At 44.7% G+C, this 543,121-nt stretch overlaps 8 protein-coding genes and 2 long non-coding RNA genes across 37 annotated transcripts; 5 read left to right on the top strand and 5 right to left on the bottom strand.

Moving 5' to 3' along the window:
* Positions 1-171,884: 171,884 nt before the first annotated feature.
* LOC115598454 lies at positions 171,885-182,404 on the bottom strand. The gene is made up of 5 exons (XR_003987668.1): positions 182,323-182,404; positions 176,487-176,579; positions 175,755-175,948; positions 174,450-174,656; positions 171,885-172,054 (listed from the first exon to the last, which is right to left on the bottom strand). It is a non-coding gene; the product is annotated as an uncharacterized LOC115598454 (long non-coding RNA).
* A 202-nt stretch (positions 182,405-182,606) lies between these two features.
* LOC115598447 lies at positions 182,607-193,401 on the top strand. 3 transcript variants are annotated; one of them, XR_003987663.1, is made up of 4 exons: positions 182,607-182,670; positions 184,258-184,371; positions 185,593-185,692; positions 193,372-193,401. It is a non-coding gene; the product is annotated as an uncharacterized LOC115598447 (long non-coding RNA). The 3 variants fall into 3 exon arrangements; XR_003987661.1 differs by lacking the exon at positions 193,372-193,401 and adding an exon at positions 186,141-186,208; XR_003987662.1 differs by lacking the exons at positions 185,593-185,692; positions 193,372-193,401 and having other exon boundaries at positions 184,258-184,385.
* Positions 186,518-270,995, bottom strand: LOC103532504 (low-density lipoprotein receptor-related protein 4). 4 transcript variants are annotated; one of them, XM_030452124.1, is made up of 39 exons: positions 270,819-270,995; positions 232,054-232,200; positions 217,414-217,530; positions 215,282-215,395; positions 214,735-214,851; positions 212,160-212,288; positions 211,319-211,438; positions 211,070-211,195; positions 207,788-207,913; positions 207,212-207,346; positions 206,906-207,031; positions 205,422-205,652; positions 204,957-205,113; positions 204,117-204,334; positions 203,611-203,787; positions 202,957-203,082; positions 202,064-202,272; positions 201,354-201,435; positions 200,617-200,722; positions 199,465-199,666; positions 198,970-199,159; positions 198,606-198,737; positions 197,837-197,977; positions 197,173-197,259; positions 196,789-196,960; positions 196,547-196,709; positions 196,088-196,313; positions 194,385-194,688; positions 193,832-194,050; positions 192,581-192,715; positions 192,268-192,376; positions 191,823-191,967; positions 191,187-191,300; positions 190,786-190,909; positions 189,906-189,973; positions 189,210-189,297; positions 188,606-188,747; positions 187,979-188,047; positions 186,956-187,036 (listed from the first exon to the last, which is right to left on the bottom strand). In XM_030452124.1, the coding sequence occupies exons 1-38, from the start codon at positions 270,907-270,909 to the stop codon at positions 188,003-188,005; spliced, it is 5,460 nt and encodes a 1,819-aa protein (XP_030307984.1). In that variant the 5' UTR covers positions 270,910-270,995; the 3' UTR covers positions 186,956-187,036; positions 187,979-188,002. The 4 variants fall into 4 exon arrangements, with proteins under 4 accessions (XP_030307981.1, XP_030307982.1, XP_030307983.1 ...); XM_030452121.1 differs by lacking the exon at positions 187,979-188,047 and having other exon boundaries at positions 186,518-187,036; XM_030452122.1 differs by lacking the exon at positions 187,979-188,047 and having other exon boundaries at positions 186,518-187,036; positions 202,957-203,079.
* A 10,282-nt stretch (positions 270,996-281,277) lies between these two features.
* On the top strand, positions 281,278-360,013 carry C5AH11orf49 (chromosome 5A C11orf49 homolog). 2 transcript variants are annotated; one of them, XM_008498267.2, is made up of 9 exons: positions 281,278-281,537; positions 290,879-290,981; positions 308,643-308,773; positions 344,593-344,677; positions 350,305-350,390; positions 352,826-353,021; positions 354,555-354,664; positions 358,161-358,224; positions 358,630-360,013. In XM_008498267.2, exons 1-9 carry the CDS (start codon positions 281,492-281,494, stop codon positions 358,799-358,801), a joined length of 993 nt encoding a protein of 330 aa, XP_008496489.1. In that variant the 5' UTR covers positions 281,278-281,491; the 3' UTR covers positions 358,802-360,013. The 2 variants fall into 2 exon arrangements, with proteins under 2 accessions (XP_008496489.1, XP_030308519.1); XM_030452659.1 differs by having other exon boundaries at positions 358,161-358,228; positions 358,635-358,703.
* A 501-nt stretch (positions 360,014-360,514) lies between these two features.
* On the bottom strand, positions 360,515-371,059 carry ARFGAP2 (ADP ribosylation factor GTPase activating protein 2). Of its 2 annotated transcripts, XM_030452633.1 has the most exons (17): positions 370,891-371,051; positions 370,565-370,683; positions 369,144-369,216; positions 368,513-368,644; positions 368,334-368,414; positions 367,447-367,549; positions 366,747-366,803; positions 366,165-366,209; positions 365,061-365,113; positions 364,526-364,662; positions 363,825-363,956; positions 363,230-363,358; positions 363,022-363,150; positions 362,551-362,677; positions 362,341-362,431; positions 362,116-362,234; positions 360,515-361,337 (listed from the first exon to the last, which is right to left on the bottom strand). In XM_030452633.1, exons 1-17 carry the CDS (start codon positions 370,960-370,962, stop codon positions 361,317-361,319), a joined length of 1,620 nt encoding a protein of 539 aa, XP_030308493.1. In that variant the 5' UTR covers positions 370,963-371,051; the 3' UTR covers positions 360,515-361,316. The 2 variants fall into 2 exon arrangements, with proteins under 2 accessions (XP_030308493.1, XP_030308494.1); XM_030452634.1 differs by lacking the exon at positions 366,165-366,209 and having other exon boundaries at positions 370,891-371,059.
* On the top strand, positions 370,979-421,921 carry DDB2 (damage specific DNA binding protein 2). Of its 8 annotated transcripts, none has more exons than XM_030452638.1 (12): positions 370,979-371,521; positions 393,954-394,099; positions 408,063-408,246; positions 410,952-411,070; positions 412,100-412,291; positions 414,961-415,127; positions 416,139-416,238; positions 417,599-417,776; positions 419,088-419,233; positions 419,508-419,672; positions 419,979-420,024; positions 420,727-421,921. In XM_030452638.1, exons 3-12 carry the CDS (start codon positions 408,075-408,077, stop codon positions 420,975-420,977), a joined length of 1,536 nt encoding a protein of 511 aa, XP_030308498.1. In that variant the 5' UTR covers positions 370,979-371,521; positions 393,954-394,099; positions 408,063-408,074; the 3' UTR covers positions 420,978-421,921. The 8 variants fall into 8 exon arrangements, with proteins under 8 accessions (XP_030308498.1, XP_030308502.1, XP_030308503.1 ...); XM_030452642.1 differs by lacking the exon at positions 414,961-415,127 and adding an exon at positions 413,127-413,272; XM_030452643.1 differs by lacking the exons at positions 370,979-371,521; positions 393,954-394,099 and adding an exon at positions 402,279-402,615.
* PACSIN3 (protein kinase C and casein kinase substrate in neurons 3) lies at positions 381,158-402,803 on the bottom strand. Of its 5 annotated transcripts, none has more exons than XM_030452645.1 (12): positions 402,704-402,803; positions 391,521-391,593; positions 390,000-390,100; positions 389,424-389,580; positions 388,297-388,532; positions 386,589-386,744; positions 385,810-385,985; positions 384,952-385,072; positions 384,349-384,485; positions 383,648-383,713; positions 382,994-383,154; positions 381,158-381,464 (listed from the first exon to the last, which is right to left on the bottom strand). In XM_030452645.1, the coding sequence occupies exons 3-12, from the start codon at positions 390,051-390,053 to the stop codon at positions 381,349-381,351; spliced, it is 1,380 nt and encodes a 459-aa protein (XP_030308505.1). In that variant the 5' UTR covers positions 390,054-390,100; positions 391,521-391,593; positions 402,704-402,803; the 3' UTR covers positions 381,158-381,348. The 5 variants fall into 5 exon arrangements, with proteins under 5 accessions (XP_030308505.1, XP_030308506.1, XP_030308509.1 ...); XM_030452646.1 differs by lacking the exon at positions 402,704-402,803 and adding an exon at positions 402,419-402,506; XM_030452649.1 differs by lacking the exon at positions 383,648-383,713 and having other exon boundaries at positions 402,704-402,802.
* Positions 421,922-422,290: 369 nt separating the features above from the next.
* Positions 422,291-433,813, bottom strand: ACP2 (acid phosphatase 2, lysosomal). The gene is made up of 11 exons (XM_030452644.1): positions 433,581-433,813; positions 433,387-433,482; positions 433,220-433,306; positions 429,639-429,791; positions 429,189-429,287; positions 428,936-429,025; positions 425,457-425,589; positions 425,294-425,382; positions 424,566-424,672; positions 424,189-424,364; positions 422,291-424,104 (listed from the first exon to the last, which is right to left on the bottom strand). Exons 1-11 carry the CDS (start codon positions 433,689-433,691, stop codon positions 423,968-423,970), a joined length of 1,278 nt encoding a protein of 425 aa, XP_030308504.1. The 5' UTR covers positions 433,692-433,813; the 3' UTR covers positions 422,291-423,967.
* NR1H3 (nuclear receptor subfamily 1 group H member 3) lies at positions 433,167-463,456 on the top strand. 8 transcript variants are annotated; one of them, XM_030452651.1, is made up of 10 exons: positions 434,037-434,155; positions 444,492-444,578; positions 451,275-451,522; positions 454,263-454,529; positions 457,612-457,820; positions 458,074-458,253; positions 458,698-458,797; positions 460,151-460,264; positions 461,013-461,107; positions 461,510-463,456. In XM_030452651.1, exons 3-10 carry the CDS (start codon positions 451,405-451,407, stop codon positions 461,654-461,656), a joined length of 1,230 nt encoding a protein of 409 aa, XP_030308511.1. In that variant the 5' UTR covers positions 434,037-434,155; positions 444,492-444,578; positions 451,275-451,404; the 3' UTR covers positions 461,657-463,456. The 8 variants fall into 8 exon arrangements, with proteins under 8 accessions (XP_030308517.1, XP_030308518.1, XP_030308511.1 ...); XM_030452657.1 differs by lacking the exons at positions 434,037-434,155; positions 444,492-444,578 and adding an exon at positions 433,167-433,231; XM_030452658.1 differs by lacking the exon at positions 444,492-444,578 and having other exon boundaries at positions 433,983-434,155.
* Positions 463,457-465,345: 1,889 nt separating this feature from the next.
* On the top strand, positions 465,346-534,474 carry MADD (MAP kinase activating death domain). 3 transcript variants are annotated; one of them, XM_030452141.1, is made up of 36 exons: positions 465,346-465,419; positions 477,607-477,799; positions 479,709-480,323; positions 482,944-483,247; positions 483,556-483,687; positions 485,337-485,450; positions 486,158-486,238; positions 487,872-487,928; positions 488,660-488,838; positions 489,472-489,707; positions 490,064-490,220; positions 491,164-491,267; positions 492,107-492,300; positions 492,495-492,826; positions 493,431-493,570; positions 494,785-494,886; positions 496,719-496,778; positions 497,240-497,342; positions 498,362-498,548; positions 498,683-498,833; positions 501,301-501,507; positions 506,694-506,791; positions 507,137-507,220; positions 510,859-511,017; positions 511,866-511,974; positions 512,544-512,606; positions 512,941-513,061; positions 513,791-513,896; positions 516,117-516,227; positions 517,584-517,691; positions 517,775-517,939; positions 519,209-519,281; positions 520,170-520,276; positions 525,518-525,587; positions 531,214-531,260; positions 532,980-534,474. In XM_030452141.1, the coding sequence occupies exons 2-36, from the start codon at positions 477,738-477,740 to the stop codon at positions 533,085-533,087; spliced, it is 5,046 nt and encodes a 1,681-aa protein (XP_030308001.1). In that variant the 5' UTR covers positions 465,346-465,419; positions 477,607-477,737; the 3' UTR covers positions 533,088-534,474. The 3 variants fall into 3 exon arrangements, with proteins under 3 accessions (XP_030308001.1, XP_030308003.1, XP_030308004.1); XM_030452143.1 differs by lacking the exons at positions 496,719-496,778; positions 512,544-512,606; XM_030452144.1 differs by lacking the exons at positions 487,872-487,928; positions 496,719-496,778; positions 512,544-512,606.
* The last annotated feature ends 8,647 nt before the right edge of the window (positions 534,475-543,121 follow it).

Genomic DNA, 543,121 nt, shown 5'->3' with positions numbered 1-543,121 from the left:
GTGTGTGTGTGTGTGTGTGTGTGTAAAGCCTGGAGAGTATCTGAAACCCATCCTTGTGCATCAGACCAGAAGAAGCCAAGGGGATTAAGAAGGAACCAGCCTGAAATGCTTTTGGGTTGCCCTTTCTCCAAGGCACACCTTGTTTTGCATTCCCTGTCCCCCAGCCCAGGCACATGCCAGCATGGCTGTGTCTCTGCTTTTGTGGGGATGAAGCCACCCATGGTTTGAATTTTCCAGGTTTCCTCCTCTTCCCAGACTACTCTGGACCCCAGGAAGATTCAGAGAGTGACTGGTGGTGTTTCCCTGAACCACCAGTGCCTGCACACACTTAATCCAGATTGGTTTCTCTGTGTATCGAGAATAGTCAGTTCCCCTCACTTTTTGGGAAGAAAATCAGAAATATTCACTGTCCCAAGGACACTGAATTGTCACCACCCAGTGCTGGTAGGGTAGCACAGGGGTTATTTCAACTTCTTTTCATAGCCAGGGTAACCTTGCTTGAGCTCACATCCATACTGAGGTCTCTGTGGACAAAATTAAGCTCTGCTGTGCTGCTTGGCTAATTGGGAAAGTGTTATCTAAGAAATCAAGTATTATGGTGGTGAATTTTGCAGGTGGAGCATCTCTCATCTTGTATTAATTCTGCTATTTTTGACATTATTGACACATTTTTAATAGGTGTTCACAGCCTCCTGTTAAGGAGTAAGGCTTGTTTTTCCTAAAAGGGTCTTGGTGCTGGGCATGACTGTCTAAAACTTCCATGCCATCCCAGTGGGTTTGCATTGTTTCTTAACTTGCAAGTGATTACCAAAACTGTATTTGCAGCCAGAAAAGGGCCAGAAAAAGGCTGTTCATTCAAGTTGTTTGCTCTATGAACTGAATTGCTAGTAAGTGTTTTTTAATGAGGTGAACATTGGTTTTACACCTAGAAGCTGGTCCTTTGCTTTCTTTTTTTACTCTTCAACAGAGATTCAGTCGGTCAGCCTACAGCCAGGAAGGCTTTAAATACCCTCACAAACCAGCATTAATCAAACATGTCTTTGCTATTAACTGGAGAACAATTGCTCTGTGAAGAGTATTTGGGTCTTTTTGACCCATTTTGAAGAGATACACCAGTTGGTGACCCCATGGGTCTGAAACATGAACCTCCTCTTTCTGGAGGGGTTAAGACAGATCTTTTTTTACTTGGTCTGTATATTCCCCTCTTCCCTCTCAGCAGAATTCTCTCCAGCAGGCTTAGGCATTGAATGCCTAGGTTGTTTTTTTTTACCCTGTAGAAATTGTGGACCTGATGACACTGTGGTGATTTCCATGAGGCATTTGACTGCTCAGTATTTCAGTTTACAAAAGGAGAAACAGAATCATGCTTAAGATGGATAAAGCTGCTCAGACTGAGGGCAGCCTGGCTTGGGGTTGATTATTTTGCAATAGTCAGATTCAGCAAGACTGGAAGCCAGGCTGGAGAAGAGGACAGCATCCAGGGCTGTGTCCAGATGATTTGATGTGTCCATGTGATTTCTTTTTTTTTTTTTTTTTTTTTTTTAATGCAGCACATGGCAATGCAAAATGTTGGAAGATGCAGAATAGATTCTCTTCAAGGCCTCAAGCAGCATGAAGGAAATGCATTCACTCAAAACTTTAAACTGACCAAGTGGACTGACAGCCAGTTTCAGGAAACTCAGCATTCTATTCTATTTTTTTAAATTCTTTTCTTTCCTTTCTTCTTTCTCCTTTTTTTCCTCTTTCCTTTTTCCTTTCCTTTTTCCTTTCCTTTCCTTTCCTTTCCTTTCCTTTCCTTTCCTTTCCTTTCCTTGCCTTGCCTTGCCTTGCCTTGCCTTGCCTTGCCTTGCCTCTTTCCTTTCCTTTTCTTTTTCCTTTCCTTTCCTTTCCTTGCCTCTTTCCTTCCTTTTCTTTTTCCTTTCCTTTCCTTTCCTTTCCTTTCCTTTCCTTTCCTTCCTTTCCTTTCCTTTCCTTTCCTTCCTTTCCTTTCCTTTCCTTTCCTTTCCTTTCCTTTCCTTCCTTTCCTTTCCTTCCTTTCCTTTCCTTTCCTTTCCTTTCCTTTCCTTTCCTTTCCTTTTTCCTTTCCTTTCCTTTCCTTTCCTTTCCTTTCCTTTCCTTTCCTTTCCTTTCCTTTCCTTTCCTTTCCTTCCTTTCCTTTTTCCTTTCCTTTCCTTTCCTTTCCTTTCCTTTCCTTTCCTTTCCTTTCCATATTCTTTTTCTAAGGAGAATGGGAATAAAAGTCCACTCTGGATGACTGCTGTGATTTACCCCCAACTGCACCAGCACTCTTCCAGCTCATATTGGAAGCAATTCTTGGGTGATATTTCCAGGAGGGTAATGGAGCAGTCTGATGCCATTTAAACAAAACAGAAAGCTGAAATATGATTTTTTTTTTTAATTTGTTTTTTTTTTTAAATATTTCTTGAGGGACAGGAAGAGATTTGTTTTAAAAAACCTCTGGTTGCCTTAAAACCATAAATTTATTTTACCTTGGGACAAGCCACGAGGATGAGATCACCGAGCTGCTGGGATGAACAGAGACCTCACAGATAACCATGGAAACCAGAGCCTGGGTAGTTCCATGGCTGAGGATGAAACCCAATCCATTGCCTCTTGTTAAGCTTCCCAGGGACACCATTTCTGGGTTATTTGGGTACAAGTCTGGCAAGCTCAGTGCCCTGGAAACTGCCCAGGAAAACTACTGCCAGAGGCAGGAGGGAGGATTTGGTGGTTTTTTCATGCTTGGCCCTGATCTCCATTTGATACCTGCACATGCCAGGCTGCCAGGAACTCTTTGGGGTTGTTGAGAGAAGCTGATCCCTTTAGATTGTCCTCCCTGGAAAGCCCTAAATAACTCCAGCAGCAAATGGAAAAATGGTTTTGAGACAGATTGTGTCCCTGTCCTTGGAGCTGCAAATCTGGTCACAGGTAACTGCATTTAACTGGGAATTAAATTAATCCACTGGAGAAAAAGAAAAAAAAACACCAAAAAACTTTAATAAAGCTCTTCTCCTTATAGAACCAGAGCCTAATTTGAGGTCTTTGCACTGATTTTTATAACTCTTGAGTGATGCCACTTGAGCAGTGGGGACCATATCCATCAGTATGGCCCCCGTGGGTGCTCAGGGTCCTAAGCCAGGGACCCATAAAGAGACACCTGAGCTGAAGGGTGCAAAACCAAGCAATACTCCTGGCAAGTGTCCAAACCCCCCATTTCTCTGGTCAGCAAAAGTCCAGGTAGATGAACTTTAAAGTTTGGTTTTCTACCTGCTAAAAAGAGACATTTTTTTTACATTTTTTTTTCTTTTTTCTTTTGAGCTGTCCAGGAAATGTAAGCTTGGGAACTGTTTCTTTTGCTTTGTCAGACAAAACTCCAGCTTTTCAAACAGTTGAATGGATGTGTTTCCAAAGGGAAATCTTCTCCCTAGTCTCTTGAGCCAGCATGATGTTGGCTCATGCCATCTAGATAGTGATTTACCCTAACTGGGACCAGTCTGTCCTGCTCTAAAGTCAGAAATTCAGTTTTGTGTTCAGCCCCTTGGCATCAGGATTATAATGCCGTTTGTATTGCTTTTTAATCATTGATTTAGTGATTCTGAAGGTATTTCTACCTCTTAAGCCCCAGGAGTATTATGCAGATCATTCAAGAGCTCAGAGCATGAGTATGCCCATGAGTTGTTCTTCCAAAGAATAGTTTAAAGTTTTTCTTTCCTCTTACTCCCTGTGCCTCATATGGGCTTGGAAGCAACAGGAGCAGTGGCTGGCAGCATGAACACATAGATATTAAAATTTTTAGCTCATTTGACAATAACTGACCCAAGAGAAAATTAACTGAAAGCTAAAGGAAAAAAAAAGCTCATTAACACAGCTAAGGAATAACTCATGTTTTCCCCAAACACACGAGAGCACCTTTTCTCTCTGTGGTTAGAACTCCTCAGGAGATTTGGGTTTCAAGTGGGGGTAAAAGCTTTATGATTTCACAGAATCAAGGAACTTTGTTTTCCCAACACCTGTAAAGACAAAGGTTATTTTTGAGCAGGAGTGTGTCCTTGGTGAAGGGAGCATTTGGAGGCAGAGAGTGCCACTGTCCTCTCAGTGCTTTTTGCTCACCAACATCCTGGAAAAGCAGCTTGGAAATGGCAACCATGGGTTTCTGCAAAGAGCAGGATGTCCCAGGGTCCCTTCTGGGGACAGCTGAGTCCCTGCAGAGCAGGGAAAGGGAGACCAAGTGTCTGAGGGTCACCTCTGCCTCCCAGTCCCTCTTCCTTTCCAAGCAGGAAAACCTCATGGATGATACTGGGCTGGAGCCTTAAGGCTGCCCAGCTCCCCAAACCTTTGATGGACAGATGGTCTTATAAAAAAAAATTAAAAAAAAATAAAAAAAATAGAAGGACAAACCCAATTTTCTCGAACAAAGTAACAGACTTCCAGGCACAGGAATTTCTTGTGGGTTTGGATCATTGCTGCAAAGTATTACTGTGAAAGTATCCTAACTATGTCCCTTCTCCAGCACATAGAGTCAGACAAAACTGCTCCCAGTCTGGGCTCTCAGTTACACAGAGGCAAATCTAGGGCAAATCCACAAGACTCCAAGAATAAACAATGAGAAGTCTGGGAATGAAAGAGGAGGTTGAGGGAGCTCTGGAGAGAGCAGTGTGATATTGGTCATGGATTAAATAGTGCCATGGGTATGGTAAACAGCATGGACAAAAAGTCTTTTGCCAATATATTGCTTCACAGGGATGGGTCTTATATGGGAAATTGCTGCTTTTATTCCAACAGGAGGACATCCTGCTTGGAAATGGAAACTCACATTAATTCTGCCCACTTGGACTTCTTGGTGATGCCTGCTTTAACACTGCCAGAGTTAAAAAGTGGTGGTTTATGACATGAATATGGAACTTTTGGAGGAAGTATAAGGGAATTTGTTCATGGATTTTAATGGCAATGCTAGCAACATGACAACCACAGCAACACTGGGTAGGTCTGGGAGCAAAGATTGCACAAGGCTTGGCAGATGCTGCTCCCAATTCTGCTTTTCTTTGGCTGTGCAAGTACAGGAGGAAGCTGACAAGACTTTTGACAAGGCAAGCAAAGAAATCTCAGCCTGGGGCAACTGTACAGGATCCCATCATCTCATCAAGGGGGAAAAAGGTTGGGACATCACTGGAGCACACACTGGCAAACAGAAAAACCAAACGTGGCTGCACAAAGGGGGCTTTCCCACCCTGCAGGTGAAAGCAGATTGTGAGATGGAAGCTGGAGCCCAGCAAGCTCATCCTGGGAGCATGGGGTCATTTCACTGCCACCAAAGGCATCTCTGCCTCTCCCGGAGGTGCTTCCAGTTGCATGGAGACTTCAAGACAACCTGGGCAGCTGCTTTAACCCAGCTTCTGGGAAAAAAGAAACCCCTCTTGCCTGTGTAACACAGGAAGCCAACAAGATGATCCCAGCAGTCCCCTTTGGTCTGGGAGCTGGTGAATAGCTCAGTGGAGGTGCTTTAGCAGCAGCACGGGGTGATATGAAAGCTCACTTTTTTTTGAGTCTTGATTTTATAGGCAGGGATAATGTCTAAATACATATTATTATTATTATTATTCTTTAATTTTTTTTTTAACACTGCCACCCCCTCTTGTGCTTTGTAGAGTCCCAGGCTACGGTTGCAGAGCTGTGGTCAGGATAAAAGCTGACAGCCCAACCATAAATCAGCCAGAACCGAGTTCTTTAACCTTTCATATTAACCTCTTGCATTGACTTGAGTTAGGTGCTACTCTTTGCTGCTATAAATCATCCCACAGTGGATTTATGAGCTCTAGCACAATAAAGGGGTTTTTCTTTATCCCCCCAACCTCCTTTCTTTTAGTGTGTTTTAGAAATTATGCAGGAAAGGCCTAATGACTGGGATCTGTGAATATTGCTAACTCTCCTTCCCTACCAAAAGGAGCTGGCAGGAAGATGTGGGGGTTGGGAGACTCTTAATTTCACTGACTGGTGACACAATCAGGAAAGCCTGGTCTAAAAAAAAATAGCCCAAACCCAAGAAACCTACCCTTTGCAATAGGAGTGAAAATAAAAAAAAAAAAAAAGAGCAGCTAATAATGAAACCTATTTGAGGGTAAAAATAGCAATCTGTTCACTCCAACACAGTCATCACCCCCCTTCCCTTTCTCCCCAGAGATTTTGGTGCAAAAGGACAGTGGGTTGCTTTGCCCCATGGATTCTGGGGACGATGCTCTGCTCACTCTTGCCTGCTCTTTTCAGGGGCAGAAAGGCTTTGCTGGCCCCAGCTCTCTCTGCACCCCTAAGTCATGTGTGCAGGACCAAGGAGGTCCCATTGGAGAACCACATTCCTCTCTGGAATTGTTCAGGAGGCTGCAGCTCTGCAATAAAGGCAGCAAGGTTCCCCAGGGGCTGCAGCTTCACCTTGCTGCTCCGAGCCTGGAGCTTGGGGAGAGGAGCAAGGGCTGCAAGCAAGGATGGAGGGGCAAGCAGCTGGGGCTTGCTGCAGAGATTCCTGGTGGTCCCAGGAAGGAGGAGATGGCTTTGCACAGATCCCAAGCACCCTGGGTGCCTTTTTGTGTAAGCCAAATCCTCCCTTCCCCCTGCAGCTCTGTAATGCTCTCTGCATTGCTGCCCGCTGCCATCCATCCCAGAGCTGGCTGCATTTCTGTGTCATTCAGAGATTTGGAAGTGTTTTGAGATATTTATACAATAATAAGCAAGTCTGTGACTCACATCTGTGCCCTGGCATCTTTCAGCTCATCTATCTCCAGTGTTGCCACGGGACTGGCAACTGCAGCACCTGACCTGAGAGCTAAGGAGGTTTCATTACCACCGAGTTTGCTCCTACCTCCATGCCCGAGTGCAAGGTGATGGATGCTGTTGGACACCACGTTGCAGGGACGCCCAAGCCCTGCTTGCCTTTGCACACCCAGCTTCCCTGACTCCCTGCCTGAAGGCAACACCTTGTGCCCACTGACACTTTTGGGGTCTTGTGCACCCCGATATTTTGCTGCCTGGCGTGGGATCTGCTCTCCCAAGCAGGGAATTTTTGGGGCTGGGAGTGCTGGGTTCATAACCCCCTAACTGCCAAGCCAGCACCCTTGGGATAAACATCATGAGGTGGTGGGGGTCGGGTACCTCAGCTAACTCTGACACAGCCACAGAGGGTTGGTGGCATCAGCACAGCTTCGCCACCTCCCTGGAGCACCCACTTTCCCGTGGTCCTGTCCAAAACCGAGCAGCCTTCTGCCTTACCTGGGGGACACTCTTTCCCAAGACAAAAATGGTCACTTCAGTGGTGAAATGTAACTGCTGACCTCCCTAAAGCTTCCTCTGTTTCCCAGGGGAGGGGATTTTATTCCTTTATTTGTATTTGTTAGCACAGCTGCCACTCCCTAAGACCCAAGTGCCTTGGCTGAGGGCTGGATGGGCTCTCCTGCCTGGGGGTTGCTGGGGGGCAAGGGCTGCTCCCCAAAGCTGGGGTGGTGGTTTGGGAGCTTGGGGTGATGTTCCCTATGGAGAGGTACCCTGTTCCCTATGGCCCAGGGCCCTTTCCTCTCACCCAGCAGAGCAATGAGGCTGTTTGATGGCTAAGGGAGGCAGCATGAGGGAGCAAAGCAAATATCCTGCGTGGAAAAACAATTTAAAAGACCATTTTTTTTTCTGGTTACCTGCAAGGTGAGGCTGAGGATCTGCATATTTTTGTGGTTTTGTTTTTTTTGTTTGGTTGGTTTTGTTTTGCTTCTGATTTTTATAACGTTTGAAGAAAACTGAAGAGGCTCTGGCTGGAATTTATCCCTGTGCTTTCTCTTTCTCTTTCCCTCAACCCTGCTCCTGTCTTCCTGGGAACTTGCTGCTTCTCCTCATCTACCCCAGATTTCCCTGGAGCACCCCCAGCCAGCCTGTGCCCCCCAGTCTCTCCCCAAACCCTATAGCAGGTTCAAGCTGTGTCCCCCAAAGTCTCTGTGTGGTCCCCACAGAGCCCAGGTTGAGGGCACCCCCTCTGCCTCCCTTCCCAACCAAGGGGAAATGGCACAAAAAAAGCACCCCAAAAAAAAAAAAGAGGGAAAGCAACAAAAGGTTGGACCCTTCCAGCCAGATCATTCACAAGGATATTTCAAGTTCCCCCTGTGTTTACCTTCTAGAAAAGTTAATTGGCTCCTTTTGATCTTACAGTCAAAACCACAAAGGAAATTTTGTTAGACTAGGAGCAAAGCAAAGCCTGGGAGTTCCTCCGCTAGCTCGAGATATTCATTAAAATAATTCTGTTCGAGTCTTAACTTAAAGAAAACATTAATTCTTTTTTTTCCCCCCCTTGCTTATTATTAAGAGCTCACTACATCCCTAGGCTAAAGGGCTTGCTCCACAAATAACCACCCCGACAGCTGCCAACCTGGTGCATTTTATAACTGGCCTTTAGAATATATATATATATATATAAAATATATATATATATGTGTAAATGTACACAGAAGGAGCTGTGTTTATAGTGACATTGTCTTTAAAAACTGCCCAACAGGCAGTACAAGATGATTTGAAAGCTTAACGGGCTAAAGGGAAACCATAGGAAGTTTAGAGAATGCTACTTGATTTTTTAAAATATGGGTTTTCCCAGTGTGCTGAAATGAAAACAATTTTTCGTTTCAAAGTTTGAGGCAATTAAGCTGAAGATGTGACAGGAAAATATTTATTTTTTGAGGTTGATTTAATTACTAGAGCTATATTAGGAAAGCAAGCGGCACAATCTATTTATGGACAGATGTATCTCTACATAATAATAGGCAATAAAAATAAAATTAAAGCTAATCACAAGGCAAAAATAGCTGATGCTTTTTCTCAAGTATTTTCTAGTAATTTATTGGGAGCAGAAGGGGGGAGATCTCTGCTGCTTGCATGATTTTTGTTTCAAACAAGATTCGCTCCTCCTTTTTCTGAAATCCCTGTCTTATTTTTCTGAAGATGGTTGAGGGCAAACCCATCACCCAGCAGCCACCCCGTGCCCCCACTCAAGGCACACGCAGACATTTCAAACCATATTGCAGAGCACTAAAATGGGTTTAGTGAAAAATAAATCGGGCTCGTGACAAATGACAACGACACAAAACAACCAAACAAATAAGATTTGACCCCAGACTCGGAGGAAAACCAAACCCCGAGACATTTTTGAAACAGATAAAAATCTGAAGGGCCAAATTGAGAGGAGGTTTGTGTGCCAAAGGAATTAATGGGATGGGTTCCTGAAGTATTTTCTTTTTTTCTGGTTGGGCAACTCAGCTCTACCTGCTGCCCAGCAATTTGTCCCTGGAAATCCGTCCGTGGGGACGGAGCGACGTGGATTTGTAACTCTTTTTTTTCCTTCTGTCCAAACTCCTATTAGAGGATAGATCCTCTGATGGAAAAAAAAAAAAACCAAAACCCCAAACTAAACCCAAACCAACCCATAAATTTCCATGCTGGGTGATTATCAGAGCAGAATAAAGCAAGGAGTCAGTCCGGAGCAGGAACAAACGCGCCGTGCATAATTACAACATCATGGTCAGGGCATTTTGTTTTCATTTTAAAAGGCTACATAATTATGAGGCAAAAATGTGACAAGGAAGCACAGCATAAATAGGGAGAGTATTCAAAGGAGTTTGAGAGCTTTCTGGATACGTTTTCCAGGGGGTGATTTTTTTGAAGCAGGAAACGTTCAAAAAGAAAGCGCGGAATTTCGCCCCCGTGTTTTAAGATCAATGTGTAAGGGAGATGATGCTGTCAAGATACACTTTAAAATAATCAAAACAATAAAAACAGAGTAAAATGGAGCTAACTACTTTTTTTTTTTTTTTTTTTTTTTTTTGGTAGCAGAAACAGCCTCTGTAGAAATCATCCTGGGAGATGTTACAATTCTTATAAAAATTTTGAAGCTGTTTGGCATTTCCTGGGGCTTTTCCCTCACCAGGAATATTTCTGTTTTTCACTCACTATAAGGATAGTCACAAAATGCTATGGCAAGTAAAAGAAAAGACAGTGAAATGTTTTTGACTGGCAAGACAGGAAGGTATTGTTCCACTTTTAAAATAAAAAACTCATGATAATAATAAATCCTAAATAAAAAATCATAATAAGAATACCTAAATGTGAATGTTGTCTAATCAGAAGCAAAGCCTACTTGATTCTTGCTCTCTTTAAAATGAAAGACAAATAAATTCTTTTAAAATGAGAGATATCAGTGGAAGTTCTTCAGATTTATCCTCTCCTGAATACTATTCTAAACTAATTCACTTCCCCAGCAGAGACAAGTTTGGAGAGTTATTGAGAAATAACGTGGTGGTGGGGGGGTTGTTTTTTGTTTTTCTTTTGAGGTTTTTTTTTTTGTAAATCAGCAGAAACAAGGCAAATAAAAATTTCCCCAGGCTGGTGACCAGAATGAGAGAATTCTTAAAGAGGGAAGAAGAGAGGGAACGAGAGCGTGTTGAAAAGCACAATCAGGCAGCAAACCCCAAGTTTCTCTCTTGCCAAATCCCCGCTCAGCATTAAGGCAAAGAAGTCACTCAGCAAAGAAAGAAAAGTTTGGACCCTACCTTTGTCAGCTGAAAAGTGGTGGGGAATGTCTCCTGCAAGTGGGACTGACCTGCACTGCTTATACCGTACTCCTTACCTTCACATCTCTACATTTCTAACCAAAACAGCTTGGAGCAATTCACATAAAACAGACCCAAATGTTGCCCATTCCATGTAAAAGATCAGGTTTCTGGCTCAGCTCAGCCTGTGATATCAGACTTGGGTTTTTTTTTTGTTTTTTTTTGTTTTTTTAAATATGTATTCTTATGTTTCCAATCCTCCAACACACTTTTTTCATCTCAGTAAAGTTCTCTTTTTTTTTTTTTTTCCCTTTTTTTTTTTTTTTTTTTTCTCTTTTTTTTTTTTTTCTCTTTTTTTTGGGGTGGAAAGGGTGTGTGGGAAGGCTTTCCTACTTGTCAGGGCTCTCTCTCTTTTCAGTACAATTAAGCTTTCACTTGATCATCTTGAAGGCCCAAATGATTTGCTGTGTTCACCGGCTCTTGATTATTAATATTGTTGCAGATACATAAAGTTTACTGCCAGCTGTAAATATGTCAGGTTTTGCCATGGGGTTTACTAATAAAGAACTCTTAGAGAGGGATTATTGATGGCAAAGATAATCTTTTCAATAAGGGTTCCTGGGTTTTTTGGGTTGTTTTTTTTTTTTGGGGGTGGGCTGCAGGGGACACTGGGCAGGGCACCTTCTGCTCCTGCCTGGTTCTGCCTTTTAGCAGGATTTGAAATGCCCTATTAGGGTTTATTAATACCTTGGGTGCTCGGGTTTTAAAGAGGGTCTGTGTCCATAAGGAATTGATTGATTGTCCAGTGACACTTCCAAGTTATTTCTGTAGGTGTCACCTTGGGTTAGGGCAGCAGCATGAAACCTCTCAAATGCCTTGGTTTCCTTGTGAATTGTGAATTCTGGCCACACAATTCAGCTAATGAGCTCTTTTTTTTTTTTTTTTTAAACAAAAATAATAATAAAAAAAGAATGCGAATATATTTAAATTTCTTTTCTGCCAGCATTTCTCTTTCTTCTTTTGAAACATCCTATTATTAAATATGTATATATTTGGTCAAGTCACAATAAGCATCCAATCAATCATTCTTAATTCAGTTTGTTATTCACTGTAATAACAATAAACAATTTGGGGCTCATCTGGTGTTAATGTGGCTGTCATATGGCTGCCCAGAAAACTTCTATGCACATTTACTGGTCATTAAATGCATCATTAGGAATTGTGAAAAGAGAGAGGAGAAAGGAAGGGAAGGGAAAAGGGAAGGGAAAAGGGAAGGGAAAAGGGGAAGGAAAAAAAGGGAAGGGAAGGGAAGGGAAGGGAAGGGAAGGGAAGGGAAGGGAAGGGAAGGGAAGGGAAGGGAAGGGAAGGGAAGGGAAGGGAAGGGAAGGGAAGGGAAGGGAAGAGAAGAGAAGAGAAGAGAAGAGAAGAGAAGAGAAGAGAAGAGAAGAGAAGAGAAGAGAAGAGAAGAGAAGAGAAGAGAAGAAGACACATGTGAAACCCTGTCTAGTGGAGAGGTGGTGAAATTTTAAAACTTGCAGGGCTGTTGTCTTTGCCCAAGATTGAGGGACAGGCTAGGAATTAAGCTGCTTCAGAGTAGCAAGGGCTTTAAGGTCCCAGATGGGTGCACCCAGGGCCTGTGCCTGGTAAGTGGGGAGGCAGAACCTGCTTCTCTGGCAGAAGGAGAGGAGGGGATGGGAGGTTACAGGGTGCCAGAGAGGACCCCGGTGCCCCTGCACCCTGAAATGCCTTTAGCTGCCTCTCTGCCCCAGCTGCCTGTCCCTTCTCTTCCATGGGGCACTGGTGGTGCTGCAGCTGATGGCTGGGTAAGCAGGGCAGCTGAAAGGAGCTCCTGAGGGATGGGCAGGATGCCTGGGCTAAGCAGGGAGCGTGGGACAGCAGGGAGGCTGTGGGGCTCTTAGCACCCCAGGAAATATCCAGGCACTGGACAGGAGAGCTTGGGCATTTCTAAACAATTCTCTGTGTAGCTCTGTAGGGATTCATCATTCCTCAGATGACATCCAAGCCCTTCCCTTGTCTTCTTCTCTCTCTTTTCACCATTTGCAACGATGCATTTAATGAACAGAAAGCCCTTGCTCCTGCCTGTGCCTCCTTGCCCTGCTGCTGGGAGATGCAGAGGAGGGAATGCAGCCTCAGCCAGGTGCTCAGGGGGCTTTAGCTGCAGGCAAGTGACTGTCTGCTTTCTCCCCCCCAAAAAAAGAAAAAACCAACAAAAACCAAACCCCAGGCATCCCCAGCAGAGAGGAGGCATCCGAGCAGCCGGAGTCAACGTGGCTGTGGGAGTGGGAGAGGAGCCAGAGCTGGCTGGGCAGGATGAATCCTCAGGGGCAGGTGTGCATGCTGAGCTTGGTGGAAAGGGGACTGGGGTTGGGGGTGGGTTTGGGAATGCAAGGCAGGAGGGAGCTCTGCAGGCAAAAAAAACCCCAAACCTCAGCTGTCATCGGGATGAAATAATGAAGGGCTGAGACCTAGGCTTGGGAAAGCGAGCGTGTTCAGGAAAGCCTGTAACCTCATTCTTGATTTTAAGCCTCACTGGTGTCAAATCAGTGCTGTCCTGAGAAATGGGAGATTTAAGCTGGTGCTTTAGAGTTTCCTGGATTCCCAGCCCAGGCTGGAGGTGTCTGGGCAGAGCAGTTGCAAGCTGTGGGTATGGGTTTGCTCCACATGGTCGCAGCTGCAGCGGAGCAGAGCTGAGCCTGCTCAGAATCAGCTCTGAGTTTTGATGTCTAATTGCGTGCAATTCCCATCTAGGCTCAGGAAAGCTGACCAGGGGCCTTGTTTACTTTACCCTTCTTATTTTTTCCCCCGGAGGCAAGCAGCCAGGGTTAGGTTTCAGCCTGGTGGCTGCTTGGGCCAATGACGCAAAGGAACCAGGGCTGGGCTGCACCATCCTGCTCAGCCTGGGATGGGCTCTGAGTCCTCCAGCCTGGCTCAAAATGGTCATGAAGTCCCTGAACATAAACACTGCTTTTCTAACACACTCCTCAGGGACGTGAAAAAAACCAAAACCCTCAGTTTCTGCTCAGGAAAAGGTTGGGGCAGGCACACACAGCAGGTATAATCCATCAGAGGAAAAAAAAAATACAAACCAAAAAACCAACAAAACAAAATAGCTCTTTCTAGCAGGTCTTGGTAGTTGTTTAAATATGATTTTTGTCTTGTCCACTCTCCTCCCAGATGCCTTGTGCCCATCCTTGGGTTCAAGTGATGCAACAGGTTGGCCTCTTTGCATCGCTGCTTGGTCCTGATGAGCTGGTTGCTTGAACTCTCCTGGCACAATCATCTCAAGGATATGTCAGGTCAGACATGTCTTACACCAGAAGGGCATTCTGCTCTTCTAAACCAGCCTCTGAAGTCTCTGTTGCCAGCCAGAAGCTGTGTGACAGGCAGAGATTGTTTTTTTCTCAGACCAACTGGCATGGATTGGTTTTAGTGGAGTGAACCTGAACTGTCTCTCCAAATGGCAAATTACAGAGAAAAGGGAGCTCTGTAAGGATCCAAGTTGTTTCTGCTGTAAAAGCTGGATAGAAAAACTCACACAACATCACAGAATCAAGAAAACGTCCAAGCCAGGCAAAACAGGACTTTTTCTTCTTTCTGTTTTTTTTTTTTTTTTTAATTATATGAATAATTTTCGAAATGTAAAACTGTAATGCTGCTTAACAAACAGACACAAGTTAAAAGATGCAAGAAGTGGGAGAGAAAGCAATGAAACAGCTCCAAATCACTTTGAGTTGGAGGAAGCATTTGGAGCTGGCACAAACCAAAAGACAGCAGCTTCTCTGTTGTTGCCTCAAAACTTAAAATTTTTTCACTTGATGCCAAGTCATCAATTTTAACTTATCCCAAATTTCACTTTGGCATCTGAACTGAAAAAAAAACCCTCACTTGTGCAGTGCTGGTACTGAGCTAAATGCTCTGCCCAGACCTACTCAGACCTAGGACTCACCTCTCTAAACATAACTTTTCCTGAGGCTTTACCCTACTGGAATCATTCCTTGTGCTGGTGAATAAAAAAGCCCTTCCCTGGTCCAGCTATTGCCATGGATAAAAGCTGAAAAATTATTTCTGCACATTGGCCACAGTGGGGCAAGGTAGAAGGTCCTCATTCCGTAGGTGGAAATAAAGCATGGGGGGGGAGTGACTGGAGACAGAAGGACAGGAAACACCAATATTTCCCAACATAGAAGGCTCACTTTCATCTGTGAAAGGTATATTATTTCCTTGGTCATGTAGACATCCACTTGGCTTTCCTAGAGACATGGGAGAAGTAGATAGGACAGACTTCAAAGCAGTGTGATGGTCTTTTACTGCCTTGCTCTAATTGTAGTCCCTGTGACAAAGTTAGAAACAGCTCAGGGCAAAATTTGTATTTTTTTTCTGGGGAGGAGAAGCAGAACAAAAAATGGTGTGGGCTACTAATAATCTGAGCCTTGAGAATCATAAAGTCTTTGCTTAACTACAACCCCATCTCCATCTCACCTCCTTATAGCAATACTTAAATCCAAATCTTGAATTAGAAAGAAGTGCTCTGCAGAAGCTTAATTCATCTGTCTGTCTGGGACTGTGACTCGTAGAGGCTGTCATTTGTGTCCTGTAATTTATGTGTTGTTCCCAAGCTGAGCAGATTGTGCCTTCAGAGAGTGTCTCCAGCTCAGCAGTGTCAGGACTCTGTTCTCCATGACTGGGGGGCTTCGTGCCTCTCGGGAAGAGAAGTTGTGAAATCTCTCTTCTTGCTAGAGCCTGCATGAAATGGGCACATTTTCGTCTTGAGAAGGGCCCTGAAAGTGATAGCCATCACCAAAGGGGCCATGAAACTCTTGAGTTTGCTGTAGCACAGAAATCCTTCTCCTCTGAGAGAGTGGTCAGAGAGAGCATTGAGTGAATCCCAAAGGAGGGGGCAAGCTGGGACATCCTTGAAGTGACCCATCCTTATCCCTGAAGGGAGCCAGCCCTAAAGGACATCCTTGAAGAGGATTCTATGTGTGTCACTCTTGAAGAAAAGCAGTGCTGCCTTGCCAAAACAGAGAGCACCAGTGCCACATTCCCTGGGGACACAGAGCTTCTGGAAGAGGAGCCACTGAAATGCTCAGAGGGCTGAGCAGCTCCCTGGGAATCCAGGCTGAGGGATTGGGGTTGTTGAGCCTGGAGAAGAGGAGGCTCCCAGGTGAGCTCAGAGCAACCTTCCAATATCTGAAGGGGCTACAAGAAAGCTGGGGGAGGGCTTTGGACACAGGGGGGTAGGGAGAGGAGAAGGGGAAATGGTTTCCAAGTGGGAGAGGGGAGATGGAGGTTGGAGATGAGGAAGAAATTGTATGGGGTGAGAGTGGTGGAGTCCCCATCCCTGGAGGCATTGAAAAGGCATTTGGAGCTGGTCCTTAAGGCCATGGGTTAGGAGTTGGCTGTGGTGTTGGTGCAAGGTTGGGCTGGAGGAGCTTGGAGGTCTCTTCCAAGCTCACCATTCTGTGCTGAGCCCCTGTGCCAGGTTTGCCAGGGAAGCTGTGGCTGCCCCATCCCTGGCAGTGTCTCAGGTCAGGTTGGATGGGGCTTGGAGCAACCTGGGCTGGTGGGAGGTGTCCCTGCCCATGCAGGGGTTGGCACTGGGGAGCTTTAAGGTCCCTTCCAACCCAAACCATTCTGTGACTCAATTTAAAAATGAGGATGCACTACACGCTGCTCTGGCTGCACTAGATCAGTTCATGAAAGCCAAGTATATGAAATCCATTTAATAATGCTAGTTGGAAAAATTATAATTAGATTTCCTTGATTTTTTTTCTTTTAATTAAAAAGAAAAAAAAAAAAAGGAGCTTTGAAAAGAATCTGAGCAAGTATCTGAAGAAGCCAGCTGAAATTAAACCCCAAAGCTAAGGGCAAAATAACCATCATCAGGCTCTTGCTTTAACTTCTAGTGTTCCAGCAGATTCTCTAATGGTTTAGGTGATTCCTTTCCTGCCCTACATTAAGGGTGCACCAATGGGATGCATTATCATGAAAATTAATGATCTTTTTGTGGCCAAGATATTAGACTCTATGGTTGAGAGCATGGGCCAATTCCTGTATCTGAAGACTGAAGGATTAGATCTGATCTGACACCACACCTACTTCTGAAATACCTGGAATTTCAGAATGAAAAAACTGTGACACTTCTTCCTTCATAGAGTTATTCTGACCAGCTTGAGTTGGGTTCTTCTAGTATATTTGGCAGAGGAATAATTAAAGAATATGAAATTATCTGATAAGACAAATAAGAAATTAAATTATCTGATTTTGAAACGATAGTACCAGGCAGACAGCTACTGAAAGAAGTTATCTGGACAAAGATGCAGTGCAGTTCTGCAAAGTTCAATGAATGTAAAATCCCTTCTGTAAAATCCCTCCCCTGCAGAAGGAATTAAAGGTGTCACAGGAAGCAGCCAGCCTGGGGACATGGTGTGGGGCCACCTCTGCTTCTCCAGGGCTGGCAGAGGTGATGGCTGGGATGTGCCATGTCAGCAGCTGCCAGCAGAGACAGGGCAAGGGAGAGCTTCCACCATCCAGAAAAACCTCCAGGGATCCGTGGGGTGGAAAGTAAAGGTGAGCAATGTAATAAAGAAGGTGAATGGGAGCAGGATGGGAGGGTGAGGGGATGAGGGACAGAAAAGGACGGGGAAAGTTTAAACTCCAGTTCAGGTGCAGCTTTGATTTCTGTGCCTTTTTGTCTTTCTGAGCATTTCTTAACAAATTCAGGGACAATAATTACCCTTCTTGCACCATTCTGAAGATATGATCTTGAATTTCTCCTGCAGTGTGAAGTCCTCAAGCTGACACTCGGTGCCTCCCAGAGGCAGTGATAAGCATCAGAGTGAACTGGGGTTTCAGCTTTTTCCCTGGCTCCTGAAGATGCTTCTACTTGCTTGCCTGGTTTCTGACTGTAGGAATTCTTGTGCTAGATCTGATGAACAAACTGGGTGGTGGCTGATGCCCACTGCTTGGTAAGAAACTGAGAGAAAAGAACTCATGGAGAATTTTTCAGCTAACTTTCTAAAGAGTTTCCTTTTTTCTCCAGTCCTCAGGCAGCTGGAAGTTGGCTGGTCTTGAAGCACACTGTCCCTTATTGTTAATTACCTTAGTGCCATCTGGATATTCTTATTATTAATAGTAATTTTCCCCTTTAGAAGGGGGTAGATAACACCAGGCATTGGTATAGGTGGGAAGGATCCCACCGAAGTGTTCACCAAATCATCCCTATCTGCAGAGAAGTGAAAACAGGAGGCATAAAAATTTGAAATAAGAGCTGATTAATCTATCTACAGGGTACTTAAAGTTCAAGCCATGCATGGTTCCAAATGGGAGGCATTGCTTAATGCTGGCATTTCATAAATTCCCCCCCTTTGAGCTGGAGAAGCCACCACCTCCTCTTTACCCTTTAGTGGGAGAACACAGATGTATTTTTTCCAGCCTTGACTGACTTATAGAAAGCCCCTAAGTCAGCCTGTGGCACAAGGGACCACAAGCCAAACACACTGGAACATTTTGTTCTCCAAACAGAGTCATGCTTTCTGCCCTGAATTCCCTGCCATGGGCAGAAGCCAGCACTTGAAAATGAGTAACCTTGACTTATTCCACTCTGAGCATGGACATCTTTGACCTGCAGCAAAACTTTTTTTCAGGTATGGTCTTTGTAGCCCCAGCACTGCCAGTCTGTTTGGGCTCTGGGAAATAAAGAGATCTGATGTTATCCCAAGACCTTCAATGTATGCATGAACATCTGCCCAGATGGGTGGCCTGGGACAGCAGAAGACAAGGGAGCTCAGAATGAATAAAGTGGAGCTGAAACTCCCAGGTTTGATGAAAGGGAGCTCAGAATGAATCAAGTGGAGCTGAAATACTCAGATTTGATGAAGAGGAGCTCAGAATGAATAAAGTGGAGCTGAAACTCCCAGGTTTGATGAAAGGGAGCTCAGAATGAATAAAGTGAAGCTGAAACTCCCAGATTTGATGAAGGGCAGTTCAGAATGGCTAAAGTAGAGCTGAAACTCACAGATTTGATGAAGAGGAGCTCAGAATGAATCAGTTAGAGCTGAAACTCCCAGATTTGATGAAGAGGAGCTCAGAACGAATAAAGTAGAGCTGAAACTCCCAGGTTTGATGAAGGGGAGCTCAGAATGAATAAAGTAGAGTTAAAATTCCCAGGTTTGATGAAGGGGAGCTCAGAATGAATAAAGTGAAGCTGAAACTCCCAGATTTGACGAAGAGGAGCTCAGAATGAATAATAAAAAATAAATAAATAATAAATAATAGATAAAGTAGTGCTGAAATTCCTGAATTTGATGAAGGGCAGCTCTTGACACCAGCAGCCAACCAACGTGCTGCTAACACCAGGTGACCTTCCCTGGAGGTCTCTAGAGAAGATGCCAGGAAAAAGGCAGGAGCTGTTGCTTTTGAGAGACTGATGCTTTTTTTTTCTGCAATTGGGTCTCACTCCTACGCCAGTGTCTCTGCAGGCCTTAGCCCAGCATCTCTGGGCAGACCTTCTATCATCTGCTGGATTTTCAGCTGTTGGAGCTTCCTTATGATGTGGGTGATTGTTTTTCAGATAAGACAGATGGTGTAGGATGGGTATATTATTACTGTGTCCTTTCACCTCTGATCGTTTCATTTAAAAGTTTTTACAGCTCCATCACAATCTTTTAGGTCATGGGTTAAAAGAGGAGGAAAAATCTGCCCTAGCTTGTGGAGGATAATTTGTTTACAAGGTAAGGGGAAAGGCAGGTGCACAGCCAGAAGAAGGGGAACATCTGGAACTCCAGCTTGTAGACTGAGTACAGAAAAACTTTGTTGGTCTCCTAAGAGCTTTTATCTGTTTTGAGGTGCTTTGTGACCATTTTGCTCTTAGAAGAAACATCATTGCTCTGTGTCTGGAAGCTGAGGGGGGGACAGTAGCATCACTTTCAATTCCAACAGCCTTCACTGATCAGTTTCTGCCCTGGGTGGTGGAAGGTTTTGCACATCTTGGATTGCACTTGTGTTTTCCTCAGGGGTGAGATGAGACTTCAGTACTGCCCTGGTCTTGTGTTGACTTTCATATCAAGCTGTTCACATTGCTTAAGGTATTGATTTACAGATAAACAGGACAGGTTTGGGACCCCCCTTAAGTTGTGACTCCTGAGATGGTAAGGGGAAAGACACAGTAGGAAGGAAAGAAGTGGAAGATGAGGCAGGTAATAGGGTATTGTTTGTACATCTGTAATTCAGCCTCCAGCATCCATCAAAACATACCACCTCATCTTTCCCTCCTTTCTTTTTTTCTTTATAATTTAAAACCTAACCAAACCCCAAACCCCATCTTTTAAAATCTTGGATGTGGATGAATCACTTGACTCTTTTTTTTTTTGGGCCATGCCATAAATGTTCTATTTCATAGCATATAATTGACTATAAAAGATGAATTGTTACAAGACAGACAGCCCTGGGCTGTGTTTCAGGCAGTCCTCAAGCTACCTAGAGCTGTTAACACACTGCAGCATGAACTGTGAATCAACCTGTTTGTTCTGCCAGTTAACCAACACCTTCTCCCAAACTGCTTTTGGCCCCTCCTAACCCAATGGTTGAGAAAACCAGATGGTGATCAATGCTCCTATGTTCAGCAGAAATAATCTCAGAGGAATATTTTCTCTCTCCTGACAAGACAACATCTCTTCTTCTTCCCACCCTCCCCCAGCATGCATCTGCAGAATCTAACAATAGCAACATTTTGTCCCACATGTCATTGGAAGTCACACAGTCTCTGTGGGACTGATCATCTCCTCTTTATTCCAAGGGCCCTGGATAATTTGAAAGTGAGATAACTGACCTCACTTTTAGGGAAGATGATGGAGCAGATCATCTTGAGTAGCATCACACAGCACATGCAGCACAAGACCATCAGGCTCAGTCAGCATGAGTTCATAAAAGGCAGGTTCCTTCCCTTTCTTTTCTCTTCCCTTTCTTTTCTCTTCCTCTTCTCCTCTTCTCCTCTTCTCCTCTTCTCCTCTTCTCCTCTTCTCTTCTCTTCTCTTCTCTTCTCTTCTCTTCTCTTCTCTTCTCTTCTCTTCTCTTCTCTTCTCTTCTCTTCTCTTCTCTTCTCTTCTCTTCTCTTCTCTTCCCTTCTCTTCCCTTCTCTTCCCTTCTCTTTTCTCTTCTCCCTTTTCTTACACCAGTGATTTTGAGGTTTCATGAACAAATTTCACAGGCAGAGTCTTTCCTGCTCACCCACCCTTTCAGCCAGTGATATTGGTTATCCCTCCAAAGGAGAAGTGGGATTGCAGCCTTACAACCATCCCCACCTGCCCCCCCTTTCCTCCACCTCCTTCCTTCCAGGGCAGAACCTTTGTTCTCCCTCCACAGAGGAGCAGAGGGGTAGAAACAAAGCTTACAGCATGGCTCAACTATGTTGAGTTTCTCTGTTAACTAATCCAACATGTTCAACGCTTTGACTTTGCATAAGCAGATTCATCCAGAGGAAAAAAAGAGATGTTAGGAAAAAACAGTTGTGAAAGATAAAGGAGCCACTTGAAAGTGAGCTGGCCACACAGTCTCCAAGCACAGGAGAGACTTGCTGGGTCTGGAGAAAGTTAGCAAAGTGTGGAACTTGTGTTGCAGGAGGCAGCTGAAGCAGCACATCTGTTGGTATCTGCTCTTGACAGAGTGTTGACCTGAATGGCTAAAATTCACATGTGGATCAGAATCATCCCTGAGACACAGGGCTTTAAGAGACCCCAGTTTGATTCAAGAGTGCCCCTGATGAAAGAGCTCACATTTAAACTTCAGCTTCAAACCCAGAAGCTCTGTTCAATATGTGTAAGGGTTATGTCCTAGTGACTATCCTCAGATGTGGCAGAAGATAACCAAAAAACAGAGGTTCATGAGACTTTGCTGGAGAACCAGGAAAAAAATTCACATGATTTAATATTTGAACCTTGTAGTTCAGTCAAATCATTTCACCAAGTGAAATGGTGAAGCCTGGAAAGCTTCCCAGCTTGGTTCCCTACGCAGGAAAGATGCCATCTCTGCCCCAGGGAGCTGCTGCTCTGGGCTGACACTGGGAGCCCCTCAGCTGTCTGCATTTCAGAGTTCTTACTCCTGGATAAATAAGAATGACAACATTCATTTACCACCCAGGGGGGTGGAAGGCAGATCTGATAGTGCTCGTGGGGGGGTGGCTCTCTCTGATACAGAAAGCATCATGTCAGAGAAGGGAAACAAGGAAATCACATCAACACCTACCACAGAGCCTCTAATTACTGCAGCTCTAGTGAGGTGAGGGGCTCATTAGGGACAATTAATACTGGTGGGGCTATTGTGTGGTATTGAGGAGTTTATCAGATTTTGGGGGGGTCTGTAGAGATGCTGAAGTGGGATTAAAGAAGCTGCAAAGGAAGAAAGCACAGTGATGGATTGGGATTTTGAAGGTCCCCATGCTGATGGGACAAAAGCTTGAAGAGTGTCATGAGGACATTACAATGTCAGAGCCCATAAGTGACATTTCTCAGGACTTAAGTGTTTAGTTGTGGGCAGTTCTCACGCCAGATCCAGATCTTATCAAAAGGAGACACTCACAGAGGTGGGCACAGCAGGAGATGAGGATCCAGAAGTGAGGAGGAGGATGCAGGGAAGCTGGCACTGCCCCTGCAGGCTGAGATAAACTCAGCTGGGGGTGCTGAGCTGAGGGGTACCCTAACAATTAGGTAAATCCCTGATTGTGCCAACAAGACACCAGCCTTTAGGAGAGGTTCCAGGCAGATTTCATGAAGTTCCATCCAAATCAATGGAAATTCATATGCATAAGAATAATCTAATGAGCCACGTGGCTTTTGTAAAAGGAAAGGAAGTCCTGTGAACTTAAAGAAATTTTTTTAAGGATCAGGAAGGTAATCTAGCAGACCTAAACCACTTGAATTTCTGAAGGAACGTTTGCAAATGCTAACTAGTGAAGATAAACATCATCAGGGAAGCTCCTCATAGACTAATAGCAAATTAAAGAGCAAAAAAGAAAATGCTCAAGTAGTTGTCTTTCACAACAGGATGGGATTACCCACAGGGTCTTCTGAGGATCCTTCTGGGAACCATGGTTCAGGATATTCAGAAATAATCCTTCAGAGAAAGGCATGAGGCGGCTGAAGACAGATGACACAGTTCTGATCTGGGTAGTCAACCAAAAAACTAAATGGAAAGGGTTGCAATATTACTAGCTATAAAATAAGAAATTAAATGTTACAGCAGTAAAATGTATGGGAAAAACCAGTCATGACTGGAGAGACCCAATGGCTGACTTTAACTGGCTCATGACCATACCAGATCTGAGTTCCTGAAAATAACAGAGGCAGTCAGGAAAAAAAAAGTCACTGGTGTATGGATCACCCTTTAGGAATTTAGGGTGTAAAAGTAGTTATTATGGACCACCTTTTCCCTTTGGGGAGTGTGCATCTATCCTTGCTTTCTAGCAGAAAAACTGAGGAATATGAAGCAATTTGAGCAAGACCTTGGAGGGAGGAGGGGGATGCAGTGGAGTGGGAATGCTGCAGTTCTTTGTCTCCCAGTTTTTGGCACTACAGCACTTCCTCTTCATGGACAGACTGTGGGAATTGCTTGACAGGAGAATTAACTCAGCTGTGAGATGACAACTGGGAAGGAGCCTGGGTAACATCCGTGGTTTCCAGTCTCTTTAGTTCTAAGGAATCTGCAGCTACAAAATGTCTTCTTCTCTGTGTTTACAAGTCCTGTGAGCTCTGCCCAGACACAGGAGGTCCTGGGTAAACAGAAGGAAAAAACTTTTTCAGGGTGAGGGAGCCCTGGCCCAGGCTGCCCTGGGAGGTGGTGGAGTCTCCTTCTCTGGAGACATTCAGACCCCACCTGGATGTGTTCTGTGGGACTGCTGGAAGGGACCCTGCTCTGGCAGGGGGGCTGGACCCCAGGAGCTTTCCAGGTCCCTTCCAACCCCTAACATTCCATGATTCTGTCACTGTGTGGCTGCAGTTAGGAGAGAGGAGGAATTGTCCCTTTTAATACATATGAATAATCATCAGTGATTGCTGTGACATCTTGCATCAGGACAAAATTGACATCTTCTAGAATTTTCTGACCTAGAGTCCTAGCCAGTGTCTGCTTCTAGAACTCTGCCCAGGGAGGAACTCTGCTCTTAGGCAGAGCTGGCAGCTGCCTGCAGCAACACATTCTGGCTGCCACCTCCTTTGGTTGTGCCCCAGCTTCGGAGAAGCAAAGATCCCACTGATTTAATTTACCAAAGGAATGATATTAATCCCAGCACCAGCTGGTTGTGCCTAACCTCTCAGTTTTCCCTTTCTTGTGGCAGCAGAAGCAGCCAGCCCTGCCCTCCAAGACGTAACCACCTCAGCTCCACATTTTCCATCATCAAGAAAGCCAGGTTTAGCTTCAGCCACAGAGCCAGGGGGGAGGAACATGCACCAAGAAGCCTTGAGCTCCTCTGCTACAGCCAAGGGCACCACCAATCCCAACTGGACAAGCTGCAGGGTTGTGGAGCTCAGTGTGAGCCTGCCCAGGCTTCCTTCACATCCCAGAGATGCTCCAGACCATGGCAGCTACACAAGGACCAGAGCTAAGCAAGTTTTACTCCACATCGGAGAGTTATCCATGAGATGTGATCCCAGCATCAGTGCAGCCTCTGTGGGGAACATTGAGGGATGGTCCCTCAAGTGAAGGAACCACTGGAGGGTGATCCAGAAGCTCAGGTGACACAGGGCACTGGCAGCACCTCCCATGTCCTGAGTCCCAGCCTAGGAGATGATGCAGCTCAGGTTAGGAAATGTGCTCAGCATCCCAAGACCTCATCCCATTTACATCCTCAGGCTTGTAAAAATCAGTTCTGGGGAGGGGACTGCTGTGATCTCTCTGAGGTGGCTGCAGATCAGGCCACTTCTTGAAGGGCTGTAATCGTGCCTCTGGACAGCTGAGCTGCTGCTCTTGTTTTCAGAAAAACTGAGCCTCCTGTACCCAAGTCACCTACCTGAAGACAAGCAGAGCAGTAGAGGAGAGGCACACCTCTCCCAAAACTTGTCCAGGCAACACAAGACAGGCATTTTTCTCATGATGTCATTGTCCTGGAAACTTTTGAAAGCGCATTGCAAAGGAGGAAGCCTTGTGGGTCTGAACTCCCCATGAGCCTCTCCAAATGGGCCAAGCTTTGATGAAACCAACTCATTATCAAAAGCGGGGAAAAACATGTTGGACGTTGTTTACCACTGAGATCACCCTGGTGGTTCTTCCAGCTGCCTGAGGATATTGGTGAAGACAGAAGGAGGGAGAGCTGGAAAGAGAGAAAATGCCTGTTTTGAAGTTTCCATCCTGAAGGTGACATGTTTTCTTTCAACTCACTTGCTCTAAAAAAAAACAAACCCTCTCGAGAACACATCCATCCATGGTTTCTGCATCTCAGGTTCTGGGTGAGGTCCAGAGCCTCAAGTTGCTTCTGGGGGAACTTTGTTTACCTTTGGATCTTCTTTATGACTTTGCTTTCCCTGTTTGCCTTGGCGCTGGAGAAGCTAGCACTGACTAAAAGAAAATGGATCTAATGATTCCACTACAATTAGGGACAACTCCCAAGTTTCAGCCTTCTTGACATTATGGTTCAGGCCCAAGAGTCTGAGCTCTGTACTGCTGGCAGCTGCCACATTCTCATGTTGAAACTCTGAAGGATTTCACAATCCGTGGAGCCCATCACACCAGGGAAGGGGAGCTTGTTTCCTGATGCATACACTTGAAATTTTGAGAAATGCAAGCAAAATCCTGCTAGAGGTCTCTAATAATCATCTTTTACTGTCTCCAACTTGGTGAGAAAACAAGAACATGATGAGGCTTTTCCAGTTCTTTTGACAATGGTTATCTGAACCACAAGGTGAACCAGAAAGGGCCAGGCCATGCCCCTGTATTCCAAGAAAATCCACTGACACCAATGGGTTTAGAGAGTACATTCCATGCCTGGAATCATAATATCTATCCAAACATTCTTTGGGGTGGGGCTTTCAGACTGACCTTCACCAAAGTTTGAGGTTTCTTTCCAACAGGGTCCTGAAGGGTGAGCCCTTGGAGGAGAGACAGAGGATGGAAAATCTGATGAGGGCTCTAAATGTGATCCTTGACAAATTATGTAAAAAGCAAAAGGTTTCTTAGGGAGTGGTCTCTACAGAACAGAGAGGCAGCGAAAGCCAAGGGTTGGCTTGTGATTTTGATTCTGTTTTCCCTCCTCTGGTTAGGATCAACAACAGACAAGCTTGGTTCTAGTTATTCCTTGGCAGCCTTAAAAGACTTGAGGACCAAACTTCCAGTTCCCAGAATATGTCCCTGCTACCTCCTCAGGACACCAAGTGACACAACACAGGGGTGAAACTTAAAAACTTCTGGGGACATGGGATGGCGGAACACATCACTTGCCTTAAAGAAGGTGCTTGTTCAAGGGATTAAGTGACTGCCAAGCTCAACTTCAATTGCTGGGCTGACATCCAGCCAGCTGGGAGTTGCTGAAATGGGAGGCACCAAAACTTCAATCTTTTTTTTTTTTTTTTTTTCTGGGCTCATGAGGCTCTCTGGTAAATAGAATATGGTAACAGGTGGACTTTGTTGTGTCGAACATTCATTTTACACGTGCTCCATGACCAGAGAAGATCCTTGAAGACAATTTAATTTAAAAATAAGCCAAGAAATGTTACAATGGCTTAGCTATGTATCTGTTGTTTTGATGGATGAGTTCCTTAAGCTTCAGCATACAGCACACAAACAGCCTTTCTCCTGGGATCTAAACAGAACAGCATGTCCTCTTTCCACCAGGGGCTGGCTGGGGAACATGCAGACTCTCACTGTCTCTCCTTCTGTATGCTTACTTTTGACATCTAGCTTTTGGGACTCCTGGTCTTCCCCTTGGAGCTGTGGGTTGTTAATATTTATTTCACTTCAGTTTGCATTAGTTATTACTCAATAATTTTTGCAAATGCAATGAGTGGCACAAGATTTTAGGTCCCTTTATAGCAAGTTCTGTAAAGACACGTGGCAAGAAGACACACAGTGCTCCTGGTCTCACTGGGTAACACTCAGAAGAAGTGCTGAATTTATGCTAAGAAACCCTTATCATTAGGAAGAGATATTTCAACCTTCTTATCCATGAATGTACAAAAGAATACAAAGCAAGATACGAAAAAAAAACCAACCAACCCAAGAGGTGTTTAAGCACAAAAAGAAGTCTGAATTCTTTTACTTTGGTTTCTCAAAACAACAACAACAAAAAAAAAGGTCAAAAGGAAAAGCTTTGTACCTTTTCTGCTTTGCAATAATCACAATGTGTTTGCTCACAGGGCAAAATGTGGCTTGATAGACAACCTGGTTCTTACATGCAGCGATACCTCTGAAGGGATTTTTCCTTCACTTGCCTTTTTCTCTTTTTCTTTCTCTTTTCCTTTCTTCCAGCCTTCTCCCCCCACCACCTCCTCACCTCCCATCCCCCCAACCCCAAACTCCACCCTGGCATTTTTACAAAAGTGGTTAATTTCAAGAGCTTGTGTGGTTTTAATTAGGATCACAGTCTTTTGAAATGTCAGAAGAACGCTCAGCAGAAACTGAAATTGATCTAAAAGGGATTGATTCAGACCACCCTCTGCACCCTGCTATCTTGCTTCAGCTTGACTGTTTTCTGCTTGGAAAGTGGGGGAGTGACATTTTGGAGGAAGAAAAAAAGAAAGGAGGAGTGAAAGGGAGATAACAAGGGAGTTTTCTCCAGTCCTCATTTGCTCCCTGACTCAGAATTTTGATTAGGATTCAGTGCCATGAAGAGGCTATCACCTCCTTCCTGACCTTTGAGGAAGAGTTTTCTGGATGAGGTGTCTCAAAGTAACAGGGGTACAGCACGAAGGAAAAGAAATACAATAATGCAGCCTAGGCATGCAGCAAGGGCATCATCTGACAATAGGAATCTTGCTGGAATGAGACTTCCCTGAGCAAAGCCTTTCACCAAATCATCTAAGATTTTTCTTCTTCAGTTTGCCTGGGAATTGTCTCCATGGTTTGTAAAGAGTGTGAATGGACTTGTGGAGTGCTCAAGTGAGCACTTGTGTCCACACACACGTGCATGTCCATCTAGATGTTCTCTTCAGCTGCTGTCTTAACTGCCACAAAGCTTTTTCCTTTGGGGAAAAAAAAGGGGGGGGGGGTGGTTCTTGGGCATTCCTTTTTCCCTGCTTTCCCCAGTCACCCAATGACAGACACATCCCTGTTCTGGATGGGGAAATGCAATCTTGATCCAAGGGGCTGCCAGGACATCCTGAAATGGAAACCATACAGAGCACCAGGTATGTGGCTGGGTGGATGTGCTTCAAGCCTATTTCTCTCTCCTTTTCACCCGAGGAATCTGCAGAATTCCATCTGAAAAATCAGCCAGCTATTCCACTGCTACTCCTGAGCATAATTTCTTTTCTTGCTTGAGTTTGTAGCCCAGAGACCACTCAGAAACCCACCCTTGTCTTGGCTGCAAAAATTGCTGAGAATTTGCCTCTGAAGAGTACCCTTTAGCATTAAAATCCCCATTTAATTTTCATTTAATTTTTTAATACCCATACTTCCTTCAGCCTCCCTCCCTACCCAGACACAGGTATGGGAAATCTCTTAGCTGGTGGGCTGAGAAAAAAACGAGACTGATGGCTTGGGGATCAGGATTACAGAAGGAGCTTCCTTCCTCTCCCCACTCACTGCATTTCTGGAATTTCTTGGAAGTCAGCATGCAAGAAAAATCCTCATCTGGGTAAATATCATCAGTTCTGCCCATGGCCAGCTTAGGGAACTCAGTCTTAGGGGTCTCTCCAACACCAATCCAAAAGGCAGAGCAGCCAGAGCTAACATGGGAATACAAGAAGTCTGCCAACAAGGCAGCTTAGTGCTTACTGACCACTTCTCCAGTACAAGAATTTTTCTTTTTTATTTGGAAAATGTTTTCTTTATCTCCCATCACCTGTTTCGCCTTGCCTTTGCCTTTTAAAACCTGAAATTTTCATCCTGCAGCATTTGAGCTGATAGTTGATCTGCTCATTCTTTAATTAACTCTCAGCCAAAGGTGCCACTCTGACGGCCTCAGAAGCCAAATTGCCAAAATAAGATCACACCTATCTTTACAGCAGGCTCATTCTTCAAAACTATTCAGTGCTAGTGGCTTGAGATTGGTGGTGATGATGACAGCCTCAGTGAAACTGATTTATTTCAATTTATGCCTTGGGATCTAGTTTTGATGCATCCTTTCTGTCTCAGCCCTAAAGTTATCTCACCCCAATTACAAGGAGCAACAGGGGAGCAGTGTTCCTTCATAAGCAGGAGAATCTGAAGGAAAAAGAAGACCTTTGGGAACGCACTCTGAAGGACAGGTGACATCTTAGAGGCAGCTCCACTGAAGTCACTGAGAAGCTTTGATGTGTTCACACCTGTGGGCAAGGAAGATCAGTCTCCAACTGGGCAAGAGTGCTGGGGAAACACAGGATTTCTCTGGTTTTATTCCCCAAGCTGAGGGTCACTGGCATGATTTTATCCCCCCCAGGAAAGGTGTTTGGGTGACAGGACACTTTTTGGCACGTGGAGAGGCAGAAGCTGGCTCTGAACAAATGAAAAGTGCTGGAAGTGGAAGTTGTGTGGCCAAGCTGGGCTGGATGCAGCCCTGCAGAGACACAGCTCTTCTCTTCAAAGCTTTGTCCCAGCTCCATGCCATGCTGGGGGAACCAGGGACTGGGGCAGATTGGGGTCCCTCTGCCACGCTCCATTGCACGTCACAAAAGCCACAGCCTTGGATGCTGCTTCTCTCAGCTGGATGAATTTCAGAGAGAAATTTGCACCCTTAAAAAAAAAAACACACAACAAAAAACCCAAAATCAAACCAACAAACTTGCTCGAATACTGGGTCTGGCCTTAGTAGGAGACTCAAGCTGCCTGTTTTCAAGTTCCAGGGTTACTGATCCAGTCGTTTCCACTGTGGAAAAAGTCATTTGAGATGGCGTGTTCCTTCCAAAGCCTGTTAGTCATGGGGAGCAGACAGCATGCTACCCAGAGATCCCAGGGCCTGTTAAGGCAGAGAAAGAACAAAGTAGTCCTTCTCTGCAGATTATGCAAAGAAACAGTCAGTCCCCATGTGCCTCTTGTGCAGCAAAAGCACTGAAAAAGAGGGAGATGAAGGGAGGACGTAAAACACAGGGAATGGGCCAAATGAGAAGACCAGAAAGGGGAAAAAATTCCTAAAATCAATCCAAAGCTTTTAGGACACAGTGGTCTCCTCTTCTGGGGGTTGCCATGGTCCCTCAGCTCTTCAGCAGTGGCAACTCAGATGGTTTTTCCAGTGGTAACTTGGGTAATTCCAGTTGCCACACACCTTTGCTTTGCCATCTCCCAGTGCAACCTCCTCAGCTGGAATGAACAGCAAGAACCTCAGGAAAGGGGATTTAGGAATCTGAGATAAAGGGGAAGGCACAGCTGCAGGGAAATATTCCTTTTAGTGGAGTCTGGCAAAGCAGAGATTCCTGAGAGTGAGGGGATGTGATACAGAGCCCTTCACCCTGCTCTGTGAGTCTGTGTCAGACTGATGCAGGGGAGAGGCTTTGAAAAACCAGTGAACCAACTGGGACCAGTGTCCAGCCAGCAAAGGAGGGGGGATGGACTGTCCCAGTGCCAAGAAGGAGAATCAGGGCTTTAACAGAAGCATCCTGGGGCATTTCTCATTCTTTTGGCCATCCTCATCCCTGCAAACCACAGCAGGGCCACTTTTTGGGCCACCACAAAGGGGATCCTGGTCAGTACTGGTGACACCAGGCAGGTTGATGCCTGTGAGGCCAGAAGCAAGCACACTGAGCCAACAGCTGTGGCCTGGGGAGCTTGGGATGCAGCAGTGTTTTTGATTATGTTTGAACTTCCTCTTCTACAACTGACAATTGCCATAGTCTGGAAATGTTTCCTCCTGGCAGTGCACTAGGCAAAGAAAAAAAAAAAAAAAAGAAAAAAAAAGATAAATAAACTATTTTTGTGGTTTGTTTTAGTTGCTGCTGGCATCTTAGGGGGGCACAGGACACAATGGAGAAGAGAACAGACCAGCTTTCAGGGACTGCCTGACCTCTCAGACCTCCTGAGCCTCCTCAAAAACCTTGTCAGCTCCAAACCAGCTGTGGAATCAGGAACTCCTTTTGACGTCACTGTTGAAAAGTCCTAATTAGATAATTTCCCAAACCATGCGGGTCTCGAGTGCCTCAGCTTCACCTTTAGCCCTGGCCCAGCTCACCCAATTTAGTGGTTAAAACGCTGAGTTTTGTGTCAGGTCAAAGAGAAGACACCTATTATTTCCAAATGGATTTTGCCATCTGATACTATTTCGGGATGCCTCTTTCCCTGTGGGCTTCCAGTGCCCCAGCATTCAGCCCAGCTGCTTTCAGGAGGAGAGCAGAAGCCCTGAACTCTCTCTCACCTCAACCATCCAAGCAGCCTTCACCTCCTGAGCAGCCATGAACACAATCCAGCTCCCCAAAAGGCATTTGGAAATGGTGCCGTGTATTTACACGTATACTGGGTTGTGAGGAAGCTGATAATAGCAAATAATAAAAGTTATAAGGCTGTCTCTTGGCACAAAGGTTAGTGCTGGGCTTCAGAAACAATACCTGTGGAGCTACAAACTTCTGGATGCCCTCAGCACGTTGTTAGTAGCCCAGCAGCCCCCTTCCTGCAGCCCTAAAATGGGAGTGATGGCTGGGATGCAAAATGCAGATGTGGAGACAGAGGAGTTTGTGGCACTGATGAGAGTAGCACAAGAAGGCACAAGAGGTGCAGTGCATGCCTGCTGAAAAGCTAAATTCATTTCAACTCAGCCCCCAGCAAGACACAAGCCAAAGAGGAAAGGTAAAACCATTGGGATCACAAAGCAAGCCCCGGGCCTTTGTGAGGCACAGGAGTAAAAAGGGAGCTGTGTGATGGCACTGTGTTTGTTTGGGGATTTGCTTTTGAGTGAAAATGATAAGGGCCTGCCAGACCTCTGTGCTTCAGGTTAAACAGATCTCTGATGTTTATTCTTGTCTGCATTCCACTCATTTTTTTCTGTACGCCCTAAAATATCATTTGAAGTTTATTACAGAAAGGCCATGTGATAGGTTTGGCTCCATGTCTGAGTTTTTCTGTTCCCCCAAACTACAGCCTTTTGTGGTTGACCTGCCTTCTGTGAACCTTTGCTTTGTGTTGCCTGTCTGAGTTGGGGTTTTTTTGGTATTTTTGAATATGACACTCATGCTCCTTGCCCAGGAACGGAGAAAGGGCAGGAGGCAATGTTACATTGCTCTAAAATAACAGCTCTCTGCTGAATAATTTTCTGATGGATAAAATCATATAAAATCTCAGTCTGCATTTATGTTTCAGAAGATTTTGCAATTTCTTTTTTAGCTATGGAGTCAGAAACATGGCTTTTAAAGCAAAGCCTCTAGAGGGGTCCCTAGTTCATGCAGGCAGAGCCCCAAATCTTAAAGGGGCTACAAAGAAAGCCTCAAAATCAATGGGTGGAGAGATCCCTGAATTGGTTTCTGAAGGCATGGTGCTCCAGAAGAGACTTTCTCTGCCACCTGGCACTCTGTAAATGTCCTGAAGAGCAGGAAAAGTCAGTCCCAGGCTCTGGCAGATGCCCTGTGGACCTGCTTGGGATTGATGGGGGACCCCCCAGACTCACCTCTGAGTGGGTAAACCTGTGTTTTGCTGCCCAGGAGTGATGAGCTGAACTGCTTCTGCCACAGGAAAGAGAAGAAGGGAGACAGATTGTTATGGAGAGCCTGCAATGGCAATTTCTACAGGTTCCTGGGAAGCAGATGGGGAAAAAAAAAAAAAAAGACATAGTGGAAAGGATCAGGCACCACCTGAGACCTAATTGCAGGAGATGACGGGGATGCATGAGCTGTAGATGTGCAGAAACCTCCACGACAAGGGTGCAATCACCTGGGAGGTGTCTGCTTATTCAAAGACAGAGGAGGCTGCAGAGCAGCTCGTCCCCAGAAGCCCTCGAGGCAAGCAATTTTCAAGAAAGTCTGAATAAGCACGTGGAGTTTTGAAGCACTCAGAAAAACTGGCTGTAAAAGAGTAAATCTCCATCTTTAATTATGGTGGAGTTATTCCCTCATTATAGCTAGCGGGGTGTACGTGGGAGGAGAGCTCTGTAATTGCCTCTGTCTGCCTGAACCCTAAAATAGAGAAATGCAGGAATAAAAGCACTCAGACAGAACTACACAGAAATGCAAAAATCAGTGTTTGTGTGTGTGTGTGTGCATACGTTTGCTGATTCCACTTCTCTTTTTTCTCCTGAGAAGACAAATCTCCTCTTCCAGGCCCCAACTGTAAATTTCCTAAGGCACTGATTTAATCTTCCCTCCATCTGTCCTCATTGCTGGGATCACTGGGATGGAGGTCTGGAAAAGAAACATCCAGGACCTCACAGCCAAAGCAAAACAATGGCTCCTTTCCCCAGCTTCCTAATAAGTTCAAGAAGTCAGGAGAAAACAAAGTGGTGGCCTGGTCATGGAGCTGAGCACTCGAGCACGCTTTACTGTGCCCTGCCATGCCAAAAACTTGTCCCCAAAGGAGGTTGGTGTTGTCTGGTGACACAAGAAGCTTTCTGGAGCTTCTTTGCTTTCTTTTTCCATAAGGTTTCTCTGGTTAACAGTGCTGCTCTGAGGTTATTTGGTAATAAGGACTTGTCAGATGGGCAAACCAGGAGCACTGGATGGCTTTTGGGCCATCAACAACCTTAAGTCATCAAAATACAGGTAAATTAGAATTATAGAATCAGCCAAGTTGGAAGGGACCCATCAGGATCCTCAATCCCAACTCCTGTCCCTGTGTAGGGCCCCCCCAGGATCACCCCATGTGCCTGAGAGCATCATCCCAATGCTGCTTGAACTGGGGCAGGTTTGGTGCTGGGACCATTTCCCTGGGGAGCTTCTGCCACTGCTCAGCTGCCCACTGGGGGAAAAACCTTTTCCTGATCTCTCACCTCAACCTCCCCTCATTCACCTTCCTCCCATTCCCCTGAGTCCTGTCCTTGGTCACAGGAGTGAGGAAATCAGAACCAGCCCCAAATCTTCCCCTGCAATGAGGTCACCCCTCAGCCTCCTTTTCTCCAGGCTGAACAATCCAAGTGACCTCAGCTGCTCCTCATCACTCACCAGAACCTTCCAGAACCTTCACCATCTTCCTGGCTCTCCTTTGGACACTCCAACATCTGGATGTCTTTCCTACACTGTGTCACCCAAACCTGCACACAGGACTCAAGGTGAGGCTGTACCAGAGCAGAGAGGGACAATCACCTCCCTGGACTCTCCGGTGATGTTGTCCTTGATGCACCCCAGGACACAGTTGTCCCTCCTGGCTGCCAGGGCACACTGCTGGCTCATGTTCAGAGTTACTTCAGCTCCTGTTGTCATCAGTACTGTATGGTTTGGTCTGTTTAGTTTGGAGAACTTCGGAGAACTTGGAGAACTTGGATCTGTGTGAAGAAAAACCTTTTGAGAAGACTTTGGGTGGTGCTTCCAGAGCCCAGACATCACAGATATCATGAGAGGAATCAGTGGCTGCCACGTGAGTGAAAGACTTGAGCAGTTGGGGGATGAGAGGGACAGAGCTGATGTCTGAAACTTTAACATCTTTGTGGGTTCACCACTGTAAACCTAAGACAAGTTAACATGTTGAGGTCATACCACTGCTGAAGGAAGCGGAAATGTTCTTCTTAGCAGAATTATATGATAGAAGAATGTTCATGTGTTTGTTTTCAGCATTCTTTTTGAAAAATACTCATCTTTTTAAGAAGCTGCCTTTCCTTGAGATAATCTTGCTGGTTCTGACCTGCTGGCTAAATCAAAGCTTCACATTCAGAGCCATGCAGCTGCCCCTGAGGAGCCACACAGGCAAAAAAAACCCAGGGAAGGATGGTGCCTAGTGATCCCAGAGCAAACATTGCAGGGTGGAAGGAGCCTTGAGAGTCTCCCACAGGCTGGGAATGCCTGGGTTTGGTGGCTGCATGGAGACCAAAGGCCTATCCAAAATTTCCCCTTCTTTAGGAGTGCCGAGCATGCTTTAAATAAATAAAAAAAAAGCCTGTCCTGATCAGTGGGCCCACATTCAGAGAAGGAATTTGCTGCATGGCCAGGCTGCTGGCTGTAGCTTTGTGAGCAGCAGCAGCCTCTTGTCCTCCCCTGGGGCAGCTGTGCCCCAGCAGGACCTTCAGGGCTGGCACCAGCACCCCATGGGCTCCTGCCCTTGCCTCGACCTCCTGGAGCATCCCACACTCATCCCTCCTGCCTGAGAGCAGCTCTGCCCCAGCAAACGCTGGCTTGGGAGGTTGAGTAGATGTTAAAGAAGAAGGGAAAAAAAAAAGAAAAAAAGCCATTTGTGCCTGAAGGAATGAATCCCACATTGTTTTTTCACTTTCCTGCTGTGCTGCTGGGTTTTTTTTTTTCAACTTGTCCCTCGTTAAGCATCTCCCCGCCGCAGCCTGGGCAGCCCTTTGCTCCCCAGTTTCCAGTGACGTGGTGGTGTGCTTTATAGTTTCTGCTCCACTACTCCAGGAGGGCTTCCAGATGAATTCTCTGCTTTCAAAAGTAGCTTCTGAGATGAATTTTCATCTTTCCAGTAACCTCGGGAGGTGGGTAAACACGGCCGGTCCTCTTGGTGCAGAGGACAAGAGCAAGGAGTCAGGCATCAGAGCAGCTTCTCCAAAGCCATGGAAGAAGTCACAAAACTGGGTGACAAGGCTGCAGGTTTCTCTTTCCCATTTGGCCTGGATAATATGGTTTTCTCTGACCTGATTTTCTTTCAGGATCTCCTCTGAAGTGCCTCCAGACTGGCCTGAGGGCTGCCTTGAAGTAGGGAGGGACATTTTCCTGGGGGCCTTCATACTCCAGCCTTATTTCTTTTTGATACTTGCCTATCATGCAACCTCAGCTTGCCAGGGACAATAGTGGGTTTGTTAGTTGTTAAAGGACTTGAATTAACTGGGGGAAAAAAAAAAATCAGGCTCTTCCTTAAGCAGCTTCTAATTTAATAGGTGAAATGTCAGGGAAAATCAATGCAAGTCTGTTTCCCCTCAGCTTCATTATACACTCCATTAAACAGCTTTTATGTCCTGTTTATAGGTTGGTTGTGTGTTTCTTCTTTCTCCTCTTTGTTTTTGGGGTTTTTTTGGGGGTTTTTTTGTTTGTTTTTTAATATAAAAGAAACATTTTTACATGGATGATGTAAAGCAAGCTGGGCTGAGAAACAGCACTGCAAGAAACTCACTTTGGTTTGAGGAAGGAATCCGTGAGACCACAAACATCAAGAGGTCCCTAACAAGAGGCTCCACGGCAGGACCCCACAGAGGGGAGGTGGGTGAGGAAATCAGACATGTTCCAGGCAATTTGCTGATTGCAAATCTTCAGAGGGATAAAATGTCCCTAAATTGCTACGTCCCCTCCCATCCCCCCCCCCCAGGGTTTAGAGCAGTTCGATCGCTCAACCTGGAAAGAGAAAACCACAAGCAAGTTGTTAAGGTTTCTGCCTCACCCCTACAGGGAGGACCAAGAGAATTCTTTTCCAAGTCCATAAACACTGCCTGGTTGACTGGAGGGATGTTCTCACCCGGACGTGGCAAATTTTATAGCTGTGTGAATAAGAAACAGAGCACGCAAAGGAAAGTATTACGATTTAGGGGGTGATAAAACTTACTGCCACCCTGCTTCATTCCCCTCCCACCCTCTGGTTTCTCAAAATGCCCACTGGGAATCTTTGGCTTTGGTGAGGCTTAAGAGGAAAACACAGTTTGGAGAAGAGCAGAGATGTCAGGCAGGATAATGCTTTTATTTTCTCTGAGCAACGAAAGATAATAGCTCATGGCTGGATCATGAGGTTGAGAGCAAAGGTTTTCATTTTTTTTTTTTTTTTCCTCTTTAATTTACCACAGGATTGTTTGGCAAAGTTATTTTGTTGCTGGATGTCTCAGTTTTTCCAAATCTACTGTGGGGACAAATCTTGTCCAGCTTGGACCAAGGCTATGAGGGTTGATTTGGCATTATTGGTAAAGTGCTTTGCATCACCGAGGACAAAGCCCTGCAGAGGTGTCCAGGGGGAGAAGTGACAAGGACAAGGGTGCTGTGGTTACACTGCTAAGACACCCTCCAGGCTGCAGGACCTGCCACTGCTTTTCCCTTCATTTTCATATGTCACCAACAGAACCCTAAAGCAGCGGCAAAGCTTCCAAAGTTTTCTATCGTGGGCAGACCAGTGAAGGAAAAACACTCTTCAGGCAGCACTGGTTCATAGAATCCCAGGATGTGAGGTTGGAAGGGACCTCCAGGATGCCCTGGTCCAACCCTTCTCATCTTGTTGTTTCTAGGAGATGTCCCAGCACCCCCTGGAGCTGAGACTTCCAACTTTCCCAAGTGGGGGAATCCCCCCCTTCCCCTGGGAGACCATTCCAAGGTCTGACTGTCCTCATGGGGACAAATTTCCCTCTTGTGTTCCAATGGAATCTCCCCAGGAGCACCTTGTGCCCATTGCCCCTCGTCTTGTCCATGGGACTCCTTGGACACAGGGAGTCTCCAGCTGCTTTGGAGCTGCCCTGCAAGTCCTGAACATGGGCAGAAGGTCTCCCCTCAGCCTTCTCTTCTCCAGGATGAACACAGTTTCTCAGCCTCACATCCCAGGTGCTCCACTCCTCTGATCATCCTCATGGCTCTCCTCTGGACCCTCTCTAGCCTCTCCCCATCCTTTTTGTACAGTGGGGACACACTGGTAGATGAGCCAAACCCATGAGCATTGGAACAATCACACATTTTAATAGCAAGAGCTATTAAAAGCAACTCATAAAATTATCCATCCCCACCAACAAGTTAGTATCACAAAATCCCAGGATTTGAGGTGGGAAGGGATCTCCAGGATGCCCTGGTCTAACCCTTCTCATATTACTGTTTATAGGAGATGTCCCAGCACCCTCTGGAGCTGAGACTCCCAACTTTCCCAAGTGGGGGAATCCCCCCCTTCCCCTGGGAGACCTTCCCAGTTCCAACAGTTGGAGGAGCAGGATGGTCTGCACTAGGAAACAAACAGATTTCTAAGAAAAAATAAAAGACACTGGGGATTACTGAGTGCCCCAGTAATTCTTGCAAGGAAAGTACAGAATTTGGACACATTGGTCTCTAAGCTTTGAGAATTCACCACCAGCAGCATAGGTCTCTCTGCTCGGGATTTTCAGGGAAAAGTCTAATGTCAAAATCCAGGGGACCTTTTCCAGGAGTCAGGTTAATTTCCCTGCTGCAGATCCCAGCAGGAAGGTGCTGCTGAAGCTGGAGTAACCAAGCAGAGAGGCAACTTAGTGAGAGACAGAAGGGTAAAAAATGGTGATCGATGGTGATGATGATGATGATGATGATGATGATGGTGGCTTCAGGAGAAAAGTTTCCCACTACAGTTAACCAGGATCACGATGGTGTGAATCAACAATAGTACCAGGGAAAGATCCAGCAGAGGCATCACTAGGGAAAGAGGGTGGGAAGGAAGCTATAGGGAGGGCTGAGGTCCCTGGTAATGCAGAAGAGGTTGGGAATGCTGTGTCTACAGCCCCCCAAAATCTGTGCTTGCTGCTAGCCCTCTGCTCCTGGACTGGAGAAATGGTTGGGACCATCTTGCAAATTACATCTAAACCCAGTTCAGCTCAGAATGTTCCAGATGGATCTTGAACTAAGAGATCTCCAGACAATCTCCTGCTTCCCAAGAGCATCTCCCATCCCAAACCAGAAAGTAAGGAAGGAGAGAAAAGAATTCCTGGATTTAAAGTCCAGACGTAGAAACACACAAAATCAGTATCTTCTGCATGGCTGAGATACTCCAAATGTGGGGGTTATTTTTTGTGATTTTTAAAATCAGTTTTACTGAATTGATAACTCCTAGTCTGAAAAACCAATTAATAAAATCCTGTTTGAGAAGGAATATGACATTTTGCTTCCTGCTGACAGAAAGGTCCTGGGAAGGTGATTCCTGTCTCCTGGACCATACCCAGAGAAGTCCATTTCTGCCAAAGAAGGGATGGATAAATCAATGATCACATAAAATATTCATTAGGAATTCAGGCCCTTGGCAGCTAGGTAACTGGATGCAAATTAATGTTTCAAGAACATTTATCAAAAGCATTTAGTTCACCTTTTTTGTTCTTTAAAAAAAAAAAAGAGAAAGACCACAAGATTAATAATTGCAAATGGAACTTTGATTCAAATCAGAACAGATTAGCTTTGTTACAAAAGGCCTTTGTTTGACCTGACTCTAGCTTTTTAAAGCTAGAAGGCCTTCCAAATGAAACAAAAAGACTAAACTATATATTTTCATTTTCAAGCCTTCTTTTGTGCTTACAGACTCTTCCTTCCCCTTGAACAGGGAGATTAGGAGTAGCTACACTTCCTCATATTAAAATCCAAAAAAACCCCACCCTAAGACCCTTAAAGGGCAACACTGCCCTGGAAACTAAAAGAGAAGAACTTGTTTAGAATCACAGAATTTTCAGGCTTGGAAGGGACCTTTAAGCTCATCCAGTTCCATCCCTCTGCATGGGCAGAGACCCCTCCCACCAGTTCAGGTTGCTCAGAGCCCCATCCTGGGGCCTTAAAAACTTCCAGGGATGGATGGGGCTTCCACCACCTCTCTGGGCACCCTGTGCCAGGGTCTTATCACCCTCATGGTGAAGAACTTCTTCCTAACTTCCTAACATCCTATCTAAATCTCCCCTCCTCCAGTTTGAATCCATTCCCCCATGTCCCATCACTCCCTGACATCCTGAAAAGTCCCTCCCCAGCTTTCTGTAAGATATGTCAAATTTTCATGGGTTTTTTTCTATTTTAAGCTGCAAACCCTGACTCCATACCTCCTTGTCTATGTTTTCTTAAACACCTATGAACAACTTCAGGCTGTCACACATTCCCATGCTTGTTAACCATGGCAATGCTACAGGACCATCCCTGCAGCTGGAGGCTCCTCCTGTAGGCACTGTGAGGGACCAGTGGAGTGCAGGATCCATCCTTCTAACTGGATAAAGCCCCAAAACCCAAAAGCTTGGTTATATGATCTGACAGGCAAGGTAGAATCCAAAGCTAAATTATTTCTCTAGTGCCTGGAATGGCCTTGCTCATACACCCGAGAACTATGGAAACACTGGAAGGAAAGTTAATTGAATTTTCCCTCCTCCTTCCTTCGTCCTCAAACCTCACTGCATTTAAAAAAAAAAAAAAGCAAAAAACACAAAACAAAAGACAACACTAAATCCTTTTTTAAAAATAACTATCAGAGTTGGAAATTAAGTTCACATGAAATGAGTTAGGGATAAGAGCAAACTTTTGATTAAATTTACTTGGGGAAAAAAAAAAAAAAAAGGAGAAAGTACAGCTGATGGTGGTGGGAAGCCAGGCTTGTGTAAGGATGGGCTGAGCAAAGTGGTGGCTGCTGAGTGCCATCACCCCCAGCTCTCCCTGAAGACTGGGCCGAGTCCTTATCTCCTCCAGAAGTGTCTCAGCCTAAAAAGAGCTCTGGCTTTCTGGGAAGAACCAGTTTTTCCGTGCCACAGTCTGCCTGCTTTTGCTGGCCTGAGAACTGGTTTCCTGCCTTTTGATAACCAACACTAGCTCAGGGAAAAATTCTGCCTGGTGTGCATTTCCTAGGGCTTTGTCTCTGGGGTTGAAGCAGTATTCTTTCCACTGCTCCTCCTGAGAGACTTTCCAGTGCTTGATACATCTGACTGCTGAACTGTTGCCTTCAGCATCCTCTAATTATCATATGAAATGAAGATTTTTTTTTTTCTACCCTGGCTGCTCTGCTGCTGGGATGTTTTGGGTTGGTTTTGTTGTTTTTTTTTTCCTGCAGTAATTCACAGCAAATGAGTTTCAGAAGGGTAATGACTTGATAGAGAAAGGTGGCAGACCCAGCTCCTCCACTTTTCAATTCAATTTTCTGTGTTCCCTTCAAAATGTGTCTCTGCTCCAGTGTCTCCTGGGCATTGTACTTTTTTCCTGGGTTCTGAACAAATCTGAGGACTGGAGATCTGTGTCTACATCTGTCTTTGTGAGACACCTTACAGAGGTGCAACTGCATCCTTCTGGCAGCCCTGAAGAGTCCCTGTTTTCTGGCTGCCCTATTCCTCAACCTCCTGAAATCTAAATTTTTCTCTCCTTCCTTACTTTTTGCTTTGGGATGGTAAATGCTCTTGGGAAACAGGAGATTGCTTTTCTCTCTCTGCCTTAATCCATGATCTAGCTGGAGCATTCGGAGCTGAACTGGGTTTAGATGGAATTTGCAAATTTCCCTGCAGTGCTTGAGAAGGGGTCTAACACCATTTAATGAGTGGTTTTTTTTTTAAAAAAAAAGGCAATACAAGAACCTGTGTTTGCCTGATGTATCCTCCCAGCCACAGGCTCCAGCTTCCCTGGGGTGGCTGCTGATTTTAGGGGCATACCCAGGGTAACTTCATACCTGCTGGGGACACCCACCCTAAGGTGCTGCTGCTGAGAACGAGGCAGAAAAGAAAAACTTTAATGCTTGAGAGCATTTCCTGAAACCAGAATGTTGCAGGGCTTTAAAAATGTGTTCTGCTCTTGCACAGTCAGATGGGAAGGAAGCCACAGAAAGATTTTTTCCCCCCAAAACCTACTGTGGATTTAAATGTGGCTAGGGGGGCTCCATTTCTTTCACTTTTCCAGTGACCATTCCTTGGCCATCCAACTTCTTTGGCAGAAGACAGTTCCAGCAGGCTGGAAGCAGGAACAGGAGCCATGTGCTGGAAAAGTATGGACCACTCTGCTCAAAGAAGGCCAAAGAGGGACTGAAGATTTGCTGGGGTTCTGGGGCTGTCCTCCCTTGAACTCCTCCCTGTCTCTTCCTGACTGGCACCAGAAATCCCATCCCACCTCTGAGAAATGCTTTCTAAACCAGCTATTTCTGGGGAAAACCTCTTTTGCACCCCAACTTTCCAGCCAGCCCTCCCGTGGCCATGTATGATACCCCAGTGGCAGCTTCTTGTTCTCTTTGCAAGCAGACAAAAAGGTTTTTTTTAGAGTAACAATCTGAACGCCTTAAAATAATAATAATAATAATAATAATAATAATAATAATAATAATAATAATAATAATAATAAAAAAATCTCTAATTTTAAGGGGATTATAGCGAACCTCTAGTAAACTGTATTCAATAAGAAGAGGACTTAGAACAGGGCCTGTAATGGGTCTAAGAAACTTTGCTGGGGAAACAGGTAATTTCCTGATGGTTAACAGCTAATTTTTCTAACAATTGAAACAGAGGGATCATGCCTGCAGGTTTCTAATGGACACTCAGGAACTGGCAAGAGGACTGATGAATACCAGGTGGCCAAACTTCACTTTCCTATTATCAAAGATTCCATTTAGCTCAGCAGGCAGTGGGATCTCTGACCACCTGAAGCTGCACAGTGGTGCAAGGGCAGTTCAGAGCCACATGGAGCTTACATCCCCCTCCTGGGAAATAAAAACCATTGATAAATGGTGTCCTTGCAATATCTTCATTAGAAGCAGCACCATCAAAATGATCCAGGCCTGGAACTCAGTCCCTTAATCATTCTGGAGTCATCAGAGATGCCTGTTAACTCTCTAAGTGCTGGCCCACTGTGATGCTTTATCCTGATGGTTCCCCCTGGGAAGCATCCGTGGGATCCATGGGATCACCAGTGCCTGGAGAAGTGGCAAAACTCACCTCTGTAAGACCAATAAGGCAAAAAAAATATCCTAGGATGGCTTTATGTCAGACTCTTATCATTCTGTATGCCACAGACCTCTTGTTTTACAGGGAGAAATGTTTATGAGCTCTATGCCCTGCTAATAGTTTGTTTTTTTTTACTTTACTATACTTACTATTACTTTACTATATACTTTACTATAATTGGTATTACTTGTCATGAGATTAAGTTGTGTCTCTTCTTTTTTTCCTACCAACATCTGTTTGTTTCTTGCAAAGAGAGGAACTTTATTCCTATGACTTTGAAAAGCCCCCTTTGTGCAAGCTGTCTTAATGCTTTAGATCAGAATTTTTTGGGGGGAAAAAAAAAAAAAAAGAGGTTAGTTGATTCACTGTAGTATTTTTCACTCAAAATATGGAATACAGACCCATTCTGAGCCTTCTGCTTACTCTTTCTGGAAAGGATTTGATCATGAAGTTCAGAATTCATTAAGACTGTGGAGCTCTGCTCATTCAGATGGACATTTTGCAGGCATTTTTCTCTCTTCCTCTCCATCTCTCCTGTATCCCCTTTCACTATCTTACTGGTAGTATCTTTGAGCCTTGGAAATGGATCTAGGAAACTTCTCTTGAAAATCCTGTAAAATTTGTCCTCCTGGTGCCAAATCATCCAAGTTTCTCCCCTTTGCTGTGTGAATCCAAAATTTCTTCTGAAAATCCTGAGACTTTTGCAGAGTGATCACCCTCAGGTCACACTCAGGGCTTGGCTTGGGATTTTCTCACCTTTCCCTAAAGCAGGACAGTCCATGAGCACACACAAGCCATGCAGATCATCCCTGATGACTCTTGATTTACCATGCAAAGGCCAGGAAAGAAATATTTTTTCTTCTCTCTTGCAGGGATATCCCCAAGCCTTTAGTCCCTGCCTGTGCCCAGATCCTGGGATTGCTGTTTCCATGGGCAGCAATTGCAATCTGCAAATTTTTGCAATTTGCAATTGCAAATTTAGGGCAGATTTGTATCCCTGTTCTCTTCCCAGAGATGCAACACAAGGGAGATGATAATGCAAATGGTTTCTGTTGTGTGACTAGCACCTTTCTCAGCAGCACATCAAAGGGGCACAAAAAGAGTGAAAAACAAGCTGACAAATGGCCACATTTACAGTGGTCTTGTGCCTGCCTCCCCTTCCCTTTGCTCATTGCACACACACAGGGAATTTTGCAGATCCTCTTGGACTGTCTGGTGCATTCACTGAATCTCTCAGGGCTCAGAAATAGTTGTTTTCGAATCATAGAATCGACTGGGTTGGAAGGGACCTCAGAGATCATCAAGTCCAACCTTTGATACACTACTGCTGCAGTTACTAGACCATGGCACTGAGTGCCACATCCAGTCTCTTTTGAAATATCTCCAGACACGGAGAATCCACTACTTCCCTGGGCAGCCCATTCCAATGTCTGATCACCCTCTCGGACCTCCCCCGGCACAACTTGAGACCGTGCCCTCTTGTCTTGCTGAGAGTTACCTGGGAAAAGAGCCCAACCCCCCCCGGCTCCAACCTCCTTTCAGGGAGTTGTAGAGAGTGATGAGGTCTCCCCTGAGCCTCCTCTTCTCCAGCCTGAACACCCCCAGCTCCCTCAGCCTCTCCTCATAGGGTCTGTGCTCGAGTCCCTTCACCAGTCCTGTTGCCTCCTTTGGACCTGCTCCAGCACCTCAATCTCCTTCCTGAGCTGAGGGGCCCAGAACTGGACACAGGACTCAAGCTGTGGCCTCACCAGGGCTGAGTACAGGGGCAGAATCCCTTCCCTGGACCTGCTGGCCACGCTGTTCCTGATCCAGGCCAGGATGCCATTGGCCTTCTTGGCCACCTGGGCACACTGCTGGCTCATGTTCAGCTTCCTGGCAATCCAGACTCCCAGGTCCCTCTCTGTCTGGCTGCTCTCAGCCACTCTGTGCCCAGCCTGGAGCTCCCCATGGGGTTGTTGTGGCCAAAGTGCAGGACCCGGCACTTGGCCGTGTTGAACCTCATCCCATTGGAATCAGCCCAACTCTCCAGTCTGTCCAGGTCCCTCTGCAGAGCCCTCCTGCCTTCCAGCTGATCCACACTCCCCCCCAGCTCAGTGTCATCTGTGAATTTGCTGATGATGGACTCCATCCCCTCATCTGAATCATCAATAAAGATATTAAACAGAACTGGGCCCAACACTGATCCCTGGGGGACACCACTAGTGACCGGCCGCCATTTTGATGCAGCCCCGTTCAGCACCACTCTCTGGGCCCGGCCCTCCAGCCAGTTCCTAACCCAGCACAGGGTGCTCCTGTCCAAGCTGTGGGCTGACAGCTTTTTCAGGAGGATGCTGTGGGAGACGGTGTCAAAGGTTTTTTTCTTTAAAAAAAAGCTGCAGGGTTGTATGTGCTTGTCTGTACACACAGGAGATTCTGGATATCACATCCCCCAGGTATCTGACTGTACTTATGTGCTTTGAAAATATCAACAAGACAGATTTAGGGTTTAGAGTACATACTCTTGGCAGGGAAATGATTTAAGGTTCTAGCACAGCAAGCTTGGAATTAATAAGCAGTGCCTCTCTGTGCTAGTCTAATGGTTGGACTTGACAACCTGAAAGGTCTTTTCCAATCAAAAGGATTCTATGATTCTCTAGTACAGAATTGGTTAAAAAGGCCCAAGATCATGAGGCAACATGATGCCATTGCTTACCAAACTCCCTCCCCCTTACCAAAAAAAAAGCCCCTCTCCAGATTTTGCAATGTGGGAAAATGAATGGTTTTTACAAGGTATTTTTTCTGCTGTACTCTGTTTTTTTTTTTAACTTTTATTTTTAATAGACTTAAGGTCTCAGCTTATTCTGGATCTTCCTAAATGTTGGGCTATACCAACTTAGCTGTAATTAGGCTCCTGATTCAATTTTAACTGGAGTGCCTGGATGCCAGTAGTGAAGTTTGTGCACCATTAGCTGAGAGACACTGATGTGTCCCCCCAAAACAGATGGGCTGCTTAAATGTGGCTTGATTTACATCCACTTGGAAGACTCTAGTTTTAAGTATGGTATTTCCAGAAAGATATCTTGAAGAGGTCCTGGAATAGTGGGAGTTAGCAAACTTAACCACGGGGAAAGAATATAGGGATCCCATGTGAGTCTTCCAGAAAAAAAGTGAGGGAAATGTGAAAGTCTTTTAGTATCTAAAGCTTCTTCTGAAATGGAGAAGGATCTCTTGTAGAGGTAGAAATAATGTGTCCACCTTGCAGAAGATAAGATGGCCAAAATTAAGTGAAGCTATCCAAGCACTTCCAGTGAAGAACTGGGGGAGGCTGTGGGGACTGGGGATCCCCTTCACAGAAAAAGTTAGATGCCACTTGGTCAGGAATAGATCAGTTTAATTCTCATTTATATATAAAAGCTGGGCTAGAAGAATTCCTTCCTTTCAGGCCTGCACTTCCATGTCCTGCTTGATCTCTTCCTCCAAGGAGCTGGAGAGCCCCAGAGGCTGGGTTGGCAGAAGCAGAGAGCCCCTCCAGGCTATACAGACTGTGCTGATGGATTTGTTGCCACTGCAGTGTAGTTTGCCTCTTGTCCCTGTCCCTTTTCCAGTATTCTTTTCTAAGAGGCTAAGTGAGCAGCCAGTGTGGGTCTGTTTCCCAGGGCAGGACTCCCAGAGTGGTTTCCAGAGTCAGTCTGGATGTATCAACCCATCCTGAGGATGTGCAGATGCACACAGACAACAGCACAGAGCTGGGAAAGTGCTTATTAGTGAGTTTTACTAACATTTTCTGTTATAGAGTCCTTCTTTCACTTGTTTATAACTTTGACAGCTTCGACTGTTTGGGCTTAAATTTCACGTACGGAGTGTTTGCCTCAAACTGAATTATTTACAGAAATTTCAGCCAAAATGACATAGTGTTTCTGAGAAGAAGCCTGGAAAAATACATTGTTTGCCTTATTGCCTTTTCCCTTTTCTTTTTTTCTTTTTTTCTTTTTTTTTTTTAACAACCTTTAATTTGGAAAGCCCTAGAACCTCTGTGCTTTGGAAGTGCAACCGGACACTTGGCAGCAGAGGTGGCTTTTGTGTTGGGGATGGGCCTTGTCTGTCCCTTTGAAAAACTACCCACATTTGGCCAACTTGTAAGACTTAAAGCCACGTGGAGAGCATCTGCTACTTTTGCTGTCTTAACTCTTAGTATGCAGTAGAAAGTTCCCATCTTGATGGCAAGCCCTGGAGATGTCCGTGATATGACAACGTTGGCACGCCTGTGCTACACCAGTGATCAGGCATCCTCTGAGTTTAGTGAAAATTACCCAGGTTTTCAAGCTGATCACTCAACAATCAGGAAACACCTGGATTAGGTCCTCCTGAGCAATATTAATTCCACCCTTTTGTGCAGAACATAGAATGACAGAATTGCTCAGGCTGGAAAACACCAAGATCATTGAGTCCAACTTCACCCTGATCCTATCACCCTGTTCCTGATGCCCCACCACTAACCCATGTCCCCAAGCACCACATCCAGGGGATTCTGAAACACAGGGAGGGATGGAGACTCAACCACCCCCCTGGGGAGCCTCTTCCAGTGCTTAACAACCTTTCCAGTAAAGAAGTTTCTCCTGATTTTTACCTAAATCTCCTCTAATCCTACACGCGTTATGGGCTTAAATCCTCTTTCCCACATATTTCCTTCTGTGAAAGGAAAGGATACCAACTTCACCAAAAGGAAGGATACCAACCCCTGGGCTCCTGCTGGATTTATTGCAGGTGACAGCAAGTGGGAAGCAGAAAGAGCAATGGGAGGGCTGGGGTTGTACCTGCCCAAGCTGAGAAGTGCTGGAAGGGATGGGGGATTTTGTGCTCATGGATGCTCAGCCACCCTACCTACAGCAAACTCCCCACAGAGGGCTTCTGATTGTAGGTTCTTATCTTCTGGGATATCAGTCTGGGATGCTGGGGTCTCAGGTGGGACTGAGGTTGGCAGGAACTCTGATCTGAGCCCCTGCAGTGCTGCCTAGTGACGAGCCAGAGGGAAAACCAAGACCTAAGCACCTCAATGACAGGACTGAAAATTAATGCTTACCACGTATCTTGTAGACACACTGCTGGCCATATGGCTCTGTCTATACTGTCAAAGGCCCCGAGGCTGCCTTTGAGACCAGATTCAATTTTGTAAGCTTGCAAGCATGGCCAGGGGGTCAAGCAGTGCACAGACTGGAGCCAGATGTAGCCTGATGAGCCATGCAGGCACTGCTTGAAGGAGCCATGGGGCCACGGAGGACACCACAGCTTCAGCTGCTCTGGAAACTCCATCCACAACCATATAGATGGGGCTTATGCTTTCAGTTCAACATTTGGAGCATGAAGAAAAATACCAACTAGCCTCCTGGGGCCGTAGCAAAAAATAGATGAATTAATCTACGTGAGGCACTTTGATACTATTGTCATGAGTGCTATAGAAAAGCCCACGAGGAAACAAAACCAGGGGTCTTTTTTTTTTTTTTTTTTTCCTCAGAGCAGGATTTGAATAGTGAGCAGTCAGTAAGGCTGGAGGTCACAAACTGAACAATGAGGGGAAAAAAACCAAATCTTGAATAGCTGTTCCTGTAGTGAACAGTACCCATCCTGAGCAGAGAGCGAGGCAGCCATCCCAGGGAGGAAAAAAAAAAAGCCACGTCCTGATGCCAGGCAGGGCTGTGCCATGGGTGATGCAAACACACGAGGGAGCCCTCCTAAAGGTGCACAGGTAAGTGGAGAGGAGCAGGTAACTCCACCCAGGTGGTTCTGGAACCTTGATTTCACAGGTTTTTTTGCATGCACGGAGCCCACCTCCCCCCAGCCCCGTCCATGTGTACATTCCTCACGCATCAAAGGTCAACGATGATGTGGTTACTGGGCAAATTTTCCCCATTAAAACCTTACCAAAGGCAGATGTTTAGGGGCCTCCAGGATTTACAGATTTGCTCTCCAAAGAGGATATTAGGGAAGATGACTGTTCTCCCGTTGGGTCGTATGCTGTGTTTTTGAAAGCCTCAGTGCCCACCCCAGATTAAAGCAGCATGTTGCTGGAATACTGGGCCTCCAATGAAGATGCCTTTCAACAAGGCAAAACCACTAATGAGAAAACATAGACAGAAGGAGAGCCAGCCCCCAATGGCCCTGGTTCTCAGCTTTGAGCAGCTTCCAGGGCCATTGGAAGGAGAGGTCAGAGGAAGATGAAGTCTTTGACCCCGGCGTTTGTTTGCAGTCAGGACGCGGAAGGAAAGAAGGAAAAAGAGCAAGGGAGAGGGGAAAAAGAGAGGAAGAGATCCTGCTTGGCCACATACCATCCATGCAGAATAGTGTGTTGCATTTTTCCAGACTGGGGAGACCTCCTCTTCCAAATGTTCCAGTAATTAACCTCACTTTCTTGGCTGGTGTTAATTTGTTCCAAGTATTTGGGCTTTAGATCTAACCATGGGAATCTCATTCCCTGCAGAAGCCTTGCCAGCTATTACTAGACATTTTACCACACACATGCAGGCCAAAAAAAGCAAGGCTAATTACACTGCTTTTTTGTGAAGTTAAGTGTGTTTGTTATAAGTTCAACATCTCCTAATAAAGGAGAGGAGGAGGGGGGAAGGCAAGGCAGCATTTTTGTGTCTCTGTGTCTGCCTGTGGGAGGATGGGGAAGAGTGGAAAGGAGTGGAGCTGTACAGTACCCACAACATAAATCCTCTGGGAGGCTTTGGGAACCTAGGTGTGAGGATCCACCACACCAAAACCAGAGAAGAACAGTGCTATACCAAGGTTTTGAGCCAGGAATAACCAAGTTCAATTATTCGGTACCGATGGGAGTTCTTTAAGTAAAAAATTAAATAGGAGGAAATTATTCGAACCAGATGGTGACTTCCCAATCCTTTAATTTTTTTCTCCTCCTTTTGTGCTGTGTGTGCTACCTGTTAAGTGGAAGGAAAAGTGTCTGACAAGCAGCAAAGCCATACAGGACAAAACCTACAGCAAAGGAAATAGGTTATGAAAATCCCCATGCATTTTCAAGTCCCAGTGCCTGCAGTTTTTGGAGCCATTCCACACTGAAGAAGTTTAAAAAGGGCCAGGAAGGTAAAAAGGGCTGGAGAGGCTGTCATAGTGCCAGAGTGTTGACATTTGGGATCTTTCATCAGGTTAAGTCCTGAATTTTACAGAAAGATTTTTTTTTTCCTGCTTGCTATTAATTTTCCAGCTTTTGAAATTAACAATAAAACGTAATAATACCTAGTACCAACATAAACCCTTTTATCCTTAGACCTCAAAGCAGTTCATCATGGTGAGTCAGTATTATTATCCATGGTTTCAGCCCATCTGCAAAGAAGTTTCTTCAGGGTCTATCTCGAAATCTGATTTTGTAATCCTTTGCTTGGTGCATTTGAATTTATTTATTTATTAAGTGGGTAAATGTAAGTTGCTCAGACAAGTTTCTCTGTAACTTCTCCGGGTTGTCAAGCCTGAAACTAAAAAAAACCCTAAAAAACTAAAAAACCCTAAAAACTAAAAAAAAAATAAAAATAAAGCAGGAGTCCTTAGTGTTTGTGAAGGCTTTGAGTTTGAGAAATCAGTGAGCAAGCTGCAGGCAACATTTACCTTTTTCCTACAACCTTCCTGACTGATAGGTGAGTGCAGGGGATGAAATACTTTGAAAGATTTGAAATTTGGGAAATTTGTTCTGCTCCCCATCTGAGAACCCTCCCCAGGTTAAGCTCTCTGTGAAAGAAAATGCTGCAGAAAACTATATTTGGCTTTCAGAGAAATACTGATTTTTGATTTCTCGTTTTTTTTAATTGTTTTCTAATACAAACTGCAACATGAATTAGGAAAAAAAACTCCATCAGCAATGCTTTGTTTCGAGGAGGAAAGTGGTATTTCTCTGTTTCAAAATGTTAAAATATCTTTTGTTTTTTACTGGCATTGCTGAAATTCCTTCCCTTCCCCCAGGTTTCTTCTTCATATAACAACAGCAGTATCAGCTTTATCTTGATGGAAGGGCATATTCTCACAGAGTGCAATTCCATCAGCTTTCTCTGACCAGGGTCAGTTGCCAACCTCATTTTTCTGTGTTTTATATTCAGAGAGGCTGAGGTTACTCCCCTAGGATCCTCATTCTCTTCACACTGAATCACTCCCCCCAGAAGGTCAGGCACAAGACTACTGAAAATTAGCACAATTCCATTGAAAACACAGTGTCACACCAGCTTTGGCTCCATAGCTCCAGTTAAAGGAGTGTATTTTTGCCTCCATCAAGGCTGAGACTGGCCCAGCCCATCTGGTGAAGCAAGGTCTAAGGAGGGATCAGAAAAATAATTTTACTTTTCTTCTCGGTCTAAGGAGGGATCAGAAATATAATTTTATTTTCTTTCTTGGTACCCTGTTAAAATTTAGTGTATTCTGAGTTTTCCCAGCTCCTTTGGAGACCATGGTGAACCAGAGATGAGCCAACAGCACTGGAGGTGGTGGTGACACCAACCCCCATGTCAGAGGCTGGCAAATGGGCCAGGTCTCAGAGCAAGAACAACCATCCCAGCTCCTACACACAGCCCTGGCAGTAAATTGTATGTTTCATCCCTAAAACAGACTGCTGAGACCCAGTCCAGTCTGCTGCTTCCATGAACTGGACCTTGTGTTCTGCATGTTCAGCCTGAGGAGTTTCCAGGCCTTCAGCTGATGCTTGGCCACACAAACAGTTGATTCAGTGGTGCTGAAAAGCAAAAGCTGCTTTTATGAAAGGCTAAAGGAAAATGGTAAGCCTCCTGGATCACACATATGGCCCTGAGGATGGCTTCATCAACATTATGACCATGGCACTGTGTTTCCCAGCCCCTCCTCTTCGCCTCTTCCCCCCACCCCAAATTTTGCAGCTCTTCATTAGCACCAGATAACTGCTTCAACCAGATAACTGGTTTTAAAAAGGGGGTAGAAATGTTAAATGGTTTTGTCCCCACCACAGGATGGATGTGAAAGCCATGCTAAGCAAACCCTCTCCTAAAGCAAGGATCTGGACTGGAATGTGTTCACATTAAGTACTTTATTTTGAGCAACTTTCTATCTCAGAAAATACCCATCCTCTTTTGAATCTTGTCATACATGGACAGACAGGAGAGACACACATTGACTGCAGAGGTGTCCCTTTTTGTAAAAAACATTGCAAGGGAATAGCTCCCACCAAGACTGTGTCTCCAAAGGCAAAACTCTGGAGCCAGGTGGGATGCTCAGGTGAGCAGCTACTCACTGCTGTGGTGTGGTGTCCCTCCCTGGCAAAAGAAAACCAGGAGAATATACTAGGGACAAACAGAAATCCTGTGGACAGAGAGCAGAGGGCTGGTTTGAATCAGACTGCCCTGGGATGACTGCATGAGTTTTTGGCTTCCCCTAGGGCCATCAAATGGTGAGTGCAAGCCTCTGGAGCCTTGTACGGCTGAGCTGAGATGAGAGGAATTTTTCAACACCCAAAGCTGGATCAAACCCTCCTTCCTGCCTCTAGTTCATAAAGCTTTCTAACTTTTGAAGGGGAGAAAAAGTGATCCCAGATGTACAGCCCTAATTACATACTTAGATGAAATTGGATTAAGGTGGTTGCTGCCTGTCCTTTCCCTCTGAAGATGGCTGTGACTGGCAAGGGACTGTGGGCTGCTGATGCTGGGGCACAGACAAAGGGGATCAGACCCAGCACTGCACTCAATGAAAGCTCCAGCAGAAGTTTTCCTCTGACTCAGAACTGTCTTCTAACCATCAGGGCCATTACCTTGATCTTGGAGTAGATTTGTACACTTTTTCTTAAGATAGTGCCCTTCTCCCCCATTAAACTACGTGGGGAAGTACCTACTAAGTGATCTTCCTAGTGACACACACATATTCCCAACAGAAAAATTGAAATAAACAGAAGAAAATAACCCAGCAACAGGGCCACATTATGCATTAGTATTTTTAATGTGCTTAGCATATGTCTAGCTCTTTTCATTTCCACTAAATCAGCCTGATGTTCTATATCTCTATCCTGCCTGCCTCACGCCCATGTGCAACGCATTTCAGTCCCCACACGTGGAAGGCATGGGAACTGGGTTTTCCTGCTGCAGGCTGGAAGGCAAGTCACCATGGAGCTGCTCAGTGCAAGCCCACAGCTCCCTGGGGAACAGCAAGATTGCTGACAGCAGAAGGACGTCAAGTCAGCCACATGGATCTGATACGGGTCTGATGAACACGCAGGGTTGGAGTCCCCCTGCCCACTGGCAGCCGGATGGTATTAGCAGGATACAAATCAGCCTGCTCTGTGCTCCCTGTCTGAGCAGGATTTTCACAAAATGAATATTTATGGTGTTTTCATATTTCAGATAAAACCCCTGGAGTCTCATAATGTTGTTCCAATCCAAACGAAGCCGATGGCCGCGGCACCGTGCCCTACCACAAAAAGCAGCTCTTGCAAAGCTGACCCAGTTCAGCTTAAAGCTGAAGCAGTGCAAAGGCTGCAGGGATCCTGTGGCCACTGCCAGACCAATGTGTTGATGGGATCCCTCTGGAAACACAGGCTGGGCTCCACAGCTTCAGGTGGGTGACCTCAACCCTCTGGAAACACGGGCTGGGGTGCAGAGCTTTGGGTGGGTGACCTCGAGGCTGAGAGTCAGCTCCTTGAACACAGAAGCAGCTCCTCCTCTTACCTCCTAGGCACTTGTTCTGATCTGTATTTCTATATTACTCCTGAAGAGAGGTGAGGATTTGGCTCAGAGAAGCTGCCAGTAGAAGTGATGGTGCTGTGGTGGCTTCTTAATATTGCTTCTGTGTCTGGTTTGATGCTATTTGAAGCACATGACTGTCAAAAATGCTGCATTAGAGAAATGTTTTCAAGTCCAAATAAAGAGAGTGGTGAACAGCTTTACTGAAACCCAATCTAAAGTTCATAAGGAGGGGGTTTGAGGTGGTTGGGGTTTTTTTGAGTGGTGGTAGATCCGGTCTTGCATCCTGCACAAGTTCCTGTAACTTGTAACCTGGGAACAGATTTGAGTTTTGAAAAAATCCAAGTGCCTTCGAAGGCTGTGGTGCCACCACATTTATCCATGTGGCAGCTGTGGCTTTAAACAACCCCTTGAGGCAGGAAGACTAATTCCCTTCTGGACAAATACTCTGTTTTACTGCAACTATCTAGGTAGCATAACAGGGGACAGACAGTCCTGAGAGCCCTGAAGACTTTCCAGTCTGCTAGCAGTAGAATAGCAGTGGAAATTAAGAGGTTCTGAGTTTCTAGAAATAAAGAAAAGAGTGCTGGAAAGGCCATTTGGGATGTTTCTCAGCTCAGGCTCAGGGAACAACTACTGATCTGAAAGGCAATATGAGGCATTTCACAAAACCACTGGGGGAAATAAACCTTCCTCCCTCTAGATATTCTCTGGCATCTGAGAACTCAGCAAATGCAAGGGGCAGCATTACAAATCACCAAGCAAACTCTTAAAGGTCACTCTAATTTATATTTGGTTGGAAATGGGAACCACTGTGGCTCATGAACTTTTTTTCTGGAAGGTCCATTGAGCTAAAAGCCACCAATCTATCTCTGTAACCCCAGTCTGGCCAATCCTTTGGACCTTCCCAAGAATCTGCTGTAGCCACCTTCTATAAAACCCCTCTGAGTTCATCAGCAAAGCCCTGATGGGACACAACTGCATAACCTTGGTGCACAGTGCTGAGGAAGAGCTATGAGAAAGTCTGAAAAGAGGTAAGAAAAGTAAAACTACCAGCAGACACACAACTTGTTGAGATGGCGTCGTGCACGGGCTGAAGAATTCAATAGGGAAAGCACCACCACGAAACACATAAAACCCTAAAGCAAAACAAACAGCAAACAAAAGATCCCAAACAAACAGAGAGGCTCGTGAGGAATCGTAGGGTCCCTGTGTGGCACCATCAGTTCCAGTGGAACCAGTGAAAGCTCAGCACTGCCAAGGAGGTGGTTCCCAGGGGCTGCTTGAACCAACCCAGGTCCTCCTGGTCCTCCTGGTCAGCCAGCACCCTGGGTGCCCTGTCAGGGTGATGATGCTGAGTGTAATATTAAATCCCAGAGAGCTTCTCTGTGAGCCCTTAAATTATTGTGTCACACTCCTGAGATGTGTGTGTTATCCTGACCCAAGGAGGGGCTGTCATCAGCTGTGTCCTTTCAACAGGTGGAGAAGAAGAAGTGAGAGAGGTCTGATGGGCTGAGCTCCTGGCTGGCACTAAGGTTTGGGGTCAGCCCCAGAGCTTTGGGAACTGAGGAGGATGGTGCCAGCACTCTGTGCTCCATATGGCTCCCAGCCTCTGTGCACAGAGCACAGGACAACTGTGAACACCCAGTGGATTTGTCAGAACTTCCCCACCTCAGAGGGGTGCATTGTGAAAATTAATCAGTTTGTGTTTGACTTTTGGACTTGGCGCTCCCTCAAGAACTTCTTCACACACAAAGCCACAATAAACTAATTAGGCCTATTTCTCTGACAGGCTGTTAAAGAAGAAAGAGAAGAAGGATGTGTCTAAACTGCTTGGAAGACAATATTGGCTATATGTGCCAAGTAGCAAAAGGCATCAGTAGCTCTTTAAATTCCTTTGCTCTGAAACTTTGATGAACAGAAATAGCAAATGAATGGCTTCCAGAAATGATGGGAAATAGTTCTCATTGCTGTTTGGCTTGTGTTTCTCTTTAGGGGGTCACCAGAGCTGGAAGCAGGGGGTGGGGGGAGAGCTATGAAAGAATTAGTTTCAAAGAAATAAAGTATGTTAAACATATTTTGAAATAACTTAGTCAATTTGCAAAATAGGGTAATAAAGGCCATGCTCACAGCTCGATTCATGTATATAAATATACATACATGTATGTTGTGCAGGACACAAAATAATTCCATCTGGAGAGTTGGGTATTGTCTTGCACAAAAGGCTCCTACTTGAGTCATTAATGGTATATTTTATTAAAGGAAAATTGGCTTCAAAAGTGGTTGGGAATTGTGGGAATAAAATTGGGATGAAAGTAATTATCCCCCTGCCCTGTCTCTTTCCCTTGTGTTCATTTTTCTGTTCCAGACACAGACGGCAACAGCAGCTCCTCTGTCTTCTGTTCCTTCCATGTTTGATCTTCTGCCTGTGCTTTCTTCTGCCGGGTCCTGGAGCCCGTAGGAATGAGGGTATTGTGTCCACATTGCATGTGATGACATGTGTTTGGACCAGCACCAGGCCAGCCTGGCACGAAGAGCCTAAAATCCAGCAGGGCTGAACAGCAAGCCAGGTCCCTCCTGGTGAAGAGCTCAGCCACTTCTTTAAAACCCACTGGGGAGAAAAGATGTCAGAGAAAGTTGAACCTGCTGTGGCACCTGTTTTTTTTTTTCATTTGGGTGGTTAAACCAGGGTTGAGCATATCAGCCCAGCCAGGGCTTCAGCACGTTGGAATAAAACAGGATAGAGAGGTGCTTCCCAACAGGGGAAAGCTCATGTCAAGAGGGATGTGCTGAGTATGGGAGAATGGAGAAGCACCCTGGATGTCTTGGCACAGAAATGGGTAACAACAGGTGGCAGTGAAGGTCCTTCTGGGCTGCATCTGGGGGATCCATTCTCCGTTGAGCTTTTGAAGTTCATCTTGGCTGCCCCAGCCCACAAGACAGTCCATGCAAAGGGCCATTTCCTTCCAAAGTCAAGAAGAAAGTGAGTGTAGTGTCTGGGTGGTAAAATGTCTCTTTGGCTGAAGAATTAGCTTGGAAAGGCTGCAGAATGTTTTGCCTTTAATACAGTTAACCCTCTTTTGCTTTCCATCAATACAGTGACTTAGAGAGTGAACAATCTTTCCAAAATGTCTACCCCATAGATCGCTGCTCCTTGCAGAGAGGGTTGGCCATGAATTCTTGAGGACGGTGGCTTTTGTTTCACCCAAACTATCATTGTGTGTCACCACTGAGGCAGTAATTAATGCTTACTGGGAATGCTGGATACTGGTTTTAAACAAGGAAACTGTAAACTGATGGAAAAGTCACATGGAAAAGACTATTTGGCTCAGCAAAAAGTGGTGAGGAGAAAAAGGGAGAGAGTGAAAGAGGTCAACAGACAGGAAGAGTTACACAAGGCGTGAACTGAGAATGGGGAAAATCACTTTTCTTCTTCTTAAAAGACAGTAATCCACTCATTAAGGCTAGGTCAGAACAGAAAGTCAAGGATCTTCCCATTCCTAAACACTACACTTGCAGCACAGTATTGTAGCCAGGGGGGATACACAGCAAGTATTCCAAGGGAAAAAGAATCTACTCCCAAAATGAAGTAAGAAGCAAACAACCAGAGCATGCTTTAACTTCAGGGTCAGCATTCACATCACTGTCCCTGCACTAAGAGGTGTTTTTATTCCTAGCACAGTAGTACCCAGCCAATACAATGGGATCAGTTTCTCTCCCTGCTGAAGAGATGCAGAGTCAGAAGAAATCTTTGTTTGAAACAAATGCTCCAGCCACAGGCAATGAAGAGATGCTTGGTTATCTCCCTTTTACAGGTGGGTAAAGTGAGGCAGAAAAGCCCCATGGCCCCGATTACAGAAGAAATCAATAAACACTTAGGGATCAAATACCTCAGGACCTACAGATCTGGCCTTGCATGAGGTGCCTGAGGTTAAACAGGAAGCCTATGGCAAAACTGAGAATTGAATCCAGATTCCTGGGACACTCAGCCCCAGCCTCTTCCAAATCCCAATTTTCTATGGATGTGTGGAAGCCACTGGAAACTCTAAGTGAACTCTCATTATGTCAATTAATTTTTGCTTAATTAAACAAATCTTTTGCAGACATATGTGGGATGTTAGCTCCCTTTCTGTACTGCAAAGATGACAGACAACTACACACACAGAGGGACGGGCTGGTAATTAACTTTAGCAGCATGATCACTGATCTGAAATACAGCAGCCCAGCTTGAGAGGGCAAATCTGCACAGCTAGGGCTGTGTTTTGCCCCTCCATGCATGGAACAGCATCTCTGTGAACTTGTTCCTCCAAGACATATTGTAGAAGCTGCTAAAATGCAGGAGGCAGCCACAGGCAGCCATGTGCCACTTGCAACCCATGTAGCATTGATGTGCTGTCCCCAAAGGGATTTTACAGTTGTCACCACAGCTGCTTCCTCCAAGGCCAGAGTTGCCAGCCAAAGATGATGCTGGTGGCTAGACAGGATCTGGAAAGCCCCATGGCTGGAATCCTGCTCCAGACCTATCCCTTGAATAGGGAAGCCATTGCAGAGCTCTGTGTCAGGGTCTCTGTGTCATGGGAATGGGTGAGGGTCTGTTTTAGAGGGTGGTGAGAGGGACTAAAAACCTGAATTTGCTGTCCAGCCTCCACTTGGTGTCCCACTCCTTTAGCTGCTCTCCCTGAACAAAACTTGGACTAAAAGTTATTGAGCTGAAGGTTGTGTTAAAGATAACTTATTTATGGGTTATAACTCATGAAAAATGGATGACAGCTGTCATCTCTGGTCTGAGCATCTACACACCACCTTAGGACTGAGCTGAAGACCTAAATCTCATGGATTTTCTGGGCTGGAGCAACTTCAATCTCCTCTGAACTGATTCAGAGAGAGTAAATCATCCCACAGGGGCAAAACTGCTTCTGATACCTAAAGAAGAAAGCCCACTTTCACACTTCACTGCAGTAAACAGGGTTTGTTTCCACTGTGATCTACACTCCACAAATGCAACTGAAGTGAACTCCACCACCTGAATCACAAAACCACATCAGCATCTCCTGATCTCTCTAACTTTGCACATAAACTTTACTACAGCTATGAAAAACCTCCAGGGCTCAGTACTCAGCCTGGCCCTACAGCTACAAGCACACACACACACACACAAAAATCTTCAGAGCATAAGTTTCCTACGTGTAGGAATGGTTTTCATAGTGGGACACCCAACTAGAGAGCTTGTGGGGTCAAACTGGTCTTGATTACAAGACCCCTTCCCAAGTGGCAATAGCCACATCCATTGATGATTTGAGGTTTTCCCTCATGTTAGCTGCTAGAAATAGGAGAAAAAAAAAAAAAGTCAAGCTTTGTGAAAATTTCATATTGGATCCTGGAGTATTTTTTTTTTTTAGATACTAGAGACTAATATCTGAGTTTAAAAATAACTATAAATGCAAGACATTGAGAGAAGCCTTTTCCAAAATCTCCATCTGGCTGATTCTACTCTTCACTCCTCCTTTCTGACCTTTCTCATACTGTACTGAATGAACCTTGCCATTTCTTGGTTTGGAAACATCTTCCCATATGTATCTCTCTTTTTTTTTTTTTTTTTTGAACTCCAAAATAAAAATGAAGACTTACAGCACTCCAGTGTAACTCCTCTTCTCAACTGATTTCAAAGCAAAATATCCTCCACAGATCTCCTTAAATGAACTGTCAACAAAGTCAGCTCTGGGAGGCCAAAACTCAGAAAAGTCACCCAGCGTGCTGACTGGGGAGTAGAAAAACAAACCAGTTCCCCCAAAACAAGAGGAGATGAACCTCGTCCCACTGGAGCAGCTCTGAATGCTGAAGGTTTCCCTTGGTGCTTGGCTGAGGAATCCAACCCCTCACCTCACTGACTTTGCCCCCCCAGAAAGGTTATCTTGGAATCAGAAATGTTGCGTTGCGTGACTTGGATCCAGTGTTTATAGAATGGTTTAACTGACTTCATATGTATCTAGTCCAGGGAAAGTGATGTTATTAAAACACAACACTGAGACATTGAGCTCTGATAGCAGCTCAACATGAACAAATAAAGCAAGAGTTTTCCCCAAAGTAAAGCAAAGCAAGGATCCCGGCCTCCGTGTGAACTGCAGGGATGAAAGGAGGATGTGATACCATCATCTGAACCTTGACCTTTTCACTGTTGTTTCTTTTTCCAGCTCCAAGCCCCAGTCCTGGGTCTCTCCCATTCTCTTTATCCCCCTCAATCCAACTCTAGCAAACCCCTGGAGCAGGTAAGCTATGAGCTGAAAAGGTTTTTCTCATGTTTTTACTCTACACATTGCTTTTACAGCCAGGTCAGAGAAGTGCCTGGACTGGTAGTTGTGACCTTCAACCCCCAACATCAACTCTGCTTGCAGAAAGTTCAACAGATATGGCTGAAATGGACACATAAACTCAAAGGTAAAAACACACACTGCTTCACCCTATTTGGGAAGTGTTCATATCTCATCAGAAACATCTAACTATGTTTTTTTTTAAAATATATTAATGTTTTTTTGCTCGATATTAACGCCAGAATTTCTGGAACAAAATCTCTGTTATGACTGATGACTATGGAATAATCTTACTGAGGTCTTAATGATTACTGAGGTCTCTGATAGTCCTGCCTTGGCTTACAGAGACCTATGCATTGTAAATATAAAGGAAAACTGGCAGGAAATCCTTCAAATGCTGCATGCTGTTATTCTAGAGAATATAGGGAATGAATTCTAGAGGCCCAAGGACCTCTACTGGAAAGTGGAGAAAGTTTAATATTCCACAGAGAGGTTCCACAAATGTTGAGTGAGAGCTTTTGCACGACTGAAGCATTGGATTTGATAAGCATAACTTACTGACATGTATCTAGGAGCTTTCATCCAGAGCTCTTAGAAAATAAGGGCAAGGGAAATGCTTTGGGTATGTCAGATATCAGCCAGTTTCAAAGGGCCATATTTTTTATTAACAGCATGCAGGAGGGAGTAAATAACAGCCTATGCTTTGCCTGCACTGCAGAAGAAATGTCTTTTGCCTCAATATGCACCAGCCCAGGTGAGAACTGGCCAGTGTATTTAGTAGACTTAATTCTCTTTTTCCCATTAAAAAAAAAACCCCAAACAAATCACCAGATCTGTAATAGACAGAAGCTTTGCCTGTGAGTCAATATATTGACATGAGATTGGGGGGGAGGCCAGCAAGAAATTGGGGTTACCAAAGCACTGTGCTTCCTTTGTGGCAACTGAATTTTGGTACTCAGGGCTGCTCTCTAACTCCAGACCACTTCAAAGCAAACCAAACACAAATTCAGTCAAGATTGAAGAAAAAATGGAAACTTACCATGTCAGAGGCCCCTTGACTGAAGACTGGAGGGAAGAAGAGCCATCCTTCTGCATTTTACAGTCCATGCTGTGGTACAGTTCCCATGGAGGGCATGGAGGGGGAGGAAGGATAATCCCCACTGTTCAGTCTAGTTTTGTGCCCAAGAGAGAAGAGTAGGATAGGTGAAGATCATAATTTTCTCTTAGGAACAGAAGCTGCTCTGAAAAGTCAGCTTGCTTCTGTGCTCAAAACCAGATGGATTGTAATGGTAATAAATGAATTAAATCTTTATCATCTGTCAGCAAAGCCAAGGGGAGAAGGAAAACTAAGCTCAAAGGGTTAGAAAAGGACTCCACATTCCCCATAGAGGAAACAGATGTAAATCTGGCAAGCTGTCATTTGGAGATCCAAGAACTGTGGGTTGAAATGAGGTCTGGGTTGTTCAGCCAAGTTTATTTTCAAGCTTGATGGTAATCCTCATTTTAGTGTACAAAAGATTGCAGTCCTGAAACGTCAGGAGGTCTTCCTGCACCACCAGGGCTTATCAGAGCACACAGAAGTACTGCTTGGCAAACTTGTCTGTGTTGTGGTGTGACAGCTTTTAAAGTTCCATGTCACTGGCTGAGCCACTTGCAGAAGATGGATGTCAAGATTTGATGTTGGTGGAGCTGCAGGTGTCTTGATGTTCCTTGAACTTTATTTGAGAAGACCCACTCTCCTGTGAAGAGAGAGAAAAAAAAAAGTCCATTATTTTAGTAAAGAAAAAGGCATGCTGAGAAACATGTACAATCTGGAAATCAAGGAAATAAAATCAGGATTTCTGTTTAACTTGCTGCACCAAGTGTAGCAAGACATCTATTAAGCACAACTTCTTAGCTTCTTAAACTGGATTGCTATAATTCCCTGTGCTCACAGAAACATCTGTCTTGGTCTCCAGCCTTTTGTCAAACATTCTGCCTAAATGTTGTTGTGCCTTTTTACTCCACCAATACAGTAGTTAGGAGGATAATTCTTGCCTCCCTTGAAGGAGAGAATCAGGAATCCCAAAGAGCACTGACTTAGCTGACCTGATCAGTGAGACTGAGACAAGAGATTTCTTTGGGTTCTTACAAAATGCCATAATTCACCATATTGATAACCATTTCTTTAGGGTTCCTGGGTCTTGTATTGCTGCCTGTACACTGACAGGATGCTGGGCTGGCAGATCCAGATGCTTTTTTTTATTGCAAGTTCTTGGAAATCTCTGCATGAGAGGTGCTGGTTACCCACTGCTGCAGGATGGCTCATTCAGTCCTCTCGGGCTGTGGAAACTCAAGAGACTGAAAACTTTTAATCCAGCTCCCATTCCCTCCCTACCCCTGACTGAGAAGAATCATTTGAACTGGAAAAGACCTTTAAGGTTGTCATCAGCTTAGCACAAGTCCCATGTCTCCATGTTTCAGATACCTCCATGGATGGTTGGTTTCAAATACCTCCAACCTGTTCCAACACCTGGCAATCCTTTCAGTGAGGATTTTTTTTACCACACACACACAGAGCCAAGCACCTATGCCACATTTCAATCCTGGGCACCCTGTCTGAAAGGTATAACCCCAAAACGTTCCTTCTTTGCCTTCACAAGTGCATCCTGTTGCCTTTCAGTTGAACCTGGCTGTCCCTCAGCTCCCAGCACATCTCAAACACTCTCTGGCTCCCTTGTCCCCCTCATGGCCCTGGAGGCAAGCAGGGCAGGAGGGGGTAGGAAGGCAGAAGAAGATAAAAAGAAGAAGGAAGAGCTATTGCTGCCCTTCATTTGGCTCAGGGGACAGAGCTGTCCCCTCCTGGCACCAGCTCCTGTGGCTGGCATGGTGAGTGGTGATGGGGATGCTCAGCACCAGCCAGATGTCTGCTCCCATTAGCATTAGGCCCAGAGCTCTCCAGTGTTTCTATGTATTAAATACCCTCCCCACGCTATTCCATCTGGGTAAAACAGTGGGTGGTGAAGCAAAACCAACATTTACAGTGCTTAAATTGTATAACAGACCTCTGAGCGTAGAGCAGGGCTCTTCTCCACACTCCCCTTTACCCTGCACATCTCTTCAAAATTGCTTTTGTCAGTCAAAGATTGTTTTTTTTTAATATCCACGCTTCTCCCTCTTTGACCTGGTTGTCTTGGCACTCCAGACACGATTGCTTGCCAAGGTAAGTAAGTTTAATCCCTGGATCAATGAACCATTCCCACGTGTCAGGCTTCAGGGAAAAAAAGGTGTGAGAGAAATTTACTGCGTGTGCATTTTCAATTCTGGATGTTTGTTAAACATACTGTTAAATAAAATGCTGCCTCAGTTTATGAGAGGAAAGGCAGTTTATTACTTACAGGTGAAGATGGCACCAGTTATCTAAGGATCTGCTACTACAGCCCTGTGGTAATCTTCTCCATAAGGAAAACCTCATGAAGGTATCATAGAATCGACTGGGTTGGAAGGGACCTCAGAGATCATCAAGTCCAACCCTTGATCCACTCCCCCTGTGGTTCCCAGCCCATGGCACTGAGTGCCACATCCAGTCTCTTTTTAATTATCTCCAGACACGGAGAATCCACTACTTCCCTGGGCAGCCCATTCCAATGTCTGATCACCCTCTCCGTAAAGAAATTCTTTCTAATATCCAACCTAAACCTCCCCTGGCACAACTTGAGACCATGCCCTCTTGTCTTGCTGAGAGTTGCCGGGGAAAAGAGCCCAACCCCCCCCCTGGCTCCAACCTCCTTTCAGGGAGTTGTAGAGAGTGATGAGGTCTCCCCTGAGCCTCCTCTTCTCCAGCCTGAACACCCCCAGCTCCCTCAGCCTCTCCTCATAGGGTCTGTGCTCAAGTCCCTTCACCAGCCTGGTTGCCCTCCTTTGGACCTGCTCCAGGACCTCAATCTCCTTCCTAAACTGAGGGGCCCAGAACTGGACACAGGACTCAAGCTGTGGCCTCACCAGGGCTGAGTACAGGGGCAGAATCCCTTCCCTGGACCTGCTGGCCACGCTGTTCCTGATCCAGGCCACGATGCCATTGGCCTTCTTGGCCACCTGGGCACACTGCTGGCTCATGTTCAGCTTCCTGGCAATCCAGACTCCCAGGTCCCTCTCTGTCTGGCTGCTCTCAGCCACTCTGTCCCCAGACTGTAGCGCTGCTTGGGGTTGTTGTGGCCAAAGTGCAGGACCCTGCACTCTTGACCCAGACTCGGAGCACTCTTGGCTCAACAGATAAGCCTACACCTATCCCAGCAGCCATGGAGCTTGGCCTGACTTATATCCCAGAATCTGAGGCTGTAGAAGAGGCTGAATGCTAAAACTGAGCAGAGTCATCGTCATAGAATTGTATAAGTTCAAAAGGACCCTTAAGATCTTAGAGTCCAACCATGAATTTGACACTCCCAAGCCCACCACTAACCCATGTCCTTCAGAGCCACAGCTTTTAAATATGTCCAGGGATGGGGACTCGACCACTTCCCTGGGAAAGCTGTTCCAATGACTCTCAGTGAAGACATTTTCCCCCCCAGCCAACCCAAACCTCCCCTGGTGACACCTGGGGACATTTCCTCCTGTCCTATCACTTGGTACTTGGGAGAAAAGACCAGTCCCTGCTCTCCCCTCAGCCTCCTTTTCCCCAGGCTGGATAACCCCAGTTCCCTCAGCCATTCCTCACACAACTCATGCTCCAGGCATTTCACTTGGGAAAGAACTCAACATTCCAAACCAGCACCTGATTTTGGGGCTGCACAGTTCATGTACATTGTGTGCCATGAAGCAGCATGAACCACTCACCTGGGATTTTACTGTGGTGCTGAGACCCAGGATGATAGAAGCTGGGTTATTTGGCATGATGTTATTTGGCTTTCCTAAGTTCAGGCAAATAAGGGAGGCTCAGATGAGGAACAGAGACCTGGGGGGATTATCAGAGTTAATCCCCAGCCTGCAACCCCTGTTTTGGCAGTCACTGGGGGAAACCAAGGCAAGAAAGTCCAGTGGGGAACTGCAGAGTACATCAAGGAAGTGATCATGCCCCTGTACTCAGCCCTGGTGAGGCCACAGCTTGAGTCCTGTGTCCAGTTCTGGGCCCCTCCGTTTAGGAAGGATATCGAGGTCCTGGAGCGGGTCCAAAGGAGGGCAACCAGGCTGGTGAAGGGACTCAAGCACAGACCCTATGAGGAGAGGCTGAGGGAGCTGGGGGTGTTCAGGCTGGAGAAGAGGAGGCTCAGGGGAGACCTCATCACTCTCTACAACTCCCTGAAAGGAGGTTGGAGCCAGGGGAGGTTGGTCTCTTTTCCCAGGCAATTTTCAACAAGACAAGAGGGCACGGTCTCAAGTTGTGCCAGGGGAGGTTTAGGTTGGATATTAGAAAGAATTTCTTTCTGGAGAGGGTGATCAGACATTGGAATGGGCTGCCCAGGGAAGTAGTGGATTCTCCGTGTCTGGAGATATTTAAAAAGAGACTGGATGTGGCACTCAGTGCCATGGGCTGGGAACCACGGGGGGAGTGGATCAAGGGTTGGACTTGATGATCTCTGAGGTCCCTTCCAACCCCGCCAATTCTTTGATTCTATGATCAGCATTTGATGCTCCAACAGTTTTCCAAAAGAACTGGTTTTCTACAAACCTGATCTATGTACTTAGATAAAGCACAAATTCCTGCTTAGGTCACGAGTGAGTCAATACTTGAGGATGCTCCTCAGGGGAGGAAAAGATGATAAGTGAGCCTGACTGAACTTCTTCACTTTATTCACTCACTAGTTACTGAGGTCAAGTTATTGAACTTCTCCTTTATTCATCCAAAGGGCACTCAGCCCCTTACTCCTGCTGGAAGGACCTCAGGTTACACCTGAAGGTGTAAGCAGCCACCAGACTGCTTTGAGCATCCCACCAGGAAATGCTTTCCAGCATCTTACAACTCCTAAACCTCTTGATGAGGGAGGCAAAGCTGCTTAGAAGCTTGTCCTGCTTGTCTGAGGAAGTAGGAGGGATTCTCACTTTTCAATTTAGCTAAAATCTCTGCCTAAAAAGAGGCAACTGTCTCTGGCAAAGTGAAGGTTTAATTTCTTGCTTGTAAACTTGGAAACAAAGAAGAAGAAAAAAAATCATCAAAATGCTGGCTAGGTGTCTCCTCCCCATCCCTTCTTCTAGCTCTCAAGCTGTAGAAGCACAAGAGTAATTTGGCAGACAATTTTTTGGGGGGTTACCTTTCTGAATCTAACCTCCTTATACACACAAGGTAGAAGACCATGTCAATGTTCCATCCTAAAAGCTCTCTTCCTTTCAGTGATGACTTTTAAAGCTAATTTTTTTGGGAGCTGCTGAGCTTGTCCCACCCATTCCCAGTGAAGGAAAAGCTCTGGGCAGACCTCCTGGGGTTTAGCCAAGATGAAAATCTCTCAGTCTCCTGTTTTCAAACACTCTTCCCAATTCTTCTGTCCCAGCAGGACTTATTTTGAGTTGGATTCTGGGATTAAACCTTTTCACAAGGAAAGTGCAGCTACAGGGTGCCTGGGGAGGCTGCAGAACTTCAGTTTTTATGGGGAAAGTTGGACAACTATTGGATTGCCTCAGGAATAGCCTGCCTTCCTCTGGCACAGGCTGGATAATCCTTCAAAGCCTCCTCCAGGCTACTTTTTTAATTGTTTATACTTCCAGGCAGTCTCTTTTTTTTTCTCACTGGCACAGCAGTGAATCCAGGAGTGCTTTGCCTTAAGACTGATAGAATACATGAGGAAAAAAACCCCTAACAGTGTTCCTGCAAAAACATTTTCCTGAGTGGCACAATGCCAGCAAAACCCATATTTTAAAAGGCATATTTTAAAATGAATCCACCTTCCCAAACCCACAATCTCCATGCTCTTCATGGAGACCCACACACGACAGCATTAGGGACTCAATGACCCTAAAAAAGGTCTTTTTCAATTTAAATTACCTATGATTCTTTATTAATCATGCAGATGACAAAGTTGGCCTTCGGAGGGTTTTTCAAAGCCACCTTCTCTGCATTTTCCTGAGTTTCAGGCCTAATCCCATCACTCAAACAAGGTTTTTTCACTACCAACGGACTCCAGCCCCACAGGTTTTAAGAATATTGTCAAGAGACTGAGTGTTGCTCACAAGGAATCTCTTGTATTTAGAACAACAAGATCAGTAACTGCAGTAAAGATACATTTACCATGTAGCCCAATACAGGTTTCCTGACTTCTTATGCATTCACCTGCAAAACCACATAACAAAAAAAAAAAAAAAAAAAAAAAAAAAAAAAAAAAAAAAAAAAAAAAAAAAATTCCTAACCTGAAAAAAGTTGTCAAAATTACCCTGGTTTTCATGGACAATGAAAAGAGTCCAGCTTGGTTTAGAAGCTCAAAGTTCTTCAGGTGTATATTTGAGCATAGATAGAGAATCACAGAATCATAGAATCATAGAATTGGCTGGGTTGGAACGGACTTCAGAGATCATCAAGTCCAACCCTTAAACCACCTTTGCGGCTCCCAGCCCATGGCACTGAGTGCCACATCCAGTCTCTTTTGAAATATCTCCAGACACGGAGAATCCACTACTTCCCTGGGCAGCCCATTCCAATGTCTGATCACCCTCTCCATAAAGAAATTCTTTCTAATATCCAACCTAAACCTCCCCTGGCACAACTTGAGACCCTGCCCTCTTGTCTTGCTGAGAGTTGCCTGGCAAAAAAAAAGAGCCCAGCCCCCCCTGGCTCCAACCTCCTTTCAGGGAGTTGTAGAGAGTGATGAGGTCTCCCCTGAGCCTCCTCTTCTCCAGCCTGAACACCCCCAGCTCCCTCAGCCTCTCCTCATAGGGTCTGTGCTCGAGTTCCTTCACCAGCCTGGTTGCCCTCCTTTGGACCCACACCAGCACCTCAATCTCCTTCCTAAACTGAGGGGCCCAGAACTGGACACAGGACTCAAGCTGTGGCCTCACCAGGGCTGAGTACAGGGGCAGAATCCCTTCCCTGGACCTGCTGGCCACACTGTTCCTGATCCAGGCCAGGATGCCATTGGCCTTCTTGGCCACCTGGGCACACTGCTGGCTCATGTTCAGCTTCCTGGCAATCCAGACTCCCAGGTCCCTTTCTGCCACTCTGTGCCCAGCCTGGAGCTCCCCATGGGGTTGTTGTGGCCAAAGTGCAGGACCCGGCACTTGGCCGTGTTGAACCTCATCCCGTTAGAATCAGCCCAACTCTCCAGTCTGTCCAGGTCCCTCTGCAGAGCCCTCCTGCCTTCCAGCTGATCCACACTCCCCCCCAGCTTAGTGTCATCTGTGAATTTGCTGATGATGGACTCCATCCCCTCATCTGAATCATCAATAAAGATATTGGGCACTGGGCCCAACACTGATCCCTGGGGGACACCACTAGTGACCGGCCGCCATTTTGATGCAGCCCCGTTCAGCACCACTCTCTGGGCCCGGCCCTCCAGCCAGTTCCTAACCCAGCACAGGGTGCTCCTGTGTAAATAAAGGAGTGCTGGGAGGAGTAACCTTCATGTAAATATGGAAGGAAGGGAAGAGGAACACAGTGTGTGTTTTATGTGAACACATCTGCATACACACACATTCACTCTAGAGAGAGCAAGCTAAAAAGAAGATCCAGAAGCCAACTTTGACAAGAAAAAGAACCAAATTCCACTTTTGGAGAACTGAATGTGTCTATATGAGTGAAACATTAAATGCCATCCAGCCCTCTGAGAAGGGGGGGATCATCCAGTGCTTTAGAAAATAAACTCAACAGAAAAGTGATGTGTAAATGGAAAATAAATAAACTGAATATAAGGAATTCCTGCTTCCAGACTCGTGTTAATAAAGCAGCTATTAGGTGGAGACACTGTGGTGATGCCTGAGTTGACATGAGGTTTTTTTTTTTCTTTTTTTATTTCCTTGCTAGACCTTAATCAGTGTTACTTGAAATGGTTATGTGGGTTTCAAAATAGCAAGAAGCAGTAAATTTTAATGGCACAGCTGAATGCTGTTCCATTTAATTTCTATATGGAGCAATATTAAGCTTCTAATAAATAACCTGTATCTAAAACTGTCTCTCTCACACACACAACAGCTCCAACAAATATCTTTGATGTTTTTGCCACAGGCTGGGGAGATATGGAAGGGCTGAGGTGGGATGTTGATCAGCTGAGGACAACATTGGAGAGGGAAGAAATCTGCTTCCTCATTTTCCCCTTCCCTGTCTTCATGGTTTTTGGGGTTTTTTTTGTGTGTTTTGTTTTGTTGTTTTCCTTTCTTTTTTTCCCTTTGGTGTTTGGGTTTTTTTTTGTTTTGTTTTGTATTTTTTGGGGGGGTTATTTTGTGTGTGGGGTTTTTTGTGTTTTGTTTTGTTTTCTTCCTTTGGTTTGTTTTGGGTTTGGGTTTTTTTCCTCTGGGGTTTTTTTCTGTGTTTTTGGGTTTTTTTGTTTGGTTTTTTTTTGTTTGTTTTTGTTTTGCTTGCTTTTTCTACAGAAAAACATATAATTTAGGGCATACTGAATGACAACTCATGCCTTTGCAATGAGCCAGCATGAACCTGGATCTGTGCTGGTATCTGCTCACATTTTAGCAACTAAAACCCAAGTTAAGTGGTGCTTGAGTTATTGTCAGCTTGGAGTGCAAGCTCCAGATAGAGCACAATGGGACATAAATAAATAAGGGATTTCACTTCAGGCAGATGTGCAAGCTGAGACATTTCCATTCTGTCAGGCCCAGGCATACCTGGCTGACTTTCCTTTAATAAATGGCAGAGAGATGATGTGCACAAAGGCACAAAAGGCATCACCAGAACACAGCCCCCTGCCACAGCTTTTCTATCTCTGCCCCAGCTCTCCCTTAGAACTAACTTGCTGAGAATAATCCTTCTGAGATTTGAGAATAATCCTTTTGAGATTTGAGAATAATTGAAGAATTTGAGAAGAATCAGTGACCTAACACACCCAGACCCCCTCCACCCCCCCAATCTTTTTTTTTCACATTCTGAAAACTTATCTTGCTTCCAGTGTGCCCCAACCAAGCCCTGGATAAGAGGGGACTGATCCTTCCTGGGAGATGCTGGAGAAGCAGCCATTCCTCCTCTTGCTTCACTTCTCCTCCATGTTTTGGCTTCCACTATCCCAGTTAATCCTGTCTCTGGTGGTTTTTTTGTTGGGAAACTCCTTGGATCAGGGAGAAAGGCAGTTCAGCTCTCTGCTAGGCACTGTGCCATGCCATGTGCTGTTCAGCAGCCCTGCAAATTACTCTTTTTTTGGAGAACAGTGGCAGTCTGTCCACAGGAGAGCTTGGATGTGAATAAAAAAACGTCCAGTTCTTTTGAACCAAAACACAAAGAGCTTGTAGAGAGACTCACACCTCCAAATATTGTCATCAGTCATCCCAGGCTGGAAAACCATAGGGTGTAAGAGGGGGAAAAGAAATTGGAAGGCAGAGGAAAGGATGCTGTCTGCTGGAGTGGGTGGCTTTTGAAAGTTGAAGGCTGGAAGTGGGAAATCCTAGATAAACATGAGGGGGTGTTTCTACCTTCCTCAGAGCTGCCTGACACAGGTGCTGACCAGATATGGGGGACCTGGGTGGGCTGAGAGCAAGGCTGCACTGCCAGGACCCTCTGCCTTGCACAGCACCTGCAAAGTGCATATTTGAAAAGTGCTGCTGCCAGTCCCTGGGGTGCAAGCTGCAAAGAGCTCCCATGGGGATATAATTCAACTATTTTAGTTTTATTTTGTTTTAACCCTAACAGTAGATGCCATTCCCCCACAGCCACCACCCAATTCCTCACCTGAGCCTCCCCCACCTGAGATGCTGTTGTTATTAAGGCCATAAATCAGAGTTAGTAGGAAACAGCTGAGGAGCTCTGAGAAGTGGGAGGCCAATTTCTCCACCGGGGTGGATGTCCCAAGAGTTCTGGGTCTTTCTCCTCTCCTGATGGCAGCTGCAGCTGTGCAGGGGCCTTGTCCATGTGTCAGCATCCCCTGGGTCCTGTGCTTTCCTGGCTGTCACTTGGGAATGAAGCTGTCACTGCAGGAAAAGCCTCTGACTGTTCTTGTTGGCACCCTGGGTGTGCTCCATGCTTCCCAGCCTCCCATCACAGTGCAGTCAGTGGGCTAGGCTTTTTTTTTAGCTCTGCGTGTGTTCAGGCACAGAGAAAAATGTTTCCACTTACTTTTCCCCCTCCTCTCCTTGGAATATGAGGCACACACTTGTCATGCTTAAAGGAGTGGATTTATGGTTGACTCTGTCTCTTATCTCACCACAGAGCTCATTGTAGCTGCTCTCCAGATGGGACAGCATTACAAGCTTCATCACATCAAGCCCAGATCAGCCTACAGCCCAGATGTTCTTTGTTCCCAGAAATATTCCTTCCTAACAGTAAGTAAAAGGGAGCTGGTGTGCAGTCTCCATCCACTCCTTCTGTTTGCATCGCTTGTTTATGGCTCACACAGCCCTGCCCCAGACAGCAGTCACCTCTCTGAAAGCCACCAACCCAACCTGAAGCCAGGATTTTGGGCCCTGGAATTCTGAGGTGTGTGTGGGAAATGGCAGAAAGTGAGTCCAGCACCACCTATGCCTAATGTCAAGAGTGTCTTCCCTTTTCCAGCAGAGGATCCAGGTTTCTCTGGATCCAGGGCCAAACCAAGGGTTCAGAATAAGGCTCACTTCACCCAGCTTTCGGAGGGGAAAATGTAGGATCTTGTCAATGGGAGGTTTTGGGGAGGGAAACCACAGCTCTCAAACATCAAACAAACCCACTGATGGCAGCAGCATGAAAGCAGTGCTGCTGGCAGGACCACAACAAGAACCACCCATGCCTTTGCCACAGCATCTCTTGGATGTCCTCTGCACAGTGCTCCGTAGGTGACACGCAGATAAAACCACATCAGTACCTCTCTGAGTGAAACCTCTGCCCGTGGAGCTGGCGATGGGGAGTTCACTGCAGGGGACATGGAGTTGTGGTGCTGTGCCACTGGCAGGCATTGAATCATGGAATGGTTTGGCTTGGAAGGGCCCTTACAACCCCCCCAGTGCCAACCCCTGCATGGGCAGGGACACCTCCCACCAGCCCAGGTTGCTCCAAGCCCCATCCAACCTGACCTGAGACACTGCCAGGGATGGGGCAGCCACAGCTTCCCTGGCAAACCTGGCACAGGGGCTCAGCACAGAATGGTGAGCTTGGAAGAGACCTCCAAGCTCATCCAGCCCAACCTTGCACCAACACCACAGCCAACTCCTAACCCATGGCCTTAAGGACCAGCTCCAAATGCCTTTTCAGTGCCTCCAGGGATGGGGACTCCACCACCCTCACCCCAAAGAATTTCTTCCTCATCTCCAACCTCCATCTCCCCTCTCCCACTTGGAAACCATTTCCCCTTCTCCTCTCCCTACCCCCCCGTGTCCAAAGCCCTCCCCCAGCTTTCTTGTAGCCCCTTCAGATATTGGAAGGTTGCTCTGAGCTCACCTGGGAGCCTCCTCTTCTCCAGGCTCAACAACCCCAATCCCTCAGCCTGGATTCCCAGGGAGCTGCTCAGCCCTCTGAGCATTTCCGTGGCTCTGCTCTGGACACATTCCAGGAGCTCTGTGTCCTTCTGATGTTGGGCACTCCAGAACCAGACACACCATCCCTGGGCAACTGCAGCACCCTCACACCAAAGAATTCCTTCCTCATGTCTAACCTCAATCTCCCCTCTCCAGGTTTAACCCATTTCCCCCCTACCTCACTCTGGTGTCCATGCCCGCAGGCCTCGCACCGCCCCAGCTCCAGGCTCTGCCCCTCAGCTCCCGCACTGTAAGGCCCAGCCCGCCCCTTGCCCTGCCCGGTTCCGGTGTCCCCCGGGAGCTGGGTTCGGCTCCTCACGCTTCACCATATCCTGCGGCCTTCGGATCCCCCCCTCCCCGAACCTTGAAGGCTTGATATTTATGCAGCTTTCCCCGTGCCCTGAACTTTCCCCGTGTCTCTGGCAGAGGGCAGCTACCCCAGGTCAGAGCACTGCCTGGAGCCAGAGCAGGGAATCGGCTTTCAATTTCAGCACCGACTTTCCTTCCCTTTTTTCTCTTATCCCTCCAGCCATCGCAGAATAATTCCCATCCCTATTAGCTTACCCCCCTCCCCCTTCCTTTCCCTTCCCCTTTGAAATCCTCCCGCCGGTCCCCGGGATGGGGCAAGGGGGAGGCGGGAGAATTCCTCCAGATATTACACAAAAGCCTCATGGATCCCCAGTGTCAACCCCAGAGGGCGGCTCAGTAATTTAATTAAGGCGAAGGGGCTTTTGTTTTACTTGCTGTCTTTTTTTTTTTTTTTTTTTTTTTTTTTTTTTTTTTTTTTTTTTCCTCAAGTCGAAGAGAAGAAAGAAAAGACGAGGGATAGAAACGTTATCCCGGGGAGGAAGCACAGGGATGCGGGTTTTCCTGGTGTCTCTGCTCAGTTCCTGGCTAAGGGAAGACCCTGGGCTCATCACCTGGAATATGAGGGGCTCCACAGCCTCCCTCTGTCCCCCTCCTGCCACGGTGATTTAAGGGACTGGCATATTCCCAGAATTAACATGTATTCTTCTGCAGCCAGACACATTCATGCTGTTCCTTCCTTATCCCTCACCCTGCTCTTTGTCCTCCTCATGGCTGTCCCTCCGTGCCCGTGTCTCACCCTCTCCCGCTGCCTCTTCACACCTTTTCCATCTCCTTCTCCCACCACCTGCGCCCTCTCTCCCTCCTTCCCTTCTCTCCCTTTTCCTACAATCAGTTTGGCTTCCTCCCCTCTCCTCCCTCAGCCTCCGCCTTCCTTCCCCTCCTTCCCATGGCTTTTGACTGGAGGGAGCTTAACTTTTTTTTGCCAAATAATAATGTGGAAGCAAGTGTTGCCCCCTTTCAAGCATCAAGTTGGGCAAAGCATCATCCCAGCCCACATGCCAGTGGGGACAGAACTGAAATGACAGGGAATGAGATGGTGGCACCCAACTTCTCCTCACGTTGTGGCACAAGGACATGGGGACATCCTGTCAACCCCACGCCATGGCACGGCCCACTTAACACCCTCTGCTCCTGAGGTGACTTCTCGGGCTGGTCCCTCAGCTTTGACCCAATTCCTTGGGGTGCTGAAGGGTGGGGAGGGGGACTCATGGGGGGATGCATCCCTGAGGAAGCCCCATCGAGAATCATCCGGATTGGAAAGGACCTCTGAGGATAATTCCAGCCCTTGGTCCACTACCCCCGTGGTTACTTCCAGTGTCAATTTCATGTTCATCCCCTGCTCCTGCAGCCAAAACTTGGGCAAAGGAGCAGGAAACCCTCGTGCAGCCGCAGGTTCTGTTTCTCTCAGTGGTGTCCCTGCAGGGGAAGGCTGAAGGGATGGGGTAAGGTCCTGCTGGAAAAGAAGGGCTTTCCTCTGGGGACCTGGGGCTGCCACAGGCTCTTCCACAAGGTTCTTGTTTCTCTCACTGAATGCTGTGAGGGTTAGGAGCTGAACAGGCAGGTTTCTTCATGAGATTCCCCTGTGCTGCTAACACTCTTACACAACCACCCTAGCCCAGGCATCACCCCAAAGGTGCCTCTGGGGCACACACATGGGGCAGGCTGCAGAATTCCCACTGCTTCCTCCCACCGAGGTGGCCAAGGTGGTGATTTTGGCATGATCCCTGTGTGAACACAGACCTCAGCCTCTCCTCCTTAGAGCCACAGCAGTTCCCTCAGTGGGGCTGATGGTGAAAGCCCTTGGGTTGGGTCTGGATGCCCACACATGCCTCTCCTCCACCCCTGCAGCTCTTGGCTTCCCCATCACAGGGCTGTGGCTATGAAGCAGCTCCCATCCCATCCCATCCCATCCCATCCCATCCTTTCTCAGGACCTCCAGCCTCACTTTCCCTCTTCTTCCATCCCCATGCACACAGCTAAACCTCCACCAACATCAAATTTTTGGGTGTGGGGGTGTGTGTGATGTTTATTTATCTTTTGGTCCATGATGTCTCTGAACTGTTCCCCCCCATTCCCTTCCTGGTGCCATTCCCCTTCCCCAGGAGCCACTCAGGCACCCTAGGAGAGCTCCTTGCAGAGGTTAACACAACACGGTGGGGATGTGTTTAATGTCACCTTGTCTCACAGCTCCCCTGGGTCAGGCATCTCACCTGCCCTCTGCCAGCTCTGGTGTCTGTGGCAGCCTGCCCCTTACTGAAGGGGATGGACAGACCAATTAGTTGTTATCCAATAGCTCTGGATAGGCAGGCAAAGGGACCAAGGGCACTTGCTCAAATTAATACAGTCTGGAACTGATTTAACTCCAGGGAAGAAGAAAAAAAAAAAAGCTAATCTTTATAATATCTGCTATCTCCCCAGACAAAACAGCACAGGTTTTTTTAGTGTCCATACTGAATGAAGCCATATACATCAATGCACAGAGGTAAAGCCCCTCATTCCTAAGCAGAAAACTATGACTCTGAAATGACAGAAATACACAATTCCCCTTGTGTTTAGCCCATCCCTACAAGAGAAGGCTCTTCCTTCCAAAAAACCAAACCTGCCCATCACAGGATGCTCTTTTCCATCATTTTCTTCCCCTGAGTTAATCAATAGAAGGAGAAAGTCCAGGAGCAAGGGGTAGCACAGAAGTTTGGTTCTGAGGGATCAAAGCCTGAAGAGCACATGGGTGGATCTGCAGCCACCAAAATGCACAGCTCAGAGAGGTAGGAGGCTGTCACACACCCAGGGAAGGACAGAAAAAGTCTCAGCTGCAAAGGAGGAGAAAGCTGCCTCACTGGAAAATGAGTGAAGGGACCAGGGAGCCAGCAGCTGGGCTCAGGGGATGAGGGGACATGCCAGCCTGGTGTCCTGGATGGAGAAGATCTCCACAGCTCCACTGGGGTGGGATCAGCTCACATCTCTCCAAAGCCATCTGCCTGAATGTGTGCTGCAGGCATTGTGCTGCTTTAATCCATTAATGAGCTCTTCATACGGATCTTGACATAATTAGGAAATACAGACAAGAGAGAAGCTGGAATTTTCTCAAGTGGCTAATTTCTTATAAAAGAAACCAGGGCTGGAAGATGGCAGAGACACGTTTCCTCCAGTACATGATGTTCATATAAAATGTGTTCTTGGCTCCTCTCACTCATCCTTTATCCCAGTTCTGAAGCAGGAGGCAGAGAAATGGCACATGAAACTGTCCACACAAGCTGACAGCACTGGAAGCTTTACACCCTGCTAGCTTGGCTCTTGGGATTACCATGCTCTGTACATGGAATGAAAACATTATTTCTTGGCAAAAAACCTGAAGTTCACCATGCTGTAACCCTTGATTTCTGCTTCTCTGCTCCCTTCATCCCTACAGAGGCCACTTATCCAGTGGCTTAAACTGAGATCCTGGACTCAGAGCTCCACTTCAATGGGGCTGTATGAAAAAAACCCAAACCACTTAACTTTTGTAGTGAGTGGAAATAGGATTTGTATACATGTGGGGTTGTTTCTTCTATTAACAGGTTTGCAAGTAATTTTGAAAATTCAAGTGCTGACTTTCTCCTTTATGATTCATCTCACATTGCTTGCTGGCTGGGAAAGTGCAGATTAGGATGAGAGAGACAAAAAAACCCCAATCAACTCTCCAGCATTTAGTGGATTTTAACAGCATCCATGGAAGACTGAAAAATTAGTACCAGAAGCTGCTTCATTTTTTTGGCTGATGATTCCCCTGTGGCTACAAAGCTCCTTGGTCAGAGAACAGCTCTGGCCTGGCTCTGTCTCTCAGTACAGAGGATGATAGTACACATCCTGCTTCCTGTGGATAGAAATTCCTCATTATTTGGAGAGGTACTCTGCTGAGCAGCTCTTACTGCATCTGTCAGGGAGCATGGTATCATCCAAGAAGGGGCAAAATGCTAATTATTGCCATTTCACATATCAGAAATGTTTAAAGAGCTTCTGGTGGGAAGTGTGAGAAGATTTGGAGGCTATTGACAGATTCATTGTCATGGTAGGCTTTGTGAATTGACTGAACGAAAAAAAAAAAAAAAAAAGAATAAAAAAAAAGATTATTCTTTAAAAAAAATAAAATTATATTGTTCAAGGATGAACAAGTAAGAGAATGATGGGAAGGAGGCAGGGGGCTGTAGCTCTGCCCCTTTCTCATCCCATCAGCTTGGTACTCCTGACACAAAGAAACTCTGCCTCCTCTCTCCATCCCGGGGCTGCAGCCAGGAGGAGGCACGTGCCCAGCCAAGCTTTCTGTGAAGCCAAGCCATGGGAAATACGTCAAGCCAAAGAAAGTTACACTCTTGGATTTGCTGCCTCTATTCAAATCGTTCCCTAATTCAAATAATTCCAACTCCAAGCCCTCTGAGCTGGCAGTCGGCAAAGTCGTTTCCCTCTGACCCTTCCCGTTATTCATGGGGATGTTTGATGGGCTGTGGGGCAGATAGATGGGGGAGTTTGGGGGGGGAAAAGATGGGGGAGAAAGCAGCTCAGTTTGCTGGAGAGCAGGATGGAAACTCTTGGCTCCCCAGGCTCCCAGCTGCTGGTGCCACCGCTACTCCCCCAGCCCTCAGCCTGAAGGATGAGGAGGTTGGGGAGAAGGGTTTGGGGGGAGTGTTGTCTGTGGGAAAGCAGAAAGCTGGCAGGCAGAGCTAGCACTGCAAAATGTCAGCTTGGATCTGCTGACTCCCTCCTTCCACACACCAGCTCCCCATCACACTTCACATAGGGCTGGGACCAAGCCAAAGGAGGCAAAGCAGAAAGGAAAGAGGGAAGCAGGCACCCACTGCTCAGCAATGGGGCTCCCTGGTCCTTTGTCTCTGCAGAAGAGCTCTCACACCTGCAGGAGCCAAGTGTGGCATTGGGCTGCATTCAAGAGTTCAATAGCTGATTTTATAAGGTGTCTTCTTTTCCTACATTCAAAGGAACATGCAGCAGGGCAGCCAGACCCTCAGGTGATCAGCCCACAAGCTGAGGTCCTGCTTTGCCAGTGCCAGGTGAGGAGCATGGACCAGACCCCTGCATTCCCATCACTGCACCTCCTCCAGAAGCTCCTGGTCCTTTGCAGATGTTTTAAGCTGGTGAAACACAGTGACACGACCCTGCAGGACCTCAAATCTGTTGGCAAGCACACCAATGTGTCAGGAAAGCAGTGGGCAGCAGCGTTCAAAGAAGGTCTTCTACGAACTGCTCACCTTGCAGATGTTGGATGGGGCTGGGCTGCAGGCAGCTCCCTGGTCCTTTGTCTCTGCAGAAGAGCTCTCACACCTGCAGGAGCCAAGTGTGGCACTGGGCTGCATTCAAGAGTTCAATGGCTGATTTTACAAGGTGTCTTCTTTTCCTGCATTCAAAGGAACATACAGCAGGGCAGCCAGACCCTCAGGGTGGTCAGCCCACAAGCTGAGGTCCTGAGGTCCTTTGCCAGTGCCAGGTGAGGAGCTTGGACCAGACCCCTGCATTCCTATCACTGCATCTCCTCCAGAAGCTCCTGGTCCTTTGCAGATGTTTTAAGCTGGTGAAACACAAAGAGACACAGCCTTGCAGGACCTCAAATCTGGTGGCAAGCACACCAATGTGTCAGGAAACCAGAGGACAGCAGTGTTCAAAGAAGGTCTCCTACAAACTGCTCACCTTGCAGATGTTGGATGGGGCTGGGCTGCAGCCACTCATTTCCCTTCTGGACCTTCAGAACCTCTCCCCAGCAAAGACCTGATTAATCCTGAGCTTCTGGGGAAAGTTCTGGCCCTAACTGCCAGGGGAGAGAAGTCTCCAGAGCAGATGCCAACACTTTCAGCCTCCAATAAATGACCACTGAACTCTGGGGTCCCTGCAAAGGTTTTATTCAGGCTGTGGGACCAGCCTGATCCTGGCTGTGCTTTCCCATCTTGTGTTTACCCTCTCAGGTTTCATGTGTTTTCCTTGGGCTCCCTTTTGGTAAACCTTGGGCTTGAGTGTATTATTAGAGAAACAAGAGCTTGGTATTAAGTGATGATTATGCAATTTATTCTGACAGCAAAAAACGTGAAAAAGGGAAATTGACATTGGTGATTTTAGTTATGTGCTGACAACTGTAATTAATCTTAATTCCAGCAAGAAGCAGATAAGTGAATGTGATGGGAAAGCTTGCATTTTCATTGCAGCTGCTTAGGGACAGCTACTTAATCATGGCAATAAAATGGCACAAGTTAAGGAATTAAGGAGGGCAGAAGCTTTCAACTAGTGTAAATAGAAATAGAAAAGAAAGACCTGAAAACGAAATGAAATTAACACACAGAAAAGGCACAACTTAGCCATATAGGAAAACACCACTGTATAAGGGTAAAACAGCAAGAGATGAGTTTATAAAAGAAAAAGAAAAATCCTTCCAAAAACCCAGCTTGGGGCACTTGTAAAGAGGAACAGGAAAGGTCTGAGCTTAGATCTAATCTACAGAAACAGGCAGAGAAACTGCTTTTCACTACATTGGTTAAAAACTTTAAATGAAAGTGAAGAAAGATTGATCTTTTTAATGTTACTTTTGAGGATGAATTATTTTTTTTTGACACGCCACTATTATAAAATGAAAATGACTGCTGATTTTGCTGAAGAAAATACATAATTCATTTTCAGTGAAGAAGCCCAAGTCAGTTTGAAACCCCAGGCAGTGAAAACGTTTGTCTGAAAACCTTTATGTGAACAAACTCCACATCCTACTTGGCTTCTGCATGGCTGACAGCAACTCTGACAACTTAGGCACACGTAGACATCAAATTGTTAGAAGTCAGCTTGAAACTCTAGAGCAGGGTCTGAAACTCTGCCATTCCCAGCACCCTTTGTGAATGCTTTAAATGTTGGTTGTTTTTTTTTTCCACAGCAGCTCCTGATGCCACCCAAAGCAGTTGCCCACATCACAAGCTTCTCCAGTCCATCCTCTGCAGCAAGTCTGGTCTAGACAGCTGATACTCTGATAATGCTACAATTCTTCTTGTGTTTTTAACATTTTTATAGCTTGTTTGTTGTTGGTTTTTTCTTCTCAGAAGAAAAATGCTATTTTTTAGCCAAAATAAAGCTGGGTTCTTTGAGCTAATTTACTTAAGGCTCAGACAAGTATTCATATGGAGTATCTTGATGAAACTTTCTCTTACCCTCAGCATTTTTCTTTCCTTTCCACTGCTAAACATGATTCTGCATGCCGAGTCCTCTTCAGCTGATAAATATGAAATCCAAACTGAGGTTTAAAAACCTCCTTTTACAGACAGACCGTGGAAACCCCAGCCACAGAAAGTCTCAAGTCAAATGTGGTAAGTGGTTGGGGTTTTTTGTTGGTTTTTTTTTTAAATGCTAAATAAATATATTGCTAGCATTTGGTTATATTTAGGATAAGCACATTTGGTGCTCCATGGCATAAAGACAACTGTGTGAGTGTCAGGAAGAAATTTCAGATTATTTTTTATTATATTTATATTAATTATTTTATATTATTATTATTATTATTATTATTATTATTATTATTATTATTATTATTATTATTATTATTTTATATTATTATTTACAGATTATTTTTGTCCATTACTGCACAATTAGACAGGTGCTATTTGTAATGTTTAAGCTAAGTAAGGCCAATGAAAAAACTGCTCTTCTATTTCTTTAGAGACACTCTCTGTAAGGCGAAAGTCACAAAAAGGACTTGAATAAGAAAGAGAATCCCTCCCCTGTTGCATCCATCCACTGTGCCACCATTAATGAAAATGAAGAGTATGTGGTAATCCATTCAAAGAGATGGGAATGGTCAAGATAGACTTTACAGCTGTTCTTCTGAAATAAGTCTCATTTTTAAAAGGTCACCCAGCCTATCCTGGTGGATAAATCAGAATACAAGAAGGCATATAAGTGTTTTGATCAAAAACTCTGGTTTCTGTGATATGGTTGGAAGGGAGGCTACCAAACATCTCCTTCTACAGATGAAAAAAAGGTTCTTTTTGAAGGGTTGAAACTGAGTAGAGATCACAGCACACCAGCTAAGCCATGGCACTGGGAATCTTTAGTGTCATTCACTTTTACCTCCAGTACAAGGCAGATTTTCACCAGAAAGAATTTAAGGACTGGAGCAGAGATAACTGCACAGCAACAGGGATTCTCGGTGTGATACTTCATAAATAGGTACCAGGATTACAGCTCAACTGAGAAAGCTGAAGCTTTGATTTAGTTGGAGCTCCAAGGTGCTGTGTTAGGTTTTAGTTAACCAGATTCATGAGTTCTGCAGTTTCTAACCAATTACCTGCTCACAAGAAGACATTAACTTCCAGGAGCTTGGCATTCTGGTGTCTCAGCATGGGGAGGGAAGGAAAGGCCTTGCTGCATCTCAGGAGAGAGCTACAAGATGTAATAGATTGCTGAAATCATCAGGACTGATGTTTTGCAGACAATTTGCCTTTTTTCACAGCCAGAATGACTGAGCAGTTGAAGGGAACTCAAGGCACTGCTTTTGGAAATAGGTGTGAATTCATAACAATGTATTGAGGAACCTGGACAGACTGGAGAGTTGGGCTGATTCCAACGGGATGAGGTTCAACACGGCCAAGTGCCGGGTCCTGCACTTTGGCCACAACAACCCCATGGGGAGCTCCAGGCTGGGCACAGAGTGGCAGAGAGGGACCTGGGAGTCTGGATTGACAGAAGCTGAACATGAGCCAGCAGTGTGCCCAGGTGGCCAGGAAGGCCAATGGCATCCTGGCCTGGATCAGGAACAGCCTGGCCAGCAGGTCCAGGGAAGGGATTCTGCCCCTGTACTCAGCGCTGGTGAGGCCACACCTCGAGTCCTGTGTCCAGTTCTGGGCCCCTCAGCTCAGGAAGGAGATTGAGGTCCTGGAGCAGGTCCAAAGGAGGGCAACCAGGCTGGTGAAGGGACTCGAGCACAGACCCTATGAGGAGAGGCTGAGGGAGCTGGGGGTGTTCAGGCTGGAGAAGAGGAGGCTCAGGGGAGACCTCATCACTCTCTACAACTCCCTGAAAGGAGGTTGGAGCCAGGGGGGGGGTTGGGCTCTTTTCCCAGGCGACTTTCAACAAGACAAGAGGGCACGGTCTCAAGTTGTGCCAGGGGAGGTTTAGGTTGGATTTTAGAAAGAATTTCTTTATGGAGAGGGTGATCAGACATTGGAATGGGCTGCCCAGGGAAGTAGTGGATTCTCCATCCCTGGAGATATTTCAAAAGAGACTGGATGTGGCACTCAGTGCCATGGTCTAGCAACCGCAACGATGGTTCAAGGGTTGGACTTGATGATCTCTGAGGTCCCTTCCAACCCAGCCAATTCTATGATTCTATGATTTTTGCAATCTCATACTGTGGCTTCACTTGGTTTCTGTCTTAAAGGGAAGGGTTGCAGTGGGTATGAATCAAAGTTCTTGACAAGAACATTTTCCATGTGAATCAAAGCCTGGCTTGGTTTTAGATCTGCCAAGACTGACAGCCCCCATTTCTTGGGCAAAAACCTTGCGTAAGGATGGCATTAGAAGGCAGCATTCAGGTCTATGGGAGCAGCTCATGATTCCAGAAGTGGAACCTGGAGAAAAAATTAAAAACTCCACTACCTGAGTCAGAGCTTGACAGGTAACTGAAACAGGACCATTTCTCAGTGCAGCACAATATTAAATAACTCTTTGCATTGCCAAGAACAGGATAGAAAAGCCCAGCCAGTTAAGCGACTTTGGAGCAATTTCTGGGCTGTAACAAGGAGCACAATGGGTCCATTAACTGTGAGGCCATTTTGTAGTCTTGTAAGTGGCAAAAAGGTCTGAAATTGAGAACATTAGTGTTCTGTTCTTGGCTTTGGCATGTATTAACTGGTTGGCCTTGGGATGATTCAAGAGGTATTGGGAAGAGGGAATGATGTTCATCTGCCTGGCAAGGGACAGAGCTGAGTACTGAAATTCAGAGCAGAGATATTAAGGAGTTGTGTGCAGAGCCTTCATTAAAAAAAATAAAATTAATTAGGCATCAAATGAGACATTAATAAGACATTAAATATAATGTCTTCAATTCAAGATACCCCTCCCTAAACATCCTTAAAAATAAAAAAAAAGAGGAGAAACTATTGTAAGAAATCACTGACTCCCTGGTAATTCCTTCAGTTCATGATATGCAAAACGTGTGGGATTTGGCAATACCCCTTGCAAAGGTTTCAGTGCTCTCTGACAACTGGAGACTTTATCTGGTCCAATACAAAGTTTCATACATTTCTTGGTCTCAGAAAACATTTATTTCTCCACACAATTTCATTTCAGAAGCAGCTTCTCTAGGGAAAGACTGGCTGTCAGCCCTGGGCATCCCTCCTCCCTGATGAAGAGGCTTTTAGAGCTGCAGTTTCAGCAGGCTTGGGAGAAAACACTCCAAGCTAAATGGGTTAAATGTTTCCATCAACACACAGAGCACAGACATATGTAGTTAAAAGCCACTTGAAGCTGATTCAGAGGCCGTGTATATTTCCAAATAAATTCAATTTACTAAGACTGTCTCCTAAATGGAGTCTAGTAACAGTAAGCCCTCTAATGGAAAACTTACAGACTTTGTATTTTCCGTGCTGAGTAAGTACCAAACCAGATGGCACTGGCTCTGGGATGCAACAACCAAGTCTTCTTTCCCTGCAGGGACAAATGTGCTGACACTACATAATGCTTACAGGTGTTATTCAATATTGCCAACACTAATAATAGGCTTTCATCTCCAGAAGCCTCTTGCCCAAAGGCCTCCGAGCTCCTGAACACAAATAAACTCCCCACAGAACTGACACTAAGCAGGCAAGATGCCCAATAGAAGAATTACAGAGCAGGAACAAAGTCTAGGAGGAAACCTGGCATATTGTGGCAATAGCAGGAGTGAGGAAGATGCAGCAGCATCCTCTTCCTTCTGCTTGTGGGAGGAAGGAATTCTCCTGGCACAGGGGGAATTGGGCAGCAAGGGGCATGGGACAAGCAAGGTTCTTGCTGTCCCTTGGGCTGTTACTCATCCCCTCTAAGATGTTCTCTGTCCCCTTGATGCTTGGGTGTGATCCAAGCCTCAGAAAATGTCTGGGAAGGATGCAAAAGAAACCTGGTAATCCCTGAAGTCTCTGGGCTTCCCTCTGGAGTCCTCAGCTGGCTGGCACACATCAAGCAGGACAGACTCTTCCCAGCAGGTTCTTCCCTCCCTGCAGAGATCTCTGGTGAGGTTTTTAGCTACAGGTATTGGTGCTGCCCACCATGAGGAGCAGCTGAGGTTTGTTACTGGGGGGGTTGTGTAGGAATTCTTCTTACCCCCTTACTCAGCCATGGCTCCTTGCTGGTGGCAGATGAGACATCAGGATACAGACCAAGAAAAACAGGATGAAAAAAAGTAGATTGTTGCACAAACCAGCTAAATCAGCTCTTAAACAAGGAGATAGGCTCTCAGTACCCACACAGAGCTAATGCCCTTCTTGGAGAGGTTGTCTACAAAGAGCTGAATCAGAGCTACTAATGACCCCTGTCTATTCCAGATGGGTGAGTTTGCAAGTAGTTTGCTGGCATAATCCCAGAGAAACATAAAGCATCAAGTCTTCAGTCTTTACTGGAGGAAATGAATTACAAAGAAGATATTAAAGCAATGTGTCTGCACTCATTTTGCATCAGGAAGATGGAAGGAGTTCATTTCAATCCTCCCTCCCCCCTGTCATCAAGTGTCCTAACACCAGTGAAATCCCTTTTCACATCAGGTCAGGCAGATCACCTTTCAGCTGCTGTTTCCCACAGGGAAGATCCACAGGGAGATCAGGGCTGCCCCATCAGCAGCTGGGAGCTGGGGCAGGCAGCAGGTGCCAAACACTTGTAAAGTCCAGGAGTTCCCCAGCCCCAGGAGCACCAGGCAGTGGGGAAAGGATTTTTCTCAGCCTCTGCTTTGGATGAGGTTGGAAGAACACTGCCTGGCATCAGCATTCCTGCCTGGAGGAAGGGGGACAGTTGGATGGCAAGTAATGCATTTGAGAAAATTGCATCAACAAGGGCATCACCAGCAGAGACAAAGAAGTCATCATCCTGCTCTACTTGGAGCTTGTCAGAACACACCTGGAGTTTTGTGCTCAGTTTTGGTCCCTGCTGTACAAAAAGGATGGGGACAGGCTGGAGAGGGTCCAGAGAAGAGCCATGAGGATGATCAGAGGAGTGGAGCACCTGGGATGTGAGGAGAGGCTGAGAAACTGTGTCTGTTCATCCTGGAGAAGAGAAGGCTGAGGGGAGACCTTCTGCCCATGTTCAGGACTTCCGGGGCAGCTCCAAAGCAGCTGGAGACTCCCTGTGTCCAAGGAGTCCCATGGACAAGACGAGGGGCAATGGGCACAAGGTGCTCCTGGGGAGATTCCATTGGAACACAAGAGGGAAATTTTTTCCCCATAAGGACAGTCAGATCTTGGAATGGTCTCCCAGGGGAAGGGGGGATTCCCCCACTTGGGAAAGTTGGAAGTCTCAGCTCCAGGGGGTGCTGGGACATCTCCTATAACAGAGCTGAAGAAGCCATGCCATGAGCTGAGTATTAACTAATATTACTTTTGAGTGCAAGGAATAATTTTTAAATTTTTAATCCAAGTCTGAATCCTTACTGACACTGAGAACTTGGGCTAAAAAATTTAGTTGAAAGACTAAAGGTGGGTAGGTGTAACTTTCTCAGTTGTTACTTACCCAGAGTAGGGTAGAGAAGAGTCCTAAGTTGGTCCAGAGGGAGATGGACTTTCCTTGAAGGACCTGCTTATGTCTAACAGTAGCCACAGGACTTTTATGATCCTTCTTCTCAGAAGAAGACACTTGGATGTAAAAGTCATGATTAAGAGGGGCAGTGGTTCTTTGGTCCTGACTCATGTCCCATGGGTGATGATCTCTTGGGTGACACTGATGTCATAACTCAGCTGTTCCTTGAACTGAGCAATTTTTTCCCTTCATTTCCCCCACCTTAAATTCCCAATGTCAGCAAATATTTGCATGGCTGCAGTGTCAGGTTCTCCTTGGCCTAATTTCTCAGCTTGCCAACCCTTAAGGCTGTGACTCTCAGCCAGGGCCAGACAACAAAGTCAGGGCAGCAGAGCAGCAAAGAGGAACCAGAAATGCTTTTGTTCAAGTCCAGTCTGTTCTCTGTCCAGAACCCAAAAACTTCTGGCAGAGATAGAGGAGAATAACAACCTTGAATAACAGAGTTCTACTACATAACAGTGCAAATGGGAAATAATATTTTAAAAAACCCAAGTGTTCTATGCATGGAGGAAAAAACATGGTACTCAGGCTCCAATTCAAAGTGTCCTTTAGCACAGTAATTAGCAGAATAACATGAATTGTTTGTCCACTCTGGAAAAATTGAGATTTCTCTCTAGTTCCTCTTGTTCTTATACCAAGAGCATCATTCAAGCATCCTAACAGCCTACCAATTATCTGAGAGAAATATTCCTAATTTCCCCCTCATCCTTTGGCCTTCCCTGAGACATCTGAAAAAAATCCAAAGAGCCTGTGCTTAGCCTATCACAAACCCCAGCAAAAAGCATTGCTCAGCTTATTAAACAGAAGCAAAAGATGAAACTTTCAACCTCAGATTTTCCAGGTTCTGAGGCAGGATTTACACTGTTCTGCAGCTGATCATCTCCAAGGGCTTAACAAGAAGTTCTCTGGTTTGGAGCCTAGGAGGAGGTATCCCTGAATATCACATATCAAATTAGACTCCTTTTACCCATGCCAGAGGAGTGGATCTATTACTGGTCCCTTCTTTTTTTCTTTTTTTTTTTTCTTTTCTTTTTTTTTTCTGGTGATACAAACCAGGCCTCAGAATTCCCTCACTACCTAATTTTTCTGTTGCAGGGAATGAAAGTTCCTCCCAGTCATTTTCCACAGGAGTTTGCTTTCAAAGCCCAGCTACGTCTCAGTTACACATGGAAAGCCATGAAAGGTGTTGCTGAAGAAAGACTTGGATTTTTTTCCAGCGGGCCTTAGATTTTCTCATTTGTGGTGGGATCTCTTGTTCCTTTAGAGCCTTGTTTAGATAGATCACTTTGAAACTGAGGAAAAGAGAGGAAACACTAATGTTTACCAGATGCCCTCCCTCTCATGTTTTTCAGTCTCTGTGTGTAGAAGCATCACCAGGAGATGCTCTGGGGAGATTCTGCTACAAGGAGACTTTGCCACCACAAATCCAAGTTTTTCCTGTGCAGGCTGGAACTTTGGGGAGCAAGGCAGGGGCACTGCAGAGCTTACATTTCTCAGCAAGACACCTTTGCTCAAAAAGCCATAATAATACAAGTCCTTCAAGCCTGTCTCATTCTGGAAGGTTGAAAGGGCTCCTCTGAAGAGATGTAACACACCAGTGAGTTAGAAGGGTTGGACCAGATGATCCTTGAAGTCCCTTCCAAACTTCCATCCTTTTTTTCTATGATTTAAGCACATCCCCTCCTAAACAAGGCTGGCCTGCTTCTAAGGGCTGGGTTGGGAACATCCCTTCAGTGCTGCCTGGATGTAGGGATGTGCCAGCTCCAGAAAAAAACCACCCCAGCAGCTCAGACACCTCAGCAGTTCATCCTCTTGGAGGTTAGGAATATCCACAGTCATCAGCACAAGCTGGAGAAGAATTTTTTACATCGTGATAAAGCACACAAAGGATGTCAGAGAAACAGGAGAAAGGATCACAGCTTAAGCTTTGACTGAAAAAATGGCTCTGATGAAGACATCACTGGAGGGTTTGTTGATGGTTACAGGATTCTATTTATCCATGCTTTGTCACTTGTCCTGTTTTTTAAAATCCTGTTTTTTAAAAGCTGTGAGGAGCCAACCCCATGCTGAAGGGGCACAAGGCAGAAGCATCAGACTGAGTGTGAATAAAGTGGATAGAGATGTACAAAGCCTTGGGTAGAAACCATTTTCTCAAAATAAAAATAGTTACTTAAGACAGGTGCCTGCTTAAACATTGATTCAGGTCTTGTTTCAGGTTATTGTTTTTTGTTAAAATTCGAGGTGATATTAGCAATTCAGGGAGTCTCTTTTCATCTAGGGATGGAGAAATTATCCTATTTTTCTAGAGATCCTACTGGACTTCTGCAAATCTAATTGTTTCTTCAGTGAAAATGACATTTTCTTCTGTGCAGGGCACTCAGATGAATTGTACTGGAGAGTGATTTAGGAATTCCAGTTTGTATGTATGGTGACGTCAGAATGCAATTTTTTTTTCCTATGCTAAAACCCTCAATGGTCTGGTTTTCCTTTTTCAGTGTTAGAAGGACAAAACCAACCAACCAACCCAAAAGTTTAGCCTTTTAGATTTGGTATTTTTCAATTTTGACCCTTTGGTTCCTGTTTTTGAAGGCTGGACATACTTGGCAACTCTCAGAAATCATACCTTAAAATCAAGACAGCCAATAAAAGGTCCTTTTGTTGCAGGAATCTTTTTTGTGTAAGCTGTCTGCTCTTCTCCATTTTTCCTTTCCCTTGTGGGTGGTCAGAGCTGGAAGTAAAACATGAAAAAAAAAAAAAAAAAAGAAAAAAAAAAGAAACCATTTCAAATGCAAGGAATTTTAAGTTCACATACTGTGGCTCATTGTCACTAACAATTTCCTCTGGAATGGTGAAGAGAGCTTTTTTCTTTCCTAGAAAAACTGCCTTTTCTCTTTCTATTTTTTGGCTTGCAGTGCTAAAGTGATATACCCCATTCAACAATGCAAAAAAGCAGATATTTTTCAAGAAGCTGGTTAAAATCTTCAAGAAATGCTTAAGGACACACTGCCTTCTTCCCTCTCCCTCCTGATACCAACGCTTTTTCCCATAATGACATCTTCATTCCTGAAAAAAAGGTCCATTAAAAATACGACTTTTTTTCTTTTAATTCACTGCTAGGACACATTTTGGTTTGTAAATTGAGGGTAAGCAGAACACTTGGAACAGCAGCACTCAAATTTCTCTTTTGATAAAAGATAAAACCTAACCAGTTGTTTTCCAGTATTAAATGGAGGAAGAGCTGCCACCTGCTCCCAGAGGCGGTACTGAGAGGGGCTGCATCAAAATGGCAGCCGGTCACTAGTGGTGTCCCCCAGGGATCAGTGTTGGGCCCAGTGCTGTTCAATATCTTCACTGATGATTTAGATGAGGGGATTGAGTCCATCATCAGCAAATTCACAGATGACACTAAGCTGGGGGGGAGTGTGGATCAGCTGGAAGGCAGGAGGGCTCTGCAGAGGGACCTGGACAGACTGGAGAGTTGGGCTGATTCCAACGGGATGAGGTTCAACACGGCCAAGTGCCGGGTCCTGCACTTTGGCCACAACAACCCCATGGGGAGCTCCAGGCTGGGCACAGAGTGGCTGAGAGCAGCCAGACAGAGAGGGAGCTGGGAGTCTGGATTGCCAGGAAGCTGAACATGAGCCAGCAGTGTGCCCAGGTGGCCAAGAAGGCCAATGGCATCGTGGCCTGGATCAGGAACAGCGTGGCCAGCAGGTCCAGGGAAGGGATTCTGCCCCTGTGCTCAGCACTGGTGAGGCCACAGCTTGAGTCCTGTGTCCAGTTCTGGGCCCCTCAGCTCAGGAAGAAGACTGAGGTCCTGGAGCAGGTCCAGAGAAGAGCAAGGAGGCTGTGAAGGGATCCAGCTCAAGTCTTGTGAGGAGAGGCTGAGGAAGCTGGGGATGTTCAGCCTGAAGAAGAGGAGGCTCAGGGGAGACCTCATCACTCTCTACAACTCCCTGAAAGAAGGTTGGAGCCAGGGGGGGGTTGGGCTCTTTTCCCAGGCAACTCTCAGCAAGACAAGAGGGCAGGGTCTCAAGTTGTGCCAGGGGAAGTTTAGGTTGGATATTAGAAAGAATTTCTTTCTGGAGAGGGTGATCAGGCATTGGAATGGGCTGCCCAGGGAAGTAGTGGATTCTCCGTATCTGGAGATATTTCAAAAGAGACTGGATGTGGCACTCAGTGCCATGGTCTAGCAACCACAACGGTGGATCAAGGGTTGGACTTGATGATCTCTGAGGTCCCTTCCAACCCAGCCAATTCTATGATTCTATGATTCCCAAACCCTGTGCCACTTTTATTTCACAATAATTCCTGTAGCAGCAAACCCGGGGGGGGGGGGGGGGGGGGGTTTGCTGGGTGCAAGCAGGGTCCTGGCACTGTCTGGGTTAAAAAAAGGGTCCTGAGAGTCTGCTTGGTGGCATCCACAGTATTCAGGAGTTTTTAGTGAGGACCTGCAGACCCTTTATTCCTCATACACATTATGACACTGCTTCTGCTAACCTGGAGAAAATTGCTTCATGCATGGATTATTTATGGTTAGGTTTAGTAGTAGTAGTAGTAGTAGTATTTTAAAATTAATATTAAAATTAATATTATTATTATTTATGACTAGTATATATAGTTTATTCTTGAGAATCCTAACTGACTCCAGGTGAAATGAAGTCACTCTGATTTAAAGCAGGATGAGAGCTGCCCTCACTATGATTCTGCTCTAATCACACCCTAAAACCTTTTCCTTTCTGCACAAGATGTGCAAGACAAATGTCAGAGCCCCTGACACTCAGTCAACTTCAAAACTGGCATCATCTCTCTCTGTCCCATGGAAAAATTGTGTTTCAAGCATACCAGCACTAAGCCATGGAAAGGTCATCAAAAGGGGAATTGTTTGGCTTTTATACACAGGTTATGAGGTTTCCACACAATGTTGGAGGTAGAGGGGAGAGCAAGAGGGGTGGGAATCAGAGGGAGTATGTGGAGGAATCAGGACATGGCAAAGCTGCTGACATGGAGCAGTGGAGGGAGCTCCTGAAGTGTATGTGGCCATTTTAAAATAAAGAAGGATGGGAATTTTCTGCAGTCAGACTGGAGGAAAAGTCAGTTCTAAACCAAGCAGAACGCCTTGCATTTATTTATGGGTTCCTATCTGACAGCCACAGTGGACAGAAGTTCCCAAATTCTGTTCAGCACCAGGATTTACTTCTTCAGAACATCAGAACCCTGTCACGGGGCAGGGTAGGAACTGGTACTGGTACCGATTTCAGGACAAGCCAGCCCTGTAATGTGAAAGGGCTCATCTTCCAAGCAGAAAACACATTATTATCAGTTATATATTATATATTTAATTATATTAATATATAATTAATATAATTAAATATATAATATTTAATATAATATTAACAATAATAATAAATTTAATATAATATTAATTAATAATAAATATTTAATATAATTAAATATATATTAATATAATATATAATATATATTATTGTACTTCATCAGAACATCAGAACCCTCTCACAGGGCAAGGTAGGAACTTTTAATGGTATCAATTTCAGGACAAGCCAGCCCTGTAATGTGAAAGAGCTCATCTTCCAATCAGAAAACACATTATTATCAATTATATATTATATTATATATTATCACATTATTAGTTAGCAAAGACAGTTCTGTGCAGAGAAATTTGTGGTGCAAGACACAGCTGGGAATCAGACTCCAGTCAAACTCCAGTGCATCTTGTTCTGAGGAGCAAAGTTTAGGGCTAGAGAAGCTGATTTTTCTTTAGCAGATCCTCAGTGGCACATCAAGAGGTTTCACTGCCTCCAATCCAAAATATAGATATTGGGGAGTAAAGGGGGCGATGCTTAATCTGGCCTTATGCATCAGTCCTGCAGCCCTGCCCACTTCTTGCACAAAAACAGGCCCTAAAAAGAGCAGCTGCAGAGGAGCTGGAGGTTTTCCTCTTTCAGCTAGAAGAGAAAAATCCTGAGGAACTAGAAAACTACATTTCAGTAAGCTTAGAAAAGTAACCCCCAAACATGATTTCCTTGTCTACGCACACTGTCATCTTTGCCCTGGCCTTGAGAGAAAAAAAGAGATTTGTAATTAATCTTCTAATGACAATTTCTTGAATTATATGGTATGTGCTGTGTTCTCATGCCCAATGTGGATGGTTCTTTCAAGTATGATGAAACAATGGACACATTCAAGTGAACCCACTGAAAATATACCTATTAATTATACGGAACCTGGGGATTTGAAAGATCCAACCCCCTCCCCAAACACGACCCAAAGTTACTATTGTTATTATTTATTTTTTTTTAATCAGAGGAAACATGGCCCACATCAACCAATGTGACTGAGCCTGCAGATTTGTTTCCTGTTTCCTCCTCATCTTCCTTTTGTCTGCTCAGGAATTTGCCCACCAGAAATGAGCAGGTCTCAGCTGCAATCAGCTGCTTCTCTACTGGTATAAGAAGTCCCAAGCCAAAGCTGAGAATTTTTGCCAAGAAATCGTGCCAGCTGCTGCCCCTCTTGCCTTGGCAACACGTTCCCATTCTGTGTGTGTGGGCTGTGATTTGTGCACCCCATTGGAGGCAGTCCTAGGAATTTTTTTCAGGAGCTTCAGATGATTAAAAATGAATAATGCCTTCAGCAAAATAACCCTTGTGCTAATTGCTTGGATATTAAGCTGCATTCCTTTCACTAACCCCTTCCACTGACAGATCCTTGCATTAACAGTGCAGTGGTGCTGTGGGAGCAGTCAGGGTGAAAAATGGAAAAGTGAAGGCATCTGGCTGCAAGAAATAAGAGCAGCTGATATTTTCTCTCTGCTGGAAAAAAAAAAAAGATGGGGATAGGGTGGAGAGGGTCCAGAGAAGAGCCATGAGGATGATCAGAGGAGTGGAGCACCTGGGATGTGAGGAGAGGCTGAGAAACTGTGTCTGTTCATCCTGGAGAAGAGAAGGCTGAGGGGAGACCTTCTGCCCATGTTCAGGACTTGCAGGGCAGCTCCAAAGCAGCTGGAGACTCCCTGTGTCCAAGGAGTCCCATGGACAAGACGAGGGGCAATGGGCACAAGGTGCTCCTGGGGAGATTCCATTGGAACACAAGAGGGAAATTTGTCCCCATGAGGACAGTCAGACCTTGGAATGGTCTCCCAGGGGAAGGGGGGGATTCCCCCACTTGGGAAAGTTGGAAGTCTCAGCTCCAGGGGGTGCTGGGACATCTCCTAGAAACAATAAGATGAGAAGGATTGGACCAGGGCATCCTGGAGGTCCCTTCCAACCTCACATCCTGGGATTTTGTGATATTTGGCAACATGTGGAAGGTAGAGTGGGGCACTCCTAAACAGAGTGGTTGGTTTTTTCTAGTAAAATGATGGCATTGTGTCAATCAGCAATGATAACTGGGAGCCTACAGACAGAAGTGTGAGTGCCCCTTGGTCACTGGGAGGAACAGGACAAGCTGCACCCTCCAGCTCTGCTCTCCCACTGAGATGTCCATGGGTAGCAGTGCCCTCCTGTGCAGACCTTCACAAATTAAGTTTAGATGTGAGGAAAGTCTTCCGCTAGGAAGTGAAAACCACAGAGGTTTAGGTCCCAGTTGCAAAGCTGGGAGTGGATTTTGAAGCCTTTTCTGTAAGTTTGGCTTTACCAGAGCTGGTGGAGCACACTGAGAACTCAGAGTGCTTGGGGTGTTGGGAATTGCTTGTGATATCTGATCAAGCTTCAGTATCATATTGATGCAGGTCATAAAAGTAATCTAGTGTCTATGCTCCTTGATATTATTGTCACAAAGGTGTCAAGGAGAGGAAGAGAAGGATTTTGTTTACCCAAGAACAGGGGATGATAGCAATTATCAGGAACATGTGGCAGGACAAGGGTATGGAGGGGGTATCTCAGCAGAGATGGAAAGAACATCCTCAAAGTACCTGGACAGAGACACATTGAGCAGCAGAAGAAATTTTGAACCTAATGTGAACAGGGATGGTGAGAAGAAACTAAGATTATTCATATTAGCATGTTGTACATAGGTTGGAGGGAAACAGAAGGATCAAAAAGAAGAGCAGTTGCAATAGAGTTTTGCTTATCAGTGTGGGAAGTATCCTAAGTTTTCAGACTGGACCCATGCAAACATGGAGTTCCTCTGAAGGGAAGCTTTATTCCAGTACATCTGGAACAGATTTCTAGAAGCCAGAGGCTGTTTGCTGCACTTCTATATAAGATGCACCTGTGAGAGGCCCACAAATTAATAAAAACAAGCCCAAAAAGGGTCCTGGGCTTAGGCAGTGGGAAACCCACGTGGAGGGCTCAGATACATGGTGGTGTTACCCACCATACAGCAGCTGAGCTCTGATGGTCCAGTATGGCCCATCAGACACCACTCACACCAGTGCTTGCTCACATTCCCTGCCTGGAGCTTGAGCCCTGGGGACCTCCTGCAGGTTCAGGAGCTTGGCTGGTTTGCAGTTAATTGCTAAATTGTGTGCCTGTAACTCTGCCCAAGGGGTTTTCAGTGGTGCTACATGGCCAGGAGAAGCCACAGCTACTCATCAGCAGCAAGGTTTGGTGGTCTGGGCCACTGTCTTCTTCTGCATCCTATACAAGGCAGGGAAAGAGAGAGACCTTTCAGGCAGGCGGAGTTTGGGTGCCTCATCTTCATCCTCCAGGGGTCCAGGTGGGTGCAGCCAGAGCCACTGGAGGTGTGAGGAGTGATGGTTACCTTCTGAAGAGCAGCTGCTGCCCATTCACAGTGTCCTTCAGTGACTGGATTTGGAATCAGGCTTTGCTTTGCTTCACCATTACTGTCTGGCCTTGTCCACCATCACCAAAGCTGTCTTCCTTTCAAGCTTCTGGATGTTTTATTTAGGATTTTTCCTTCCTCCCCCGTTCACTGGTGAGAGCCTGAGGATGCTGAGCATGGGGCGGAGCAGCCCTGGGCAGGAGCTGGGAGCAGGAGGCTGGGGAGAGGAGCTTGTGCTGCAGAACTGCAAAGGACACCAAAAAACAGCAAAAAAGGTTTGAGAATGGAATGAGAAGGAGGAGATCAAGCCACCCTTCTTCCCAGTGCATTAACTGGACAGTGCTGCCAGGAAGTGATTAGCAGGCAGATAAAAGATCAGATATCTGTGCAGAGACAGGAAGGTGAAATGAAAAAGATGCAGGGACACTCATTTTCCCACTGGCTTTGGTTGTCACTGTATATTAGCACTGGAGGATATTTGCAGTCATTTCACTTCTTGGAAAACATTACATATCTTGAACAGACAGAGGGAGACATCACTTCTACATCCCTTGTGATCTTTACCATAAAGTGCTACTCATCTTCTTGGGCATCCCCTTATCCAAACATACTCTCATTGAACAGATCCTGTTCCTAGCTGGGGAAAAAAGCAGTGTATCCAAGAGATCTGATCCCAGCAAATTCCCAGAAAATGTTTGGGTGAGATCTCACCTGCTGAGCACCTCATGGCATTGCTAGAAGCCAGAGGGGCTGCAGCTGGCTGGTTGCCGCAGTCCCCCAGAGCAGAGGGAATCAGGAATTCCCAGGAATTCACTCATGAACCAGGATTCCCTGGAAGATGGGCTGTCTTTAGAGACAGAAAAGATGTGGTGCTGTGTCTCTTGTAACCAGAGACCCTGTATCTTTTCTTCCAGTCCAGGAAATACCCAAGGAGAGCTTGGCTCAAAATGTAGGACTGGCTGTTTGGTCTGAAGTGGAGATGTCAGGAAGATGTGTGCAGAGGTTTCAGGCAGGAGAGAGCTTGGCCAACAGCAGAAAAGAAATTCTTTAGACAGAGAGATTCCCCAGATTGCACATTAAAAAAAAATTAAATAAAACCATTTACTGAAGCAACCAGAGCCATGTATCTGTTCATGCTATGCCAGGCTGCAAGTGATGAAGTGAGCAAAGCCTTGGCCCAAAGAGAGAGACAAAAACCTCAGAGATTTGGTACTGGCTACTCTGCTGTTGTTCTGATGTTCTAAAAAACCTCCCTGTAAGGATTACCTTGTGCCATGTTGTTACCCAAACAAATAAAAATGGCTCACTGCTTTTTTTTTTTTCCACACCCCCCCAAACAGGGGTGTATTGCAGTCACTTCACAGACTCATTGGGAGGTCTGGTGGGGCACAGGCTGCAGAGCAGAACTTGGAGCCTTTGCCTCATGCTGCCCACAAGGGACCGGGATGGTCATTTCCAGCCTCCCTCACCTAAGGGTTAGGTAGAATCATGGAATCTGCTGACTTTGGAAGGGACCCATCAGGATCATCAAGTCCAACTCCTGTCCCTGTGTAGGTTCCCCCCAGGATCACACCACAGAAATCACAGAAGGAACATTGAGAGGTTGTTGAATCCAACCCCTTGCCAAAGCAGGGTCACCCAGAACACATCCAGGTGGGGTTTGACTGTCTCTAGAGAAGGAAAACCCCACAACCTCCCTGGGCAGCCTGGGGGTTGTGTTTTGTCACCCTTACAGTGAAAAATCATTTTCTTACATGTCCACAGAACCTCCTATTCTCCAATTTGCACCCCTTACCCCTTGTCCTACCACTGGGCATCCCTGAGAAGATCCTGGCTCTATTCTCCTGACACCCTTTACATTTTTATAAACATGAATGAGGTCTCCTCTAACAGCATCCTGGTGCTTGCAGCTGGACGTGCTGGGTGTGTGGGTGCATCTCCTTTGCACAATCACCTCCCAGGGGACACGTGGGCTTTCTGTCACCTTGCCACACACTCCCTACCCCTCCAGTTGCTGTCTCACCCCCTGACAGTATTTTTTTTAAACAAAACCTCCCTTGGAGAGCCTGCCTGCCACCTCCTTCTTCCCTCAGCTGAGCAGAAATCCGCTGCCTTTGGAGCACTTCCTCTCCATGTGATTCTGATTTCACTAATTAAAGTTAATCTGATAAAAGGAAGGAACTGCAGAGGAGAATAAGAGAGGAAAAAAAATAATAATAAAAAAAAAAGGCAGGCTAGCAAGGGTCACCAGGAGTGCCCCAGAGAGAGGGCTTTGTGGCTGGGGAGCCACAGCTGCTGGAGGGCAGGAGGGGAAAGCAGGGCTTGAGCTGGTTCAGCTGTTTGGCCCATGGGCTGGGGCTGAACCCCTGGCTGCCCAGCCTGACCTCCTCACTGCCCTGCAGCACAACCACCCCTCTGCAAGGTGGGAGCTAATGAAAGGCATCAGGGAGCAGGAGGAAGGCTGCTTCTGCCTCCTGATGGGATTCATCCAGAGGAAAACCTGCTGGAGGGATGGGTAATAGATAACAGAGCAGCTTCTCATCCCCAGCCCAACCTCTCTGCCTGGAGGGCAGCACTGATTGGGATTCATTGCCACCTGATGGGGGCTGAAGGGTTTCAGAATGGGATTGCAAGATACAGTGGGGTTTCTGTGGGCAGAATGTTCCCAGGGTAAGGGCAGGAAGATGGGAGCAGCACATGGGGATTATTTTGGGTGAGCAAAACTCCATCTCCCAGCTTGAGCAGGCACAGAGCTGCTCCCTTCCATGTCCCCTGGCAACACCAGTGGGCAGACAAAGCATGATGGCAAACAGCAGCCCAGTTCCCCCAGTTGATGGGGTGTTGTGTCAGCTTCAGTGCTCAATATCTGGCGTCTCTGCCTTCTCCAAAGAGTATCCAAAGAGTATCCCAGGATCTTAGAATCATAGAATAGTCTGGGTTGGAAGGGACCGCAGAGATCATCAAGTCCAACTCTTGATCCACTCCCCCCATGGTTCCCGGCCCATGGCACTGAGTGCCACATTCAGTCTCTTTTGAAATATCTCCAGGGATGGAGAATCCACTACTTCCCTGGGCAGCCCATTCCAATGTCTGATCACTCTCTCTGTAAAGAAATTCTTTCTAATATCCAACCTAAACCTCCCCTGGCACAACTTGAGACCGTGCCCTCTTGTCTTGCTGAGAGCTGCCTGGGAAAAGAGCCCAACCCCCCCCGGCTCCATCCTCCTTTCAGGGAGTTGTAGAGAGTGATGAGGTCTCCCCTGAGCCTCCTCTTCTCCAGCCTGAACACCCCCAGCTCCCTCAGCCTCTCCTCATAGGATCTGTGCTCGAGTCCCTTCACCAGCCCAGGTGCCCTCCTTTGGATCCTTGTGTGCTGCAGATTTAGGGTAGGTGCCATCCTCAGGCCACGCACACATCTGTATGGATGGCAGAGCAGAGACTGATCACTAGAAAGCTAGGAAATGAGGTGAGCTCATCTCACTTCTTTTTTTTTTTTTAAATTATCTTGATGGTGTCTAGGTTCTGGAATTAATTTGGCTGAGCACAATGCAGCCCATCAATCTAAAGGCACCAAGGATTAACTTAATCCAGCTTCTGTCTGGGCAGCAAGCAGGCATTGGGAAGGTAGAGAAGGGAGCAAGATGGGAGAAAGATCTTGCTCTAATGATGCCACCAGAGAGCTTTGCACAACTTCCCTGCTAAGAGCTGAGATTCTCATGCAGCTAGAGATTTACCACTCCTCTGCTTTCTTTAAATAGCTGGTACATGCATCAATTTCGACAGCAGCCTTGCCCCTCCTTTGCAAACCCCATTCATCCTTAACTTGTTTAAATTAAACACAAGCACAGGCAGGATCAGCAAGCAGCCGTCTGTTTTATTAGTGCTCCTACTCCAAATGTCAGTCTCAGTCCCTCCTTTTGGGGCTCTGATCTCTCATGACAATTTGATTAACTTGACATTTCCTTTTATTGTTGGAGAAACATTTGGAAAATCTTAACATATCTCACTGGCTGGTTCTGAGAGCAGGATGGTGATTATGAGCATGCTTAGCATCATCCATCAAAATCAGGCATCTGACAGTCAGACCACCTGAAAAACATGTCAGTCCTGAAAAGTTCATGGGCCATAAAGTGCTTCCTACTTGTGAAAAGTCACAGGATGCTTCTTTGTCTCCTTACAGCAATGATTTCTTTAGGAACTGCTTAAACATCTTCATTAGAAGGAAGGAGTTTCCACTTTCTACCAGTCTATCCAGCTAAAAGCACCCTCTCAGCTCCCACCAGCTAAAAACCTGGCATCTGTTTTTTTCCCAGAGCCACATTCCTGCAGGGACCCCCTGATGGAGGACACCATCCATGCTAGATGCCAGGGGAAAGGATGCTCCATTTCATTTTGACACAACAACTCAGAACTTGTTCCCCTTTCTTGGTGCTCAAAGAAACCAAACCCAGTCCCAAGCCTCTGGCATATACCCAGCCCTCCATTTGCTGGATCTTGGCTCTGCCTCAGTTTGCCAAGGCACCAGTGGAAAAGGCTGGAAGTTAACCTGGTTCTGTCTTAGTGTTTCAAGACCAGGATCGAAAATAGAAGTGGTAAGAATCTCATGGAAAAAACCTGGTTTCCTGGTTTGGGATTTTTTGTTTGGTTGGTTTGGGGTTTTTTTGGGGTAGGGTTGGTTTTTTTGGTTTGTCTTTTTTTTTACATAATTACCTGTGGATGTTTAAATTCTTTCCCTGGCATAATTTCCATTAGTTTCAAGACACAGATCATTGGTCCTTCTGAAAAGCCACACCACTCCTTTCTATTTCTAAGGGTGTTATGATGACTTCTTCACTAAATACTCAGCTACCACAGTTCAGTTGATGCCATTAAGCCATGAGAACTCTATTCAATGCCTGAGCCACCCATTCACCTCTTCAGAAGACCCAAAATTTGTGCTAACCTGCTATGCTCACCCACAAACATGGCTGGGACACTTGGTCTCAGGTCCTAGTCCATGACAAAGACTCCCAAGGCCTCAAGAAATACAAAGTACTGAGGGTCCCATAAGAGGTTCTGGGAAGAATTAAGCCTCATGTCAAAGTTCAGGGTGTACAGGTCATCCAGCATCCCAATTGCCACTGCTTCTTGTGGGATTTGCTGGGTGACACTGGGATCCCTCCAGTAATTTTCTTCTAGTCTGGCATTTTCAGCCCCTACTGAAGTCCTGCTGCAATTCTCAATATTTCTAATTTTATGTCCCCTCAGAAAAGCTCCCATGGGCTCTGGAAATGAGCAGTTCTGGTCTCACTCAATCCACAGAAGGAGAGCAGTGAGCACTTAAAAAAAAAAAAGGAGATTTTCTCCAATAAAGTCTCATTTCAGTCTACCAAGAAAACCCAAAACAAGGAGCCTGTCTCCCAGTCTCAGGCAAGGTATGATTTGTATCTTCTGAGAAATATCTGGCTTTTCTAGTAGAGAAAGGAGAGAAAAAGAGGAGGTAAAGGAGACTTATGAGTAGCTATGAAGAGTTCTTGCAATAATGAACAAGCTGAGTATATTTCTAACACTTCTGCAACCCAGACTCCTGCAGTAGAGAGGGTCTAGACCCTTAAGAAGTACCCAAACTCCTATTACTTTCAAATATCTGGACTTTTACCCTAAACCTCTCACCCTTTTGGAAAACCTGGAAGCAAGCTATTTAACCCTGATATGACAAGAGTGTTAGAGGGGAAAAAAAAAACCACTTCCCTGCCCCAAGAAATGAAAGCTGGAACCTGGCCCTGAGTGCCCAGAACCCACAAACCTAATCCCTACCTTGCATTCAGTGCTCTGGGTGCTGGAAAGGGCCCAGGCCTTGCTATCCCAAGGAAGTGATAAAATTCCATGTGCTGGTTAATGTACTGCCTCTTACAGGCCAATGCAGCAGGTGAGCAATTATCACTTGCAGCCTAACTTACTGCTTTACAGGGCCCAGGAGCTGTTTCCAATTAGCCTCAGTATACCAGGGAAATTAACTCATTTGTGGCACCTTGGCTTGCAAGTGGGCTGGGAGGAATTAATGAAACAACTGAAGTTGAGTACAGGTGCCACCTTCCCTCTCCTCCTCCTCCTTGGCATTGCCAGAGGGGCTGGACTATGTGGAAGAAGGAAAAATGGATGGAAAAACCAGCTTAATCTCTAACCGAGACCTGAGGGAGGATTGATCCATCCCCAGAGTTTTGTCTCCATGGTGTTTTTCCAGGCTGGTTCTCTGTGTCCCAAGAAACAGGCTTCCAAGGACTTCTTTTTGCATTATTTAGGAATCCCAGGAGGCTTCTCAGCATTTGGCCAAAAAAGGCTTCTCTTTTTATAAAGAGTTGTGTCAGATGTGTGTTTTATCTGTGAGTCTTGGTCAATGAATGCTTGCAGACACGGTGAGCTCATTAGGAAACTGCTGCAAAGCCAGCACCATCCCATCAAGTTGACTGCAGTGTCACTGCTGCCTGGCATTTTCTCTTGAAAGGATGTTCTAAAATATCCTTTGGGGTGGTAGGGTTAAAATTAAGCTAAATACTTGCAGGGATCTTCTGTGAATGGTGTGCATGTCAAAGGAAAGACAATCTCCTGGACACCAAGAGGATTGAGGAGCTCTCAGCTGTTCTCTGAGCTTTGCCAGAAAAAGTCCTGTGTAATTTTCAGTAGATCACTTCAGCTCTCCATTGATTCAGGGTTTTGCCTTCAGAAGTTGCAGTGATCACCTCTTGGTGAGATTATGGAGATAAACATTGTATTTGTAAAGTGATTCTTGGGTAAGAGTCATGAAGAGAAGCATCTAACTTCAAACTTTGATAGTTTGATTTTGAGCTCGATGAACTTTGTCTACATGAGCTCCTTAGAGCACTTCATTCTTAATGAAAGCAGATAAGAAATTCTGTTGTTGATCTGCTTATAAAATGACTGAAGAAGAGATTTTGAGTTGTTTAAGAAAAAAAAATAAATAAAAATAAATAAAAATACAAACTGAAAAAATCTTGTCCAAAATGAACTGCACACAACAAACATGGGGCATGAAGTGAGAGCTTGCTCACCCAGGGGAAATGTGGGTCAGAAGCATAATATTCACACTTCAGTTCATCAGAATGTGGACTACAGCCACAGGTCATTATATCCCATGGCTAATGAAAGCTAATTACACTGAATTTAAGACTTTGGTGTAGCAGTGGAGATCAGTGCTGCATTATATTAATAGAGCAGGAGACAGTGCCTGCCCTGGAGAGGGGGCCAATACATAGGATGTGGTGTAGGTTTCCCCACCTTGGAGAGACTTTGCTGTTAAGTAATGTTTTTAAGGCCATATATTCATTTTTTAATAAAAGCAGCAGCTGTGAACCCCAGGTTTCTGCTTCTGTGCTTCTGCTTCTGCTACTGTGACCACTACATTATCACCACATGTCAGTCTGGCTGGTGAGTTCTGAGTTGTAGACGGATGGAGAAAGATTTTTTAAACCCTGAGGACAGTCAGACCTTGGAATGGTCTCCCAGGGGAAGGGGTGGATTCCCCCACTTGGGGAAGGTTGGAAGTCTCAGCTCCAGGGCGTGCTGGGACATCTCCTATAAAAAATAATATGAGAAGGGTTGGACCAGGGCATCCTGGAGGTGCCACCTGACATCCTGTGATCCCATAACTCAGTGATTTGCTGATTTAACCTAAACTCTGAAGTATCTCAATGTTTGTTTCCCTGTGTTTCCTAATGGACAACCCAAAGCAGCAGCAAGCCTGGGTTTCACCACTCAAAATGCCACAGCATCCTCCTGGAAGTCATGTACCCATCACTGCAGCAATTGAATCATCTGCAGTAATGACAGGCAGGGGCTTTTATTGAAAAACCCAGAGCAGCAGGAGAGCTTTCGGCAGCAAAGGGCTGACCCCTGGGGGTGGCTCTGCACCCAGGAGGGGAGCAGAGCTTCCCAGAACTGGAAATGTCAAACTGCTTCCTAAGGAGAGTCAGGCCTGGGCCCAAAACCAAAATGTCAGGCCAGATCTGAACTGCCCCAAATTTGGATCTGGATGTGAAATCTGTGGCTTGGGACCATTTCTGGTTTATATTTAAAAAGCTAATTGTCTCTTGCTCTGGGTAGCTGAGAAGCACAAGAATGGACAGAGAAGCAGAGGGCTGAAATCTGTCAGGATCCCATTTTGCAGTAGTCAAAAAAGAAAACCCCTCCTTTCCTGGATGCAGGGAACAAGCTTTGCTGCATCTGTGAGCCAGGGAAAAAAAATCACTGGAAACTCTGGAGCAAATAATTGTACACAAATGTTTACAAAAAAATAAATAAGAAGAATGTATGCATAAGTCAAGAATAACAAAAGACACACAGCCAAAACCCTACTTAAGCTTGGGACTGGGATCTGCAATTTTCACATCATTTGCAGCCTGGGCAGCTCGAAAGGGTGGTTAGGAGATATTCATACACAAAGGCTGCCCAGTACCTGGTATTTATAGTAAATTTCCAGTGGCCAAGGAAATAGATGACAAAACCCCAGACTGGGAATGGATGGAAAAAGGCCAGGAGAGCCAATTTCTGGGTATTCCTGGCCAAGAGAGAGGTCTTGGGCAATACACATGCCTCCTCCAGGTCTGTGAATGCACAAAGCCAGACTCCTGCTTTCATTTCTGCTTTGTTCATCCACCCCTGAGGGATGGGCTCTGTCCTTCAGAGCCTGCAGGACTTTTGCTTTGCTTCCTTTATTTTACAAAAAGCAGCTAAATCCTAAGCTCAGGGTGTTTTGACCAGTCCCTCAGGGTTCTTCATCTACCTCCAAGGATCACAGCCCTCTCTAAGGTCTTGCTTCTCTTGTGCAGACCCTTCTGTTTGCCTGATGATAATCCTGCACAAGAAAGGAGTACAAAACCTCCAGGTGAGCAGAAGAGATCTCATTTCTCCATCTCTCCAAAGAAGACAGAGCAGAGAGGTTGGCTGCCTGGTGCCAGCAGCACCATCTTGCTTTGCAAGGTGCCTGTCCCCAGGACAAGGTGTCCCTTGGCTGTTTGCTGAGGTCCTGGGTACCCAGCAGTGATAGAGTGGGTTGGAAGCTCTGCCACCTCCCAAGGAGTGTGAGAAAATCCATTCTGCCTCATCTTGTTGAGTGGTAACAGTAGCAGAGCTTCTGGAATAGGACAATTTCCCTGAGTGCCTCTTGGCTCCTTCCAGTTGATTACTGGGGACCAGTTTACCATTTACTGGCCCTACATAAAATAAAAGGGAGAAAAAAGCAATTTGGGACCTGTCAAAGCGAGTAGCTGGAGCTTTTATGGAGCTGGTTTTATGAGAGATTGTTTCCAGGTGACTTTTGGCTTGGTGCAAGGGTTTACCTGACACAGAGCCACCAAGTTTGGGAAGGGGATTTGAGGCACCCAGATGGAAGTGACATCCCACATTTCCTTTTATTCCAGGGAAAGCACTGGTGCTCAGACAGAGCAGCTGGGTGAGAATCTCCTGGGTGATTCAAAGGGATAACTTCTACAAAAGTGTAAACTTCTACAAAATCCATTATGGATGTCTCTGGAGAGGGGGCTGCTGAGAAGACAGTCAGAAAGGAAAGCAGAAGCAAACCTACCTGTGGAACTGGGCTGCAGGAGGTGATGTTGGGGTTTTCTGCTTCTTGTTTCACAGTAACAAGGCCCATTGCACACATAATTTGCAGTCTGGGGGTAGGAAAGCACGCAGGATGTGGCAGCCACAAAATACTCTTCACCTCTTCCATACTCAGGGCTGGCTGAGAGGTGCCAAATCTCTACATGTGAGAGTAAACAGAGTGTTTTCAGCTTCCATGGGACTGGGAGCAGGGACTCAGTTTTAGCAGGAGGTGGATATGGTGGAAAGGGAAGGAGATCTTGACTGGCCTCTCTCCAAACTGAAAGGCTATTTTCAACAGGGATTTTCAGGCAGGCCATTTGAAAAACTTCCTAACAGCCAGACTTTAGGGGTAAGATGCAAACACCTTCTCTTTCCCACCTCTCCTGGTAACACATCCATGTGCCCAAATCAAAAATCCACCCCCTGAGAGCAGCAGAGCACACTGCAACCTCCCCACCCCCCTTTGCTTCATCCTTGTAATCCTGCAGAATGTGATTCCCATCTCTGTGATCTCTTGCCAAGCCACCAGTGCTAATGGGGCTCCTCTGGTAAGCACCCCATGGAACACAGGAGCTCCAGCATGGTACCAGTGGTTGGCCTGAAAGGGTTGTGAGCAAGCAGGGGGGGTTAGAGGGGAAGCCCCCAGATGTTGCTCTGTGATGCTCTGTGACACCCAGTTCAAGGCATTGAGGCTGCAGAGGAGCAAGGGACAGCTGAGCCCTGAGGAAGCATCATTGCCTGCCAAAGCAGCACTTTGAGAAAAGAGGCAACACTGAGGTCATCTTTGTTCTGCAAGTTTAAAAAAAATTTGTGTCTGGGGGGTTTCAATCCACTTTTTCTTGTTTTCCATTCCATCCTTTCGTGCTGTTTTTTTCTTCCTCTTCCTCAAATCTGTTCTATCTGTTGAGGGAAAGGCTGAAGGATGGGGTGGTTTTCAGAGACAAAAAAATGCAGAATAGAGAGGCAGAAAGGGAAAAAGTACAATATCCCTCCAAGCCCATGCCTTGTGGGTTCTGAGGTTTGTTCAAATGAACATGAGAACAATAGTCTGTGATTATTAGAAGTAATCCTTATCTATCCTGTGAAAGAAGGCCCTAAATTACACCATTTTTACCAAAAAGAAAAAATAAACCCCCAACAAATAATAAAAAAAAGAGTCCTCAAGATGAGAGATCCTTTTTTAATGGGAAAAAACATCTCTAAAAATGTGCAGCTAGTTCTGGCAATAACATCTGACTGCTGCTTATGTGAAATCTGGACCAGTTTTTCAGTTTGGTGGCTTGAAAGCAGAGAGCAGAACATCCTCATCTACAACATGGGGCATGTGGGAGCACAGCAGGCAGGATGCAGGAGTCCTGCAACTACCTGGATCAGCTGGAAGATGCTAATTTCTGGCCCTGGCAAGATGAGGCTTATTTTATCTGCTTCATCAGACTATGTGGGTCTGGAAACCGTCTGGTTTTTGTAGGAGGAAGACCCAAAGGCCACAAAAAGAGGATGAAATAACATTTTTGCCCCAACAGAGGATGCTGAGTTCAGCTGAGCAGCTGCTCCTGTGTCACCCTGTCACATCAGCACAGGTTGCTCCCCTCCATGTGTGTTGCTTGGCACCTCTGGAAAAAAATGCCCCCCTCCTGTGAAAAGTCCTTTTCACTGGGTTCCTAAACTGAAGAGGGAAGATCTTACTCTCTTGGAAAGCAATAGGAGCATTCCCACTAACTCCTTGGGCTCAGATTCAGCTCACAGCCCTGGACCTCAGTGCCTTTGAGTGTCTCCTGCTCCATGGGAGGGATACTTTGTCCCTTGTAGATGCCTCCTGCTGCCACAGAGGTCTGGTTAGGTAATCCCTGGTTAGGTAATCCCTCTCTCTTCTTGCTCTTCTGGTTGTTTTCTGGAATTATATCACATTTTAATCAGTGCCAATACCAAGTGTCAAGTGGCCCTTTTATTTCTAACCCCTCCAACATTCAATTGCTTCCCTTAATTCTCTTTTTTTTTTGTTTCCTGCTGATCCTTTTGGCCCCTCCTGTTGCAGGCAGCAACACCTGAAAGCCTTGTGCCAGGTTTTGTCCTGTTGGGACCTTCCCTCATCCTCTGCAGACAAAGAGTTAACTCCCTCCCCAACTCTCCTGCAGGAGGAGGATTTAGGAGGGATTGCAGCATCATTCCTTAGGCATACCCAGATGCTCAGTATTAACGTAGGCAGCTCTGTGAAGATTGTTTCCTGCTACTCTTTGGATGGGAATATTTGGGTGAAGCAGTGGTTTGGGTATCACTTTGCAGGTCTGGAGTATCACTCAAGTGGAAAGAGATTTAGCTTCCATTCCTTGCTGTAATTCAGAAGACAGAAGAGCCCTCTGTTGCTAAGACAGTAGTTAGTTTTTGGTTAGCTTTTCCTTTGCTGGCAAAAGCCACAGCAGGCAGCACTCATGGGTTTGTTTGGTTTTATGTTTTGTTTTTTTTTTCTGAGTGTATGTGAGCCCAAAACCTCAACCTGAGCTTCCTGAGCATCAGAGTAGGCAGTGAGATACGACTTAAAGGTGTGTGTTTAGCTACAGCCTCTAATGGAATTAAAAATAAAAAGACCAATCTGGAAATAAATAAAGCTCGTCCTGAGCTGAAGCTAATTAAAAAAAACCAACCTACAAACCTTCGTTCTGTTCAGTGTTTTTTCTGTAAGTTTGTTTTATTCCTTTCCCTTTGGCTGGCTGGTGAAACTGAATTCCTGGCAATGTCATGCAGTTCTCCTGCCATAGGCAGGTATTGTTTTCTTTGGAGCTCCACCACTAAGTTTATTTGGATCCAGCCCTGGTTTCATCTATGCTGAGAACAAAACTAACATCAGCAAAATAAGTGGGGAAAAAATTAGCTTTGTTTAGTGCTTTTATTCTCCCTTTTATGATAGAACTTCACTCTGAGCCTAAACTAGGCTGATGGTGTTCTAAAAAATTTGATTACATGGACAAAAATCTATTCATTAATGGAGAGGAGAGGAGGGGGTGACTTGTCTGACCTGGAAAGCCCCACTGACAAAATAGGGGATTTAGTTATCTCCAAACAAGAGGGAACCTAAACTACCCTCTGAGAATACTCAGGGGCCAGCAAGAGAAGCCACTAGGGAATAAAATGCTGCAGAGACTTGAAAAAAATACAACACTGCCTGGCTGAATAGCAGCAAACATGTGCAAGAGGATCACTGAAGTTGAGATTTTCCAGAAAAGTAAAACTTGCTCTCCCATTTGTTTAGAACAAAGTTTAATTTTAGTGTAGCATTTGTTCCAGCAACTCATCTGAATGCTGCAGCTTGAAGAAATTTGAAATATACTCGGGGAAGATACAAGAATAGATGCTTGTTCCAGTACAAAAACCTGCAGCTCTTTGATAAATAACAGAGCATGATCCCAAGCTGTCTCCTAGATTGTCTGAGCAGAAGGTATTTCCCCACAAACCTCCAAGGTTTGTTTTCTGTTTCCAATCAGTGGGACTGCAGGCTCCTTGAGGCAGGGACTGCTCTTTGTCATCCTTAGTGCCTGGATGGACCAGTCTTGTTCTGCCCTCTCCCAGCTGAGGAGGGAGTTCAGTGATTTCAGTCCCCAAGTTATTTCTACCCTTCATTATTTCTCTACTGCATTTTTTTGGCATTTATCTGTGGCTAAAGAAAGACATGGAGGTTGTAAGAAAGAGTTGCCTGTCACAGTGAACCTCCCCATCTGCACAACCTCTGCCCATTCTCTGCATCTCTGAGCTACCTCAAAATCCCAAGTTTTGGGTTTGTTCTGCTCCAGGATAACCCCCTTGCTCCACCTTCAGTGAATTCACCTCAGCACCTGGGCAAAAGGAAGGGACTCGTGCCAGATTCCTCAATACTTTCCTAAAAACAAAGGGAGCAAAGCAACACCAGAGGGTTGGTTGAGCTGAACGTGTTTGACAGGCTGTGCTTTTCCTCCTGGGCTTTCAGCTCCAGCCAGCACTGACTTATCCACAAAAATGGGGTCATTCCTTCCCCAAATGAGAGAAGCCAAAAGAAGGATGCCTGATTCCTAACCTGAACCAAAGTGCAGGGAAGCAAGAGGCTGATTTTGCTGTGTCACAGCCTGATCTTTCGCAGATGCTGAAAAGCTAGGAAGTGCAATTATGGGAAAATTGCACTAAGGCAAACAAGTACATGCCAAGTTCTGCCATTCTCCATTACCCACCTGAGCCCCCTGATTGTGGCAGACAACACACCATCTGTATGTGCTTTGTCAGAGGGGAAAAAAACAACCCAAGAGCAGTGCCTCAACGGGGGAGTGGGAAAAGAGGGGGAGGCTCCTAGAAGGAGAAGGTGCTCCAGAGCTGCTGCAAATCCAGGGTGGTGTCCAGGAGCTCAGGAGTCATGGCTAGCTGAGGCTTTTTCCAGGGTGTCCCCAGCTAGGGTGAGCTCAGTGATGCCACGTGGTAGTTCCCCTGGTGTTTGACCATTGGGGCTTCTCTAAATCCCTGCACTCTGGCTCTCCTGAGCATGTGGTGTGAAGCTCAGTACCCATGAGAAGAAACTTTCTGGGAGATCTCAGATACATCCAGCTCCTGCTCAGGCCAGAAATAGCTCACAAGCTTCTTTTCTCAGGATATTCTGGTAGTGCTGTTTCCTAACCCTGCTGTATACTGCTATTCCTAAGGTATCAAAACAGAAAAAGGAAGAGAACAAATGAGGAAATAATGCAGGAGGGCAGGGAACTGCATCACTCACTCTCATTGAACCTCAGAGATGCCTTGGGTTTGTTTTCAGGCAAACCTTGTCCTTTTTTGAGCCTGAACAGTATTTCTCTGTGATTTACCCCCTCCTTCAGAGGCAAGATGCCTTGCAGGTCAGGTTCTGGTTTTAGTTCCTTGCTCAGCTACACATTTCCACACATGCAGTGGCCTTGGAAGGCTCCCCTGTGCTATTGGGATCCCAGGGGACACTGTCCCCCTCCTGGGGAAACACAGCTAAACCATAGGGGGGTAAAAAAGCCACTTAATCCCTCCAAGTCCAGTGAGGGGTGACTGCAGTATTGCAAAGGGGAAAGCAGCTCCTCTTGAGGCTGCTCCTACTCCAGAGAACTCCAAAGAGAGGCAGGGTTTCTCCTTTCAAAGCCTGCATGCCTGAATTACAGTTCCACTGTTTGGCTCCTGCTGTTGGTTTTGTCAGTACATGAGCACTGCAGCATTTTTCCTTCGTCAAAGTCTGAGTGTCCCAGAGGGGAAAAATGAGGACCAGGAAACAGGGACTTACCATAGAATCCTAGAATAATTTGGGTTGGAAAGGACCTCTCAAGGTCACCCAGTCCAACCCCCTGCAGTATCAGGGACACCCTCACCCAGGTCAGGGTGCTCAGAGCCTCCTCAAGCCTCACCTTGAACATCTCCAGGGATGAGGCTTCAGCTACCTCCCTGGGCAAACTGTTCCATTGATCCTCCACCCTCATGGGAAAGAATTTTCTCCTCATAACCAATCTAAATCTTCTCTAATTAAAACACCTTGCCCCTTGTCCTGTCACTACCAGCCCTTGCACACTGTCCCTCTCCAGCCTTCCTGTAGGCTATTTACCATTATAGTTATTGTTATCATTGATAGTGTTACCATTATTATTGGTATTTGGATAAATGAGCACACCAAAACTAAAGGGAAATCCTAAAAAACAAACAACCAACCAAAGAAAAAACGAAAGGGAAAAATTCACCAAAAGCATGAATTTCATGGCCGATGGGTGCAGCACCCTCCCTCCCTTTGAACGACTATCACGGAACATTAAGATTTTTCAGTGCAAAAATGCCATCGGGGGAGAGAGAAAGGGCAGGTTCTCCTCATCATCATCATCCTCCTTCTCCTGATTCTCTCCCTTGCCCCGGGACAAGCTCTGGTGAGGAGCGCGGTGCCGTGCGGGGCCCCCCGGCTCCCTCTGCTGGTGTCTGCCCCGGGCTGCCCGGCGCTGGGAGCATCTCCCGCATCTCAGCTCCCATTCCCGGTGTGCTCCACACTGGAGGCCTCTGCCAGGAGAAGACGTTGGGTGAGCAACCCAAGGATCCTCCTGCACATCCTCCCGTTTGGGGCTATCCCAGTGACCGCTGCTACGGAGCCACTGAAGTGCTCAGAGGGCTGAACAGCCCCCTGGGAATCCAGGCTGAGGGATTGGGGTTGTTGAGCCTGGAGAAGAGGAGGCTCCCAGGTGAGCTCAGAGCAACCTTCCAATATCTGAAGGGGCTACAAGAAAGCTGGGGGAGGGCTTTGGACACGGGGGGTTAGGGAGAGGAGAAGGAGAAATGGTTTCCAAGTGGGAGAGGGGAGATGGAGGTTGGAGATGAGGAAGAAATTCTTTGGGGTGAGGGTGGTGGAGTCCCCATCCCTGGAGGCATTGAAAAGGCATTTGGAGCTGGTCCTTAAGGCCATGGGTTAGGAGTTGGCTGTGGTGTTGGTGCAAGGTTGGGTTGAGGAGCTTGGAGGTCTCTTCCAAGCTCAGCATTCTGTGCTGAGCCCCTGTGCCAGGTTTGCCAGGGAAGCTGTGGCTGCCCCATCCCTGGCAGTGTCTCAGGTCAGGTTGGATGGGGCTTGGAGCAACCTGGGCTGGTGGGAGGTGTCCCTGCCCATGCAGGGGTTGGCACTGGGGGAGCTTTAAGGGCCCTTCCAACCCAAACCATTCCATGATTCTATGATTCTATGATCCAGGTGACTCCTGCCATTTGGGTCTGCAAGAGCCCTGAGGGCAAGGATGGCAAGGGGTAGGAGGCTGAGAAAACAAAAGCTCTGTCTGAAAACACAAAGCATTTCACTCTGGCTTTGACTGTGTCCTTTCATGCTGGCTTTTCCCAAGTATTCTAGCAAATACATTTACTAGCAGGAATGCTGGCATGATGAGCAGCATTTACAGAATATCCAGAGCTGGACCCAGCTGTGTTTTGAACTGGGGAGGTGCTGAGCCAGGGGATGAGGAGCTGTGTAGCTGCGTGTCCTGTGCCTCAAAACTTTTGGGTGGGGTATAGGGAGCAGAGGGCAGAGTGGGAGGACAGTACCTCCAGTCACTGCATAAATCCACTCATCACATTGACAGAAACTGAACTCTGGATCCAGGAGCACCAGAAATCATCAAATAGAGAGAGCAGCATGTGAGGAATCAAGGGCTCCTTAAACAGCAGCTTGGGACAGGAAAGCAGTTGGGTGCAGCTTGGCAGCACCCCTCGTGGCTGTGCTGGATCCAAAGTCAAAAAAGGGTCATCCCACACCAAACATGTGAAAGGCAGACTTTGGCACACCAGTAATTCTTTTTCTGATGAAAACCCTGTGAAAAAGGGACTGTTTTGGTTTTGTCATTCCTGAAATCAATAAAGCAGTGCTCAGGAGTCATGGCTGTGGAGAAATCCTCCCTGTGCCCTGCACTGTGCTCATGCTGGCACCTGGATAGGGAATCTCAAATACACCTGGGATCCTCTCTGTAATGATGGATTTGTTGTGGCTCTGATCAGGACTTGGAGAATGGAATGAAGTAAAGTAGAAAAAAAAATCCTGTCTAATGCCTCTCTTTCAGAATGAGAGGTACTCTCGGCTGCTCCTTTTGGGACAGTGCAGTAATCAGGGACAGAGAGTAGTTTGCAACCTGGGAGGCAACCAAAAATCCATTATCACTGTATTTGCATAGCAAACAGCCATTAATACCCCTCTGCTCAGTACAAAGACCTCAAAAATGTTGCTGGTTGAGTGGTAGAAGCTGCAGATGAGAAATAACCAAGAAGGCATCTCATGACTGTTTTGAGGGGTTTTACTTCTTCAGGACCTGCAGAAGTCATTCTGGCTCTCTCCCACCCCAGGAGGCTCTTATAATAACTGCAAAAATCATGTGCAAAGTGGCTGGTGAAGAGCCAGAGATTCTGCACACGTAACTGGAGATGAGCTCTTCAGAAGTACCTGTCCTGTTAGACCCTCGTTCAGAGAGGTGTGGAAAGCTGTGCACATCACACTTCAAGGTTGAATTGGATTTTATGTCACACACTCAGGAGGCTTGAGACAGCCTGAGGAATGTATCTGGGTGGGTGGGTGGGTGTGTTTGGGTGAGGAATCATCTAGATGAATTCACAAAGGCTGTTTCCGGAAGCTAATGATGTGCCTGAACAGCTCCAGACTTGGCTCTGGATGAGGACTGGGATTTTTGCTGGCTTTGGCTGGCTGTCCAGTTCTGGCCTATGGCTACCTGGAGGCAGAAGGGACATCTTAGGTCCCTACTTCTCCTCAAATTGCTTCAGACTCAGCTCCTTGAGGTCCCTTCCAACCTGACATTCTGTGATCCTATGATTCTCCTGGACAGGATTGATCCTGGACAATAAAAATCTGTGGGTCTTCAGAACCAACTGCAACGTGGCAGGAGAGGTGATGGCTGTGGAATGCTGGAAGTGCTGGGACCCACAACCTTCCCTTTTCCACAGTTTTTATAGTGCCCTTGGTGCTTTTTCCAAACACTCTGGGCTGTTCTCAGGCATCACAGGGCTATCCCAGGACCTGCAGCCCTTAGAAGCCATGCTGCTTGTTGGGGTGCCAGTTTAGGGGGAGCAGGGAGAGAAGTGGAATAGGGCAGTTTGGCCCAGAAGCCCTGTTTGAAGAGGGTTCACAGTTTCTGATCCTACAATGCAGCCTCATAGAAGGTCACAAAATCATAAAGTTTTGCTGTGCTCTTTGTAAGAGGAGGAGCTCAATTTCTTGCAGTGGGTTTGGGAAACAGACTGGAGCTGGTTGAGTTGGGTTGACTTATCTCTGGTAAGGTTTTCCAGCTGTGCATAGCTGGCATGGCACCTGTGGAATGGCATTCCAAACAGCCCAGGAAGTCTCAGGCCAGTCTCAAAGTCACCTACTGGGGGGACATCACCTCTGCTTTGATGGGGTGGGTTTTGTTTGGAATATTTGAAAGAGGGTCTTTGGAAAAAAATGGAGTATTCTTGTTTCAGAAACAAGCACAGACATGTCACAGGTATACTGGTCAGACATTTCATTACATTCTGACAGCATTTTCCACCTGGTTTGGCAGCACCCCAGCATCCCAAACCCCTAAAGACATAAATACTCTTTCTGGAGTCTGTGGTTATGGCTAGGCTGTCCTCTGAAGGATGCCTGCTCAGTAAGGAAGGGAACCTGAAAGTGTGTGGCTTTGGGTGTAGCCAGGGTGCCCATGGGCTGGTGTGTCCCTGCTTGCCCAGGCAGACCAAAGAGTGGCATTCCAAGGTGTGATCCAGCCTCAGTCATGCCAAGATTGCACAGGTTGCTCCTCTGGAGCAGAGATGGGTAGTTCACATGCTTGGCTTGCCAGTGTTCCCTTCATGGTCCATCAAAGGCTGGAAAAGCATAGGCAATTGGACCAGGTGTGTGTTGGATGAAGAACTGCCTGTGATCAAGCATTTTTGGATTTTGGGAATGTTTGTTGAGATGATTTGTATGCAGAATTTTTTTTTTCCTACAGAAATGTAGAAAATGAACCAACAGGCATTATTGTCTGAAACCTGACCCCAGGTGAAAGGGAAGAGAAAAAAAAGTGAGTCCTCCCTCTAGTCTAAAAATTCCACTGGCAAGCTCACAAACTTATTGGCAAGAGACAGCAACAGATGCAACTATTTTTGTGTGTGTGTGTGTGTGTGTGTATGTGTGTGTATGGTCTTAAATTTAGTGTGATTGGTTTAATTCAGGAGTTTATGAGCAGTTCCCTTGTTTGCATCAGATCTTAATATAACACCTCGTGCTTCTTTCCATCTGACTGCACTCCCTCAGTCTTCCTCCTCTTTTGCTTTCCCCCAGCCACCCTGAAATCATTCACCAACACAAGAAAAAATGTTTACTGCCTTTCTCCCTGGTTTTCATTCAAGCAAGTAAGTAGAAGGGATGAAGAGATTCAGCCAAGGAGTGACCAGCATGGAGCATCACTGAATGCATCATAAGTCCTGGCCTGATGAATTTGGGAGTCTTAGGTAAAAGATGCTTCACCATTAGTTTAAGATTCAAAGAGTAGAAAAGTGAGGTGCTCTAAGACTGTACCTACCTGTGGCAGTTTCAGGGATGATGTCTGTCATTGTGGATTCTGGGCTGGCTGGATATTCTTCCTTTCAAAAAGAAAGAGCGCTGTGATTTGGGTTCCCAGGCCACTGTGGCTGTGACACAGGGCACACATCAGTGTGCAGGTCTGTGTCCTGCAGCTGGCAGTGGAGCTGTGCTGACAGGAGGGCTGCTGGGGAGGCCAAATTGCAGAAGCAGGAGGAAGCAAACCAGCATGGGATGTTGGGACCAACCCCACTGCATTGTCCTGGATCCTGTGTCACTCCCAACCCAGGCCAGCTGCCATCTCACGGAACAATGGGAGCCCTGGGGACAATGTCATCTCCTGCCTGGAAGCTTCTCTTGGAGATCTTTCCCCTTGGCACTTCCAGGGCTCTTGTGGTTTCCAGACAAATGGACATTTTCATGTGGGCCTTGTAGAAGTTTGGAGACTCCTGTCCAGATGACCACTGAGATTACTACACCTATTTACCTCTGTTTCCAGAAAGAAAACAAATTCTGGTTGCATCTTTGTTCAAGACATGCACAGCTTTCCATTTGGTTCTGAGTTGCTTGATTTTTTTTTTTTTTTTAATTACTAAAAATAGGTTAGAACTCAATCTTTACATAACAGGGGGTTTGGAAGCACTCCTGTTGCACAGACCACAATTCCTTTCTTCACTCTATCCCACGAGCATCATGTTGACTGCATCTTGAAGTCAAGTCTGGAAATCCAGCTGCTGCTCCTGCTCAGCTCTACCCAGTCCAGTTCTGAAGCCACACCAGGGTCCTGCTAAGTGGATTGGAAAGATCCACCAGTGCTGACACAGCTGTGCTCAGACATGTCCACCCATCTTCAGGACCAGCACTGTGTCACACTACAGCAGCTTGAAATGTGTGTGACAATCATCACTTGGTGGTACTGACAGGTCCAGTTCTGCCAAGCTGTCTGCAGGCACAACTCGTTGCTGTTCTCTGCTGCTAAGAAAGCAAGCAGAAAATATTCCCTTTCCCTTTTTTTTCCCTGATGCTACTGGAGGTTTCAGGGCTAAGTTTCTGTTGCCTTCAGTCTTCCTTAAAAGAGGGTGGGTGTGTGGAGGTCATGTTGTGTACTGAAAGCTGAAAGCAGTGATGGTTTTGTCCTCTCCCAGAACTTGGAGAGACTTGGGCCCATCTCTGGACATTCCAATTTTCACTAACACATTGACATAGCTGCAAATCTGAGGAGAAATCCAGCTTTGGATCCAGTTTGGGGCCAGAGTGTGCATGGCACGGGCTCATGCTCAAATTGGTGCTTCCACTGTTTGCAGTTCCCTGTGAGCAACATGCAGGGGAAGTTCTTCTTTCCGCCCGCAGTGCCTGTTCTCTCTCTGGGCCTGCATGCCACTTTTTTCTCCAGAGAACAACTTAGATGGGCTTGGAAAGGCTTTTGTAGCCAGGTAATATGGAGAAATTGGCACAGGGAAAAAAAAGAAGACAAAAAAGCCCTATAGAGGGGTCTACAAGTGGAGTATGAAATAGAATGAGTGAATTCATTTGTGAAGGCAAACATCGCAGTCACCATGAGATGGAAAAAAAAATATCAAAACTTCAGCTGAAAAAGGATCATATCTGGAAAATATCAAAAATTATCAAATGCTGAAGTCCTTGTGAAGGAAATGGGTGTTTGCAGTTCTCTGTAAAGAAGGGAAAGGGGCGGGAGCTTGGATTTAAAGATTCAGTCTAAACCTATTCCTAATTGTTATAAACCTTCTGAGGTTGAAGCATCATTGTATTTCTCCAGGATGACAGGCTGCAGCCTCTTGCTTTTCTTCCCTGTGCTTCCTAGAATGTTTTTTCTTATCCTCTGAGAGTGCTCTTGCATCTATCAGGCTCATTGAAACCCCAAAGCTGCTGTGGTCATCTTTGGCTGCAGGTATGGACTGGACTGGAACCAGAACTGCTCCTCCTAAGCCTGGAGACTTGGCTGGCATGGAGTGATTCCATCAGGATGAGCTCTGCCCTGAGGTTCAGCAGGACTGAGCCTGGGCTAAGGGAGGAGAGGACAAAGGCACCAAATTCTGCCATGGCTGCCTGTTCCCCAGCTGACAGAATTCTGCTGGTGTCAGTACTAATTAAGCCATTTCAAGCTCTGATTACCAGCTGACAGGTATGTACAATCCCCCTTCTGGGTCCTGCAGCTCCCTGCAAACCATCAAACTGTTTTCAGTCAGCTTTGGACCAGAGGAGTTTTGCCAGAGGCATCCTGCATCTGTTGCATCATATAGCGTACATTAAAACCATCTTTATTGCTCTTTAGAAAGAAACCACAGTTGTTAGAGACTCCTGAACAGCTCAGCCCTCCTTGCCTGTGTAGTTATTTGCCCTTCTTACCCCCTGTTGCTTCCAGACATGGCAGGACATGAGGCAGCTAATCAGTTAAAGCCATATTCATCCTTCCTCTTGGGAAGCAATAGTGGCAGACACAGAAGGGGTCCAGGAGGGGGCTGCTTCAGCCCCAGCTGTAATTTATCCAGTGGGAAAGGCAAGGGGAATGTCTTTGTTCATTTGTCTTATTCCAACATCCATCGCCGGCTCTTGATGTCTCCGCCACAATCAGGGAAGAGGGAAAAGGAATTGGAGAGGAACAAACTGATGACAGCCACAGTGGGAGAGACAGAGTCCCTGTCAGCGCCCCACAGGAGGGCTGTGGAGTCTGTCCCCTCCGAGAAGGGACATGAGACGAGGGCATGCTGGGGAGGCTCCAACCATCTCATGGGCTGGGCCCAGGTCGTATCGCCAGGCCTCTCCTTGCTGAACCCAAAGACGGTACCGACCAGGTCTCTCCATGCTGACCCCCAAGATGGTACTGAACAGGTCTTGGCTTGCTGAACCTCCAGCTGGTACCGACCAGGTCTTGGCTTGCTGACCCCCAAGATGGTGCCAACCAGGCCTCTCCTTGCTGCCGCCCTGGGCGGTACCAACCAGGCCTCCTCTTGCTGACCCTCAAGCCAGTAACAACCAGGCCTCCCCTTGCTGACCTCCCAGCCGGTACCGCCCAGGCTCTCCTTTCTGACCCCCAAGATGGTACCAACCAGGTCTTGGACTTCTGACCCCTCAGCTGGTACCGACCAGCTCTTGGCTTTCTGAATCCCAAGATGGTAGCGACTAGATCTTGCCTTGCTGAACCCCAAGATGGTACTGACCAGGCCTCTCCTTTCTGACCCCCAAGATGGTGCCAACCATGTCTTTTCTCGCTGACCCCCAAGATGGTACCGACCAAGCCTTGGCTTGCTGACCCCCAAGATGGTACCGCCCAGGCCTCTCCTTTCTGACCCCCAAGATGGTACCAACCAGGTCTTGGCTTGCTGACCCCTCAGCTGGTACCGACCAGCTCTTGGCTTGCTGACCCCCAAGATGGTGCTGACCAGGCCTCCCCTTGCTGACCCCCAAGCCAGTAATGACCAGACGTCTCCTTGCTGACCCCCAAGATGTCAGCAAGGGGGCTGGATCCAACTAGGCTTCTTCTTGCTGACCCCAAGATGGTACTGACCAGATCTTGGCTTTCTGAACCCCAAGATGGTACTGACCAGGCCTCTCCTTACTGACCCCCGAGTCCTGCCATGGATCCTGCAGGATTTTCCCAGCCCTGAGGCAGCTGGGAGGGAAGTGGGAGACACATCCTGAGAGACACAGCTGGACCTCTGGTGAGCTCGCCCGGAGGGGGTGGGAAGGGAAGGGTCCAGACCAGGTTTATAAAGCCCTAAGGTGGTATCAGGACAGGTTCTTGTCAGATGTCCACATGGAGGCCACTTTCTTAATCTTGGAGATGTTCCAGGACTTCCAGGGCAGCTCCAAAGCAGCTGGAGACTCCCTGTGTCCAAGGAGTCCCATGGACAAGACGAGGGGCAATGGGCACAAGGTGCTCCTGGGGAGATTCCATTGGAACACAAGAGGGAAATTTGTCCCCATGAGGACAGTCAGACCTTGGAATGGTCTCCCAGGGGAAGGGGGGATTCCCCCACTTGGGAAAGTTGGAAGTCTCAGCTCCAGGGGGTGCTGGGACATCTCCTAGAAACAATAAGATGAGAAGGGTTGGAGCAGGGCGTCCTGGAGGTCCCTTCCCACCTCACATCCTGGGATTTTGTGTTACAGCTACAGTTATTAGGAACAGGATTCCTAATAATAGAATTCCTAATATATAGCATTATATTAGGATTTTTACAAAGGCAGAGGAGACTCAGGTTCCAGGGCAAGGCTGTGCTGTGACCCTTATCTGAGTGTTCACTGAGAAGCAAGAACTCCTGTGGAGAGCAAAACTTTCCTGTGAAAATCTGGTGTTTGGAGCAGGAATCAAGATAGAGTTGAGGGATCCTCGTCCCACCAGCTGGGAGTTCACTGCCCGGGTGCCAGCCCTGCTCCCGTGCCTCCCCATCCCTTGCTTTGTTTCCAAAATTCTGTTCATAGCTTTGGCTAACTCTCAGTTGCAAAGTGTATGAAATTTCCCTGCATACAGCAGGTGTCACAGTCAACATGCAGCTTCTTATTTGGATGCTCTAAAAGCAGAGCAGTTCCACACCAGTGGATGAATTCCAATATTTCGGCATTTTATTCCAAGGGGAATTCATGAAGACTTTCTTTTCACTTCCACTAAGAATTACATCTCACTTTTAAAGGTGAAAATTTCTCACAAAATGGATTTTTAGCTTTCCATCACCCAGGGCTGCCAGAAGCAGTTTGCAAACCCTTCTATTTGTACAAGTTATGAAAGCAGAAAGGTCACTTCTCTGTGCACCTCTGAAGCTTTAACAAAAACAGCAAGGTGCCCAAACATCACTGAAAGAAGTGTAAGACTTTGACAGACAGGCAATATTTCACTCTTTAAACCTTATATTATGGCAGACCTTAATGTGAAAGCATGAGAATGGCAAGAAAAAAGGGCATTATTAAGTATTTCCTGAGTGGTCTGAAATCTCAGCATCTCCCCAAACCAGGAAAGTGAGCAAACCATTCTTACTGTTCAGGATAAATAAAATGTTAAAGGAAAATGAATAAAAAATGACATCTTGCAAGTGAGATTGTTAAAATTCTGTCTTTTCTTAAATCTGTATTTTCAACATAGCAAAATCTTAAACCATTTTCTTATCTTGGCAGTTCCAATTAAACATAGCTTTCCATCAGGGTCTATTCCATTTGAAACAAAGCTGATGTCAGATTTTAGCCATTTTGAAAGAGAAGAAAACATTTTCACATGTTTCCTGACCATATCTGGTGGAACAAAAGTTTGGAGCTCCTATGGGCACACAAGATTTAGAAAGAGGCTGCTGTGATACCACAGAAACAGCCTCTAGATTTCCTTTTGGAATCTGATCCAGATGGATATTTTTAGGTGATGCAAGTAAGAAGTGTGCTTGGTTGGCATGAGGGAAGGGCTTTTCTGCACCATGGGAATTTCTTATTTCTATTGAGCTTCCCACAAAAAGAATTTTTCCCCACATAGGTCCTAATATCTCCTTCTTTCTGGTCAGTAAAGTAATGGGAGGAAGCACTTTCCAAGGCCTGGATGCTTTTCATTCCAGCATGGAAGGTTCAGAGCTACATTTGAGCATCTTGAAAAAAAAATAATAGAATTTGCTTATAGAGGGAGAAGAGATTCAGGGATTGAGTTCATCTCCATTGCTGGTGGAGATCAGAAGCTCTGAGTCTTGTACATCAGTTTTCATGAGCTTAATTTTCCTGACTTTCCTGCATATTTTTACTTGATGCAAGCAAGAAGTGTGCTGCAGCAGCTTGGTTGGTATGAGGGAAGGGCTTTTCTGCACCATGGGAATTCCTTATTTCTATCGAGCTTTCCACAAGAAGAGAATTTTTCCCCATACAGTTCCTAATATTTCCTTCTTCGGTCTGGTCAGTAAAGTAATGGGAGGAAGCACTTTCCAAGGCCTGGATGCTTTAGATTCCAGCATGGAAAGTTCAGAGCTGCATCTGAGCATCTTGAAAAAAAAATAATAGCTATTTAAAAATTTTTTATTTATTATTTTTTTCTCCCTCTATAAGAGAGGAAGAAGAGATTCAGGGATTGAGTTCATCTCCATTGCTGGTGGAGATCAGAGGCTCTGAGTCTTGTACATCTGTTTTCATGAGCTTAATTTTCCTGACTTTCCTGCATATTTTTACTTGATGCAAGCAAGAAGTGTGCTGCAGCAGCTTGGTTGGTATGAGGGAAGGGCTTTTCTGCACCATGGGAATTCCTTATTTCTATCGAGCTTCCCACAAAAAGAGAATTTTTCTCCACAAGTCCTAATATCTCCTTCTTCTGCATGGTTAGTAAAGTAATGGGAGGAAGCACTTTCCAAGGCCTGGATGCTTTGGATTCCAGCATGGAAGGTTCAGAGTTACATTTGACCATCCTGAAAAAAAAAAATAATAGCATTTATTATTTTTTTATTATTATTATTTTTTTCTCCCTCTATAAGAGAAGGAGAAGAGATTCAGGGATTGAGTTCATCTCCATTGCTGGTGGAGATCAGAGGCTCCGAGTCTTGTACATCAGTTTTCATGAGCTTAATTTTCCTGACTTTCTTGTGGTTATTGCTGATTTACGACAATAGGAGATTAAAATGAGGCTCAGGGAGGATTGCTTCCTGCTGGAATTCCCCAGGGACACCAGATCTTGCATTATTTGACATCAGATTAAACGATTCCTTTGGACAAAAGGAACCCATGAAAGAGATAAATATCCATCAAAATGCTAAGACAGATGAGTTCCTTCAGAGCTTCCTTACTAATAAATCCATCAGTGTCCCCTTAGTAATGGGACAAGAGACTTAATCTGGGATATATTTCATGGAGATTGGGGGAGAGGGTCCAGGAGCAGCCCCCTGAAGATGGGGATGCCCATCCTGGTGGCCTGGGAGGCTGCTCTGTACCAGAATATTCTGTACCAGGAGTTTTCCTTTCTCCCCATCATGTCCTGCCACAGACAGACCCAGGGAGTGCAAGCAGCCACTGCAGAAAAAACAAATTAGGAGGAGAGAAGTTGTCAGGAGGCAAACATTTGTGGTTAAGACACAGGGAGGGTGGAAAGCTGGTACGTGCCATTTGCAGAGAAGCTTTATTGCTGAGAACAAATAGGGGGGAAAAAAAAAAAGGCATTTCAGGCCCTTGCAGAAATAAGCCAGGACAAGTGAACAGACCTTGGCAGTACAATTCCCTCCCCAAATGAACAATGGAAAGTAAAAGAAGCCTCAGGGCATTATTAAGAATTAAAAATAACAACTAACAGAGCTGAACCTGGCTCTCCCCTGGCATTTGGCACACTCAGCTCTGGAGAGCCTGGTGGGGCCCTGGTGCTGGTCAGAGCTCTCTGCTGGCAAGGTGAGCCATGGGAGGTGAGCAACAGGAGGCAGAGATTGTGTCAGCAAGAATAATAGGAATATAGAATAATAGGAATAATAATTCCTATTGCTGGGCAAGAAGGCAGCTCCCCATCCTCTGCTTGCAAGATTTGTCTCCTGTTTCTCTTCAGGGTGGATTAAAGTTTTTCAATGAAAAATGCAAATGCAACTACATATTCCATAGCCATGGAGACAGAGGAACAGGTTATCCCAGGAATCTGAGGATGCCTCCTTCCTGGAAGTGTTCAAGGCCAGGTTGGACAGGACTTGGAGCAACCTGGTCTGGTGGGAGGTGTCCCTGCCATGAGAAGAAGGTTGGGACCAGATGAGAAGAAGGTTGGAACCAGATGATTTTTAAGGTTCCTTCCAACTTGGAACCAGATGATTTTTAAGGTCCCTTCCAATCCAAACCATTCCATGATTCTATTAAGGTTTGAAGTGAGGTGGGAACTGCTTAGACCTACTGTAAGCAAGGGCTTTGAGTCTGGATCACCTATGGTGACCAAGGAGAGCCACCTTGTTGCTGTGTGGCCTTAAGAAGGGACACCTACCTTGATTTAGACCTTCTGAAGCATGAGGAACATTTCCTTAATTAAGCTTTTATGAAACCCTTCAGGAGGTTTAGGACATGGTGAACGGATTTTTTTCTGTGTGGAAAAAAAATTATGCAAGAAAATTTCTGCCATTCTCATGATGTGGTGAACTGCTAGATGCTGATGCTCTGAAGCTGCTTGTCCCACTGCCTCTCACATTCCCACACCACTGTCAGGCTTTCAGGCTCTATTTGTCCCCTGAAAAACCCACCAGACACTGATCAATCTTCTGCACTTCTATAGCATCTGCTGCAACTTCAGGCTTCCTAACTATCATCACCTCTACCATGGTCCTTGCTGCCTTCAGGCCTGATGATTTGGTATCTGTGGCCAAAAATTCCCTTCCTTTTCTATCCCAGTCTATCCCAGTGCTTGGGTTCTGTTCCCCAGCACTGGGTGCTGCCTGCAGACCTCTCTGTAACTCCATGGGATGCCTCCACAGGGACCCAGCACCCAAAAAAAGGGGCACTGAGGTGCTACAGCCAACAGACAGTCTGTCATCTGGGTCTACTTTGTTCAGGAAAACCACTTAGTTTACAAATATTTGTACTGAAATGCTTCTCTGCCCACTTAATTCAAGCCTACGCTGAAAAAAAAAAAAGAAAAAAAAAAAGGAAGAAAAAAAAGGAAACCTTCACTAAAACACAAAGCTGAGGCAGAGGGAACTGCTCCTTCCTTAATGCCATGTTTTCCATAACGGAAATAATTTTTTTTTCTTTCTCTTTTTTTTTTTTTTGACAGTAATCTGCAGTCCCAAAATAAACAGGATTCCTCGTCATTTTGCTTTGGGCTGTCAAAGGGGAGCAGGGGATGGCAGCCAGACATGGCAGAGGGGCAGCACACTTGGCTTCTGGCTCCTTGCTTTCACCTGGGAGGATCCCAAGAGCAATTCTTTTCCATGAGGATGCTGGAACAACATCAGAGGTTGTCCAGGGAGGTAGCTGAGTCCTCATCCCTGGAGATGTTCAAGGTGAGGCTTGAGGAGGCTCTGAGCAACCTGAGTTAGTTGAGGGTGTCCCTGATACTGCAGGGGGGTTGGAGTAGATGAACTTTAGAGGTCCCTTCCAACCCAAATCATTCTATGATTCTATGAACATGAAATTCTCCAAGACTCACCAGCTCTAGGCCTAGTTTGTCTCTATTACTGAGACATTTATTTGCAGAAAAAGCAAAATTCATGCCAGTATTTTGAGGGTGATGTTTTCTGTGCAAACTGAAACCAGGATTCCGACTTCAATAAAATATCTGCACCTGGGCTGCTTTACACAGAGACTAAAACTGGGAAAATCCTGATGAAAAAAACTGGGAAAATCCTGATGAAATGCCACATGTCTCTGGGCAAGGGGTATCTGAAGAGCTCTGGTCCCACCTGGCAGCCAACACGGTTGGGATGAGCCAGGTCTTCTGCAGGACAGGCTGGGAGAAGCTCTAGGAGGTTATTGAAGAACCTGGCACCTCCTTACTGGCTGATTTTACTTTCATAAACATGAATGCTGTTTTCCTAACTCTTGTCCAGATTTAAATATTACACTTATTTAAGTATTATTGGGCACAATGGAAAGGAAGCCAGAAGCAGCAGAAGATGGAACATTGCTTTCTGGTTAGAACAGAGAGCCAGGACTTGGGGGAGGCAATCATCCTGCCTTGAGTAGGAACATACTTTTGGGTGTCCTGGAACCCCAAGAATCTCCCCAGAACACAAACTGCACCTTGTGTCCCTTTGGAGCTGTGGCTGCATGTTAGAAAGGAGAAAAAGCAGGAATGTTGGGGGAGAAGCAAGAAGGTTGGGGTCCTCTGGAGGAGAAATATGGGCTATAATTGGAACACTCAAAGGACTGCATGGTCCTGAGACACACAGGGTCCCCTGCTGCCCTCTGATACCTGCATAACAGGTGCCCAGGAGATGGCAAACAAAGCAGATTTTAAACCCAGACTGACAATCATTTAAGACCCTTGTTTTTAACAACTTTAGATTATTTTTTCCCCCTCAATTCACCCTCCTGGTAAGGACATTATTTACATCCAAGCATCCTGTGACAATGAATGCTATGGCTTAACTCTAGGTTAGATGAAGAAGTGTGTCTTGGTGTTTTGAGTCCTTCCATGCCAGGAGTAGAAGGTTTGGTGATTAATCCAGAGTAACCCTTACTGTGTAGCCCCTTGTCCTCTGTTTCCTTATGTTTCTTTTTACAGGCAGTGGAAGATAAAACTTTTCATGGATGTGGAGGAGCCAAGAGACCCGGCTTCTCTAATGTTGTTTTTCCTCACTGTTGGTTTTCTAATGCTGAATTAAAAGTCATTTTGAGCAGAAAGTAAATTTCTTGCTTTCTAATCCACAGATTCACTTTCTATGATGTGAAGAAATTCAGAAGTTGTTGGTGAAAGGACTGCAGCTCCAAGGAGTGGTGCTTCTTTCCTCAAGATGAACCAGTTGTAAGGCTGATATTTGCCTGTGGTCAAAGCTTGGCTGCCAGGGAATACACAGCAGGCAGAAGGAAATAATCACATTGTCCCAAAGGGATCCTTAACACATGGAGGCCCAGAGGAGGAGATCAGGTTTGGGGAATAATGACTGGGAGAATGCTGGCAGGGAAGGGGCTGCAGACATCTGCACCATGTGGCTGACAGACCAGAGACACTTCAGGTCCAGAGAAGAGGATAAAGCTCTCTATAAAGCTTAAAATAAAATCTGTGAAGGAAGGGAAAGGATTACACTCTCAGGCCCTCTGGGGATCTTTCCAAGTGAGCACTCAAGACCTTGCCAATTTTGAGTTGTGTTGTACAACTAAAGCCGCCCAACTCTTCCAGAAAGCATTCAGAAAAGCAGTCCAAAGAGCTACCATCCATTTCCCAAATAAATCAGGACTGGGTCAACTGGAAAAGCAAACTTGCACCTTCAAAGAAGGGGAAACCTCCTCTAAGAGTTTGGTTTGGTGACAGTCTTGCACATCTGGGTTCAAACTGCTGGGTATGGGCAGGGGCAGCTGGCAGCTACCAAGGGGCACTGTAGGAGCTGTGTGAGCAGAGAATTTGTTCAGCTTCCCAAGGTCTCAGAGCTTCCTGTCTTCTACAGAAAGAAGAGCCAAAAAAGGGCTTCAGATCAAACAGATGTCAGGGGTGAGGTCCAGCTGAAGTGGAGAAAATCCATCTGAAGGCTCATGAATTGAGACAAGGAGACTGCAGATCAGGACCTTGGGATGCAGGGTGCACATTTCTGACTCCTAATGCTTTTTGATTGTCTTATGAGCTTCAGAAGCTCTGGTCTGTGAAGTGCTGCTGGTGCCTATCACCACGGGACAAGATGTAAAGAGAGGCCCAGAGCAGCCCTGTGGCTTCAGTCGCAATTTCTCCCTAGCCAGTTTGGGTCAATTCAGAGTCCAAGGCAGCAAAAGAAGGTGGACAGGAGACAGCAAAAGAATGAGGTAAGGTTTTTGGATGACAGTTTAGGCACCCTTAGGGTGTTGGTTAACATGAGTGATAACCCCAGTGTTGTAATAAATACTGAAGCAGCTTCCTGCAGAGGAAACAGGCTGCCTGCTTTTCTGACAGTGCCATCACATCTAAAAAACATGGGGGTGCTTAACATTGATAGTGGGAAAATTGTCATCTATTTTTAATATCAAAAAATTTTAAATTTCTCTGTTTCCTATGTCACTGCCTTGTCTAATGGGAGCTGCAGTGAGAACCTTGTGGCCACACTCAGATCTAGAGATGAGATGCTGGGATGAGCAACTCTGATGCCTGCAGCCCCCATGATGCCCATATAATAATATATTATGACGAGCAACTGAGGACATTGGCTCTTAAAAGTGACAAGTGACTTATGATAGCTGGCTGAAGTTCTTACTGCATTTTTTTTTTGAGGCAAAATACCTCATTTTGGGCTGAAAACACCCTTTTTTCAGGCATTTTCCTTCATAAGGGAAATCTGAAAGTGCCCAGAAAAGCACAAGCAAAATTTGTAAGGACAGCTAGTATCTGTTAGGAAATAAATTATTATAAGGAAGAAAAGAATACTGACAAACACAGAAGCCTTTCTGCAGGCAAGCACATATTTTCTGCACACACACAAAAATCACTTTATAAAATATATCCCAATTTGAGCAATGTTATATTTTGACAGTTGTAATTATATTGGTCTGCAGCCTTTGACATTCCCTTCATGGAACTTTTGCTGCTAATGCAGAACTGATTTAGGGACTGGGGTCCCTTGCAGCAGCTGAATCTGATTAGATCTTGTTTCCTGCAGTAGGAGAGTGAAGTAAATGGCCAGGTAGCTCAAGACAAGAAGGAGAAAGCCCCTCAACTCCTGTTTAGATCACAGAGGAGAATGGTAACTCAGGTTAGCTCGGGGTCTGTCATGCCCATTCCTCTTGGATAACCTGATTGCTGACATTTCTCACAGGGGCTTAGGAAAAAGAAGTTTCCATCCCCTCCTGGGCTGGAGCATTTCAGACTTTAATGACTCGAGTCTGTGGAACAGAAGCAATAAAGATGTGGGAGAGAAGGAGGGGAAGCAAACTCCCTCTCAAAGGTACCAAAGTGTGTAACACCTCGTAAAGCAGTGGGAACTGGAGCTCAGAAAGTTATTGGAATCAAGACTTTCATCTCCTGTCAATAAAGTGTTATCAGCACCGAGCCCAATTTTCAGCTCTTAATTCCAGATGTGCACATTGGAACTTCGTGCCTCCTCTCATGCTGAAACCTGCAGCCAAGTTCAGGCCCTGGGGCAGATGGAAGGCAAACTAGAAAACAGGCAAGTTCCTTCCACTTGTGTCCAAATAGAGGATTTAATCCCCACTTTCCTGGGTTTCAGTCAGGAGGGAAGGCTGTGACCTTGCAATGTTCTCTTGATGGGACTGCAGGACACAGCTGAAAGAATAGGAAAGGCCACAAGCTGTGGCTTTTCTGAGGACTAGAAAAAGAGAAGACACTCAATGTCCTGGATAATTTGAAGCCTTTCACTTGGGAAAATTATCTGGACAAAGGCAGCTGGCTACATCTTTTCTCCAAAGGTATCATTGTATGGACAGAAATTATATTAGGCAGTTCCATAATGTTGTGACATAGTCCAGAAGAGATGGAGATGACAGCTTCCAGGCTTTACTGCCTCTTACTCATCTGCCACTGCCTCCTGGTGGAAGCTCAGCTATGCCAGCTAGAAGTGAATCTGCTCTTCCATGCTAAGCTCAGCCTGCATCTCAGTCCTGAGAAGCCAAATGCCACAAATCCCTCAGGACTGAGCTGAAAGCTTTGTACCAGGAGAAGGTGAACATTGCCAGCCTTGGAGTACAGGTGAGGCCTATGGAAATGGTATTGTTCCCTTGGGGTGCTGGAGGTCATATCTAATCCTTATTGCCTTTAAAAGTAGGAAATGGACTTAACTAACTTTATTCACCATGCTGTTCCCCAAAGGTGAGCTGAGAGGTCCTCCCAGAGCAGCAACAAGGGCACCTCCCCTGCTCCTGTCCCCCCTTACTTTAGAGAGAGGGGACTGAGAGAGGTGCAGGTAAAGTGGAAGTCCCACCACATGGGGGTTGGGTCCATTGGCTCCAGAAGAGCATGGAGCTTGTTTGGCTTCACTGAGCAGTTCTAAACCATCCCCATTGCCTGTGCCTCAGGATACTTTGGGGCACACTTTGGCTCTTCATTGCTTACACTTTGAGATCTGTGTTTGAAGTCACAAGAAAAGCAGGCAAAATCACAGCAGACCAAGTGCAGGAGTTGCACCAGGCACTTCTGGCAGCCACTTTACACAGTAAAAAAATTAAATATAGTGGTTCTTGGTACAGATGAAAGAGTAGTGTTCCTTTTTTTTTTTTTTTTTTTTTTTTGTAACATTAACCATGTATATTCCAAGGAACAGTAAGAGAACAGGCAGCTCCCTTCAGTGGCAGACAGCCACAGGGATTTGGAGGGAGATATTGCCATACAAGAGCCAGAATAAATTTCCTGGGAAGAAGGAATACAGATTAAAAAAGGCAAAGGGAGAAAGGATAAGGAAAAGGACAGAGGAATCCCTCTTGTGAGCTGGAGTAAGTCTTTGTGTTCAAAGTGAAAGCGAGAGAAACACTAAACATTTTATAGTGCAGCTTCATTTGTTTAGGCTTCCCTATTGAGCATTAAATTTTATGGCACTTTAAAAGAGTGCTTGATAGTTTTGTAAAGCCCTGCATTAAACACACACACACACACACGTGCACACACACACACACACAGAGCTTTAACAACCTCAGCATCCTGTAGCAGCCCAAGACATTCAGATTTTACACCGTGAGCTTCATGCAAAGCATCAGAAAGTGCCTTGCTGGGAGAGAAATGTTGGATGCTGAGAAGGAGAGAGTTCAGGAGCAGGCAAACAAGAGGCAATGGAGCCCATTCCAGCCCTGTCCCTTGTTTCTCATCAGTCAAGCAGCCAGCCCTGTGGGTGGTGGTCACAGGAGCTGTGTGTCTTCCCTGGAGGAGTTGTCACCATGTGGGATGAGCCCCACAGCCAGGTCCCCCCACCCAAAGAGATGTTTGCAGCAAGCAGGGGAGGAGTTGCAGTTGCACAGTGAAGTACAGGGACACCAAGCAGGGAGCATGGTGTCAGAGGGGCTGTCAGAGAGATGAAAATGTTACCTGGTCACCAAGGAGTCTCCCAGGACCTGGCCTGGCTTCCTCTGCAGCCAGCTGTTATTTGGGTTTGGTGGGAGGAACTGGTGCCTCTCAAAAAGGATTTCCCTTCGTGTCCCCTGCACCTCACACCCTTCTGCCACAGCCTTGATGGACTTCTCATGGGATGAGACAGAATAATGAGGTAGGGCTTAACCAAGTCCTGAGGCTCCAAAAGCTTCAAGGAAATGCTGGAAGGCACTGAAGGACTGTGCTTCCTTGGAAACCCCTAATCCCCTTCAGATGAGAATCTTTAACCCGTGTGACCCCAAAGCCATGAATCTCCCACCAAAGCCCTGACCCTCAGCATGCTTTGCTGTCACTTTAGAGGCAGAAGAAGGGCTTTCTTTATGGTTTTCACTCAGGCACACTCTGCTTAGGACTTCAGAGAGAGACCATTTATCAACAGCTTTTTCTACCCCAACCTCTCTCCATGACACCCCGAGCTCCAGAGTGGGACAAGAAGGGGAATACCAAGCTGTGGCTGTGGCCATGCTGCCAACCAGGGGGTGTTTCTTGAACACCTTTAGTTCCTCCTGGGGATGGGAGGCTGATGGTGAAAGCAAACACAACTCTGTTAGTGCAGCACAAGTGAGTGCTGAGGGCATCTGAGCAGCATCTCCATCAGCATCTCAGAAAATGTCAGGACCAAGGGGCCATACAGCAGTTTGGAGCTTTGAACTAGCTGAGGAAGTAGCCCTGGGCCACCAAGTGACAGCCTGACACCCAGATTTGTCTCGTGGGCTTGGAAGGAGTATTTCAACCCTCTGGGGTTTTAAGCACCAATCTCTCAGAGTAGCATAGCACCCCTGAACTTACTGGGCTGCTGCTGTTATTCTGCTGCTGTCTGGTCTGCTTGATCCATGCCACCTCTACATGAGTATCTTGGAAATCCAGCCTTATATGACATGAAGTTGATGTGCAGAAGGAATTTATGAGGCTTGTCTTGCAGGGTTGAAAAAAAATGAGAAGGAAAAATACGTTATCCCATTAGGACCTGGAATTTGTTTGGGTTTTTTTTTCTATTTTTTTTTACCCTTTTTGGTTTACTTTAAGAGGAACTCTTTATTAAGTTGAGTATCCACAGACTGTTGTAGAGATTCCTGTTACACCCTGAGGGGCTTTGATCTTACAAACACAAGGAATCCAATGAAAGAATTCTTCATGCAGGTGTATGTAGCCAAGGTTTGCTATCTAAAAAAAAAAAAAAAAACAAAAGGACAAGCTGCTCTTACCAGAAGTGGCTTTTCATTCATTGATGGTGGTGTTGTGCAAGCACTGAATGCCTTTGGGAATGGCTGTACATTTTTTTAAGAAGAAAAAGAGCATGAAGCCCTGTCTGCTGTGAGAGCCAGGTGGGTTTCCTGGCTCTAGCTGCCGGTCAGGGTTGTCTCTGACTTCCAGCTTAAAAACCTGGCACTTCACAAGGTTTATCTTTGTCTCCCACAGTGGCTAATCTGCTTTGAGGACTGTTGGGTACATATCCAGCTGCTGTCTTCACTGGAGCTTCCCCAGCAGAAAATACTCAACAGCAGAGATTTTAACACCTGCTGAGCAAGAATGTGGAGGAATTTGGTCACCCACCTGGCCAGGGTTGCCCTGAAGCGTCAGACCTGGGAGATAACCATAGGTGTGCTCCAAACATGCTCCATGCACTGCTGCAGGGACAACCTTAGGATGCAGCAAGAAGTGGGACAGCATAGGACAGCACAAAGGTAAATTGGGAGCTAATTTTTCTTGCTTGGTTTTCTCCCTGAGTAATATAAGCCCTTTGCTGCATTATAAGCTTCTTGCTACTGCATTTCCCAGTCACAACATCCAGCATCACACACCTCACCTGGCCAGGCTGAGCCAGAACACCAGGATCTTTGTCCCTCAGAGCTGTTCTTCAAATCTGTCACCAGAAATCACTCCTATTTTTGACAAAGCTGTCAACAGGACAGTGAATTCACTGTGGTTTTTCTGTCCCAAACATGTCTTAAGGAAATGATCCTAAAAACTCTGTGATGGTAAGGTCCCCTACAAGCCAGGTCTTGGACAATCAAAGGACAATCAAGTCCTTTGATTTTCCTTCCAATTTAAGTTGCTAAAGATGGGATTTGAATACTGGAAAAGTTACATAGATTTGGAATATACACATGCTGCATTTCATAAACATTTTCTATATATAGGGAGGTTTCCAAGAGCACACTGAGAGTGTTCAATACCTACTTTCTTCTAGTGAAAAAACCTTTTGTTTTGAACCATGAATGCTAAACAATAATATGCCTGAATTTCCCATTAAAAGTTGTATTTTGGGCATCCTGAGAGACACAGATCCCATGCAGAGGTGCTGCATGAATTGTCAGGGAATGTGTCTCATCACCCCTGCCTCTTGCAGGAAGATGTGGAGCTGGATTAGCACTGCTGTCCTTGCTGGCTCCTAACCAGATTTTGAAACCAGGATTGGGCAAGCAGTTCACTGATTTCACTCTGCTCTTACATTTCACCTGCAAGATGAGGAAGGAGGAATTCAGCCAGACTAAAACTTTAGCACTGGGCTCTAGTTCCAGCCTGAGACTGTACCCACAGCCATGAATTGGTTCAGCCTTGCTGAGGAAGCAGCCCAAGCCCCCATCCCTGCTGCAGTGAAAAGGGAAAGCATATCCCCATGGCTCAGCCCTGGCTCCCAGGGAGCTGGCAGCAAAGCCAGGAGCAGAATCATGGTTCTGAAGAATTCCACTAGGTTGCTCCCCTCCCAGACCAGTCCTTTGATTGTCTTTGGGAACCCACCAGCAGGCAGGCACCAAATTATGCAGATAGGGAAGCTCTTAAAAACATGCTTGTAACTACCCAAGTGTCTGGTCAGAAGCCCCACACTTGAACTTGTGGTAAAAATGACTTTTTTTTTTATCTTGGGGTCCTCTCCTTACCTCCTTCCTCTATTTTTTGATTTTTAGTCTTTCTCTTTTCCTTGAGAAAGAGGCCTGGCTTATTTAAGCACCATTAAAGCCAAGTGCTTTTCACAAAATGTATGCTTGCAGGCATAACTCCACTGCACTGGGGACAAATAGATCCTGGTCCCAGAGCTGTCATCACAACCATATGCTTTGTACTGTGTCTCTGAATGGATTTGTCCCAAGGTGAATATGGTCATGCTTTAAAGTAGTGTATTTGTTAAGTATTCTGGGGGGGATGTAAATCAGAACAGGACAGTGTCATTTCCTCAGGGCAGGCAGGATCCTAGACCCTCATGAATGGCAGTCATGGGGACTGAGCATCACTCCACATCCCCTCCTTGGTGGTAAGGAGGAGCTCAGGATTACTCCTGGTCCCAAATAGTCCCTCCTGATGTGCCCAAACCAGCATTCACAAGCCCCACCAGGGCCAGGAATCCAGACATGCAAAGCAAAAGAAGGGCTGCAGTCCCACTAGGGAGGGCAGGAATGGAAAAAACACCACCACCACCACCACCCCAAAGGAAAAAAAACCAACACCAAAACCCAAAAAAACCCCAGTGATCACAGTGATGTGTTTTCTAGATAGGTCTCTCAAGGGACAAATTTAGTCATCCCTTGAAGCAGACAAACTTGTGAGTCTGAACTCTCCCCAAGTTTGGGTCCACTCAGATCCCTGTGTTCACTTCAGGAACCACCACCAAAGGAAAAAAACCCAACACCAAAACCCAAAACAACCCCAATGATCACAGTGATGTGTTTTCTAGATAGGTCTCTGAAGGCACAAATTTAGTCATCCCTTGAAGCAGACAAACTTGTGAGCTTCTGGACACAGCACAGGCACCCAAATATTTCATATCTGGTAAAGCCAAAACTTCACCACATCATTTAAAGTTTGGGATGTGGCAGTTGGGTAGGTACCAGAAAGAAGCAGCCACGAAGACTGAACTCTCCCCAAGTTTGGGAGCACTCAGATCCCTGTGTTCACTTCAGTTTCCTCTCTGGCTTCAGCAGGGAATGTTTGTGCCAGCAGCCCAGAGAAGAAAATGAAGTCCATTGCACACAGATGCTTGGCCAGCTCTCAGTAATGAAACACGTCTTTATCGTCCACAATTTTTGATTTAAGGAAAGGGGCAAAACTGCCCATGCTTTGCAGGGAAAATAAAATATATATAAAAAAAAGAAGGGAGGCTCAATGCTGAGGTTGTGAAAGGCAGCTTCCTCGGGACAATAAAGACGTGTTTCATTAGGGAAAGTGCCCCACCATCTGTGCACGCCTGACTCGGATCCCTCAGATCTGGGAAGTAACAAGGCCAGTTTTACACTGACCATAATTCTGCTGACGTGTCTGACTTTGTAAACATTGCCAGCATTTTTGGAGTGAAGAACACATGCCTCCCACCCCTCTGGGCATGCTCCTCCCCCGGGGGAGCTCTCCTGCTCCAAGGGGGCAGAGATGCTCAGCACACGGTCTTGATCTGAAGGGCTCTTTCCTCTCTAGACCTGAAATTAGAATCATAGCATCATAAGATCATGGAATGGTTTGGGTTGGAAGGGCCCTTAAAGCTCCCCTAGTGCCAACCCCTGCATGGGCAGGGACACCTCCCACCAGCCCAGGTTGCTCCAAGCCCCATCCAACCTGACCTGAGACACTGCCAGGGATGGGGCAGCCACAGCTTCCCTGGCAAACCTGGCACAGGGGCTCAGCACAGAATGCTGAGCTTGGAAGAGACCTCCAAGCTCCTCAACCCAACCTTGCACCAACACCACAGCCAACTCCTAACCCATGGCCTTAAGGACCAGCTCCAAATGCCTTTTCAATGCCTCCAGGGATGGGGACTCCACCACCCTCACCCCAAACAATTTCTTCCTCATCTCCAACCTCCATCTCCCCTCTCCCACTTGGAAACCATTTCCCCTTCTCCTCTCCCTCCCCCCCAGTGTCCAAAGCCCTCCCCCAGCTTTCTTGTAGCCCCTTCAGATATTGGAAGGTTGCTCTGAGCTCACCTGGGAGCCTCCTCTTCTCCAGGCTCAACAACCCCAATCCCTCAGCCTGGATTCCCAGGGAGCTGCTCAGCCCTCTGAGCATTTCAGTGGCTCCGTAGCAGCGGTCACTGGGATAGCCCCAAACGGGAGGATGGAATGGAGGGGAAGGTGAAATACCTTAGTGTTGGCTTCATTTTGGGGTTGGGTCAGAAAGTTTTACTTCTCATATCTCACCTGTTGAAGGCCAAGCCTTCACCCAGATCTTTGGCTTTTACCTTTTAAACATGCTTTTATGGTTTTGACCGTCTGTCCATCTCTGATGCTTCCTACTGCTGTCCAAATACCAAGACTGCCACTGGTTGGGGAAAAAAATCCTTCAGGTTCAGGAGAGACAGTGCTTTGGGAAGAGCAACAGTTGGTACTCACCCAACATGATTGAAGATGTACCAAAATCTACTCAGGCTGCTCCCAAATCCTTCGAAGACAGCCTAAGGACTCCAGCTGTGACCAGCAGCCCTTGGATCAGGTCCTAAATGCAGCCATGTGAACTGTCTTTGGACAGAAGAGACACAGCTATAAGTGCACTGGGTGGCAAGGATGTGACATTTCTCAAGCAGCAGGCAAACTGATTAACAGCAACAAAAAACAAAACAAAACAAAACAAAACAAAAAAAAAAAAAAGAAAAGGAAAAAAAAAAAAAAAGAAAAGAAAAAGGAACAGGAAAAAAAAAAGTAAAAAGAAAAAAAAAAAAAAAAAAAAGGAAAAAAATGTGGCCAGAAGAGCAGAAGAGAGCAGGCATTCTCCATGTCTGTTCTGTATGTCTCAGAAAAGGTAATACAGTACCAGGAGCCCTCATTTCTAAACATGACACAAGGAGCTGGAATTGGTGTTTATGCAGTCATTTTAGAGAAGGAAGAGAGTTTAATTTCAGCAGCACCCCACCTACACGTGTGCCTGGATGTCATTATTGGCAGGTGCAGGTAATCACAAAAACACCAATCAAATAATAAAAACACCAAGTTTCAGCTCAAGATCAAAAGAATGAACCAAACCCTGTAGCCTGGCTTAGCCTGATGTGTCAGCCACATGCCTCAATACCTAGAGCTTCAAGATTACTCATTCCACACATGTTGGACTTGCTGGGAAAGCTGAGGAGCTTCTCCTCCTGGGCCCCTCACCTGTAAAATCAGTCAGCAGCAGCAGCACTCCTGGGAGCAATGCAATGAAAGGGGGCTCAGGGAAATTTCTGGATGGTGAGGTCTTGTAAAAAGGCAAAAACTCAAGGAGCAGGGCAGCTCAAGTAACCAACACCAGTGAGCAGATGTCCAGCTGTGTCTCCTGAGGGTTTGCATGACCCCTCTGGGGATAGGGATGGCTGAGCAGGGACAAGCAGGTGACAACACAGCATTTTTAAAAATGGGAGAGATGGGAGAGTGGCACTGAGCAAAAATTAATGCAAAAATTAATCCTTTTAAAGCTGGGATGCTGTGCCTATCGTTTAGATCATTTTAAAACTACGTTAGGTAAGGAGTTGAAGAAGACACAGCCTGGATGAGTCCTGCCCTGGGTTCCCAGGGGAAAGCTTGAGCTAGGATTTAATAGGTTTTCCCCTCAGTTCTAATTTCCATTAGACAGAAAGCTTTGTGCCTGCCAGAACCAGAAGGCAAAGGTTCTTTGAAATGCTTGGCTACAAACTCTCTCTCTTGCACCAGGAGAAGCATGGATTTAATTCCACAGCAATCACTGGAGCTCACCCAGGGCCTCTGGTTCCTGGGGCAGGAGCCTGCCTGATGTCCCTGCTGTGTCCCCTGCTCCCAACCTTCACAAAGATGCTGCTGATGTCTTTCCAAAGCATGGAGCTGCCTCATCCCCTTGGGAAACTCAGTCCCTGTCAGGCTGAAGTGCAATGTGGCTTTCTTGGGCTTTTATTCTTTCTAAGCTGACTGCCTGCTGACCACTGAAAATGGCATTTTAGAGTCACTAAACTGCAGCTGCTTGGCATAGTCTGCCCAGACAGACAAAGGAAAAAAAAAAAAAAAGGAAAAGGAGCAAGAGATTAGTGCACACACAGCCCAGGTCAACAGTGGTTTATTAAGTCCCATTAACCATATGGTCACGATTATAATAAAAGTCTGAGTTATGGCCAGTGACATGTGTAAACCACCCCCCCATCCCTTTCAAAACCCGATATATATGTGATGGGTGTAGATTCAATGTGAACACAAACCTCTATCCCAGGGGTTTTTAACCCTTTCTGATCCCCAGGGGAAAGAAAGAGAGACATGAATGCAACTCGGCTGTGCCTGATAACTCTTAAGCTCAGCAAAGCCCCTCAAAAGATGCAGCCTCTCCTCTTGCTGCTCTGCTTTCCTTAAAGGGATTGCTGCAAGTTCTCATGTTGGGAGATCACTCTCACACCACTGGACCCCAGCAATTTGGATGCTTTTCCATGTCCTAGCAGCAGGCCCAGCTCTTGCTCCTTCTTCATCTGCCTTGGGAAGATGCCTCCCATGGGCACCTCCTGAGCTGGGGGGGTGTAATTCAGAGCAGAATTCAGCTCTGCATCTTTCTGAGCAGTTTTGTAACAGGCCAGCTCTGGGCTCAGACACTGAGTTTTGTGTCAGCAGGCTGACCTGAAGGGTGAGAAAATATCCTTGACTTTGAGAAGATGCCACATTTCTTTGGTACCACCCATGGAAAGTGCTCACAAAGCTCTGCTGGCACAGAGCTTTGACACATCAGAAGGCTCTTCAGCTCCTTCATGGGTCAGAGAGCTGAGGTAAAAAGAGCCACTGGCTAATGTACATCATAATGTAAGTGATGATATTGGTGACAGAGCTATAGAGAAAATTCAGGTATAAATAGGAAGAAGCAGCAAAACTTTTGGAGGTATTTTCCTGGCCAGGCCAGAGGAGGCAACAAACAACGAAAAGGAATATGTCATTGTAAAAATTCTTTCCATTGTAATCATTGTGGGAGTTATTAAGCTCTGGAAGGAGATTTACATGTGTGAAATTTTGCTTTGCCAAAGTTCCTGAGAGACAGAAAGACGGGACTGGCTGTGAAGAGCAGTGACTCCTCTGCTGTACAGCATGGCTGTAGCTCCTCTGGGTCCCTTGCAGGTGGCTGTGGCAGGCTGGGGACAAGCTCCTCTCAGTTGTTGTCCTCTCTCAGTGCTCCTTCTCCAGCCTGGGTCTCAGAGCCTGAACACACACCAGGCAGATCTCCAGCTCTTGTAGGCTGGGACACCTCTGGAGACCTCCTTGACCCAGTGGAATTTTTTTGCCTGCTGGTGTTTGATCATATACATATGATATGTGTATGTTTGATGATAAACAATGATATTAGAAAAGATATTTCCATTTCCTGGCTTCGAGGAGAATCAAAATCCAGATCTTCATGGTTTGGATACGTCACCACTAAAGCCTGGAAAGATGTCCCCCCTCCTTGTCACGGTTAGAAGGTTGGTCTGAAAAGTGGGGCCCTGCTCAGTGTTAGGTTGGCAAACTGGGCACAGTTGGCACAGGCTGGCATGGCAGCCAGGGCAGCAGTGTCTGGGGTGACTCCTGAGGAAGCCCTGGAATGTGGGAAAGATTCCATCTCCAGGCCAACAGGCAAAGCCCGTGGGAGATGTTACCTGAGCCAGTCCTCCCCTCTGGCATCTCAGCAGCAAACCCCACGGCCCAAGCAGTTCCCAGAGCATGTTCCTAATGCCTAAACCACGGAGCCAGCCATCCATCCATCCATGCACCCTCTCTCCCAGTGTGGCCACACATCCAGCCTCAGTCTGGACTCAGGCAAAACTCTTCCCCTAGCACTCCCCTCCTCCTGACACCCCCCAGCTCCAGCAGCTTCCTAAATCTCCATCCTGAGGAGTGATTTGCCTCAGGGACTCCATTTCTGCTGGAGAAAAAACCCTGCTCAGGAGCTCAACTGGCCTTTCCATCACTGGAAGCCAGAGAGTTTCAGACAGCAAAGCCTAGGACATTAATAAAGAATTTGGTGGAGACAGCATCGGAAAGTGCCGGACGTGCAAAGAAATGACCTAAGAGGTAAAAGTCAAAGATAAATAAGAACAGTCCGTGTAAACTGTGTGCTCATCTTAACAATAAACAGAGCGGCTGCCGCGGAGAAACTTGAAAGGGCTTCACTCTGCAAAGATGAATGGTTTGCTGAGCCTGCTCTGGGCTCCCTCCGAGAGGCTTCAGCATGAGTAATTGGGTGTGAGAAGTGCCTGCTCACCAGGGCTGGAGCAGGCGAGCTCCGAGGAGGGGGAACATGTAACAATCCCTTGGGTTATTTATTGTTTCGGTTGCTCATTAGCTAGGAATCACCTGAAGCCTCCAGACACAGCATGGGGTGGGCTTTGAACCTGCAGCCCAGGTGCTGGGGAGGCTGTGACACTCAGGTTTGGTGTGGGACACTCAGGTTTGGAGTGTGACACACAGGTTTGGTGTGTGACATCCAGTTTAAGTGTATGACACTCAGGTTTGGCATGTGACACTCAGGTTTGGTGTGGAACACTCAGGTTTCGCATGTGACACTCAGGTTTGGTGTGTGACACTCAGGTTTGGAGTGGGACACTCAGGTTTGGTGTGGGACACTCAGGTTTCGCATGTGACACTCAGGTTTGGTGTGTGACACTCAGGTTTGGAGTGGGACACTCAGGTTTGGTGTGTGACACTCAGGTTTGGAGTGGGACACTCAGGTTTGGTGTGGGACACAGGTTTGGTGTGGGACACTCAGGTTTGATAAATGACACACAGGTTGGATGTGTGACATCCAGGTTAGGTGTGTGACGATCAGGTTTGGCATGTGACACTTAGGTTTGGTGTGGGACACTCAGGTTTGATGTTTGACACTCAAATTTGGTGTGTGACACTCATGTTTGATAAATGACACACAGGTTTGATGTGTGACACTCAGGTTTGATATATTTACACAGAGGTTTGGTGTGTGACACTCAGGTTTAGTGTGTGTGTCCCCTCCTGTAGGATTTCTACTCTCCTTTGCTCTCATCCCATCTCTCCAGCTGGGAATAAATCCCCCTCCCCAGAAGAGCCCAGGGGTTTATTGGTGTTATCTGTCACTGAGGACTCCTCAGTGTGACATGTGCAAGCCCACTGTCTCTTAGCAGAGAGAGCAGGATTCCAGTGTGCTGGAAGCTGGGATTCTCCAGGCTTATTATCCATCCCTGGTAGTGGGAGAGGCTGTGGGATGGAGCAAGGTTGGCTCCTGCTGAAGGCTCCTCTGCCAGCCTGGGCATCTCTCCCCAAAAAGGGGGAGTCTGGCAGGGCCAGCGTTGCTCTCTAGGACTCTGGGCTCGAAGCCTGCTGAACTTGCAGCCCATTTATCTCCATCTAGAAGCATAGAATGGTCACGGAATCACAGGATGAGGTTGGAAGGGACCTCCAGGATGCTCTGGTCCAACCCTTCTCATCTTATTGTTTCTAGGAGACGTCCCAGCAACCCCTGGAGCTGAGACTTCCAACTTTCCCAAGTGGGGGAATCCACTCCTTCCCCTGGGAGACCATTCCAAGGTCTGACTGTCCTCATGGGGACAAATTTCCCTCTTGTGTTCCAATGGAATCTCCCCAGGAGCACCTTGTGCCCATTGCCCCTCGTCTTGTCCATGGGACTCCTTGGACACAGGGAGTCTCCAGCTGCTTTGGAGATGCCCTGGAAGTCCTGAACATGGGCAGAAGGTCTCCCCTCAGCCTTCTCTTCTTCAGGATGAACAGACACAGTTTCTCAGCCAGTGGAAGATAAGGAACAAGGGAACAGGAGGCAGAGTTCACTGAGGCAGAGTTTACTGAACACAGAGTGCTGGGAAGTTCAGGACATTCCAGCAAAGCTCTTCAAGACTCTAACACATCACTAACAGCCTCAGCACACATCACACACACAGCAGACACATGAAGGGCTCCACAGAGGTCAAGAAGATGCTTGGATTGCATGAGAACACCAGCATGAAACAAGCCCCAGAACCAATGCACAATTACAGCTGCACTACCAGAGATGGCACCCTACCACTGCACCAGCCAGAATGGGCCCCTCTTTGCAAAGAATGCCCTGCAAATAATAATAATAATAATAATTATTATTATCCTGATGTCACTCGTGATCATGACAACATGCCATGTGATTGCCATGATAACTCAGCAAAACTACATGGGCAGGAGGATACCAAGAGAACCCCCCTGTGACTTGAGAAAGGAGACTACAACCCCAAGCTGCACTGCACCAAGAGTTCACACTGTCTTTGTTCTTCTCCTCCTAAGCAGATGGGGTCTGCTGAACTTCCCCTCACGTTTTATGGAGTAGGGTTTGGCCACGTTCTGTGTTAATGGCTTGCTAGAACATCCTGCTTAGGGTGAGCATTAGGAAAGTACCTACCAGCAGAAATAGGCACATTATCACACTGGTGGATAATGGGACCCATTTTTCAGCCTCCTTTATCCTAGTCATGAGGCTAAAATAATGGAAAGAGAACTCAGTGGTAAAAGAAACATGGGAAATGCTCTCTTCTTCCTTTCAAAAAACCCCAGCTAGTTTGCAAAAGCCACTAGAAACAACTTAACAGTTCAATACCCAGCAAAAGGCATTGAGTCCTGTTGGGGGGGAAACTTTCAAGTCCTCTGCTGAAAGATTCATGTCTTTGGACATGGAAAACTGGAGACCACAGGGAAGAGCTTTTTAGAAGCTCCTAGTTTTTGGGAGAGGTCTCATGCTGGTATCCAACACCAGAAATCTAACACAAGGACCAACAGTAAGCACTTGGCTTGGCCATAAGGACAAACACAGTCTCAATGATGTGTCCAGGGTGATGGATTTAAGAGTCATTAGAAGGTAAAAAAAGTGGGTTTTAAGCTGTGGACCCACTCTGAAATATCACCTGGCTTTTCTGTGAGTTTTCTGAGGAGGCATCACCTCAGCTTCCCTGGAGACAGCCAGAATTATGATGCTCCCATACATGCTTCTGAGCATCCAACCTGGCACAACCATCCTGCAAATACCTCTGTAGTCTCTCCAGCAGTCTGCAACCTCTAGATCATGCTGACACTTTGACTTCCCTCTCCCTGACTCTCTTCCCAACTTCCCATCCCAGCTCCATGCAACTTGAGCAGCAGATCTCCCTTCTCAGGTCTGCTTTCCTTTTTTTGTTTGGTTTTTTTTTTTTCTTTTTCTTTTTCTTTTTCTTGTGATGCTCTTTTCTGTCATATGCCCCACATATGTACCAGAATTCATCCCCCTGCAACTGCATGGCATGGATCAGACCCTTTTTCACTTGCTTGGCCCCAAACCTGATGCGCTCGGGGTGGCAGTCCCAGTTCTCTGCCAGTTCTCTGGACCAACAGAGAGGATTGCAGGGATGGGAAAAACCAGATTTTGCAAGGGTGGCTCCATTCCCTTCTCCCTAGCCATGAGCACACATGGTGGTGTGGGTCTGTGTACACCTGAAGCCATCTAGGAAAGTACAGATGCAGTCCCAGGTAACCAGACCCAGAGGGGGGGATGAAGAGGCCCTGGAAGACTGGAGGGACAGAGTGCTCCAGCTAAAAAACCCAAGTGCACCTCTGTGATGCTGGATGACAGACACATTAAAGGCATCTATTTCAACTCCTTGGAGCCAGATGCCTCCACTGGGCAGAGAGCCTGCTCAGCATGGAGTTTTCTCTCCCATTTCCTAGGGATGTCAGTCAAAGCCAGGCTCTTGGAAGTTCAAGCGTGGCCAAAAGGAAGCAGATTTCAAAACACACCCCTCCCTCTGTTCCCCCCTTCCTAGGCCTTTTGTTTCCAGTCCCTCCTCCTCCCATCAAAGACAGAAACAAGAAAAGATCCTGGAGTCACCAAGCCATGATCTATCATTCTTGCAGGGGAGTTTCTGCTAATATTAATCAACACAAGGCTCTCCCCCTGCCTCCCTCACCCCCAGGGAGCAGCGAGCTTGGAAAGCTCGAGCAGCTTTCGGATGGGTCTTGCAGCAAAATTCCTTAGTTCTCAGCTGGAGCAAGATGGTGTTGGGGCAGTTGCCAGGCTTTCTGAGATTCTTGGAAGATAAATGAGGTTCAGTGCCTCATGCTTAGCACCACAAAGGCACAGGACACCCAGAAATTCCACAGTTTTCTGCAAAGCTGCTGCGGCCTGAGACTTGTAACCCAAGGAGCTGCAGCTGAGAGCTGGTGACACCTTCTGGATTTGCTTCCTGACCCTGGACCAAATTGCAGGAGCATCCAGACTTTCCTAAATCAATACCTCAGCTGCTGACAGACCTCCAGAGGTGTCCTCCCAGTGACACAGACTGAGAGTGCAATTTTTCAGGGCACTTCTTCCTCTTCAGGTCCCCCCCTCCCCATTCTCTCCCTGTACCCATGGGGACAGGAGGCAAATTTGTCCTGTTTGGAGGGTGCAGAAGGTGAGGTGGAGATGCTGTCTTGCCCTGCAGCCTCTCTCTCTGGTACAGCATGAATGCCTCTGGTGTTAAGCTCTGCAGATGAGCCAAAGAATGTCCTCAGTGACTGCCAAGTGGGACACGCCCATCCACAGAGTTCAAGATGCTGGCTGGCCCCTCCTCAGGCCAGAGGTTGGATCCCTAGAGGGCAAAAGGCACATAAGGACCTCCCAGCTCCTCTTTACCAGGAGATAAAGCAGGTGTCCAGTCAGCATTTTAATCTCCTGGGGAAAAAAGGACACATTAAGGTTTCCAAATAATCCTAGAAGAGGCTTCTCTTCCCTCTGTATCTGGCTCCCACGCCACACTCCTGCCTGGGGCTGAGCTCATTTTCTGCTGTGCTCATCACTGCTGATTTGGCTGCTTTGCAGAACATCATTTGCAAAATCTCACAGCCCTGCTGTTGATAGAATTTTCCCTCCAGTCCATTAAAACCCCAGCCAAGGTGCCCTGATCTTTCACATAGCTTTGCAGGCTCTGCTGACTTCCTGGATCTTGCCATGATCCCTGCCCTCAACATCCTTTTGACTTTTACTTTCTTTTCTTGTTTAGTTTAGTTTAAGCATCGACAGCCATCAGCAGCCACTAAGCAACTCCTGATAGCCTGAGAAGTACAACAGACAAGAGGAATTAAAAAAGGGAACCCTCCCAAACCCTGCCTGAGAACCTGGTGCCCAGCATAAGGAGAACACACCACCCCTGAAAGATCTCCAGAGAATCAAAACAAGCCAATGCAGAGAATTTACTGAAAAAAATAGTATGACCCTCTGACCACTTTGGCTAAAGACAGTTAATTAACTGTCTTTAATTAACCGAGGGATAAAGATAGTGATTTGAAGATCCTCCACTAAAAAGAGTAAGGAGTGCCCCTAAATACCTATTTTCAAGCTCAAACTGACTTGCAGATGGCAGATGAACCTTCTAACAATCCTCGTTATATATGTTACCAGTCCTCTCAGAATCCCCATTTCCAGAAGGCTCTTGCTACATTTATTCACTTTTAGTCTCAGTGTAAAGGGAAATGATTTTACATTCCCTGACTGTTTTTTATTTAACTCCATGAGCTGAAGAGTGATAGACATGGATGTGATATTGAGAATGGAGTTGGAATTATATTTGCCCCTTTCTTCTTACTGAGATCAGGACTGCTAAGGCAAAAGGAGTCATACTTAAGGTATCAAATTGTCAACTCAGCATCAATATCTGCTGGTTCTGGGTCAGCCTTAAGTTAGTGGCTTTTACCCCATGGAAGAATCAGCACTGAGCATGGGGCAGCCCTCAGCACAGCCCTTCCCTGGGGCTAAGAACAATTAAAAACATAGTCCCCAGGTTGATGATCTTACGGCACTAAAACACCTTTCGAGTTAAGGTCCAACCTTGATCTAAATTTATGGACAGACTCTTCTGTTGAGGCTCATCTCAGGAGACTTTTTGCTGGATGTTTGAAAGACCTTCCAATAACTAGGGAAGAAAGTGCTGAAACTTCCTTGACTTGGGTGAAAATGTCCACAGAATAAGACTTCATACTGCAATTTTTCCAGCTATAGAAATTGTGCTGGAGATCCAAAAAGGCTCTCTTGGTTTCACAGAATCAGGGAATGGTTTGGGTTGGAAGGGACCTTAAAGCTCATCCAATTCCAAACCCTGCATGGGCAGGGACACCTCCCACCAGCCCAGGTTGCTCCAAGCCCCATCCAACCTGACCTGAGACACTGCCAGGGATGGGGCAGCCACAGCTTCCCTGGCAAACCTGGCACAGGGGCTCAGCACAGAATGCTGAGCTTGGAAGAGACCTCCAAGCTCCTCCAGCCCAACCTTGCACCAACACCACAGCCAACTCCTAACCCATGGCCTTAAGGACCAGCTCCAAATGCCTTTTCAATGCCTCCAGGGATGGGGACTCCACCACCCTCACCCCAAAGAATTTCTTCCTCATCTCCAACCTCCATCTCCCCTCTCCCACTTGGAAACCATTTCCCCTTTATCTCTCGTTACACACCTGTGTAAAAATCCCTATCCCAGCTTTCTTGTAGGTATTTCTTTTTTTTTTTTTTTTATCTCATAGGATTTCTTTTGGTTTATTTAATTTCATTTTTTTATGCTCTTCTTTTTTTCCACTATTTGATTGCACATTACCAGAATCAGAATGATGGAATTTTTAGGGTTGCAAGGTACCTTAAAGATCATCCAGTTCAAACCTCCTCCCACCAGACCAGGTTGCTCAGAGCCCTGTCCAGCCTGGCCTTAAAAACTTCCAGGGATTGGCCTTCCACCCCATCAGACATGTCCTGGAGCCACACCTGGAAGCAGTATAAAAAGGAGAGCAAACGTAATGCAGAGGAACTCACAATGATATTTTGAAATTCAACACTTTTCGCAAACTGGAAGCAGTGTTTTCATGAAACAAAAAGCATTTTTAAAATGCCTGAAATGATCTTAAAACTCTGCTTCGCCAAAAATTATAACCATATTAGTTTTCATGCTTCTTCCAGGCAGCAAGGAAACTCTTTAGTGCTGACATCTCCTGTGCAGGCAGAGCTGGGATGCTGAATCTGTGTCTTTAAGAAGGAGGAATGACAAGAGGCTGGCATGCAGTGGCTGTTAGCATTTCCAAGATGCTTTGTATTATGGCAGGCAAGAAGAGTTGACAGTCTCTTCTCAGCTCTGTGGTTAGCTGGCTACAGGCATGCAGTCATTACTTTATATTAATGTGAGATGTGAACATTGTTTTGCTGGTTATAATTATTCTCCAAGTGGTACAACCTTAAGAGTTACAGCTTGGGAGAATCTCTTTCTCTGTAGTTCTTCCTGGGAGTCCCTGCCTGGGTCGGTTCCCAATCATGAGATTTTCGAAGGGGGCTGGGAAGGGACTGATTGATTTATTTGCTTTGGGATGCTAATTAACTTTGATGTTCTGCAGCCACGCTCCTGGCTGCCATCCTGCAAGCAGGGGAACACTGGGGCTGGGCCTCTACTTAGGGGAAAGACCCCAGGGGGGGTCAGATGGGAGTGAGTGGCACTGGTTTGTGTTGCATTTTGCTCTTAAGCCAGGAAGCATAACCTTTCTGAAGAGCTCCTCTTTTCACAAGACAACCCAAGGAGTGGAGATGTCCCAGGCATTTCTACCATGGCCTGGGACATTTTGGTGTGGGTTTGCCCCCCAGCAAACTGGGAACTGCTTGTGCCCCCCCAAGCAGCTGTACCTTGTGGCAAAGGCTGTCCTGGACCTGCCAGGGAACCCCCCCCCTCCCAAAGGAGATGGGGACATTTTGGTGTGGGTTTGCTCTCCAGCAAACTGGGAACTGCTTGTGCCCCCCCAAGCAGCTGTACCTTGTGGCAAAGGTTGTCCTGCAGCTGCCAGGAACCCCAGCTTCCACCCTGGCCAGAATAGTGAGGCAAAGACATCTGAAACCATTGCTGAAGCAGTGATGAAAGGGATCAGCCTCCCTTTATCTCCACCACAGACACTGTGTCATCAGCCTTTGCACCAGATTTCAGCACAATCCTCTCCACCAAGCCTGCCAGCCAGGGGCTGGGTGGCTCTACAAGAAGAAGTGGTGATGGCTTCAGTGCTGCTGAGTCTAAGGTTTGGCTGGGAACCAAGCTGCTCCTCTCACCCAGGCAAGAGCCATCAGCAGTGATGACCTCCAGTAAGACTCAGCTCTCAATGGGATTTTAACCAGAGCCTTTCCCTCTGTCACCAGAGCCCCTCAGCACACATTGAAATGAGCTGCTGGAAAGCCTGGAAGCACATCCCAAGCCCTGCTAGGCTTGGGGTTGGTGCTGCTGGGGCACCCACACCAATCCTCGGGTCAGCAGAGGGAATTTGGGAAGCAATGTAGGTGGTTAATGCCACACACTGATGTTCTCAGCCCAAAGGCCCAAAAGGGGTTGGCCTCCAGCTAGAGTCCATAGAGTGCTCCAAGCTGCAGCCTCCAAACATTTGGAATGCTGGACGTGCTAACCCATATTTTTCTTCTTAACTGCCTCCCTCTTCACTCTCTTTTTTGGCTTTGTCTTAGTTCACAGCAGGGCAAAGTGGTAATGGAGAAGAGAGGTGGCCTCTTTTGTAGTGGAATCAATGTTTTGCTTACAGAATGGCATTTTAAAGAGTCTTAGCATTAATGTTTACATGATGCTGCATCTCACAGAGCAACACATGTGATACCCACATTTATGGTAGCTGCCTCCCCAGCCATCGTTTTTGCCACACACATCAGAAGTCAGCAAGACCTCCTGCATGTTGCTCGTGGAGCTCTGGCTTCATGCCTCTCCTCCAACCAATTTGTACCATACCCTGAGCATTTAGCAGCCTGCCACAGCACAGAGCCAAGCCATAAATCCCTCGTGGGGAGCTGTGCTATAAATGTCCCCTTGGATCTCTGCACTGCCAGGATGGGGCAGGCTGTGCCCTGAAGGCGTGGGAATGAACTCATTCCCTGCTCCTGGTCACAGAGTCACCCTGAGAGCTGGATGCTGCATAGAAAGGACTCATCTTGAGTCTTGAGCATGATGGTGTGTCCAACCAGAGGATGGCACATGGCTGCCTGGCCTTCCAGTTGTGTCCAAAACTCTGGGTAGTGGCCCCAGTAACTACTGGGTGATGTTGGGTTTGATATATGGGCATGTCTTGGTACCTGCTTTTTGCTCTCATATAAAAAAAGCAGTCTATAAATGATGGCCCAGGAGAGGTGAGTGAGGAGACCCCCAGTTAACCTGGAAAATTCCCTCCTCAGCAGGATGCAGAGAGCCTCATGGAGCTTCATGGAAGGTGACAGCAACTCTGCCCCTCTGGGATAGGTGATCCAACAGAACAAAGTCAAACAGTTTTAATATTGCAGTGAGAAAAAGGTGAGAAGGGTCAAGACAAGCCATGGAGACACCCATTCCACCCATTCCTCCAGAAAGCTGGAGCTGTTCATCAACAAGCTAGATGCAAGCATTCCTCTAGAGATTAGGTAAAAATATGGTGTAATCTTGCACTCATAATAAAATGAACTTTAGCCTCCTGCTTCCTCTCTCTTTCTAATCATCAAACTCCTCTTTAGACATGTACTTCCCACTAATATCACTGAAAGGTTCCTAAATAGGAGTAGGCACTTAGATCCTTTAGGCATCCTGGGATCCTAAATGGTTTCTGCCAATCAACTTCTTTTTTCTGCTGGTGAAAATAAAACAGAATTTAGGTCATTGATGTCAGAGCTCTCAGAGGGCACATGTGCTGCTGGACACTCAAAGAATAGATACCTCTAAATATTGGTTCAGGAAAACTTTATTCTCAGGAGCAAAAATTAACCTGATTGCGTTCTGCAAGTAGAATTTCTTCAGAAATCTCTGTCTTGCCATTTCATCACCCATTTTTGAGCACTCAGTTGTCATCTTTCCTTTTATTTCATTCTCTTTCCCTTGCAGTGTCAATCTTGAGATCACGGGCTGGAAAATCCAAGCTCCCAGCAGACCCATCAGTCCTTTCTTTGCCAGCTCCTCTGCTCAGCTGTGCATCCTTCCCCCTGGGCTTTGGATTTCCTGGGACAGCACTGGGATCTGCCCTTTTGCAGCTCTCAATTTCTGATGCATTTCCTCACCTTGAAACCCTTTCCACATATTCCTTTCCTTGGGTCCCTCTGAAACCTGTTCAGCATCCTGCCTGTGCTTCCCATTACTGACAGGTGTAGAATAAAATTTTGATTTCATGTTTTCTGTGTTACCCTACCCAGGACACAGGACAGAAGCCAGCTCTGGATGTTCAGGGGCACCTGGATGCTTTTTGCATGGCCACAGTGCCTAAGGATGGCTTGTGGCACCATGGAAAGACCCAAAATTTGTAGAAAGCCCAGATTCCCATGCCTGTGTTCTGGAAACAAGAGGGTGGCATTCAGATTTGTTGAGCTGAATGTCAAAAAGAGTAGCCAGGACTGAAATTCTTAATAAGAGTAGCTCTTGATTGCTCCATGGTCAGAGGAAAGCATCTCCTGGACGCCAAAGAGCTGCTGCATCCTCCACATGCTTCCCTTGGCCAGCTCTTAAAAGTGACCAAAACTCTCCATTTCTTGATATTTTCTGAATCTCTGCTGGCTACTTTGGGCTTTCCTGTCTCTGGCTTTCTGATGACTGACAACAGAACCTAAAACCATAAAGATTATTGGTTTCCAAGTCCCTCTCTACCCTGGCAGATCCATAAGCTCCCTGAAAGCAATCAAACCATCTGGCAGAGCAGCACTTATTTTTATTGCTCCAAAAAGGACCAGGGAATCCAGCAGCTTTTTGTCCCCCTTAGCTTTTTGGAGCACCTCAAAGAAGCAGAAGACATTTACTCAGAGCTAAGTGCTCTCTCTATCTCTAATCACACCCAAAAGCTGAGTCAAGGATGTGGGAAGAGTGAATCCACACCTTGTGGGATCCCAAAACTCCCTCGGTGTTCAAAATCCTCAAAAAAAAAGCAGAGATTTCTAGTACCATCCCATGAGTGTTCAAAATCAATCCTCAAGCATCCTCCAGATGGACCAGAGATTTTGGGAAGCAGAGGCAGCTGAGCTGGACTTACCAGAGCTTTTTTAGTTGCCACTAGAAATCCAGCTCTTGGCCAACAGCCTGGGCTGTCTGCAGCTGATAACTGGGAGCTACAGGATTCTTCTCCCGGCTCCCAGAAAATTCAAGGAGTTTTTTCCCTAAGCCTCCTCACTGACTGCCACATTTAATGAAGATACACACTGGGACAGTCAGCACTTTATGTGGCGAGACCATCAGTTGTCCTCTGCAATGAAAGAGGCTCTTTTTTCACCCTTCCACTTACTGAAGTTTATGGAGAGAGATGAATTATCCCAGCTGAAAAGTCTGGGCCTGTTAAATCTTGTAGGGTGGCTCTCTGGGCAGCACTATTGCAACATGGGGATGACTCAACCTCACAGTATCCTTGCTGGCATCCCATTAGCTGCTGTGGAGATGGTTATTTCTTTATTGCTAAACAGAGCCTGTCAGTGGCTTGAGGCACTTCTGTGAAAAATGGAACAGAGGCAGAAGAATAATTCAAAACATGCCAGACCAGAAAGCCATGGTTCACTGTATCAGACTCCTTCTGCCTGAAAATCAGCCAGTCCAGATTGGTCAGGGCAGGCAAAACGATGCTTGTGACTTCACCAGAAGCTCTGCATCCTTCCAGGAAAGCAGGATCCCCTCCTCATACAAATGGCCTCGCAAGTACAGAAGCAAGAAAGGAACAAAGAAATTCTGTGAGTGGAAGCTACAGCAGCAGAGCTGACTCAGAGAGAAATTTGCTTTTCAAAGTTTTCCACGAGGCGTCAGCTGCTCTGGGGTCAAGTGATGCTAGCAGGCAGAGTCCCAGTTACTTTCCCACTCTGGGAACCAAACCCTTTTAAAACTGTTTTGACTGTAACCAAGGAATTAGAGATAGATGAAGCCAGCTGAAAGTGTGACAGTCTCCTAGAGGCACACAGATGGTGAGCAGACCCTGGAAACTGATTCACTTTGAGTGATCGCTTTCCTGAAGCACATTTTGGAAAGATTTCAACCTCTCCGACGACCTGAGGAAACCCGTAACTTGTCCAAGGCAAAATGAGGGGCAGAAGGGGAGAAAAGCCTGATTTTTCCTTGAAATGCACATTCACACATAGTTATTTATTTATTTGCCCTCTGACATCAAGAGAAGCTCATCTCCCAGAGAACGATCACCCAGGGCTCAGCCCAGATGGAGGTGGGATACAAATTTCATTGCCAGCCCTAACCATGAAAAGATTTCCCCATTTTGCCAGAAACCACAATCTCCCGGAGTTCCCAGATTGCTCCAGTAATGTATAGCTTGGTAACTGCCCTGAAAGATAAGGGAAAACCTCCTCTGTGGTTGCATTTGATATCAGCCTGATGGATGGGATCTCTCCGGGCTGCCTTGGTGGAGGGTGTCTTGAGGCAGCATGGAGTATCCCTCTCTGCCTTCTTCTTGCTGGGGAAGCTTTGCTGGTGGCAAGCAGGATCCTGAGGGTTGCAAATTGCTTTCCCACATCTAACGTCCCTTTCATAGCAGCCTCAGTCAGTTTTTGGCAGGAGGAGAAGAGCTCGAGAAGTTTTTTATAGCTGCTCTGGAGCCTCCTCTGCTGCGCTGCCATCCCTGGGGTCCCCCCACACCAGGGACTGGAGGGAGCAGCTGAGGGAAGCCCCAAAAGGGTGGGAGTGAAATGGGGCATGAAGGGGAAGTCTTAAAAATGGAAGGGGGAGAAAAGCTCATGGAGGGGGAAACCTTCACCCACACAAGGGGCAGAAGCCCCTTTCCTTGGGTCAGTGCCAATGGCACTGGGCAAACCCTCAACTCTTAGAAGTGATTGACTCCTGCTAACTGATGGAGAGACCTTGCAGCTTGGTGCTCTGTAGAAAAGATGGACTTCAGATTTTTAGGTCAGACTGTGATGCTTAATTTTCCACTTTCCAGAGAGAAATGTGGGTACCATTAATAATTTGGAATACGATCATCCAAGCAGTCAGGATGAGCAGCCACTAGATGGCCTGTCCATCCTTGTCCAGGCTCTGTATCCCAGAGTCATGAGAAGCCAAGATGTCCTGCTCATCCAAGACCAGCAGAAGGGTGAAATATTACCCCAACATCTGCCTTTAAAAAATGCTGGCAGTCATTTTGCAGCAAACTTTTGCAGTCATTTTGTCTTGGGGATCTATAATCTGCCGGGCATTCCTCTGTGATTTTTTGGAAGGCTTTAAAAATAAGCTTGAGCAGAGATTTTGCAAACTTGCTCTCCCTGGTTTCAGTGGATACGTCCCAGGACTGCAAAGAGCATTTATGTGCAAAACAGCTCGTAAAAGGAAATATACAGTGCTTTGTTCTCCCACAGGAGGGCTGGGGAATTATTTGGGTAGAACCCACATGAAGTAAGAAGTTATTGGTAGATAGTATTTTCCAGATCCTCAGCTGCTGTTATGTGGTGTACTTCCCTCATTTATCCTAGCTGAGAGTCTAGTCTCTAGGTCTCCAGATCAGAATTAAGCAAGACACCAAGAGGTCTTTTGAGAAAGGAGGTTTTATTTGAGGGGACTGCCAAACACATTAGATTTGGGCTACTTTCTCTCAGAGATTTAATCTCAGGGGAACTGGCAAACAGAGAAGGCCCAGAAACAGGAGTGAGTCAAGGACACTGAGACATTTCTGCTGTAAGCCACACTGCTTTCCATGTGTATCCATTCCAGCAAAGTCCTTCAAAGCACAGAGTTCCAGTGTAGCTTTTGTCATTGAAAAACTGGCTGGCACGAGAGAGAAATCAAAAAGGGAGCCAAGCTTATGGATTTCCTTATCAGGTCAGACTTCTGGCCCCTGAAGAAACTCAGTTAAATCACCTTTCCCTCCCTCTTCAAATTTTTCCCACTACTCCTTTCCAGAAGTACTGTAGACTTTAAAAATTCCCCTTCTACTTTGTGCACAAGGGAAAAGGCTGTGCTTTTATTTTATATTATTTTGAAGTTGACCCTTTTACAAATGCTGTTTTGTCAGCTCAGTGAATACTTTGTGTTTCATTTGCACACTTCTGAGCTTCTCTAGCACCTTTTAGAGGGTAATCCAAACCACCCCCTGTAACATGAATTAGATCAAGTTGGGAAACAACTATAAAACCTTCATGAAAAAAAAATATAGAGAAGAAGAAAGAAAGAATGAAGAAATAAGTGTGTCAGTTTCCTAAAAACCTTTTTAAATTGTGGGGAGCACAGCCCTACAACTGGGATGGGAGGGAGAGGTTTGATGAGTTCTCTGTGCTGCTAATGGAGCTGTGGTGCCCCACTGAAGCTTTGGGGTAGTTCCATGGTATGAACAACATTAAATAACAGTGCCCAGGAGATCACTACTGGAGGTTCAGCCCCAGATTTGAGACTAAAGAGAGACACCAAGTGGAAGAAAGGCAAATGACCAGTTGCATGTCAGTGCACCTCAAGGATTTAATCCTGCATGCACTTCACTGCAGCTTTAGGGGCACAAATAGGGTGTGCAGAGGGGTATTGAGGTATCTCCCTTCCCAAAAGATGCCCAAGCACTGAAAGATGCATCTGGATGAGGGAGAGCATGGGGACAAAGATGAAAATGAGACTTGGGACCCATAAGACCTGACAAGATCCACCCGTGTCTCCTCAGGGAACTGGCAATGAAGTTGCTGAGCCACATCCCATCAGATTTGTAAAGTCATGGCAGTCTGGTGGAGTTCCCACTGATTGGAAAAGGGGAAACACAACCCACATTTTCAAAAAGGGAAGGAAAAAAGACCCAGGGAACTACAGACTGGTCAGTTTCAGCTCTGTGCCTGGCAAAACCATGGAACAGATCCTCCTGAAGGCTCTGCTGGGGCACATGAAAAATGAGGAGGCTGCACCAAGAGTAAGTCAGGCCTGACAAAGTTGGTGGCTTTTTACAATAGGGTCACAGTGTTGGTGGACAAGGGAAGAGCAACCTACATCTTCACCCTGGGCTTGTGCAAAGCATTCAACACTTCCCTACAGAACATCCTGGTCTGTGGATATGGATTTGATGGATGGAGAAGGAATTGGCTGGAAGGTGACACTCAAAGAGTTGGGGTCAACTGCTTGATGTCCAGATGGAGAATAGTGGGGACTGGTGTTCCTCAGGGGTTCCTCAGGTTCCTCAGGGCTGTTCAACATCTTCGTCAGAGACATGGACAGTGGAAAGGAGTGCACCCTCAGGAAGTTTGTGGACAACACCAAGGTGTGTAGTGTGGTCAGGGAAGGGATGGCATCCAGAGGGACCTGGCAAAGCTGGGGAGATGGGCACATGCCAACCTGGTGAAGTTCAACAAGGCCAAGTGCAAGGTTCTGCTCCTGGATCAGGGCAATCCCAAGCACAGATGGGATGGAGAGCAGCTTGAGAACAGCATTGAGGAGAAAGACTTGGGGGAGCTGGTTGATAAGAAACTCAATTTCAAGTTGAAAATGTGCACTTACAGCCCAGAAAGCCAACTGTGTGCTGGGCTGCACCAAAGGAAGAGTGGCCAGAAAGGAAGGGAGGGGATTTTCCCCCTCTGCTCTGCTCCTGAGAGACCATACCTGGCGTACTGTGTCCACTTCTGGGTCCCCCAACACAGAAAGGGTCATGGAGCTCTTGGAGTTAGTGCTGAGGGAGGGCCATGATGATGCTGGAGCATCTTCCCTATGAAGAAAGACTGAAAGGATTGGGATTGTTCCATCTGGAGAAGAGAAGGCTTTGAGGAGACTTCATAGTGGCCTTCCAGTACCTCTAGAAAAGCTGGGAGGGACTTTTTACAAGGGCTTGTAGTGATGGGACAAGAGGTAAGGTTTTAAGCTGGAAAAAGGTAGATGTAGCTTAGACATTACGAAGAAATTCTTTAATTTGAGGGTGGTGAGACACTGGCACAGGTTGTCCAGGGAGGTTGGGGATGCCCCATCCATGGAAGTGTCTCAGGTCAGGTTGGATGGGGCTTGTGGGTGTAATGGGAGGTGTCCCTGCCCATGCAGGGGGTTGGATCTGGATGATCTTTAAGGTCCCTTCCAACCCAAACCCTTCTATGGGTCTATGACTCCTTTCAGTGAAGGATTTCAAAGAGGCTCTATGGAGCAAGGCTCTGCTTGGATGCTTTCAGAAATGAAATTGAAGGGCATTAAGTCTCTAAATACTTTTGTGGATCTTAGCTTATATAAGAAATATTAGTGTCATAGTATTGTTTGTTCCACTCCTTTACGCCTTCGGGTAAATCCTGCCAGTTTTCCACACATTTCCCTGAGAAAATACCCAGCCTGCCAGTGCCAAATCCTCAGTGCTTTCATTTACTTTGGCAGACCTTGAGCTGGCTGCTCCTTCTTTGGGTTTTCTGACGTGCTGATAGTAACTGGACTGAAAGGGGTGACTTCTCACCAGCCCCCAGGACTGGGGGTGTGGAATTAACACTGCCTGAGCAAAAGCATCTGTCCTGGCACACCCCCAAATGCAGATCAACAGGGAAGCTTTGCTGGGCACTGTTCATTCCTCTCAATCCAAAGGAACAGATTGCTAAAAGAACTGTCAAGAAACAGATGAGTTTTTAGACAGACTTTGTCACCTTGAAGTACAGACAGAGCTGGTCCAGGTTGGGCGCCTGAGGGGAATCACATCTGAGGTTTGCTCTGATGCACCCAGGTTTCTCTGGTGCCAGTTCTCCTCTTCCTACCTGGAAAGCAAGGGCAGACCTGTGTTAACTTCACATACAAGTTCTGATCTTCAGAGCAAAGCAATCTTACTGATAGCACTCTGGCTCCTTCTTCCTACTCTGGAGAAAAAGGCAGATATTCATTGAGGCTGCCTAACCTCAGAAACACTGTTAGGGAAAAGATATTGTGCAAAATAACTCGGATCTTGTGGGAGAAGAAGGAGCTCATGGTGCTTTGGCATTTTGGAACACCTGGGTGCAAAGCAGGGTATCAAATCCAGAAAAATCACTGAAATCTGTAAATTTTAGGTCAAAACAAGGTTGTGTTTGGAACCTATTGTGCTCCAGCAGGCTGCTGTTGTATGGCATCAGCCACCTGTGTGTCCCAAGATACAGGAGATGGCACCTCATGAGCTTTCATTTAGACCACAGAAAACAAGACCAAAAAAATTAAATTAAAGCATGCCCTGATAGGTTTATGTTTTGTTAGTTTAATAAAAATAAATGTTTTTTACATTTCCTGCTACTAAGTATATATAAATATATATATACACACAATAGCTTTTCATTCAAAGACAGATAATTAAGAGAAATCAAAGGTTTCTGTTCAGAATCCACTGGTGGAAAAAACTGAATTCAGTCACGGGCTTCTTCTCAATCCAGAGATGTCTCTGAGCTTCTCAAACTTCTGAGGGTTGTTTTTTTTCTTAAGAGGGCTTTTAAAAAGGGGGAAAATCTGGAAAGCACAGAATGGTAAAACTTGATCTGCTTCCAAAATTTCCTGTCCCAAAGGTCAGGTTGGCATCCAGCTTAAGGGACCATATGCTCCCATACTTGCAAATGCTCAAAGGAACAGAAAAACCCAGAATTACCAAAGCTACTGCCCAGGAACATCCTTATGAGCTGCATTTTCCTGCACTCATGGAGGCAGAACCAATGTTTTTCTGCAAAGGTTTAGGAGTGTAGCCACCTCTGTAAGAGTCAGCTGTGAGAGACCACCAGAATAAACCAGAATAAACCAGCTACAGAGGAATCTGCTTCCCAGTTTTCCTTTGGCTTTTCCAGGGCTGACTTCTGCTGGAAAATCCCAATAGTCTGCATTCCTCGTTTCAACCAGGGGAGGGCACCTGCTCATCAGGAAAATTAATCCAGTTTCCCCAACACAAGTTCAACTCCAAGTCCTAAATCTCAGAATTAATAAACACAATGAAAAAAACCCCAAACCCACAAAATACTTTAAGAACATAACTTTTGATAAACCTTTTCCCCTTGATGTATGGTGAAACAATCTCTCCTTGCTCCACCAGCCCCAGCAACCACTGCATTTTTATTGCTCTTCACTCCAACCATTATTCATTGTGTGTGATTAATCTGCTAGGAAATCAGAGCTTTTGCCAAATAAAAGACTATTCCACTTATAGTGCCATGAAAGCACTTCTGTCAAATGAGACTTGACAAAATCTGTAATTTTAAGTTGTGCTTTGCATCCTCTCTATTTTATGCTGTGTTATTAAACAGACACTAACTGGGAATTGCAAGGTGTTGGTGGGGGTTTAACTTTGAATTTCACCAGAAGGAAACACATCAATTCTTTGCTCTATTTCTGAAGTCTTTTGTCCTCATCAAAGCAATTGTGAAAGAACATTTTTTTTTTCGAAGTTGGGAAGTTTATATTGGTAATTACATCCCTCATCCCTGTATCACCTGAACCCCTGAACACAAGATAGCTGGTCAATATTCAAAGACCACTATCTGCAAGCACAGGATCAGAGCATCCCTATGGTTAGGAAATCCAGTAAGGGAGCTAGGAGGCCTGCATGGTTAAAAAAGGAACTGCTGGGAAAACTTAAGTGGAAAAGGAAAATCTACAGATCATGGAAGGGGGGGCTGGTCACTTGGGAGGAATACAGGACTGTCGTCAGAGGATGTAGGGAGGCAATTCGGAAAGCTAAGGCCTCCTTGGAACTTAACCTTGCAAGTCAGGTTAAGGATAATAGAAAGGGCTTTTTCAAATACATAGCTAGTAAAACTAACACTAGAGGCAATATTGGCCCACTAAGGGATGAGATGGGAGCCCTGGTGACAGAGGATATAAAGAAGGCAGAGGTGCTGAACACCTTCTTTGCCTCTGTCTTTACTCCTGCAGGGTTTCCGCATGAGCCCCAGATTCATTTAGCCCCAGAAGTAGTCGAGATAGATGAGGAGCTTGACATAGTAGATGAGGATTGGGTTAGGGATCAGCTGAGTAATCTGGACATCCATAAGTCGATGGGTCCAGATGGAATGCATCCAAGGGTGCTGAGGGAACTGGTGGAGGTCATTGCTAGGCCACTCTCCATCATCTTCAGTAAGTCATGGGTAACAGGAGAGGTGCCTGAGGACTGGAGAATAGCAAATGTCACTCCAGTCTACAAAAAGGGCAAAAAGGAGGACCCGGGTAACTATAGACCGGTCAGCCTCACCTCCATCCCTGGAAAGGTGATGGAACAACTTGTTCTTGTCGCTATCTCCAGGCATATCAAGGACATGGGGGTCATCAAGAGCAGTCAGCATGGTTTTATCAAGGGTAAATCATGTTTGACTAACCTCATAGCCTTCTATGAGGAAATTACTAGGTGGATAGATGATGGAAGAGCGGTAGATGTGGTTTATCTTGATTTCAGTAAAGCATTTGACACCGTCTCTCACAGCATCCTTGTAGATAAGTTGACCAAGTGTGGGTTTGGTGATCAGGTAGTGAGGTGGATCAGGAACTGGTTGAAAGGAAGGAGTCAGAGAGTTGTAGTCAATGGGGCAGAATCTGGTTGGAGGTGTGTGACTAGTGGAGTCCCTCAGGGGTCGGTACTGGGACCAGTGTTGTTCAATATCTTCATCAACGACTTGGATGAGGGTATAGAGTGTACCCTCAGCAAGTTTGCTGATGACACTAAGCTGGGAGGAGTGGCTGACACACCGGAAGGCCGTGCGGCCATTCAGAGAGACTTAGACAGGCTAGAGAGTTGGGCAGAGAGAAACATGATGAAGTTCAACAAGGGGAAGTGTAGAGTTTTGCATTTGGGGAAGAACAACACGATGTCCCAGTATAGGTTGGGGGCTGACCTGCTGGAGAGCAGTGTAGGTGAAAGAGACCTGGGGGTCCTGGTAGACAAGAGGATGACCATGAGCCAGCAATGTGCCCTTGTGGCCAAGAAGGCCAATGGCATCCTGGGGTGCATTAGGAAGGGTGTGGTTAGTAGGTCAAGAGAGGTTCTCCTCCCCCTCTATTCTGCATTGGTGAGGCCACACCTGGAGTATTGTGTCCAGTTCTGGGCCCCTCAGTTCAAGAAGGACAGGGAAGTGCTTGAAAGAGTCCAGCGCAGAGCTACGAAGATGATTAAGGGAGTGGAACATCTCCCTTATGAGGAAAGGCTGAGGGAGCTGGGTCTCTTTAGTTTGGAGAAAAGGAGACTGAGGGGTGACCTCATCAATGTTTTCAAATATGTAAGGAGCGAGTGTCAGGGAGATGGAGTTAGGCTTTTCTCAGTGATTACCAGTGATAGGACAAGGGGTAATGGGTGTAAATTGGAGCATAGGAGGTTCAAGTTGAATATTCGAAAAAATTTTTTTACTGTAAGGGTGACAGAGCCCTGGAACAGGCTGCCCAGGGAGGTTGTGGAGTCTCCTTCACTGGAGACATTCAAAACCCGCTTGGACACATTCCTGCGCGATGTACTCTAGGTGGCCCTGCTCTGGCAGGGGGGGTTGGACTAGATGATCTTTCGAGGTCCCTTCCAACCCCTAGGATTCTATGATTCTATGATTCTATGAAATCCTTTCCCTCTTAAAGCCATAGTAATGCATGGACAATTCAAAGGCATTTTAAGTGAAGGAAATGTGCCAACATTATAAACCTACACATCTTCTTTCTCTGTTCATCTTAATGCCAAGGACTAATTTCCTGCTTCTGATGGATGCAACCTGTGCCAGATGAACCTCAGACCCCTTCTTCTCAAAGACCTCTAGAGAAAACTGATTTAGTCCTTTTCACTCTGCACCTTCCTGCAGAGCATCTCTGAGACCTTCTATCCCTGCTTCCCCAGGAGCCACCCCAAGGTGCTTCCTGTACATAAAAAGCTGGGAAGTAGCTTGCTTGCATCTTGCTGTCCCAGAATGGTTCTGATCCAGCCAGGCACGGCTTGAGCAACACCAGATGAGGGGACTTGAGGCTTCTTGCACCCCAAAACAAGGCTGCAAAGGGCCAGAAGGTTCAGCACAACCAGTTCTGTGCCTGAAGGAGACAGACCTTGTGTAAAGATGAAGCAGGACCTAAAGAAGGAAGCATCATCCCTGGAACTTGGAGTCCCAGGGGTCCCAGAGTCCTACTGTGCAGGCTGATCCACACAACAGCCATGACTTGGTTGGGTAAAGACATTAAGTCCTTCCAGAAAGAATTTCTTTGACAGGGAATGGTGGTTGGATTTGAAACGAAGATTGCCCACGGCAAAAACAGATTTCTTGGCTGAATGACCTGTTGGCTGCTCGCTGGCTGCCTTTGAGATGGGACTTGTTCTTCAGCCTCACCAACCCCATAACAATCTGCTTCTCCAGCCTGTGTGTTTTCTTAACAGCACTCGTGTCTATTCCCTAGCTGAGAATCCAGCCTACTCTGTTTGTACCTTGCAAAAGATGCTGTTTATACTTGGGCTTTTAGCTTCCCATCTGTGCACAGCTCAGCTGCAGCATCTCTGCAGATCTGTCTCTCCTCTGTTGTCAAGTCCCTCTTGCAAGCAAACGATTCATTTCATCCCCTCTGATCAAACTCAGTCTCTTTGCAAGCTCTCTTTTAGAAATGACCCCAGATCTCAGTAAATGCAGTGGTGTAGATTTAATGCTCCTCTACAGCCCCACTGATTCATACCCAGGCAGCACTGACCCAGCTGAAGATCACAGAATCATAGAATTGGCTGGGTTGGAAGGGACCTCAGAGATCATCAAGTCCAACCCTTGAACCACCGTTGCGGTTCCCAGCCCATGGCACTGAGTGCCACATCCAGTCTCTTTTGAAATATCTCCAGACACGGAGAATCCACTACTTCCCTGGGCAGCCCATTCCAATGTCTGATCACCCTCTCCATAAAGAAATTCTTTCTAATATCCAACCTAAACCTCCCCTGGCACAACTTAAGACCATGCCCTCTTGTCTTGTTGAAAGTCATCTGGAAAAAGAGCCCAACCCCCCCTGGCTCCAACCTCCTTTCAGGGAGTTGTAGAGAGTGATGAGGTCTCCCCTGAGCCTCCTCTTCTTCAGGCTGAACACCCCCAGCTCCCTCAGCCTCTCCTCATAGGATCTGTGCTCGAGTCCCTTCACCAGCCTGGTTGCCCTCCTTTGGACCTGCTCCAGGACCTCGATATCCTTCCTAAACTGAGGGGCCCAGAACTGGACACAGTACTCGAGGTGTGGCCTCACCAGGACTGAGTAGAGGGGCAGAATCACTTCCTTGGACCTGCTGGCCACGCTGTTCCTGATCCAGGCCAGGATGCCATTGGCCTTCTTGGCCATCTGGGCAAGCAGCATAACCAGCTCTACACACAACCACTGATGCATCCATAGCTCCAGGCTGCCCTCAAAGCCATTGACACAAATTCATTCAGGCAGGGGCACAATCCATTTGCACTCCGAAATAATCACTTTTTATTTTAAACCCATTTTTCTTGAAGAAACAGCTTTGGCACGAGCCCTCTGGGGGGAATATTTTGAACCCAGGCTTCCTCCCTCAAAGTAGGACATTTTTTTGTGAGAAGCAGAACCAACCTACATGCTCAGTACAGCTGTCAGGGCACAGGTGAGGAAGGCTGAAAATAAGAACAAGCAGTCATTGCTTCACCTGCCCCACAGAGCCTTCTGTCTTTATAGGTTCTATAGGTTCTTTATAGGTTCTATATTCTGGCTTGGAGATTATGGGTATAAGCCTGATGTGATATTTAAATTAAAGGCAAATGCTGTTGCAGAGAGTGAAAGGAGAAAGAAAGAGGGCTTTTGATATGCTGCTTGAGAACAGGAGTGGGTTTCACTGCAGGTTAATTCTGCTTGAAATGAGATGCTGAAGTGCTAGTGATTCCCAAGGAAAATCACTAGGCCCAAGGGTGGCTGTAAATGGGTTTTCAGACACCACCCCAAATAATTCTGATGTGAAATTTGTCCTCATGTTAGATACTAACAACTGATCTCAAAATGTTTTTAAGTAAGAGAGAGAAGTCTGAGCAAAGTTAATTATTTTAGGCAGCTTGCAGGCCAGGGGTAGCCCAGTATTGCTGTAGCATATAGAGGTGATGAGCCCAAACCTACAAAAGCCCCTGGGCAGTCAGTAATTTTGTTTCCACCTTCTAATCCTTGTTCTGCTTCAGCACCTGCATTTCAACCACCTCTCCCTGGCCAAGCCCAGATGCCAGCTGCAGATACCTGCCAGGAGGGGTGCAATGTGTGTGTGTGACACTCAGCAAGTGCCACCTGCTCTCCAGGTACAGCTCCTTCCCATGGCCCCTCTTGTCCCATGATGTCCAAGATGCATGAAGGAGGGGATTTCTTATGTGTTTGCCCATTACACAACCCTCATCCTGCCAAGAAGGTAAAATGTTTGTAGGATAAAACACAGGAAAGCTGCTAAGCACCACTGCTGCAAGAAGGGGATGTTTATTCCTGATGGAAGAAGGTTAGAAGAGAATGGCAGAAAATGTTCCAACTGGGTGAGGCTCTGAATGGAAGAATAAAAACCAAGTGCATGCAACACATGAAGCAGAGCACAGGAAAAGGAACTTTTAAAAAATCTTCAAAGTCAGGTGTCATAGTGAGGAATCATCCTGCAAGCACAGAAAAGGGACTTAGAGGCATCTTGTAAGGACAAAGTGAAGTGGCCATTGTATAGCTGCCCCAAGGAATAAGGTCTGGGACCTTGAGCAGCCTGAACATGCTATTCCTCCTCCTGCCAGGACAGTGGGAAACCTAAAAGTGAGGAATGCCACTCCTCCACGGGATGAGGGACCTCTTGACCTCCCCTCATTTTAGGATTGTTCTGCTTGATTTGGTTTTAGTGCCTTGGAAACGAGGATTTAAAGTGGATCGCGTTTACGTTACTCCTGGATTGGTTTAGCACTGTTAGTTTTACTCCTGTCCTGCTAGGAGAGAAGGAGGCAGGATCCTGTTGGGCAAGTTCTGCTGCAGGTCAGGAACAAAGAGCCCTGAGCTTGCTGCCTGCTGGGTGAAGCGGATGCAGTGCACAAACCAGGGAAGGCCGAGGGAACAATGGAATGGCTCTGGGTCAGCAGAGCAAACAGCAGCCACAGCACCCTGGCACCTCAGCCTCATTGCTGCACTCACTGGGGCAAACAAAAGCTTAATATGGGCTTTGGATGGAGAACAATGTGGCAGCCCTGCTGATGTTTACAGAGTTCACCAGGGCAGTAAAATTGCCTGGTCGGAAAAAAAAAACAACAAAATCTTTCTGTGGGTCATCAGGCTTGCTTACACTTGGCAGAGAGTCTCAGCATGCACATCACAGGAGCAGAAAAGCTGTGAGCGACCTTAAATAGTGTGAATTTACCTACTTAATAGGCTACAGAGGGAGAGCTTTGCATGAGGGGGGTGACACAGGACCATGGCAAGCAGGGACAAAGGACCTTAGAGCAGCTGATGGACAACTGGCCTTAGAGGACCAAGATCATAGAATCATTGAATTATTTTGAGTTGGAAGGGACCAGTCATCCAGTCCAACCCCCTCTGGCAATAAGCAGGGACACCCTCAACTAGATCAGGGTGCTCAGAGACTCCTCAAGCCTCGCCTTGAATATCTCATGGAATGGTTTAGGTTGGAAGGGACCTTAAAGCTCATCCAACTCCAAACCCTGCATGGGCAGGGACACCTCCCACCAGCCCAGGTTGCTCCAAGCCCCATCCAACCTGACCTGAGACACTGCCAGGGATGGGGCAGCCACAGCTTCCCTGGCAAACCTGGCACAGGGGCTCAGCACAGAATGCTGAGCTTGGAAGAGACCTCCAAGCTCATCCAGCCCAACCTTGCACCAACACCACAGCCAACTCCTAACCCATGGCCTTAAGGACCAGCTCCAAATGCCTTTTCAATGCCTCCAGGGATGGGGACTCCACCACCCTCACCCCAAACAATTTCTTCCTCATCTCCAACCTCCATCTCCCCTCTCCCACTTGGAAACCATTTCCCCTTCGCCTCTCCCTAACCCCCCGTGTCCAAAGCCCTCCCCCAGCTTTCTTGCACCCCCTTCAGATACTGGAAGGTTGCTCTGAGCTCACCTGGGAGCCTCCTCCAGGCTCAACAACCTCATTCCCTCAGCCTGGATTCCCAGGGAGCTGTTCAGCCCTCTGATCTCCATGGTCCTTCTCTGGACTTGCTACAAGAGCTCCAGCTCCTCTCTGTGGGGTCTCACAGGAGCAGAGGAGGGAGGAAAATCCCCTCCCTTGACCTTCTGTTCTCTCTGCTGTTGATGCAGCCCAGAATTTATTTGGCTTTATGGGCTGGAAGTGCACACTGAGGTCTCATGTTTAGCTTGTCCTCAACCAGCACCCTTGAGTCCTTCTCCTCAGGGCTGTTCCCAGTCCATTCTCTGCCCAGTCTGTTTTTGCTTGGCATTGCCCTGACCCCTGTGTGGGACCTCCTGCTTGGTCCTGTTGCACTTCACCAGGTTGCCATGGGTTCATTACCCCCTGCCTTGGCAGTGGTGGTGGGGCTGGGGGGCAGAGATTCCCCCAGTATTGCCAGAGGGTATTACACACTCCTGCAACAACAAAAAAAAAGTCTCAGAGGGGTGATGGGACTCATTGGGAGCTGCTAACTAAGCAGTTATAGAATCATAGAATCATAGAATTGGCTGGGTTGGAAGGGACCTCAGAGATCATCGAGTCCAAATACTCCTCCTCAGACACTGATTTTGTCCTGATTTTGTGCAACCTTGCTGTCACCACTTGCTCAGAGAATGCCTTGCCTGGGAGTTGGAGGTGGTTGAGGGGACAGGAAACCATCCCTGGATGTTGGTTTAGCCTGGGTCAACTTGTCCCTTTCCCACAGGGAACCCCAGGGTCCTGGATCAATCGGTGCTTTCCTGGTCTTAGTTCTCCCTGCAATTCCCTGGGGCTGATGCTAAGGAAAACCTGGGATGAAGTACACAGGAACTGAGCAGGCTGTGTTGGCAACCAAGTTTTTTCTAGCAGTAGTGTCTCAAAACAGCAAACTGGCAGCTGGCCCTAAATACTCCTGCGTGCCTCTACAGGATGGAAAATGGGAAAAATGCCACTCTGCAAGCTGACAGTGGGGTCTCTTATGAAAGCCTCTGCAGAGCTGGCATCAAGGTGGATAATTTGGGGAAAATCTGGAGGTATATCAGCAGGTTTGCTGAGAAGGCTGAGTGTGGCTGTGGAAAAGAACAAAAGACAATCAGTGCAGTTTAAAAGTTGAAAAACTTCATGTATTCAACCTCTGGAGGTGCTGCTGCAGGATGTTAAGCTTCAAGGTGACCAACTTCAAGTGGTCAGCTCGATGGCCACTGTCAGCACTGGGTGGTACTGACCAATTTTTGAAGAATTGGAAAAGCTTTAATATTTCAGCATGTGGAGCCCTAAAGTATGTTAGAATCTCACTCCAAAATCCTAAAAACTGGTTCTCTTTTGGCTTGAAAGTTGTGTTTTGAATCATTTTCTGGCTAGAAGCTATAGAAGATGTGCATCTCCCTGTGGCCAGAGGAGCATGGTGCATAATGCTGTCATGCACAGTTGGTTTTGGCTTTTTTTTAAATAAATATAGATGATGCCATGTCTAACAAATAGCTGGGAGTAGAGGAGCCCATGCACAGTTGGTTTGTTTGTTTTTTTTTAAATAAACTTCGATGATGGTATGTCCAACAAATAGCTGCGAGTAGAAGAACCCATGCACAGTTGGTTTCTTTTTAATTAAACACTGATGATGGTATGTCTGACAAATAGCTGCGAGTACAAGAGCCCATGCACAGTTGTTTTGTTTTTGTTTTTTTTTTTAATTAAACACTGATGATGGTTTGCCTAACAAATAGCTGGGAGTAGAAGAACCCATGCACAGTTGTTTTTTTGTTTTTTTTTTAATTAAACACTGATAATGGTATGTCCAACAAATAGCTGGGAGTAGAGGAGCCCATGCACAGTTGGTTTTTTTTGGTTTTTGCTTTTTTGTTTTTTTTTTTAAATAAACCTTGATGATGGTATGTCCAACAAATAGGTAGGAGTAGAAGAACCCATGCACAGTTGTTTTTTTGGTTTTTTTTTTAAATTAAACACTGCTGCTGGTATGTCTAACAAATAGCTGGGAGCAGAGGAACCCTGAAAGCAATCAGTGACTCTTGTCACCTCAGGCATGTCTTCTTCCACACCACCTCTTCTCAACTTGTTTGGCTGCCTGATAACCTTAGGGAACTATTGTGAAGCTCCTAACAGCTGTGCAAATCTTTTTTTTCCTGCCTAATCAAAGCAGTGTGGGCAGAGCTGGGAACACAGCACACACCTACCTGGGGCCAGCAAGCAAATCAACAAGTCCTGGGTGTTGTCCCTCCAGCCTGAAAATAAATTACACCTGGAACCAGGCACTTTTAAGGCAAGAAATCCAGTGTAGGAGCTGAGCTGGATGGGTTCTTGGGGAGGTGGAAAAGTAGAGGAACACTTGTACCCCCCCCAACTCATTATTGCCCAGGGACCTGGCTGCCTCAGTGTTCTGCTGAGGTTGCCAGGCTTCTGTTTGGGATGCTATTAAGAGATGTGCTTGTGGTGAAGCCAACAAGCAAGCCAACTGCCTGGGAAAACTTGTGTCTTATTTATTTATCCTCTCCAAGCACAGTTAGAAGTGTTTGGTGCTGCCTGCACTCACAGCCCCAAGAGGTCCCACCCTCCTGCAGAGGAAAGGAGGAGAGGACACAATTTGAAGGAAGTGAAGGTACAATTTGTGCTGTCCCTGCTAAAATACTTCCCTGTTTTGTTTTGGGTTTTTTTCTGAGATATCATTACAGGGCATGGAAGCCCTTGGGTGACAGCTGTTGTGTGACAGCAAGCTGACACACGATTTGTGGTAGTGGAGCTACCAGGTTTGTTGGGTAAACTTGCTGCTGCTAATCCAGGGTTAAAATCAGCTCAATACAGAGCCTTCACTCACATTTTCACAGTTTGGGAGGGTGCAGATGCTGTGCAGTTCATCTCTGTTGGGGCAGAAGCAGCACGGAGCTGGTGGCTAGAGAGGGAGTACTGTGATTTGGTACCCCTTGGAAGTATGGACCAGAAACTATCACAGGAGCTTTCCCCAGCTAATTCAAAGGACTTAATTTTGCCTTCTGCTGGCTTTGTGCACTCTGACCTGAGGAGTCTGAATAAAAAGTGGCTGAGAGGATGCTAACCTGGCTGGCTGTGCTCCTGGCTCCTAGCAGGTACAATGCTGTACAGCTGGGATTTTTTTTAATGGGATTTATTTTACAAATAAATATTATTTTACAAATACCAGCTGGCTGAGATGGTATTTGTGTGATGCTGTCCCATCTCCCCAGCATCTTGCTGTGTGCTGAATTGCCTCCAGCTGTGGCATCTTTTCTAAAGCATTTTTGTTGTCTTCAGACCCAAGAGTTCAGGCTTCTGGCATCTTCTGGGTAGTTAAAAGCTAGTTAAAAGTTTGAACAAGGCCCACATACCAGTTTAGCTCCAGGGTTAACCTAAATATTTAATAGGATTAAAGGAAAGCCTTCGATTGAAACAAAACATCCTGGGCTCTGGTGACCCTGGGCACAGGGAGCAGGGAACCTGTCTGACCTTGCTCTCTGTTGGGGCCAGAATTGTGTTCTGGGAAGTAGTAGTGAGCTACTACATCTTAGTAGTCAGCTTTTAAGGTTGTTGCTGCTTAAAGCAGCAGGGTCTGGTTTGAACAAGGAGCTTGGTAGAGCAAATTTTAGGAAACTTAAGTCCTCTGTTGTTGAACATAACTGAGCATGGGAGAGAAAAAGCTGAACTGAGACATTCCCCTCCTCATCTTCATGATGCTCTGCTGCAGGAGGTTTACTCCAGCCCTGAGATGCTCTGTGAGACACTTTTTTTATACTTTCTGAGCTCTTTGCTGTCAGAGAAGTGAGAAATGGAGTAGCTTACAGTAACTGTTCACTTCCTGCCTTCTGTAGCATAAAGACCTGATGAGTGTCTTTTTTTGATAAGCTATCTAATTTTTGGTGGGTTTTCTTCTCCTGCTGGTTTACTAAGGCTTCAGCTGCTTAACTTTCAGACTTAACTTTAGATACAGCAAAATATCTGGAGTTTGGCTTTTACTCTCTGTGTCTTGCCTGCTGGCTGCCCCGTGGATGTGTGTAGGTTGTGTGGCTGGCATCAACAGAGTAAAACCAAATCTTGTCTTCTCAATGCTCCCCCACTTCCTTGGACCTGTGAAGCTGTTGGAAACTGGAACTGGTTGAAATCTTGCCTGTCTTGATCTTGGAGCAGAGTTGGTGGTGTGTAGCTGTGGAACAGACTTGCTGGTGGTCCATGTGTTGTCAGAGCATCAGTGGGCAGAGTTGTACACAGAAAATTTGATTTAATGCTGCTTTTTAAACTCACCCTTTTGGGTTTTGCTCTTCAGTGATCCCTCAGGTGCTCAGGGCTCACTCAGAGATGAGTTTTTCTGGGAGAGGGAGCTGGGCTTGTGAGCTGCCTCCAAACGAGGAAGGGATCCTGGGAGCTGGAGTTGGTGTTTGATTTGATGGTATTAATGCAAATTCCATATAAACAGTGATTGAATTAGCAGTGTGTTTGTGATTAAATCCCTTCCACAACTGCTGATAGTCCTCTGTCACTCTCCAGGGGGTCTTGGAAGCAGTGGCTGTTTGTATTGTGTACATATACATCATATACAGATACATCATATACATAAAAATATATGTCTGTTTCTCTGCTTCTACTCAGAGCCCCATCAGATGATCCAGAGCTCTGCACAGGGTGAAGATGTTGCTCTGGAACTGTCTGGATTTGTCACTAACATGAAGCTGTTTGGCTGCTTTCCCCTTAGATCCTCCTAAGTGAAAGAAGATGGGGTCTGGCTGCCTAAAAGTCACCAAATACTTCCTCTTCCTCTTCAATCTCCTCTTCCTTGTAAGTATCTGGGGCACCTGCAGGGTAGAAAAGAGGACCTGGGCTTTTTTTCTGCTTGTTGGCTTAGCTCAGTAAAATTTCCAAAGTTCTGGAAGGTGGGAAGGAATCCCTGAAGCTGAGGAACATCACAGTGATTTCTGCAGTGGTTTCTTTCTGGTGCTCAGAGCAGCTTCACCCTCAGCACCCATCTGCTGTCTCCATAGGAAAGGGAAAACAGGAATTCTGGGCTCCTTCTGGAAGCAGAGTAGTTGATTACTTTCTCTGCCCCATCTGGAGGAAGAAGTGAGCTGCTCCTGAGCAGCAAAGCTACAAAACTTGCCACGTAATGGCAGTGCCCTCCTAAAATAGGCCAGACAAGCTTCAAGGAACAACTCTTAATTCTCCTTGAGTCCCAATGGTGGGGTTGGATTTTTAACAGGATGAATTAGTCCAAGTTCCCTATTTGGAATTAGAGTTGGGAGGTTGGGGAGACTGGGACAGAGTTGCCTGAGGAAACCAAACAGCTCTCTGGGTCCAGATATTTTCAGGCATGAGGCTCAGCAGAAGATGACCTCCTTTTGGATCAGAGTGGGGTTTTTTTTGCATGTTTTTTTCCTGCAGGCATCCTGCTGTGGAGCTCAGGGATTGTGTGCCATGGGGATGGGGATGCTGCAGTGGGAGGGGGAATGGGTAAGCAGAAAGTTTCAGCTTTCTGCATAGCAGGGAGGAAATATCATCTTTGAGACTGTTACCTCTTGTGCAGCATAGGAGGGGGGGAAAGGACAGGCTGGGGGGGCAGGAAGGGAAATGGAGCAGGAGAAGATGAGCACTGCCCAGAGGCTCTGTCCCTGCACACAGTTTCACTCTTGCTGCCTACACGGCTGCATCCACAGAGAAAACTCCTAGGAGGGAGAGGAGAGGGGAGATTTTTTTTTCTGAGATTTCTCTTTCCTGAGATTTTTTTTTTGTTAAAAATTGCCCTCCTCTCCCTCTCTGCTGAGCCAGGCATGGTTGGGGGCAGAACTGATCCATGTCTGCTCTGAAAAGCTTTTTTCTTGGCTTTTGTAAGACTGGATCCCTCTGGGTGTCTTGGGGAGGCTTGGGCTCTTCTGTCTGTATTGGAAGTGATGGGAAGCATCTGTGCACACCCAGCTCCAAACCAACTCCTCTGCTGTAGCATCCTTCTAGGGGAAAGCTGTTCTGGTACCCTGGAGAGGAAGAATTTTAAAGATCCCTCTGGGAAACTTGGGGAGGCTTGGGCTCTCCTGTCTGGATTGGAAGTGATGGGAAGCATCTGTGGACACTCAGCTCCAAACCAGCTCCTTTGCTGTAGCATCCCTCCTGGGGAAAGCTGTTCTGGTACCCTGGAGAGGAAGGGTTTTCATGTGGGATGTCAGGGGGTCTGTGCTGAGTGAAGGGAGAAGCTGCTTTCAGGAGCTTTCCATAGAATCACAGAATCATAGAATTGGCTGGGTTGGAAGGGACCTCAGAGATCATCAAGTCCAACCCTTGATCCACTCCCCCCATGGTTCCCAGCCCATGGCACTGAGTGCTACATCCAGTCTCTTTTGAAATATCTCCAGGGATGGAGAATCCACTACTTCCCTGGGCAGCCCATTCCAATGTCTGATCACCCTCTCCGTAAAGAAATTCTAATATCCAACCTAACCCTCCCCTGGCACAACTTGAGACCATGCCCTCTTGTCTTGTCTTTGGCACAGGCACTGTCATCCTCTGGGACTGCTCTGTCCCTGGAGCCTCCGAGTTCTGGTGGGGAGCTTAATATTTCTCTGAAGGGAAAAATTAGAGTTTGCTTCTGTCTTGACCACTGCCAGGCACATGCCAGATGTTGGGGTTTCCCCTTCCCTCTAATTCTCATAGAAAGGAGTTGACACCAGAAGCTTTTTCTGGTTCAAGATCTGAACTTGGGTGGGAATTCTTGACCTTACAGAATGTGGCAGATCTATATGAACGTAGCAGAGAAACTGTTGAGTTGCTGTGGTGAGCTCCCTGCCAGGATGTGAGGTTTTGCATACCTCAGCCTGGTTTCCTGGGGCTGCTGAGTTTTGCTGGGGAGGGTGCTTGCACAAATGGGAACATTGATGCTGGTGATGGAGCTCTGGCTTCTCTGGACTTGGAGCATGAGACACTTGGAATTGCACCCTGTGCAGACCAGTCCTTGCTATTTGAAAATATTTGTTCTCCAAATTTGCAATTTTTTTTTTGTTCTCCAATTTTTGAAATATTTGAAAATTTTTGAAATATTTGAAATTTTCAATTTTTTTTTTTTGTTCTCCAATATTTGAAATTTGTTCTCCAGCCTTGCTTGGAGCTGAAGAATGTCACCTTTGGAGATGTGCTTAGTGACTCTTTCAGAAGTTAGGCAGAAATAGCACTTCTCTACCAGCTTGAGGCCTCATAGGTCTTGCTGTAGTTCAAGTAGTTCAGGGACTTTGTGGCATTTGAACCATTACTTCAGGAAAGGGGGTTGGTTTGACCTGCCTTGACTAAAGGAAACAAAATTATTTGTACTGCTTGCTACAAGAGGTACCAAAACTGAAGGATAAGCTTAGGTTCACTTATAATCTTAGTTTCTCTAATAAAAACTTAACCTATCTCTACCTTCCTGGGCAGCAGACATAAGGCACAGCAGATGTCTCTCCTTCAAGCTAAAAAAGTTCAACAAGTCCTTGAAAACTATTTGTTTAGAATTTATAACTGTTGGTCTGTCTTCTAACCCACAAACAGAGCTGAAGACAACCACCTAAAACAAATCTTAGAGCTCCAGAACCTTTCTGTTGGCTCCAGGTTATGTGAAGGAAGGGAAGTGCTAGGGGAGGACAGGCAGGGACCTCCTTCCAAAAAGGTGAGACAGCTTCAGAGCAGCTTAATTCCTCCTGACTGGGAGGAAAACTGTGGGAAACTTCCCTGAGGAAGCTGCATCCTTCTGGCTTGATGGTGTCCTTGCTGAAATCATGGATGAAATCCTTGGGTTTCGGGAAGACATCTGTCCCCTACTTCAGTTTAGGGCAGTGAAGCAGAGGAATTAAGCTCCATGGAAAGTAGTCATCATTTTTCTTTTTTAAATTATGTTTTTATTTTTATTTTTTGTGGAAGGTCTGAGGCTGAGCCAGAGGCAGAAACAGCCTTGCTCTGATCTGCAAACTCCAGGAGATGCTGAGCAGAGATAAATTTGCCTGTTGTGAACAGGGCAGGGTTTTCTCCCTGGGCTTTTATTTTCCTCTTCACCTTCTTCTTTTTGTCTTTTTTACAGCAGCTCCTGACAAACACACAAACTGTGGATTAGAGCAGAGAGCAGTGAAAACAGGCCCTGGATAATGCTCTGGGTGCCTCAGAATAAGAAAACTTCCCAGGAACTCAGCTCAGCAGCCGTTCTGTGTTTTCTCAGCCACAGCAAAACTTAGGTGACATCTCAGGGTCAGCAAACCAAGAGAGTTGTCACATACAGCCCCGTTTATATCTTTGTTAAGACAAATATTTTATTACGACTGTAGTTTCACATGAGGCTGCCTAAAATCAGCAGTTCGTGGCAGTACCAACTGGGAGGGGAATTTTTCAGGCACCACAGCTGTTGGATGTTGAAGGGGCTTTTTTTTAAATTTACTCAGCAGATTGAGTCTTGCAGCTGAGCACATTGGGATGTAAGGAAAAGGGGATTTCGTATTCCTGCCATCTTGTCTTTTTTTTCCTGGAATACCTCAGCTGGATGCTTTCTGTAGCTGAGTCAGTTCTCTTCATCCATCTCCAGAGATGGGAGCGTGCTGGGTGACTTTGCCAAGCCAGCAAAGCTTGCAGAGCAGCTTCTCTCAGGCTATTGCTTTACCTTTGCCCAGAGCAGCTCTATGTGAGGAGCTGAAGCCCAGTGTAAAGTTGCAAAATGTGGAGCAAATAAATGCCTGTCCATACAACCCTGTCTGCCAGCTCGCATCAGGTGGTGGTTTGGCATTTCCCATGCCAATAGCAGGATGTTCCCTAACGAACCACATCAGCTGGAAGGCAGGAGGGCTCTGCAGAGGGACCTGGACAGACTGGAGAGTTGGGCTGATTCCAATGGGATGAGGTTGAACACGGCCAAGTGCTGGGTCCTGCACTTGGCCACAACAACCCCATGGGGAGCTCCAGGCTGGGCACAGAGTGGTTGAAAGCAGCCAGACAGAGAAGGACCTGGGAGTCTGGATTCCCAGGAAGCTGAACATGAGCCAGCAGTGTGCCCAGGTGGCCAAGAAGGCCAATGGCATCCTGGCCTGGATCAGGAACAGCGTGGCCAGCAGGTCCAGGGAAGGGATTCTGCCCCTGTGCTCAGCCCTGGGGAGGCCACAGCTTGAGCCCTGTGTCCAGTTCTGGGCCCCTCAATTTAGGAAGGATATAGAGGTGCTGGAGCAGGTCCAAAGGAGGGCAACCAGGCTGGTGAAGGGACTTGAGCACAGACCCTATGAGGAGAGGCTGAGGGAGCTGGGGCTGTTCAGCCTGAAGAAGAGGAGGCTCAGGGGAGACCTCATCACTCTCTACAACTCCCTGAAAGGAGGTTGGAGCCAGGGGGGGGGTTGGGCTCTTTTCCCAGACAACTCTCAGCAAGACAAGAGGGCACGGTCTCAAGTTGTGCCAGGGGAGGTTTAGGTTGGATATTAGAAAGAATTTCTTTACGGAGAGGGTGATCAGGCGTTGGAATGGGCTGCCCAGGGAAGTAGTGGATTCTCCATCCCTGGAGATATTTCAAAAGAGACTGGATGTGGCACTCAGTGCCATGGGCTGGGAACTGCAGCGGGAGTGGATCAAGGGTTGGACTTGATGATCTCTGAGGTCCCTTCCAACCCAGCCAATTCTAGGATTCTATGATAAGACTTTCATTGCATGGGTCTTTTACGAGGGTAACCATTTGCCTCAGGTTAGGTCTCCAAGAAATATCATTCTGCTTCCCAAATCACCTCCATAGTTTCTATGTGATGCTTCCTCCCACAACTTCATAGATACTCACTCAGAGCAACAAGAGACTTATTTGTAAAGAAAGTGGGTCAAAGGGGGACTAAATGTTTCTGGTAAAATTACAAGAAGCTAAAAAATGACATTGCTCATACTGAAAAATTCCAGCCTTGACTTTAAAAAAATGCCCAACACAGCATAAGATAAGAGAAGGTGTGGATGGCAGTGTTTTCTCAAATGTCTGGATACAGAACTGCTTTCTCCTTACCTGAACAGAATTGATATTCTGCAGTGGAGGTCTCAGAGCATCCCTTATCCAACGTTAGATCTCCACAGCAAGGAGTTTGGCTTCATCCCAAACAGCCTTTTCCCAAGACTCAAAGTTTTGGCAGTACTTTAATAATTGGCTTCAGTGAGATTATTTTTTAACCAAATTCACTGGAAGTTTAAAAAACATGGAATTAGCAGCAGGGTCCAGGTAGGAACCAGAGGGTGATCCACAAATAATAGCATCTTTTCTATAAACAATCCATGAAGTGTGTAATTTACTTAAATCATTAACAATTATTTTGTGATGCTACTCATATATTGTCAAATTTAAAGAATATTTGCCCTATCATAACAACCCTCTCCATGACCACCTTGGAATGACAAAATTAGGCTTCTGAAATTGCTTCAAAGCACTTAATCCAATCTGCTGCTTACATCTGTTCCCCTTTTGAGGGTAGGGGAGTGTGGAAGTAGGGGAGAAAAAAAGAAAGTGCCTTTAGATCAAAACCTGTATGACCTATTTTTTTTTAATGAGAATAAAATCTCCTTGGTCTGCCCTTTGCCAACTTCAGTAAAAGCCTCAGTCACTTTTCCCCTTGTTGGGCCATATAATTATAATGAGCCTGTATCATCTTCACAGAAAAAACATGGGTTGAACTGTGCTGCTAAAAGGACACAAAATCAAGTTTCTCCAGACAATCACCCACCCTCTCAGCAGACTATAAACTGTGTAGAGCTTCATGCACCAAGCTTCCTTCTTCAATTACTGATCATGATGAGAACATGGGAACCTACTTCTCATAATCACAGCAAAATTAACTGTTCCAGCTCTTAAAGCATCACACCTCAATCACTGCAGAAGCCATATTTTTGGTTGATTAAGAAGCATTTCTTTTCCGTGAGAATTCTGATTTAACCTTTGCAATTACATTTTTTCCTTCAGCTGCCCTCCAATCAAGTACATGAAAGAGCTGGCAAAAACGGCTGCTCAAGAACTAAAACTTACATGATTCACTCTGTAAAAATTCTACTGCTAAACATTTTATTCATACCTGCTCTGTGAAATATTAAGTATTAAAACAGGCTAAGGAGGCTCCAGTCTTAGGAAAAAGAAAATTTAATATAAACAAATTAGTTGCCCAAGAGTTTTATTTTTCTACCACAGCTCAAAAAACGAGTGTATTTGGCAAAGTGCCTCTACAAATTCTGTTATTCTTATCTAATTCATTTATTCTCTAATTCACAACACAAAAAAGAACAAACTTCAGTACAAGGAAAAAACCACCAGAAGCTAATCTAATTATATATGTACAGCACAGACTATTTTTTTTAATCTGTGCAGAAACCCTGTCAATGCAGAAGACAAAGTTAGATAACACATGAATTCAGTCAACATGAATGAACTAGAAAGAATATGAAAAAATTTGATCTTGCCATCTTGAGGATAATAAATAGAAAAAAAAAAATCAGCAGATGTGGCACGTTTTATAGATGTGAAAGATATAGATGAAATATATTAAGGAAGGTTATGCAGGTTTCAACAGACACTGAACTGTTAAAAAGGGTATTTGAATAGATGAAGCAATTTAAAATAGCTAAAACATATTCCTAAGATTTGGGACAGCAGTTTCACTTAATAGAAGCAAATGTGCCAACTGCTACTACCATGTGTGACTACTCTTACAACAAGCCTGACAATTACTTCAACAAGGAACATCTGTACATATGGCTCAGCAAGTTCTAGAAAACACCTACTATAAGACACTCTTCCATTTTGAGATTTCACATAAACTACTTTTCTCAGAGAAAAAAGTGTTCTGTTCACAAAAACTGTTTTCTTAAAAAAAAAAAATCTAACAGGCAGTGAATGGTATATACAACACATACAAGAATTTGATAAAAATCAAGTATTTTCCACTCAACTGGCAAGAGGCAGACAACATACTTGAAGTGAAACAAAGCAAGATGCTCCAAGTCCAATCTTGAAACCAACTACCCCACCTTTATCAAACTGGATTTGGTTTTAGGGAGTGTTATCAGCTTTTCTTTTTAATAAATTGCACAGTAAGCTTCCATCGTCCATATACCAATAAGCTTCTATCTTTTTAATTCTCTTCCAAAACCAAACACTATGTACTCAATTAAAGATGCTCACACCTCAGGGAGGAAAACAGGCTTTTATAAAGAATGGTCTGCATGTCAGCTCTCCCATCAGTGAGTTTATTTCAGCTATTCAGAAAAGATCCACAGTCTGGAGCAAGACACACTAATGCTGCCCTTCTTTCAGAGGTTCATTGTGAAAATGGAACTTTGGTAAACAGTTGCCTTGAACAAAAGTGATCCAGATGAAGCTTGGACAACAAAGGCATCTCTCACATCTAAAAAGTCCCATGATGCTCTCAATTGTTATTATCACAAAATATTGGCTCAGTAGAGATTCATCCCAGGCAAAAATAAGGAGGGTCTGCTAAAAAGACTTGAGCAACAAATTAGGCTCTACATACTGCTAGGAAGAGAGAAAAAGAAAAGACAACAAGCCACAAAGTAAAAATTAAAAGCTTACCTTAGTGCTTTCCTCAGGGTCTCTATACATGCTTCTATGATTTTTGGGCTTTTGTTGTCCAGACCCTTTAGCAATTCTTCTTGTACTGCTTCCCCTTTCTCAATTTCTATATACATTAGACATATATCTAGACCCAGCTCTTTTGCTCTGGCTTTTGGCTGATTGAACACTTTATTTACAACTCCAGAAGCTACTTCTCCTGTAGTCCTGAAAGATGAGAATGTGTTACTGCTGGAACATTTCAGGGAATAATGGTCTCTACAACATTATGCACAGAATAAAGCACACACAACACCAAAAAATGGATTAAAACCTAGCAAGTCCTCATATAATACAGACTAAAATCAAAGATAACTTTGAAGGTAATAGTTTTTTGTAAGCAGACTTCAACCTCCAGTTTAATCAGAAGAACTCCTGAGAGCTGGTTAACATCTTCCTAATATTGGACTACACCAGACTAAATAATGAACATTTCCTCAAAATTGTATTCATTAATATTAGTTACAGTCCATAAATGACATTTTCTGGAGCTGTATGTTACAGTTAACTAACACAGAGCATTAGTGCATAATTCCAACACAGAACTTCATAACTGCTTCAAAGTTTCCAATCAAGGAAATCACATCACTTTTAAATCAAGGGTGTAGAAGATAATTAGGTTTTTAAACAGAGCTTTGGATTTGCTTACTTGACTTTTAAACATGATACTTACTAATTTTATCAGGCCACAAAGTCAGTGGATCAAAGCACTGATCTGGACCACCAGGTGTTTTTATTTCACCCTTGGGAGTACAGGCTATTTAACAGGCTAGACAACAGTGAAATACTAAAAAAAAATCCTGTTAAGAAACTGGCAGGTATGAAGATTCATACTGGCTAAGTTGGAAGCAACACTGCATAAATGCAATTTTATTGTGTGAATAAATTACACTAATATCTCCCTGGAAAAAAAAAAAGGGTCCCTGTATATACACAGGGTTTCAGTCAACTAAGAACAGGAATTCCAACTCACAAGACCAATACCACCAAATTACTGATTCACTTTCTCTACCATTTCAGAAACTTGTACTACTGCCCTTGATAGCTTTTTTTGAATGCTATAAGCAATTTCTGACAAGCTAATATGGATGTATAAGCCACCCACCAGGCAAGCCTACCAGTCAGCACATTTTCTGTACCAGGAAGGAAGTTCTGCTCTCAACAGTAAAGATAAAATCAGTGTCCACTGTACAACTTACCTGTAGCCTTTCTCAAAAAGGCACATTTAACTGTCAAAGCCTACAGTAACATGAAAAGGATACTTACTTCCCAGCTACATGTGCATTTTCAACATAAGCAAGTGCTGCTTCCAGTCCTTTCAACTGAGCCACTGCATTGGAGCCTGTCACAAACTTTTATATCAATCCAAGATACTTGGACTATTCAGGACTCTTTTCATCATCTATCTTCTGGAGGAGCTTAAGGGCTTCTTCATAACCATTTAATCTGGCTTTCCATAGCTGGAAGCAGAAACCAAATATTCAGATGTTATGCTAGTATAAATCTTAACTCACCAATTCTACAAAATTCTTCAATTATCCTAGAAAGCATTCTCAGTAAGCTGGCAGCTGCACTGTTTCTCTTCAGTGATGATATGAATAATGTCTAAAAAGACAAAATACGTTGTTCTCTTGCCAAGAATAACCTGGACAGAGACACGTCAGCCTTCCCCACTACTCTTCATAAGCTCTAGCAACCACTGATGAGTAGGTGGGTGCCTAACAATAGTTTCAGATGCAGATGAGTAATTTCTCCACATCAGAGTCCACTCATATTTCAGCATACAAGCTTACACCATACAGATTACCATGCTACTGATTTCTGTTTAATAAATGCTACACAGCCTCAAAGTTGGGTAAAAATGATGCAGTTTCAGAGCTGTTATACACACACCGTGCTGCTGTAAAGATCACATAACTATAGTGCACTTGAGGAGTGCCACAGAATCACCACAGCAAAGACATGCAGCAAGCCAAACCCAAAACCAAGATTTCCTACCTTGTGCTCACATTTCTGGTCAATGGGCAGCTTCATCCACTCACTGTCATCCCCCATTGTAATTCAGGTTCTCTCTTATAATTACAGTAATTCCTGTGGAGATATTGATGAATTAAAACAAAAATACAGGAGGTGCCACCTGCAACATACTTAAATTAAAAAAAAAAAAGACCTACATAGCAAGTCTATTCCTAATATGCAACCCACTCTCCAAAGCTTGTAATTATATTTAGATATGCTATATTTTGACTAGATCACCATGGAAGGATACCAGAAGCCATTAAAGATTAGAGAGCAGTGCAACTCCTAATATTTCAGACACTGGAAGCTTCAATCTGTGAAAATTTGAGTAAGATAAGAAGACAAGCAGAGAATAAACTCAGCTTGAGGAAGGATGTACTACAATTAAGGCACTAAAAGAAGGCACCAGCCACACTGAGGGTATTCTTACTGACATGTGCTTTCAGCAACAGGTGCCATGAATCAGTGTCAAAAAATACTGGGGTGCTGGTGTAAGGACAGCCATCCTAGCAGCTGGACAAACAGCACGACTGAAATGAACAGTGCCACATGGGGAACAAAAGCCATTTTTGCAAGCTAACCACTTAATGGCCTAATTCTAAAGGTAGCCAGTGTCAGCATCTATCAAGAAGATATCTTGCCACATCTAGGGCTCAAATCCTTACCCATCCAACTTTCTAAGTGTCTTCCTCCTTCCCCTCCCCACTCCTTTCCTTTCTATTAAGACAGAAATACCATTAGGCTATGAGAGATGAGACCTCAGGCTCAATGCCATCTCAAACATACTGTACAACAGGCCTGATGCAGGGAGATGAGCAAACATCAAAATAGCAGCAGTAATGAGGACACCCAGCATTATTCACTGAAACAAACAAAATCAAACCAAAGGACCAAGACATTCCAGCACATCAGTTCAAATGCAGAGACAAAGATAATCAAAGCTCTAGAAGCTGGACAGCATACACAGCAACTTATCACTAGATATATAAATATATTATACAAGCAGAATATTGCCAAATCAAATTCCACCTCAGACAGTAAAGGTGCATAGTTTAACCTACAAAGTATTACAGGTAATGCACAGAGGCTCCTTGCAGAAAATTAACCCCTAGAAATTCTCCAATGCCTTCTGTCAGCCATATAACACAGAGCTAACTGAACAGTAAAATTAGGCTAACAAGGGTCTATAATGAAAACATTTTTCTTCCCTCCTGCATTAGTTAGAAGACACTTCAGAAAAGGAAAAACCCACGCACCCAATAATTTAAAAACCAAAATGAGCCCAAACTCCTACCAGCTACCAAACACACACAGTCAAATGAGATTAAACTTTACCTGTCAGCGGCGACAGCGGGACGGAGGCGCGGGGCGGGCTGCGCCGGGCCGGGTCGGGCCAAGCCCCTCCCCGCCGCCGGGCGGGGCTCGGGAACCGCGGCCGCACCTGGGCGGGGAACCGGGCCGCGCCGGGGCCAGACAGACAAAGGCGGGCAGGGCCGAGCCGGAGCCGGACCGAGTGGCCCAGCGGGCGCGCCCCGGCGGTGCGGAGTTTGCCCTGCGGAGGGGCTGGAAGGACCACCGGAGCGCAGTGTGTCGGGGACCCAGCTCTGGAGTCACATCCCGTTCTGGTTAGAATCACCATCCCTGCAACAGAGGTTGCTGCGGGCACTAGGAGCGCGGAGCAGAGGTGATCCCGGGCCACTGCCGCCCAGCCATCCCTGATTGAAGAAGGGAGCACTTCCGAGACCCGCCAGGAGGAAGGAGAAACCCGGCCCCTTCCAAAGGAGGTACAAATGAACAGCCCGGCACCACCGCTGCGTTTCATGTTCTGCTGCCAGACCGGTAATGACAGCGCTCCGATGGAGCTAATTCATCAGCAATCTCTCTAGCACATCACCTCACATTCTGGGATACCTTTTCTACAGTGACAACAATCAAAGAAACTGGTATGGTGGAAACCAGGTCACAACAGCTTCCTCCTGAGAAGAGCAACAAGCCTTATGATGCAACGCTACCTTTCTTTACACATGTTTTTAGCTGGTTGAAGAAAGAAGCTTCTAGGCACTACAGAACTATCCATGCTCCCCACTGAGTAAGCATCGAAGTTACTTTTTCCCCTATCTCAACCTACCCTGTGGCAGGGAGGCAAACCCCTGCTCCACAGCTCCTGTCCCAACATTTGCAACAACCCAGCTGTCATGGAGACAACCCCAAACAATGCTCAGCTGCTCGGGTCAAGAGACTCTTCACTCAAACCACAGCAATGCTTCCCGGTGCAAGGCAATGTTTAATTTAAACACCAGGGTTAACAAGGCCTTCCCAGGTCCCACTTTACAACTCCAGTCCTGGAAGATGAACCACTGGAACAGCCTACAACAAATCACCAGCAACATCAGATTAATCTTGGACTATGACATCTTGATTCTGTTCCAGGTGCAAATGGCCTTAACGCTCCCCTACTCTGGCAGAGTAATTTATATTGAATAGTTTACAAACAAATGAGCAATACATCATATATAAATATACAGAGATTATTTATGTACAAGTTTATATTTATATACAAGGAAAAGATGAGAAAACGAGGTCTGTTCAGCCTTGAGAAGGCTCAGGGGAGACTTTCTGACCATGTTCAGGACTTCCAGGGCAGCTCCAAAGCAGCTGGAGACTCCCTGTGTACAAGTATCCCATGGACAAGACGAGGGGCAATGGGCACAAGGTGCTCCTGGGGAGATTCCATTGGAACACGAAGGAAATTTTTCCCCCGAGGACAGTCAGACCTTGGAATGGTCTCCCAGGGGAAGGGGGGGGATTCCCCCACTTGGGAAAGTTTGAAGTCTCAGCCCAACAAGGTGCTGGGACATCTCCTATAAACAATATTAAAATGGTTGGACCAGGTGATCCTTGAGGTCCCTTCCAGCCTAACATTCTGTGATTTAAAGTAATAAATCCTACACAACCAAATCTTCCCAATTAGATACTTAAGACTGAGAGACAGCTATGCCTACTCCACAAAATAACCAGAGCAGTTTCCAATTGTACGTACTATTCAAGGTGTTCCTAAGTCATTCAGAGGTGTTAGTCTACAGACAATAAAATACCTGGGTGGCAACAACACAAAAAGTTGTCTGAAAAAGCTTAAAACATTCCAAGTGAATCCCACCTGTAAATTTATACATAGTGCTGCATAAAACACACAGTGATGTATAAGAGTGAAGCAAATCTTCACATGACACTGGAAGTCAGGTTTCCTGAGCTACCTATGAAACAGGAACAAGACCTGAGTGATTTAAGGCACCTCTGTGGGAGAAGAGCAGCCTCACGGGGGTAGCTGGGGGCTGCAGCAGCTCAGGTTACATTAACTGCCCCTTACCAGGGGAAGGACAAGAGCCAGCATGGGAATTACATCCTACCAAGCACAAGTCACACGTGTCCAAGGATCAGGAATTGCAGTCTGGCACCGTGCATTCACTTCTTTCATATCAGATTATCAAAGGAGAAGTCTTGCATTAGTATGGGTTCAAAACAGTCTGACCAACTTTAATGTCCCACACTTCTGAAATCCAAGTTTCATTTGTTTTTACACAGATATCACAAATAATTTATTCCATGGCAGATCCTCTAGTTAATGTTCCCAATCTTGTATTCTTGAGAACTACCCAAAACAGTTTTAGAACCAGTTAGAACCAATGGCTACTTGAAGACCATTTTCTGGCCTGAAAATAAGAAAAATCTGTCTCATCCTTAAGCACAGAAAGGAAAAAAGAGATACAGAAGTCACATCTATAAGTCTTACACAGGAGAAGTACTAGAGAAGCACAGTTTAAAAAAAGGCCAAGCAATTCAAACTAAATTCTAACTTTTGCACAGCCAACAGATCTAATATAAGCTGCCAAAGTCAAAACTATAAAGGCAACTTACACCCACTCTTTTTTGTGACTTGACCCCAGAGAAAAGTTTAAAGAACAAATTTTACAAGCAGCCTTCTAATATACTTCAACATTTGAGACTCAGTATTTGGAACTATGCACCTTTACAGCTTTGAATCAATGTGTTCCTTGAAAGTCTAAATGCTTTCTTTTGATATAGATCTCAACTCCTTCTCTGATACATGTAGCAGGAAGAGCCTTTACTGCTTCTTTAGAAGTCTGTATGTTGCCCGCATTCTCCACCAAATGTAGCGGGAAGAGCCTTTCTTGCTCCTGAGGCTCAACGAGCTGCTGGCCTCTCCATTGCCTCGCACCAGAGTGAGCTCCCTCCTTGTGGGTGTGTGTCCCACCTTTATTGGCCCCCTGGTAATAGGGGGCCTGCCCTAACCAGGCACAGGTGGACTCACACCCACTCTTTGGCAACTCAAGGCACCTGGTTTATCTTGTTTCTCTACAGATACACAAGAAATAAAAATAAGCAAGGAATATCTCCTACTGATGGTAGCCCAGCATGCTGACAACACCTCATCCTTTTCTCATCTGCAGACAGCCACTTTTAACAGTACTACAGATTAGCATTATTGGAAGATGTAACATTGGGAAAAAAACCCAACAAAATAAATTAACTAAAAAACAAGCAAAAAATATAATATAATTTGATCACTGACACATACTAAAAATTGCAGCAGATTTTTTAAATTTTTATTATTTTATCTTTAGAATAGAGTCCAGGTGAGCTGGACACAAGCTTTATTCTTCAGCCTCTGCTACACAACACATTGGTTTGGAGGCCCAAATTCAGGAGGAAAACCCCCTACACATCAATCTGAAAGCTACTATCTTAAGACTCACAAGACCCTGACTCAGAAGCAAAATCAAATAAAATAGAAAGATGGGGGGGGACTATGATACGGGGGACACACATTCCTGTCCAGGCACCTCTACAATCACATACACGAGAAGATTCAATAGAAAGCACCTCCTGAGGGGGGGACCCTGGAGACTCGAGACCAGCACCTGCGGTCAACAACAGAGCTGCAGATATGGAGATGAGCTCATAGATTTCCATTCCAGGATGGGAATCACCTCAGGGAACATCTTCCCCAGGTCACTTTAAAAGGGAAAGCAATCCAGAACCGCACGGTCGGGGCATAGAAGATGCCAGGTCCCTCCCTCTCTCTCTCTGCTGAGGGGCGTCATGGAGAGGCCGAGCCCGGCTCCCTCACCCGTGCCCGGGCTCACACAGCCGCCCGCCCCACAAGCAGGGCCCCAGCATCTCCCCACCACACCTGGGCCCACGGTGGTGACACGAAAGAGGAGAGGGAGCTCTGCGGAGCAGCCCAAAGCCGCCGCTCCCTGCAGGCCCCAGCGCCCCTCGCCCGGCCTAGGCCAGCGCCGATCCTCCAGCCCCCACAGCGCGGAGCAGGGGCCCTCAGCGGCCACAACCCCAACAGCCACGGGAAGGGCCGCAGGAGAAGCCGGTGGGACCGGGAGGCTCCCGCTGAGATGTCAGCGCCGCTGGGGACCGTGCCTCCGCCCACTCCCCTGTGAGGCGGAGGAGGCAGAGGCCCAGCAGCGGAGAGAAGCCTCTCCTGCGGCCCCGGCGGGGAAGGGGGGAAGGGAAGGGGGGAAGGGGAAGGGGGAAAGGGAAGGGGGAAGGGAAGGGGGGAAGGGAAGGGGGAAGGGAAGGGGGAAGGGAAGGGGGAAGGGAAGGGGGAAGGGAAGGGGGGAAGGGAAGGGGGGAAGGGAAGGGGGGAAGGGAAGGGGGAAGGGAAGGGGGAAGGGAAGGGGGGAAGGGAAGGGGAGGAAGGGGAAGGGGAGGAAGGGAAGGGAGGAAGGGAAGAAGGAGCGGAGCCCGCAGCGGGGTAGGGGACACCGAGAGCTGCTCTCACCTGTGCCCCGGCGGGTCGGCGCGGCGCGTGTCCGGCCGCTCCTCAGCGGGGTTTGTAATCGCTAACACCGCTCGCACCTCCCAGTATCCTCGGTGCCCATTGGCCCGCGGGGGCCCCACTCGCACCGCCCCCCCGCTCTCCTGATTGGCCAGTTTGAATCCGGCAACCGTGACCCGGGCCCCGCGCTTCCCGGTGGCCGCCGCCGGCAGCTCCCGGGGCAGCGGGCAGGGCCCTGTGTGTGTTCCCTGTCCCCTGTCCCCCCCCTTCCCTTCGCTCCATCGGTACCGGGAAAGAGCCCGCGGTACCTAGGGGGCACAGCCGGGACCCGCAGCAGTCGCCGTGTCCGCGGTGAGGAGGGTGGGGAGCGGCGGGGCCCCCGGTGCCCGGCCCTGGTGGAAGCCGAGGAAGGGGTAGGGGTAGCGGCGGCCGTGCCAGGAGAAGGGCGGGAAAGGGGGGAGGAGGAGAATAGGGGGGCCCTGGGTGCGCTCAGGGGGTGGGAACCCCCCAGCTCCAGGCGTGGGGCCGTGGATTTCCTGACGCCTTTAATACCACGCGTGGATGTGCCAGGAGCAGCCGTGGTTTGGGGGTTCTGTGTGTTTGTTTCTTCACTTCAGCTGAAGAAAGCGAAGGGGAAGTCCTAGGGGTGGTCAAAAGGGAAGGCAAGGGGCGAGAGAGTGGTGTCAAAACCCTAATTAATCTTGTAATCTCTTCCCCACCCCGCCCTGTGAGCACCATCGATTTGATTAACAAGTGATTTTTGTTTTTGCATGACCTCAGTGAAATCGCTTCTGCACTTCTGTGTTTTAAGTGAAATGAGCAGGAATAAAGCCAAAATGTCTTAAAACTGTTCTGGTCCTGCTTTCATCAGAAAGGGGCAGAATTGGCTACAAGATGAGCACCAGTTCTGCACTAGTCAGTAATCAGTGCACGTATCATTCATTATTCAGCCTTTTGCAACACTTAAACTTTCTATGATTAAAAAAAACAAAATGTAAGGTGATCTTGAGCAAAACCCCTTAGCTTTTCTTCAGTTTTATTTTCCACTGGGCAGAGGCCTGACTCCACTATAGTCCTAATACTTTCCAAAAAGAGGAATATCTTCATCCATTCCCATGTTCAAATGTTAACAAGAAAGGAAAAAAAGGGTGGGGACAGGGTAAGAGTTATCACAGGAATTTACAAAAGTGTGTGACTGTGGATGTTTGGCTCTCAACACAAAAATCATGTGTTAAAAATCAACAGAACCCAGATCCATTCCTACCTTCTTGCTCCTCTCACATGAAGCAAAGTTGGGGTTCTGAGCAAACGGTTCTGGGAACTCCTCTTTCAAAGAGGAGTTCAAATAACACACGTGATTCACAACCAAAAGCCAGGCAGAGTGGTTAAGAAAAGCTAAATTTATATTAAATTATCATCAACCCCTAAAATACTGAACACAGTGGTTAAATAACTCCAGAAAGTCCAATGTCTCCAGTGAGTAACGTTAAAACCATTACACAGGAACACAGGGAAATCACTTACATTAGCTCAGGACAGACAGGAGAGAGGTTTTTTTCTTTTTACACAGTAAATCAGTGCTCAGGAGATCATCCCTCAGGGGCCTTTCTACATTCTTAATATCCTAAGTGCAACAAGGGTCTTCTCCTGAATGGGGCACCATGACACACCCACCTAGGCAGCATCTCACCAGGTCTGTCTCTAGCAAAAAAGAAACTCATTTCTGCCCACCCCACTGAGAGAGGAGAGGCTGTGGAACGTTTTGTCACTCCTTTTCACCATAAGCATTTGAGCAAGGGGGCAGAGAGCTGTTATGAGTGGTTGTTAGGCTGGAGTGTACAGGGTCCTAAGAAGCAACAGAGTTATTTATCAAGGTGGAGATGACAAGCACTGTGTGCTGTTGAGAAGACTGACTGGGATTTCCTTTCCATCCTGCAGCTTGCAACTCAGAGAGTGATTATTTTTGACAGGCTGACTGAACCTCAAGTGACAGGTCTGGGCAGATGTTTCCCTTCACCCCTGTCCCACCTCAGGATTTTGGTGCCCACTCACGTAAGCTAAAGGGGCAAAAAAACCCCAAACCAAAACAAAGCCACCCAAAACCCCAAAGAAACCTCGCTCTCCTAGAAGTCAAAGCCTCCCTCCCCATCCACCCCCTCTCTCCCAGCTCTGATGCCCCTGCCCTTGCACGTGGTTTCTGTTCAAATCTATTCTTCTGCCTATGCTTGAGCCCTCTGGTGTTGTCCCTGCATGAGTCAGCTGGGACAGGCAAGGTCCATGTCAGTGATCCACACTCCTTTCTCATTTGCCAGTCGAGTCCACACCTCAATCCAAAAGTGCCTCTGCCCAACAAAAACAATGATTCCCAGGCTGGAGTCAATCAAATAAATAATTAAATAAGAATCTAATTAAAAAAAAAAATCAATCTGGGAGGAGGGAACATAAACACAGGGAAATTTCCAAGCCTTAGCTCCAGTTCCTTTTCCACAGGAATAGACACCAGTCAGCCCAGTGGTGCAGCTATGGACAGGGTTTCAAACCACCTAGCCAGATCAAAGCTGTAACCCTCCCCTTTCTGCAAAGCTGCTTCTGCTGTAGAAAATACAGCCAACCCACTGGCAACTGTTGTGTTTTTCAGGGGTAGCAGGACTGTTAGTATATCAACAGGATTAGAGCAGAGTAGGATGGGTTTGTTTTTTTTTTTTCTTTTTTACCAGCTGGAAAACCATGGCAGGGGAGATCCACCCTCCCCACACCCTTAATGTATGAATGTATGCTTTGCTCTCTGTATACCACGGGTGGGAATGTAATTGACCTCTTCCCAGGAGATAAAGAGGTTACAAGAGTTTGCCATGAAAAATCTTCACTGTAAAGTTCTGCTTCCAAGTATCTGGCCTAACACCTAATATTTTACCATAATGGCATCCATGTGACTTGAAGGCTTAATGTAAATTTAATTTCTGAAGAAGCATCAAGAGGTGTTTTCTCCATCTTTTTTTTTTTTCCTCTGAACAAAGAGATGACAAGAGAATCTGAAAATGTGGTGACAGTCCAGATGCTGCTGGGGTGTAAATGCAAGGGTAAGATTACACCCTCTAGGGGTAAAAGCCTTGAAGGACCAAGAACAACTGAAGCTCGGGCAGCTGATGGAAAAATGACTCTGCAAGGAGAACTGTTTAGTGGTAACAGAAGAGCTTGAAGTGCAATTCTATCTGATAAACAACTATTTTAAAATGTCCCTTACACCTCCCTGATTTTTGTCTCCTATTCTAGGTCAAATGGGCTCTGGTAATAAAACAGTTTTGAACTGTCAGCACTGAGCAATCCTCTGGGAAAGACTCGACCTAGGAATTCTCTCTTCTCCCTCACTAAGGTAATCAATGGTCCCTATGACCAAAACAATTAGGACCTTGCAGAATTGGGACTGGTGGGGACTTGGCAAATTTCCTTTTTTTAAGTATCAGTTATGCAAAGGCAAGAGCAGAATTTTTAGGTCTCGCCGAGCTCCATTTCCTCCCATTAGCTCTGCAGCACTAAGAACAAAACCATTCTCTTCTTCCCTCAAGTACAGCACTCTGACTCCAGTCCCCACAGGGAGCTGTTCTGAAAGGGCTGTTTGCTGCCTCTTGTTTTTCCAGAGTATAAAACATGTTTTAACAGGAAAGGGGAGAACAGGAGCAGTGTCCATTGCCAGCAACAGACGCAGTGCTCCCATCTGAGCATTCCTTGAAGTTTTTCACAAGCAGATGGGAAAGTAAGCAGTGATGCTCTTGTGAAGAGAATCACAGCAACTATGGTTACCCTCTTTATGCCCTTAAAAGGTTACCTGATGCTGTGTCACTGTCCCTTGGAGCCCCAAAGTATACCCCATCTATTCCAAGACCTCTCTCTCAAGACAGAGACCCCTCAACACAAAGCCTTGAAGAGTACTGCCAGTGCTGGAATGACATGGGGAACTTCTGTGACCAGGAGCCAGTAATGAGGCAGCTCTGCTGTGTTCATGGGCATTGACTGTGAGCTAGATGGCACAGGACTTGCAGGTTGACAGAGAACACAGAATCTGAACCAGATTCGGGCCGGAGGGGTCACTGCAGAAGTTAATATGGCAGCTTTCAGGAAAAAGAAACATATAAATAAACCACAGACAGTGAAAATGAGCCAAAAGGGTCTCTCTGGGTTCCAACCCACCCACCCTCCCTTCTCCAACCACAAAGCACAGCTGTCCAAGCTCCTTGCTGAAAGGCAGGCACAGTCTCTGGGCCCCTCACAGGAGAGGCTGGTCTCTGTGCCCCTCCTTGCCTAGCAGGCAGAGTCCTGTCTGGTTTTGTGCAGAGCAGAGGCTGGGGAGGCTACGAGCATTTCCAAAGTTGTGTGTGTTACTTTAGACCTCGCTCTCTGTGGAGGGCTTGCGTTGGTGTTTCCAGCCTGTGTCTGGGAGTGAGCCACACCGTTCAGGAGTTGCTGCTGCTGTGTGAACACTGCTGCATTCAGACTGTTCTTCCTGTAGCAGCTGCTCAGTTTCGGTGTCATCCAGTGAGCCAGAGCTGGCCTGGATGGAGACTGTGTCTGTCTTCATGCAGACATGGTCCCGGAGAATTCCTCCTCGGGAGCTCCGGATCTGCTTAAGGTCATCCCACTCAGAATCATCACTGGATAAAAGGCATATCCCCTCCACAATTTTGATCTTCTCCTTGGTGTAGCTGTGGTCAGGACCAGTCTAGGAAGCAGAAAGATGAATGAAAAAAACCCCCAAAAAACAGAAAAACATAGCAGAGAGCAAAGCAGAGCTGGAACACAGACAGTGAAGCAGACAAAAAGCCATTGGATCTGACTGTCACAATGGCAGAACCCATCCTAAGTTTCCCTTCAATTCTTCACCACCCTCAGATGAATCCTCCTTAATGAAAAATCTCTCATTCCAAACTCCAGGAGCCTTCAAATCACAGAAGGGGAATGAGGATGAGCTGGCTTTTCTAGTTCACCAGCACCAGGGAGTAAGAGCAACACTGAAGGAATACCACTGTTGAGTCCAAGTCTCACAGTGATAGCAGGGAAGGAGATCATAGGGAAACAACAACAATGAACAGAGGCTAAAGGGACCACACTGAGATTAAAGAGGTGGAATCTAACTCACTGACAAATAAGGAGCATTAGAATATCTGATCTAACCATAAGAGTGGAAGGTGTGGAGAAACATACTTGGGTATATCTAGGAGCAGCAGAATTAAGAGAAAAATGGAAATGATTTAGATTCCCAGATAAATAACACTGGTTTACCTGTAAGTAGATAGGGCTAAAATGGCAGCAAAGTTTGCCAGATCTACTGGATAGCAACTTCGAAAAACAAAGCCAAGGAAAACTCTCCTCTGCATGAATCTTGTTGTGATCCCTGCTAGATGAACTAAGAGATCTACCAAATATTCCTACAGAAATTACTTTATCCAAATGTCACGTACTGAATATTGAGCAGCCAAAGCAAAGACCAAAGGATCTGTCATAGAAAATTGCCTATATTTTCCTGATAGACAGTAGAGCTGGTTTAGGAACATAAAAGCAGGGGAAAAAAACCAAGAAAGAGCAATTAGTAAGGGACAGTGCTTTAGCCACACAACAGAGCTTGAGTGAGGGAGGTGGGAGCAAACATACAGAGCAGTGATACCTGACGTGAGGATGTGAACGGAAATCAGAAGAGGGAAGACGAGAAGCTATCTGAGTGATAAGAAAGCTTCTGAGGAGAAAACAAAAGAGAAACTAAGTGCTGCAAGGTATCATATTAAACCTTTCCATCCAGTGCCCACAGAGCAGACCTCTGCAGGGCCTTTCAAATGCCCCATTTGATAAGGGCTCCAGTTCTCTCCCTATCCCACCCCTTCCAGGCAGTGCAGAGCCAGGAGCTATGCAGGTTCCTGATCCCAAACCCCTTCTAGCTGCCTGGTTTCCTTGGAAACTGTCCAGAGCAACCTTGGTGCAACAGTCACTAACCAGGAGCATGTCCAAAGAGGACAATTCCCTTTGACTCCTGCACTTTGAGGGCCAGCACCCAATGCAAACGAAATACAAGACACTGTGGGAGAGGGAAAGAAGCAGAGCACTACAGACAGGTCTAATTCACTCCAGCTCACGGGGGAAGAAGTGCTGCCAGTTCATTTCCATAGGAGTCTGAGTGGAACCTGTCCTCCTATATACTAGAAATAAATGCTGACAAGTTGTAAGATTTTCACATAAGACCTGTGATGCTTAACAACAGCTTGAACTGGGCTCCCATCTGCTTAGTAGCAGCTCTTACCTCTTTCTTATAGCACAACTGGTTGTACATGGCTGGTTTGGGAACTGCTTCTATCTTCACCTCCTGGGTAGATGTTCGGTATGAGGGGTTACTGTAGGTGAGGTTGCCCAAGGCAGGGTCTGTGAACTTGGATTTACTATGCCTAAAGAGAGAGAATTGTCAGAAAAGACACAAGGCTCTGCTGCAGAAAACTCCAGCAATCTTCACTGACCCCCAGAATGCTGCCTTCACCTGGCTGTTCAACTACCAGTACAAAGCACTGCCACCATAAAAGTTATACTGGCAGGAACTGGTGAAGTTTGCTGGCAGAAAGCACATGAGCTCACACAGGTACTGAGACATGAACTATCTCAGATTTCTGTCCATAACTCATAAACCCTACAGAAAATGTTGTCAATAAGGCTTCCAATAGTAGACTTGCATGCTCAATACTCCAAAGGCACAGAACTCAAACTTTGCAATTAGTCATCAAACAGTGCTTTTAATGGAGAACAAAGGGATTGTTAAGTGACAGTAAAGAAAGATAAAGTGCTTTCAGGAGCTTTCTTCTACAAACCTAGATTTTCACTACTGACCAGGAGAGGGGAAAGAAAAAATCACTTACCTATATATAATTAAAGCAGCAGTAAGCAGCAAAATAAACAATACGCTAAGAAGACCTCCAATAATGTAGCTGACATGCAGTCCTTCTCCTGAAAGTGAACAGCAAAGGTAATTAATGCACTCTTCTTCCACTGGATAATACTGACCTTGGTGTAATACCCAATACACAGGTTTCACAGGAGTATGTAAAGTGTCAGCACACCAAGGTTTATCACAGGGTTTTGTTTGGCTTCAAATTAAACCCAACATATGATGACCACTCCTCCCACCCAGGCCCCAGCAAACCAAGGAGCATCAAGATACTTGTAATGGGTTGGATAAGAGTGAGTCAGACCCCCTTGCTGAGAGCTTGCAGTGGGGAGCAATTACCCTACTCAATCATCCTCAACTAAACACAAAGGGAATGGTGAAGAAGAGTATCATTAATGGGAAGAGCCCAAAGGATGAGACACGGGATGAAAGAAAACAGAGCTATTTTTTCAAACTAATGTGTCACTTGGACAAGTCCCCATGTGGGCTAATGAATGGCTATGACTAAGGTTCATCCTTATGACACACTTTGCTCTGCTCAGAGGGCATTTGAGTAATTCAGGTTTGAGTTTCAAAAACTGGAGCTTCAAACACTATGGACTGGAATTCCCTGGGCACATCTGGAGGAACAACTCATGTGGAGAAGAGTTAAAGAAAAGGAACTCACCCATGGTTGCCAACACTGCCTCATTGGAATGGGTACACAGACCTCTCCTGGCATCTTTGTCAGAGCAGCTGAATGACAGAAGGACAGTTAATTACTCAAAGTAGTATCAGCAGTATCAAAGGTATCAACAGACAGGGTGGGATGAGCTACCACTGATATCCCTTCCATTTCCCAGTTCAACAGTAGCCTTCTTTTCTCTTCACAAATCACAGACTGTCAGGGTTTGGAAGGGACCTCTGAAGATCAACCCTACCAATTTAACCCAACACAACCTCTTCTTCAATATCTTTCTGTATCTGGAGGAGAGGACTATATACATATATATAAACCTTTGTGTGGGGACACATCAAATATAGGTCTGCTATATATTTGTACCTGAGTCATTCCAGATTCACTTCTCAGGTACACACATATGCCTATCTATCAGTACACAGCATTGATGCTGAATCAAAAATCAGAACAACCCACAGTCAGCACAAAGATCTTTGTCCAATACATCATATTCAACAAAGTGCAAGTTCTGCCTTGTAAATAACCCAGCTATATTTATTACAGAACATAGTTTTTTCCTGGGCAGTAGGAATAGCAGGTTGTAAGGAATTAGCAGAAAAAAAGTCTCTTAACTACCTGCATTGTAATTTAAATGTTAGAGCTGCAAAGGTTCTGATCTGCCCCAAACTAGCTATCCCTTTGAGGCAAGGGCAGAACCACTTCCTCAGATGTCCAAGTCATGTCTGAGATGCCTCAGTGAATTAAAGCAACAGCCTCTTGGCCAGGGAGGGGTACATTTGGATGATGTCAACCAGAGGGGGCTTGCATGCTGCACCTTGCACAAGCTGTGATTTTCACACCCCAATTCCAAGAGAACAAGAACACTTACTTTCCTTCCACTGCTTCCAGAGATGTGAGAGGTTTCGCTGTTGAGGTACCCACTCTGCCAGGTGGTGTCTGACTTCTCTCACTTACTCTAGTAGGTTCAGGACCAGGGGGTACCACACCAGGATCTAGAAAAAAACAAAGAACAAAATAAACAAGCAGGACGCCAACTTTATGAGACAGATGAACAAGTCTGGTAAGCTATAAAAGGTTCTGAAGTGTTCTGTATGAGAAGCTCTTCCATCTCAAACCCAGCCAGCACAGAAGAAGGCTCACACCCGCCTCACTTCCAGTATATGACTCTGCATGAGGTTTTATACAGTGGAGAGCTCCAGATGTGCTGGTTGCCACTGCATAAGTAGTGGCAGGGGGAGTTACTACCCAAGTGACACTCAGCAAACTCACCAGTAGAACAGGGACGCCCATCTGGTTCATCTGGACACGCGCAGACAAAGTCAGAAGCCCTGGCAAAGCAGAGGTGAGTGCAGCCTCCATTGTTCACTCCACAAGCATTAGTACCTGGAGGGAACAAGCAGTTTTCTAAATGTGTTGCAGATTACCAGGTAGGAGCTAAGAGCAACAACCTTCTTTCTAGCTCAGCCAATAATCGTTCCTAGAAATCCAGCAACTTACTACACCCTGATCCATGCCCTTCATTTGACTGCATCTGTGATGACAACAGCCAGATACTGGTAGGATTAGGGCAGTATTGAAAGGAAAGCACTGGAAATTTTTAGAGAGGAGCCCAGTCAACACAGTTGCAAAGACTGAAAAACAAAAAGCTAACATTCTGTTTTCAAAAAATATCAGCTGAACAGCATAGAAACTGACATTTGCTAATCAAAGCTGTAACAGAACACCCTTAAGGTGTACTTGACTGAAACATCACAGGCAGGCAAGAAATGTGTCCTGGGAAGATGCATGAACAGTGAATACAAGAAAGGATGCCAACATCACTTCACATCTACAGTAGCACTGTAGCTCCAGAGTTCTTTTTTGTCTGCAGATAGAATTTGTCTGGATCAAGGTCCAACTATTTACCTGTCTGTCTCTGAGGGGAAACCACAATGATATCCATCAGTCCTTCAACATTGGCTAGGATTGTCTCTTTGTTCCGACCAGAGTATTTGTCCACTCTCTGGATAGATTTGGTTTGCCAGTCAGTCCAATATATCCACCTGTCCTGCTGCTCAGAAAAATCAGTCATTAGCATATTTAGCTGCACAGACAAAAGATGCCCATCAAAAACACATCCTGATGGCAGAAGGCCTCAGACAAACACCTTTTCAACTGCTTCCCCTCCTATAATAAAGAACATGACTGTCTTCACCTCACAGGAGTTAAGAAAAACTTCCTTTGTTAGGTACACAGAGGAGCTCAGCTGCCTTGGTTTCCCCAGACTATAACACTTTCCTGCCCCCAAGCTCCACTCTCCAAACTCAACAAGACACCAAGGAGAACAGTGGCAGCAAAATAATAATCTTACCTGTGTCAGAGCAAAGGGATGTGACACCTGGCTGACCAACACTTGCCGTAGCTTTCCATTGAGATCACAGCTCTCTATTCGATCAAGATGTGCATCCACCCAGTAAATCCTGGAAGAACAGGCAAAGAGGTGAGCTTCCATCTACACAGTACTTCTTTACTTTGAAGTCATTCATGAGCCAAGATGGATCAGACAAAAAAAAAAAGAGAAAAAAAGCCAACCCAATCCCACAATGCTACTCCAATAAACCAAGCTAAGGATAAAAGTTCATTATGTCCCTTAACCCTATGTAACTGTAAGAAAAATCTCTGACCTCCTCGTGTCATAATCCAAAGTCAAGCCATTGGGCCATCCTAGGTCAGTATTAATCAGGATTTTACGCTCAGAGCCATCCAAGTTTGCCCGTTCAATCTTAGCAATGTGGCCCCAATCTGTCCAGAAGAGGTACCTGAAGAGGTAAAAGGCAAGTATGAGAAGAAAAAAATATTTCAGTAAGTCTAATGGAAGTTTTAGTTGTGAATTAAACTTCCAGATTCTTCAGGTTCAAAAAAGATCATGTGGTCTACAAGCTTGCTTCTCCCATATATCTGCCCAACCTCCAAGTTCACTGTCTGCCTGTTTATCCCTGTCACTCAGAACCAGCCCCTTGCTGGTACCTGCAGATACACACAGCACATCCCTTCTTCTACCCACAACCTTCTCTTCCAATCCCTCTCTGCACAACTCTTCTCCTTGCCCCACTGTCCTGGTTTGGGCCAGGATAAGGGTGATTTTCTGTCTTTTGCTTTTAGCTCAGTCTCTTGTAAGTAGCTGCACTTGCTGAAATTAACAGCAAGTTTCTCAGGCAGTGTCTGCTCCTAGGACTGATAACACTCGATGTTTATAGTTACTGCTAGAGACTGGTGTGCAGAGCCAAGGGCACTGCTCAGCTCTGAGGAACATTTTACCCTCCAGAAGGAATAAAGAGGTCCCACCTGCAGCCTCCTTTGGGGAGGAACGGACAAGAGAGATGCCAGAACTGACCAGAGTATTCCATCCCATACACCTCATACTCAGGATAAATTTGAGGGATCACAAGGCCCAAGCCAGATTTCCTGCTTCCAGTTTCCAGCTGCCTGCCCTTCCTGCCTTTCCTGCTTCCCTTCCTTCACCCGACATCCTGGAAGGATTCCATCCATTCCTCTGCCTGTGCTCCTGATCCATCCCAGCCTGAATCTGTGTGTTCCTGCCTCCTGATCCCAACTGCTGCTGGCCCCAGTATTCCAGCCTGGACTTTCCCAGGGCTGCCCTGCAGCCTCGGTGGTGACGTGAGAGTTACTGGGGGAAAGGGGGGAGGAATGTGGTATCCATTTTCCTGTATATTTGTATATATTTAGTAATTTTTCCTATTTATCATTACTGTTTCATTAAAGTTGTGTAGTTTAGTTTCCAGCCCATAAGTCTCTCTCCCTTTTTCTCTCTCTTTATCAAGGAGGAGAGAGAGATTAATAGAGAGCATCTGTCACTTGGTTTAATTGCCAGGCCAGTGTTAAACCCTGACACCCACCAATACCCCAATACCTACCCCTTCTTGGGAAAGACAGCAATGGCTCGGGGCTCATCCAGGCTGTTATTGATCAGCACTTTCCTGGAGCTTCCATCCAGTCTTGCTACCTCGATGGTATTGCGTCCTGTGTCTGTCCAGTAGAGGTTCCTGGCAACCCAATCCACTGCCAAGCCATCTGTAGTCTTCAGACCCTGACCTATAACAGTCTCCATGTTGCTGCCATTCAGATCAGACCGCCTGGATGGAAAACAGTGACAAATGGCAGTGAGAAACACGTAGCTCCCACAAAGCCTTCAACTCCCCATGCGTGATCCCATCAAGCACAGAGCCACTTCATACTGCTGCCTCCCTAATGCCCTTTTCCCCACAGTCTCCAGTAGGTTAAACACACCCTCAGCATTCAGTTCAGTGATACACATGGTGCTGTACCCAAGACAAGGTATAAGCAGTGGTGTCTTGCCAGCATCTCAGTCTCCCCAACTTACTGGCAAGCTGCACAGCTCACTGTGTTACAACCAGCACAGGCAGTGAGGTGATGTAGGCACTGTCCAAGCAGATGACTGGCACCCACCTGATGACATCAAGAAACACATCTGTGTAGTAAACCTTGCCATCCACACTATCATAGTCCAGAGAAATCACATTGTTTAGCTCGGGAACAGGTATGTGGACATCTGTGTGGTCACTGGTGTCCAGAGAGATACGACGGATGGAAGCACGGCTGGAGAACAGGAGGTAGGTTTCTGGAGAAGAGTCACATGTCTGCTCATCCCTCTTCAGCTGGATGCCAGTGGGGCAGGCACAGGAGTAGCCAGTCGGGTGAGGCAAGCAGAGGTGGGAGCAGCCACCGTTACGAACTCCGCATTTATTGAAGCCTTTAGAAAAGGGTAAGTGTAGTTTCAGTGTGTTTGAACCCACAGACCAAAGCTTTCTTTTGAAGGCTACACACATGGACAACTTGCTGGCAGCTGAGTTCACCCTCACCAATTCAGCCTTGCTGGAAATCTACAGCTCTTCATGCAGAGATCTCCTCCCTTCCCTCCAAGATTCCCGGTGGATATGGGCATGGTTGGACAAGGAGAAAAGGAAGGCACAAAAGAAGGAGGAGCACCAGGAGCTAAAACTTGACCAGCATTCTTTGCTAAGTATAGTTTTCCCATGGAAAAAGCAACAGCCAAATGCTATTTCATTCACACAAACTGCAGTTTAGCTTTAATGTTGCTGCAAATGGTAATGCTGACAGAAAGATCCAACCCTGTGGGGAAGCAGAGTGAAAAAGCACCAGAGGCCAGGCTGACAAAGAAGCTGCTATTTCAACTGCACACACTGGCAAGTAAACAAAGGCCTCGGAGGAGCCTGCAGAAAATGCCTGACATATTAGGGTAATTTAAACATTTTTTTAGGTTTTTGTTTGTTTGTTAATTTTAATTTAAAAAAACCACAACAACCCAGCATAGGTTTACTAGGAAGGGGTAAGCCCAGAAGACAGGTGTAGGGAGTGGGAAAAAGACAGAGGGGGTATGAGGGCTAGAGTTTTGGTTAGCATTAAATTACATTGTAAAGCTATATTGTCAAGACTGATGTTCTACTGTTACCACCCACTGGAGAAGCAGCGCAGTTATCTGTGGAAGTACATATGGAGGAAATTTCAGCAAAGTAAAGCCATAGGGCAAAGCAGTAATTCCCACTGAAGAGCAAGGAGGTAAGATGGGCTGCTATTAGTTTCCCACAGAGTAACATAAGGACTCTGATTCTGGCACCAAATAGTTGGAGAGTCTGATATATTAAAAGCAACTAAAGTACCAGATTTTGTAGTGCAAAGTGGCAGAAGAGGCAGACAGGAAGAAGAAGTTTGCAGTGGCTGGGGAAAAAAATTACTAGAACTTGAAATAAGGTTTCAGCAACTAGCTTAAAAGGAATTTGTGCCTTTTGGAGTTAAAAAAAAAAAAAAAAGGAAACTGTCCAATGCTGTTAGACTCTAGTGAAGCCTTACAGGGCATGACTCAGTACTGCTAAGAAAGTGTCAATGCTGTTTGTGAAAATTAGGTTGTCAGCGCAAACCAGTATAGGAAGGGGGTCCCAATACATGCAGTAATAAATTAACATCAAACCCATGGGGCTGGATAAACAGACTGAAGTGGAAAAACAAGAGGGAAGAAGGAAAGTTAATTTTGAGAAGCTACTCTATCACTCATGCTTTACACCAAAGGACCCCCCTCAGTGACAGCTCTGAAGAGTTGCCCTATTCACCAGAGAAACCTGCTGACAACTCACCTAGGGGCCGTGCCCTGTCAACAGCTTGAATGTCCATGAGGCCAGGGAGGTTTGCCCTCACCAAAATGACATTGGCACCAGTGTCCTTATCAGCCCTGTGAATGCTGCGAGTCTGCCAGTCAGTCCAGTAGATGTAGGAATCCAGCAGAGTGAGGCCATAGGGATGTTGCACTGGAGACAGCAGCGTGTGGCGATTGGCACCATTGAGATCTGCAGCCTCAATCCTCTGAAAAAATCAGTAAACATCAGCCCCATATTCCAAACATTGATCCTCTTGCTAGCAATTGCTGTATCAAGTGGGAAACAGAGCCTAAGCAAGTGCTGTATTCAAGTCCACCCTCCCTGTAGCCCATACTCTCAGAAAAGCTTATGTTCCCCTTGCTCTTCTGCTACTTTGCTCAACAGCTTCAAAACAGTCTCTATGCTACCAAAGCCCCAAAATAGTGCTGAAGAACAGACCTCAGTGTGTGCATCAGCCCAGAGCAGCTGGGACCCAGCTTTATCCACTGCTAGTCCATTAGGCCAGCCCAGGTTGTTGCTGATCAACATCACACGTCCAGAGCCATCCATCCCAGAGCGTTCCAGCTTGGCATGCTCACCCCAGTCTGTCCAGTACATATACCTGGGGAAAAGCCAACAAGCATTACACAGAGCTCATCAGTCCTGCTCTAATCCCAAGATAGCCTCCTACCAACACTAACCCCATCTCATGGTACAAAGCTATTGCTCGAGGGCTGTCCAGGTTCTGCCAGACCAAGACTTTCCTCATGGAGCCATCGAGGTTGCCCACTTCAATTCTGTTTGTTCCTGTATCTGTCCAATATATCTTCCTGCCAATAGCATCCACAGCCAGCCCATCTGTAGTCATCAGACCTGAGAGAATAGAAGGATGTTTTGGTCACTGCTCAACCTCCCAGCTCAGTGGTGAAATCCCAGTATTCTTTCATGCACCTCAGCAGGTAGTTGCTTTAGACTTTGTTTTCCCCTTTCCACTGAAAATGCAAATATTTTTCTATCAGGGTATCAGGGAATCTCTTTTTATACAGCATGGAGGCAAGAGTCTCCCAGGCCAGAATCTCTCTTACCTGTGGTGATGATGTCCTCAAATTGTGAGCCATCAAGAGCAGCACGGCTGATTTTCCTTAGTGTGCTGTCTGACCAGTAAACCTTTCCTGTGGAGAAGAAGAAAGACAAACTTTTTAAACACCCACAACTAAATCAAAATTAAAAAAAGAAAACAAACAAACAAACAAAAAACAGGTTGCCCAGAGAGGCTGTGGAGGTTCCCATCCCTGGAAATGTTCAAGGCTGGGTTGGATGGAGCTTGAAGTAATCTGATCTAGGGAGAGGTGTCCCTGCCCATGCAAGGGGGATCCTTGAAGGTTCCCTTCCAACCTAAACCATTCCATGATTCTATGAACCAAACAGCCTTAGAGGTTTAGCTTACATGAACAACCAGAGCCTTGACATTACTGCTGTAAATGGTTTCAGCAGGAGGAAAGCTTTCTTAAATCCAAAATATGCAGGGCCCTCACTCAATATACCAGCCAGCTCTTCTACATAGATCAGGCTTCTCTGTTTTCCTATAAGGACATTCCTTTCCTGACTGCAGCAGTCACTTGAAAAAAAACAAAACAACACTACCCCAATTCACAACCTAGAGTAAGATCTGTGCTTAAGTGTCTTTACTCAGACAGTTAGGTACAAAGTCACTTGCTGCCTTTCAAACAGACATGAAGAAGTTCAGACCTTCACGAGGATCCACTCCAATTGCAATGGTATTCTTCATGGTGACATTGACTGAAACAACAACATCTGCAAAGTAGGGAATATCCAGAGAGACCATCCGGATGTCAGTCCTTCTGGCAAAGACCAGAAAGCTGGTCATTCCTGCAAAGAGTGGAAAATGGACAGCAAGGAAGAAATTGAGTCATCATTTATTGAACATTCTAGAGGTGATACCCATTCCAGTAGAAAAGGGAAAGTCTGGGTACAAAATCTTTACTGAGCATTACTGGATGGTTCTTTACATCCAAGCTCAAAAAAGGACTGCACTCATGTAAGAGTTACTTCTGCTAATATGTGCAGGAAATAGGAGCTAGTAGTCAGCTTTTCCTGCTGCAGAGAAAGAGTGGATGTGTAACAGCTGAAGCTGCATTCCACAGTCCTCAGAAAGAGAGTTCATGGAAGGAGTGTGTTCAGACCTATTAAAGAATACAGCACCTCATATTTAAAAAAGAATCTGCCTCAAGATTAGGCCAGAGAAGTATGGGGAAAAACATGACATCTGGTTTAGCTGCCCAACATAACCTCAAGAAAAATTCTTCTGCACCAATCCAATTACCAGCAAGTCTCCTCATAGTTATCCCCACTCAAATTGAAGGCAGAGGCATCAAATGGGATTGTGAAGAGGTAAAGCAGAAAAGCACATAAAAGTGAAACTTGTTTTCTCACAAGGCAGGAGCAAAACATCCCTGCAATACAAAACCACAATGAGAATCCTACAGAGAGGGCTCACCAGGGGAGCAGGTCTTGCCATCAGATTGTAGGTTGATCCCAGTAGGGCAGGTACAGCTGTAACCTTTTGGAAGAGGTGCCAAAAGGCACAGGTGACTGCAACCTCCGTTGTTAACTTCACAGGCTGTATGTACTACAGGAAAGAAGATGAGAAGATAAGGCAGTAGCACAGGCACAAAAAGGGGTGCAACATCTACAGAAATACCCTCTAGAATGCCCTTAAACACCAGGCTGAGAGTTATTCTCATGCTTCATATTCCCCCCAGAGACTGAAGGCATTGAGGGCTGACAGTCAGGAGAGCTGTGCCACATACCAGAGCCTGAGCAAGCTCTCAGCTCCATGTGGCTTGGGGCAAGTTCTGTACCTGGTGGTCTGTGCCGGTGAAAAACATGAATATCCATGAGATTCTCCAGATTGTCCTGCAGTGTTTCCCGAGCCTGCCCAGTCCTTCTATCTGCACTCTGGATGCTTTTGGCCTGCCAGTCTGTCCAGTAGATTCTCTCACCATAAAGAGTAAGCCCAAAGGGGTGAGGCAGATTGCTCCCAATCAGCACCTGGTCAGATTAGCCCAAGCCCCCCCCCCCCAGAAAACATTATTAAAAAGTCACAAAGGGGAAGAGCCTTCCCTTTCCCACTCTCAACGTCATGATGTACAGTCACAGAAAAAGGAGAGTGATAGGGCAACATCAGCCCTCAAAAGGAGGCTCCCTCACACACAGTTTGCAAATGAAAGGGAGCTCTTCTGGAAAGGGAGCTCAGCATGTCTTGGTTTGGGGGTTTCACTCTCAACTGGCAAAAAAGGCAGGGGCCATCAGCAGTCTGTGCTCAGGCTGCCTCTCTTCAGAGATAGCTTCCTTACCTTCCTGTTGCTTCCATCCAGGCTGGCATACTCGATGGTCTTCATGCCTGCATCTGCCCAGTAGAGGCGCTGTGACTCGTAGTCAATGGCCAAGCCATTAGGCCAGGTCAGGTTGGAGGAAATGATCACCAAGCGGTTGGAAGCATCCATACCAGCACGCTCAATTTTGGGGCTGGCTCCCCAGTCAGTCCAGTACATGAACCTGAACACAAGCCCAGACACAAGTCAATGCCTGCAATCCTTCTGGTGTCACAGAGAAGCAAATGAGCCTGGTGCCTTCAGGCCCTAGCAGAAAGCATCATTAGGCTTATACTGTAGTCATGTCTAGACTTGGGTTCCTAAGATTATACTCAAATGTATATACCTTCTACTGTCCACAGCCTGGACTAACTGCAACACGGAGGCAAAAGTTCAAGATAATAGTTTAAAGCCTAAAAATTAACCTAATTAATTAATTAAACATTAATTTTAAAATTATTTACCAGCCTCCACCACTGGCCTTTTTACTCTAGCTGCATTGATCTTCCAGTAACCCACTTAAGGAAAGCAGATCACACTTTTATTCAAGACCTTTAGTGCTTCTAAAGCAATGGCTGGCAAGCTCTTTCCTACCCAACATATCTGCAGCACCAAAAGGCCTTATGATTCAAAAGCAAAATCCATTACTGAAATACTTCTTTTCTGTTCCTGCTTTTCATAGCACAGCTGATGATTCACACTCAGTGCTTTGAAGCCAAAATGCCACTAATGTTACAGCTTGCTTGAGATCAGCAGTAATTTACCTGAGGAAATCCTTCTGACTGAACTCCAGTTGATAAGCAGAGAGATTGAGTGAAAATTCAACAGTGATGTGAAATTAAGAAACAGAAAAGGTCTAGACAGCCTCATTCTCAGTATTTTTGTATCACACCTTTGTTTATCCTCAGGATATAATAACTAAACAAAAACACCAGCCAGCTCCTGCAAGCTCTACAGCACAGCAGGCAATTATCTTGTTCCACTGGCATCCAAAATCAGGTGTCTAATTTCAGACTTTGGCAGGACATAAAACAATGCCACCAGAGAGAAAGATGACTGCACAAAACCAAAGAACCCAAACGTTGTTAGATATGCAAGAATTGCCATGTCATCCCAGAGGAAAGAATCTCTCACCCTCCAACAGGGTCCACCACAATATCTCTAGGTCTGTCCAGGTTCTCCCAGATTAGAACAGTTCTCATGGTCCCATCTGTGTTGGAGACCTCTATCCGATCTGTTCCTACAAAAGTCAAGAAAGAGAATGAGAGAGAGATCAAAGACCTCTGGAACAGCAAGAGCTAAGGCAGAAAACATCCATACAACAATGCATTCTTCCCCCCCACCCATTTCTGTTCACATCTGGAAGACAGGTAAGAAATGTGATCCAAAGCATCACCTTCCCTTAGATCTCAAGTCACCCCTGTGGCTGTCACTGATGCAGAATCCTGTATATTTGTGAACCAGCTCTTTCATAAGACCCCATGGTATCCATACAAGCATGAGAGATCAGCTAGAAAAGAACTGCCTCTCCAGTAAGGTACATCTTCCAAATAAAACCTGCTGCACCCCAAGATACACTGCTGGGAGATACATCAACATACACAATCACAAGTTCTGCAGAGGGACAGGAGCAGTGCTTGACTTGACCAAAACCTCTCTGCAGAATTAGTAGCGAGGATACTACAAAGAGAATTAAAGTAAGGATTCATCTCCATTGCTATTTTGTTAGAAGAACATGAGATGAAACTCCCCTTTTTGCTAGACAGAAACAGGCAAATCTGGAATGAGACAGACAGAACTACCTAGCTGCTTTTCTGTTTCATTACTCATAAGGAAGACAGAAGCTTATGTAAAGCAAAGGATCCCAGTACCTGCATCAGTCCAGTATAGCTTGTTGGTGACCCAGTCAATTGCCAGTCCAGCTGGACTTTCCAAGCTGGTGTCCACCACAACCTTAATAAAAACAAAAAGAAAAAAGCCTTAGTGAGATTAGACCTTGGAGAAAAAGCACTCGAATTCACTACTTGTTCACAATCAATGTTAACTTTCAAAAGGTAAAAGCCTAAGCAGAACTATGCCATATGAGAGAGAACATTAAGGACTTCAAAGTTCAAAGAATTCTTCCATTTGGAGAAACATCTATTTTTCAGATCTGTTCAAACTGCGACTACAAACCTCAAGCTTTGTTCCCCTTATTTATGACAACATTAGCCTAAGGGCATGTGCAAAAAAAGCATTCCCAAGGAGTGTGGCTCGTCTTCCAAATGTAGTACATGACAGAGGATGTAATACTTCCTTTCAGATGCTAGGGCTACAAGAAGGTAATTGATGATAGCTTACAAATCAACGTGCTTTTTGTCCCAGTTCAAGGCTTGTATACAAGCAGAAAATTACACTGAATTTGTATATAAAGTGTTCAGTAGTCTCCGGGCTCTTCTGAGCCAGAATCGGTCAGACTAATAAACAATAAATTCACCACAAACTGCAGCTCCTTAAAAGGACAGGGGATCCCAATGACTTCAAATCTGATACCCAAGGAGTCTCCTGGCCAGACAACCTCCACACAGAGTTCACACTGTACCTCCTGGCTTGATCCATCCCATTTTGCTCGGCTGATTGAGTCAGTGCTAACATCTGTCCAGTAGACATAATCATCCTTTGAGTCCCAGTCTAGAGCCACAGCGCTGCGAACGTCAGCGAGGGGGATGACATCATCTGAAAGGTCATCAGTGTCAAAGCTGATCCGACGGATGTCCATCCTTCGGGCAAAAAGCAGGAACTTGTCAAGACCTGATCAAAGGTCGAAAGGTCTTCTTTTAATTTCTCTAAGTTCAACAAGACAGCAACAGACACACACAATTCCCTGCTATAGCCAACCTTAGCCACTTACATCACCTCTCATTGGCAGGTCACAGCCTGGGATTTTACTGGTAGCAAAATACCAGATGGGGGGGTGGGCAGGTGGGGACAGTAGGAGTGAGTTGTGTTCTGGGGGTAACCTATGCTGAGGGAACACAGCCAACCACCTTCTTCAAAGAATGGAGTAGACCTCCCTCCAAATCAAGTAGCTATTTAAGAATAGCTCTTGAGAATCTAGGAGATAGTTGGCCTAATTCTTCTACATGGTTGCAAACCAAGAAAACTATGGCAATCAAGACGACTGAAATTTTTGTTCATCACTGACACAGCTCCTATGGGATTTTCAGGGACAGCTGTGACAGGTAGCATGGCACCACCAGCAGCCCTGAAACAAGGATCCAAGGATTGAGCTTCCCTGTATCCCCATCCATCAAGCCTAGTAAGGACAATGGGAATGCATCAAAAAGGTGAAGCATCCTCTGGCAGGGAATACTCTTAACTCAGTCTGTCCAGATGCACCTCCTCGGAAGCAACTCCCGATGCTTATTCCCACTGTCAACCCTCAGCCACCCACTGAACATCTGAGCACACAGGCTGAGGTCCCACCTCACTTACTCTGGGCACAGGCATGGCTGCTGGTCTTGCGGAAGCCTGTAGGGCAGGCACAGGTGTAATCCTTGCTGCTTGGCAGGCAGAGGTGAGTGCAGCCCCCATTGTTGGCCCCGCAACGGTTTCTCCCTGCTCAAGTAGCCAAAGAGAAAAACAACCACGCATAAAACAAAGAGTAAAGAAAAGAGAAAAAAAACACCAGCTGAGGTGTTAAGAACTCGTCTACCCAGAAGTTAACTGAGAGCAAGGGAATGGATCAAATAAAGCACTAACTCCCTTTGTAGGGCTCAATTCTAAAATAAAGCATTTTAACTCAATCCCTTCTAGAGCACTTCATGGCAATTGAAGAGATATGAGAGGTGTCAGGCATGATTTTTTCCCCCTTCCGAAAAGATCTTGCCTAAATAACACTCAAGGATTCCCGACTGGAAAGGCTTCACTCCCAGGTGTCAGCAGGGGGAGCTGGGGTAACACTAAACACAAGGTTACTGGGCTGAGGAACCCTCACTGAACTGCCAGATGGACCAAGTTCGGACCCAGCTCTGGATGGAAGGGGTGTTTGTGTCAATACACTGGCTTCACAGTTACCACCTCCCTCATTTACGGGGTGCTGTGTGGTCTTCTAGTGGCAAAAAATGTTTGTCTACACTCTGCAGTTACCTGCTGGCTGGCGCTGAGGATGCAGTGTGTGGATGTCCATTGGGAAGTGGAGTTTGTTGCGGATGATCTCCTGGTTCTTGCCTGTGAATTTGTTGGCACTGTTGATGCTCTTGGTGTGCCAGTCTGTCCAGTACAAACTGTCCTCAAACACAGTGATAGCAAATGGGTGTGGGAGGCCTGTAGCAGACATTCAGTAAGGAGATATAATCAGAGACAACAGGATTCAGGATCGGGGAGACAAGGAAAAGAAAGTTCTTTCCATAGCCCCTTAGACCTTGCCACAGTCAACCTGCCCAAATCTACCTTACACTAATACAACAGACAATTCTTTCCTGTCCATCAGAGACTGAGTAGCAAGACCCACCCCCTCAGTGCTGGCAGAATTCACCCCACAGTGAAAGGAGACAAGCACAGAAGCCATGAGCCTCTAGAACCCGAAGCAGCACCGTGCTACTCTGTTTCCTTCACTGCACAGAGCACTCCCCATACATAACCCAGTTACTGACCTTGACTGATAACAGCCTTCCTGTTCTGCCCATCCAGGTCAGCCCTCTCAATGACATGGTGCTTGGCATCCACCCAGTACATACGATGTCCTGCATAGTCAATGGTCAGCCCATTGGGCCAGAAGAGGTGTGTGTCAGCAATGATGTGCCGGTTAGAGCCATCCATGTTGGAACACTCAATGCGGGGAGTGTTGCCCCAGTCGGTCCAGTAAATGGTGCTGGACAAGGCAGAAAAAGACAAGCTACAAAACTCACCTCCCACACAACGCCCCCAGCATCACACCCTAACAGGACTGAACGGTATCAGTCCTGTCACCTCGAGCGGGAAACTGGCTCGCAGCCCTGGGGGAAGTGACAGCCAATAAGGTGACACCCAGCAAATTCAGGCTGGTGAAACCATGATGAAACATGTATGATTCTATACGTTGGAATGGGCTGCCCAGGGAAGTAGTGGATTCTCCATTCCTGGAGATATTTAAAAAGAGACTGGATGTGGCACTCAGTGCCATGGTCTAGTAACTGCAGCGGTAGTGGATCAGATTCATCAGCTATGAACCAGAAGGGCCCAGAATAGGATTAAGGCCCTGAAAGCTCCCAGCATTGCCAGAGTCCCTAAACTGGCAGTACTAATTGAAGGCTGAACTTCTTTTTACCCAGAGCTTTGCAGCTGTGCTTGTCAGCTCGCAGCCTTGCTCACACCAGCACTGGAATCCTCCTTCACTGTTGGTACAGCCTTAGCTGCAGTAACAGAGGCAGCCACCATCCAAGGGTGGGGGTTTTCAATGTTCACCTGAAAGCACCTGCATGGAGGGCTCCCTGGGGTCCTATGCTTTCACTCACCCTTCAATAGGATGTAGGGCAATTGCTCGAGGCTTCTCCAGATTCTGCCACAAAAGCACTTTCCTGTGAGTGCCATCCAAGTTTGCTACTTCAATTCGAGATGTCCCGGAGTCTGTCCAGTATAATTTGTCATGGATCCAGTCAATAGCAAGTCCACCTATTTCCAAGGGAGAATTAAGCACAGAATAAGAACGGGAGAAGGATCTGCTCAGAAAATAGTTCCCTTTCCCTCTCTGCCTCCCAAGAGGCCCAATTCAATCCTCCTGTCTCTTGCCCCATCAGCCAACATGAACTCCAGGGGGAAAGTAATGCCACACCCATTCCACCCCACCCCCTCCCTTGCTTGGGGTGATGCACTCCATTTTGACTGCTCAGTACTCACTGTTCTCTACACACCCACCCCTATTCTTCCCCCACAGCCAGTTCCCAGGCTTTTGTCCTTTTTTTTTTCTTGGGGTGACGCACCTGGGCTCTCCAGCCCTGTGGAAACCACCTCTTCCACATTGCTGCCATTGAGATTGGCCCTCATGATGCGATCCAGAGTGACATCAGACCAAAACACCAGCTCCTTGCTGTGGTGGAAGTCCAGGGCAATGGCATTCTCCAGGTTGTTGAGGAGCAGGGTGTACTCCGAGCGATGAGGCAGCACTTGGCGGATGTCAATCCGATTGGCAAAGAGCAGCACTGGCTCTGGCCCTGGGAACACACAGGAAGGCAGAATAAGAGGAGTTTGAGAGGGTGCTGTCTGCCATTCCCTTTGCACCAAGTCCTGGGACATAGTTTTGCAGTACTGGCAGCAAGAGTTCAACTTCCAAGTGTAAAGATGTTTTCACATCCTCAGTACCCAGTCCTAGCTCCAAGATGTGGAGTTTTAAACGTTTTGGCAAACATTCACTCAGCAAGAAGTGATCACTCCAGCTCCCACCTAAACCCACTTCCTCTCAGCATTCCTCTACCACTAGGCAGCCACCTGGCAGCTGGATTAGTTTCCTCTTCCTATATCCATCTCCTTGCCATACAAACAAATGCTCTACCACAGACATGACACAGCTAAAATCTGCGTCAGACACATAGAAACTCAGCAGGTACTTTCACTACAGAAAGAAGAGGAAAAAAAAAAAGAGAGGAGAGAGAAAAAAAATAAGAAAAGTAATAGCTACATTCTGTATAGATTTTCTTATTTATTTTATTTATCATCTCTGAATAAATCTTAATTCTTCACATGGACTTTCTAGTTCCTCAGCTTCTACGTTAAAGGACCCAACAAATAAAATCTAACAAGTGTAGAGAAACAAGATAAACCAGGTGCCTCGAGTTGCCAAAGAGTGGGTGTGAGTCCACCTGTGCCTGGTGAGGGCAGGCCCCCTATTACCAGGGGGCCAATAAAGGTGGGACACACACCCACAGAGAGAAAGCTCACTCTGGTGCGAGGCAATGGAGAGGCCAGCAGCTCGTTGAGCCTCAGGAGCAAGAAAGGCTCTTCCCACAACAAACAAGTGTGCAGATGCCCCTAAAAAACAGCAGATGTCCATACAGCAGCCACTCACAGCATTCAGGACTGGTGACCAGCATCAGGGGTCAAACCATAAGGAGGTGTGATACAACCTCACTGACTGGAAAGGTTAAGACACTTCCTGAAGAGAGACAGAGGCAGGAAGATGGTTTTGTCCCAGGGTCTGAGTCACCAGGAATGACAGAGGACTAGAAAAAGAAGGCAAAGGGTGTCCTGCTGGCAGGGAAAGGAAACAGCGAAATCTCTCTCCATGGTCAAAACCACAGAAAATTTTCATGTTCACCAACAACCTGAGCATGTCTAATACAAATACAGTACTTTCTTTTCCTCACGTGTTGCCTTGGTGAACAGCTGCCAACAAAGTGTTTGCGACAAAACTATGAGAAATGGAACAACACACACACACACACCAGAAAAAGGCTGAACTCCTTTTTACCCAGAGCTTTGCAGCTGCGCTTGTCAGGTCGCAGCTCGTAGCCTTGCTCACACCAGCACTGGAATCCTCCTTCACTGTTGGTACAGCCTTGGCTGCAGTAACCTTCCTCAGCACATTCATTCACATCTGCATGGCACAGAGAGAAAGGGAGAAGCTTGAAGGTTACCACTGGATCATTCACAAGCCAGGCAATCTCACGGGTAGTGTGATTCTGCCTCTCATGCTGTGATTTGCACTGTATCGTTGCCATTAACTTCAAGCACAACAACAAGCAGCAGAGAGGAGGCTGCTGCTCCAAAAACCCACCTTGGCATGATCTGCCATCTTCCAGGAGCCTGTAACCTGTATGGCAGGTGCACTGCACCATCCCTCGTACCATCTGGCACTTCTGAGCACAGCCACCATTGTTGACGCTGCAGTTCTCCTCTCCTGTTCGTGGACCTGTGAAAGGAACACATGAGGGTAACTGAGGTGGAAGAACAAGGTAGCTCCTTGTGTCTCCAGCTATTAGGCAGCAGCCACCCTTCAAAACAGGCTGAGCAAGAAGGGGAGGCTGTGCTGGAAGCTGCCTCTTCACCATCAGAACCCTCTCCTGCAAGCCACAACTAAAGGGGACAACAAAGGTCAGAATAATATGCTTTTAGGGTTCACTATCTCTGCAGACAGATTTTGATACCTGAGTTCATCATCTTCTCCACATTATCCCTTGCCTGCAGTATGTAATTGGCAAAACCACCAAGGCCTTTTTCCCCAGTCTTCAACTCTTTCCCATTACCACAGCCCAGGCTTTCCTCCTTCCACACATCCCTCAGCATCTCCAGATTGACTCCTACACATCACTGTGCCTTCTTTTATGTTTAAGACTGAACTTGGAGGACTTACGGCAGTTCTGATGTGGGCTCTCATCACTGCCATCTCCACAATCATTTGCTCCATTGCACAGCTTCCTCTGGCCAATACAACGCCCATTCCCACATAGGAACTGGTCTGGGGCACACTGAGGGGTGCCTGCAATGGAAGAAGGGGAAAGTAAGCACACTACAACTTCATGATGGAACAGTCATGGTGAAGAATAGGATACAGAACATTTTCTAAATTTGTTGCAAACTTTACTTATAAACACAAATCTCTGACTTCCTCTTCCCTTCATTTCAGCTCATCTTGCACTCCTTAGTGCTCCACTCATCTTCACACTGATCCTGTGAACTCTGAGTCAAATATTGCTTTACTGGGAAATATGGATATTTAGTTTCTCTCCAAATGACTGTAAGGTCCTGGCTTAGTTCCCTTTGGTCCCAGATTCCACAATCCTACTCAGCATGTGCAAGAGAGGAGTCAGTTTTTCACTTTAATCATCTGATATGTCACCCCAGCACAGCTATGGATCTTAAACTTGCCTAGGAACAAGAATCTTATCCAGCCCTAACTGCACTGTGATGGACCTGGAATGATTTACATGCATCCTTGAAATCTGACCTTGGGCAACAGGATTTCACACGAGCTACATGCTTCAACTTCTGCTGTTGGCAGGGAGACTCTTCAGAATTCTTTTGAGTAAAGTAATACTGTTTGCATGGACTCTGCCAATCTGATTGTTTCTTCAGCAATAACTGCACTGTCCTGTTGCCTCTTACATCTTATACCTCTTAAGCTGACTTGGTCAGTGGTTTCCAAATCATTACCCTCTAATAATCCTAGGAAGACAACAGGACAATATTGTTGTCAGCAAAGAAACAATTAGATTGGCAAACTGCCTGTAAGCAGCATGGAAAAGTGCAGTTGTGGGATTAACAAAAAGTAGAGAACTGACAAGCACACTAACTGGGAGCATAAAACTAAATCACATGCAGATTCACTTTTTGAAGCCCAGAAATGCTTTGTATGAAAGATTCTGAAACTTGGACTGCATTTGTCTTATCAAAGATCCTTGCACCAGCTGATCTCCTAGTAATCCAGGAATCTCAACTCTAGGGCCAAAAAAAATATAATTCTGCACTAAATCCAAGAGGTGACACGGGGTTTTAACTCATGCTACAGACATTCAGACAGCACAGTGTTTTACTCAGATGAGCTACTACACGTTCTGCTTGGAAGCCCTAAGTTAATTTTTATCTACTGACTATCACCACAGACCTAATGCAGACCTTACAGTGCAACCAACCTTCCAGTGACAGCAACTACCTTGGGTTTGGTTTGAGGAGGAGAGGTTGAATTTCAGTGGGGGTTTCATTTGGCTTCTGTGTGGCAACTCTTCTTTTGTTTCTTACCTTTGTCATCAGGATGAGGAAACAGAGTAAATGGCTTGTTTTTAAGTACAACTGCTTTTTCTCAGAACCACCACCCTCTTCTGCACACTGTTGCTCATGAGTCTAGAGCAGGGGCTGTCAAATGGCTACAAAATCTGCCTTCCCAGGTACTCTGAGCTCAGCTGCCCTTGCAGAACACCCACTCTCCTCTCCTCAACAGACTTAAACAAGGAGTACAGTTTCACAAATCCCTTTGGTCACCCCTAAACCCACAATACAATTTAAAAGACACTTATCCAGAAGTGTCAGTATGCACAGCTGGGTACTGTTCACTGGAATGAATACCTGGGCCAGTACAGGCTGTTACTCAACCAGGCCTACAGACATCCTGAAGGATTTATGGAACATAGAAGATTACTTGAATCCTAGGGGCTGTTGAAATCCTCCTCCTTATCCATAACCACAACTACTGGCTATATGTAAGATGATTACTAGAAAGAGAGACAACTCCTGAGCAAATATCTCAGGAGGAAGCTCACACCCTTAACCTCTAAAACAAAGGTTTTATCTTTCACTTCCACAAAACACCTTGTTTTAGTCCACTGCCTGCTAGAACTGCTTGGCAATTTCTCAAAGCAACATGAAAGCTATCTAGAGGTATCTAGAAGGCATGAGTTGAACACAGTCCATTTGACAATGCTAGCAACTTTGCACACTATTAATTTTTCCAAGGCTGGATGGGATCATCTCAAAGCTCTGTGGTAATTCCCAGTGTAAGGAAAAAATGGGAAGATCTTGGGATCTGGTATTTGACCAGAAAATACCATCACTTCAGTTAGATTAAGCACACAGACCTGCACCTGTTTGCAAGCATATAAGAATTGTCTATTGTGAGAGATGCAGTCGACCCCTTCACCAAAATAACTGTAGCCTGGGATAGGTTCCAAAGGAGGTAAGGGCCTGAGCCATAGTTGGGCCAAGAACTCCTCTGAAAACTCACAAAGGAGTAGAGCCACTGATGCATTTGAACGTGGAGCACCAATCATGTGACTGACAAATGAATAGTGGGTAGCTTTTCCAAGACTCATTTATCAGGGGACAAAGAAAAGTTGTGGGTACAAGGAGTCTCATGCATACCTTTCCTATTGCATGTCACTTGACTATGAGTCAGCCACTTTATTCCACAAATCTGACAGCCTGAGTGAGCCTTCTTTGCACCCACCCTGCTAAACAATGTGACTGCATGGCAGAGATCTCCCCTTGAGGGGGGACACCTCTCATTGTGCTCCTCAAAGCAGAGAAACCCTTTACCAATGACAGATCTTTGATAAGTGACTCACAGCATACTGAATTAATACTAATGAAACATTAGTATTTAATAGCTGTATGCATTAGTAATTATTATAAAGTTTGTACAGATAATTCCATTAGATACAAACCTTTGTCCAACTCTAAAACTAAGGTTGGCCCTAGTTGTACCTAAGCTCCATCAGGAGTTTAGAAAGCAAGGGGGACCACTCTGAACCTCTTGACTTGACAGGTGGATCTTCTTTACCCTTCTGTGTCTTTGGTCTCTTTCTGAACTATTCTAATTCAAGTCTGACTCCATTTTCCTTCATATGTTTTTTCCATGCAGTAATCAACAAGGTGAACCTTGCGATGGAAGTTGCTGAACCTTGGTAAACCACTATTTTGTTAATTTCCATCAAATTTACTGAACACTTCCAAATTATTGCGCTTAACTCAACAAAATATATTGCTGCTTCCCTCTTTTGAGTGAGGTGCATTCCATTCACCTGTAAAACTCTTCGAGAAGTATGAAAACTCAAGGCTGAACTCAGTGAAGCAATCCAAGAAAACCCACTATTACTTCCAGGCTGAAAACATTAGCTACTCATAGCAAGGCAGCAAGCCAAACCTGTGTTCTCACAGTTCTCCTCATCACTATTGTCAGAGCAGTCATCTTCCCCATCACAGCGCCAGGACAGACGGACACAGCGTCCTGATTTACAGCGGAACTGGTCAGCCGTGCACATGGAAGTAGCTGAGAAGCCAAAGGAAGAGCATTAGATGAACAAGAAGGATCAGAAGAGACCCAATCCCAAAGTCCCAAAGACTCTTTTACATCTGCAGAAGCTGGGTGTTTCCAGCAATTCCCATCACTCACTGCAGTTCCTCTCATCTGATTGATCATCACAGTCGAAGTCTCCGTCACACCTCCAGCCAGCATTAATGCACAAGCCACTGTTGCACATGAACTCTCCAGAGCGACAGGGCTGGTGAGATGCTGCACACATGGGAAAGAATATAAACAGCCATCTCAGACCAGTGTGACATTCCCAGAGCCCCTCAGCACCACCCTCACACTCCACTGCTGTGGAACCTGGTCCTAAGTAGACTCATCCTGGAAAATGCTTTGATTCCCATACACAGAAGTGTGTTGGCTACACAGTTCTCATCACTATGCTCACTTTCCCAAGTGAAAAAATGAGAGAAGAGAAGAGAAGAGAAGAGAAGAGAAGAGAAGAGAAGAGAAGAGAAGAGAAGAGAAGAGAAGAGAAGAGAAGAGAAGAGAAGAGAAGAGAAGAGAAGAGAAGAGAAGAGAAGAGAAGAGAAGAGAAGAGAAGAGAAGAGAAGAGAAGAGAAGAATAAAATGAAATGGAATAGAATAAAATAAAGTAAAATAAAGTAAAATACCAGATTAGGTGTAAACAATTCGATTGCCATTTACACTGGAACTCCTCCTGGATGGAATCATCTCAGAGCTCTGTGGTAATTCCCAGTGTAAGGAAAATATATAAGGAAGAATGTAAGGAAGATCTTGGGATCTGGTATTTTACCAGAACACACATCACTTAGGTTAGGTTAAGCACACAGACCTGTTTGCAAGTATGTAAGGACTGTCTACTGTGAGAGATGCAGTCGACCCCTTCACCAAACTAACTGTAGTTAGTTTGAGGTTTGCAATTGGGATGATCAGACCAGTGTTTCACCCTGCACTAACTTACAGCAGTCAGATTCATCAGACCAATCCCCACAGTCATCGTCTCCATCACAGTGGTAGATGTCCAGGATGCAGCGTCCGTAGGCACACTGGAACTCCTCCAAGCTGCAGGTGGCAGCTGGAACATCTGATGCTAACAAGGGAATCACAGAAAGAAATGTCTGAGGTGACAAGGCAGAATCTGGTTGAGATGCAACCTTCCCAGCTGTAACTGCTGACTCACAGATATTCAGTGGAAAGGTGTTGGAAATTCCCAGCCATTCCTGCATATCTCTGTGTGACTTTTATTACTGAGAGGAGCTTGAATGCTGTTTGGACTCCACTGATAGGCAGGCTAAGCCTTTATAGAAAGACACACGTGCAGACAATCCACTAAAAATAATTAATTTTTTTCTTTTTTCTTGTAAGAATTGCACAGCATGTCAGTATCTAAACATAAACTTTTTTCAAGAGTCATTAAGTGCTAAAGAAGGAAGAAGCTATGAGAAGGAAATGTCAATGGGAAAGCAATAAAAAGGATCCAGGACTGTCACCTTCTGTCTTATGCTTGAGCCAGAATCTTAGTACCCTCTGGAAAGTATTTGAGTTGTTTATTAAACCTGAAAAAGGCAGCTCCAAAAACAGACAGAAAAACAAAGATACCCTTTGGAATAGCTCTATATTAAGGACTGAAGCATACCAGAATGTAAGGCTGAAGTACAGAATGATTCCTTTAAAATTTCAATCAAAATAAGTACTTGAGAACCAAAGGAAACAAGCAAGCAACAAGATGCCCAGGTCTGTGCCTGACCTGGATCTCCCAGCTCCCTTTCCTCTGAAGTTGTCACCAAAACAAACCCCACCTTATCAGTGAGGAGCACTGCCAGACAGATGACCCTGAGCAAAGCCCAACAAATTTACAGCCAAGGATTTGCCCATTGTTTTCTGTTCAGCAGTACACCATGTGGGAAGGGATGAAAAATATTTTGAGTCCCACAGTACAGAATCTGACACCTCTCCTCACACTGTCCAGGGAATGAACTACATGTTTCAGGCCTTTTAACTGAGGAACTCTGAAAATGAATCCATTAAACAAACTGGTAAAGAAAGACTGACAGTCTGGAAAGTGAACTACACCAGCCTCTCCAACCAGAAGTAGTGGGTACAGTCTGCAGCAAGACCTTTAGTTTAGTGATTATCCAGTGGATGGATACTAAAATGTGTGCTAACATGTGCCTCACCAAAGGAGCCTGAAAGGATTGTTTGGGCCTCCTCAAGGAGAAAATTAGGATAGTGACTTAAATTCTCACATGGTGTGATTCAATTATAACACACATCCACCCCAAAAAGAAACACACACACACCCCAAAAAAACTAGAACAATGTTGTTCCACCTTGCCCTAGGTCACTGACAGGCAGGGTGGGAGATAAGGAAGAGATGACAACCATGCAGAGGAAGATAAGAGAAAGAGATGTAGTCAAAATGAGCTCCTCAGCAAGTTACTTAAAATGCCTTATAGAGACAACTACCAGCCAGGAATGGAGAATTCCAGCTCAAAGCAGCAGGGATACCAGTCCAGGGTGCCTCCACTCCCATAGGAAGCAAGGTTGAAACTTTTCCCTTCCCAAGTGGCTATTCATGTCCTGCAGGGAGGCGACAGGCAAGGGATCTAGGAAGGGAGAAGGGGAAAGGAGAGTGGGAGAGGCTGACACCCTCCTAGAGCCCTTCCCTGGCTTAGAAATGTTTGCAAGCCCTGGCTCCCTACCAACTCTCATTATCTGGAGAGATAAAAGACAACTCCCCCATGCATCCACTCCCCCTGTCCTTCAGGAGCTGGAGGCCTTGATCCCCCTCCCAGAGCCTTTTGAAGTTTCCTGCTATCTAGAACAAATTCTGCAAAATCCCTTTGAGAGCAGAGTGGGGGAAGGGGCCACTGCAACTTCCACAGACACGGACAGCACTCACAGAGCCAGAAGAGAAGCTGTGGGGGTTAGGAAAGTAGATAATCAGCTCCTGTCCTACTTGTTAGAAGCCTGGGAAGGTGGTGGAGAAAACAACTGCTGTGAGCTCTCACATTGCCCCTTCCCCATCAGCCACTTTAGGGCCAACATGCCACATGAAGCACCCAAGCGAAGAGAAGTTGGTCAGGCAGGCAGCCCCTGAATGTGCCAGCAGGGACTACACAGTCCTCCTGGATGCTATCAGTGGGCAGAGCCTCCCACTCCAAAATTTCAGGAATCAGGCAAGAGGAAAAAGAAGGGAAAAGTTTTCTCACCTTCCTCCCACACCTTCCCAACTCCTAGAGCTCTACATAGAACTCCAAACAGCAAAGCAGGAGTCTCCTGCTCCACCTCAAGGTCACAGAGCCATGGGAAGGAACAGGGAAGAAGCCAGGCACAGAAAAAGGATGCCTGTGAGGTAACACAAGAGATACACCATGCTCTTGTGCCCTCTGGGGTAGGCACCAGAAGACAGACACAGCTGCCAGCATAGGCAGAACTAACTCAATTTTGAACTCTGCTTCAGAAAACATGCCCAGCCCCAGGACAGGAGCAGGTCCAAAGGGCTACTTCCCTTACAAAGCAAGGAGAGCACTTACGGCAGTTCTCTTCATCTGAGCCATCCTTGCAGTCTGTGTCACCATCACAGAACCAGTGCTCAGCTATGCAGCTGCCATCACTGCAACGAAACTCCTTCTCCGAGCACTTCCTCATATCTGCAGAGACAGCAATGCAGATAAACTCTTGGCTTTGCTCAAAGTACCCAGGAAACAACCACACCATGCTTCTGAAGCTCCTAGGGCACCCACAAACAAGAGTAAACCACACATAACCCTGTCATACATGAGCAAACCCATCATTCTTCATTTTACTGGCAGAGTTTGCTGGATTCAAAAGGAATCCACAGGACTATACAATGGCACATCAAGGAATAACAGGTCTCAAGTGATTTTTGCCTGGCAGGTAAGCCACACAGCCTGAGATCCCAAGCAGACAGCCCTGGGAATGGAATATTCCACAAGCCAAACCAGCTTCAAGTTCTTGCCATGCTGAGGGGATCCTAGAACTGCACAGGCTGGAGTCAGTGCAACCCCTTTTAAAGCACTGACAGAGCAGTACTTGTACTTGTAGGGCCACATTACTCACCACACTGCTCATCACTGTTGTCACCACAGTCGTTGTCACCATCACAGTGCCACAGGCTGCGAATGCAGTATCCATTCTGACATGAGAACTCATCTTCCTCACACTCCCGAGGAGCTATGGAGACACAACAGAGACAGGGTGAAGGCAAGGCACAAAGATGTACCTTGCAGGACAGCAAATCTGTGACATGTTACAAATCAAGCAACTCTATCCCCCAAGGACGGTGTGATGTTGGAGAGCTGATATCCCTTTCCCTAAAAATACCAGGAGGGCCACTGTGAGATTTCTGTTTCTCTTCCACTCCATCTGCAAGTCAATAGTACAGCAGGCCCTAAAACTTGAGAACATGGGCTGGAGGAAGTACCTGGAACAGAGAGATGAAGCCACACACAATATGCTGGGCTGGTATTCTAACACAGCCCCAAGCCAGGCTCAAAAGATCCCTTTGCAAAAAAAAAAAAAAAAAAAAAAAAGGCAATCCAGGCCTCTTTTTAAAGGAATTAATAGGCTCTATCATTATTTAACAAATAGTCGGGGGTAGAATTACCTCTCCACTTTCTTTTTACAACAATACTAAAGCTATCTTCAAAGGAAAGGAAATGTTCACTGAAAAGGGAGAGAAAATGTAAACTTCCTCTTCAGAACACCTCAGCATCTGCAGCCTCATTTCACCCTGCCAGTCCTCTAAGGAAGTTTGTCTGCAGACCAGTGAGGAAAGGAACTGCAAAATTAGCACCCAAGGACCTCAATCCAACAGAAACCCTCTGATGGTTACATGCTGGTCTGAACAACCCCCTTAAGGCGTCTCTTATTCATGGAATCTTGTCTTCCTCCTTTCACTAATCCCAAATCTGTTGATCACAGCCTTCTCCACTGTTGTCTTGCCTATCAATGCATTCCAATTTTTTCTGAAAAGCAAAAGACCAAACAGACCCAGACCTATATACCTTTCTTCTAACAGACTTTTAATAGACTGGAAAACTGAGCTTAGTCCTGTGATCCAGAACATCACACAGGATGTCAAATCCCTGAACCTTGTTTCCCAATCCTTTGCCCAAATGGATAGGTAAAGGTCAGGGGTATACTGAGCAAAAATTGATTTATTTCCACACAAGTATTGGACATGGAATACCTTACAGTCAAGAGCTTTATTTTTGCACTTCTGGAGATGTGGTTCCTCCATCCTCCATAGCCACTTTGGATATCATGCACACAAATTTTGTAGAATTCAAGGGCTGTAGAACAATACTTATTAAGCAGCTGCAACCACCTCAACCAGACAGCAAACCAGTTCTGCTCCTCACTGAAGCCTGATGCCAGCTCTAGCAACCAGTGCAGCTTCAGAGAAGCTGAAGCTCCAGTGCCACAGAACAATGTTGTTTTTTTGGCACATACTGCCAAGTTCAGACCTGACAATTTCTTGTGGAGAATGCAAGTTGTCTTCCTGAATATCTTTTGTTGATGGAAACCAACCACAGGTATCCCTTGTCCTGTGGGTCCACAGAGAGGAAAGGAGGGGGCTGAACTCCAGACTAGGGAAAAATTCCCTCAGTTTTAAAATAATGTACAGGAGCACAAGAAGAGTGCTCACAGCTAGCAAAGCCTGCCATGGCAGTTCTTCTGCAGCCAGCTCTCAGTGTAGCTGGTCTCTGTGCAGGCAGCATCCCTACATCACCTCCTCATCCTTGGGGAGCTCTGTCTGAAGGGTGAGGATGATGGGGACAGCTCAGCACAGCAGAAAAGTTAGACAGTGGAACCTGAGGCCACAGGAAGCCAGCCAGACAGGCAGTTCAGTAGGATTTGGCAGGGGTGAGGTGTTTCCACGAACAGGGGAGGACTTCAAGAGCTCAGCCCAGGGGAAGTGCTTCATGGCATGTTAACTAGCAAGGCTGCAGGGCATAAGTGGTTCTCCAGCTGGAGGGAGAAGCATCCCCTCCCCCAGGACAGGCAGCAGAACAGCAAGCCAGGTGCCAAGGTGGCAGGGCTTAGGGACACCAGGTACACACCTCTGTCAAAGGCAGCTCATTAAAAGGAAAGGTCTGCTTACAGCCCTCTAATAAAAAGGGTCAAGTTTCTTCAGTCATGGCAGGAAGGCACTGCAACCACCCTCTTCCCTCAGTGAGGTGACTTACGGCAGTCCTGCTCATCAGAATCATCCTCGCAGTCGTTGTCCCCATCGCAGATCCAGGACCGCCGGATACACTTCCCATTGTCACAGTGGAAGTCCAAGGGGGAGCAAGTGGGAAGCACTGCAACAGCAAAGAAACACCTCATGGAGCTGCAGCCAGCTTCCTTCCTGAAAGCAAAGTTTCTTCCCTCCTAAAGGAGAAGGCTACTCCTCTTAGAAAGAAAAGATGTAAGATTTCAAGTCATGAGGAAGAGATGTCCTTCAGACAGGGGTAGGGTAGGTCCCCAGAGAAGGGCTGAACTTCCCACAATGAAGTGGTCACCAGTTCCCCCACTACATCAACTTTTTAACTCTTTCATCCCTTCTCCCATTACTGCACTTGTTTTTATAAGAAGCAAAAATCACATCTTCAGCACCTTTTCCTATGTGCTTCCCAGTCCTCTTTCTATTACACAGCAAGTTCCTTAACTGAGTACTATCAGAAGCAATGCTGCTGGGAACAGGATCTTGCAAGGTACATGTGTTCCAGCACAGGGACTTTGCCAGCATTTTTGTATAACAAACCTGTGAGGAGAAAGTGAGAGGCAAGAACCTATGCTGGGAATAATTCACTGTACCTCAAGTGTGGACAAGACATTCCAAGCCCTGAGAGAAGTCTCCAGAAGGGATAGAGGAAGGGGGCAGACAGGAGATGATGCTTGCCTACATAGGAGTCTGCTGTCAACAGTGTTTGAAGAGGCCTGGAGCCACAAAGCAGGAATTCAAGGGTGAGCATCAGCCCTGTCCTTCCCCCCACAGATGAGAGGAACACTCAGCTCTGGGAGGTTCATGCTTTTAAGTGCTGCCAGCTGTAGCAGGGAAGGGGCTGCACAAGACTGTTCCTGACAGGTGTGTTCTCCAAAGAACAACGTTTGCTCAGCAGTGTGAAGGAGTGAGGGCTGGAGAGATGAATGCCTGAAACTCTTTCATCCCAGCCCAGCTTGCCAACAGCATCCCCCATCTGTCACCAGGCGGGCCAGCCCTCTTCTGCTATGCTGTTACTTCTTCTCCTGCCAACACTGCCCTGGAGGTAGGAGTGTGAGAGGAGGGAGGCAGGTAAAAGAAGGTGAAGACAGCAGCCACACACACAAGGAGGAGGATTTAGTAAGAAGAACAAATAGCCACATTTTCAGCTTTTTCAGCTTCCTTGACCCTCCATTCCCTCTTGGTCCAGGACTGCTGTCAACATCCTAGACTGCACTATGCAGAATCATCCACTGCTCTCTCTAGCAGGTCCTCCCATGTTTCTCACCAAGGGTCTGTCCTAAAAGCCTCCCACCCTAAGGGTACACTAGCACAGTTACATTCAGACTTGTTCTAACACTGCTTTTCCTAACCACAAGTTCAGATCATCTTCTCAGCTGTTTCTGCAGTATGGCAGACGTAGGCATCTCCAAGCAGATGTCACTGCTCTCAATGCTGAACTGTGAACCAAGTGACAAAACACAGAACCTGGCACTGGGCCTTGAGAAAAGGTTCTTCCCACCATGTCCAGGATGCCCCCTGCAGATTTATGTTCAGGTCAGGTTCAGCTGCTTCTAGGCTCCAGAGAGGTATGAAGGGACGGGAAGCACACAAGTCTGTGTGTTGGGCAGCACTCTGGCCTCCCAAGGGCTGACCCGTTTCCTCACACTTTGCTGTCACTGAGCACCTCCGTGCTGTTATCAAAATGGAGCGAGACCTTACCCTCCTTCCCCAGGGCAGGCAGAAGGGGAAAACACTCCCGTTCCCAAACCCCGCTTCCAAAGAAAAACGAGACAGATTTTTAGATTCTCAGGCTCAGTCCCACAGATTTGCCAGGCCTCTCTCCCCCCAAGCATCACTTCCATACACTGCATGCAGAGCAAACCTTCCCTGGCCTCAGCTGTGGTTTCAGGACTCTGACCATCCCCCCAGCATTTGCTTTTCTGTCTGCTCTCCCCAGTCCCAGCGTGACTAATCACCAAAGGACTGCACAGGAGCCCCTGGAAGGGAATTTGCATGCTGGCTCTCCAGGGGAGAATTCTTCAGGCTCCCAGAGGGTTAGGCCATTAGCGCTGGTTCAGAGCCCATACCATTATCCCACTGAACTGCTGCATCCCTTCATGAGGTAACAACACAAAATGAAATTCCACCCCTACAGGGAGCAGTTCAGCCAATTTCATACTCCCTCTAAATATAAAAATTTCGCTTCAAGCACAGGGGAGGGGGGAGCAATGGGAAGATGGTAAAACACAAACTGCCACATACAAAGGAGGACCTAATTCCCACCCCAGCAGACAGCAAGTGTGTGCCAGCCCATACAACACCAGCAGGGAGATAAATCCCCTTCTATGGGAGCTCTCCTTTAAAGGAGAAGAAAAAAAAATACAAACCCCACTTAAAGTAAAAAAAAAAAAAACAAAACCCTAAAGAATGAAGGCTGATGTCTCACAGAGCAGAGGAATTGCCAATGGGATGAGGGCAAGAATTCACTTCAACTCATATCCTGAATCTAATAATCATCAGAAACAGATACTTCAAAGGAAAATGCAAGAGGTTCTCAGACAGCTTTCACACAGGGCCAGTCTCCTCCTAACCTCCACCTCCCAGCTCTGCCTTTCCAATCCACAGTCCCTTCTACCTGTTAAAAAGCAACCTGCGTCCACAGACACATTCCTGTTTCCTTCTATTCATTCTAAACACATCAGGCTCCAGTTCCACTGAAACCCTTTGCTTTAGGGCTGTAATTATTCAGCTTTTCTGTTGGTCAGTTTTTACTTGATATTTTGATGAGTTTCATTCCTATGGACTTAAAGCCAAGGGCATGCCACTAGCCCAGAGTTAGTGTTTAGTCCTGTTGTAAATATATCCAAGGTGTTTGGAATTTTGAACTCAAAAAGAAATTAAAAATTTAAGAGGTAATTTAGGACACTCAAACAACCTTCACTATTTTTTGCCCTGACATCACACAGCAGCTCTGTAATTTGTTATGTATTGGTTTAAGTCATATAACTCATTTTAAAAGCCAGACTGCCATGGTCAGAAGAGTGGTACATAGGACTACAAATGAATTGGTAGGAACTTAATCCCTGCCAGAGATGGAGCACAACCTCTCTGGACAAGCTGGATTATCATCTAGAAGACCAGAAAGAGAACCTCTATATCCTCTTCCCAACTTGATATTGATGTTTGTTTTGTCTCTTCAGCCCAACCTGTAAAATGGAGGCTATTTATTGCTTCCTAAGAAAGCAACAAGTCCTTTATCAGCAGTGATGAGTGATCACACAGTGCAGTAACGTGCTCTTACCACAGAACTGGTTAATGCCACAGTAAACACAGTTAAGCCTCTGACTACCTGCTCAATTTCCCTGCTCAATGTCACCACATCTGTGCTAAGAAACATTATTTTCCTAAAAGAGATGAGCACATATAAGTCCTAGGATGGAGCTGAAGGCAGACAAACACCCAAAACAGAGAGGGACTACCCCAGCTCCCCAGGCAGAGTAGAGAGGCAGGATGGGGATCAAGCCCAAGGAAAGGGAGCGGGTGGGAAAAGCGAGGCTGGGCAGAGACAGCCCAAGAGAGCACATCTGTCAGCAGAGAGTGAGCAACACAAAAAGGCCTTTGAACTTCCAACCATTTCCCTGAGCTCATCCCTCTGCATGGTCACACTGGACATCATCCAAGGTTTCAGAAAAGCTAGGTCTATCGTAAGCCTGCTGTTCCTCCCCCTCTCCCAACTCCTATTACACAGGGAACTCTTTTATGGCAGAGCAGAAGGGGAAAGGGGGAGGGGGAGGGCGGGAGAAAAGGGAAGTTTATAAGGTGAAACGCAGGCTGAATCACGTCCCAGTGTCCTTTGAACACTTTACCCCTGCTTCCTGTGGTGGGGCAGGTTGCTTTATACATATACATATACATGCTTTATACCCAAGGCCAGCAAATGAATGGTGTTCGAGCTCTGGAGCACAGTGGTTTGAACAAAACTACTTGTTTCATTGGACAAACTCCTGTTCACGTGAAGAATCAGAAGGTGATTTAAAATAAAATTAAAAAAAAAAACAAAAACAAAACAAAAATCATGCCACCTGCACTGGAGACAACAGCAGCCTGACCCCTATCTATATCCACACTTGTGAATGTGTATGATGAGCACAGGCTTATGCACAAACGTGGATTTGTTTGCTGAGATCTGCAGCAAAGTGAGCAGGAAGTCCAGGAACAAGGATAAAGGTTGTTCATCCACTCTCAGAAATAGGAGACACTGCATTTTACTAACCACATTTTGCAAATTCTATTTCAGAATATGGCACGTTGCTTCCAATTGCACTGCAGAACTGTATTTAATGGATGTAGCTGGTCAAAAGGAAGAAAAAAAAAAAGAATTAGAAAAGAGTATCAGCACCCAATCTTTCTCAGTCCTTTGATCACAAGCGTTCCGCCCAAGGGGACACTGCATTAATTCTTATTCCTTTTAAATGAACCACACCTATTCCAGGGCCAATAAAATGGTTAAGTATGGCTGCAGATATGGAACTGGTGTCACTTCAAGAGAAATTTGGGGCTCTCATCAAGAGCTCCTAACTAGTAAAACTTGAAGTTTAGAAGTGAAGTTTCACCCGAGCTCTAGACTAGTGATTAAGTAAAGGGCAGAGGGAAAATGATTCTTCTAAAAGTTTCCATTAACTTTACTAGAATACCTCCAAGACCTTTATCCTTGTATCACCTCAAATAATTTTGGTGTAGGTTGATAAGCAGACTGCACTGATAGCTTGAAGAAAATGAAGTAAATTCTTCAGTCCCTTTAAATAAAAAAAGTATTTGCACAACAGTGCATGAAGCTAAGGAAGCAGGTCTGTGTCTCATGGAGCTGCACACTTACAGGCTGATTAGGTTACAATGCACATTAAAAATTCAGAGTAAGGAGGAACTGCTGGGGGATGGTTACAAGGGGATCTGGTGTATCTTAGGAGAAGCAGGACTATTTATCAGTCCTCAGGCCAAGTTTACTCAGTTGTCCTTTCACCCTTGCCACAGGAAGTAGGACTCATTCACACCACCCAGGACTTCAAAGCAGATGCAGGAGAGCAGAATGAAAACCATCCCTCCTCTTGCATGCAGCTTTCCTTAGGGACTGTCCAAAGCAGCTTCTGCTGGCAGGAGGCATCTGAGCTACTCTGTGCATGTGTACCAAGGGCTCTCAAGCCAGACAGTGTCAGCAAACTGGAGAGCTGACACCAGAGAAAATCTATGAAGCTGGCAGGACAGCTGGGAGGTTGCTTATTACTATTATTACTACAGCACTCTGGCTTGTAAACATGATCCAGAGCAGGAAGCAAACATGTCATGGAATAATTGGCTCCTATCACAGCAGTGTTTCAGATTTGCAAGAAAAACAGTTCCTGTCTCAGCCAGGTCAGAAGAGGCAGGACACTGAATAAGGATGGGAAAACACCTATGAGAGGCAGACATTCTGAGGACACCAATACAAGGGGAAAATGCCTGGGATCTGCAGAGAAAGGGTAATAGCTGAGGAAAACTTAGTACAACTGACTCAAAACATGGGAACTTGTTTTATAGTTTGCAGTAGAACATTAAAAAAACAAAGCGAAACAAAACAGAACTAAACCACATATTTTAAAATTTTTTCTCAAACCCGAAAACCTCTAAATCTCACTCAAAACGAAGATTCCCTGTGCCTGCTCTGCTCTTATTTTTCATTGGAGGAGCTGCAGCTCCTCACTCACCACCAAGCATCTTCCTTTTCTTATTTTTTTTTCACACATAGTGCATTTTAAGCTGTCATTCTTCTATTGAAATAATACACTAGCAAATTGCATCACTAGAGAATTTGGTAAACTCCAGTCCACTGTGTCTACAGACAGAGATGCAAGATTGAATCTTGACTTGCTAAAGGAACTTTCACATTTCTTCCCACCTCATGTTCTCCTGCTTTATTAGGAGCCCACCAGTTCAATGCCTTTCCATGATCCTCTCCTTTCCCCAACTAGACAGATATTTCTCAGGAACTCATTCTTGTCACTGCATTGGCTTACAGTATACATATAAGTTGATAAATTGAAGGAAAAGTAGACCTTAAAACAAGCATGGCTGCAGCTTTATTTCTCTGGAAAGTTAGGACATTCACAGGAGAAAAGAGAAGATCCCATAACTCTGTAAAACTATCTTGCAGCAAACCAGTGGAAATGTGGGATTCCTTGCAATCACCTGTGTGCACTCTTCTGATCCAGATGTCTATTGGATGGTAATATAATTAATTCCCTCCTTTAAAACTCAGAGCTGTACTTTCATACATAACTGAAAAAATAATCCCATCAGCTTTAGCATCTCAGAAGAGTCAGGGTAATTGGTTGCACAGAGTTAGGTTCATGAGTCAGAACAAACCACTCAGCTCACCACAGCATGAAGAATAGCCTCATGGGTTTTGAGGAATCCCACTTGTAGGCATGCAGTTTGACCTCAAGAAATGTCTTTGACCTTGAGGTATAATCAGCAAAAAAGAGAAAGTGGTTTGATACTTTGTAAGTTAGAGAATCAGCAGAAACTTTTAACCTATCCACTTTTTAGGCGGGTGGACAGCTTGTAATGACCAATCATGAAGTAACAGGGAAAGTGTCTGTGCTCGTGGACAAATAATAAGAGTATAAAAGCAAACAGAAGTCATGAATCATAGAATCACAGAACTAGCTGGGTTGGAAGGGACCTCAGAGATCATCAATCCAACCCTTGATCCACTACTGCTGCAGTTCCCAGCCCATGGCACTGAGTGCCACATCCAGTCTCTTATTTTTAAATATCTCCAGGGATGGAGAATCCACTACTTCCCTGGGCAGCCCATTCCAATGTCTGATCACCCTCTCCATAAAGAAATTTTCTAATGTCCAACCTAAACCTCCCCTGGCACAACTTGAGACCCTGCCCTCTTGTCTTGCTAAATAAATTGCTGTTGCTTGATATACTGATGGGTTGTGTCAGTCATTTTTATCCACCATCAAATAGTGACCCTGAGGTGATCAGGACGTGGTGAGATGGTATGGAGAGCTGCAGACCAAGAACAGATGGAGGTGGAGCCCCACAAAGCATACAGTGGACCAGAGAGCCAGACTGCCCAGGCAGAGACAAAAAACAAGACACCTTGGAAGAAGGTTGAGCAGCTGGGAACAAAACCATGTCAGCAGAAGAATAAATGTTTTAAACATTTGGACACGTATTTTGCTAAAGCAGGGCATGAGGAGTGCACTTTACAGACGCTGCTCACCTGGTGCAAGCAGAATGGGGTGAAGGCAGATAGATGCACAGACTGCTTTTTAAGGGCAGACGTGGGAGGGGGCTGGAAAAATCTTGTTTGATGCAGCTACAAAGAGCAACATTGTGGCTAAAGACTCTTTTAATTGTCTAGCCTGGTTTTGGAGTCTTTGGGAGACCCTCTATTGATTGACTTTTCTGGTGCCCTGGAGACAGGGGAACCTAAATGCCAGTTGTCTACTGCTCCTTAAAAAGATTTATTAACTATCCAACCAGTGCCTGTCACTTATAAAGGGTACAGATCCAGCAAAATTTTGGAGGGAAGTTTACCATAAAGCACAGGAGGCAGGGAGATGGAGTTAGCTTGGTATGCCCAATCCTCTCAGATGCAGATGGCCAAAACCCAGATGGGACCCATTTAATTGGAGTGTTATTAAAGATCTACACACCACTGTTATGCTGCACATTTTCAGCTCTCTTTATCCTCAATCCTTATTTCACAATATTTTTATGAGTGAATTAACCCCTTTTGACTCCCCTAATATCACACAACTCATATTTACCCCTACTCAGATATTGTTGTTTGAGGCTCAATGGAGGCACATAGTTAATGAAGCAGACCTCCAGTTGCCAGAGACTGACCCACATTTTGGGGCTGGTCCTCCTCAGCTGCTGGGGGAACCCTCCAATACAACTCTCTCAGCTGCAGGCCCAACTTCATCCTATGGTTTTACAGCAAGGCAAGGAATTGGCATTTCTGGCTATGCAGAAGGTGCCTGGTTTGGGTTGCCCTCAGCAGCCTTGGACATCTACAAAGCAGAGGCCACCAGAAACTTATGTGTGGTTCATTGGTCCTTTGTGAGAGGCCATTGAGAAACAAGTTAGCAATGTTCCAGCTCAGAAGGCACTGATTTTGCAACCAGCAAAGGACAATGCAAATGAGGATTTAAAAGAGTAATTCAGCCTTTACAAAATCCTAGTCTTGTTAATACCATTGAGGCAGCCAGTAAGGTGGGAACGACCACCCACCAGAGGAATGAACTTGCTAAGACCTTTGCTGCAGCTGTTTGCATCATGAAAACTTGTTTCCAATGTGGGCAGCTAAGACATTTTAAACAGAACTGCCCAAGCCATCCTGGACCAGGCAACAGAGATAGCGATGTGTTCAGTGGTTCCTGTACCCCCATACGGAAAGCAAGGACACGTTGCTAAACAGTGTCAATCTAAGTTTAATAAACAGGGTCAGGCATTAACACCAAAAGGTGTTTCAGGAAATGGGAAGAAATGCCTCCACACAACTACTTCCAAGTATATGTGACAGCCTGTGAGCTTGGACAGAAAGAAGCACCAGTGTGGATGTCACCACAGCTGCCTCAGTAACTGTTGATGACAATAAGGTCTATAAGGTGCCTTTAAATGCTTCTGAACCATTGGGATATGGCTTAAGTGCCTTATTACTAGAATGTTTTAGTGTTACCCTGCAAGGATTATTTGTTTGCCAAAATCTATAGACTGAGATGAAGGGTTTGGGTCAACAGGGGAAGCTCAAGTGTTTTGGACCCGAGCAGTAACTACTTCTTGACCCAATATGAAATGTATTTTAAAAGCATTTCAAGGCCTTCCCTGTCAAATTACAGTGACAGGAATGATGGATACTGGAGCAGATGTAACTATCATTGCTCAGAAGTGTTGGTCATCTACTTGGCCCACTCTTCCCTCTGCATCAGTAGAGGGAATTTGAGGCACTATCAATCAACAGAGTTTGCTCCCTGTACAAATCCTTGATCCAAATGGCCAAGTTGCCACAGTCTGTCCATATGTCATCTTAGCACCCCTAAACCTATGGGAGTGAGATTGTTTGGCACACTAGGGCCTCGCTTTCAGTACAAACAAACAGGATTTTCCATAGGGGTGACTGAAAAGAGAGGCTGTCATAGGCCTAGCATTCCACTCCACTGGTTAACATCCAAACCCGTGGATTATGGATGGACCAGTGGCCCCTAACAACAGAAAAGTTAGCCCCTCTTAAGGATCTGATTAAAGAACAGTTGGTTTGAGGTAATATTGAACCTTCTCAAAGTCCTTGGAACACACCTGTGCTTGTTATCAAAAAGAAGTCTGGTAAATGGCATCTGTTAAGGACTTGAGATGGGTTAATGATGTGATGGAAAGCATGGGACCATTGCAACCTGGGATGCCCTCTCCAGTGATGATTCCTGCTACATGGGACATTTATATCATAGATCTAAAAGACTGTGTTTTTCACTATGCCTTTACATCCTGCAGAGAAGTTTGCCTTTACAGTGCTACCCACTAACAACAGTGAGCCTGGGCAATGGTATCATTGGACTGTATTGCCACAGGCCATGAAGAAGGGCCCCACTATTTGCCGGAGGTACCTTGCTCAGGCCTTAGCTCCAGTGCAAGAAGCTTTTCCATCAACTTACTGTTATCATTACAAGAATTACATTTTGGTACCTGCCACTACTAGCACAGACCTGGAAAGAGTGATACCTGTCCTTCCAAAGGCATTCGAGAAGCATGGTCTTCAAATAGCACCTGAGAAAGTTCATCAGCAACTTCCATGGAAATGCCTTGGTGTGAAGAATCTAGATCAAACCAGCCAGCCTCAGCAGGTGATGGTAAATCAGTCAGTACAAACATTAAATGATCTTCAGAAACTTTTGGGGACAATCAACTGGATCAGGCCACTACTGGGACTCACAAACAATTTGAAGGACATCTTACTTGGAGCATTAAAAATGTTTGGGTGACCCTGTTGTATGCTTTGATTCAGATAAAATTTTGTGCTTCTACAGGGAGTTATGATGGTCCCCTTCACATATGTTTAGCAGGATGTCCCTCAAACAGGTCCACAAAACCTTTTGGCATTTATGGTAACAGAACCAAGGTGCTCAATCTTACTGCTCCACCAAACATTACACATCTTGAAGACTGGTGTTGATTGGCTTATGGAATTACCAGGTCATTCAGTGGAATCCCAGGAATTTGGCCTTTTGGGAACATTGCCAGCAGAAGGGTGTGCCCTTTTTTTGTTATAAAAACAATTCTGGCCTACAAAACATTAACCCCAAATGCCCCTCTTTATCAGAATGGTTCCTCTTGGTGCACGCTGGAAGGGTCTAACTGGAGGTGTAAGGGACATCACATGTGCTCTGCCCCATCAAGTTACCAAGAGGTTTATTTCTTATTTGTGGGACAGAGCTTGGCCAGAAATACCTTCCTGGGCAGCTAGAGGACCATGAACTATTGGTAAGCTGGGTATGTTAAGCCCCACAACTAAATTAATATTGAATAACATACATCATGCTTTGGGGCAAAAAGAGTTAATGAAACATCTTACTATTAAGTGCTTCAGCCACAGGTGTAGATAGTATTAGAAATACCACCTTACAGAATTGAGCTGCTATAGATTTCTTTGTTATTAGCTCGTGGTTGTGAGGATTTTGATGGATAGTGTTGTATGGATTTGAATGACAGGTCTAGGTCTATCCACCAATGTATCCAGGAATTGATGAGCACTACTAAGAAGACCACAGAAGATGGAGGATTTTTTGGTCTGGCCCATCTGCTGGGGTGTTACAGGGTGCATAAGGAGTCTATTGCAGATGGGTCTTCTAATTCTGTGTGTTTTCCTGGTCGTCCTGTTGATAGTGCCATGTTTATTCTCCTGGTTGCAAAGGGCCCAGCAACAGACTATGAACATGGCCTTTATGCTGAAGAACAGAAAGGGGGAATTACAGGCATGCAGTTTGACCTCAAGGAGAGTCCTCGACCTTGAGGCATAGCCAACAGAAAAGAGAAAGTGGTTTGATACCTTGTAAGTAAGTTAGAGAATCAGCAGAAACTTCTAACCTATCCACTTTAAGCTTCAGGCAGGTGGACAGCTTGTAATGACCAATTATGAAATAATATGGAATATGCCTGTGCATGTGAACAGATAATAAGAGTATAAAAGTAAACAGAACTCATGAATAAATTATTGTTGCTTGATATCATTTTGATGGCTTGTGTCAGTCATTTTTGTCCACTGTTACTCACTGATTTTTTGTAACTAGGCCTTTAATATATTTGAAGCTTGCAGGATGACTTCATCAGGACAATCCAATCCTACAGCTTAATATTTGTATTAAAAAGAAATTCACTAATTTCAGATCTGGTATAAGTCAATAAATAAAAAAAAAATCAAGTTTAAACCAGAGACCTTGTCCAAAATGTCACTCCAACCAGAATACTCCATGCACATCACAGGGGAAGGAAGCCCAATCTGGGAACTGGCCATTCTTATCTACTATGTGTAAGCAACAGTGCTGACTTGTGAAAAGCTTACACTAATTTAAAGTTTGAGTTGCTGTTCCAAGGGGCTCACACCTCACCCCTGCTCTTGCACTTTTTTAATGCTTGGGTCAGTCATCAAACAGAGCAAATGGAAAACTGATCACACAAACGAGAACAGCTTCACAAGGCTCCTGTGTGACAAGCAAAAGAAGGGATTTCATCAAGCAATCTGCTGTAGCAAAGAGTTTAAACACCATAAAAACTAAGTAGGATAGGAAACAGCACAGACAACTGCTATGAACTTACACTGCACAGTCAATCCAGTTCTCACAAGCTACCAGGAGTATCACATACCTGGACTTACCATGAGCAGCTACTCAAAGCAAGATTCAGCAGACTTAATGGAATTAAGTGTTCCTAGGGTCCCCCTGCTGCAACCTCTCCTCTGTGTGCTACAGCCACACACTTCACATTGCTATAGTCTCATTTCTATAGTCTCCAGTCCCTTTGCTAACTTTTGCTTTTCTCTTTCTACTAAATTAATTGCACTTAGAGTACTTCTAACTGTCAGCTGAAGAAGTACTGCTCTTTGTATTTATTCTACTACAATGCAGTACTTTAAAAGGCAGCTCATACTGTAGTCATTCCCCTTGAGTCACTTTTCTACTCTCTATAAATGAAGCTTTTCATCTTCCCTTCCATTCTGCTGAACCTCCTGTCCCTCTCCAGCTTATCTCTCACTGAACTGTGGAGACCTACAACACAAATTGTAGTCTAAATTAATGTTTCAGCACTGTTACCCTACATGTGCTGCTTTCTAGAGTTTGCTCCAGTTTTATTCCTCCCTTTGCCTTGACACAAACTCTGAGCTGAAGAAAAAGCAGAAGAAAAATCCAGTTCCCACATTCTCTGCCTCACTTGGTTGCCTGCCTCTACCTGCTTCCCAACCTCCCATGCCCCTGAGTAGCAACAGATTGATCCCCAGTTTGCACAGCTTCCACTCAAATCCATACTGCCCAGATTTCCTTAATATATTAAGGATATAACACAGCTTTACTGTGCAAGACCAAAAGGTTTCTCCCACCCAAGCCACAGAGAAAGACACAATGCAATACCTGATGGCCAGAAAAAAAGTGTAAGAACATCCCATGCAAGTAAATGGTTCTCCTCAGAAGACAAAGTCCACCTGTATTTGTGATATAAAGACTTCCTGACTAAGAGGTGGCACATACACCTTTAACAGCTCTTGGTGGTTTTATATCCAGGAACGTGTCAAGTTACTTTCTGAGAACATCTGAAATTTCAGAATCCATTTTCTGTGGCAAGATCCACAGCCTAAGTATGTGCTTTATGAACAATCAACTCTCATTAGCTTTGAACCATCTCCTGATAGTTCCTGTGGAAGGTTTTATCCTTCCTGTCCCCAAATCTTACCATGACTTCTCAGCTGAATTTTGCTGAAGTAAAAACTCGAGCTTAAAAATAAGTATTTGTTGTCACAATTGTTACTGTCTCTTTCATGACTTTCCAATAAACTTCTGAACCTTTACTTCCCCTTAAAACCACCATCCCCTTCCCCCCAAAAAACACACCAATCCCCTCCCCCCCCCTCAAAAAAATACAACAGAACACCTAAAACCCAACCCATCAACCTCCCACCCTTGCAAATAAAAAAACATGAAAAAAAAGGCAAAAACAACCCCAAGCCAATTTCCTATGTGCTCAGCAAGAAACCAGTTTAGTTATTGGATATGCCTTACCTCCCCAAGCCCCTTATTCCTGCTCAACTTCTCCTTTGTCAGCCTATGCAGTTGAGTTCAACCTCCTCTCTCCTGCTCTTTCGAAATTTTAATACTATTTCTTCATTCCTTCATTCCCAGATTCTCATGTCCTCTTTCTTGAGCAAGTCAAGTTCTCAGATTTGTACTTCTCTTTATCTGATATAAACATCAAGGTTTTCCTTCCCCCTGATTTGATTTCTCCAGCTAAGATCATTTTCTTGCCCAATTATCCTTTCATTAACCATCTTTAAACTAAACACAGACGAAAGGTTTGCAGGTAACCTGTTTATCAATACCCCATTTATCACCCAGTGTCTTCCACACTGCTCACTCCTTGCAAAATTCTAAGAAAACAGAAGTGAGAAGGCAAATTTGTCACCAAGTTGGGTTGAGATCTCCCACACTCAAGGAAGAAGAGATTCTCCAAAACATGAGCTCAAAAGATGAAAAAAGCTCCTTTCCTTACAGCTGCTAAGGTCAGAAACCAGGAAAGGCTAAACAGACATCCAACAGAGGAAGATAAACTCCTCAATTATATTGATTAACTGAAGCCTTAAATCTTCAGCTCTGGGGAAACTTTCAGGAAATGAGTTCCAAGAAATTTGGCCTTTTTTTTCCCCCCTCCCTTCAGTCCTACCACAGACTGGAATCCAAAGAGATGATGTAAGAAAACAGCTTGCTCATGGCTGCAGGGAAAGAGTTTTTCACTATTCATCTATATTATGCTACACTGACTAAGAGTGACACTTCTTATCAGCTCTCATCGAGCTGGCCTTAGCTACACAGATGCTGACAGGATGCAGAAGCTTCAAGGTAACTTCTTTCAGCAGATCCCAAAACCAATGACTTGGGATTACAGTGCTTACCTTTCCCTCCTTTCATAGGGCAGAAACTAGAATGTGACTTTAAAAGGCAGATCTCCTCAATACATTTCTTCACACTGTTTATTAATTTTCCATTAATGTTTATATCAAAGTCATATAATTTAGTTCACAGATTGCACTCCTGCAAGAGTGGGGAAAACAGAAGTACCTCTCTCTGTCCCTCCTTTCCCTCTAAAAGACCAACATCCAACACCCCTCTGAAAGCTGCAAAAGGCAGAGTTGGGCTTTCACTGTGCTTTAAGTCAGCAGACACTGGCTCTGTGAGTACTGAATTCACTCAGAAGTAGTCATCCACAGACTTAAACATTTGTCATACAAAACCAAAAGATATGCCTGTAAAACAGAAAAGCAGCTGCAGAGGGGAAGTTCAGAAATTCAGTTTTCATAAAGACAAGCCAAGAATGGTATTCTTACTGCATCCATCTTCATCACTGTGGTCCCCACAGTCATTGTCTCCATCACACTGCCACTGAGCAGGGATGCAGGTGCATTCACCAAAAGCACTGACAGCACATGTAAAATGGTTACGTCCACAGGAGCACTCAGTGCTACTTGAAACACCTGTAAAGAACAAAAAAAAAAATAAATAAATTTAAGGGATTTGCCTATTTTACAGTAAAAGCATTAAATACAAAGTGACATCATAATTCTTCTCCGTGGACAAACTGTATGTACGAGCACCCACTCCACTGCAAAAGAAAACATTCACTCCCCTCACACTGCTGAAACAGGAGATCATGTCCTGTGGAGTTTCCTGGAATGGGGCTATTTGAAGGCAACAGCAAAAAAGACACTTGGGAAGTCAAAGCTGAAGAATAACTTGGCACCAGTCACAACCAAATGCAAGGAACCCCTGGTATCAGAACTCCCTTTTTGTTTTACAGCCTTCTCCTAGAGCACAATGTTGCTGCTGCTTCACTTAGTTCTTACACCACAACAGAAGGGATAGCAAAGATGCTGTTTAAAAAGTATCTGGGGTCTTCTCCAGACCCTGAACTTGCTAGATGCAAACCTTTTAGGTGCCACTGCTTTACAGATTTCAGTGAAAGGAAAAAAAAACCCACAACCTTTCTTCTGTAGAGAATACATTGTGACATTGTCCTGTCACAGAAGAACATTTGACATAAATGACATAAACTGACATTTACAAAAGCAAGAGAACAGGATTTTTAACTCTACAAACTAGCCAAAAGAAAATGCAGTCCAAATGTCAATATATTATCTCATAATAACCATGCTTTCCAGCCTCAAATTAGCTTAAGGAGCTCCCAGCCCTTTTCTCGCCTCTCAAGCTCCAGTACAATACTCTGCACATCTCTTGACTGGGACCCCCTGTGCAAATGCAACTATTTGTGATATTATCCCACACATTCTCTTAATAAAACTCTGCTTTGAGAGAAAACAGGTTATAGCCCACCTCTTAAAGAGGTCATGCCTGAACTTCTGTCTGATGTTATCTAGACAATCTATATAACCAATGCCACTGTTAAACAAATTATTATTCCACCAGTCAACAAGCCCCTCAGGCTAATCTGTGACTGGATTCTTTATGCATGGTTCCTTCTTTCTCCAACTCAAACAAACCTAAACTCTCAGAGTTTTTAATCTCATTGGTTACATCTAGTGTATCTCTGATAAATCATCAGCTGTAGCTACTGAAGGGTTAAAAAAAAAAAAAAAAAGACCTCGTAATTTCCTAATTTTCCATTCCAATTGAGAAAAGCAGTATCTGTAAAATTTTATTTACCTATTCTGCAGCTCTCTCAATAGGAGAATTCCCTCCAGTGAAGACATCCACTTGTGCTAGCTAAGATTTAAGTGTAGAGGGGATGCATCCCTTGCTTGAGGAACAATTAATTCCATAGGAAGTTTCTTCTGCAATAAATGCCTACATGGCAGCCTGCAAGGCCTAGCTACAAATTGTTTTCCAGCCACATCCACCATCTGCTGAACTGGGCCATGGAAAAATGGGTTGTGGAATCTCCCTTCACAGGTTGGGTGTTAACCATCTTTTATTTTGTCCCCCACCTCCACTACGAGTTATTTTAAAATGGTTTAGTAGAAAACATACATCTCAAGAGCAAGTGGCCAGGGTCTGGTGTAAGAAAGGAAAGAGGAAGATAAGGTAGGTAGGAGCAAGAAGTGGTCAGATCCTCAAAGGCATGGCCAAGCCAAAGGCTGACTCAAAAAGACAGCAAGTGGATGGTCAGAAGGCAAAAAAAGCAGCACAGACATCCCCAAGGAAAAGTAATGCCTCACCTGTGCAACACACCCAATTATTACAAACAAGCACAATGAAATTCCTAAGAGTCACAAACCTCTCCAAAAAAATCCAACAGGTTCCTTCAAACTGTCAGCAAACTTGGGAGAAACCACTCCCTGGTGTTGCCCTACCATGATTTAGAAATGGTAGATTTAGAAAGGCAGAACCAGCTGTATATAGTATCCAAGGCAGCTGCTGTTTAAATCACTTTTTCCAAAGCTCTTATATCACTTATTTAAATAACTTTTTCCATTTTTCTACCATTATCCTCAACAATGCTCCAAAGGACTTGCTGCAGTTACTTTAAGCTCCAGTACCCCTTCCTGTTGGAGTACACCATGAACATCACCACCCTCTGTACACCTAGAAAAAATACAAAAATACAAAACCACTGGTGACTCTACCTTGCCCAGGATTTACTGTATCTTAGAGCTACTTCACCAACAGGAAAGGATCACCTATCAAGGCAACCAATCTTAAACTAGGAGAATATATTTAACAATTTTTTCTGAATCAGCACAAACAGAAGAGTTGAGGAAAAAAGTAAAAGCAAGTTATTTGGCTCCTGCCTAGCAAGCATGGAAGTACAGCTCTGCAACACCAGAGACAGAATTAGTGCAGCTGTCTCAATCTGCAAACTGCAACTTAAACTACTCTACTGACAAACACATGCTTAAAGATATATATATTCAAATAAAAAATATATATCCACACACATTTACTGAATCTGTTCTTCCAACCTCATTAAAGTTCTTATGTCCAACCATCTCTGGTTTGTATTTTCACCATGCTACAGAAAGTGCTGGAAGCTGAAGGACACATTATGACCCTGCTACCACCACTCTCTCATTTGCACTGACCTCCATCTTCAGTACTTTGCTCAAATAGTCCAAGTTGTGACCTTTGTGAGTCTCATGTTTTGCAGTTTGTGAGCTTCAGGGGACAGTAACCTTCTAGTCATTATAGTTATGCATTTTACAAACCACAATTTACACTAGTCTTGCACGAGGACAAGTAAAGCACATCACTGTGGGGAGAGCACATTATTTCTAACATATAAGCTCCAGGGATATTACTCTGTATCTGTAACAGCAGAGGGCCAGGAAGGATAAGGATGAAAAGCATCTTCCAAAGACAAGTGGAAGTAGCACATTTGGTGAGAGAAGCCTTAACTGAAGACTTACTTTTTAATGTCAGTCTCATTAAACATAGGGAGAGTGAGATGGGTGACTAACCAAGCATGTATTAAGGTGGAATATAAAGCTCTAAGATCACCTTTCAGTCCCAGTTAGTCAGGGGTCCAGGAACAGGACAGAAGTCAGCACTTGCTGTTCAGACAACTGGACCAAAAAAATAAAAAAGCATATCAATTTCTGCACCTTTTTCTGGAGCCAGAAAAATGAGAGGTACATCTGGCCTGTGACTTCTCATCACACTGCAGGCTTGGACATTTTATCAACCCTCCGTATTCAAAAATCATTTCACTTATGCACTTATGAGGTATTTCAACAACACAATATATACCAAAAAACACTTAAAAGCTCAACAGATGCATTGTCAGGTGCTGATCTGTCACCATGCACCTTCCCCTGCCTGTCTTGATATGACCACCACTCAAGTTTCCTATTCCCTCACTTGATAATGGGTACAAGCAACCAAAAAATCATCTTTGCTGTCTGTAGTTTGGTTCCCTCCAGATGCAACAGCAGAAGGAGCCAGTAACCAAACAGTTATCATTGCAAAGTATTATACAAACAGCCTCCAGATTTTAAAAACAGGAAGCCAGTCTAAACACAGGCCTCATACTTAACATCTGCCATCACCTTAAATTTAGCATGGTATGCTCAGTTTCTTTGGATTCCCTCCAAATACCATCCCATCTTTATGTTTATCTGACAAATTAAACGTCTCCTGAGGGAGGGTGGGTTCCCACCCCCTTTCCTCACCCTTAAAAAAGGACAGATCTTTGTAATTTTATGTCTAAACTTGGCAAAACAGTTATGTCATTTTTGACTGAAAAACAAAAGTCAATAATCATCCTGTTATTCCTGCACTTTTTTTTTTTTGTTTTTGGGGGGGGTGGGGGGACGTTGCTTAATGAAGAGTTGTTACTCTGCTGGGTTTCCCCCAACCCCCTCAGCCTTTCATTGGGCCAAATAACAGAGTCCATCAAGAAAAAGCTGATATACAAAGCTCCATTCTCCTGATTTGGTCACAGAGCTATTAAATAACAGTCCTGTATTTGCCACAGATTCACAGAAACACTGACATTACAAAGGAAGTGTAAGTAGACAGAGTAACTACCAAACTGAACTCTGTAGCACTTGTTTTGTTAAGTACAGTGGATTTCTAGGGAAGACTGAAAACACTAAGTCCTGATGGCATGGATTTTTTTTATTTATTTTTTTTTGCAAAAGGAGAGATGCTAATTCTATTTTCAGTAAAAATAACAACAGATAGCAGCTCTTACCACTATTTTTCATAGAATCATAGAATTGGCTGGGTTGGAAGGGACCTCAGAGATCATCAAGTCCAACCCTTGAACCACCGTTGCGGTTCCCAGCCCATGGCACTGAGTGCCACATCCAGTCTCTTTTGAAATATCTCCAGGGACGGAGAATCCACTACTTCCCTGGGCAGCCCATTCCAATGCTTGATCACCCTCTCCGTAAAGAAATTCTTTCTAATATCTAACCTAAATTTCCCCTGGCACAACTTAAGACCCTGCCCTCTTTTCTTGTTGAAAGTTGTCTGGCAAAAGAGACCAACGTCCACCCGGTTACAACCTCCTTTCAGGGAGTTGTAGACAGCGATGAGGTCTCCCCTGAGCCTCCTCTTCTCCAGGCTGAACAGCCCCAGCTCCCTCAGCCTCTCCTCAGCCTTCTCCAGGCTGTTGCTTCAACATGGAATCATGTAACAGTCCAGGTTGGAAGGGACCTCCAAAGATGACCTGGTCCAGCCTTACATGGGAAGGAGAGTGTAGATGAGGTGGGTTTTGAAAACCCAGAGACAGGGAGTCTGTGTGTCCCTGGGTGAGTAGTTCCAGTGATTTATTGTTCTTACTGTAAAAAAAAAAAAAAGTCTTTCTTCTACTGAAATGATCACTGCTCTCCAGGGTCCATCAGCTCTGCCAGGCCCTGGAAGCATTCTAACAATACCAGAGTTTTCTCAGAGTCCCATAATATGGGTGAAGTTTCCTCAAATGGATGTTGACCAAGAATTCTGGTCAATGCCATGCCACCTTTCCACATTTTCTTTCTTTGCAGGTACCAAGAAGTGACTACATTAGAGGCACTTCCACACCATGCCACCCTGTTAGTTCTTCCCTTCATCCTAGAACAGAAAATCTTAATTTTTTTTTGAGGAGTAGGATTAAATTCACAGCCACCAATTTCCTTGCACCATCCTGCAAGTCTGCCTGTACCTGTAACACAGGGTAGCACAGGTAACCATGACCAAGTATCCATCTAGTTCCACACTGCAAGGAAAAGAGCAACAAGAGGTTTAGAAAACCCTGAACTACAGAAGTATTTGGCATGATTTACAGTTGCAGACTGTTCAGCTCAGAATCAGAAGCCTCAGGAAAGAACAACCACTCTTTTGATCCAGAACTGAGTAATAGATGGATCTGAGTTTCTTCCCCTCCACCAACAGGCACCTAACACTGCATTCCATGGCCTTCAGAAGAGCTCCAATAAAAGGCAGGTTTTTTGGCTGCAACCTCATTACTACAAGAGACACAATGAAAAAGATGACAAAACCAGCTCCCACTATTTTAATCCTACCATATAAATCTCCCCAGCAGAGGACAGAAAGCATAAGTGGATATTGAAGAGGTGTGAAAACAGAGTGCAAATATTTGACAGTTACAGTGACAAAGAAGGAAAAATAGAGGATAGTGTATAACTGGAATAGAAATAGTGGAATTAAAAGGAAAATGAGAGAAATTAAGTCCTAACAGTGACAGGCATCAGGCTATGATTTCCCTCCCCCAGGAGAAAGTGTAGAAGGCTATTACCAGAAGCATTTTAGGGCAAAATACTCTGATGGTTACTCCAAGTTTGTTCTATCTTCAATGCTTTTCTTTTCTTCCTTCTGTATTTTATGAGCCCATAAGCATCTGACTTGTTTATTTGGGGTTAAAATCAGTGAATTCTGTTGCACAGCCTTTAGTAGCCTCCAACACCTTGTATTCCTGTTGTTAGAAGATCTGTATCATATAATATTTCCTCTCCTTCTCCACTTGCAGGCCAGGCTCATTTTGCACACACACATCTTGATGAGACCTCAGACATTTCAGGTGGCCTTGGGCACAGTTCCCTGGATACATTTTCCTCTTCACCCAGCACTTCCCAGAGTACTTTTATAGCAAAGCAGCTCAGCTTTCCTCCCTTGCCCATCTTGAGGGTAAATGAAAATTTTGGATTCCTCTCTCTTACCCAAATAGCAGTTTCCACTGAAGGGAAAGTACAGTTAATCCAGCTTTAGAAGAGGGATTTGCTGACCATTGTTTAAGCCTGGAGCTCTGCCGGCAGGGACAGCAAAAGCAACATTACAGCACAACAGGCTGATGTCAGAAGGGGCACCATCCACTGATAAAAGCCAACATTTTTGGGTTTTTTTTTGTTTTTTTTTGTTTTTTTTTTAATTTACTCCCACTATGCAGGCATCTGAAACAGTTCTGACTGTGTTACCACATGGTCTCCAAGCATTTTATTTTTTTTTGCCTGCCTAAGGTAAAATTAGCCTTCCTAGGAAGAGCAACCCAAAAAATTTTCAAAGCTTTCAGCAGAACTGTTTCAGTTTTTGGGTTTGTTTTTGTTTTTTTTTTTTGAGGAAGAGTGTGCTGGTAGTAAGGTTAAGGAAAAAAAAAGTTAAAAAAGAAAAAAAGGAAAAAACAAACCAAACAACCAAACAAATTTTTAAAAAGCAAAAAAAGACAGAGAGATGGAAGATGCTCCAGAGTTTTGATAAGTGAGTATTGTGTCTACTTTGGCAGCCTCCAAGTGAGGATAAAACTTTCCCAGACTTAGAAGTTCCCCTCTCAGTTTGCAACAGCAGAGATAATTCAGTCCTGAGCCAGGTGGTTCTCAATTAAATACATGGATGACCAAAGGTCTAGGGAGAGGCCCACTACCAAGGACAACCACTCAATTCTCATATTAAACTGAACACCTATCCAGGTTAGACCTGAAAAATGGTACACTTGATATGTCCATGAAAAACAGGAAGCATAAGGAAGAGAAATTCCATAGGGCAGCCGCTCGTTAGGACCTAAAGAAAATAAGGAGTGCAACAAAAGTGCTGATTTGGTGGGATGGGTGTGCATGAGGTAGAGACTGCAACAGAAAATGTATTTTCAGAAACACCACACAGAAAAAACAAAATAACATCGGTTTCTGAGGCCCCATTCTGATCCCACAGAAGTGGAGACAACCAACCCCACCGAACATTTCCTCCCAGGGAATAGAAAAGCATTTCTATAAACACCCATTGAAAAAGAAAATCTGAAGAGGGATTTGATTTGAGCATAAAGAGACTCAAAGATCAAGAAGCAATTGTTACACTGACTTCTCCCAAATCCTCCAAGTCATAAAGGAACATCTTACAATAAACAACATGATTATGAGGTCTCTAATAGTCCTAACTCCATATCTTCTAGAGCATTTTACAAAATTATTTTTCTAGAAGTGGGGATGTTGCTTTTACATCAGCACAGGGTATTAATGTTTGAGGTTTATTGTGTATTTCTGTATATCCAGAGTCACTGAGCAGAAGGTACAGCTGAAGGGACAATATTATTGCCATGAAATTCTAGTCAAGTTAAATTAAATTGGCTGAGCTACCAGCACACAGATAAAAAAAACCAAAAAAGCCAAAAAAACACAAACAGCTGAAGGATTATATCAACAAATAACAAGAGAAATGGCAACAAGTCAAGCTGCAAGGGGTTAAGATGGCTGGTTGGTATCATAGGAATCAGCATTAGATCCAGTCCCATTAAATAACTTCATTAATGCTCTGGAAGAGAGAGAAGTATCATGTTTAAGGAGCCTGCAAATGATTCCAAAATAGGAAATACTATTCTACAAACCCTAGAAAGGAAAAAGAAATAATACAGAAGGGACCTTAGAAGGTTAGAATTATGGGCAGAAAATTAAGACTCACTTTTTTTTTTTTTTTTTTAAGCTAGCACATCTGGTGGAAAACAATTGGAAACAGATCCTTGAAAGAAAAGAAAATTCTGGGATGCAGCAATGCCTGGAGAAATCAAGCAGCAATAAGAAAATATCAGGTAGCCAGTCACCTGAGGCCATAGGTGTGTGTCACATCGTGGAGGAAGCCACTTCCTCTCTGTGCAAAACTGGGTTACAAGGTGGAGTTCCACTCTGAGGATGATATAAGCAAACTAAAGAGCATATTCTAACTATAGCAACAAAATGTTTATTAAAGGTGTGTTATGGCCCACTGCTCCTACTTGAATCTTGCTTGAAGCCTGAACCAACATGACATTTTTTTTCCCCATGCTGCCTGTTTAGTTCTTAAAATCAGACAAAAGGCAATGACTATCAGTTCTGTGCCTTTTTTGTTGTTTTTTTCTTCTTTTTTTAAATAGGACTTTTATTATCCCCTGTTTCCTGAGCAACCTCTCAGTTGTTTCTGGAAATAGCTCATGGTAAACAACTCTTGAAGTACCAGTATAGAAACAGGAACCTTTCAACTACCAGAGCAAGTTAAACACATCAACATTTCAGCCCAAAATCCCTGTCCAAAGGCAGGCAAGAAATATTAGGTGGATGACAAATATTTCCAAACAACTGAGATATTCTATCAGGCAAGGCTAGCCAGGAGAAAGCACAATGTGAGTGGCTTTTACCCTCAGCCCTCTCCTTGGATTCCCATACAGCTCTTTCCTGGTAACACCACAACTTCTCTCTAAGAACCTTGTGAAACACCTCAACTGTAGTTTCCAGATCTTTTGACTGAAAGGTGACCACACTGTGATGCTTTTTGCATACTCATTTGCCATTACAGAATCACAGAATTGGCTGGGTTGGAAGGGACCTCAGAGATCATCAAGTCCAACCCTTGAACCACTGTTGCGGTTCCCAGCCCATGGCACTGAGTGCCACATCCAGTCTCTTTTGAAATATCTCCAGGGATGGAGAATCCACTACTTCCCTGGGCAGCCCATTCCAATGTCTGATCACCCTCTCCATAAAGAAATTCTTTCTAATATCCAACCTAAACCTCCCCTGGCACAACTTGAGACCGTGCCCTCTTGTCTTGCTGAGAGTTGCCTGGGAAAAGAGACCAACCACCCCCTGGCTCCAACCTCCTTTCAGGGAGTTGTAGAGAGTGATGAGGTCTCCCCTGAGCCTCCTCTTCTCCAGCCTGAACACCCCCAGCTCCCTCAGCCTCTCCTCATAGGGTCTGTGCTCGAGTCCCTTCACCAGCCTGGTTGCCCTCCTTTGGACCTGCTCCAGGACCTCAATCTCCTTCCTGAGCTGAAGGGCCTAGAACTGGACACAGAACTCGAGGTGTGGCCTCACCAGTGCTGAATACAGAGGCAGAATCACTTCCCTGGACCTGCTGGCCACGCTGTTCCGGATACAGGCCAGGATGCCATTGAATGGCATTGAATTTGCCATTAGATGGCAAATGTCCCACTTCCCTCATCTTCTAAGCTCCCTCAGCTGGCAGTCAGAAATACAGGTTTTATTCTACAGAATAAATTCCACAGGCTCTGCTTGCCTGAGGGTCCCTGCTGCCATGCAAGAAACCAGGCACCATATCAGCTACACATCAGCCTGCTTCAGGCATCATGTCCAATGGCAACAGGAACAGAGATCTTTTAGAGAGGGCTTTGAGCCTTTCAAAAGACCCCATTTCAAGATGATGGTTGTCTCGTTTTCTCTGCAGCTGTGTTCAAAAATATTAGGTATGTTTGAGCAGATAGTATGAGTACCTGTTTTCATCTTCATAGATTCTTGGTAAAACAAAGCCCACAAAGTCAGGAGCTGCAGCAAACCATCTCTGACATTCAGCTTCTCAACAGCAGGGCCTTTGGTGGAAAAAATTCACTCTCCAAAATCCTTTAAAACCCAAGTATTTACATTTTTTCTGTGGTCTAATTCATTTTTCCTACATACAAACTTGGATCCAAAGGAACAGCAGCATTCTATTTCCTATATTCATGAAGCTTTCCTCCACTTAAAAAAAATCATCCCTTCAGCCTTGGCATTCCATAATTTTCCTCTCTTACAACAGGGAGCATTTCACCCCTACTGGATGATGAAGTGCAGCGTGACATCTGAAGGATGCCACCTAGAAACCTGCTCTGCTGATTGCACCCTGGGGTGGCATTTCCTTACATACCTCCAAGCTCCTCTGCAACTGCACTATCAGTGGAAACACACAACAAAGAACCCAGGGGACAGATACAAAGTGCTCACCCACAGCACCACATCACTTGTCATGCAGGACCACTCCACTCAAGCACATTAAAAGAAAATACCACTCAGAAATGGGACAGAACACTAAAAGGTTGCTGCTGCATAACACCACTCAGAAATGGCATCATCTGCTTAGAAGGCTGCTTAGCTGGACCAGCAGAGCCTGGCAGGCAGCTGTTTGACTCAAACACACTAGACAAACACTTTAAAATATTACCTTAAGCCTACACCATGTTTTGCAAGAATTAGTCACCTCAGCAACATCAGACACACAACTTTCCATTTCTTTCACTGTATTTTTTTTCTTTCAAACCACACACCAATCCTTCCCTGCCCCATAAGAACTATGAACAATTTGCTGCTCATCTATCATGAATCATACAGTGCAGCAGACACTAAAATTTAGAAAATAATTGCACAGCAGTAGAAATGTTACCAAGAGACCTTCACGGTATCAGACAACAACGTGCTGTTTTGGAGATATAATCCATAAGAAATAGGTAGTTCTGAGGTATTTCCCAGACTCCAGTGAGTTTCACTACCATGGCAGATCTTGAGAACAAAGCTCAGTGAGCAGTCAGAAATCTTTCTACTCAAAATTCATGCAGATCAGCCACAGACATGGATCTGGACCAGCAAAACGCTGGAGTTTACTCTCCCCATTCCAGGACAGAAAATGATGGTATTTAAAGTTCCATAAGCTATCTTTTAACTTTTCCATTGCTTCACAGGCAATTAGATTTCTCTCATCCTTTGCTTCTGCAATTAAATTAACTCGAGGAAACAAAGGGAAAGATGCACCAAGCCCTGAGTAGTGGCTGTACATCTTCCTGCTTAAAAATTCTCTTGAACAGTCATAGCCTCCAACTCTGGCAAATGCTATGGAAGAACCAGCTATAGGTCACAAGCATTAAGGGAAAACCCAAGTCAATGCAAATTTACTTTAATCTACTGTCTGTAAACTGCACCTGTTTAACTGCAGCTTCACAAGAAGCTCTGACAAAAGAGGTGTCCTGGTTTGGGCCAGGATAAAGGTGACTTAGCTAAAAGCAAAAGTACAAGACAGAAAATCACCTTTATCCTGGCCCAAACCAGGACAAGAGGAGAGCTAAGAGAAAGAACTCCTGCCACCTTTGCTTGAAAATTAGAACTCAGAGGCTTCAGGGAACCAAGAGCAACTAGAAGTGGTATTCTTCAATCTGGGCTGCAAGGATTAAAGCCTGGTAAATGCACTTGGGAAAATTCAGAACACAAAGGATCCTCTCCAGCCACCTCCTTACCACAGTTTCTCTAGGAAATTGGTGCCCTTAGATTCAGAAGCTGCTTGAACTTTCAGCTTCCTAGCCCACACCACTTTCGGTCTTTGTTAATTACAGTATCAGAGCCTGTGCAGTGCTCTCTGGATTTACAAAGCACCCATAACCTTGCTCATAACATATTTGTGAGCTATATTTTACCTGGCCTTCCAGGTTTCACCCTCCATTGTATCTCTGAAATAAACTGAGTTTGTCACACAGGAAATTATCAGCCAGTGTCTTTCATCTTTCAGATGCTCCAGCTACTGCACTATCTGTGTAAGAACATTCTGCCCTTCAGAAAATCTGCCCAAATTTGCTTCAAAACTAAAACCCAAAACATTCTTTTGTTCATGTAACCTATCCATGACAAAAGCCAAGTCCCACTGCCCTGATCAGTCCCAGAAGGCATAACATGAACAGTTATACACTTCTTTTCAAGAGAAAAAATGCAAGTATTATAAAGCCCTCCTTCTCAGGGAACTTCATGTCCTGGTTGGACTGCATTGTCCAGGCACACAGTGCAAGGAGAACAGCTCTGCCTCCCAAAAAGCCAATTCTGGCTTTTGTGGACAGCAGTCAGATTCTTCCCATCATTATGACACAACACAGCAGAGGCCAGGCTCCTGGACAAGACAGACTGTTCTCTTACAGGGTCATTTTAAGGAGTTTATTTCGGTCTTCTATAAAGATGCCATCATGTTCGTGGTGGAACATCTGAGCTTTGTAGCTCTCCAGCTCTCTGCCACACAAGAGACTGGGAAGCCAACCACAACAGCTCTGCTTAGCAGAGGAGTTCTCCAGGGAAGGGGTAGGATACAAAGTGTGGTTTTGTGGCAATAAGGAGGCAGATCATTTTTGCAGTCCCCACAGGCAGGAGGACTTCAAAAGCACAAACCACAAGATAAATGGAGCTATCTTGGGACAAAGAGAGTTGTTCTGCACATCGTTGTCTAAAAAATAACCCCACACATCCTCTCAGAGGATGAGCAGCAAAGGGGCAATTATTAACTGGCCAGAGTGAGCTGGAAGAACACGGTTGGGCCTAGCAAAGAGAGAAGCACCACACAACCACAGAGACATTGCTGCCTACCAGAGAACTGGGTTCACTTGGAACCAAAAGAGCAACCTTTAGCAGCAACATTTTTTTTTAAATACACCACACACACGTGCACTCAAAAACACAAAGATTCACACAAAGGTGTTTCGTGATCTCAGATGGGATATGTTCTTTCCAGTAGAATTACCAACAGGAAAAACAAGAATGTCAGCATTGGGGCTACTGCAGGGCTCCACATCAGCCCCCATTCAGCCCACCCACATTTTATTTGCTTTCTAAGTAGCTGATGAAGCACCAGTCCACACCTCCCACAGCACTGGGGCTTCAGACTCCTTTGCAATACTTAGAAAGTGGTCACAAAACTCTTCCTCTTGCTTCATACTCACACCACCCCAAAAAAATTAACCACAATGGTGAACAGAGGATCCTTCAGAGGGGATCATCCCTCAGGCTGAACAGGATCCCTTCATCCTGTTCCCACTGGCTTTCACCTTCAGTGCAGTAATAGCAACAGCACCCAGGCAGGGATAGGAGGATGCACAGAAAGTAAAATAACCCAATTATGGACCCCCATCTCTGTGGGTATGTGTGTGGCCTCCACTACTACAGTGTCTGAGTTCCTTCTCTTATTAATGCACCATTTCAACACTTCTTAAAAGCTGGGAAGTATTATCTTCAATTCAGCCCAAAATGGAAGCCCAGCAGCACAGATCCACGACTATTTTGGTGCCTAAGGAATTTAAAAACAGTGGAAAATCAGACATTTAACTGTCACTACACATCTGGCCAAAGAGATTTAGACCTGACTCTCAGTATTACGAAGTACTCATACCTCCCACCACAGGCACTCTTTACACTCAGAAACCCGAGCCCTAAGTGACTTCCCAAAGAGTTTGTGGCTAAAATGAGAAATTAAAACAGATCCTACCTGGTCCCAGTCCACTTCTTAACCAGGGCACAATTTGCCTGGCCTTACCTAGCTCCTTCCCCCAGAGGGCTCCTTAAAACAAACTTGCAGGAAATCAAAGTCACTATTGTACAAACATGGAAGGATTTACACACACACTGCTTGGTAAGTCAAAATAACACCTCCTGCTCCACTTCACCAGTCTGCTCCCCCCTATGCTCCCTAACCCACATTAAGTCAAATCCAAGTCTTGCTTCCCCCCCCCCAAAAAAAAAGGTCAGAGCCAGGCTCCTGAGATTCTCCTGAGGGTCCCAAGTTCCTGTATTACCCTTACAGTTATTAAAAGGCCACATTAAAGGAAGTCCAGCCCTGAGGCCACTGTTGATCTAATAAACACTGGAATTAGATTTCTTCAGTGAAGAGGCTGCCCGCCTGATGGCACAAAGCCAACATTTAAATGCTACTGTTGCTCAGAGCCCTAAATTAGTTTTGGATCTGGGGAGTTTGCCTTGAGCTACAGCCAAAAGAAACATAGGAACTGGAGGGAAATTTGTTAAACGTTAACAGAGCTGCAGGAAAGGACTACAGCAGGACTAGTAGGTGGCAGGGAGGAAGGCACAAACAAACAGAAAAAAAACAGAAACAAGACATGGGAAGTGAGCAACACGCAAGATTTTTGTGCAGAAGTAACTCCCCCATCCAAGCCCACCATTGAGATGGGTGAACAGCAGGCTTTTTAGGTTCCATTTGCTCACTGGTTTCTTCTAAATTACAGTGACTCTCATCTATCATCCTCTTTCCACATCCAAAATGCAGAGTAAAAAATCTGAGGAAACTCTGTTCCTCCTGACTCCTTGGATATGTCAGTGCTAAGTTACCATGAAACTTGACTCGCATCCTTGGTCAGCTAAGAACAGATGGGTATTTCCAGCCTCCCTGGCTGGGATCTGGACAGATCCCATGTTCTCAAAGGAAGTGGTACAAAGCTGCCTGCAAGAGCAGCTCTTTTTATGAAGAGGATGCAGTGAAAACAGGCAAGGTCCTGCCTGTTCATGCTGTTCTCCATTTTACTGATGAATTGTTGACAGCCCAGTGCCCTTCCTTTGAATACTCAAATGTTCAATCTAACACAAATCTCTATGCAGAGAAACTTTATAAAAGATACTCCCATTTTGTCTTCGTTTTTCCTCTCCTTTTCCCAGTAGGGAGGAGTGGACCATGAATACTCAGCCATCTTACAGTGAAGCCAAACCACTGAGGGGACAACCTGCATTTGTAGCTTCTGATGGAAGCGACCAGAGATACAGGACAAGAAAAAGGAAGATCAGTAATTTTAATTTTGGAAAGCTCCTACTGCCTCCACAATCCCTCCTCACTTGGAGAGATTAATTGGAACGAAGAAGCAGCTTTAGATAGCAAAAAAGCAATCCCTCTCTCATCTTCCCAGGGCCCACAAAGGACCTTTGTTTGCTCCAGCTGTATCTCTTCGCCTTTCACCTCTCTACGGAAATATTTCTGAGCCAGTAGGCACACGTGCCCAGGGTGTTAGAGAACAGGATACAGCCACTGGAAAACACACTCAGAGAACTTACATGCCATCCTTTACTGTGTCACACTTCAAGCTCAACATTGCTGGGGGGCACGACTGTTTGCCCTGCCTTCCAATCTCCCCACAGTGCAAAACAGGGACCCCTTTCAAAGCCTGAAGAGTCTGTTTGAATAAATCACCTGTGGTTCTCAACATAAGAGGCAAACTGCAAACATGATACCAAAGAAGCAAGAGAACGAGCAGAGGGCATTCAGCCATGTCCAGACACTAAATCAGCTGGGGAAAGAAATGGCTTAAAGAAAATCCAAAGTACCAAAACATGGACTGTTTTCCCCACACATTTAACATGAAACATATATAACAAAAGAGAGAGCTTTCACTCACAGAAAAGTGTTTCTAATCATCTTGAAATTCCACCTCATCACTGCTGAGATAATGGATGTCCAAGCTGTCTGTCTGCTTTCAATCTCCCCATCAGTCCCCAAGTTCAGCTGAACTGCAGCTTTGTTTTCAAACACATTACAGCATCCTTTAAAATACTTACCTCAGGGTTTTATGTTATATCCACCACAGGGATATTCATGTTTCTATCACGCTCGTTTGCAACAATTCCCAAGGAGTCCGTAGAACTTTACAGCTGTCCTCTCAGATTTGTCCTATTGTCACACTCAGGATTGTACAGAAGGAGAGACAGATAGGGAGAAGGGCTGCTAAATTCTGCACAACTATTAAAGTATAGCCAGCAACTACTTGCCAGTTTGGGCAAATCCCCATACAATCTCTCAATGAACAAAATATCCCCCTAAAACCTTATTTTCATTCTTCAGGCACTTGTCTTTCATGGGCTACAGTCTGTTTGCTGGTCTCCTGCTGTGCACACAACTCCTCCAAATGACAGAAGTCCTCTCTCACACAAACATGTCAACAGACTGGGCAAATCTGACTCCAGTGAGCATCCCCCTCCCCCGTGAGCCTCATAAAGGGTTAAGGCCCAGTTATCCCATGCTGGTAGGCTGACAGCTTTATGTCTGTAATGTCCATGCGGGTTTCAGATTCTCCCTTTAATAAGGTTCCATTGCAATTAATCAGTGCGTTTCTTTATAAGGAAAAAAAAATAATAATAATAAAACCAACGAGCAGCCTATTCAACCCAGTTCAATCTGCCTGGCCAAATCTCATGACCAGCTGGAATGCCCCTTCCCCAGCCTGCCCAGCAGGATGCCCAGGAATGGCGTGTGAACGTCTCTCTCTGCTCCTGCTCCAGTGCTGAAATGAACAATAGTCCCTTCCAGTGTCATTCTTCAGCAATTCATCTCTTCCTGTCGCCAGGCTCTTTCGTTCCTTCTTGCCCCTTCCACCTTTTTTGTACGAGAAACAAGAGCAGATCAGCAGCAATATAAGAAAATAAAATTGTATTTACTTGGGAGATTTGGGGGAAGAGGCAAGAAAGGGGATGGGGAGAGGAAAAACCCCCACCACCCTCCTGCAATGAAGACAGGGAAGGGAAGCATTCTCAGGCCCCAGCTGACCTGCTCCCCTCCACGCCTGGTTTCCCTGCTGCAAGGAGCATCAAATTTGCCAGGGGGGCTGCAGGGGGGATGGGGCCCTTTTATTCTGGAGGATGTTGGAACTGTAATTACAGAGAGGCAGTTTCCGGGGGGAAATTAACACGGATCTCAACTCATGTTCCCTGTGTTTTTCATGTGCAGACCTGTGGCCTCTACTCAACACTCATTGACCAGGGAATGGGTCAAAAGAGGCTAAACAAGGCTGCAAGTGAAGCATTTGGAGAGCCCTGGATCTTGTCTTCCTAAAAGAGCAGAAATAGGAGAAGGATGCTGTGGGACAACACCAAGGAAAAAAATAATATTATAGTATATACACACATATTCCCCAACAAAGTGGGATATGTGTCAGTATAAAAAAAAAAATCAGACACCACTGAATGGTCCATAATGAACAGGTTAACCACAGTTAGCAGCATGCAAGGAGACACCCCATGACTCCCCAAGAGCTCTCTCTCCATTGAAGGGAAAGAGGGAACAGGTCTGGTATTAGAGACCCTGGAAGATTTCAGTATATTTATTTTTACTGGAGTGTATTTTAAAAGGCTGCTTCCTGGTATGCAGAACTGAGCAACAGTCTGACAAAGATAATATCTTATACAGCATGCTTCAGAAGAAAATATATCCAGCTGCTATTGATCATACAGGGCATTTAAAATCTATTATAAGCAAAGTAGAAAAGCTTCATGGAATCCCAGAATTAAATTTTCCTGCACAGCCTCTAACAAGCCCCTTTTTGCACCACATTACTCACAGCACAAAGTCTGTAGCTGAATGTAAAATTATGGTATTCATCACAAGAAACATCAAGCAGTCCATAAACAGAGATTCATTTGTCTTCACATCTTCCTGTGGTGAATGGCTTCATCAGCTCCATTTTACAGACTTCAGAAAGCCAGAGTCCCAAGCCAGAAACCTCTGCTCCAAGGTGTCCAACCCAAAAAGCCAAGGAATGGTTTGAAGAGATGCTGGGTACTCGTGAAACACAACAGAAGGGGAGCAACACTGGTGGTATAAAAACACCGTGGCAAAAAAGATGAGCCTCTCAAACTCTCAAGTCCCTTTTTCCTAAGAAAAAGGACAAAAACTTGAAAAACAAGAGGGTTTTTGTGGGCAAGCAAGAAGTGGGACCTGGGAGCAAGAGGAACAGCCTCGCTGTAGGAAAAAAGAGCACAAGGCAGTGTCTCCCATCTCACTCCCACTACCCAGAAATCTCCTCCCTCCACTTTCCCCCATCCCTTTTCTGCCTAATAACAAGCTTCCCTACTTCCATAATCCTGTTACCTTCTGATACTCTTTCCTTCTAAACTTTCATCCTTCTGCACACTTGCATTATCCCCCAAAACACCCAGAAATTCAAACCTGATCCAAACCAAGTGTAAACACAGCCAACCTGTCCCCCTGTTTCCACTGAGCACAAGTGCCCATGTTTAATCTAGGTGCAAGCTGAGTGCAAAAGAGGAGAAAAGTGATCCAGATGGATAAGAACTAGCAAAAAGTTAACCCTTCAAAAATACCTGGACGAATATGAACAGGCAGACAGGTTGTATTTATTCAGTATATGGCATCACACAGCTGCACTGGTTTTCTGCACTCTATTTATGGCCTTGTGGGATGACAGACTCACAGCCATGTTACTTCTTTCATTGCAACATAATCTTCAATACTGCATCATATCACAGAGAAATAGCTTCAGCTGCCTTCTCCTTCTGGAGAAAAAAGGGGCTGCATGGGTGAATTTCAGAGAAACCAAAGATTCTTTAAAGCCCTTCTGCTTTTTTTCTATTTCTGGAATATGGGAGACTCAAACAACATTCTCAGGCTTTTCCGTACTATGGGAAAATTTTATACATGGGAAGAAAAAGTGCATTTTCTCTCTATCTTTATTGTCCAAGCTCATTGAATCACTTCTAACTGAAGTTTCACAGACATTTTTAAGCACAAATTCTTCTTCCTCCCTCAAGTTTTAGTCTGGAAAGTTAGAAAGTGGCCAGACTTTAATCAACCAAAAAGAAAGAAAATCAGGAAGGGATTGAGGAAACCTTAGCCTCTGTGGCATCTCTCCTTTCCCACACATCCCCTTCTGCTCCAGAAATGTCAGGAACCTTCTCTTGAATTTCTAATTCATTAACACAGTCAAGATGAACTCAAAGCAACTGTTCTCAGCTTGCACTTAAAGACCTAAGTTTGTATTTTAGTTCTCAGGAGAAGCTGCTCTCAAAGGCTCATCTGTTTTCCCAGCCATAGTAGATGGTCTAAGTGAAGTTGCCCTCTCTCCCTACAAATTTTGCCTCGCTGGTAGTTCTGATGTTCTAAGGATAGAAAGCTTTTACAAATACTCATCAAGAAAAACACAGAAGATGTTCACCAGATGTGATGTTCACAGAAAATGTGTCACCAGACGCCAGTGAGAATAAGGATCCTTGACAATCTCCGCACTTATGCACATTCTTTTGACTTAGGTCTTTACTTGGCATATTAGTAATTTTTTCCTACAAAGAAGTACTCTTACTCAACAAAGAAGGAGTCCTTATTCCACAAAGCACTCTTCACCTCTAAATCACAGGCAAGGATGTCCCTTATGTAAAAGCATTGGCTATATCCATGCCAAGACCTTTACTGCAAGCTTTACCACAGCTCAGCAGTCTTGCCTTCCCTGCCCATTTTCCTCATGTGCTGACACAGAGGTCAGCCTTTACTTACTAAATTCTGCTGATTGTTTGGAGACTGGATTTATATCTGGAAATTTCACAGAATCACAGAATCACAGAATGTTTAGGTTGGAAGAGACCTCCAAGATCATCCAGTCCAACCTTAGACTAACTGACAGAAAATGGAAGATGATCCAGGCCTTGGACAGAGTTTAAGATGTCCGTTCTCCTCATTTGCAGCCCCTGAATTTGCTCAGCTTAAAGCCTGAGGTCTCAAAGCAGAATTACTCAGGGCCCTGGGAAAACACTGACACAGGTAAGCATCTGCCTAAATCTAATTTCTGAACATGATACATCTGAAACCAGATGATGCCCCAGCATCATTCCCACTATAATCAAAGCAACACGTCTAAGAAGACATTTGAATCTTTAACACACAGCAAATAATGCATGCAACAGAGCTTAGCTGATATAAGAATTTAGCCCCAAACCATGGGCACGACAAGCTTGCTGCAAGCCCTGCAGGAATGGAAAGGAATGTTCAAAGGAAGCAGCCTGGTTACTTTTACTCCATAATGCTAAGGAGAAGTGGTCTCATATGATCCCTTCTTGACATAATAAAGCAGTTTCATGCTGTTTAGATATCTCCATTGGAGCTTTAGAACTGAGGGACAGAACCAGCACATAGACATGACCATACCTGACTACCCCAGGACTACAGTAACCAGCTCAAGGAACTCCCAAAGCCAAAACCTATCAGTGAAGTTGTAGTAGTTTGCTGTAAAGAGACAACACTTTTCTGATTTCTCGCACAGCTGGCACTGGGACCCAGATGAAATGAACTAGAAATCGAGAGATAATTCACAGGTAGTAGACAGAACATGAAACCAAGCACAAAAACATACAGAATGGTTAAGCAGAAATAAGATAGACATCCTTAGTACAGGAAAAGGCTGTGCTTCAGCCCACACCAACGCTTTGGATAAAACCACCCAGAAGGGGCTTGTCAGTGAATGTTTTTTGTTTTCCTGAACAGCCAAGCCCAAACCATTATGTGTTTTCCAGCTAAATCTCCCTCCTCCCTTAGGTTCAACATTGATGCTCCCCAAACATGCTCAAGCTTTAGGATGGACACTGAATCCTGACAAAGGCCCCCTTCTACGAGCCTGGTCCACAGAAGCCTTCACGCATCTCCATTTTTCCCTCCCTCGCATAAACAAAATTTATTTCCCCCTCCCACCACTCAAACCCATCCCACCTCTCTCCCCTCACAAGCGATTAGGGAAAAGTTTCACTGCTGGTAGGAATACCCACTGCAAACCTGTGGTGTGAGGAGCCCTGCAGGACTCTGGGTGCTTTGGGGCAGGTTTTCTCAGCCCTGCTCTGCCTGCCCTCCCCAGACTGTTGTGCAGGGGAAGCCAAAAACCCCTCACAAACCCCAGTGCTCCCCCCTTTCCCCAAGACAAACCCAGAGGGGAGGGGGCCGCCGCTGAGAGGAATGAAAAGGTTTCCTCAGCGAGATTTAAGGCAACAAGTCAGAGCTGCGAGGAGCCCTTTATCCTCCAGAGAAAGCCTCCCACTGCTCCAGCACTGGGCTGGGTGGGACGCTGGGAGCCCAGGTTCTGAAGCTACCATTGATTTGTCACCGGTGATAAGTGTGGCCCAGGCCAGTTCCCACCATCTCCTGCGGCGGGAATGGCTTTCCCACCCAGCCCGGCAGGGGAGAATGGGAAAAACATGAGGAAAAGCAGAACCCAACGGGTCGAAAGATCCCGAACAGCTCTTTTGTCTGTAATGAGCAGCAACAAAAAGGGAGCGACCGTGGCGAGACGGAGGTGAGGGGAGAGGGAGAAGGGCGTGAGGTGGCAGCATGGCTGCTCGCTGGTGTGCGACCCCTCCCCAGGAGGGAAGGAGACGGAGGGAATTCTTCAGCCCTTGCCTCCAAAAAGGCCTCCAAGTGCCAACTGGTTGAATAATATTCCTTCAGAAACTCCCCAGCCGCTCATTTGCCAGCAACGGGAGGCTTTTAAACCTGTTCTATTTACATGGAGACTTTCTTCTCTGGAGCAGATGCCGCTGGAAACTCGTTCTTCTGCTTTTTGGGAGGGGAAATCTTTTCTCACAGAACTAAATAAATGAGGGAGGCTAATGAAGCACCATGTCTAAAAGGTGAATTCCCAAAGCAACAGGAGATCTTAAAGGAGCACCAGAGCTCCCCCAGGGAACATACAAATAGAGCAGCAGCTGCCTGGGCAAGATCAGATGCAGATGGGTGAACTGAAAGCAAGACAAAGGGGAGAGAGGAAAACAAAATGGCAGGAGAGAAGAAAAAAAAAAAAGGCAGAAAAAAAAAACAGTAAAAGAAATAAATATCTTTGGCCTTTTGAATGTAACCGATTAGGAAAAAACCATCAGAACTGGTTCAACTTGCATTATAAAATGTCTTTCATGTTCCAGGATGCCAAGCAGATCTGGAAGCACACAGGACACTTTTCCTTCCTTTCCTTGCCCTCAGCAAAAACCTCTCAGCTTGCTTCCACCCTGGACAGGCTGAGAAACACAGACCTCATAACACAACCCGAGGACCAAGAGATTGGAGTCTCCAGAGGGAAAAGAGTGTCATGCCTGCAGCCTCCTTCCAGTTCAATCAGAGTAGAGCCAGCAATCTGGAGGATCTTATCTGGCAAGATATTACCTCAGGACAGCTGTCCACAGCTCCTAAAGCATCAGCTTATCATCCAGCATGCTAAATAAATTAAAGTTGCCAGGCTGTAAAGTGTGGCATTCAGCAATATTTTACCTCGTATTCAGCAGCACAGGGCGAATCATTGCAAGCAGTAATTATTTCAGATACCTAGCTAAAATTTCTTGCTATCCAGGAGGGCACAACTTCCTTAGACCCTGAAGCTGAGGATGAGCACAAAAATATCAGAGCCATAACAGATAAAATCCAGTCTTAAAATTTCATGAGTTTAAACAGAAAAAAAAAAAACCACACCACCCCAAGCCTCTCATTCATCTTTGAGAACCAGCCAGCAGCCACTTAGCTCAGAACACAAGTTGAACATGCTTCTAGACAGAAATATCATTTTGCAGCCAAGCAGCCATATCCTAAACCAGCCAAAGCTTTTGAGCAGTCCTGAAGTGCAAGCCAGTTAGAGCTCATTGAAGACTTCAGCCTCCTAATGAGAGAGGACTGGATATCTCCTGAGCTTGGTGAATTAAGTGCCTGAACTACTGCCACTACTTCAGAACCTGGGAACAGGCTGATGTCCAGCAAGGCTCCAACTTGCACACCTGATAAATCTCAATACCCACACGAGAAGCAGATCTAACAAAGCCAGTTTCAGATGGATTCATCTCTAATAATCCATTTTGGTGCATCTCTTGCCAAATGGAGGGAGGGGATTCTTTCATGTCTAACAAAATGCAAACTCATGAGGAATTTCCACCCACAGCCAAGTTGCTTCTGTGGTGCCTTCCCTTTATTGTGCTGCCTATTTTCATCAAACTTTTATTCTCCGAGACGAGTTTTTTGGGTGAGGAGATATGCACACATATTGAAATAAGCATTGCTTCTACACAAAAGCAGGCTAGACATGCCTGCAGATTTTTCTCATAAGAAGAGCCTGTATTAACAATATTATTAAGAACTGGACCAAGTTCTAGGATTTGAAGTGCATATCTAAGTAAAAGACACAGATTCCTCACAAAGCCTACAAATAATTTCAGCAAACACATCATTCAGCCCTGGGAGAAGAATTTTCAGCACTTTGAAAAGGCCTTTTAATAAATGTTTTGTCTACAGAGAAGTTTGCCCTGCATGCAGGCATTCTGCTTTTTGCTAGAACCACAACCTTGGAGCCAAAAGCTATGATAACACACTGCAGCATCTTCTGCTGAGCCCTACAGATGCATTTACTGCAATAACTCAAGAGACATTTTCCTTCTTCTATTCCAGTGTACTTTGGGGACTACAGTGCAACAGATAAATCAAGTTGAATCAAGTTTTTGAGGCAATTCATGGGCACTGCAAGAAGTGATGTTATTCAGCCTGGTATAGAGAACTTCCTCTGATCAAAGAATGACCCAAGCCCATCAGTGCTACAAGGCTCCTCAAAATGACTGGACAGTAAAGGTATGGCAGAACACAGGGCTCCTTGTGTAGTTACTTCTACTCATTGCAGAATTTTATCTCCAGTAATCTCCACAATCCACTTTGAGAAGTTCCCGGGAGGTTTTTTTTTCCAGTTGGACAGACTTTTTGCCTCTCTTTCCACTCTGAATAGTTATGTAGTAATTGATTTTAATGGTTGCGCAGTAAAATTCCTTTTTTTCAGTCAGAAAAAAAAAATAGATTTGTGGTAGATTTCTGTGCAGGGAAAAAGGCTTTAGTTGCAGTTTGTATCTTGACTAAACTTGCTAAATATTTCTGCTACCATACACTGCCATTCCCAGACATTGTAAGAACATAACATTTATTCCTACAGATCATGCTCTAAGTAAGAACATCTGGTACATTTGGACCTTCCGCCAAGGAGCCTTCATGAGTCAAGATCAGATCTGGTGAAGTCACAGCACACCACTAATCTACACACCATTATGGTCAGGATAGCACACATCCCAACCTCAGAGGCTGAGCTGTTAGCTTTCCCATTTCCTGGTCCCTTATTCTGAGGTTGAACATTGATTCCAGATTCTCAGAAGTGTGCGTAGAGGTTCAGTCCCCTCCATCCATTTTTAAAAGCACACTATCAAACACTGTGGAACAGCAAACAGTAACAGCATTCTGGAAAACATTCCCATGTCTCCCCTCAAAACTCCATAAACATTTGGCAAACTGAAATAAATCCAAGATGATTTAGGCATCAAGTCCTCAGAAGAGCATGGCTGTTTTCTGGGGGGAAGATGTAAAGCCCTTCATACTATAACATAGTTTCTCAATTTCTTTGCCAGCTATCCTCCCAAAACAAACCCTCTTCTGCACATGAAGGACAGGAAGCAGCCTTGATTTGACTGTGCTGAAGTGGTAACACTCGGGTCCTTCAGAAACACACTGATACTTGCTCAAAATGGGAGAGAAACTTCAAGGCTATGGTTCATATCCATCAGTAGTGCTCGGTTCAGGAGCTGCCAGACCTCCTGCCCCTACTCCCAGTCCCATGACCCCCAAGATTTGCACAGCCTGGTGGGAAACTGGTCCAGTCAACAACAAGCAGTGAAGAGATGCAAACCTGAAAGATCTTCAAACTCAAACAGGGCTAGGTGAAGAGGATTCCTTCCTTTGCCTCACTGCTTGCAAAAAACACAGCCTCGGAGCCAAAGTGACAGAAGAGGTTGAGGTCAGTTCCTGTTTAAATGTTTCCAGACATATTTACTACTCTAGTTAAAGAGTTATTTTCTTCTTACAGTCTGTTTACCCAGTGTTTGTACATTTAGAATGAGGGTATACATGCTACTGTCCTGAAAATTCTTCTGAAAAGGAATGGACATGGTGAATTAGATCATGCTACACTCGAGTACAGCAAATGTTTTTAAAAAAATGTAACATTCTAATCTGGAAGAAAAGCCACAGTATGCAGATAAAAACATCTCTTAAACAACCAGTCACCATGGTTCTGTTCTTTACACTTGAAAGAAGTCTGTAAACGCCAACCGTTAGCACACCTGGCACAACAATTATGGGGAATATCTGCCTCACATCTTACAAAAAGGACACTCCCAAATCAAGTTCCAAAGGTTAAGGGGAAAAACACCAAAGCTATTGGGTAAATACAGACACTGAAACCAATTGCATGTTTACAGAATTCTACCCAGCAATTCAGCTTGCTGCTACAAAGCAGCAAAAAGGAGCATTCAAAAATTATTATTTAAAGTTGGCTATGGCTAAAACCATCCCAAGTCAGGAATCCAGGGTTTAACACTTGAATTCCTGACCAAGTCCAAGTTATGCTTCTGCTCTCAAATTTCTTGATATTTGTGGTTACATGGTTAAATACCACTTGCAGTCCACTCTAAGAGCTGCTGCAGTCAGGACAGGGTGGAAGAGTCACAGGGGCAGGAAAGATCTCAGTGAGCTCGGTTCAGACATGATAAGCTTCATTGGACTAATGTGAACCACTCATTGAATGTGCTGGCAAATAACAGGAACATGGACTATCTAGGACACAACCAGCAGCTAGATCCTCTTAGAAGGGCATTGCATCTGAGAAGAATTTTCATTCTCCCACTATCAGACCCCAGACACAACAAATGCATCTATTCAACTGTGATAATGTTGCACGCAGCAGGTCAGAGTGGGTAAAAAAAGCAAAACAAAAACCAAAAGACAAGTAGCTTTAGCAGAAAGATATTTGGGGGATGGAGAGGACAGGGCAAGAAGTATCAACATACAGGCTGTAAGGTAAAGCAATTTAAGTGGAGCTTCTATTTACTATATTAATCAGTTATTTGATATATCTGCCTATTACATGTGGAAATTATCAAGTCTTCAGAGTAGGCACTGTCCTTCTTGTATGCATACTCTGCATGTAACTCTGTGAAGCTGTAATTTCCACCAGAGTGAATCTTTACATGATCCAATTGACAATTCATGTGTGAGATTCCACCCATGTAGACCTTCCCCTTCAGCCTGCCACATACTCATTCAGGGAGAACAGAAATGGGCATTTAGGCAGCTTATGTTTCCAAACAGCAAGCTCTGTCTAACGAGGCAGCTCACATCAGTGCTGCCCCTTCTGCATCAAGTCTGGAGGGTGGGATTGTGCCTCCTTTTGTGTCCATGCTCAGGGCAGGTTTGTGAAACCACAGCATCACTGGAGAGAAGCAGGGAAAGCAAGTGAGACTCAGACCCAGGTTCTGTAAATAAGGGTCAAGAAAAACCCTCTTTGCTACACAACAGTCATTAAAAAGGCAAAATTCAGGAAGAAGAGTCAAGGCACTAGCAAGGGGATAAAGCTTTTCATATTCAGATGAATAATTTATCTGGCTATAACAAGGTAAGTCTATGTTCACCTGAGTAAAACATAATCATCAATGGTTGCTTCCTGCTTTAAGGAGCAGAAGTTTCCACCACAGAAAACATGACCAATTGACACACTGCACACTTTGCAGCATCTAGAGGTTGATTTTTCACCACACTTCGACACTCGTACAGCATGACAACTGCCATACAAGTACAACACAATTAAGAGGCCTACACTTGAGCCAAATAAACTGAACGCTGGGCTTGAATTCTTACCTTCCCTTATTTCCAGGGAAAATCTTTCCAAATTCCTGTTAAAGCCAAGGGAAGCAGCAGCACAGCCAGTGCCTCCCTCCATCAGGCCCATGCAGATCACTGAGGAGCATATCTCCAGCTTGCTAACACCACACAGCCCACAGTGTCACTGGTTTCACCATCTTGTGACAGCTCAGCAAGCTGAACCTGTTCACCCAGCAGACAGACACACAGACCTACCAAGGGTACAAGGGGGAAGAGATTGCTTGTGTGGGGCAACCACAGCTACCCTAGATTAGGCACAACATGAAACCACACCCTGTGGGTCAAGCCTCAAATACTGGAGGCAGAGAACGGTCCTCACTTCCACAAGAAAAAAAAAAAAATTATCTCAAAGAGATACCAAGTTTACTGCCAGCAAAAGACAGCAGGAGCAAAATATCCTCTTAACATTCCAAAACATGGAGAAAAGTTTATAGTACTCTGAAACTGTATTTTTAAAACAAAAAATTAGTTTCCCACAAAGCAAGGGCATACTAAACCCTGCTCCAAATCAGTCATATGCCCTGTAAGTCATTTGCAGTTACATTTCCAATGTCACCTGAGGCCAGCCATTGACTGTGCTCCAGACAAGCCTCATCTCCACTGTCCCACTCACTGCTTAATCCTTATAAGTAGTTTGTTGAAATTTATAAAGTTTAAACAGAAGGAGAGGAATAAGCTGGTAGAGATGAAGGAATAGAGGACAGGCAAAATGCAGCTTATGGTCTATAAGTCATTTCTTCTAGTGTCCTTGCAAAGAGACATGGGTCTACAGGAGGGCAAGTGAGTGATGATGAGGCACAGTTGGAACACTGATTATTAGCTCCAAGTAAAGGCAGTAGTTCAGGCCTCCAAGGATAAATCCAATTTCTTAACCAGATGGCAAACATCTCATTTTGAAACATCAACCATGCAACAGTGGACCACAGAAAGGAAGGAGCCAATTCACAACAGCAACAAAATTACTAGATATTTTAGAGAGAAGTTCTCATCAAAACCTGCATTTACAAAGAGCCTCATGTTGCATCAGAGCTTGCACCACATCCCACCACAGACAATTCAGACATACTCTAATTGGCCAAACAAGCTCTGCAAGTGAGAGACAGCAGAGTTGAATTTCTCTCAAAAGTGGATCCAACATATGAGGCACCTGCTTCCACACAGGTTTCAGCAAGGAAAGCAACATGGCATGGAGCCCAGCAATAGAAATTAAAATATTTCAAGGAACAATGTTTTATTTCCAGTGCAATAAGTGTCTTCTTGCTCTCTCTAATCTTCTTTTGTATTTTACTCACAATATTGAAATATTCCTCCTCAGTCTCTCCTCCTGCTTCTTTTCCCAGACATTTGCAGCTTGATTTATGCTGTTCTCCCTGTATCCAACCCAAAGCTGCACATGCCAGTTCAGTATCTGGTAAGGGTCTGACTTGATTTTGCACATTTCATTGGTACTATCTGCCAGGATCATAACTTTGTGCAATAACTTCTGACACTCGAGTTGGCTAGCAGGTTTGGACTTTTTGTTACAGAACTTGTGTTCTGGTTTAGATTCAGATTATTTTCTCAAACAGATGGATTCTGGCTTAAGTTACTTGCTTCATTAGCTTTAAAAGGAGTGCCAAATCCCAGAAACTATGTTTGTGTAGGAATGGACAGCATTTTCAGTTGGTTTCAGTCTATGGTTCCCTAGTACTTTCAGGTGGTGACAGCTTTTACTGCTTCAACTGAGAGAGCACTGAAACCAGGTCTTTTTATTCAGAGATCAGCAATGGAAATTCTTTCATTTTTTTCCCTGTAGCTGTCACTACATCAATTTCATAGATTTAGCTCTATCATGTCTTTGCACGTGTGAAAATAAAAAAGTTAACCTTGCTTCAGTTACATCATAGGAACATACAGAGCTCTGGAGCACATTCTTGGGGGAGTCAAATGTTTAATTTGTCATCAAATGGCAGAGAAGGAAAATCTCAGCACTGCGTTTACTTCGTATGGATTGAGTAGTTGAAATGTGTCTTACTCAAAAGGGTCACTTGGTAGCCAGCACAGCCATAGGCATGCAAAGGCTCCTGAGGTTGGGTGGTTTGGAGCTGTAGAGGGACCCTGCTCAGCCCCATCCTACACCAGAGTAATTCTCTCCTTTTGAAGCTCCTAGCATTTCCCTCCTACCATTCCCTGCCCTGCTGCTTCCCTCCCAAGGGCAGGGAGCCATACAGCCCCTACCTTGAAGGCTCAGGTGTGCAGCCCACCAGCTCAGAAAAGCTGGCTCTGTGGTCTCTCCAGTCTTCCCTGGTGTAACTCTGATGGCCCCCTTTCCTCACAACATTTTAATAGGCAGTTTTAGCATCTTCAGCACATTTATTTTTAAGATCCTGACACGCAGGATGTAAAGCGTGTTGTTACGACATCATCCAAGAAAAATCCCCAAACCAGTGCAGATATAGCTCCATCTTTTTCCCAGATGAGCCCACAGGACCAGTGCACCCCAGTGTACCAGCCAGCAAACAGAGGGGCTTTGGCAGCTGCCCCAGTCACTTCATCAGCAGCCTCTGAGAGGGTAAGTCCAGATGCACACAGCAAAGATGTCATCTCTGCCTTACTCCCTTCCTTGCCTGAAGGCTTCTGAGTACTGCTTATTTCTTCCTGCACTTGATTAGGTTTAATTTGCTCCATATCTCCCATTAGTTCTCTGTTGTAACTGTGTTAGATGTGGCCTCGTATCTCATTCAGCTAAACAGGGGGGTTTGCAAAGCAAAAGTGTCTGCCACCCCCTCTCCCCTGCCAGTCTGTTCTAAAGCACCTGAGGTCAAAAAAAACAAAACTCATTCATCAGGTATTTCTCAGAAAATAATCATCTGAGCTTCTCCTCTTCCTCCAGCATACATATTACCATCACAAAGAGTTTGCTTCCCCAGCACAACCAGCAGTTATGACAAACTATCACAGGAACTGCCACATTTTTTAGATACTCTTTTCCAGCTTCCATGCTTGCTCCCAGGCTTCTGAAGACTTGTGGGTGAAGAACTAACCATAACAAGCAAGAAAGGAAGTATGACAAAAAAAAACTACAACATTTTCTAGGGAATGGAAAACTCAGCCTAAGAAACTGCCTTACTTTGTTCTGGTCCAGAGTTTGCACAAAGAGCAAACAGAAGATTACAGCTCCTCATCTTCCATTTCACAGGAGGCAGGTGAGAACAAAAGACCTCAGAGAATCAACAAATGAGTGGATGAGCCCCTCCAAGTCAAAGTAGTTTGTAGTGCATGTTGCAGTAGGCAGGGATCAACAGGGTTGTCCTTCCCTGCTAAAGTAGTAATAGCATAGAAATCACTCCACACAAATTCCAAAAATGCAAAGATGACAAATCTGCCCTTCCAGAGGAGTTGAGCCACAGATGCTCCACAGATAAGAGAACCCCAACCCTGAGGAAAGGAAACAAAACAAAACTCAAACCAAAAATGCCCAAAAGGCCTAAATGACTCCTGTTGTCTAAGGTAATGCTGACTGCATCTCCGAATTCTTCCTTACACTCAAAAATGCAGAGAACAAAGGACTAAACAGATGGTGCTGATTCATGAGCAGTGACAGTGTGAACTGGGACAAGACAGGAGTTACCACCCTTGTGGTGGGGACATCTTATCTTAACCACTCATGAATCAGCTGTTCATGAGTCAACACCTTCTTGCAGCTGCCATTCACTGGTACAAGAAAGGAATCAGATCCTGGGGAAGCCTTCCCTAAGGCCTAGCAAAGATAGCAAAGGGCAGCAACCGCACCACTCAGCTCAGTTCAGCCCTTCCCTGTTTCTGTAGTCAATGCTGAAGACAAATCCCTTCACCACTTTGCCTGGACACAGCTCTTTATTTAAGCTGCCCTTCCCTTGGATTAAGCTTAGGTCTAGTAACAGGGCAATGACCAGTGGGCAGGAGACCCAACAGAGCCTCCCACCTACACTCACATCACGCTTTCTAAGATTTAGACTTAATGACTTAATTTAATTAGACTTATTTAAGGCTTAGATGAACACTTCTACTTGAGATCCATGGCAAAAATGCAAATAGTCCACTAGCCCTCCTGTTTGCCAATGAGTATCCTCCCCTGCTTCTTGGCTATCAAAACCTTCAGAATGTTACCCTCCAATCCACCTTCCTGTCTCATGCCACAAACTCTCCAGTTTTCTCTCAAGGCAGACCCATAATGTTTTTCCTCATGCTAATAGGTGCTGTGCTGATCAAGCCCCTTTAAAAAGGCAGCACAAATTAAAGGCATGTCCTCCAGACGTAGGAAACTCAAGCCAGGCTTTTCAAGAGTAACAGGCTTAAAAAAAAAAAAAAAAAAAAAAAACCAACAGTGAGAGGAACACAATCTCAAAAACCTCATTTCCTAAATTTTTCAAGCCTGAAGAAGTTGCAAACTCTGAACCACAAAGAAAGGACGGGAGTAAAGCTGGCTTGCTCTTAACAAAGCCAATTTTAATTCAGAGAATTATCCCACCTCCTGACTGATCCTCAGAAGTGGAGAACAGAAGCAGGAAATTACAATCCTGAGACTTCTCATTTTTTTCTCTTGCCCTCAGAGCTGCAAAGAATGGATTTGACTATTCAGCACTTATGGAAATTCAGAACTAAAATTGGGTGGGAGCACAAAGAAAAAAAAAATGAAGGTGTGTCTGTATTTTAGCCTAATCCTAAATCCCATGTGACATGGTTTGGGTACAGTGAATTGCTGCACCTTAGGCAAGAATCTCTCCCAGACACTACCAGATGTCACCAAGTCAAATGAACTGACAGAGCTGGAGATTCAGGCTAAAGGAGTAGGAAACCTAAATCTAACTTTCCTGCATAGTCATATAATGCTTCTTAAAAGCCTTTCATGGCAGGAGGCTGAGAACAACACATGTTTATGTTTCAACCATTCTCACCACTGACTCACTGCTACACAGAGCAATTCTTAATGGAGAGGAAGAAGAGAAGTAACCTCCTTTTTCAGGAAAGATGCTATTTTCTCTCACCAGTCTTGTTGCTTCTGTACCCATATTCCTTCCCAGAAAGTAAGCTCCTATTCTCACTTTATGCCTTTTCCCAAGTTCTCTCCTCAACTCTGCCCTCCCATTTCACACACTTTAGATACTTTGAGACAGAACAGTCCTCCAAAGTATCTTCCTAAACATCCTGCCCAAAAATCTTTCTGGCTCTATGTGCTCCCAAGCCTGACAGGTCCCACACTCCACTGCAGCAGAGAGCTCCATCACCACCTCTATCTCATGGGCCCACCATCTCAGGACTATGCCAACATCAGTCCCTCTTTCCATCTCTGTCCCCACTGCTAAGCTCCTTATAGGACATAAAACTGCTCCACTAGGTCAGAAACTCTCCTGTTAAAGGTCCCAAACATGTTGTCACATCCTCCTTTAAAGCATTATGAAAATAATTCTTTCCCTAACTCAGCAGTTAAATTTTCTCTATGCTCATCTCCACTTTGAAAACTTCCACCTTTCATATGACCTGATTAACTCTTTCTGCAATCAGATCCCATATAATTACTCCACTTGGATCTCTTTACCTGGCTTTTCTGTTCCTTTGCCAGCTCAAGTCCTTTGCTCTCATTTCCAAAATGCCTATCTTTGCCTCTGTTAATATTTGTACTTCTATACCCCATTCCATTCTTCTCATGATTTACACTGTTCTTGCATCTGCTTCCTCATCCTTATTTTCCCAGTCACCAGTTTTCAGTAGTCTGTGATGCCAACTGCTACCCAAAAACCCCTCTCTGTTCTTGTTCTAAGAAGAGATTGGAAGGAAAAACTGTCAGAAGTTTTTCCCATTAAGCCAAAGCTAAAGGAAATTTAATTAGAAAGCTATGCTATTTTAATATTCGACCTTATCTATCCCACTAGACTTATCACATCCCTGATCCTTATCAGATGTCAGATGTCTAATTTAGACTACAAACCCTTTAGGGCAAATGTATCCTCTTCCTCCATGTTCCACAGAGCCACAGCACTTAGACCTTCAGGTAAGAAAAATACCTCAGAAACCCCAAGAACTTGATTTTACCAAGGCCATGCACCAAGACTTGGGAATGACCAGAGAAGTTGAAGTATTCACTCTTTCAAACTTCAAAGGACAAGAATCGGGTTCCCCTCCAACATAAACATCTGATAAGGTCTGAGAAGAGAGGAGTTACATACAGATGGCACCAAAATGTTTTTTCCATGGCATTCCCAGCCCTTTCCTGCCTCAAGTCTCCAAAGCTGTCGCTTATCCCCTTCAGAACAGCGGGAGAGTCACTTCTCTTTCACTTCCCTCTGCAGAAGGAGCACTGCAGAAATAAACCTCGAATGATAAATTATGCACCACCTTTGTGTGGCTGCCTCTTGGCCAGATGGGAAATTTTTCTCCCAAAGCCTTTTGTTTCCAGCTTTGATCCCAGTGTTGGATCTGCTCCGTTCAGCACTCCGTCAGCATGGAGGTGAAGGGAGAGCTGACACAGGCCAAGTTCAGGCTCCCTGCAAGTCACAGTCAGATCTTCCATTAGTCTTCTCCCCTCCCCCTTCCCAACTGGAGCTCTCCTTGAGTTTGAAAAGATCCTATTAAACGTTTTCCAGAGGGCCTTTACAGAGGATACATTATTTTGATGGGTGCTAGGACTAAAGGAGGAGGATTCCTGAGTACAGTGAAATAATGGAGTTTGTTAGAATGGGTTTAAAGAGATGCCTGGGGGCACCAAGCAAGTTCCTTCTCTGCAAATCAAAAACACAGAAGACCAGAAAATGGAGCCGAACAACTGAACGCCAGGAAGCGGGGAAATCGGTTTCTTTTTAACTGCTGCTCTTGGTTACAGCCAACCTCAGACTGTTTGGAAAAACAGCACACACACAAACACCACTGGCACAAACTTAACAGGAGAAAACAAAGGGACAACAGGGGTCAAACTGGGGGTGGCAAGTAGGAGAAGGATGCAAGGCTGGGCCCCCACCCCCTACCAGAGAGTCAGATCAATTATCCTTGAATACTAACAAGATTTCTGATTAAAGAACTGCTGCTATGCAATAGGAACAGAAAGCTCCAGCAGCCGGGAGGGGCTGTCAGGCAGCAACAAAGAGACACAGAAGACTATGCCCTGCTAGGGCATTGGGAGGAAGTCACCATGCTGGTAGCCAGGAGAGGGGTCTCACTTGCCTGGAGTCACAATAAATGTCTCACTGTTGGTAAATTTAACTCCAGGAATAAAACTTCATCTTGATGCTGCTGAATATGGGGTCTGCTTTCAGGCAAACACGTTCTTTGGTGGGTAGTATTTCTTCAAACAACCTCATCACTATAGTCCAGGGAGGTGAATTCCATTCCCATCCTCACCCATTCAGAGGAAATAGCTGATGCTTCTTAATCCCCAGCATTGCAGCATCAGGACGTTGCCACTAACACACAACAGCTTGAGCAACAAGAGTCTACACTGTCTCCTGCCATACACTTTTTGACTAAAAACTGAAATTTGCAGTACAGACATTTAATATGCACCTACAATTCTGTATGTTAAACTTCATGGTTTGAGACTTGCTGACTGGGGGCTAAATACAGAGAAATCTCATGACCCAAGAACCAACAAAAAAAAAATAAAAAAAAAACCAACAAAAAAACAAAACTTAATTACTCTTCACAACCCAAAGCTGAGCTAACATAAAGCATTCTGCTATAGACATTTATCTTGGTTTCTTGGTTCCAACCAAGGCTGGTTTCCAACTTTCAACTATTCGATCCCCCCCTTTTTTTTTACCTGGTGTTTTAAACAACAATTCCTTGATATGAGGAATTTCAGTCATCTACAACTTAGCAAGGCAAAAGCCCACAAACATCAGCTTTGTCTGATGTTAATAAAGCCTTTATGAAAAATTATTTTTGCTCCCTTGCATAGTGAGTCCTCCTTCATCTATGCTGCCAGCAGCCAAGGAGTTCCACTCCTCACAGAAACACTCACCACAGATCAAGTCTCTCAGACTAAATATACAGGCTGGAATACTTCAACTTTTAAGAGGCATTTCAGCATAACAAGAGGCAAAAAAAAAGTGCCCGTGAAGCTGAAAAACCTGAACATGAACTCACCCACAACAGGGTGGCAGCCAAATACTCCCAGTCTCAGAGCAACCAAATGTACAAGATGAATGAACCATAAGCCTACAGAATCACAAGACCCTCGATCCATATCTTTATTACAGGGAAATGGAAATCTACAGGGAAGGCTCTAAAGAAAGGAGAGATTCAAAAAAGCATTTACAGTGCCTCGTTTTCACATGCAATGGACAACAAAATCCCATAAAAGAGCAATGCCTGACATAACAGCCATGGCAAAGAACCACAGGCACTACAGACACAGAAAGCAAGAGCCTAACCATGAGCACACAAGACCCATGGGTGACAACTGCAATTAGCATCCTCCCCCATGATTTGTGTGAAAAAAACACAGCCATTAAGTCAAGTGTGTCAATTAATGGAGTGGGTTTGCTGCATGCCAGAGCTCCAGCTCTGGATATTGTACCAGGTAAACCCAGACCTATTAAAAGATGGTCTGTTTAAAGTGTGTGTTTGTATCACTGTGTAAACACCTTTGAGATAACATCACAAACAGCTAAGGTGGAAATAACTGAGGGCTAGAGAAATAAAGGGTCCACTTTTCTTGTATGTTTCTTCAAGCAACGCTTTACTTACCCATTCTCTCTAATGAGTCAGTGCAAATTTTTGTATTTTTATCATCAAGAGAAACCAAAGTACTCTTAAAAAGAGAAACAGCCACAGTAGTCACAAGCAGCAGAGAAATTCAACAAAGAGGTAGGATGCGCGCTTACTTTTTAAACCCATTTTTAAAACCTTGTCTGGTTTTCAAGATAACATCTCTTTATCAGCTTTTGTAAGTGTTATGAAGCATATATTCTATTGTGTTCAATGGCAAGTTGCATTCTAGGAGAAATGGAGTTGGCCTTGGGCAAGACAATTTCTACTTCACTTCCCACATTTACAAAACAAGGATAGTATTTGCTTATTTCACAAGAGCAGAGGAAGATTCAAGAGAACTACCAGACTAGAGATCATTCTCACAGGATATTTTAATTGTTGTTTAATATTAATTTCACCAGTCTGGAGAACTAGATGTTTTTAGGAGTAAAAACAAAACACAAATCACTTCAATTTCTTTTTCTAGTTAATAATAGCAAGAGCTGCCTTCTGGCTTGAACACAACCAACCAGATAACATTTATATCCAACCACATTCAACAAACAGAATGTAGAGAAACTGCTCCAAGTTTTTAGAAATCCCATTTTTGTGGCCCACATAGACAGAACACTCCTCTTCAAGGTTCACAAGACACTCTGGCAATGCAAGCACCTTGCATAACTAAGTACCTATTAATTTGTTTGCTGGATACACCCACACTCCCAGGATGGGGACTGTCTATCAGAAAACAGTGCAAAAGCACACAACTGAAAGCTTGTGGAAAGAGACTATAAAAGAAAATTTCTTATCTACACTAAATAAAGCAGATATAAATGAAATTATAACGTTGACTTCATACAGGAGGATTTATGTTTTATGCTTTTCCACTCATGCTACCATGTTTTAGAAGACACAGAATTGGTAAAATAAAAAAAAAAAAAAAAATCAACCAAAACCAGAGAAAACAAGAAAAAACTCACACCACCACCATTTGTCAGCCTTGTGCAGCACCTTATGCTTCGTTCTAGAAGAGGGGGGGTGTTACTCAGTGCCATCATTACTTGGACAAAAATAAACAGTCAAGATAATTCAGGGTGATGTGAATATCACCAAACCTGATCAGCAGCAAACCCAGGCACTCTCAACAAGCCCAGGAAGTAGAACATCAGCTCCAAGCTGACAACAAGAAAATGGGGTTTTTGCACTACTTTGCACTACAAGAGCCCAATAGCAAAGCCAAGCACATGTGTTGGAGATAGTGATTGTCACTGCAAACTATACTGCTATGGAGCTAAAACCTGCATATTAGTGGCTCTAAAATGTAGTCAAGAAGTTAGGGGAGTGAAGCTCTATAAGCCCTGTATTCATCTGGCAGAGCTCCAGAAGCCAGAATGACAAGTACATCATCCAGACAGGTTCTGTGACATTCTGTATTTATACTAACAAAGACCATCACAACATCAGGTCCTTTTTCATCACCATGCACCAACAATGCATGCCATTAGCTTTAAATTCTCTATATAGACACCCATTCTCACCTGCAACACCATTTTCCAGCTTAAGATACCTACCTTTTTTTTCTATTTTTGGCAAACTTCTCTAGCTTTAACTGCCACTATCCATCAATAGAGAGTCCAAGGTCAATCCAGCAGAGCTGTTTGCTTTACCTGATGGTATACTGAAGTACAGCTGCTAATGATCAAGCACTTCTAACAATTTACCTGTTTAGCATCATGTGTTTTGTGGCTGTGGGTGCTTTAAGATGGTCAAGCTGTACACCATCCCTACAGGTATTTCCAAGTGACAAGAGTGAAAAAATAGCTAAGGAGGGGAACACCAACTCATCAAAAACTTTGGCATCTTCTGTGTCACCTCTATCCTGACATCTCACATTTTGCTTGCTTTAAGTAGGAAAAAGAATTGCTCAGGAATGGTGTTATTGCAAAGCATATCTTCCCAAGAAGGAAAGAGGCTCCTCACTTCTGGAATCAGCTTGCACATCCAATCATAAACCCACGTGGCACTTGACAAGAGGATACAGGAAAGTGCACTGATGGGAAAACAACTTGAAAGAGAGACAAACTGCCATAAAAAGTGTCCTGGAGACATCAAGGCACAACCACCTATGAGCAAAACTACATTTTACAATCAGACATCCCCCACATGGCTGTTAACAGCCCAGACACATTAACTAGCAGCACCTGGGTCGCAGCCAAAATAAAACACATCCAGATCTGCACCCATATTGAGATCTAGGGCTTAGATCCTTCTCGCTTGCACACTGCAGGCTGTGCAGCACTTGGAATTTAGAAGAGTGCTTCTGGTTTCTAAAAAGCAGATTTTCTGGTAACACCGAACTGCAGACCCTCCTCTGCTCAGCCTTTCCAAGCTACTTTAGCACCTTCCTCAAACTTGCCTGCAATTAGGCTTCTTGTTAAAAGAGTAATAATATTACTTGAAATCCAAACCCCATGTGCCTGTGCCCCAGAGGCAATACTTGTAGAACGATGGAGGTCAGCAGCACTACTACAAATGCTTCCTGTGATTTCAGAGCAGCATAGGAGAAAAACGGGTGGGTGAAATTATACAGCAGCTCCTGAAGGCGTGAAGGAAAAGAAACGAGGTACGTATCTCCCCTTTGCCCCCCTTCCCCAAAAGCCTTCAAATTCTTGATAAACAATTACGTGAAGCGCTCACAGGTTCTCTCCACCGGGCACATTTGTAAAATAAAGCTCTGCCGCGCAGGAGGAAGAAACAGCAATTGCTTTCAGCCGACAGAGCGACCACAAAGATAAGTTTTCACCGGCGAGACTTCGTGGAACCGCTTTCCCTGCTTGCTAAGACCGCAGCGAACCCCTCCCCTTGTCCCTCACCACTATTTTTGGTACCGCTCTTGCCTCGGCCCCCACTCTGCCCGGGCGCTGCGGGAGGAACCCCCCCGAGTCTCCGCCGAGGCGAGGCAGGTAGCCCGGGGCACCGCCGGGGAGCCGGGCTGTACCTTTAAGGGGCCCGTGGCTGCGGGTGCGCGGCTGCATTCCTGCTCCGCAGCGGCGGCTGTCCCGACACGCCGGGCACGGCAGCCTCCGAGGCAACCTGCGCGCCCGCCCCGGCCCGCCGCGCCGCCCGCACCGCGGGAACAAAGCCCGCGCCCAACTTCCGTGGGGGGCAGCGGCCGCGTGGGCGGCGGGACCCTCCGGTGCTGCCCGGCCGGGATCCGCGCCCCAACCCGCCGGGGGTGGAGGGGTGGACACCGCCAGCCCCACCGCGCCACGGGGGAAGGAAGGGAGGGAGGAAAGCGAGAGCTCCGCGCCCGGGTGCGGGACGGGGCACGGGGTTTCGTCTTGCGGCGGGGCAGGCACAGGGCAGAGCAGGTGAGCGGCGGGGCAGGGCAGGGCTCTCCCCACCGCCCGGCCCGAACGGTGCCCGGGCCCCCCGGGAGGCTGAGGGCGCCGAGGCAGCCGCTTACCTCTGGCGCGGAGCAGCGCTCCCAGCAGAAGCAGCAGCAGCAGGAGCTGCGGAGGAGCCGGCAAGAAGCAGCCCCCGCCGAGCCGCCTCATGGTGGCAGCGCCTGGGCCGCCCGCAGCGACGTCCCGGGCTCCTCCTGAACGCTGCACCCCCGGTCCCTCCGCCGCCACCGCCGCTCGTTCCCTCGGTAGCCGCGACAGCCCCAGGGCTGGGGGTTCTCTCCCCGCTCCGCCCGGCCCAGGCCCGGCCCCAGAGGAGGAGCCCCGCCGGGGCAGCCCCCGCCCCACTCCCCCCAGCGCCGAGGCACTTCAAAAACTTTCGGCACGGCAGAGGCGGTCCCGGGGCCGCGGCTCCGCACCAAGATGCCCCCCCCCCTCCCGTTCACCGCTCCCTGGGGCTGCCGCTCAGCTCCGCAGCGGAACCCCCGGGCCCCGCTCCCTCTCCGCAGGCTGGGAAGCCCTTCCGAAAGCAGCCCCGGTGCCTCAGGGCTGTCACCGCCGGCTCCCACTGTCCCAGCACCCGCATCGTTCCCGGCTCCAAGCTGCCCGACATCCCCCGATGGCTGAGCGCTTCCCTGGTGCCTCGCCACCGCTTCCCGGCTTGTGCCGGCTGCCTGCACCCATGGCAAATGTCATAGCCTCATCCCCGTTTGCCTAACACCCCTCAGAAGCTGAAAGCACCTCATCCCCGAGCCCCTTCCCCAGCATACGTGCTGCTACCTTAGAGGAACAACTTTTTTTTTTCCCCCCTCCGTTCGGGGTAAGTGTTCTAATAGTTGGTGTTTGCCTTAACAGCCGCAGTGCCCGGAGACAGCTGGTAATGTACGTGTCTTGGCTACCCTAAAAAAAAAAAAAAAAGAAAAAAAAGCTACGGTCGTTGCCTGTAGGAGCATAAATTAACACTTGGACAATTGTCTTACCCACCTTCTGGTCTCTCTGCTGGATTTAAAAGCAGACAGGCTTTCATCGGACATCATTGTTATAGCCAGGTTTATGACCCTCTGTGGCAGGATTTGACATTTTAATACATGGGCTTGGCAAGGCAAGAAACAGTTCTTAAATAATTAATCCCAGTTGATTTCAAAGTAGGAGCCTAAACAGAAAGCTGGTTCAGAGAGTCCGAACCCTGGACCACAGGGGAAGATGGGAATTTTGTCAAAATGACACCAAAGGGCCCGTGAAAGGAATGGTCTTATTTAAAATCTTTGCACAGATGAATTTAGAGCTCCAATTAATCCTCTCCTTTAAAGAATCATAAGACAAATCAACAGCAATCCTACTAATTAAGTGTAAAATAGTGAATGCAAAGAATACTATTAAAAATATCAACATCAAGCAGAGACTGACTCTTGACAAGCTGAGATCTTTGTAAGGAAAAAATGAATACAAATAAATAAAACACAGAGCCTCACTGAGGACACACCCCAGGAGCAGAAATACCATATGAAACAGTAAGTAGCAAATTGTACATATATTTAGAATATATGGGCCACAAATTTAAAATAAATCAGGAGTTTTGCTGTATATACAAAATCACTGCTAAGGTATAGATCCCCTTTACATGGATGAGTGCAACAGCACAAGGACTATGGCATTGACTTCCATGCACTTGACAGGCAAAGCATGCAAAGGAGTAAATACAGGTAGCCAAGAAAGATTGATTGAGGTGGAGAGACTAAAAAAACCCTCTCTGTGCTAACACTGACTCAGAAGCAGTGACAGAATGCAACATGGGAAGAATATGCAATTACTGTAGTAGAATAAATTCCAAGATAACACAGTCCAAGATGATGGCTTGAGAACAAGGGGTTGAAGTGAACATCACCCTGGCTGGGGGTTGACTGGCTGGCTAGTGTGCAAAACACTTACTGTAATCCTGTAAAACAAAGGGCAAGAGAACCAAACTTCATATATAGATCCTCAGGTAGTATAAATCAGAGCAGCCCTTGACTTCAGGCTCACAGAAGCTTGTAAGAGGTTTAGATGCCAAAGTATTCCTGTGATAAAGGACAGATACAGAGCCCAGAACTTCCTGGTAATTATATACTTAGGTCACAGACCAGACTTCCAGGTGTTGAGATGAGTATTTTCCCCTGTTTGAACAAAAGTCTTTTGAAAAATATTGCCCTAAACACACATTGCAAAAAATGCCCTAAACATAAATTCTCTCATTAGCTTTTCAGTCCTCCTCTCTCCAGGGAACAAATGTTTTTAACCACTTACGTTTGTTAAAGTGTTTCTAATAGTCCCCTGCATCTTTCCCTGCATTCTTGCCAATAATTTTCCTCTCCAAGCTCAAATTCCCTATAATTTTATCTCTCTCTTATAAATAATTTGAAGATCTTCCAGTGCAATGTTAGAGGAGCACACAGTGTTGTCTTTCACAACAATCTCTTACACAGGTTGCAGTTGAGCAGACAGAAATTTTTATTATTAACCTGTTGATACAATAGAATACAATACAATACAGCCCTGATTCTACATGGAGCCTTTGGGGAATAATTGTAAACTAGATTTATGCCATGTAAAATGGATATATTGGAAAGTGGATATATTTTGAAAGAAAATTAGACCAGATGCTAAATAAGGCTGGTGAAATAGCTGTCTGCTAAGGACTTGCCTCTTTCAGACCAAATAACTTTAAAATGACTGTGCAAGTATCAGAATGATCTTCTGCAGAAGCAAGGTACCTGCTTTTACACACAAGCTGAGGGAGGAATCTTGTTAATTAACGTGGGGTAATTTATAGATCACTGATAATACGCAAGCATTGTAAGAAAGATGAGAAAGAAGTAATTACATTATAATTAACAATTAATTTTATGACAACATGCTTAACAAAGAAAACATACCAGGCATTATAAAGGGAGCAGGGAGAAGATTATTATCATAATAACCATTTTGGGACATAATTCTACCCCCTCAGCTCCAGACAGACACAGCGACAGACACCAACTACCATGGAATAAAAGTCAGAACCACTTTCAGAGTGACTGTAAATGGCAACTTTGTGTCAGGAAAAACAGAACTAAAGACATGGTGTCATTGGGAAAAGGAAGAAAGGAACCAGACCAAGGTAGGATTAATAAGGAACACACACTTTATTTTAAAACTGAGAAACCTTAAAAAGAGGTTAAAAGAAATATGGAATGGGCAGTTTTGGTCTTACTTGTCAAAGTAGTTTTAATGCATTCAAATAAGCCCTTCCTTGGAAAGATCATAGAATGGTTTGGGTTGGAAGGGACCTTAAAGACCATCCAGTTCCAACCCCCTGCATGGGCAGGGACACCTCCCACCAGCCCAGGTTGCTCCAAGCCCCATCCAACCTGACCTGAGACACTGCCAGGGATGGGGCAGCCACAGCTTCCCTGGGAAACCTGGCACAGGGGCTCAGCACCCTCACACTAAAAAATTTCTTCATACTCTCTAACCTAAGTCCACCCTCTTTCAGTTTAAAACCATTACTCATAAGGAAGAAGTTTAACTTTGTAAAGAGCTGTGGCACCTACAGATTTTAGGAAACTTTGGGATCATCTCATGGACCACCATTAATTCTTCTTTGCAGTGCAGAACAGCAAAACCTTTAAATGGCTACATTTGAAAGCTGGGATATGAAGAATGTTGCAAAAGGCCCTTTCTAATTTAATGTCTAAAGTGCAGATTTATTTGGCACCACCATCCCACTCCCCCATTTTTATTTTCTCTGTGTCTGGAAGGTGGGACTGAAAGCAGCCTGCTAGGCAGCTCAAACTCCTACTCTGGGAAAAAAAAAACAAAACAAAACCCAAAAAGACAAATAACCTCAGTAAATTGACTCTCAAACTAGGGAAAAATCAAAACAAAACCAAACCTTTCTTCTTGTTTTCCTTGAGATGGCAGCTCTTCCTGGGTGTCTTGCAAGCTGGTTCTTCTCCTTCTTTTGCTGGTTCCCTTACATCCTCTATGTAAAAATGATGCAAATACACCCTCTCCTATTCCTGGTGAGACTCCTCCCTGCAGTGAAATGGCAATTACCCAGGGCTTTGCAATGTCTGCATTGCAAAGGTAGCTTGTGGCCTAGCCTTAGGAACAATACAGTTTAATACCTTGACTCTGGCTAAGGAAAAAAAATAAAAAAAAAAAAAGAAAAGAGGAAGAGGATAAAAGGAAACTGTTCTTTTAAAAGCTAGAAGTAGAATTCAGCTTGAAGACACAGGCCTAACCACTTTTATTCTCCAAACACATTCAAATGGGTAAGTGGCAAGTTATGGATCCTAAATTAATTTATAACTGCACTGAGAAGCATGTTCCAAAATGTTCCAAAATGTTCCAAAGAGACTGGATGTGGCACTCAGTGCCATGGTCTAGCAACCGCAACGGTGGTTCAAGGGTTGGACTCGATGATCTCTGAGGTCCCTTCCAACCCAGCCAATTCTATGGTTCTATAATTGAAGTTTTTCTTTGACTACAAACTATTAATGTAGTTTGTCATCAGTAGTCTCTGTATTCAGAGGAATAAATCACACAATCAGAAAGAAAAGTGGCCTTATGTCTCAGCACCCAGAATATCTCTGATGGGCCAAGTTTTACTTCCTCAAAAAAAAAAAAAAAAAATAAAATAGCATACATGAATTGGACCTGTAAGAGAAACAAGCAGTCATGGGAATAGATGTGAAAGACACAAACACATTTCTCCCCAAGCTTACAAACCTCTCTTGTTTGCAGAAGCCCTGCCACTATGGAGATGAGTGACATGTAAAAATGTAGACAGAGAGATAAAGAGTGTTTTCTTTCTTGAAGATGATTCAGTTCTAATACTTTACTGGCATGATGGGTTAAGCAAGTACTGCCAGCATGAACAAGATATAACCCTTGAGTCTTTCTGATAAGAGATATGGCACGTCAAGCATCTGCTTCCCTATCAGGTGGCTGAATCTGAGACGCCTCTTAACACCTCTCCCTCTCTCATATTAGCTCTTGATAAATGGGGATGAGAGAACAAATTAATTGCTTCTTACCAGTGAGATCTGAATAAAGGCACAGGTGGGAGCAAGATCCAGAGGTGCACATACCCTCCACATGAGTCTGAGATCAGCCACCCACACGTGTGCACACAAATCCAATCTCCCTCCCAGCCACACGAACTTGTGTCGATGTCATTGCAATTTTGGGATACTGAAGGGTATTGAACATAATATTAGCATCCTGAGAGATGAAGGTAATGTAATTATGCTTCATTCTGGGTCAGCTGAGTTGATGGAAACTTCATCTGTGACTTCAACAAGCAGAAAACCATGCTTCTAATGCACAGGGAAAACTTACTTGCAGAGGCTGCAGGTTTCTGGTTTGTATAACTGAAGAGCACACTGGGTAAGCTTAGGAAATATCAGAAATTGACTCCAGTCACAGAATTTGAGAGAAACTCTGATCCACATCTAAACTTTGAGAGTTCAAAAAACTCTTTTTTCACTAAAACTGTGTAAAGTTCAGCACATGAAGATTGGGAACCTTAATTTTCTTACTACCTGACACGTTATTATCAGTTTCCTATGCAGAATGGTCAATCTATTTTGCTGTGTTTTAAAAACTAGCAAGTTAAAGTTAACAAATCAAAAGAGAACTTTAAATACATTCCTGAGATAAAACTTAATTAATGTATTAATTTGTTACTGTATTTTGGGAGATGTTCAGTGTTTCCTCTCTTCTCTTTAGAATTGCCATGATCTTCAGTTGCTGTTTCAGTCTCCCCTGGTTTGTCTTCTCTCTCAGTAAGTTGTTTGCAAACTATTCCTTCCATCTCTCTTCCAAAGTACTCCAACAACTATAAAATTATATAATCTTTTGGTCTCTATCTCCTCTTCTAGTGATTCCACAAAGATGTTAACCTAGAAAGCACCTCAAGTATTACATACACCAAAGGAAGAAATGTTCATCACTTTGTCCTTTTATATTACAGACTGAAGGATTGGGACACCAATGTGTGCTTTAACAAAAAAACCCAAAAACCAAAAAACAAACAAACAACAAAAAAATACTGACTTCAGCTCTTGCATAGCTGCAGGGTTCCACAGCCCTCTCTCACAACAGCCCTAATAAATACTCAGGCTTTTTTTTATGTACCCAACAAGCTGAACTAAGGATTGTTTTGCCAGAATTCCACAATTTTAACTAATCTGTGCTCTCTTCTCTTTCATTTCTGCTTTCATTTTTTTCCTTACTTCCATTGCTTGCTTTTCTGTGCAGATTTTATAAGATAAAATACTTGCAGAGTATTCTGAGTATGCTAAATCACACAGAAAGTTAAATACCTTTCCCACAAGAGCTGGCCAGCATAGCCCTCAGAGTTACTGCTTCATTTCAGCCCAGGAAGCAATTGCTCACTCCCACATAGATTTTCCTACTCTCCTGCACACACACAGAGCCTTTTACTCATTAAAATTTTCTCATACAAACACCTGGTCTAACAGATAACACAGTCTGGCAGCTAAGTTTGCAAGGAACATTCGATGAGTAGGAATGAAGAATGAAAATTGCAGCCCTTCTTGGGTTACCCCCCAGGATGAGCTAAGCCTTGGCTGTCAGAAATATTTCCTGTGCCAGAATTTCATAATGATATTTATTTTTACCAGGCATTTTAGACTTCTTTCTTTGGCATGAGAGATCCTGCAAACTGCTGCCAGAAACGGCTGTTTTTCTTCTCTGCATCATTAGTGGGGCAGCACTCCAGCACTGAAGGGTCACTTGCTTGGTACTTAAGTACTTTTAAAGATGTTGTCCTTTCCTTCCTGAGGAGATAATGGCAACAAAAAAACTGAAGGAGAGTCTTTCAACAGTTTGCAGTTGCAAAACAGCCAACTTTGATGGCTAACACTAAGCTCAAAACTGAGCAAATTTGGGGCAGTGCATTTAATACATGCCAGGAGTTAATCATACAACTTACAGCTACCCTTGATTTCAAAATGAAGATGTGGCCTCAGGAAATATTCAGTCTACTACTGAATAGTACTACTCAGTCGTAGTAATATTCCCTCTTTTTTGTAAGCAGATCACCCAGAATTCAGAATCACTCCTATGACTGAAGAGTAGATGAATATTTCAAGTTTTTTTTTACCCTAACAACTTGTATTCAAAACAGAAGGATCTTGGAACATGATTAGACCTAAATCCTCAAATGAAAATGAAGGTCAGAAATACAGATCAAATTAGATCAGATCTCTGCTTTCTTTCTGCTCACTGTTTCAAGGGGAAAAAAAATCTCAGCAATCCAGATTACAATGCAGCTAAACTAGTTAAAAAAAAAATTATGGCATCATGTTCAGAGCAGAGTTTCCTGCAGGCTTATGACACCTTACAAGTCAAGTACATTCTTGATTTAAGACTTCCAAGCACAATCAGAGGTGCCAAATGCAAGTCTTTCAGTGGTACAAATGCTGGCCACTTCCCAGAGCTGCTGCTGCTGTCATGTCCTATCACTTGCTGGAAAACACAGCTGCTTCCAGACTTCATCTTGCAGCAGATGTTAGGAGTGAGAAGCTTTGGGAATCTTCTTTCTCTCAAGTCCACTGATCTTACAGAACAATGTAAGTCATTATCTGCTTGTCCAAGTTTTATCTGGAGAGGTAATCTACTATAAATATCACTTTATGAGAAGAAAATTATTGGTTTACCTGTCCTGTGAAACCACTGTGATGCATGTGAATAATTCATTCAGCTTGAGAAGGCTCAGATTACCAGAAGCACCAGAAGTGCTCAGTCTTTCTCTGTAAGGAATAAGCAACACAAAAATTCAGATTTCATCTCATAGTTTCACTGTGATTTTGGCTGATGTTTTTATTTAAAATAATCTTATTTTTAGTGTATGTGTTTATGGAGAGTTTTGTCATAATTCATAAAAGTACTTACTAAATCAGAAATTTATTAGGAGGTTTTTTGTGGGTTTGTAACTGGCTCATATATGAATCATCCAACTTCAGTGCCACTGATCTTTAAAATGTCTTGCATAATAGAATCCTAATTTCACTAACAAGATTTCCAGTAATTCACAGCTCTTAATCTCCATTTCTTCAGACCTGTCCTCAAAACTTCTCTCTGCTTTTGTGCCCAAAAGAACAGATTACCAACAAAGACACAGAGCTGCTTCTTTTTGCCTTTTCTTCTCCTCTCAGATGATTTATCAGCTGTTTAAAGAGAAACTAATTTTGTTGCCACACTTGCAATTTTATTAATTCTCATATAGTAGGTAAAATTCAGCCAGCAAATGTATGGGAATCCTTAAAAATGACAAAGCAAATCCCCCAGAAGCTTGACTAGAGGTGCTTAGTTAACCATTTTAAAACAGGACAAGGTTTTGGACACCCAAAGGATGAACAAGAAAGGCTAAGAGGCAGTTTCCCAGAATTTCTGTGAAAGTGGCTTGCATTAGTTTTGTAGAATTCAGATGGAACAGGACCAAAGACCACACATAAATTAGCTATTTCTGTGTTGTAGTTAAAACACTTAAAATAATAGCACTTCCAGCTGTCACCTGAAGAAAGGTAAAGCTTCCTCCAATACATCTAGATTGGTTTAGAGTTTTTGAGAGTTAAAAAAAAAAAAAGAAAAAAAAAACAGAAAAAGAAAGAAGAAAAAAAAAGATGAGAAATAAAAAAAAGGTGAGTCTCCTCCAATACATCGAGATTTTCTTCTACCTACTTTAGCAATAATTGTTAAAATTCTAAGCAAATAAAACATCCATTCCAAGAAAGTAATAGAGGCCAGACAAAATGACTCAGTGTTTAAAACACAGCATTTCCTCTGGAATTTGTTGCTTAATACCTACTCCTGTTTATTATTTTATATAATATTCTCTCTGAAAGAGGAGCTGTTTCTCAGGAGAATTTTGGCTAATAAAAGGAAAATATTTCAGGCCAACACTGATAGCATCATTTAGGAAGGTGAACATAAACCTAGCAGAGGTTAAAATTAGCAATTAACATAGTGGGGGCAAAAGTATGTGGGAATGGAGGAGAACAGAAATCTGATTTAAGCTAAATTGCTCAGAAACACAAAACAGAAGATGCAGAAGTCAGGTTTTCAGTCCGTGCTGCATAACATAATAAAGAAATATTCTTACATTACACAATTTAAATTACACCACTGACTATTTTCAAACTTGTGGTCACATGGGCTTTTAGTTATTAAATCAGCTCAATTTACCTGAAGGTATGATTTCTGAAACCACTTAAACCATACTTTGCAGTGAATTAAGCTAAATCAAGGTCACTTTAACTCTGAAAGAGGGTGTGCACAAAATTAATCAATGCAGTTCAGCTGATCCTCCTTGGGAGACTGATTTGGATTCCCAAATGTACCTGGCAGGCAAAACTCAGCATTTTTAAGGAAGAGACACCTGTGATTCCTGGTGTAAATGGAAACTCTAAAATTGTACACTATAGGCTTGCCCTAAAGTGAGTTCTGTACCTCTAATAATCTGCCAAGGGCTTGTGACAGAGAAAACCATTTTATTTTTTTTTTCACCATCGTTTTGCCAGCTGAGTCCAAAGGAACATTATGCCCTGCTTAGACTTGCCCCTCTTAGGGCAGCTATTAACCTTCCAGATGTTTTCCAGTGACCCAGAACAGCCTTCTCAGTTTATTGCACTGATCTACCATCCTAAAATCAATATGGGAAAAGAAACTTAATACCTACAGCCAGGCCAGGGGCATTTCTCCCTTTCCAGGTGGTGAGTATCAGAGAACAGGTGAGTGCTACAGCTCATCTCTTGCATCACCTAATCCTGGCTCTGGCAAGGCCAGAGAGAAAGAATAGTAAACAGGAAAGGCTATAAATGGCTCCAGAAACAACATCTTGTTTTTATATAGTTCTGAGTCGATAACAGGCAGGCGCCACTACTACTGAAACTTACCATTATTATGACCACAAATGGGCTCCATGTCCAAAAGGATTCCCTTAGATGGTTTAAGGGAAATTATAATAAAGTCCAACCCATAGAAGCCAAAGAGTAACAAGAAAAAAAAAAAATCCCAGAATGAAAAATATAAATGCTACAATGTAGTATTCAAAACTGCACTTCAAAGGCTTTTTATAAATGAGGGATACAGTCCTCTCCTTGGTCACCCTGGGACAAAAGTAGAGTGCAAAGCCCTTCATCCATTTATTTCTGAGGGGGTTTTCTTCCTTCACAGCTGTTGCCCATCAGCCCCTGGCATGAGGCACCTTCTGATTTTTCAACCCTAAACCAGAATATCTCCACACCTGCCCCCCGTGTGGCCGCTTTTATCTCCTCAGCTTCCCCACCAGCCTCCATCACCTGCCCCTCAGGGCCTCCTCCCAGCCCCTTCCTCACACCCAGGCCGCCATCTTGCCCGCCGCCCTCTCCACAAGGCCAGGGTGCTACATCGCCACGCTCCCTCAGAGATCTTCCCGACGAGGTCATTCCTGATCTCCGGGCTTTGCCTTGACAACCTGCAGACACTGCCCGGGAATGCCGCCCTATCCCCGGGGAATGTGCTGAGTAGCACCCGCCCGGGTGGTTTTAGGCGCGGAACTCGGGCGGCACGGGGCGTGTTCCCAGCCGGGGCGAGCGGCCGAGCAGCGCCGGGCTCCTTAGATACCGACGGGAGCCTTGGAAACGGACGGGAGCCGGGAGGGAGTGGCGGCTGCGAGAAGAGGAGGAAGAGGAGGAGGAGGAGGAGGATGCTGAGCCCTGAGCGGCTCTCGGTACCGGGGCCCGAGTACTTGGGTGAGGAGCGGGCCGGGGCCCGGTGGGGTTGGGGGTGGCTGCGGCCCGGCCTCAGGCCCACGGCGTGCCCCTCAGCTGGGCTTGGCTGAACCGGGCCGGGCCCAGGCGGTTCGGGGTGACTCCGTGTCCGCCCTCTCGGCTGCAGAGGGGACAGCACCTGGGGTTACGGGGAGGAGGCGTAGGGCACCGCTTCTGCGGTGGTCCCTGAGGTGCGGGCTCTGTGAGGGCAGTGCCGGCCTGAGGGGATCTGAGCTGCTGCCTCCTGGCTCCCTGGCGAGGTGTGAGGAGAGACAAGCAGCCTGATTCTGTGTTCTTTTCTCAGCTTTGGAGGGGCCATTCTTATGCTGGGGGATGGTTTGAATGTCAGCTTTTCTTCTGCAACAAGGTAGCGTTGTTAATGTTCCCACGTAAAAGGGAAATCTTCTAACTTGCAACGTGGTCCTTGCCTTACATCATTTTAAACTGGGGCCAACAGTGGGTGTTACTTCTGGATGTTTCTGGAGATTAAGAAGCAAAGTGATTCAGTCTTGAACTGTCAAAAAATAATTATTTGGAAATTTTGGGAAAAAAAAAGTCGATATGACTTCATTTAGTGGCTAAAGAGGAGGTGAATTACAAATAGTAAGCATTTGGAATGTGTTGGATACTGTATTTCTGAAGCGAAACTCTTCAGCCATTACTTTTCTAGGCCCAGGAGGCTGTTTGGTAGTTACTGTTTTAAAGGTCTACAGAATTTACTGTGACTTTCTTGTGCAAGGAAGGGTCAGAAATGGCAGAGATTGGTTTGTGCTACTTGTTCCACCATGATTTTGCCTGCTCTGGTAAGACAAAATAGAACAAGGCTAGAGAAACTCTGCTGCCTTCCAGTAATAAAAAAACCTGTCTTGCAGGGAGGAGACTACAAGAGCTAATGGTTTTTTTGGCCTAGCAATACTACCAATGAGGAGGGACCCGAGTGGTCTTTCAAAGATCATCATTACATTAAAGACAAATGAAATATTTAAGCAAAAGAGTGGCATAATTAATCTTGAAGTAGAATTTATTTGTGCTCTTGCTGCTGGTAGGGTACTTTGCATGGATCTGTGTAACTGCAGTGCTATTCTGTGTTAAGGAAACTCAGAGCAGAAATAAGAGTTTGTTCAGTGCTCTGCTGGAGATGATTCTCTGGAGTCTCACTGTGCTTGAAGTTCTTCTTGCTGATTTTAATTCTGGAGCTAATTCATGTGCTTGAGAACAGTATCACAGTGTGACTTATATATTTGTTATCATACTACATCAGCATTTTCAAACTGCTTGTTACTAGAGACTCCTGACTTGTCCAGAGTTGCTCTAGGCTGAAACTTGCAAAATTTCTCTTTTAATGAGCCAACCAACCTTTAGCTTCATTTAATTGCTTTTTATGAAAAAGGCACTTAACTTTTGCCTGTGGGTAACTTGTCAGAAAGGACTGAAGCACTCAAAACAACCTAGGAAGCAGATGAAAAATTCTAAAAGTGTAAGAATAGACCTGAACTTGAGAAGTGAGACTTCTAAGAGATATGCAAGGTTGTTGGGTGCAAGCAACTTAATAACCTACTTAAAGTGAGCCTCCTTTTATCTCTAATAGAGATGCTGATCTACCATTCCCTTTTTGTTGTGTAAAACCTCCTAAATGATTCTGACACTGGGGTCAGAAGAAAACACGTGTCAGGGTGAACAGTAATTTGTATGAGTCTGTTCTGTTGATCACTTAGGATGTCCTGTTTGTGTTGCAGTGCTTGTTGTTTGAGGGAGGAGAGTGTCTGCTCCAATGTGGTGTTGTTATTAGCTGTAAATGTCACCAAGAGTAAGGTTTTGTCTTTTGTGAGCCTTTGGAACTTAGCAAACTGCTCCCAGGTGCTACTGAGTGAGCTGTGTATTATTAGGAGAAAATCAGTTAAAACAAACAAATTTCAGAGAATATCAACTCTTCCCCCCAAAAATAAACACACTTCCCCACACGTTTTCATAAGATGCTTTTGTGAGGAGGCTCAGGGGAGACCTCATCACTCTCTACAACTCCTTGAAAGGAGGTTGGAGCCAGGGGGGGGTTGGGCTCTTTTCCCAGATGACTTTCAACAAGACAAGAGGGCACGGTCTCAAGTTGTGCCAGGGGAGGTTTAGGTTGGATATTAGAAAGAATTTCTTTATGGAGAGGGTGATCAGACATTGGAATGGGCTGCCCAGGGAAGTAGTGGATTCTCCGTGTCTGGAGATATTTCAAAAGAGACTGGATGTGGCACTCAGTGCCATGGGCTGGGAACCACAGGGGGAGTGGATCAAGGGTTGGACTTGATGATCTCTGAGGTCCCTTCCAACCCAGCCAGTTCTATGATTCTGAACTCACCGTTCTTTGGGTTTGTTTTATTGTGTGCCTCAAAGTTATGGAAGTGTAACCAATTGTGGTAAGTTTCACTTTCTGTAATTTCATTCTTAAATTGTGTTGCTCCAGGCTGCCATATGAGATATTCCCAGTCTCCCAGATCAGATGGCACTGTCTTTCCTGACCTGGAATGGGCAAGCTTCACCCAACCTCTTTGTCCTTTTTCCTTTTTTTTCAATACCAAAACCAGACCAACAAATAAAAGGAGTGGCCACAATAACATTGGGTGCTACTTGCCATGTGCCACAACTTATTTTCTGTTCTGTTTTTTTTCCTATTTGAGATTACCATATCCAATTAGGATGCTCTGAGGAAAAATAAAAGCAGTTGTAAGTTAAAATAGAACTGAACAGGGAAAGTAATAAGTGTTCCTGCAAAATTAAAAAAAAAAAAAAAGCAAGACTTCTCATCACCAGTAGTTGTGAAACTGTTGGAAGAACAACAGAGATCACTGATCCTCAGTCTGTAGGAAAAGGAGATGAAGCCTGCAGACTTGGCAGGAAGGCTGCAGTGAAGATACTATTGTAACAAGCAGGATGTTTTAAGCGGCATTTTCACTCAACAGACAACAGTGTTTGGGGATAGTGATGAAAATGTGTTTCTCATTTGACAGGCGAGACTGGAAATACAGTAGGCAAAATGAGGCCAATTTGAGACACTTTTCCATGCCTTCTTCATTATGCTTTAATAACTGGTGATTGCTCAGTTATTTATAGCAAGGCAGTGGAGCACTTACTGTATTGTTCTGCTCATACAGCTGTCTTCTGAAGCCTCAAATTGTATTCCCTCCCCCTTTTGCTTCTGGAGAAAAAGCAGCAAATTTCTGAACTCGTATTTGTCTCTGGATTTTCCTTCACTCTGCTCCCTGACTCCAGGATGTGCTTTCTTTTCTTCCTTTGCCAATGTAAGACATGTAAGAACACAACCACTCTATTAGGGAAGTGGCTTATCAGTAAAGCACAGGGCTATTAAGCACCAGAAATGTGTTTGTGTTTCCTCACCTCTCTCATACAAGGTCTTGGACTTGATGAGTAGGAGGGACATTCATGGTCCTGGTGATTTTACAGAACTCCCAGCAGAAAATTTCATTTGTGTAGGGACATTGCAGATATCCAGGATTTATTCTTCTTCTTAACAGGTGATGATTTCTAGCAGCTGGATGACATCTTGCAGGAAGTGGCCTACTGGAGGGACTTGGACAATTAAGTGAGTCTGTGTGCAGCCTCTGGAGTGCAAACTGGAATAGTACAGTGTCATGATTTGTTATTAATATGCTGATTGAAACAAATTTTCAGTTAGGATCAAGAATGAATTATAAACAGAAACACTTCTCAATTATTATTAATTTTTTTTTTGTCAAGAGTTGGTTTGAAATTGTGAACATAAAATGATATGAATTGTGCTGTGGCCACTTGACATATGTTCCTGACTAACAGCAGCACATCTCACATCATATGCTATCTCTGCTATGTCAAGGTCTGCTTGTACTTAATTTCACATTATTTCCCTCAAAAAAATTTTTTTGAGGGTGAATAGGAAATGACACTGGGAAGCTGTGCAAAGCTGGAAGGAGCTACAGCTGTACAGGGATTCAGCTTTTAGGATGGCTGGTTTGTTGACATCCTTCCCTTGCTCAGGCCATTCCCTGGTGATATCTGAAAAGGTTAAATCCCAAATGATATCTGAAAAGATTAAAAAGAGCATCCTTAAAGAAGATTACTGCTGAAAAAACTTCCATAGTTGAGATTATTTTGGTTTTGCAGTTTGTATCTTTATGATTTCCTTCTTGCATTATTATTGTTTTGTGTTAAATCGGTTGTGTATTACTAAAGATGTCTTTGTAATGTGCCTAAAAGAGCAGTGTCAGTAGTTAAGCTCCAATTTAGAATAAATATTAAAAGGTTATTTAGCTGTTATTTTATACACTCTTAGAGATTTAAAAATGCCACAAATATTCCAAATACATGAAAGCTTGTTATGCTTTTGAACTTGTGATAAATGAGATGAATCACAGTGTTCATTGCATCCAACAGTGTGTTTTTGGCACTTCAGTTGAGGAGGAGGCAAACAATTAACAAAAGCTGATCAAGGAATTCCCACTTTGGATTTTTCAACACACTCAGTTATGCCAGGAATGAACCAGCCATTAAAAAACCAAACCCAATGCCCTCTTACAGTACAAATTGGTTTTGGTAAACACTGTGTTCCAGAAATCATCTTTCATGAAGAGCTGAGCAATAATGTAGCTAGCTGATGGGATGGTCATGGGATAAATAAGTACTTGCCTTTACTCTAAGGCTCTGTTCTGCTTCTTCCTTAAAGTTTTGTGATATGCATTTTACTATCCTATACCAATTCTCTCAAATCATACTCTTTCTTCACCTTGGTTGGTGCTTTTTGTTTGTTTGTTTTTTCCTGCATCTGCTGCTGTTTTTATTGCCTCCTTTAGCCATCTTGCATTTGCTATTCCTTTCAAGTATGGCATGCAGCATCACTTCTTTGGAAATGCCATGGTAAACTGATCTTCAGGTTTTCTTCTCTGCCTGTAGAAAAGACAAACTTGTTGGGAAGAGAAGCTTCTTATTTATCTGGCATTAGGGAGATGCACTTGAGTTGCAAAATGGGGGAGACTAACGTGCAAAAAAGGTATTGTTAATGTGATGGCATTGCTGAGGTCTTAATCCAATCTGTTGCTAAGCAGTCCTGATAATAAAAATGTTAGAGATGTGCAATACATCACTTGGAGGTGATGTGTGTTTCCTTCCATCCTCCTGAATTTCTGGCTTTGATAATTTCAGTGCTTATATTCTGTTTCATGCAATGGTATTGTGTTAAATTTTCCTTCAAGTTTTTTTTCAAGTATCAACACTTGTTCTTACAAATCAATCCTATGAGTTGCCAGATTGTTTATTCTCATAAGAAGACTGAAAAAAGTCATTCAGGGGCTTATAAAAGGACTGTTTTTACATTTTTAAATACACGTGCAGAATTATTTGGTGTGGATATGGTGAAGCAGAATTAGTTGTGATTGTCTCATCTGTTGTAGTGAAGTCCTTAGAGGTTGTGAGTTGACTGTGGGTGCAATCCTTGTTTCCCCTGTTACCATATCATATATTCTATCATGATATTGGTTGGTAGAGACCTTGAAGATCATCTATTTCCAGCCTCCCTGAATGATCAGGGACACCTCCCACTGGACTAGGCTGCTCAAGGCACCATCCAACCCGGCCTTGAACACTTCCAGGGATGGAGCAGCCACAGCTTCCTTGGGCAACCTGTGCCAGAGTCTTGTCCACCCTCATGGTAAAGAATTTCTTCCTAATATCTAAGCTAAATCTCCCCTATTTCTAGCTTAAGAGTATTACTCCTTGTTCTGTTGCTGCATGACATTGTGAAAAGTCCCTCCCCAGCTTTCCAGCAAGCTGGAAGGCCACTGTAAGGTTGCCCTGGAGCCTTCTCTTCTCCAGGCTGAACAGCCCCAGCTCTCTCAGCCTGCCTTCAAAGCAGAGGTGCTCCAGCCCTCTGATCACCCCTGTGCCCTGCTTCTGGACTCTGCAACAGCTCCATCTCCTTCCTGTGTTGGAGGCTCCAGAACTGGACACGATGCTCCAGGTGGGGTCTCATGAGAGAACAGCCACTTTTTAGCCCTGAAGTGTATAGATTGGGGAATTTGCTTTGAACCTTGGGGGTGTGAATGTGGTAATATACCCCCAGAGGTCATTTTTCCAAGAGTTGTAGTGGCTGACTTTGGAGGAGCTGTGTTGTACGCAATGCTACCAATGGGACAGGAGGCTTTAAGTGCAACCTCATCGTTAGTGGTCTGGTAATAAATAAGAGTTAAGATTCTGTGTGTGAAGTTATCTACTCAGCATCAGGTCATGGGTTGCCAGAAGACTCCTCTGTCAACTTGCACTGTCAGATCTTTCTGTGGAAGCTGCCTGGTAGCAAATCTTGCCTGAGAGCAAAAAGTAGCACCCACCAAATCACTGGCAGGAACAGTTCCTTACTGTTTGGTGTAGCTGCATGGGATTTCAGGGAAAAGTTTAGCAAATAAGAGTGGCATGAACCAATACCTTGGAAGTTTTTGTACAAGAAAGGAGGAGAGCTTTTGTTGCAATAAGCCATAAATAAATGTTGAGGGTGATAACCTGTTTTAATGCCTCATGCAGAGAAGCTGCAGTGTACTGGAATTCTATCAGGAAGAAAATAAGTGGAGACAGCAGGCTGGAATAGCACAGTTGTATGAGCATTTGCATTCTGAATTGGACTTGTTGCCTTGTTATTGCAAGCCTCAAAAACATGAGCAACATTGTATACCAATGCACCATTGTCTCCCTGAATTTTCCAAGAAATTGAAACTGTTAAAGTTTTATAAATCATCCTATTTATTTTGCACAGTACCTCGTGGATTTTTAACATAGATAGATAGTGTTCTAGTATGATTTCAGTGTTATGGAAAGTACCATTTGTGTAAATTATGGAACTACTGTTTTGCTATAACCAGACTCCTGGCACTTGATTTTGCTTCTCTGGCCTGCTAGAACCTGCCTGCAAATTAAAATTTCATTCTATGACATTCTGTGTAGAGACGTTTGGGTTATAAAACAAGGGACTTGTTCCATACCATGAAGCTGGGCAGGCAGCAAGCAGGAAACCAGAGCTGGAATTTGGTTTGGCAGGGTGAGCTGTGCTACCTGTAGAGCAGCACTGAGCCAGAGAGCCAAAAAGGGAGACTTCTCAAGGAGATTGCAAGTGCTATTTCCTATCAGCTCTCCACTCACCAATTTCTTCCCTCCCCCACACCTCCACCTACCTTCCAGGAAATAGGGAGGTTCTTTCCAGCTTCCTTAGGCCATGCAGCAGAAAGCTTAAGAGAAACATCCTTTTGCTACCACCTGTATCCTGCAGTGCCCCATATGTGTATTTTAAAGTGTGACAGAAATTTCTGAAATTGTGTTGAAAGCTAATTTATTCTCTAGGAGCAGCCTCAAAGGTATTTATAACTGAGGGCAGCCCCACTGTGCTGTGTAGCTCTGTGGGACCATGCCTGTCTATTCCTAGAGGCTTTTAGGAGAGAGGTTAATAACTCTAGAGCAGCAAAATAACAGGAATGTTTCACTGATAGGTGCCATTCTAGGAAGGGAGGTGTGGCTACCTCCCCACAATATTTTGAGAATGGTTTTGCACAGAAGTTTATTGCAGGCAGAGATGAGTGGAAGGCTGACTGCTAGCAGCACATCCTGGCTTCATCTGGTACTGCTGACAGCTCAAGAGGGGCCTGGGCAGATGGTTCTGAGTGCAAGCTGGGCTGCAGAATGAAAAGGGAGGAAGGACGGGCTAAAATAAAGTTACCCGGTTGGTGGTGAGCCTGTGACTGAGCTGCACAGCTCATTCCGCCCTCAGGGGACACAGGTGCGCAGAGCTCTTTTTCTTTAATCACTCCCATAAATTAAATCTATTCCTTTGCATTAAAATAATTAAATAAAGCTACACCCTGTATCTGTAGTGCCAGATAATATCTTTGAACCTTTGGCTCACCATTTTGCTATCAGCTGCAAGGTATTTTCCAGGGTGTGCTTAACCAATTTTACCATTGTCCTGGAAAGTGTTCTAGGTAGAGAAATCCCCTGATAGCAATCAATGTTCATACGTACTTTTAATCACTGTATCCACTGGGAATAATAATTTCCGGGCCTCTCTTGAAGTCCACCTGCCCCCCACTAAGATGAAAGGGACTTCCATGCTGTGTGTCAAGTGGCACAGGCTTGATGCTTACCAGGATATTAAGCACAAATTAAAATGGTTTGAAGAATATTGATGTGGCTCTGAGGCTGGCCAGTTGCTGGTGAGGGGATGATGCTGCCAAGTCTGGAGCAGATTGGCAAAGAGCAAGAAGAGCTTTTGCCTTTCCTAAATCCCCCAAGGGTTTTCTCCTGCTCTCTTTAGGACACGACACTACTTGCAGAGGTGTAGCAGCATACGTGTTTAGAATGGAGGTGTGTGCTTTGGGAACAGGGTTTGTGTGCTTTCCAGGTTAGGAATGATTTTCCTGGGTTTGTTCTGACTTGTCTTCTGATTGTTGAACTTGTAGATTTGGAAAGCCTACTGCTTGGTAGCTGGCACATCACCCCAGACTCAGCTCTTTGTTGCTTCAACTTGGTTTCTAGCCAAAAACATGAAAGGGGCTCAGTGGCAAATCTGCTGCTTCCTCCCTGGCAAATGCTTGATTTGTACAGAGTCTGCCCCCTGTGGAAGCAGCAAAATGGTTTGTATAATACCAAACTATCTTCTGAGTGAAGTTATGAGTGGCATTCTGTGGTTGGGTCCCAGAAGATCCACCTCTTCTGAAATTTGATGTTTTGTTTAGGCAGTTACTGGAGACTGTTGAGCAATATAAATCTCACTTGGCATTGAGACCTGTTCCTCACCTGCCACTCCAAGAACATCTGGAAACAGATGTGCTTTTCTTTGTATCTTTAGGAGGGAAAAACAGCCATAGAGCTACTTGGCTTTGGTAAGGAGGGAGAGGCAGAGAACACCTTGAGCCCTGCAACAGCCCCAGATGCAGGTGGCATTGACCATCTCTGTGTGAAAAATGGCTGTGACTCAGAACAGAGGTCAGGAGTCCTCTTGAGTAACAATTTTCCAGCAAGGCAATCTCACAACTTTTCTTCCTTCACTTCCAGAATCCCAGGGGATTTTAAAAAAGGGTCAGCACTGTTAATGACTAACTCTGGGTAGCTAGGAAAGAGAGCAGGATTCAGGTCAGGAATTTTACTCTCCATATCTGGTAGATCAAAACCTCTGCTCTCTAACTGTGACAAATGATTGTTGGCTTGTTGTGTTAGGCACACAGGTGGGGTGGGTGGGTTTATCTGGCTCTGGTGTTTGCAGGTCCCTTGTATTCCAATTTCTGTCTCTTACTGTCTTTTATTTGCAGCTCAAAGACATGTCCTCACATACATGGAAGATGCAGTGAGCCAGCTGCTGGAGAACAGAGAAGATATTAGTCAGTATGGCATTGCCAGGTTCTTCACTGAATAGTAAGTATATCAGGATGCTGCCAATAGGGCCAGCCTGAGGGGGGCTTTTGGAAAGAGGCAGGGAACATGGAGAATGAAGCTGGGCACATGCTGATCATGTTGTGAATGCTGGATTTCACTGGGTTAGCCAAGGGCTGCCTGAATGTTTCAGAAACATGCATGGGTTTCATACAGTTCAGTATCTCTTCTATTACAACCATTCACATGAAGCAATCATGTTGGGGTGCAGAAGTTTGAAAAGCACACAGAAAACCAAATTCTCATACAGAAAACCAAATTCTGCTTGACTTAATTGCATCTGTTTTTGTTAAAAGCAGCACTTCTGGTTTCATCAGCATTTATTCCTTTTTCTGAATGTGAATTTGAACTAGTTTATCTCCTTGTATGATTTTTGTCTTGCTGAATCCTGCAACAATGCCTCTTTTTCCCTTATGACCCATGTAAGTCTTTAAATAATGAACATATTAATTAGTACAGGTAATCTCTTGCTACTAATTTGGAGAGATTTTGCTGGGAGGGAAAGTTGTGTGCTGGTCTTCAGTGTTGTTGATGTTGACACACCTGATAGCTGTTTTTCCAGCTCAATGTATTGCACAATGTCTAAAACTGTTCCAGGCAGCTTCATTAAAGATCTGTTGGCAATAGATGTGTTTACAGTGCTTGTGTGCTTCTGTCTTTTGCTGCCCATTTGCAAATCTTTTGCTTGCTTCCTTCCTTCCTTTCCTGTGATCTTTTTCTGAGTTAAATCAATGTGCAGACTATTTCTCAACAGTCTCTGTGCTACAGCCATGGAAGGAGACCTCAAAGCATAAAGTTAACTTTCTCAGTGGACCACAATTTCAGGTCCTCTTGTGTTTTGTGTTTTTTCTGCACACCAATGTCCATCTAATCTCCAAATTAGCTCTCTCTAGCTTTGGATTCATTAGGTAACTTGCATTACATTTTCTTGCCCCATGCACATTTTCAACTTTTAATCAACTGAGATTTGCACTTACAAGAGACTGAGCTGAAAGCAAAAGTACAAGACAGAAAATCGTCTTTATCCTGGCCCAAACCAGGACACACTGGTAAATCTGTAAGTGAGGTAAATACTGCAGCAAGTCTGACTTGGAAGTTAAGGGTTTTTTGTTTGTTTGGAGTTTTGTTTGGTTGGTTGTTTTTGGTTTTTTTTTTTTTTTTGAGATAAGTCAACAAGCCATTCAGAGCTAGTAGAGTTTTGACCATCTTGTTACATCTGTTTATACAACAGATCTTTCAGGTAGATGGCAATGTAACAGGAAAATTTGGTTTCTGGATAGCACCTTACCTCTTCTGCTAACCAGCAAATTACTTACAACTTGGCATGAGTCTCTCATGTTGCAAAATTTGGAAAACCCATGCAAAACAGTGTAAAGTGGTCAAAAGTGGTGTTCCCTGGGGCTCAGTTTTGGGACCAGTCTTGTTTAATATGTTTATCAGTGATCTGAATGAAGGGATTGAGTACACCCTCAGTAAGTCTGCAGATGACACTAAGCTGGGCAGGAGTGTTGATTTTCCTGAGGGCAGAAAGGTTCTACAGAGGGACCTGCACAGGCCAAGTGGGCCAAGGTCAGTTGGATGTGGCTCAACAAGGTCAAGTGCCAGGTCAGAGCAGCCCCAGGAGATGCTACAGGCTTGGGGCAGAGAGGCTGGAAAGCTGCCTGGTGGTGCTGTCTGAACATGAGTCAGAAGTGTGCCCAGGTATCCAAGGAGGCCACCAGCATCCTGCATCAGGATAATGTGGCCAGCAGGATTAGGGAGGTAATTGTTGCTCTGTACTCAGTACTGGTGAGGCCACACCTTGAGTACTGTGTTGAGTTCTGGGCCCCTCAGTACAAGAAAGTCATTGAGTTGCTGGATTGTGTGCAGAGAAGAACAATGGAGATAGTGAAGGATCTGGAGAAGAAGTCTTATGAGGAGTAGCTGAGGGAACTGGGGAGTGTTTAGTCTAGAGAAGAGTAGACCTTATTGCTCTCTACAATTGCCTGAAAGTTGGTCTCTTCTCCCCCTTCACAGGTGATAGAGGAAATGGACTCAAGTTGCACCAGGGTGGTTCAGGTTGGATATTGGGAAAGATTTCTTCACTGATACAGTGGTCAGGCACTGGAACAGGCTGCCCAGAGAAGAGGTGGAGTCACCATTCCTGGAGGTGTTCAGAAAACATGAGGATGTAGCAGTTGAGGACATGGTTTGGTTGGCATCGTGGTGTTGAGCTGATGGTTGGACTTGATGGTCTTAGAAGACTTTCTCAATCTTAATGATTCTATGGTTCTGTGAAAGGCAGTTTTAATGGAAGAAACCACTCATCAAGGCTCTTTAGTCTTTGTTAATATTTCTCTGTAGCTGACTGTTACTAGAATGAGTACTGACTTCAGATACCTAAGAAATCTATTTCAGAAGAAAATAAGACTACAAGGACTTTTTAAGGAGATTTTTTTGTTGTTTATAAAGTAACTTAAACTCTCAAAACACATTCCCTCTTTGTAAACTATCAGAGTTAAAAAAATCAAGAATGAAACTCTTGCTATACAAACCAATGAACAGTATACTTCAGTTTTCTGAGCAGGCTGCAGTTGTCACTGTTAAGTGAAGGTTGTGAAGAATTAATCACTGAGAACAGTTATTAGGGACAGCTGAGGGTACAACCTGTGCATTTGACACAACTGGGAACCATGATGCTCTGTCTGATACAGATGAATTTTAACAGAAAGTAATACTGAGATTAGTCAGGTGAACAAATAGTCAGAAAACAGGAGCTTAGGAAAGATAAAGAGCATGACTACAATGACTTCCACTCCCCAGGGGATTTCTTTACCACAGATGAAAACACAAGATGCCTCAGCTGAGGCATCTCTCCAGACTGGATTTGCACCTGACACTTCAGGGCCTTTTTTAAACTTCTGATCATATGTACTTAAAAAGTTAAATGGTGATCAGGATGTCTTCCACACTTTTTGAAACTGCTCACATTGCTTCTCTTAGAGTGTTTTTTCACTGTGACATGATAACCATCTTCTTTTGACTTCTTATTCCTCTTTTATCTTAGAGAGAATAAATAGTAATTCAAGCTCATGATAGCAAACAAAACTGTCACCATAGAACTAAACCCTCTCATTGACTTAGGTGCTGGGATCATGTTTTTCCCACTTATTTTCAAAGTGAGATGTGAGTTTCCACAACAGCATTTTGCTCACATTGGAGCTTCTCATTTCTGGAAGGACAGGAAAATGCAGTGCAGTGCCCCACATCACCAGGAGTCACTTCAGACCTTTGTGCCAGTGTTAACAACTGTTTTTATGAGTAATTAAGCAGGTTTTGTTGAGATCAAGCTTACTTGAATGAAATTTCAGAGCTGAGAACTATGTGGTCATGTAGCTCTGTATGGATCAAGCAGGCCAGGAGTGTTTCTAGTTGTTTGTAAGAAATGAAATTGGGTATGTGTTCCACTGCTGCCTACAGTCTAGAAGGATGACCTTCATCTCTACAGTTCTTCCAAAATATTTTCAGTCTTCAAGGCTGTTTTTTTTCTCACTTCATTCCATTGTTCATTTGTCCCAGTCATGTGGAGCTTTGCTTTCAATCTTGGGAGTACCTTGAGGATGCCCTCATCTGGCTGTTGACTCTTACAGGAACACAGAGATCAGTCACCCTTCTACCAGTGAATCCACATCTTTTAGCTAAGGAAGTAAAATTATGCCTCTCTTAGGAGTAGTCTTGGTCCTGTAGATATGCTGAAATGCAACTGGCTTTGTTCATTCAACCCAAGAAATACCTGCTCTGCTTTTGAATCCCCATGAGGTGGAGACTCCTGAAATCCCTCTGTGTAATTACACACTTATCCTGCTTCTTCCAGCTTAACTTCTGTGCCAAGATATCTTAAAGGGACATGTTCCTCCTATACATTATTTATCATCTTGTTCTCTTGATCTTTGCTAGACTGAAGAAAACCAGGGCCCCCATGCTAATGCATTTGCTTATGAAGAGGGAATATGCAGAGCAGCCCACTTTATTTTCTTGGGATCTTAAAGGGAGTCTGTGTGGCTTGTTTTTTCACTTCAGCTGGAAGAAGCAGGAAAAAAAAATGGCCAGGAGACTTCCTGCTAGTAATTCTTACTTTTTTTGAGCTAACCTTTTGCTTGAAAGGTAGAGATACCACTATGTTCAAGACTCTTTGGAAAGTTCAGAAATATTAACCAGTGATAACTACCTCAGGCAGGAAGCTCTTCTATCACTTTTTTAATTTGCTTGATAAACAAAACACAAGTGAACTGGAGACACAGTAAGATGTATTTTTAAGGTTTATTTTCTTCTTTCCAAACACTTCTTGTTTTCTTTTGTTTCTGGTGCAGAGTCTTCCTCATCACTTGCCAGCTGGAGTATGATTAAGAAAGACATCTTGCTTGTAGCTTGCAGATGCAGCAATATTTCCAGTGGGCTTCTGCAAACTGACTCTGAGATCCCCTTCCTCTCTAAAGGATTTTTTTGCTGACTCTAACTTGAAGTGTCCCTCCTGGGGACACTTCAGAGCCCTAAGTGACAGTTGATGATATTTATCTGAGAAGGTATTTGTGGTTTGGTTTTTTGTTTGGTTTTTTTTTGGGGGGTGGGGGTGTGTGTGTCAGGGTTTGGATACTGTTTTTAGGTCTGTTGTGTGCTTAGTAATTCCAAATCCCAGGTCTGTGCTGGGTAGAGCCCTGTTCTACACTAAGGAGTAATTTTTTTGCTCAAAGTAACAGGACTGCCAGTGCTATATAGCTTGAGGTCCTTGGCTAGGAAGATGTTATCATGGTGAGAAGTATCAGCCTTAGCAATGGAAGTACCTCAGTTTTTTCTTGCTGTCTGAATCAGATGGAACAATTTGTTCAGCTTATTCTGTAGGGACAAATATGATACTGCTCTCTTGGCTTTCTTTGGCAATAGCAGTGACACAGGCTCTGGTATCAGAAAAAAATTGGCTTGCTCAGTCCTGTACTGCTGTATGACATTACCTAAATAAATCTGTAGAGTAAACAATATCTTCCTCTTTCAAATGGTCTCAGTACCCTTGTGGGGAAGGAAGGCAGGGGGGAAGGGCCAGGAATGGGACAGATGGGATGCCCAGGAGAAATAATCCACTCACTGAAGTCAACCTTAATTGGCAAATGGAAATAAGCTGAATTATCTGCTTCTGAAGATGAGACATTCTTAGAGCTAGCTTATAGCCATCAATATTTTTTTGATCTCTTTTTATGTAGGCCTTATCATTGTCTTCATCTTGCTGTCATCTGCTCTGCATCTTTCCCCTTTTCACATAACTTGTTCTGTCTTGTTTGCAAGGAGAGTGTAAGCTTTTCAAGACAGCAGTGATATTGTACTGCGTGTACTTTACAGCATCTAGCATTGTAGAAAGCTGTCTCTGTGCTTTGTAAAATTGTAGTATAAACAGCAAAAATAGTGAGAAGGCCCTTAGGGCTCTGACAGGCTGTGCCAGATTCCCTTTCTGAGAAATGGAGCTATTCATTAACATTTCTCAGTAAGGCTGTCTGGAGGGGGGGGTCATTGGTTGCCAGGGTTTTTTGTGTTGATTCTGTGTGTTTAGAGCAAGGGAGTAACCTCTGAGATGTAACAACATTTTCAGGTTCTTATATAAAACATTGATACTTACTCTGGTATAATCTTAGGAGCAACTGCAAAAATAGCATTCCATGTGTTCCTGATTAGACTCTTGGGATTCCTCCATGTCTGCTGCTCTGGAGAGAACAAAATTGTCACACTCCATGCAAGGCTGCACTGGACCATGTGGTCAGTATGAATCTGCTGCTGTCAGTGACCTTGTTGTGAAGTTGCCCTTTGGGCTGAAAATCTCATCTGGGATAATGTGCTTGATGCTTCCTGACAGGCTCTTCCTTGGGATTCCTTGATCTCTAGGGCTCTGCCTGCCTCTTTTTGGTCTTCAGTGATCAGGGGGAAAAGAATGAATATATGCACTGTGACACAACACTTGTGCCAGAAGCTCTGAGGGGTGGATTTTACAGCTAATGGGAATAAGTTCCAATGAGAGAGTCTCTTTTTCAAAGTCCCTCTCCACAGAGTAGATGGATTAGCAGGACTGAATTTGTTGAAAAATCTTTCTGGAGAACTTATAATACTTGCATATTTCTCCAGAGTGCTGCTAATGTACACAAAGCCTTTGTGTTAAAGTCCATTTGTTGCCTTCCTGTCTTGGCCCCATAAAGAGGAGTTGGCACAGTGGGAAAGTTTCTTCCTTGTAATACAATTTTCTTCAACTCATATTAGAAATGAGATTTCAGTGCTCCCTGTCTACTGTGTGTGGGGTATGCATTTTGTTGAAGAGCTGTGGAATATTTTGGAGGTGTGGATAACTTGGTTTATTTGTGATTAAAATTATCTGGATTTTGTCCAGAACCTGTAGATCTGCCACCCAAAGTGTGATGTATCTGTTATAAAATTGCTTGACAGCACAGAAAGCATTGGTATCTTCATCTGGCAGAGAGGATTTATGAATTCCTGATTTTCCCAGAGTTGTTTCACTGTAACAAACATTGCAGCAAGTCCTAGCCTGACAAATATGCTGATTGGGATGTCTGCTGTTGAGTAAACATCTGGAAAAAAATGCATAATTAATGGGAATAATACACTGAATGCCACTGGAGTTTGTACATTTTACTAGTATATTATATGTATATTATTTGTATGTGTGTTTATCTATGTGTAGTGTTATCTTCCCACATACTCAAGAATCTTCTAGGTGAGTGAACATTCAGATGAATCCAAACCCTTGCAAAGAAATGAAAGGGGGTATAAAATTTACAGAAGTTTTTCTTTTTTCTTCTTCTATTTCTGATCACAAATCTCTTTTCTGTTTCAGTTAGTATTTTTGCAGAAGTGAAAGGGCCCTCGTGTCAGAATTGGTGAAGTTTGGCAATCTTCTCTTGTCCCTCTTCCAGTGAGGAAAGGTCAGTGGCAGAGTATGCCAGGATGCAACACAGATGTTCAGTGCTGAGATCACAGTCTGACAAACATCTTTCTCTGTCATTCTGGAAAGCAGCTCAGCTGTGCTTGCTGACTCACTGTGTTGGAATATATATATATATAAATAAAAAATGTAGGATAAATAGTGACATTTCCCAACAGAAATAGTGGGACTATTTATAGTTTTTGCATACAATCTGTAATGTCTGTATAAAGCAATAATCTTCTTTTCATGCTCGATCACCTGATGTAAGGATTGGATTTCCTGCAGCTTCTGTAAATGTAAACAGAAAACTGTTTTAGTGATATGAAATTGGTACCTGGAAGTCAGTAGAAATGCAGTGGGGAGCAGCAGCTTTAGGAAAACAATACCATAGGAAGTTTGGTACCCATTGGTATTTTATTCTCTTTTCATATATTTTTATTTTTAAGAATTAAAAGACAGGTTTTTTTTTCTATTAGGAATTTCTGGGGGAACATACTGTTTCCTTCAGCAAAGTTTTTGATATCTCAAGCTGTAAGAGAACCACTGTTGAATACTTAAAAGCTTCATCAATAATTCTCCCTTCCTTTGTGTTACTAACTCATATGGTTTAGTTCTGGTTTTAATTAAGAACTTTGGCATGAGTCTGGAGTAGTGTATGCATATCAGAGATCAATTTCAGAGGAGTTCTTGGCTTCCCTCTGCCTAAGCTTGTAAGACTTCACATTACATTGAAATAAAGCTTGAGGAACATTTTCTTTTTCCATGAAAGATCATTTAGAAAAGATGGATTGAGGCTGAGGGGTTTGTTTTATTTTGTGCTGTTGGAAGGAGTCTTGTGTTCATTCTTAGGCTGCAAAATGTTATAGTGTCACAGAAAATCTTGAGGAGCATTTCTAATTGCCTTGCCATGAATGCACGTGTTTAATGTGGACATGGCCAACAATCTCCAATTTCTCCTTAATTGGATATGCCAAACTGTAAAAAGCAGCAAATGCCTGTAGCAATGGGATGTGATAAGATCCCATAATAGGATTCCTTATCCTTTACAGGATAAAATCCCTTAGCTGTCTCTGCATCCCTATGAGTGGCAAACCACTGAAAGCCTTGTAGCTTGCCTGAAAAATTAACTTTTAAAACTTGAGTTATCTTCCTTTTAAAGAAAAAAATTGTCTCCAGAGAACTTGGGACTTTCTGTGCTGGGTGGTGTTGAAATCATACAGATTCCAGAATCCACTAGCTTTGGAATCTTGCAGTCACTTCATGTCCAGCAAAATTAACCCTATTGCATATTGTCAGGTAAATTAGTCTGTAGCTGCTCAGTCTGTGGTGTCCTGTAGTTCTTGCTAAGGCAACTGAATAGGTGAGAGAATATTAGTTGTGAACTCTTATTCTGAAATTATCCAGTCTAAACAAGACTGAAAAGAGGAAATGTGGGAGCTGCATGTCTGACACCAGTATTGAAGCTGTTTGGAATAGTCATGAGGTTACATTTCAGTGGTGCCCTGGTTTGGGCCAGGATAAAGGTGATTTTCTGTCTTGTACTTTTGCTTTTAGCTCAGTCTCTTGTAAGTAGCTGCACTTGCTGAAATTAACAGCAAGTTTCTCAGGCAGTGTCTGCTCCTAGGACTGATAACACTCGATGTTTATAGTTACTGCTAGAGACTGGTGTGCAGAGCCAAGGACACTGCTCAGCTCCGAGGAACATTTTACTCTCCAGAAGGAATAAAGAGGTCCCACCTGCAGCCTCCTTTGGGGAGGAACGGACAAGATAGATGCCGGAATTGACCAAACAGAGTATTCCATCCCATACACCTCATACTCAGGATAAATTTGAGGCATCACGAGGGCCAAGCCAGATTTCCTGCTTCCAGTTTCCAGCTGCCTGCCCTTCCTGCCTTTCCTGCTTCCCTTCCTTCACCTGGAATCCTAGAAGGATTCTCTCCATTTGTCTGCCTGTGGTCCTGATCCATGCCAGCCCATATCTTTGTGTTCCTGCCTCCTGATCCCAACTGCTGCTGACTCCAGCCTGGAGTCCAGCCTGGACTTTCCCAGGGCTGCCCTGCAGCCTCGGTGGTGACGTGAGAGTTATTGGGGGAAAAGGGGGGAGGAATGTGGTTTCCATTTTCCTGTATATTTGTATATATTTAGTAATTTTTCCTATTTATCATTACTGTTTCACTAAAGTTGTGTAGTTTAGTTTCCAACCCATCAGTCTCTCTCCCTTATTCTCTCTCCTTTCTTTATCAGGGAGGGGAGAGAGATTAATAGAGAGCGTCTGGTACTCGCTTTAATTGCCAGGCCAGTGTTAAACCCTGACAAGTGGTTCCTGCATCATCACAGTCTTAATGGGGTTGAGCTGCTACCTTTTAAAATAATTTTTTTTTTAATAAAACAGAGGGAGTGTCTTCCAGTAAGAGATACAGTGGATTACATGCAGAATGGAACAAGCAGGCACTTACTGGTGCTTATTCTTTGCTCCCAACTGGGAAACCAGTTTACCTTCACTCTGTGTTACTCTTTGATCTCAGCAGTACAAGAGGGGCGTTGTGGTTCAATAATTTTCAAATTCATCTTCATCCTTTGGTGGATGTTGATGTTTTGGTATAAAAATCCCTCTTCAGCCAATGTCAATTCCATAGCTACTTCCAGAGTTGGGAGAACAGAGGAATTCTGAGCACTACCTTGTGTTTTTACCAGTGTTTCTCTGTGCCATCATTTCACCCTTGCCACAGGGTCACTGCATGGTGTCTGGAGCATCTTGCTGCTAGTGAATAAATACTAGTGTGGCAAGGAGGGCAAAAATACAGCTGTTGGTTAATAAAGGAAGTCAAAGAATGGATGTATAGTAATAAAGCTTATTGAGGATTGGACTCTCCCATACCCTTGGCAGATAGAAGGTTATAGAACAGTTCAATTAAGAATTTTCTTCTTGCTTCAAAATGTTTAGTTGCACCAGTTTGAACAAACACTGGCTTTTTAGTCTCTTTTTAGAGATTCTCTCTTTGTGGTTATAATCATGGTGGGGCTATATTTTATTTATTTATTTGGGGGGAGGGGGGAAAGGATTCTTGAGGTGAGCTGGTCAGCAGCTGCAATTGTCTCTATAAAATAAGGTCTAATGATATTCACATAGCTGTCTCTGGGCACAGCTCACTGGATTTCCCACTGGAAAAACTAAGTTTGTCTTTATACCAGCAGAACCTTTCCAGGCTCACTTAAACACCCTTTGGTCTGAGGTAGCACCTGACCAGACTGAAGGAGCTAATCCTGGGTGACTGATGCTTATCTCTGAAGGCTTCTTTGCTTTTCTCTTATGCACCTTGGAGGGCTTCTGCAGGGCAATTTTCCATCTTCCATTGTATGGCCTTTCCCATCTTCCTGAATACCAGGTTTCCCAGCTCATAACTCTAAGCAGAAGCTTTATTTCAGAGTAGAAAGGGCCCCCAATATGTGGCCCATTATATCCATATCAGCTTGCTTACCCTTTTCAAACAGCTATTGTGTTTTAATGGGGCCCTGCCTGGCAGGGGGAGTCCTTAATTCCTACAATATAAGAATGGCCAGCTTGAGTTACAGCAAACTGCAGGATGCTGCTCTGATCAAAAGGCCTCTGTTTTTAGAGATTCTACCCCCTCCCTTTCTCATTTGCCTTTTTTAAAATCCAAGGCTAATAATTCAAAACAGTAAGGTCATTTTAATTTTTAGTTTGAAAGCTTCAAGGTGTTAAATTACAGACCTAGCATAGGAAACATCAAGGGAGGGAGACTCTGAAAATTATTCCAGAGATTCTAGACAGTGAAGAGCAAGCACAGCAATACCTTTACTTCTCCAGAAGCTGGAGGCTGTTCTCAGAGGGTTTGATTTGCTGCAGAGCAACATAAGAAAGCTTGTTCCTTGTCTACTTTGAGCTGTGTCACAGGTGCTATGGTTCACTTCCTCTCAAACAATACAGATGTCCTGTTCTGTGCCACCTGAATTAACTCTGCCATGAATATAGAGATCTCTGAGCCTATAGCAAGAAGCTTGAAAACAAATATTAAAGTTTGTGTCACTTCTTTTCTCTTTGCACACCCATCAGTTGAAATAAACTTGAGCTGTTGAAACAGAAGGGATTCCAAAATATCTGCCCTCTGTGTTTGCAGTGTTACATAACCAGTGTTGCCAAAATATTAAGGAGTGTTAATGATTTCCTATCTGCCTGATTGTTTAAAAAAGGATGTTTCCTTAAAGCCAGGCATCAGGAATAACTTGTGCATCTGTTTTGTCTTCACCCAGCTGAATCAGAGGAAGTATCAGAGGAAGTGCCTAAGAAGCACTTCTAATTTCATTAGAGGAAGATGGTAATTTCTTTCAGGCTGACTTTGTTGCCCTCACTTTTAATATCTGTGGAATTTTAAAAAGCACTTGATACAACTGCTTTGAGTTTAGGGATGCTAATGCTCCTATGCTACCTTCCAGGAGGTACAGCTAAAGAAACAATCCAGTGATTGGTCTAAGTAGTGCAATAGTGCAGTACCCTTAAATCAACAGGTGGAAAATAGAATGATCTTAAATTAAACTGTGCTCATGTGGCAGTAATTTATTCATCACAGTAGTGAAACTGGCATTTTTTTCCCAGTGTTGTCTACAGTTTTCAGTGTTCCTTTTCAGGGCTGTTCCAGGCAAGGTAAACCTCCCTTTGCTATTTGGGAGCATAGCCTTGGGGTAAGTGTAATTAGTAGCCTGGGGATACTTTGTGTGTGGATGACTTATTTAACAACAGAAATTGCCTGGGTTTTAAAGCCTTTTCAGTTTCAGCATTTTCTATTGCTAGAACTGGTTCTTTGTTACTCATTGTACCACAGTCTCTAATCCTAATATTCCTGATTAGCCCTACTTACTGTGCTTTGGTTCATACTATGGAAGCAGTCTTGGAGCTCGTGACCCGGGTTCCTTTCAGATGACCCTAAACTGGAAAATATTCCACCTACAAATGAGCATTCATCCCATGACACGCAGCTAGAGCTGGTCCAGAGTGTGTGTTTCAAGAAAAAAAAGAACCCTGAGATATCCATAATGTTTACACCAGGTCCTCTGTGCTGTTTCTCTCTACAGAATTCTCTAGACACAGCCTCCAGCAGCAACTTTGCATTTGAGATTGTTATTTTTGCTTAAGGAACTCAATTCTTTTTTGATGGCTTAGGCACCTCTGTAACTGGGAAGAAAACTACAGTGTGTGGAAGGAAACGTTTCATGCTGGAGAAGCAGCATAAACCTTCAAAGTGAGATTTTCTTCCTTCAGCATACTCACAATGGAAAGCAGAAGCAGTACTGCTCGAAGGAGTAAAGGTTCTTGTTCCTTGTTTTCCATTTAGTAGAGAAGGAGTCCTGTGAACTCGTCCAGCTCTTCACATGGTAACCAAAGGTGGCACCTGCCTGGGGGACAGCAGGGTCCTGGCAAGCTCTTCTGTCCTTCTTGGGGTCCCGGGGTTCTCTCTGCATTGTGCATATTTGGCTTTGCCCAAGTTCAGCAGGCAGAGGCTAACTGCTGCAGTGGGTTTCAATTGGGGTGTTACCATAGTATCCTGGGACTTCTACAATCTATTTAGAAGTCCAAACTTTTGAAAAGAGTGCTTGAAAGTTTCTGAACTCTGGCAAGTTGCCAAAATGTAATTACACAAAAGACAAAGCTTTACTGAAAGGAGCTCTGTTCAGAGAAGCAGCACCTGAGTGCTAGAATTCCCAGTGGAGCTGTTTCTGAGAGCTGGGGGCTGCTTTATCACCATGTCCTCCAAAAACCTTTTTCCTGTCTGTCGTGTGCATGTGCCATCCCACAAGTGCAGACTGGGAGTGATGCAAGGCACAGCTTTCTCACCAGTGACACTGGTTTGGCTGCTATGGGCCACAGAAAGGGAAGGAGTGACAGAGTAAGCATCTTGAAGGCCCCGCTGCAGAAGTTTCTTTACGTCTTCCCATGGAGGAAAGATCTTGCTTTATTTTTCTCTCCTCTTTCTCCAGAATATTCTGACAAGTGAATGGGAGAAGCTGTTGTGTTAATGGAGTATCCACCTGTGTAACAATTCTTTTGTGAAATGTGAGTGTTTGAAGTGAACTGGTGTTAACTAATGAACATTCAGTTCAATTTCTAGTTTCAGTTTTAGCAAGACAAAATCTGGCCAAATATCAGCAGGGTTAGTAACTTTTTGTAATGTTTGAATTTGCCTGCTCTATTTACTGGTAATGTAGAGGGCTGGGGCAGTTATCAGAGTTGCAATAGGAGGCTTTAAGATTGACAGAGTTGTTGAAAGCTTTATTCTTCAAGGAATCTCTTGTAGATGGCTGCACTAAATGTCTAAAAGGGGAAAAGGAGATGCTTACCTTAAAGTGAAAAAGTTTTTTGGCTGCTCCTAGGTTCACAAACCAATTTCTAAATGATTGAGGACCTTCACAGAATCGGAGTCGGAAGAGACTTCCAGAGATCATCCAGTCCAATTATCCCACTAAAGCAGGGCCCCCTAGAGCACACCACAAAGCACTGCATCCAGGTGGGTTTTGAATATCTCCAGAGAAGGGGGCTCCACAACCTCTCTGGGCAGCCTGTGCCAGTCCCTTGTCATCCTCGTAGTTCAAAAGTTTTTTCTTATGTGTAGATGGAACTTCCCATGTTCCAGCTTGTGCCCGTTGCCCCTCGTCCTGTCACTGGGAACTACTGAGAAGAGTTTGGCTCCATTTTCCTTGCACCCACACCTTAGGCACTTGTAGGTGTTGATAAGGTCTCCCCTCAGCCTTCTCTTCTCCAGGCTAAAGAGTCCCAGCTCTCTCAGCCTTTCCTCACAAGAAGAAGTCCTCAGCTCTCAATCCACTTCACTGTTCACTAATCTAGCCCACGCTTGCTGAGGTTCCTAATGATGATTTTAAGGGAGACAGTATCAGATGCCTTCCTGAGGCCAAGGTAGATAACAACCACTGCTCTCCCCTCATCCAGCCTGCCAGTAACATCATAGTAAGCAATCAGGCTGGTCAAGCATGATTTCCCTTGGGTGAATCCATTGGGTGACATTCCATGCTTTCACATCTTTTGTGATGACATCCAGAACAGTTTTTTCCAACACCTTACCAGGAACAGAGGTGAGACAAACTGGCCTGTAGTTTTCTGGGTCCTCCTTCTTGCCTTTTTTGAAGACTTGAGTGACATTAGCCCTCTTCCAGTCTTCAGGCACCTGTCCTGTTCTCTGTGAAATCTCAAAGATGATGGAAAGAGGCCTAGCAATAACATCTGCCAGCTCTCTCAGAACTTGTGGATGCAAACCTTCAGGGTCTGTGGATTTGTGGACATCCAGTTTGGCTCAGTGGCCTCTAACCTGGTCCTCCTCTACTGAGGGAAAGTTGTCTTCTCTCCAGACCTTATCTCTGACCTCCAGGGTCTGGGATTCAGGAGGGTTGGCTTTTTCTCTGAAGACAAACAATAAAGGCATTCAATAATACTTTCATTTTCTTTCTCTTCACAAACATCTCCCTTACATGTGTCATCTTTCCAAAATCTTTCTTCTGTTACATTCAAATCCTCCTTTTCTCCATCAGCCATCTCACCTTGTTGAGATACTCTGGTTTGTTTGTGACTTTCTACTGCAAATGTGCTGATGAGCTCTGACCACCCAACTTAGCTGAGGGTAGGAGTTGTTCAGTGAGAGGAGGACAAACAGAGGCAAGACTGAGTAATCTCAAGGCAAGAGTCTCAGTGGCTGTTAAACTTGGTGAGAACATTTGAGCTAAGTTTGTTGTTTTGCTGTTGATACCTTGCTTACTTAGGCCAATGCTCTTGGTCTGCAGCTTGTTTTATTTTTGTGTTCAAAAGAATCTGGAAGAGAAAAAAATCTTGGGTCATCAGGAATAGGGAAAGAAGGTTAGGACAAGGTTGGACTCAATGACCCTGAAGGTCTTTTCTAGCCTGAGCAATTCCATGATTCTAAGACTTCTGTTTATGTAAAAATCATGGATAAGGTGTTGGACACTCTCCCTACATGCAGTTAGAAAATCTGCAGACAGCTTTGGGTCATCATCATCTCCTTTTCCTCCAGAAGATTTACCAGTATGCTGTTACTACTTGCCACATTAATGACAACTTCACCTCTGGGCTTTGTTATGGAAAAGGTGGCCAAGTTATTTTTGTACTTTTGTACTGCCCAGCTACCCACAATAAAGGAATTTCAAAATACATAGTTAATTCAAAATATGCAATATTCCTGTCTCTGGCAGTGACCAAGACCCTACCTTAGAACACTTCTGTTCATTGGTCATTGGGCTGCCTTCTGGTTAGCTGTTTCAGGGGCATTCTTTGAGCTCAACTTTTACAGCTGAACTGGGATAAAATTTTGACTCCCATGCTTGCTGACTTCAGCTTTTTTTTTTTTTTTTTTAATCCTTCCATTGTATAGTTAAACAAAATCTTACTGGAAGAAATGTGGGATGGAAGAAATATTGTGCTTCTCCTTCTCAGCTGGATGGCAGCACCTCCTGGTGTGCTGATGTTCCAACATTTCCACACACTCTTTTACCTGAGTAAGCAACAACAAATTGTATCATACCCTTCTGCCTGTCTGGTTTAGACACATCTCCTGCTGGAAATGCAAGTGACTGGAGTTTTCACTAATTAGAACTAAGGATTAATATAGTAGGGCTGTCCACTGGGACTTAGTGTGTTGGCTTCAGGTCAGGACCTTTCTGTGCCAGGATCTGCTTCTAGATGTTGCATGGGCTGTAGCTGTTCTGAGCAACATAACTTGGTGCATTTAGTTATATCCTTGTGTCTTCATCTTCTTTTTCTTCCTAAGTATCTCCCTTAAGTGTTTCATCATTCTGAAAGCTGCCATTTCTTATTACACCATTTCTTTTCTGTTTGTATCCTTCTTTTCTCCACCAGTCTGTCAAGTGATCAACAAAACGATGCAAATAGGACATGAAAAAAAAAACAGGCTGTGGTTTGGGATGAAAAAATCTGAAATCCCCTTTCCATCTTTGTCACAGGCATCTTTGGGACTTCATGCAAGTTACTTTCACTTCCTCTGAGCTCATTTTCACTCTTAAGGCAGCGTGCTACAGCACTTTGTAATGAATACAATGAATAGCAACAGTTGTCCTGTCCTTTCCTATAATTTTTGCACATTTTGATCAGGCACGTGGTTTATTTGCTTGCTTTAACCTCTTGGAACATTGGCTGTGCTTTCCTCTGGTTTGTATAGCACTGGTGCATGAATAAGGTTTCATAAATTCAAAGTAAAATGTTTGTCCATGATATTTGCAGACAGAATATTCCTAATCCCAGGATTCAAGAGTTGTGAGTGTTTCATAATCATAAAATACTTATCTTATCTGAGTTGCATTTAATTCTGGGCAGGAGGGGTAGAAATAGTATTCTGCATCTAACTGTCAACATAGGTCAAAAAAAAATCAATTTATTTGCATGCCTTGGAGAAGAACCAGGACATTAAAACCAAGAAATTGTGATTCTCTTCTGAAAAATTGTATTGGCTTCTCAACCACTCCCCCATCTCCCCAATTCGTTACATGGCTTTTTAACTTTGCTTAACTCTATCTGGTATAATTCTCTTTCAAATGTGAGACCCTTTTCTATACTCTGAAGGATAAAGTGATTTAAAATATTTCTGTTTAAAGAGATGATTTGAAGTTGCAAACTGGAAGGGTTTACACTGACCAGTGGATTTTGTCTGTTGTGGAGATGCTACCTACAGAGAGGTTCTGCTGTAATGAAAATGAATCTTTTCATTAATTCTTTCCTATGCGAGTTAAGCTACTGTCCCAAGTGAATGTTTTTAATGATCTCTCTGGAGCATCTGAAAGCTTTGTCCCACTTGCATGATGCAGAGAGAAATACACAACCTATCTTGGAGGCAGTCCTGTCATTATACCTTTTGGTCTGTAATGTTTGTGTTTGCATTTCTATTGTTCTTGCATGTGTAGCTTTACCATGCCCAAAGGAGAGCTTCTTACACTTGAGAGAAGCCCTTTGGACAAATGTTCACTACATGAAGTTAGCCTGAAATGCTTACAACTCAAATATGAGCAATTTGTACTAAAATACAAGAATGTATCAAATTTATTATACATCAGAATGACCAGCTCTTGTTGTCAAAGTGCACTTCTGCAAAATGTTGTTTAGCAAAGTGTCAATCTGCTGTTTATGACAACTGAAGGAGATTTTATACATCCAAAGTAATCAAGTTTCATTAACCTAGAAATAAAATCTCAAGGTTTCTGTTAAAGAGGATTTTTAAGATTTCTTTTTGTTTGTTTGTGTGGCTTTATGGAAAGCTGTAATGGGAATAGCAGTGAAGTTCAAGTGGTGCTAAAAGAAAGTGCATTGTCTGGTCAGATAAATAACAATTACTCTTGGGCAGCCATTCTCCAGTGGGTTGGCTTAAAAAAAGTGGCTCTTGAACACCCCTTGCTGGGATTCTTTACAATGAGTTCTGCTTTCACAAGCCTCAAATTCCTATAATTAAGTTTCAATGTGTGGTTTTTGCAAATGGTCTTCTCTCTAGGGAACAGATGGGCATAAGCTTGGGAGGCTCGATTTCCCAAAATGGAGCTGCCAGGAGTTTTCTTGATTTACTGTTCCAGCTGGCTTGAGAACATTCACAGGAGTTGAGGTTTCTGATGCTCTCTTGTTTGGACTTTTATCTCCCCAGTTTTAACAGCGTCCGTCAAGGAACTCACATCTTGTTCCGGGAGTTCAGCTTTGTTCAAGCTACACCTCACAACAGATCATCTTTCCTTCGGACCTTCTGGAGGTGTTTCCGAACAGTGGGAAAAAATGGAGGCAAGTATCCCAGCAGCTTCTGCTGTCCCTCTTACCTTGACATAAGAATCATTAGCTGGGCTATTAATGCAGTACAAACAGACACTTCACACTGGGTTCTACTACTCTGATGTTGTTAACAAGGAGGCAGCACCACAGTTGCCTGTAGAAGGATTTAAAAATGCTCACAGCATAAAGCAATATAAGAACACTTTCGTTACACTTTCTGCTTTCATTACAGAGGAGTAGGTCACAGAGTCACAGAATGGGTTGGGTTGGAAGGGACCTTAAATCTCATCCAGGCCCAACCCCCTGCATGGGCAGGGACACCTCCCACCAGACCAGGTTGCTCAAAGCTCCATCCAACCTGACCTGAGACACTGCCAGGGAGGAAGTATCCACAACTTGTGGAAACATCTTGCAATGTCTTAACACCCTCACAGTAAAGAATTTCTTCCTAATGTCTCAGCTAAATCTCCCCTCTTCCAGTTTAAAGCCATTATCCCTTGTCCTGTCACTACACATCCTTGTGAAAAGTCCCTCTGAAGCTTTCCAGCAAGTCCCTTCAGATACTGGAAGACTGCTCTAATGTCTCCCCTGGAGCCTTTTCTTCTCCAGGCTGAACACCCCCAACTCTCTCAGCCTTTCTTCACAGAGAGGAGAGGTGCTCCAGCCCTCTGATCATCTTAGTGGCCCTCCTCTGAACTCATTCCAACATCTCCATGTCCTTCATGTGCTGGAGGCTCCAGAACTGGATATGGTGCTCCAGGTGGAGCCTCACAAGAGCAGAGCAGAGTGGGAAAATTACCTCCCCTGAGGTGCTGGCCATGCTGCTTTTGATGCAGCCCAGGATATTTGGTTTTCTGGGCTGCAAGCAAGCACTGCTGGCTCAAGTTGAGCTTCCCACCAACCAGCACCCCCAGTCCTTCTCATCAGGACTGCTCTCAATCCACCCAACCTGTATTTGTGCTTGGGGTTGCCCCAACCCAGGTGCAGGACCTTGTCAGGCAACAATTATCAGATTTGTGGGGCTGTGTATGGGGGTGGATTGATAAAAAATAAATGTGCAGCATAGCAGACCTGGAGATGGTTAGAACATAGGTTATGAAGCATGAGGGAAGTAGGTGCTGAGATTATTAGGCAGTTGTGCTTTGACTAAGAGCCCAGAAGCAGAGTTTAAAAATCTGTTGAGCTGTGTAGGGTGGTGAACTCTGCCACCTGATCTGTGCCTGACCCACTCCTGACACATCTCCCAGATGATACTGCAGGATCCTGATGGCTGTGGAAGGGGGGGGACCACTAACAACTGTGTGACCTCTTCCTCAACCCTACCCACAAGGAAAAGTCTCCTATGCCAAAATAACTATTCAGCACTGTACTATCTTGCCTTGCTATTCTTATTCTGAACTTGGTATATTAGGTATTACAGACCTGGCCAGAGTTCAAAACAAACTCATGTAGCTACATGCAACTAAAATTATGTTTTGTTTTAGTTTTTAATTTAGTATTTTAAGCAGACACACTGAAAGTTGCTGTACAAATAGGAATTTTGGTGGTGTATCTTGTGTTTAGGTTTTTTGGTTTTTTTACTACAAGCTTCTAGTTTCAGTCTATTCAGCCTCACTCCCTGGTGCAGAGAAAACTAGAAAAATTCCCTTAAATAGAGATAAAACCTCACCTTCTCAATAAGCTTTTAAGCACTTCTGCTCATGATGAACAGATTTTGCAAGATTATGAATAATGACTTTTCTGACACATGCTATTTCAGATCCTTGGAAGTTAGGCAGTCATAATTAAACATTAGAAAATCTCTAATTAGCTACTAAAGTGACTGACTACACTGTGTGTAACACCTTCTTCCAAGTGGTAGGTACTTCTCTGCCATATTGTAAATAATTTATATTAGTTCAGGGATAATACTTTTAAGATTTCAGCTAAATTGTACAGTACTAATCTAACCAGCATGCAGTGAGGACATAGCTGATTTGAGTTCAGGTCAGAAAAATACATTTGTAGGCTCCTAGAACATACTTCCATGGAGAGTTAGAGGGTGAAGAAGAGAAGAAGTCATCCACCAGGACTCCTGCTGTCAGTGGTCAACATTGTTGACAAATGTTTTCAAAAGTGTTGACAAATGTTTCAAAAAAGCAGCTGTCTGGTGGGAAGTACCCACTTGTGTACTGGCAATTCAAGTTTTCATCTACTTGGCATCAAACTCAGCCATGGGTGTCTGAATTTGTTGGAAAGAACTGAGAAGTTTTAGCTACATAATATCTTCCTTCTCTTTTGCTCTTAGCAGTTTTATGTGGATACGGAAAAGGCTGTGGGTGAAAATGTCATCACTAAGGGTCTTCAAAGGGGAAGGCAGCACAGGAAAAAGAAGCTGACGTGGATGTTACTTGCTCTGGTTGTGGCCACACTTCTTAGTATTTAAGCAAGAGTGCTGTATTTACCTGTTTATTTATATACATTTTCTTTTTACATTAACTAGAAACAGAAATGCACCACTTCAGGGAGCTTGCTTTCAATATTTTCATCCACTCATTCCAATTTCCTGATTTTTATAGTAATATTTATACACTAGAACATCAGGGTGTTCCCTGATAAACTGCACAAATGCCAGCTCTCTGGGGGTGCAAGTCAACACAGTAAGTGACAACTTGCCTCAAAGCTTGGACCCATGCTGTAGGAAGCAAGGGAGAATAAAATTAAATGTGTAAGATCCTATTTCCAGGCTTATACAAACTCGGAAAAATCCAAACAAAACAAAACCCCACAACAAACACTGTTCCACTTCTGAGTGTTTAATTGGGATTTCAGAGAAGCAGCCAATGTCTCTCAAATGGGTGATTGCTTCATCTGGCTGCTAGTTACTCTTCCTTGATGCAGGGAAATTGACTTTTTTTTCAGTAACTCTTGAAATAACCTTGACTTGGAATCTGCACTTTGTTCACCCAGGCAGATCATAGAATCATAGAATTGGCTGGGTTGGAAGGGACCTCAGAGATCATCAAGTCCAACCCTTGATCCACTCCCCCCATGCTTCCCAGCCCATGGCACTGAGTGCCACATCCAGTCTCTTTTGAAATATCTCCAGGGACGGAGAATCCACTACTTCCCTGGGCAGCCCATTCCAATGTCTGATCACCCTCTCCATAAAGAAATTCTTTCTAATCTCCAACCTAAACCTCCCCTGGCACAACTTGAGACCATGCCCTCTTGTCTTGCTGAGAGTTGCCTGGGAAAAGAGCCCAACACCCCCTGGCTCCAACCTCCTTTCAGGGAGTTGTAGGGAGTGATGAGGTCTCCCCTGAGCCTCCTCCTCTTTAGGCTGAACACCCCCAGCTCCCTCGGCCTCTCCTCATAGGGTCTGTGCTTGAGTCCCTTCACCAGCCTTGTTGCCTCCTTTGGACCTGCTCCAGTACCTCAATCTCCTTCCTGAGCTGAGAGGCCCAGAACTGGACACAGGACTCAAGCTGTGGCCTCACCAGGGCTGAGCACAGGGGCAGAATCCCTTCCCTGGACCTGCTGGCCACACTGTTCCTGATCCAGGCCAGGATGCCATTGGCCTTCTTGGCCACCTGGGCACACTGCTGGCTCATGTTCAGCTTCCTGGCAATCCAGACTCCCAGGTCCCTTTCTGCCACTCTGTGCCCAGCCTGGAGCTCCCCATGGGGTTGTTGTGTAGAACCTCATCCCATTGGAATCAGCCCAACTCTCCAGTCTGTCCAGGTCCCTCGATGCATCTAGCCAGGAGTTCTTAAAGAATCAATAAAAAAATTTATCTGAACAGAAGCAGTACTTAAATAATCTGTGTATGTCCAGAACCATGTATGCACTAAGTGTACTAACATTACTCTTTCTCTTGGAAAATTACTGAAGATATTACTTGTTTGCTTAATTCCTTATCCTTTTCAGTTGCTGGAAAGTAGCTCTTCATGGAGAAATGGAGCAGCTTGGATGTGTTAGTCCTGTTATGTGATAGGTTCTAGTTACAGTGCCCTTCCTAACTCCTTTTGTTTGAAAACTGGGTTTATTTTCCTTTTGTCTCTAAATAGCAAGGAAAAATTACTAGCTTCACTAAATATGATAGTAACATAGCACACTTCAAAAAGTAAAGAACAAGCATTTTGATTTGTTTTTAAATCAATTTGTTTGTTTGTTTTTAAAACAAATTTGTTTTTAAAAGGAGCATTTCTGTTTGGTGACCTGCTGGATCTATAGGCTGGGGGTTTTTTTTGCAGGATTTCCCACTGGTTTTAGTAGCTTAGCAAGATGTATAGTTCTATTTTGCACACTGGGGGTAAAAAAAAAATCCTCAAAGTTGATTTTGAGTGTCAAAAAGTTGGGGTGGACCTCACAAAATTTCTTCCCTCCCTTGAACACCAATGCTATGCAAGACCCACATGGTTGGTTGAAGGGCAGCGAAGCACAGAGCATAATGCTCTGTTGGCAACAGAGTTCTCCCAGAAGAAGGCAAAATGACCAGAAGTCTTGTTTTCCCTCTGCTTATGCTAAAGTTGACCTCTTGGAATCTAGCTGACCTGCTCTTTTGAATTGTCTGTTCCTCAGGACTCTTTAATTAAAACTGTGCTTTCTCGGTTTAAACAGCCCCTGTGGAGTTCTGCTGTGAAGCTTCATAAGGTCAACATATGCCTCTCCCAACCCCCATGGCTTTCATGTCTTCTTGGGTCTGTTTTTAATTAAAAAGACTTTTTCCTTAAATGCTTTCCAGCCAATTAGAGAAATTTTGCACTGAGAAACTTGTTTCAGGCCTGGTGTATTGAGAAGCAAACAGAAAGCTTGGTCAGGACCACTGGAACTTTTTTTTCTAGAGCCCCCAGCTTTCTTTGGTGCTTTTCACAGATTTTCTTTCTTCCTTTCTCCCCCACTCCCTTTTTTTTCCCTTTTTCCCTTTTTCCCTTTTTCCCTTTTTCCCTTTTTCCCTTTTTCCCTTTTTCCCTTTTTCCCTTTTTCCCTTTTTCCCTTTTTCCCTTTTTCCCTTTTTCCCTTTTCCCTTTCCCCTTTTCCCCTTTTCCCCTTTTCCCCTTTTCCCCTTTTCCCCTTTTCCCCTTTTCCCCTTTCCCCTTTTCCCCTTTTCCCCTTTTTTCCTTTTTTCCTTTTTTCCTTTTTTCCTTTTTCCCTTTTTCCCTTTTTCCCTTTTTCCCTTTTTCCCTTTTCCCTTTTTCCCTTTTTCCCTTTTCCTTTTCCCTTTTTCCCTTTTTCCCTTTTTCCCTTTTTCCCTTTTTCCCTTTTTCCCTTTTTCCCTTTTCCCTTTCTTTTTGTTTTCCCCTTCCAGCAAAAACAGCTGCTGTGTGATACCTTAGAAATAGCCCTAGAATGGTTCAATACCAGATACAGGGTCTTTTCCTTCTGCTCAGGAAGGATGCAGGGATGCTCATTTTTACTTTCCTTAGATGCACTCACCCCTGAAGCATGAAACTGCTGCAGAAAGCGGATTGATCTGTATTGATTGAGGTTCCTTTTTGCAGGCTGTCCCTTCCCTTCAGACAAAAAGTTACTGCTCATATTGAAATGAAACCTTATAAACTTATCTTGGTTTTTTCACATCCCTGCCTCTCTGCTTCTGAACACCTAGCTTTGGAAACTGGGAATATAATTACCTTCAGAGTTTTGGGAAGGAAGGTTTACCATAACCAAGAAAAGTCTCTGTCACAGAGTGAGAAGAGTGGTCTGCCTCTGACTAATTCTTCTTGAGTTCTTCAGGAAGTCTGGATTCCTTACAAAAATTAAAGAAATGCCCTATCTGTATCATTCATGTGACCTGGAGCTTGAAAAGAGCTAGAAGGACCACTCTTCTCCCATGCCTTTTTTGGAAGATGCTGTTTTACTGCACTTTGCTGACAAGATTACTTTCTTGATGTTCCAAACCCCCTTCTTTCTCTAGTGTCATTTTAATGCTTCCACATGTAACTCTTTATACTGAATTGCTCCCCCTTTTTCACTTTGTCCTTTGTAAGCTTTTATACTATTTCCATTTGTAGCTTAAAGAAACTTTTAGTAAGATGTGTGGAACAATATAGCAATGATTAGAGCAAATACCAGAATCTTCTGCCCTTTCCTTTTTGTTACTAAAATCAAATTAGATCTTTATACCATACTTTAGTAGGAGAGTTGTATGAATCAGTAAGGTCTCAGTATATCCTAAAGCTGTGGATTTTAATACAGTGTTCTCTGGCAGCACATTCTGCAGTGAAATAACCTTGGTTGAAATGATTGATCTCCATTCTCTAATCACTTTGCAGTTTCTTTGCTCTACAGTTACAGCTGTTAAGTATTTATGATTTGTCAACCTAGCTCTGCCTGCAAACCCCACTGATGACTCTGGTCAATCAGGACTAAGGATTTTTGAAGCTGAGGACAAAAAAATAAAGGATTACATTTTAGAGATGAGGTAGATTGCAAGATAAAACACTTCCCTTACCCAGATCTAAAATGCATAGCAGTAATCATTTGGAGTTGTAGTAGCATGTGGATCAGTGATAGTCTTCAGCTTTGAATGCAATTTGTGAAATTAAATAAATGAATTGCACTGGAAGTCTTTGATAGTGTCCTGTCCCTCCCCTCTGTACTACATTTTTTTAACTCCATCTCTGAACATGCACCAGCTTATCTTAATTTCCAAATGCTTTTTTCAACCACATATCATGCAGGAGCACAGAATGTTAGGGGTTGGAAAGGACCTCTGGAGATCACATAGTCTAACCCCCCTGTCAGAACAGGTTCACTTGAAGCAGGTTGCACAGAACAGCATCCAGGTGGGTTTTGGATGTCTACAGAGACTCCACTACCTCTCTGGGCAGCCTCTGCCCAGCTCCATCACCCTTAAAGTAAAGACATTTCTTCTCATAGAATCATAGAATTGGCTGGGTTGGAAGGGACCTCTGAGATCATCAAGTACAACCCTTGATCCACTCCCGCCGCAGCTCCCAGACCATGGCACTGAGTGTCACATCCAGGCTCTTTTGAAATATCTCCAGACACGGAGAATCCACTACTTCCCTGGACAGCCCATTCCAATGTCTGATCACCCTCTCCATAAAGAAATTCTTTCTGATATCCAACCTAAACCTCCCCTGGCACAACTTGAGACCGTGCCCTCTTGTCTTGCTGAGAGTTGCCTGAGAAAAGAGCCCAACCCCCCCCTGGCTCCAACCTCCTTTCAGGGAGCTGTAGAGAGTGATGAGGTCTCCCCTGAGCCTCCTCTTCTCCAGGCTGAACACCTCCAGCTCCCTCAGCCCTTCCTCACAGGACTTGTGCTGGATCCCTTCACAGCCTCCTTGCTCTTCTCTGGACCTGCTCCAGGACCTCAATCTCCTTCCTGAGCTGAGGGGCCCAGAACTGGACACAGGACTCAAGCTGTGGCCTCACCAGGGCTGAGTACAGGGGCAGAATCACTTCCCTGGACCCGCTGGCCACGCTGTTCCTGATCCAGGCCAGGATGCCATTGGCCTTCTTGGCCACCCGGGCATACTGCTGGCTCACCTCTTGTCCTGTCACTGGATAGTCTTAGATATGTATCTTCTTAAATAAACATTATTTTGGAAAACCAGTAAGCTTTTCTGTTTGTTTTCTAAGCTTTTCCTGGTTATTTTGTGTCTTTTGACAGCTCTTCACTGCTTGGGTCATTGGCAAATGAAATGAATCTGTTCTTCACTTTTTGTTCTGGTTGAGTGAAACATTTAATGAGGTTATATACAGTGATCATTGTTGCATTCTGCTAGGCAATCATCCAAAATTCAACTGGTAATTATTATTACCATTTGCTTTGCAGTCTTTTGGCATCTTTCCTATCCCTATGACAACATTCTTATTCAAACCAACTGAAATAGATTTTCTCCATTAAGAATTTTTTCAGTTCCAATATGGTGCTGAAGAGTTAGTATTCCAAATTGTGGGGAAGTTCCCTGGAATAAAATTAGTTCCAAGTTGAGTGATGTAGTCTGAAATTCTGAATGCCCCATGTTTCTTATTTAAAATGAACTTTGTCTCTCTCTTCTCTCCCTTGTGTTTTCAGAGATAATCAGCACATGTGCAGGTGATCATGAAGTAGGATTTATGAAGCATTAGCTTCATTAACTAGTGTGTTTTGTGATGTTTCTGTTCTACTTTTCAGCAGCAGAGATGCTGAAAGGGAGGGAGGAAGGTAAAGGAGAGGAAAACCTTATTTCCTCTTGACTCCTTATACTGTGACTTTCTGCAAAGAGGTAAGAAAGGAAGAGCCTCTGTGAAGCCCACATCTGCTTTTAACCCAGTGTTGGTACTTAATTGCCCTGAAACATGAAAGTGCCTGACCTTTGGAAAGGATTATCTTCATCTCTTCTCAGTGAACCACAAAAAATACTTCTCCCCCTGCTGTTGACTTGAATTGGATGTCTCTGCATTACAATGCAATGTTTGTATAGAAAACCTGAGCTCAGGGTTGGTGTTTCCATATGGTACAAATCTTCACTATCTCAAGATACTAATTTGGAACCTGGAAGGTGTGGGGCTGTTTTTCTTTGGCAGCAGCCTGAGACTGCTTGATCTGGCTCAGTGCATCAGCTGAACTGTAGGGAATGCTCTTCTGGTGCATCCAGGTAGCTCATTGCTGTGGAATAAACACTGCCATCTCTGTGCTGCTCTACCCTGAGCAGTGTAGATGCAATCTGAGGAAGAGCACCATGAAGAGAGAATGTATGTTGGGGGTCAGTATGTACAGAAGATTAAGGACCCCCCTTTACACACATGCAAGTAATTCTTCAAAGTAGCCTAGGTGCTAGGAGATGTCTTCAGAGAAGAAACACTTACCTTTTTTAATATATTTTTTTTTAAAGTGATGCTGTCCAGCTGCACAAAAAAAATCTCTGAACAAGTTGTCATTGTGCCTTTTCTTTATCTTCCCAGCTGCCTGTTATAACTTTTCTGTCTGGTGGTCTTGTTTATCATAGTTCCCATCATTACAAATTCACTTCATAGCTTTCCTAAGTTTATCCAATTGATTTTCATGAGGTGCTTCTGACTCTGGACTTTGTTTCTCTTTGGCTCAAGTAGGCCTGACCTGTATCTAGAAGATTTTTGCTGGTTTGTACTTGTCCATATTCACAATCAACAATCTCTCACCTCCCGTTCTTCCCTTCCTCCTGTTAGATATACTCAAAAAAACTTCACATCCACTTACTCTGGTAAATAAGTATGGATGTCATTTCTTTCTTTTAAGGAACTGATTTTTCCCTGTGGTGCTGAAGGGACTGACCTGAGCTGTATTTGTTTCTGTAGCTATGTTATTGAACTCTTCCAGCAAACCTGGTTAGGCAAGTTTATTGCTGCCTACAAACCCCTGAGCTCTCAGAAAAGTCCCTGCTCTGCACTTCATTTTGGGGCCTTGGTGATATTCAGTATGCCCATGTTTGACTGAAGATGCAGTGTTGAGTTAGTTTAGCTGAACTGTACAGCTCTGCTTGGGTATAGAAGTTCTTACATATCTTTAAGGTCCCCTTACCTTAGTAAATGTCTGTAAGTGTGGTTTAAGTGTGATCATGAGTAAAGGTGGTGTATGTGATTAAAAGGATTGCTCCTGGATGCTGTCTGGTGTCTTTCAGGAATCTTAGATGAGTATCAGTAGAAATGATCTGCATGCAGGATTAGTACTTTGATATGCTACTACCACTTTGTGAAATGGGGATAACATAGTGCTATGGGAAACCTGTAATCTGAAAATTAGTTATGACATGTGGTTTATAATATTTATAAATTAAGCTTGATCCATTTTGTATTTGTTGCAGGGATGTGATTCTGGTAATGCACAGTCTGATACCTTCCTTCATAAAGTGATCTGAGTGTGATTTGCATTCCATGCTTTTACTAAGCATGAATCTCATCACCCCTGTTGGCACACTGGACCTTTCTTCAGCTTGGAGGAGGAGATATTTGAATGTCAATGAGTTCTCCTTAACCTCTTTTTCTCTCTAGAGCCATATTCCATGGGATTCTTCCAAGCAGATCTCTGAATACTGCTCTCCTGAAAACCAGAACCATGGTCTTGCTTTTTGCCAGACATATAAACTTCTGAAAGCTTCATGAAATGGTTTGTCAGGTATAAAGACAGAAACCTTAGAAATGCTTCAGGCTTAGGAAGTCTTCTGTAGAAGTTCACACCTTCCTAGACTTCAGTGTCAGTTAGCCAAGAACCACAAATCTGTAGGATAAAAGCTTTGGTAGTTCTAGTGCTCACAGAGATACTTGTCAAGTCTTGCCTTCTCTGAGGTTTTCCTGCATTAAAGTCTAGTCCCAGAAGCAGTCAAAAGTCTTTAGAGCAAGACAGAAGTCACATACATCATCATGTTCATCATCTCTGTTGTAGAACCACTTGTTCAATATTACTTTCACAATTCTTCCCTTTTTTTTGAAGGGAAGGTAATTTCATGTGTTTATTAATAATGTATACATTCACTGAAAGGACCTTGGCTCATAAGCATTCTGATATTTAGCTGGTAACTGCATCAATTAAAAAGTTTCCATGTATAAAGGTAGCTAGCTTCTAACATAAAATTGGCAAGAGATTTTCCCTTTTGAAGGAGCTCAAAATAGAAACTACTTTATATGCTAGAGTATCTTCTTTATTCATCTTCCCTCATTGTAAATTCAGAATATTTCCCTTTTATATAGAGGTTGTAGGCTTTTGCTGGTTTTCCATAGCTTCAAAGCACTATCCAGTAGAGTCTTGTTCAAGCATGTTGTTCTTCAAGGGACAACCTGATGAAATTACTGTACTCTTCTTTCCCCTGAAGTCCAGTCTGCTGGGCAAGTCACACATGTCTAATGAAAGGTTTGCTAAACATACCTCTTCTGTGAAGGGCAAGTTCTTTAGGTAATGAAATGCAGAAGCCTAGAACCTGATCTGGCTGTGTTATGTCTTTCTATTTACCTGGAAATACAGGCTCACTAGCTGAGCTTTGGATCTCAAACCCTGTAAAGTGTGACTTTTTTGGCATTGGCTCTAAAGAGGCTGCTGCATGGGAAAGCTGAGTATGTGCACTGGTGTAGCTAAAGCCAAAGGTAAAGAACACATTCTGGGGCTTGTCCCTTGTGTGTGTCCATCATGTCTTGTCCTATGAGCAAATGAGTCTGATGCCCAAACTAGAAATCTTGTTTTCATAGGCTTATTTGATATTCAACAAGGAGGGCCTGATCCAAAGGGAAGTTTTAAACAGTTCTGATGAGATCCTGACCATAAATCACTATCTGGTCATCTTTCTCTGTATTGATTATTGATTATTAGGAGTTTAGGGAGAGCAGATTTGTCATTGAGGACCTAAGTTTGGTGCCTGAAGTTAAGCAGCATAAAAATTACCCTTCCACTCTGCATTTCAAATGTGTACTATTTTCCAGATTAAGCCATTAAGCCCTTAGCAAAATGTATCTTTCTAGGGATGCTGTGTTTTTTTATTTTAGTTTGGCACTCACTATTCTGTAATGTTCATGAATAAACATTTTAGGAAAGTTTTTGATTCCATAATGCTTTTCTCCCCTTATAAGTCTTCCACAGCTTCTGTATCTAAAGCATCCTCTAATCAAAGCAAAGTGAATACCATACTAAATCTTATTAAACTAGAAGAGTTGAGGAACAAATCAATAGTCAATCCCAGCTAAGACATCTCACAAAACTAATAGGGGGAAGAAAAAAAATTTATTGAAATGTTACTTTTCTGTTTCTCAGAAAGTAAACATTGCCAGCTTTAATAGATGTGGCAATTAAGCATGGTCACTAAGCAGGTTTTTTAAGAAGTCATACAGCTACTGAAAACTTTATCATTTCATTTGGCTTTCTCTGCTAGAAGAATCATAGAATCCCAGGATGTGATGTTGGAAGGGACCTCCAGGATCCCTTGGTGCAACCCTTCTCATATTATTGTTTCTAGGAGGTGTCCCAGCACCCCCTGGAGCTGAGACTTCCAACTTTCCCAAGTGGGGGAATCCCCCCTTCCCCTGGGAGACCATTCCAAGGTCTGACTGTCCTCATGGGGACAAATTTCCCTCTTGTGTTCCAATGGAATCTCCCCAGGAGCACCTTGTGCCCATTGCCCCTCGTCTTGTCCATGGGACTCCTTGGACACAGGGAGTCTCCAGCTGCTTTGGAGCTGCCCCGGAAGTCCTGAACATGGGCAGAAGGTCTCCCCTCAGCCTTCTGAGGGGAGAACAGGCCCTGTTTTTTTAGCCTCTCCTCATATGGCAGGTGCTCCAGACCTCTAATCACCCTGGTGGGTTCTCTGGACCCTCTCCAGCCTGTCCACATCCTTTTTGTACAGCAGGTACCAAACTGGACACAGTACTCCAGCTGTGGGCTTACAAGAGCTGAGTAGAGCAGGATGATGACTTCTTTATCTCTGCTGGTGATGCCCTTGTTGATGGAAGAACAAGAAATCCTTTGGGTTTTTTTCTTTTACAGCTTTAGCATGTGATTTCTATGTCTGAATGCCAAAGGAAGTCTAGGAACCACTGGAAGATCAAGAGAGTTCAATTGCTTTTTAATTCAATTGTATACAGGCTTTATTGTGTGCTTTGGATACACTGAACAGGTATATTCTGATAAAACTACCACACGCAATCCCCTTGCTTCCAAGTACTGTCCAGTGATTTGGAAAGGCCCAAAAGCACCATTATAGGTTGACAGCAGCTTGAAAAAAACAAATAGAGGCAAACATCTTCATTGGTTTTGAAGGAGTTTCAGAATTATGAAGAATTTAAAGTTTTTTGCTTGTTGAGAAGCAAATTCCCAACCCAAGCATGTTTTACCTGAGTCACAGCTCAGTATCAAGAAGCTGCCAGTAAGGACAAAGCCTATGTGTAAGCTCCTATGTAGAGATGAAGGTATTATAGTGAAGATGTTTTCCTTGTTTTAGGGAGTGGGAGGAAGCATGCTCTCTAGCATTATTTCTTATTGCAGGCATCTTCAATTATAAATATGTAAACAGGTTAGAGCTTAGGGGAGCACCTCTTCTGACAGCTGAACATCTAAGTGTGTAGATTTTGTTGATGGAACAGTTTAGGATCTTCATGTGAGTTGAAACATCTGAGTAACTGGCAGCTGGGTCTTCTCCCTGTAAAACTTGAGGAATTCTTCTCATATCATAGTATCCTCCCTTGCATTCCCTCTCTTTGGCTTCAGTCCCTCTGTGAAATCTTCTCTTTTAAGGCAGAGTTTGCCAAAGGGGCATTGGCAGGAAAAGCAGATTCTCGCTCTGAAGAGCTGGTGTCACTCATTAGTGTGTGAGAAGAGCTGTTGTAAATAAACAACAAATCAGGTGCAGCTCTGTAATAGTGTTAATTCCAGTGATGTATGTGATGTCATACACCTGGCTGGGTAAGGTAGAGATAACATTATGGTTTAGATAGAAGTGATCCCTCCACCCAGTGAAATGCTTATCACCTTAGCCCATGAGTCTATTATAAGTAGCACAGCTGATGCTGTCTTTATCTTGGCATTACTTAGTGGCCTCAGGTTTTTTATGTTGCTCTTAAGTGACAGAGAACCAAGAAAGCAGATGTGTGCCTCCTCTGGAGCTGTCCCATGTTGATCTAAGCACTGTCACCTTGCAATGCATTTTATGATCCCATGTTGTACCTTTATAAATAAAGGGAATATTCCAGACTCTGTTCCACCACACAGTGTGAATGGATTGCCCATGGCAAGGTGGAATATTGCAAGTTGAAACCTGAGACTGAGACTTTCACTACCTTGAAAGCAACATAAGCTGTCTTTCTTCACAGGCAGTTTTAAAATGGATTTGAAATCAGAAAACCATGCTTCATGTAGGTCTGAAACATTCATAGTTGATTTATCCTACTTTGCTGTGGAAAAAGCTTCACAGAATCATAGAATTGGCTGGGTTGGAAGGGACCTCAGAGATCATCAAGTCCAACCCTTGATCCACTCCCCCCGTGGTTCCCAGCCCATGGCACTGAGTGCCACATCCAGGCTCTTTTGAAATATCTCCAGACACGGAGAATCCACTACTTCCCTGGGCAGCCCATTCCAATGTCTGATCACCCTCTCCATAAAGAAATTCTTTCTAATCTCCAACCTAAACCTCCCCTGGCACAACTTGAGACCCTGCCCTCTTGTCTTGCTGAGAGTTGCCTGGGAAAAGAGACCAACCCCCCCCTGGCTCCAACCTCCTTTCAGGGAGTTGTAGAGAGTGATGAGGTCTCCCCTGAGCCTCCTCTTTAGGCTGAACACCCCCAGCTCCCTCAGCCTCTCCTCAGAGGGTCTGTGCTCGAGTCCCTTCACCAGCTTAGTTGCCCTCCTTTGGACCTGCTCGAGGACCTCAATCTCCTTCCTGAGCTGAGGGACCCAGAACTGGACACAGGACTCGAGGTGTGGCCTCACCAGGGCTGAGTACAGGGGCAGAATCCCTTCCCTGGACCTGCTGGCCACACTGTTCCTGATCCAGGCCAGGATGCCATTGGCCTTCTTGGCCACCTGGGCACACTGCTGTCTCATGTTCAGCTTCCTGGCAATCCAGACTCCCAGGTCCCTTTCTGCCACTCTGTGCCCAGCCTGGAGCTCCCCATGGGGTTGTTGTGGCCAAAGTGCAGGACCCGACACTTGGCCGTGTTGAACCTCATCCCATTGGAATCAGCCCAAATCTCCAGTCTGTCCAGGTCCCTCTGCAGAGCCCTCCTGCCTTCCAGCTGATCCACACTCCCCCCCCAGCTTAGTGTCATCTGTGAATTTGCTGATGATGGACTCAATCCCCTCATCTAAATCATCATTGAAGATATTGAACAGCACTGGGCCCAACACTGATCCCTGGGGGACACCACTAGTGACCGGCTGCCATTTTGATGCAGCCCCGTTCAGCACCACTCTCTGGGCCCAGCACTCCAGCCAGTTCCTAACCCAGCACAGGGTTCCCCTGTCCAAGCTGTAGGCTGACAGCTTTTTCAGGAGAATGCTGTGGGAGATGGTGTCAAAGGCTTTGCTGAAGTCCAGGTAGACCACTTCAGCTCAGTATTTAAGAGAAGAAAATCCTGGTGATACAGTTTTTGTGGTAAGAGTTAGACAGGAAAAAGTGATCTGTTCTGGTCATGCCTAAGATAAATTGGAAACTGAAGCTGTTGTCTTCTCTGAATTGAATGAATCAGAGACTTTACTAATGCCTTAATTAAAGCTGCAGCACCCTGTCAGCATAAGCTGATCTGATTGCTGATACTTCCTTCTCACATCCTTCTGTGGCACCTCCCGCACTTGTCTGGTCTCGTGCTGATCTGTCTCAGCATGCTAAGCTGGCAGAAAACTACCCAGTCCTTCTACTGGTTGGGTTAGTTTTCTGGCAGTCTTGCTCACTGCAAAGCACCAGTGAGAGGTCAGAGGAGAGAGGTGGGATGCAGGGTGCAGTGCTCTGCAGCTCTGGTTAAGCTCAGGCCACCCAGCACTGCCAAAATACCAGTGCTGGCAAGTGTGGTCCTAATGTACAAGTCATACTGATGCTCTGGGCAGTCTTATTAGGCATAATACTAACACTACTTATACTTTTGTTTTAAAACCTCCTTTAGAGGGTAATACACTTCTGAAGTTTATAGCCAGAAAGCACCATTAGGCCTTGTAGTCTGACCTGTATAGCACATCATTAAACTTCACTTAGTAACACCAGGCTTGAGCCAAAACACTTTTGTCCCACTGAAAAATAATTTGCATATCTTCCAGAAGGGCATTCAGGTTTGATTAAGTCATGTGAACCTGAAGGGGCTGAAGGGCCCCTGGGAAAAATAGCAGGAGGAAGCAGTCAGCTGTTGGTGCTGCCAGAGCAATTAGGCTGGCCTGCAGCCCAGACCCCATGGAGTTTTCATGGGAAGAACTGCGAGAAACAGCCTTCTTTCAAACACCTTCCTGGGGTGCCTGCTCATGCTTCAAGCACGGTGGCTGGAAGGCTGACCCACGTGTAGAGCTTCTGCTCATACAGTAGGGTAGTCCTTGGGCACATCCCACACTGCTCCTGGGGAAAGAGTTGTTGGTGAAGCCTGCATGTGGTGATGGAAGGGTCAGGTGAGGAAGAAACTGTCCTGACAGAGAAGGATGGTTGTTTATTTGATAACTTCTGTTTTTTTTAGTTTGTTTTTGTTGTTTTTTTTTTCCAGAGGTCAGAATTTACTAAGACTTACTTGATTTTGAACTGAGAAGTATCATTACTTCTAGGCCTAGGTGAAATCAGAACCCTAAACATGCTTCTGCAGTCTCAACTTCTGCCAGTATTTAAGAGTGTGATTATCTTCACCTTAGAAAAATCTTTTTTTTTTCAGTTCCTTAAAATTATGTTCTTTTACATATTTGACCCGTGTGTTGAAGTCAGTTCCTCACTCTTCTTTTCCATGATCACCTTGAGCCTCACTTTGTGAGCCATGTTTTGCAAGCATGGGATGCTTCTTGCAGTGGTTCTTACTCCTTTTCAATTCTCACTATTATTATTCCCAAGTTGCTGATATTTCAGACTGGTCAAATGCTGGTAACTCAGCCTATCCACTTGATATGGCAGTGTTTATTCAGGTGAGGACCAAATTATTCTCCTCGTTACATTATTCTGAGCATTTGTGGTCACCTTCCTCTCCACTTGTCTTCATAGAACTTACTTACCCAGATGAAGCTCTGCATTCTATGTCAATAAGGTTTTTCCATGTTGCTATTAATTCCTTTTTAATTTTTAATATTTCTTAAGTTTTTGTATGCTTTACAAATGTCAAAGATTAATTCTTAATCTTTTCTAGGCCATTTGAAAAATTGAAGTTGAGAAATCGATTTATTCTTGTGGATGTTGGGAGAAAAACACATTCCAAGTAGTAATTCCTCATCCTCATTTTGAGAAGTAACAGTTACCCTCACAAGATGTTTGGCTGTTTTGAATCATTCAAGTTTTTAATCACATCACTGTTAAGTGTTTATCTGAAGTGTCTCTCAAAGCCTTTTATTTGTTGCTTTTTAATCTAGCTTGTGTTCCCATTTGAAAAGATGACTTAATTCACCAAGATAATTTTTATGGTGGGTGATAACTATTAGTAATTAATTGATGAAGTCCAATATTTCCTGTTGGGGTATTTTGTTTGGGAGTATTACCAAGCTGCCCAGGGCATCTCAACCAATGGCAGCAGTTTTAGGCCCTATTTTGAAGCCATCCTCTACCTTTTTGGGTAGCCACTTCAGTCAAAGTAAGCCTCTGATCTTATAATCTTTAAAGGCTTCAGATTTTTCTGGTCCTATAAAATTTCCCAGGTATTTCAGACTTAGGAAGTCAATTCTCAGTAGTGCTGAGAGTTTGTGAACCAGCCCTCTTCAAAATTCTGACAGAGGTTATTAGCATCTGCTTTTAATTTTTTAATATGTCAAGTACCACTCCACTACTCACATCTTCTCAAATCATCACTGAAATGGAAAACATTTTGGATTATGCAGAAAAAGAAGGATGGTACATGTTATTTTAGATACAGCACACTCAATTTCTGAACACTACTTCATTTCCCCCCCATGGAGCAAAATGTCAAAAGGATTATCATTACTTGAGTTTTTTCCTGATATGCATATCATTATCTTGGTCTCCTTTTTTTTTTTTTTTTTTAACCTATGTAATTTTATTTCTTGTTCCAGTTTTCTACAAACTCCTGGCTTCACTGTTATTCATTGCTGTCAGTAGGGTCTTTTTTACACTGCATTATTTATTTTTATATTGCTTAGGAGTCTATGAAAGATACCTTTGCTAATACTAAATGAGTTTTACTTGAATCTTCTAGTTGAAATATATCAGAAAGATAGTTAAAAGATTGTCAGTATTTTGGCAGAGAACTTAATCTCTCCCATTATCTGAATTTCATCTTGGGTAGGCAGCATGTGTTTCATATAGTAAAATATGTGACATTCCATCATAATAAAGTGTAATACAAAAATCTGTCAGTTAAGATGTTTGGCACCACCATGACAATTAAATTTGTATGAAGCATGCAAGAATAATATTATTTAAAACCTAGGAAAAATGCTGTAATATTGTAATGCTTAAGAATCCTGTTTGCATAATACCAGAAATTATGATTTTAAGACTCAAAGTGGATTGTTTTCTGCATATTGCTGATTTTAGTGTTTCCTAACATTTACAGTGCCTGGCCATACAAAAATAATGCTGTATTACTGTCATGTTTTTCAATGGCTTTTCCTTGAGTTTTGGAGATAAACAAGATCTTACACAACTGAAAGAATTATTACTAGCTGCCAACCTGTTCCATCTACCAAACAAATTATTTAGCAGGTAATTTTTCTTCATATTGTAACCTTTGCATGAAATTCAGTAACATATTCCATGCAGCCTTTTTACATTCTTTGCATAACTTACCAACAAGCCTGAAGATGTAAACAGGGAAAATTTCATTTTGAATTAGGAAATTGTCACACAAGATGAAAATTTCAGTGTTTAGACAATGCTGTAAAGTTTCTAAAGGGCCTGTTATCTTACAGATAATATAGATATATAATATATATAGATTGATTTCTCTTCATCCTTATTTTATTCTGAAGTGGAAAACCAGATGTTGAAACTGTGAAGATCCAGAAGTAGATCTTTCATCTCCAGTTGGAGTGGTTTGTTGTAATGCTGTTTCCTGTCCATAAAGCTGGGTAGCAAATCTTCTAAATAGTGATAGAAACTGACAGCAAAGGCAAAATATGCCTTGTGTTGGCACATCATCCAAGTGTGGGTGGATTTTCTGTATTTTGAACTCTTAAGCCATTAATAACCTGCTCTCTGCAGAGAAGTCTAATCTGTTAATTGTAAAATTAATTATTACACTTTCAGCCACCTGATAATCCTGAGTGACTCTTTAAAAAAACAAAACCAAACAACAACAACAACAAAAAGGAACTTCAAAAGGTAGGTACTCCCATTACAAGGAATGAAATTTGACTTGGCTGGAAAACCTGAAGGCAGACAGGGCACTTTTGAGGGAGACACAGCTTTCCAAGTCAAATACAAAAGCTCAAGAGAGACAGGGTGGAACTTGCTGCATCTAATGACTTTTTTTGCCCAGAGCAAGGGATGTTCCTCTATTATTTAATAAGGCAGTTTAAAGTGCAGCCTCTGAATGCTACAAAGCAGAGGCTCACACACCATTGCTTGAATACTAAAGTGTCTGGTTAAAGATTCATTTGTCCTTAATTAAGATGATGGTTGGACTTAAAGATGTTCAAGATCTTTCCAACCTTAATGATTCAATGGCCCCAAGTTTCTTCAGATGGTGGCTACTGGAGAATATAATTGGAGGCACCTGGCACTTGTTCACTAGTTTTATTTCAGTATTTCACTCTTGCAAGAGATTCTTCAGTAGATAAATTCAGAATGATTTATCCCTTTAATTCTCTAGCTTTAATAACCACAAGCTACTTCCTTAATGATTTAGAATAGCATGATGCAGGACATGGTGTCTTAGAGAGTAAGTTGAACTAATTTCCTACTTTTCCACTAATGGTAATTTTTTTTACTGGGAATATTATGGATTTCATTGACTTTTTCTAATCACAGGTACTATAATTCATAAACTAATGCATGTCACTCTGTCCTGTTTATTGTAAATGTAGGAATATTTTATGAATTGCATTCTGCAGAATGTGGTGCATTGTTTTCAGACATTGGATAAGTAGGAATAGAATTTCACTGGAAGTCCTTGTGGCCTTCTGTTCTACAAGGTGGCTTGCAAGGAAACTGCTTCTTCCCAAGGAGGGCAATGGAGCTGGGGCTTGATAATCACTAGTTTGGTGTTGAAGTGGGAAGGAGTACTCCTTGGCCTCCTCTCTGCTCCTCATTTTCTTCCCTCTCTTTGTGGTGTTGCTGTTGGCTGCACACTGAAGACAGCCCAGAGCTGATCCAAACAACAAGAAAAAGAAAAACAAATGGAAAAACAAAGTTACTTTCCTGTTTAATCAGTTTCTTGTCCCAGTTTCTTAATCAGTTTCTTGCTGTGCTCTTATACATGAGAAGATGAGACTGAAAGGTAGGGAGGGGAGGAAGATTGCCCCTTTTCAGGGGGTGACCCAGCATAAAATCTGTATTTGTGTTACAGCTTTGCTTGGTAGTTATATAAAGTGTTTAGCAGGACAAAGTGGCTCTTAGCTCCATAAAACTTCTCTTCCTCAGAATTTAGGCATGTAACTTCAGATCTCTCATGTACAAGTGTAGCATTAGCTATCAACAGCTTGTTCAATTTGTATTGCCTGGCTTGATCTGCATACTGAAGAGTGGAGTCCAAAAGGTGACTGCTCAAATAACATTTTACTGAAAATGTCCTGATTGTGAGTATTTCAAGCCTCTTTCCAATTGTTCAATACAAAAATATTACAGATGCTTAAAGCACTTCCCCTATGGTATAGGTGCAACCTTTTCCTTGATTTATGGTTCTTCTGCTCATCTCAGAGTTGTCAGATTTTTTTTTCCAAATATTACAGCAAATGAAAAAGCTTTTTCCCACTCCTAACTTTCTAATGTACATTATAATTTGCTGTCCATACAGAGAAGAGGTTGTCTGAAGCTATGCATGTTTTACCCAAACCATAGAGGTAGTGAAGCTGCTTTGACAATCAACTTTAATATCTCTCTGCACTTCTCAAGCTGTGCAAAAAAGCTGTAGGGGGGAACCAAGAAAATTTGCCAAATGCATAAATATATTTTCCAACCACACTCACAGTGCTTGGGCACAGCAGAGTTGGTCTGAGTTATACTGAGAGCACTTTTGGAATAGTTCTGTTTTAGGTGTTAAAATCTGTGGATGGATAATGAAAGCATCTCTGCTGACTGCAGGTACATTGGACCAACACAGCACACACTGCAAACAGGACACTGACATTAATCAAAGTCTTCACCTGTATTTTGTGTTGAAGCTTCCCAAACCAAACCAAACCACTGAAAATGATTATCAAGCTACTACAAGTGGTTCCTTCATCTTGACACTACCAGCTCAGTGGTGAACTGGTCTGAGGATTCTTGCTTTTTACTAGGTAATGCTATCTCTTGCTCTTATCTTCTGAGCATATCCACTTATACTAAAGTGCCTTCATGTGGCACTACTTGAAAGCCTTCTTCAGCATTCATTGTGCCCTGTGTTTTGACTGAGTAATTTATACAAGAATAATTTCTGTTTCCCTGGCCTATTCTCTCCCTCCTCTCTTCCCATCCCTCCTTTTTCCTGAGTAACTGTAGGGTGAGAAAAGGAGCAGTTTTGCATTTCAGTGCACTTGCTGTAGCCAAGAGGTTTGTTCGTTGCTGCTTTGTACTTTCAGGCCAACGAGAAAATTTAGATTAATAGGTTGTTTATTCTTTTGCGTGTTCTTCAAATCAAAGGCACTGGATTGCATTATTAAAGAAGTTCTGTGTGGCAGGCTTGGAACTGTCCTCACTGAGCTGTACATGAAGAAAAACGATTGCTTTTCATCCTCCACTCATTATGCAGCCTGGCACAGGAATGCTGTTAAATGTGGTATCATGTACTGTCACTTAAAGACCTTTCTTCTGTACAGCTGATGTTTGGCTCCAATTTCATGGAATGATCTGTCTTGGAACAGACAAGGAAACCCTAGAAATAGAAACACATATGTCCTTATGTTTTAAAAATTTAAATATTCACCAGTGTAATAAAGAGAGGTTTTGTTTTGAACACTACTGATTGTCTGCTTTGCAGTGCTTTCAGATCTCTTCATTGGGGATTCTGTTCATTTGCCTCTCATTCCTTCAGTTAGCAATAATGCACAATTGGGCTTTCAGCAATCATCTACCCAGCCAAATTAATGAGGAAAATATTCAGCATTATTTTGAGACTGAACTCATGAGTGAAGGAACCAGCTACTGCTGGGTAGCTGACTAAACACAAGACTGTCTCCTGGGTGTTCTGTTGCAAATGGGCAACAGCATGTCTTTGGGTCTGTGGTTACATCAAGTACTCTAATTTCCTTGGCATTCTGTGACAGATGAGTTTCTCTTGACCCAAGGCTTTCTGCTTTGAGAGGGAAAAGTCTGGGGGATGTAATGGAAGAGAGGAGGAGGAGACTTTGCCTGCCTCATGTAAGTGAGAGGAAAGAGGGTGCTTTGCCTTGTGAGTTAAGTTGTCTTGTGCTTAAGTTCTAGCTAACATTCAGAGCAAGAAAGTCAAAATTGCCCATCCAGCACTGCAATTCATCATCCTCAGAAATGGGAGGTGTTGTTGTGTGCCCCATAGCAGCATTGCCAGGGGCACAGTGGGGACTCAGCAGTGTCACAGTTACCAGGGCTGCTGAACTTCCCCTCTGTGATCCCAGGCATCCTTCTCCAGTCTCAGACCTGATGCAGGGTGTAATCATTATGATTTTTCACATTGTATGCTGGGTTCCTGATCTGGCAGTCCCTTCACCCAAATTAGAACAGTGTTGACTGAAACTTAGTTCCTGCACTTCCATTCTCTCTCTTTCCTACCCCTGTTAATTCTTGCAGGTCATGACAGCCAAGTTCATAAAAGGGTTACAGATGTCTGTGATGTTATGTATCAGCTTTTGGCTGGTTATAAAGTGTCTCTAATATCAATAAAAAATTATACCACTGTATTCTTCTTCTGTATTGCCAAACAGGAGGAATTGTGACTGAATCCCAGACTTAGTATGCACAGCTAGAGCTGTTTGATCTCTGACAAATCTGAGAGACCTGGCCATTGCTTGAGAAAATCATAAATATTTTTTATCTTTCTGATTAGTAATTCTAGATACTAATTCACCCCTTCATTCAATGATTTTTTTTCCTATAGTTTTTTGACAGTTTTGAATCCCAAATGGCCACTTGATAATATATTATTAGCACTAAATGTTAATCCTGCTTATATTGCTGATCCACAGTATTCAGACTTGTGAAATTTAAAATACTGGATTCATAGGGAAGTATTTTTAGACTGGAGAGATGAATAATAAATTATACTTGGTTTACAGACTATAAGTTTTTAAATTATACTTGGTTTACAGAATATAAGTTTTGTCTAGAACTCCTCTACACCTCTCCCTGTTAAGCATCTGAAAGCAGATTACTGCAGCCACAAATTCCACTCCTGCTTCTCTACATATTCCTGCTGTACCAGAGACTTCTAGTAGTTGTATACTTTTCTTTTTGTCTCCAATTGGGTATAATAGAAAGTATTTTCATTGCTTCCTTTTAGCATCTCAAATGGTTAAAATTTTCACTCAGACACTGAAATTAGAATCTAATCTGTCCAGCACTGAAAAGCTTTCATATCTATGCTGCATGCATGGAAAGACTTTAGAGTGGTACAGACAGCAGTTCAAAAAGAAAAGGAACTCGGAAGAAAAGCTCATGAAATTCCCAAATAATTCACTGTTTTGTTATTTCAAACCCTAACTGCAAAGCAAGTAATGATGATCATCCTCATGTGATGGCAGTGAGTGCAGAACTATGTGTCCTTCATTCAGCAAAAGTCTGTTCTGGTCACAGCTGTGTATACAAAGCTTCAAGTGAAAATGAGATGTGCACATAAAGGCTCTCAGACTATTTCCCTTTGCAGCTCTCATCTGTTTGTTCTTTACCAAACCCCAGAAAACATCCTCTGAAAAGAAAAGAGGAAAGTAAATAGTGAGAAGATTTGTTTTTTCTCTTGATAAACATGTCATCTAAAGTGACTTTCCAAACACAATCCATTTAATGGACATAATTTAGAAACCTTAAACTTGAGTATTATTTGTTGCCCACCAGCATGAGTCCTTAAGGCATTTATTGTTCCTTCCAGAGTTTCTGAAATCACAAACTTGTCAGTGAAGTCTTGTTTTGGCACATAGACCAAGTTCTCTTGTCCAGAGAGTTACTTCTGTATTTCCTTCATAAACAAGGAGCTATTTCTTTTAGTTTGTATTTGCCTGCTGGACATCTTGGAACTTATTTAGAGGTGAGATATTTTGTGCTGTCCTTTGGAATCCCCTATATGTTAATAGTTTTAATTAATCTTTAATCTTTTATGAGCTAGCCCTACTCGTTTCGGAGTCCTTGTTAATGTATGTAGGTTGGGACTTGGAACAACAAAGCCTGAAACAGATCCAGACAGGAGATAATTCATATTAAGGACAACTGGAAGGATGGATGTTACCTTTAAACGTGGCTTGAAAGTGAAAGGAATATGAATTAATATATAGCAGCCCTTTTTTTAACCATCCACTTCACATAAAGGACTGCTAAAATGAAGCTGCATCTGATCTAGTGAGTTTAGATACAGTTCTTTTGCCAGAAACACTAGGAAGCAACTTTCTTTCCCCAGCAAGACAGCATTAAGAAACATATATTTTTGCATGGAGCAAATAGGACCTCAGCTTTTATGCTCTCCTTTGAAAGACCCAGCACATTTCCTTTGAGTCAAGAACATATGCTGAAATACATTACATTTAAGTACTTCTTCAAGCTAAATTGCTGTATGATTTGCACCATCTGATTCTCAGACTTGCTCCATAAGCCTCACTACTGAATGGGAAAAGAAGGGCAAATGTTGCAGCAAATAAAAGGAACATGTGTTTTTCTAAGTCTCCAGTGGCTGGAGATGCTTAAAGAGCAGCTTTCATCTTGACTCCCCCTCTGAGGGTTTATCATACTTGCATTTCCATGCTGGTGTTTTTGCTGAACAGTCAGGATATTGTTGCACAGGAGACAAAAAAATGTGAAGCCATGAAGAGTACAGTTGTGTTAGAACAATGTAGATGAGGTCCCAGCTGCTGGGGGGGAGTTAATACAGTGTTAATCTCCAGGGATGGCCCATCTCACTTTTGTCACTAAATAGGTTTGTCAGCAGGAGCTGTATGTGGGGTGTTAGGACTCATTTTTTTATTCCAGGTAAGGATGTCCTGCATCTTTTAGAGGTTTTGTTTCTTACCTGCATTCTTTTCCCTGTAGCCTAAATCACAGCAGCAATCCATCCAAGAGCTTCCCCAGAATACTAATCATTAGTGATAATTAATCACTAATCTTTTAGGAGAAATCATTTACATATCATACCTGGTCAGAATCATTTGCACACTATGCTAAGCTACCATCCCACCACTGATCAGTTAAGTGATACAGCTTTTTAGTTCTTATGCCATAAACATCCTTACAAAGATCCTGAAGAGCCTGGCCTCATTACAAGGCTAAAAAAGATTAAACAACTGAACTCTATTTCAGTTTTTACAAGCAATAATGACAGTATGGATTAATTTCTACATCTGTCCTCCAGTAGATGGCCTTTTTTTTCCCCTCTAGAAAGCTCTGCGCAGCAACAAGAAAGTGTCATTTTCTTTCAACAACAAGAGCTGCTCTTTTGTCTAGTTTCTTACACTTCCCTGATTACCATAATATATGCATACCACCAGGGGTAGAGGAGAATGCTGGAGGATTTAGGGAATTTGCCACAACTTTTCTCCAGCAAAATACTCTTTAATTTGTGGTTCATGGTGGATGGTCCATGGAAGTATATTTAGCTGTAAAATAGCATTTATGTTGAACTTTGACAAAGGTGGCTGACAAGAAACTTTCAGAATTAATGAACATGTGAAGAGTTTAGAACTTGCTGGGCTGAAGCTTAAAGAACATGAAAAATATGCTTTATTTCATTTAAAAAAAAAAGTATGTGTTATATTACTGTTAAGCATATATTTCTCCATGTGAAATACAGAGAAAAATAACCTTTCCTTCTCTCTCTTTTTCTCCATCTGTTTTAAAATTATTATTATTTTAAGGACAAACTGCTCACTAGGGTATTGTAAGAGTTAAAACCAAGAGACATTACAGAACTTGGCCAAAAGCACACCAGGAAAGGGGTAGATGGATGCCTTGTTGTTTCAAGTTTCTCTTAGTGCATTCATTCTGTTCTGCATTCAGACCAGTTCTGTAGTGGTAGTCATTTATAATCATTAATTTAGCTCATTGATATTGTAATGGGCTCCAAACATTCTCTGTGAAGCTTACATGCTCCACTGCATTTCCTTCTAAACAACTAGGGATGATCTCTTCAGTCTTGTCATTAACCAGATTACCTTTCTCTAGCCAGTTCTCTTCTTGATTTGTTTGGCTTGAGGTTCATTTTCTTAGGTTTTCTTACACTTGTAAAAGAGACTCAGGATCAGTGTGTCTGAGAGCTTTTTACATGACTCAACAACACTACCCAAGCCTAGGTCCAGATACTGCAATACTTATTTTATGAACAGAGGCTTTAACTGTTGACTCTGAGGCTCCTATAGACAACACAGTTTCCTTTTAGTCTGTTTTTTCTCAGCCTAATAATTTTTTAAAGAAAATTGCAGAAAACTAGGCAATAGTCTGAGTGCTTGGGATTATACTTGAGTATCCTGTAAACAAACCTATGTATAAATATGCCAGGCAGTGAAGTCAAAGAATGGCCAGGACTATAAAAGCCTTTCAGTTCTTGGAAGATTCAGGTTTTAGCTGAATTATTCCAGGTGAGCTCAAGTACACAGAGAAGGATGTGCTACAACATTCATTGCTTTGTGGGTCACATCTTCTTTAATTTCTTCAACAGAGAGTTGACTACTTTGGGTAATTGCACACTGGTGTCAGTCTTGGTGGCACTTGGGTTTCCCCATTCCTCAGAAGCCTGAGTTTGCCTCTCTCATGGTTGGGCTTGTGATGAGCACATTTCAGAGCAGCAGTGTCAGAGTGCCTGCTCTGATGACAGCTCTTGGTGAAGGTGACAAACTCTTCAAAATTTTGCAGTGGAGTTGACGTGGAGCAGGGGGAAACACACAAAGTTATCCTTGTTTGGGGTCTAAAGTATGCTGAGATTTTTTTGTTTCTCTTCCTTGGGGTGTTTGTGGCAACTACACTGTTTCTTGAAAGCCTCTTCAAACAAGTCATTACAAGAGGAAAAGAGGAATGTCCAAATCATCTGTTTCATTCATTGTTCTGAGAAAATTATTGATATTTGCAGTGCAGGCTTTTACGTGCCATGCTGAACTCTGGAAAGCTTGGGAGATTCCAGGTGGTTAAAAATACACAATTCTACTGGAGCTGGTTCTACAGAACCTTCTCTTGTTGTTTCCTGGAAAGATTGGGCAAGAGAGAAACTGGAAGTCAAGGAGATATTTGATCTGAGATGGTTACAGCAATCTGCAGCATTCCCATAGTTCATAGAATATCCTAATTTTTTCCTACCTCCTTTTTGGTTTTTAGGCCAACGTCACAGTTTTCTTCTGCTGCCTGACCCTCTGTACATGACACAGATAATCCATCTGCTAGCTAACTGTATTTCCTGGGGCTCCCAAAGGGAATACCAAGCAGTAGCTGCAGCCTGTGTGCCTCTCCTTAGCCATAGTCCCATTATTGTCACAAGGCTCAGTCCATATCTCATGGGGGGGTTGGATGTAATGCCCTGTACTGCATGAGGTGCAGCTGCAGACCACCGGCCCATTTACTCTGCCCATCCTGTGATGTGTAGCTATGAATTCTTCAGTTGTTTTGAAGAGCTTAAACTTAATGACAGCTTGTTTTCTTGAACAGACACTGATGCACATCTTGCCTAAAGATTACTGCTGCTGGTTGAGAGCTTGGGGAGATGTTGCTGGTCCCCTCCCGTGAGGGGTTGCCTGCATTCCTGTATTTCACTCTCAGGATTGCTGTGGGTCCTGTTTCAAGTGGTTGAGCAGTCTGCCCCCCAGATGGCCAGAACTCCAAGAGAAAGGGTTGTTCCTTATTGTTTACACGGCCCCTTAGCTTTGGCATTGGATTGGTTGTGTTGTCAAGGAAAGACTGAAAACTCCTAAATCTCTGAGTTCATCCCTCACTGGGAATATCTGCTGGTTACATCTGTAGTGACATTACAGTGAAAGGAAGAAGTAGTTTCAGAGTCAACACATCTAAAGAATGTCAAATGTCACAGCATTTCAGTTGTACATTACTGTCACTCTGACATTGTACCTTTTTTCTAGCTGTTCTTAAGAGCCAATCTTCTAGCCTTTTGGGTTTGCTTTGTCTGCATTTGGTAGATTATCTGATGTCATTTCCCTTGTTGCTGCCTACAGATTGAGGATTACCAGAGGTGATCTCTGCTCTTCCACAGGCTTACAGTTATCCAAGAATATACATTGTATTTATAATAACACAACTTCAGATATTAGGGCATTTCTTAATATTTCTCACTTGGCTTTTCAATGCCTCAAACTTGAGGGAAAATCATACATTTTCATACCATGAACCTCTTTGTTTGCATCAGGTCTGTGTCCTTTGGAGAAGGGTAAATGTCCTTTTGGATCATACTCAATGAGCCCACCATATCTTTAGGATTACATGTGCTTCAGAATATGCACAGAATTATCTTTGCAATGGTTTAGAAAGGTTGCATGGATAACACTGGGTATCCATCTAGTAAATAAAGTTTAAGCTGTTATTTGGTTGCTGTAGTCAATAACATACTGGAAAATTTAAACCAGGCTCTTTTGTTTCTCATCTTTTAACTTCTTTTTCTGCTTCTGGAAATTGATAGAAGTTTTGGCTGCTTCTCCTTTTTTGCTGTTTGCTGGTTTTGCACGTCAGGAACTCTGAATTCTTTAAGGTCCAACTTAAACTATAGGATGGGACTTTGAATTAACAAAGGTATTAAAGAGTTGACATTGTCTTTAGGGTTGCATTAGATAATGTTCCCCTGGTAGGTGGAAACTTCAAACTTGAGTCATGGTTCAGGCTGTTAATGGATTCAGGAATAGCCCACTGCATCAGTTAAACTCTTCCACTGTTGTTTGAGATTGGCACATCACCATCAGGAAGGCAGCAGCAATGCATCTAGTTATTAAAATTAAGAAAATTGTGGTTTTGTTAGTATCTAAAGAGATTGAGCCAGACATTGGTACGTAGTCTTTTAAAGCTACTTATGTACAAGACTCCCTGAAAAGCACAGGATCTTATATTAATCCATGAACAGATTTAACCATTTCCCTCTTTAAACTGTTCATTAGGAAACCTTTCCTTAAAAATGAAATTGGTTTTGAATTAAGCTGCCAGAAATCTTTGGCTTCTAGTGTGTGTTCCTGTTGCTTAACAGTTACAGGTTGGTCTCCCTCATTTGTCTTCTGATTTTCCTATGCTCTTGAGACTATTTCCTAATGATTGTAGGAGCTGTCTGCATGCTTCAAAAGCAGAATGAATTCTGCTGTACACATCTTAGATGAACAGGCTTATACAACTTAAGGGAAAAGTGTCTGAGTGCTTATTCTTTATTGTTTATTTATCTTTAACCTTCCATCTCAAATTATGGGGATAATTTTGACCTGCTCTTTCACTTATTGTTTGTTTGAAAAATAAGGAAAATAAATTTTTAGTATAAGACCATTTTCTGGATCCATTCTGGATCTGTTTTCTGTTTATTTTATATCTTCTCATCAGTGGAAAAACTTAGTCAAAGAAACAGCCCTTGAATGTTTTAATTTTGTTTCAATTTTTTATTTAAACATAAAAATGAATAGGAACAGATATCTTTCATCTACATCATAAAACCTCTCAATGCAGAATTTTATAAATAGTTTATTGAAAACAAGTCTCATGAGGAAGAAGTGGGGTTTTTTCACAGCTGTGTAACACTGTTTGGGTCCTACACATGGATTAATTTCCCTAGAATTCTTGGGTTTCTGTGTATTATTACCAATAGATACAGAGAGCTGTGAGGAAATTGGGCCATAGGTATCCTGTGAGCAAGGCATGTGCCAAGCATAACGTATTAGCAGTATTACCAATACTCATGTTGTATTCAGGTGTTTGTGAAATTGCAGCTCCTATGGACAGAACTATTTATTTTTAGGGCCTTTGGTTTTTTTTTGTTCTTTTCTACAAGGTTGCAAGCTTGCAAGGATATAGAGAAAATCCTGAGGATGTGATGCTGACTTGTACCAGAAACGTTAAAAAAATCTAAAGGCCAGGACTTACTCTCCCAACATTTAAAAAATCATAATTAAAAAAGTTAAATAATTTATTAGGCTGTTTTCTGTTATATTTCCAGGAGACTGATTTACAGCTCTATGACTTTGACTCTTGGATGACTTCATGGCTGTGGTAGGAAAGCAGGCTGTGGAAATTGTGTGTCCTGCCAGAATCCCAAGTGCCAGGCTGCATTGCCCAGGTGCTCCTGCAATGGGCAGGGGTTGTGCATGAAAAGGGATGGGAACAGGGAACTCTGAGGTGTATTCATCAAGGCAATCCTTGTCTTTCAGGGAAGTTACCAATGGGATTTTTGGGGGCAGATTTCTTGTGCCAGCTGTAGTAAATACTCCCCTACTGCTTTGGGTATATTTGTAGCTGTCACACTGGTGTGACATGATTGTAGGTAGCTAATTCTTGTGCAGTGACTGCCATCCAGGCTGAGCCCTGAATATTTATTGGCTTCCTGTGTAGATCTTGCAGCCTTCACTGAGCTCCTGGCTCCTGTGGCTGGGCTGCTCTCAGTATGAAAGGTAGCTCAGGTGTGTCTGTACTTCACTCACCAGACTGACAGCAGCATAAATACATCTTCTGGTATTCCTAAGGTTTGCATCATTTCATGTCAGGTGCCACATGAGAACCACATCCAAACCAGGAATCCAAACAATCTGTGTTTTAAAATCCAGAGAAATATGGAGCATCTGCCTTTGTGTTTCATAGAATCATAGAATTGACTGGGTTGGAAGGGACCTCAGAGATCATCAAGTCCAACCCTTGATCCACTCTCCCCGTGGTTCCCAGCCCATGGCACTGAGTGCCACATCCAGTCTCTTTTGAAATATCTCCAGGGATGGAGAATCCACTACTTCCCTGGGCAGCCCATTCCAATGCCTGATCACCCTCTCCGTAAAGAAATTCTTTCTAATATCCAACCTAAACCTCCCCTGGCACAACTTGAGACCGTGCCCTCTTGTCTTGCTGAGAGTTGCCTGGGAAAAGAGCCCAACCCCCCCCTGGCTCCATCCTCCTTTCAGGGAGTTGTAGAGAGTGATGAGGTCTTCCCTGAGCCTCCTCCTCTTTAGGCTGAACACCCCCAGCTCCCTCGGCCTCTCCTCATAGGGTCTGTGCTCGAGTCCCTTCACCAGCCTGGTTGCCTCCTTTGGACCCGCTCCAGGACCTCAATCTCCTTCCTGAGCTGAGGGGCCCAGAACTGGACACAGGACTCAAGCTGTGGCCTCACCAGGGCTGAGCACAGGGGCAGAATCCCTTCCCTGGACCTGCTGGCCACACTGTTCCTGATCCAGGCCAGGATGCCACTGGCCTTCTTGGCCACCTGGGCACACTGCTGGCTCATGTTCAGCTTCCTGGCAATCCAGACTCCCAGGTCCCTCTCTGTCTGGCTGCTCTCCAACCACTCTGTGCCCAGCCTGGAGCTCCCCATGGGGTTGTTGTGGCCAAAGTGCAGGACCCAGCACTTGGCCATGTTGAACCTCATCCCATTGGGATCAGCCCAACTCTCCAGTCTGTCCAGGTCCCTCTGCAGAGCCCTCCTGCCTTCCAGCTGATCCACACTCCCCCCCAGCTTAGTGTCATCTGCAAACTTGCTGATGATGGACTCAATTCCCTCATCTAAATCATCATTAAAGATATTAAACAGAACTGGGCCCAACACTGATCTCTGGGGGACACCACTGGTGACCGGCTGCCATTTTGATGCAGCCCCGTTCAGCACCACTCTCTGGGCCCAGCCCTAAGGTTTCTCAAAAGTTGGCCATTTTCATCTAAGAAATATTTGTTTTCTGTGACTGTACCAAACTGACAGCTTCCATCTCCACTCTTCCTCTGAAACATGAGGAAGGGTCCACCTCAGGCATTTAGGAGATCTATAGAGTTTGGATTTTGGTAGTGGCAGGACAGGCTGGGCAGGAGTTTGAAGACCAGCACAGCAAAAAACTGGCATTAAGAAGTTCAAGTTCTTCTCTGCAGCTCCAGCCATCCCACTTCACTCTTTGTGTTTTATGAAGCCTCTCAACTCCTTCATAGCATGTTGCTGTTTTAAAATAACTGGAGTTTTTAAGCTGCTTTGGAGTAGAAGAGCAAAGTGTTATGTTCAGCTGTGAATGAACATGGTTTCATGCAGATGGCAATCAGTCACTCTCCATCTTTAAGCACAGATGACAAGCAAGTTTATTCCACTGTGAGAACATGGTCCAGCATGTGCAGAGCTCACTGCCCAGGGCTGTGGGGTCAGATTTAAACTCTCTGTGATTTGCTTCATTTGTTACTGGAACTTGAGATGCAGTAATTTGTGGTAGCAACCAAAGTAGCAGTTGTGGATTCCAGTTTTCACTCATTCTGACTGGTACCTTCCTTCTTCTCTTTCTTTCTTCATCACACAGCATTGATCACTATTTACTCAGCTGTGGCCTGGAGACAGGAAGGAGCAATGTGGTCATGCACCCAAACTGCCCTTGTTTATTCCAAGCAGCTCTTGGCACACAATATGGTGCATGGGCAAATGTAATTTTCTGCATGGTCTTCACTGACCTTGCTGTGAGGGATAGGAAAACAGTCTTCACAGCAAGCTGTAGGTAACTCCAGAGGTCTGTGGTAGTCCCCTTCCTGTGGAATCAGTAACATCTGTAGTCTGAGAAATTGATAGGAGTTATTGGTTTGGTGCCTGGGGTGTCTACAGGCTGAGTTGTGTTATGGCCTAAAAGATGCATCCTTCAGTCACTAAATTCCTGCTCTTTTCTCCAGTCATAAGAAGCAAAGGGCTTCTTTCTTTGGAGAAGGAACTTCTCCACACCACTTCAGCTTTGTATGCAGTTCCCATCTAAACAGACCATTTGCTCAAAGGCTGAAGCTGCAATTAATTCCACTTGTGTTGAGAATCAGCTTCACCCTCTGATGTGCTGGCCGGAGAGGATCTCTGCCACCCATTCCCAAAGTCTTTCTGAGCAAACTTCTGCTTTTCCTATGTTGTTTTGTTGTTTCTTGGAGGGGTAAGGATGAAGCTGTGAGTTGTTATGAAGAAGAAGGAGAAAAAGGCAGTGTAAATTACTACATGTTTTAAAAGTATATTATTTCCAGCAAGTGTGAGATCTCTATTTATGACTTAACTAATGCTTGCTTAGGGCCCAGTTACCAGTGAGTAAAAACATCATCATCCAAAAAAACCCCTTAAACTCCTTCACCTTAAGGGGGAGAAAAGAGAAGACTGAGCCTCAGAATTAATGAACAGGGGCTTTGCTGATGAAAGTGGGCAGATTATCATCCCAGAGCTCTCTGTTCTGAATGCATGAGGAATGCTTTATACACTGTTGGACACTACACTGAAAATCTAAAGAGGATCAAAGCAGAGCAACAGATAAGACTGGACTGAGCAGTGAGGGATGAGAGGGCAGGAGAAACTTCAACACATTTAACTTTAAATAAATGAAGGTAGCAGCGAAATAGGTTGAAGAAAATATATTATGAAGACAGAGTTGTTATAAGGATCTGTTGACAAATGAAAGGAAGAAATAATGGAGAGCAAAAGGTATAAGGATGCATAAATAGGAATGTGAATTTAAGCAAACAAAAAATGTAAATTAAGTATCACATAAAGCTTCCAAATGGTGTGACTCCTTCAAACAAACACATAGACTTTTCAGACAAAGAAGTTTAATGCCCAGCATTATTCAAAGCTAGATTTAGAAAGCCTTGAAGAGTAGTTGTGAGAGCCTTTTAGTGCCCAACTTCCCTGTTTCCCTGTAACCTGCTTCCTATGCTGAGCCTGTGAATGTGATTTTTATGAAACTTACATGTACTTACATGTACCTTACATGATCAGATATTTTTGGAAGAGCTTAGGACAAAATTATTACTGCTAGAAATGAATGATATAACAGAGGAAATTTTCTTTCCTCTATGTTATGTCATGAAAGAGAAATGGGGAACTGACTGCTCAGTTAAAAATGTGCATCTTCCTGCTCATGATAACAGACTTTTTTCAATAATATTGTTTTGCAGTCATACATAGAAGCTGGTGATACTTTCCTTGATGACATCCAAGGAACTGAATAGCTAACACTGCAGGAGAAAACCCCGCCATTCCTGTGGGTACCATCAATAAGGTGCTAAGGTCACAGACACACTGTGCAATAGAAAGCAGCTTCCAATTTGTGATTAGTAAGAAATGGAAATACAAAAATCTTATAGCACCTTCCATATTCTCCCAGATATCTGCAATTTCAGTGGTGTCATGGAGATTTAATTCAGGTTTTGGGAGACTGATGTATTTGTCCCTACACTAGAAGAAGTTGCATAAATCCCTGTAGTGCTGCTGTAGTTCTGCACCAGCTGAGACTTTTTTGTGCTGCAGCACATTTCTGACTGCAGAGGTGGCTTTTCCAGACAGAGCAAAATCACCTTTTCATGGCATGACCCTAAACATAAGGTGCTTTATTACACAGAAAGTTCTCCCCAGAGCTATGGACAGCTCAAAGCAGTACTCTAGATAGTGTCTGTAATGGATGTCAAAGAATGTGACAGCTGTTTTTCAGATATAGCGTTTCCTGAACTGAAGATAAGAACAGGAGCTCTCTTCTCTTTCCCCAGCCTCCATGGCTAATAACGTGGATACAGGAAAAGCCTAAAACTTGGTTTGGTGACAGCACTCCTGCAGAATTTCTTGAGTCAGTACTGAAAATATTGATCTGGGTGGTTTGAATATCACAGATTGTCCCTGTATTGCATACACACCTCTTGCAACATCTGAAAAAGGTGCAGTGTTTTCCCTTTCTCTCACTTTTGTCCAAGTGCTAGGCTTCAAGGAGTTGTAGAGATATGAAGAAGTTGTGACTGTCAGCTGGGACAAAGTTGATTATTTGGACTGAAGCTCAAGCAAAGCTAAGATGTGCCTGTGGCAGAAGAACTCATGCTCTGTACCTCAGTCCTGATCCCGTGCCCTCTGAATCCCCTCCCTGACTTCTTCTTTGCTGTACTTCCACCCCTGCTTCTTTCTTCCATACTTTGTATTCTGCTGTATATAGAAGTACTGCAAAATTGCTGTTGTTCAGCTAGGATTCTCCTTAACTCCAGTCCACAGCCTTTTGGACTATGAACATACAATCATGTAGGGCTTTTTGACATCAGGATGTTTCCATTCCCTTGGGATCCTGTAAGCTTCCCAAAGAGTCACCTCTTTTAGACTCCTGCTGAACCACAGAGGCCTTTCTTGACCAGTCTTTGACAAAGCTGTTCTCTAAAGCATGAATAATTTGATTTTTTTTTTCCCCTTGTGTTTTTTGGATCTTTGTTCTGTGCTTCCTATAATACGGTGACCAGATTTGTACACATCATTCCAAAAGAAACCATCCAGCTGCTTTGCCTAATGCCAAAGTAATAACATCTGTGGTTTATACTCTGTAGCCTTCCATACACAACCCAAAAACCTTGTTTGCCTTTGTTACTGCTGCCAGATGTTCTGTGTATGATTTTCAGGCATATTGTGGTGAATGACACCATGCCAGTGAATTTCAGCAAATTTAAGCAACTTTTAAATTATTCCTTTTTCCACATGGTTATATTCAAGTCAAACCAAACTGTGTTCTCACTTGAAACTGCCCTGTTTTGGTTACCTCTTTTTCATGCTGAATCACTCCCTACCTGGTACCAGCAGTTTCTCTGCAGGAGCCTCTTCAGAAGGATTTCCCTTATATCATCTTTTTCTGATGCTCTTTGCTGGAAACTGCCCCTGAAAAGCCCAGTTCTAAAGGTCAAGGGAGCAACTTCATTTTCATTAGTACCTGGTCTATGTGAATTGAGGGTCAAATGGAATATGAGGGGGATTTTTTCTCCTAGAGGGAAGGCAAGGGGAGGGAACAGACTGTTATGATGTTCTCACCTCTTTTCCTGCAGATCTGCTGACAGCACAGGAATACCACTGCCTGCTGCAGCTGCTCTGCCCTGACTTCCCAATGGAACTGACTCAGAAGGCAGCAAGGTGGGTCTGCATCCTCTCTTTGAAGGCAACATCCGTCCTACACACGTGGATTTAGGATCTAGGTCTGTGGGTAAAGGTATGGGCAGGGACTTTAAGATTTTAGGGAAAAGAGGGACCATGTTATGGGGTTAAGAATGGGGTGGTTTTCTACCAGTGAGAGAGTGCATGTTTAAGGTGTACAGGAAATGAAATATTGGTGCAGAATTCTGCTGCTGACTCTAAGTTCAGAAGATGAGTTGCATATAAAAGAGTGTTAGCCAATGTGGCTTTAACTGACATGGTTTTAAACTATTTCAAATACTGTTTGCCACCTTTAAATTGTGTTTCCCCCCCCCCCGCCCCACCTCCTTATGGTTGATCAGATTTAAAAGGTACCAATCTCTGCAGGATTGCCAGTGGTTTGGAGTGTGTCAGCTAAGAACATGGTAGCTAATCTGTTTGAAATTTTACTTTAATCTAACCAAGGCCCAAAGCAGAGAGATGGCTCAGGACACTGATAATGTGATACAGATTTTTTTACTGATAGTGCTTGCTGGTTCCAGTCTAACCCAGGCAGTTGATTATTACCTATCTGACAGTGAAAATGTAATAAGGTGCATGCATCAGTTGAGGTGGGAAGTCAGTTCAGATCTCAGCAGGAGTGCACACACATATATATAGAATCACAGCAAGGTTACTGGATAAATGCACTCATTCCTGGCCATCTCAGCAGAGGGGGCATGGAAATTCAACTTTTTTCATGGACCTAGATACAACATTTAGAAACAGGATCCAGAGACATGATCAGGACATTAGGTGCTTGCTGCCTATGTCGTTTATGGCCTAAATAGCGAAAAGGCCCTGATTTTCTGTCATCCTGTTGTCTTTCTTTAAGGTTATCTTAGGCTAAAGAAAGACACTCAGCTGGTGGGCCTTTGGGGGTCCAGAGAGTACAGTTGCTTGGCCTCCAATGCTAGACTAAGCAGGAATGCTAACCCTGTAGCAGGGATGTATCAGCTGCTTCCTTTCATGGAGGTCCAGAAGCACCAGTCCCATACACACTGGTGTGCATTTCACAAGGGGTTCCAGCTCAGCTGGGCAGGAATTTGTGATGGTGCAGGGAAAGAAACTTCAGCATATATACACATGTTATGATGTTTGTGTCAAGGAATTCAATCCATAAGGCTGCTGTAAAGCAGAGGCCTCGTTCAGGGGCCTGCTGCACTGCTCTGCCTGTGCCATAGGGACAGACAAGGAGGCTTTGGGAGCAGGTGTTGGAGGGAAATGAGATCTCTGCCAGAGGCACCCAGGCTCAGGTGGAGATGACCTCACCCCTGCTTTTGGCTGGCTAGAGATTTACTTACCCGTTGGTATTTCTCTGTTACAACCTAATCTGGTTGAAAAAATTTAACAAAACTTGTCATATTTTTAAACCATCTTTCTCTTTCCATCCAACTGTTGCTTGCTCTCTTGTCCTTTTTCTTGTCTCCACTTCCCACTGTCCTCCTTGGTCTCTGCCAGTTAAAAGGTGAATTCTGTAGGCTGTCTTCCAGCACTGGTTGACTGAACCCTTGCAAAGCCTGAATGTCACAAGCAAACCTCCTGACATGGTTCCTCTTTCAGCCTGCACACCCCCAACAGTTTTGTTGCTCATTTCCTTGGGAAAGGAATGAAATAAAGTAGCAGCTGGAGTAGGCACAGCATTCAGTGGTACAGCCAGGACCTGTGTAATTGTTGGAGGCCTGGATGAAAGAGCAGTTAAAGTCTCAGTGCTGCATGACTGAGATGATCTCACAGCATGGTGCATTTCACTCGTCCAGGAGCTGTTGCTATGCACTGATAACAAACACTGGGAGTAAGAACTTGAAATGTCAGAGCAGAAGAATAGAGGCTACAATATAGGTTTTATTAGCATTACACAACAGAGCTCCGTTTTTCTGTTCCTGGTGCTGCAGAAGTCATATCCAAAAAAGAACCAGGCTATCTGGGTGACATTTCTTGGATGTCTTTTTTTCTTCAAAGGGCTATAACCATTAGCAGATTGAAGATTTTAATCTACAGAGATACCTGTCATCTTCAGAGACACCTTTTGGCTTTCTGATTTTTAAAACTGCAGAGGGACAGAATATTTCTGGTTTGGTGCCATGATTTCAAGATCTCCACCTGAGCACTGATTCTCCTCTTGTAACAGAAGCACGAGGTACTCACTGGCTGGATTTGGGTAGCGGGAGCTGAGTAGTCCACAGCTCCTGTGCTGGTTTATGTGGTATGGGAGCTTATGTTGCACTCATCAGTGCAAATGGAAGTGTGGCTTGCAAGCCTGTACTCTTGTTGTTAAAGGACTGCCTGAAAGTGCAGTTCTTGCCCTTTTTCTGTGTTCCAATTATTTTTTTGCTCTGTGTATTCGTAAACAAACCAAGTCCCTGAAGTCTTGTTTGAGCCAGCCCAGCCATAAGCCAGACTGTGTCAGTCAGCCTTTAGTGGTAGTAGAGAACAGTAGAAATCCTTTCAGCTTTCCTGGTCTAGAGTTTGTCCTGGGGACATACTGTCTAGGCTGGGTTCTGAGATTTTAACCACAGTCAGACCATAAAATTTCCCCACTAACACAGTAGTGAGGCTTTCCTGCCAGCCAAACCCACTTGAACTCTGAAAGACCACTCTACCCTTCACCACCATCCCTCAGGTGGAGGCATCTTCAGTCCTTTCCAAAGTTTCTCCTTGATTTTCATTATTCACTGAGTGCTGACTGCTGACTTTGTAAAGAAGTCTGTGGCCCTGAGGGCTTAAAGTCTAATTTGGACAAGAAATCAATAAAGAATCTCTTGAAATATTAGCTACCTGATGAACTCTTTTGAACTGCAGTTCACACTTCCAGATTTTGTGCTCAATTTTGGTCTTCTTGTCTATGTTACAGTCTATGGCTGGGTTTCTCTCTTTCTTTTTTTTTTTTTTTTTCAGGGAAGAGCCTCAGATATGTTGCATAGGATGCTGTCCCAGCTCTCAGTCAGCTGGGTGTGTGGGGCAGCAGCCAGCTGCAGTCAATCTCCTCAGAACTGATTGTGTTGGCTTTAAAGACTTTCAGCATTTCCGGAGCGCAGGCTCCTGGGCCAAGTGGAGTCAGTAACCCAGCACCAGGGTGCACCTGTTTCTGGTTAGGCACTTCTCCCTCACATATGTGCCATACAGTCTTCCACAGAGGCTCCTCGCTGTCTTTAGCAGCAAGAAACATCCAGCAGATTCTCAGACCTCTGCCTTCTACTTCCTCATGCTCTTTCCCCTAAGAAAGAGACTGGCACTTGGTGCTGCACAGCACAGCCACTGACCCTAGCTTGAGATTTAATAAGTGAAATGACTTGATTATCATGAAGTAGTATTTTCATGATGTAATATTGTCTCTCTGTATAATGAAATTTAAAAAAAAACAACCTCCCTGCTGTTGTTTTCCTGCATCTTCAGGATGCAAAAATGCACTGACAAAAGCTTTGGAACTTCAACTTTGAGGGTATCTGGGAGACAAACCACCATTTCAAAAGAGGGAGTGCATCTTATCAGTGATGTGGCCCTTTGCATTTCCAGTGCTTAAACAGTGGTTGGAAATGCCAGTGGTTGAGCAGTATTGCCTGAGAGATGAAGATGCTCTGCCTGCCAGCTTCAAAGCCATTTCCTTGATGTGGCCACTGACAATCAAGTAACATGCTTATTAGTGAGAATTAAGAACTGAAGCCACTGCTTCTTTAGACAGGAGGAGGAGGCTTGTGGAACATAATAAATAAATCAGAAGCACTTTGACATCTTCAAAGGGTTTTGTTTTAAATACTGGCTTTTCTCCTGGGGACCCTCTTAGCCCCAGTCTTTCTTCTTTGAGATAATTAATTCAAGCTGTTCTGCATGTTTGATTTTGCCACAGCGAACAGAACTGGTCTGAGTGGCAGGGAAGTCTTGCAAGATCCCAGAGCTCTTCTGGGTCAGCCTCCCACACAGCTCTCTGGAGTCTTTTACATGAGATAGAACAGTGTTTCTCCAACAATGGGTTTAGACCATTGATCCTGCAGCAGTTGGTCCATGGAATGCATCTGGCTCTGTGTTCAAAAGGGTCCCTCAGATGACCTGTACTGTGGCTACAGTGAAGTTGTAATCCTTCTCCTCTGACATGACATGCCAGATACTGACTCTGCAGGGTCAGTAGACCTGCACAAAGCAGAAAAGAACCAACAACCTTTCTTTGGCATTTCCAAATACTGTTCGTTTCCCATCAAAATGGACTGTTTCCTCTGTTCTCCAGTTGGAGCTATCATTTATCTGCCCAAGTTTGATTTTCCCCACTTCAGAGACTGGCCTTTTCATACTTCCATTTTTATGAACAATTTTGCCCTAAATTGCTCCTGAAAGACAAAGTTTTTTCCTGAAAGGAGGAGTTCATAGAACTGGCTGGTTTGGAAGGGACCTCAGAGATCATCAAGTCCAACCCTTGATCCACTCCCCCCATGGTTCCCAGCCCATGGCACTGAGTGCCACATCCAGTCTCTTTTTAAATATCTCCAGACACGGAGAATCCACTACTTCACTGGGCAGCCCATTCCAATGTCTGATCACCCTCTCCATAAAGAAATTCTTTCTAATATCCAACCTAAACCTCCCCTGGCACAACTTGAGACCCTGCCCTCTTGTCTTGCTGAGAGTTGCCTGGGAAAAGAGACCAACCACCCCCTGGCTCCAACCTCCTTTCAGGGAGTTGTAGAGAGTGATGAGGTCTCCCCTGAGCCTCCTCCTCTTTAGGCTGAACACCCCCAGCTCCCTCAGCCTCTCCTCAGAGGGTCTGTGCTCGAGTTTCGATAGGAAAGTTGAACTTTCCTATCACTTCATCTTTATGGCTTGTAGGTGATACTTCCCATATTCCATGAGGTATGCTTCAAAATAGGAATGCATGGAACACCCTGCACACACCTGGAGCTGAGCAGAGAGAAAGAAGACATTGTCCCTGGCCCAAGAAGTGTTCAGTTTCCATGAAATTTGACCTAAGAGTCAAATGATGGGCCTGATAGATGTGAAAAGAGACCAATTCATTCATCAGGAAGGGAGGATAGGATTTCCACAGTTAGTAATTAGCAAGCTGATTGTTGGAGCCATCTTATTTCCTCTGTAGCCAAGTGGAGGTTGAGTATGGATTGGGAATAACTGCTGTTATCCTTATGAATCTGAAAACATAGCAGTTTGATGAACTCTGGCATATGGAAGAATAGCAGAAGTCTCATTCTGCTTACACCAGTTTAATACTTGTGTAACTGTCCTGTCTGTAGCACAGTTACTCCTTAGGTAGCCACGTGAACCAGTCTTGGAGTTTTTATGCCAAAATTTTCTCCATCGTATTCACAAGGCTCTGGATGCTTGACATCCATCCATGCTACATCCATGTTCCATGCTGTTCCAAAGGCTGTGATAGCACTGACATTTAGGATCTTCTGGCTGCAGGTTCCTAAGATGCCTTCATTTGATACTGTGGTGAAATGGGTGTTCCTGTTCCTCTCTCCTAACCAAGCAATCCTCAGTTGCACATAGTTCCCCAGCTCCACTTTCTCTACACCCAGGGTTCCTGGTTACAGACTTAGTTCTTTGGTAGGTGCTAAACTGTTTCTTTCATCTTATCCTAGGATTGTGCTGATGGATGATGCTATGGATTGCCTGATGTCTTTTTCTGATTTCCTCTTTGCTTTCCAGATCCAGTTCTACTACTCAGGTAAATGCGGGGAAGCTGCTGACTTCACCTACTAGTATAGCATTACAACTTTACAGCTTACCAGTCTCTCCATTATTTTTTTTTATTTTTTGAAACATGTAAGGATATGGTTTTGTACAGAAAATATATAGAAAATGGAATTTCCTGACAAAAGGCATCACTGATACAGAGAGATGAGGAAGCTTCCTAAGAAGGTTCCAAGTTTTTGTGAATAAGAAAATACCTGTAACTGTTATGGCTTATTCATGCCTTGAGACATAAATTTCCAGCTTTATCTAGAGTATGTTAGCACCTAACAATTAACTTTTACTAGGAACATGTTTTTTTTTTCTTTACCTTAATACATAATTTCTACCTCTAAGGTATTGGTCCCTGTTGGAGATAGGACAAGAAAAGCCCACCAGCTGGTGCCTTGAAAGGAAAAGGAGCCAGACAAATGGATGCAATTCTTCCCCCCAGTACTGGTCTAACTATGAGCTGGTTTCAGATCAAAGATTTTCTGAGCTGGGCATAATTTCCATAGATTTAGGAACCTTTAGTGGGCTCCTCTCCCAAGAACTTCTCCAGCCTCCCCTTGAAATCACATAAATTTGTAACCTCAACACCTTTTGGCAAGGAGTTGCACCGATCTGCCACCTGTCCCATGAAGAACCACCTCTCTTGTTTGATCTTGTTTGAAGGGAAAGTGAACAATTAATTCCCATCTACCTTCTTCATGTTGTTGGTCATTTAATGATATCCTACCCTTCTCCCCAGCTTGAGTTTTAACTAGATGAGGGACTTTTTTTTAAATTCTTGACAGGAAAACTACAAATCAAACCTTGTTAGTTTGGCTATGTGTGTGTATTTACACATTCCCACCCACACATACACACAGGTAAAAATCCCTGGGTATTTTTAAACTAAAGTTTCAGAAACAAGGAGGAGAAACTTGAATGAGCATTGAGGTGCTTATTCTGCACAGGGAGATTGCTTTAAAATATATTGGCCTGTTTGTCCTAAGGCCCCTCTAAAATGTAGTTGAGGAAAAGGAATCTCATTCAGGAAGCTGCTTAAGCAGGCAAAAAGAGGAAAGTATTTCCTTTATCAAAGTTAGGTTCCCAGGCACTGGAGACTGCTGGGTTGCCACTTACACAGCACCCAGCACAGAGCCCTTGCTAAAGGCCTCAGCACAGCTCCCTCTGATGGACAGAGCTCATTGCTGGCTTTGACCAGGCAAAAAGAGGTCCAGGTTGGATACTGGGAGACACTGGCTAGAAGCTGTGGTCAGAGTAGATTGGGGTGGCCTGCTGATCCAATCTGCCAGTTCCCATCTTTCTCACAGTTAAAGAGTCAGCTGCTGCCCCTATTACAGAAATCTCTTTTTCTCAGTACTTGCCCTGTAATCCCTCTGTGCATTCACTGACATTATTTGTGACTATTGCTCAAAAAACCCCACCCAGTTCAAATTTGTTATTTTGGGTTGGGCAGAACCAGGTTTGTCATACCTTCACCTGGGGACAGAAACTGTGTTTGGAACGTTTTTCTCTGATATAAGAAATATTTTCACTGAGCTGCAGAACCTCAGCACAGCCTCAGGGCCCACTGCCACCCTGCCTCTCCTTTCCACCCACCTCACACCATCACACTTCCATCCACTGGGGATTTAAATGTCACTGGAGTCCCCACAAGCCCCTCCTTGTGTACAGACACCAAACATCCCTGTCCTGCTCACCCAGGCACCACACACACACACAGCCCCATCAGATGCTCTCCCACCAACCCACACACATGCAAACCACTCCAAATGGAATCTAGATTTGTAAACTGCTGACCACATCCATAAACAAACTTGTTTAAAATTAGGCTCTTGCAGTAAACAGTGGGTAGTATGAGGAGCCTGGGGAGAGGCTTTCTGCCAACTCTAGCCTTGACCTGCCCTGGCCCTTCCTCTAGAGCCCGTGTTATATTTACTTTGGAGCAGCACAAAGACAAGCTGGGATACAGCCTGGGGCCCTGACTAGCTTGCTCCTGTTGCAGCTCCATATAGTTTCTCCCCACCTTGGATGAATTCTTAGTGGCAAGAGACAGAGATGGAAAACTTTTTAGGCTTTGCAAAGTAGTTTTGTGCCCTACATTAGCTCTCACACTGCTGTTTTACCCGTGCACCAGCTCTAGCTGCTGTTCCCATTAGAAGAATCTTGTTCCACAGGATGAGTGGCCTCTCATAATCATCCTGATAGGAAGAAGCCAGCAACTTACATGGAAATGGCCATTTGTGCTTGCATAATATCTGATCTGAATATGCAGGAGGCCACAGTGTTGTGCTTATTCCTGTTGGTGTGATGTACAACACAGAGTAGGGCTTGACAGGATGCTTTCCTGGTTATAGCCCTGAGTTTTAAGTAGTTTTTTGTCCTGGTTTGTTGGTTTGTTGTTTTTTTCTTTTTCTTCAGAGTTCCTGGAAAGTGTGGCAGCCATTTATCAAGATCTCCTGGCTGGGAAGAACCCAAACACTGTGATTGTGCCAACATCATCCTCTGGGCAACATCGGCAGCGGCAGCCCCCAAATGACTGCAGCCCACCTGAGGGGGTAGAGGCATCTCTTTTCTACCAGTGCCTGGAATCCTTGTGTGACAGATCAAAATACAGGTATGAATGGAGTCCAAAACCCAGATTTGAAGTCTCTGGAACCCCTTTGTAAGGTTGGAGCTGTGAAGAAATACCGGACTTTTAACAAACTGTAAGTCCTAAATAGACCTCATTGGAGGAAGTGTAAAGGGAGAGTTCATAGCCAAACCAGTTTAACCAAAGGAGAGAAACATGGAACTAATAAACATAGGGTTTGAGCTGATTCTTGAAGCAGTGGGTTTATTTGTGTCTCTGCTTTCCTTCTCACTTCTGCATTGGTACTTTTGTCAAGGAGACAGCCATCTACCATCATGAGTTAACTAGAGAAAATATGTGCAGTTGTGCTGTTGAAGCACAGGAGGGCACACTGCCTTTGTGCCTAGACAAGATCACACCACTAGTCTGTAACAGAGCCTGTGATGGAGCTGCTCTCCAGTTACAGATCCCAGGCACATCCCAGCCTTAGTCTAGCAAGGGATAGAGAATTTCCAGGCCTTATTGTATAGCTTTGTCAGACACTTCCTTCATAGTTTCTTGCAGGTAGCAAACACATGCTGTGCTAGGAGATCATGAGCTAAATCCACAAAAAGACCCAGGGCAGAAGTTCCACCTACATCCTGCTTTAGATGTCTGAATCCAAACTTGTGATCCACAGAATTACTGGGGAACTATTGTCCAGTACTACAGATACCTAAGCATGAAGATGCCAGGTTGTTTTGTTCTTCTAAATAACAAAATTTCTGCATTCCCTGTATATCCTGAGGGCTTCAGATACTGTGGTAGGTCAGGCTCTGCACAGCACTGTGAAGGGAGCCATTCCCAGCCTTTCACCAGCTCAATATTCAGCCAGGCTTTGGTAACCATTTTACCTGAGGGATCACCAGCCCACACCCACATCTTCCAGGGGCATCTCTATATCACTGACTTCAACACTTCATGAGGCAGTTTTATTTTTCATGAAATGCTTTAAGAAGTATTATGCAAGAGCAAGAATCACTATGATGACATGGCTTAGAAGTCAGGGCCAGGGGTTAAGGTGAGTGTAGGAGAGAAGAAAGGGGTGTGTCCATTTAGTCCCCACCCAAATAGTGTTTTCTGACATATTTAGGCCATTATTGAAGAGGTTTTCCTGCCCTTTGGATGACTCACAATGGATGTGACTCACAATGTGGATGGCACAGGGGGGTAACAATAGAACAGCCCTCATGAAAGTTTACTGTCTTCCAAAAGAAAGGAGTTCCCAGTTGATTTTTTTTAAAAATATTCTAAGACTTGGGATGTGTATGCCTCTGAGTAAATCTAGGCTTTTCTCCCTGCTCTTGGAATGGATACAGGCAAGAGTGCTCCTAGGGATGTAACCCAGCTCAAACACCTTGGTTAGCAAATGGGTGGCAGATAAAATGCTACAATAAGCAAGCTGGTGGCTGTTTTAATCTAAGTCAAGGCAACTAGGCAGTGTTAGAACAGGCAAAACCATTTGATCTGGATCTTGGGAAAAAAAAAGGATATCATCTTTTAAAAGACAAAATGACCACTTTATCTCTCTTTTCCTAGCTGTCCACCTTCTGCCCTTGTGAAGGAAATGTTGAGTAGTGCACAGAGGTTGACCTTTTATGGATTCCTTATGGCACTTGCAAAGGATCAGAGGATCAATAGAGCCCTAGGTAAGACTCCTGTGACTGGTACAGCTTTAGATTTTCAGTCATTCTGCATTTCTGTGGAATTTCCTCTATGTCCCAGATTTTACACTGTCAAGAAGAGAGCAAGGGAAAGTTTTTCATCTTTTTGTAGATGGATTAAACTTTAAAAACATAATGCTGCACCTTACCATCTGCTTGTAGCTGAGGAGCTTCTTCGAGGATAAAATTAGGTATGAAATTCTGCCCTAAGACAGCAATATTTTACCTAAGACAGCTGATCATTTTAGCAGGACTGGTGTTTGACTATAAAGGCTGGGCAGAGGTGGCCAGGAGACAAAGTGTCTTACTGGTGTTGACAGTAGTGAATTGGAACCAGACTCTCTCCAGTAGTGCCCAGCAAGAGGACAAGGGGCAACAGGCACAAACTGGAACACAGGGAGTTCAATTTAAACATGAGAAAAACCTTCTCTGCTGTAAGGGTGACAAAGCACTGACACAGGCTGCCCAGAGAGGTTGTGGAGTCTCCTTCTCTGGAGACATTAAAAACCTGCCTGGATGCAACCATGTGCTCTAAGGCATCCTGCTTTGGCAGAGGGGATGATCCCTAGAGGTCTCTTCCAACTCTGGTTCTGTGATTCTGTGAATTGAAGTCCCATGCCATGTTTTAGCCCTTCATCCACAGATTTCAAGTGGCTGCTGATGTCAGCAAGAAAATGAGGCAAGAAATAAGAAAGCTCTGCTGCCTCTGTGGCTCAAAAGTCTCAAAGCTCAGTCCTTCCAAGCTCTTTGTTACCTTCTCTCAAGGCAGTATGATCTTGCTAGTATGCTGTTAATCTATGGCCTGCTGAAAACCTGGTGGTATAAAACACAAACCACTACAAATTTCTGTACCTGACTGCTGTGGAAACCAGAGGGATTTCCAAGCAGCACCTCACTGCTCATTTCCATGTTGTGCTGGTCAGTGTTGTTCTAGAGCAAGGCAGCAGTGTTGCACTGATGAGAGACAGTTTGTCATACATATATAATTCAGACTCACAGTTCTGTATTATCCCCAAATGCATTGCTTGTGCTCTTCCTCCTCTTGCAAAAAGGGAAGAGATATGGCTTTTTGTGTTTGACCAGACTGTATCCAGGAGACATGCTTGAATCTATGGAGTCCCAAATCCTTACCTTCACTCATCTCCACTCTGCAAATCACCCAGCCAGTAAGGGGAGATTTTCTCTGTCTTTGGGTAGTTATCTGCTCTCTTTATTTCTTGAGTATCTGCCCATCCCTGTGTTACAAAGACAAACCTCAGTGAAACCTTGCCTGAGGCTTTGCTCTTTTTCACAGGTGTGTGCCACAGTCAGGTAGAAGTGTTCCCTTCCCTGGCTGAGCACCTTCTTACAGCAAAACGTTGAAGCTGCTGATGCTGCTCTGGGGCAGGGCTGCTTACCCAGCAACATGGAGATTGCCTATCAAAGGTGCATGAATACAGCCCTGCAATCCCCTCTGCAAACAGGCTTAGGAAGTGGTGTATTCACTGAGGAAGGTGATGCCTGGATTGCAGCAAGCAAAATCTTTATTTTTTTCATTTTTCCTTTGACCTACGAAATCTACTTCTAGTCAAGTGCAAAGAAAACAGATGAGCAGAGAAAAAAAATAAAATCCTGCCTACAGCTTCCATTGTGCCATCTACAAAGTGTGTGGGGTTTGGTTCCCATTAATGTGGGCCTGTTCCCTGGCCCTTTGCCAGCCTCCTGCCAAGGCCTCTCACAGAGGAGGGGCAGCAGCCACAAGTCTGACAGGTGCTAGCATCTTGGCAGGAAAAAGAGGATTCTTTTTTCCTGGTGTCTTTTAATCTCTCTTGAAGGGTGATTTCAATAGTCTTTGGTCTGTAGGGGATCACAAGCTCCCCAAAGCCCTTCAGGAAGGGCAGTTCCAGTCAAAAGAGCTTTTGGTCAGGATGCCTGCCTTCTCTCTGGTCTCACAAAGCTGGTAGCCCCTTGAGGAACAGGGGTAGGGATTAGAGCAGCTTGTTCAGGCTGGGGCTGCACTGATGAGTTTGTCAGGCAGGCTGCAATTCACAGCCTAACCCCAGTGTCAATGTTGATTCATGAATCCTTTAAGCATTATTTACTGACTCCCCCAAGTAATTCTTGTGCCCTAGAGACCTCGCTGTGCATTCTGCAAATGCAGAAAACAAGTTAAGCTTCAGCTGATACTCTTCTAATTGAGCCCATGGAAGGGAACAGGAGACACTTCACCAGCCCTCCTGGCACTCTGTGGCAGTGCCAGGCTTTCCTCTTCATTTGCAGGAGGGGAAGACCAGAACTGGAAGAAGTGGGGGACTCAGTTCTGGTCTAATCTGGTTCTAATCTTTTAGGCACTCACTGCTACATTTTTGATCCCTGCTGGCAGAGTGGCTGTGTGAGGCGGGGGACTCTCCAGCCTCTCCTTCAACTGCAAGGTGCCAGGGCCAGAAACCACACTTACGTCCTCCGAGGGAGTACAAAGCCCCTTCCCAAAGATACTGAGAGTAGCATTCAGGCCTCCTGAGAAGCAAGAGCACTCCTCACTGCACTGTTGGTACACATTACAAAGTGTATTTTTCCTGGTGTGCAGTGGCACTGTCCAGGCTGTTGATAAGCAATTCCTGTCATCTCTGTGCTGGCTCTGTGCTCCCATGACCCCTGGGAGTGGAGTTTGTTACAGAATTAGGAAGAAGGTATTTCCCTAAAGCCCTATTTTCCTTTCTGGGCTCCTCCTGAGGTGCTGGTGTCCTTTCAGAGAATGTCAGGGATGATCAACTGGCTGCTTTAGTCCTGAACTACACCCATGTCCTCCATCCTGAATTGGGTTCCAATGGTGAAAAGGAGCATTCTGATCTTATGCTCTGAGGTGGTACCAAATTACTGGCCCAGCAAGCAATGATAGAGCACTGTTCATCATCACTTACTCCTGCAACAGAGTCAGTCTGGTTTTCCTGAATTCCTAGGAAAACAATAGACTTACACCTGTGGAGTATTTTGATCCCCAAGCTCAGTGCAGCACAAGGAATGCAGGTGGCACACAAGGACTTGTCTCCTGGCATCTATAGCACATGCTTCAGGCTGTGGCCCAGAAAACAACACATCTATGGCTCTGTTAGGATCAGGGACCTGTGACTGTGTTGAGCAATCAGCAGAGGTCTGAAGGTGACAGACTGTCATCTCTCTGACAATCTGTACTCATCGGTTTTGCACAGGGAATGGAAACAGCCAATCCTTAGAGTTCTTCAAGTTCTTTGGGAGGTGAGAGTACTGAAAGTGCCTCTCATTTAGTTTGGGCATGTGTGAAGGACAAAGAATATGAACTGTCATTATCTGTCCATGACCCTCAACTTCCAGTGTCTGTTTCTCTAACAGACATAAGGAAGAGCCTGCTCTGCCTTGCAGGACAGATTTTTGGATGCTGCTATAGCTTGAGCACTTTTCTTAAGACTGAATAGTCTAACTCTGCTTCTCTGCTTTCTCTTGCCTTTTTTATTTTTTCCCTCAGGGGCTTTGCCAGATAAAGGAGACTTGTTTCTGGACCCTGCCATGGATCAGGAACTTGAGAAATTGTAAGTGGAGTTGCCTGATGTAGTAGGTAAAGCAATAGATTAAAGGTAGCATGCTAAGGAAGGCTTTAGTAAAGTACTGTCCCTATTCCTTTGCTGTACTATGAAACACTGGAAGAGCCAACAGAGCAGCCTGAGAGAGGGTGTCTCTCTTTAGGGTGCCTTGGTGTAACTAACAAAATCCTTAGAAAAGGCAAAGTGTGACTTAAAGAAGAATCTAGAGGAAGCAACAGTCTCTAATGAACAGGGAACAGTTTTTTGTATGGTGAAAAATAGTTGTTGTAGGACACAGGTTCAGTGCAGAAGAAAGAACTGCTTAAATGGGAAGGAAGATTCACAGAGTGAGTACTGGAAGTGGGTGTTCCCCCTCTGTGCCATGGACATCTTTCCATCCCTGTTCTCTTTCAGGGTAGCCCAAGTTTCAGGGCTTTCTCTCTCCGGTCCCACCAGCTCCAGTGGGGACACCCCTGCCCGAAACTCACCCAGGATTAACTCTCCCTGGAAACCTCTCCACCAAAGACGAAAAATGGATGCTGAGAGTGAAGGCTCCAATGAAGAGACAGATTCCTCTGAAAACTGAAGGTTGTGAGAAGTTTTTTTGGAAAAAAGGAACCCCCTGGAGGAACAGCACCTCCTCCCCAGAGCATCTGACAGTGGGGTCTGCCCACGTCACCCGTGTGTCTGTGAGTGTGTCTCTGCCAGTCTCCACTACCAAGCCCACCCATCTCTCTCTTCCCAGGAAGAACTCTTGTTTTTTTCCAAATTCTCCCAAGAAGAGCTGCTCTGCAGAAGCTTTTTCCAGCCGCGGTTATGCTACCCTCTGCTGGCAGCCAGGACAAACCAGCAGACACTCTGCCTCCTCTTGGAACTCGCAGTTCAGAAGGTGCTGGAGCACTGGGAGTGCTGGTGCAGGCTGCTTACCGGGGGTTTGTTCAGTAGCAGCGTTCAGCCTTGGCTTAGAGTTCACCAGCAGCAGCTCTGCACTTGTGCTCCATTGTAATTATTCCCAGTAAAGCTGCCCTGGCATATGATCCAAGGTAGAGAAATTCCCAGGAAAGGAAGGCTCTGGTGGTGCCATGCCACCTGGCTCTGCTTCCTCTTCTGTGTGTCCAAGACTTGCCAAAACAAATACAGCAAAGAGCTGAGTTGCAGTGAGTACTGGATGGTGCCCTCTGGTTCCTCTGCTGTGCTGAGGTTAAGGTTAGGCCTCTCCACATTGAGTGGAATTTTCCACATTTGTGGAAAAGCAAACTTTAGAGGTGTTGGATGAGAGTCTTTAAAATCCTTGGTCACAGGTGACCTGGCTTGCAAGCCTGCAGAGCATCCATAGGGGTTGGGTGGGCAGAAGCACCAGGGGACAATGAAGTTCCTTCTTTTTCTTTCTGTAAATAATTGGCATTCTTGGTAGCACCGTGGTGTTGCCCTTACCGCTACTGAAAGCATCTGATGGGGTTTGTGGTACCCAACTGGACACATTGGGCTGAATGCAGTGTCTAACCCTAACCCAGGCCCTGTGCCTCAGCTCCAGGGGCTGCCTCCTGCCTGGGGACTTTCCCCGTTTTTCTGGGTTTGTTGGGAGCCTCCTGTTCATGGAGTTCTGCGGCGCGTGCTGCCGGGAACTGCTAACCCGGAGCTCCTGGGTGGATTCAACACACACCGGGGCTGCTTTAAGAGTTAATCCCCAAACTGCTGCCGAATCCGTGCCGCAGCCCCACCTGTGGAGGTGGTGGAGCGGGTTGGTTATTTATTTATTTATTTATTTCTCAGTTATTTTATTCATAAACGCACTCGCTGACTGCGCTTTCTCTGCCCTCCGAGTGACTGCAATAGCCCGGTGATAAGCACGATAGTCCCGGCCATAAACACGCTGCTGCCTCTGGGGTCTCCTAGGCTGCCCCAGCCCCTCCTCTGGGCCCTGGCCCACGGTACCGGTCGGAGCCGACCCCCTCACCACTCGGGCACCCCCGCAGACCCCGCGAAGACCCCTCTGAGGGAGCCCCGGCTCCCTGCCCCCCACTCCCCGCTGCCGCTCCTCGGAGCCGCCGGGCACGGAGCTCTACCCCCTCCTCCTGCCCTCCGGGATGGCGAAATATCGGCGATGGAGTAACCCTTCCTCCCCTCCCGCTGGAGAGGAGCGATCCTGAGAGCAGCCCGAGGGAGACAGCCCCAGGAGGGTGCTGAGGACCGGCCCAACAAGAGCCCCAACCTCCTTTCTTGCGAGTAGAACCACCGTGTTTCCCCCCACCTCCCTCCTTCCTTTCTTACTCCCCAGCCCAAAATGTCACACTCCAAGGCAGATGAAAACATGCTCTTGTTAAAACCAGAATCAGAGAGCCAAGTTGCAGAGCCCTCATACAGTGACAGTCCTCACACACAGCTGCACTTCAAAGTTCACCTCATGGTAAAGTCAGAAGTTCAGGACTTTACCCTCGGTCTGAAGCTGGGCAACAAAAGAACCAGGGATCCAGTAAATAGCTTTACTGTTGTAGATCCTTACCCAGGCCTTTTTTGCTGATGATGTAATTAGAAGCTAAAAAAATAATTTTTGATTGATTTTTTTTCTCCTGCATCAATATATGCTGTTTTACAAGACAGTAAAAAGGATTATCCCATGGTAAAAGTCAAACCCTGCAAACAAAGAGCACTCCACAGTACCATGGACTGGGAGTACTGAGCAGAACAACAGAAAAAAAAAATCAGCCATGTCCATGGGAATCAGGGTAACATGATGTACAGAAAAACAGTATTCCCCTTTCAACCATCACTTGATGAGCTAAGGTATGGGCCAAGAAGGGCAGGAACACAGATAAGGGCAGCCCAGGCATCCTGTCATATCTGTGATAGCAGTAAGATTAATCCTGTAAGAAGGCCTGACTCCACTGGCTGGCAGACAGCAGTGGATATGAGGGCACACTGAATTTTTAATAGAGTGGAATCCAGAGATATTTAGACAGCATCCGGGGCACAGCCATGTCCTGTTTATCTTCTCCCCTCCCCACCACCCCAGCCTAAGACAGTCCTGCAGAGTTTGCTCCAGGCAAAGGTGGCATCAGTGCTTCTTGCTGGCTTCCCTTTGGGTTGCAGTCCCTGGGTCATCAATATGAGCCATAACGATCCTGGGGAGGAAACACATGAAGACACCAAGCTACAACACGTGATACAAACTCCAGACACAGATAAGAAGTCTTCACATGTTCGGGAATGGAATACAGTGAGGTTATCTAGACAGGACACCATGCAAAGGCAGGAAGTAAAATGGCCAAAAACTTTTAAATTTCTGTCTGGGATTTGTGGGAAAAGGCATATAGGGTGAGGTGTCCTGCTGGAGGTTGGCCAAGTGTATGTGAAAACCTGTCTGGATGCATTGCTTTTGCATGTGCACTTAAGCAAACACACCAGATTTTCTTCCTTTTATAAGAATGCAAACACATCTCACTGTGTTTCTTCAGTAAGTGATTATGACACTGAAAGAGGGTAGGCTTAAATTGGGTACTAGGAAGAAATGCTTCACTACAGAGATGGTGAGCCCGTGCCAGGTTTCCCAGGGAAGCTGTGGCTGCCCCATCCCTGGCAGTGTCTCAGGTCAGGTTGGATGGGGCTTGGAGCAACCTGGGCTGGTGGGAGGTGTCCCTGCCCATGCAGGGGTTGGCACTGGGGGAGCTCTAAGGTCCCTTCCAACCCAAACCATTCTACAATTCTGTGATTTTAAGTAAAGTTCAATGGCCACTTGGAACTGCTCAGCTATTGTAGTGAAGTCACCAGCTACAGAAGCCAGGTCTCTACCTGGGACTTCCCATGTAGTTTGAAAGGACAACGATAATTTCCAGCAGAAGCCAGGATATGGGGAAAGTCACGGAGCATGACTGGTCTGCAGTTTCCACAGTGTCATCTCACCTGGAGGGAGTTCATCACTCCATTGGCTAGGACAGCCATCTTGCCAGCAACTGATTTCACCCCTTGCTTGAACTGTGCAATGTCAGCTGCAGGAAGGACGTTTCCAATCGAGACACCACCTGTGAGAACCAGCAGGAGTTAGGCCCAAGTACCCCAGCTCCAGAGAGTACCTTCACCCCTCCTCCAGGGAAGGTCCTTCCAAAGTCACTCCCACTGAGCACTAACCTGAGTGTGTGTTCTCAGCCTCTCCAAACAGGTCTGCAGAGCTGATGGCACTGCTGCCTGAGAGCTGCTGCAGTCGGGATCTGGCTTCATACTGCAGCAGGAAACAATTCACAACGTTTATGAAGGGAGGGAACAAATCAGGACCTGAGCAAACAGAAGGAGATGAAGCCTTAAGCTGTACCAGCTCAAGCACTGCAAGAATGCACCTACCTCAGCATCTGCCTCACGCCCAAAGAACATATCTGAGGAGATGGCTTTAGCCCCTGCAAACTTCTGACGAGCTTCGTTGGATTCCACTACAGATGTCCTGCTCTCTGTCTCCCGTCTGCTTGTGGGTCTGAGGAAACAAGAGAGGAGACATCTCACCTTAAGATGAACAGTAAAGAAACAGACTTCTCTCTCAGATCTTATATGATCAAAGGAAAGAACAAATCTTCAAGTGCTGGCTACCATCAGGGTTCTCCTCTCCCCATTTGGATGGCCTTAAAGGCTTCATCAATCTTAAGGACACAGCAGGCAAAGTGCCAAAGCCTCTTTCACAGAAGGATCTTTTTTTGGGGCTTGTCCATGCAAGCTGCCTTCTGCAGCACAAAGCTCCTGTCCCAATGCAGCAGCATCTCTGCCCCCAGATCCTTTGTGTCACACACAGGGAAGGTACAGTAGCTGTGGCAGACACTTTACCTCTCTGAAACGGGCCGAATACTGGATATTGTCACCTCAGGTTCCTCCTCTTTGTCCATACCCCACGATGAGTCCGTTTCCCACCGTGAGCCAAATCCATCTTCAAATGAGAAGGGACTATATTTGTACCTAGGTGCCAAAACCAGACAATTAGGCCAGACAGTAAATTCAGAAACAAGCTGAAGACTACACTGACACGAAGTCTTACTTGGGCGGTCCAGATGTGAAGCCTCCAGCATCTTCAAACAAGTCCAGTTGGGAGCGGGAAGATTTTACAGCCAGTGGTGTCTCCTGCTCAATTACTTGCATCTCAGACATCACTGAGTGTGAGACAGAACTGTGCACAACAAAGAGGTGGTCAGGGCTGATGGTTCTGACAACACCCAGCCCCTACAAGCAAACTGCCCCTACAATCAATCTTGCCTTCATGGGCAGGGCAGGCATCAACAACTCTTGAGGGAGAGCTGCAGGATGCCACCCTCTCCACCTCCTATCTACCTTATCCTGTCTCCACCAGAAGCTTTGAGCAGGAGGAGCATTCTGCAGGGTGACACCTATTAAGCATCAGGGCTCTAGGGATAGACACTGATAGGCCACAAGTATCTCTGGAGAGAACCAGAACTTCTGAATAGAGTGCCTGCTCCTGAGGTCTGAAGTATTTTTAGACACAGTCTAGCATATGAGCACGTTAAATCAGATCCTTATCTACTATAAGAGCAGCAAGCTACTGCCTTCAGGAAGCTTTTCCAAAGCAGGGTGCTTTGAAGGCACCTATCTGTCCTATGCCATCCACAGCCCAGTACCTTCTGGTCACCAAGCCCATGCCCAGCCTCTCTGCTTGTTCACGTTTCTTCCCTTCAAGGTTCTGAAGCTTCTTCTCTTCCTTCTTCCGATCCAGCTGCAGTTCCTGATAAGCCAATCTCATCGAGGTGACTCTAAAGGAAACACCTACGGTGGGTACCAGTTCATTACCCTTCCCCCCTGCCTGTGCTGTGAAGAGGCAAGAGGGAAGAGTAACCAACCCCTCAGAACACCCATTTCCACAACAGCTCTACCAAAAAGCCTTGCAGAGATCCTACTGCTTGTCCTCCCATCTCACCTCCACTGCAATTCAACTTTTTTTTTTTTGTCTGACCATGATTTCCTTACTGTAAGCACTGCCCTACCCCCACTCTCCCACCTCCACCCTGCACCCACACCACAAAATACATCCCTGCCTTCCTCCAGCTCAGCCTTTGCCTATTTCAGTCGTGTCCAAAGGTGAACAGAAAATCAAAATACCTCCACAGCTGCTCCTTAAACTCTTCAGAGATCCTAATTTGAATAAAGCATGGCAGTATAACTTCTTCCCTGCTGTAAGGACCATAATGGCATATAGCTACTGCTAATCCTATCATGCAGCATATCCTATACTTGCATCAGGTGGTCCTGGGGTGAACAGCATTAACCCTTTATTACTTCTGCCTGGTGTAAGCAAGGTACCCAGCCCAAACAGGGCACTTACATAGACTCCTCAGCTTGTTTTCTGGACTCCACTGCCTGCTGCTCCCTCAGCTGCTCTGCCACCTGGGCCTGACGCTCAATCTCACTGAAGCTCTGGCTGCTCACTTTCTGGGCTCCAAGACCTTTTTTTGCACCCAACTTTGAAAAGCAAAACAAACAAACAAACAAAAATTGCATTTTCTTCACCGTAGATGAAAACCAGAATTCTGCTCCTTACTGCAAATGATGGAGTCTTTTGTCTCTACTTGTAGTCATAACCCAGACACCCAAATAGAGCTTGCAACTGAGTATGGAAGAACACCCAAGAGTTAACCCACCAGTGCTAAGAGATCAGCCAGATACACAAGGACTAATGCTCCAAAGCTTAATTGGTTTTGTCTGTTAACATACAAGTTATCTTTCAAAATAAGCAGTGGCAAAAACAAAGCTCTCCCTTCCCCAGATAGATCTCTCAGTATGCAGCTTTGCTGAGGGCCAGGGAAAAGGCAGCAAGATACACTCAGCCTCTTCTCCATAAAACAAGAGCTCAGACATACCCCTTTCTTAGCAGCTCCTGGCTTCTTCTTTCCAATGAGGGAAGACTTAATTTCTGCAAGAGGAGGGAAGCAGCAAATAAGCAGAAGAGCATTAATTTAAGAAGCCAAAATTAGTCAGCAACCCACACAAACATTCACCACAGTCCAGCTGCCACAGAGTCCAGGCACACCATGCAGCTTCACATCAGAAGCTTGGGTAACTTCACCCAGCCAGAAGAGATGCACTTAGAAGCTCCACAATCACAGGCTGGTGGCATGTCCATTGCTGAAGAAACTTGTGAGTGAATTATACCATTGAACAGTTCCTCCAAATGTTGTGCAGCTGGGGAGCCTATCCAGTAAGGATCAGGGTAGCTAGGAAAAGACTATTTATTCCACACATAAATCCAAGAAAATGCAGCTTCTGGGCTATATGAAGGGCAGTGCCTCACCAATGCCTCACGAAGAGGCAAGAACCCTAAAGTTAAGTTTAAATGAACAGACCTAAAGTGGAACAAGCTGTAAAAGCAATGGGTTCCTCAACACCTTGCACCAGGAACCTGTCACTCTGAGGGCATGAAGCATGCCACACCTGAAAAACCACACAAGTTCCAGACAAGCAGCAAATGCTTGGAAAAAAGTGTAAAAACAAAGCAAACAGAGGGGAACATTTTCTCAGCTCCCAACATTTAGCTCCTAAATCTTTTTATCACCCTTGCTGGGCTTTTCTTCCACAGAAGTGTCTCCCTACTTTCTACCCCCACGTGATTTTTATCAACCCATACTTGACAGCATTTCCTGTATCTTTTCAAGTCCTACTTTAAGTTTTTGAAATAGGGATGTTAATGCTCACACTATCCAAAACTGTTTTCAGCTTTCTGTTCCTAATGTCTGATTTGGGGGTTGCTTGGGGGGTTTGTTTGGTGGGTTTTTTGGGGTATTTTTATTACTATCAGGATAGATTTATATAGAAATTACAGTCAGATCCCATTCCAGAGAAGCAATAGCTGATTTAGATCCCAATACAGTGCATGTAAGCTCAAGTTAGGGTTGAAGAGAAAGTGACAGGAGGGGCAGGCAGAGCTGTCACAAGCAGCCAGCACAAGCCAGCTGTTAGCCAGTTACCTCTGGCAGGAACAGGCCCTTGTGTTGACAGATACATGGACATGTCTGGGAAAGAGATATAAAACACAGGGAATGAACAGAAATTTGAGGACACAGGCTTTCCACCCAGGACAAACCCACTGCCAGCTAGAAGCAACAAGGGAAGAAGCTCCAGCCAGCTGCTCTGTGTGCAGCCAGGGCTGTAATGGGAAGGAAAAATCAGATACAAACAAACCCCTGTTACTCTGGAAGCTAAAAGCTCATTTGCCTCCAAAGCTCATGGGAAAAAAAAACCCCAAACAAATCAAGAAGCAAATACCACTGTCATGTGGCCTCTATCAGCCAAGTTCTAGACAGGGAAATGCCAAGCTCTATCCAAAGCTCAAAAGATGAAAACATGCTTGATCATCCAAATGAGGAAGAAATGTCAAGTAAACTGTGGCTTGGTTTTGGGGTTCAGGGAGATCCTCAGTACTCTCTCCATAGGAAGATTAACTCCTTTGGAAATTCTGCAAATTGGCTCATCAGTTTCAGACCCACTGAGCCTGATACTGAACAGCAGGTATAGGAGCAAGAGTGATCCAAGAGACAGCAGAGTCTTACCTAGAGGAGCTTTAGGAGATGTGCTCAACAAGTCAATAGAGGGGCCCTGGCTGGAACCTGTGGGCAAAAAACCAGAAGAGAACATTCAGCAAAGAGATTATCAACCACTCTGCTCAGTGTGCTCAGAGTTCCACCACAGCTCTTTTACCTCCACTGTCCCCACCCCAAACCCCAAACTGACAGTCTGAAACATGCAGTTTCCCAAGGATGATGACTTGGGAACATAACTGCTCCACAGAGCAATTTACTTCCTCTGCAGTGATCTTAATACATTAAAAGAAAGCAAACTCTGCAGGGGTGCATGCAAAGCTGTTTCAAATGACAGCTGTGCCCCCAGATTCTTGGTTTCCTTGTCATTCACTTTAGAAACAGTTTTTTGCTTTTTAGTTATATGTCATTTCCAGACTCACCAAATTGAAGGGATAGAGAAGGTTCTTCAAACAAATCATTAAACCTGGAAGCAGGGCACCAGGGCAGCCAGTCCCCAGCACAGTTTCCTGGGCATTTTTTGAAAAGCAGAGACCTGACCCCAAACAGCAGTGTGTTGAGAAGTCTCCACTAATTTAAATCAACACTGTAGAGTGCACAGAGCTTCCACTCCTTGCAGCCTGAACCAAATGAAAAGCTCAGCCCTCCCAGCTGTGCCACAGCTGGGAAATGAAGTCAGGTTATTGGCAAAATTATTCAGCAGGGAACTCACTTGACACTTCAGTGCCATCTGATGACTTTGCTGCTTTTTCCACCTCTGGGGAAGCCTGGGCAGGATTCTGGCTGGCATCTGCTACATCCCAGGTGCTGGAAGACTACAATGAGATACTCATTCCAGTGAGTTGCAGGAGATGAAGGAACCAAACAATCCTTGACTTATTTCAGGTTTAGTGATCTGTATTCAGTTTTAGACCAAAGGAAATGCATTCCAAACTCTAGACTACACCTTCATTGAAGAGAAGATAACAAATGGACAAATCCACATTCCCTCAACATGGACAAAAATCAAGGAAATAAAACCAGAAGCTAAACTGAACTGAAGCCCAGGAGGAATAGCAGCATCACTCAATGGTAGTATCAGAGTTGGCTACTGCAAGACTCTCCAGGTTAATGAGATGAGCTTGAAACTGTGAGAAAGCATCAAAGAGCTTCCCTAGAATTCCCATATTACTCTATTCACTTGAGAAAGTCCACGTAGCCTTGTGCAAACAGGTGCCCAAATCCAATTTACCAGGGTCTATACATGGAAGAGCTGCCTAAAACAGAAGTTCAAATAGTTCTTCCTTAAAATTTACAAAGGGACTACGTAGCCACACAGGACACAAAGTGTTTTCCAGGGAGTAGCTGTCAGCTCTGAGTATTCCTTGAAGATAAAGAAGATCTGGGTATCACATCACATCTGGATATCTGGATATGGATATCACAGACCCGATGAGGGATTGTTTAACTCTCTGGCCCCATCCCAGGCTGATGACTGAATCTTAGTTCTGCCATGCTAATACTCAACAAAATATGCAATTTAGAGTCCCTTCAAAGGAAGAGGGACTGCTCCTGGCTGAGCAGATGGCTATTTGAGAGCTGTTAGGGCTGTGTTCTCACCTGTGTGTGCTCCATGAAGAAATCAGCATCGCTCTTGTCAGGGGAGTGCCCAGGGGCTCCACTCAGTCCATCTATAAGCAGCTGAAGAGAAGAGAAGAGAAGGGAAAAGAAAGAAGATATCCCACAAGACTCAGCCTCCAGCACTACCTGTGCAAGCGTGCAGAGCTGCTCAGACTCACATCAGTGCCATACTTGGCCATGGCAGCGCTCGCCAGTTGCCGGATCTTCTCCCTGTACATCTGGGCAGCTCGGCTGTTGTACTTGGCATTGGCATCTGTGGTGGTGCAGCCGTGCTGGCGGAAGAAAGCAGTCTGGAAAGAGATGAACTTTCAGTCTACTGCCTGCCAGGTCATCCTCAAGCAAGCATCAGACACAAGCTCAACAGAAATGGCAGCAAGGTAACACTGACTGCACCGCATGAGCCAACCACTCGTTCATTGTTCCAGGCCCCAGAGAGTTCAGAAAACCTCTGCCCAGAAATCCCTGCCCAGCAGGGGAGGATGCTGCCGAGTTACAACACCAAACATGAGCTTTGTAACTGATCAGCATTACCAAGTCCTCTCCTTTAAGAGGACTGTGCCTCTCCTTTAAATTAGGAAAGAATAAATCCACGCGTCAGGAAGCAACGCGTTCAAAGGCCACAGACTCACTCCCAAGCACCCCTGATAAACACCTCCCCTGAGGAAACAACCCCAAAATAAGTTGGAGAAGCTGGTTCTGAGAAAGCCACACAGAGGGAAGGGCCAAGGGACAGAAGGTGTGCATCAGCAAGAGGGAAAAGGCAGGCAAAATGCCTACAGAGGCCCTCACCGCGTTGGCATTGCTGCCCACTTGCATACACCTCAGCTGGAACCAGTTCCAGTTAGAATCCAACTCTGTGGACCTGTGTGAGAAAAATATATTTCTGTAAGTAATGTGCAGGCGTGCCAAACACAAAAGCAAGCTTTGAGGTATAATGGTTTGCTCCCATAAGAAGTTAAAACTTTTAAAGTGAGGAAAAAACCCAAACAAACCAAAAAACAGTTTCAGCTTCAGACCAAGCAATCGTGTCCAGGCTCAGTGAACCTCTCACTTGTCTTGCTGAAGAGAGCAGAGCCTGAGCTAGGAAAGTACAGGCAACAACTCTGAGTGTACATCTGATCTCACCACAACGTGGGAGCTTCCTACTCAGCCTGTCCTACTGATTGGGTCAGAACACATGACAGAGCAACTGAGAAAACACCCAAATGAAGCTGGGTGACAGTGCATGTCTCCTACCACTGACGTAACCACCACGTAGCAAAGGTCACAGCGCTGTTACTTAACATAGTAACTTTTGTGAGTACCTAAAATAAGATTAATAGCCTGAAAAGCCAACTCGGTTTGCCCCACAATACAGGGAAGACTAAATATAGTCTTAAGTTGTGCCAGGGGAGGTTTAGGTTGGATATTAGAAAGAATTTCTTTATGAGAGGGTGATCAGACATTGGAATGGGCTGCCCAGGGAAGTAGTGGATTCTCCGTGTCTGGAGATATTTCAAAGGAGACTGGATGTGGCACTCAGTGCCATGGGCTGGGAACCACGGGGGGAGTGGATCAAGGGTTGGACTTGATGATCTCTGAGGTCCCTTCCAACCCAGCCAATTATATGATTCTATTAAAGCATCTGCTCAGGAAGAATCTTGGTAAACAAGATACCCTGATAAGCAGCCGGTTTCTCTCCAGAGATAAAGCAATAGCTTCTTTTTTCGCTGTGCAACAAAATAGCCCCAAAACCTTGAAGGTACTGCTCAGAAAGCGTGGTATTCTCAACAGGAATACAAATCAAACATCACAATACATGCCAACATGTTACAGTTTGAAAATAATATTCCTATTTTTGCCTTGCTCAGCAGGGCCTCCTCCTTTACTCAACAAAGCCTCCCGTGCTGCTTTACCGGCAAGACTCACACACACCACAACTCTCCTCGCAGCTCCCACAACTGGGACCGCGTTTCTTGCGCTGACGTCTCTCTCCCCCCAAGCACCGTCCCAGCCGTTCCCTGAGGCGCTCTGAAATCTCCATCTTGGAAAAGCTGAGCGACCTAAAGCAGCCTCACAAAACCCCAGCGCCGGCTCTGCTCTGCTGCTTCTCTGACCGAAAAAGAAAGGGCTGATCGAGCCCCTGAGCGCTCTCCCACAGCCTGGGGTGGGTACAACGGGACCGGAGCCCCCCCTCTCCCTGCCTCCCGCACCCCCGGGGCCCCACGCACCTGACGAAGCTGAGGTGCACGCCCAGGGACCTGTGGACTCCGGAGCAGTCGATGCAGAGGAAGACCCCGTAGGTGATGCTGGCCCAGCTCGGGTTCTTGGCGCCGCAGTCGAAGCACGACTAAAGCCAGGGGAGGGCACGGGATGAAAACTCAACCACTCTCGGGCCTCTCCGTCCCCCGTGGCCTGGACGCTCTCCCCGGGCCCTCCCCGCACCCCAGGACCGCCCTACGCGGCCGGCGCAAGCCGCGCTTCGGCTCCAGGCAGCGGCCGCGGGGAAGCAGCCCCCGGTGGAAGGGCGGGAGGCCGCCCAGCGCCTCCCCCTTACCTTGTTCGTCGGCGCCGCCCGAAGCCGCTTGAAGAGCGTCTGAATCTCCGTCTTGCTCGGCTCTGCCGCCATGATCTCTCCTTCCCAGGCGCCACCGCGCTGACGGGTACCGGCCGGGCCCAAACGCGCAGGAACCGGGTTGCAGTACGGAGGCCGCCGCGGCCGCCTCCGCGCTGGGCTCAGCCCCTCCCTTCCCCTGCGCCGGGACCGCAGGGCCCATCCCTCTCAGAAGGATCCCCGGAGCAGGGCGGGCTGTCCCCTCCGTCCCCGGGCTGCCAGGGAGGGGCTTCTCGCTGCAGCCCCCACGCTCCCCCCTCCCCGCACACCGCTGGGTCTGAACCCGCACAGGGACCCATCCGAACCCGCACCTCGCTCGGCTCCGGCCGCTGCCGGTGCTCTCGGAGCCATGAGGTGCGGTCCCGGGGTTGAGAGAATCCCTGGGAGTAGCCGGGTTGGAGCGGCTGCTGCGTGAGGAGTGAACACCGCGGATGGGAGCTCAGAACCGCAGCATTTTGGGGCTCAGAACGCCCGGCCCGGTACAGAAGGGAGAAGACTTGGACATTATTTAGTCAGCTAGAGACTTCTGAAGCGGCACTGTGAGGAACCAGTGCAGCGTGAGGCAGCAGTCAAGGTAGGGAGATGGTTACTGTAAAGTGCTGTAGTAGGTGCCAAAAAGCAGGAGGGAATGGACTGGAAAGTCACTAATGCCATAAAAAAGAGGGAAAAGAGGTGGTTATGCTTTGATGCTCAGTGGCATTTAGATCGTTTCATGGTTTACCCTAAGGAAAAAAAAAGTGTGTGCTGTGCAATGAGAGGTTCAGAAGGGCAAGAACAACAAAAGCTGATCAGCAGCATGGTGTTACCGAGATGGGATGGATTGGGATTTCCTTACCTTTCCTTTCCTTGCCTCCAAAAGGAGATTGCTCTGCAGCAGCAGCTTGGCACTAAGAGAATACTAAATGTATTAGTATCTAGACTAAACAACTTTCAGTTTAAATTTAAAAGCTTTCACTCATTTCTACGTTTCCCACAGGTATGGAAGGTAGGCTGTAGATTTCATTGCAATGGAAACCTAAGACCTGTGGTCCATGGAGTCGGGACAATACAGATACAGTCAGGAGCAACTCAGTTCCTAGGCAAAAAAAACCCTACAGGTTTAGCAGGGGTATGAACTCGTGTGTTCTGGGAATCAGCAAAGCCTTAAGTGAGAGTGAGACCTGATCTGGAAGGCACATTGCCCCACAGTAAGATGAGAGGCTCCTGGCTGTCCCATCTGATGTGAGCTACTCCCAGATGAGTTTCTGAACTGTGTAGCAAAGCCTGATGCAGCCTGCCAGGGCTCATCCTTGACACTGGCCTTATTTGCAGTAGCCCCTGGTGTCTGCTGCTCCCTTTATTGTTATGTGCCCATATCTGGATGAGACAAACAGGACTGGGAAATCATTTCAGGGAAAAAGAACCAACAGCTCTTTCCCCACAGCTATTTTTAAGGCAATTGAGCTCCCTGATCCCAGTGAGGGTGCAGCTGTCCTGGCAGTCACAGCAGGAGAGATGGTGTCAGGGTGCAGCAAGGGAGAGCTGTGGGCATTCACAAGGCCAGCAGGCTTGGGCCCTCTTCATCCCTGCTCTGTGCCCACAGAACCTGAGCAAGGAGAGCTGGGCAGATGCAGGGTAGCAGCCAGGTTTTACCCAGAATTGAGATAGCTGGGCAAGTTCATGTCCATGAGTTAGTCTGCAGTCAGGCTGGGATGTCAATCCAGAGGTCAGGATCAGGCCCAGTGATTGCCAGGCATGTGCCAAGGCAAGTCTGAGGTCAGCTTACAGGGTCAAGAAGGCACACAAAGACAACTGCTCCTCCAACTTAAAGATCAGTGAGCCCCTGTGCCAGGTTTCCCAGGGAAGCTGTGGCTGCCCCATCCCTGGCAGTGTCTCAGGTCAGGTTGGATGGGGCTTGGAGCAACCTGGGCTGGTGGGAGGTGTCCCTGCCCATGGGAAGGGGCTTGAAACCGGGTGAGTTTTAGGGTCCCCTCTTATTCAAACAGTTCCATGGTTCTGGGGCAGCTCTGGGCTGAGTGTAAATGAGAACAGCCCCACCTCCACAAACAGGGGTGTGGGTAAGGGCCCCAGGTGAGGCTGCTCAGGATAGTTAAGGGCTATTAGAACCTCAGGGGGCTGGCAGCTGAAGACAGGACAGGAGAAGGAAGGTGTGGCGTGGCAGAGTGAAGGCTGTGTGAGCTGCATCTGTTGTGTAGAGGAGGAAATTTTGATGATGTGCATTGGCTCAAGCAGTTTCAGCCTGAGGTGGTTGTTCCTGACTTGTCACTCACTGTCTGTCACAGAATCACAGAATCATCTGGGTTGGAAGGGACCTCAGAGATCATCAAGCCCAACCCTTGATCCACTCTCCCCGTGGTTCCCAGCCCATGGCTCTGAGTGCCACATCCAGTCTCTTTTTAAGTATCTCCAGACACGGAGAATCCACTACTTCCCTGGGCAGCCCATTCCAATGTCTGATCACCCTCTCCATAAAGAAATTCTTTCTAATGTCCAACCTAAACCTCCCCTGGCACAACTTGAGACCGTGCCCTCTTGTCTTGCTGAGAGTTGCCTGGGAAAAGAGCCCAACCCCCTCCTGGCTCCAAACTCCTTTCAGGGAGTTGTAGAGAGTGATGAGGTCTCCCCTGAGCCTCCTCTTCTCCAGGCTGAACACCCCCAGCTCCCTCAGCCTCTCTTCATAGGATATGTGCTTAAGTCCCTTCACCAGCCTGGTTGCCCTCCTTTGGACCCGCTCCAGCACCTCAATCTCCTTCCTGAACTGAGGGGCCCAGAACTGAACACAGGATTCAAGCTGTGGCCTCACCAGGGCTGAGCACAGGGGCAGAATCCCTTCCCTGGACCTGTTGGCCACGCTGTTCCTGTCATGCAGTGCTGGTCCCCTCCTCTGCTGGTTCTGTTCTCAGCAGCTGTGTGTTTGGCTGTGTGACAGAGGTGTGCAGGTGTTGGGAGGGACAGTCCCTTCGTGCTGCTATAACCCTTCCTGGGGCTTCTGAGAGAGAAACAGCGTGTGCTGAGGAGGAGCCAAGGCAACTCCAGAGGCCAGTAGGTCAGTGTCACACTTTGCCTGTGTGTGCTGGAAGCCATGAGGAGATGACAGTGCAGGCTCCTCTCCCCTGTGAAAGGAGCAGTTGTTGCTCACTGTGATGTGCCTGAGCAAAGCTTCCTACTCAGGGTTACTCGAGCTTCTGTACCTCAGCTGGGTCCCTTGCAGGCCTTCCAGCCCATGCTGGTTGCTCCAAGTCCTGGCAAGGCTGCTGACCCTGTCCATCAGTTTTACATAAAAGCAGCAGGAAGGGCATGCTGCTGGTCTGAGAAACAGTCAGCTTCTTTTTGTTGCCTTTGCAAGTACAGGAAAGACCTCCTGCTGCTGACTGTTCCCTGTGAGTGTGTGCTGTCACTACACAGTTCTTGCCATTTCCTGTGTCTGTTTCTTTTGCTCCTCATGTCCTTTGGTGCTGGATTTCTGAGCAACAAACTGGGAGCCTGCTCTTTGGTCTTCAGCTTCCCTGTCCATCTGCATCACATCTGACATCTGCCTCATTCCTCCTGACTGCTGACACAAAACCCTGAGCTTGGTGGAGCCTCCTAGTCAGAAATCACCTCACTGTTCCCTACCTCTGTCAGTAAAAAAATAGTCCCCAGCATCATCCAAGAGAGCAAAGGAAAGAAAAGGATGATGACCAGGCTTGTTCCTGGATTCTATCATCCCCTTGAGGACACTTTTTGAGTACAGAAGTCTTGTTGTCTGAGGTCATGAGGTTACTGTGAAAGAGAGCAGGAGTCAAGTGCTCTGCTGGGGATCAATCTTGCCCAGCAGTTGCAGGTCTGAGCCCAGGGGAAAAGAAATTGCTTCTCTGGTAGCCTGGCCAGAAGCAAGGAGGACAGAGGGGAGCAGCAGCCTCGCTCTCTTCCCTCTACCCAGCAAAAAATATGAAAGGACTGTGCAGGACAGGGGTGAGGTGGCTGAGTCCTGCTCTCCTGCTCAGACCTCTGCTTTTGCATAGTGAGAAGATTAGAGGAGGGCAGCAAATTCAATAAACCACCCAAAAAATATCTGGGAGAGTTTCCTATGGATCCCAGTGTGAGTGGTGAGGTACCAAGAATCTGCAATGATGCCCTGGGGAAAACAGCAGTTCCTAGCAGCAGGGTGGGTTTGGTTTGGTTGGTTTTTCCTTACCAAGCAGTTTACAGACACTGACTAATCTGCAGAGTTTCCCTTGGGCATAGTCAGGAACCCTGGGAGGGAGCTCTGCTCGATATTTCAGGGCAGCCTGGCTATTTCCAGTAGTGGAAAGAAGAAACATAGCTACAGATGGAGGAGAGGAGAACGTGATCTAAAGCTTTCTCAGTCTCTCTGGAGCAAGGTTCTCAGCAGGTATGTCCCTTCCCTGAGTGCATAAGAAGATGCTTTCAGTTTCTTGTGGCTTCAGGGATCATAAGGAAAGCTTTTCCTTTGCCTGGGTGAGGTCAAACTGCCCCGTGTTCCCCTGGGTGTGTATGTTGCAGGGGGAACAGCTGTGGGTGACCAGTCTGCCAGTGTGCCAGCTTGAGTGGAATGAGCTGCTGTCTGCTGAGGAAGAAGTGTAGCACCCAGGCAGGCAGTCACCTCACACAGGGACTTTCAGCCAGATCTCAGATGAGGAGCTAATGCACTCTTTTGTTCAGGTTTACAAGTTACACAATTTTACCACAAATGTGGTTTGGAGGAAAGCCAGCAAAGGTAAAAGAAACACACAAATTAAGGAACACAACGGATGGGTAACTCAAGAGGTCACTGAGGAGCAGGGTCGTGGCTGGCTTGATTGACTTTGAGGTTGTGTTGCATCCCAAAGGCTGATTCTGCTACACATGTTGTCCCTTGTAGCCACTCTGGCAAGTTGGTGGCCACAGGCTGAGTTGTGTCCTCAGCCCTGCTGAAATGCTGATTTTCTCTGCATATTGCTCAGCAGATCTGCTGATGCCATTGCTGAATGGCCAGGAGGGGGTGGGAAGGTCTGACAGGGAGAAGAGCAGACTGTCCCTTTGAGTTGTACTCCCTGGTGTTGCTGTGCTGCCAGGCAAAGCTGCTGGTGTTTGATGGAAGGGATCTTCTGCTCCCCAGTGCTCCTGAGAACCTTGTTGTTCAGTATGTGTGCACAGATGTCTGTCTTCAGGCTTTTGTTTTGTAACTCTGCTTCCAGTATTATGATTTCTTTTCAACTGTCTGGTAACATCACTTCTGCCTGGCCTGGAAGGTTCTTGGGAGGCTTTGGGGATACCCCAGAGCAGGGATGAGCTGGCCCTGGGGTGTCCTGCATCTGAGGATAATGCTTTAGACCTTGCTGTAATGGTCAGTTTGCAGATGTTATAGGTGTCCTTTCTCTTTGGCATATGTCAGGCACTCAAGTGATGCCCAGATTCTGCTCATCCTGCTCATCACACCATAAGGAAGCAAGGTGGAGAGACTGGGCAGTGAGCAGTCCCCAGGCTATCTCACCTTCCTTTTGAGGGCAGACCACAGCACAGCCACTAACTTGCTGAAGATCAAAGCTGGCAGGACTCTACTCCTATCAGACATGACCTTCCAGATTTTCCAGCAGACAGGTAAACTCTCGTCCCTGCAGATCACCCCACTCCCCAAAGTTTTCTAAAAGCCTTAAAGTCCCTTTGATACAGGGACTCGTTGCCTGCAGCCCCTATACATGTAGGGAGCATGCCTGAAGGAGAAGAAAGTCTTGAAAGCAGGGCTAAGAAAAAGACAAGTTAAGCAAGGCAAGATGGGAAAGCTCTTGTTTTACTATGAAGCTCTTTTGAAAACAGAGTTGTTCCACAGAGCAAGCACCACTGTCAAATAGGTTGTTAGGAGTGGTTTGTGTGGCAGTGCTTCAGCTCTGCAGGTGGCCACAAGGTGTAGAAGACATGCAGGGCCACTGGTGAGACAGATCCATAGGACTGTGGGTGTAACATGTCTTAGAAACTGTATGAGACCTGTGGGAAGCCCTGTGGAGGATCTGAGAGCAAGGGCTGGTGTGGTCACAGCTGGGGGCAGTGACTGTTTTGGTGTCAGCCTCCTCCTGAAAACAGGAACAATGGACTCAGGAAGGAAAGAGGTAGTGAAGTGAAAGGGGTAGAGGACAGGACTAGGAAGAAGATTTCCATCTGGAAGGACAGAAAGAAATGCAGGGAGGAAGAGACCACAGGATTTTTAAATAGCTAGACCCAGTGGAAGGATTGAGACTGAAGAGGAGAGATTATGGGCCCCCACACTCAGACAGAAGTGCTGACCACCACTGTGCTGCTTGCAGAGAAAGGAAGCCCCAAGGTGCAGCTGTAATTGTCATAAGATGAGAGACAGACAAAGCAGATGATGAAAAACAGGACACAGCCAGAAAAAATGGATGTATGGAAAGTAACTGAGGGATTTGGTCTGACATTTAGTTTGGAAAAGTTCACTGTAGCCATGCTGCTTTTTCAAGATGTTCCAACAGAAAACCAATTTCTTCCAGCTCCAGGACCTACTCCATTGCCATCTTCCCCCCTGCACCCTCCCTTCAGCAAGGATTTGTCTTCTCCACTAACATCTTATATTCACTCTCTCTGATCTTCTAAGAACCTAGCTAGGGAGCTTGGTAAACAGTCTCATTCCCTCACAGCCCCAAATTTTTCCATCTCCTTGCACCCTGAGCAGTGGTACAACACTTTTTGCAAGTGTTTCCCTGCTTCTTTTTCTTTCTTGTGTGCAAGATCCCTCTCAAGACACTTTGCCTCATACCATGCAGCCTTACTATTCTTCTTTTGCACAACCTTTCCCACCATCCTGCTCAGAGGAGTGTCCATGCAGGACTGCTACATACATCTGCCTCAGCTCTTTGTGCCCAACAAACCAACCACAACAGGATGGGGAAGTGGGATGGAAATTAAACTGAAGCACCCATGGCCCCAAGCTCCCCACAGAGGGCAGTGGAAGTGCCACCAAGGGTTAAGAACATCTTAACCACAATTCTGAGCTGCCATCACAGAGCACAGCTGCCCTGTGGGCTCTGGGACCCAGATTTTGCCTACAGGGCAGAAACATCATTAATGGGTTGAGCAAGCTCAGCTGCTGCTGCTTTGGGGAAATGGGTGTGATCTGTCACAGAGAATCTTCAGCTTCCCATTCCTAAAAAAATTAATGATCAACAGGAAATCCAAGCTTTGTTATATATTTTCCAGGAAGATGCCAGAACCAAATTAATGATCTGCCAACCACAGGTGTACAGGCTTTCCACAAATAGTGGCTTTATTAAATAAATAAAAAAGAGGAGTAGATACTGTTTTCCCTGTGTTGCCCATCAGGCACAGAAATGGCTCTGTTTTTACAGAAGCCCTGGGGGAAGCATGAGCTTTGCTGGCCTTCTCAAAGCACTTCATGTCTGCACCTCTCTGTTCACACACAAAACTTTTGCCATGGCCTGGATGGCAAGTTTCAACAGGAGCCTTCATGGTTCACAAAACCTCAGTTGCTTCTGTGGAAAACTAAGTCTCCAGGCAGAACTGTTAGTTTAAGATAAGATCATCATCATCATCAAACCAAGATGTGCTTGGTTTTTTATTTTTATTTTCTCCCAGCTGGTTCTTTACTACACAGGCTCTCTTTTATTAATCCCTTTGGTTTTGGGTAGCCCAGACTATATTTTTGCCATGCCAACATTTGTAAGGTATAGTCCAGCCAAGCAATTCTTCATTCTTGAGGTGTTGTCTCCTGTCTGTTACTTCAGCTCTTGGCAGAAATTTCTGACATGCAAACATTCCTTCAGGGGACTGGTTCACATAAGCTGCAGAATGTCACTATTTCTGGAAACCTTCAGGCAGCCCATGATGATGGGGTGGTTGTGTTTTCCTAAGACAAACAAGTCCGTTCAGACTTTGTCCTGGGGAATTTCGGGTTGTTTGTACTGTAATCAGAGGTCCTGTCCACTGGACATTTCTGTCCTCACAGCATGTTCTTGCCACACCTAACTCCATCCCTAATTATAATCCAACAAGAACTCAGGCAAAGAACTGAAGTCAAGCCTCCATGGTATCCTCCATAACCCCCTTCTGGAATTTTTTGCCTTTACATGAAGGGCCAGCACTAGTGTTTGAAAACAGCCAGGCTAACAAGGGAAATTTCAGCATTCATTAGAGCACATCTCAGGGCATTTAAGCCCCGACTGCTTTTGTCTGTGTTATCTCCCATAGTAGGCATGCTCTCCCCACATCCATGCGTGCTAGGACAAAGCAGCAACAAATCATTCAGTTGTGGGTGAACAAGTGGAACACATGCAGTCAGTGTACAGCCCTGACCATACATTACCTGGGGCATGGTATGAAAGCAGAGACTGGATCTTCAAATAAATCCCTATGCTTTTTACAACTCCACCTCTAATTATCTGGCATAAGCTTAGAGGTTTCTTCAAATATTAGACAGATTATGTAAATTTATAGCTTAGCCCAGGCATTTTTAACATCTGTTGTTTAAATTGTCCCTTGGGAATACTTTATCTTTTTCTTGAGAAATGACATTACTGATTCCAAACAAAATCCTTTAGTTGTGTTCTTTAGGCATGCACCCCCCTACCCCCCTCAGGAGGTACCCTCCTAGGGCTTCTTTAAGCAAGACCTTTCAACAGCTGATACATTTCTGGGGTCTCACCAAAGCACTGAACATGAGTCTCAGATCTCTTTGTCTGTGGCTGACTACATTTCAAGGCATCCAGTGTGCTGTAAAAGGTTAATTTCTGTCCTGACAGGCAGGCAACATGCTTTATCTCCCATCAGTTAAATTAAATCAATGCTTCAATCTGTCCATCCCTGCAGCCTTTCAGGTTCATTGGCTGCTGTTACCACTCTGCTGCCATTTAATCCCAAATGCTCACCTGTGACTTCAGACTTCCTTATCCATATTGTCCCTTTTCCACAGAGCTCTGAAGCACTTCACTCTGCTCGACTTTATTCTGTGTGACTTAACCCAGTTCTTCACATGTGCTAACCCAGAATAAGGATTTCACTACAGAATGCTACTACAAAACTCAATGCAATTCAACAATAATTTCAAGCAGATTGAAAAATGTAATGTAAAAATGTAAAAAGTTTACATATATGTAAAAAGTTTTTAAACAATTGTTGTTTTTCCAAAAATGGTCACCCTTTTTTTGCTCCCTCCAGCTCTTGGGCTGAACCTGTACAGAACATGTCCATCAGTCCTCATGTTTGAGGATGCAGACCACTAGGATCAGGACTCCACTTTATCTCAGCAGCCTCAGAGGTTTCCCAAGCCAAAGAGATCTGATAGGTCCCCTGGACTGAACAGCCCTGATCTGGGCACAGCTACACCTTCAGCAATTCACAGCCAAAAGAAGTTATCCCTCTGCAGCTCCTGGTGTGCCAGGCAGCAGGAAGCTTCCACACTGATACCCTCATCACAGTGTAGAAGTCTTGGGCAAAGCAGGGAGCACACTTATACATATGCTTGACTTGGGCATGCTAGCAGAAGGAAAAAAGATTTCTGCTTGTGCACTGAGTGTTCATGGAGAGAGGGCACAGCCCAAAGTAGAAGCATTAGGAACCCCAACAGATACTTGAGCATTTAGGGGTCCTAAGCAGAACAGCACAGGAATGTGGCTGCCTCTTGGTTAATAACTGCCTTCAGTGTGTGTCAGGGCTCAGGGAACATTGAGTCAACTCCAGCCTGCTGTGAACAGTTCTGTTCACAACGTGGTAGCCTGAACAGCCACATCATGCAAGGCAGAAGCCTCTTTCTCCTGTTCCAGAGCTATACTATCATGAATTCCTGGTGTTATTCCAACACATCCAGGGTCAGTGGGAAGACACATCCAGTCTGCTGAAGCTGTATCATTTATACAAGCTGTCTTACCAGGGGAGCCAGCAAGCCTGAAGGTGAAGGATACCAAAGGCTTCTGAAGCATGTGGGAGAATAAATAGATTTCTACCAGTCAGCTTAACTGAGCCAAAAAGGGGAAGCAATACTATATAAGTTCCCTATTATTCTGCACATCCAAAGTTCCTTGAACAGGAAGCTTGGGGGCAGGGCAAGCCCCACCACACTATGGATGCACAGAAGCCAAGGAAGTCCCCTATTTCTGTTTTGAAGAGTTGCATGTGTCACTTCTCTCCCTTCCCTGAGTACAAGAGGATCTGTTCCCTTCTGCACTCTTACACTCCTATAGTGCTCAAAGTAAGAGAAGTCTTCACTCATCCTTGTTTATTTATTAGAAAATCCCTACAGGTCTAGGCATTGAAAATGAAGCATTAGTTACATGGAATACGTGCTCTCAAAGTCCAGAAGTTGCTGGATAAACCACAAAGGTGGACTGGGGCCAGCAGTGATCCAGTGACCTCTGCAGGAGATGTGGCTGCCAGACACTAGCAAGGCAGTGGCAATCATGACCCAACCTTCTCCACATAGTTAGCAGGATAGAGTCCAACTTGGCCAGTGAGAAGTCGGCCCTTGCACCAGCCCTGCTCATCTTCCTCACTAATCTTCATTAGTTCTTCACCTAAAAGGAAAAGCAGTCATTAGGAGGAAGCTTTGGGAAAGGCAGAAAGATATCTTTCCCCACCTCAGAAGAGCTGATAAAAAGCAAGACTTCTTGGCCTGAATCTCAACACTTTTATCCCCTTAGCACACTCAGCATCATAATGCACAGTTTAACCAAAGCCAGATTACTGAACAGTATCTGTTCTCAACACCATCCCTTAGCCCAAGAGACCTTCACTTCTGCTGTTCAACATCAGAAATATTTGTGCCCTATATTTCTGTCTGCTCTCCTGCCCCCAGAGGAACAGAGGTCACAGTGATCTCAGAGGTTTTTCTAAGTGGCTCCTCTGTAGCAGGTGGTAAGGAGACCAAGAGACTGCAAAGCTCTGGCTGTTAGGACCCAAAATGCCTATTCCATGATGGAGTGTCTGGCCAGCAAACCATGGAATCAACTCATTTCTCAGACTATGACCAGCAAGGGCTTTTAACCTTCCCAGATCTACTTTGGGAAAGAGGAGAAAGGTCCCCTTCTCCACAGCAGAAGGTCATACACTTCTGCCAGAGAGAGAGAGGCATCCATCAATAAGCTTGTCCCACAATGACAGAGGCTCAGAAAGTCATCTGCTGTGATGCTTGAGCCCTCCTGGAGCATGCTCCTCAGAGCAGATTCAAAAAGAGGATGACTAGAGCTGAGCAGTCATTCCTCAGTACATCTGGTGGTAGAAAAGAGAAAGCAGAGAATCAAGTTCTAGAGCCCCATCCTGCAAGACATTTTAAAGCAATGAGTTAGTGTTAGGAAGTTGGCTAACATGGTAACACTGCAGCATAGATACTGACCTCAGGCACAAGACCCTGCTACTAAAGGACTTTGGTGCCTTTACAGCAGAGGTGTAACACAGAGTTACCATGTTAAACTCAAAACAAACAAGACTGGAGACACTCTCAAGAGCTGTATGTCCTCTTATAGCTGGAGGAGGTGACACAGGCAAACTAAATTTAACTGAAGAAAGGTCTGTCTGCTCCCCCATTCTCTTTAGTTCAGTCCTCTGCTGGGAGCCAGGATCTCCACTTTCAAGATGCCCATTTTGAGCAGCAGTTTGCATAGTTGTTTTGTGCCAGCTGAACTCTGCCTTCAATAATGCATGTCAGCCAGCTGAACTTTCTCTCTTCTCTCCTCTGGTTACTTTGAAGACCAGACCTCTTATATAGTTTTTTGTATCAATAGCACATAAGAGAAGCATTTAATTAAATCTGAAGATACAGTGCACACTAAATGCCTTAGGAGGACGCAGGATCTCTTTTACCACTTGGGCTCTGCTCTCCCCACATGGTGACCAAGGCTCTTTTTGTGTTGCCTTATGTCTTTTAGTGTAGAACAGGATGGACTACCCAGTGTTATCATCCATCTCAGAAGAGCTTGCAATGGGCCAGGCCAAGAGAAAACAAACAAACAAACAGGGGGACATCCAGTTCACAAGAGTGTTCCAATCATTCAGTGAGCCCAAGTGGGGACAGCAAAAGGTTAGTAAGAGATTAGTGCTTCTGTACCTGCTTTAAAGCTCAGCTCATCAGCCTCCTGTCCTGTGTAATCATAGAGTGCTCGTACCCGTACACCTGGTACCTTTATGTCCTCCTCATGCCCATTGGCATCCAGGCACTTCTTGGGAGTGTCCTCATCTGACCACTCCGAAATATCTTCCTTGCCTCCACTGTGCATGTGGAAGGAGAGGGGACAAGATGGTTGTTAGCAGACTCCTCTCTCACCCACCTCCCACCTGAATCATGCATCACCCTGACTCCCCCCAAGACTGCTCTGCTGGAGATGCAAGAGACCCAACAGCCAAGGGAGAGTGAAGAGGGAAGAGAGATACCAGGAGATGCTAATTTGGTTGAAAGCATCCCAGCATTAAGAGCCCGGAGGGCCAGGAGGGCAACTCATTCACAAAGTTTTCACATATGCACACTCTTCATAACCTCACCCTAACTATCTGACCCTCAGACAAGGGAGGTCAGCCCCAACTGGAGTCCATCTGTGTCTAGAGTTATTCCAGCTGAGAATAAGACAAACAGGAAAAGCCAGGTTTCCTATCCCAAAGAGACAGAGCTATTTTCCAAGTCAGGAAAGAGAGCAGAGGGGAAGAGCAGCAGAGGACAGGCACCTGGAACCCAAAAAACCCTGAACAGGCTATGTTCCATACTAACTTCATGTGGGTGGCTGCCTGCAGGCTGTCATGGGAGAGGATGTTCTGCTCCTCTTGATAGGAACACCTGTAGATTGGCAAATAAGGCCCCTGAATCCAACAGACTGTGACTCACAGTAGTGGCCTTGAGATATATCTCTATCCCCAGTCTTTTCTGTCAGGTTCACTTGGGACAGGGTTCACCTTTCAAAGCAGTTCCTACTGGAACTGTAGGACTCTTTGGTCTTTCCTATTCTCCAGCTTGCTCCCTGGCATGGAAGTCAGCTATACCCATGCCAGAGGAAAAATAAGAAACAACCAAACAAAAAACCCCTCACCAAAACAGATGCCTGCATTTAGAAAACAGCACAGCTCACTGGCAAAGCTGCCAGCTCCCAATTCTCCTCACATTGTCTAGAAGGGAAAAGAATTGGGGAATTGCATGCCAGAATCCCACAGCATTAGTCTGCCCAGGTCAGATCTCATCACTAGGAAGGACCTTCACAAGGAAGACAACCTGTGAGCCAGGATATAACAAAAACAATCAAACAAAAAGCCCTAAACCCCCTTTTCTACCCTGTAATTTCCAGAGTGGCACAGGCAAAGGCCATGGCCAAGAGACAGGATGTTCAGAAGAGATCGCTCCTGTCAGTCCAACTCATTCCTGACCCTAGGCAGGACTGTACTTTTCCTAACCTGATAGATCCCTGAGTTAACCCTCACCTTTGCTTTGTCTGCAGAGGGGTCTGTGAGACAACACCATCCCTTGCAGGCAAAATGCTGGTCAGTGTGACATCATCAGCCATCTTGCCACTCTTCTCCTTCTTGGTGATTGTCCTCTGTGTTTCAAGGGACCATTCCTGTTCAGGGAAACCATTAAATCACTCAGATACTTAAGTTCCGTGCATCATTTCTGACCAATACAGAAAGACAGAACATCAGGTCACACTTCAGCTGTGGCTGGGCCACCAACCAAATGGTTGCTGCACCTTACTGGTGTAGCAGGCTCAATCCCATCAAAAGTGCAACAAGAGGGACCACGGAAAAAAATTTAACAGGAACTTGGTCCCAAGGCCCTGGGCACCAATTCCTGTTCTTTGACCTTGCAGCTGGATGGCTCAAGCATTTGCAGTTTGGCAGAGTTGCAGATGTCCCCTTGGGCACCAAAGGGCTTGGAATACAAAAAAATTTTCAGAAGAACCTAATATCCTGAGACTGCTGAGTAAAGACATGGTATTCCCAGCACAAGATGAGCAATCCCCCAATTTCAGCAAAGCAGACAGATGTCTGGAAACAGTAGTAATGCTTTCTAGAATGCTACATCACCTCAAACTGAGGCCAGTTCATTGCCATCCCTGGTCCATGAGTGTTACGCCACCACTTCAGGTCCTCCTGGTTGTCTGCAGCCATGATGACTTCGTGGAGATCTCGATACAACGCGTGAAAGCTGTCACCAGGAACAGACAGAACCATCAGTGACCAAGTCTCTCAGCAGTTTCCAAGAAGCCACGTGGGAAGGAAGAGTGTGAACTCCTCCTGCATGGTCGCATAGCATCCAACGTCCCCCAGAATTAAGAATCCCAGAAGAGCAGCTGTTCAGTCCTAGGAGAGCAGCCACACTTACAGAGGAGTCAGCCTGATAAATGGGACAGACTTGTTCACCACTGCCACGCCAAATATCTGCCAGCTCCCAGCACAGCCCATCAAATGAGCACTGGAAGAGCCTGGCACTTTCTTGAACACAGAAAGGGAGGTGGCTCAGATCTGTTGCCTCCACCTTAAAGTACAGGAGCTCTGAAGATATTTGGGTGTACTTATTTCCTCCATGTCACCCTTACTAAAGGGCAACCTCTGTGTTTACAGTGATTATCTCACAAGAAGCCTCTTTACTCAAGGCAGAATGGGTATAATAGCTACAGATAGTTGAAGGCAACAACAGAGCTGCATTCCTCAGACTGGGATTACACACAGCAACATGGAGGTATTTCACAGTACAGAACGACACCCACTGGACAGTACTGAAAAAAAAAAACACCTTTTAGGGAGCATGGTGTCTGAGGTTAGAGACACCTCAGTGTAAAGGGGCCAAATCCCACTTCTTAGACACATGTGGAAGGGGAAGGAGCAAGAGAACTAGTACCCCCCTCACCAGACCCCAGGCTGACAGACTCCCCTTTGGGGTACCTTTCACTGGTGGAGAGGTTGAGGTGCTGGTGCAGATTGAGGAACATCTCCTTAAAGAAGCACAACCGCTTGCGCTCCGCTTCCTGGCAGCCCTCAAACACTTGCTCCATGTCCTCCATGTAGCGGGGGTTGTAGCGGTTCAGCTCCTCCAGCATCTTCTCATACTGATCCTTGCACTGCATCAACCCAAGAGGACAGCAATGGTGAGATGGGTTGCCCTGATGTCAAACCAGTGACACTCTCCCTGCTCTGGCTTGGGACTAACAGGTTCTTACCCCTGCGCTGCTGAACAAACACAGCGCAAAGAGAAGAAAAAAATCCCACTGCACAAAAAGAAGAAATCCCACTGCTGGTATCCCAGTTCATTGTTCCCCTACTATTATTGAAAGTTCTTTAAACTTCCTTGCCACCCTCTTCTACAGAGGACCTTCTGCACTTTCACTCTTGTAGGCAAGCAAACCAGCCACTTTCAGTAGCCACTTCAGCTCTGCAACTCCCACTTCCTGCACCAAATCCCTGGTTTGTTTTTTATTTTTTTTTCTCTCTCCTTAAGTTTACTGATAAATTAGATCTCACCCAACACCAAAGATAAAGAGCCCCTAGTCTTCGGAGCTGAAGTCTCAGTCTAACTCACTAAACCATCAGACACTGAAATCCCACTCCTCATCACAGCCTTCTGCAGGGGACATTTCACTGAGCAGTGTTACACCCGGTGCTTTCTCCTCCCTCCTCATGAGGGGAGCATCTGCACAACCCACATCCATCCAACACCAATTCACCTTCTCTGCCTCCTGTGTGCACTTCTCTACACGCTCTTGCAACTTGCGTAGCTGTTCCTGTGAGACAGAGGAGTCTGCCTTGGCATGGTTCTCTCTTGTATGGGCTGTTTTCTCCTCCTTCCTGGCTGTATGGTAGTTTTTCTTAGAAGTCTCCACCTGCAGGAAGAGGATGCAGAGAAGGCCATGATCCTGACCACACTCATCCTCCATTACTCATGGAGGGCATGTTAACATTTGTTATAGTCAACAGCAACTGTTTCAAGACAGCCTAAAAGGAAACCCAGTTTGGCTTATAATAAGCTATGACCCAAAAGGAAGAAATCATCCAAATGATTCCTCTTCCAGTGCTCACCTGCCATGTAGGACTACAGAGCTACCAAAGTTACCAAAGTCTGATGAGGGAAAGGCAGTGGATACTGTTCACCTGGACTGAATTAAATACAGTCTTGGACAGTGTTACCCACAGCATTCTCTCAGAAAAACTGACAGCTCTTGAGGAAACTCAAGAAACTGGAGTACTCTTCACTGTATAAAAAACTGGCTGGCAGGCTGGGCCCAAAGAGCTGTGATGAATGGAGTTAAACCCAGCTGGTGGCCAGTAGCCAGTGGTGTTTCCCAGGGCTCAGTACTGGAGCCAGTTCTCTCTAATATCTTTATTATTGATCAGGATGAGGGGATGGAGTGTACCCTCAGTAAATCTGAGGCCAGCACTAAATTGTGAGGGAGTGCTGATCTGCCCAAGGGTAGAAAGACTCTGCAGGGGCATCTGGATGGGCTGAGGCCAACTCCATGAGGTTCAATAAGGCCAAGAGCTCAGTCATAGCAACCCCATGCAACACCACAGGCTTGAGGCAGAGTGGCTGGAAATTTGCCCAGAGGAAAAGGACCTGGTGGTGCTGATGAACAGCCAGCTGAATACAAGCCAGCAGTGTGCCCAGGTGGCCAAGAAGGCCAACAGCATCTTGGCTTGTATCAGGAATAGTTTGGCCAGCAGGACTAGGGAAGTGATGCACTGGTGAGGCTGCACCTTGAGTTCTCCATTCAGTTTTGGGCACCTCAGTACAAGAGTTTTGAGTTGCTGGAGTTGAGTCCAGAGAAAGGGCAATGAAGGTGGTGAAGGGTCTGGAGAACAAGTCCTATGAGAAGCAGCCGAGGGAAGCAGGGTTGTGTTAGCATGGAGAAAAAGAGGCTCAGAGAAGACCTTATCACCATCTACAGCTACCTGACAGGAGGCTGTAGCAAGGTGGGCATTGGTCTCTTCTCCCAGAAGGCAACAGAACCAGAGGAAATGGCCTCAAGTTGCATCAGGGGAGGTTTAGATTGGATATCAGAAGGAACTTTATCAAAAGGGTTATCAAACACTGGAACAGGCTGCCCAGGGGAGGGGTTGAATTCACCATCCCTACTGGTATTTAAAAGAGATGTGGATGTTGTGCTTAGGGGCATAGTTTTAGCACTGGATACAGCAGAGTTAGGATAAAGTTTGGACTCAATGACCTTTCCAATCTTTTTCAACCAAATGATTCTATGATTCTTCCCATGTGGGAAGGAAACTATAAATCCCCCCAAGAGACCACGAAGGCATCCCTCCCTCTCTCGCATTCTCTGCTACTCTGTCTAAAACTTAAAGAGCCACTGGGCTAACAAACTATTCAGGCAGCCAGCTCAGGGGCCCTTCTCCCTCCTTCCCCATTCACATTTTGCTCACATCTTTCATCTTCTTCACCCAGGGTTTCTGGGCCTTGCGGAACCCATCCTCTGCCTCCTTTGTCTCCTTGAAGCCTCCAATCATCTGCTTGTGGTAGGCCTCCTTCTGCCAGGCCTTGATCTTATCTGAGTCTTCACCAGCCAGGTGGTTCCTGACAGCTAAATGAATTTCACTCAGTTTGTCTGCAGCTGTCAGGAAGGCATGCCAGGCCTTCTCCAGGGTGCCATACTGGGGACCTGCAGGAACAAGCACCAGAGGGATTCTTACACTTCCTGCCCACAGGAGGTAATGCAGATTCTTTTCCTCATACACACATCTATCACTTCCTCATGGAGTCATTTCCTTAACTCTCCCCCATCACACAAATCAGCACTGACTTGTCTCCACACTGTCCAAACAGGCAACACCTTGACTGGCTGTTAAGAGCTGGCCAAGCTGGGCATCTCTTTCTGGGCAGCCTCAGCTGTCCTGGATGGTGACTGCTAGAGGAAGGTTTCTGGAGAAAATTCTCTCCTCAGACCCAGCCTGAGTGTCAGGACAGACAGAAGCAGTAGTTCATGACTGAGGCTCAGCTTCTGCCTCACAGACCAGTAGGTCTTTTGGGACACCTGTCCCAGTATTTCCCATTACTTTGAGAGATGCTATCAGTTGGAGCCCACTGCTGCTAAATCACAGCATTAGTAGTTATTCCCTGACTGAAGGAGAAGGAGAGACAGCCAACCCATCCTCAAAAGAAGTCCTCAGCTTGATTTAAGATTGGGACTACCGGAGGTCTTGCCAAAGTAAACAAACAGTTTTGGTTTTTCGGGTTGTTGGGGGTTTTTTTTTGGTTTTTTTTTTTTTGTTTTGGTTTGGTTTGGGGTTTTTTGTTGTTGTTGTTGTTGTTTTGGTTTTTTTTTGTAAGCACACACCTGACAATGCAAAGAACACCTCTCCAAGTGCAGACTGGCTACAAAAACACACACACACACACACAGTAAGAGACACCCAAGAAAGGTGTCTCTTTTTCCCTTCCTGGAGAAGGGAAGCCTGTCCCCAAGGAAACAGCATCACCTCAATGAGAAACAGCGCTCAGGGAAAAGAGAGCCATGGATGCACCCTGTATGAGTCCAACCTGCCACCTTTACCTTTCTCCACATGGGTCCTCCACTTACGGGACCACTCTGTTAGCTGCTGGGCATAATTTTTCTCAATCTTGGCTCTCTCCTGGAAGCAGGAGATTAAATCATTGCAGAGCCGGTACCCATCATCCACTCGCTTCACTGTCCGCCTGTAGTTTCCAGCCTGAAATTTCACACAAGATCATTATTTGGACTGTGCTGACACCCACAGCTCCTTCAGAACAGGCACCAGTCAGTGCATGGGAAGGGAGCAGAGGTCCTTCTGAAGCCCATCAGACCACCCACGGGCACTCTCTTGAGCAGGGAGATAAGTGGATGGAAGAACCCGAGTTGCTTTGTTGCTCTCACAGCTCAGATCAATGTCAACCAAACAAGGAACAATCATTCTACAGCAGCCATGGAGAAAAGGGTCACCTCCTCCCTACAGTAACACACAGCATGTTACTGAACCTCCCCACAGTTCCTCCCTTCCACTCCCCAACAACGTGTCACCCAGAAACCTGAAACCCAACCCCCTGATTCCAGGGGAGGGAGGCAAGGAGACATTCCTACCTCCCCCACCTTCTGATTATCCTTCCTTACCTCCCAGAAACTGCCCCCAGGGGCCTCCCCGCCAGCATCATCTTCTGATGACATCACCCCTGTTTTCTTGCAGCACAGAATTTTTGCAGATTTCAGTTAAGCTGAGAAGAGAGAAAAGTGGTTTCTAGCAGAGCACTGGCTGAGCCTTTACAGAAAGAACAGTTCTCTGAGACTCTTGGAAACAGAGAAGCCCAACTTACTGCCCGAGGCATCACTGCCATCACTGCACCTCCAGCAGCAGATGGCCACATTCAGCAGAGATGCCCAGGACTGAACCTGCTTCCTCCCTCCCTGTAGACAGATGGCCTCTTTGGCAGGCCTCTAGCACATTGTAGAAGACAATTTTGCCAAACCTCAGTTGAACAGATAAAAGAGATGCTAGTGAATCCTGTACTCTTCAGCAGCACCAGACATTTCTGCAGAGATCCTTAACCAAAGCCCTCGAGAGGGTAGCAAAAGCAATGAGAAATCTGCCTTGAAAGACTTAAAAGTCTTCTATCAATGGAGATGACTCCAGCTTCCCAGTATGACTCAGGATTACAACAACTGACTGGAGAAAATAAAGCTGAGCAGTCAGCAGGCAGGCATCTCTTGAATGGGGAGGAGCCCTCTGTGTTGCCCACCATCTGAGCTGGGCTTGAACACAACTACAGAAACAGGCTGGGACATACCCAGCCAAATGTCACTGCTGCACCCATGCTGGCTGCCCAGCCTCACTGCTTCCCTACAAACATCCCTGCAGGGCTGGGGCCCTCATTACACTCAACTCACTGGGCTAAAAATCTGGGCTAGATGGGAAAAGGTTCATCTCTGGGCTCTCAGAGCTTTTGCCCGTTCCCCTGCAATAGTCTGTGCTGTCAGCTTGCTCCTGACATGGTGTGACACTTGGAATTCCTCAGGGTTGCTCTTGTGCAGGAATGAGAAAGGGATTCATGGAAGAAGGATCAAGCCCAGTCACTCACACACAAACCCACTCCATTGGAGGCAAGCCTGGGTTAATGCAGCATGGACATCCCTCACTGCCACTTCTCCTCTTGCACATTCCTGGTTATAAAAAGCTTCCTTCACACCCTGGAGAGGTATCTGCTCATTCTGTCAGCCCACGGAGCACACAGCAGACATGATCAGGTCAAGGGTCCACGTTTCCCTCCTCCTCCAAATTCTTCTCAGTGGCACAAGCCACACTATCAAACACCCCAACACAGACTGCAGGAATTTCCTACGTTTCTTCTGGAAACAGTTTGGCTCCATTTGCTCACAAGTCTCTTCCCATGGAGAGCATCAGAAGTAATGCTGTTCCTCCAGATTTCTCCAGAAGGTGCTGAATTCCAGTCAGAGAAGGAACCAGTGAAATGGGACCTGACACTCGGGTGCACAAACCTTGAGACCTGAAAAAAATACTCTCACCCATGCCACCAGTTGTCCTTCTCCTCCCTCCCCACCACTTGTCAGCAGGCTACAAAGCCATCTCATATGCCTCTGGGGCATGCAACCCTACTCTTGTCCCCAGTAACTACATACCTGGAAGCTGAAAGTGAGATGCTGCAGGGGAGCAGTGGGCAGCTGACAAGCTCTTCAAACTCAGTGAAGAAGACTGGAGGAAAGAGAGATGGGCAGGGTCAGACACTGCTGCCTGTTCTGATGCATTGGGGTGTCCCCCTCTGCCAGCTCTGAGGAGGGGCACCCTCTGGTACAGCAGCTGCAGCCCCTGTGCCTCCTAAGATGCCACATTCCAGCACGTAGGAGAGATGCCAAATCCTTGTGTCACAAGACCTAGCCCCAGAGACAGTTAAAATAGAAACGTAGGGGCAGAATGACAGCAGGAAAGGTAGCATCCCAACAGCTGAGCAAAGGGGACAGCTTGGGTCAGAAAGGACTAAAATAAGCACACTGCCCAGGCAGGCTCTGTGGGGCTTGGCTCTCCCTAGCTCTCCAGTGGCTGCTTCAGCAAACCCCACTGCTTCCATGCACTCTCTGCAGTTCAACAAAGAGGATTTAGACTTGATAACGCTACATTAAAACCAAAAAACCTCAAAACCAGAGCTTAGAAGAACCCATATCCTCATTTAGATGCCTGGACTCCTTTTAGTAACAGAACAGCACAGCTCTGGTAGCATGTGGTTCTCTACTAGCAGAGCTTTTTTGACCCTTGTTTCTGTAAGCTGTCCCATTCTCAGAAATAATTTATTTTGCATGATGGTATAGGTAACTGTCATCAGCTTTCCACAGAGGAAAGGGAAGTAAAAGGCCTGCAGAGGGTAAGGGAAGCAAGGGCAGAAAGAGGCATTTTGTTTACCTCACAGATTTTCCTGGAAATTCACTTCAATGTCAACAGCCTATTTATTTAAAAACAAGAGAGGCATAAACCTTCTGCTCAATCATCAGTATCAGCTTGGCTAAGGCTGGAAGGTAAGGGCAATGAAAGATCATACAGCTGAGAGCAGAAACTGCAAAACCTGGGAGGAGTGGGATTTTTAGCCAGATTTTAGGACAATTTTGTATGCTTGAAAAAAGATGGGAAAAGAGGGGAGAAAGAGAAGAAGACTGGGTTATTGCAAACTGACTAGGGACCTGTGATGAGGAAGTAGGGAGAAGTGAGACTTTTGCATGATCCAGGTCATTGGCTAAAAAGTTAAATCTGTCACAGACCCTTTCTTTCTTTTTCCTGATGAAGGCACAGAACCATTAGATATGACACATGGAGGCTGGATCACTTTTTCCACCCCACACCCCCATACCTGCTTTATTAGGAATCAATGAATCACAAACATGCCTTCCATCTCTGGTTTCCAGTTCAAGCTGACTACACAGGGCTCAAATTTGGGGGTACGGATGGAAAGCTGTTGTGCATCTGAGTGTGCACAAAGAAACAAGGAAAAAAAAAACTGAAAACCTGAATCCTTGCTTTCTGCAGTTTCCATACTAGAATTCAAGCCACGCTTATTTTCTCAGGAATTAAAACCCCAAATAATTGAATCTGCTACCATTAAGATCAACAGGCTCTGAAACAGAACAGTATTTGTGCTGGATCAGACTGAGGGTTCCTCAGAGCCTCCACAGACAGCAGCCCAAACCTTCCCTCACTTTGAGAGCAGAGCAAGCACACACGATGCCTCCCTGCATGCTTCACCCATTTGTTGATGGGAACTTCCTGAGCTGATGTGGCACCCATGAATTTAGTAACACTCAATGGATTTCTGTGCCATTAATTTCTCCAGTCTGCTTTTGAAACCACATGAGTTTTCTGCATCCACAATATCACGTGGCAAAGTATCCTACAGCTTAAGGCTATACTGGAGCTGGGTGGGAGAACACAATAAAGTGGTGTAACATTGCTACAGGCTGATAAATCCAGAAAAATCAAGCCTGGTAAAAGCAAAAGGCTCAAAGAAGAAGGAGGACCCTTTTCTGCCAGGCTTTTTCTGGACTTTACATACTCCATTAGCCCATGTCAGTCAGCAGATCAAATTGGATCTACGTGCAGACATAGGGAAGGTACTTAGAAGTCCACACAGGAGCTGAACAGCAGCTGCTGCTGTCACCCTGAGCTCTAGAAGAGCAAACACATTGCCACTCCACCCCCTCGTGCTTAGTTATTCCCAAAACACCACACACGTTGTGTGCCATCAGGAGCTGGAGACCAGGGAAAACCTGAATTTGCCAGGAAAAGCAAATATGTGAGTTATACATGGCAAAGCCTGGAGGCTGTTTCACAGCACAGCAGAAACAACAGAGCTACCTTGTGGGAAGCCTGGTACAGCAAGAGCCACCACATGATGGAGAAGAGCTGGCAATATAGCTTGAATTATATTGTGTCACTATGTCTATGTGGGTCAGCACCATACAAGACTTTCTGGTGCTACTGCCACCTCTGCCAAGAGGAGGCTATCTTAACAAATCATGTTTGCAGGGCAAAGGAATGTTTATCCCTACCCTTCTGCCTTCCTCTTTCAGCTCTCAGGGACAGGAACCACTTGAGACCTCACTGCAGCTCCTGCAAGACAAGCTCTGAAGGAGGAGAGAGGGATTCTATGCACTTCACACCTCTGCAGGATCACTGATGAACACACTTCAGACACCACTCCAACAAATGACATCAGGTAGGCAAACTAAACCATGCAAATCAGATTTCTACAACCCTTTCTGCTAGCAGTATTAGAAAAGGTACCCTCCCCTTCCTCACTTATGACCAACACAGTTATCAGGCCACACCTGCTAACAGCTCCCTATTAAGTTATCAAAAAATGGCTCCTGGTCTTCAGTTGCAGAAAGATGAAATGGCTCCCAACAGCCTCCCTGGGACCACATTCCACTCAGGGAGCTGCCAGAGGGCTTGTCATGGCAGAGCTGTTTCCACCTTCAACCATGCTGTTAATCCCACTACTGCTCCAGTCAGTCAAAGATCTCAGACCACAGACCCCTGCCCTCAGCCCAATGCACCAGGCTGGAGCCTTCCTGCCCAGACCAGGTGTGAATCTGGCAGCACACTACAAGGGATGGCTTTTTGTTTCATGTCTGCACAACATGAGTACAACAGGGTCTTGATCCACAAGTAAAACTTTTGTAATAGCAACTTCAGAAGCCTTTTCTTAATGCAGGGAAACCACAGAGATCCTCTTCCCTCTAGACCACACTCCAGTACTTCCAACTTCCAAATGCCCAAGGCATCACTTCTGTACATTGCTTGACTGCCTCCTGAGATTCCTCATGAGCAGTTGTTTTGATAAGTTTGCCAAGAACAAACCCCTGAACTCCTCAAAAGCTCAAAGGGCTGGTGCATGGAGCCCTGCAGGAATCCATCTGTGCCACAGATTCTGCCACACAGGGCCCTCTGCCCAACTCCTCTTCCCCAAATGCCAACAGCAACGTTTTTATTATGGAACAATTTCCATGTTAGGGCTCAAGTCAAGCTCAGAGTTTTAATCAGGAATGGGCTGCTGCTAGCCAATTCCCACACCAAGACAGCAACTAACACCACAGGGCAGCAATGTGAGATTTTTGCAACCAATTTGTTTGATTCCCAAAGAGTCGTTTTCCCTGTGCAGCAGGCAGTGGTGAAGGGATTGTTTTCACTCTAGAGCACTTTTGGTGTAAGTTGCAGATCTTCAATCTGAACAATCTAAATAGACCAGGGGATGACAGCCCCCTCCCCTTACAGAAATGCAGACATGAAAGCTTTTTAATTTTTTCTGTTGTCAGAAAGGAACTATAGAGCTGGAGTCAGGAGGTTCCACATGACTACAGCACTGTAATGAACTGGATTGCTGCTGGTAGAGCAGTGGTAGGAAGGTCCCTGATGCAGAGAATGAAATGGGAGTGTGGCACAGGGTGTCCTTTCCATCTCTGGAGGTGCACATCCAATAGCTCTGAACCACTGACTGCAGAGGTGCCCAGTAACGTGCAGAATACACAGCACACTGTGTATTTACAGGTGTATTCACCTTTCTGAAGAGGGCTCAGCTCTTGTCTGCAGCTAGAGAAGATGCCAAGCACCATGAGGATCCTTCAGAACTTCCCTTATTTATCTTATTGCTGTGGTCACACCCTCAATAGAGCCACCTGACTGTGACAGGGACTAAGAGTCAGTGTTTTCCAGCTGCTCCCCCTCAGGAATGGAGCCTGCCAGGGCTGCCTCATGTGGCTTCCAGAAGGCTTCCAGCTGATCTCTCTGGCCAGAGAGACATCAGGCAGAACAGTAACTACACACACAAAGGTCACCTCAGCTACATGCAAGCCAGTAACAGAAGCCTGTCTCCCAGACAATGATTCTCTAGAGATCATGTGGCCATCCACTACCAAAATTCTCCATGCTTATACCAAAGTACTTAAGTACAGACAGGATTCTGTTTCCATTTGAAGGGCAGACCTCCTGAGACTACATGCTGCTTTTTTACTCTGTTTTTTCAGACCACAGAGTCTTTATATTGGTCGTCTCCACATTCAGACCAAGCTAAGGTATTGACTGAAGCCAGACATCCCCCTAAGCATTACCCCAAGTTGTTTTCAAAAGATCCATTCAGAATTAGGTAGCACAGTTAGTAGCTGTTCCCTGTCAGGTTCTCAGCAGCCAAGGCTACAGGAGAAGCTTCCACCAACACATTGCTGCTGATCTAAGGGTTAGGATTCTTGACTGACACAGCAGAAATTGTTTTGCCAAGTAAAAGAAAAAAAAATCTGCTTTCTTTTCCAGTAGGATATAGGAGATATTTAGTATTACAGGAGAACAGAGCTATGCTGGCTAACACAACAATATGAGGCAATGTTAATGAAGGAATGTGTTGGGCTGTGTTAGTTTTCCCCCAGTTGTTCTTCCTAGTAGATTTATCATTATGGTAAATATCCAGAGTCAAAGGAGGGCAGAAACCAGTGCTGGCCATGGAGTACCCTCCAGGGCAAGAGGCCGTGTTCATTTGGTGTGTTTAAGATGGTTGCTGCAACAACCTTTACAGTTGTACTGTGTCCGTGTAGTTAACAGGCAGCTACAAACAGAAGCTGCAGACAGCTTAATATAGACACACATCCAGGCTACCAGGAACAGCACTACACTAGCCCACTTTCTTATTCCTGTCAGTAACACAGCTCCTGTTCCACACACTCATCAGCTTGCCCATTTCCCACTCCTCACTTTCTTTGGCTTACCTTTCTCTCAGGGCAGGCAAGGTTTTAACACATGCAGATGTTGAGAACCTGTGTTCTCTCCTGTCCCACTCCCTCAGCCTCTTCACTGCTTGCTGCCACACTGGGTACTTCCCACCATCCTGTATCAGCCTCTGCAAATAAACATCAAGTTTGCCAGCAAATAAATGCAATTAGCACTTCCCTTTTCATCAGAAGGGACCCCAAACAACTAGAAGTTATTTCCTCCTAAATCACTGATAAAGAGTTGTGTAAAGCTCCAATCAAAGCTATTATACCCCTCCTAAGCAGTCTCAATCTGCACTGAATGCAGAGGTTTTTTCAGCTCTCAGTGACTGGTAAGAAAAGATCAATAGTCCACCCTCTAACACAGTCACCTATAATTTAGTAAAGGCACCTCAGCACAATTGCAGGATGACCTTATCCACTTCCAACCACACTTCGAGTAAAGAAGTTAATTTTGTACAGATTTTACATGAAGATCTTTAGATGAAGAGCAAGTTATGGGGAGTGGTGATGGGGATGTCTTCTGTGGGGCAGGAAAGGGGAAAACCAAACCAACCAACCAAAAAATACACAAAAGCAAAGCAAAGCAAACTCCTGTAAGTCCCTTCCCTGTCAATTGAATATTCTCCTGTGATTGAATCACCTTGCAACCCCCAGAGCAAGGATCAAGTTTACCTGAATGCATTAGAAAGTCTTCAGGAAGCAGAATGCAATCAATGCAGTCAAGCTTCAGAGGAGCCACAAGCCAGTTAGCTCCATTCTGACACCCAGCTTCTGGTGGTTTCTTGCTTCACTGGACTGCACAGCAGTCAGATGCCTCCCATCAGCCTTCTCCACCCCTTCCTACCATTTGGAAGTCAGTGTTTTTTTAACCCAATTCTGAAACTTCTGGCTTCTTTCTACCAATAGCTGTCCTTTCCATCACCTGTCTTTAGAAGAAGGGGGCAAGGGAAGTAAGAGTTGGCAAGTATATTGTCATTCAGACCAAGTGTGTGGCAGCAATATGGCTAATAAAGTACTGCCTTTCTTTATCTCTGAAACAGGTTTCTGGATTACCTTGGTAGAAGTTGATTTACTAAAAAATGTTTATTATGTGAATATTTTCCTTCCAAATGTTCATACAATGCAGACAAGAACCCGAAAGATCATCAAGGCATTTCTCAAGTTCATCCAGTTCCCAAACAGGAGGTAGAAAGAATAAAACTGATTTTTAAAAATGAGAACTGAATAGGGTTAAGATTGAGTGCTAGGACACCTCTTACAGGAAAAGAGGAGGAGGTAAAGCATCACTCCCATTGCTTCTGTTCCACACCATAGTCAGTTCCTCCACTTTGACAGCAAGGCTTGCTCTTTACCTTTTGCCACCAGAGACAGATCTGGTTATTTTGAAAAATCTAAATAACAAAGAACAACTGCAACTGTAAGGCAGAGTTGAGCACCATATGAACTGTAAATCAGCTTTTACAGAGTCTTTTATTGGACATGGCATGTAAAAAGAATGCCTCCTTTGCTCTGAGGGCTGGAGAGAACATTGACTAACTGATCCCCTTTGGAGCACCTCCTGGTTCAAGAACAGTTTGGCAAATTTCATTCACTTTGTAGGCACTCCATTCCTTAAAGATACTGATATGTCTTACTGTGTTATTTCCCAGAGATAAGTACAGATAACAAGGTTGAAGTAGGGCAGCCAGAACTGGCCTGTGCTGGAGATACTCATACTTCATGCATTCTTCTTGAAGTTCATTATCCTGTATGTCATGGAGCAACTTTTATCTACTTTCATACTATGCACAGAATTTGCTCTTTGGAATCAGTAGTGCCTCTTCAAATAAATTTTTGGATCACAAGCTAAAGAACAGGACTATTAATATAAATTACTTCACATCCCAAGTTATCCACAGGACTCCAGGAGAACACAAGCAAACAGGACAGTCAGCCCAGTGGCCATGCATTTCAGGATGGATTTTAACTCTTCAGAATCAATGTTTTAAAACCAGACAACACAAACAGAGAGATCCAGTGGGTGTTATTTCTCCTGAACGGCTTCCTGAAGTAGCTCCTATCCCACAGCTCAAAACCCTGTTTTTTTTTTTGCTTGCATTGGGGCAGTCAACACTAGAGTCAACTTCCCCACAGGTTTTCATAGCTCAGAAGTCCTGGTGTAAGGAAGAGCTGACTGAAACACTAAGAAGCAAATATAAATCCCTAGCATCACTCACAAAGTGAAATATGCTGTGTCTTCCCCTAATCCTCAAAAAAAACTTCTTGCCCTTGGCAGAGACTAGCAGCAAACCTACTTCAGAGCTCTATACAGCAGCTCAGCACTCTCAGGAGGAAGAGAGGTTTGGCTCTGCAGGGATACTGAGGGACAAACAGAAGTTACTGCCAAAAGACAATCAGCTACAGGTGACTGAAAAGAGCCCAGGAGGCAAGTGCCACATCTTCCTGGAAACAAAGAGAGACAGCTTGGGCAAGCTCATAGCATGGACTGATGAGGCTGAAGATTTGATAACACTTTTAGTTGTGGGTTGCCTGCAGCAATTCTAACTCCTCTGGGCCTGGAAAAAAACTTCCCAACAGGTTGTGATGCACAAAATCCTATCACAGTCACCCAACTAGGAGAGCACAAAATCCCACACAAGCCTAATGCCTCTGGATCCAGGCCCCCGGTGCCATGGAGATCTCTCACATGCCTCTTCAACAAACTACAATGCCCAGTGACAGCCAGTGGATTTAACACAAAAATTCTGACTATCACAAGTCTGGAAGGCTCTTTGCTATTGTGCTACTGACAGTGAGGAGAAACCAGTGAAGGCTGGAGTATGATTAGGATGCCAGTCACATATATTGCTTATAGCAGTGCCCAGCTTCAGCCCACATTTCAGCTTAAAGGGACATAAAACTCCTGTACCAGTCACTGAATCAAAGCTAGATGATCACAGCAGAGGACACACTTTGTATTGACATTACACTTTGTGCTGCTGATAAAAACTTGTGCCCAGGCAGAGTGCATTTGGATGTTAAAATACACACAGTGCAGCATGGTAACCATGCTGCAAGGTGGCAGCAAAAAGCCACCCCTTGAACAGCTTACCTGCTCCAAGGATGCAAAGTTTTGTTATTTTTCAAAGAGGTAGATCCCAAATTCTTCATGAAAACTTCCACATACAGTAATCACCCTTTTCTGTCACAACCACTAAGGCCTTAGACTAAAACATGAGGTTGCCCTTTTTTTTCCCCCCCAATCTATATGACACAGTTCCCTGACATCCAGTACCCTCTGCATCCATCACCCTGAGTAACTATTGATAAAATAGCTTGCTTGATCAGAAAAGTCTGTTTTAAATAGATAAGAGTCCCTCAAAGGCCCTATTGTTTAGGCATTTCCCCATGAACTCTCAAGAGCAACCCAAATTCACACATCACTGATCAGCTGATGGCAAAAATAGATGCAGTTTATTAATGCTCTCTGATCAAGAGCATAGCTTTTTCCACTCATGCTCCAGGCTTTTATGGTTTTGAGGTCTCCAGTTCAATCCCTGGATGCCAGCCATGACATAGACCAAACAGCTCAAACTACAACTGAATAATCTGCAGCCCTCATGATGACCAGAATAAATGTGTGGCAGCATTTGCCACACACATGATTTGGTGATATCATACAAGCCCCTAACAGAGAAGCTTATCTTACTAACCATAGCTAACCCTGCTATGGTTACTAATGAATTCTCAGTTTTGCAATCATTTCCTAAGAAAAGTGGTCACATTACAAATATACCCGACTGTATTGTTGAATAATTAAAAAAAAAATATACACACAGGGATATATTTATTTGGTTGCTGGTTCTTTGTTTGTTTACTTTTTTTTTTTAAAAACTCGTGTTCATCTAGGGAAAGCCCAGAAAATTAAGGCTAGTTCTTATGCAATCCACAATTAACTAAAATGACTAAAAGCACCCATCATTGTCCTGTAAAGAAATTAATTTAGGCCCACAAGATTTTCAGGCTTTTATGACTCTGCTATGCACACTTTCTGCCAAGGACCTGTGGCATTTTGGCACAGTCCAGTCACACACAGTCCTTATGCACTCCCTGACGTTTGCTAATGAACTTCCAAGCAGGCAGCTGTTATCAAGCCTATACCTAAATGACAGAGTGAAGTTACTGCTTTTTACAGCTTGAGAAGATGACAGTCTTTACTTGAGCAAGTGCAGGCAAGCCAAAGCAGCTCAAACTCACAGGTCAAAAGAAACAAACAAAAAAGCATCAATAAAGCAATACAGTACAGGAGGCACAGCACAAGGGAAGACAGCAAGCAGCTGGATCCAGCTCACACATTGATTCTGTTCCAAGCTGCAACTTGAGGGACAATATTTTAGGGAACCTCTAGTGAAATACCACTATAAACACAAAACACTCTTGACTCGGTCTCACACACAGCATGTTGTGCACTTTGCAGAAAGGTGAATCCTTGCCTGAAAGAATGTGCCCAGTTATGAAATGCTCAGGGAGAAGCTCTACTTTGACTCCACCCAGAGACTCCAGCTCACAGCTGGAGCAAGGTGTTTCTGGACCCTGTTGTGTTACCTGTACACTACAATTGAGCATGCTGCTCCCTTTATTACACACCAAGAATGACTGGAGCTGTTGTAAGGCTTCATGACTTCTTGGTGACATTTGAATTCCAGGGTGGAGTGGGAGGCTCTGCTAGGTTTCTGTACTGCAATCAGTTACCATCCCATCAGAAATTTCTTAGTGAATTGGAAGTGGAAGAGGGACACATCTCCTCTTTCAGGAGGTAGGGAGCATCAGCTGGATAAGGAGGGTTAAAGACTGAAGGAAAAGCACAAACTAACTCCTAGAGGCAGGAGCAAGTGTCCAGAGGTGGTCTGCTAATCTCTCCCCCTCACCACCCAGCTCGGAGCCTTCTGCAAGACTGAAGAACTGAAGCAAGCAGAGGACACATAGTTGGCAAAGAAAGTGGTGAAACTGGTTAACGCGTTCAAGCCACGCAGGCTTCACTTATCGATAGCTTCGCAGGGACCCGGGATCCCTCCTCCCGCCGGCAGTGACAAATCATAGACTCTCTTCTCAAGCCCTGGATCTTCAGGCCCACTAATACCCTCCATGTTTATCAGCTTTTTCCTGCCCTGGGCGGGAGAGGACACGGTAACCCCGGCTGCCGGGCCAGACGGCCGCAGGCAGCACCCCTCGGCCTACCGCAAACCCCGCTCTCCCTGCCCGACGCCCCAGACAGAAGCCACGAAGAGGACGAAGCAAGGCCAGGACTGTCCCGTTTGTCGCACTCGTCACTGCGGCAGTCCAGCACCCTGACACACACCTCCCCTCACCCAAAGAAAGGGGTGCAGCCCTCCGAGCCCGAGCCCCAGCGCGGCCCCTTCCCCCTGGGGTCCTGGGAAGCGGCTGTACCCCCTCTGCCACAGCCCCGCCAGCGCCCGCGGCTCCGGTTTCAGAGTGGGAAGCGGCTCAACGCGGATCCGGCACAAAGGGGCCCCTGTCCCCGCCGCGAAGCGAAGGCGCTGGCTACAGAGGAGGGGGGGGGGAGAGCCTCTGCAGCCCCCAGCGACGGGGCAGCGGCAGCGGGCGGGCTCCGGGGAGGCTCCGGTGAAGGTCAGCCCGGCCGCCCGGTTGCAAGAGACGCGGAGGAAACGGAGCCCTCCCGGCAGCTTTCCCCAAACCCCCGCGAACAACCTGTCGGGGACCCAGGCCACCACCGCCCCTCCCAGCCCCACCGTGCCCCCGCTCCCCGAGACTACCGGGAGGTCTCCGCTTCACAAGGAGTCGAACCGCGTCGAGCCGCCTCCCCGAGCCCTTTCTCCCCCCGGGCAGCACCCAAGCGGACACCGCCTCCCACACCCGCCCCCTCGCCGTGAGGAAACTTTTCCCTCGCAGTCGCCAGCGCCTTCTGAGCCGCATTCTGCCGCCAGGACCCTCGGCACCCCACGGGGAACAGGTCCGAAAGGCGTCCCAGCGGCAGGAGGGGTACCCGGCCCCCGGGGAGCGGTGCCCGCAGCCCCGGTAGAGCTGACGGCGTCGCTTACCCCGCAGGAGGCTCAGCGCGGTTCGGTTCGGCGGGCAGCAGGCACCTGGGCTGGGCCCTCCCCCTATTTCAGGCGCGGGACACGGGGGCTTCTGCCCCGCCTCCGGCAGCGCCCAGCGGGGCGGGCACTCCGGTAGCTGCGGGGCAGCTCCGTGCGAGGCTCCCGCCTCCCCACCCCCGCGGCCGGGCCCTTGATCCAATTAACGGGCGGCCGCCGAGTGGGCTCTGCCCAGGCAAGTGGGGCCCCGGGGGGCTGGGGGCAGCGCCAGCTCTCCCTGCCGTTCTACGGGGAGGGACTGGGGGCGGGCGGGGTCTGGGGGCTGCTCTCTCTCTGAGGAGGTTGGGAGGAGGCTGTGGGGCCGGGTCGTTCCCGTGATGGCGGGCGCGGGAGGAGGAGGAAGAGGAGGAGGGAGGTAGCCGTGAGGGGAGCTGCCCGTATGGGACCAGCCTTGAGAAGTGGGGGTCTTCTCTGTGTTGACCCCTGGATTCGGGGCTTGAGTCGGGTTTTAGGTTGTTATTTGGTGTCCCGGACCGGCTACCTGACCCACAGGGCCCAGAGCCAGCCCGGTGGAGCGGGAGGCCCAGGAGGTTCCCCAGGTTTGAGAGCATGGCACCCGCTGTCTCTGGGGCTGGAGGAGCTCGTTATCCTTCTTTCTCATTCAGCCCGATTCTGCTGAGTCCGTTGGGTCACTCGCCCTTTCCTCTGAAAACCTTTATCTGAATAATACAGACCTCATCTTTAAGCCCTCGGAGGCTCTAAATATAAACCAGCTTTTCTTAAATGCCATAGGGTTTGCCTGCCAGAGTTTCCATTTCTAACGCCAGGCTCTGGGTGTGATTCCCCATGACACCAGGGCAGGGCTTGCAGGATGAGGACTGCTGGCTTGACTCCTCTTGACTGTTTCCAAGTGACTTGGGACAGAACTTGAAGGGCCAGCTGTGGGTTTGCAGTGATGTTCATTCAATTGATGCAGAAAGGAAGGACTGAGAGCCTTGAAGGAGGAAGGGAGGAAAAAGCATCTGTGCTCCCACTTCTCTGGAACCATACTGGGATGTTTCCTCTCTCTTAACAAATGCCCCAGCTTTAATGGGAGCCAAAAAAATAACTGCCAGTGCCCTTCAGATACGATAAATTGCTGTGTTGGAAAGTGGACATTATAAATTGTTCCACTTCATTTGTTTTGGGGCCAATCCTCTGTTCCCTTTCACCTGTGCAGAGTCCCTGGTATGTGAACACCCGTGACAGATCACTGGGTGTGGTGCAACCATGAGCATCCTTTCAAAAAGTGATGCAAGATGCTTATCTCTGTCCTCAGAGTTAATCATAGTTGAGAGTATAAGCATCAACCTATTTACCTAAAACAAAACCAACTTTTTGCCATAGATACTCCTTAATTCATTGTGAGGTTTTAACTCCACAGTCAAATTAATCTACATTAATGAAACACAGAAACCCCAAACATCTGTCAAACATCAATGTTCTAATCCAGTGTTCATCCCATGTTACGTTTTCATGCTGGTTTTGATACTGATGTCCTATGTGGTGAGCATCCAAGATGATTTCTGCTTGGGACCTTGCTGCCCACAGTGCTGATTGCAAGGTGAGGATATGACAAGGATTGCTGCTGTAATCCTTTCCTGCCAGGCTGGAAAGGCTTAAGGAAAACAGGATGATCAGGTAAAGGACATCATTAGAATAGTGATACTTTTGTTAATTTTCCTGGTGCAGGGCAGCTTAGTAATGGTCATGGGATAGAAAGAGGCTGAATAAAGATACTGAATCGTTAGTTTCTTCAGGATTATTTTTTTTCCTACTTTTTAGTGGGATATTGGCTTGTTCTCATACCCAGGCCAAACTCTTTACATCAGTAGTCAGGCTAAAGTAGCCAAAAATATTCATGCTTTGGAAAAAGATCCTGGTGACAGGGAGGCAGAATACGTAATGGTATTACAAATACTGTGAAGCTGATGTTCTTAGTCACAATATAGCTTTAGCAGACTGGGTAACAAGACAGATTTATTCTGCAGGAGAGAACCACGTCCCATATAACTAACACAGAGCCTCAACATAATTGTACATCAGACAAAAGGCATCATAAAAATAAACCTAATGTCTTCCCCACGCATAATTACACTCCTCTGCTGCATAGTATAGTTTGAAGAATACGAGACCAAATACAGATAAGAATATTTTTTTTCAAATTACTCTTTCTCTGCCTTCTCAGTGTACTGTGCAGACAGTTCAGTGTGGCTCCCTGGACCAGTGGCATTTGTTCTGTGCATGATTTGTGTACTACCTGCTACTCTTATCCTTAGTGGATAATAACTACAAAAATACCTGGTGAGTCTCTACAGAGAAAGCAAACTGTGTTAGTCATTGATTAAATGACTGTATTTAGTGTACTGTATTTAGCATTGGTGTGGCTTCACTTTGAGTATGGTGTGCAGTCCTGGGCCTCACAATTTAAGAATGTTGTTAAGGTCCCTGAGTGTGTCCAAAGGCTGGAAGGAATGTCTTATGAGGAGTGGCTGAGGGCTTTGGGCTTATCTCCTCTGGACAAAAGAAGGCTGAGGGGTGACCTCATGCCTCTCCACAGCTTCCTGAGGAGGGGAAGTGGAAAGGGAGGTGCTTAACTCTTCTCCCTGGCATCCAGTGATAGAACATGTGGGAATGGTTCAAAGCTGTGCCAGGGGAGATTTAGAGTGGATATTAGGAAGCTTTGCTCTACCAGGAAGGTGGTCAAATGCTGGAACAGGCTTCCTAGAGAGGTGGTGGCTGCCTCAAGCCTGTCAGTGCTTAAGAGGCATTTGGAGAGTGCCCTTAATAATTTGTTTTGACTTGGTCAGCCCTGAATTGGTCAAGCAGTTTAGCTTACTTATTGTTGTAGGTTCCTCTGTTCTGTTGCATTCCATGCCAAAAAAAAAAAGCTAAAATCATGATAGCTCCAAGAGGGAAACATAGAGGTTGTTGTGTATGTACTCTACAGAGAGATGCTACTGATGGGAGATGAAAGGAGCACAGGCAGGTGGTGGGCATCTTTGCTGGACATAACTTGGACAATGGTGTCAGGGTTGTCTTTGGGAGTGATACACTGGGCACAGAAATCAATACAAGTCTTTCAGTCTGGTTGGTAACTGGTGCTTGTTCTCAGTTACAAATTTAGAACTGTACCCTTTTTAAAGCATATGAAGACTGAAAGATATTAAGATTTATGTCATCTAATGGGTGTTTTGATGGTGGTTCCTAATGAATTCCATAGATTCTGTCTCCAGTGATAACTTCTGAAACTGTTTATCACTGTCACGATAGGAAGGATCTTCTATAATAATCTCTCTTCCTGGAAATAAAGGCTTTGAAGGGAAGAGGGGAAGTGCTGCATTTAATTATTCCTCTCTCTGTTTTGTTTTGGTTTTTTTTTTGCTAATGGGTACAGTTCTAAGAAAAACTTTGTGTGTTACAGAAGTGCTTGATGAGACTGAGATTTGCTAATCAGGTTGATATGTGTGTTCAAAACCAGACTGTGTTGTCTGTCTGTGGTTATAATTTTTTGTCAATGTCATTCAGATACTCAGGATGGCAGCAACTAATACAGTGCTGATACAGTTCAGGATAAAAGCAAAGTCTGGGCATTTGTTGTTTTTCTTTGTAGTTTTTCTATGTATTTCCCAATACATGAGAAGATCCATAGGAAGCTATAGTTGCAATGCAAATCCCAACACCCAAAATCAAACCCTAAAGACCCACAGTTCAAGGAGTGCTTTATGTGTTACAGGATCTGTGTTTGTAGGCCAGCTGTGTTCATGACTGGACTTTAATAACACAGTTTGCTGGTGGTACCGAACCACCAGCTGCTCCAGAAAAGGTTCTCCAACCAACAGGGCTGGTAGGGCTGCAGGGGCAAGTGCAGATCCCTGCAGGGGTGTTGCTGGGGCTCTTCCTTACCCACTCGGGTCTCCTACACCACCTCAGAGCTGGTCCTCTCTGAGAGGACCTTGCTGTGGCATTTTATCTGCCTTCCAAGGTTGTGTCTGTATATTTTTTTTTCCCTCTGGAGTTCCAGCACTCGGTTCATCTTGTGGAAGTCGTTTTTGATATAGGAACTTCACTTTTCGGTTGCTTGGTGTATTTTGGGCCCTTGCCACGCGGCTTTCACCTGCCAGTTTGGCGCTAGGGAAACTCATCGAGTACTCAAGATGCTGAGTCCTGTGCCTCACCAAACCCACCGCATGCACCCCAAGGACAAATAGCTCAGACATTCGGCCTTTTCCGGGCCGTTCCGGACTGGGCCTCCTGCGGCGCCGGGAGTGCAGCGAGGAAGGGGGGGGGGCGAATGCAGCGGCTGTGACCGACCCTCCCCGGCCTCCCCCAGCGGAGGGCCGGGCCACCGGTTCGGCGCCTGTCCCCAGGGGCGGATCCGCCGGGAACCTTCCCGCGGGGCCGGGCCGGGCGCTGCTGTTACTGACACCCCCCCCTTCTTCCCGCCCCGGTTATGAAACGGCGGGGGAGGGGCCGCCTGCTGCCCGCCGGCCTGGGCCGCGCCGGGAAGAGGGGGACGGTGGAGTGCAGGTGAGAACCGGGAGGTTCTTCCCGCCCGGCCTGAGGGAGAATCGGGCCGGGGAATCGGGTGCTGAGGGTCCGGGGATGCGGGGCAGGTTGTGAGGGAAGGTTGCGTGGTGCCTGGCGCTGTATTTAGCAGCGCAAACACCCGCGGCAGCCATTCAGCGATTGCGGGTAAGTTCGGCGCTGGCGCGGGAATCGTCTGGGGACGCGGGGCTGGCTGGAGGCCCACGCGGGACCGGGGCCGTGCCGGTTGCGGACCGAGTCGCAGCGTCCCGGCCCGGGTGAGAAAAGCAGCGCTGGTGTGGCTGGCGGGCGCTTCATGGGCCCAGTCCAGGTACCAGGTGGTGGCTGTGAGGAAAAGAGGCCGTGAAGTCTCTGCTCTGAGTATTTGGTGTAAAACCCGTCGGCCACGGCCATCACCGGAATCTCTGACCTCTTCCTGAGCTGAATCTGAAGTGTGAGCCTCCAGACAAACAGCTCGGGTATGATGTGGTTTCATAGATGTACTTTATGCAGATCTGTGGGTTTTAACCTTACAAGTTTGGTGGAAGCACATCTGTCAAAACATATTCTAATGCTTTAGGACATACTCATTTTCATACGTGAACAAAAGAGTTTATTGAAGCTGTTTCCCCTCTCCAGCAGAGCACAACAAAAACCTAGTGTCATGCTGATGAAAGAGCATGCAGGTATAATAACTACTTTCAGGCCACTGGGTTATGTTTTATTCCTGTTTTCCTTTCTGCTTTTTGGCTGAAAGTGTATGGCAGTCTTACCTTCCTGCTTTGTTTGCTTCTAGTGGCCAGACAGAATGGCTCCAGTGAACCAGCCAAAGGACAAGAAGCATGAGAGGGCACATGAGCACTGGTTGGAAGAGGCAAAATCAGCTGGGAAGAGGAAACCAGACCACAAGGAACTAGAGAATGAGCCACCAGCAAAGAAGTTGTTTTTGAGGAAAACATCCAAACCTCCCAAGAAAATCGGTAACAGTTCCTCACAACCTTACAGTTTTCCCCAAAACAGATTTCTCCTCGATGACAGGTATCAACTGGTTGAAGAGGGAAAATGCCAATAAGCATGTTCAGACATTAGTGTTCAGATGGAGCTATGTATTGAATTGATACACAGACATGTGCTGGGTTAGTGTGTCCTCCAGGTACCTCTCTAGTGAGTGCACATGCATGTGTGTTTCATATTTGAGACTCCATGCCCCCTGGTAGAAGCCTCCTTCCTGATGATGCTTGTTTGATGGTGGTTAAGATTTGTGGAATTCCTGAATCGCCAGGTGTCAGCTGTGTTGTAGGACAGACCCATCTTGGTAATATATATTGGTTTTTCTCACATAACATTCCTAAAGCAGTTTAATGGTGGTCAAGTTTTTGCTACAGTAAGTAGTACTTTCTATCTCTGTTCAGATTTAGGGCAGAATTTCCACTTATTACTTCTCAAGTTGTTTATTTCTCCTCTTTTTTTTTCCCTTTTTAATATGTAAATTAAAAAAAAGATTTGAAGATCTTTGGTATAAGGTGAAGAGGTGATTAAGTTAAAAGATTCTGGTAATAAATGCTTTGAATTCTCAAAAAGTTGTGTATGCTTCAGCTACAGTAAGTACTATTTTAATAGAATTATTTATGTTGGAAAAGACCCTTGATATCATCTGTTAAGTCCAACCATTAACCTAACATTACCTAGTCCACCACTAAACCATATCATTCAGTACCAGAGCTACACCTCTTTTAAATACCTCCAGGGATGGTGACTCAAACCTTTCCCTGGGCAGCCTGTTCCAATGCTTGACAACCCTTTCAGTGAAGATTTTTTTCCTAATAGCTGATCTAAACCTCCCCTGGGGCTTTTCCTCTTGTCCTATCACTTATTTGGGAGCAGAGGCCAACAGACCAATACTCACCTCCTTTCAGGTAGTTGAAGAGGGCGGTAAGACCTCCCCTCAGGCTCTTTTTCCCAGATAAAACCTTTACTTCCATTGTTTGCTTAGGAGTTCACTAGAGTCACTGTCTTGTGTGGCAGTATTACACACTTTCTGCCCAATTTTGGCTCTAAGGATCCAGGAATTACTGAAGGGTTTTTCAACAGAAATACAGGAATTCTACAATTCTCTGCATTTTCATTGTCTAGTGTATGCCTCCAAACTTGGAGCAGTTGATAGCGTGAACAGTGGATGTGAAGAGAAAATAACTCTGTTTGAAAGCAATTCTGTGTTTAATGGTGGATATTTAAATCATCTCCTGTAGTTAATTTAGCTACATACTTTCCATTGTAACTTAAGGTGTGATTTTCAGGTTTGTTCAGCATCTGTAAGAATCAAAGGGAACTGGATGTAGCTAATACTTTGTAAAAACAAGGCAAATCATATTTTTCCCTAAAACTTTTTTTTTTTTTAAGGATGAAGACCTTTGCATTTGAGCTCTTCCTTTGCATTTGAGCTCTTCCATTTTATTTTCTAGTTAGGATTTTGGAAAAAAATTACTTTTTCTCTTGAGCCATAAAGGACAGGTACAGTTTCTTGCAATTGAAACACCTTTTTAAAGGGTTTCTTCCAGGAGATTCTAAAAAGGCCATAAGTTTGTTATTTATGGTTCATAATAAAAAGAAATTTGGAAAAAATACCTCCATTTCCATGACCTCTGAAGAAGAAACTGGATGCAAGTTCTTCTGTGTAGGAATTAGAATATAAATACTGTTGTACCTATTTCAACAGGTGTGGCATGTGTTTGCACTATGTTGGCTTGCAAACAACTTTAGTTTCACACCTGTGCATTTTTAGGATCCAGCTTTGCACTAAAGAAGTACTTCATTTATGTTCTGATCATAAAGAATGATCCCTATTTTTTTGGGTCTTCGTTTTTTTTTTTTAAATTATAAATATCCTTAAATGAAAATAACATTTTTGTTTCTTAAGAAACAACTACTTTCCCATTTGATGTCTGGATTCCCTGGGGCGTTACAGACCCATGGGATGATTGCCACAGGGACGATTATATCACAGACACAGGACTGAACAAATACATTTTTTATGTAAAGGTCCCTGAAGATAAAAACTTGGAGGATGAACAAAATGTACAGCATGCTGTACTCTCAGCAAAAATCACTCTGAACAGAAAGGTTTTCAGGCCATGAGGCGTCAGCGAGTCTATTATCAACAAAACTGGCAGTGCTGTAGGGAGGCTGCATGGGCTACAGCACAAGCAGATGGAAATTTCTGATTCACTAGCAGGCATTTCAGGAACTCTGTGGGAACTCTTATTGCTACATTTGGGGAATTTTCGGGTGTTGTGTTTCTCCTGGTCACACATCTGACCTTCCCTTTGCTGTGGGCTCACCACCTCCCGCAGCATATTTACAAATTGTTGGGGCTTTGGGTAGCTTTGTTGAATTTTAGGTGTGAACCACTCCAACCATCCACGAGATGCACCACCTGTGGCATTGCTTTAGTCCTCTCCTGTTGTCTTTTTGCCTAAGGTTTGGCAAGGAGAGGGAAGATTTAACAAAAGGAAGCAGTGGACTCCGTAACTGCAGAAGGTGCTGTACTTTAGACAGACACAAATAATTTAGAGACTTTATCTGGTGGCTGAAGCTTTTCATGGATGTTTTCCCTCGTTTAGTGAGTGAACATAATAAATGTTGACTCAGTAAATTTGACCTTTTTTTTTTTTTTGTTCTCTGGCAGGTTGGAGTGGAGGTGGGTCTGTGGTGAGAAACAACCATCAGCTGGAGCGGCAGTGCAGCATTGTTCATTATGTCTACCAGAACATGCTGGGAAGCTCCATTCGGTCACACCTCAGGCAGGTGAGGAGTTTCTTCTTCATTACCTCTTGGACATCTCATCTCCCTACAGAAAAACATCTTCAGCACAAGCAGGGAAGTTTTAAAAGGACTTAACGTTCCTCACATACAGTTTGTGGCTCCAGGTCTGGCACGCCCTTGTGTTTCTTAATCCTATATAAAATGCTAGAGCTGAGGTGGCTTTCCCTTTCGGTTGACCTGGCCCTGCCACTCTGCATTTTGTCCTCTGTTAATTCTGTGCTTCCTTGAATTTTATTTAACCTCATCTGCTCTACCAGTTGAGTTACTGCACAGTGCTGCTTTTGAACTCTGATCCAACTGTTTTGTCATACTGTTTCTGTATTCAGTAACCGTGTCAGGTTTAGTGTTGATTTTTCCTTGTCACAGACATACTCCATCATATCCCTAATGTTTTACTTTTTTTTCAGAGCCATATTCTTCCTTTTACTTGAAAATTACCTACTTTTGTAACATCCATAGGTGGGAAGCACCTGGGCTAGCTTTGTCTTCCAGATGATTTGTGTATCCACAAGTATCCAAATGATAATGACCAAGCTCATTGTTATCCATATAACAATACAATCATGTGCCATGGTTTCTCATTCCCTATTTCAAGTGTTCTGTTCACTCTTACACTATAACTATATATACAGGATAGCTGCAGAGTTGAGCTGGAAGCAGTTTGGATGGGTGGTATCTCTGGGTGATGTCTAACATTTTGGAATGCTCAGTAGAGCTCAGTTATAAGTGGTGTGGAGGCATGTTGTTCTCCCTTCTTAATTATCCTGCATTTTTAGCTCAGCCCTTTAGCTCCCTTTACATCATCTTTTAGTTCTCTGTTTTTTCCTGAGTGCTGTGGCTGATGGGGCTTTGTGTGGTCAGGGGCTGTTTCCCTTGGGGATAGCATGTTCTACAGAGACAATCAGAATTTTTTATGGCTGTTCTAACACTGCTGGCAATTAGAAACTGTCAGCACTCCTCGTTCAGAGAATCCCAGAGATCCTGCTAAAGTCATAACTCTCTTTTTAACAGTGCCTGCAGCTGCCCTTTCTGCGTTCCCTTGCCTCATACCGCCTCTTCCGGACAGCAAGTCCCTTTGACAGGAGAGTGACATGCCTGGAATGGCATCCATCACACCCCAGTACTGTAGCTGTTGGTTCCAAAGGTGGAGACATCATCCTTTGGGACTACGAAGTGCTTACTAAAACCTGCTTCATAAAAGGGGTAAGACTTGAGGTGCATGGAATTGGTGGGAGGGAAAACTGGAATTCTACCAAATACTGCAGATCAAAACTGAGGTCTGTTGTGGGAAGCAGATGAGGATGTTGGGTTGCAGAGTAGCCAGCAGTGGGGCAGGACTGAGATGCAAAGGCACATCTGTTTTAGGTCCCAGACTGTTCTAGCACTGAGGAGAACTGAAACGTGTTGATTAAATTCATAATGAAGCAGGACGTGGTGTGTGCTCAGTGGAAAAATAATACAGCAAATGGTAAAAACACTTCTCTTTAAGAGAAGGCAGAACCAAGTAGGCAGAGAGTGTCTGTCTTAGGTCTTGATCTTTCTCTGCTCACCTTTTACTCTGTGTCAGTTGAGGAAACACCTTTGGGGAGAAAGAGAGTCCCATTATTTAAAGTGAGAAACTTTGAATGGTTTATGTAGCTGGCATGCCCTCTGCTTGCTGCATTCAGGCAGCCTCATTCTGACAAGAGTTCAAAGGCTGAACTTTTATCCCCTTTCTAAATTAACATAGGTATACACCGGGAGGAGGTCTATCCTCCAGGGATTCCACAGTCAACTTCATTTTTGTAAAAAGGTGGTGCCAGCCAGCTAGGCAATACATTGCCTGGAGATTGAAGGATTAGCAGTTTTGTCCTCCAGGAGGGCATCTGTCTAGACAGCTCTTAGGTGGGAAGACAGGGTTATTTTTGCCTCCTTGAAGGGCTGTGGTGTGTTACACTGTTGCTGTTAAGGACATAGTGAATGCAGACTTTAGGGAACACACCTTTTTCCTTCCCCATCGCTCAGTGGCTTTTTCTTTTGTTCATCACCTTCCTTGTAGATGGGAGCTGGAGGGGCCATCACAGGAATGAAGTTTAACCCTTTTAACCCTAGTCAGCTGTACACTTCGTCAGTTGCCGGCACTACCACCCTGCAGGATTTTAATGGCAATACTGTCCGGGTCTTCACCAGCACCGAGGACTGGGAGTAAGAAATTCAGCAATGTTTTGGGCCTCTGTGTCCTGCTGGCAGGAGTGCTAGAGAGAAAGGGAGAGCGGGAGAGAGAGAAAGAGATGGGTTTGTCTCTTAACATGTGGGAGCTGGGCTTCCTCTTCTCCACATACCTGTCTTTTAGCCTCTGAATTTCAGGGATTCTCTCTCCTCCAGGGAGGCTCACTCTCCCTTTTTATTTTTTTCCTTGAAATGGGTGGTGGGTAGGAGAGAGCTTTTCTTCATGAAGGGGAGGGACTCTGATACTGTTTGCTTCCTATTACACATAGGAGAATGTGGGGGTACTGGTGGATTTCCTCAATTATCTGTTCTGAAACTTCCCATAGCTCTGTGACCTGGGGACCTTCTAAACTCTTCACCTGTTAGCAGTGCTGCTTCTCATCAGATGGTTTTTACAGGACAAGTTATAGTCCCCTAAGTGCTGCTCCAAAATTCACTGACTTCATGTCAGGGTCATCCCAGTTCATCCCACTCAACTTGCAGTGCTTATCTAAAATGCTAAAATTAGGAGTCTGGGTTCCTTCAGTAATGATTTGGAAAAGGAGATGAATTACTAGAAGCAACTCTCTCTGCCTGTGGTTAGAGTCACCCTCTCACACTGTTGCTTTTATGTGAACTCATGAGGAAGCCTGAGCTCTTCAATTACTTTGAATTACTTCAGTTCTTAAAGGTAGGTGAGGGAATTTGGTTAGTTTCCTCTTCTTCCCACCTGATCTTTCTGACTAGCAGCATTCATGGTTGGTTTCCAAACTGGCTGTTCCAGCTGCAGCCTTGTGATAGGGCAGGAGCTGAACCCAAGGAGTGCTGAGATGACTGTCCAGGGAGGGACAGAGTGGGTCTTGGGACATGAGGTTCTTTTATCTGAGCAGGATGCCTGTCACAGTGATGATGCCATCTTCCTTCTGCTGCTCTGAGGACCTGCAAGCTCTGTGGACTTCTGTAATCCTCACTGGCTTGTTGCAACCTGATATTTGCGGGGACAGTTTATGAAGTAGCTGCTCTGTCAACAGCAGATGGAGTGCACTTGAGTGTCAGAGAGTTTGGGGACTCCCAGCCAGCATCCTTCTTTTCTGTCTTTGTGGAGATGCTTCTCAGTAGACAGACAGGGGAAGAGTGACAGAACAACACAACAGCAATATAACAGAGTGCAGAACATCAGATTCCTGTGCCAGGGGGTTAGCAGTAGGATTTCTCCTTGCACCACTCTCGTCCTGCCAGCTTGTACCTTGAGAAAGACCAGATACAGCACTGGAAGCAACCTGTGGTGAACTGGTGAGGAAAGTCTCTGTGAGAACAGCTGGGTGCAGGGCTGCCATGAGTTTGATGTGCTTTCTCCATGGGATGGGGCAGAGTTTGCTTAAGATCTCAGCCTGGACTGAGCCAGGTAGTTCACTGCAGATTAGACTTACCCCCATACCAGAAGCAACAATGCTGCTAGAGAGTTTTGCAGCCCAGATTGGTGGGGTTGAACTTTGTAGGCTCAGAATATATGTGCTTAGTTTGGAAACATGAGCAAAAAAACGTCCTTCGTGTGTCTGTGCTCTGCCAGAGAGCAGTGTGTTGCACCCAGGGAAACAGCAGTGCTGCCCAGGTGATGACTGTTGCGTGAAGTTTTTGTCTTCCACTTTTAACCTTGATGCCTCTTGGCTTTGTGTGTATTCCAGAAAGGGCCAGGAGATTCTCTTGGAGACATGAAGTTCAGTCCTTATGAGGCAGTGAAGCTTTATGTGGCATCAGGGGATGGCACCCTAAGCCTGCAGGACCTGGAGGGCAGAGCAGTGCAGATCATCTCCCGTGCCCCAGACTGCAGCCATGAGCACCACAATGTCTGGTGAGAAGGGAGCACCTCAGGGTTGATCTGCTGTTCCTTGGGGTTAACACTGCACTGCTTTTTGTGCTTACAGTTTCATCTTTGCCAGGGCTAGGAGGCTCTCGTTGTGAATTTGTCCTGTGAGGGGCTCCTGGTTCCAACCCTAGCACTGCAGGGTGGGTCACAAGCCAGGCAGCCATGGGGCATTTAGGCTTTTACAGCAGTCCGGTGTGCTGCCTGCATCTTCTGTTGTTGCTTTCTGGTGATGCCATCTCCTGTCTTGTAGATATTGACAGCTTTTCATGAAGTGTGACATGAGAGGAGCAAGATAGCTTCCTCCTTTTCATTGTCAACAGTATTCTCTTATCTGTAGCAGGGCAGGTAGCATAGGAAAGCCACAAAGCTTTCCTGTACAGTCTGAGTTTCACTGGGTGAATTTCCACGACCTTGAGTTTGAAAACAATTTCTCTTTGGAAGTGAAGCCTTCCCAACAAATTCTCAAAGGACCTCAGCTTCGTTCTTGCTGCCCCTCCCAGCAGAGCTGGGGTGAAGATAAGTCTCTGCTCAGTTTTGTTTCCTGGAGCATGAAGTTGAGAGAGTTTGATTTGCAACTTTACAGTCCAAAGTTTTGTCTTTTCATTACTGCTACTTCAGCGTTCTGTGGAAAACATCATTTTAAAGCTGTTCCTGTACATGTGTCCCTATCTTAAGGCTCTTCTGATCTTTCCCAAGGTGTGTCCATGTGCAGGCATTAAGTAGCATTTCAGCCTCTGCTGTGTTCTACTGTCCCAATGTGTCACACTCTATCCAATGTCACACTTCACAAATGACCAGGAAGTTTCTTTCATATTCAGTCACCAACAGAAAGCATTGCTGAGAAGTTGTCCCTCTTTTTGATGCTCAGGCCCACACCATCAGGCAGGAGGTTGCAGTTGCAGTGTGTTGGAGTTGATGGATGAGATGTGAACCAGAGCTCCACTGCCTTCACTTGTCTTGTGGGAGGCTGCACTGATTTTGTGTCTTTCTCTCCAGTTGCTGGTACTGCAGTGTTGATGTTTCTGCAAGCTGCCGTGCAGTCGTGACAGGTGATAATCTGGGCAACGTGGTCCTGCTCAGCACTTCTGGTGAAGAGGTTTGTATGGCTCTGTAGTAATCCTCATGGCTCACCTGCTTTCCTCCAGTACAGGGACCCTGAAAAGTGAAGCAAGAACCTTGCAGCTCAGGAGATGAGCCCACCCGTTGTCTAGGGGATGAGAAATCCTCCACTTCTGCCATTTATTAAACATTTTCACATTGTTGAGTTACCAAACTGGGACTGTCTTGCGTGCTACCCCTTCCTTAAGTGTGTTTGCTGCTGGCCAGAGTACTTCTAGGGTAATCTAAAGATGAGAGCACCCTTTGCCAGCTCTTCACACTTCCAGAAATGGAGTGCACTGATGGGAGTCACTTGGGAGTTACCACCTTTAGGTGTACCCTTCCACCACCGTGGTACACAACAGGAATTCAGCCACTCTTGGGGTGACAATTGCAGTGCTGCCACCAGACACGAGAGGGCAGGCAGGGCCGGGCTGTGCCCTTCAGTCTGAAGTGGCACAGAACATCCTGGAGATACATCCTAGAGAACAGTTGGAGTGGGATGTGGTTTCAAGGGCTTGCAGTGTCCTCACACTGGAATGACCACTTCTCCTGCCTGTAAGGGCAACACCTTTAAGAGTTTGCCACCCAGTGAGCTGTGGCCTGAGGCAGCTGTGTAAATTAGTAGGTAATCAGTAGTACTCCAAATAATAGATGGCTGTTCCTGAAATTATTACTCCTGAAAGAATTACAGTATTTTCTGTGCTTGGGAGATGCCTGCTGTTTTAGGGTGGATGGGCCATTTTCAACCTTCTGATGAGAAAGAATCTTCCAGTTTCAGATGTAGATTTATTCATCTCAAGTTTATATCCAATTGTTTTTGTTAATTGAAATGTTTCTCCAATCCTTCGTGGCTTTTTGCTGATGCATTTCTAGAAGCCAATTATATCTCCTTTTTTTTTTTTTTTTTAGTAAGATAAACAAAGCAAGCTCTTTTGGTCTTCTCCTGCAAAGACCCTTCCTTATTATCTTGGCAGCTCATTTTCTGTACTAGTTCCAGTTTGGTTTAATCTTTCTGCAGGGAGGAACACTGGCACTGGATAAAGTATTCCAGATGTGATTTTGCATTGTTCCATGGCACTCATACTTCATGAATCAGGGACTGCATTTTCCTTTCTCACAGCTGTAATAAATGGGTAGCTCAGAGTTCTTCTGGAATTAAACTGTTAGTTTCCAAGGTTATTCCTCTTTCCCACTTCCAGTGGATAAACTCCAAGTGTATTTTAAGAGTTTTCTTACTCTGTAAATGTGTGACCTCTTTACTCTGCACTAGTAGCTTATTATTCCATTTCTTTACTCCAGATCTTGATTTTTTAAAATTTCTTTCCTGCGTGATTTTCCTTTTTCTTCTGCTGCAGATCTGGAAGCTGAAGTTGCACAAGAAGAAAGTAACTCATGTGGAATTTAACTCCCGATGTGAGTGGTTGTTTGCCACAGCATCTGTGGATCAGACAGTCAAAATCTGGGACCTCAGAAACATCAAAAACAAAACAAATTTTCTTCATGTGCTTCCTCATGACAAACCTGTCAATGCAGGTGAGTTAAGGATTTAATTGCATGGATGTCCAGAGAGCCCTCTCAGTTCAGCTCTCAGTGTTGTGGCAGTGGTAGCTTTTGCTCTGGTTAAAGTTGCACAGTAGCTGGTGTTAAAGCAAGGGAGGCAGTGGGAATGTGTGGCCAGGGCAGCTGTAACACAGTCTGAGGCTTCCTGTACAAACTGTGGCTCTGTACCTTGAGATGTGCATGTGGGAGCATCCTCATTGACAAAAGCAGAGCGAAGGGCTCAAAGGAGCACGTGCTGATTCCAATGGGATGAGGTTCAACACGGCCAAGTGCCGGGTCCTGCACTTTGGCCACAACAACCCCATGGGGAGCTCCAGGCTGGGCACAGAGTGGCAGAAAGGGACCTGGGAGTTTGGATTGCCAGGAAGCTGAAGATGAGCCAGCAGTGTGCCCAGGTGGCCAAGAAGGCCAATGGCATCCTGGCCTGGATCAGGAACAGCGTGGCCAGCAGGTCCAGGGAAGAGATTCTGCCCCTGTACTCAGCCCTGGTGAGGCCACAGCTCGAGTACTGTGTCCAGTTCTGGGCCCCTCAGTTTAGGAAGGAGATTGAGGTCCTGGAGCAGGTCCAGAGAAGAGCAAGGAGGCTGTGAAGGGGTCCAGCACAAGTCCTGTGAGGAAGGGCTGAGGGAGCTGGGGGTGTTGAGGCTGGAGAAGAGGAGGCTCAGGGGAGACCTCATCACTCTCTACAACTCCCTGAAAGGAGGTTGGAGCCAGGGGTGGTTGGTCTCTTTTCCCAGGCAACTCTCAGCAAGACAAGAGGGCACGGTCTCAAGTTGTGCCAGGGGAGGTTTAGGTTGGATATTAGAATTTCTTTACGGAGAGGGTGATCAGGCATTGGAATGGGCTGCCCAGGGAAGTAGTAGATTCTCCATCCCTGGAGGTATTTAAAAAGAGACTGGATGTGGCACTCAGTGCCATGGTCTAGCAACCGCAACAGTGGTTCAAGGGTTGGACTCGATGATCTCTGAGGTCCCTTCCAACCCAGCCAATTCTATGATTCTATGAACTTAGCAAGAGTCTTTCTTTGCAATGTCTCTTTGCATGATTCTAAGATGGGAAGAATGATTCTTGCTATGTAACTCTTAAGTGATCTGTGTTCCAGCTTAGTGTTTGTAAGAGCTCTGAGTCTTGAGGTCAGGTCTTGGTTGTTGGTACACATGGCCATATTCACATCCCAATTAAAGAAATAGTAATGGGTTTCCAATCAGAGAAATCTGAATGTCATGTTTCTTGTAAGTCACAGGATTGTGCTCTTTTGTTTACCTCATTGTCTCCTTCTCCCAGCTTACTTCAGCCCCACAGATGGTTCCAAGCTCCTCACCACAGACCAGCGCAGTGAAATCAGGGTTTATTCATCTTCAGACTGGACCAAGCCCCAGCATCTCATCCCACACCCACACAGGCAGTTTCAGCACCTCACACCTATCAAGGTGAGTGAGACCAGTGCAGTCTGAGAGGAGGATCAGGTTGGGTGCTGGCAGCCAGCTGTCAATCAGCAATGGTGTGATTTTCTGGTCAGGTTTTACTGTGTTGCTGTGTGGATGTTCACACTGCTGCAACTCCCAGCAGAGTGCTGCTCTGAGGATGCTGATGTTCTCTGGGTGGGATGTCTGAGCTGTTGCTCACACTGCTGGCTGTCTGGTGTGTGTCAGTACCAGCTCTGTCCCTTTCTCTTACCTCCCTGTCACTCTGCTCTGTGACCAGGCCACGTGGCACCCTCGTTACGACCTCCTCGTCGCAGGTCGCTACCCAGACCCCAAGTTCCCGGGGTACACAGTGAATGAGCTGAGAACTGTTGATGTCTTTGATGGAAACACTGGGGAGATGGTTTGTCAGCTCTATGATCCAAATGCTTCTGGAATCATCTCGGTGAGTTGAGCCCTGCAGCTCAAAGTACAAATATGTGTTGGATGTCTGACAAGAGATGGGGGTCAGGGACTAGAACCAGGAGCATCCTCTTCACTTGTGATAGACTCAGGCTCTTGGGGGCTTTGTGGGTGCTGGATAAAGCTGCTGAGTCAAGCAGGGCTTGGCCATGGGCATCTCAGGGTTTCTCTGAAGCTGGTTAGGGAATGTTGGGCTGTCCAGATGGTTTGTTGCTATTATATAAGGCTTGTGACTGTGTTACATAAACAGTGATGCTGTTACAGGCTCTGATTGTGTTTGCATTTTCAGCTCAATAAATTTAACCCTATGGGAGACACACTGGCTTCTGGAATGGGTAAGTAAGAGAACCTGGGGCACAAAGGACAGGTGGGTTCCAGTCCCAGAAAAGGGCAGACTTGTTTCTCCAGAGGAAAGAGCAAGTTTTCAGTGAGAGTTTCCCAAATCCCACTTGCTAGTAGTCCTCTAGAATGTCCTACATCTGTAGAAGGGATCAAGACCTTTATTCCAGTCTTCCATCTTTGCAGTTAGAAACTAGTTACTACTCTGTGAAACATGGAATGGAGTCCGGAGGGAGAAGTCTCCTCGCAGCAGGGAGCTGCTGCCATCTGCTGCCGGTGGAACAAAAGCAGAAAACGATCCGGGGGGGTTGGGGAAGGGAGGGGGAGAGAGGAAGCATTTTCCTGCTTGGCTGTGCCCTCTCCCCTCCTTTAATTTGTCTCATTTCTTAGGCTGCAGATGCAAGATGACTCAGTTTTTCACAGGCTGTTTGGGATTAAAGGAGCTGGCTATAGATTTAGATCTCAGACCCATGACAGATGAGACTGGCAATTACTTGAATAAGTTTCTTAATTAGTTCAAATTACCATGGCTGTGTGGAGATAATGCCTACAATAAATACCTTTGCATGCTCTGTACCTTGGGAATCTCTTAGAACAAACAAAGCATATTGAATTTCTGGTATTCTGGGGACATAGCCTGAAGTATTGTATTTGGTGTAGAGTTTCTGATGCACACTTGTTTTAATTGTTTCTCTCAGGCTTTAATATTCTGATCTGGAGCCGGGAGGAGATGGTTGCCAAGAAGCAAGAGCATCTTTTGAAAGCCATGGCAGTACAGGGGGTTGGAAGGTGGAGTTTGTCCAGACGTGGAGGACAGAAGCAGACAAACCCTGGGACAAACAAACTCAAAGCTAAGTTACTGTCTTGGGAGCTGGAGGAGATGAGAACAAAAAGCAGTGATTCTAAATTGCAGGGAAGGAAGCAGAAAGGGAAGGATCTAGAGAAGTGATGTAGTATTTGGATCCTTTCTGGATCAAAATTTGTACCCTGGTACAAATTCAGTGTTGGCAATGGGCACTATAAGCCGTGCAGGGCATTAGACTTCTGTTTTGTCCTTTCTCCCTGGGTCTGATCTTGTGTGCCCGATCCCCTTTGCTTCCCTTTCTAGAAAGTTGTGTCGGTACCTGGTTCCTCCTCCAGGTGGTTACCGCACATTTTCTGAGGCAGTAGAAAAAACTTCAAAGATGTTCTCACACCCTGCACCCAGCCTGCCACATCTGCTTGTCAGAGTTTACCATCCTCTCATCTTCTGGAGTCTGCTGTGGAGCTGCTCATGACAGGGTCCCCAGCCTGTTCTAGTCAAATTGAGTTAAGAAACCCTTTGTTAATGTGGTTAATGTCCTGAAAAGGTAGAATGTTTACAGGGGAGAGGTGGTGGGTAGCTTGGGTACCTCTCCCTTATGCAGGCTTCTTGGAAAATGTGCATCTGTCAAGACCTCAGGCTTAGCCTGTTCTGTTGCTTGCAGCCATTTAACTAAACCATGAGGAACATGATGATGCCTGAGCTCTTGACCTGTCTTGGGGGATGCAAGGGCATTGTGGAGCTGGGAACCTACTGATTCTGTAGTTTCTCTTTTCAGAGCTCTAGGTTTTTCCTTGCCACTGATTTAGGCAATTATTTTTCACCCATGCCTATTTTCTTTAAATGTTGGATAAAAGTGTTGTAAAACAGAAATGAGCAGCTCCTTCCAAACACATCTGCTCAGAGCCAAGTCTTAAGACTGCTGATAAACTGAAGTGTTTTTGCTTTTTCTAGTTTGTTTATGAGGCTGCCTGGGGCCTTGCTGCTGTCCCAGGGGTTAGTGGATGGGACCAGGCTCCAGGCCTGCTCAGATTCTCTATGTTCCCTTTTATAGTTCTGCAGTATTGATATTAATAAAGTTTTGTACTAAACTGAGGCTCTTTGATACAGAGAGTTGCTGCTTTGAGTATTCTGCTGAACTGCTTTTGTTTGGGGCAAGAAGTTATTGACCCTCCTGCAGGAGGGCCAAGAGACCTGGAAGGGTGGTGGGAATACCAGTCTAGTCCTGTGTCTACAGTGGACCCTTCCTAGGTGGATGGGTTGCATTTTAAACTGGATCTACCATGGTTGCTGCAGTCACAAAACGGTTTATCTCAGTTCTCACTCTGCTGTAAGTGGAGTTTTCCATCAGGGATTTACTTCTGGAGGGGGAGTGCTGCAGTTAAGTCCTTGCCTGTTTTCCAGCACTGAGCACACTGGTGGTAGCTCTGTGACCTTGTTTAAGAAGAGGAGTAGAGTTCAGTGTGAAATTGATTTTAATAATGAAAAGGAAATGTATTGGAACAATTACAGAAAGTAATTCACAGTCTAAATGTCTAAATCATCATAGAAACCTTTCCTCTGTGTTTGTGTGTACAAAATTTGCTGCCTTTAAAAATAGCAGGTCTGGTCCTCCTAAATGCACTTCTTATTACTTCTTTCTTGTTCCAGTTCTCACAGGCAGTAGCTCTGTCTTTAGGACTGTTTTGATGTGCAGGAGGCCTAGATTGTATCTTCAGAGGACAAAAAGGTAAGGAAGATGCTGAGAACAGCAAGCTGCTTCTGCTGATACAGAGTTCCCATGGGGAAAAGTCCCCACAGTGCTCCATAGGGGAAGAAAGGAAACTCTGTGTAACATAAGAGTTGGCTTCTGTCGCCAAGAGGGGAAGGGAACTGCACCAGAAAGGGAAATAAAAGCAGGAAGTGAATGTGCAGCATCACCATGTGAAGAGCCTGTGCTTCTGGTGCCTGTTGCAGCCTCTCATTTTCTGCCAGAAGCTAAAAGGCAGGTGGTGAGCATGAAGCTTCCTGCAGCAGCTGCAGTGCACACAAGAGAGACCAGCCTGGAGAATTACATTTTGGACAAAATGCCAAATGAAAGGATCCACCATCACCTGCAAACTCAAATCATTAGTAGCCTTTTTGTTTTGTTTGGTGGTTGTCCATCCAATAGGGAGGATAATAAGTGGGAAACTTGGCTTTTAATCTATTCTTAGGTAAATGGCTCTGCTGCATTTCAGTTAGGGCATAAAAACATTCTGCTAGTAAAGCAAATTCCTTGGGCTTATAGCTGAAATCTGGACTGCCTGCAGTACTGGATATTCCCTGCAATGGGTGCTTGAAGTTGAGAGGTGGGGTGGCCAAAGGCTGACTCTTTTATACAGGGCCCAAACTTCTTCTTTGTGGGAAATCTCCTTTGCTATGGTCACAGGAATTTATCTCTCTGATGGAACTCTCAGAGCTTCTGTGGATCATATACAGCCTACTCAGGGCTGAATCTGAGAAACTACTGCCATGTTTTCAATCTTGTCTTGATTCCAGCCCAGTTCTCTTGAACCATAGGAGGGTAAAAAAGACCAACTGCCAGGAGCAACCTTAATGAACACTTTTCACTGTCTTCCATCATCTGCAGCAGTTCCCTCTGCGTGGAGTCTTGGTGCATTGTTGCTGAACTGGGCCCTCTGCCCCAAACCCAGCCTTCCCACCATCATCAACCTAATGGCCTGAGAGAAAAACCCTCAAAGCAGGTTGACCCTGAAGAAAAGTGCAGCTGCTGACTGTACTTGATGTGGCAGCTGCTGGAGGCCCAAGCCCTCTGTCTCAGTGATGATGAGTGGTAACATTTACAATTGCTGAAAGGAGGAAAATTTGACCAGCTCCAACTGGCCACGGAGGGAATCCCAGACTGGGTAAGGTGTGTGAGGACTGAGGGCACCCCAGTAATACTGGCTTCAGAGTTACAGTGTCATTTCCATTAGAGTGGCTCAGTCTTTTCTCTCTGGGCTGTCACCTTTAGAACGCATCCATAAATCAAATCCAGCTTCATTCTGGGAAGCAACAGTCATAGCAGGAGAATGCACAGCAGCTGAAGATGCCCAATTATCCTCAGGGGCAACACTGCTCCCTTCCTACTGCCTGGGAAGGAGTTGCAGCAACTGTCAGGCTTGCTCTTCACCCTCAATGGAAACGTGCCTGTAGCCAGGGGGCTGAGACTGTATGCGAAAGAGTACAGTCAAGAGGAGGATTATAAGGAGGAGGAGAATAGATCCACAGACAGCCAGACCCACAAACAGCTCTGCAAGGAAGAAGAGAAGTGCTCAACATGGTATCATTTATGGTATTTCCCCTTCTGCCATGCTCTGGTCCAGCCTGGGCTCACCTGTGTCGTGCATGCTGCTTGCTACCTGGCATTCCTGCTCCCAGTCCTGGGGGACAACAGGATCTGTGAGTTCCAAGAATCTTTGCAGTGGGCATTTATGCTGACAGCCAGGGATTGTCAGTGGGAAGGGTTCTTTCCCACTCTCGTTCCGGAAGAACATCTCCACAGAGAAGTTACTGAAAACAAAACACAGCTAGATGGGTTGTTTTTTTTTTCTCCCTCCAGCTCAAGTTCTCCCTTCCTTTTAACTCTGTGTGCCCACACTTTCCTTTATTCTCGTGATAGTTTTACTCCTAAGTGCCTGTCCCTAGGAGCAAGACTGCAGAGCCTAACCTAGGAGGTGAAATCACAGCAGTCACCTTTACTGCAGCCCTCACCTGTCATCCTCTTGGTACAGCTCAAACAAATGACATGAGGCATAGGGTGCTTGAATTTTGTTGTAGACACCAAGAGCCATCTGCAGTGCCACGAGTGTGGTATCATGCTGAGGAAGAAGAGGAAAAAAATGTTATCAGTCACCCCTGTGGTGACACAGCACAGCTCAGATTATACCAGTAATGCGCATCAGGATGCTGAGGGGATGTCACCTTTGTAAGTTCCATCTGGAAGAAAGCAGAGGAACTGTAATGCTGGAATGGTGATTGTGGTGCTGGCAGAGCAGGAGAGGAAGTGAAATGCAGCCATCTATATCCTGCATTGCTCTTTAAGAATTAATCTCTAGGGAGCAATTTGGGAGAGATGTTTGACTTTCTAGTCAGTAGGGCTGCTGGAAAGGGGATGACTTGATTTACACTGCTGAAACACTACATCTGAGTAGCATCAACTCATCTACCCAATAACTACAGCAGTGGTTCCCCAAGCTCTGCCAGGCTCATCAACAAGCCTGAGCTAAAGGAAACAAAGCACAGGTTGGGAATTTTCCTCGGGGGCCCCAGAGGAATAATGCCAGGTCCTGCATTTCCCACCCAGCCAGACACAGAAAATACATGTCCTGATCACTTTATGAGCTGTAGGGAGGCCAGGAAGGGTTAAAACTATCACCAAGCCCAAATGCCCTGTGTGGAGGAGGAGGTGGATAAAAGGTAACCTCCCAGCTCTGACTTACCGCTGAATAGGCAAGGAGTTTCAGGTTCTGGTGGGCAGAAACGTTTGCTGCTTTGGTTAGGTTTTTTCTTATGTGACCTAGCAGGACCCCTGAGGAAAGGAACAGCTGGTAAGAGGCAAAAACCAGACAGAGCAGCATGAAGCTTCCTCCCTGAGGTACTCACCACCTTGCAGACGAGCCTTTTCTACACGATTGTGGATCCCAAACAGAAACTCAAAACCAAAGTCTTTAAGTATCTTCAACTGAGACATGACATCTGGTGTCACCCACACGGGCAAATCCATTTTGTGTGCTTGCTAGAAAGAGAAAGAAGAGTTATTTATCTGCAGGGAGCTTGTATTACAAATTAGAGAATGGAAATCAGGGAGCCTGGAGTCCAGCTACTGATTTCTTCTGTTATTTTAAATATGCCCCCTTTCTATTTATGCTTCTGTCCTCACACTGCTGTGCTGCATACAAAGAATATACATGGGATTTAATGGGAAGCATAAAAATTAAAACCCAGAAGCTACATTTCTGCACAAGGACAACTGGAGTGCAGTGTTAGGTCTTAAGATGGATACAAGAATCTTGGGGCATTTACTTTAAATGTGGCTGGTTCCTCCAAGCAGATGGCATGCAGACAAAGAAAAACAACCCAAACGCAAACCCAAACAAACAAAACAAAACAAAACAACCCAAAAAAAAGGGTAGGTGAGAGAGCACACACAAACTCCATGTTTCTGGTGTACCTGCAGCACAATTTCATTGCAGGTGCTGAGGGCCACTGAAGGATGCTGGAGAAAGCTGTCAATTGCTCTGCAGATATAATACTGAGATGCACCACTGACAAAGCCCAGTAGTCAAATCCAGAATAAACAGAACTGGGAACCAAGAGAACAATTGCTTTGCAGCCAACCCATAACAAGAAAGGATTAGTTATACTGGCAGAAAAACCACAGTGGTGGTTCTTGGCACTACTCAGAGCAATTTTCTATGCCACACCCCACTAAACTGCCAGAATTTGAGGCTGAATTTCCTTAAGGGTCTGTTCTGTCTGAGCAGTTATAAGAAATTCCCATCAGCAACTTAGATATTTAGTTAGCTTTTCATTAATTTACAAATAAAAGAAGTTGCAAAGTTCAGCTATTTCTTGGACTTCATTTTCTCCATCCAGATAGCAGAATGAATCTAGTGGCTCCAGCAAGAAAAACAACCCTTCTCTTCAGAGCACTGTTTATAAAAATAAGAAAAAAGGGAGGAAGCCCAAGGCAGCTGGAAGAACCAATTAGCCTAGGGGAATAGTTTTGAGAGTAAAACTCCCCTTCTTCAAAACTTTCTGGTTTCTTTTTGGGACAGTGAGCTATTGGTCCATTTTTAGGGACTACAGTGGTTATCTGCTGGCCTGAGCCCAATCTGCAAGCTCATTAAGTGAGTCTTGAAGATTTGAAATTCTTCATCTGACCAAAGGATTTTTTGTTACCAACAGGAATTGCTTCACTGTGGTTGTTTCAAGACTGAAGATAAGGTCTGCAATACAAAGGGCATAGTGCAAAGCAGCTCTGGACTGGAATATCCTCAGCTTACAGCAGCTCAAGCTGATACTTTACAAAGCGAATTGCAATTCCATGCAGATTTGTCTTTTAGGTCCCCAAAGCAGTATGTACCCCTGCATACCACTGCCAGCAAGCTAAGCAGCTGTGCACCTCTGTAAAATCAGCATGACATGGTGTCAAAATACTTGGGCTAATGGCTTCTTCCACAACTGCCTAGTTTGACATGGGAGATCTCTATAATTGACTTCAGCATGCTGTTTATTTATCCCAGAATCGAAGAAGGGTTTGAGTTGGAAGGGATCTTAAATATCATCCAGTTCCAACAACCCTGTTATGGGCAGGGACACCTCCCACCAGCCCAGGATTCTCAAAGCCCCATCCAACCTGACCTGAGACACTTCCAGGGATGGGCAGCCACATCTTCCCTGGGCAACCTCTTCCAGTGTCTCTTCACCCTCAGAGTGAAGAATTTTTTCCTCATGTCTAAGCTAAATCTCCCCTCTTCCAGTCTGAAACCATTACCCCTTGTCCTGTCACTCCATGCCCTTACAAAAAGTCCCTCCCCAGCTTTTCTGTAGGGCCCCTTTAGGTACTGAAGGCTGCTGAACAACCCCAACTCTCTCAGCCTCTCTTCACAGTAGAAGTGTTCCAGCCCTTCCTTAGTGGCCCTCCTCTGGACTCACCTCAACAGCTCCTTCCTGTGTTGGAGGCTCCAGAACTGGACACAGTGCCCCAGGTGGGGTCTCACAAGAGCAGAGCAGAGGGAGAATCCCCTCCCTCAACCTGTTGGCCGTGCTGCTTCTGCTGCAGCCCAGGACATGGTTGGCTTTTTGAGCTGCAAGTGTGCCTTGCCTGCTCACATTGAGCTTCTTATCAACCAACACCCCCAAGTCCTTTTCCTCAGAGCTGTTCTCAATCCATTCTCTGTCCAGCCTGACTCTCTGCTTGGGATTGCCCTGACCCAGGTGCAGAACCTTGCACTTGGCTTTGTTGAACTTCATCAGGTTGGCACAATCCCCCTCTCAAGCCTGTCTGGGTCCCTCTGGATGCCCTCCTTTCCCTCCAGCTTGTCAACCACCCCACACATCTTGGTGTTGTCAGTGAACTTGTTGAGGGAGCACTCAATTCCACTGTCCATGTCTCTAACAGAGGGACAGTCCCAATACCAATCCTTGAGAAATGCTGCTCACTACTGGTCTCCAGCTGGTCATCAAGCCATTGATCACTACTCTTTGGAGTGTGACCATCCAGACAATCCCTTATCCACTGTATTGCTCATCCATTGAATCCCTGTCTTTCCAACTTGGAGACCAGGATATTGTGCAGGACAGTGCTGAATGCTTTGTTATACACAAATAACCTTGTGTGCAGCACTGGTGAGTCTCCCGGATACATGACATTTACTCTAGCATTAGCACAGCTAACCTGATTTCTCACTTTTGTTAAGCCTTCTCGAGATGTGCTTCCAACAAAAATTCACATGACTTTAGGCTGGTACCCCACCCCAGATAATAAAAGGGTAGCACATCTCTCTCATTGGCAAAGGACCTGAGAGGTCAAAAGTCAGATGTAGATGAACCCCACTTAACCTGGATGAGCACTTTTCTTTTAGAGATGGCATTAGCAGAAGCACAGAAAGAAAAGTGATTGAGGTAAAGCCAGAACCAGGAACTGTCCCAGTTTAGGCTCCCAACTTAAACCAGAGAGCTCTTGCAGTTTCCAGAGATCTCATTTCTACCTTACTGAGTTAAGTAAGTTAAGTAAGTAAGTTAAGTCTTCTCCACAGACATCTAAAGATTTCACAGTAATTTTCTAGTGATTTTCCAGTAATTTTCTAGTGACCTTCACAAGAGATTTAGGCAGGTGGGACTTTTTCTAGTTCTGGCACAGATACATATCTAAGCTACAAAGTGGGAGGTTAACAGGATCCAGATGTAGGTAATGTCTGGCATGTGGCTCTAGTGAGAAGGAACTGGGATGTTCTGAAGTGAGAATGTTACTTCTAACTGTAGGGTGAGAATGGTGAAAAGTTGTTGTATGAGATAATCTTCTACCAAAGCCAGTGAGCCCTAAAGACTCATGGCTGTAAGATAATGGCCAGACTTACTTCACAGAACAGTGTGTCATACACACTCCAAATGTTCTCCAGGGAGACATCTCGGATCCCAGTCTCATTTGCCACCATCTGCATGAATTGCTGCAGGTATGAGAAAAGAGAAAGGCCTTCAGTTTTTCTAATCTCAGGCTGTGTTACGTGCACAGGTATTCCAACCCTTTCCTCAGAGCTCTGATTACACAGAGGTGATAATACTTCAACTACAAGCCTAAGACCACCTTATCTCATGCAAACAGTCACTTACCCAATTCTCTTTGGTTTTATTTATGTATTCTGCTGAGTGCCGTGTTTCGTTTTGTAGCTGTTCATACCGTGGACAGGGGGTCAAAGGAAACTTCAGCAGCTGAGCAGAGACAAGAGCAGGAACGTCACTGAGAACACCGAAGTGCAGAGTTTGCAGTGAACATGTGCAGTTATAATGAAGCTCTTAATTAACAGGCTGCCATCTACAAACAGACTCAAATACTGCCTTCTAACAGCCTCAGGATAGTGTGGTGTGCTGAGGTGTTGCACCTAACATGCTGAGTGAACACAGCCCCTGAATTCTCTTCTTGCTCTGAGAACAGAAGAACCTTTGCATGGTAGGTCCCAGGAGAAGTTTGAGACAATCTTGAATCGAGACTGAAGCGAAGTGGCAAAATCAGTGTAACACACCACGTGAGCAGTGAGTACATCTCCTTGAGATTTAACTTACCCTTTCCTGGGACTCGGGCACTGTGTGCACAGGGATAGGCTGCCAGGAGATGTTAGGGTTGAACATTTGCTGTCCCTCAGGGGGATACAAGCCTGCCAGGTTGGCCTCTGCACTCATCAGCGTCCGGTCACAGTCGGTGCTGCGGACGAAGATCTGCCAGGACAGGGACAGTGCTGTTAGCAGTGCTGCTGGGAATGGCTGGGATCAGGGGCAGGATGGTCAGGAACCTTTCCAACTGCCCTGCAGCTCCTCACAGATGACCTCAGCTGAAGGAAGCTGAGGACAGGAAGCTGAACATGAACATTTTGACAGGAAGCTGAACATGAGCCAGCAGTGTGCCCAGGTGGCCAAGAAGGCCAATGGCATCCTGGGCTGGCTGAGGAAGAGCGTGGCCAGCAGGTCCAGGGAAGGGATTCTGTGCCTGTACTCAGCGCTGGTGAGTCCACAGCTTGAGTCCTGTGTCCAGTTCTGGGCCCCTCAGCTCAGGAAGGAGACTGAGGTGCTGGAGCGGGTCCAAAGGAGGGCAACTAGGCTGGTGAAGGGACTCAAGCACAGATCCGATGAGGAGAGGCTGAGGGAGCTGGGGGTGTTGAGGCTGGAGAAGAGGAGGCTCAGGGGAGACCTCATCACTCTCTACAACTCCCTGAAAAGAGGTTGGAGCCAGGGGGGGCTGGGCTCTTTTCCCAGGCAACTCTCAGCAAGACAAGAGGGCACGGTCTCAAGTTGTGCCAGGGGAGGTTTAGGTTGGATATTAGAAAGGATTTCTTTATGGAGAGGGTGATCAGACATTGGAATGGGCTGCCCAGGGAAGTAGTGGATTCTCCGTCCCTGGAGATATTTAAAAAGAGACTGGATGTGGCACTCAGTGCCATGGGCTGGGAACCGCAACAGTGGTTCAAGGGTTGGACTTGATCTCTGAGGTCCCTTCCAACCCAGCCAACTCTATGATTCTATGAAGTGACCAGGCTGCTTGCTGTCACTACCTGGAGGAAACTGTAATGACACCAAGACAATCCGGTGTGTCACACCGGAGCAGTCTGCTCCCAGTCAACAGGATGGGCAGATGCTCTGTGTGGAGATGACAGAGAGGAGTCTGAAAAGGAGGAAGTCAGAGAAGGGGAAGATGGAAATGCAGATAATGACTGGAAATAGACCCCTGACTGCAGGAAGGGCAATGAAGCTGGTGAAACAAAAGCCTTAGGAGAAGCAGATGAAAAAGCTGGGGTTGGTCCAGTCTGGAGAAAAGGAGGCTGAGGAGAGACCTTACTGCTCTCTACAGCCACCTGACAGGAGGCTGTGAGCAAGGTGGGTGTCAGTCTCTTCTCCCAAGTTAACAGGCAATAGAACCAGAGGAAATGGCCTCAAGTTACACCAGGGGAGGTCTAGATTGACTATGAGGAAAAATTTCTCCACTGTAAGGCTGTCCAGCATCAGAAGAGGTTGCCCAGGGAAGTGTGACAATCCCTGAAGATGTTTAAAAGACATTTAGTTGTGGTGCTGAGGGACATGGCTTAGGGGTGGACTGCGTAGTCTTAGGTTAGCAGTTGGACTGGGTGATCTGAAAGGTCTTTTCCAACCAAAATGATTCTATGACTCTGTGAAGTGCACTGCAGTTAGAGCAGGGCTGGGGAAAACTGATTTCAGTTCTTAGTCCTAGAATGACCTGCTGGGCTCATGAAAAAAAAACCTGGTTTCTCCAAGGGTCTGCTTTCCATCTGAGAAACAAAGAGTGATCTGACTAACAGAAGAACAAAAGAGGGAGATGGGATTTTATGTGGTCATTGTGGGCTCTTGGGATTAATGGGCAAGGCCTTATCCTTCCTGAGCCAGAAAAAAAGAGAAAAAACAAAAATACAGAAAAGTTCAGAAGGTCAAAGTGGCAAAACTTTGGTATTCTGGTATCTGTGCACTGAAAACTCTTAGGGGTGGGCTGGAGAGAAAACAGTGATAAAGCAAGAGGAACACATAGGAAATCATGAAAGAACGTCCTAGAAAACAGCATACTGAAACTGAAAATAAACAAGAATAAAAAGCCAGAAGAATGAAAAACAGTGTCAAGATTGGGATTTCCATTTTAAATGTTGGGAGAAACATATGAGAAAGTGCACATCCTCACTCTGCACAGCATCTCCCCTACAGTGTGTTGCCCACAACTTCACAGGTCAGAAAGCAAAAAAAAAAAAGAAAGTTGCCTTTTCTGTGACAATTTCGACTCACTTTTACTTCTTAACCGTGGCTTTAAAACAACTCACCCTGTACTAATTTGCTTTCATTCTTGGTAAGCTCTGAAGAAACAGAAAGGAAATATTTTTGGAGATAAGGATCTTATTCTGGAGTTTCATAAAAAACAATTAAGCCCTGAGCATACATGCTTTCTTCAGCACCTTCTGCCAGGGCTCCAGCTTGTCGCAGGGTCAGGTGACAGATGGTCACACGGTGTCACCCAGAGGCACTGCTTCTCACAAGAGGAAGGTTGCTCAACTTGAGCAGGGTTTCAGGCTTGGTTAGCAGAACAGCTTTTGTTTGCATAGTCCTTGGTTTGTTTTTCCTCCCCGAGCAGGGGAGGGGAAAACAGCATCAGCTAGGAAAAGCTTTTCAACAGGCTTGGAAAGGAACTTTTGAGGCAGCTTCAAGGATCTGTGTTTGAAGTGCTGCTCAGAGTTGTGTTGATGAAGCAAATGTCAAAGCAGGGATGGCACCTGAGCTGTGGTAAGCTGGGTATTTAACAGGGATCGTAAAAAAGGGGGAAACAAAGACAGAAAATTGCACGGGGGACTCTGTTTGCCCAATCCAGCCCAAAGTGAGCTCAGATAAAATAAGTGAACCAAGGCAGAGTCAGCAGTGGGACGAGGGGGTCTTCAGTGCACGCTGTCAGAGCCAGGTGACAGCACTCACCACACCTCAGGGTGACGCTTGCTGATGTTCCAGCTGACTCAAACCTGTCTGGTCAGCAGGAGGGGTACTGGGCAGAGCTCTCGACTTCCTTTTTCTGCTCTTTCGGGTGTTTCCCTGTGCTTTGCCTGCGGTTCCACGGGAGTGCTGCAACATTTTATAAACTAAAACCACCGGATTCTCCAGAGCTATTATAAAGCTGACAGCATTGGCAAGAGGGAGAGAAATTAATAGCTTCAGGGGACTGAAGCTGTCGATACAGCTGGAAACAAGTGCGAGGGTCTCTGTTCCCGTGTGCTTGGACCTGAGGAGCCCTGGGGAGGGGGAGGGGCAGGGCCAGGGCCAGGTCCAGGTCCAGGTCCAGGCAGGGCTGCTGCGTTCTCGCTCGCTGGTGGGTCACAAAAGTCCCGAACGAGCCCCAGCTACAGCCCCGCATTGCTGTTCCGTTCCTTTGCCGTCGGGGCAGGCGGCCTGAGCAGCCCGACAGTGCTGCCGTGGGTCGGACCGGACCGAACCGGACCGCCCCGCAGCGATTCCCCAGCCCCTCCGCTCCGGACTGCAGCGAGCAAGGGATTGAGACACAAACACTCAAAGAGAAGAGACCCGGCGCTTCCCCGCCGGCAGGCGAAGCCGCGGAGAGCGCCGGTTCCGCGCCCCGAACCGCCCGGTACCGGCGCGGCGGCACTGACCTCCTGCCGTCGGTACGTGTCGCTGAGGAAGCCGCGGTACCGTCGCCTCAGGGCCTGGCCCAGCTCCCACTGCTGCCGCATCCCCACCTGCAACGGCACCGGGGATCACGGACGGTACCGGGGGTGACCGAGGGCGTCGGCCCCACCCGCCGCAGTCCCGCACGCACCTGCGTGAGCTGCCCGAAGCCCTGGGGCCAGGAGCTCTCCTGGAAGGGGTCCCGCGGGTAGGCCTTGATGGGCGAGCGGTCTCCGTGCCGGTACACCTGCGGGCGGCACCGCGTCACACCGGACCGGCACCGCGGACCGGACCGGCCGAACTGCTGCCTGCCCACCCGCCCCCCTTCCCCCCCACCCCCCTCACCAGCGTCACGAAGCGAAGGCTGCGGGGCCGGGAGGGCGGCGGCTGCAGACAGAACGCCAGGAGGAGCAGGACCCAACCTCCCGAACCGTAGCCCGCCGGACCGCCCGCCATCGCGCTTCCCTCCCCCCCACCGCTGCCGCCGCCGCTGGGCGGAACCGAACCGTTGCCGGCCGCAGGCTCGCACGGACACAGTTTTCCTGTGCACACCGGAACCACCGCGGACGATCCCGGGAGCATCAGCGCTTCCCCGTGCGCCTGCGCGAACGGGCGGGGCGGCCCCGGGGGCTTCACGGGATGCGGGACACGCCCCGCACCCTCCAACCCCGCCCCAGCGGGGTCGGGCGAAGCCGAGCGGGCCTGGGGAACGGGCCGGGCCGCAGGCGGGGCTGTTCCCGCCTCCTGAGGGGCGGAGGCGGAGCCTGGCGGCGGGACGGCCCGCTCAGTCCGGCCGCCGGCTGCGGGAGCGACTCGGGCCCGCGGAGGTGCCGCGTGCGGGCCGGGTCGGGCCCGCTGGGGTGACAGCGGCCTCCCCCCCGCCGCCGCCGCTGCGCTTCATCCCTCTGTGCCGCCATCACGTAGGTGCGGGGCGGTGGGTGGGGAGCGGGCGGGAAGGCGAGGGCTGGGTTGCGATGAGGCGGCACCGCGGACCCCCTGTCTGCGGGGGAAGTACCGGAGGTGTTCCGGCGCCAAGCGTGAGAGCTGAGGTGAAGCCTGAGCGGGCGGAGAGAGGGAAGCGCCGCGGGTCGGTGAGCGCCTCATCCCCGGGAGGCGGCCTGAGGCGGAGCAGAGACCCGTGGCGGGCGCCTTGGCCCGGGGCTGGCTCGGTCCTTCCCGAGCCGGGTGGAATCGAGTGGAATGCCCGAGGACAGGCGGCTGCCGGGTGTCGGCCACCGCGCCGGTGGCGGCCGGGTAAGCAGAGGGGAAAATCGTAGGCGCGGAAGCGAATTCTGGTTATTGAGAACTCTGGTGCAGCTCCCGGCGCGCAGGGGCGGGCGGTGGTTACCTGGGGTGCTCGTTTTTCCCTTTTTTTAAGGAAAGAAGGGAACGCGCCCCGGGCTCCGGGAAGCCGAGTTGGTCCCCGTATCAGCCCGTTTGTACGTGTTTGTTTGCTTAAAACTTGAGGTGCTTTCGCAGCCCCGGGAAGCTGCGCGGGAAGGGCGCTGAACTATTCCCGGAACGGAGGGGACGTGTCAATGCGGGCTCGGCCTGACCCGCACGGTTCGGCTGGACGGGACCACGGGTTTGATGTGACAAACTCATCCCGGTGCGGCTCCGGGAAAGCGTGAAGCGGCGGTGTTTGTGCCGGTGCCGCACCGGCGCGTTTTCTGGTGGGACCAGGTTGCTTGCGGGCGGAGGCTGCGGGGTTCGGTGCTGTTGTTCTGCCGGGTTCCGGTCCCTTCCGCCGGACGGAGGCGGTGCCATCACCGGAGGAGCCTGGGCCGGGAGCCTGAATCCCTCCGTGGCCGCCGTTTCGTTGCCCTGTAATTAACAGGCGGGGTTAACTAACTGTGCGCTGGCTCTGGGGGCGGTCGCACCGGGGGGCGGGGGCGGTGGTGCCCGCACGTGACCGGGACCGCGCGTTACATCACGGCAGCTCCGCCGCCGTGACCCGACGGGACCAGCACCGGGCCGGGCCGCCCCTCCCACCGGCGGCTCGGGCACCTGCGCAACGAGGGGCAGCGGCAGCCGCTGCTGCTGCGCATCGCCGGGGAACCGCGGGCCGCGCCGGTAACTTTCCTCCCGGGCTCTGGCCGCGGGGCGGCTGCCTCCTCCTCCTCCTCGTTCCCTTCCTCCTCCTCCTCCCGCTTTTCGCCGCCCTGCCTGTCCGTGACCCGCGGCGGGGACGCGTTCTCCTGGCCCCGGTTCTTCGACCCCTCGGCCTGCACCGGCCCGAGCCGTGGCAGCGCTTAATGCGATCCGGTGCTTGTGTTGGTGCTGCCGGTCCAGTCCCGGCCCGAAGCCGCCGGGGGTGAGCAAGAGCCGGGTGCTGCCGGTCGGACAGCGCTTTGCAGGCCGGGCTGGTCGGGGCTGCGCAGTCGCGGCTTTGCGGAGGTTCCCCCCGCTCCGGAGTGGGCAGGACGGACCTGGAGAGTTTTGGGAGCCTGGGAGGCGTTTCAGGAGGGGTTATCAGTCACTCGTTGTTGTTACCGTACATCCAGAGGGGCTGGATCTCTGTCTGCTGCCTCCAAGATGCTGTTAAGTGCAGCATGGGGATGTTTAGTTGCTTCGTGGCAACTTGTTAGCTTTCCTTTTCCTTCTCAGCTCTGTTTTCTCTGTCTCATTCACCTGTTGCATCCTGTGAGCCCAGCTGGGATGCAGACTTCCCTGCACAGCTGTCAGTTTGTGTGGTGCTGTGAAAAGGTAATGCTCACACCGGTGGTGACTTCATGGTGCCATTGCACTGCTGCTCCTTGTGCTAAGGGCCACAGGTCTGTCACAACAGGTATTTCATCATGGGACATAAACTCTGGATCATTGGTGAAAGAGAAATGTTTCAGCTCCTGAAATGTCACCCCCATCCTTTCTTTTTTCCTGTAGGCACAGCTGGGCCCTTCACTGCAAGGCTTTTTTGAGGGAGTCTCCAACACTTTTCTGACCAACCATTTGGATTGCTTTGTGTCAGCTGGTTTCTGCCTGTGGCTGCAGGTTGTGTTTGTCTGTAGGGAAGAGTCCTCTCAGCTCTGCTGTGTGTTCTAAAGGCCATGGCATATCTGCTGTTTCTCAGGTGTTGGGGAGAAAGATTATAGTTGACAGAATTAAAAAGAAAAGCTATCTTTACTAATTCTAGTGAGTGGTGGGCTTGGTCTGTGGAATAAGCTTCTTCATCAAGACATAACCCTCTTGCTGAAGTAGAAACATATAAAAGTCCTGTCTTCTAATTAGGAAAGCAAATGCAGATGTTTGAAAATTTCAGCCAGGTGTTGCAGAGCTCAGCATTTCTTTCCTCTGGGCTGTGCAAAGAGGATGTTGGATGAGGTGTATGTGCCAGGACCAGATGGAGTTTGGCCTTGCTGCACTTCTCTCTTATCACAGCTGCTGCACATTTGCCAGAAGGTTGCTGCCACAGGACTTGCTAGGGCAGGCTGACCCTGGCTTCCTGGGGCAACTCCTCTTTAAAATCTAGCACTGAGTTCAGTGATACTTCTTTCTCATGCCTATGCATCCCTCTTCATACAGGAGGGCCAGCTTTTGCAGGAGGAAAGCAGGGGTGAAAATAATTAATAACCTCTTCCCCCCCAAGCCCCCCAGATGAAAGTGGGGAGGGAATAAACTCAGCCTCAGGTTGGAGAGAACGTGGGTTATTGCAGAGCTGCGCAGGAGTTTGGTAACTGCTGAGGGAAGCCTGCAGCTACTTGTGAAGGGAAGCAAGAAGTACTGTAGCAGGGACTATATATATAAATTGCCTAAGCTAAAAAAAAAAAAAAAAAAAAAAAATGGGAAACTTCATCACAGAATTAGTGCATGCTGGCTGTGTGCCTTGGGGTAGTGTCCTCAGTTGTTTCCAGTTACTGGTGCTGCAGCTCTCTGTGCCTTGTCAGCATGTTTCTTTTACCAGCTGGCTCTGCAGTGGGAAGGCAGACAGAGGCTGTGCAGAGGAACAGGCATGCAGCCCTACAAATAGGGAGTGTAAGTTTGCTGCCTTATCCTGATCTCACACCTGCAGGAAGAGTTGTGTTTCCAGTACCTTAAAGTGCATTTGATTGCTGTGACTTTTTTTTTCCAAGAAAGATGCTTTTTCTAGGATCACAACTCAAAGCACTCCTGTGGTAAACAGGACAATTTTTTTGCCGTTGTTAAATGTTTGATCCAGTGGTGATGGTCTCAGACCTCAAAATCGTGTCTCTTTCAGTCAGATCTGTCCTGTGATTGTGTGGCTATTGACACTGATAGTTTTATGGATTGAATTTAAGGTCTTTTAACTGTTTTTCAGAAGTCATGTTTCCATCTGCCCAAGGAGGAGTTAGAATATAGTGTGCTGTGTCTGGAGTGCATTCAAGGATGATCCTGCTTTCTGCTTTGGAGGCAGCTGCTGTGAAAGTCTTGCTACAGTTGTGTGGGTCTTTGCCTATTAGATAGAAAAGCTCATCAGATTGTCTCTATCTTTCCCCCCACCCCCAAAGTAATAAGGTTGACAGATCTGAATATCTTGAAGAAAAATAGATGTTTCAGAGGTGAAATCTGTCAGTTTTCATCCCTCCCAGGGGCTGGGAGGTTGAACTAGGTGATCCTTAAGGTCCTTTCTATCCCAGTCCATTCTATGATTCAAAGATAAAATTCAGAAATACCTTGTTTCATAATTTCTTCTGGTTTGTAGTAGGACATATTACCTCGTTTTCCTCACAGCTTAATAATATAGGAAGGCAGAATCACATTCTCGTGACTATGGAAACTGTCTTGGTGGGAAGGAACTTCATCTAAAGAAAGGATTCAAGGGAATGCTTTCTGCTGGCAGGTTTGGGTCTGCATTGAGGCTGCCAACAGGTTGAACTTGGTCATTAGGTCATAAGCCTGATAATACACCAGTACAAATTTAATTTTGCTGTTTTGCTGCTGTTGCTGCAGCTCAAAGCTGTATTGCAGTCAGTTTGGGTTTGAGATGTGTATAATATTGTTAAATTAGATGAAACTGTCAGTGTTCTGGCAGATGTTAAAGATTTCTCTACTAGAAGTGGCATGATGGGTTACTGTAGTGTTCTGTATGGTTTTTGTTCTGTGACAATGTACTTTTTTTTTTTTTTTTCTTTTTTTGTAGCATAGACAAGTTCCTTTCTTGTGTCCACTAAAAAGGAGACACCCCTGGAGCCAGTGCAGCTTGGGCTTTTAGATCTGGAGATCTCAAAACCAGCTTTCTTGTAAAGCAGAATTACTTGCTTTATTGAGGGTCAAAAAGAAAATATTAAGGTGAGATACTCAATTTCAGTATAATTTCATAAACTGCTTTGAAATATACACTGCCAAGCTTTTAATTATCTTATATGAGGAGGGCAAAGTAATGGAAGGGGAAAAAAATGTTTGTTTAGTGGGAAGTTGATGAAGAAATGAAGAGAACAATGTTAGAGAATGAGAAATCTGATTCTTTTGTTCTGAAAAAACCAGAAGTAGTGTCTGTGGGATTAAGTAGGAGAAGTACCTGGTGGGATGTGAGGACTGAAGCAGTTTAAAAGCCATGCTGCAGAGTCAGGTTGTATTCTTTGTGCACAGAAACTTCTCTGGGGCGTAAATGAAAGATGTTAGGTGAGTATCAGAGTGATTGCTAAAGCAGATGAGTGATAAGAGAGGAGGTGTCTCCTGACATGTAAGGCTTTCTAGTTTGTTTTAATATTTTTTAAAAATACTGGCAAGTGTCCTTGTAACATTTCTTTAGGTGAAGGCATGGAAGTTGTATCCTGTCCCCTCCCCAGGGAAGCTGTTCCTAGCACAGCTCTGGAACAAACAAGGTTAATGGGTTTAAATCCAGGCTTCCCACTTGCTGGTTTAGATAACCACTGAAGTCCATGATTTAAATTTAGCTCATTTAAGCTTTGTTTTGCATTTGATACTTTCTGAAAAGGAAGATTCATTTTAATAGTAACCTATTCTAATCTATTACTGCTGCTTGCTAAATAGGATGGTAGAGTGTATCTACTTACACCCATTTATGCTCTTGTATGACAATAAGTGTTTACATAAGGAAACTGTCCTTTGTTTTTCCTGGGTGAATAATTTCTTTCCTCATGACTGGTTCAAAACATGATTTGAATAAAAAGATCAAATTAAAGATGAAGTCCTTTTACATAATTAGACTGTAATCACCCTGGATACATAAGAGAAAATACTCTTGCTGGACTGTGTGCTATTAAAACAAAGTTAATTTATCAGGGTGGTGTTATCTATACTTGGCAAACTGAGCCAGTTGATTTTGGTCATCGTGCCCTTCCAGATCTTAGCACAAGTGTAACTCATCCTCCCCTGTCTTGTTTTTTTGTTTGTTTGTTTTGTGAAGAGATTGGAAAAGAGAAACAGCTCCACCCATTTTATGCTGCCTTGCCCAACTTTGAGTCAACTGAACTGATTTAAGTGAATTGAAGAAACTAGAATCTTACTGTCCTCTTTCCAGACAGATTTGTTTGGAGTTTCAGTGGATTCTGGTTCTTCTGACTTTGTGACTATAGAGTTTAGGAATTATGCTCTGTTAAGCATTCTTCAGCAACCATGTGCTGCTGGGGTAGGGCGTGTGTTGTTTGTCTACATGACTGTTTTAGGCTTTATCATGAACTGTCATCAACTTAAATAAATTTAATGAGCACGAGACAGAAAAAAATGTGTGTGAAACCCACTTAAAGGAGAAATGTATGAATTCAAATAGTCTATTGAGGACCCTTATGAAGTGAGGGCAGAGAGGGAGACTTCTGCAACAGCTTCATGCTGTATCTCTGTTGTTATGGATAGAAATACAGAAATGTGCCAGCCCCTACAGGATTCCAGCATGCCATGCCAGGGAGTTTTCCTGGATGTTTTTACACAATCAGCCTGTCAGCCAGGCGTGTGTTGTGGCTGCTTGAGCACCTACCAGCAGGAGCCCAGGAACAACCTTGGACATTTGCTGGAATGGCACTTTCCTTGACATGCAGACACACACACACAGTCCCATGGCCAGCCCTCCTTGCCAGCATGCTTTGGCTTGAATGAGATGTATTCTGCTGCCAGGACCAGGCAACTTCACCCAGCTGGGTGCTCTGAGAGTAGAAGCTGTCACCTTGCCTTCAGAGACCAGCTTTGTGATTCTGGTCTTCTGATTGATCACGTCCCAGCCTTGGCTGTTGTCTGTAGGAAAGAAATCATATTCTAGTTCCTGTGAGAGGGCCAGGAAGACATTGATAGGGGAGTTTCTGTGTTTACAGCTGGTGAGGGGTCAGATTCTTGGGCATCTGCTGGTCTGGTTTAGGAAGCACTAGGGCTAGGGTTTAAGTTCCATGTTGCGTGTGTACAGGCAAAGTTGCACTGCTGGACCTTTAAGGAAGGTATCAGATTCCCTTACTTAGCAAAGGAAGAGGGAGCTTTGTTGTAAGGAGTGTTTTAAAATGTAAACCAGCAGTAAACATAGGTTGTATAACATGGCTTCTGTTATCAGGCATGTCTGAAAGGACTTAATCTTCTGGGTTGTATGGGATTGGAGGAAAATTTTCCCTTGGTCATTGGAAAGCTCCTGAGTTGCTGTTTGCTGTCTTAGAAGTAGAACAAAAGCGGAGGAAGCAGAAGCCTTTGCCTGAAGAGCACGTGGATTTTCACCCTGTCACCTGCACTTTGAGTGCATTTTCTATCAGGCTGAAGCAGGCACAGAGAGCTGAAGAAAAAAGAGCAAGAAGAGACTGCAGACTTTGTCCTCCCTTCTTTCAGTATCATCATGAACTGGTGAGAGTGATCATCTTGAACTTGATCATCTACTCCCTGATACTTGCTCTGGGTGGTGCCTTCAGTGGTGTCCCAGAATCAGTGGGCCACCCCCACCCTTCTCTGCCTTGTAGATACAAGGATCAAAATAAAACATCCATCCACCTGCTGGCTGAGTCCCATTGCCCACTCCCACGCACTCCTACACCTGCTCATGTTTTGCAGCACTCCTCTTGGGCTTGCAATTACTTCTGAGAAGGCAGGTGATAAAAGCTGGCAGGTTGGTGTTTGCTGGCTTGCCTCATGCTGGAACATCCTTGTTCAGAACCTCTGGCTCCTGGCTTGTCCCTGGGTTGTGGGCCACAGCTGCTTTCTGCTCCAGCAAGGTTTTGCTGGAGCTGGGAACGTGGCAGGGTCCTTGCAGCATGTTGTTTGTCACAAACCCTGACAATCTGATGATGGTCATGCTCTTTTGCTTTCTTCTTTTGGAGCCCATGTGCAGACTTTCAGTCAGTTCTGGGCTATGTTCTTTGAGTGATGGAAAAGGATTTGTCTGATAGCACCTCCAGTCTCTGTGTGTCTTGTAAGGCCTCCTCTGGTTTCCCATCTGATGGGTGTGCCATGAGTGCAGCCCTTTCACTGGCTGGTGTTTGAGTGGGGGACAGTGTCTGGCTCTGGACTGTTTTCCAGCTGAGTATTTGTGGTGATGTCAGGCAGTCTGAGAAGGGAACATGACTTGGCAGGACAAAGTCTGCAGAAAGTTCAGCTCCACATTTGGCCAAGAGCCTCGGAGGGTCTGAGCTCTACAGACATTTTGCTGCACAGCCTGTCACACGCCCTCTCACATGCTCCCTTCCTGTCATACGTATCCTCTTTCTGTCATTTTCAGACCCTTAACCCTTAACTTCCACCCTTCTGCGTTTATAAAAACAAAAAAAAAATTGCTCCTCCTTATTTTGCTGTTACTGTACCTTGTCAGTGTTAAGCTGCAGTGACCCTCAAAGCAGGAATTGACCATACAGGCCCAGAGCCAGAATAATAAAGTCAAAAGCAGGGCAAGTTTACTTTGCAGCAGAGCTCTCAGTAGTCCTTTATTCTGACCTGCACCCCTGTGCCAGTCATCACTGTGTCTCTTGGCAGCTCTTCAGATCTCTCTTCTTGCTCTGCTGCAGTTTTCTGGCAGATCTGGATATGTACATCTGCTGCAGGGTGGGAACCCCTGCCTCTCTTCTCCCATTCTTCTAAGAGCAGTGTTGGCAAAACCTGACCAAATAATACCCCTGGATAATGAGTTGAGAATAGACTGCCCATGGAGCTTACTTTGAAGCAATCTGAAACTCCAGTATCCCTCTGATGTGTTCTTTATATGGGTGTTTCTGCAGCACTGTCATTTCTTTCTGACCTCTGTGCTACATCTAGGGATGATAATTCAATGAACGGGAATATACTTTTTCCCTACTGCCCTTAAGGGAATCTTAATGAGTTTCCTGCCTGTTTTGCAATCCAGTGCTGTGTTTCTGTTTTGAGTCAGGAGTATTTGTTTTGACTGATGCTTTTAGCTGGGATGGTGCTTGGATACTGAGTGATATATAGATACTTTATAAGAGGGATTTTTCCCAGAAACAGTCCTGTTGCAGTTATGGTGATGTGCAGCAATGCTGATAAAAGTATTCTTGGTGTGTGGGGGAAAAAGGAGTAAATCAAAGAAAAATGAACAAACAAATGTACACCCTCTCCACCCTCCTTTATTCTGTTCATTCCTCTTATTTTTTATGTTCTTTTATTTTGTTGCTACTCGAGGATGGAGAAGACCAGTTTCAAATAAGTGGTCTGGACAAGGATCTAGGAGTTGAGGGCTTTTAAGTTCTCTTCCTGGCTTTGTTGTGATACATCCTACAGCTTTACTTGTTCTTGGTCATACAGCCTACCTGGAGAAATATTGCAGCTGCTTCTTACTGCCATGAGTATTTTAGTGGTAGTTCAGTGCTGACAAGGGGCTGGGCTGTGTTCCTGCTCAGGGGAGGCAACAGCAGTTGGGATATTGCTGTTAGAGATGTGCTGAGACAGCTTGGGGAGCTAAGCAGATTTCCCTGTCATGGTGCCAGCTGATAAAGACACTTGGCTAGAATAGACATGGGTGATGAAATGTTTTTCCCTGGCTGCACAGTTCAGTGGAGATTTTTAAGGAAACAGTCAGGTAAGCAGCATATTGTGTAGAATTTATCATTATCATTAACATTTTCTACATGCATAAGAAAGGCCTGCAGTGCTCTCTTTTATGGATGATCTAGTTTTTTTTCTTGCTGCTTATGGGCTAGATTTAACTGTTTTCTGTGGAATCTGTACTGATTGTACAGATTCTGTATAGATTCTGAATCTTATTTTGGATATTAATTTTTTTTATTATTTTCCTTTTTTTTTTTTTTTTTTTTTTTAAGAGTCCTGATCTCTTGTTTCAGTTTGCAGCAGCTGTCATTTGGGTGACATTTGAAGTCTGCCATGAGTCAGACATCTATTCCCTGAAGCAGGGCTGTAACATCTGTGGGCCTGAGGGTCCCTAAAGGAGGAATGGAGGACCCAAGGCAGAGTTTTCTTCTGTAAGGTGGCACCCCTGTGAAAGACCACAATCACTGAAGAGAGAAGCTTCTCCCAAGTTTTCTTTTGTTCTTTACATCCATGGAAGCCCCACTTTAAAAAAAACAAACAAACCAAAAAACAGCTCTAATCAGTAGAGCAATAACTTCAGGCAGTTACTGCATTGCCTCTGACCTGGTTGACACTGTGTATTTCCTGTCTCTTTTAAACCCTGTTTTCTGGGAAGACTGAGGATTCTCTGGGTTTTGCTTCAAAGAGTAGCTGCCTGTTATGTTTTGTGTGGCTGTGTGTAGTTGTGAAGAGCAACAGATTAATGCCTGAGTGGAGCTAGAGAAGGAATCAATGAAGAAGCAGACTCTGGGGGCATGTTTACCAGGCTGCCATGGTAAGGAAGCAAAGAAAGTGGGATCAGGTCTTGTTTTCAGCCTTCAGGTGGGACATGATGAGCTGTCAGTGGATGTGGGATGTGTCACTGCATGGTCAACAGCAGGAACAGTGAGCTGCAAACATCTCAACTTTAATTTTCCAAGGCAGTTAGCAGGTTGCTTTGTAGTAGAGAGTTTTCTAGGTTGCTTGAGCAGTTTTCACATTTGATTATATTTTTGTGTGTGTATTTTAGAAGTGTGCAAGAATGACACCATTAGTCAATATAAGGGGCCCTAGAAAGAATCAAAAACCACAACATGCAAACCAAAACCACACTTGCAGAGGTGCATCCAAATGTGCACAGGGCAAAAAAGACTTATGGGTAGGGTAGCTCAGTTTGCTTGGGTACTGGCAAAATACTGCTGTTGCCATTGTAACAGGAGTTTCCATAGGAAGAGTTTGCTGTTCTCACTGATGCTGACAAGCATATTTTGTAGTCAAGGCTCCAGGTTGGATCTCCTCCCTTCCCCTTCTTCCCAAGGAGTGGCAGAGAGCTGCCCTTTGCTCCTCTCTTTACAGGGCTGCTTTGCTGGGAGGAGCACAGACGGGATTTTTCCTGCTGGAAGCCCATGTCAAAGCTGCTGTTGTGCTTCCTGACATCTGAAGGTTGGTGTTGATAGCAGTGTGGAGCTGTGGATGAGCTGGATTTGCAGCCAGACGTGGGGGATTATTGCAGTTCAGCTGCAAACACCAAGTTCTGCTCACATTTCATCCCTCTGGGTGCTGCAGAAACTGGTGCTGCTCCAAAGTGGTTCTGCTGGATCTGCTCCCCCTGCTGCTACTCTGACATCTTCCTTGCTGTATCCCAGTGCATGCCTTGAGTTTTTGCCACTCCTGAGGTGGTTATGCTCAAGTTTAGAAGCTGGAAAACTGAGGTAACAGTAGAAAGCCTCAAAGGGGCAGAAGGAACGAGAGGTTTGTTACCCATACCTGGTTTGTTTGCAGAGTTCAGTGGAACTCATGTCAGTGGCCTTGAAAGGAATTTGGTGGTGGCCACATCACTCCTGATATCACTGGTTATTCATTTGCAGTTCATTAAATAGGAAAAAGTCTGCCCTCTCTTACCACCCTCTCTTCATTCTCTCTTTCTCCCCCTCTCCTCCCTCCCTCTTCTCCCTTTGTCAGAGGCACAGATACTTCACACAAACAGGAAGGGAGGCCGGAGCAGCTCTGTGCACAGTGTGCATGAACTCCTGTAACCTCAGCTGCTGTCTCCTTTCAGTTGCAGGACCAAGGGCATCTGGGAGAGGGAGAGAGGCAGGGGGGAAGCAGAAAGGCACAGCCCATTTCAGGATCTTGCCCATCCTGAAAGCAGTCACATGTAGACTCTATTTTCCTCTTGCTTCTTGTGTTGACATGGCAGGCTTTGATCAGGCAGAAACCAAGAGCTGAAGAAAAAGGGAAAAATAAAACCTAAGCCGTTGACAGGCAAGCAGTAATGGGAGGCAGGTGAGGGGTGGGAACATCTGCTGCTGGATGAGGCTTGAGAACAGAAGGATGGATTTACTGCAAAACAGTTGCTTTTGGGTGAGGAGTTTTAGCAGAGCTGGAAGGTTCTTGGGTGGGACTGGACTCAGTGAATTCACTTTTACAGTTTGGGGAGATTCACAGGCTTGTAGGAAAGAAATAAATCTTGTGCTCTGAAGGTAGACAAGGTGTGAATTTTGTCATTTTGTCTTTTTGTTGTTGTTTGTTCGTGGAGCAAAGCAAAAGTACTTGGGGCTGTTTCTCCACAGAATTACTGCTTTCTGTTTAGCAGTATCATTGTGCCTTATGATCCTAATTCACTTTGCTCACTCACTTGGTTCAGTGCATTGTTTCAGTCTTATATTCCTTTTTGCCTGAGGTGTAGGGTGGAACTGGCTTGGAACTTCTCTTGCTGCCTGTGTTTATTTATAATATATTCTGTGGATTGAGAGCATTTAAGTTGTATAAGATTCATATGCAGAAACATCTGGAGACCTCTTAGCAGTTTGGTTGTAATGTAAAGTCTAATTTTGGAAGGAAAGTTATAGAGACTGCCCTCTGGTGTTTTTCTGTAATAGTCCCAATTTCCCTTTCTGAGTTTTCCTTCTATTCCTTTCAGACTTTTTTTCAGAGTCACACCTTTCATCTTGCTCTGTACCATCCTTATGCCTTCCTCCATCTCTTCCCAGTACTTCCCAGTCCCCCAAGTGACACACAATTGTCCAGTCTCTTTGGCTTATAGTCACTTTTGCTGCTGTTCCCTGAACTTTGCCATAGCATCCATACCTGACCTGTGTAGGGGATGGGATGCTGTGTGTTGAGGCCAAATCAAAGTCTTCACTGGGTGCTGCAGTGAGAATCCAGTTGAGCTCAGGGATGCACCAGGTCAGAGGGTGAAACATTCATGGGCAAAGGCCATGCCAGAAGTCAGCAAACATGGGTAGTAAAAGAGTTGATCAGCAGCAGGAGTGAAAGCCAAAGTAAGAGGAGGGAGGGGGCCTCTAAAACTCAGAGCTAGAGAGGCAGAGATGGGAATAAGACCCTTAACTGGGTGACGAGATCAGGATGCAGCTGCCCATCCATGAGGAGCAGGCTGTGTGGCCAGGAGTGACTGGTAGGGACTCTCATGTGTTGTTGGCAGAGGTGGTAACAATTTGCACAATTACAATTTGCACGTTTGGGCAGCTGCTCATGGTCAGCTGAGGCTGAGTTTGACAGCAAATGAAAGCAGTCAGGAGGCTGTAGCACTTTTTTTATCAGCTTGGGACAGTGGCTTTCAGAGTCCTTCTGGTGTGTAGCTGTCTTTATGCTTTTGACAGATCAAAATGGATAATGCAATTGCAAACCCTGTCCCTGCAGCTCTCTGTACAGAGGGATTTACAGCAGGGGAACAGAGCTACTCTGACTTCCCTGGGAGTTAAGGAATTGTTCTTTCATTCTTTGTAATAGTGTTCAGAATTGCTCTGAATGCCATCCTGCTGTCCTGCTTTGCATGCCTTGCATTTTCCTGGTTTGTCCTCCCCACTGACAATCTGATTATCTTTCCTTGTGAGTTTTAACAGTTCTCACATGTAATATTCCTAAATTGTCAAAGTGCCAGGCATGCATAGTATTCTTTTTTTCACTGAAAGATGCAAGTGTCTCTCTCAACTTTTTCCTAATTTTGAAACCTCTTAGATGTGTACTTTTGCCCTCCTTACAAACCTCCTATCTGCTCCAGCATTTCTTGAGAAATGTGATGGTGCAGAGTGAATGAAGATGAATGAGCCAACATGAACTGGGAAGTACCTTTGTTTCTCTGACAGCTGCAGGTACCAAGTTCCTTGAGAAGGTTTGTGAAATTACTCTGCTGTACCAGAGACACTGTAGGGAGAACATAAGGTCAGCAAATACTGGTTACTTCTAGTGAAAGGGTAGGAAGAGTGGTGTCTCTGAAAGGACTTGCTTCTGTGCTGGTGAATCAGAGTCCTGTGGAATCTCAGTCCAACATTTTTGGTTTTATTTTCTTGGCCATTTAGAGTTGCAGCCAGCTTTTGATAACCCAAATAGCATCACCACAGAGCACGTTTACATTTAGATTTCAGTAGAGATCCTCAGGTATTTTTGTGAACCCAGTTCTGAGAGGTTCAGATTGGGTGCTGGCCCTGTACTGCAGGTCAGAACATGCTTAGGAGCCAGGATGCCAGATTAGATCCCTGCTTTAGGTACCTCTGAAAGATAGCCCTTCCCATCAGATATATTTGGTCTCCAGCAGCCTCCTCACAGTTCTGTTGACACACAGCTCTGTGACACACCAACACAGTCATGTAGCTCATATGGATACTAATGTAAAGTCTCTTCTCTTGATGCTGACACGCTGCAGAGTCCACACTTGTGATTCATTACAGGACTGGAACATAAGCAAGTGTTTTCCCTTGGCAGGAGGCTGTAGGATTTTGTAATTTGCAGGACCAGACTCTGACCAGTAAGTCCTGTTTTGAAAGATCCCAGAGACTTGCTCAGACTTCCTAAAAAGATATCGCTTCCTCTGAACACCCAGAATGTGGGGGCAGAGGGCTTGTTGTCTATTCCTGAACTCTGCAGTACAGTTTCTTTAGAGAAGTTTTTGTGTCTGATCCTGTTCCTGATCCTTAAACTTCTCACAGAAAGCACCAAACCAGGAATACCAAGGAGAGGACAGACCAGTCTAGCAGAAGTGCCACAGGAACTGCATCTGGCTCAAGTTTCTTTATGTCTTGTGCTGCCCAATGCTTTCTTCTTTTCAGGTCCTCAGTGACCATGGGATGTGTCCATTGATGACAGGTTGGATCAAAGGCTTCCAGAGGAGTGCATTAAGTGTGTCAGCTGGGTTTGCATGAGCACTTGGCTGAGGGAATGGGATGAGATGAGACCATGGCTGGAGGGAAGTGGTGAGTGTTTCTGGCACTTAGCATGAGGTGCAAGAGCCAGGGCTGTCACCTCTGGTCTCTGCTAACAGTTCTTTCTGTTGCAAGAGTGCTGATCTTGAGACTGTCAGTGCCCGAGTTGTTCTGTCAGCTCAGAAAAGAAAGGGAGAGGGAAGAAATGGAATAGGGCAAAGCTGATGGCGATGCATTTAAGAAATGTTCAGTGTCTTACGTGAGCCATGAGTGGCAAGGGCTGGCAAAAGATGTTTGCTTAGCCATTCATCAGTCTGTGCTTCCTCACTGGAGCATGTCTGCTCATCAGGTTCTTCTGTTCTAGATGCTGTGTTAGAGAGAAGTGATTGCTTCATCTTCTGTCACTTGGCCAGTCCTGGTTTCTAAAACTGACAGACAGTGGGAGGCAGCACAGCAGATGATGTCAAGGAGGCAGTGTTCCTTCTTGCAGTTCTGGCTTGCATCACCCTTCTGTGTTTTTAGTTAAAGTGGTGGTGGTGCAGATTGGAAGATATGAACCTTTAATAACATGGTTATTAGTACAAAACTCAACAGGAGTTTTAGGAATTTGAAAACACTCTTCTCTTTCTTTGAAAACCAACTCCCATGCCTAGTCATACATCCTCTCACTTGTGTGCATGTAGGGAAAATGCTGGTTTAGGTCTTTACCTGTCAACAGTTCTGCTGTTTCTAAGCAAGATCAGTTTTCCAGAGCCTACAGCTGTTACTGCATCTACAGAACTAACAAATGCTGTTAGTTCTGCTGTGTCTCAGGAGCAGAGAAAGCAAGAAGCCTCTCCTGTCTGGCCCCTTCTGTTTGGGAAGGCAGGAGGCTGGTGCATGAAGTGGGGACCTGTGTGTTGTTTTTACATCATGAAGATAATGGCTGATAGACCTTACTCCCCTGCTGCATCCTGGGTGTGAGGGTGGATTTAGAATCCTTATCAGGAATCCTCTCCTGATAAGTAACTGAACCCTTCCTCAGACATTGCCAGGAAGTCTGCAGTCACTTAGAAGCTCCCCTTTGGGCTCTGTATGTCCTGCTGACAGCAAGTTTCACTCCTGCAATGTCACTCATGGTTGTGCATTGTTTTGCAGTCCCATTGGGCTGTGCTCTCCTCTTCTGCTTTTTGGTATACATTGCAGTTGTGGCTGGGATGCAGCAAGGCTGAGTCCCTGAACTGATGGGGCCTGAGCATTGCCATTCAGTCCCTCAGCTGGGGGATCCAACTCTTCCTTTCAGAAATCCCTGCAGTACTGGTGGTTCATTCTGCACAATAATTAATGTTTGAGCAAGTCTTTTGCTTAGTTTAAAGGAATGTTGGGGATGCACTGAGGCAGTACACTTGGCTTATTTTGTTTCATGCCTGGGCTTGTCCAGAGACATCTAATACCAGCATCAGCGAAGAACTTAAATGGGCCTAAGAATTCAAGTTGGGTTTGTGTTTGTTTCATTGAAGTTCCTGTCTGTGTCTGATGTTCTGCACCTCTCCATAAAGTTTTCAGCTGCTGCAGGGTTTACTGTAGAGCTTCTTTATTTTAAAATAATGATTGTGATAGCCATGTTGGTCCTTTGAGGACCATGAGTCTCTGAATTGATTGCAAACTGCACCAGCTAGGTTGTAGATTGCCACAACAGGATTTTTTCCTTTCTGTGGCTTTGAGTTTCTAATTTGTTGCCACTGCTTTTATCCCCAGTGATAGGGGGATAAAATTATAAGATATTTTATACTCGGTGACTGGTTCAGAGTTCTGAGAGGGGTGGTCTGTGGGGAGTACTCATTTCATCTTTCCCTTTGGCATTCTAAGAGGTTACATGGCCCAGTTCAAATACCTAGGAGGGAGGAAGGCACTTGAAACCCTCCTCTGCCTCTTTCCAGCCAACTCTGTGGTGTGTTAGGCACATCCCTGCTTATCTGATGCTTTTGTATCTGGGCACAACTTTTTGTCACCTCCCATCTTCCAGAGAGTGGCAGGATTCCAGTCCTGAACTCAGTTACTCAAGGTAAACTGGTGCAGGCCTTCAACGCAGTTGCTTTTTAAATCAGTTTAATCCCCTTAGCTTACATTGGTAAATCACTGAGTTAAGATCAACTGATCAAATGTGTTCAATCAGATTAGGGATGTTTGCATTAGCAGTTTCCATCAGTTTCACTCAGTCTGAGCAGTCAGACCAGTAATACCTTTTTCTATCCAGGTGGGGCTTTTTGGAAAGGTTTGATTTGAGTTACTCTCCAGGTTCAGGTTCTGTAGGGGAGTTTGTGCTGTGTAATAAAGATGCTGTGCTATTAATAATGGTGTTTCCAGGTTTCAGCAAAGGGTCTCCTCAGAAAGGTGCTAATAATAATGGTAATTTGGTAGGATGCTGGCTTCTAGTTTCTTGCTGTAGGTCAGGGCTGGATTTTTCATCTTTATCTTTAATACTTCATTATCTTTGGCTACTGATATTAATAGGGAAATTTGATGTTTGATATTCTTTGCTAAATAATTGTTCAGAATTGTCTTTCTGTGTGCTCTGCAGTTCATGCCATGAAATCATTGGAGCTTGGCAGCAATGGGCTGTTTTTTACTGAAAGCTTTAACAAGTGCCACTGGTTGTAAAGTCTGGAATTCCCCTCTTACACACTTGGAGAGGTCAGGGCAGAATTCCCCTGTTGGTGTTAGCAGTAAGGAAGGCTTGAAGTGCTTTGATAAATATTTTGGCAATAAAACCAAAACTGTTTTGCATTTGGGTCTGCTAATCTTGTACCTTTTACCACAGTTTGTTAAAATATTGTGTTTCAAGAGCATAAACATGAGAACAGAAAGGTAATTGTCCCTTTCAATAAAGAATCAGAATGTTGAAGCTTGCTTGTGATGTAGCTTGGTAATGGATTTTAGGAGTTAATAGCCTCAATAGCTGAACTCTTGCCTCTTTTCATCTGTGTTTTTTCCACAGGTGCTTCCTTTCTGAGTTCCAGTAGCAGGGAGAAGCTTAAGACCTGGAAGAACCACAGACACCTACAGCCCCTTGCTGGGCACTGACAATGCTGCAGCGATGAGATTTTAGCCCTTCCTGTGTGGCCTCCATGGGTCCCACTCAACTCAGCACACAGGAACATGGGAAGAGGGTGGCAAGTGTATTTGAGATGGAGGAGGAAGGGCTTTCACTCTTCCCTGGCTCAGAGAACCCCCCTGAGCATGCAGGTATGGAAAAATCCTTGCAAAATCCATACTTAAAGGTTTCCATTCTCTCAGCTGCAAGCAGAATTGACGCTTTGCAAAATTTTAGGGTGAGTTCTGCTGTGCTTGAGGCACCTGGAGATTTACTGATAGTTGAAGATGATTGGCTTTAACAAGGTGGTAAATGTGTTGAATATTGCACTTATTTGACCTTCTGGAGGCTGAATCAATGGCAGTAAAATGATTTTCTTGTTGTTAGTCCTATCAAAAGCTGCTGAACCATAAAGTCTAACTACAAATGACAATCCAGCCAGGGTTAGTGATGCAAAGAAATAATAAATTACTCATCCAGAGATGTTATACAATGTGTAACAGGAAAAAAAAGAAAGCACAAGAGAGGTGTCCAACACAGTGTTAGTAATTTAAAGAAAATACAACAAAGAAATGTATTTGTTGAAGAGTGGGGCAGTGGACAATCCCTCATATAAAAAGGTGATCTGAACATTAAACAAGGACTCATCAGTAGAATTAGAAACAAAGACAGTAGTTGAAAGGTGAAGAGACATTAACCAATAAAAGTCAATTAACACAAATCTGAGAACAGAAAAAGAAAACAATAGTTTAAAAAATCCAAGAGTAAAAGCCATAAAATGTGAAAAAAAATTAAGTAGTGGATCTGTCAAAGAAGGAGGACCTTAAAGTTAGAGATGGAATTTACACTTGATATGTCTCAAAATATTTCTGTGTTATAGTTGGTTATGGCACGTGACAATAATAAGCAGTATAACTAGAATGTTTAGTGTTCAGAGATGAAAAATAATTTGCATAAATCAAAGAATAACCTTTTCTGCCTCAATAAATCAAAGGAGTGATAAGATCTTTAAGTGAAGTGTCTTGAAGACAGCTAAGAAATCCACAAGATGGGTCTTGTGAAAATCATTGCATTACTTCAGAAATATATGAACATAGTTTTTAATCTAAATGCAGTGGCAGACTAATTAAAAAAAAACCTGTAAGCATTACATAATTTCCTCCTGGTAACAGCTTGTGTGAAGAGAGTAGAATAAGAGAGGGTAATATCAGAGCCTTAACCTTTCTCATGACATTTTGCTGCTGTCCAGTCTGCAATGAGAAGTGCAGGCCTAAAGGGGTGACCTCCAGAGCTCTGTAAAGTCAGTGGGATTGAAAATCAGCTCCAACATACTTGAGACTGTGAAAAGCAATACGTGGTGAAGAACACTAATAATAGATTCTGAAACTGATGTAAGACTTTTTACTGTTTGGGGAGCTTGGGCAGCATAGTAAGCATAACTAAGAGTAAAGACAGAAGTATTAGAACCCTTTGTATGAAAACAAGACACACCATTGTAACCCTGATGCTGATCAGCAGATGCAGCAGCCTTGTCCTGCAAACCCATCCCTCTGAACTTACCAGTGTAAAGGATTTCCAGGCATGTCTAAACATAATCTGGAGACTAATAAAGACATGCTGGTTGTACTTTCTGACCAGCTGCCACGGAAGGATCTGTAATATCTGACATAGAGAAAAATACTTGCAGTATGAGCTCTGCAGAAGGACATGTCAGATGCCAACATGGTACTCAGTGCCATGGTCTGGTAACCACGTGGTAGTGAGTCAAGGATTGGACTTGATGATCTCAGAGGTCCTTTCCAACCTGGCTGATTCTGTGATAGCTTAAATTAAAGAGAAATAAAAAGAATTAAATGGAATGAAAGGAGGGTTGGACTAGATGATCTTTCGAGGTCCCTTCCAACCCCTAGGATTCTGTGATTCTGTGAGAGATGGGGAATTGGGAGAGAATACACAAATGACCTCAGGAAGCATTTGGCTTGAATGTTTAAGGTTGAGACACTTTGGAGTAGACCAAAAATGTTTTCATCTTTGAAAATGCCCGGCTAGTGATAAGATTAAGATCTGTCAGAATGACAGGGGAAGAACAGGGAGCAGCTGCAGAAGGCTGAATTGTGGGACAGCAGTGGTGACCCTGTATTTCAGACAGAATCACAAGGTTTAGTAAACAAGCTGTCAGCATGAGTGTGCTTCAGTTTTAGGAGTGGGGAGCACTGTCCTTGAGGGAAAAATGATGGATGCATGTTCAAAAGATTCAGAACAGCAGAGTGCTGTTTGCCTGCCTTTTGTCCCTAACTCCACGAAGTTGCTTCTCCTGTCTTGACAGTGTCCCCAAGTGTACCATTTACAGAGACTGCAGACTCCGTCTGCTTCCTGTAGGGTCACAGTTTCAGCACTGGTTTTCTGCCACTATTTGGCTGCTAAACTATTTTTCCTTATCTCTGTGTGAGTATGGTGCTCATGAGAATGAGAGGTGAATTCTGAAGAAAATAAACGTCTTGGATAGGAGTTCAGCTCTGAAGGAAGCGCTGAAGGAGTGTCTCAGGGCTGAAGGAAAGTGCAGAAGAACACCTGGCCTTAGTGTGTTTTAGCTCTTTCATCCTGTTTTGGAGGGGTGAAAAGTGCAGCTGTATCTGCTTACCCAGTTGAGGTGAAACTGTTTGGATTAGGTCAGTAGTTGGGTTGTTGTTGAGGATGGGCTTCCCCAGAAGGGGAGTCTGGGACGGGAGACTTGGATCTGTGTGCTTGGGGGAGGGTGGGTTTGGGTAGGAACGGGGCAGTCAGCTGCAAACACCTGAGATACTTCCCTCATGCATCTCGTGGGCTGGTTTTTGTTTTGTTTTTTTTTAATACTTATTTATTTCCCTTCCTTGTTATTGTTCGCTCGGGTAGAAAACCCCCCCCTGAAGAGGAAGAAGGGCCCGGCCCCGAAGATGCTGGGGAACGAAGTCTGCAGTGTCTGCGGGGACAAAGCCTCCGGGTTCCACTACAATGTTCTGAGCTGTGAGGGCTGCAAGGGCTTCTTCCGGCGCAGCGTCATCAAGGGGGCTCAGTACGTCTGCAAAAACGGCGGGAAGTGCGAGATGGACATGTACATGAGAAGAAAGTGCCAGGAATGCCGCCTGCGCAAGTGCCAGGAGGCAGGAATGCGGGAGCAGTGTGAGTGAGGGGCGCCTGGGGAAAGGGGGGAGGAGGGCTTGGGGGATGCGTGTGGGATCGTGGAGCCTGCCGAGCTGGAAGGGACCCATCAGGATCCTCAATCCCAACTCCTGTCCCTGTGTAGGGCCCCCCTAGGATCACCCCATGTGCCTGAGAGCATCATCCCAATGCTGCTTGAACTGGGGCAGGTTTGGTGCTGTGATCACTTCCCTGGGGAGCTTCTGCCACTGCTCAGCTGCCCTCTGGGGGAAAAACCTTTTCCTCATGCCCCAGCCTCCCCTGATTCATCTTCCTCCCATTTCCCTGGGTCCTGTCCTTGGTCACAGGAGTGAGGAAATCAGAACCAGCCCCATCTCTTCTACTGCAATGAGGTCACCCCTCATACTCCTTTTCTCCAGGCTGAACAATCCAAGTGACTTCAGCTGCTCCTCATCACTCACCCCTTCCAGAACCTTCACTATCCTCGTTTCTAACTTGTACAGGGAGTCACTGAGAGTGACTTAGCAGGGATCACATGGAGGGTGGGGCTGGTAGTTGGAACACCACCGTGAAAGCCCCATCCCTGCTGTCCTCCTTGAATGTGCTTTTTTGGAAGAACTTGAGGAATATGGCATCAAAGACTCGCAGCTCAAATTGACATGTTCTACAGTGTGTTCTCAACTATCAGTATACTCAGGCTTCTGTATTGTGATCAGGACTGCAAGGTTGGGCACTGGGCTTCTTGAACAACAGGCACTTTCCTTTGCCTTGTACTGTCAGCTTGTGCCAGGGGTCAAGAGCAGCACCACAGCAGTGGAGCTGTGTTTGTGCAGACCTGATCTCTCTGCTCCTTTTAGTGATATCTGCTATTTTTCTCATGCAAGCCATGTGGCTGCTGTTTCTGAGTATTTAGCAGTTGTTCCTGCTCACATTGTTGAGCTGCTCCTGCTGAACAACCCTTCTTTAAGGCATCTGGGTTTCACCCTGTTGCTGACCAAGACTTCACCAAAAGGATCCTTGCTTAAGGATCTGCAAAGCTTCTTTTTCTGACATACAGCATCCAGAATGGTGAGAAATAGAGGGTATTTTGGCAACATTTTATAGAAGTACTTGTGCTGAATGTAAGTCTCACTGAATTGCACCAAGGAAACATGATGTCTGGTTTTTAAAACGTGAAACATGGCACACCTGACACATGTAGTCCAGTAACTTTGTCACACTGCTTTTGTCAGCATTGCATGTGCTGTCTTTGCCCCATTTCCCCCTGCTCCTGAGACCTACAGAACAGACGTATTTGAAATGTTACATAGCTTCTTTGTGTTGAAGACAGCTCAGGGAAATTAGGCCAAAAGGAATCTCCAGGTTGTTACTATCAACTGCTGTGCAATTCTTGTCAACACTGTAATCCCTACTGCAAATTTGCCTTATTAAGCTTGACAAAAACTGAAGACTTTTTCCTCCAGCTGTTTCACTTGGAAGCTCATTCTAGAACTTCCCTCACAAGTCGTTGGAAACTTTCTTCTAATTTCCAGACTGTAGTTATTTATGGCCAATTTATTGCTCTTAAGCCAGTGTGAACCATGAGGTTTAATAGTGCCTTTGTGGCAAACTGTGTAACTTAGATTGCCTTGAATTTAGCGTGGTGTAGAAGCTTGCACATAGGAGTTTTCCAGTTCATTAATATCTGGTCACTTGTTACTCAGCTGTGCATCTGAGTATATTCGTTGTGCATCTGAGTCCCAAGATGAGGGGCTGTAAGCACTTGGATTAAGTATTTCCCTTCTTAAACTAACAGTGAATAGTATTCTCTGATCTTAGATACCCCTTAATTTGGTAATTGTATTGAATGTCTATGCTGCTAGAACTGTAATTTTTGTATGTGTGCATACAAAATGTGCAGGAGGCATCATCCCTGTTGGAAGTTGGGATAAAGATGACTCTCAGCTTGAATGTGCTGTGTTCTTTGTCTTTCCCACCAATCCCATGAACTGTCCATTCAGCACTCTCTCAGTAGCTGAGATTCTTGTCTTCTTGTTTAACATTATTGTTTTGAGAAGTGCAAAGGGGCCAGCCTTCCCATGTAGCAGCAGTGTTTCCTTGTTACCCATACACGAAAAATGTCCACAGAAAAGTCAAGCTTTATTTTTTTTTAAATCTTTGTTCCTGAAGATACAGTTTATTTTCCAGCCAGTCCCTTTTCTGCTCTTTGTTCCTTCATCACTAACTGACTTGATTCTGTTGATCATCTTTGAGTCCAGGCATGTCTGGTAGGGGTTTTTTTGGGTTTTTCAAATATTTTTATTATTTCTTTTAAACTTTTTTATTTTTTATGGTTAGTTTTTGCAGCTTTGACTTAAAGACACAACAGACCTCCTCTACAGGCTAGTGACAGGTTTTTTTATATTTAAATTAGCTAATGTGTAGTTGGTCCAATGAGAATTTTCACAATACATGCCTCTGAGTTGTTTTCTTCCTCAAACCTTACATTTAAATGGCATATCCTTTGACTTCACAACTGAAGACAACATCTAGCTCTACTCCTGAAAGATTTGCAGTTCTCAGTAGGCTTTATGCAAAATATTTCTTTCATTGTTCCATCTTGTAGTATGTTACTACTCTAGTTTGCTGCAGATGAACTTTTATTCTCCAACTGTGTCCAGAACTGACTTTTGCCTCTTGAGAGGAAGATGAAATGACAAAACCTGTTAGTTTAGCAATACTGGAAATAGCCACAGCTGCAGGACACCATAAAATACAATGGGTGCATCAGAGCATGGGAAGAAAGAACCTGCTGCAATCTGTTATGACATTTTGAGGAATTGCTGCTTATCTGAGATGTGTAGGGCATCATGAAAGGAGCTTCTATCCTCTGTGAAGACTTTGCTTGAAAATAGGATTTTAAAAAAGAGTAAGTGGAACAAGTTACAGTGGGAGAAGAGAGAGAAAGAAATGGTCAGTATCATTGCTGCCTGTATTATATGTACCCTAATTAACCAGACACAGGCAGCTGTGATCTCTGCATCCCCAGCACCTTGCTCTGTGTTTACTGGGGTTCCCAGCATGCTCCTAGGTGGAGCCTGATCCCTGTCTCTTTCTGCTCTAGATGTTCTGTCTGAAGAACAGATCCGACTGAAGAAACTGAAGAAGCAGGAAGATGATCAGGCCCGGACGGTTGTGGTGCGGCCAAACCCTCCGAACCCGCCGAGCCCTTCCCACAAGCTGACACCTGAACAGTTGAGCATGATAAAAAAGCTTGTGGCTGCTCAGCAGCAGTGCAACCAACGTTCCTTCACAGACAGGCTCAAAGTGACGGTAAGAACTCTGCCAGAATACAAAAAAAAAAAAAAAAAGAAATTTGGGGAGTTAGGGTTGCAGGCAAATTACTTGGGAGAAGAGAGATACTTTAAGCATTGTACCTGTGGGCTAAGGTTCTGTAAAGAGCAGCAAAAGGATGATGTTCCATCACATGTCTCATTTTCTTTCTCTGTTCACTTCATCTTCTCATGATTCTGCCCTCAGTCCATCTCTCAACACTGATGTGTGCTGTCTCTTCCCATTTCCACAGCCATGGCCCCAGGTTCCTGACCCTAATAACCGTGAAGCGAGGCAGCAGCGTTTTGCTCACTTTACAGAGCTTGCAATTATCTCTGTGCAAGAGATTGTGGACTTTGCCAAGCAACTTCCTGGCTTCCTGGAGCTCACCAGGGAAGATCAGATTGCTTTATTGAAGACATCTACCATAGAGGTGAGAGTTTGGCTCCACCACAATATGTAGTAGCAGAGATGAAAGAATTCGGAGCAGCCACCTGGAGAACTGGTCCCATCCCTTATTTTGGGGTGGCAGGCTAAAGGACCTCACCTCTGGGACCATTACTGCAATGCCAGACTGTACTGGCAGAAGGACCATGGAGGAGAATGAGGCAAGAGCCTGAGTAGTGGTAGTAAGCAGATATTTTCCCCCTTCCCAGAAGCAGACACTTTGTCTTGGAATTTTTAAGCACTGTGAACACATCTTACAAAGTTTTTCGGGTTTGTGGATTTTTGGGGTTGTGGTTTTTGGTTTTTTGTTTGTTTGTTTGTTTTTTGTTTTGTTTTGTTCTCTCCACAGATGCTCCAACACTCAGCAAATTCTCAATGTTGAAAGGTTCTTTCCTGTTTACAAATGAAGCACATGTATTTCTGGTTTCAGGTGATGCTGTTGGAGACATCTCGGCGCTACAACCCAGAGATTGAGAGCATCACCTTTCTTAAGGACTTGAGCTATAATCGGGATGATTTCGCCAAAGCAGGTGGTGCATTAGACAGGTGTTTCTTCCTTTCCTGTGTCTTGTGTTCTTTCATGTTTTCCTTTTTCATGTGTGCTACTGGAAATAATGTGTGTGTAGCCTTAAAGCTGAAGTCAGGTGAGAGGTTTCGAACGGGACCAGACCAATAGCCCCCAAAATCTTTTTTACCTCTAACATGTGATACTAGCTCAGTTCATAGCTTTTTTTTTTTTTTTTTTTTTAGGTGTGAACTTTTTAAGGAAAATGTAGACTTATGGCATGAAAATCTTGCTGTAAGAGTGCATGTAGGGCTAGCACTGATGTGAACTTCCTTGTTGGTAGAGATCTGACCTGGACATGTGCCCTCAGAGCTATATTTGGTCATAACAAAGCAAACTCCAGTCATCTTTGCAAGGATATCCCTTGCCAATCTGAATGCATGCTTTGACTGATGACATTACTGAGAAAACCTTTCAGTTGATATGAAGTCTATACTGTGCTCTAGGTGTGTCATCAGCTCAGTTTATGATGGTCTGTGGTGATGTGATTTCTGAAGTCTGGCTTTTGTTTACAAAACTTTCCTCTTTGCTCTTCTGAATAGCCTTTGCTTTAGATTAGGAAGGCAAAAAGCAGGCATCCAGAAAGATTCCTTCTTTATCCTTCTGATGCAGTTGTGCTGCTGGAAATTAGCAGCTTGGATGCTGTTTCTGGGGAAAGCTCCCAGCACACAGACTTGATTGACAGTGGCCTCTGTATGTTATGACAGTGTATTTCTACCTGACTCTGTTTATCCAAGGAGCTCATTGGAAGCTTAAGTGAGGCTCTGCCTCAGTTCTCCCAGCATCTTGAGCTGAAGGAAGAGCATAGTTTAGACTTCTTGGAACTGTCTATTTTTAGCTCAGGCAGATTTAGATGAATCATGAGCATGGGATTAAAGCTTTCTTTGAAAGCAAGAGGGCTGCTGGGTTTGAAGGCAGGATGGTGTGAGAGTGGAAAGTGTAGATGTTGTACTTGAGATTTAGACTTTTTGACAGACTTATCTGGTAGTTGATGTTGTGTTCCTTTAGCTATTGCCTGTTGATGTGGTGTGGGGCATTTAAGGCTCTAAGGAAACCCAGAAATAATTACCCAGCTGCAGTTTTACAGCTAGAGTCTGACTCCTCAGCCACTGTTGTTGGTGCTCACCAGTAGTAGGGGGATGTAAAGGGAGGTTTCATCCACACTTGGAACATAGTGGGAGAGCTTTTTCCTGCCTGCCTGTCCTCCCTCCCTGGCCTACTGCTGTGGGTGTCTGGCAGCTTATGCTGTGAGAGGGAGGGAGAGAGAGGAGACAATTGTTGTTGCCTCCTCACCTTGTTCTCCTTTTGTTTCTTGCAGGTCTGCAGTTTGAGTTCATTAACCCCATCTTTGAGTTCTCAAAGGGAATGAATGAGCTACAGCTCAATGATGCTGAATATGCACTTTTAATTGCCATCAACATTTTTTCTGCAGGTAAGGAGGTCTGAAGAACTGCAGCAGTGAGTCAGAGGGCAAAGAAAGTGGAGTTAAGGAAGGTCACGAGCTGAAGAGGAGTAATAAAGGGCGTACAGGGTCTAGTGATAAAGGGTGCATGTTATTCCTTCTGCCTAGGGTATTTATTCATTATATTCTGAATTTACTAGTGTCATCTCCGGAGGAAATCTTGATTCCCCGTTGCTGGAAAAGCATATGGAATATCCGGCCAGTATTATCTTCCTCGTTTAAAAATCTTTATTTCCCTGTCCCCTGGATGGATTTGGCACTTCTCGGGTGTGATGCGGGTCAGGAGGGACATCTAGTGGTAGAATGGTGCGGGACCGGTCTGGCTCTGGACAGGCCCTTCCTGGGAAGCCAACCTTACTCTGCTTTTGTTTTCTGTATTGTCACCTGAAAGATGGTTTGGCTGCTGGAGGTACTTTCCCATTCCCTCCTGAATGCACAGCATTTTCACTGGGTCAGGAATGTGAGCCCAAACACAATTCTGTAGTGCTACTTTCCAGCTTTTTAGGACTTGGATTGGACTCCCCATGTGCAGTAGATAGTGAAAACAGTTACAGAAAACTGACATAGCTGCTGCAGTCAGGGATGACTCTCCTAGCTGTGCTGGGTGAACGGTAGATGAGTTTTTGGGGAGAGACTGTACTGGGAGACTGGAATTAGGCAGGGATGTCAGTCCCAGTGAAGCTGTCTGTGGCAGCTTGCTTACTTCTGCTTTTTGCAGACCGACCGAACGTGCAGGACCAGTCCCTGGTGGAGAGACTGCAGCACACCTATGTGGAAGCCCTTCATTCTTACATCTGCATCAACAGACCAAATGTAAGTGCCTGACCAGCGCATTCCCAAGGATGATGCAAACTGATTTGGTATTTATGCAGGCACAGTTCCTGCAATACTCTCTGTGAAAGGTATCTTGTTGCCTGTAATGCCATGCTCTGCCCTTCTGTGGCTGTTTGCAAATGCAGGATTTGTGACCTGTCCCAGCCTGCTGTCACCTGGCATGTTCCATAGTTTGGCTATCAGGGAAAATTTGGAGTTTTGGGATGTGGTGTGGTGGGACATAGGATTTCTGTTCCTCTACACTGCTGTGTCCTGGAGAAGGTTTGGTTTGGAGGCAGTGAGGATCGTGGCTACAGCGCATCATCTGGAGGAATAATCTGTTGGTTTTGACCAAAGTTTCAGTGTGACTTCACTAACAGCCCCCTGTTTATCTGCCTGCAGGACCGCCTGATGTTCCCACGGATGTTAATGAAGCTGGTCAGCCTCCGGACACTGAGCAGTGTCCACTCTGAACAAGTGTTTGCCCTTCGGCTGCAGGACAAGAAACTCCCTCCCCTGCTCTCAGAAATCTGGGATGTGCATGAGTGACTGCATGCACCCAGGGCACTGATAATGCTGACATAATGCCATCTCCCAGCCTTTGCTAACGAGAAGCCAGCCTCCCCTCTCCAAAGCCCTGAACTCTGGGCTAGGCAGTGCAGGGAGGGATGAGCCCAGGGTTTCCATGTTGTCATGAGACTATGGAGGAGGCAGCTGGGGTAGAACAGATTGGGGGGGAGGCTGGTTTCCATGTAGTGTCCATATACCCCAAATGAATAACGTGAAACATCTGAAAACGGTAAAAATGAAGACCTTCCCCACCTCACACACATCTCTTTCTTCAGAGTCTTTCTCTCTCTAAGCATGTCCTGAGGGCTTGTCCACTGATCCTCTCCTGTCTTGATGATTATGAAAATGAATTTGCAGGAAGTTGCCAAACCCTCTCTCTTGAGAGTAGCCCAGCTTGAAAGGCTTCTGCAGGGTCCCCAGCATACCTGGATCTGAGAAGCTCAGGGAAGTCAATGTGGATGTTCTAGGGGTTTCACTGGATTTCCTATAAATAAAATCTCTTGTACCTGCTGCCCTTTACAATGATTCCAAGAGAAGTAGCTGTTATTTGAGACTTTATCTCTAGAGCTGCCCTGTCATTCTGGCCCTCCTTTGGGAAAAGGATTCCTCTAATATGTAGCATCCTTTGTCTAACAGGGAGGTCTTCTGGGTAGGGAGTGTTTGTACATCAGACAGATGTCAGGCATAAAGTAGTGGATTTTAAAAAATGTAATGCATCACAGTTTTATCTCCTGGTGGTTCTCAGCCAGTTCACCTTTGATTTGCTAACAGCTGAAAAACCTTAGTTGGAAACAAATCAAGGCATAGATTTTATCTTTAGGGATGGGATAGAAGAATGATAGGTGGGGAAGGACTGGTTACCTAGGCAAGGTAGGTGTGGTGGAAGGATCTCAGAAACTTCCAAGAATTTGGAGAATGGGGGGTATGTGTTCCAAGGTGAGTGTGAAGATGTATCAGCCAAGGAGAGAGGATACACTGCATTTAGGGAAACATGTGGGCATTGTGTAAGCTGTTGGCTGCACGACTTTCAGATTGTGGGCTGCAGGAAAACTGGGTGTAACCAGATCTACTTGCATCTTCTTCCTTTTGCCAAAGTCTTTCCAAGGAACTTGCTCAAGGTTTCAGTGGTGGTTGTGGGATATGGGGCTCCCTCCTGTATGAGGAATACCACTTGTTTTAGGAGGATGTTTGGGTCTTGTATCCTTTCTTCACTTTGGGCACTGTGAGATCCATACTGGATTTATGCCCCAATTTCTTAAGTATCCACATCCATAAATATTCTAGGATTTACAGCAATATTTTGTCTGACAGAAGAGAGCTGTACTGTTGTAAAGCACGTTCCTTATTTTCCAAGAAACAACACCTTACGGCTGATCTCAGAGATGTAACCTAAAGTATCCTGGTAGCTTGGTCTCATGAGTCTTCTCTGTCACAGGGGTCTATGTTTGCTTGCCCGGTGAGCATCCCAAGAGCCTAGGTTCACATGGCTCTTTTTTTGTTTGTTTGTTTTTTAGTTTTGTTTTTTGGCTGTGTATCTGAGCGCTATGCCCATGGTGAGGGTATCGTGTCCATTTTGCACTTGAGGTTGGTCCCCTGCCACTGGCCTTCACTCTGCACCTTTGTAAAGCACTTGTAACAATCTGTAAAATAATCTGTTGTTTTTTATAACTCATTGCAATTGCAAAAATTCTTGTTTAAATCTGTATTTTTAACTAATCTGTTTGAGAAATGTTAATGTTTATATAAAAGAATAAAGCCTAATACAGGATTTTGACATTCCTTGATGTGCTGTTGTTAGACTGGAGGAATATGGAATAAGTTTGACATAACAAGCTTGAAAGCTGGTAAAAAAGTGAGCGTACAGGTTGGAGAGAATCAAGAAGTGGTGAAAATGAAATAGCAGTCCAACACCTAGCAGTTCCTTTGGGCCCCTGGCAGTTGAGTGGATTTTGGCAGCATCCTAGCTGATACCAAGGTATGAACACATCAGAAATGATCAGCACAGGAGAAGCAACAGCAGGGACAGCTGTCTGTCTGCTGGGGATGAGGAGGACTCTTTAACATAAGTTGCTTTTCCACCACGGGAAAGGAAAGCAATTGTCAACTCAGCAGTGCTCCCCCACCCACAGGCTGTTCTGCTGAATTCTGCATTGCTTGAGAGCATAAAATTTAAATTGGAAGCTACTAATAAATTAAGAGGAAGAGGGAATGTGGATAAACTTGTAGGAGACTGCAGCAGGGTATGGAATAACAAGCAGAGCTCGGGCTGGCCGTCGGTGGGTGAGAGAGGGCAGCTGGGCCCCTGCTCCAGGGATCTGCTAAAGAAGGAGACTCAGAGGAGGCAGTGAAGCAGCAGCTTCATTTTTAGGTTTATTTTCTTCATTTTGAGCTGCTTCTCAGTTTTATTTGAAGAGAAAAATTGCGTGTGAATTAGAGACATTTTCAAGGTACGACCCGTGATGATAATGCAGTAGTGAAAAACTGATTTTTCTTGGCTTTGACATTTCCACCTCTTTTCATTGCCATGGAATGAAACATAAGCTCCTTATTTACATGTTCACATTATGGTTTTGGGTTTTTTTGTTTGTATTTTTTTTTAAGTGTAAATCATTACAGAATTGTTTTTAAGTTTTATAGTAGCTTCGCAGATTAGCCCAGGGAGCTCAAGTATATGGGGAAAGAACTTCCCCTGAGATCAGTGGCCCTTTGTCCTTAACAAAATGCTTCCTAGGCCAGAGCACCAGTCCTGCTCCTCTCAGTCCTTGTACTGCTTCAAATTCATTTTGCTGACTTGGCCACGGGGGAAATCATGAGGTGCTTGAACTACAACCTCAGGCCAGGTTCCCTTTGGCTGTACCTCGGTGCAGCAGCTGTGCTTGCTCCATCTATTCCGATCAAGAAGGGGAGGAAGGAAGAAAAGGTGTGGGGATGTTTCTGAAAATCCCAGATCCTGTGCCATGGGCAGAGTACAGACGTGCAATAGCACCGCGGGCATTCCACAGTTTTGCACCTTAAAAGAAACCCGAAACACAAAAATCAAACACCGGGATGCTAGCAGCAGCTTGGGTTGCATTTTGTGTTTAATAATTTCGGGCTTGTTACTAAATGGGCTGGGTAGGATTTTGGAAAGAACGAGAAATCTGCCTCAAGCCTGCAACACCCGAGCTCCCTCCACACCTCAGGGCGAGGGTTGCGGGGGCAGCTCCCTCGCCTCCCGCTCTCCCTGCTTGCCCGGAACCGGGCTTTGCTGCGAGGCTTCACCTTCTGCTTCAGAGCAGCGGTTCGAGAGCATCGGTTCAGCGGAGCGGCAGAACCGCGGCTTCTTTTCACTCAGACACATCCTGATTCCTGATCCGGGAGGTTGTGTCCGCTCAGCTTTTTTTTTTTTTTTTTTTTTTTCCCCGCCGGCTGCCCCTCACCGTGCAGGGGTGACAGCTGAAGGGTGACGGAGCCGCGGGGACAGAACCAGAACCTCCCGGTCCCGGTCCGGAGCGCGAGCCCCTTGCTCGCGCGTCCCAGCTGCAGCGCCCCCTGGCGGCAGGCCGCGGAGGCGGCTCCCCCCGCCGCCACTGCCAGTGGTTCGCTCCTCCCCCCCCCCTCCCCTGGCGGGCAGCGGTGGCGCGGTCCGCTCCTGGCGCTCGATGCGGAACTGGGCGGGCGGTGTAGAACGGCCCGGGCGGCGGAGGAGGAGAAGGAGGAGGCGGTGGCAGCAGCGGGGAGGGTGAACGGGGAATCCGGGCAGGTGAGCCGGACAACGGTCGGACCGGGGGCGGTGCCTGTACGCACATTCCAGAAGCGGAGAGTCTGCCCCAGAACTGCTCGGCGGGGGTTGGGCAGGAGAGCGCGGGCTGGGGCTGCCTGAGGTGATCCGCAGCCGGGCCAGCTGCCGGCAGGGCCCTCACACCCCCACCTCACCTCACACCTCAGGGCTGAGCGCGGTGGTGATGCTCGGGCAGGGCGAGCCTTTCCGCAAGGTCACTGCAGGAGCGGGCAGAGGAGATGGTGGCTGCCCAAGGGCTGCTGCATCCTCCCGGGCTCTGGCTCCATGGCCCCTCAGGGATGTCCCCGGGCGGGAGCGGGCGGCAGCCCCTTGGGGTTTACCTGCGGGTTTCCAGCGGAGCTGCGGCCCTGGAAATGGCGGCGGCGGGCGGGGAGGGGGCTTGGGCGGGTGTGAGGGCACAGCGGGACACCCCGACGCCCCCAGAGAGGCAGGGCCCGGGCAGGGCCTCCCTCCCGCCTCTCCTGGGTCCCTGTCGGGAGGGATGGCAAGGGGAGATGCAGGACGGGCTGATCTCTTCTGAAGAGGCCAGGGGTGCAGCTTTGGGAAGGGATTGCTGCAGTGATGTGACTGCGAAGGTGTTTTTACTCCTTGGTTTGTAAACAGCAGATCCTGTTACTCCCCAGGACAGTAGAATAGGAAATCCACTTTATACTAGGCAATTTCTAAAGAAGTCACCTATAAATCAGGAGCATTTTCATTTAGAAATGGGTGTCACCACCTTGCTGTGTTGCTCACTTATTTTTAGGCGGAGGAGGGAAGGAAAGCTTGGTCTGCCTTACTGTTTGTGTAAAGTCATGATAAAGAAGTGCTTAGAGAAATGGTAAGGCTTGGAGGAAACACTTCTTGTCTGGCTTCACTCCCTTTCCCTCTGGACTTCCCCGTGTACCATACGCACAAAATAATGAATCTGCAGCCCCATGAAGATGCGGTAGAGCTGTGAATCTGGCAATACATTGTTCTTTCCCCGGGCAAGCCAGCCATTTTCTCTACATTTGGTGCAACTCTGGGTCAGCATTTCTGTTGGCATGCTCTCAAGTGTCCTTGCTGTGCTCTCTGCAGCATCACTTATCTGCAAAAAGGGATGCTACTGGTTGACAGAAGCAAGAGAGGGGAAGATGTATCGTGGTGTCCTGAGGGTCATTTACCAAACCAGAGTCATCCAAATATAGGTTATTTGGGAAGTGTCTCCATTTTTGGACTTCATACTGCTTGATCCTTGGGAACTGTGTTGAATAGCCACAAGAAGTACTTGCTGTTTTCAGCACTGATGAAAACCTGCAATCTTGACACATCAGAGGGAGCAGCACCTCAGACATGTAACACAGCTAAAATGCAGGTTTTGCAGGATCTAATCTGTCCATCCCCTCATAGAATGTTATGTAATACTGAGCTGATGGATCATTCCAGCTGTAAAACAGTTCTTTTGCTTTACTGGTGTGTTGTTAGAAAACGAAGAGCTCTTGGACCCAATTTAATAAATCCTGGAATTAACTATGTACTCATTAAGCATCTTACTGTGTGCTTAATAAAATGCAAAATCACCAGCAAGTCCCTAGAACAGTTTTGTTTAGAAAACTTGTTTGCACTAAAAGATCTTGTATGTGCCTATTCAGTGGTGCTGTAGTTGTGTTTCAAGTCTTGACTTTTGTGTTTTTATCAGGTTTAACAGCTTTCAAGCTGTAAATTTTAGGGTTCTAATGCATTAGAACTACTACACTACTACTACTACTATTACTACTTTTTAAACAATTCGAAGTTTACTGAGTGGTCTAAAAAGGAAAATAATATCCACACTGAAAGAATGTTGTCTCTACAAAATGTGTAATATGGGCAAGATATATTTTGGTCATGTAAGGTGCCAAAGCACTGATTTTGTCTGGGTTGGGGTGAGGGGCACTGAGGCTCATAATTTATAGCTTCTGCCCTCTCAACTTAAGCCATGTCAAAAAATTAAGTTATTTATGGACAGGATATACTTCCCACCTCTGGGAAGATGGTCAGTCTGGTCCACCTGGTATCTCTTGCAATGAGTCAGTTGAAAGCCCAAATATTTATGAAAATTTTTGGTGTTAAATTAGCGAGACCTGGGTACAGCTGAATTCTAGGAGAGTAAATCTGTTCACAGCTTCTGATTTAGGGCACTTGAGCTAGTATATTTTCTCTGATACTTTTCCCTTGATACTTTGTTACAGAGAAATTACTTTTTTTTTTTTTTTTTTTTTAATTTAGAGATTGGGTACATGGCCAATTTTACAAATGTAAAATTTGGTGGCTTGGCCATCATTTGACAGTGTAGTTTTTTAAGTAGTGCCATTGTGTTCTCAAGGTGAAATTGATACTTTTTTTGTTAAAGCCAAGTTCTGAGTTGAACTTTCCATTAGGATGGAACTGGAGACAGGCAATGCATATGTTACAATCAGATGATTAAGTCCTGCCAGTGTCCTTTGACTCTGTTGTGCCTACAGCTAAGGTACAGACCACTAAATGTCTGGGCAGCCTCTTAGCAAAAAGGCTTTGACGTAGTTACTTGGTACACTGGTAGAAAATACAGAATGCATCTACTGATTCAGGATTTGCATCAAAGAGGAAGGGATTTAGAAACAAGAATCAAAGAGATTGATATGCATGATTAACATTGCTTCCCTAGTTTAAATGATCTCCATCCATCTGCAGGCATCAGTTTTCATGAAGGAAAAGCATTGTGAGCGACCTAGCAAGACATGAAATGAAGTAAAAGTGAGCAGCATGAGGCATCAGTGAGATGGGATTGGTTTTTTTCATGGGACAATCTGTTAATCTGTGGAATAACTGTGATGTTTCTTTTGATGATGGAAGGATTTGCTGCTTTTCCTTCAAGAGCTGCTTTTCCACCTCAAGAGCTATGAAAAACTCTCACAATGACCTACTGTTTGCTCTCTGTAACTGAGCCTGTATAACTCAGCTGGTCTTTGTTGTCTGAGCTAGAAAATAATTTTAGAGCAATTATGTTCTTTGTCACTTGAGGCCTCTAAACCTGTCGAGACCACATGAAAATTACAGTTGGTGATTGAGAAACAAGCTCCTGATTTGTCTCTTGGAACTAGAATAACCCAGCAAAACTCTGAAGAAATTACCCCTATGCTACCAGGAGGTCTAAAATCTCTTTATACCAGAGGCAGCCCAAATGAGGAGGCTATGCCTTTTCATGCTTAGAAACCACAGAATTGCGAGAGATAAAGTTTACTTTTAGTCACTGCTACCAGCAGGACCTTTGCAGTGATTTAAATGTGAAAAAGTGCTTCTTGCCTACGACTAAATTGCCTGTGCTGGGGTAATCCTGAAGTGCTCCTGGGCACTGTGGTTAAGGACTAGGCTGTTGCCTTTCCAAGTGCCTGTGAAACAGAGTGCCTCAGTACAGCACCAGGAACAAAGTCTCATGGTTTCCTCTTTCTTCCATAGCCCTCACGGCACTCATCATACTGCTTTTGATGTGTCTTGCAATGTTTGCCAAATCTCTCCTTTTTGTTTTGCTTGTAACTGATTTCTGAGCAAGTTGTTGGAAGTGGTATTGTGAGAATCAGGGAATTAGCTTTGTTTTTTCACACAGTGGACAGAGACAGCCAGATTGACAGCAATGCATCTGATGACCTCCAGGAGCTCTGTTTCTGTGTTATCTTATGAGCAGAGCAGCCTTTTTTTTTTTTTTTTTTTTTCCTTATCTGTTCCTTTTCTTTGTCACACCTGTGAGTTCTGTGCTGTGTTTGTGTCCTGGTTCCCTGTGCATTCCAACTGGATTTCCCACTGTCAGTATCAAATGTTTGATTGTCTCCTTGCCCATAGCTTTGACACCAGGATCCCTGCTTGCCTGGGTGTATTGTGCTTGCTCTGGAATGGCCCAGCTGGCAGGAGATAGGGAGTTCTGCCTCTGCCTGCTCACATCTTATCATATAGCAGGAGGAGAGGAGCACTTTTTTGTGATAAAGATGATTAAGAATCAAAACACCAAAATGGCTTCACCCACGAACACTGAGCCCACCCCGCTGCCATGGCGTGGTTTGTTTCCACTTGATAGCTGAAGCTGCTCTCTGCTGGGGCTAACAGCTGGGCATGTTTGTTCTGTCCTCTAGGCCACCTCATTTCTCACTTCTTTCTGTCATTAATCTTCAGACATATCCAGCAGATACTGTATTTTCTCTGGTTCCTTTGCTGTGCTGACTGCCTTTGTCTGGAGGTTCTTTTGGGACCCCTTGTTCTGTCACTCACTGACCCAAGCAGTTGCTTGAAGTAGTTCCTATCTCCTCTTGGAGCAAGCTTACCCCCACTGTTTCCATGTCTGTGCTCTCGTGTCCCAGAACACTAGTGGAGAGAAAGCAGAATTTTTTTTTCTTTTCCTTTGAGCTTTGACCAGCTGGTACTGTGATTCATCACAGAAATTAATAGTGGGGTTGATTTGAGTGCAGGAATTTCTGCTCTTACACAGTTCTGATGAAGAAGAGGGCTAAGTGCAGAAGGAAGGAATAACAAGGCAGGTGGCAGGGAAACAGGATGAGTGTTTCTAAGATGAAGCAGAGCAGATGTGAGGCTTTGGGTACCAGTAGTGTGGTGCTAACAATAGCCAAAAATCTGGATTATTTCAAGTATTTATCTTTATTTTCTGGCTCTCATTATCCTGAGCAATGTTTCAGTCTTCCTACACTGTCTGTGTGTGTCTGCCTCTTCTGCTTTATGAATGCCTGGAATTTATTGCTGGGATCCCAGCAAGCCTGTCATTTGTCCCTGTGTCCCACCTCCATGAAGGGGGAGTTGTATGTCCCTGGATTTGGTGGTGCTGTGTGGGATGTGACCTCTTAAATGAGCAGGTGAACAGCTTGAAATCTACCTGGGAGGAGAAGCCACTATGCCTGCTGTGTCTCTCCTACCTTCTGTCCTCTTGTGAAAATTTTTGGGCCTACAAGAAAGCTGGGGTAGGGCTTTTTACATGGGTGTGTAGCAAGAGAACAGGGGGCAATGGTTTCAAACTGGAAGAGGGGAGATTTAGGTTGGACATGAGGAACAAATTCTTTGGTGTGAGGGTGCTGAGCCCCTGTGCCAGGTTTCCCAGGGAAGCTGTGGCTGCCCCATCCCTGGCAGTGTCTCAGGTCAGGTTGGATGGGGCTTGGAGCAACCTGGGCTGGTGGGAGGTGTCCCTGCCCATGCATGGGGTTGGAATTGTGTGATCTTGAAGGTCCTTTCCAACCCAAACCATTCTATGATTCTGATTCTAAGTCTCTTCCCTGAGCTCCTGGCTTAGAGCTGCTCACCCTGGCTGGGGAGGAACTGTGGTGAGGGAGAGCACTGAATAATTTAGCAGTTGCAGCTGCATCCAGCAATTCTCTCATATGTCACATGCTTTGTTGTTTTCTTGTTATTTTTTATGGGTGCTACATTTGGAGTGTTTGGCTTTTGGAAAAAACCTGCAGGTGTCTGTGCTATGGGAAGCGAGGCCTCCTTCTCCAGCAGGAAAGGGGAGTGGAAGCATCTTGTGCAGGCTGGGGTCTAGGCTTTATTTAGAAGCAGGGAGAAAGTGTCCCACCTCAAAGCTGAAGCCCAAAGCAATGCTGGCTTGGAAAAGAATGTAATCCCTGTAGTGGCTGCAGAAAGTGAGGAATTCAGTTTGGGGTGTTGTGTAGGTTTTGATTTGCCCTCCCTTCTCCCCCATTCCTCCCCCCTTGTGAAGTGCATGAGTGGCTGCTGCTGGAGATTTAAGGATCAATAAAAAGCTGACACGATATAAATAGATGAGAAGGCTCTTGTAGTTGGTGATGTTGCACAAGGAGAGGGGAAAAAAGGACAGACCTGAAAAGAGTGAAGGGCAAGGAACCACAGCTCCCGTGTTACTGCTCTCCCATGCAAGTGTCTGGAGATGATTTTTAAACAGAAGATGAGTTTGAATCCAAGCAGTTTAGAGCAGTAGAACTGGCTGGGCTGACGGGTTTGTTTTTGCAGCAGAATTTATGTTCTGCAAGGACATGGTGAGTGATGCTCTGCCTGCCCTGCTCTGTGGGGAGCTGCAGGGAGGGTCACCAGGCTGGTGCTTCTGGCAGTAAAGGAGGGGAGGAGAATGAGGTCTTTGACCTAAGCTGAAGTGTGCAAAATGAACTGGGGCTGAACCTAATATCTGTCACCTGCTTCCTGTGAGCAAGTGGAGCACTGCAAACGTGCATGTTTCTCCTCCATGGGTTTATCCTTGATGGTTTTCCCCAAGAATGTAGTAGAATAAAATGGACAAGAGGATTTGCATGCTGTTCTTTCTCACATGCTTATCACTCATAGCTCATTCAAGGCCTTGGACTTGATTTTTCTTTTTGGGTTTGTTTTTGCTTGTTTATTAAACAATTAGTAGAGGAATGCTGCAGCTGCATGGTTTTCAGATGCCTACTGGTGGGTTCAGCTACTGTGGGGCAGTTACTGCTGGGACTGCTCCTTTGCATGTGCTGCTGCCTGCAAGCTCCTGTTGGGATGACACCTTTGCCTGCTTTTCGTGTCCTTTCACACATCCTTTTTTTTGTGCAAGGCTAAAGGAGCAGCTGCAGTGGATGCCTCTGGGAGCATCCTGTGTGTACCTAGGTGAGCAGATTTTGTCAGCTCCTATTGGTACTCAGCTTCCCATACCCAGGAGGGGTGTGTTTCAGGCAGCTCCAGGCAGCCTCTGTGCCTGGTTGAAGCTTTGTTTGTGGTGTGGGGAGCACTGGGAGCTGTGGTGGTGGAGCAGAGGGGGTGGAGTGTTGCAGCTGCTCCATAAATAGCCCCCGACAGGCTAAGATCTGGGGACTAAAGATTGGGTTGCTATGGAGATTGATCTGAATCAGATTACCTGTGGGTCTGTTTTCCCAGCATGTGCATGTGTGGTGACTGTGTGGCCTTGTATGTGCAGCAGGCTGCTTTAGCTGAGCATTTGGCTGAAGCAGGGGGGAGAGGAGGCAAAGCTGAAGGGCCAGCATGTGACAAGGATGGGAGATCTGTCACCATGGCAACCGAGGACTTGAACCAGTCCAGCTTCACTATATGATGCTGCTAAAATGTTCCTGTCTGTGTCGTGTGTTACTTGTGCTTGAGAACTGATTCTGGCCATATTCACTCTGTTTGTTGGCATCCATGCTGCCTCTGTGTTGCCCTGGAAAGTGGGTGCAGAGGCTAAAGATGTTTGGCTGTGTCAGTACTGTTTTCAGAAGGCACAGAGATAATACCATTCTGGAGCAGAATCATATAATTGCGTTGGTTGGAAAACACCCTTAAGATCATCAGGTCCAACTGTTAACCTAGCACACTGCCAAGTCCACCACTAAACTGTGTCCCTAAGAGCAAAGTAGGAAACAGAAATCTTTATTATCATTCTTCAGAAGGATGCTTTTTTTCTATTGCCAAAACCCGTTTTCACAAATTATTCTCTTTAATTTTCTGTAATCTGATTTATTCTATCCTCTCCCTCAATCTTTATGGAAAGTGGGAAGGACCTGCTGTGTTACCCAGAAGGTGCTCTTACTGACTCAAGTGATGTGTGTGCTCCAAGGAAGATGCTTTTAGAATCTGCCTGCAGTCCTGTTCTCTGGTGTGATTTGCTATGCTTGGAACTATCCCTAGGTGTTTTGCAGAACCACACCTGGATTACAGACAAACCATTCTAGATAACTGTGCATTTGCCTGGTTTAGACGTGCTTCCAATGCTTTGAAAGTTTGGGGTTTTTTTGTCTTTTTTTTTTTGTGTGTGTGTGTGTGTGCCAGAGTGCCAGTAACTTTGAAGGACTCACAGCATTGGCATGCACTGCTGCCTTGCCAAGGTGGATGGTAACACACAAAGCAGCTGCACCAGTATAGCAAGTCCATCCAGGTCTGACTTTAGAAATTGTTCTGTGTTCTGTCAAGACTTCCATCAAGCTCTGCTCTTAATTATTCCACACTGTCACCTGTGTTAGTAGAGCCAGCGTAGTATGTGGATAGTAAGGATAATGGGTGTCCTAAAAACTTGTGTATTTTTAAGTATACAACTACTAGCAGTGTTGAATGTTAATATAGCTTTCAAGCAAACTGTAGAATGGTTCCTATGAAATGGGAACTGCCTGTCTGCTGCTTTAAAAGCTTAGTACACACAAAAGTTGTATGTGCTATAGCAGAGGTAATGATTGGGATAACTTGAATTAGACTCAGGAAGAAGTAACCAAAAATTCAATGGTAAAGATTCCATAAAGATTATTAAAACATCTTAAGACTGTTCAAAGCTACCATGACCAGTTGATGTTGTGCTCCAAACTGGGTTGGTTCCAGTTCTGCAGTGAGTTAAGTGGAGTTCCTTGCTATACAGGTGAGGTTGGCCAGTCCTGAGGTACCTGCTCATGTTTCTCATAGTTTAGCAGATAGCTGTCTCAATATACTTAAGGTGTGTAATGTGAGAAAAGGAAAAATAAATAAACCAGTAAGTGGGCATTGAAACTCCTGGCCTTGTCTGTGTTTGCTTCAGCTTTCAGCTTAGTCCAACTAAAGGTCAGGCAGGCATGGTAGCTGTAGATCTGAACTGAGTACAGACTGTCTTGGCTGAGAATAAATAGAAATTCAAGATGTTCTGAGGAAATTTTAGAACTGAGAGTTTACTTCCTTTTGGACGTGGCTGGAAATTTTGTCTTGTGCAAGGCAAGATTTCAGTGATCCACAATTTGCATGGCTTCTGTCCTGTTGTTGTCCTGTCTCCTTTACAACTTTGTCTTTTTTTCTCTTAGAAATGAATGTCCTACTCTATGCTCTTCACTCAGTCTGTTAGTAAATGGAATTGTATGGCCAAGATTTATGTTCTAAAGGTATCCATGCACTGGTGAACTGTGCAGTGTGATCCTTGTACGAGCTAAAAACTGGTGGTAAGGGAAGGAGAAAGCTTTTGGGACCATCCTAAAATGTGGGAGAGCTGCAAAGAGAGCAGGGCTTAGCATCTTGGAAGATAATCTGCTGTCTTTGTATCATTTCTTCAAGCAATGATTTGAGTGCCTGGTGACTGTCATACAGTTGACTGTAAGGCTGTCAAAGCTGGAAGCTTCTGTGCAAGGAGAAGGACTAAGTGAGCTAGGTTGGGTTAAGAGGTTGTTTTGTTAAAGTTATTCTTTGACTAAATGACTTTGTTGCTCTAGATTTGTGTCTTGAAAGAAAAGGCACTTAAGAAAGACTGAAGGTTCCTAGGGGGAAATGAGACTGCAGAGTTTATGTCTTTCGAGGCTGATGCTGGGTTTCAGTCTGACATAGATGGCTCTAAATTGATAAAAAGTCTGCTGCACTTCTTTCACACCATATCCGTTCTGTGGTGTGGGGCTTTTCCTGAGTGGTTGTGTCTGAGTATAGATTTGTATTTCTCAGGGAAATTTAAATTGCAGAATACCATGCAGACTGTCCTCGAAGAAGCTGTGCTACAACCTAAAACGTGGGTGTTTGGGGAATTTTGAAATGTAGAGTACTGCCAGTAATAAAAGTGTTGTTTTGAACACTTTTTAATTTTTTTGTCTGGAGTTACTGGTATGTTGTGGGTTAGTGCTGGCTCTGACCTTTTGTCTTTGCATTTAGGCTACTGTGCCAATTTCTGCTGGTTGGTGAGTATTGCTGACAGCTGCTACAGCACGTGGGAAGTGTGAGTTCTCACCAACCTGTTCACCATCCATATGAATGCCTATTTAAATTATGGTGTTCTCTGATATGTGGTATGCTTTTGCAGTATGTTTCTATGGTGGCCTTCACTACTTTGTTTTTCTTCTCTTGAGCTGAAGTTACAGGAAGTTTCTTCTCAAGTGCTGCTGGAGGATTCAGCCTTCAAAGGGCTGATTCCAAGATGTTTGCAAAGAGTAAGCACACAGCAGATCTTTTCAGAAAAAGCAACATAGACTTAAAACATCTTGAGAGAGAGAGAAGAGGCCATCAATGTCAAAACCTGTACCATCTCAGATTGAAGATAATTCCTAAATTCAGGTCCAAACCCAACATGACAGAGGGGAAATAGGAATATCTCTTGATTGTTTAATCTTTCTGTTCTAATGTACTTAGTCTGTAAAATCTAGGAGCAAGAGGAGGGATGATAGCAAATCTCTGAGAAAGAAGCTACTTTACCTCTTTATTTCCTTTAGAGAATATGTCATCTGTAGTTCTGTGATCACACTACATTCAATCCAATTTTCCAGATTTCCTTAGCTGCTTGCTCCTGCCTTTTCATTGTGCTTGCACAAGCCTTTGTGTGGCCACTTGATGAACGAGGTCCCAGAAGTATCCCAGTAAAAACAAAAGTGGCAAGGGAGAAGAAGGGAGGGTGTTGGTTTTAGTCCATATCAGTTCCACAATCTGGTTCACCATGTAACTGCACTAGCACTTCCACCAGCACAGAGGAGGAAATGACACTGGCCTGAGGGCAAGCTTTTGGCACTGGTGGAGAGAGAGGCAGAACTGTAATGCCTGCTTGTGTTGGTTTACACAAATTATCAACTGTGCTGTCTGATTCTAACCAGGTATAGGAGGGTGAGTTCCAGCAAATAATGACATAATGTTCTTTAATTGCTGTCACTGGCCATTATTACAACTCTGGAGAAGCAAGTGTTTGAATAGGGGAAGGAGAAAACCCTAAATTTGGTTCTAGTTCTTCATTCTCATTCCAGTCCAGCAAAACTTCACCTTCCAAAAGAAATCCGTTGTCCTCTTATGTCTCACTGTAACGATGGCCTTCTCCTGTGGTCCCCCTGCTCCCAAAATACCCCTGCACTGACCCAGGACAATTATAGACATGATTGTTTTGTGTGTTTGGGTTCTTTCTGGGATTTGGAGGCCCCAGCTCTCTACCTGGAATGTGTAGGGGCTGAGGAAAAAGCACCTAAGCTGCTAGACCTGGAACACAGTTGAAAGATGCTGGCAGTTCTGGTGTGTATTACTAACTTTTGGTTTTGAAGTAATGAGAAAATTATCAAGCAAATTACCTAATTTTGCTGAGGTTTGCAAGTTTTTAGTAAGTGCTATACTTTTATACAGATAAAATCTGGACTTTTGTACAGTAATAATAATTCTCTAAGTTTTGTGATAGTCTTAGGATGTAAACATGAAGTGAAATAGAAAACTTACTCTGAATATGCCCCAAAAGGGAGACAGTTATTTTATGTTTTCTTAATATAAAATAACATTATTCATGCTTTCATTAGGATACTCAGCAAATTTGTGGCACAGCTGGAGCATCCCTGACTTAAGGGTTTTGAGTACTTTCTGTTTCAGAAAACTTCTCTTTTCAGCTTGTTTCCAAGTGTAGGTAGGGAACTTGATCTCTTTTTAAGATTTTTTTTTTCCTCCCCTCTTTAGTTAATCCAGTGAGTATGAATGGTAAAATTGAAAAGAAAAAAATTACCACACTTACTGAATTCTGGATGTATATTAAGCATAGTTACTGACAAATAGTAATGCTGAAGTAAGATACCAATTGTGCCTCTATTATAAAATGAAAAGAGGAGGTAGCTGTAGAAGGAGGCAAAAAAAATAAAATGAGGCCGAATAAAGGTGAAGAGACAGTATGATTTACAAGAAAAATGTGTTGTTGCTGCAAACTGCAGTGTGCAGTTCTGTGTCTTCACAGAAAATTGTTGCGGATTGCAGTCGTTTGGGACTGTGGAGATGATTCTTGCTTGAGGCCATGTGTAGGTTTGGGAGGGTGTGGTGCAAGATATCCAAAAATCTCCTGATTATGACCCCTCTTTAGTTATTCTCTTTATCAGACAGCTAAAATTCAGGTTGAATTTTTTACTTGAGTTGCCTTTAACTGTACAGAATTTCTAATTCAGATTGCTTTCCCAAGCACTGAAAGAGTCCTAGGGATTTACCTAAAGATCTTTCAGGAACAGCTCTTTTTGCCAGTGATACCTTTGTCTATGACTTTTCCTGAAATCCTCTTGTACATTTTTTTTTTTTTTTTTTTTTGTGTGTGTGTGTGTGTGTGTGTGTGTTTTCCAGCTCTCTGCTTTTGTGGGCATGTGGTTGTAGTTTTATACTCATGAGCAGGGAGAGTTGTGGATGGCCATGACTGCAGAGGACATGGAGGCTTTTTGGAAATATAATTACAGTCATGAATTTACTTATATGTATTTGGTCTTCCTGATTATGCCTTTCACACACTTGCTTTTTGTGACCACAGGTTGAACTTGCCAGATATTTCCAAGCAGATTCTGTTCCCCAAAAGGGTTGGCCACAGCTGACTGGAGAACTGGCTGCTGGATTGATGAACAGGAATTCACTGAGATGATGTAGGGAGGGGTGTCAAGGACAATGGTGCAGAAAAAGAAAATCTGCCCTCGGTTACTCGACTACCTTGTGATCATTGGAGCCAGGTAATGTAAAAGAATCTCAGCTTTACTTTTGCCTGGGCAGTAGAGTGGGGACAAATAGCCCAATATCCACTGATGAAGCCTTGCTTGGTGCTGTTAGAAGTGCTGCCTGAGGTGTGTGCAGAATGGTTCTGCCCTGGGAGCATCCACTTGGGTTAGATCACTTTTTGAAAGATAGCAGTGAAGCCAAAGGTTTTCAACTTGCAATCTTTAGACTCCTTTTAAGGGTCTGCAAAGGTTAACTAAGGATAGCCAGTTTATATATGACTCTTGGGTAGCCTATATATCTGAACTTCTTTGCTTCTACTGGCATCAGGATGGAAGGATTCACAAAGTGAAAATACTCAAAGCCACAGGCAGGTACAATACTATTTTGGGTTACTTTTCTAGCTTTTGAAGTATAGCTTGTGACTCAGTTAAAAAATAATCTGGTACTTGCCTTGACTGTTTCTCTGTCTAATATCCATTTATCCTCATGGGAATTACATGAATGCTTTATTTTTTCAAAATCTAACAATAAATAGAGCATTATGCTTATTTACTTAAAGCATATATAAAATGTGGGGTTGATACATGTGCTGTTTAACAAGTACACAGGTGCCCAGTAAGTGGTACCTTTATTTTGTTCAGACTTGATGTGGTAATTTTCTGCCAGATTATTTACCATATGTATTCCAAAGTCTATTTTACTTTCTTTTTTAAACATCAGTGGTTTAGGACCATTAGCCTGTTCCTCTCTTTCTTTTCAGAATATTTTGAGTGCAATATTTAAATAAGATAAGTGGAGGAAGTTGCATAGTCTTCAGTAATAATTATTCATTGTATTTTATGGACAGAATAATTGAATAGTGTAAGTATTTCTTATTATCTGTAGAAAAATAACCACATTTCCAGATGTTTAGAAAAAGGAGGAGGAAGAAATGTTAACTGCCTTCTCCAGTGATGCTTACAGTGTGTAATGTTCTCACTTGAAAATCTGCTAGCATCACTCTGGACTCCTACAGTTCTCTTGCTTTTTTGCTGGTCAGTGGCAACAGGACTGCTAATGCTCTGGGGTCTGCTGTCTCATTAGCCTCATGCTCTTCCTCTGACAGTTATTCAGTAATTTTTGAGGACAAGTAGTGTCAGGAAAATCATTAATATGTTGAAAGAATCTGTTCTTCTGGTGGAAAATTTGGAACAAATAGTGTTGTCTTTCTGTGTTTGTGTTCCATTAGTCATTTATGGTTGGTGAGCCACAGTTGCAAATTTAAATCTCTTATTATACAACCCAGCTTTTATGGTAACTTACCCTTCAAATCCATCTTGAAAATCAAACACAGAACTATGTATACCTACAGTTGCTACAACTTCTTAATGAAAATATAACACAGTGAGGTCCATGTCATTCCAGCATTTATCTGAATTCTGTCCTAGTAAATTCTCCTTTTTCCCAGTTAGGAATTGATACTCTCTTTAATTTTTTCATCTTGTTCACAAATGGCTGAAATCCAGGGGTTTTTAATCCAACTGTATATTTGGAGAGAGACAGTGTGTTTCCTACCCACGTATTGCCCAGGGACCAGTGCAGTTAAGTTCATTTTGGAAGTCAAAGTCAGGGAAAGACGACAGAGTACAATGTCCTCCTGGGAACAGTGTATTCCTGGAAGTACATTTGTCAGTCAGATTTGTGTAGGCTTCTTGTTGGGTCTCAATTATGGTGGTATAGACTTTCTGCAATCTTGGCCTTGTGCTAATCACTGAGTGTTGTGGTTGGTGACAAATGGTCCACTTTCCTTGAACAGTAGGGTAGAGAAGAAACAAAGGTGAAGCTGAGCCCAGAGGCTTCTGACATGTTCATAGTGAGACATCAATCATCTGTGTTGACATTAGTCAAGCAGCACTCATGGCTTTTTGTTTGCTGTCTTTGTAGGCAACCCAGCAGTGACAGCGTCGCTCAGACTCCCGAACTGCTGCGCCGTTACCCTCTGGAAGACCACGTGGACTTTCCCCTGCCACCTGATGTTGTGTTCTTCTGCCAGCCAGAAGGATGCCTGAGCGTGAGGCAGAAACGCATGAGCTTCCGTGATGACAACTCCTTTGTCTTCACCCTGACAGACAAGGACACGGGTGTCACTCGCTATGGAATCTGCGTCAACTTCTACCGCTCCTTCCAGAAGCGAGTGCCCAAGGAGAAGGGAGAAGGCACAGCGGGGCACCGAGCTCGGGAGGGACAGAAGATTCCCAAATCTGGGGATGCAGCTGCACCCCAGGAGGAAGTGGGCACCGAGGGTTCGGAGGGTGGTTCTTCCCTGCAGGCCCTGAGCACAGAGCCTGCCCCAGAGGGGAACCGCTCGCCGCGCAGTAAGCGCCCGGCCAAAGGCAGCCACCGCTCTCGGAACAGCACCCTGACTTCTCTCTGCATCCTTACTCACTACCCCTTCTTTTCCACCTTCCGTGAGTGTCTGTACACCCTCAAGAGACTTGTGGACTGCTGTAGTGAGAGATTATTGGGCAAGAAGCTGGGGATTCCTCGTGGGGTGCAGAGGTATGTTGAGGGGGGGAAGAAGAACTTTTTTCCCTCCCACTGTTTCGTGTCCAGAGCTGCAGTTGTCTGAATGGCTAATTGTGGCTACAGGTGTGGTTGCAGGAGCAGCCAAACACCAGTTGTTGATGTTTTTGCTGTTTTAATACAGGATTATGGTAGGAAAAGGAATTCTTTTGGTGATAGTTTCTTTTAAACTTCTCTTTTTCTGTTACCTGGTATGATGATAATTTTCGATAAGTCTGGGGAGGCACTATCCTGCTAATAAGTGACTGAGCATCATCTTTTCTGAAGCTGAGCACTGATGCTGTTACTGGTTTGGCCTATAAGCTTCATGGCAGTGTATTTAAGGACTGATACTTAAGCAAATTAGAAACATAGTGGAGAGAATTTCCACTTGGAGCAAGAGGAAAATTATGAAAGCATGCTTAATGAGCTTATGAAACAATCTGAACTTCAGCCTGGGAGAGGAAAGACTAGAGAAGTAGCAATGGCTGAAAGAGATCAAAGTACAGTATTTGAAGGGGAGACAGAGGACAGGTAAAAAGTGAAGAAATTCTCTAGGAAGCATGTGAGAATAGCTCATTTGGTAACAGCAAATTAACAGGAACTTGGTGTACTTTTTATCTAATAATCATATATCTACTATTATAGTGTTGGGTATGTAACTAAAGCTGTAGGGGTACAGGAGGAAAAATGTCTTTATGTGTATCAGTTGTGAATATATATCTGTGGCATTGTACCTGACACCTACATTTCAAGAAGATATTTTCCTTTCCAGTGTGCTCTCTGAAAAGAGAAAATACAAAATGAACCTCTAGAGAGGAGGGAATTATCTTAACTGTTACACTGCTGATAGAGTGAATTAAACAGCTTAGTATGCTGTAAATTAAGCATGCCCAAAGCAAAAACTGACAGGGCATATATAATTTTCATCTTCATAAGCTCTTTACTTTTTGCATGAAAGGGGAAATCTATCACAAAAAAGTAGCCTACTTCTTGGGCTACTGCCCTGGAATAGTTCTAGGAGAATGTCCTGGGAATATGATTGGCTCTGGCACTTGCAGATTTATCACCTGAATCCACTGACTGGTGAAGAAAAACTTATTCTATCAGAACATAACTTTTTTTTTTTTTCTTAAAGTATGGATTAAGAGAGCTTCTTTTGTCTCTTGTTTTATTCTGAGAATTAGAGAGGTAGAAAAAAGCAAAATTTCATGAGTTTCCTCAACTCTTTGAGCTCATCTGATTTTTTTGAAAGGGGTGCTGAAGTATTCCAGTGTTTGAATGGCATATGGTATTTGAAAAATTTGCACTTGTTGGACATAATTCATGAAAAGAACTGAGTGATGAGGAACTGACAGATGAGGAGGACAAGAGGAGGGATGCTGAACATAGATCTCTGGGAAAAGTAAAGCAGCAGGTTTGAATTACCCTGTGGTTTGCAAGCTGTGACCTGGAAAAGTAGAATAGATTTGAAGTGGTGGCAGAATAAAGGTGAAACTGGATCCTTACAGCTTGCAAAAGGTCCAGAGTGCCTGTTAACAACTTAATGTCCTATGCATTACAGCAGCTGAAGGAAGAATGGAGGAGGACAAGCATCACAGTTCCTGAGAGGTCTATCCCTCAGCATAATCACAAATTTCCCTTCTTTTAACCCCTCCCATTTTTTTCTAATGTTTCTCACATTTGGAAGCCTCTAGGGTCACAATTTTTTCTTTTTTTTTTTTTTTAATTTTAAGTTGTGAACTCTAATTTGATTGAACCATTCTACTCTAAGGGCTCTATTACAGTAACTGAGGATATTTATCAGGCTGAAGCTTTTTATGGAATGTGGAGTGGCTGCAGCAGGTTTGCAGCTTCACTGTGCACATGAAAGGCTGAACAGAACAAGACACTTTGTCAGACCCAGTTCCAAGTTTTGAACCTCTGAAGACCTTGAGCAGTGCTGTGCATGCCTTTTGGCCAACCTGCCTGTGAGCTACAGGTGTGCAGATTGATAGTTTAGGGCATGGAAAAATCACTGCTTAATTTGCTTAGGTACCTAAATGCTTTCTAGACAGCTTTCAGATATTTATGTTCTGAAATGCATTAATTTCTTCAATGGGTTATGCAGCTCTTAAGAATGATACAATGCAATTTATGATAGGATGAAAAAGAGTGTTTTATCATATCAAAACATTTGGGGGATCTTTGTGTAGCATGTTTTTGTTATCTCAGGTTTATTTACTGTTTCTGCAAAAGTTTGTAGGACTGCTGGAAGTAGAATACTACAAACAGTCTGCCACAGTTCTGGATGAGGTATGGGAGTCTCCTGTCTGTGTACATGCTGAATTTCAAGTGCCAGGGTGATGAGAGATCTTCAGACACCTGCACCTAACTGACCCCTTCAAATGAGGGAATGGACTCCCAGGTGGCAGTGCCATACTTGTGTTGATTCCTGCTACAGAAAGATTGATATTTCTCCACAGTGTCAGTGAGATTAATTCCCACCTTCCATTCCTCTGTGTGATTTGCGAGCTGCATCTTGAATTTTTTTTCCCTTTTCCTGGCAGAGCCTTGTGGGATGGCTGGGAAGAGGAGCTCTTGGGGTGTTGTTCACCTTTTTGTTTTCCCTCTCCAGGGATACAATGTGGCGGATTTTCACCGGCTCCCTGCTGGTGGAAGAGAAGTCCAGTGCATTGCTACACGACTTGAGGGAGATTGAGGCCTGGATCTATCGGCTGCTCCGTTCTCCAATGCCAGTTGCTGGTCAGAAGAGGGTGGATGTGGAAGTCCTGCCACACGAGTTGCAGCCAGCTTTGACCTTTGCTCTTCCTGATCCATCCCGCTTCACCTTGGTGGATTTTCCATTACATTTACCTTTGGAGCTGTTGGGAGTGGATGCCTGCCTGCAGGTGCTGACTTGCATCCTTCTGGAGCACAAGGTGAGAAGGGAAAAGTTGGTCTTTGATATGTAGATGGGAAGCTCTCCAAAAGTAGGGTAGGCTGGATGTGTGGAATTATGGATGTCTTGATGGAATTAGTTTGTCTGCAGGGGGCAGGAATTGCTCCTTCTGAGGCTCCTGTTCTGAAAAGTTTTGTCTCTCATTGAGAAAAAGCACCTGAGGCTTGTTTCCAGGTAGATTAATGGAAGGCTACCCAGTTCACAGCCTGCTGGTGATGGTCTGTGAGTACCTCTGGAGGGTGTTAGCAGTGAGTGGCTGCTGCAGAGCTCATGTTCTTTTGATTGCAGGTTGTGCTGCAGTCCCGAGATTACAATGCACTCTCCATGTCTGTGATGGCCTTTGTGGCTATGATTTACCCCCTGGAGTACATGTTCCCAGTGATCCCTCTGCTTCCCACCTGCATGGCCTCTGCAGAACAGGTATGTGTTTCTTCTTTATTGGGCTTCTGCAAGGAATGTTTGGGTGATGTCTGAAACCTGGATAGGAGTAGTCTCTGCTTCCTTCCCTGATGTTTTCTCAGAGATTGTAACAAAACCTGCCTTGCACATAATGTTCTTTGAGCACTGCTAACTGCTTAAATCACAGGTAGCACAACTTATTTAAAATACCTTCAGAGCATGCTTAGTGAATAGTATGATTCAGAGCAGTAGTTCACAAGGAAGGAACTTGAAAGGCCCCAGCTCCACTGTATTATGATGAGTATTTACCCCCTGCCCTCCCCCCAGACAAGTATTAAGGTTTGCTGGGGACAGTGCAGAGTAATATTTAAGGAGGCTTGGGAGTTCTTGATTCAGGGTTTAGAGAATATTGCCTGCAGTTTATTCTCCTCAGAAATATAAAGTGTTGAGTTACTTCAGCTAGGAGCTTGGGTTTTTCCAATAGTTAGCTCTCTGCAGGAGCACATTATTTTGCTTGGAAAGATAGAACTCAGGCTGCCTTACTATTTCAGTTCTATCCTGCAACTGATGCTGCTCTTTTATAGCCCCTTGGGGATGACCAACTCTTCTAGACCTAAAGAATAAATTGGCCTCCCTCCCAAGCCACTGGTCTCAAGCTTACTGATTTAAACCTTTTTCCTCTGCTGATTCTCTTATGAGAAACAACATGATTTTCCCTGTAGGTGTTCCATGTATGTTTGAAAAAAATGTCTATTTCTTCTGCTACCTCAAATCACAGAATTGTTTTGTTTGGAAAAGACCTTTCAGATCACCCAGTCCAACTGTTAACCTAGCACTACCAAGTCCATCACTAAACCATGTCCTAAACTAAATGTCTTTTAAATAACTCCAGGGACTGTCACTCAACCTCTTCCCTGGGCAGACTCTTCCAATGCTTGACAACCTTTCAGTGCAGAAACTTTTCCTAATATCCAATCTAAACTTCCCCTGGCATGACTTGAGGCCATCTCCTCTATTGCCTGTTACTTGGGAGAAGAGACTGACACCCACCTCACCACAACCTCCTGTGAAGTAGTTGTAGAGAGCAATAAGATCTCCTCTCAGCCTCCTTTTTTCCAGACTGAACAACTCCAGTTCCCTCAGCTGCTTCTCACAAGTCTGGCGCTCCAGACCCTTCACCAGCTTCATTGCCCTAGAAATATAATTTTGTAGCCAAATTACTGTTCAAGGGTATGGGTGAAGTTGTGTTTACAGTGGCACAGATGAGACTCAGTTTGAGCTGAGGGTGCATTTGTCTAGGACTTGCTGCTTCTTTAGTTAGGCTCTTAGATTTTTTTTCTTGGTCTGTGATAGACACAGCAAGCTGTGAGATTAGCTAAGTGTTTTACAAGGAGTCATGCAGCCCCATGAATTACATCACTGAGGTGGACACTAGGGACTGAAATTTCTCTTCTAGATGAAAACTGAATCTTTCTGAGCAGGAGCTTTTTTTTTTTATTTTATTTTATTATTTTTAAAATACCTCTCTTGTATGGAATTATTATTTAATTATCAACACCCAAGTCTTATCTCTGCTGTGAACTTACTGTAGTTAATAAATAAATATTTGGGAAGAACATAGTAATACCAATTGCAGGCTTTATCCTTATTAAAATTTCTCTTTCTCACAGCTGCTTCTGGCCCCTACACCTTATATCATTGGTGTTCCAGCAAGTTTCTTCCTTTACAAACTGGACTTTAAAATGCCTGATGATGTATGGCTTATTGACCTGGATACCAATAGGGTAAGTGGTGCCCATAAGAACTTGTGGAATTGTTTCCAGGGAAATGTGCACTTTCTTCAGTGTTCCCACTGAGACTTTAGGAATGCCTGGCTTCAGTCTGCTTTTGCCACTCCCATCTTAAATTCTAGGACTCTGTTTCTTGTTGTGTCTTGAGCTCCCCATTTCTTTTGCTCATAAGGTGTTATTTTTCATTTATTCCATCTGGCTGTGTCACTAGAAGGTAAATACTCAAACAAATGATAAAGTTGTCTTTTTGAGTAATTGTGAGCCTGTCTCTTATAGCCCCACCTATGAAGCCCAGTCTGGTAAGAGTATTGGTTGTTAAGATTCACATGGGACTATATATCTTGCTTTGTACTTGGGTATGAGCAAGGCAGTTTCAAGGGAAAGGTGTGTAACATCTTTTACTTGATGAAAATTCCAAAAGATGGATGTGGGTTCATTTAAACTCCCCTCATTTTGTGGTGAATGATAAGGTAACTCCTCCCTTGTTTGTGCCATTATAAGCAATAGCAACTATAACAAAGTGAAAATCAAAGTATTGATGCATATATCTGTGTATGTGGGCTGCTGCATTTTTAAAAAAAAGTACTTTTACTTTATGACTTTTATTCATTGTGGTCTGGAGTGGCAGAGATTCAGGAGATTCTCCTTAGGAAATCTGTACAACTGGGGAATTTCCAGTCTGTTGCTATGTTTAATTTCAGGTGATTGTTCCCACAAATGCAGAATCTTTGCCAGCATTGCCAGAACCAGAGGCTTCAGAACTGAAAAAGCACCTGAAACAGGTAATAAGCACTTTTGGGCAAAAGACTTGGATTCAGTAGAACTTGGCAGATGTAGTCTTGCACAGCTTTTCTGCTATACTGAATATACAAGAATGCAAGTCAGCAAAGGTAAAGCAAAATGTGTTAAAAGCAGAGGTGTAACCTGGTACCTCAGATGGATCTGAAAATGTATCAGAATGTATCAGAATACTCTTACACAAGGAAGTGCCCCTTGGTCAGACCTGAAGAGTTCTATTGTCGGTGTGGAGGTGGCTACTCAGCAGAGTGGCTGATTAAGGGAAGTTATTCTTTGCAGTTCCCTGAGCTGTTTGACTTTTGAACATTGTCTTCTCCTGAGTTAGCTAAATCTGAGACCTAAATCTTATTTCAGATCTCTCTGTAGTTTCTCCAGAGGACTTCATTGTCATTCTCATTGCCTGTTTAATCTTTTGTTGTCCCTGCTGCTTGCACCTGTGTCATTTGTAGGGGGAAGCACAGGACTAGGAATCTTCTGTCAACCTAAGATCTATTGTTGACCATTTAAAACATTCCCTGTTAGGATACAACAGCATTTTGAGTTTGATAAGCAGTACCAGTTGATACAGATGTTAAGGTATCCAATTGCTGCTTTTCAGTATTAACTGAGAGAGATGATCTGGGGCTAATTTGCCTCCAGTTGAGGCAGGAAGTTCCAGATTCCCCCTTACATTTGCCATGTGGGCTTTAAACTCTGACCTGACCCATCAAGCCATCACCATCAGCTTTGTTTACCCTCCATTCACAGATCTGTGTGTGAGGTCTCAGTCTCTCCCCTCAGGTCCTGCTAAGCCACTAATCAGCTTGGGTCACCCTGGCTGATCATGTCAAGCAGGTTTTATCTCTTTATTTCTGTTTTCCTTATGCATGCTGCATGCAGTACCTAAAGGTAAAGTGTGTTACTAATGTGATGAGCTCTGCTCTTTCTCCTCATAGACCAGGAGAGCAAAGTGTGTAACCTCTCTGATACCCCAGTACCTGCTGTCAGCACAGATGGAAGCAATGTGTTGCTTGAAGTTTTGTTACATTCACCTTCCCCCCTACTTCTGCCTCACCCCCTTGCAATTTTGGGCACTATGCAGCAAAATTCTCTCACTCAGGCAAAGCAGAGTATCAGAAGAACACATTGCAGATCCCTTGGAGATGTATGTAAAGTTCTCAGTGTTCACCCAAATTCAGGTGACATCCCTGTGTATTCCTGTAGCCTTTCTCATTAAGAGTTTACCATTGGAGCTCTGCTGGTTGCTGTACAAAGTAGAGAAGACTAAATTGAAGCCCACCACACTTAACAGATTTCTGGGCTTTTGAGTCTTTGTGTCAATGAATAAAATTCAGGATACTTGTTTTTGAACTGCAGTAAAAAGTTCTGAGCTGCATCAGTAAAGGCAGCAGCCTTTCCACTTTTCAAAGCAGACAAAAGTGAACATTCGGGGGTGGGGCAGTAAGACCTTTCTCCCAAGATGTGCCTGTTTTGTGGTCCCTTTTATTTCCTCTCATTTTGGATAATTGGTAGTAATAGATTTTTTTTTTCCTTCCATCTGTTTCTCTGTGGTCATGTGTTCGTCATGGCTCTGATGGGCTGCTGGTGTTATCATATGATCTTCCATCTTGCCTCCAGTGTCTGGTTAGCATGACTGCAATCACTGAGAAACAGCTGCTCACTCCTGACAACAAGGTTCTTTATTTTATTCTTTTCCCCTTGGTTTTCCATTTTATACTTTTCCTTTGGAGTTTTTGTTATGTTTTGTTTGTTTATTTATTTTTGAAATAAAAAGATGAAGACTCAGTGGACAAATAGGAGACATGAGAAAGATTTAGGGTAGATCTGGGTGTCCAGGAATGATTTATCACTTGTGCTGCTCCAGTGAATTTCCCTGAAGATATTATGAGGTTTGAAGAGGATGGGAGCTTTATGGAGAGATGAAGACCTCATTCAGATGGGAAGTGGAGATTTGCAGACGTGCAGGCAGATGCATGTGTGAAGGTGTCAGCATTTTCCTAGGATACCCAACTCACTGGTTGAATAGCTAAGTTGCAAGGCAAATTTTAATGCCTCCAGGCCCCAAGATGTATTCAGTTTACACATGGGAATATCTCTCCAGTAAATTCTACTTAGTGCCATAGTACTAGTGGTCCAGTTTGCACTATTTTGCTGTCATGAATGACCTAGCAAAGTGGACTTCCCCTGTGGACTATACCTTGGTTGGCTTCAGGACTGCTTCAGCACTTCTGACAATCCACAGGGAGAAGGGCCTGGAGGTATTTGTAGAGTCAACCTAGGAAGTGGTTTAAGACAAACAAGTGGAGCATGAGCAGTTGTTGTGGTTGCCTAGAGGGCAGTATAACTCTGATCTCTCTTGAATAACTTTTCTTGCTGAATGTGTGCATAATGTCATCCTGTATTAGGCACTGGCCAGCATGAGTCTGAATACTCAGCCCATCCTTAATCTAGAGAAGTTCCAGGAGGGGCAGGAGGTGCCACTGCTTCTGGGAAGACCACAGAATGATTTGCAGTCAACTCCTTCCACAGAATTCAACCCTCTGATATATGGAAATGATGTGGACTCAGTGGATGTTGCTACCAGGTGAGGCTGACCAGGTGTTGAGTCTTGGGTAAAGTTTGCACTTGAAGGCAGCACAGACACATGTGTGGGTCCTGTGATGGAAGCAGCATCTTCTTGGTTCTACTGCAGGTTCTACTTTGCATCCTGGGGAAAAAAAAGAGCAAAGATTACAGTTTTAATCTTGGGTCAATTTACTGCATTATCATAATTATGTATCTTGAGGGGACGTTTTGTTTCTTGCATTTTCCTATGGATTACCCACTTTACCTGGGATTAGTCTGATATATTAGTCTGATATATCATTAGCTAACTTGCAAGCCTTGAACTGAAAAAAAAAAATTCGGGGATTCAGTTGTGAGCTCTGCTAGTGGATATGAAAACTGTGTTCCTCAGTGGATGGGTCTTGATGTTGATGTGGTGAATTTAAAAAGTGGTTTCTTGTGGTTTGGGTTTGTTTATTTTTTTTTTCCTTTTAGTTTTTTGGAAGAGAACTGCTTTCTAAGAAAAGTTAGTTTTTTGTACTGGGTTACTGTTCTTCCAAAGTTTGAAACACTGCCTACTGCATACTTTTTAAGGGCTCTCTGTCTTCTTTTCAGTTGTGTACTGTGTTGGTTTTTTTTTTTTCCTGATATACTGCCCTCTGATTCTTTTTAGGGTTGCTATGGTGAGATTCTTCAACTCACCAAATGTTTTGCAAGGTTTTCAGATGCACACTCGAACTCTTCGGCTCTTCCCACGACCAGTGGTGGCCTTCCAGGCAAATTCTTTTCTTGCCTCCAGGCCGAAGCAAACACCTTTTGCAGATAAGCTTTCCAGGACACAGGCAGTAGAATACTTTGGAGAATGGTCACTCAACCCTACTAACTATGCTTTCCAAAGAATTCATAACAGTAAGTTTTGGTCTTGCCTTTCCTGCACTTGTGTGCAATTCAGGAACTTAAAAAGCAAAGGGATTCTAGGCAAGGTGTTAGCTAGACACCATATTATTTCTTCTGGGGAGGGAAATCCAGTTCAAGGAACATGTTTTTATGTAAGTCCTCCTGTGTTTCTACCACTTTAGCCCTGCTATCAGTCACTCATTCCTCCAATTAATTTTACCTCATCTTGTTTGCTTACAGAGAAGTCTTGTAGCCTTCTTAAAGACTGTCCCTTCCTTCGTGCAAGACTTAGTAGGGGGTAGCCCCACTGTGGGCTAAGCCTTTGACACCATTAAATGAATTGAATGAACTCCTTGTTTTTTGTGCAGACATGTTTGACCCTGCACTGATTGGTGACAAACCCAAGTGGTATGCCCACCAGCTGCAGCCCATCCACTACCGTGTCTATGACAGCAATTCACAGCTGGCAGAAGCTCTGAGTGTGCCAGTAGAGAAAGAAACAGACTCTGATCCCACTGATGACAGGTTAGTGGAGAGCATGGCCCTAGTCACCTGGCAGCTACTTCAGGTGGCTGGGCCTCTTCTGCTTCTCACTTCCAGCCTTTTCCTGTTTCATTTCTTCTTGCTGGGCAGAATACTGACACTGAAGTTAAACTGCCTCACTGCTCTGTCATCACAGCAACCTTTTAACACCTCACTACTGTCTTCTCAAGCCTTCATTTAATGTGATTCTCCACTTGTATTTTCCTGTTTTCTTTTGCTACCTCTATTCCATTTGATACTTGGTATTCCCTCCCACCCTATGCTTTTTCCTTTCCTTCAGTTCTTCCTGTGATTGTTTCTATTGGAGTCCTGTGAGTGCTCACACCCATCCTTACCACTCTTTCTAATCTCTGCTCAGTGCATGTAGTTCTGTGAAGCTTGTTAGTACTACCTGCTGCTTCAAACTTTCTTGTGTGCTCAGTAGAGAGAGATTGAACTTTTTTGTTGTAGCAGTTTTGGCTGTATTTCACAGAGTTTTGCCTCTAGTTTTATTATCTGTCATTCTCTGCTAGCCTCTGAGATATTTCAGGCCACATCTTCTATGTTGCTACACAGCACCAGTGGTCCTGACAGAGTGGGGTTTGTCATTACTATAAAAAAGGAATGTTTTTACTTGGGATTTCCAGTTCCCTTCAAGTCATCCCACACAGGTGCACTGCTGCCTGCTCACCTCTGTGCTTGTCCTGGTTAACTCTGCTGAGAGCCTTTAATTGTCTTTCCCTGCTCTGTATTTGTTTATCCAAGTTATTTCATTTTCTCTGACCTTTCATGAAGCTTTCTCCTGCTGGAAATTGGTTTGTAGAGATTGTAATATCCTGAGGTTTCTAAGAGGCCCGTGAAAGCAGTGCTGGTTGACATCTCAAACATCAGCCTTGCTGTTGCTGTTATGCTGCCACTCATCTTTCTTTCTCACCTCTTGTGGCAGTGGCAGTGACAGTGTGGACTATGATGACTCAAGTTCTTCCTACTCCTCCCTTGGTGACTTTGTCAGTGAGATGATGAAATGTGACATTAATGGTGATACCCCAAGTGAGTAACTTTGAGCTCTACTTTCACAAGGTACACAGAGGTTCCTCTTCCTTGTTCATCTCCACTGTGGGAAAAATTCCTCCCCTAATGCCATGACTTGGAGCAAAGTATTACTCTGTTGTCTTGCTCTGAGGTGGAAGTGTTGTCTGTGCTCCTTCAGTATCCAGTGGAAGGCTGAAAAAAGACCTTTCTTTTGCTTAGAAACAATGCCTTCTGAAGGACACTGGGAGGAGGAAGAACAAAATTAGGTGCTGCTGTACAAAGCTGGCTCACTAGATCAGGAAACAAGCTGCTGCTGGTAAATACTGTACAATATGGGCAGCAGAGCACAAGCATCCATCCTAATTTTTCTCAGTTCTGGCTTTAATGAGTCAATCTGCCCTAGAGGGGGCAGGAAAATTCCTTCTCTGTGTGTTATATGGAGGCTAAAGCAATAACTTCTTTTGTGAGAGTAGAAAACTCTCACTTTCTTCAATAAACTAATGCAAACATGCTCCCTATATTCCAGGAGGTATTAATTGTAAGTTTCAACAAAAGAAATTCTGCCCAAGCAGAATAAGGAAAAGAACTTCATTGTCATTGGAGCTGAACAAGTTCCCAGTGTCACAGTAGAATGTTAAGCCTTGGGGACTTTCAAAACTCAGTGGGACAAGGCCCTGAGCAACCTGCTTCAGTGTTGAAGCAGAGAGTTGAAATAGATGAACTCTAAAAGCCCTTTACAACCTAAACTGTTCTGCAGGTTTGTTCTACTGAGCAGTCCTCATCTGTTAGGGGTCTCTAGTTAGGTGGGCAAAATGCTCAGGAAGGAAGTTCTTTAATGTGAAATGATGTGTTTGCAGATGTTGACCCCCTGACTCATGCAGCCCTTGGCGATGCTAGTGAAGTGGAGTTTGATGATTTTCAAGAATATTCAGGGGATCTGGATGAACAGGCCATGGACAGTGAAAACTCCCAAGAGAACAACCAGCCTCGTTCAAGCTCCAGTACTACAGCCAGTAGCAGCCCTAGCACTGTCATCCATGGAGTAAATCATGTGTGTACTGGGATGAGTTCAGTCCCAAGATCAGCATGTTAGGATGGGAAGAATGGGAGAATGCACGTGGTTTTTGAGAAGGGCAAATGTTGGGGATGAAGGGATGTTGGGGATGGGGTTGGCGTCCATTAACAGGTAGCAGAGACCCTGCAGACTTCCCAGTTTGAAATAATTCTTCTTCTCCCGCCCTCCAGTTGTATGTAACGCAAGCAAGCGAACAGATCAGTGATTTGGCTGCTCCCCAGGAGGCAGCAGATTCAGCAGAAATGGAAGAGAAACTGATTGCTGGGTTTTCAAACCACCTCCCTTCCTTGCAACTGCAGCCAAACTTTCCTAAGATAAGTTTGGACCGGCGTGAGAGCGACAGCACAGCTGGCAGCCTGAGCTCCTCTGAAGGGGTGGTGAGGAAACGAGAGTATGACAATCCTTACTTTGAGCCCCAGTATGGCTTTCCCACTGAGGATGATGATGATGAGCAGGAGGAGAGCTACACACCAAGATTTAACCAGAATCTCAATGGCAGCAGGTGAGTCCCCTGTGTCTCCTGCCCTTCTGTACAGCACTGCTGGGGTTTCCATCTGCTTCGTGTAGTTGGATGTTCATTCAAGTGTCTTTTGTACCTGAAATGTGTTGCTGGTCACTATAATAGGGAAATTCTGTAAGCCTTTCTGGTTTGAGTAAAGGCTCTTGCTCGGTTCCCCCAGTTGCTTGCTTTTATGTAACAGAAAGAGCTAACAAAAGTAGCAGTTCTCTCTAGAATATCACCTTTCTTGAAACATCTGAGCAATTTTTTGGTGAATTTTTTTGTCTTGGGGGAAAGATACTGTAGTGATTGATGACATTGGGTTTTCTTGTTACAACTCTCAGATTACAGCCTTTTCACCCCCAAATCCACCAGTGCCCTATTGCAGACAAGTTTTCAGCATGGCCTAATAAAAGCCTAAATGCAAAGCAGCTTTAATTACTTCATTTTTTGTCTTTCCTTTTTTAGTTTGCCACAAGGCTGTAAGGGTCATGTGGTGGAAACTGATGAGGGATGAGCCCAGCATCAGTCTTCCATAATCATACAATATATTGATTTTGTTGGGAAAGGGGGAAGATAGTAACATCTGTGCTTTATTTCTTTAAAGGTCTCAGAAACTGCTCCGTCCAAACAGTTTAAAACTGGGCAATGATTCTGATGCAGATTCAGATTCCAGGGCCAGCTCCCCAAACTCTACTGTCTCCAACAACAGCAGTGAGGGTTTTGGGGGCATCATGTCTTTTGCAAGTATGTACCCATGCATTGATGAAGGTGGTTTTATTTATTATATTGCATTTTGCAAAGGGATGGAATAGAGGGATGGGTAGTCAAAAGGATGATTTAGCAAATTGTTACCAGCTGTCCAGAAGCCATGCTGAGAGACACAGGACTTCTTTAACTTATAGTTATCCATTTATGTATATCCATTTATGTGTTTTTCAGTGGGAATAACTTTGAGTTATGTGGCATTTTACAGATCAGAAAATCTTTCAGTTTAATTTAAACAAAAAGGTGTGAATTTCTTACCACTACTATAGACCTTACCACTATAGCCTTTGATGCTACTGTCTTCAGTGTTTAGGTGCTGAATTCAATTTTTTGCCTGTGCTTATCCACTTTCAGTTCTGTTTTGATAAGAAAACCCACAGATGTGGAAAACAAATCTGGAGTTTTTCCACAGATGAAAAAAGATGTGGCCAGTTGAGTTTTGCTCTAAAGTGGGAAGCAGTGCAAGAAATTTGCAGCAGTGGGGAAAACATATTGTATGTTTCTGGTAAAATTCTTGTTACTAAAATTAAGCTGCAAAAAAGATGCAAAGCAAATTAATGTGCTGACATTTTTAACAGACATCTTGAACTGTTAGTTGCTGATCCACATGAGATGCTTCCAGGCTGTCTGTAGGCCTTATCAGATGGTGATGATGCATTATTGTGTTCCTAAGATGTGTCTGTACTAGGAAAAACATTTGTTTTCTCCTAGTAAATGGAAAGGTTCTATTTTAAAGCACACTTCTGTGGCAGACTAACAGTGTTTCACAAGACACTGCACAGTCCTCACTTTAGAATGACATATTCTGGAGATTTTCAGTCATCCTGTTTTCTTATGTGGCCCTACCATTTATTTGCTCCTAAAAAGAGGATCAAACTAGAAGACACAGCTGATGTAAGATAACCTGCTTAAGGAAGACTGGTGGATATTGCTGCAGCATTTAAGACTTATAAATATGACAGCAATGAGCATAACATGAAAGCTAAGCATTACATTTTTGTATAATTTAGGATACTCTGATTGGAGATGTGGCTGCAGTGTTAATGAGATGATGTTATCCGTGTGGGGCTCTTGGGTAATAAAGAACAACTTCATTAAGGATCTAGAATAAGAAGGTGAATTACAGGGGTTTAGGAAGTTGAGGTGTGTGCAGTGATCATTTGGCATGTGATTGTTTTCTTCTTCTGTCATAGGCAGCTTGTACAGAAACCACAGCACAAGTTTCAGTCTGTCCAACTTAGCTCTACCCACCAAAGTTGGGAGAGACAAGAACACTCCCTTTCCCAGCCTGAAAGGTAACCTTTTTTTCCCTTTTGCTTCTACAGCCTTTTGAGTTCTTATAATAGGAGTCCTGGGGGTAACACTTCCTGGTAGTTTGGGTTATAGCAGTAAATGGGCTTGCTGATTCTCAGTCAGGCTTGCTCCCAGCAGTTGAGCTGTGTTGGGATGGGAGTCTGGCTGGTCTGGCTTCTGCTAATGGATACCCTGGAAACGCAGGTCTGGTTTTGTTTAAAGTACTTAGTGTGAAGAATGGGAACCAAGAGGTAGGTCCTGCATTTGTGCTGCCACTATCTTCATGATTAGCCTTAGGTAACTTGTAAGAGCAATAATGCTGCATTTGTAATGAGGATAATGCTGTCCTCCCCTGGAGACTGCAGTTCACATGGGTTTCAGAAGTGTTTATAGTCTTTTCAGGGCACTAAACAGAAAATTCCCAATCAAATTCGAGTTATAACCATACTTTAGCTCATTCAGTGTAAAGATTGATCCCTAACTTATGTGTACAATCTTTTCATTGGAACATTCCTTGTTTGTCTGCAGTATCATTAGATAACATGTCCTGATGGACACCAGAGAAATGTCCCACTTTCTGTGGGGAGTGAGACAGCCTCGTCGTCCTTGTCCCAGATGTAATGCCAGAAGGGTGACTGAGCACTTGCTGGTGTTTTTAGTCTTGAGGTCACTAAAGGGGAAGGTTTTATTTTACCTTTTGAGTTGTTCTATTGGATTAGAACTTAACTGCTTTTGTTTTAATATGTTGAATTTTTTCATTTATTTTTTCCTCATCATTTTCATCGGTAAAGATTACTTTAATCTGGAAGTGGGAAGGGATGTGGATGAAGGTTGGTATGATGTTTTGCTGACCTTTGACCTCATAGAAACAAAGGCCAAAAGCTGGTTTTTGTGTTTCTGCTTTGGACTTTGTTTTTGAGACAAGTAATCATCCCCTGAGTGTAAAAGGAGGAACAGGACTGGTATTGTAAAAACACTAGCAGTGACTCTGCACAGCTGTTTTTGACAACCTTTTACCAGTTGGTTATGTTTTCATGTCCTGTTGTTGTACTGGATGAGAAACTTGCTTCCTGGTAGGGTTATTCCCATGGGTGAACTTAACAACTGATTCCATGCATTGGAAGAAAACAGTGATGGGGTTTGCTGTTCCACATTCATGCTTTGCACCTCATCCTCTGCATTTTTGTGTTGTTTTCTTGACTACTGTAATCCTGGAGGACCTTCACTGTTACTATGCAGACATGAGGATGGGATTTCTGTGGCATAGCTCCATCTGTTTCGTGCATGTGCAAGTGTGTGTTCATGGTCATTTACATGTGCATGATGCCTCACTGGGGTTCCCACTGGTTTTTAAATAGTTTTGTCTCTGTTGTACAGATGTAAAAATTGCTGCTTATTCTTACCAAGTGTGTGTGGAACCCTGTTTTTCTGACTGTAATGGGAAATGATGCTGGGACTCCATCTCATTGCTGCCTTTTGACCACTTTCCATCTTCCTTTTTAATTTTTGTTTCACACACATCCATTGATATTTTTGCCTCAGTGATGCAGATCTTTTTGATAGTGCCCTTGAAACAGAATTTGTGCAGTAATGTCCTTGAAAATGCAATACATTGGTTCTATGATGCCAAATTTCAAGTCAAGCACTATCTCTTAAGATTATTTACACCAGCCCTTGCTGCCTTGGGCTTTCAAGCATCCTTCCTGCTCTAGCATCATGTGGGTTTTGTTTTGAGGGAGGGCTGGGAAGAAACTGGTAGTTGGATTCTCTTGATACTAATGATGGGGAGTGTAGATATTGTAGTACACTACTAATTGTATATTTTGTGTCCCAGTATTTGGGTTAAATACTATAATGGAGATTATTACTGAAGCTGGCCCAGTAAGCAATGAAGGTGGGTTCCCTGCAGCATGAGCTGTGCATGATACAACAATTTCCAGTATTCCCTATGCCTGACTCTGGGCTACCTTTCTCACTGGGTAACCAGTACCACGTGATCTGTACTAGTCACCCCCAATGCATTATGCTTTTACATACAGTGACTAATTTGAAGATGGTTCTTGTTGTGGAACTGCATGCAGAGCAGCCAAACTTGTCCTGCTTTTGACCTCCTGCTCCCATTGCCATCTTCTCTTTTTCTCTCTGCATTACTCCCATTACTGTTTTCTGCCGATGTGTGATGCTAGAATATGATATATGCTGCTGCTTTTTTGGAGTTTCTATTTTGTTTGAAGTCTTTTACCTGTAATCTGAATAGGTGTGTTAGCCAGTGTTAGCATTGCTTGTTACTTTCCTGGGATCAGGCTCTTTTCCTCCCACCCCTGCCTCTCATCTTCTTTCCTCTCTCCTCTCTAGGAAACAGACGAGCCCTGGTGGATCAAAAGTCCTCAGTCATTAAGCACAGCCCAACAGTGAAGAGAGAATCTCCATCACCACAGGGAAGAACTAGCAATTCCAGGTAATATTTTTCATAATTTTTTGAGTATAAAATGTTAGACTGATCTCAGTATTTCCTCAGAACTCTAGCTGCTGAAAACTAAATAATACTTTTCTATAGCCCTGAGCTGGAATGTATTATTGCCTGAGCAGATTGGGTATGGATGTTCATACAGGTAGTAGTGCATATAGGTGTATTTCTGTGCTCTGGAGTTTATCCTCTTTCTGTCCAATATCAAAAAAATCTGGGTCCCTACTTTATCTCAGGATTTATTCTTTGGAACTGAGTGTTCTGAGCAAGGTAGTCTGTCCAGTGGAGTTGTAATGCACCACACAGGGGATTAGCTGAGTCACATGAAGCAGTATGATTCCATGAATTCATGTGAAATACTTCTCAGCCTTGGGAAAGAACTCAAGTAAACATTTCCTGGCCTATAGCTGTGCTTTCTTTCCTTCCTTTCTTATATAACAGTCACGGGTAGAGTGAAATTTAGAGCTACTGGGGCTGGGAGGCAATAATTACAGAACAAAAACTGCAGTGCAAACAGGGGAGCTGCACAGGAGTTCCTTTCCCATTCCCTTCTCTGTGCAAAGCAAGCTGAAGCAGTACATGTGCCAAGTTGCTGCCACGGTGCTGAGAGTAGTGCTCTGCTTCCTTCTTCAAGGGAAGCCTAAAAGTCAGACAAGGCAACTGTGGGAGAAGGTTGGGGCACAGGTGATTCCTCTGGATTCCGAGCAGTGCTGTGCTGGTGGAGAGTATGGTTGTAGCTTGAGGCACTAGTGGAAAACCTGGCTTACCACTTTCAATAGGAAAGAACAGACCTAAAAAGGAAATAATTGATACCACAGGTATAGAACAGAGGTTGGGCTGTGTGCAGTTCTGTCAGCAGCAGCATTGCTGGAGGGGAACCTCTCCTCTGCTCAAACACAGCTTTGGTTGGAAACACATCCTCTCTGTGTCTCCTGGCCATCTCTCTCTTCCCGTGCAAACCAAGGCGGGCAGAGAGCTAACTAATGCTGCCTTCCCCTTAAACCCACCAGTGAGAACCAGCAGTTCCTGAAGGAGGTGGTACACAACGTTCTGGATGGGCAAGGTGTTGGCTGGCTGAACATGAAGAGGGTCCGGCGCCTGCTGGAGAGCGAGCAGCTCCGCGTCTTTGTGCTCAGCAAGCTGAACCGCGCCATCCAGTCGGAGGAGGATGCTCGACAGGACATCATCCAGGATGTGGTCAGTGCTCAGCTCAGCAGGGTGCCCTTGTGGGTGCTTGCAGAGCCTCCTAAAAAGCTGCTGTGGTGGAATTTATGTGCTCGAATTCCTCTCTGCCTTCTGAAGTGGTGACGTGAAGGGGATTTCCCTTGCAGGAGATCAGCCGCAAGGTGTACAAGGGCATGCTGGACTTACTGAAGTGCACTGTGCTGAGCCTGGAGCAGTCCTATGCTAATGCTGGCCTAGGAGGCATGGCCAGTGTCTTTGGCCTCTTAGAGATAGCACATACTCACTATTACAACAAAGGTAAGCAAGGTATTGATGAGAACACAGTGTTTATGAGCCAAACAAGTTCCTTATTGTGAACTGTTTTGTGGCTTCCGGGATTTCGTGGGTTTTACGACACTTTCAAAAAAGGTGAGAACTGCAGCACCCTAACATTAAACTGGAACCTTACAAAACCTGAAACCATTCTCATGTGTACATATAACTGGCCCAAAGCAAAAAAATGGCCGTAGTGATACTGGATTGAAAATGGAAACTGTGAAGCAAGATACAAAACCTGTGACTTTTACAGAAGAAGTGGAAATTCTGAGTGGGGACCTTCAGCTGATGCTGTCCCAACCACAGTCTTGGAAATTATTTCAGGCTACCTGTATAGGGAGGGAAATATTTCTAATGTGGAATCATGTGAGACTGATGTCTCACCAACCACCTTGCATTACACAGTGATTCTTCTGTCAGTAAGGACTATTGGAAACTCTGAAAAGGCGTCTTCATTTTTCAGCTTCTTCTTAAAATCTGATTCTGAATGCAAAAAAAAAACCAAAACCAAAACATGCAAAAGGATTAAGTGCAAAAGATGACAAAACCTCAGGTCATTGAAATGTATTTATTTAATTCTAACAGAATAACATTTTAGCAAACACTTGGTTGTTGGCGTTCTGCGTAGCTTGCATGGGGGATTTTATGTGTTGGCTTAAATACCCTGTAGGTTACAGGTGTTCATTACCCATTGTTGTTAGAATGCTGAGGAAGGTAAGGAAAGCTGTGCTAGTGGAACAGTCCTGGATGTATCAAATAGGCTGATGGTGGTAACTATAAACCTTTTAGTCTGACACTGAAGCAAAATTAGACTGGCTGATGAGTAGCTTATTGAGTAACTCAGTGGTTTTAGACTGAAGTCTTTCTAGTGTAATGCCAGATACCATGTTTTGGTGGTAAGTAGTGTTTACTCAGTAAATAAATTATGGTCCTAGTAGACAAAATTTAGTATGAGCTTTCAAAGCCTTGATGCATCTTTTAAGGACATCTGTCATTATAGTATGACACCTTGATTTATAGTCAAATTTTAGCTGTGTAGGATGTTTTACCTGTTGTCAATGACTTGATGTGGAGAATTCTAGAAATTTGATAAGAGATTACTGCTTATCTTTATGTTATTTAACATATACTAATGACCTAGTCATCCTAAAATATTTCTCTTTGCATATGCTGCATACTGCTTGAATAGGGCATCATGGATATAGGTTGTCTAGAGGAAGCTGAATCTTAATAAAGCATGGTTGTAATTAAATGTCTTTAATATGGCCAAAGTAAGGACTTGTGTTTAGGAACAAGTACAATTGGCAATAATAGCAGGGTTGGGAACCACATCCTAGAAAGAAAGTGGCAGCTATGTGTGAACTTCCCACTCTTAACTGTGTCTTTAAAAATTGGAGAGGGTAGCACTGTGTAAACCTGGGAATCTTGTTTTGGAATGCAGCTCTTGTGTTGTCTGCAAATATGTCACTAATAAGACTCACAGCTGAGGTAGTGTTTCCATATCTAATCAGTACATCTTGAAAGACTGAGGAGTTTTCTGGAGAAGACCTGCAAGGAATTGGGAAACACTTCTGCTCTGAAAGATGGAGGTGTTCAGTCTGTTGACTGTTAAGTGTTGGTTGTTTTCAGCTATTATCCCAATGGAAAGGTGTTGCTGATAGCACAATCTGTAATCTGCTGGACAAAGGTATCACACTGTCTATTGGTATGACAAATTTAGATATTAGGATATGAAATTTTTGACTATTGGCATCTCATCAGCAATTGAAACAGTTAATGCAGAATTGCATGAGGTTCTTTATGGAAAGCCTAATTTTAATTACTCCATTCTGAAAGTTTTGCTCTAATTCAAACTGGGGAGTCTGCTGCAGAGAAATAATGCAAAGTGCCTCTGGGGATGTGATTATAGGAAGTCTTGGAGTCTGATGGAAAAGAGCTATAGTCGATAGTTTTGGATTTTATTTTTCCAAACTGAAGTTCACCTAGTGTTATCCATCAAAAATTATTTTATTTATAATCTTTTCACTGTGAGAGGAGCTTGCTTATATTCTAGAAGTTACATTCTTGGTAGTTGAGGCAAAGTTGTTAAATTTTACTCAACTCAGTAGAGGGAATACAGCAGTTGCTGTGTCATAGAAGATTCCTAGGTTTCAAATATACAGGAAGGGCATACTTCGAGTATCCTAAAACCATTACTCTGGCTTTCTTTTCTCCTGTTTCAATGATTGTGTCAGACTATCTGCAAGCTGTGGTGACCTCTGGGAGCAAATGTGGGACTGAGATATTTTAAATGCTGTGCTTTATTATTTAGGTGAGACCATCTGTCTCATCTTCTCCTCTCATTTCCTTTTCCCTTGTTTGTTTTTTTTTTCTTTTGTCTTGGGGGTTTTTTTTTGTTTGTTTGGGGCTTTTTTAACGTTTTGATGTTTGTTTTTTTTTTCCTTTGAAGAACCAGAAAAGAGAAAACGAAGCCCAACAGATGGATCCATCACTCCAGTTGGCAAGGATCTTGCATCATCCCCAAGAATGGAGCCCAAACCTGTGATGCAACTGCCTGTACCTCAGCGGATGCCAAAGGCACCAAGCCCTGCAGGCAAAGGGCCAGCAGAGTTTGACACAAGGAGTCTAAAGGAAGAAAATTTTATTGCTTCCATTGGTGTGTATTGAGGTGCTTGTGAAGTGGAGGAGGGACTTCTGTTGTGGCATTAGTTTCTATTTGCATTCTCTCCATTTAACACACTACATTGCTTCTATAACATGCTTCATCTACACCTTGGATCTCAAGGAGGAATTGTTTGTGTTTTCACTCTGCTCTTGGATAAACTACCCAGGGCAGTTTTCTCCCAGAAGCATTCTAATCTTGATTGTTTCTGAATTTCATTACACTTCAGGCAACTTTTTTATTCTTTCTGTGTGACTGATGTTTGCAAGCAACAGGAAGTGGCAAAAGGAAACTGGGCCAGCAGGACTGTAGAAAGGGCAAGTGTGGACAGGACTACATGAGACAAAAGTCTACCTGTGTATTATCTGGATTGCATAGGGGTTGTGTTGTATGCTTCTTGACTTTATTTGAGATTTTACTTTTCTTCTTTGACAAAGTAGATGAGAGTAAAATTTAGGCTGTGTTTAATATGCTAATATTGATAATTAACAGGCAAGACACCTAAAAAAAATTTAATGGCAGGTATTGTAGCTTTCAACCTTGTGTTTTTTAAAATAAAACCATGAAGACTGAGCACTTAGGAGGCCAGATCTTTTCAAAAACAAAAAAAAAATCAGTACATCTTGAAGAGATGATCTGTATCAGTGTGTGCTCAGCTAGATGAGCCTGTAGGATGCTGTTTGGAACCCTAAGCAATTTTATCTTATCCATGTACTTATGAAAGCTGAAGGAACATGAAGCAGATGTAGCAATCAGTTGGCTAGCAGCTGTCTTTCTGGCTTTTTCTCCCTTATTACATAGGCCTTGCTCCTGATACGTTTAAATAATACTTTGGAGCCTTCCTCCATAATTGCAGCACTATCCTTTCTTTAAAAAATTTGGTTTTAAGTAGACATTTTGCTTAATAAAAGTTTTTTAGAGCCCATCTTGTACTGATTGCTGCCATTTACATGGGTTACTGACACACTTCAAGTGACCTTTTAGTAGCTCAGCCAGTTTCCTTGAAGAGCAGTAGAAGCCTGCACTTCTTTTTCCTTCCCTTTGCTTTTGGTGCTTTTCAAAGATAATTTTCCTCTGTAGCATTCCCAGCCTTAACTATTCTGGGGCAAGAGCTGTTCCCAGCAGTCAGTCAGTTCAGCATTTCTGCTTGCAGGGTTTCCTTTGGCTGACAGGCTGGTACCTGGAGTGATGTGATGTTTCTGAGCAGGAAAGATGACTTTGTTTCAGAGGTTTAAGAAATGTGGGTGATAAAAAAGTGCAAGTGCCTCATCACTTGTGCCTCAGGGCTAAAGAGGGAATGCAGACTGAAGACTTTTCCTTTTCTCTGCATTGGGATTCCTTGACTTGATTGTAGTGCTTTCACCCAATCTGAATTTGGGAAGGTGGCATTAAGCATCACTGATATCTTGCTCATTTTTCTTCTCACCTGTTCTTGAATCTTTGTAGCCAGATAGGAACAAGTGGATGCAGAGAAGTTCAGCCTTTTGCTTGTGGTGCTGGCTGGCAGGGAGAGCTAAGCATTTATTGAGAATGCTGTCAGGTCAAAAATAACTTGTAAACTTTGTGTTAATTTTTAAGCTATAATATTGGTTAAATATTCTGCTAACCTGCAGTTTTCATTTTCTTAAAATTGCTGCTGCTGTTTTTGTGCCTTTTCCTTTCAGTGATATAAACTAGAGACATTAAACTGGTTCTGTTAAGTAGAGTTTCTGAGATGCCTACATTTTGGAGGAATAAATATCTGACAGTCCTAGAGGCCTTTCTCAAGGAAGATGGTTAATTAAATAAAATGTATCAATAATAGCTGTTTTTCCTTAGCTGGTTCACTGTATGAAGTCATCTCTAGCATTCAAATTCTATAAATGAGAGATGATGCAGTACTCCATTCTTAACATTGTTTTCTTGTAAAATGGTGTTGATTAACCCTTCACTCAGTAGTTGTCATGAATTTCTGCCTTTTTTTTGTTTTTTCTTTTTTTTCCTTCTTTCTTTTGAGATGAAGGGGTGGGGCTTTTGTTTCAATTTTTTTCCCCATTTTCACCTGTCTGACCAGCTGCTGACTCTTTCTCTTTCTCTCCTGCTTTCAATGCATCTTGGGTAGAATTGTGGAACAAGCACCAGGAAGTGAAAAAGCAAAAATCTTTGGAAAAAACGAGTAAGGAAATTAAAAAACTTAGAAACTGACTCCAGCCTCCCCATAACTGCCAACTCCCCAGGTACAGGGTGAGCTTGCATCTATGGCACAGAGTTTTATGCCCACAAGAACAAAGGTCTATCAAGGAAGCCTGCATTATACAGCAGACCAGGCAGATCAGTGTTTGCCTTGGGGAAATTGTGTTCAATGCCTCTTCTTTTTCTTTATTTTTTTTTTCCTTTCTTTTTTCCTCTCCCCTGAATGTTGTTGCCTTCTTCAAAGAAGGGGAAGCAGATATTCTGCATCCTCACCATAGAAGCTACACATGGGAGGACTTTAAGATATTCCATCTCCTTTCTTAAAAGTTAATGAACAGTTTTACTTTACAAGTCTTTGACATTAATAGATTGCTTATTACTGGAATGAAGAATTCTCTGTTCTTTCCAGCTGTGGGATGGCAAATTTTGTGACCTGGCATCAACTATGAACAGTTTATGATCACAGTCTGTCTGCAACAAAAAACACTTCTGAGGAGGAGAGAGAAGGTGTATGTGAAGAGTTGTATTTAGTGATGGCTGTTCAGAGAATAGCCTTGTAATAAGGAATCCACCTCATTTCTTTTTTTTATATCCCTTGATAAAGGAAGAGGAAATAGTCTGAGGCTGTTTGCAGAGTCTAAATAGTAGTCTCAATCTGCACAAATTGTAGCATCTGCTGAAATATGATGCTGAAAAAAATACTGAATGTGTCTTATCTGCAGTTGTAGAACAAGATTTTGCTCTTTTGGTTATTACTGTTGTAAATAGGGACTTGGGACATAAGGGCAGTACCTGGCTTATAGAAACAGTGATGTGGTGGGTGCTTACTAACCATAAATGTGGTTTCCGCTTTGCAGAGCTGATGCCCCTTTTACATATTGAAGGCTGGGGAAGATTAATAGCAAAGATGCATGGGTACAAATTCTTGACACTCTGACTTGGCCTCCCCACTGAAATACTTCAGTTAAATACAAGCAAACATCTGGAGTTGGTTCAGAGAGAATGGGGCAAGTGGGGCACACCTGCAGTTACACCTTACTATGTTTAAACTCTGAATTAAGCTTTCTGCTGAAGCAGACACACAGCATGTGCACACACCTGCTCTCCCAAACTGGGCCTTTGGGTAGGTGCCTGCATTGGGAGGGATAAATTGAGGTTTTAGTGCTGTAGGAGACATACAGCTCCATAAAGTCAGGAAGGGGAGGCTTTTAAGTGCCTGTAAATTGAAGGTGACAGCAATGTGATAGTGAATATTGTGCTGCTTAGACTCAGTTACCAGTATTGCCCACAGCTGTCAAATACCTGCACTGCTTCAGTTGCTTTAGAAGTCACATTGCTGGAAATATATCTGAATTGTGTCATGAGACAGGGAACTCTTAAATTGCTTAAAACACCCGGGTGATGTTTAGTATTCTTGCTGTAGGAATGAGATATAAAACTTTTTGCTGCATTCTTGTTCAGAACTAGAAATGGTGGCCATTTGAATGGGTGGAAATAGAGCTTTAGAAGAGAACAATGTGTATTTCAGTGGAAAACAAGACTAAATTCCTCAAAATGATATTTTTAACTATTTTTTAAAAGTAAATTTTATTTATACTTTCTCTTTGTTAGAATCTTGGATTATTTGATTTACAGCAACAAAGGTGTATGGATTTAGAGGCAGAATACTGTAACAAGTGAAGAACACCCTCTGTAAAACACTTCATATGGAGAATTAGGCTCAAGTAGCAAGCTAGTATGTACTGCACAGCCCGCTTATGGCTTTGCTATCCATGAGTTTACATACCATCTCCAGCTCACTCCCACAAATCTTTGTATATTATCCTTCTCTCTCTCTCCTCCCTTCCCTTTTTCTTTCCTTTTCACTGTCTTACCCTCTCTAGTATTACATAAAGTACAAACATGTCCATAAATCCCAGGTTGTTGTGATCAGTGGTTATCAGAGAGAGTGGCATTGTTTGCTTAGGGATACTGGAGAGATTGTCATGGATACAGAATACAAATATTCCAGCTGCTGATCATGTCTTCCTTTACTGAATAGTTGGCAGATATGGCTATGGCAGACGTGTTGCATTCAGACTCTTCCCCTTTCTGAGAGCAGTGGCACTCTGTGCACAGTCTGTAACACATTCTTTTCTTGCCTCATTATTTACCTCATTCAGTGCTTACCCAAATTTCTTACCAGGCTCTACCTCTCCATCATTATCTTTTCCTTCTGCCATCCCATCAGAGGACAATAGATTATGTGATTCTAGAACTGCATGGGAAATTGAGTTAAAGTTCTGTATTGGTTTCTTTCCCCCCTTTTTTATTTTTTTTGTTTTTGGATGGGCAGACTAACAAGTGCATGACTCGAGGCTTCCTGGCTCCTTCTCTTGCTACTGACCTACTTGATTGCCAAGTCTGGAGGAGCCACTTCTTGATGTAACTGGGGAATGTTGTGAAGTACAGCATCACAGAAGCTTCTTTCTTGCAATTCTTACTGGGGCAGCATCAGTGTTTGCTGTTGATGTTGTCATGTGTTGCCTGATTTTTGCCAAGATAGTTGCTGCAGGCAACCTAACAAACTCCAAGAATCTGAGCAAATGAGCTGTTCAAAAATGAATTCTGACCTTAAAATAAGTATCCTTTATTTACCAAGAATAAAGGAAGTGGCTTCCTAGAATTGAATGGCAACTGCTCTGCATGTATTATTGTAACTGGAAGTTATATGACCTTTGTCTGTCCTCTTTCTCTTTTCTCTCTTGAATGGCTAACAAAGTTACTGCTCAGTGATGGTCATTCCTGGACTATGCCTTTGGAGTATTTGAAATTCAGACTGATGTTTGAAAAAATGGCAGGTGGTTCCTGCTGGCCTTGTTCACAATAGCAACAAATAACAGCAATGAAAGGAATGAAAAAGCAAATTTATTTCCTTGATACTGGTCCTGCTTTCAGTCTATCATCTGTTTTCTGCCACCTTGTTTTTTCTTGATACAGTAATGATTTATTTTTTCCTTTGTGTTCAGGGCCAGAAGGTGTGAAACACTTTGATTTGGGAGAAACAGATGAGAAAAAATCCCAAATCAGTGCAGACAGTGGCCTCAGTTTGACCTCAGGTTCTCAGGTCAGTGGCTCCTATGCTTGCTTTATTTATGTGGCTGTAGAGAGGATTCTGCGTTTTACCACTTAACTGTGGGAAGAATTCTAAGAGTTTGAGCATTCTTTTTAAATGCTCCTTCAGGAAAATTTCTTCCCCACTTCCTGTAGGGAACTGATCATAGCAAACTACTCAGTTGTATGACCCAATGTTCTTTTTGACACGCAGGCAGTAGTTCCTATTTATCTGGCTAAATAAACTAAGTGTAAGGTGTGTGATTCAAGACCCCAAGGGAATGGGAGGTAATGCTCTCTCCTTATGATAAACACTAATGTGAATATTCTTCCTGTCCTTTATATCTTTTGATTGCAGAAGAGTGATTTTGACTCTCTTCCCAGTGGAGGACCAGCAGTTATGGTCCGAAGTACAAGCCAGGATTCTGAAGTTAGCACAGTGGTAGGATATGCCCAAAGTCAAATCTTGGTGTAAATGCTTGCTGAAAAGTGAGGGAGGGCATTTCATGCCTTCATGTTGTGTGGTGTGGCTGCTGATTGTTATGCAAACATCATGTGTGTCTGTGAGTTCTCCAGAGCCTCTCAGTGAGTGGCAAGCATGGGTGTCTGACAGAACATACATTGTGCTTTGTTAGATTGTACCCTTCATATATGGTGCTTCTTCCTGTTGCATGTTCCTAGCTGTGGGTGTGTTTGTGGAAATGGTGGATTGCAATAATTTTATTAATATACTTTAGTTGTGTGTAAGCCATCTGTAAAAACCAGAAGTTCAAAAATATAACCTGGGAGCAAAAAAAAAGGAGATTGTTTGATGCATTAAAAATAAGAACAAAGGTTCTGGTGTATTGTTTTAGAGCACTAGAATGATACAAAATATATCTGCTTAATCTCTGATCAGCTACAGGCCTAGAAGAAAAAGATAGCAGGGATGCATCCAGTAAAAAAAGAATGAGCCTACATGCTATCTGATAGAGCATATTCCAGGGATGAAACCCAAGAAACTTTCCTTTTTGTTGTTTTTTCTTATCTCTAAACTACAGCCTGCCAGTAAATCTCTAGCTTGCCAGCCTGTAACAAGAATAACATTGTCTTTCTCTAATGGACCCAAAAATGTATTTATGGGATTACTGCTTCAGGCAGAAGAGGGATCTAAAAGAGATAGTTGATATTCAAGTATGTATTCCTTCAAGCTCAAGAAAGGTCCATTCCAACAAGTAGGAAATCAAGCAAAGGCATCAGGAAGCCTTCATGGATAAGCCAGGGGCTCCTAACTGAAGTTATACATAGGAAGGAAGTCTACAAAAGATGGAAGCAGGGGCAGGTGTCCCAGGGAGAGTGTACATTTGCTGTGTTATCTTGCAGGCACAGGGTTAGGAAAGCCAATATCAACCTGGAGTTGAAACTGACAAGAAATACAAATGAAAAGAGGAGAAGCACAGAAGCAGCAAGAAAAAGGACTAGGGAAAATGTGGGCCTGCTTCTGAGGAGGGCAGGGAAACTGCTGACACATGATAAAGATTGAGGTACTTGGGGCTTTCTTTGCCTAAAGCTGATGTTCAAAAAAGCCAGACCCTAGAGACCAGAAAAAGTCTGGACAAGAAAGACCCTTATGGAGGATGACCAGGCTAGGGAGTGCTTCTACAAACTGGATATACATCAATCCATGGTTCCTGAGGGGTTTGAGACACAAGTGCTGAGAGAGATGACTGATGCCATTGTGAGGCCTCTCTTGATTGTGTCTGAACAGTCAAGGTTCCTAAAGATTGGAAGGCAGCAAAAACCACTCATCCTCAATAAGGGCAAGATCTAAGACCTCAAGAGCTGCTGGTTGGTCAGTCTCACCTTAGCCCTTGGGAAAGATGATGCAGGAAACTTTCCCAAACACAGGAAGTACAGCAAGTGAAGAAGGTTTTTATGGCTTTACATTATGGATTTATCATGGAACTGTAGAATCATTAAGGTTGGAAAAGACCTCCAAGATCGAGTCCAACTGTAATCCAACTCCCACACCCACTAGAAAATCTCCTGAAGCTCCACATCTAAATGCTTCCTGAAGACTTCCAGGGATGGTGACTCCAGCACCTCCCTGGGCAACCCATTCCAATGCCCACCTTACAAAGGGACAAGCATGCTCAACCACCCTGATATCCTGGTACAGAGAGGTGCCGGGTCCTGCACTTGACCACAACAACCCCATGGGGAGCTACAGGCTGGGGACAGAGTGGTTGGAGAGCAGCCAGACAGAGAGGGACCTGGGAGTCTGGATTGCCAGGAAGCTGAACATGAGCCAGCAGTGTGCCCAGGTGGCCAAGAAGGCCAATGGCATCCTGGCCTGGATCAGGAACAGCGTGGCCAGCAGGTCCAGGGAAGGGATTCTGCCCCTGTACTCAGCCCTGGTGAGGCCACAGCTTGAGTCCTGTGTCCAGTTCTGGGCCCCTCAGCTCAGGAAGGAGATTGAGGTGCTGGAGCAGGTCCAAAGGAGGGCAACTAAGCTGGTGAAGGGACTCGAGCACAGACCCTCTGAGGAGAGGCTGAGGGAGCTGGGGGTGTTGAGGCTGGAGAAGAGGAGGCTCAGGGGAGACCTCATCACTCTCTACAACTCCCTGAAAGGAGGTTGGAGCCAGGGGGGGGTTGGTCTCTTTTCCCAGGCAGCTCTCAGCAAGACAAGAGGGCACGGTCTCAAGTTGTGCCAGGGGAGGTTTAGGTTGGATATTAGAAAGAATTTCATTATTGAAAGGGTGATCAGACATTGGAATGGGCTGCCCAGGGAAGTAATGGATTCTCCGTGTCTGGAGATATTTAAAACGAGACTGGATGTGGCACTCAGTGCCATGGGCTGGGAACCACGGGGGGAGTGGATCAAGGGTTGTACTTGATGATCTCTGAGGTCCCTTCCAACCCAGCCAATTCTATGATTCTGACTCTCTTGGTGGATGAGGGAAGAGCAGCAGTTGTTTATCTCAGCTTCTGAAAAGCATACTGTGTCCTGTAACAGACAAGCTGCCATAGCCTGGGTTAGTTAAGTGAGCAGTGACATGGACTGAAAAATGAGTAACTGAGTCCAGAGGGTTGTGATCAGCATCACAAAGAGGTCAGTACTGGGGACAACACCATTCAGCATCTTCACTGGTGACCTGGATAATGGTACAGAGCAGTTTTGCAGATTCTACAGAACTGGGAGGATTGACCAATACAACAATTGTTTGTTGCTGCTGTTCAGGGAGACCTCAACAGGCTGGAGGAATGGGTAGAGAGGAATCTCTGAAGTTCAACAAGTGGAAAATGCCAAGTTTTACATTCTGGGGAAGAATAAACCTCAGGCATCAGTACATGCTGGGGCTTTACTGGCTGGAAAGCAGCTTTATGGAGAGGGCCTTGAGGATCCTGATGGACAACTAGCTGACCATGAGCCAGCAATCAATCCACCATTGTGGAGGAACAGCCCATTGTCAGCATATGGAGGGAGATGATCCTTCTGCTTTACTCAGCCTCTGGTAAGGCTGCATCTGGAGTATTACGTCCAGTTCTGGGCTCCCCAGTACAAGAAGGATAAATTTGAGGAGGATCTTACCAATGGGTGTAAATATCTGATGAGAGGGATTGGAGCCAGACTCTTCTCAGTGGTACCCTCTGGCAGTCCACACAAAAATTAAAGCACAGGACATTCTGATTGGACACAATAAAGCAGTTTTTTAGTTTGAAGGTGATCAAACACTGGAGCAGTTTTCCCAAAAAGGTTGTGGATTCTCCCTCTTTAGGATTTTAAAAACCTGACTGGACACGGTCCTCAGCAATGTAATCTAGATGACCCTAGCAGGTGGTCTTATCTGCAGATTATTTTAACAGATCCCTTCCAACCTAAATAATTCAGTAATTTTTCTGAAGGCATTTTGAATTTCTCTCCATCTCTTTCTACAGAGTAGGATTTGATGAGAAGATAATGTTACTGAAAGAAAGAAATTAAATGTGGCCTTCAGTAGTATTGCTTCTTACTTTGTGCCTTATGAGACATTTTACAATTTTTCTCTCCACGGTGTCTTTTTTTTTCTGCTTTATTAACTGCTTTATTTTTCTCCCCAGGTCAGTAACAGTTCTGGAGAGACTTTGGGAGCAGACAGTGACTTGAGCAGCAATGCTGGTGATGGCCCCAGCATGGAAAATGGTGGGAATTTGACAGGATCCAGGGGCGCCGTGTCAGACAGTGAGATTGAGACAAACTCTGCTACTAGCTCTATTTTTGTAAGGGCGTTGCAGACTTCCCTTGTTTATTATTCTTTTCTGATTCTGTTTTGAGGTTTAATCAATGCTATGAGGTTTAAGCAATGACTTAAGGATGTAATTTTGTAGGGATCCATGTAACTTTCTTCATTTCCTGTTCAGTACCTGGTTCTTTCAGAACAGGAAATTCACATCTTGCACCATGTTACAGGTTAGCAGTATTTAATTTCCCAGATTTAATATTATTTTAATTAATTGATTTATTTAATATTGATTTATTTGCTATTTAATTTAATTCAGACCAGATGATATGTAATCATTTGCTTAACTTCATGCCTTTATGAATGGCAAAGGCACTCTGTAAAGTCTAAGAGAGAGAGCCCAGGTATTCTGCCTGTGGATATTAATTTTCTGTGTCATCCTGAGAAGGGTGCATATTTCTATTTCTTCCTCTGTTCCTCACAGTCTGGACAAGAATAGTGATATTTAGCTATTTCATTAACAGTTGAAAATATTTACTATAGAATTTGGGCAAACTTACTGCATAAGCATAAAATAAGAGGGACAACACCAGAAATTTTATCTGTTCTTTCCCTTAGTTTGGGACTTGCATTTTTTTTGTTTTCCTTCCTTTGTTCTTTTTTTGATTTCTCTATCTGTCTCTCTTTGTCTTTGCTTTGTCCAACTCTGGACTTTTAAGTGTCTTACCTTGCACTTTGGACAAAGCAATTTGTTTTGTGAACATTTCAGGGGGAGACGCATCTGGGAAGTACCGCTTGCAAACTGCACCTGTTAAACACAAGAGTGGACTGCAAGAAACAACCCTGTGCAGAATTAAAATGTCTGATACTCCTGGTGTTATTTTTCAGGCAAAGTCTCACAACCTGAAGCAGAGTGTGAAGGATAACAAAGGCAGTGTTCCAGGGAGAGCTCCAGAGGATGGAAACCAACGTGTCTATCTCTATGAAGGACTTTTGGGTAAACTTTTTTTTTTTAATTTTCTTTGCTGGACGGGGACTATTTAGACAGAAGTTCAGGTGAAGTCATGTCTGATGCAGACTGGAATCTTTACATTTCCAGAGGTTATTTTTAATCATTTACTGTTGTCTGTGCTGGTAGAATAGGAGGGTGCCTCAGGCCCTTCTGAGTAAAGCCACAGATTTCCTGGGGAGACTGAATAAGAGGAGATGGGTGTGAATGGTGTAGTTTGCATAAAATGCAGTTTATCCAAGTCTTTTGCTGTTCTTGAATACCAGTTCTTTAAACTGTTGGAAAAAGGGGAGAAAGAAAGCTATGAATGGGTTGTTAAAGTGTATCTCTGGTGCTGGAAAAGTATCCTTCATCTGAAGTCATTGAACTTAAAGTCAGACTTAAGTCTTAGATCTTCAACTCAGAGTGCTAGTGGCCTTCAAGTGTATCCCTGAATTAGGAATATGTTGTCTTTTTAGAAATGTATTTCATCTGGATGTGCTGTTAATCTCAAGCTCTCTCTTACTGTGTTTTTCATCCTTTCCATTTATCGTTCCTGCCTGCTTGGAATGGTGCAGGTAGGGATAAAGGATCTGTCTGGGACCAGTTAGAGGATGCTGCAATGGAAACCTTCTCTCTGAGTAATAATCTTTATCTTTCTGCTTCTCTGTGTGTTTGCCATGATCTGTGTTTGTGTGAGATATTTCTTTCTGTTGGACAGTGTTTACACTGTACAGAAAAGATTGACTCCTTAAAGAGCAGAGATGAAAGATACTTCTGTGTAAGGGTTTGAAAAGATTGTGCCACAAAATAGAATGAGAGATAAATCTTGTATTTCCTTTTACACTTCCCTTCAGTTGTGATGTTGCCTGTGGTTTAATTGTGTATTGGCTTATGGTGTGTTCAAGGAGTGGGAAGGAACAGGAATTAATCTTCAAGTATTTGACTGTAGTGAATTTTGTGTACATTGCACAGGCAAAGAGCGTTCAACTTTGTGGGACCAGATGCAGTTCTGGGAAGATGCTTTCCTGGATGCTGTGATGTTAGAGAGGGAAGGAATGGGGATGGACCAGGGACCTCAGGAGATGATTGACAGGTAAAGTTCTTCAGTACACCTCTTTACTCCTCATTGTTTCACCTGGGGCTGAAATAACAAAAAAGGTGAAATGATAAAATAATTCTGCTGAATATGCTATTGTCACTTTGTTAGTGTAGCTGACTGTTCCAAGGTGAGCCTTTTCTCTCTGTTCTGGCCAGTATCTCCTGATACTGAAATACTGTCTTCAGGTGTGACAGGCATTTTTTTAACCCCTGTGGAGAGGTGGTATTTCCAGAGAAAAGAGTAATGTAAGTGTAATCACAGTCTGAATAGATGGCAGTAGTAAAGCAGAAGATTTCTGTGGCAGGATGACTACATTCTTGAGTAAAAGTCAGATTTTGGTGTGGTTTTGTCACAGGAAAGAATGAAATGTCTTTGGAAAACTCCAGCTTTTGTCCTGAGTTGTATGTCCCTCTCCTGGCAGCTGTAATTGTCATGGAGCTGTGGCTGCAGAAAAGAGGAAGCAGTTAAGCACAGTGGAACACTTGGAACTTTCCCACTGAGCAGATGTTATTTATTTCAACTAGCTAATAATTAATGGCAATGTTTAATTAGTGACCACAATGTTTTATTGGAAAAATGCCAGCGGCTTAGTGGCTTGGTGGGGTTTTTTTGGGGTTTTATTTGCCATCCACTTTACAAATAGTGCTCTGTCCTCTGCCAGTGCTGGGGTGGATTAAATGAAGAATTCCTGTGAGGCTGCTTCAGGTCTGGCTCTCCTTGCAGGTACCTTTCCCTGGGAGAACACGATCGGAAGCGTTTGGAGGATGATGAGGACCGCCTGTTGGCTACTCTGCTGCATAACATGATTGCTTATATGCTTATGATAAAGGTGACTTCTTTTCACTAGATCACTGATCAGATTAAAGCAATGTATTTTGTTGTCTTGAAACCTTACCTCTCTGTTCACAGAGCTCAGAACATGAAAGACTATTATAAAACATCTCCTGGTCTTAACGAAATAATTGCTTCAGTACCTGGAGATACCTTGAGATATTTTGGCAGAGTTTGCACAGTTCTATGCCATGGGTATGCATATACATTGTCATTTAAAGTAGGATTTATTTTAGCCCTCCTAGTACCTTCAGAGCATGTTCTTGTTCTCGAGAGTATGGGTTATAAATTTAGGAGAGGTGTCTTCTAATCTGATTTCCTTCCAGATGAAAATTGAAAATCCTAGAGAATTCAGAGGTAAAAGGAGAACATGGGCAGATTGTGAAAGTGCATATCAATAACTCAGTATGAAACTTGGTGTCACTAGCAAGCAGACCTTTTTATCTCATTCAGTGGGCTGTGTATATGCAGCTTAATGCTGTAGATGGCCACTAGCAATGTCTTTCAGTCTGAATAATTTCTTAGATAATACTGATTCTCCCTCAGCGTTACTGGAAATCAATCTTCTAAATTTTTCATGTTTAGAAGCAGCCTAAGTGTATGGTTTTACCTGTACCAGTTTTGATGGGTTATGCTGTGCAGTGTTACAGCTTGCCAGTAAAAAGTTGGAAGAAAGAAGGTAGTGATTTTCCTCAGTATCAATGAAATATGAGGGTAAGGTTTAAGATTCCTTTAAGAAGGAATTTGAGTATATTTGGAATTAGTTCATTTCACAATAAGACTATGGCAATTAGCCACTAGGACTTGCATCTCTGTGAATCTGTGGAAGTAATGATAACCCACACAGTCTCTAAAAAAAGGGTGTAAAAGAGGAGAGCAAATAATGTTGGTTTCAAAAGGCTGTCTCATGAGAGAGATTGATAGAGTTAGACCCAGAGGGGAAGTGTCTTCTCATCTGGTGAAAGGAATCCAATCCTCAAGAAGGCAGTTTGCTGGGGGAGAGGGGTAAGGAGGCAAACAGAATATTTTATGCCTTTGAAAATTATATCACTGTGGGCCAATGGGCTGTAGGTGAACAGGGAATTACAGAGAGTTTTGATAAAAATGATTTCTTTCAGTGACTCTTCAGAGATGCTCAGGAGTGAGGGTGGAATGAAGAACTAGGCAAAAGAAGGGTTGTTGGATTCTTTTTGTTATGGATGTGGTTAGGTTTTTTTCCCATCTGATTATAATTTTTAGATTAAAAGATGGTGGATTTAGAATATTTTGTGTATTATTTACATATTGGATTCTTCTCAAGCAGAGTCTGGGCTTTAGGAAACAAAGAGTATGTACCGAGGTATCTCAGGGCATCTTCTGGTAGTAATTGCAAAGTGAATTCTTCTGAACTGTCAGGGGAAGCATAATCCTCCAAACCCAACACTTTGGAATTTTAATGTATTTTCTTGTTTTGGAATAGCAGATCCTAGTAGGTTTTACCTAAAAAATTACAGGAAAAATGCTTTCAAAGGGCTTTCAAAAAACTCTTAGCAAAGGAAGGAAGCACAGTGAGTTTGTTTTATGTGCTCTATTGCATTAAGGTAAAAGAATATTCAATCTAGCTTGAAGTAGGTGCTCAGGCATGAGTGTACTGTCTTCAGGCCTAGAGTACCAGTGGCTGCTGTTCATAATAATAACCTTTTGAAGGGTCACCTGGGGCAGAAATGTTTTGCTTCTGAGCTTCTCTGCATCTCATGCTTGGGTGGAAGCTGCTGCTGTTGGAGGAGACTCTAGAGATGTTAGAGCTGATGATCAGGAAACAGACTATTAAAGAGTGAGAATTCTGAAAGATATCCTGCCTTTGTGTTAATGTTTCTTGTGCTGATGGCTCCACAGCTGACTAAATCAAGTCCTTGCAGGGGAAGAGGTGAAGAAGCTGTTGTGACAGATGAGACCCATCACATAAGTTAACAATGTTGGATGTCAGGAGTTGGAAATGCTCTAGTGTGCAAAAGAATCTGTTGTGCACAGTATCATTTGCCCAGTGGCTGGGACAAGTGGTGCAGCTTCTGCTTGTATTTCTGAAGGGCTAAAGAGCCTCTGGCATGACTGAGCTGGAGATCACTTGTTTTGCTATCTTATCCATGGAAACCAAGGTGCTGGTATTTTGATTTTGGGAGACAGGAGTTGCTGCTTGTGAATAGGGAAGAGTAAGTCCCTGCCTTTATCTGCTTTTTAGGTGAATAAGAATGACATCAGGAAAAAGGTGCGTCGCCTGATGGGAAAATCACACATTGGGTTGGTGCACAGCCAGCAGATAAATGATACTCTGGACAAGCTTGCCAATCTGGTAAGTAAAATAGTCATGAGTGGTGTAGCAGTAGGAGCTAAAGTGGAGGAAAATATTACCTGAAAGTTATTCTGGAAATGCTCTGCACCACTAATTTTCAATTATTTCAATTATGCTTTCACAGGTATAAAGACTGTGATTGTATGGTCCCTGTTTATCATACTACAATGTTATGCAGTTACCAGAACTGCAATACAAAAATGTATAAAGAGGACACTTCAGCACCAAAGTTCTATGCAATGCTTATGTTTTCATAACATTGTGAGTGGGAGCCCTTATTCTTACTATGACTGTGTTTAGTTTTCCATTGGTTCCCAGGTCGTTGTAAGACTTGTAGCAATCAGTTTCTCTGCAAAACTGTTTCCTCTCTCAGATGCCTTGATGAATAGATCTTACATTCCATTATATGGATATAAATATATATATATATATACATACATATAGATAAACAATCAAGCTAGCTTTTAAAACAGCTCTCACTAGAGTGGATGTGAGGCACTTTGAAAGCTAGCTTATCAAAGCATTTTTACTTTTGAGCTTAGTTTTATGCATGGTAAGAAAGAAAATTATCCTGCAATTAATTGGGAAAAAGCAGATGCAATGTTCCTGGCATCCAGACACTTCCCTGTTCCATACTGAGCAGTGTGGTGGTTGTATGCTGGAGTAACTCATAGTCACACTCGTTCAAGCTAAAGTTATCACACTTGTTAAAACTGAACTTATTTGTTAAAACTGTAGTTTTCCATTGGTTCCCAGGTCATTGTGAGACTTGTAGCAATCAGTTTCTCTACAACACTGTTTCCTCTCTCAGATGCCATGAAGAATAGATCTTACATTTCATTATATGTATATGTATATACATATATAGATAAACAATCAAGCTAGCTTTTAAAACAGCTCTCACTAGAGTGGATGTGAGGCACTTTGAAAGCTAGCTTGTCAAAGCATTTTTACATTTGAGCTTAGTTTTATGCACGGTAAGAAAGAAAATTATCCTACAATTAATTGGGAAAAAGCAGAGCAGTGTACTGCAATGTTCCTGGCACCCAGACACTTTCCTGTTCCATACTGAGCAGTGTGGTGGTAGTATGCTGGAGTAACTCATAGTCACACTCATTTAAACTAAAGTTATCACACTTGTTAAAACTGAACTTACCAGGCTTGTTGAAACAAAACTTTATAGAGTATCTTCCTTAGGCCTTTGTCCAAAACTGACTCCAGTAAGCTGTGTTAAACGTACTTTTTTTTTTTTTTCTTCTGTGGAAAATGCTTCTGGTGTCAAATAGACTTTTTTCAATAGATCAGGAGAAGTTGGTTTTAAGGTAGAGTGATGATTGTGTATTGTTTTTTCTCTAGAATGGACGGGAGCTCCCTCTGAGACCCAGTGGCAGCCGCCACATCAAGAAGCAGACTTTTGTAGTACATGCTGGGACAGACACCACAGGAGACATATTTTTCATGGAGGTAGAGACAAGAGTAATGCTGATGCAACTATCAGTCTTCAACAAAGAGGGGTAGAAAACTTAGGTCATGTTTTGTGCTCCCAGGTATGTGATGATTGCATTGTGCTGAGGAGCAACATTGGAACTGTGTATGAACGCTGGTGGTATGAGAAACTCATCAACATGACTTACTGCCCCAAAACAAAAGTGCTGTGCCTCTGGAGGAGGAATGGGCAGGAGACACAACTGAACAAGTTCTACACAAAGAAGGTACCCATCTTGTGTAATACCCACAGTGCTAAGCTAAGAGCATAAGCAAATACTTGGTGTAGCACTGTCCCTCTTTACTAAAAAATAGGATTCTCCAGCAGTGTTTTTTCATAGTGCTGACATTATGCGTTGGCATTTACCTGGAGACAGTAGCACAGCAGGAGGAATTTAAGGAATTACCTGTGCAGCTTTTACTTGTTGTTTTGGTCAGAAGGAAAGCATCAGTATTACTAAATGTTGTGTGAGCTTGCAGGCTAATAAAGGTAGTCAGAATGTTGTGATAGCTTAATGGAGAAAAAGCCAAGTAAAGCTATGTCTTAGTTGTTGAGTTATATCATTAATGAAAAATCCAAATGGACAAAATAGATAAAAAGTTTTTCTCCATGGGCACGTTTGATTTTTGTTTTGTGTATGCCAACATTCTCCACTAATGTGAGAGCACTTTTCTTCTCCTTATGATTAACTGCAGATGTAAAGAAATAGCTTAAACTTACTAGCAAAACTCCAGTAACTCTTAGAACTCCAGGAACTCCTACACGGTGACCAACAAACAATATATAATTTGTAAATGCAATTAGCATATTGAAAGTTATCTTTGAGATGTATAAAGGGATGAGAGTTCTACTTCAAAACATTCATTTTACATAGACAGTGTCATTGTAGAGCAGATGTGACTACAAAAGGAAGGAGGACAAAAGCAGTATGCTACAGATGCTACAGAAGCTACTTGAAAAAGTCACTGCATGTATCTTGGTCTTTGGATAGAAAATGTTCTTAAATTCTACTCTGAGTTTATGGCTTGACATTGTTTGATATTAGAGAGGTGAGTTGGAGGAAGATGAGTAGAAGAATATGGTATAAGGAAATTGACATATGTAACAAAATAAGAGTATAAGAGCTTGATAAATACAAATGATGGCTGGAAACTGAAAGAAAGAGATGGACTGTGATACTGTTTGAGGATTTTTCTACAATAGGAGACTGAGTAAACCTGGCTAGATTGCTCAGGAGTGTGTGTGTGCCAAACCCTGAACTCTTCACCATCTTGTGCTATGAAATGACATGAAATAGTTTTTCTATCAACTGAAAAAATAACTATAAATACCACCTAGTAATTAGCTGTAGTTGAACTTCTGTAGGCTTCTTGTTGTTATGCATCACTGCAGGCTTGGTTTGTTGTTTTTTTTTTAGACTCTTAGAATCTTGCTGTTCTTTTTCCCTTACTAATTTGGAAAAATAACATTGTATTACTTTCCTTTTATATGGTAGTGTCGGGAGCTATACTACTGTGTAAAAGACAGTATGGAGAGAGCAGCAGCAAGGCAACAAAGCATCAAACCAGGTAAAAGATTTCCCTTTTGTTGGAAACATTTGTTGCTTAATTTGCAATCAAGAATTATTTTTTCTAATTAACTTCTTGGAGCATAATATCACTTCACTAATGGTAGCTTTGTACATCTTTGTGAGCTTAGAAGAGCCACCATGTTCTTTATTCTACCATTAATTCAGTTTAATTTGGAGAGGAGGAGGACTGGACTTTACTGAGGATGGAGGAAAGTGTCTTTGAATGCTATTTTAAGATTTAAACAATAATGTATTAAAAATGTGTTAGTCATCCTTCAGAGTTCAGTTTTCAATTATTCTGCATAAATGGTAATTTTTTAAAAAAGTCATTGTAAGAAAGTATTTTCTAGCTGAACTGAATGATGCAATAGATGAAAATGCCTATGTTGTCATCTATTCATCTTCCCTACTAAATGGTCACTGTTGTGACCATGTTGACTTCTTCATGGCTGAAAGTATAAAGTAATGCTATACAAAATCATCAAGGTCACAAATACAAGCCCAGTTTGTGCTTGCAGGAATGAAATGTGGCATTTAAATCAAACAAAATGCCAATGTGAACTGTGATAAATACAGATTGAGCTGACATTGATGCCCTTTCATGTAACCAGGATGAAATTTCTTAGAATATTTAAAAGTCTGGTGGTTCTCAGGAGGTTGTAGTTAGGGAGCTGGGCTGCTGAAATGCTCCCTACTGTTCTCAGTAGTGTCTTCTTGCCAGACATATCACATGGAAATTGTTTTTTTAATTTTTTGACACTTCCTTTCCACATTTCATGACTTGGTTGACTGCTTTCTGTTCTTTCTCTCTCTCTCTCTGGATATTTTTGTCTTTCTTTGATGATTTTTTTTTTAATTTAATTTTTTTTTAATTAAAATGTAACAGGCCCTGAGCTGGGTGGTGAATTCCCTGTGCAGGATATGAAAACTGGTGAAGGAGGTCTTCTTCAGGTCACACTGGAAGGAATTAACTTGAAATTCATGCACAGCCAGGTATGAGGGAAATCTGTGAGAAAACTGTGAGTATGAAGCTTTTTGCAGCATGCCTGTGGATGTGTTTCCTCTTCCCAGAGTAGTAACAAGGACAAGGGTAAAAAAACCATATGTATATTTACACACAAACACACATATATTTTTACATATGTATCTGTATGGAAAGGCACACTGAAATGAAATAGCCTCAAGAAAACTGTAACCAGCTGAAGGAAAACATTGATGCAGGTTTCAAATTCTTTTTTCTGGTGGTTTGAATTGTCTAATCACAAAACAGATGGTAGGCAGTACATTAAGGAACAGAAAAAGTGATCAATAGTAATCTGAAACTGCCACAATAAATCACAGTGTGAACATATCCTGACTGCATAAGCAGAGCCTTAAAGATACAATGTTGGAATAGTGCAGGTACAGAGGGCAACCTTCTGCATGGTATTTATCTATTTTGTTTTAAATTTTGAGAAGTCATCTGTAGAATTTCATATGAAAATAAAATAGTAAACTGGCTTTTGTTGTAAGTCACAAAACCAAGAAAAAATTACTGGTTCTTTTTTCCTCTCAAATAGATCTTGTGGGTATAGAGGAAGCACAACTAGAACTGTCATTCCTTTCTTTCTCTGGGTGTTGTTTCTGTTGCTTCCTTTGATCCTTGTTTTTTGTTTTGCTTTGTGTTTTTTGTTTTGCATATGTTATTAAATGCATGCTCTGCTAGACAGTAGAATCAATTTTTAGGGGAGAGAGAGTGTGTATGTGTGTGAGAGAGATGGAAAGAAAAGCTTCTGTCAGTCTTCTGTGGAGTGTTTTTTCCTTTCCTCCTGACTAGATTTTTTTTCTCCCCACACAAGCTTTGTTCTTTGAGGATATATCAGTGTAGATCCCACTGGAAGTGCACATGCATTTCAAACACACACAGTCAGAAGCTTTCCTACTTCTCCCAAGGTCACAGTCACACCATACCCTTCTTTGGGTTCTGACATGCCAATATAGGGAGTAGAGAGTTGTCAACTTCCTGCAGTTTTTTTTCCTGTGTAATACCAGGGTAGAAGCTGTTCTGCAGCTGACCTGCTGTAGTATTTCAAACCTACTCTGTGATGGAACAGTCTCACTCAGTGACAGATTTGAACTTTTTATGAGGTATGCTGAAATGTGAAGAACTGCAAGAGGAACTCACTGGTAGAACAGAATAAATTTTCCTAGTTATTAGAAATGGCAGGTCTAAAGCCTTTGAAAGTTAAGCCTTGGCAACAGTTAGATTTTATTGTAGATGGACATAATGGAAATTACTTTGTCCTGCAATGAGGATACACCATAAGGAATGTTCTGTTTGTTTCTCCTTTTCCTTCCTCTGCCAGAAGTCAGAATTGATTTTGAGCTGAAACTGCTCATCTCTTGAACAGTCTGTGGAGATCACTCTGTTTCATAAATGAACAGCCAGGCATATATGCATTTGCAGGGAGAAAAGATATATAAGAAGGTAGCCACATCGTCATCATTGTGGTTTCTTAAATGTAAAAGGCATCTTCACAAGCCAGAGACATGCAGTGGTAAGCACATAGTGACAACACAGCATCTGTCCAAAAATAAAACTCCAAATACTGGAACATACCCTTGTCCTTAAATTCAAAGTCTTTTTTTCCCTGAAAGACTGGAATGACATGCTAAAAGAAACCTTAGGGAAACCTAATATTGATTGTTATTGTGTGACTGTCCAGACAATTACCAGTTGAACAGCACTGGATCCTGTGCTACCACCAGCACTCCAAGAGTACTGGCTTTGCCATATTCTTTCTTACAGAGAATGGTGTTATAATGTGCTGTCTGGGATAAAAATTACATCTTTTCTAGAAGACCCTTTGTGCAGGTCAGACACAGGAAGCATGCCAGCTGCCTCTGCCACCTGAAAGATTGTGCTGTCCCTTCATCACCTTTCCAGTGAGGCTATAGCCAGATGAGTTCCCATTACTTAAGATGGAAATTGAGACAAGTACAATTCTGAAAAATACACTTTGTGTATTCAGTGTGTTTAATTCTTGATCTACTGCATTTACGTTGCCAGCTGGCAAGAGCATTCAGTTCCTTTTAGTGGACCTGAGATGTATCCTTGTTTTTCTTCTCAAAAGAAAATATCCAAACAGATGAAAAGTCTTCCATACAGAGCTGCCACTTGAGGGTCTGTGTGGAATGGGCTATTGATGCACTTATATAAAGGATACCTACAAAAAAAAAAAATCCCCTCCAATTTCATACTCTGTGGAGGTCAAGAATGTTTGCGTTCTTATTCCAGCACTCATCAGCCAGTATGCTATATGACATGAATTGAACTTTGCTGTTTTCATATAAATTATATTAATAGCTTCCTAAAACAGTTGATTCCAGAATATGTATAATAGCATGACTAAAACCAGGATCCTACACCCATTTCTCCATGTTGAAAATAGTGGGTTTGTTGAGTTTGGGTGGGGACACTGACCAACAAATGCCTACAGGACCTCATCGGGGACAGCTTTCTCTTCATCTCTTTACTCCATGTATAGGCCCTGCTCTTGGCCCATTTCTAAATACTCTTTTCAGCAACACAACTTATTAAAATAAAGGATTTCAGTCACTCTGCTTAATTGGGTGGCATAGAAATAATTAATTTAGAACAAAGTAAGAGAGGTTTCCACTTAAAAAAAAAAGTCTATTCTGTCATACTGGAGAAGTCTGAATGCAGTGCTTCTGTGTGACAGTGGTGCTTGCTTTCATGAAACTGGTTTGGAAGGCTCTTGATTTGCAGTGTGTATACTTTGTTACCTTTTGAATTCCTTAGCAAATGTCCTAGATGCATGGTGGGCCAACTTATTATTGACAACTCGTAGTTGTCTTGAGTGTTCACAAACCATCTGGCAGCACACGTAAGTTTAAGAAGAAAAAAATATTCAAGACTGTGCCTAGCAGGTCAGAGGAAGTGCTCTGGAATAGGGAGGAGCTGAATGTACCTGTGGCACTGGCAGATTATTCTGTTTACATCTACCAAATATGTTATAGTATTGGGACTTGGTAACTCTGTCCCTTTATGAATTAATCTGTGTGAAAAATAGATGGAAATTTTAATGAAATGCAGCAGGGATATGTCCAGCTACAGTAGGATTCACAGTGAATGCTCTGTCTTGAAGAACCAGTTTCCCTAGGGTAAGTAACTGTTATTTCCTTTGCACTCATTTTCTGATTGAGAGGAAATGTAGCAAGAAATTGCTTGTCAACTCAAATGTCTTCTGAAAATGGAGACCATACTGTAATTGTGACAAGCTTGATAAATTCTTACCTTGCTCATTCTGGAAATGCAGCACTCCTTAACGTTATACTCAGATCTTGAGCACCTGGGGCAGTCAAGTCTTTTAGGCAGCTTTAGTGTTACCAGATCCAATGTTTTGCCTGAAACTTTCTATTGAGATTCTGAATTTTATACTTTAGACTACTAGAAAGAACTTTTCAGAGAACATAATAAAGAAAAAAAGAAACCAAGTGCAATAAAGTGTTGTTACTGACTTCTGTACTCTTTTTCTCAAAAACTAAAATGCTTTCGATCAACTAAACTGATACAGAAGATGTATGAAAGCACACAAACAAGGTGGCATTAGCTCTCCTTCCCCTTGAATGCTTGAATATAAGCAGAAAGTAAGTTTTTCTGATAAAGTAAGTGGAAGTTTAGGGTTTTTTATACTGAGCAAAGAATACCTTGGATATGTTTGTTAGCTCTCTGTTACAAAAAAACCCAAAAGCAAACAAACAAAATTCTTCTTGCTTGAAAATCAGGCTGACTTCACTCAGATGTACAGTGCATTTACTCATCTGTATTGATAAAGATGAAGCCAGTTTCTTAAAAACAACACAACAATTTCTGGTATTGCCTTCCTTTGCCTTTCTTGGGTAGCACACCACCTGTGATTCCATGGGTGTTGCTTATACTGGATTCCAAAGGGTTGCAGAGTTTTCCTGTCCCTTCTTTCCAAGACAATGAAGTCTCTCTACTAACATGTTTTAAAAATTGGTCCTAAAATCATGGTGTTGTAAGTGTATAGGCACTGAAAGTGTCAGTCCAGGAAATTGCAGTGTCCTGGTATTGGACTCAGATTTTCTCTGAATGTTAGGGCAATGTTACTCTCTGTGCTTTTCTTGCCTTGAAAAATCAACTATATTAGGAACTGGAACATGGAATGATTCCTTACAGCACTTTTGGTGGCTTCCTATGTCTGCCTACTGACTCTGACCCTTTTGGTGATGTGCATACAAGAAGGGATTGTTTCCTATCCTGAAAGAGATCAGATATTGAACAAATTCATTATGCTCATACCTTGTTTATTCATGGAATCTTGGCATTTAGGTTCTAACTGGAAAACCTAGTCATGCAGTTTCTGCTGTTTTGTCTGTTGATGTTCATGTATGTGCAACATAGATTTAAAGCGGGGTGGTTTTCTAAGTGAGGGCTCAGCTGACAGCAGCCATATGGGAAGTAAGCAAACAATTGAGAAGGGTCCAAACTCTCCTGTCCTGCTTAAAGCAGAAACCTGGTACCGGCTGTTAAAGGAGATGGTTTTGAGAGTAAGTATCAGAGGGTACATCAATAACTGGGGTGAAATCTTAATCAGCAAGGCTGTCACGGAGCAGGACAATCAGTGTTTCCCCTCTGGATTGAGCTAGGCTACTGGGTAGGAGGCCCAGTGTCAGGGTGGGAAGTGTGGTGCCCCTTACCTGCCCTCTGTGCTGGAGGAGGATGCATGGAGGGGCAGAATTAAGTGGGATGGATCAAGAGGCTACAAATGGTGCCAAATTTGGGAGCCAGCTTTTTTTTTTCTTGTCCCGCTCTTCTGTTGTATTCCAGGTGTGTTGGTATTCTTTTTTGCAATAACTCATTTGAGTGCCTGAAGGGGTAGCAATGTTGGATATGTCAGAGTTACTAACTCCTTCATTTCTCTTCCATGCTTTCTCCTCCTGCAAGGAGCGGAAGGTACTTCATCTTCTGCTGTCTTCGCTTCTTAGCACTTTTAAGTTCTTTGTTGATTTCTAGCATTGTGGCAAGTTTGTCTTTTGAATATTTATTTCACCCTTTATTTATATATTAAACTGTAAATGAACTGGTAGTGTATGCTCCAGTACTTGAGGTTGTATCTGCTGTGATGATGTTTTTGTTTTATTTCGGGTTTTAGCTAAAAAAATCACAAACCTGACTGATTTCATGCTCCTTTTCCTCTTCTTTTGTAGGTTTTCATAGAGCTGAATCACATTAAAAAGTGCAATACTGTGCGAGGAGTCTTTGTCCTGGAGGAATTTGGTAATTACATTATTTTGATATTAGGTCTGTACTCACATGGCAGTAACTCAAATTTCCAGTCTTCAGATTCAAAGTTGCACTGCAGTTTCAAAGATGGGAGAGAAATGCAGATTGCATGTTGCCTGACTGAGAGATGGGTGACTTAACATAAGAATTTACATGTTTATTTTTATCATTTTAAGACTTGTGACCTAGGTGCCCTGTGTTAATAGGCAAAGATGATGCTAGGAGACTCCTGAAGCAAACAAATAATAACTTGGATGTGGGTAGGAATTTTCTTTGGTATGTTCCTCTATCATCTGAGAAACCACATTTTTAAGCAGGATTTGTAGCTGATTGTTCTCCTACACTGTGCTTTTCTTTCAAAGAATTACTGTTAATTGCCAAGTTTCCTCTTAGCTCTATGTGGAATTTAATTTTTGTTTTAGGGAGTGGATGTTTTGTCAGGTTCTACTTTATTTATCCAGTGGCTTTTGTTTCAGAGCTTGACTGTTGTAAAGAGTGGGAAAGCAAAGGTTAAGGAGAATAAAGAATTTGTGCTATTTTGGTTAGTTATTAATATTACATATAATCTGCCTCCAGTCAAGTTTGGGGAAAATTCTGGGTTAATAGACAGTGTCAGTCACACTACAGTTAAGTAGTGTCTGAAAGCAGTAGGTGACTTCAGATGCAGCTGTCCAGGAGAAGTGATCCACATCTTGAAATAGTCCCTGAACCTATATTGGTTTATTCTCCACCCATCTGTGGGACATCTGTCTAGGTCTTAAGTGTATATATGAAACAATTAAAAAGAAGGTAAAATTTACAACATTTCCACAGTAGATCAGCATCCATGCTTTGGCTGTTATTCAAAATCTAAGTCAGCAGCTCCATTTACCAAGACTCTCCCTGTTCTTTGGTGCTGTGAACAGGATCTTCTAGCTGAGGGATTCTCTCCTGCAATATAAAAAGACAGTGAATATGACACTGCTGAAATTAATGTCTTTGTCCACAATAATGTGTTGTCTCTTTATGGCAACACAAAGTTATAAGGTATTAAAATGGTAAAGCCTTTCTAGGTGTTGTGGTTTTCTTGTTGGTTGCCATCAATTAATCTCCCAGAAGTTGGGGATTTGAATTTGTGGAATTTTTTTTTTCCATTTTCTGAAGATATTATTCATGGTTCAAGTTGTCAGATCAGTGTATTTAAACCCTGAAAAAAATTCCTAATATCTTAGATGTTCAGAAATAGTCTGCACCTTAGGGTTGTGTATTTGTTTGAGACCATGTTTTCACCCTGATGGGCAAGATAAGTTGTACCAGTTACAGAAATTGCTTCAGGCTGTAAAAGATTATTGATGAGTTTTACAAAAATGAGTTTTCAGAAGTCATAAAATTAGCTTAAGGATTTCTTCTTTTCAGGTTTTGCAATCTTGGAAGTTAAAAGAAATTACTTGGATCAGAAATAATTTTTGATAATTTTAAGAGGTTTTTAACTCATTTTAATAGATTATTATATTGTACAAGAAGATAGACAGGGTTTGACCTAGTTATTTCAAGTAAATTTCTATTGATGACTCTGTAATACAGTGTTTAGACCCCAACTAATAAGTATAATAACTGTAAGAAAAATAACTTCTTTTTACATTGCCTATTGCAAAAGCTAGAGTTAAGACATGGAAATTATTAAAAGGTAATTTTAAGGAATAACTAAAAATAAGCTGGGAATTGGATGCTGCAAGCAAAATCTGAGAAATTAAACTCCCTCCTCCCAAAATAGAGGTCGCAGATAAGAACCAATTTAGATGTACCAAATGAGATGCATAATTTTCCCATCCAGCTAATAAAGAGAAGGAAGAAAAGCAGATGTTGCAGGGGACCTGTCCTTTATTCTTGTGCAGAGATGAGAGACAACCTCAGAGCTGCTAGTTTAGTTGTTATAAAGATGAGATCTTCCTTGTTCATGAGACATTAACATGTTAAATTATTAATAGTTAGCTAACAGCATTCAGCAAAAACTTGTGTGGACTTCTTAAAAAAAAGTTAATTAGCTGTACTAAATATTGTGAACCTGTCAGGGTTTAACACTGGCCTGGCAATTAAACCGAGTACCAGACACTCTATTAATCTCTCTCTCCTACTTGATAAAGAAAGGAGAGAGAATAAGGGAGGGAGACTGATGGGTTGGAAACTAAACTACACAACTTTAATGAAACAGTAATGATGAATAGGAAAAATTACTAAATATATACAGGAAAATGGATACCACATTCCTCCCCCCTTTTCCCCCAATAACTCTCACGTCACCACCGAGGCTGTAGGGCAGCCCTGGGAAAGTCCAGGCTGGAATCCTGGGGTTGGCAGCAGTCGGGATCAGGAGGCAGGAACACACAGATATGGGCTGGGATGGATCAGGAGCACAGGCAGAGGAATGGATGGAATCCTTCTAGGATGCCGGGTGAAGGAAGGGAAGCAGGAAAGGCAGGAAGGGCAGGCAGCTGGAAACTGGAAGCATGAAATCTGGCTTGGCCCTTGTGATGCCTCGAATTTATCCTGAGTATGAGGTGTATGGGATGGAATACTCTGTTTGGTCAATTCTGGCATCTCTCTTGTCCGTTCCTCCCCAAAGGAGGGCTGCAGGTGGGACCTCTTTCTTCCTTCTGGAGGGTAAAATGTTCCTCAGAGCTGAGCAGTGCCCTTGGCTCTGCACACCAGTCTCTAGCAGTAACTATAAACATCGAGTGTTATCAGTCCTAGGAGCAGAAACTGACTGAGAAACTTGCTGTTAATTTCAGCAATTGTAATACTTGTAATACTTACAAGAGACTGAGCTGAAAGCAAAAGTACAAGACAGAAAATCACCTTTATCCTGGCCCAAACCAGGACAGAACCTTGCAGTCAGATTCATTATAGTAATGAAGTACTGTTTTCTCTTGGAGAGGTAGAGAGTGGTAAGCATGGATGCCACTTGCATCCAGGCTGATGGGAAATACTTCAATGCAGGTTTTGGTTTTGATTTTGTCAAGCATGAGTGCTCCAAGTTTAGTGCTATTGCAGCAGGAAATTAAAGGTCTTGTTTGTGTTAACGTTGGGGTTAGATGGCAGTGTGAAAGTTGGAATTGTGATTTCAGAGCAGGATACAAGCAGCAGTTCAGGAATTGGTGCCCACAGATGGAAGTGGAGATTTAAGTGAGGAATTGTAAGGTTCTTCCCTCTGGAATTTGAGTTACTGCTGTGTACTTGTGCTTTATTTTCTTGTGGCCCCTTCACCGCCGCTGCTATGAAAACCTTCTTTCTCCAGCAGGTAAAGTGATGTCCCCTAAACTCATCCTATGCCAGCACCATCTTTTCATTCACAGTAGCAAAGGCTTCAGGATGGTGCTTAATAATTTCCTCCCTTCATCTGCTTACTTCAACATCATCAGGAATAACTTTTCATGTTAGAAGTGTTTCTGCTCATCTCTTAATTTGAGGCTTGGGGTTTTTTGTTTGTGGTTTGGTTGATTTTTTTTTTTTTGAGGGGGGGTTTGTTGCTTTTGTCTTTTTTTTTCTTCTTTTTTCTTTATTTTCTGCAGCAGTAGTGCTTTGACTTCACTGAGAGTAAACCCAAATCTGCTTCTTAACTCAGTCCTCTCAGGAGAATTTTCCCTACTGGAGGGACTATGATGGAGAACTTTACTTCAGTAAAGACAAGGCAATTTCCTGACTATGTAAAGTGGGGAGACAGTACCTTGCCTAGGTCCTCTCTGGTTCCCTCTCTTCCTATTCTCAATTATGATACAGGACTTTACAGCTTCCCTTCTTCCCTCGTGGCACAAGGTCCTTACAGCTTTCCCTTCCTGCTTTTTGAAGAGTATGTGGACAGTTGTATGTTATCCAGTGGGCTGTGAGACTTGCACAGCTGTAAAAGTCCCACCCTATTTGGCTGTGCACCAGCCTCACTCCCACCTTTATCCCGTGGTGACATGGAGGTAATTTGGAACGTCTGGTGCCAACTGGGTAAGGTAGCTTGGATGTGCACCTCCTTATCTCCCCAACTCTAGTTACTGATATCACAGGAGCAGTGCAGCCTGGGTGTGCACTTTCCCTGTTTCTCCATCCTTAGTCTTACTAAATCCAAGAAAAGAGAGAACTGAAACATGAAGCAAAAATATTGCATTACTTTTTACGTTCTTATTTTCACTAGAATTTTTTGAAGAGTGACAATGTTGTGATATATGAGAATTAGTAGGCACTGCTTTATTTTTGGAGTATTTCCTCAAACCCAGTCTGCACTGCCTACTTTTGGCCCCTTAGAGTGTGATCCGTCTCCCTCTCCAGCATTTAGCTGTCTGATCATAGTTGAAAAGATGACATCTGCATGGATAGGTTTGTTGTGGACTTTTCCTAGTTACTCATATGGAGTTCATCTGCCTCTGTTTCTTTTCTTGTCACTAGTACTATGCATAATAAAACATTTACCCTTCCTCTATGGTTTTGGTTTTGCATCATTTCTGTATCGCTGCTTCTAAATTTTTTTGTTGTGACACAGAAATTCCATGGCAAATTTCAGCTATTCTGGAATGGAAGTATTCAAAGTTGGTCTTGGTAATCCACTGATCTTAATATCTTAAATTTGCCATTATTTGTGTGTTCCTAGTGTGGTCCTTGTTCTCTCCTGATTTCCTATGGTATCTGTTCACAACAATATTTGTAGACCAAGTGTGGGTTGAGGCACAGTTCAGATGCAGTGCACAGTGAAGGGATGGTTACAGCTTGTTTTTTTTGTGGATTCCACAGTGAGAAAAAAAGGCAAATTTCCTTTAGCTTTATTATGACTGTTTCCTTTCTGTTAGGTTGAAGCAGTGCAAAGGAGCAAGATGAAAATTTCTGGATAATAGATTTTTATTTCATCAGTGCCCTAACCCTCTTTATAAATAAAGGTCTTCCAGAGTCAATAATCTTGGTATTTTAAGAATGTGTGTAACTGAAATAAATGCTCATCATTCAACTTGTTCCAAAACAATAAGCATTTTCAGTATGTCAAGTAAACACCATCACACACATCCTAGAAAGGAGAAAGAATGACAAGAGAAACTCATGAACTGGGAAACAGTCTTCCAGTTTAGAAAACATTCTCCCTCAGTTCAACTGATTTTCTGGATTTCACTAATTTACTACACAATGTCCAGCATTTCTTTCAAAATCTGTTTTTCAGAAGAGAAGGACTCAAACATCTGAAGGATAAAATCTTTGGGAACTGCATACTGACATATCACTATGGAATTGTTGGTTTATGTTTTATCATAGTAGACCCTGGGTGTATCTTGGTATTAAGTATGTTTTGTCATTAATTTTGCTATCTAGCAGGAATAAGTAGTCTCTAAGAACCATGAAATAGCTGCTATGGTTTTCCATACAGAGGCAGGGAAGTATTTTTGTCAAACTGAGGAATTTATTTTAACATTATTAGCATTTTCAAGAACATATGTGCTATGAATAAAAAAGGATCAGTGTCTAGAAGTGAGGGATAGTGAGGTGCTCTGTACCTGCACCTGCTGTCTGTGTGCATCCCTTCCCTTTCCTATGGGAACATTGTGCTATTTCTTTCCCCTTTTCCTCTCGTTTTTTGAACTTTTTGTTTTGTCTCTTGCCCGTCCGGTTTTAGTTCCTGAAACTAAAGAAGTGGTGAGCCACAAGTACAAGACGCCAATGGTGAGTCAACTGTGGTGCCTTCTGGTAGTTCTTTAGAGGATGTATCTTTACATTTTGATGTGATGAAAAGAAATACCTTGAGATTGCAGGGTTTGCAATGCACTGAAACACCAGCTGCTCTCTTATGGTAGATTTCCTTAAGGGAAGATGACAGAACTTGGTACTCTTTGTTTCTGTGAAGCCAGAGGAACTGGCAGGTAGTTCCCAGAGCTGGTCTCTTGATAATATAAAGATACAAGTTAGCTGGTCTGGCCTGAACTTGAGTAATTTAATGCTCATGAAAGTGTTAGATTTAAGATAGTGCAGAACACAAATGCTTAATCCACGGAACAGATGGAAAGGGAGACCAGTTCCTAATAGATAAAATGATTGCTTACTGAGTTTATGGAAAATTCCCATTTCCTCCTGCAAGTGAGGAGTAAAATAGAACAGTAGATGTAGTGGTGAGTGGCTGCTGTGGTTTAGTGTTTTTGTAACATTTTCTGAACAGCAGCAGCCCATGATGACACTTGGTACTTTCACTCGTAGTAGCTCAAAGATCAGGCTTATACTGACTTATGAGGGAGAAACAGAAGCCAATGATTATCATCAGAACTGTTATCATTTATTTTATGCCTGAGGTGCAATATATGTTTGGTGATTGCATGGAGGCTCTTCAAGAGAAAAGAGAGAAAAAGTATCGAAGCAGCTAGAAATGTTTTAGGAAAAAAAAAATGTTTAGATTGTATGTAATTTAAGAAGCAGATAGCTCTGTCTTTTCATAAGAAAAGCCAGATTAAGGAAAGGTAATTTTATTTTACACAAATGTTTTAGCTTGTACTATAGTACAACAAAACACATTGTTATGGTGATCATCTTTGCAAGGATTATAAATGTCAATTTACAGGACAAGTAGTTTTATGTTCACCAGAATAGCCAGCATTAGGACTAGGAAATACACTGAGTTTTACTGACACTGAATTGCAGTGCCGGTTACACACACTGAAAGAGGATTTTCACTTAAAACAGAGCTCACTTAATAACCAGGTAAATGCAATAACTGTAAATCTTCCTAATGCTATGTGAAATCCTCTGCTTTAAGATAGTGACAAAATTGCGTAGTATTCTTCATGTGAAGCATGCAATGTTGGGTTGTGTGTGGGTTTTTAATTTAAAAAAAGAAAAAAAGAAAAAAAACCCCAACCTAAAAACCCAAAAGGCAAGCTAGGTTCACTAGAGTTGGTTAAAAATTACAAAAATTAGTAGTTCTTATGATTTTGAGCATAAAAAGACAGTTGTGAATAAAGATTCCACTATCTTATGAGTTAAGGCACAGTGTTGGGTGCTTAGTTCTAGTCTTTTTAGTTAGTTCTTTCAGCCTCACACTGAATTTTTTTTGTAACTTCATACAGCATCTCCGAAGTCAATACATAGGATGTTTTGTCTAGAACCAGCTGTCAAACTTCTGAGCTTTGCATAATATTCTCAAAAGTTGTTAGAATTATACTATAAAGTGATTAATGTTTTTATCCCAAAGGAGCTTTTCTTATTTGTTATAAGGCTTTTCTTCTCTACCCGTTTCTGTTATAAGGTACCATGGGACACTTTTTCCTGATTTTGCCTGTACCAAGAGTAGTTGTCCCATGAAGGAAAACATGCAGTGAAGTGCAAATGTGCAGAGGATTTTGAAAACTATTAAATCACCTGAATTTCATTATCTCCTTTTCTAACTCCCTGTAGGCACATGAGATCTGCTACTCCGTGCTGTGTCTCTTCTCTTACGTGGCTGCCATTCGTGGGAAGGAGGCAGAAAACAAAAGCAAACCACCTCGACCAGTTTCCAGTTGATCATGGTACTGGGACATGCCTGCCCTTTGGCACCTTGATGTGCAGTACTCTTATTTTTACTGCAGTTGCTGGAGCTCACTTTACTGTCTTCTATGAGAACTTGATTCATCTGTGGCCCTCCAAGTCTTTCCCCATAGGAAAACCTAAGACTTCACTGCTCAATCTCCTTCCAAATTCATTCTTCCCAGAGTTTTTATAGGAACTCTTAAGCAGACAGCTTTGAGCATCAGCATCTGTCTGAGTGGGCTGCTGTGGCTGTTCCTTTGGAATTACTGTTGTCTTAAGATGACTGACAGCTTGAGTTTGTTTGTTTTTTGGTTTCTAGTGGTACTTGTTACAGATCAATCACTTTACAACTGCAGGTTTCTGCTTTCAGATTCTCCAGTATATGCATAGTGGAAGCAGTCTGGTCCTGCATGTTGTTTAGCTGTAATATTTTCATTGTTGTTTTTTTTTTCTTCTGGGTTGTTTATTTTTACCCACCAACATGGAATTCTTGTCACATAGCCCTTTGGGGAGAGATGAACAGTTTAGCTACCTTAGTCTTAAAATATCATGTGACAAGTTTGGCTATTAATTTGGTCCATCTGTGGGAGGTGACTGCTTCTTAAGTGGGAAAGAAAGTAGAGGGAGAAAGCTTGGAGGCAGCATGTTGTGGAAAACCCCTGACAGCTCATGGATTGTGTGGATTTTAAAATGGGAGTTTGCATTTGGAGATATCCCAGCAATTGAGTTAACAGATGCATAAAAGCACTACCAAAAGCAGTTAATCACAGGGATTAGAAAATCAATAAGGAAATGTAAAATTTGGAAGCAATGGCAGAAGCAGGCCCACGTATATTGGGGTTTGTAACTATTGTCTACAGAAAAAATGTCTATAGCAATCTGTAGAACGTGGTATTATGCTGTCCCCACATTTTTTTAACTATTGCTTTTTTCCGATCTGTGTATCAACCAATCTTGCAAATACTGTGTTTAAGTATAATGAAACTCCCATTGCTAAAACTATCCATCATGTTTCTCATTTTAAGTAGGCAGAATATGAATGTTTTCTTGCATCCAGTTTTTGTTCTTGAATTGTACTGCACTTGTCTGAAAAGCTCCTAGGATGCTGGGAGAAGAGACTGTAGAGAAAATAATGTTACATGTAAAATACCTGGAAAAAATGCTCTGATGCAAACTGTTGTATTGTATGTTTTAACATAAGGATTCTGAGTAAATGCACCCAGAAGTAACCCTGATGTGTCTTGGTCAGGGTGTCCATTTTGAATGGAATACACTAGGGTGTGATGGGTGAGGAAATCATGTAAATATTATAGTACCACATCTATTTATAGAAACTGTACAGCTGTCTGAATGTGAAAATAAAATGTCATTCAACCAGCAACTGTTTCCATCCTCCTGCCCTTTTCTGTTGATTCAACTTACTCTGGAGGTTATGTAACTATATACAAAATACATCATACACATTTATCAAATAATGAAAAAGTTAAGACTATAAATGTAAAATCTGTATTTCTTTCCACATAGCAGTTCAAAGTTCTGTCATTACACCCATGTAATTTGTCTTTAAAACAAAACAAAACCTGTCTGAAAAACCCAAATAGGGAAAACAGACACCCATGAAATACTGGATTTTTTTTTTCCACATATACAAATAAAAGCAAAAAGTAAACTATTTTTTTATGCTTTCCTACTGTAAGGGCAAAACTGAAATTGGCAAACCTTGAAATGAACCTGTTTTATATTTATTTTCTTTTTTTTGTCTTATGAGACTGTAAATTTTCTTAGAGCATTATCTGTATTTTTAGCAGTTGTAATATTCTTGGTACTATTGTATTATAAGTACAGTTCATGGTGAAATCGTTTTGTTCTACAACATGTTCCATCTACTGCAATACTGGGTCCCACTTAATTAGACCATATTAATTTTTAAATAGTAAATATTATTTTACAAGTATTATTAATAATTATAAGGGTAGTATTAGAGCAGCATAATTTACTATTGGCAGTTCCTTTATTTCCCTGCAGAAGCTGTATTTTTGTGACTATATGTTTCTGAGAGTTAAAATCATATATTACATGAAGTACTGTACACTCTAGACTGCTGAGGAACTTCAGTCCAGAATAAGATGTTTAAAGGGCCTGGTAATAAAAATGGCCCTCTGTCTTGCCAGAATTTTTTTAAAGAACAGATGTGGCCAAATATTTAGTGTTTGATGTTAGATGTCAAGGAGGAATTAGTAAACCTCAGGCACTGAACCTCTGTTCTGTAGGTGAAAGCAGCTGATGTGACTTCAAAATTGAAGAAATTATTGAAATATACAAAATATTTTGCTTGATGATGGTGATTTGTCAGGTGTTCTGGTAGCTATGAGAATGTAAAGCATTGATAAGGGATAAAGGCACCATGCCATGCAGTGTTTCCATTACTAAATGCACAGTGTTGTTCTCTGGGTACCAAACGTAGAGCTGAAGGTTAAAAATTAGTCCAGAGCTGGACTTAAAATTGGCACAAAAGTGTAAGTCTTCTCCAGTTCAATCTGCCATCCTTTCCACTTGTGTCACAGCTCAGCATTAATAGGTATGTGAACTTCACTGCTGAGCAAAAAAATCATTACAGTGCTCTGCATGTGTTTTTTCATGCCCCACTTACTTTGATTTGTAGCTAAGACTTCCTTAGCAACAGTAAGAGGCTTCCAAACCTTCCAGAACCAACTGGAAGTCTAGATGATAATTATTTATACATTGTGATGGAAGACTGAGAACAAAATTAACAATCCTTCCATTTCTACCACTAGGAGGAGCCTGTGTCTTAGTTTTTGAGTATTTCAAGATGACAACCTTTTTATTTTAGCACTGGTGATATTTTCAAGGCACTTAGACAAATGTGACAATTAATGAACATGCCTTAAAACTGAAGTATTTGCTAATACTGAACAAGTTTCTTTTTCTGGTACAATTCCTTGTTTGTGGAAGTTGGTTTTCAAAATGACCATTTATTGTTCTCTGTAAACACTGGAGTTTGTGTTCCTGGCAATTTTCAAAGTGGAACCAAGGTTACTCATTTATCTGTCCTCTGCATCACAGATCTCCATTGTGAAATTCCAAAAAAAAGTCCTTGTTTTGTTTGTGAATGCCATGTCATTCCCTGATACAAGAGGGCCCACATTTGAAAGGTTAAAAGTTTTAACATAAGCGAGTGTCACACAGTGATACTTACTGATATTTATTAAAGATATCTTCAAGGTTTCTTCCAGAGATGTCTGTTGAAGGGATGGGTTAATTACTTTAAGAAAACCATGGTACAAATTTCCTATATGCTGATTACTTGCTTCAGATAATTTATACCCTCCTACTTTGACACTTTAAGAAGAGCAGAGTTTGTAGGAGGAAAATGTTCATCTGGGCATTTAAAAGCAAAATTGCTACTAATGTAAATAATGAGGAATTTTGGTTCCAGCTATTTGGTTCTCAAAGTGTATGGAAAAATGTGGTTATGATTCTAAGACAGCCATAAATGTTTTTAGGAACATTTATGTAGCAGTTATGAAGGTATTGCTAGAATCATGCTGCTTATGTCAGAGGAGGTGCCTTTGGTTACCATTGAGTGTATTGTTAGTAAGGAAGCAGTTGCCTAGAATGGGAACAAACCTGTTGCTTGTCCCTAAAGCATGGACTTCTGTTTCCAGTTAATTCAGAAATAAATGGAAAACTGAAGCTAGGCTCCCAGAGAACAATATTTACATCCCAGTTCTCCTTGACTGTCACATAAATGAGAGTCAGAAGATGTTGCCTCTGAGGTGAGCTCTTCTTCTGTGAGAGAAAGGGCTTCTGCTCAACTCCTGACCCCACTGGTCTTTAGCAAGTCCAAGTCCAAGCCAGGTTTGGTGAAAGGGCTCTCCTGGTTCCTAAATAAGAGGGTAATAGGACCAAGGAGCAGAAGCTTTGTGCAAATGACCTTGTCAGACAAAAGGCAGTGCCAAGGAGGCTCTTGCTCCTCTGTAAGTCACAGCTAGAAGCATCTGCTTCTCACGAGGGCAAGGCATTTCCAGCCAGCTGAGTGGTATTCCTTGCCTTCTGCCAGCAGTAAGGGGTCACGTAGAGCCCTGCTGTGTAACAGTGCCTGGAAGCTGCCTGTGAGCAGCAGGAGCTTTCTGCTCCTGCTGCCATTCCCAGCTTGGCTGTTGCATTAAAATAGTAGAAATGTGGTGATGCTTGAAACAGTATGTATGGGGACCCTTTTTTCCAGCATTGTATCTGGAGGTTTAAAACTTTGGTTTTGGTGACAGATGAGGTTTGAATGCAGTAGAAACCAAACTTCAGAGGACCTCTTTCAGACATTCTGTGCTCAGCTGTGAAAAAAATCAGTTCAATATTTACACCAAGGTCAGTAAAATCCTGATTTAATGTTTAAATGTGCTTAGTATAGCAAACTACAAGGTAATTTTCTGTATACTTCTGTGCAATGTTTTGGAACTTCTGCAGCATAGTAGTTCAAGAATTGATTAACTTTGTTTCAAAGCATCAGTCCAAAGAACCATATATACAACAGGCAAGGGAAAACAGTCCTACTTCTACTGGCAACAGTTACTATAGTGACAAACGTGGTTTAAGGACCTACATAGAAATAGAAATCCCCTCTCCCAAAATAGCTGTACATAAAAAGGAACAAGTGGTGGCAGGAAAAACACCAATAAAACTCTAAACAATTGCTTCCTTCAAGTACATGAAACTCAGTTCTGTATTTCCATTCCTTCTGCTCTTTTCTTGCCATTTCAGTTTCTCTTATTAACTCTGGTGAGTGCCAGTCCTATCCACAGTGGTCTGGGTAACAAAGTGCTCTCTTACTTCCTTTTTACCTGTCTCCCTGCTTGGAATTCTTTGTGTTTTTTCAGTTTTTTAGCCTATGCTCCCTTCTGCCAGTAAGGCTCAGTTCTGCACCTCAATTTCTCATCAGATGTCTCAATCTGTTTCCCTTAGTGTTTTTCCTTTTTCCTGTTCAGGTTTGTGCTCTTCTCTCTTCTCCTGTTCAACATATCTCTGCCCCCTTCCAGCTTCCAGTCATTGTCATCTTCCTTTCTCCTGTTCTGAGCAAGCTCTCTGCTGCCTTCTTTCATCCCTCAGCCTCATTCCACTCTTACTCCCTCTACATTTCAATGAAATTATTTTTGTGAAGTGCTGAATAGTGCTACAGAGGGAACAGAAAAGATTTCCAGTCTTACTTCTGCTGTTATGTGGTAACTCCCAGCAGCAGTTCTTCCCCACACCCCTTGTTAGAAATGGTACTAAAAAGAAATGTGTCTAAAGCAACAAATAGTCTGTAGGAAACAAAAAATCATAAAAGGAAATATTCTGCTTTGTAAAAATGTAGTTGTTAGCCCCCCTTATACCAGTGAAGAAGAACAAGTCCTGCTACCAGGTATAAATTTTTAGAGCTTCCCAACGATCAAAATCCTTCTGTTCTTGGGTTTTTTTAAGGCATCATACAGATGACCTACAAAGCACAAGAAAGGCTTGGATTTTCAGCAATTTTTAGCAATATTTTTTGTGTGTTTGGTGTGTGAAAACCAGCAGTAAACAACCCGACTGCATTCAAGAGTTGTATTAGCAGTTAGTTCTTGTGATCATATTTCCTGGAATAGATCTGGATTACTGGGGCAATTATTAGCCTTATGACAGATACCAAGCAAATGCAACCTTACTGAAGGTTGTTACTTCCATCCACATCCTGGGTTCATATATTTGGGTCCCACAATTTATACTTCCAAGGAAAACAGTAAAAACTATGTATGATACTGTTTATGTTTGTTAAATGAACCATAAATATATAAAAACAAGTTCAGATTATTATCCGTGGTGAACCGAAGGGGCACATTTGCTACTTATTTTTCCTACCTCATATAACATTTCCACTGATGTTTTATTTATAATGCATTAGTCAATTTTTTGGATTATTTGTGTTCTGTAAAGCTATCCCAATACAGAATTATGACTGAAATGTTTCTCTAGGCATGACAGTTATCTGTAGTTTTAGGGCTGCTTATTATCAATGTTTCTGTCTGGCACAGAAAGCAGATGCCAGGCTATTTTTTCCATATTAGGACCTGATAGATGAAGCCATTCTTATCTGTTTTATACTCTCACCAGTTCAACTTGTTTTAAGATGTTGTGCTTATTCAGAGTGCTGTGTGTACCCTGCTCAAAGACAAGTAAAGGGTATCTCACTGACAGCTTTTGTTTCCCTAAAATAGAGATCTGTGGTTGGGAAGCACTTGAAAGGTATCAGTGGGGCTATTTTTAATCTTAGCAGACTGTTTTTACAAAAGTCATCTGTAAGGAGACAGGAACGGCTTGTGTTTGTAAACCTGCTCCAAGACAGTATTTTAGTGACAAACCTCTCCCTTAAGTGTGTATAATGGTTTTATTCCAAAGTGATTATCTGATAAATACAACATAAATGACTTGTCTGATTTCCAGAAATGTCTTCTCCCTTGCTGCTGTCATTTGAATGGCCATTGTATGATTAAATAAAGGAAAAAATGCTATTCACTAGTATTTTCTTACTCATGCTACTCAATTGTAGTTGTCCCTTGGAACAGGCAGCACAATAACCCTGTCTCAGAAGGAATGAAACCTGCAGGTGGCGTTTGCTGGAGCTCTCTTAAATATGTCTTGCCCACTGAAAAACTCTGTTACAGTAAAAACTGAAAAGCTCTGTTACCTCTTTACCCCCTTTTTAGACTAAAATTTTCAAATAGTAGAATTTGCTTTTTGAGTACATTTTTATATAATAAGTTTAAATCTGAAAAACAATAGATCTGTTGCCTCTTGTAGGGAGAGGAAGCATTCATCACAGGTGAAGCACTTAGTGCCATTTTAATAATTTTGTCGAATTAGTTTCAGCTTAATCCATTTTATCTGCATTTTGCCCCACTGTGCCACTAAGGTATTGTAACTTCAGCAGCAAAGCCAGGACACAGATCCTCAGCTTCTGCTCAAGCCAGGTCATGCACTGACTGAAGCCATCATCCAAACTGAGACAATGCAGCAAGGGCAATGTGTGGAGTTTACAAGCTCCACCAAACGCAGTCACTGCCGTGACTTCAGGGTGCTGAGAAGTCTTATTCGCTTCTTTAGCTCCAGCTGATCTACTTCTCATTTGCTAAGGGGCAGAATTAATGATCTCCGCGGGGGACCATCAGTTAATTCACCCACAGCCAGCTGCGTGCTTTACCTCCCTGCTCTCTCCCCACCCCACAGTTCGATGGGGTTCACCTTTACCTCTCTGCTCACCCCACAGTTCGATGGGGTTCTCCTTTACCTCTCCTCACCCTACAGGTCGATGCAGTTCTCCTTTACCTCCCTCCTCTCTGTTCACACCACAGTTCCATGGGGTTCCCCTATACCTCTCTGTTCACACCACAGTTCCATGGGGTTCCCCTATACCTCTCTGCTCACCCCACAGTTGGATGCAGTTCTCCTTTACCTCCCTCCTCACCCCACAATTCGATGCAGTTCTCCTTTACCTCCCTCCTCACCCCACATTGGGTTCGGTTCCCCCCAGGCTCCCCCTCACGACCTTCCCACCGCTCACGGGGCGGTGCCAGGGCCCGAGGCAGCTGTTAGCCGCGCCCCAACCGCCACTGCGCAGCCCGCGTGCCGGCGGGCGGGAAGCGGCGTGAGCCGGCAGCTGCCATCGCCATCGCCATTGCCGTCGCTCCGTACCTCTGGGTCCGGCCCCGGCCGTGACCGGGACCGCGCTGTTACACAGCCACCGGGGCGTCCCTGAGCCCCGGCGGGGTTTAAACTAGGCAGCCCCGAGAAGGAGGAGGAGGCTGCCGGCTCACGGGGTGCTGTGCTGGTAATGCTTAGGTGTGCCAGTCATCTCCCACCTGTGGCCCTCGAGGGAGATAGATTTTAAGTGCTCCTCAAATCCTGCTACAGCCGCTACTCCTTCAGGCATTTATTTAGGTATTGTTCATATGTTTATTTAGGTGTTGTCTAGGTGTTTATTTAGGTATGGTTCAGGTATTTATGTAGGTATTGTTCAGGTGTTGCCCCCCCTGCCTCCCATATGCCTGCTCTGGATCTCAGCATCCTACCCACAAGCTCCATTTTGTGCTTTCAGATCAGGTTAGTAAATAAGGAAATAGTTGATGTTAACTTGAAGGAGTCAATTTTACACCTTTTAGAAGTTTACTCAGTTTTAGAATGAAGCCTGAAAAACAAATCCCATGGTTTTACTAATGTATATTATGCTTTGGCCTTTCTATTAGTTCCTCCTGGGCTTTATACAATATTTTTCTCTTTTATTGTCATTTTATAAAGTATTGGTCAACCATTAACCCTTGTTTTGTAGATTACTTGTAGAGTAATGGCCACAATTTGAGCAGAGAGAGGTGATCTCAAGCAGCTAAAAGAGATAAGGAATCCTGTTAAGATTTGCTTTCATTTGACAGTTTAATTCCATCTTGTGTTTTTTATGAAGAGTACTAATGGAAGCTTTCCATTGCCAGGAGCAAGTAAACATTGTTTACTTCTAATTTTTACATAACAGTGCTGAAATACAGGATGAAACATAAAAGAATTCTGTATGTAAAATGTGTAGAATGCTGTAGTCTAAAGTGTGTGTTATATGGGCTGAAGTGTCAGCCAAGGGTTTAAGTGGCTAGCCGGCAATGCCATGCTGGTTGAACTGAGCTATCTGGAGTACTGAAAATGTTATTTGTTGTCTTAATATTTTTGGGTTTGTTAATGGTTTGGGGCTAGATTGACTATTGCTGTGCTATATGATACTGTGTATTTGCTAATGCCCTGCAACAGCCCTATACTTCATCCGAGCCATCTGAATGTTAATACAAAGCATTTAAAGTATCTCCGTTCCCAGTGTGCAGTTAGTAATAATTTTTTTGAAGGAAAGGTATGTACATTGAACTAGCAGCAAGCAGGTGAGTTTGTAGGTTTTAAATTACAATTGTAGCATCGAGGGTTAAAATCAACTTCACATCCAACTTGGTAGAAATCATAGGCCTGAAGAGGTTATGTTTGCCTGAGTTACATGTATGGATTTTCACTTGAAAGGATCTTTTACTTGAGCAATAAGAGGTTTGTTTTCCCTCAGGAAAACTGCTGGAAGGACTTTATTAGGGCTATTGCTTTTGATAGTTGTCAGCTGTGAAGGGATCTTAATATGTGAAAAGAGAATGCTAGATGAGAAATTTTTTTTAACTTTATGGCCTATGTTAAATAATTTTTTTATTCTTGATCTTACCTTGCACAGTTAAGTACTTAGCAGTACTTAATAACTAGAAGCTAAGAATCTTTGCTGTGATATTTAAAGACAAGTCCATGTGATTTTTGCATCAAAGGAGATCCACACAAGACAAGAAAGTTTAAACCACTATTTGTCAAGGAGTCATTCAGGTGCGATGGGGAAAAATTGTGAGAGAACTTGTTTGTTGCCAGATAAATTCAGAACAAACTGCAGTTTATATAGTTTTAATCAGATCTGGATTAAAGTAATTTAGTTATTACCAGCATGGATCATGAAACCCAGCCTGGAAGTCTACTCTCATTTTGAGTCACCTTTCTGATAATAGAATGTATTTGGTATAGCACCTATCTCTCCTTAGAGGAAACTGTCTTTTGTGATCTAAGATCTAGCAATTTGGTCTCTGTTTTTCAATAGATATTATCCCACAGATGCAGGGATGATCTTTTCAGTCTACTGTGTTCTGGTCATACGTTCTTTATAATACAAAGCATCTCTGTGTGGTGTGTGTGTTATTTTTTAAATAATAGCTTTGCTTAGAAGACTGAAGTACAAAACAATGTAAACTTATTTTCCATGTTTTTTTATTTGTTAAATAATAACAATGTGCAACAGACAAGTGTTAACCTTGGATAAGTTTACTTTGGTTTTAGAAGAGTAGTGCCCTTTGTTCTGATATAATAATCCATATTCTGATATAATAGAGATCTCATTATCATCAGTGTTTTTATTATGAAGACATATTTCTGTGTTCAGTACA

Source organism: Calypte anna, chromosome 5A (assembly GCF_003957555.1).
Source record: "Calypte anna isolate BGI_N300 chromosome 5A, bCalAnn1_v1.p, whole genome shotgun sequence".
NCBI classification, from domain to species: domain Eukaryota; kingdom Metazoa; phylum Chordata; class Aves; order Apodiformes; family Trochilidae; genus Calypte; species Calypte anna.
The sequence above is the reverse complement of the archived record's forward strand: the minus strand, read 5'-3'. Positions and strand labels throughout refer to the sequence as shown.

Excerpts from the sequence above, each read along its gene's own strand:
- LOC103532504 (XM_030452121.1), bottom strand. The coding sequence starts at position 270,909 with ATGAGGCGGCTCGGCGGGGGCTGCTTCTTGCCGGCTCCTCCGCAGCTC. Across the intron at positions 212,289-214,734 it reads CTCAGATGAAGAGAACTGCC|CATCAGATGTTCCAGCTGCC; the intron begins GTAAGTGCTCTC and ends TTCCCTTGTTAG. Across the intron at positions 192,716-193,831 it reads GCTGTCTTTCCCAAGAAGGG|GTACCTCTTCTGGACAGATT; the intron begins GTAGGTATTGGG and ends TTACCTCTTCAG.
- C5AH11orf49 (XM_008498267.2), top strand. The coding sequence starts at position 281,492 with ATGCTGAGCCCTGAGCGGCTCTCGGTACCGGGGCCCGAGTACTTGG. Across the intron at positions 281,538-290,878 it reads ACCGGGGCCCGAGTACTTGG|CTCAAAGACATGTCCTCACA; the intron begins GTGAGGAGCGGG and ends TTTTATTTGCAG. Across the intron at positions 354,665-358,160 it reads GAGGATCAATAGAGCCCTAG|GGGCTTTGCCAGATAAAGGA; the intron begins GTAAGACTCCTG and ends TTTTTCCCTCAG.
- ARFGAP2 (XM_030452633.1), bottom strand. The coding sequence starts at position 370,962 with ATGGCGGCAGAGCCGAGCAAGACGGAGATTCAGACGCTCTTCAAGCGG. Across the intron at positions 370,684-370,890 it reads GGGCGGCGCCGACGAACAAG|TCGTGCTTCGACTGCGGCGC; the intron begins GTAAGGGGGAGG and ends CCCTGGCTTTAG. Across the intron at positions 361,338-362,115 it reads GAGTGATGAACTCCCTCCAG|GATCGTTATGGCTCATATTG; the intron begins GTGAGATGACAC and ends TTTCCTCCCCAG.
- PACSIN3 (XM_030452645.1), bottom strand. The coding sequence starts at position 390,053 with ATGTCATCAGAAGATGATGCTGGCGGGGAGGCCCCTGGGGGCAGTTTC. Across the intron at positions 385,986-386,588 it reads GCACACAGGAGGCAGAGAAG|TGCAAGGATCAGTATGAGAA; the intron begins GTGAATTGGTGT and ends GGGTTGATGCAG. Across the intron at positions 381,465-382,993 it reads TGAGCTGAGCTTTAAAGCAG|GTGAAGAACTAATGAAGATT; the intron begins GTACAGAAGCAC and ends TTTTCCTTTTAG.
- DDB2 (XM_030452638.1), top strand. The coding sequence starts at position 408,075 with ATGGCTCCAGTGAACCAGCCAAAGGACAAGAAGCATGAGAGGGCACAT. Across the intron at positions 411,071-412,099 it reads TTCGGTCACACCTCAGGCAG|TGCCTGCAGCTGCCCTTTCT; the intron begins GTGAGGAGTTTC and ends TCTTTTTAACAG. Across the intron at positions 419,673-419,978 it reads ATGCTTCTGGAATCATCTCG|CTCAATAAATTTAACCCTAT; the intron begins GTGAGTTGAGCC and ends TTGCATTTTCAG.
- ACP2 (XM_030452644.1), bottom strand. The coding sequence starts at position 433,691 with ATGGCGGGCGGTCCGGCGGGCTACGGTTCGGGAGGTTGGGTCCTGCTC. Across the intron at positions 433,307-433,386 it reads GCTTCGGGCAGCTCACGCAG|GTGGGGATGCGGCAGCAGTG; the intron begins GTGCGTGCGGGA and ends GTGCCGTTGCAG. Across the intron at positions 429,026-429,188 it reads ATAAAACCAAAGAGAATTGG|CAATTCATGCAGATGGTGGC; the intron begins GTAAGTGACTGT and ends TCATACCTGCAG.
- NR1H3 (XM_030452657.1), top strand. The coding sequence starts at position 451,405 with ATGGGTCCCACTCAACTCAGCACACAGGAACATGGGAAGAGGGTGGCA. Across the intron at positions 451,523-454,262 it reads GAACCCCCCTGAGCATGCAG|AAAACCCCCCCCTGAAGAGG; the intron begins GTATGGAAAAAT and ends TCGCTCGGGTAG. Across the intron at positions 460,265-461,012 it reads CATCAACATTTTTTCTGCAG|ACCGACCGAACGTGCAGGAC; the intron begins GTAAGGAGGTCT and ends TGCTTTTTGCAG.
- MADD (XM_030452141.1), top strand. The coding sequence starts at position 477,738 with ATGGTGCAGAAAAAGAAAATCTGCCCTCGGTTACTCGACTACCTTGTG. Across the intron at positions 507,221-510,858 it reads ATTCTGAAGTTAGCACAGTG|GTCAGTAACAGTTCTGGAGA; the intron begins GTAGGATATGCC and ends TTTTCTCCCCAG. Across the intron at positions 519,282-520,169 it reads GCAACAAAGCATCAAACCAG|GCCCTGAGCTGGGTGGTGAA; the intron begins GTAAAAGATTTC and ends AAAATGTAACAG.